Below are 550,000 nucleotides of genomic sequence, written 5' to 3'. Positions count from 1 at the left end.
AGAGTGGCTGATGGCCTCGGACCTCACTTTGGCAATTAATGGTCTAGAAAAAACAGTCCTCTTACCAATCCTTAACAAATGGGAAAAGAGATAAAGAGGTTCTACGTGGCTGCTTAGTGTCGCACACAAGCCATCAGCTGCAGAAGCAGTCACAGTACTGGTCCCCTACATGCAATGGAAAGTTGGCTTGTATTGATGTAGGTGGAGGAACTGCTAACCGGAAGTCAGGGCTGTCATCACCCAAGGACTCACCTCGCCTGTTGAAAGCACCAAATAAAACACCCTTTAAAAATGAATTTGGGCTCTGTGTGTTTATTTACAATTAGACTGAGCAAATGTGAACTTAATGCGTGTGTGTGTGTGTGTGTGTGTGTGTGTGTGCGCGCGCGCATGTGCGTGTGTGTGCACACGCGCATGTGTCCATACAGAAGACCAGCAGAGAACGTTGTCTGTCTTACTTTCTCAGTCTCCGTCTCCTTCTTTTGAGACAGGGTCTCTCACTGAACCGGAAGCTCACAGTTTAGCTAGAATGACTGATTTGTCGTAGAGCTCCTGGCTCCGCCCATCTCTCCTGGCCCCTCCCCATAGAGCTAGGGTTACGAGCTTGCACGGCCTCCATCCTTGCACAGAACGTACCCTTTCCCACTGAACCATGTGCCTATCCCCTAATGAGGAACAAGCGGGCCTCCATCTTAGATGTAAAGGCCATTTTATAGTAAAGACAAACCAGGTTTATTCCTGTTCATGATTAAACCTCTGCTTCTCAAGGATAGGGCTATGCCTCACCTATAACCTTAATGACAAATGGTTCTGTACTGTCTGTTCCAGAAATGGCAATCATGTCTTTGCTTCAAAAAGTTAATAACCATCTTGCGACCCTACCTTTGTTTCAAAAAGATTGTTGTGACGACCTTATTCCAACCACCCTGAAATTGTGTCTTTGTTTCAGGAGGCCCTTCACTAACTCGTTATCCTTAAGTTCTGCTCCTGGAACCCCATCTATTTTGGCAAATCCCTCATTTGGAAACTCTCTGCTCCTGAGTGATAAAAACGTTGTCTTCCTCACATCCAATGCTGACCTCTCAAACCCCACCTTAGGGGGAGGCAGCCATGTGCACGAATATTAAAAGCTTGCTTTAATTAATTGCTTGGTTTAATTAGTTTGGTCATGATAATTTGAATCAGAGACATGTCTTCTCATATCTTTTGGATTAACATTAGCCTTTAGGGTTTTTAAAAAAATATTTATTTTTATTCCAGGAGTATTTTGTCAGCATGTGCGTAAGGGCATCTTGTGTATGCCCAGTGCCCAAAGAGGCCTCCAAAAAGGTGCTACCTGCCCTAGAACTGGAGTTAGGGGCAACTGTAAGTCACCATGTGGGTGCTGGGAACCCAGTGAGTGCTCTTAACTGTAGAGCCATTTCTCTAGCACTTTCCTACTCCCTTAAAAGGCAGAGTCTCGCTGTGTAGCCCTAGCTGGCCTAGAACTTGCTGTGCAGATCAGAGGATAAGTGACTATTTTTATGCCAATACGAGTTTTGAATTTATTATTGCATGGCAGCATAACTTGAAGTTTGGTATGGTGATATTTCCAGCAGGTTTGTTGTTGATGATGATGCTTAATATTTAGTTTTGTTCTGGGTATCCTCTGTCATTTGTATTTCCACTATTCGAGAATAATTCTTAATTTCTGTGTAAAATTGCATTGGACTTTTCAAGGCAAATACACTGAATGCATAGAATGCTTATAGCTATTTTCACAACTTTAATCCTGCAATCCATGGGCATGGGAGGAATCTTTCCATATTCTGCTATAGAGATCCACTTGCTTTTGCCTTCCAAGTACTAGGAGCTACCTCACTGGCTTCCTCAGTCTTTTTAAGACTATAAGAACACCACAGTTTCTGTTGCACTTTGTGACTGCAATTTTAAGTATCGTCTTAATTCATGAGAGCCCCGGATGACTCTGTTTTGTCACAGTCTCTGGATAGCTAGATGAGGTAGCACAGGCAATAACAAAAGTCAGAGAGACTACACAGAAATTAAAGCTTTCGTACATAGTGGGCTCATACAAAGGTTACATAGTTGGTGGGCTTGTACAAAGGTTACATAGTTGGTGGGCTTGTACAAAGGTTACGTTAGCTAAGTCTCTTTGGAAAGTAGCCCGGTCTTCATCAAAAATTAAACATAAATTACCATATGACTTAGCTATCCCTCTCCCCGCCCCCTGCTAAGATTTATGCCCAATAGAATCGAAAGATACGTTCTTTCAAAACGCACATGAATGTCGGTAGAAGCATTGTTCAGAGCACACAAAGGGGGGGGCTGTCAATTGATAAGTAGCTACACAATGTGTCATGTGTCTTTGTAGGGATGAAGGACAGCCTGTACATCTGGGGCTAGTGACGTCCATCCGGCAGGCTTCGCCTTACATAAGGGCACTGCACCGGGCACTTGATGGCTCAGTTTCATTAGCATGGCTCAACCCCTGTAAACAGGCTAATTCAATGGATGTTTCCGGCTTTGTTTTTTTTTTTTTTTTTTTTTTTTTTTTTGAGCAGAAGGCCACCTGCAATAACAGAGCCCTGTTATCTTCAAGCACGAGGTTCTGAGGCATTATTATTTCAGAAAGTACTTTGTGTGTTTCTTGCTAATGAGCAACACAGTGTGACGGCTGAGAAATACGTTCTTAAGACTAAAATTTCTTTTCTCCTCACACTAGCTTATTTCCCCACCAAGGCTCAAATCCTACATTGAAACACCATTAACTTCAGCCTGTATCTACAAAGGGATAAAAATTAATTATAAGAACTGCCCCCAGAGAGGAAAGTCGTTTTAGAATGAGTTAGACACAATGATTTACTTGACAGGCTAAATATTCCAGGAACTTTTATTTGAATAATGACTGAGTGTCTTTCAAGAAGAAAATTAAGTAGACCGATTGTTTTTTAGAAGTCACAGCATCTTTTGATGATAAAAACAATAAGTGTCATTTTGAAAATGTTCAAAAAGCCAATAAGCACTGAGAAGTAACTATTAATATTTCTAATCCCTTTGCAGAGATTTGGTGGCTGTGTGTAGAATTTATATTAGAGTTGCTCATTCTCCTGACAGAACAGAAGGTTTGCCCAGTGAAGAATGTCCCTGAGTCAAGGAGACCAACTTCCTTTCTGTTGTAGGCTCTTCCTCGACAAATCAATTTTCTTCTCATACATTCAAAAATAACTCTAGGGGCTGGAGAGATGGTTCAGTGGTTAACATTTGTTGCTTTTACAAAGGAACCAGGTTTAGTTCTCAGCACCCACAGGGTAGTTCACAACCATCCATAACTCCAGTCTGAGGTAATCCAATGCCCTCTTCTGACCTCTATGAGCACCAGGCACCTGGGCAGTGCACACACATGCAATCAGAATGTCTGCGCATGGGAAATAAATCTAACGCAAATTAAAAATAATTCTGTCAGCACTTTACCTTTGGAGAAGACTTCCATTTGTGTAGGATGGTTTGTACAACATCCCCAGATTAGTTGAGAATAAATGTTTTTTGCCTTTATCTCATCAAAATAAGGAAGTCATTTACAGTGTATTCCAAGGAGAAGTGAGCATGTCTCTATACATTTTTCTTTGCTTCCTACCAACAAGCTTGTCTAAAAATCTCCACTGCTCTTCTGTGGACTCGGGTGTAGAGTGTGGGATCTGTCGGGAGGGAAGGGTAGACTCTTCGCTGGGGTTTTATGGACTCGCATTCAAGTGCTTCTCCAGCTGTGTTTACAGCGCCGGGTTTCTAAGCCTCTTGAGAAGTAATCAGTTTTGATCATCTTAAACCCCAAAGTAAATTTTCTTTTCTGGAAATTACTCCAGTTGCTAGCGCAGGTTAGTCTGGCCTATTGAACTATCTTTTAGTGCCATGACATCCAAAAGTGAAAGCTGGGATTTCACTCTGAGGAAGAGAGAGACCTGAGACATAACCCACAGCCTTCCGACAAGGATGAGGGTTCTGAATTCCTCTACTCTTAAAAAATTATTACATCCTGTCTTGTTCCACAGTTATTTTCATTGTAAAAGTCTGGTATCTTCAGAATAGTATAAGCCCCTTTAGAGCCAAGATTTTCAAATGCTATTTTTTTATTATAACACATATATTGTATCATTTTCTACAATAACTGATACAACCAAGGACATATTACACTCTCAGTCATGCTTGCTTTTTGATTCACAATAAATGAAAACGACATTTAAAGTTTTGGTGACTGTAATTTATGGGAGATTTCCAGTTGGGCAATTTTTATAGGTAGCTTATATTTACTATTCCTTAGTGTAAACGCCAAGTACACCACTAGCTGCACTTAGAGCCAGGTGTCTGCTAGGAGTTGGGCTTTGCCAGTTACCTACCTAAGCTGGGAACAGTCAATAAACCCAGCTGTGCCTCAGTTTCCTTGTGGAAATGATAAAGAAGGAAGTTCATCAAAGTACGTGGCCCCACGGTCAGCATCTTGATATGTTTTCAATAAAGCTTAGCCGCTGTGGCCACCAGTGAATCACTTCTAACCACTGTGCCCTTTACCAAGGAGCCCGGTCCTCAATCAGTTAGTCTCTCTGCAAAACCAACTCTGAGGGGAAATGTAGCATTGTGGGGACATCTGCAAAGGTGGATAGCTAATCTAAAGGACTACGGGTCACATTTGGGACACATCCAAGTTCCCAGAAAATGACACAACAGGGCAAGAGGTGCTGTGTAAAACACTTCATTTTGTCAGGACCTGCTGACTTCCCGGTGGCCAATCCCTGCTACCCTGGGAACAGGGTACTGAAGAGTTGCAAGAAGATGCCTGTGTTTGCAGTCATCGGAGTCCTGTGAGCTTTGCAATGTGGAGGACACAGGGATTATTTGTGATTCGGTCGAGAATGTGTTTTCTCAGGTTCCTAAAAAGGAAGTAGAAAACAAGCCTCATTATACAGAAAAATGTAAAAAAATACAGATTGAATCCAAAAGGCCAAGAATACACTGCTGTTTTTTAAACAACTTTAGCAGCGTATTAACCACCTCTATATAGTATTTGCCACAATCATGGGTTGGCTGAGCCATCCTCTGTGAGTTTTGCCTGTGGTTGCTCAGGAGGCTGCCTGTAAGTGAGAAATCCAAGATGGCTTCCCTCATGCCTGAGAGATGGTGCTGGCTAATAACTGGAGCCTCAGCTTTCTTGGTGAGGTCTCTCATTCACCACTAGATGGGCCTGGCATCTTTGCAGTTTGGTTGTCTCCAAGTTGCACAAGGGCAAGAATAGAAAAGCCTCTAGCACTCCCACAGTGTTCACAAGGCCACTCTGGGAGCTTGCAGGAATCAGGGCAACAGCATCCGTTGTCAGCTAATCATTGCTGTGTTACAAAGTATCCCAAAATTACACTAAATTCCCTTCATCTACCTATGCTCTCAACTGTGGCATCTTCTTTGCAACCTTTGTAACCAGACCTCTGGTTTCTGCAATGACTTAGTTTGAAATGTCAGTGAGTTGAAAAAAATGTGTCTTTCCCACTCTGAGAGTTCAAAAGTTGACAGATGTGATGAGGAACAGCTCTGGAAGTCAACTTGGGATGAGAGGAAGAGAACGCAGTAAGAAAAGGAGTCAGGCTGAGTCTAACCACACCTTTGGAGTCTCTTCCAAGGTTCCTGATGCTGCACGAGGAGATTGTGGGTTGAGGGAAGAGCAAATGCAAACTGGAATGTAAAACTAGGAAGCAGTTTGTGAACATCCAGGGTGAGGCAGAAGCATGAGCCGCCCACCACATGGGCTCACTAGACTCAGCTCAACAGTGCTCTTGGCTTCTGTGTGACTTCAAAGAATGTCACAATTTAGGCGACTCTAAATTTCTAAGGCCTGTGACCAAATGAGCAACTGGTCATGTCTCCAGGTATATCTAGGGCAAAACTCATTCTCTCTGGATTCTTGGATGTGGGTGGAGAAGCAATTTGGACCCAAGAAAGTCTATGTAAGGTGATCTGACTTGCTTTGCCTAGAAAGGAGGGTAAGAGGTTCACTTCAGAAAAGGAGTGTGGACAAGAAGGAGAAGAGGAAACTCCACTGGGAATCCACTTCTGTGAGGGTGTTAAAGCCTCTCTAATGCTGTTTCTGGGATAAAACTCGGGTTCACTCCAAAGAAAGTGTTAAGTAGGAGTCCCACAGTCAGAAGACCAGCCTGACAGTGTAGCCTATAACCCTACCCTCCATAAACAGTGATGTGAGGCTAGGCTGGCCTACAAGAGATCTCAATAAACAAATCAAAAATTATTTTTTAATAACCCCAGGTTAAGAACAGGTTATATTTAGGAATATATGTGTGTGTGTATGAATATATATATATATATATATATATACACACATGCGCATGCGCACACATATACTTCAGCAATAATATTGGTGAAAAAAGAATGACCATGAATTTGAAGGACACTGGGAAGGAGTATATGGGAGGATTTGAAAGGAAGAAAAGGGAAGGCGAAATGTTATAAATTCTATTATAATCGCAAAAATAAACAAAAAAATAATAACAAAAAAAGGAAATTCTTTTCTGGAGAATGTATAGGAATAGCATCACACAGAGAACAGCAAGTTTTTTCTGTAAGTCAAGAAGTTATCCGTGAGACATAGTCACGGGAAGGCCAAGTGATCTCAGGCATTTTCACAAATACCTATGCCTGACCAACTCAAGGAGAAGCCATGGGAGACTGTGCACTGTGCATTCAGATGCTGATGTCTGTGCTCAGAGGTCCGGTTGCAGTCTGGATGTTGGCATTGAAATTATCACTGGAGCATCTCCTGTCTCAATGATGTGCAAAGATTGTTTTCCATCACCTCTGATTGGTTAGTGACGTGCTGATCACCCAATGGCTGGACAGGAGAAGAGAATCAGCCAGGACCTCCAATTAAAGTCAATGGGTACCGTGAGGGAGGGAGGGGGGGGAGGGAGAGGGAGGGAGGGGAGGGGAGGGAGGGGAGGAGGAGAGAATTTACTATGAGGTTGTAGGAGAGTCGATGAGGACACAGAGGGAGCAGGAGCAGGCAGGGCAAGAACAAGATGGCAGGTAATGCCACATGGCTGGAAAGTAGGCCAGGCCAGGCCAGGCCAGCACGGTCAGGTTAGAACAGCTGAGTATCTGCCCAGCTATACTGCCTGAAGCTCTTATATAAATAGCAGGTCTCTGTTATTAGGTGCTAAAGCGGGCTAGAGCAGGGTAGAAATGCAATCCTTATTTGAGAACAAGGCGAGGGGTGCATAGAAAACCCTGTAAAATCAACATTAACAGAGAAGTACATGGGTGCAGTCACGCACGTGGGTGCCTTTTCCCTTGACATTTGCTTTTGAGCTCAGTGCTTCCCTTCTCATACAAGCATGCATCCCAGCTCCCAAACCACCATCATTAGAACCTAGTTAGTCTCTTCCTATTTTCCCACGGCTCTGTAATTATGTGTGGACACGTACACGCACACGCATACACACAAAGTGCTTTTGGATCATTGTGTATTTTATTAATAACAACCCACGTAACACATCATTCCCTGTCCTGTGTTGACTCAGTTAACAATGCCTTCTGAAGTCCTTCTTGCTGGCCAGCATATCTAATCCATTCCTTTTTTTTTTTTCCTTTTCTTTTTTTTCGGAGCTGGGGACCGAACCCAGGGCCTTGCGCTTACTAGGCAAGCGCTCTACCACTGAGCTAAATCCCCAACCCCTCCATTCTTTTTGATAACTGTGTTGCCCCATCTCGGAGATGGGTCGTAATTTATTCAGCCACTCCCCTAGTCCTAGAAACATTTCTTAGCTTTCAAACACAATTTGCGCAGAAACAAACATGGAAACTAACAGTGACTCACACAAATGCTCTCTGGTGATTTTATTCCCCATGGGAGAGTTTCTGGGACGGGGCTGCTGGCTGGCGGGAAGAGCATGAGTTTCTTGTTTGTTTGTCTCTTCAGTTTGGTGTTGTTTTCTGTATTTCGTTTCTGCTGTGTGTGTTGCCTGGCTAGATATTGAATCTAGAGCCTTGCATAAGCCAGGCAAGTATTCCATCACCGACCTGTGTCCCTGTCCCTTTTAATCTGTGAGACAGGGTCTCATGAAGCTGGCCAGGTTGGCCTTGGGTTGTCTTTCCACCCCGTGAATTTTCAGTCGTCATGCTTCAGCCTCCAAAGTACCTGGTGTTATAACGCTCTACCTCCAGGCCTGACTGACACCATGTATGTTTTACACTCTCTAGAGAGGCTGCTATGTCTCTAAGAGAGCGTCCCATCTCTTGCTCCATCTGTGCTCTGTGGTCGCACTCCCTTTGCCAGCACCAAACACTGAGGACTTTATATTGTCCCCCAGGTTGCTGGGCCTAAAGCCCATGTCACTGTTAGTGTGTTTCTGGTCCCTTCACCCTTGGAGGATCCTAAGACTTTCCTTGCTTCTTCATCATTACATAAATGGCCCGTACATGTTTCTTACCCTTTTTCATGTTCCTTTTGTCAAATTACAACGAGTCATCACACATCCAAGAGCATATACCTCATGTGTCATGACCTGTTGCATTTTTCATGCTCCCTCTGTCTTAGGATGTAGTCATTTACAGCCCGCTGTACCTCTCTTCCCTTCTGGAGGTTATGATGGGCCAGCTTCCTGTCTCAGCATGGTACTCTCTTACTGGCTCTCCTTGCAAGAGCTTGGCTCTCTTTCAGTTGTGATTCACTCACACATCTGACTATGCCACCAAGTGTGCAGTAGGTATCAGAAGCCGGGACGCTGAGATGGAGAACTTGACTGCCCAGGTTCAAGACACCATCCTGAAAGTCGTCTGCCCTGTCTCCAGCTGTTTTTCCAAAGTGATATGCCTTTCTCCTGGAGTTTAGATTTTCCTCTGAAAGTTTAAGATCACTTATTCAATGATCAGAAACAAATAAACAAAACCCCACCTATGGTGTCGTCACAGGTAAAAGAGGGGACTCTGTAGCTTGTGGTAGGGCCACCATCATGGTACATCTTCCATGACAGGAAGTCATCTTTCCGTTACACCTCTATGTATTCAGCATGGAATAATGTTGCTTGTTATCAAATAGTTTTAGATCCATCTGCCTTTAAAAAAAAAACCTCTCCAAATGCTGGGAGGTTTGGATCAGATCACTTGTGCTGTTTTGCTTGATAATCGTGTTCTTCATCCACAAAAAGCAGATGTTTTCACTTCTTCTTTTCTAGTGATTACTCCTGTTTTCAAGTTTGTCACTACGCATTTTTAAATGGCACCATCTGTTAATGCTTTTAGTCATTTTACTGTCTACTCTTTCTGCTTCTTTTTAAAATATTATTATTATTAATTACTAAGTTGGGTTTTCAAGACAAGGTTTGTCTGTGTAGCCCTGACTGTCCTGGAACTTGCTGTGTGAACCAGGCTGGCTTCGAACTCAGAAATCAGCCTGCCTCTGCCTTCCGAGTGCTGGGGTCAACGCGTCACCGCTGCCCAGCTCTTTCTGCTTCTTGATCCTCCTGCGTTTTGCTTTTTCTTTTTTTAAATAATCCAGAGCAGGGCTGGAGAGATGGCTCAGTGGTTAAGAGCACTGACTGTTCTTTCTGAGGTCCTGAGTTCAATTCCCAGGAACCACATGGTGGCTCACAACCATCTGTAATGGGATCTGATGCCCTTTTCTGGAGTTTCTGAAGACAGTGACAGTGTCCTCACATACATAAATAACCCAGTCCTGGACACGGTCACACACAAGCTACACAGGTATCTTATATAAGATTTTAAATGTAATTGTCTATTCTATTACTTTTAAAAATGCTTTATTTAGGCTTTATTATTCGTTTTCGAAGATTTGTTTTTAAGTGTGTGTGTGTGTGTGTGTGTGTGTGTGTGTGTGTGTGTGTGTGTGTGTTCAAGTGAGTATAAATGCTGTAAGAGGCCAGAGGTGTCAGATCTCTCCGGAGCTTGAGTGACAGGTGATTGTGAGCCACCGAGTGTGGATGCCGGAACCTGGGCTCGGGCTGCCTGCAAGAACAGTACATGCTCACAACAGCTGAGCCATATCTCCAGCCATGCACACGTGTGTTCATGTGTGTCTATGTGCATGTATGTGCAGGTGCCCGTGGAAACCGGAAGATAGCGCTAATTATAATGCTTTTCTCCTTTGAGTTTGGTGAAGTTTTATTGATAGCCACGACAATCTTTAAAAGTTTTCTGTCAGGATCAGAGGAAGGGGCTATTGTATTGTATTGTCTCATCCATTAAAATAAAGACTTCGGCTGGGTGAGGCCAGCCACACCTGTCGTCCCAGATCGTTAGGAGGCTGAAGTGAGGGGTATGGATACATGCAAACGCAGGAGGCAGGTAGGAAGATGTAGGTCAAAGGTACCACATTGCAGTTATGTGGCATGATAGGTTTAGAGATCCATTGCGTTGCATACAGAGTGTGGTACCATGTGCTTAAAATGTGCTGAGAATATATGTTAGGTCCTCAACATGTAATCGCTTCTCCCAAATAAGATAAGTATGTTAATTCGATTGACTATAGCAATGTACCTGTCTCTATATATCAGAATATCACATTGTATACCTTAAACTTATTTAGTTTAAAATACGTAATAAAAGTGTGTTTGGGCAGATACTTTTCCAAGATGGCTGCTGTAGTGTAACAGCTCCCATCTCATATACGTTACAGTGTGATTGGGCCACATCCTTTCCCATCTTCTTAACTCTGGGCCTTTTAGCCCCTTTAATGACAAAAATATGGGGAAATTGTGCCAGGTCTTTAATCCCCTTCCTGTGCTAATGGGGCCCTCAGATCTTGCTGTGACCTTGTAATGTCTCCTGTATTCTGAAGTTCTCTGCAGAGTGTGCAAGTCAGCCAAAATGGAAGAGGGTCATGCACATCTTTGGACAAGAAACAAGCGACATTGTCAAGCCTTGTCACTGAAAACAGTTTACAATTGGGGCCATTCATGCATTCAGGATACAGAATAGCCCCAAGGAAATGTGCTGAGGCAGATGATAGTGACAGTGTGTGTCCCAGAAGGGGGTTGGTAGACCCATTTCTGTGCAAAAGTATATGCCCTTTGTCAGGACCTCAAATACTCGTTTAGTGTGAGAGGCTTGTTCTTTACATTTTACTTTATGTTTTGTGTCCAGGTCTTCTGCCTTGCATGTATGTCTGCCCTCTGTGTGTATGCAGTTCCTAAGGAGGCCAGAAGAGGGCAGTAGATCCCCCTGGAACTGGAGCTACAACTGTGCCAGTTGTGAGCTGGCACACAGGTGCTGGCACACAGGGCATTGAACTGCCCCTGGAAGGGAAGTTCTGACACTTCTGAGACAGCTCATCATTCATCTCAAGAGTCTATGTGTGCACAGAACTTCCAGTTTCCTGCCTTAGCACCCTATGCAGCCTATGACCTGCCATCCCATCCAGGAGTAATCCTGCTATGAGAACGGTTCATTACGTAAGAGAGAATTAAATCCATGTCTGACTCTTAATGGTATTGCCATGCCTTTTCAGTTGCAAGAACCAAATAGAGCCCAAGCACAGTTCCGGTGTCAGCTCTGCCCTTGCACACCCTTTGGAGGGCTCAAAGTCCTGGGACCCACATCTGCTCACAAGCATTCGTAACTCCAGGCCCGGGGCACTGATGCCCTATTCTGGCCTCCACAGGCACCAGACATACATAGGAGTGAACTAGTCCTGCATATCAAATAACAATAAAGATTTTAAAACAATAACAACAAAGCACTTGACCTGAACTCAGTAGAATTCAGCCGTCACTTTGCTGTTAGGTTCTGGGCTTCTTCTGCCTCTATATGGGATCGATCCATTCTATGTCTTATGCAACCTGCTCTTAAGCCTGGAACTGCCACCGTTTTCTTCCAGCATATCCTATGCCTCGAGCCTCTTGTGAATTCAAGCACTTTATACCTTGTCCGGTTACTTTTCCCTCGGCCTTACTTCAGCATTTCCTTCAAACTTAAGGAATAAACCCTTTCTTGTGGTCAGAGCATAAGGACAGTAAGGAATGTGCCACCTTTAGCTGTGAGCATAGCTGAGCAGGGCAGTGAGCAAACAATAGCACCGATTCTCTCCTGTGATGGACTGGACCAAGATCGGCAGCCATGCTGAATAAATATACTGTCCGTTTGAAAAATCAGCCCCCATCAGGTTCACATAATAATAAACTAAGCTGTTTCTTTTCTTTGGCAGAGGGGAGAAGGAGCGGGAGAAGAAGGTGGGGGAGGAGAAACTAGCTGTATAGCACAGGCTGACCTGGAACTCAGTACAATCCAGGCTGCTTCAAACTCGCAGAAACCCTCCTGTTAGGGTTTTACTGCTGTGAACAGACACCATGACTAAGACAGCATTTAATTAGGTTCAGAAATTAACCGTACGCTGGCTTACAGGTTCAGTCTATTATCATCAAGGTGGAAATACCGAAGCGTCAAGGCAGGCGGCGCTGGAGGAGCTGAGGGTTCTACGCCTTTACCTGGCTTCCAGGCAGCTAGGACGAAGGTCTTAAAGCCCACACCCACAGTGACACACGTACTCCAACAAGGCTACACCTCTGAATAGTGTCACTCCCTGGACCAAGCATATACAAACCACCACACCTCCTGCCTCAGCTATGCAAGTAAAGAATTTACATGCCTGGCTTGACAAATTGCTTTTGACAGCTCCCCTTGTCCACCCCGATCTACAAGAATTGTTCAAATGATTGGAGAATGTGATAACGGGGTTGGCCCTCAGAAGTAAGTTGTTTTCCACTTGAAAAGGACAGCTTCCGATAGTGCAAGCATTACGATTGCCCCACCTCAATGGTTAGAGCATAGTATCAACCAATCAGAACAGAGCTCAGGAGTGAAGGTGCAGTGCAGTCCTATAGGGTTCATATACCCTGCCTAACCCAACTCGCTGACTTGTATCATTTCGTATCCAATCCTTTTTCTCTTTCCCTTCCCAAGCTGAACTTCATCTGTGCATCTGTAACAGGGGGTCATTTCTCCATTTACTAGGCACAGTGAGTATAAAAATGAGTCAGTTTTAAGTGCAGTAAGGATCCTCTGGTCCTCAGGCAGCCCCAGAGCTCTTTGGTTCCTGCACAACCCCGAAGTCCTCAGAACTGATTTGCCTCCTTTGCTGTCTAAACGTGGTGCCCTTCCGTAGAAACTTTGTCCATCATTAGCAACCTCATGGCTCAGACCGTCATTTAATTTTGTAGACAGGAGACATGGTTCCTAAGGAACCGACAGTAGGAGAAGCAAGGATCCTTCGGTATATGCCCAGAGCAGTCGGTCTGAAGTTACCCTCTGCAGAAAGGAGCCTGGCGTCAAGTAGAGAACCGTGACCCTTCGCAGACAGGTATGACAGCCCTCTGTCCCGAGCACACTTAACACCTAGCCGTTCCTATTTCTCCTTCGCTGGCACATTAGAAAAGACGTTCTTTAAGACAATTTGAAGGAAAACCAGGAGAATTGTGGAATCTTCTCTCTACACTCGCAGGTAGATGACAGTACACTTGGTCCTCGTAGGCATCCTTCGCACAACTGCTGTCTGCTCTGGCCCCAATCCAGTGGCTAAATAGCACCAAAGAGGAAAACCCCAGGATAACATCTTGCTGCCACCCGTGTGCTACCACGGCTGCTGTGACTGATGATCAGGTAGGGGGAAAAATAGTGTTAATCCAGGGGCAGGCTAATCACTTGGAAGGACTGGTCTCCCTGGGAGACATTTTAGTGAAAGTCACACAGTATGGAGATCTCAGGGCTACAATTCTGGTCCATCTCCTTGGAAAACAAACTCCTACAAAGTGAGTAGGAAGGGGACTTTGTTATCTCAGGGGACACAGCTACTAGGAAAACCAGTCTGGCCAGCCTGAGTTGATGACTGATACCGATAAAGTCAAAGACTCAAATTAAGGCACCACAAACAGGAAACTTTGAGATCCGGGGCCCCTAAGTACCCAGACTGGTTAATAACATATTCCCAGCTCCTAACCTTCATGCAGCTCACCTGGATGAGGTAAACAGACCAGAACACAGCACACAAGGCTCTTCTCAGACATGTTTACAACCTCGGAGAAGTGAGTTCCTGCTCTCACCTGTCCTTGGGTCCCTGGATTACAGCTGAAGTCAACGCTTCCAACTGATGGTTAATTGGACTACTTAGGAATGGGGGACTTCAGAGAAGTCTCATAGCAGCACCCCATACTCTTACAATGGACGAAGGGGAGCAGGAGAAAAGTGCTCATTACTCAGTGGATAATCTGAACTCTGCATGGATGTTCAGCCTCCATATGAGGGTAAGATGGCTTCACCTCGGGCCAGAGTTATCAGAAGAGGACATGGACAAGTCTTCCCTCCACATCACCCAATTCCAAACCTGACGTTCTAGGTACTATGGCTTGTGGTTCACCAGGAAGCCTAGTCTTGTTGGCTCCAGCTACCTCGCTGTGGATTGGTGACAGTCGCCCATAGGGAACTCAGCTGGAAGAAGGTCCTAGAAGATCAGACACCTCACCCAAATTCCCTAAGCAAAGTAAAAGGGAGTGCCTTCACACTCAGGATTTGAGAGAAGTGAAGTGAGGATCCTTGTTTTTGGAGACCCTGTTGTTCAAAATCTGGCCAAGGCCGTCTCTCCATTGATGGTGAGTAATGTTCATGGACTTTCTTAGTTTTTGACTTAGAAGGTCCAGAGGGATGGCTCCCTGGCTATGATCCCGGTCTTAAAGGACCTGCCCTTTGTTGGAGGGAAGCAAAAGTTCATTAGGAAGGAAAAAGCCTCTCCACCTAGGAATTTGGCTTCTCCAGGACTTTACACACCCCATCTGGCCAGCAACACAGTTCCTTTACTGCCCTTGCCCTTTCTGCTATATTCCCTGGCAGAACATTTGTATGTGTGTCCTTAAGTCACCTAGTGTCACTGATGATTATGAATTTTAAACTTCCTTGGGAAAAGAGTTTGAAGAATTTGGTCTCATAGGTCTAGAGTCACTTCCTAGACTCATAGACCAAGCCAGCAAGTGCATGGCAGGTTGAGGTGAGGCAGACGACAATTTTTGTTTCCCCTGATGACTGAGCACGCACAGGTACAATCTAGAGACATGTGTGCAAGCTATGAAATGCTTTAGAAGATGATGCTTGAAGTAGGATCTTTTTAAAAGGTCTCCTAGGTTGCCAACACCATCTTAAAGGAACTGAAATTCATCTCAGTGTCTACAGATGTTACCATCGCTGGCAGGGCCCAGAGCGTTCCCACGTTCTTGCCTGGATACCAGCCACCGCTGACTGTGGCCATGAGACGGTGGCTAAAATTGAGACACAGCTAGTCTTTCTATCTGCTGAGAATGTCCACCTATCATATTAGTAGAAGAAAACCCTGGAAGGTTTAGGTCATCTGGGGACATGCATAGTTTGGACCAAGGAGGGATTGCTAGGGTCTGAGCTTGTCATGGGAACTACAGCACTCTGAGGCTAGCTCTTCTACTCAGTAGCAGAGTATTTGAAGACTCTGAATTAGCCCTGGCTAACCTCCTTCTCTTGGATAACCGCATCTATAGCATTTTTCTTTAGAACAATTTCTACTTTGCATTTTGTTTAAACCCTGTCTCCCCGTTGATCGTAAATACAGAAAAGCTGGGAACTCTTCTCTTAGGCACGGACTGTGGTATTGAAAGTACTCAATAAACGTGGTCTATAAATGGTGGATGAATGGATAATGAGTGATTACATTGTTATCCATTGATGGGAAAACTAAATATGGTAGCCAACTCCTCAAAGCTAATGGGGAAGGAAGGGCTGGCTCGATCCAACTTAGCGATGTCTTCCCTTCTCTCTTCCCTTCCCTGGTCTCTTTTGATCTTTAAAGTTCAATTTACTGTGTTCCTTTCAGACTCTGGGAGGAGCCCTGGGTTTATAGGAAAATCCTCCATCCATCTTTTGAGAAGACAATCTAAAAACTACACACAGTGAAGGACTGGACTAGAGTCTGCAGAGAGGGCCTACAACTGTCTGCTTGGGGGATGTTAGAAAAGGTTGGGTGGAAAGAGAAGCACCTCGGGGCTTTTCAGAGTGATCCTCCAGGTAACTCGCAGTGAGGCAGAGGATCTGCTGTAACCTGCTAGGCTTGTTGGACAAGTCGCTTTGTGCTCTGGCTTGGATTTTGCTTGTCAAGTACAGTTAGCATATGGGCTTCTGCCAGGGCTCAGCACGGTGACATGGGCGCATCACGTGGATGCAAGCAATGGGAAAATGGACGGATCATTATGGGAGCTAGGAACAATCAGGTTCGGGCATGTATTAGGGACCCCCCATTGAACAAGGACCCTGTTTTTCACTGGTGTGCAGGAAAAATAAGAAAAATTTAAGTCATTATGGAAGCTGATTGTGTCGCTTTTGAAGTAACAGAGATGAGATCGGAGGCTAAATGTAGAACTGGGACGTCAGCTCCAGACGGTACCCAGTTGGGAAGACCTGGGTATGGCGTATTCACAAACAGGGACATCTAGGAGAAGTTGGACTCCCTCTGAGATAGAGGAGGAGCAGATCCGAGCCTACCCACTTTCTGAGACTCCCATGGGCCGAGGAGTAAAAGATGGAATACGGTCGTCCAGAGTGTGTGCTTACCACAGGAAGCTCAAGAAGAAGGACGACCAAAGTGCGGATGCTTCGATCCTTCTTAGAAGGGGGAACAAAAATATTCATAGGAGGGGATTTGGAGGCAAAGTTTGGAGCAGAGACTGAAGGAATGGCCATTCAGAGCCTGCCCCACCTGGGGATCCAACCCATATACATACAGCCCCCAAATCCAGGCAATATTGGTGCCGAGAAGTGCATGCTGACAGGAGCCTGATATAGCTGTCTCCTGAGAGTCTCTGCCAGAGCATGACAAATACAAAGGCGAATGCTAGCAGCAAACCATTGAACTAATGGGGTCCTCGTAGGAGGAGTTAAAGGATTGAAGGAGCTGAAGGGGTTTGCAACCCCATAAAACTACAATACCAACCAACCAGAGTTCCCAGGGACTAAACCACCACCCAAAGAGTACACATGGACAGACCCATGGCTCCGGCTGCACATGTAAGAGGATGGCCTTGTTGGGTGCCAATGGGAGGAGAAGCCCTTGGTCCTGCCAAGGCTGGACCCCCCAGTGTAGGGGATTGTCAGGGTAGGGAGGTAGGAAGAGATGGGTGATTGGGGAGGGGGAACATCCCCATAGAAGAAGGGGGGAGGGAGTTTGGGGTAGGGAGATTATGGATGTGAAACAAGGAAAGGGAATAACATTTAAAATGCAAATTTTAAAAAAAAGGTGTGTGCTTTAGGAAACCTTGTTCCTGGGGTAATAAGGCCATGAGAGAGCCTGCTCTCTGCTAACACAGGGTAGGGAGCAGCCGTTGCTCTGTGCATAGGAAGAACGACAATGTGAAGCAGATTGAGACAGAAAGGCAGATAACGAGGCCCAAGCAGTAAACCTGAAGATGGATGCTTCCAGAAGAGCGGGGCAAACATCATCGTTGTCATAGCAGCCATCACCGCCACTGGCAGTTGCTGGAGAAGAGCTCACGTGGTTTCTGGTTTAGGCAGGGATGGCACCGTGTCACCATGGAGATATCCCACGCTGTACACATGACAACTGCAAAGAAAGCATGGTCATTGTCTCCCTTTTCTTAAATAAGGGTGTGCTGGCCACAGTTTGCCTAGCGAACCTTTATAAAGTGTGTGTTCTCATCCATGACTGGTGTAATCCTAATTTCCCCCAAGATCTTCCGTCTCCCTGCAGAAAGCAAACAAAATGGGGGCCGAGCGTCTCCTATGCTGTGCGTGGGGTGCCTAGTGGAACATCTGTAAAGAAAGCAGAGCATGGCTGAGTGGGGAGAGAGATGGCACTTCTCCCACATGACAGGGCTGGAGAACTTTGATCTCTACCAAGAATTGCCCTCTGGAGACCTACTTACACACATCATGCTAAGCCCTTGTACTTCGCTAATGAAAGACTTAGAGCCGAGCTAGTTTTAAAAACAACCGAGGCCAATGTGATGTAATGTATATAGCAATTTCATCTCATAATGCAGAATCCCTTTAGTAATTATGTAGCTGAGGCCTTTTCTAGAGGTGATTTTATTAAAATCAGATGAAATCTGTTCCCTATTGTGGCATTCGGACATCTTAAAAACCCCTACAAATATGCTGGGGGGAGGGGTCAAAGAGGGATACAAGCAGGGGCAGTGTAATTCTGAGTCAGAAGGAATGCTTTAGTCGTAGGTTCCTTTCCACAAGGAAGCCTTGAGAATGCTAGCCTTCATTGTCAGGATCGAGAAGTAAAGAGCTTGGAGAACAGACCTCCTCTCCTGCTTACATTGCTCTGTCAAGACATATAAGAGTTCAATGGAATCACAATGCTCACATGAGCTGGCTGAATAACCAGAAAAGTCCTAGCCTTGAGTTCTGTGAGCTTCCTAATGTTTCCCACCTGTCTCTGCAGAAAATAAAAGTCCCAGGATCCAATCACAGCAGAAGAGCCCAGCTCCCAAAGAGTAAGAAAGCCGTAGAGTAGTAGCCCGACACTGTGAACGCTGCCACTGTCTGAGAATCACCTGCTATCCGCCAGCCAGCCTCCTGTCCTCAGCCGACCCCAGCTCACCTGTCTGGTGGCTCCTCTATATCACTTTGTACTGCTGCCCTTCCACACGGGTCCTCGCCACATGCGACCTACCATTCCTGCCTCCAGCCCTGTGTGAGTTGTCCTTGCCACCATCTCCCTTTCCGGATTCAATCCATGTTCCTTTTGACACGATGATTTTCCCAGCAGCCCTGGAAACACCACCTACCCCTTCCTCTAGTGTGCTGTCAAAGTAGGGCTAGAAATAATTTGTTCTTGAAGAAGAGGGTTAACATCAACTGCTAGTGTAACTGGAGATGTAGTTGGTATATTCCAAATTGTTAATTTGTTTTTGCTTAGGGAGATGTAAAAAAACCAGTCCCTCCTCCTAAGGTCTCGATGGCAAAGTGAGGTAAGATTCCACAAGTCTTCACTTTGGAGTCAATGAGTTTAGTGGGCTGTGTGGGGTATGGGCAGGAGTGTGGGTGGCCTTAACGCAGCCACACTAGAGGTCTACTGTCATGGATGAGGACTTCCCAATGGACCAATCGATGAGACTCCCCCTTCCTAGACCTTTCCAGCCCGTGCACTTCCAGCCCCTCTCTGATGTCACATGCAATTGGAGCATCATACAGCTGTGTAGAGGAGGTTCACACTCTGGAGAACCCCTCCCCCCTGCCCTCCTCCTATGACAGAACATCACAGTCAACAAGCCAAACTGTGGTGACCCTTCGCATCCCAACACGGCTGAACTCATGGAGATGGCGGCAGTTTGTGATAGTCCTGTATGGCACGGGGCTACCTCTAAGCTACAGAGCATCTTAGCATTTCAGAAAGGACAACGAAATGGCGGTGGGGAAGCAGCTGAGAGAAGCAGTATGGGTCTACTATTTGCTGACGCTGGTCTAAACCACTCGCCTTGAAGTAGCGGATAACGCAAACTCATTATATCATTTTACATTACCTCATTTCATTCAGCTGCGTGCAGATCGTTTTCAAAGAGATTCTGGATAGACCATGGAAGATAGCCCAGGGACTCACTTGTCATCCCAAGGGGACCTCCCAAGCTCTCCTTCATTCTTGGGTTTGGGTTGACATGCCTCCGAAAGATAAGTTCCAGAGCAACCCTGAAGTGATGTGACTTTCTCGTGCCTGTCAAATACTCATACATATGCATACATGAGGGTGAGCGGCTTACACCCCTCTCTTTCATATGTAGGCCAGGTTGCTGGTTGATTCTCCCCCTGAAGTTCTTCCTCAGCCCACCCTCTTGCTTCAACCCGGCTCTCCCTTCAGAATAATGCACAGGGAAGAAGCTGAAGTAAGCCGGTCATGGTGAAGTGTGACTGGAATGCCAGCCCTTGGGAAGGAAGGCAGGAGAATCAACAGTTTGAAATCAGCCTGGGCTAGGAGATACTGTCTCAAAAGGAGGGGGCGCGGCAGGACTGGGAATATGGCTCAGCTGTACACAATGCTTGTTTCACATCCAGGAAGCCCTGGGTTCAAACACCAGCACAGAGTAAAACCAGATGTGGAGGGTCACACCTGTAGCCCCAGCACTCAGGCAAAAGAATTCAGTCAAAGGCCATCCTTGTAGACATAGGGAGTTTGAAACCAGACTGCATTAGTGACCCTGTCTAGAGGGAGAAGGGGGAATGGGGAGGTGGGGGGGAGAAGAAGAAGGAGGAGGAGGAAGAAGAAGAGGAGGAAGAAGAGGAGGAAGAAGAGGAGGAGGGGGAGGAGGAAGGAGGAGGAGGAGGAGGAAGGAGAGGAGGAGGAGGAAAGGAAGAGGAGGAGGGGGAGGGGGAGGAAGAGGAGGAGGAGAGGAGGAGGGGAGGAGGAGGAGGAGGAGGAGGAGGAGGAGGAGGGGGGAAGGGGAGGTGGGGGGAGAAGAAGAAGAAGGAGGAGGAGGAGGAAGGAGGGGGAAGGGGAAGGGGAAGGGGGAAGGGGAGGAGGAAAGGGGAAGGGGTAGGGGAGGAGAAGAAGAAGAAGAAGAAGAAGAAGAAGAAGAAGAAGAAGAAGAAGAAGAAGAAGAAGAAGAAGAAGAAGAAGAAGAAGAAGAAGAAGAAGAAGAAGAAGAAGAAGAAGAAGAAGAAGAGAGATTCACATTTAGGACCTCACCCAGTGAACATAAAATTAGAATCTCCCAGATTTCTTTTCACAGTTTAGGAAAGGCCATGGTTACAAACTGCTCGACTTTGCTGCTTGCCACTTGCTCTGTGCCCTGGTTCCTTGACCTGTTCCTGTTCCATGTAAATAGCGCTAGGAGCTGACATAGGGGTTCTGGTAGAAAGTGCTTGGAGAGAGTAAGCAGGCCTGGCAAGCTCTTACTCCGTTCGCTTTGGTGGTCATTATTTCTGTCTCCTCCCCACTACCGTAGAATCTAAGACTTTGCTCAACTGCATCAGCCGGAATAAGACAGTGGAGTTTAAACACAACTCTCAGTTCACACGACTTTTAATCCCCGAGCTGAGGACCGAACCCAGGGCCTGCGCTTGCAAGCGCCTACCACTACCTAGCAAGCGCAAGGCCCTGGGTTCGGTCCCCAGCTCCGAAAAAAAAGAAAAAAAAAAAAGACAGTGGAGTTTATACTGAACTTGGTTTTAGTCTTTAAAGAATAGACTACATTAAGCGGCATAGAGAAGCCCTTCTCTTGGCTAACCATATGAAATAGCCAGGAGTTTCTCTTCTCTTATAAACAGCACCTGAGCCTTAGCTCCACTTCCAGTTTAATGCTGATCCACTTTCTCTATTTCCCCTCTCTCTTCCAAGCTTGTCTTTCTTTCACCAGGCTATCTGTGCAAGTGACTGTGAGTTTGTGAATATAACCAGAAAAATTCCCACAGTCTAAAGGTCGTCAGCGAAGTTCTGTGCAGGTTCGTTTATTGCACATTATATGCAGATACATTTCACCTCACACATACACCTCAGTCGGGGGTTTCAGGGCCAGGAACTCTTTTTTTTTTTTTTTTTTTTTTTTCTTGTATTTTTTTTTTTATTAACTTGAGTATTTCTTATGTACATTTGGCAAACATCCCTTCCCTCCCCCCTTCCTTATGGGTGTTCCCCTCCCCACCCTCCCCCCAATGCCCCCCTCCCCCCAACAGTCTAGTTCACTGGGGGTTCAGTCTTAGCAGGACCCAGGGCTTCCCCTTCCACTGGTGCTCTTACTAGGATATTCATTGCTACCTATGAGGTCAGAGTCCAGGGTCAGTCCATGTATAGTCTTTAGGTAGTGGCTTAGTCCCTGGAAGCTCTGGTTGCTTGACATTGTTGTACATATGGAGTCTCAAGCCCCTTCAAGCTCTTCCAGTTCATTCTCTGATTCCTTCAACGGGGGTCCCGTTCTCAGTTCAGTGGTTTGCTGCTGGCATTCGCCTCTGTATTTGCTGTATTCTGGCTGTGTCTCTCAGGTTCGATCTACATCCGGCTCCTGTCGGTCTGCACTTCTTTGCTTCATCCATCTTGTCTAATTGGGTGGCTCTATATGTATGGGCCACATGTGGGGCAGGCTCTGAATGGGTGTTCCTTCAGTCTCTGTTTTAATCTTTGCCTCACTCTTCCCTGCCAAGGGTATTCTTGTTCCCCTTTTAAAGAAGGAGTGAAGCCTTCACATTTTGATCATCCGTCTTGAGTTTCATTTGTTCTAGGCATCTAGGGTAATTCAAGCATTTGGGCTATTAGCCACTTATCAGTGAGTGCATACCATGTATGTCTTTCTGTGATTGGGTTAGCTCCTCAGAATGATATTTTCCAGTTCCAACCATTTGCCTCTGAATTTCATAAAGTCGTTGTTTTTCATAGCTGAGTAATATTCCATTGTGTAGATGTACCACATTTTCTGTATCCATTCCTCTGTTGAAGGGCATCTGGGTTCTTTCCAGCTTCTGGCTATTATAAATAAGGCTGCGATGAACATAGTGGAGCACGTGTCTTTTTTTTATATGTTGGGGCATCTTTTGGGTATATGCCCAAGAGAGGTATAGCTGGATCCTCAGGCAGTTCAATGTCCAATTTTCTGAGAAACCTCCAGACTGATTTCCAGAATGGTTGTACCAGTCTGCAACCCCACCAACAATGGAGGAGTGTTCCTCTTTCTCCACATCCTCGCCAGCATTTGCTGTCACCTGAGTTTTTGATCTTAGCCATTCTCACTGGTGTGAGGTGAAATCTCAGGGTTGTTTTGATTTGCATTTCCCTGATGACTAAAGATGTTGAACATTTCTTTAGGTGTTTCTCAGCCATTCGCATTCCTCAGCTGTGAATTCTTTGTTTAGCTCTGAACCCCATTTTTTAATAGGGTTATTTGTCTCCCTCCTGTCTAACTTTTTGAGTTCTTTGTATATTTTGGATATAAGGCCTCTATCTGTTGTAGGATTGGTAAAGATCTTTTCCCAATCTGTTGGTTGCCGTTTTGTCCTGACCACAGTGTCCTTTGCCTTACAGAAGCTTTGTAGTTTTATGAGATCCCATTTGTTTCGATTCTTGATCTTAGAGCATAAGCCATTGGTGTTTTGTTCAGGAAATTTTTCCAGTGCCCATGTGTTCCAGATGCTTCCCTAGTTTTTCTTCTATTAGTTTGAGTGTGTCTGGTTTGATGTGGAGGTCCTTGATCCACTTGGACTTAAGCTTTGTACAGGGTGATAAGCATGGATCGATCTGCATTCTTCTACATGTTGACCTCCAGTTGAACCAGCACCATTTGCTGAAAATGCTATCTTTTTTCCATTGGATGGATTTGGCTCCTTTGTCAAAAATCAAGTGACCATAGGTGTGTGGGTTCATTTCTGGGTCTTCAATTCTATTCCATTGGTCTATCTGTCTGTCTCTGTACCAATACCATGCAGTTTTTATCACAATTGCTCTGTAATACTGCTTGAGTTCAGGGATAGCGATTCCCCCAGAAGTCCTTTTATTGTTGAGCATAGTTTTAGCTATCCTGGGTTTTTTGTTATTCCAGATGAATTTGCAAATTGTTCTGTCTAACTCTTTGAAGAATTGGATTGGTAGGGCCAGGAACTCTTAACTGCCTCTCCAAGTCAGAGGCAATCCCCCTTGGGCATGGCGAAGCCTGACTGACAGCACACAGAGGGCGGTACTCAATGAGGGGCGTCGCTTTCTGCAACCTGGCTAGCCTCAGTTTCCTCCTATTCCCGGAAACATGGTCTCAGGAAAGAGAAGCTTTTGTCTTGGTGGGCTAATAGTACCCCCCGCCCCGCGAAAAACCTGCACGTGAAAGGTTCAGCCGCCTCTATCCCCCTCACGTCCACCGCACTCCCACTCCGTTTCAAACCTTTTGCTTTTATCAATACAGAGTAGCCACACCTCCCTTAGTTTCTATTGGATGTGTGTTTGTTTTAAAGCTTCCCAAGTTGCTCGGTCCTAGATGGAGAGGCTGGGCGAGCCAGTGTTTGGAAGTTGCCTCCTGCACTAGATTCATCTTCCTTCTTCTCCCCTCCCCATTTGCTTTACAAGGTACTGAGTGACCGACAGGGAGCCAGCTACCAATGCGGACACTCAGGGATGAGGTGTTTTTTTCTATTTCTTTCTTCAACTGCCCCACCCCCACCCCCCACCCCGGTCCAGCTCACAAACCACTGCTAAGTGGCGAGGTATTAGAACAGGTAAAGCTTACAGTTTTGAGATCAGAAGGGGGAAGGTTTTTTCAGCAGGTGTTTTCTTCCTTAAGGGACAAAAGTGTGGCTGGACCAACGTAGGAGAGAGAACTCCCCAGTGTCCTCAGGTAGCACATTCCGGAGAGTGAATAAGTCTGCGAGGGAGGCTGGCTGCGGGCCACAGACACACAGCAATTCAACAGGCTGATGGGACAAGATGCCATAGGCCTTAACCAGCAGGCAGGAATCCTCTTAGCTGTCACTCAAGTGCCAGCTGAGTCGTGCCATTAGCCTCTCTTTCCTGCTGGAAAAGCTGAAGCAAGCGTGACTTACCCAGGGTCACACACCAAGCTTGGGACCAAAATAACTCTGACTCCTCTTCCCTAGCTCTCCCAGCAGACAACAGCGCCTTAGTAAGGCGCTATCATTCTAACCTGAATCATTTAAAGTACCCCTAATTGCAGGCCTACTGTGGACTGTAACCACCAGGTGACAGACAGACCGAGAGGTAGGAATGACTGAAGTTTTACCAATGGCCGAATCTATTATTAATATAATACGCTGAGGACTGCGAGGGAGTTTGGGAAATGATGCTGACAGGCATCGAACTTAGATTTTTAAGGCTTGTCATGTCACCTCCAGTTTTGTTATAATATTGGAACAGAAGAAAAAAAAACACTAGGAACTCAAAAGGATGTAATTCAGAAAGGCATTAGGGGGGGTAAATCCCAGATATAACTAAGTCTTCTCAACCTTTTTCTTTTTTGCACCTACAAAAATCCCTGTGTGTCATTTCAGTGTTTAAACTTCCCTTTTAATTCTGATGTTGGCAGCTGTGTGGGCCTCTGAGAGCCCGCGGAAAGAATATCAGGCACACGAGAAGGGCCCGGGAAACAGTCAGGTATCCCCATTCAGATCTGCACACGGGGCTAGACACGTGCTCTGCTCAGGAAGGAAAGTAAATTCCGACCAGCAAATTGCTCTAACTGATTCATTTGTCCTCTGAGAGACGCCACCTACCTGCTCCAAGGTATTCAGGTAATTGACAGGGGGCGGGGCCTCCTGGGCTGTTTTAGTCCCTAAAGTCTCAGCCAGACTTCCGTGATGTCACAGATTTCCTGTTCTGAGCCAACCAATGCCCTCCTTCTTCCTCCAGCCACCTGTACACCGAAGTTGAGACCGGTCACAGCTCAGGCAGCCCTAGAAGCTCTGGCACAGGGATGGAGGCGGGCTGGTGACTGCTGCTTTGAAAGCCCCAGACATCTTTGAACAGGTGAGCAGGAACTATTTTTTCCTCTCTTGGTTTTTAGACCCCTGACCCAGAAGGGATCTGAATGAGGAATCTGAATGAAAATTACAAAAGAAAAAGAAAAAGAAAGAGAGAGAGAGAGAGAGAGAGAGAGAGAGAGAGAGAGAGAGAGCGAGAGAGAGAGCTCGCTGAATGGCTCAGTCCAGAGTAACACTCTGAGAGTAAAGATGTCTGTAACAGTCTTATTTGTGACCAGCAGTGTTGTCTCGGCCAGATATTTAATCATTTTTGTTTCCTGATTACTAATCCAGCCTCTGCTTGTTGTGAAGTTGATTTGATTCTTTTTAAAACCCCAGAGAAAAGTGAGATGAGATGCTCTTTGAAAGTTAGTTCAAATGTGCAGACCAGTCCAGCCTGTTTTGTGTGTGTGTGTGTGTGTGTGTGTGTGTGTGTGTGTGTGTGTGTGTGTGTGTGTGGGGGGGGGTGGGGTACTGGGGACATTCACAAAATTCAGATTGTCTTTTTTTTTTTGCCTTCTGCATTCATTTCATCTGAAAAGCTGTAATACTTCCCTAGGTTTTGTTGTTGTTTACAATAGAACGTCAATACTAAAGCTGATAAATTCTGGCTCCCTGTTTATAAGTTCTCTCTCTCTCTCTCTCTCTCTCTCTCTCTCTCTCTCTCTCTCTCTCTCTCAAAAGCCTTTAGTTTCCTTTACTTGTGGAAAACATTTAGCAGTCTGGATTAGAACTCTGTTTACCTACCTTCAGGCCTGACAGGCTGCCTGCTGACCTTTGGTTAAAGTAAAGATTACCCTTCAAGGCCACAAGAATGTAGCCCCAGTCTGGGTTTGAAACTCTTCTCTTGTTTCTACCTTGCTCTTAATATAATAAATATATGGAGGAGACTGTTCTGCCAGGACTGACTTTAAAAGTAATTGTACCTCAAGGACCCATATTCGTTTTTCTAATCCTGATCGTGTAACCTGTTCTCAACGGGCAGGCGCCCCCACCAGCTAATATGATTAACAAGAGCAGAGGAACAAATCCCCAGTCCATCTCCTTATCAACTTATCTGGGAAACTCGGGGAGAGAAATAAATGAATGAGACTTTTCATTTCATAGGCCTTCGTTAGTTGCATTAGTTAAGTTAGCAGATGGCTTCGTAAGGAAATCATCTACTAGGAATTAAGCCCATATACAGCCCTCTAGAAGTTAAAGGAACCTGCCAACTGTCCAAGAGTGTATGAACGGAAACAACTAAAAAGTATCGCCCTTGAACGGCTACTTCTTTCTTCCTGGTAAGCGTCTGCCTCCTGCTTGTCGCCAGTTTCTTTCTGATTCTTGGGAAGCTCATAGTCTCTTCTCTAGTTGACCTTTGTGCCTTATATTGTCCTCTAAGCTCCTGTGTTTGCAGAGTAACTGTTGTCGATGCCTTAGTAACATTCTCGGTTGATTCAGAGGTTTGTGAGCAAAGTGAGAAAAAGATTCCTCATAGCCTGGAGTTTTGTAGGTGTAAATTTGTCCTTGATGTTCCAAACCTCTGCAAACTTTCACACACCTACCTTTTATACCTGGTTAATTAGTTATTTTTACAACAGTGGACCTATGATTAAATAGCAAACTATTTTGTCATTGTCTCTAACTGCTTAGAAAAATAATATTATATATAATATATATTATATATATGTATATATATAATTGCCCCCCCCAATTCAAGAAAGAGAAAAAAAGGGGCAGAAACCAGAGTCCCAGTGTCTAGCATAGGGGTCGAGGCAGCTCGTTGGATAACGTGAATGTGTCCTTGAGAAGTTGCTGTGACATCTCCACTAATTCGGGTGTATACAAAGTGCTAAAGGAAACCATATGTACCTCCTTAGCAAATTACTGGACTTCTCTGAACTGCCATTCCTTTCTCAGTAGGACGAGAGGTAAGTACCATGTGCTATAATGTGGTTCTCTGAGTATAGGTGAGCTTGGAGTCAGGGACAAATAAAAGACAAGTTCCTCTCTGCTGGAAGAAATTTCCTGGGAGCTTAGAGGACTTGTGTGAGCCCATGTAGCTCTCCTGTGGCTGCAATGGTTCAGGACCCGGCTCTTATTACTGTAATTAATTGTCAGTAATTAACCCCACTGTTAACAGTTTGGAGAAACAGTCCAGAGGGAGGAGAATGAACGGGCTGTCATTCCCTGAGCCAGGCAGTGTGTGCCTGCCAGCCCCCTTGGCCCTTGGTGAAGCAAACTCTGGAGTGGTCTCTCTTCCTTCTTGTTCCCTTCCTTCTTGTGATCTCTTGACACATCCACAAAGTGTGAGTTCTTAAAGGCTGTCAGGAGAGGTCATCGTCATTTGGGGTGCAGGGAGCCCAGACTGTTTTAATCATGCTACTACCCTGAGTGGCCTTGGGTACTTGGTCCCCTCTAATCTTGTAGGTAAACATCTTCCACCTCAGACTCCATGAGCACTTGGCCAAGCCAGTGTGAGAGGTGACAGATAATTTGCAACCTGTACCATTCTGTGGAGGGGGAAGGCTCATGGGTCCTTTGGATAAGATCCACACATTTAAGTAGAAATTTTTTAAAGATTTATTTATTTATTATATATTAGCACACAGCAGAAGAGGGCTTCAGATCTCATTACAGATGGTTGTGAGCTACCATATGGTTGCTGGGATTTGAACTCAGGACCTCTGGAAGAGCAGTCAGTGCTCTAAACCACTGAGCCATCTCTCCAGCCCCCAAGTAGAATGTATTGAACCTGTCAGTGACCTTGAATCATTGCATCAGAGCAGATGTGGGCCCAGACCCACTGCCAGCTTCTTCTGGTCCCACCTTTTTCTCAAAGTGTAACACACGTCTCTGCCCTTCAAGAGCAAGGGCCCAGTGAAGTGAGGACTATGGATTCTAACCTCAAAAAAACTATAGCTTGCTGAAGGGGACTTTAAGGAAGAACCTTGAACTCCTTGCCCATCCCCCACCCCCCAATTTGAAACCGTTGCATCCTACAATAGAACACAGAGAGCCTCTACCTAAATGCATGGGTCAGAGTAACGAAGAGCAGGGGTGGGCAGTGCCTCTCACTGGGGCATGATGGTCTTATTCATTTAATCCCCGGTGAGGTGGTGCTGACATCCTAGAATAGAGCTGGTCTTTGGCATCAGACTGTCTGGGCTCAAAGCCCAGCTTAATCATGTGACTTCTTTATGCACTAGACAAACCTTTTAACCTGTTTGGAATGGCCCTGGCACCGTGTTAGCTAGTCCTCTTGTGATGTCCTTGAAAAGAAGGCACGGTCGCGGGGATCAGACAGACCAAGTTCTGTCACATAATTGCTAGACTGCATGAGGTAGCTTAATATCTTTGCCTCAGTCTGATTGTCCGGGAAGCTGGGTACTTAAGTACCCAGGATTTCTGTGAGAACAGATGCAGGGTTCGTATGTGGGGTGCCTGACACATGCTAGGTGTTCAGTTTAAGCACTATGTAATTCTAGAAAGAATATGTTATATTGACTACTACAGTTAGATGGCTTAGCTCATGCGTCAGCCTGGACATAATGGTAGAAACAGGCCCCGACTGAACACTGCATAATTCTGGAAAGATCCCCATAGGCTTAGAAGGAAAGCCTGTTAACCAAGAGCATGTTGTTAATCTTGGCCTTCTAAGGTAGAATGCTTGCCAGTGTGGTGGCTGGTCGTTTAAAGACCAGCAGGTGTAGCAATCTGGGGTACAAGACGACCAATCCAAGCATCTTCCTGCAGCAGCACCTCTCAGTATCTGCTTTGCTTAGGGCTACAGAGGCTCTCAAGTAGGTCCTCCCTATCTGGGTATCTCTGGACTTCCTGGCAGCATGAAACCATTCTTGATATTTATGTGACGGCATCACAGACTCGCTTTCATGTGGGTGGCAAATTGACTGCTCTCTGACAGTGTTCCCAAACAATTGACTGTGTCATTCTTCCTGGGGGAATTAGGTTTTAAGTAGGTGCTGTCTCCTAAGAACGAGGATGGATATGAAAACCAAAGAAATCACTGGGAACAGAGACTACAGGGGGCTGAGATCACCGTCATAGAATGTTGGCTCTCCCCTCTAACTTCCCACCTGTGATCATTCCCTCCTTACTCTATGTTCTCTGGAAACTGTGGTGACCTACTGCTTAGCAACCCAGATGCAGACTTCAAATCAAGGAGAGAAAGCACCTCCTGAGAATTGGTGTTTCCAAGAATGCAGTAGGTTTCCTGGGGGACTGGAGGGAGGGGGGAGCTGAGTGTATTGTCACTGACAGTGAGAATTATCCCACATATGTAGCCCCTAGGATGTTTGGCGACTGGGTGGCGGGGTTGACAGACAGATGGATGTGTGGATGATGGGTGAATGAATGTATGGAAGGATGATAGATAAATGGATGATAAAGGATAGTTGTATCGATGGATGATGGATAGATGTGTGGATGCATGGTGGATGGATGGTAGACAGATGAATGAATGATGATTGGTGGATGGACGGACGGACAGACGGACGGATGGATGGATGGATGGATGGATGGATGGATGGATGGATGGATGGATGGCCAACGATTATTTGTGTTTCTTCAGCTGAGATGTTTCTTCACATGAAATTACATAATGTAAAATCAATTGTCCTAAGTATTACATGAGAAAAATGCATGTCTAGTACCAGCATATCCCCTAACTTGTGGCAAATGGCTTATTGAAAGTCATAGCAACAAATTTCTAATGTTTATATTTTCAAACGGAAAGGAGCAGAGGCATTCCCACTTCAGACAGAGCAGATGACTCCCCAACTAGACACACACAGGCTTTACAATGAGCGTTTTCTTCTTTCTTATCCCTCTCTGCTTCTTCTACCTCTCTCAAAGAAATCCTGCTCCTGCCTAGGGGGCCACATTCCCTGTGGTTGTTTCAAACACGTGCCACAAGTTTCATCTCAAATATTGTTTTGCTTGACCCAGAGTTTTATCCTGGAGCACCCACATTTAAATACCACCATTGTCACCATTGCCTCCTGGTGACTCAGATTTGCTGCTTGTGCTCGATGCATTCATTTGTCACAGTGACACGGAAGACTTCACCAGCAGCACAGTGGAGGCTCTCTAGGAATTCCTTTAATAGCTTCTTGGCACACAGCATGGCAACAGCACACGCATGCTAGGAAGCTTAGCTATGTCATTGCTATCTGTTGGGATGATTTGTATAGCTTGCTTGTGACTACAGTCTGTCAGTCACGTGACCTCTTTTGACTAGAACACAGCATGCTTAGGCGCATACATCCTCACATTAACACATGAGTCACCTTGTGTTTTCAAACTCCTCGTTAAGAATCATGGTCATACTTGTATGACATCTTCATCAGTATACACATGCTCAGCCATTCCACTGGTAGCCCCTGGGGGCCCTTGTAAATTGGTTTCACAGTCACCTCTCAAGACATCTGCATTGTAACCTATTACTGAACTAAAAGCAAATCATTAGATTTTTACACTGGGGAAGGATTGCTGCTCTAAGCATACAGGAGTCTTAGTGGCTGCCATCTCAAAATGTTTACCCTGTCACTTAGCCATGTGGAGAAGGGCTAGAGTGGGCCATAGGGAAGATTTACCACATTCCTGTGGGATTCACCTCTAGGGTTGGATAATCTCCTGGATTAGTCTCTTGGGATTGCCACAGCTGATGACCTTAAACTCGGAAGTTTTAAACAATTTCATTTATTTTTTTTTTCAGTTCTAGAGTGTGTAGAAGTTTGAAATGGAGACATCAGCAGGGGCACATTCCCATCTTTGAGGGAGCTAGGCCAGAGAGAATCTACCTTTGCCTCGTCCATTGGGTCCTGAGGTCACTTGGTGTGTGACTAAGTCTTCACATTGCCTCCTAAGTCTCCCTTCTCTTCTCTCTCTCCTAAAGATACTAGATTTAGAGATCACTCAGGTAATCCAAGATGCTCTCATCTCAAGATCCAATACTTGATGACATATTTAAAAAACAAGTTTCCCAATTGGGTCAGCTTCCTAGGTCTGGGGATAACCACGGCCATGTTCTCAAGTGGGACATCACTTTATTCTCTTCACTCACTCTATAGCCAACGTTCACATACACAGCCATCTCTGTCTGTTCACAGAGAAATCTTCGAGTAGACCAGTGGTTCTAAACCTTCCTAATGCTCCGACCCTTTAATATATCTCATGTTGTGGTAACCCCTAACCATAAAATTATTTCATTGCTACTTCATAACTGTAATTTTGCTGCTGTTAGGAATCGTAATGCAAATATTTGAAGTGCAGGATATCTGATATTCCATTCCTGTGAAAGGGTCATTCAACCCCAAAGGGGTCTCGACCCACAGATTGAGAACCACTGGTGCAGACCTACTGAGTGAAATATAAGCAACAAAGAGAGTTGGCAGCCTTTGATACTTCCAGCCTTAGTCCCTGTGTTCAAGCACACCAGTAAGGGTTTTGTGCACTAAAGACCTAGTGTGTTCTTCCCATCCACACCGTGACAAATCTACAGGAAGACAGCCGTAGAAGCCAACATAGATTACAATGGAAGGCAGGACAAGCCAAATTCTTGGAGGTTATCTTGCAAATGAATCTTGACCCCTCCCACACTGGGATAAACAGATCAATGTCTACTTGCAAGTACCATTGTGTCAAGGGACCTTCACAGATTAAAAAGTGTCCTAGGAGACTCTTTGCCATCACCTGGACTGCTTACAAAGACAGTAGGAAGGACCAGAGTCAGAGAGAAGACAAGGGAGAACCAGCAATGCTGTCCTTAATTTGGGGGTTGGGCATCATGCTCTGAAGGAGTCCTGTGGCATATGCCGAGCACTGAAAGACAGAACAGGAGCCAACAGCCAAAGTCACAAAGACTGTGGATCTTTGAAAACTACCCAGGCCTCTGTCACTGGACGGATTTGGAGTAGGAGGCATGTCACCCCTAGATATGTCGAAACACCATTTCCCCCTCTGGTGAGAAGCTACAGTCCCTGCTCAACCCCAAATCATATAATTTCTAAGCTACATGTTGTGCTCACACCATTAGTCCCAGCCCTTGGGAGGCTGAGGGAGGCTCATGAGTCTGAGGACAGCCTGGGTTACACTGTAAGTATCTGCACTACATATATAGTAAGGGCCTGACTTTAAAAAAAAAAAAAAAAAAGCAAAAACAAAACCAAAAAACTATGACTTCTATATAAAACATTAAAGAATGTTTTAAAATCATGTAGAGCCACCAACCTGTGTGACTCTTTGTCCTTGATAGCAGTGTCTGGCCAGGCTCTTTCCCCTCAGGACTTAGAAAGTCCTGCTCCATTTTGTTTGTCTTTGGGTTTTGTTAAACTTTTTTAAGGCAGGGTCTCATGTAGCCCAGGATGGCCTTGAGCTCCCTCTATAGGTGAGGATGAATTTCTAATCCTCCTATCGTAGAGTGCTAGGACTAAGGCATGCACCACCAGTGCCCAGTATATGTGGTGCAGAAGGTTGACCCCCAGCACACGTGTGCTCTGCATCTCAACCACAGTCGCCTTTTGTGATCCTTCTGAGGAACCAGGTGGTCCATTAAGTTTCCCGGGCCTGACTAGGTGGTTCCCTTGTTTCTTGTCCTTCAAAGCTTCAGCACCATCGACTGTGTTTGCCCCCTGTGTCATGCCATTCATCTACCTCTATTTTCCTAATTAAACTTGAAGGACATGAAGATGGCATGAAATTTTTCTGGGAGTCCCCAGAGATCAGGACAAATAGGGATCATGGACAGGGCAGTTAGCACACATCTATGGAACCGAAATAGTTGAAAAATGTTAAGAATTCAAATATATTTTTTCTTGTGCTTACCTTTCAATAAATACAAGAAGAATATCTTTTCAAAGGAAGGAAGGAAGGATGGAGGGGAGGAAGGAAGGAAGGAAGGAAGGAAGGAAGGAAGGAAGGAAGGAAGGAAGGAAGAAAAGGTCACTTCCTGCTATGGTGATCTTTAAGAGGGAGGACAACTGCTTCCAGGTTGTTTCACTCCATACTCCCCTAAAGTCAGCTCTTCCCAGGAGTCAGTGTTGATGTTAGGCAGTAATAAAGTCCTTGCTCAGATGAAATACTTTGCCTTAACTGTGTATGGTTTGCAGGACTCCATGTTTATAGGCTAGGATGTGGGAGGACATCTTATTTGAGACAGAGCACTTACAGACCAACCCATGGCAGGTGCACCATGACATCCAGGGGAAGCCTGGTGAGGTCTCCCGTCAAGGGTGATGATACTTTTTTCTGGAAGGCTGTGAAAAGCCATCCCCCGGAGTCTAGAACTCATATGCAATTGGCTAACCCCGGGGGACTCTGCTCCATCAACCACTTCCCTTGGCTTTCCCACTTTCTGAGCGTCTGCGTTCCTGGTTATTCACTCCAGATGTGTTCTGCCGTCTCTCCTTGTTCAGTTCTGTCATTTCCTGGCAGATTCTGACCTCTGTAGAGACCCTTTATATTTTTCTGTTCTTTCTGGTGTTTGAAACACTTTGCAGGCGAATGTCATTTGCAGATTTCATTAATGAGTCTCTTGCTCCCTCTTTGAGACCAGCGATTTAGAAGTTAAGCAGAAGCAGATCTAACCACAACCCTCCAACCCTCATAGCAGGCTGTGAGTACCTGCCTCCTTCTCCCAAGGTGAAGGCGGGTCCCTCCCCTGTGCACACACAGACTCCTCCTCCGACTCTCCTTCCTAGTTTGAAGATAGGTTTTTATCCCATAAGTGACTGACTCTTTGTATTCAGGTCATTGAATTATATACAATTCTGTGAGGCAAGGAATAATGTATCTCCATTCATAATCAGTACTTATTAAAATGATCACAAATTATCAGAGCCGTCACTGAATGAATCTGAGACTTAAGGCATAAATAAGGTCAAGGAAGAGAGATGGATCTTATTTCAACTTTGGGAACTGCCTTTCCTACAAATAACCTATTTTACGAGGTTTAGCCCGGACCAGAGCACTACTGAGACAAACATGCCTGCCAGGCAGATTCCTTAGAGAGGGAGAGCAGGTGGCCAGGGCCACTGTGGGAAGCAGTCATTGGCACCAGTCCACTGGGCTCTCCATGGTTAAGCTTCTGCATAGGAATGAGTGACCGGCTATGGTTGGTGTGCCTCCCCCCGCCCTGCCCCCAGCCATGCAACACCCGCCCCCCACCCCAGGCCAGTTCAAAATGCTAAGTCACCATGTTGTCCAACAGCACTCTCCCCTTAAGTTTTAAAGCATTATCAACAAAAACTCTACACCTCGGGGCTTTGTAGGTGTCTTTTTTGTTCTGGTGTTCTGTGATGCTGGAGACTGAACCCAGGGCCTCACACATCCCAGGGAGGGAAGCATGTCATCACTGAGCCTACACCGCCAGACCAGATTCAGGTTTTACACCCTTCATGGGTGTTTAGGTTCATGCAGGGTATACCTGTAAATGTGGTATATGTGTATGTAGAGGATAGAGGACCAGAGGACAACCTTGGGTGTCATTCCTCAGCCACCACCCACCTGGCTTTTTTGAGGCAGGAGCTCTCTTTGACCTCTAGTTTTCCCATCTGCTAGGTTGGCTCAGGAATCTGTCTCCTCAGTGCTGGATTAAAGCTCATGCCATGGGCATGGCTTTTGTTTGCCTGGCTGTTTGTTTGTTTGTTTGGTGTGTGCGTGTGTGTGCGTGCGTGTGTGTGTGTGTGTGTGTGTGTGTGTGTGTGTGTGTGTGTGTGTGTGTGTGTGTGTGTGTGTGTGTGTGTGTGTGTTTTTGTTTTGCTTTGTGGGATCTGGAAATCTAATTCAGGTTCCTGTGGTTTCAAATAAACACCTCACCAGCTGAGCTACCTCCCCAAACCCTGCTCCCCAGTCTCCATTTCTTGGAGCCAAGTTACCTGTGTGACCACTTGGCGTGGGTGTGGTCTGTATATATTTGTAAAACATTAGGGTTGGGTTGAGGGATGACTTTAAGTCATCGTTACCAAGCGACACCCAGAGCGGTGGTAGACACTTGTAACCTCAGCACTCAGGAGCCTGAGGCAGGGGGATGGGGTGACCTACACCTCAGAGATTGTGTCCCCACCCTCCCCCGAATCATGAGATGACTGCCTCTCAGTAGGACACAGCCTCCCGCTGTTTGCCACACTCTGGGCAATGTCCTGGACACAGAAAACGGTTTGTGATTTGTTTGTGCTCACACAGTGAAGCTCCCACAGGACCCAGGGGCTTTATCTCTGGGAATGGAGCTCCACCCTTCCCTCTTGTGAACCCTGCGGCCAGTTGTGCACCTGGCGTCTCTACCAAGCACGAAGTGAGGTGGAGCTGCAATCACTTCAGAGCTTGCTTAGTTTAGCGGCACACCTCTGAGGCACTGGACCGAGTCCACCATTTCCTTATTGCTGCTGGCTGGCTACCAGGGGTGATACATGGGAATGTGAAGGCTCACCAAGGCAGTTACTATCAGGGCCGGGGCTGAGCCACAGGGTTGATGCCCCACTTTCTCCACTTGAACTTCTAAGAAATAAATACCGATAAGGCCTTGGTTACAGGGAAAACAAACAAGGCTCTCGCCTTGAGGTGCAAAGAAAGCTCAGCAACCACGACTTTAATAGTCTTTACATTAGTCTCTCCCTTGTTGTGATGGAAAACATGACGAAATCCAGGTAAGGGTTCGTTTCTGCTCATGCGTTGAAGGATACGGTCCACGGAGGAGGGAAGATAGGAGCTGCTGGTCGCCTATATTCAGTCAGGAAGCAGAGAGAATTGGGTACTGGAGCCCAGCTCCATTCCCCTCTCCCCCACTGTAGTCAGTCCAGGGCTCCAACCTTAGACCGGCACTGCCCACATTGGCAATGGGGCTTCGTGCCTCAGTTAAACCTCTTTGGAAATACCTGGGTGTGTTACCATGGTGACAGTGAAGCTTTTTAAACACCAAAAGCAAGGCCACAGACTATGATGAAGGACGGGAACTACTCTTAAAGATCAGGTGAGGAATCTGGTTAATTGGGAATTTCCATTTGTTTCTCACCTCAGGCTGTGACGGGACCCAGCACAGCACCCGTGGGATAAGTGTGTCTGTTATTTAGAGATGGATTCGATGGGGGCTTTCTCAAGGTATCGTGATAGTGAGGAGTTTCCAGCAGCCAAGGCTGTCCAGCAACGCCTTTTCCCTGAGTTGGGACGACTGTCACCCTCTAGGGTGACAAGCATTCTCCCCCGACACTTCTGTTTTCAGTACCGGGTGTCTTTTGTGGGTGATGCGGGTGGGTAGAGCTGGAAGGTCAGGTCCCTCTCCCTTGGGCTTCTCTCTGCTTATCACCTCTGCCTTTTCACGTGCTGCCGAATTTTAATATTTATGCTTTGGGTGACAAAATGTCACCGACTGACTGTTTAATTGCTTTCCAGTTCTGTTTTCTTGCATTATGTGTTGTTCATACATCATTTAAAAATGAGATGAATGAAATAGCCGTAAGCGTCCCCAAATGCCATCGGTCCTAGAGAGTAACGGAAAACTGTGGACTCTAATGCCAGATGTTTAGGTGTCGAAGGCCAACTTCTGTTTACACAGAGCCACAAAATGGTTTTCCATCTTCTCAACCGTGTCCACAGACCTTGTTTATGCCTTTACAAGCTCCATGCTTCTCCTAATAACCCTAGATCTCTTATAACCAGAGATACTCCATCTGTCTGTCTATCTACCTTTGGGGAGATTCTTGTCCCTCTGCAGTACAGAAGCTTCTAGAAATCCCTTCCCACCCACAGATACCCAAATCCACAGATGGCTTAAGTTTCTTCCACAAAATGGAGCTGTGTTTACATTTAATAATCACTCACCCTCCAACGTGCCCTAAATCTTCTTCAGATTACTTAAAATATCTAATACAATGTAGGAGTAGTGCCATGCTGGAGCTTTAGGAAAATGATAAAGGCTACATATTTAGCATAGATGGCTTCCTTTTACCCTGACCTGTGGTTGACTGAATCCATTAAATGCTCACATCTGGGCTCGCTCTCTCTCTCTCTCTCTCTCTCTCTCTCTCTCTCCCTCTCTCTCTCTCCTCTCTCTCTCTCTCTCTCTCTCTCTCTCTCTCTCTCTCTCTCTCTCTCTCACACACACACACACACACACACACACACACACACACACAGAGGCATGCACGCACTATTCTGACCAGTCCCTCAGGGCAGCATCTCCTGTGTGGCCGCCCAGCAGCAGCAGCAGCAAGGAAGCATGCTATGCTGGCTGCGGGTGAAGCATCCCATGCTGGCTGCGGGTGAAGCATCCCATGCTGGCTGCGGGTGAAGCATCCCATGCTGGCTGCGGGTCAGCTCACAGACACAGTCACTGGCTCCTCTCTATTCCGGAGTTTTGGAGCCTGCTCTTTCCAGGCATTGTAGGAGATCCACAGACAAGTTAGGGTGCTTGCTGATGAGAGATAAATAGCCTCACCGAGACCAGAAACCGGAAGAAATACTGGGTGAATCCAGTTCAGTCTAGAGAAAGACATGTCTTCAAATACCGACACACTGAAGAACTCCATGGATAATTCTGTGTATCCTCGAGAGGAGAGGAGTCACAGGGAGACAAATCCCTCAGTGTGTGAACATTTCCCTACCCAACGGTGGAATGATTTATTTTATAAAGTCCTTAATGTCTGATCTAGGGTCAACTCTCGAAACTTCCTGTCAATGCAGTGTCTATGTGTCAGCTTTGAAAGGATACCAATGCAAGACACTACCATCCCTACATGTCGAGGGATGGGGCATCTTAATGTTCTCCTTATTTATTCCCTTGTTTGTTTGGTTTTGCTGTTCTGGGCCTTGTGCCTGTTAGGCAAGAACTCAACCCCTGAGCTCTATGTGCCAGCTGGAATAATCCTTCAATTCCTGGAATAACACAGAATCTCCTCGTCACTGTAGGAAACAGGGATTCAGGAAACAGTTTAAGGGATGCTTTAGGCCGAAATTGGTCCTTTCAATAGAAGAATGCGATCTTATCAGTGGAGCCCAGTGATGTATTTATTCATTTGGTTTCTATGAGCTTTAAGGGTGTCCCGGAAGGAAAAAGAGGGTGTCCGCAGCACACCAGGGCCATGTTGTTACAGTGGGCTCCTGTTAGAGTTTCATTGCTGTCACCAAGATAAAAATACCCTGACAAAGCTAATTCGAGGAGAAAGGGGTGTGTTGCAGCCGATGTCTCCAGATTACAGTCCATCACTGAGGATCCATCACTGTGCACTGTGGCTGGGGCTGTAGAGAAATGGGCCTATTACATCCACCTTAGAGAGAAAAGAACAATGCATGCTTCTCCACTTCTGTACAGTGCAGGGGCTCTCCCTCGCCTAAGGAATGGAGTGGCTTGGATCTCTCCATATCAATTGACGTAATTGAGACAGTCCCACCCCAGACATGCTCCAGGGTTGACCCAAAGGAGAAAATCAGTCCTTCATTGAGACTCTTCCTCCAGTTGATTCTAGGTTGTGTCAATGTCTGAAAGGTACATTTTTCTTCTAAGTGAAAGAAAAGATTGATTGAAAAAGATTGAAAAGAGAGATTGTTGTTCAATGTGGGACCAAGACTTCTGCTTTCTGTTTTCCCATTCTAAACTGTATGAAAGCCACATCTTGCAGCTCTTTGCCCTCCTCAGCTAGGGTCAAAAAGACAGGCCTGCCATACTGAGCAGATTTAAACAAACATTCTCTACCTATGTCAGCCTTGGACTCTACTTTTTAGGGGAGAAACCTGTTTCTCTGTTAGATTAAATGGTTCTTGATATAAATGAGTCATCTCATCCCAATAGCTAGGCTCATGTATGTCTAAAAGCAGGATATGTTCTATGTTATAGCAAGGTGATATGTGTTACATGTTCACAAGATAGAAACACAAAAAGAACTGCCACGTAAACGGGGGGAAATGTTATTTTCTAAGGTCTACGTAGTTCATTGCTGTAAAGCCTAAACTGCTTGTTCAGCCAACGCTCCTGTGGCCCGTTTTTTATTTATGTAGACTTTATTTAGTCTAAAGTAAATTCATACAAAAAATATAAGTGGTGTTTACATTACCATTACATTAAGAAGTTGGTTTACCATCTGGCCAAGAGCCAGCAGAGTCATTGCTCTGAGAGGGAAGGAAAGGGGAGTAGGAGTGGGAGAAAGGGAAGGGCGGCTGGAGGCGAGGTTGGGAGAGGGGAGGAAGTAGGGACGGGAAGGGCAGGGGGCACTGGAGCTGAACCCTGCTATGCTTGCTAACCTTGTGGGTAATTGTGACCCTGGGACAGTGCCATTCCCCTTAGAGGTAAGGACTCCAACTCTTCAGAGCCTTTGCAGTGAGACCTGAAGAGATTTAAATCCTTCTGACTTCCTAGGTCTTTTTTTTATAGGGAAGTAGTTACATTATTGGGGTATAAATGGAGTTCTGACCATTAGTGCTGGAGGAAGACTGGGAGACAGAGGGTGGGAAGGTTAGGAGGAGGAGAGTCTGGCAGCTTGGCCTGCCTAGTTTCCTCTTGGGTGTGTCTGGCCAGTCACTTAGGTGCTATGCTCCAGTTTCCTGGTCTGTTTAATTAAAAACAAAACAAAATGTCATGAGGTCTTGAGAGGATAAAATGACACAATCTAATAATGTCCTCAGCACAGGGCCTAGCACATGGGAAATGCTAAACTCGTTTAGAAGCAAAGTTATAAAAACATCCATCTGGATTGGCTAAGAGGAAGAGAGCAGTGGGGGTGTGCACTGGAATATGTTTAACGTACATTGTATATATGCTTGAGACACCCTTATGCGATCCTTTATAATAACAATAAAACGTTAAAGGCATATCCCAACGACCGTATGACCAGCCCTGTACCTCACCCCTCAAAGGCTCCACACCCTCTCCTCCCAGTAGCAGCAGCCTGGGGACCAAGCCTATAACAGGTGGACCTTTGGGAGATATTTCTTCCCAGACCACAGCAAGAGAGACATGGTTTCTCCATGTCTTCTCCCATTATCTTTCCTCCAGAAGATCCTGAATAAGGCTCTTCTGGGAACACACTTTACAAATCACCCTTCATGTTGCTGAGAAAGGAACGGCACTCAAGGCAGTTACCTTTTCATCGGTGCCCGCAGCTGCTGCCTGGCTTTCTGTTAGGCTGTCTCCTTACAGCAGAATGAGAAAGGGGAGGACCAGAGCATGTGGGGGCGTATGCCACAAGGCTAGAAGACTCTCCAAAGACCTAGAGCTCCCTTTACCTCTTCGCACCTTTTTTACAGTAAGATGACAACTTTTTGGGCGGCCCATTTCCATTCTCACATTTATTTTAACTGTTTCCGGTCTCCCTGAAAGCACTTCCTTTGAACTTCCGGTGCCTTCTCAGAGTCCCGAGGACATATAGCAGCTATGGGGTTTCCTTGCTCTTGACTGACAGCAGCTTCTCCCCTCTACCATATGCATTCTGTGGTCTCATGAAGAGAGAAGTAAAATGCTGGGCTCTGACATTTCAGGTTTCCTAGCTGAGTTCAGAAAAGTGAACTCAGTGCAAGCAGGAAGGCATGTATTTTCCTGAGGTAAAGCTGTGTTTAGAGGCAAACGAGCTCAGAATGTTTGGAAAAGAAGATGCGGCTCAGCCTGTGACAGCCATGCCCCTTCTATATACTCATTCATACCTTCTGTCTACTTCATGTGTCTTCATGTCCCTGTAGGAAGTCTTGACTTATTTTTGAAAAGAAAAAAGGGTTGTGCTGGAGGGGAAGGGAGGGGAAGGGGGGACAGGAGGCTAAATGGGCCCTTTCCATAAACAATGGCAGAGTCCCGGCAGACAATGGTTGCATGGTCTCTGCCAAGTTATGTGAATGCCCACCTCCTCTCTGAACTGAGGACTCCTAAAATTGTATCCTTCACATAAGTCTCTGATGTCTCCCTGTCAGCTGACAGCCTGACTTAGAGTTGGTAATTGGGAGTATTTATTGATTGTCTAAGAAACTTCCAAGGTCTAAAATCAAACATTGGGAAAATCCCATTCTTTGGGAACTCTTTCCGTATCAAAGGAAAAGACATATTGCCGTGGTATTCTTCTGGGGAAAGTATCAGTATGTAATTGAATCAAAGACTACTGCCATCAAAGTCTCCTGTTAGGACAAAGCAGAAAGATCCTCTTGTAGGAACGGGAGCTCCATTTTCTTGGCCAACAGAGATAGACCAAAGACAAAATCAATTCCAAAACGCACATAAGAAAATTACAAGTAGTTAATCGAAACTTTGTTGTGTATGCCTTATGAAAAATCAAACATCTTCAACAAACTTACTTCATCCTCACATCACCCTATAAGGTGGGCTATGGTTACTCTACCCTTTGCTGGTCAAAGGCATCCTTAAACAGTAATGAATGGTAAGTTTGAACTCAGAGGCTACTTCACTAGTGATAACCAATGAGAAAGGTAATGAGGGGGCTGGAGACATGGCTCTATCGTGAAAGGCTAGGTTCACAACCAAAAATATAAGAGAAAGGTAATGAGGAGTCATCTGATTCAACTTTCTTAAAAATTATATCTCTTGTGTGTGAGCTACACATTTTACCAGTGGACAGGTCCCAAGTGATTATTAACCCACTAAGATAGGGCTATTGTTGGCACGCATTATTCCTATAATACAAAACAGAGAGGTAGGGTAAGACAAAGCTAGTCACCTGAGCATTTTAGAGTAGGTTCTCGGGCCTGGCCTTCTCAGTCCCACCTCAGCCACACTCACATAAGCTCTGCTCCCCTCCTCAGGCTGTGGTGTGACCATGAGCTACCTTGTTCTTTTGTAGGTTTGCATGTGGGTGACTCTTAGAATATCTTGACCTGCCCCTGAGGAAATTCTGCTCTCCTGGGTTTCCTAATCCCTACTCAGCCATGAACCAACCAGACCTTGCCGACGACCCAGATCCCAGCCCCGAGCCACTGTGCGTAGTGTGTGGCCAAAACCACTCCCCAGAGGAAAACCACTTCTACACATACACAGAAGATGTAGACGACGACCTCGTGTGCCACATCTGCCTACAGGCATTGCTGGACCCTCTGGACACTCCGTGCGGACACACCTACTGTACCCTGTGTCTCACCAACTTCCTGGTGGAGAAGGACTTCTGCCCTGTGGATCGAAAGCCTGTGGTTCTGCAGCACTGCAAGAAATCCAACATCTTGGTCAACAAACTTCTCAACAAGCTGTTGGTCAACTGCCCATTCACAGAGCACTGCTCCGAGGTGCTCCAGCGCTGCAATCTCCAGTATCATTTCCAGACCAGGTAGGAGCCCTTCTCTTTCTCCTTTCCTGGGGCCAGCTAGAAAGACATCCACAAGGGTGCAGCAAGGACTCATTCCCAGTGCCCTGGCACTCTGTAGGGTGCCTGTACTTTGGAACCAGTGAAGAGATCTGTTCCAATACAACACATGCTAGGTGTTTATGGCCGTGAACTAGTGTGAGGAAGTGTCACTAAGTAGGACTGAGTCGTGGGCATGCGCTCATGTGTTTATGGTTCGGAAAACTGGTGGTGTGAATGTTAGGGCTTACATATCAAATACCACCACCAGGTCATGTTTCAAAATGTTCTGTGTTCAGTCAGCAGTGTTTTTTGTGGAGGGAGCAGAAGCTTCAAGAGATGGGGCCTCGCTGGAAGAAATAGCTCACCAGGGCCTACCTCTGAGGTTATGCTAGGTCCACGTTTCCTTCTTTTCTCTCTTTTTCCTGGATGCCCTCTTCACCAGAAATTCTGAAACCATGAACCCAAAGAAATCCTTCCATAAACAAACCAGCTCTCTCTTTAATTAATGTAGGATCTACATTCATCCATTTACTTAATTCTTTTACTAACATACGTTCATCATATAGAGAGTTGGATTCTATAATAACAAGTTCTTTTCAATAAATCAACTGAATTTTTAAGTGAGAAAATCAGAAAAGCATTGCCCTTCATTCTAGCGTGCTTCCTATTGCTGTGATAAGCACCATGACCAAAAGCAGCTTGGGAAGAAAACGGTTTCTTTGGCCTACACATCCCAATCACTGTCCATCACGAGAGGAAGTTGAGGCAGGGATCTGAGGCAGGAGCTGAAGCAGAGGCCATAGAGGAACGCCACTTCCTGGCTTACTCAGTTTCCTTTCTTAGAGCATCCAGGAGAAGGGTGGTACCGCCCCCACTGGGCTGGGCTCTCCCACATCAGTCATTAGTCAAGAAAATGTCCCACAGACTTGCCTCCTGACAATCTGATGGAGGCATCTTCTCCACTGAGGTCCTATCTTCCCAGATGACTGTAGCCATGTCGAGGTGACATAAACTCAGCCAGAACACCCTCTGAGTGACTTTGTGTTTCTCTTTTGGCCAAGGTACACACATTGGTGGCAGAAAGGAGATATGCTACCTGCTGCTGGTGACTGGCATCCCCCGCTCCCCATCTGCTTCTCAGTTTGTCCCTTCTTGCTGTTCTGTGCCTGGGTATTCCTGTGTGGATGGCCTCACTGGTAGCTCTGGGCCTACTCCCCATGAGGAGCTCTTCTCAGTATACTTAAGGTGCTTAATCAACTGTGAACAATAATACCACAGTCATTTTGTAAGAGGAAATCCACAGGCTTGTGTTTATCTTGGTTCCTGTCATGGCCAGGGCAAGAGGCAGGTGCAGGTAGCTTTTTTAAAGGTCACATACCTTAGGCCATGAATCTGTGGCTTTGTCTTCTGAGACATGAGTTCATTCTCAAACATGAAAGCTTTTCTCATACAAGGGCCTGCATGTAATGCTTAGCACATGTTTACCATGCATGCTGGTTAAGCCAGTGAACTCAAGATGTCCATTCAGATGTTTCCAGTGTAGGTTTGCAGTAAATGCTGCCTTCAGACATGGAGACCCACTTCAAGGCTTTCCCCAAAGAGGATGTGGTGGAGAAGGAGCATGTTGGTGACCTTTGCTGATAATATTGTCTTGCTATCAGAGGCATTGTGAAAAGGAAAGTAAGCCCAAGGTCAAAGGTAAAGTAGGTTCTGTACAATTATGCCAAGACCAGTGAGCATGCTGGGTAGGGAATATAGGAGGCCTAAAGAGAAATGGCCCTGGCAGGAATCTGAACATGTGCCATTGCCATATTTCCATCTTTTTTTTTTTTTTTTCTACTTGGGATGTATTAGTTTCCTGTTGTTGCTGTAACAACTAATCACACACTTTCTGACTTTGCATAACTCAAATTTGTTATCTGACTTTGCATAACTCAAATTTGTTATCTCAGAGTTGTCTAAAGGGTTAGAAATCCAGTAAATTCAATCCAGCTGGGACTCACCCAACAGACATCATGGGGTGTCTGGGCTGAATTCCTTTGGGGCTGTAGGGGAGGCTTTTGTTTCTCACCCTTTCAGCTTCTAGATGCTTCCTCCTTGAGCATGACCAAGCATGATGGGGGATAGCAAGCTGGGGTAGACCCTATGGGGCTACAGGGAAAGGAATCCATACTTAGCTGCCCCAACAGAACTTTCATTCATCCACCTGCCCACGCTACCCCGTGACTAGAACATCTCAAGGAAGCTGGGAAAAGTGTTGGCAGTCACACAATTGGTAATGATGCACACTTGGGAAAGAGCTGTGAGGGAGGAACCCCAGACTGACAGAAATTCAGTTACCTCTTCAAGCTGTGGCTCTCTGGGGAGGAAACCCCCACTTCAAGGAAGCATGGGCCTCAACACCTGCCTTTGCACCTCTCCCTCCACACTAGAGCTGCCTAAGTAGATTGACACCAGCATTTCCCAAAATACATATTAGTCATGAAGTGCTTAATATATGCACAGACACCCTCCATCACCAGCCCCAAGTATTTGTTTGCAAAAACTTAAAAATTCAGAGCTAACCCTGGGCCTGCCTTCTTATCCTTCATAAGCCTTGGCCATTACTGGTCAGTAGACCACCTTTTCTTTCTTTTGAATGGAATATTAAGAAGACCCAGTAGCCATTGTTTTAGGTATCTGTTGAACTGGAAGATTCAGATGACCAGAAGACATGTGTCTCTTTACCTCAAGGATGTGATGGGACTGACGGTTGAGACCATGGCCCTGTGGATATTCTGAGGAGAGCTTTTGTGAAGACATTTTGATCTTTTTTTTTTTCTCAATTTTTGACATGACTTTTCATGAAGAGGAAATTGGCCTGGGCCTCTATATTGTAGCTAAGGATGACTTTAAAATCTTGATCTTCCTGTCCACGTCTCCTGACCACCATATCCAACAATTTAGCATTGTCGATCATTCTTTTTGTCCCTTTCTTTGGTAGATATACATAGAAACTCTCTTTAAATTGAGAATTGCTGAGCTGAGAATATAGCTCAGTTGGTAGAGCGCTTGACTACCATGCACAAAGCCTTGGGTGTGATCTCCAGCGTCATATCAACCAGGGGCAGTGGTGCACATCTGTTATCCAGCATTCGAATGATAGGAGTGGGAGGATCATGAGTTCAAGGTCACTCTTAACTCTATAGGGAGTCCAAGGCTAGTATGGGTACCTAATGCCCTGTCTCCAATATTCATGGTGCACGTGTCGTGCTTTAACTATCAGTGCATTGTGGAGTGGATTAATGGGGGTGTATTTAGTGTGCACTATGCATACCAAGTTTGTGGTAATGAAAACTCTTAAGTCTACCATGTACGTGGTCCATTGTAAACTGATGATGTCAGAGAGTAGGGCTCGTGAACCTCTCCTGCCTGTGCCACTGAATTTCACATCTTCAACAAATGGCAGACTTGTGTCTGGGGTACAGATGCATAACATCTGTAAGCAGATGCTGTGTCCTCCAGGATTCCGGCCATCTACACACGGTGACCTTCAGTGCCTATGCCGGGGAAAGCATTGGTAAAACACACAGGATGAGCTGTGGCTTAGAGTTACTGGCCCATTGCTGATACTCAACCTCAGACTAGAGCACTCAGGGAGTTTTGGGAGCTGGGGACCCAGTGTGTGGAATTTGATTGGTTCTCTTGATTTCTGCCTTTTTCTATGCCTTTAGATAATGTCACATGTGTCTGCTGAGGGATCCCAGTTAGGGGGACAGGGCTGGTTGAGTTGGATGGCAGCCTTCTTAACCAAAGTATAATGACAGGAGATGTCAGGAGGCTTCAGTAAAGGGCCTGGCTGGGAAGTATCTCTCCATATCTCCTGTCATTGTGAGTGAATAGAACCAGCCTGATAGCCTTTGCTTCAGAGGAGGACTTAAGTCAATTTGTCATATCTTCACTATATGACAACCTCATTGGCATGTGTAGCATTTACCAAGAACCATAATAGCCTAAGTCCTAATGAAAGAGGCTGGGATTTCTGCTTCTGAGGAAACTAATCTTGGAAGACTTAAGAAGAGGTGCCGAAAGCATCCCACTCGGAGTTGCTTCACGGGATGAGCTCTCTGCTCTCTGTCTCTCTTACTGACGTTTGGTTCTGAGCCTTAGCCTTCAGTGGCTGAGCTGCCTTTCTAGCCCCATGTCTCTTACTCTTTAAAAGTGGTAGGTAATAGAGCGGACCCTATCTAAGCACCTACTGGCAAGGAAAAAGAAATCATCGCTCAGTGATTTGAAAGAGGCTAGAATGAAAACATGGTTCGATTGGCTCAAGCCCCACCTCGCTGCAGGTTCTCAGAAGAGGGTCTTGATTAAGTCTGGCCAATGTCCTGGGACTATCATCTTCAAAGGTCTGCCCCGGGCCCTCTGCAGTTCTTGCCTCTATCAGGGGCCCTTTTCTGTTGTTTTCAGTACAATACAGACTTAGCTGGCTGTTCACAGTCTAGGCAGGATTTCACTTCAGGAAGAAGGAACCCAGGATGTCACTTTGGGACCTGTCTGCTTGGCCATTTCTGATTGGCTGAATATCCACACTGCTATCCCTTCTTAGAGTGACTTTCTGGAGTTTTGTTGTTTTGACGTAGGGTCTAACCCTGGCTGTCCTGGAACTTGCTTATGTAGGCCAGGCTGGCCTTGAACTCAGTAGAGATCCACCTGCCTCTGCTCTCTAAGAGCTGAGATTAAAGTTATACACCACTTTGTGCCTCGCATTATCATGACTCTCTAACCCTGAGCCCAACTGGGGGCTCACCTCATCTCTGTTTTGCAAAGAGAAAGGAAAATGAGACGCAGTGGGGAGTAGCTGGGGGCCTTGCAGGACATAGAGGACAGACAAGGATTGGGGTTAGGGCTGTTTACTCTGAAGGAAGCTGTAGAACAATGTGTGGTTATTCCTAGTGAGAGCCCTGATCCCCAAGGGAATTATTCTGATTAGGATTACATCTGGCGGGCAGGAGGACATCACATGGTGCAGGAATAAGGAGTTGGAAGTTCTTTTTTTTTTTCTCATGGAACACAAAGTCTCAGGTAGCAAGGCTGGGACTCAGATGATGTCACCCTGATGCCATCAGGCGTCAAGGCTTCCTTCTGCTTTTCAGTTTAGTGTCCACCCTCAAGCTTGTCACCGAGTGTTCCCAAAATGGCTGCTTGACATAGGATCTCATCAAAATTTCTGGCAGGGAGGGAGCCAAGACTGTTTCCTTTAAAGCCCTTTCTGGAATGTCTCTACCAGTGAGATTTGCTTAAGCTTTATTGGTGTGAATCTAGGGCCACCCATCTACAAGAGAGTCCAAGTGGGTTACTGTCACAAATAAACATGGGTTCTGTTAGAAGAAAGATTAGATATCTGGTGGGTGGCCACAACGTGACAAGGGAAAAACAGGAAGGATGTGTTCACTTTTATGTTACGTTCTCATTCCTTCATCTGTCCATCCTGAAAGGCAAGGAGACGAATGGATGAGCCCCCCTTTATTTTTCCCAGAACACCTACTGAGCTGTCAGCAGCACCCTGCCATGCCATCATTACCAAGTCATGGTGGATACAGCATGCTACGTGTGAGTTAGGGTTTATCCTCTAGGGCATGCGTGTCTAAGAAGAGATCGCACCAGAACTTGCTAAAACCCACATTTAGAAAAAGATGGCAGCATGCCTTCCTTCTCAGTCTAGGAGGGAGGAAGAGAAAGGAAACCAGGATAAGCAAGCCACAATCTCTAGTAGTCATCAGAAACTACTGACTGATGCAGGCATCGTTTCGTTGTGCCTCCATAACAAGACTCTGAGGTAAAATGCTGTTATGACTGTTGCTCTCTCACAGGGGAGGAAGTTCAGAGAGGGTAAGCAGCGTGACTCTGACGCCCAGCATGACACAGAGCTGGGATTCAAACCTCAAGCTGGTCACCTCAGCAGCTAGTACCAACTCCAGCTTCCTCACTACTGCTGTCCACCAGCTCTGACTCACTCCTGCCTAACAGGATTCCCTGACAGACGATTGAGTTTGGGCCTCAGCAGAATTAGCCTTGAGTATGTCAGGCTCTCTCAGGAGTGCATATGTCTGATCCAGACCATGCAAGTCCAGTGCACGGGCAAAGCTTGGCTCTGTTTAAATGCTCTCAGCCTGCCTTGCCTTGATGCCCAGTCCACATGTCAAACTCTCAGACACTATAGAGCTGATTGTAGTTCCCCTGCCTCACCCCTACATAGACACTCCTGGGCTCTTCTTCCTCCTCTCCCTTGCAAGGGCAGCCTGTTAACCGAGAAGTTAACTGTCCCTTTGAGCCTTCTTTTTGACGACTTAGCCCCTTGAGTTGGTGAGATGCGTGAACACTTCTTGAACATGGAGTCTTGGGAGTGTCTTGGCCATCAGAGCTAGGGCACACAATCCCTATCTAATTTTAAGCTGGAGGAAATAATGGGGTCGGGTCCCCACAAGCAAAGATGCGTATTAGCTTCATTTCAGTAACTGAGGTTCAGGCACTGTAACAAATGCCAGAGCTCAGTCCAGGGAAGAGCGAGTGTGACTCCCTTCTCACAGACAGGACCCCGTTTACACAGCTCCGCTGTCTATTTGGGCTCATTAGTATTCGCAAAGGAAACAGCCTGGTCTCCGGGAGAGCCTGTCTTCAGCACACAAGCATCACCTGTGTCAGGATAGCGGGTAAAGCGTCCACTCGGGAGGGGTGGTTCCTTTTCTGCACCTCCCGTGAATCTGCATCACACAGCTGAGAGACTCCGGGCTTGGCTCCCGAGATGCTATTTTGAGCGTCTGTCCGCAGCAGGCTGCAGAACGGCTTTTGATTATTCGCGCATTCAGCCGTGTGGAGTGGAGCTGAAATGTACCATGCCCGTGCCCTCTTCCAACAAGGCTTCAGTCCTAGCCAGGCTGCTCCTAGCCAGTGATGTAAATGTACCAGCTGCTTCCCAAGAGCCAGTCCGAGTCCTGCAGGAGGGGCCCATCCCTCTCCCAAGCAGCAGCCTGCTGCCTTCAGCCTAAGCCCTCTTGCCAACCATGCTGGGTCTCTCCGGTCTCCCATCACTTTATCGGAGACGCCCAGAACTAATCCTCTTACAGGCTCATGATTTATAGTATGCCTTAATCTGCAGGCTCCAAGTCAGATGCATTGTTATCTCCTGATTGTGGGGAGATGAACAGATTTGCTTAAACGGGCTCCACTGGGCTGGCAGGAGGTGGTCAGGAGGAAGGCGGCAGACCGCTCGGAAAATGAAGGCGCTGCTGCTGCTGGTCCTGCCCTGGCTGAGTCCAGCTAACTACATTGACAATGTGGGCAACCTGCACTTCCTGTACTCGGAACTGTGAGTCCCTCTCCGTGCCCACAACTCGTGTGTGTGTGTGTGTGTTGTGTGTGTGTGTGTGTGCTGAATGGATGGAGGTAGTTTCTCAGTCACTTTCCCAGCTGGTTTGTTTATTTTGTTCCTGGCAGTAATTCTACATACAGTGCATATGCATGGATAAAATGCCTCATGGCAGTTGAAGCAGCAGGCTTCGTGCTTTGTGACTTAATAGAAAACATCATTTTAATGGGTGTGCTTCTCCCACATGCATCCCCCCACTTCTGTGCTAAAGCTGCTTGGCGTGTGTGTGTGTGTGTGTGTGTGTGTGTGTGTGTGTGTGTGTGTGTGTGCGCGCGCACTTAGCCTTTTCTTGATAGATGTGACTTCTTTCCCTTTCCATAAAAAGAACTAAGAGAGCAATTAAGACCAGAGCTTGCCAGCAGACGCGTGTATCTTGTATAAGGGATTTCTAATGACTTTACTGCCATCAGAGCTGACACAGGAAGATGGGTGCAGTGTCAGTAAGAGAGAAAGACAATCATATGCATTTAAAAGTGTTAAGTTTTATTTTTGATCATTTTTAAACGTATAGAAAATAAAGAACTGTGCCACCGATGCCTGTATTCCCATCATAACAAGCTCAAGACTACTATTTTAGCAAGCTGCAGGCCATCCAAGGATATGTAACGTCATAGCAGGACCCTGCCTCAAAAATACATGCAAACATACACACACATCCACATATAAAGACAAACACATATACATATATATGCATATCTTTAAAATAGTCTTGGATAAATTGTAGCTGTCATAAAATTTCACCCTCAACTATTTCCCAGTGTACTTCTAGAATATAAATATACTTTCCAACATGACAAGGATCTATTTTATGAGAGGAAATGACTTAGGCCCATAACTTTAAGTATTTTTCTGGCTCCTTTGCTGACAGAATTGCAGGCTAGTGTGGCTGGTTTCCACCAGACACAGAAGGTATGTTGCTCAGTTTACAGTATTTACAAAATTCCTCCTTGGTAACCAGACAGGAAACTACAGCAAGAGTGATTTTTCTTTTCAGGGATGGGATCCTTCAGTGTAGACCAGGCTGCCCCGGAACTCCCATTCTTCTGCCTCAGTTCCCTAAGTGCTGAAATGGCAGGCGTGTCCTGCCAGGACAGAGAACAAGAGAATCTGATCAGAGCTCTGGTTAGAAACGCTTACCTAAGTTGTGACACCACCCACGGGTGTGTGGAGACGGTTGCTTTTGTACTTATTTGCGCTAATCAGTCTGTCAAGGGCAGTAGCTACTCAGTACATGCTTGACAAACAGAACAAGACGCATGGAGGCGAGTCATTTAGTTTACAGATGCCGCCCTCCGGGAGTGTCTGGTCTACTTAACTGAAAAGTAACGCAAGTTCACCTGAGACCAGAAGGCTCGAAGAGAACGTGTGTGGCCTTATCTTCAGTTGTGAGGGCCTCCGGGGAGGTTATGACATTGCAAAAGCCTCTCTTGGAACTGTAGGGTGGCAGAGATCCCCTGCCCCTCCCGACAGTGGCTGAGGTTGGGGTCCCTGGAATCCAGGGCCACGTTCATCTTTCCTGCACCCTTGGCAGTCACTTCCTTAGTTTCCCATGACTGCTGACAGGAATGTCCACAAGCTGGGCATCTGGAGTCTTATTTCTTCACTGTTTTGAAGTACGCATCCTTGAAATCAGGATGTAAGTCCACACCCACCGTCAAGCTGTGGGGAAATCCTTCCCCATAGTCCTGCATCTGCTGGCCCTAAGCATCTTTTCCTTCAGCTCTGTGGCTCTGGTCTCTTTCTCTGCATAAGACCCTCTCCTCTGCATCCGGTCCAACTCTGCTTGTGTCTCTTTCCCTCTTCCTCCTCCTCCTTTTTTAAAAAACTTTCCTGCAGTACTGGGTACCACACCTGGGACCTGGACCATGCTAGGAAGCCACAGAGCAGCTTCCCAGCCTCCCTCCCCCTCCTCTCACAAGGATACTGCCACCATGCTCAGACCCAGTTGAATAGTCAGCATGGCCATACCTTGAGACCCTTAGCCTAGTTTAAATTTCCGCCCTAAGGCCTTTCATCTAAATAAGGTCACGCTCACAATCCTGAGTGGAGTTTTCTTTGGGTGTCGCCCTTTGGCCTACTTTAGCTGCTACAGAAGAACCCCTCCATTTAGCCACTCTCAGTCTGAACAACCTTGTTCAAGGAAGGCTTTGGATTTTAGTGTAAAATATTCTGCCTGTAAGTGTATGAGCCCTGAGGCAAAGTCTCTCAAGTGCTCTGAGTGGACATAGTGGGTCACTCTGAAGCTCCCCAGAAAGTGTGTCTACACTACAGAACGTCTAGGATGGATAGCGTTTCTAAAAGGCATTTTGGTCAAAAGTTGTTAGAAGTTTCCAGTTACTGAGGAGGCAAGAACTGTCCACTCTGGTTTTCAGAGAACTTTCGGGTGTGAGCTGGACCTTGAAGTATAAGCAGGAATTAGGCTCAATCAAGGTCCAGAGAGCAGTTCCAAATAGCAAGTAGCGGCAGTTATTATCAAACCTTGGTTATTGCAAAACTTTGACAATTTAATTCCAAACCATGAGGGGAGGGACTGTGTGTCCTTGAGATGAAGAAGTTTTACCTCCTCTCTACCATGCGCACCCGGAACTCAGAGACAGAACCATGGGGATTTGCTGGCTTCCCTTCCCTTTCATCTAGGCTTTATTACCTAATGGCATTCAAACTTAATTTAAAACTAATTTAATCCCACCCAGCAGATTACTTATGTATGTTCAGTTTGACCACCAAGGGCCGAGAGTTTCTGACTGGCAGCTAGGTCCTTCTTGAAGCACAACCCCAGTCACTTGTTGCCTTGGCTTACAGGTGAGGGAACCCAGCAGAAGAATCCCAAAACCAAGGTACTGGGTGCCAACCTGTAATTGGAGACAGGGAACCTGGGGCACTCTCAGAGCGTGTACTGTGGAAACGAGGACTGAGGGCTGGAGATGTATGGCTGTGAGGGGGCACTTGCTGTATGTGGACAGGAGGCATGTAGAGACATGTATGCACACAAGGGCCCGAGAACAGGTGGGCTCTCAGGACCCCAGAGTGCATTTTAAAGTTCATGATTCTCTGCTTTAACTCAACCCTAATAAGATTTGCCCTTTTTGGGGTGGAGGTACTGTTTTCCTTCTTGAGTTATCCAGATAACCCTTGTGGGCCACCATCTTCATTTCTGTAGGCAGCAAGCTTTCTCGGGTGATTCTGTGGCACCCTTTGTAGCCCTTTGTCCTGGCTAGGAACCACCATCTCCTGACTTTTCTGATGGAAGCCGTCTCTCTGCTCTGTGTGTCTGTGACCTCCTCTCTGGGCATCACTGAGGACTAGAGTTCTACTCACCAGGCTGTGGTTGAGGGAGACTGATGAACGTCCCCATGCCCACCTTCTGAAAAACTGGACTGAAACTGAATGGGGTGGTTTCCCTGTCTTGGCCCATCCATTATCAAGACATGTGGCAATAAACATTTACGAACAAGTTGTAAATTGGTCACAATAACCCAAGCTAGGCTCCCGTCAGATGTTCCAGAGCACGGCTCTGAACTTGCAGAACTGAAGTAGACGTCGCCTGCTCACCTACTGTGGCATTCATAGCAATTCTTTGGTTTAGCAAGAACCCCAGGGAAGAACATTGATGCTTGGGGCATGCATCTCATCGCCCACAGCAAAGACTTAAGAAAATGCACTGAAAATTGAAAGGCTTCTTCTACCTTCAAAGTTCCTTCTCAACGCACGTTAACTCTCCAACACAGGGAGTTCTCAGCGGGGCAGTTCAGCATGGTTACTAGAACACATGTCCATGAAATAAATGCTACTGCTTACCTCTGCAAGCTTCTCAGGAAGCCAAAGAGCACCATCTCTCCCTACCTTGGAGTCAGATAAATATTGATTTGTAAGGAGAGTCACTATTCAATGTACCCATTTCCAGGATGTAGAGAGAGAAGTTACACTCTAGTCCCCTGTGAGATTCTGGTCGTTCTACAGGAGAGTGGCCCTGATCCATCAGAATTGTACACTAGAGAAGTTGAGTTACTCTAAATTTGCTGCTCCAGTCATTTAGGGTTGTGGAAGGGCAAGGCCTCCTGGAGAAAGTGCTGAGAACAGCAAGAGAGGTGGGAGCGCTGTGTGCGTCCTTGAAAACTGGCTCCAGTCCAGATGTCAAGGGCACAGGGACACAGCTCGCCCACCAAGTGTCTTAGGACCAAGGACACTAAACACCCACCAGCTCCCCAGAAGAACTTTCTCAAGGCGATCTGCCAAGCACACTTCTGACAAGTCACACTGACTTTCTTCTGCACAAGAGACGTTGCTTTGGGGCTCATGAGCCAAAGAGCTGTCAGTCAAATACAGTTGGGCATTCTGGGCTTGGAAATGAGAAAACTGCTTGCCTTAGTTTTGTCTGTCGCTCAGTAGGTGGTCTATCTACTGGCTTTCCCTTTTCTGGGTCAAGGTCTTACAGCAGTAATCACTGTGTTTCTTTTTCCTCCCTTGCTGACATCAGCTGTTGGTCTGTGGACTATAGAGAGCAGGGAAGCATCCTCTTCAGAGCTTTGTGTGAATAGAGATCCATTTGACTGTATGTAGATTACCGCAGTTGGATTCTGCTATGGATGTAGGAGGAAAATAAGGGACAAGAGGAATGACTTCGGCATCCTTCTCTTCCTCATTGCCGCTGTGTTACTGGCTCCCAACACATTTGAAGTCTACACTAACTGGCTTGGCTTTATGAATTTGCTAGCAAATATTGTCCAAACTGAATCTCAAAAATTTGTTTCTTTTTCACAGATCTTGAAAGGGGAGGGGGAAAAAGTTATCTGGATTTTTCTTGCCATATGTTTTGAGGTCGGCTGAGGTCAAGTTTTGATGGAACCCAAATGGAAAGAGATAAAGTTTACAGATAAAATAGGATCTGAGGTGGGGGCAATCATATTCCAACAAGGGGAAAGATCAGTTTTGATGGAACCAAGGCCTCTCACGTTAGGCAAGTGTCCCTCCACTGCGCTCTGTGCCCAGCCTTCCACAAATGCTTTCCCATTTGTTAAACTTTAGACTCACAGATTTGGACGGAAATGGAAGCTGTGTGTTTCTGGTCCATCTACACTAGGCTCACTGAAGGCTTCTTTGTACTGATTCTTTGATGTCCACAGAGCATGGCGACCTCGTTCCATGGTTTGATTGATTTATTTTTTTTCTCCTTGGTAATCCACAAGTTCTCTTTGGTGAGTAGTGAAGCAATTCTGTTTCCTAATTCTTCACCGTCTGGTATAAAATGCTCTTCTTGAAAAACCTCTACTCCATCCAAACCCAGCAGTTTCAAGATTCTACTCAAGACTGGGCCAACGGTGCTCATCTTTCTAGTCACGTGGCTCTGTCAAGCGAAGTTAGGAGAGCTTTAATAGTCCTATCGGTTCGGGTTTGCTTCATATTTTTTTCCATCTTTGTTTTAACTTGCTATGGTGGAAAATTTTGGACAAGAAAAGGAGAGACGAGAATGAAGAACTTCTGGGTCTCTCCTATCCATCTTCCTCATTCCTGGTCAGATCTCTTTCATCTGTAATGCCCTTGAATCGTTGGCAGCAAATCTTAGACATGATTCTCATTTTTAATCTGTAAATATTTCAGCATGTCATCTTTAAAGATGGTTTTTGTTTTGTTTTGTACTTTTGCTGTCGCTGGTTTTATTTTCTAAGAGAAAATATCACTATGTAGCCCAGGCTGGCCTTGGACTCGTGCTCCTCCTACCTCACCTCCCTAGTTCTTGGGTTGTGGCCCTGTGCTACCACTCCCAAGAAAAGGGTCAACTGGGAAGAAATGTGTCCACAACATACTGATATTATACACCAGACAAGTACCTGGGATTCCTTCACAATCAAACAACCAGCAGGTTTTCAATTCTCCTTACCATTGCATTGTATTTCTTATGACTGTCTGTTTGCAACTTGTTACCATATTTGTCTTTTACTCTTTTTCCTCCTTCCCCCTCTCCTTCTTATTCACACTGCGTGGATGGGGAAGTGTTGTTAAAGCGAATTTAGAGAAACATAGCTTTGATAAAGTACAAATGCTAGACTAATCTAGATTGTGAGTTGCCATCCAAGCAGAAGAAATCTTAAGGAAAGACCCAAAGCATTGCATGCTAAAGTCTTTATGAATCTACCTGCCATTTTATCTGAGTTCAACTTGTTGGTGACAAAGTCACCCAAGATATTTAGAGAGACCTTAAAGAGCACAATGACAGAAGTACCTTTCGCCAATTATAACAGTTTCCTAACTTTTAAATCATGGGCTTATATCAGGAAAGAATATATTCATATGCCTGTCGTGTATAGTTATCTCTATACGGAGCTATGTATAGCTTCATGGACATATGCATATATTTCCATATTTACCATCACAGATATATATTTATATAACTAGTAATATAGATAATCTGTACATAGTTAATATGTATCATCATGCTATAGGAATCTATAAGCTTTGCACATCTCCTACATTAATAAATACATTATTGAATGTGGGGGAAAACCATTTTAAAAGGCCAAAGAAGTTGCTAGGGTTTTAGTGCAGCCTCCCCCCACCCTGCTCCCAGTTCCTCACTCACGCTTTGGTGACTGCTCCTTGAGAAAGAAGTTCTCTGGACTCCTTGGCATAAGAACACAACACTCTCAAGTTAACAGAGGACAGTTTCTCCCTAACAATCTGGGGTGGGTCTTGGAAGGAGCAGGCAGGAAACGGCCCGATTTTGCAGGCCAAATAAAACTTCCAGACTAAACCAGCAGACATCCTTTCTTTTTGGTCATTGTCCCTTTTTGTTGAAAGGAAAAGGACTGTCTTCTATGTGCTCAATGGCCTCTCTCCCCTGGAGCCCTCCATGGTCCATACTGTTTCAGAGACATCCAAAGTGGCTGTGGCCGAGCCAGCTGTGCTGAGACTGAAATGTATTTAAGCAAGAAAGGGATAAGACCGCTAAGCTCAGCTGGGCTCTTGTGCCTTGTACCAAGAACCCTGAGGCATGGCCAGTCTCTGGTAATCCTGCTCTGGGCATAGGAAACTCCTCCCAACTCCAGCTTTCTTATTCTCCTGCATCCTTTCAGAGAGGCAGGCTTAGCGGTTCCTTCAGGCCCATTTCTCCTGGTTCACGCTTGCTTATTTTCCTTGGGCACCCTTCCCAAGCCTCTCCCGTCACTAAGTAATTCTACCCAAACAATGAGAAAGGAAGAAGCCATACTTGAAGACAGGGAGAGTCTGTTCATCACCCGGACATTATAACCAAGTGGTCCTAATGAGAGGGATCTGCAAGGGAGACAGACGGTTTGATGAATGGATGCCAGAAATACTCTTTGGGAAATTTGGGGCAAGTTACTCAGCCTCTCTCAGCTTTTCTCACAAAAAGAGGGAGGTAACAACACCTACCTCACAGGTTGTTGCGAGCACTGAATAAAACATGAAGTATTGAATACAGGGCCTGGTACAGAGGAAGGAAGTGCTTATGCTGTGGATTTTGAAAGCCCAAACCATACAACCCTTAGACATCTGAATATCTCTGAAACAGACAAAGAAAAGTGGCCCTGGACGGTTCGTAAAATAACAGCACATTTCACAAATAACAAAGTCTCGGATTTGGTGACATTTGGAACGCAGCCTTGTCCCCATTGAGCACGGGTAAACAGAGATCAGAGGAGAGGGATTGGTGACATGGCCCCTCCTTCCCTGCTTTACTAGAGAGGCATGACTTCTGGAGCTGAGACAGGGTGACATCTTTGGAGACGCCTGGGCTGTTTGTCACCTTGCCTAGCTGCTCCGTTCTGCCGTGGATCCTGGACCACACCTCTCCCTTCCTCCTCAGGAGTCACTCCTCAGCTACTCAGTTTCCTTCTGGTTACCTAGACACTACAGCATCTGCTTCCTCATCCCCATCCGTCTGCCCCTTCCTCAATTAGAAGACAATGACTCAAGTCAGCGCATTCCTTGACTGGTGGAGTCTAGTGACACCTATGGCCCAGCACTGTAGCTATTTAGAGCCTCCGGGGATCTTGGAAGCAATTCAACAACTTGTTTTCTAAATAGAGAAACTGAGGCATCATAGTTTACCCAGATGACTCAGTCCTCTCAGCAGCAGGCTATGTGGCCCCGAAGAAGTCAGGCCATTTCGCTGCATACGATGCGTTTGTTATTGTATGACATACATCCTCAGGAGTAATAAAATGAGTTGTTAGCATTTTTCAGCTAACAGCTTTGGGCAACATCACACCACAGGTGTGACACACATAACCCATGAGAAACTTGAGTCGGACTTCCTGGGCATGCTCCGAAAATGGCATCATGGGAATTCCCTGTCCAATTTTGTACAAATACAACCTGGGGCCATTCGATGGCCTGTTAAAGTGATGTTGAATCTGTGGGGTTGAAGGCTGCATTCCGAGGTCTTTACAGGACCCTAAGGCTCTCATATCCAGCAAACTACAAGCGGCAGTTCGCCGTCCTTTGGTGGCCTCTTTGGTGGTGTACACTGCTAAGGTACCTGTGTCCTGAGAACTAACTGTCATCCCCGCTCTTATAAACAACCTTGATGAAACTCACGGGGACACGCATGCACGCACGCACGCACGCACGCACGCACGCACGCACGCACGCACGCACGCAGGGACAAATCCAGACACGAATGGAGAAATGGCTGCTTTGGAAGAAGGAGGTTAGCAGGACTTAGAGGGGGACAAGAGAGCATAACTAATGGGGCGGAAATTACAATCCAAATATATTATGGCTGTGTATGAAAATGTCCTAGTGAAACGCATTTTTAATATAAGTGCTCTGCACGAATATAAAGCTCTTTGAGAAGGCAAAGAAGAAAGTGTGGCCTCTGACGCCACTTAGACCTGAATTCACACACCGACTGGGCCTTAACAGCCACGTCACCTTCAGCAGATTATTGAGCCCCGAGCCTCTCATCGTTATAGCGCTTGCCCCCTGGGATCAAGACTCAGAGTGCTCACACACACACACACACACACACACACACACACACACACGAAGGACTTGCTCACCCGCAGCCCTGTGACTGTGTGTAAACATTAGCAGGCTCGCCTGACCTGTGAAGCAAGGGCAGAGGGCTCTCCGCAGCAAAGTGGTGAGCTGTCCTGGCTTTAGGATGAATCCTCTGTAGGGACTCCAGCAGATGATCCCCCCAGTACCCTTCATCTCCCTTGGTTGCCATGAAAATAGCATGGCTAGCACATGTCTTCAAGTTCATGTTACTTCAGGCCTGTAATTCACACCAGTCCAAGCCGGGTTGAAGGATGAGGATGAATTCTGATGAGGAGATTTCTGGATTAATGTTCTCCGGGTGGAACATGGAGATAGTTCCTCTGGCCTGTCAAAGTGATGTGGAAGATGAGTTCTTATAGTTGAAATGGTCAAGAGAGCAGCTTCGAGATGCTCTGTCACGGGTGGCAGGGATGGGGACGCAGCTCCGTGCTGTCTGTCACTTGTGACAACCTAAGGAGCGTCCCTCCCGTTTAGGAAAATATCAAGGCAGTTCCTTAACTTCACAGGGAAAAGAAATTTCAGGATCGCGCATTAAAGCAGAGTCAGACGTTTGTTAGAGAGAATTTTAACACAGCTTTAAGCAGCAAGGGATTCACAGTGAGGCTCTTGTGGAAAGAATAAGGCAGCTCTATGTGGGTAGGTGACTCACGAGAGTCACACCTTCAGGTCACATATGGTGGGTTCTGAGGTGGTTTGTCTCCAAAGGGTCGCTGTGGAATTTAAACAAAATTTAAAAACTGGTTTCAAGGTGCATGGAACAGGGTGTGTGTGTGTGTGTGTGTGTGTGTGTGTGTGTATGCGATCTTAACCAGTCGTTTTTGTGAGAGTCCCAGAAAACTCAGGTCATATATGCTTGGGGCATGCATCTGGTTTTGTCTCCGTTTTAATGTTACTACTTGAAAGTGTCTCTATATAAAATTAATATTGTTGGACTTCCTGCTTAGAAGGGAAGGTGCCTGGGACTCAGACGCCCGGGAACTAGTCAGCTCTGAGGTGGGACAGGGTCCCAGTGGAAGAGCATCCTGAGACAAAGGAGCCCAGGAACCTCAGAGCTCTGAGAGGAAATCTCCTCAACAGAGAACATGCAGCTCCCAGGGGAGGGGATCCGCAGCCCAGCTCAGGCGCTCAGGAGCCTCAGCCCTGCTCCACTTCTTCCTTCTTCCTGCCTTCTCTTCATTGCTTCTGCACTTCTTCCCATGAGAAAGTCACACCAGGCAGCAAACTGCCTCTCCTCCCTGAGTGGACTGCGGAGAACTGAGCAGACACAGCTTTTATATAGGCGGGGGCGGAGCAGGGGCGGGGACTTTCTAGGGCCAAGATTTTCAAAGTGAGGATTGGTGGGATTTCAAGTCCTGGGCTTGAGGGGAGCTCAGCGATTGGTAGGTTTTCCTGTTTAGACTTTTCACCCCAAATTAGCATAATCTGGGAAGGGCCCTATTGAGGGGCTGGAGATGACTTCGGTGACAGTTACTGGAAATGGCATTATGACAGTTATGGAAGTCTGGGGGAGGGGCCTGGCCACTTTCCTGCCTTGAGGGTTTACAAAGTTTGCGGAGTTTACACAGGGCATCCAGGGCAGGGAGGGAGTGCCTTCTGTGAGCGGTGTGAATAGCCAACACCTCTATATGCTGGGGTTCTTGATTCTTAGCTAGCAAAAGACTTCTCTAAAATGATTCCTTTCTCTTCCCATGCTCCCTCAAAAATTTCCATGTCTTTTCATCATGCCTTGGTCCCAGTGACATTCATTAAAGTGGTCAGCCACAAACATTTTTGGGTTTATGAGCTCATTGATGATAGATTAACGAGGATCAACCTCTATTGAACATGTGTTGGAATCATCCCTCACTCTTAGAAGATGTCACCACAGTTTTTGTGGCAAGTACATCTGGTAGGGCTAGATGTGAGGACCTTAGTTCAAGCCCCGGCACCCACATGAGAAGCTGGTTTCCTTGCATTTACTTCTATAAACTGGTTCTGGAAAGGCAGAGACAGGAGGACCCCTGGCACTTTTGTGGACAGCCAGTTTAGCCTAATTAGTTAGTGCCAGGTAACAGCGAGAAACCATTTCAAAATTCAAGGTAAATGGCTCCTGAGAAACATGTGAGGTCTCTATACATGTGCCTGCATATGTGCATGCATGTGTGTGCACATGTGTATGCATGCGTGTGTGTGTGTGTGCGCGCGCACGTGTGCATGCATGCCAGGATAGAGGTCTATCTTCCCTGTGACACAAACCTTGATGATAACTGTGTAGCTCTCTAGAATGAACTCTCACATTAAACTGAAGCTTGGCAAAGAGGCTCTGCCATGTTTTAGGGACATGTCCTTGGATGAGCTGTGATGACTATTGTACTGGTGAGAGTTGTGAGGACCCAGAGGTGGCACGAAGCCTCGCTGCCTACATGTGGGCATCATCCCTGGGTACCAGCTGTTTGTGTCTCCATCCTTACTACATTGTAAGCCAACTCCTTCTTTCACTCCCTGAGAATTATTTTTTTTAGAAAAGCACATCAGTGTTGGTATCTGACTCGAGGCTCTTCCTGGCAAGCCTTCCCTGATGTCTTTGGGTTCCATTCATCGGGGAACCAGAATTCCTCTAGACATCACAGAAGGATTCTGAACTCAGTGACAGACGCTGACTCCCCCCAGTGAAGGGTCTCTAGACACTCACCATCTGCTTTGGAATCTTGAGAAATGATGTCTAGGGCTTAAAAATAGGTCCGGAGAGGTGAGGGAAAACAGTGTGTTCTTCCAAATCAGACAGTGCCTCTTAGATCACAAGATAACCGGAGATGTGGTTTGTTTGTTTATGTTTTTGTTTTTTTCCCCCAGTCTTTCATTCAGTTGCTCGGTGGCTCGTCAGAACAGTCTCCCTCACACCTCTTTCTTCCCTGGAGAGAAAGCATTAGACCGAGGAGTCCAATTCATTTCCCTTCGTACTCTCTAGCACTTGAGGTTGATTTCTTTAACATCTGCTAGACATTCAGCAAGGACAAGGAGTGTCTATCAATTAAAAAGCGGGCTTTTCTTAGCTAGTGGATGTAAAGGAATGTTCTAGAAAACAAATCAACAAGTTGCTTCCTATTGCTTTTCTCATAAATTCTGGGTCTGTTTGTTGTTAAATGTTTTCTAAGTGTTCTTTTCCAACCTAAGCACCACCCCCACCCCTTATAGATGAATACAGAGTCTGCACTTGGTAAAGAGGAGTCACTCACTCCGAGGAAGAGGACGATTTAGTAATAAGTATTATTAAATACTTGTGAACCATCAGGCCTGCTCTAGACTCTGGGGATTACTCAGTAATAAAGACCAAGCACACAGAACATTGGGAAAAGAGAAGTCCTTTCCTCAAGAAGACGTTGGGGAAAAAAAGGAATATTCGAGCAGATGCTAGAAGGAAGAAGCGGGATCAGAAGCAACATCTACCATCAAGAGGAATGGACACACAGTTGGGTCTTCTGGACAACCAGATTCCTAAGTCCACATCTATAAAGTATGTATGTACGCACGCAAGATGACTCCAGCAAGCGGTGCCAAGGGTGGTCCTGAGTGTTGGCCCCTTCCACTTCTCCTTGTTTTCACCTTTGCTGGATCATTCTCCAAGGAGATGAGAGGAGCATGGTGTTTTCCCTTGGCTAAGCATCCTTCTGGGGTCACGCGCTCTAAACACAGATTTTGACAGAGTCATGGATGCTGAAGCCTGTCTTCCGTCTCGTCCGTCTCGTACCTGCTTGGTGGGAGTTCATGGCTAGCACTCTCCTTTCCAAATGGCACTGCTTTCAATTTCCCCCAGCCCGGTCATATCTATTTCTAGCGCGTTCTCTTGGCTCACGCCTTGTCCAAATGTAGCCAAGTTTCCCCCCTCCGCCTCCCTCTCAAGTCTTTGGGGGAATTCCCCACCTGAGTATCATCCGTAAATTTTCTAACACTCAAGGATCATCCACCTTTTGGGTTATATCTGCGTGATGGCAGATTGCAGAAACCTCAGGACAGCTAGGCAGCTCAGTACTGTATTTGTGATTCCATAATTTTTATCTGCCCCCTCCCCCAGTGCTGAATCTTCAGACTGATGATGATGGTGAACTCTTTCCTGAGATGCTGCATGGCCGTCCTAAAATCCCTCCCTACCCTTGTATTCTTAATAACACCCAGCACAGCACTGAAATCTTCACAACACTCCCCTAGACATTTCAGTGAGCCAGTGACCTGCAGCTTTTTCTCCGTTTATTCATCCTTGGTGTTTTTTAACTTTTGAAATTTTACTTGCCTAACGTTGTTCCCCCAATTTTTAAACCCACCACGACATACATCAGTCTCCGTTTGTTTTTTTTTTAAACTACTCTTCCCTTTTGTTTCTTTCTGTATCAATAGCATATGTTGTTGGGCCTTTTTCCAGTTGTCTGACATCCCCTAGAGTGCAAGGTAATTTTTCAGAAATAATTATTCATTTTTACTACACCATTGTTCAGTAAGCGTATTAGTTAAATTCCTGCATTCCCTGGGGGCACTGTGTCATCTGGTCCAGCTGATTTATGTGTCCTCATACTTGCCAAATATTTCTTTACCTAGGGTTTAGTCCAAACTTATCTAAATGGTTTCCTAAGTCTCCTGATTTCTCTTATGTGTACCTCTAAGGAGTTTATTTTGGGGGGAAGGAGCAGGGAGAAATAAATTTTCATTTCAGTATTTGTCCCTTTTACTTGTAAATTGTTGTCCTCTCAAGCTGCTTGACCTAATTTGTTTCTGACTTGAGTGAGCTTACCAATTTTTTGAGCTATTCCTAAAGTGATGCTTTTTCTCTACCCTTGGTTTTGTTTTCTTTTGTTTTTTTGGGGGGGGTTGTTTGTTTGTTTGTTTGTTTTTTCTGTTTCTTTTTCTTTTTCTCTGCAGAGCTTCATTGATGCAGGCCACGGTCCTGGCTTCTTGCTCCCCTTACCTCTAGTTTGCCAAACCGTTTGGTGATGCTAACGGCTTCTGACACATGACTGGAGAGGTGCCTGCTTTTTGCACTTGATATAAACACTTCAAAAACTAGAATGAAACTAGAAACATGAGCTATAAATTTCTTTTTGCAAAGAAACGGCAATGGAATTTGCTGATCAGATCTGCTTCACAGAAACTACTAAGTCTCTCAAAGCAAACCATTCCACCAGGGGGATAGCTTGGCACTCATGATTACCCTTCCTCACAGAAGTAACTATTCAACCCAACCTTGGTTTTGAGGGTTTTTTTTGTTTGTTTGTTTTCAACATGGCCTGACCAAGTTAGCATGGATTTAGAGAGCACTTTGCTGAACTTGACCCAGTTGCTAATGGTGCACAAACGGGCTTGATGCCTCCACCCCCCCCCACCAGGGAATCCTGAAATCATAGAACATACTCTTGACGTTTATTTTTAGAATCAAGTCCAATGCTCTTACTTTACTCAAGACAAATGTTTGACCCCATCACACAAGGACACTCCAGTCTGTAGCTGCTCCTCCCAGGGACCCCTCCCCTAGTCAGCTTCGTTTACAGGGCAGTAACTCATAAGCCTAACGGGCTGCTCTGAAAAGGCGGGGTAGGCGGAGTGGCCCTTGACTTAGGGTTTGGTGTGGGCGTGTGTCTAGATGAGAGTTCATCATCACTAATCATTGACAAGAATAGAGCATTCGGTACTTGGTTTTACTTTATTTAAATAGCCTTCGACTTAGTGTTACTGCCCCGAGTAAAAGTTGTTGGAGCAAAGGAAAGTACTACATGTCTGTCTCTAACTATGAGGCCAAGGTAACTTGTACAGCGAGTGTCTCATGCAGGGGCAGGAAAACTTAAATACTCATTACAGTCGGTCATGAAGGAGGAGAAGAGGGGCCTTGCTGTGCTGAGCACCCTAGCCAACAGTTGATGCCAACAGTTCTGGGATGTGTGTGTGTGTGTGTGTGTGTGTGTGTGTGTGTGTGTGTGCGTGCGTGCGTGTGTGCGTGCGCACGCGCTTGGAATATATCAGAAAATTACTTCCTGCAGAAAAAGGATTACTCAGGAATTGTCCTCATGTAAGTAAAGAAGAGATTTCAGAGTTCTAAAACCGTAGTTTTCAAAGTCTTAAAAATAATATGCATAAGCGAATCACTTGAAAGGAAGACCTTAGAGAACATCTGAGCCATTTATCACCCATAGATAATTCAATGAGTAAATACCTATAAACTCCTCTATTCTTTTTTATTGAAAAATGCTTTTAAAAAAAAAAAAACCTTCATACTTGTCAAAGACTAGAAGCCTAGAAAACACTGTGGCAATCGGCTGGGAAGGGGACACAAGGACATTTGCCTAGCTCAGGTCACACAACCTCTGGCATTAGGTGGCTTCATTTGTCAGGAGCCCGTGTCAGTTTGTTGGTACCCAGTGGAACCCTTGATCGGTGTGTTTGCCGTAAATCACCATCTCTCCTTTGATGTAGCATTTGACTGCGTGCTGACCAGATTGTAATCGGGGAATCTAACTTACTAAAGAAAAAACAAAAAACAAACCTTAAAGCTTATTATGCCCTTGGACCTCCCCATGCTTTCAATGGGACCAGGTTGATTTAGTCTCCTTCCTGGACCTGTTTCAACCCGTCAGATCTCCTGGACTTGGCCCGTAAGACTGTCTGTACTTGAATACTAATCGGCTGTTTGGCTCACTCCTCCTGATTACTTCCAGAAGTTACAGCACACGTTGTCCCTGTTCAGGGTCTTCAATGACCTTTTCTTCCCTCCCACTCCACTCCAAAAGGGCTCTTGTCCCAAAGTGTTCTTGTTTCGCCTTTCCCGACCGTCGAAAGAATGCGATTGGACATTAATGGCTGCTGCGTTTGAATCTTTGTGTGGTGTCCCCAGTGAGCTGAACACCTGTGCATCTACAGGCTCATTCAATCATAGCCTTTGGGTCACAGATTCATCAAGGGAGACCAGGACGGCGTGGGGGGAAGAGGTTTTATCCAAACCACCACATACCATGTCGTCGTCTGGAGCCTCTGACAGAACAGGGTAATTGACTCTGATTTTTATTAAATGTAGAGCTAACTCAAGATTAATTGGACCTGAAGTGCAGCTAAGTGTTTGTTTTTACAGAGATGAACCCTGATTCATTCAGAAGAGTGAGGGGGTCACTTGCCTCAGTTGCATTGTGCCTGCCTCCTCCCTGACTTCTCTTGGAGTCTGTGAAGCCTGAACATGGCAGGTTTCCGTGAGGAAAACTGTAGCAAAAGTCTCTGCCAGAGCAGTGTGTGTGTGTGTGTGTGTGTGTGTGTGTGTGTGTGTGTGTGTGTGTGTGCGCAAACCTGGCCCTCAGACTTGCCAAAGAGGTCCCACCGAGCAGAGGGCTCTCCTGGCCAGCCTAGTAGAAGAGACACTACCCATCCCCAGGAACTGTCCCTCTGCCCCGCCTAGTGTGTGACTTGTGTTCCCTTCCTGTCTTCTGGGTGCTTTGCTTGGGAATGATTTTTAGTGTTTTTGTTATTGTCAGTCTTATAAAAATAAGATGTTAGCATTTAGCCAGTGGCAGACTGAATTGTTGTATACATTTCTTTACATACTTTGGTCTTTTTCATATTCAACACGAGAAGGATTAAGAAAAGCAGGTATTGTCAGTAGGCGAACTGCCCGACCTTAGGACAATAGGTCCTTGTCTGGGTTGCATGGAACCAGTTTATCCCGGTCCCAGCCTTTCTATACTACCTGTTAGAAAGACATAGTTGAGGGAGAAGATCGGGTATTTATCAAGGAGCAGTGATAGGCAATGAAATTTATATTCTCTGTTGCCAATCATGCACGTTCCTTTTCCTGGCTGGATTACAGGGTACAGTGGATTGGTTCTGGTGGAACTTAGGGTGTAGACCAGAGACAGGTAGAGAGATAGATGGGGTGGGGGGGTGCCTAGAGCTGACCACTGAGCTGCCCATCAGGAGCCTCATGAGTCTGGCCCAAGAGCTCAATGATTAATACACAATTAGGCTAGCGTAAGTGGATGGATGGAAGGAAAGAATGCAAAAAAACAAACAAACAAACATATATAGCAAGTCAGCCCACTTTGCAATTGCTTAAGATAAAAGGACTAATAATACCAATGTTTCTGAAGCTGTGTTCTGGGTTCATTGAGGGCGAAGCACAGTAGCCCCCCCTCCCTCCCTCCCTCCCTCCCCCCTCCCTCCCTCCCTCCGTCCATCCCTCCCTCCTCCTCCCCTCAGATGGCAGGGAGCCAGTCGGATTAAAAACTGCTAGACCCAAGGCAATCTCATACTTGGGCATCCAGGGTGCTGTTTGGAATCATAGGGATGTTGATAATTACTCCGTAGTTCATCTGAGATTTTACTCCATGCCTCAGTGTTCTAGTGCTGTGAAGAGACACCACGACCATGGCAACCGTTGTAGAGGAAAGGATTTAATTGAAGCTGGCGTACGGTTTTATAGGTTACGTCCGTCATCATCATGGTGGGAAGCACGCGGCATGCAGGCAGACGTGGAGGGGAAGGAGCTGAGGGTTCTGAATCGGGATCCACAGGTAGCAGAAGAGAGAGCCCCTGGGCCTGGTTTGTGCTTCTGAAAACCTCAAAGTGACCCCAGTGACACACTTCCTCCAACAAGGCCACCCTTCCCTATCCTTTCAAATAGAGCCACTTCCTGGTGACCAAATATTCAGATCTCTGAGCCCAGGAGGGCCATGCTCCTTCAGAACACCGCACTCCATAAAAACAGGCAGAGGATTGTACAAACTGACTGCCTTTTTAAATTTAAACTTCTACCTTTAGCGTCCATTTTAAAGACAAATCTACTTTGACCTGAGACTCAGTTTACCGTCTCTATTCACCACCCTAGACCCAAGATGAGAGGAAAGTCTTCACCTAATTGCATGCCTGGCATTGTTTAGTGAAGTCATGAGCAAAAAGGTAGATTTTCCTGAGTAATTAGAAAATGACTGCTAGCTGCATGTAAAAGATATTTGGATTTTGCCACCCCGGGAGAATATATATTATTTATACTCTCCACATCAAGACCGTGTAGCCTGAGCAGAAATTCCACACAGATGCTGGTCTCCATATCAAACTATAATAAATGTAATCTGTTCCAGGTTTTGTGTTGTTGTTTAGCCAAGTCAGTGCCTCATTAGGTGCAGAATTAGGAGGATTAGAGCCAACGGATGGAGTCCCAAAGGAATGATTTATTTCGAGCATGCAGGTCCTCCATGTGGCTCAGGAGAGGCATTGGGAACACTCGCTCAAGGACACCAGTCACAAAGGCTTTTGTAGATGACTTTACAAAAACGTTTGCGTGGGAACGGGAGCCCCAGACTGGAAATGGAGCAGCCTTGAGATTTGATCCAGCACTGGTACATCTGGGCCGCCAAACACATTTTTATAATTTGCTGCTTCTATATAGCACATTGTGTTCCAGGGTAAAGGTCAGGGAGAACGATGAAAGCCTTGCTGTAAGAACTGGGTACTATTCCACTCAGTGCTCCTAGATACCCTGCTGTTCCCTGGGGGATAGGATCGATGGCTGTGGCCTTTGTGTCAGAGTCTTCTTCAGAATGAGACGTGGAATCTGTGTGGGTGGGAGGTGGCTTCAGTCATAGGAAGGTGCTCTGTGGTTGTCATTTCCCTTGGGACTGTCAGTAAACACTTGTTTGACTTGGACCTGACCATGGGCATCCGATTCTTCATGGTTAGGCAAGGAAAACCAACCATTCTGTTATTATGGTACGACCAATAAAACACATGATAAGGCAGCAACAGAGCAATGAAAATGCTTTTTAAAGTTGGGGAGAAAGACTTTAGTCAAGTCTTAACTCATCAAGTGGTTAACTCATAAGGCTTGCAATTGGTGTGGTTCTTAAACCTCAGGAATATTGACCCTCACTGGCTATAACACTATAGCTCTCCCGTATGGAAATTGGAGTGACGGTTCCCTTGGCAATAGTTTTCAGATGCTGTGACACCAAAGACCAGGTAGTCCCAGTCCTATGGGAGTGAGCTGAGACAGCAGCAAGTGAGTGTGCTAGAATAGAAGAAAAAGCCAGGAAGAGCTTGGGAAGTGAGAGAGGGTAGGAAGGACTTGGCTTGTATGTAAAACTGGGTTTAGAACCCTGTCTCGGGATTCAAAACCAACTATCTAAAGATACCTGACTCATGTCCCTAGTTCATCCCCTAACCCCTAAACAGAACTCATGTCCCTGGTTCATTCCCCTTATACACACACACACACACACACACACACACACACACACACACACACACACCTCATGTCCCTGGTTCATCCCCTTACACACACACACACACACACACACACACACACACACACACACCACCTCATGTCCCTGGTTCATCCCCCACACACACACACACACACACACACCCCCCTCATGTCCCTGGTTCATTTCCCTTACACACACACACACACACACACACACACACACACACACACACACACACACTCTTCATTACAACCAGTATAAGCGACTGCAGTAGCTTTCATAAGTGATGGTAGCACTGATGTCTCAGAACACCAACAGAGTGGTAGAGTACTCGTTAGTGGATTATAATGATAAGATATAAGATAATCTTCAAATTCATGTCAGGATAATAAAATTTGTTTGACTAGCTCAGTATCTCATGTGTCCTTGTAAATAAAAAGACCGGAATAGTTTGCTCAACATTTAATCACTGTAGCAACACTAGCGTGTAGGTTAAATGTCTCAGAAATACAACACTTCAGGAGGAAGGCTGTGATTACAGTAGAATTTGTAAAAATATCAAAAGGAGCCAGCAAAAAAAAAAATCAACCCAAAATTCATGTACCTTAAAAAAAATCATTTTACATTCTGATGCATGAAGGAAAGTTTACTTGGAGTCTCTTCCTAGTTCTTCCAGCCATGAGGATTTTTACAACTGGTTCAAGAAAATGACAAGCAGTCCCCACCCCCACTGGCCTGGAGCAACAGGGAAACATTCTTACCTGCTCGGGCTCCTGCTTCTGGTTTTCTCCTTCTATTTGGTCCTTTCCTTGGCAGCTCCTTAAAAGGCCCTTTCTCCAGCATCTCTCAAAGGTGCTGAGGTACACAGGTCCTGTGCAGTGATGAGTGAGGACATCGGGGACCTGCAAATACCCAGCTTGTGAGGAGAGAGAGGAGAGAGACAGAGACAGAGAGACAGAGAGACAGAGACAGAGAGACAGAGACAGAGAGAGACAGAGACACAGAAAGACAGAGACAAACGGACAGACAGACAGGCAGACCAGGATCTGCTAAATCCTGTCACATGTTCTGTTCCATTGCGCACCATGGAGTAGAAATTCACACCTACAAATCTCCCACTTCCTAACCATTATCAGCTTACAACAATCACGTCTGAAGACACTGTGCCCACGAGAGGAGGCCTTAAACTCTTCCTAGCTGTGTCAGCAAGGCTGCCCCAGCTCTGGCAGCATAATTGGCTGTGAGGGCGACATGTCTGAGCTCTCTCTGACCTTTCTGTTCTGGGTGGCTCATTCACCGGCCCAGTCCCAGAGCTCCGTGGTAACTTTATGAAGGGTGCTGGACCTGTCTTCACGTATGATGCTTTTGGTAGCTCTGCAAGCATATCTGCTTACTCCACCCTTCCCACCTTCCTGCCTGATCTCTTGACGTGGTTACCAAGACACGTACAGAGTTCTCGAGTCGGTGTCCATCAAGATTTTTCTGGGGAACTTGTTAAAAATACAAATACTAGGAGGTGACTCTGGGAACATAGATCTGCAGCACAATTATGAGGGCTGAAGCTTGAATCCCAAGGATCTATGCAAAGACCAGGCAGCCATGGCGGCCTCCATAAGCACAGTGTTTGGGAGGCAGAGACAGGATCGCCAGGGCAAGGCGGCTACTTATGACTGGTCTGACCTGTGTGCTCCGGGTTCAGTTGTGAGGGGTCTGCCTCAATAAATAAGTGGAGAGTGATCAAGACCCTGATATCAACTTCAGGTTTCCACATGCAGCACACGAACGTGAATAGACTCATACACACGTACCATACCAAAACAGAAAACCACGGATTGCAGATGATACCTCCCACGGAGAAGCTGTCTGCTGAACTACCGCCATTTTGGTCCTGATGCTCTTCTGCTGTGGGGTGGACCTGTGGATGATGCAGAGCGACCCTGGCCCCTATCTACTATTCTCCGAGTTGTGACAAATCAGACACTGTCAGATGTCCTTTGGAGGAAATAGTGCCTTGGTTGGGAACCACTGTCTTTGAAATTCTAATTCCTAAAAGGAAAGTAGGTGCAAGTAGGGACCTGGCTTCTATTTTCACAAGCTTTCCAGCAAATCCGGCTCCTCTGAGCATCCAACGAAGGTTTTTCCTTCCCTCTCAACAGCATTCACACCCCAACCCGGTTTCCATAGCCTAGAGAGTCAACAGCTGTCCTAAGAGGTACACAGTACAGTTCTTCCCTCCCAAGCCCAGGTCCTCCGTGCTGGCTAAAAGGTCATTAGCCTACCAATAAACAACACCAGGCAGTCTGCTCATGTGGCCAAGTCTCTTGTAGCTAGAAAACACAGGTGCTTAATGACATGGCGGTAATGTCATCCCGGTTGACATTGTGTATCCTAAGGAGAACAGCAGGTATCAGCTCCCCTTCTGGGACTTTTGGCCTTGAAGTGGCAGAGTATCTGTCTGGCCCAGGGATGAAGAGGCTGTCTGAACTGTTCCCCAGCACCCTGCGGTCCTTCGGAACCCAGGCCTTCGGGAAGTGGAATGTGATGCGCGCACACACGTGTGACTCAAACGCTTTCGGGAATTCCGTTGTTTAGTCTGTCTCCTGTGGTTGCAACTTCCTCCCCAAGTGTACGTACTGGGAACATTCTTTTCCAACTGGCATGAGTAGAATTTCCTACTGGGCCTCACAAAGTGCTGGAGTTAGAAAGGCTGTTCCATTCAGCAAGAAGAGCGGTCCCTGCCACCCTTCACGGAATATGAATATTTTGTTTATAAGTACCTTGGCTGCAAGTCTTCCGTTCTGTGGGGGCCCCTTGGCCCTTCCAGCTTGTGGAGGTAGCAATCTTAGTGGCACTGGGTGCTTTCCTGACAGAAACATTGGATGTGTTGATGATGGTATGCTTGTCTTCAGCTCACCCCTTTCTTAAGCACTCAAGCCACTGAGTTACAATTATATTAAGAAATATATTAAGAATCAAATACAATTATTTGATTCTTACTAGAGGAGTAAATAGTCCCCTTGGGGAGACAGCTTCTGTCTTGTCTATTTCTTTATAATAGCAACCCTTCTTTATCCAAAAGAGAAACCAAGGCAAAAAGTGTTTTCTATTCTGCCAAGCAATCACTTTGTGTTTCTCCCCCCTTCAATGTTCCTGGAGAGAAATAAACAGAACCCCAGAGTGTTGTGATGGAACAGAGAGCACCATCACCCTAAGATCTCAGGGTCCTAAGATCCCTCTTAGAACTCTCAGTGCTAATTGTGGCTGAACGTCAAGAAAAATGAAGTGCAGAAATTGTGGCTTACCCACGGCGTGGCTCAGATGTACAGCAAATGTGGGGTTTCTCAGTCACACGCTGGATCCTGTTCCCAGTTTACAGGATGATATGAGTTCATTGCTTACCCCCTCTCTCCCCAAGTTTATATGTTTACAAGGTGGAGATGCATCAGAACAGGCAGAACCTAACAGCTAGTTGTCAGCTAAAATAATGTACACAGAAAACATTTCCTAAGCTAAATATTGTCCTAGCCTCTGTCATAGTGTTCCTCATCAAGAGGATCGTGGTCACAAGTATGGAAGGGGCACACGGGCTGAACCAGGCTGAGTCAGGCAATCTTGTCATTATTAGGGGCAGTAAAGACTGTCTAAAGCAAATTTAAATTAAGTGGTTAAGAGAATACAACCAGAGAGGCAGGAAAGGGACAGGGAGCATATCTTCTCGATATCTTTTATTTTGGGAGTTTTTGAGACGGGGTGTCTTATAGTCCAGGATGGCTTTGAACTTGCTGTGTGGCCAACGGTGATCTTGAGTGCATGTATGAATCTTTGTATCTTACAATTCCTATTTATTGCTAAGCATTGTGACCTCATTTTATGCTATTTCTAAATGTGATCTTAATTTATTAGCATAGAATTTTTCAAATGTTATATAAAGAATCATATAAAGAACTCCCAATGTCCAGTTCTAATAACTATCATCATTTTATAATTTTAATGGACCCCTTGTCCTGCGTTTTTGCTGTAGCATTTTAAAACACATTCCAGATTCTATATAACTTTACTCCAAACACTTTAACCAAAAAAATGCACATTAATGTCAGCACTTGGGAGGCAGGGGTATATAAAGTGAGTTCTAGGACAGCCAGGCCTAAATAGAGAAACCCTGTCTTGAAAAAAAGAAACAGAAGGAAAAAATACCTCTTTTTAGCCTGGTGCAGTAGTGTTCATCCTTCGGGGTTCATAACTAACAGGCCTGTAGCATAACCCTAGGCCTAGCAACAATCCTTTAGACATGCGGCTGTCATTTTTAGTATTTTTAAATAGTAAGCTTTTTTCCAACCGTCCAATTTTTAGGCTTGATTTTTAAAGTAAATTATTGATTCAAATAGAAAAATTTAAAAATATACATATTAGCATAAATATGTTTCTTCCCAAACTGCATGCTGCTCTTTTGAGGTTTATGAGAAGTGTTTCAGTGGAGACGCCTGCTCCGTTCACAGATATGACCACTGCTGACTTCATACGTGGAAGGATGTCCTCGGTGTCATTAATTAACGTCACTCTGCTTTGGTCACAAGTGAGCCAGACAAGGCAGTGCTTTGGTTTTATTTATTATGTCCATTATTGCCATTTTCCTTTTAATTTCGTTAACGATTCTCTGTATATGTGTGTATATGTATATATTCATGTTTCTTTTATGTGTCTGAGTCTCTGGCCTGCATGACACTTTCTACCCTTCGCCCTTCCTACCCTCTAGTGGACTTTACTCCAATCCCTTCTCCAGGGACAGCTTGTTGGTTGCAACCGTGTGGGGTTTTTTACTTTGTTTTCGTTTTGTTTTTTCTGTTTGGCTTGTCCCCCTTAACATAACATTGGTCCCATCCACATCATTACCAATGACCAACTTCATTCTGCTTTTAGCTGAATATCGTTTCATATACATTTTATATATGCAGATATACCACATTCTTCTTCTGGGGGAATTTGTAGTTATCGGTTAATGAGCATCACTGAAAACTAAAACTTAGATAACACAACTTATAACTTCACAACCTCAGAATGACCACGTTCTCTGAACATATAGATACAACGCCCTCCACCTAAAATTCTTGTATTTGGAGTTATAAGCAGTCTTGATTCACAAAGAGAGAAAGTCAGTGTCGACAGCATAGAGCTTAGTGTGTTGAGCCCTGATAATGTGTGTGACATCTGTACACTCAGTGTGGGTAGAGTTGTTTGTTTGTTGGGTGGGTGTTTGTTGGGTTGGTCTTGCTGCTGGTGCTGTTTTGTTTGGTTTGAAGACAGGGTCTTGCCATGTGACTTTGGCTGACTTGGAATGATAAGCTACTGAAGTTCAAAAGAAATGACGAAAGGAAAGCAGTGATCTCTAAGTATCTGCAGGGAATTGGTTCTAGCACACACACATGTACACCCACATGCACACACACACACACATGCACACATATACAGACACACTTAGACAAACATAAACACAGACACATACGTACACTCATGCACCTACATGTATACATACAGATACAAATACACACAGACACCACACATATTCATGCAGCATAAGAAAGCCCGAGAATGCCCAAGATCCTTATATGAAATGTGATAATGTTTCCATATCACCTATAGACATCTTCCCATGTACTACTGTAAACACATCTGTGGATTACTGATTGTGTCTGACACAATGTAAATACTATGGGAATAATTTTGCAGTATATTAATGAGAGAATGATGACACATCAGGGAAAAAACACACACGCACACGAGTATGCAGAAATACACACACACACACACACACACACACACACACACACACTCAGTCCAGGTGCAACCACTTCTCTGTGTATTTTTGATGTCTGCTTAGCTGGACCCCTGATGTGAAGGGTCCACCGTCTTTTGCCTAGAGTGAAACTTTTAGAACATGATCTTTGAAGCTGGAAAGGCAGTAAAAATTTGTTGAGCAATTGAAAGGGACAGTGCATTCCTCACAGTTCTTCTGCATCCAGAGAGTAGCTTTGGGTGCACGAAGTGGGACAGGCGGGCCCACGTGAGCAGAGAAATGTGTCTCATCATGGCAGCTACAAAGTTGGGGGTTAGTCCCCACTACCGTCACCAGTTTCTTGGTCAGCCTCACGGTCTCTTCCCAAGGTAGCCATTCTGATGTTATAATCCACAGCTGTTGATGTCTTTACTCCACACCAGGGATGGATGGCTTGATCGGTTGGTAATTCCGATGCAGGAGCTCAGAATTACTGAACTAATTCATAAGTAAATGCCATGTTCACTGATCTAGGAACCGTGATTCACTTTACATCAACATGTGTAAGTTCCCTAAACTTAATTTCCGATATAAACATGGGAAGTGAACACTCAGGGATGTGTCCAGGGAGCAGTGCATCCTGGGATTTGACTTCCGGTTTGTTCATCATGCCAGTGATAACAAGAGATTTTGATGGGTGTTACTCAGAATTTCTTTCTTAAAAGGACTTTAAAGCACGATATACAGGTGGGCTGGGGGTGTAGACCAGTTTATAGAGAGTTTGTCTAGCCAGTAGGGAGCCCTGCTTTCATCAGTAGCAATATATAACCCAAGCGTGATGACACACGTCTGTAATCCCAGCACTTGAGAGGTAAAGGCAGGGAGAGTTCGAGGTCATCCTTGGTTACAAAGCAAGTTTGAATACAGCCCGGACTACACCAGAGTTTGCCTTGCCTTCCTCATCCCCAAAATAACATGGAACCAATATGCTTGTCAGCTTATGCTGGGTTTCTATCCTAATGACTGCATTGGATGGGCACACATCTTAGGTTGGCAGCATACTCTGTGACCGATTGACTGCTTCGCCTCACGGCATAATTGTTGAGGTTGACTGTTCTCCTTCGAGGTCATATGTCTGCCTGGAATCTGGGGCTCGCTGCTGCTGCCGCCGCCGCCTTGCATTATGAGACAGGATGGCACCACACTGAGTGTCTGGGAAAAGATCAAAATTCAAAGTCTGGCAAATACAGATTGTCTTCCTGCCACCCAGAGCCCAGAAATCTAAGTTGCCCTATCCAAAACGGGAATCAACTGTTATCATATCTCCTTAGGTAGCTTCCAGACAAATAACATCCATTTTGCAAAACATGGAATGCCAATCACCAAGTGATTATGTTGATTAAACAATAATTAGATGGGTACCGGCAATTTGCAGCCTGCAATTTGCAAATTGCTTCTTCTATCAAGTGACAGGGCACAGACTGGCACTGCTCAGGTAGTATTTCCAGAAAGTGGGTGTGAGCTCACAAAGAAGTTCATTCTCAGGACCAGCAGTGCCCCTGCCTTCCCAACCCCACAGCTCCTCTGACCCCTCCCGTCCCTCCCCCAGCACCATCCCAGGCAGGAGCACAGCCTGCCATGATTCCATCCAAGACAAACCTTCAAGTGACCTGGTCCACAGGAGGGGTAAGCAATTTTGAGCTCCCAAAATAGCAGCTTTAGTCTCTGACCATCTGCCAGCCGGGTTGATAAGTCTCACCACAGAGTTGATGATGGCCAGTGGACTTTGTTGACAAGGGACAAACTTTTCTGGGATCTGTCAAAGTCGTAATAAGGCTAGCCTTGTAGCCAAGACATCAGAATCTTTGATCTGCGTGGGCAGTCAGATAAGCCGGGGTAGGATGAAGTATAAAATGGCAAAATAAAGAAAAGGAAGGAAGGGGGTTGGGGATTTAGCTCAGTGGTAGAGCGCTTGCCTAGGAAGCACAAGGCCCTGGGTTCGGTCCCCAGCTCCGAAAAAAAAGAACCAAAAAAAAAAAAAAGGAAGGAAAAAAAGGAAAAGGAAGGAAGGGAAAGGAAGGGAAAAAGGAAGGAAGGGAAGGGAAGGAAGGGAAAGGAGAGAGAGAGAGAGAGAGAGAGAGAGAGAGAGAGAGAGAGAGAGGAGAGAGAGAAGTGGTAAGTCTTAGGCTTGAGTCCTCTGGATTTCCCAACTCTGTTGCGGTATTTTATTAATCTGCTCTAAATTCCCCAGCCAGCGGGTGCATGAACTTCTCACTATTGCCTCAATGTTCTGGATTCCCGAAAGAAAGGCACACATTAACAGCCTTATATTTTAAATGCCTTAAACAGCTCAATGGGTGGGCCACTCCCTAACTCCACATGGCTAACACACACTTCCTTCTGATATTCCCGAGTTAATACTAAATCTATATTTCATCTTTGCAGCCCTGGACTCTGCTGGGCAGCCCTCCTGGGGCCACTTTCCCCTGCACCTACATGTTGGCTGTCTCACCTTCCCTGTGTGGTCTGCCTCCTACAACTCTCCTCATGGCTGAATCGCCTCTTCTTCCTTCCTCAGTTCCTTCTTGGGAATCCCAAAAGTCCTGCCTCTGTCTCTCTGCCCAGCCATTGGCCGCTGGCAACTTTATTGACTAGTCAAAAACCAACTGGAGACAGGCTGCCTTTAGTCCTCTTTGAGGGACACTGCAAACAGGTTTCTGGGTAGCATAATTAGCATGAGAACACAAGCAGATACACAGCTCTTTAAGTTTGGATCATGACAAAGCTTTTGTGGAATTGGGAAAATAAGAAGAGGGGTCATAGGGTACACTGGTTAGCTTAGGGAGCTCTGAGGCCAAGAAAGCAGCATGAGATTGGGTGAGTTATGTGAAGGGCTGGGTCTTCAAGGCTAAGAAGGGTGAACTATTTTCCCAGTGCACAAAAGCTTCAAGTCCTGCAGACTCCACGTGTGAACTCTGGGGCTCCCAGCCTCCTTGTGAGTCGGCCTTCAGATCCAGTGCTCATTAGAAATGAGCATCCTTTGACATGGGAGGAGCTGCTTTGTAAATGAAGGATTCTTCCTCTTGGTACATGGTTTGAGAAGCAGAACACTACCTGGATGACAGCCCAGCACCCACAGCGTGCCTGGTCAGGTGTGCAGGACCCGATGGCTCGGTTGTGTATTTTGTCTCTATCTAGACAGAAGTGCTATTGACTTTCTAGGAGTTGAATTAATTGGTCCTGGAGGTAACATTGACTGATAGAGAAGAGTGTGGGTTCAAAGTCATACAGAGCTGTTTCTCATTTGTCACTAATTTGTATTAGATCTAAATCTCCAAGGAAAATCCTCCCTGCTACATGACGTTGGGTCAGAGACATATCTCTAAAATGGAGAAGAGCCCTGGCTTGGTCTCAGGTTGGGCAATGATTATAGAATTTGGCAAATACCGTACATTGTTTCTCTGAGAGTCGCTGGTACTTCAAGCTCGGCTCTTCACTTATTTCTAGGGCAGGAAACCCCTACCTCTCCATCAGTGGTTCTTCACATCCTCCACAGTGTCAACAAGAGTACCATAGCGGTTACTTTTGTACAGCTCTGGCCAAAATGCCTAAGAGAACACCTAGAAAGAGGAGCAACTCATTCCACTCCACTTCAGAGTTCAGTCTATGGTTGTTTGGCCCCATGCACTTGAACAGGATGTCGTGTCAGTGGACATACATGATGGGGAGGTTCTGCCTAATGGAAAGCAAAGAGCAAGGAAGGGACTAGAAACTGGGTTAAAAAGTCATAGGCACACCAAGGACTCGCTTTCTTCAACAAAGTCCCATCTCCTAAAGCTTTCAACCCCTCCCAAAATAGTGTCAGCAGCAGGGAACCAAGCCTATGGGAGAACACCTCATAGTCAAACCTTAATAGTGACCACAGTGATAGCGTAGTCAAGAGAAAGCCTACTGAATGCTATTAAAGACACACACACACATTCTCTCTCTCTCTCTCTCTCTCTCTCTCTCTCTCTCTCTCTCTCTCTCTCTCTCTCAAGTTTCAGGGACTGTTTATCCAGCTATATCTTTTTCAGAAGACTGTTCACATTAAAAGAGCAGCAGTGAGTCACAACCTCTTGGATTTCTGGTGGAACGAAGACCTTTATCCAAAATGTCAGTTTTATGTAATCCAATTGATGGTCAATTTAAGAGTAAGGCCAAGCAGCCAGATTGTAATTAAGTCCACGGAAAAGAAAGCCATCTTCTGGATGTCAGTTCTCAGCACTGTAATTAGCCAGATCCTCTCCTGTAATTATCTAGATCCTCTATTACCGACAAGCAAGCAGGAGGATAGGGAGGGCTTTGAGCGGAGTTCTCGTTGAGTACTTCAGGGTGATCATCAAAGTCAAGAAGGCAGCGGATTGCCCTACATGTCTGAAAGCACCTGAACACTGTGTTTCTTGTAAAGTACCTGGGTCATCTTCCAGGGTCAACACTGACACAGAAAAGCCATGATCTGCTCATGCACCCACACCATCTGACTTTATATAAGCCACATTCAGAGTTAGCAACATAGCATGCAGTGTCTGTTGTGATCCTTCCTTAATTTTTGTCAAGAGTCCTGTCCTTTAGTAGGAGATCACCACAGCTAATCATCTGCCTTTATAAAAAACAACTCACAATAAAAGGAATGACTAACATTCATAAAAACGATATCTGGTCAAGTTCAGATCCAAAGGATGCTAACACCAAGTTCCTTCTTGGGAAGACCTGCGTCTCTGGCTGTGCTAACGCCATGCAACTTCACTGTGCCCTGTAGCTTCACACATGGTCTCCTGTTTCCACTCAAAAATGAGCTAAAACTTCACTTGAGCAACCCAGAAGCCCATGATGTCCCAATAAATCTAGGGACTCTGTTTCCTCCTGGGCCGGTTAAAATATTTAACCCCATTGATTTCACTGAAGTTTCTGGTGACAGACTTTGGTCATGAAAAAGGTTAATAGTTGGGAGATTGGTAAAAGGCCAGGTTTAACTTTCACTTGTGTGTCTTTCAGTGTCCATTGATGTTTTCCCCCTTGGGTTATGGAATCCCTTAAAAAAATTGAAAAGAAACAAAGAAATAAAATCAAATGGATTAAAGCTTAAAGGGCTTTCAGTAAAAATAGAAGCCAGGGCCATGGTTAGGGATGGATCTGGGTAATGTTTTAAGCCCTGGGTGTTTTCTGGACACAACACGATAATTGAACATATGAATTGCACACGTGCATTTGAGACAGCATGCTGAAACTGTGCAGGCTCAGGCCAGACAAAATTCCAGCATGGAGTGAGGAGGTAACCTCAAGTCCCACCCCTAACAACAGCTGAGGAGCTGTTGGCAGCTGAAGGCTGATGGAAAAGGGGGGATCTGTGTCATAAACAGTGGGCACCGTGGCAGGTAGATCACCCCGAGTGACAGCCACATAACCAAGAGTATGTGGGCAGCATATGCTGAACTCGGTGGGCTTAAAACATAAAGGACACGAAGTTGGATACGTAAGGAAGATAGGAATGGGTGTAAGAGAAGTGGGGGAGGAGGTAACTATGACCAAAATGTGATGTACAAAATTCAAACCCAGCTAAGAAACATGGGGGGGGGGGACTAAGCACTGGAGTATTAATCAAGTGTCAATAGGAAAGGCCAACCTTTTAAAATATACACAAAGCTTCTCTTTAACAAAAGTGATTTTGAGAACATGTGCTGAACATATAGGGCTTTATGACATTTACTCCTTCAAGGATTTTAGTGTGTGTGTGTGTGTGTGTGTGTGTGTGTGTGTGTGTGTGTGTGTGTGTGCACGCACATGTGCACACCCATATGCATTGAGAAATAAATGAAGAAATTAAGTTAATGGAAAAGTAGAGGCTATTTAGAATGTTATTTTAATTTTTCATACAGTTTTTGAACAAGGACTAGGATGACTAGTTTTCACACAGGTAATTACAGTCAAGATTCTAATCACTGCTAATTACTACAATATCCCTACATCACCCTTCGACAAGTGCTTCAGCAACTGAGGTATGAGAGCTAGGACTTGCTAATGCCTGATGGCATTCCTCTCACAGATCTCGGCCTTATCGCTCAGGCTGAAAGAAGATTCCATAGATTCCAAGGGTTCAGTCATTCAAGATAAAATCGAAAACCCTTTAAGGTGATTTATTTTAAGCCCAGAAGTGTCCCTGGATTTACTAAGATGACCTTTCAATGTAGCCCTTAAAATACATAGAAGTTTCAGAAATAGGGGCTTTAAAGATGGCTCAGGAGTTAAGAGCACTTGCCACTCTTACAGTGGACCCCATTTTGGTTCCCAGCACCCACATTAGGTGTCTTATAACCACTTGTAACTCCAGCTCCATGGGGTCAGATGCCTCTGGCCTTTGAGAGCATCTGCACTCACTTGCACAGACAGACAGACAGCAGACAGACACACCAAAACACACACCTAAATATAACAAAAGCATATCTTTTTGGAATAGTTTATGATCGTATGGGCCACCCTGTTTGATGAGTCGTTTGCCTGGTTATATTTTAACAATATCACATAAGCAAATGAAACTTTAGGAAGTGCCTGTTATCATGTTAGGAGAGTACAATCTGATTCAGCAGAAAGATGGGCAAAGTGGATACTTCTTTGTCAAACTGAAATAATTCCATAGCCAAGGAAACCCTTATTCTCTTTCCTGTAGGGATCAGCACATGTAGGTTCCCCCAGACTTCAACCTTACATAGTGTGAGGTAGAAAAAGGAAGGGACAGAGTATCTATCTACCTCAGCCACCACCATGGAAACAAATGGTGGTTCTAATAGTTCCCATGGCAGTCATGGGTCAGTGGGAAGCCAGGGATACTCAATCGTGTAATCCAGTCAGAGAAATAGCTGGTGAGATGCACAGTGTGCAGAAGTGGTTCTCAGCCACCGGTAGGGGTCCTGCCCTGCAGGGCTCACCTTGATAGGTCAAGTATCTGAGGCTGGAGTCCCGTGGTTCTGATGCCTGGTAGCTGCTGAGCAGAAAAGACGTGTTGCGTTGCTGTGTTGACGGTGGAATGATTCGGCGGTATGTCTCAGAATATACCATCTCTAAGAGTGTGCACCTTGTTTGGTCTGATTATGGACAAACAGTACAGACATATATGCACGTATATGCATGAAAGAAAGCAGGTTAACAGCAGAATCGGATAGGTGAAGTCATTGGTTATTTTTGTTCTTTATTTTTCAATTTTCTTCCCTGAATCTGTTACTTTGTTTCACATGTGTGTGCATGTGTGGAGTATGCACGTGTACCTTCACACATGGGGGCCTGAGGTCGACATCAGGAGTCCTCCTCGGTTACACTCTACCTTATTCATCGAGGTGGAGTCTCTCGAGTGAACACAGGGCTCACTGAGAAGATGTGTTCTAGCTATCCAGCCTGCTCTGGAGATCCTGCCTCTGCCTTTCATATTCTCAATGCTGGAATTCCAGGTGGACTGCCACACCCACTCCCCTGGGTTCCTGCAATCGGAGCCAACACTGCATACCAAGTGCTTAATCTACTGAAGCGTGCTCCCAGCCCCAGACAGTTAACTTTTGAGGTTAGGTCAGAAAAGAGAACTATTTCTATTCAATTCTAATAAAACTAAGGAGGCATTCATGAATAGAGGTCATAACTGCAGTTTTATATACAAGCTGGAAGATACAAAAGCCATGTGAGACAAGAGCATGGTGCCAAGGAATGTCTGAAGTGACAAGAGAACAACACTGAGGTCCTCTGTTCTTCTGTTCTTCAGCAGATTCATGTTTTACATTTACATTACATTTAGAACCTTCTGGAATTAAAAAAAAACAAAAGATGTATCCTACCCATGTTTGGTTGGATGCATGGAAGTGAACCCTGAAGGATGTGGAGGGATGGCTGTGTAGCTCAGACTGGTCTTGGTGTGCCTTTCTTATTCCTGTGTGAAATGGCCAGCTACCACCGGGCTGTATTAACAGTGCCTAATCTTGTACCTGACTGTTATAATATCCACCTAAATGTCTATGAAATGAATGAATGAATGAATGAATGAATGAATGAACGAACAAATGAGGTTGTAGATTTGCATAGTTCTTTATTTGTGGTAGAGAATGTGGTACAAAAAGATGCTTTGAGGGCCACAATAACATGGGTTTCGTACACTGTCTTGTCGTAGTCCCTTACTGTACCTGCTTTGTATATTAACTTTATCACACACATGTATGTTTAGGACAATATAAGCTTTGGTCCTCTCTGATTTCAGGCACCCACTGATGGCCTTGGGTATCTCCCCATTCCTATACTATACATGGAAGCTTCCACGTGAGGTTAGAAGCAACTGTTGAATTAAACAAGCAGGATTTGTTTGACTGATGGCCACAGAGGAGAGGCCAACTTAGGGCACAACCCTGCAGCCAAAGTGGGTGACATGAGGAGAGACAGTCATTAATGGATCCGACTGCAAGAGGCCTGGCCTAGTGCAGCCACTGTCCCAGTGAATGAACTCAAGCTAAGGGGTGACTCTGACAAGAGAACCCAGGGACCTAACAGCGTTGGAAATCCTGCAGACAGGAGCAGCATCCACTCTGCACTCCACATTTACATAACCTAATTTTGAGGTCACGAAATGTAATTTGTGGAGAGAGTACTATTGTTTTCATTAAGAATGTTAAAAAAGAAAGAAAGTTCATTTAGCAAACATAGAAACTGTTTGGGAAGATGGATTTTTTTTATTTGGTTTTTGCAAAAAGGATTTTAGCACAAAGGAACCAAATGTCTTCGTGTGACACATTGGCAAACGGGGAGGAAGAACGCAATTTCTCAATATCCAAACGTCAAGTCCTGTGCTTTTGGAGGGTCTGTGACTTCCAGCCTGGAAAGGGTTTAGACAGATGTGAGGCATTTTCATAGTTACCCAAGAGGTGCCACGTAATGGATGTGAGGGGATGGAGGAATGGTTTTGAAATGTCATCTGGAAATAATTTCCACTTGAATGCCATGTCACCTTCTCCCATGCCTATCTCCACACGGAGCTGTGACCCCTCTGCACAGCCCCTGGGGTTGAACGGACTTCACAAAAGCACAAAGACTCGAAAACAGACTCTTGCCGACATCTGGGTGCCCAGGCAATTTGGAAAGCACATCAGAAAACCACAGTGGTCAGGCTGCCTTGATTCCCATTACCCCAAAAGCCATTTCCCATCAACCCTGAAGTAAAAAGCATTTGATCCATAGCCCAGCTCCCAAAAATGTGCTGTGTGTGTGTGTGTGTGTGTTTGTGTGTGTGTGTGTGCTCTTAGATAAAGCAAAACCTATCATCCTCCTGCCTCTCTGTGTAGCAGACATCACAGACCTATGCCTCCAGGGTAGACTCATGGCCAAGTGTTTTAAAAGTAAGTAGAACAATTCTCAATGGAACCAAAAATAGCAGAGACTAAAAGTTGGGCAAAATCTGGCCTCCTTCACCACCCCTGTGATATCACAATCCCTAAACAGTTGACAGAAAACCCTCATTGTCTGTAGCTTGAGAATTGACAGCTCCCCTCCCCCAAAATGTCCAGGAAAGGAAGTTGATGACCTCAAAGAGGCCAGAGAGTCATAGGATGGATAAACTGTCTTGACGTCTCTATGAAGAATTAACCTGGCATGTGGACTGTGCCCAAACCGTCCACCATCCCTCATCAACCTCTGTCAATTGCACATCTGGTTTGAGCTTTGGAATTCTTCTGAGGCACCCCAGGGAGCAGCACACATATTTATCAGACTCCCCTGGCTATCTGCTAGGCTTTGTCTAAACTAAATGGTGAGTTGATTCTTCAAGTTTCTGGGAAGTACTGGAATTGCATACAATTTAGATCTGCTAAGGTTGCTGTAAAGGAACATTTTCAAGCATCCATTGGAAGGGGGTACATTTCGGACATCCGTCTAAGAGAATAGCATCCAAGCGAGCATACACGCAGAAGCATCTGAAATCATGAAATCCCCCACCTCATCCCTCAACTAGCTTCCACTAAATCTTTAGGCCAAAACATGGGGTGGGGGGGGTGATGTACTATTGTCACTGGGAGAAGCATCCTCTTGGGAGTCACAGCCTTGATTTCACACTGTCTGCCACCAGCAGGGTGGCCAGCTCATCTGGTATGCCTAGGACTGACCAGTTTTTATGTGGAAATTCTGTCTCAGAACCAGGTTAGTCCCAAGCAAACAGACCAATAGTCACTAGAGGTTGACCATGACCTTGGGCAAGTTAAGATGTATATTGTTTCCAAATCTGCAAAAGGGAGAGATTGGTACCGCTTGCCCGATAGGTTATAGCAGGGGTAAATAGGTTGGACATAAGTGCTCAGAACTGAGCCGTCTTCAGGACAATGAATATTGCTTGCATCACCATGAGATGGGTTTGCAGAGGATTTAGGTCAACATAAGAATCTCAACACTGTGTCTGGCTTCCAGCTCTTGACTCTGTGTTGAATCCCATTGTCTGTACCTGTAAAGTAGGGTATAACATCCCCTAGTTAGGACAATGTCGAATAGGCTAAGCCCCAGCTCTGTGCCTGCTATTAAAAGCACCAATCTAATGACTGTCATAAGCATTGTCACGAACAATAGCAAGAAGGGCACACTGGCCAGCATGGGCTACTTGCAGTGCCTCCTCTCTTGAGAAAGCCTGCTTTCAACAGCAAATACCCTGCCTTATCCACACAAGAGTATGAAGTCTGGAACTAAAGAGCTCCCCCTAGAGGCAGAATAAATAACGCACTAGCAGTGCCCACAAAGCCCAGAATAGGATCCTTTTAAACTTCTGCTTCTAGGACGAGGAGGCCAAAGCTATTCCCAGAGATAATTAGGTTATTTCTGGAGATGAAGATTGGCAGTGAAACAGGAAGCCCAAGGGCATGCAGGGACCTAGGATGTGCACTCTGCTGGCAAATGGCCCTGGTGATAGGGCAGAGGCAAGGACACAAGCTGTGTGATGCTCGTGGCTCCTGTCTCTCAGCTGCAGGCCTGAAGGCCTGGGCTTGATTAGAACAGGCTACACTGGGCAGATCATACTGCTTGAGTTCTTCACAGCAGCTACCCAGTAGCCGCAGCGGATGACACGGTAGTAAAGAGTAGAATATACCCAAAGGCTGCTTCAAGTTTTCCTTGTGTCTCCTCTGCTTCTCGTGTTGCAAGCACCGTTCATTTATCAGCCACCAACGTGCATGGCATCCTACAGCCCTACCGTGCATACCTCAGCCTGAATCCCACCATCCTCTCCAGGTACCAGCGGTGTGACTGGGAAGGTTCTCTGTGCCTGGAGTATACCAGTATTTTCCTCATAGAGCTGGTGTGAGGATTGAATGGTACGATACATGTCCCATATAATGCCTGGTCCATAGTACACAGTATGTAGCATAGCTGCCAGTGTGAGTTGCCCCAACTATTGATGATGCCTTGTGAGTTGAGGTTTGAAGGATGAAAACACAGAACCAGATTCTTACAGAAGAATTAATAGAAAAAAAAATAGAGAGACTTGTATATGAAGAGAGCAGAGATCCACTTCCTCTCTGTGTTTCCTTTCCATCTCGCCCCTCCCCTCAAATACAAGCCAGCCCTTTGGGTAAACTGAGTCATGCGTGCTGACTGAGGTTGGCATTGGAGTGTTTATTACCTGTGTGAACTCTATCCTGAGGACACATTGTCCCTCCTCACACACCATGATGACCTGAGAGCCCCAGGCGACTAGAATACCAGTTCCCATTTCATGTGGCTTCTCTGCTTGTTTGAAAATTTTCCTTTCTGGTGTTGATTAACAAGGGGACTGGGTGGCTGGAGAACTGGGGACATTTCCCCCAGCGGTTTGGAGGCAGAAGAGAGGAAGTAATAAGGAGAGCGGTGTGTGGCTGGTGGGGTGTTGGGAAGTCTGTCAGCTCTTTAAGATGAGCCCCATCCAGGCTCAGATGCATTCTCTGCCTCTAACCTGACTACCAGAGGGTGTGCTTGCTCACTGGGTGACCTCCCGACTCATTAATTCATGCCAGCCTCACCCAAGACTACACATAAGCACTGGTGTTTATTACTGGCATGGTTTTTGGTAGCTAAGCAAGTGACCCGGGGGTCCCATTCCAGAAAGCATGGGTTTTAACTTAGAAGGGGGATCAAGAGAATGGAAGAGTGATTTCCAGAAAGTTCCTAGAAGGGGACTTGTGTTCAGGACCAGAAAACTTGGGAAGTAAAGCAGTCCTAGGAGTAGAAACTGCACTGTCCCTTGTGTCTCTTCCAAATATGATGAGAACTGACTGGCAGGGACGGGTCCCAGTGGGGGAGGGGCCTCAGGGGCCTCCGTGGGAGTGTTCGGAAGAGGATGACTGACGCATATATTTTTATCTCAAACACAGTAGAGATGTCTAGTGCTTTACATTCCAGGACTTGTGAAATATTGCCATATATTTAAAATATAGCCTGCCTCCTCCCCTGCTCCTAAAAGGATTAAGGCAGCTTGCAGCTATTAAACCATGTCTAGTCAGCACAATTAGAAGCATAAACAGAAAGTATCTAAAAACAGAAGGAAGAAAAAAAAATAGCTGCTCTCGGACCTCTGAGCTGTTTTAACACAGCCTGTGACGCCCTGTCTACCTGCACATTACACACTCGAAAGAGGGCTTAGGAGTGAGCAGGAGTTTGCTCTCTAGAAAGCTATGATCTCTGAGAGAGAAGGAATAGTCGCTCAAAAGGGAAACACTAAATGTGGCAGCACACACACATGTAAGCCTAGCACATAGGATGCTGAGGCAGGAGGATTGCAGGATCTAGACTAGCCTGGGCTACATAGTGAGAATCTATCTCAAAAACATCAAGGAAGGGAAAGAAGGGAAGGAGGGAGGGAGGGAGGGAGGGAGGGAGGGAGGGACACTGTGTGGAATCTGCCATTCCCAGCACTCAGCATGTGCTTACATTCTCGGGGCTTTGAATGGAGCATCTACACCTTGGCTATTAGCCGTTGGGCCTCATTGCTCTGGACTCACCTATCCTGAAAAACCTTCCCCTATGCCCCTCAGCAGAGTGAGTGCTCTCCCGCTGTGAGCTCCCCCAACACTAGTCTCTACTAGCATCTCTCCATTAACAAGACCTGATGTTGATGTTTTTCCTATTCATGTGTCAGTCTCCCGTGTGTATATATTGTACAATATTTTTCCTTGCATCCGCTGTGTCTACTGTTCACCCTGAGGTATACTAACCACACTGCTTATTGTTCCCGGCCTCACTATCGCATTCCAGGCTGTACTGGACACTCCACATGAATATCTACACCACATAGAAAATAGACATAGTAAATGAACAGCCCTAGGCCCATTTGACACATGGGATGAGTCGGGGGAACTGACTGAGGGGGGTGAGCAGATTTGCAGAGTAGTAAGGTGGAAGACCTATACTTGTCAGCTAGGTATTTTCAACCAGAGAGTCTAACTTTCTTTCACCACCCTGTATTTCTCACATGGTATCTTAGTTAGGGTTTTTACAGCTGTGAACAGACACCATGACCAAGACAAGTCTTATAAAGGACAACATATATTGGGGCTGGCTTACAGGTTCAGAAGGTCAGTCCATTATCATCAATGTGAGAGCATGGCAGCATCTAGGCAGGCATGGTGCCGGCAGAGATGAGAATTCTACATCTTCATCTGAAAGCTTCAAGTGGAAGACTGACTTCCAGGCAGCTAGGGTGAAGGTCTTAAGCCCATGCCCACAGTGACACGCCTACTCCAACAAGGCCATGCCTCACAACAGTGCCACTCCCTGGGCTAAACAAACCATAACACATGGCCTTCTACGAATTTAAAAACATGTATTTTAATACCACTTTAAAAAGTCCCCCACTGCATCAGTGTCATGCATCAAAAGAAGGTATGTGATCAAAAGCACTCATTACTTTGAGTACATTGCATGAGGCATAAAGATTTTTAAAACATGCACTGAAGCTAAGTGTGGACACTGGTCTATAATCCCAACATGCAAGGGGCCAAAGCAGGAGAATTATAAAGCCAAGGCCAGCTTACCAGCCTGGGCTACATCGTAGTGAGAATCTTTCCCCCCAAAACAAAACAAAGCAATAAAACTTCCCGGTTGCGTAGAAAAGTCTGTGAGGAAAACAAAGGTTAGTTGAAAGCATCTTCTCCTGTCTCCTTCCCCCATCATTTTGGTTTTGGAATATGTGGTACTAAAAAGGGATATGATGAGCTTTCTGAGGGAAAGGGGTCCCATATCATGGTCAACCACGGTAACTATACACTATCAGGGTTGTATGGGCACATCCTGCAAATTGCCAACACAGTGTTTCTGTCACACTGAAAGGGTGGTTGTTACTCGGTTCACCTCAGCAAATGTTTATTCACAGGCCTGTGGTTGCCCAGAGCTAACCAGTTAGCGGAGGTCAAACTGGTGGCTCTACCACTGGCCATAGAAGATACGGGAATCTGTGAGCCAGCTCCTCCCAAGCCCCAGAAGGAGAAAGGGAAGTGTTCTCTCTGTCTTAGAGGAGGACGACCATTGGTTCATCCTGTTAGATTAATTGTGGCACTCAAAGTCTTCCTCCGTAGCCCAGGCTGACCTTGAACTCAAGTGCTCCTGTACCATCCTAAATGCTACCACACATCCTACCACACCTGTCCATAGCACAGCCTTCTGATGGAGAAACTGTCACTGCGTTTGGAACTTAAATTCATTGGTTGAGTTATTTGGATGGTTATTTAGGTTTTAGAATATGTTTGACCTTGTACTGGTCAAACAACTCAGCAGGTAAAGGCATTTACCCCCAAGCCTGATGACTCCCAGGACTCATATATGGAAGGAGAAAGCCAGTTTCTACAAGTTCCTCTGACCTCCACACACATGTGCTCTGAGTGTCCTCCCCTCATAAGTGAATAATTGCAATAAAATTTTTAAAATCGTACCTTAACTAAGTAACAATTTGGGTAAATGTTTCTCTGTGAAGGTCACCTTCTCAGAGGTCATTGCATACAAGTATTTCTCATGGTTTTTAGGGGTTCAGACCCTTATCTTGAAGAGTCCGAGTGTGAAGGTGGTGATGCCTAGCCTCTGCGCTGAGACAGCACAATGCTGTAGGGAACACGGGGCATCACATGACAAAGAGGGGAAATTGTTGTCTCTCTTAGAAGATCACCAGCCATTCGATCCTAGGGGTTCTATCCCATGGCCTTGTCTAATCCTGATCACCTCCCAGAGACCCCCATCTCCAAACACCATGCTCAGATTAAAATTCCATAATCTTAATACCACGGGAGGATTAAGTTTCAACACACAAACCCTTGAGGGACGCATTCAAACCATGTCAAAACCCTAGCAGATGCTGTGCTGAGGATAAATGAGGAGAAACAAGTGAGGAGCATAGAACCCTGTTGGGAGGTTAGGCAACCACCCAGAGAGGGGGCGGACCAGAGCGGCAGTGGTGGCGAGAAGCTGTTGTTTTCCAGACTGATTTTTTTGTTTTCTTTTTGGATTGGACTGTACATGGGATGTGAAAGGAAAGCAAGGAACCTAAGGATGAGACTGAGGTCTTTGGCCTGAACAAATAACATGCATACAGGAAGCGGTTAACACAATGAGAAGGAGCCGGGAAGACTGACTGCCCAGGTGGAATCAGATGTGTGGATGTCACGTCGAGCATGTATTAGACGTCAAAGTGAGGCTGTGGAATGGGTCATTTGATCAGAGAGTCTGGAGCTCGGGGAAGCTGGAGAGACCTGGGCTGGAGCCTAGGCTGTGTGAGGGGAGAAAACGTGAAAGTCATAACCTAGATTCAGGACCCACCCTCCACCCCCTCTCCGCTTCTCACTGTGACCTTGACCAAGGGGTTTCTCCCTTCGACCATCCTCATCTTTATCGAGGAGGTGATATATGAGACCTAATGTCTCTGAGCAGTTGGGAGAGTTAAAGGAGGTCACATTTATAAAACAGCACCTCGGACATAGCAAGGGGCTGGTGGCCGTTTGCCTACTCTGGCCAGCCCCCTTTTGAGACGTATGAACCCAGGAAGTCCGGGAATCAGTAAGAGCTCTGACTTGGTTAGCTCCATCCTGCTAACAAAGGAGAACATTTTCCCAATGAGTTTCTGAATAAAAAGGAAACGTTTCTGTGTGGTTAAGGCGGATTAGAGGGCAAGAGACTGAAAAGCAGAGGAAGGAGAGCAGGCTAGTACATGCACCAAGTCATGGAGGGTGAGCAGGGCGAGGGTGAGCAGGGCGAGGGTGGCAGCCCAGAGGAGTCAGGGATGGACACAGAGGAGCAATGCCCCACCCTTGAGGGTCATCAGCAGCCTGACAGAGAGCACTGTGGGGCTCCCCGTGACTTGTTTCCTAGTGGCCTCCACAAGGGACAGCCTCTGCTCTGCTCTGGAGCTAGGGCCTCCACCTGGGGCACAGCATCACTAGTCCTGTGCTATGGAGATAGACGATAGCATCAAAAGCCTCAGAGCCAGCTGGTGGCAGGAAACTGGCTTCTCTGCAGAATCCCCCACTGTGGGAGAAATAATAGGTATATATGATAGGTTTGGATGGCTCCTGTCGAGGTAAACTGGTTAGTTTCAGGCAAACTATTGGGTCTTCTGAAAGAGGAACAGCTGAGAATTAACTCTCGACTTGATCAGAAAAGTGGCTGGGACAGGTGGCTGAAAGGGGAGCCCTCTTAGGCGCCTAGCTTGGTTCTGTGTACACACGCGTCTCACATCTCATATCGGTAGCAGAAAGCAGAATGCCAGGATATCGGGGTTGGTCTGTTGCAAATGCTAAATTCTGAGCCCCAATATCTGGTTGGCATCCAGATTCTCACTTGAAAATCGAGTGGGGGTCTTGAGAGAAACCACGGGGGGGGGGCATGAGGCCAGACGGATCATGAACATGTAGCCGGAGGGAGTCCATTTTGAGGATAGACTGATGGAGCAGAAACAGCAAGTAGCAGGGGCGTATGGCTGGGCCGTCAGTTAGAATAGCTCAGCATCTGCCCAGCCTAGGCTTACGGCTTGTACATGAAATACCAAGTTTCCTGTCTCTTGTTAGGGAGCTAGACGGGAAAAGAATAGGGCTGAAAACTCTCAATAAAAAATATTTTTACACCAGGAGAGTCACATTGCTGCTGCTGTATTTCTGTTTCTTTTTCCTCTTTATCCCTTCATTGTTTTGAGACTGGGAAGGGCTCCTGCAGGTCCTAGGACTTGCTTTGTAGACCGGGTTGACCTCAAACTGAGAGGTCTGCCTACCTCTGCCTCCCAACTCCCGGGATGAAGGGTGGGTGCGCCCCAACATCTGGTTTATATTGCTTCTTACAGGACTGAAAAGAGGCAAGCAGGCCCGGGTCTCCTGCATTTGCAGTTCTCCTTACCAGAGCTTGGAATGTGCTTTGCTTTGAGATAGACGTGGGCTGCGTGTGTGTCTGTGTTTTGATTGGACCACACGGTGTTTTAAGCATGATTTGGTGCCAACTCTTAAAAAAAAAATCAAAAGGTTTTACATTCAAATGTGGGGCCTAGTATCCAGATTGCTTGCTTCTGACAACACCGGACTAGCCTTCTTCAGCAAGGCTCTGTGACGGTAACTGAGTCCATACTTCAGTCAACACCGTTCACCATGGTTCTGCCTGGTCCACACCTCAGGCAACACCGCTCACTGTGGTTCCTGCCTGGTTTACTGCCCTCACTCCATCTCTTCCTTGCTTCCCTAAGCTGTTAAGTTCAATCCCTGGGTTAATGTGAGAGCAGGCTGGGCAGTTAATGAATTCTCCATGAGGAGCCGAGTCACGAGTGTATCAGAAGTGAACTGAGAGAGGTAGTGAGGAGATTAGCTCAAAGGAGGGCGGCATTGTTATTCCAGCAATGATGAGAGAATGGAGGTTCGCTTTCTTGAGGGCAGTTCCAGTGCTGTCATAAGTGGGTCAGGTCACAGACAGCTAGGAGCCCTTCCCTGCAGATGAGCTACCCCCACCCAGCAGGCTGAAGTCTGTGGAGGTCCCTCCTTTGGGACCTTTGCAAACCATGGCTGAGGTCCATCCGGAGCCTCCTCTCCAGCTCCCATTAGCAACTCACACCAAGGACTTGGCAATTTCATAGGAAAAAGGTTTCGTTTTCTCTACACCCACTCAATCCCCTCCTCCCAAATTTTCAGGGCACCTGGTGCTGGTGCCTTCCGAAGAAGACTGATCTGTAGCTGACTTCTGTGAAGGAGCCCAGGACCCGACTTCATCAGTACTAAGAAAAAATGATCCTAGGATACTTGTTTCTGCAGACAGCATATCCAAAGTTTGTGGTTTGGGTTGAAAAAAAAATGGTTTTCTGTGTTCCTTATTCTCATCCTTCAAGTTCATAGCCATCACCACCTGAGAGTACGTAGGCTCTGGGTAACTGAAGGGAGCATAAATCCTGCTCGCTTTGAATACAGCCCAGGGTGCAGCCTATCTTCCTGCCCTAGCCAACATTAATCAACTCTTCCTCCTCTGCTTCCCCTGTTTGGGCCTGTAAATCAAGAGCCCCCAGTATTAGTCACTGCAGAAGCGATAATTAGTAAGTACAAGCCATTACTTTCATCCATCACTCTGTGCCTCAGATCCAGGCTAAGCCAAGGAGATGAAGAAAGCCAATGTTACAAAAGAATGGGTCGCCATTATCCTTTATCGCTTCTTCTTTAAAGCTTATGAGTCTGAACATTTCTCCATTGTAGGTTCTGCAACTTCCCGGCTATTATAACTACAGCTGAGAGTAGGGGCCAAGGAGAGAGAAGTCTCTCATTTTATGCTGTTTTCCTTTTCTGGACTCAAAAATATGTCTTTAGAGCCCCAGGAATCGGAGGCAGCAGTGGTGTGTCTTAATGGCGTGATCTTGGAATTTACCCTGTTCAGTGCTCTAAAGGCACCAGAATGAGATTCAGCTGTCTCTCTGGGACAAGCTGTGTCTCCAAAGAAAGTCATGGCTCTCCATAGCAACCATTCCAGACACCTGTGTTCTGGCTGAGCGCATGGTCAAGGGCACCCCTGCCTGCAAAGAGAGGCTGTCTCCAAATCCACTAACAAGTCATGAACTTCCTTTCCATGCACTGCAGACCAAATGCTGCTGGCCCACGGGGGAAGTGTTCCGCTCTCCAATTACAGCTTTGGCGCTCTCCGATGCATCCCAGCTCCGATTTTTTCCATCACACAGTATTTCTTCCAACTTTTAAATTTCCCATAGCAACGACTTTTCTCTTCTGAAGCAGAATCACTCTGAGTCAAAGTAACTGACAAAGAGAGAAAAAAAAAAACAAAAAACAAAAAACAAAAAACTCACCAACTCAGAAGGGATGGTAGGCTTCCCAGGGGAGGTGTTGGGCAGCTCAGAAGTACAAGCTGTGGCTTGTACAGGCCTGTCCCTCTTCTAGAAAATGAGGGTGTAAAGTTGTGTAATCACAGGCCCTTTCTACTGAGAGGAGCGCCACATTTCATCCCATTTAGGATGCTACAGATTCTTAGAAGAGTTGTATTGTGTTTGCTGACAAGGAAAGGGAATCTTTACCTGTGCCTCCAGTTACATTACCCCAAACGCCATTAAACATGGCTAGGTTGCTCACACCAGACGCTCGTGGCTTCAAGATGCACTTAGGTGAACCTGGCACCTCCCTCTGGCCTGGGTTGAATTGCTCAGTGTGAAACAAGCGACCCTTTTCCAGGAAAAGTACAGCATTGCCTTTCGTCCCCTTGGGTGTGTCTTTTTAATGAAAGAAAACATTTGTTTCGTTACTTCATTTCTAGATTGTGTCTCTGAGTGTGGGGTCTGTGTGTGGGGGTGTAGGGGTGTACAAGAGGAATGTTCACAAAAGCCAGAGGAGTCAGATCCCTCAGGAGCTTGCGCTTCAGTGAGGTGGCCTGTGCAAGAACAGTGTGTGCTCTTAACCAGTGAGCCATCTCTCCAACCCTTGGGGCATTTAGGGGCCAGAGAGAGAGAGCTCGGCAGTTAAGAGCACTGGGTGTTCTTCTAGATGACCTGGGTTCTCTTTCGAGCACCCACATGCAAGCTCGGAACTGTCTATAACTCCAGTTTTTGGGAATCTGATGCCCTTTTCTGGCCTCTGCCAACACCAGGCATGTAAATAGTTCACACACACACACACACACACACACACACACACACACACACACACACTAAGTGTAAAAAGGAAAAATAAATAAATAGAAAATAAAGACATCAATCACATATGGCAGTTGGTCCTCAACCTTCCTAACGTTGCGACCCTTTAATAGAGTTCCTCATGATGCAGTGACCCTCCCAACCCTAAATTATTTTTATTGCTAGTTCATAATTGTAATTTTGCTACTGTTATGAATCAAAATGTGTTTTCTGATGGTCTGAGGCAACCCTCATGAAAATGCCATTCAGAATAACATGACCAGCACACCTATGTTGGGCCAATGGGCATTCAAAGGAGTCTGTTAGAATGGTTTCTGTTGGAACAGAGGCTGTACCATTTGATACCCTCTCCAGCAGTACAGTGAGTTAGTTAAAGCATCACCAGTTTCTGATCTAAACCTTTGTCAGCGAACTGAAACGATTGGCCCAGTGGCAAGGAAACACATTCGGGAAAAGAAGGATCCAGAATGGCTCAAACGCCAGTCTTTGAAGCCCTGGACATTCCTCCCTGTCCCTAATGTACAGACGATGTTTGGGATTGAGGGAAATGCAGTGAGTAAAATGGATGGAAACAAGAAAATGAACAGGAAGGTTTCTGTTGTCAGTAAGAAAAAAAAATCAGATGTTTTTCTCCCCCAGTGCTATAAGATGTGACATTTTCCCATGTGTGAGAGCCCCTGGCCCTGATTCCTCTGAAGAGCATGCAAGGCGCTACCAGACCAACCTAGCAACAGGAATGGGAGCCGTCACTCCCACCCCCTAGAGGAAAGCAGTTCCCAGTAAACCTTGTGGCTTTGTGGCGTGTATGACTCTGTTTCCATGGCCAGCTAAATACAGGATCTGGGAGTGGCCGCTTGTATTTATGTCCAATGCTGTGGGATCTAACCCAAAAGAAAGGGGTGAGAGTGAGATTAGGGGTTTTCGTAGTCAAAATAAACAGCAGTAAGAAGCAGTCGCCAAGTCCAAATGTAAGAGATCCCATCCTCAACTCCACTCAGGTAGATTTGACTTCCTACTGCTCAACAGTGGAGATTATGCTAGGAAAATGTAATAGGCAATTTTTAAAATTACTTCACAAGTCATTAATGCATTTGGCTGGCAAGCAAATATTGAATTCTTATGTGTGAAAAGGGAGGGGTGTACAGGGACAAGCATGTGTATTGGGGAAGTCCTCGTTAAACATTCTAAGTGCCCCTCTGTCTTTGTTCCAGCTGCAAAGGGGCCTCCCACTATGGCCTGACCAAAGACAGGAAAAGGCGCTCACAAGATGGCTGCCCTGATGGTTGCGCCAGCCTCACGGCAACGACGCTCTCCCCAGAGGTTTCTGCTGCTGCCACCATCTCTTTAATGACAGACGAGCCTGGCCTAGACAATCCTGCCTACACGTCCTCAGTGGAGGATGGTGAACCGGTAACCAACCCCCCAGACACTGGCCGGAGCAACCGACCCAGGGGTGAGTCAAATGGGAGGGTGTCTGGGAATGGACACTTGGTTTTCCCTGGGATTGCCCTGTGTAAATACTTATGGTGGAAAGTTCTAGAAATGTTTTTTAAAGGGCAAATGGGTTCTGGTAGTTTTGGCAGCCACTCAATGTCCAGTTCTCCAAGGGGAAATGAAACTGTAAGCGACCGTGTAATATGACTGCTGTAGAAGTGACTCTCACGCAAAGGAGGAAAGCAGATTTCTTAAATAAGTGAGATACATTATTTCACTACATAAAACATTGAGAAATACAGATAAATAAACTGTTATCATTAAGCGATCACTGTCTTAATATCCTGTCATCCTGTTCATGTGTTTTATACCTAAAAGGTTTCCTTTTCACTTGTTTGGAAGCAACCCCGCGCTCTGCACCAGGGCTGACTCTGGCCTCCTGAGCTTCCTGGCTACCCTCCTGAGTGCTGAGATCACAGGCACAGAGCAGCACGCGTGGCTAAAGGAAAACTGCTATGAGCCTATGACTCTCACCTCCATTGATCTCTCTTTCCTCAGCACGGCCCTTTGAGCGCTCCACTATGAGAAGCCGATCTTTCAAAAAGATCAACCGAGCTCTGAGTGCTCTCCGAAGGACGAAGAGTGGAAGTGCTGTTGCCAACCACGCTGACCAGGGCAGGGACAACTCTGAGAACGACACTGTCCCCGAAGGTAAACGAAATCTCCACCCCACCCCAAGGCTGGCTGTAAGCTGGTTTTCCAGAGTCATTGAGGGATGATGGCAGTCTGACCGACTCCCATTCTCTGTGACCTCTGTCTTTCCAAGGATATATAGCCTTGAGTAGCCTCCTCACCTGAGTAAGAGCAGGGACTTTTCTTTGTCATCTTTTACACAGGTGAAGAAAAATTCATCTGTTCCTGGGCTCCAGGTGCTGGCTTACGCCCATGAAAATAATGGTTATAGTTAGAGAGTGAAAAGCATTTTATTTCATTCTCACCACATGGCACCATGCACAGGCTCTCTGTTGAAACAGAAAAGTCATAGACACTTCGAGTTCTACATAAACCGATAGCAAGTTAGTTCCTTTGTTTTGTTTCTCTATGCTAATTTGTTTATAGTGTGTGGGTAGAGGTGTCTGTGCACACCCACACACATGTGTGCTCATATGTCATAGTGCATGTGACTCACATGACTGTCGAAGGACAACTTGTAATGGTGGGTTTTCACCCTCTGCCATGAGGGTCCTAGGACTGGTCGAGTCAGCGAGCGTCTTGAGCCACTGACCCATCTCGAGGGCCCATGAAAAGCATCTTAGACTGGGCTGGCACATTGATAGACTAGTATTCTTAGCGTCACACACACACACACACACACACACACACACACACACACACACACACACACACACCCTGGTGCTCTAAGTGTTCCGTGTGCCTTTTCTCATTTGATCCTCACAAGCACCCCATGACCAGGACACATTTCAAAGTCACTGGCATCTCACTGGTGTAGCTCCCAGGATGATCCATTGTCAGCCCTGTTTTCAGGAACATATACTGAGACATATAGAGGTCACTCAACTTGTTCCAAATGGCCGTGTTGACCTTTGGGGCCACACAGAGAAAGCCGTCGTATCTTAGTATGTGGATATGGTATATGTTTCCCCAATATCAGTGGAGCTAAGGAGACACTGTTTCCTACCATTCTGTTCATTTCACATTGAAGCTTTTAGGTTAAATTAACATTTGTTCAAAAACAGATTCCCCCTTTGTAGTCTTGGCTAGCCTTAGAACTTACCGTGTAGACCAGGCTGACCTCAAACTTGCAGTGATCCTCCTACATTTGCCTCTTAGTATTGGGCGTGTAAGTGTGCAGCACATCTGGTTTGCATTAAACTACACAGTAAAACAATAACATAAGAAGCAGCTCTTCATGTACTAGCTAGTGCTCTTGAGAGCCGTGCATATGTCAAAAGATTGATAAGCAATAAGGATTGCCAATCCTAGTTCACAGATCAGGAGAGCGATTTAGAGAGGTTAGGTAAGTAGTCTAAAGTCACACAGCTAAACCACTTCCACAAACCTCGACACACACACACACACACACACACACACACACACACACACACACACACACACACGGGGGGGCAGAGAGAGAGAGAGAGAGACAGACAGACAGACAGACAGACAGACAGACACCAGGATTTTAACTTCATTCCGCTGACTTTTAACACCTTCCAAAACGCTCCAGGGTTGCAGGTTTAAAGCCCCAGATGCTTCATTTACTATGGCTTTGGAAAATTCACGTGCAGCCTGTGAGACTCTGGCCTGGCTATGCTGCCCCTCATCACTTGCCCTCCATGCTCTCTCCTCACGTGCCTGTGTGGCTTCAAGTGCCTCCCAGCTGCTGGCCAACCTGCACCCTCCATTTCCTTCCCACTGCCAATCTAACTCTTCACCTGGAAACAGGGATAAGAATCCATCTTTGTCAGTCAGTGAGGACAGAAAACAAGCATCCCAATTTCTTAGTCCAGTGTTCGGAGGAGAATACTCTTAGATCCTATAACCTTTAGACAAAGAATTTTGATCAAATTCTTTTAGGTCCAGACTAGAACAATTTTGACAGCTTAAAAATGGTTTTAACCCTTCAACATCACAAGGATCTCGTTGGTCTGGCTCTAAGGGACATCATTTAAGAGTTTGAGTCTGGGCGGGTCCTTTCAAATCATGGGACCAGATATCCTCCAGTTGTTTAAGGATGCCAATGTTTGTGTCTGTGGTAAAGGTAGAGGGAAAAAGGAAGGAGGGAAGGAAGAGGGAGGATCTTTGATTGTTATCTCCAAAACATTTTTTGCTTAAAATGACTTTTCAATGAGTTTCCATTATGATACCAGCATGTTCTGACACATGCATGTGGTAAAGCCTACTGAATGCAATCAGAGCAGTTTAAGCATTAATTGAACTCACTCACCTCCATAGCACCAGGAGCTGACAGATTGAGGTAGCTACTCAGAGCCTCACAGAAGCCATTTGCGGACATGAAATTAAGTCTGGATGGAGTGCAAGACCCACATTTACAATGCCACAGGCTTCCTCTAGCCACTGCGTTACCTCCCTAGTTGTGCCATATAGTAATGGCAAATAACTTAATTTTTCTGCATACTTTTCGTAGAGAGTTGAGTTCATTTAAACAAGTGGATTGTGGTTATAGGTTTTTAAAATAGGCGTAAAGAGTGATGCATGCAGAACCAGGCTTACAATATGTCTTCCCAGCTGACAGAACTAAAGGGGACTCCAAGGACTAAGGCTGCTGGACTCAAACATCTCTTCCTTCTGTATCCTAAGTGTTCAAGCTACACAAAAGGAGCCACTTCTGAGCTAGACTAGGCATGACTCGTTCTCAGCAGTTGGTGTCCCCTCTGGATACTTCTATTCCAACCAAAGTGGAAAAAGTGTCAATCAGTGCTTCTGCATTCTTGGTCACTAGGGCCTGTCCTTGTGAACTTTGATGTGGCTGTGAACACTTGACTCCCGGGGAACTCTTGAGGCCATGAGTGTGCCAACCCTCACCTGACCCTGAGGCCATCTTATTCCACAGCTTCCTCTCTGTGCACACACAGACACACACACACACACACACACAGAGAGAGAGAGAGAGAGAGAGAGACACACACACACACACACACACACACACACACACACACACACACACACACACACACACAATAAAGGGCTGTCTGTCACTGTGTAGCTAGAGTGACCCAGACAGTTACTCTGTGTCTGGCACAGCCAGACAGGATCAAGGAGGGAGCTAAGAAATGTTTCTGTGGAAAGCTTTAGTTATACTAAAGTTAGGAAACAGTGGCTCCCCTGATCTTTGATACTTTCTCTAGTACTGAGGTCAGTGATCCAGGTAGATGAGGAACAAGCCTTCAGAAGGCAGCCATAAGACCATGACCTTGGCCTCTCTGTGCCTGTGAAACCAGGCCTTTTATTACTGCTGTTATTGACAGCAGTATATGCTACAGGGCTGAAGACTGCTGGAGCCTGAAAAACAGTCTCCGAGATCTTCCAAAATGACCTAAGAGAACAGAAGAGCAGATTCTATTTTTGTTCCTTGATAAGAAAGTAATGAAATCACAGTTCATTCCCTGAAGACATCCGTTCATTAGTTTGTTCCTATTCAAGCAGTAAGCACCAGCCGAAGGCTCCTGTGGACAGAGAGATCTGTGCCCAAAACCACTGGGACAGCCAGAAACTGCTGCCTCCACGATGTCATCAGAGTAGTTTAAACTTTAATTGAAGCAGTCTGTCAAATTAACATGGGGAACAGCCAGGTTAAGGCAGCTACTTGAGTCCAAGAGTGAAGCCAATTGACAGATTGTAGAGTACAGATCGTGACATGAGAGATGAGAACAGAGAGCAGTAATGGAAGGCTAGATGCCACAAGAACAGGCTTATAGGAATCACATGTTTAGTGACAATGAGGAAAAGAGAGATTGGGATAAAGTTGAATTGGAATTGGATTATTTCATGCATGCCTTGAAGGAAATATTGGGTTTCGGCCCAGGATGAAAAACATTCCAGTAGAGAAATGTATGCTGGCACCAAGGCAGGAAAGTGGTGCCACACACAAGGAACAATCAGCAGTTTAGTTTGGCATCCAGAACGGCTGGAGATGCCCGTTGAGTAGATGTCTGAAACAAATACTATTTCTGTCCATTTCAGTCTTCCCAAGGTTGTTTCACCTGATTCCAGATGGTGAAATTACAAGCATCAAGATCAATAGAGTGGATCCCAATGAAAGCCTCTCCATAAGGCTTGTGGGAGGCAGCGAGACTCCGCTGGTCCACATCATCATCCAGCATATTTATCGTGATGGAGTGATTGCCAGAGATGGACGACTGCTGCCAGGAGACATCATTCTCAAGGTGCCCATGAGGCGTGATTTTGTAACCATAGGCTACAAGATCGTGGGCTGTAGGTTGTGAACGGCCCATAATTTAAGTCCCTAAAGTTTGGATGGGTAGGTGGAAGGAGAGATGGCTGGCTGGTCAGGAAGATGGATGGAAAAGTGGATGGGTGGGTGAATAAGTGAAATCCTTCCAAGCCAATAATGGTAGATAGGTAAATGGATGGTTAGATGGATGGGTCGATCAGTGGGTGGATGAATGAGTGGGTGGATAAATGGATGTGTAGGTGGGTAGATAAGTGGATGGGTAGATGACAAATAGGGTAAATAGAGTGGAATAAAGATGCTCACTTTGCACAGTTATATTGATGTAAATCTCCTATGAAGCTCTAGTATATCCAAGAAGGGTCTTTCTTCCCCCTTCTCTCTATTTATAAACACCTCTCTTTGTTACATTGTATCTCCCTTCTCTTTGTTACTGTATCCTTTTCTGTCTTCTCTTTCCTGGTTCCTTATAAACACTTCTCTTTGTTACATTATATCTCCTTTCTCTTTGTTACTGTGTCCTTTTCTGTCTTCTCTGCCCGTTTCCCCACTGCTTGGTTTCCATGGCCCCTCTTTTCTTTTCCCACTTACTCATTCTTCTCTTCCTCTTCTTGATCTTTCTGTGGCCTTTTCTTTTAAAAGATATATTAGGAGAAAATAAGACTGGCGCATATATTCTTTCTTAAATTGTAAAGCAGATTAATGGGAACTGTTGTATTTGGTCTAATTGTGTTCAGATGCCCTTCTGCAGAAAATCTCCCATGTCTTAATGACCACAGAAGTCTCATGACCCAGAGGCATTCCTGGGAAGGCAAGAGTGGAATGACCTGGCTTGGGCATACTGTCCTCTGAGGCATGGTTGAGAAAAGAGACTTTCCAGAAGAATTTTCTGGAGGGGTGGGGGACGGACTGTTTATCAGACAGATGTTAAATGTGAGCCAGCAGGACTAGAATTCCCTCTCTAAGCATCTACTTCTTATCTAATACTCAGATAACAGTTCCATCCCACCCTTTGCAGGCAGAAGAGGGACAATTCCTGTCTCAGCATGAGCTGTTTGTTTGGCAAACTAATTGGAATAAGAGCAGAAATAATTGAAACCAGTTACTGCCGAAATGTTGACATTCCCACTGGTCTCTGGGGTGTGGGACAAGCAGGGCCATCACTTCAGTGGGCCACAATCATCAGGACCCCAGTCACAGTTGGGGGGCTTTTCTCCCTGCTCCCAGTGGGGACTACTGCCTGGGAGAGCTGTAGAAGAAAATTCTCTGTGTTGGCTCTGAGCTGGAGGCACTTGCAGCTAAAAGGAATGTCAGGGGCTTTCACCAGGTGACCCTGACTTCTCTTGGCCCTGGGGATAATGGGATGGCAGGCTCTGCCACCTTCCTGGTAATGATCCCATGTATTTGGACAAGGGAGTACCTTGTCTTCACCGAAGGAGCCCCATCCACCCCTGAGCTGTAGCAGGAGGTGGTTGACCTCAAAAAAGACCGTTTCAGAGCTCAGTCCAATGTGTCTCCAATGATTGGCTTCAAGTACAAGAAAGAGTAGCAAACTCTAGAAATTGAAGAATCATCTTGCTCGTTGTGGGGCCCCTTCCCTAAGCAGAGTGCAGGGCTGCTGGGAACTGTTTTTTTCCAGAGCAGTGACAAACACTGGGGCTACAGCCTCCAGGCTGGGCCTGTGGAGCCAGGATAATTAAAGCCAGAAAGCCAGATGCAGAAGCAGCCCTGTAGGTTATTGCCCCCGAATGAGAGGCCTAGCTTTGGGGTATTTAAGGGGTACTATCGAGGGATCAGCCTTTCAGTAATGGCCTAGAAAGTTTCTTTTGCATTAATTTGTTTAGAATTATTCAAGCCCCACACATCCCTTTATAGTTAGAACACAGGCAATGAACCTTGCAGACAGTCACCTTGATTGTGTACCTGGCATTCCTATATACACTGTCACACTCACACCTGCAAATACACATGCAAGCACACCCAAGAGTACAACAGTACCCTCACACACACAGGTCAGCTCATAAGTGCTGTATCATATAACAACATACATGGTCTCAGGCCCACTCACACATACTGTGTCATACAACACACGCACACATACAGCCCATTCACACAGATACCCTAACATGCAAACACACATTCAGGCACATTCACATTCATATTCTAACATGCCAGAGCACACACACATACACACCACATAGTTACATTCACATGCATACCATAACAAACAAACACACCTACACATGGTCAGGCTCATTCACACAGATACTCTACACAGTCACACAACTAAGTACATATTCTCTATCTCTGTCTGTCTATCTGTCTATCTCTATATATATATCTCTGACTCTCTGTCTCTGTCTCTGTCTCTGTCTCTCTCTCTCTCTCTCTCTCTCTCACACACACACACACACACACACACACATACACACACACATACACTCCCCACATGGATGATCTGGAAGTGAAAATATGGGTAACCCCATAAGATAAAATTTGTTGAGTTTTGGAAAGATAATGTCAACTTGTTTTGTTCTAGATGGCATTGGATGTTACCAAAGTCATATGTTGGGGTGCAGATCAGTGACCAAGCCAGTGCTTCTTGTGTACTGCACTTTAAGAATGCAAATTGGAGTTAAATGGGGAAGTGAATTTTTTTTTTCAAGACAGGGGTTTCTCTGTATAGCCTTGGCTGTCCTGGAACTCATTCTGTAGACCAGGCTGGCCTCTAGCTCAAAGAGATCCACCTGCCTCTGCCTCTGGAGTGCTGGGATTGAAGGTACCACCAGTGCTTGACATAGGAAATGTCTGGGGGTTTTCTTTCATATAATTTCATCTTTTTCTTCCATCCTTCCTTCCCTGTGAACTAAGAAAAAATTAAATTGATAGGCAACATGAAGACCAGTCAGGATTCTGTGAATAGATAAACGAGCTGAGGTAAGGACTCGGGTGAAGGAAGGCAGTGTGGAGTCAGTCATAGAGGCCAGAAAATGACTGTGGAAGATCAGGCTATTTGTATGCAGGATAAAAGGAGGTAGCACAGCAGGCTAGGAGACGATTCTTGCTTACTCTGTGGGCTTGGGCTTGTAGGCATTTGATTCTTGACCTGTGCTGGCCTGGGCGTTTCCAGAAGGCTTATAATAGGTTTACTCACTCTGACATGGCACCACCCCCAGGTCAATGGCATGGACATCAGCAATGTCCCTCATAACTATGCCGTGCGGCTCCTGCGGCAGCCCTGCCAGGTGCTACGGCTAACGGTGCTGCGGGAACAGAAGTTCCGTAGCAGAAGCAATGCGCCTGCGCCGGACTCCTACGGACCTCGGGATGACAGCTTCCATGTGATCCTCAACAAAAGCAGCCCGGAGGAGCAGCTTGGCATAAAGCTGGTGCGCAGGGTGGATGAGCCCGGAGTGTTCATCTTCAACGTGCTGAATGGCGGTGTCGCCGACCGACATGGCCAGCTGGAGGAGAATGATCGTGTGCTGGCCATCAACGGACATGACCTTCGATTTGGCAGTCCAGAGAGCGCAGCTCATCTGATTCAGGTGGGTCAGAAGTCATCCTAGGATCTCAGGCAGAAATGCCCACATGAGCAGGAACGTCAGCCCCCTTACTGCGTGCGCTGTGAGAACCTTCCTGACGTCAGGTGTGGGGGACTGGTGTTTTCCACAAACAAGGAAGAACCCAATGTACACAAATGGTGCCGTGACCTTTACTGATAGTGTTATGATAGTATTATGGTGTTATGTACCCCCCCTCTAGATTACACATACCTAGATCAATGTCCATAAAGGTTAAGGATTCAGTGAATAAGTGTTTATTATATGTAAATATTTAACTCATAAATTAGTCAAGTTATAAACAGGTAAATATATGTGTAATACATTTTGCTCGTTAATCTGCTCCCTGAGATTTTTTTTAATCAAACCATTCATCACCTACATTTTGTTTTTACATGCTTTGACCCTATGATGTAATCTCTACTTTTTATCCCCTTGACTTTGCTGTTGTCACTAGTTGCGCATGCGCGCTTCTATATACCAAGCAGTGTCAGTGATGAATGAGGCGGCCATGGTTGCTTGCTTCTCAGAGTTCGAAAAACATCCTGTTTCTGATTTTGTACAACCAAGAAGGCAGAAGGCAGAGCTAGACTAGAAAAACAGACCAGGTGAAGTAGTCATACATGAAATAAAATTCTTTTTTTCCCCCCTTAGGAAGAAGCTATCTTAGCTTAATCTTTTTTTCACCCTCAAAAATTAGACTCTAAGGGCTTGTCAGTAGTTTTTTCGTGATACACTTGTTAGCGCCCTCTGCAGGTCACCTCGTGTAAGTCCCGTCCTGGAGCTCCTCTTTGCCAACTGCAACTTTCGCAACAGGCAAAAGAAAAACTCTTAACTCATGTTATTTGGAAAAATCTTGATTACATGTGGCATTTTACTCTTGAAGATTAATAACAGAAGAGTATATTTTTCCCTGAGAATGTATGAAATAAAATCTTGCCTAACAGTGGGAATTCCTTTAAAAAAAAAAAATCCCTTTGCTTACTAAACAAAGCCAATCTGCTTTATAAGCAGAAAGAAATTTTTTTATTTTTCATAAAGGCTAGGGTCAAGCTAGTTGGGAAAGAAATTTTTAAAAGTGGATTCTGTAAAACACACACACACACACACACACACACACACACACACACACACTCACCACTAAGCAATAGCTTGCTGTCTCAGAAAAGTGGATTTTATTTATGTGATACCTGTAACACACACCAGGCTGGGGAGGATTAAGCTAAATACCCTTCAAAGATTGAAACTCTGATTCCCCAGGGGCCTTGGCTGTGCTGCCCATGTGTCTCCCCCATGAATCACATTTACCTCACAAAGGAATTTCCAGACAACAGTCCTGTTGGTCATGTTCTTTCCCAACACACAATGTTTTTTCCTACATAACAAACCACAGCGATTTTAAATTGGACCAACTTTGCCCTAACCTCAGCGTGTTCAGAGGCTGCCAGGGCAGACCTGTCCCCAGTGTTAAGACACCCGGAGAGCTGAGGCCCTTTAAGAAGGAAAACCTTAAAGGAGAAGACACCTCTTATGGGAACAATTGACTCACTTGGCAGCTTAGTAAGGACCACGCAGGGCTTCACCATTGTTGATTTCTCGGGCTTTCTGAGCATCCTTGTTGGAGTAACAATATGGAAGACAAACCTTTCAGAGCTATGTGTATCCCAGTGGGTTAATTTATTCCACTCAGTTACCAGCACGAGAACCTGGGAGTTGTATGAATATGAGGGTTTTCTGTCCATACCCAATTCTAGACTAATGAGTTGTGTTTGTTTAGGAGTTCAAATATATACAGACGACCAAGAAAGCAGGAGTGAATTTCAAATCGAGTAACTTTCCATGCTCTTTCCATGCTTCTTCTTTCCCTCCCTTCCTCCCTCCCTCTCTTTCTTCCTCTCTCTCTATCTCTTTCTTCCTCCCTCCCTCCCTTCCTCCCTTTTTTTCTTTCTTTCTTAAGCAACTCCAGAAACTGAAAAAAATCAAATCAATGTATAGAGGTGGGCGGGAGTAAGTGGGGGCCTTCACCACCATATGTGTGATTTTTGTTCCTTGAATAAAATAATGTTTGAATATGCAGTTATTTCAGCAAAGATCTGAAAGTCAGATGCCTGTTAAGCCTTTAACAAGAATGTGATAGGACTTCTGACAGACCCGAAAGTAAGCAATGCTCTGCTCGTGTTGCCTGCATTTACTCTAAAGACAGCGTTCCAGGTCTTGAGTTGTATTTCGTACCTGGGAAGAAAAAGACAGACCTTTTGTGGGAATTTAAACATTCAAGTCCCTGGGAGCTCATAAGAACCACCAGTGAAATAGGACCTGTTGGGTCTGTGTGTGTTTCTACAGATCAGCCCAGCTCATGTGGAATCCAAGCCCTGCTTACATAAATTGCCTTGCCAGGCTCCCGTAGTAAATTTAGTGTGCATAGACTAAACTTAAATCTGCTTATGCTCAATTCTCAAAGCCCAGATGATTACTAAATAGGACTCGAAATTCCCCCCATTTTCTTGAGAAAGCGGGACTAGGAACCCTGTATAACATTTCATGAGAATGACTTACGCAGAACTGTACTTTACATGCAAGTGTTAAAGGGTCTGCAAATCCTGCTGTCCTTTTTCCAGCAAACAAACACCCCTTCCCACCCCCACATACTTATTCCTTTACCGTGGAAGAGAATCCAGGGAATAGTAACTTCCAGCTCCTGGAAGAGAGGTGGTGCTGAGGCAGGGGAATACCACCTTTGTCCTTTTGTCTATCAGTCAGCAGGTTCAGGGATCGTTGACTGTGTCGTTGACATCTGCATGGCCATGCATAAGTCACCAGCTGTATTTCCTTCATCTCTCGGCCTCTTATTTCTACAAGATATTGTGCTGCTGAGAACATGAAGCTGTATACGGAGCTACGCTCTACTAAGAAAAACAGAGCCAGTGTCTGATCTAAGTCTCCTTTCTGGCTCTGGTGGAATGCTCAGATCTTCCCACCACCTTTCCTCAAAAGCTCCTCAATTTCCTGTCTCTGTGACCCGGTCTCTGATGCTGTTTAACTGATGGAAGAGGTTCTACTCCATAGAAGAAGAGAGTCATGATATTTTTTAAAGTAATACCAGGCATTGTGCTCAGTACTAAAATCTCAAATGGGCAAATTCGAGGTTTGCTTTCACCAAGATCATACATCAACTTTCCAAGCACTATTAGCTTCTTCTAGACATACTCCCGAAGCCTGCAGTTTCTGGTTCTGTGGGAATAATTTTCCCCAAGAAGTTCTTTTCCTCACTAGAAGGAGGGAGAAGGTGAGAACTTTGTTCCCGACCTTGTTACTTCGTTTGTCATATCCATATAGTCAACAAGGACGACTGGTGGCCTTGGCATGTTTCTTGCTTAGCAATTGGTTCTAATATCGGTACCGCTAAGGAGGATCTGGGTTCCGTCATACAGTTTCAGAGACAGGCTGTGCTGTCCTGAAGGCCTGACAACCTTCCTTCCACCTTCCAACGAATTGTTAATAATGAAACTGATGTCTGTACCTCCTGGCCCCTAGAACATAGAGACAATAGTCTTTGCGTGAAATAACAGAATGGGATTGCATCCTGATGGCCTCTGTGTCGTTGGTTCACTTAGCAAGAACAGTTACTAAGATGGCTGGACTAGAATGTATCGTCTTACTCCAATTCCATACCTCAGCCATACTCAGCATCACTAGAGTGGCACCAGGGCCCACACTGATACTGAGTAGGAATAGCTACCCCAGAAAAGAAAAAAGTGTGATGGAAAGACATGGCTAGAATTGACTGGAGTTCCATTTAAAGACAGGCTTTTTAATTAGTGCTATATTTAGCTGCCACATTCTACCTAGGAAGGTTCTGTAACCTGGAAGGATGGGCACATGAGTTGATTGACAGCATGTCATAGTGGAACTGAACCAGGGCCCACAGAGAGAAGTGCAGGATTGAGGCTGTCTGGCAGCTCTTACGTATCTTTGACCTTCTGCATCAAGGCAACCAGAGCTCCGCAGAGCCCAGGGCTTAGTTAGCATAAGCTGGATGAAGCAAGAATGATATTTAACTGTTGAAGAAGTGAGGTCACCAAGCAGTGTAGAGACACCTGTTCCGCAAGCGTCAACTGAAGATCAGTTAATGCTAGAATGCTGCTTCCTTCTGGGGACTTTTAAAGAGTTAGGTGTGTAGGATGAATTTTGTTAAGAAACAGTTTTAATTGCATTCGTTTTGCTTGGTGTGTGCACCCACAAAGGCACGCACAAACGTACACACAAATGTGCAGCCAGGGACAGAAGACAACCTGTAGGAGAGGTCACGTCTCTCTGTCCATCATGTGGGTCCTGGGGGAGAAGTTCAGACTTTTGCGCATTCTTACTAAAGATGGCTGTGAGCCACCATGTGGTTGCTGGGATTTGAACTCAGAACCTCTGGAAGAGCAGTCAGTGCTCTTAACCACTGAGCCATCTCTCCAGCCCTTTAAATAACTTTATTAATGCTTCACTTTTAGTTGCTTTTTTTTTCCCGGAGCTGGGGACCGAACCCAGGGCCCTGCGCTTGCTTGCATGTCTCAAGCCCCATGAATTTGGATTTTTGTTCTGTTTTGTTTGATTTTGCAGAAATCATTGAGTGGGGCATGGTGGTATAGGTTTATAGTCCCAGCATTTAGGACACTGAGACAGAAAGATGTTAGGTTCTACACGTGAGCTACATCCCCTTCTTAAAGGGGAGGAAACGATGATCAGGAAAAAGTCTTATGAGTGGCTGGAAGGCTGAGCAGAGAGCATCTCTCCTGACAGCTGATTCTCCTCTGCCTGTGTCAAGGGACTGCCCTTTCAAATATGCCTCTCTTGCAGACCTAGATCGTGTTTAGGGTCCATTCCACAGAGCACAATTGTGATACCCAGCAGTCAGTTTGGTTCCCTTCCCCCGTTTCATGGGTTTGTAGAGAATAACACTGCATGGCAGAGATGGCGAATTCTTAACCTGGAAGTCTGGAAAGCCAGGATAAGGAAGACAGCAGGTAAACCATGGGGCTGGCTACCGCTCACTTAGTGCATAGCTTTGATCCCAGCACCCAGGAGGCTGAGGACGTGAGTTTCAGGCCAGTCAGAGCTACACAGGGAGACCCCGTCTCAAAAAAAGAAAAAACATATAGTTTGTATACACACGTGTTTGTCCGTGTTCATGTCCCCAAAACAGCACAAATGGCGTATTCAACTTCCCTTACAATTAGGGGAGTTCCTTGGCTGGGTGAGAGGCTTGCACTGTTAGGTACAGGTTCTCTGTCAACTTATGCTCTGCCTGTAGTTACCATTGTCCTCTTAGCCACCATTTGCCATTAAAACGCCAACTTTGCTGTGCACGATGTCCTGCATATCCGTAGGTGTGAAATCAAGGAGCACTGCCTTCACCCTTTCTGTGCCTCTACTGTGTCTCTCCTTCCACATAGCACAGTCACACCCGTGGAGAGAAAGACCCTAGTGCCTGGGCCTGTTTCTCAAGTCTGCCTGCAGCTGCTCCTGCGAGTTAGCGCCAGGACAAACACATTAGCCTACTTCATATCTCGAGGGCTAGGAAAGAAAGTGCACGGAATAGCCTTCCTGTGAACAATTCACGAGGTGGCTGGTAAGAGCCCCAGATCCAGCCCTGCAGAGAATTTATTTGCGAGGAAATTGATACCCGTGTTATTGATCGGGGTGCCGATCCTGCCAACGCTTCATTCTCGAGCCAGCATTTGAAAGCCCGATGAGAAATCTGTGCTCAAAAACGTGAAGCAAACAGCTCGTGAACATTGCTCCTTGGCAATTTGGACTTTGCCTGGTGAGTTGAGCCATGTGGGATTCTCCAGCGTTTATATTTCTTATAAGGTGTTGCTCAGAACATGCTCTGCTCGCTGGCCAAGACAAGCAGGATACAATTCCAGCCCAGAGCAAAAGCACTGCCAACAGCCTTCTCAACAGTGCGGAGTTTCCCTCCAAGATAAGAGAGCAAACTGGGCTCAGTGATTGAGGTTTTGACCTGATTCTTTATTGCTACTTATCTTCCCACGAGTTTTACTTCAGAGAGTTCTTGAAGATAACCTCGTAGGGTAAGTGAGACTTGCAATCCAGAGGAAAAGATACATTATTACAACACTCTCTTCCAGAAACGAACTGTTGGCCAGGCCCATAGCTCTGTGTGTCAGCTTTCTTCTTGATGGGTTACCCGAGCTGTTCTAATGCAAGCCTCAGATGTGGTAAGGGAACCCAAGGAATTCTAGATAGGCTAGCGAAGGAAGAACACGTAAGCACTGACTCAGTGAGTTAGGGCTGTGCATAAAGGAAAGCAGGCGGAGCTCAAGCTTCCTTTGTTGGGCCGTTCAGTAGCATTTTCTAATTGAGTGTGGAATGAACAGCTCCATCCCCAAATGACTGTCTTATATGTGGTATCTTCTTGTATCCTCTCGTGCTGAAAGGAGCAAGCTCTGTTGTAAGGGCACTGATCCCATTCATGGGGACCAAGTCAAAGACCTGCCTGGTAATACCATCGCCTTGGGGGTTAGGATTTCCACACATGAGGAACGCATACATTCAAACCATAGCCAGCAAAAGGCAAACATCTCCGTGCCCACTGTCTGAGCTAATGGAGATACGCAGTATAGGCCCTCTGTTGTGACCCGATTTCTCCAAGGCCCTTTAACCCTACGCATGAAGGCAAGTGTGTGCGTTATCAGTGTCTGTCTCTGCTGCGGTGAGTGGTCAAGAACTAGAAGGAGGGGAGGAACTACCAGACCTTACATTTCTTCATCTTCCCGGTGTCTGAACCTAGCTTTCCCCAGGTGCCTTTCTAACCATGCTTCTTGTTGCATTTCTCACTGAAGTGATGGAGGATCCACGTGCCATTTCAGTTTGGGGAATCAACGTTGTTTCTATGAGATCTGCAGCCCTAGGGTCTTGCCTATCTTCCCCGCAGATCTGACACCTTGGGGGTTGGCACGTCTAGGTTGACACTTGCAGTCAAAGATACGGAAAGTGACCCATGGCAGAAAGCTAATCAGCAATTTACCACGTGTTAGGAACCCTTGCAGTAAGCGATACATTTGTTCCTCCAAATCTTCTGCCCAGTACCTGTATGCAGAAGGATCTGAGTCAGCGGTAGTCACGGCATTTCCGTTTCCGCAGTGTCACAGTTGCTGCCTCTTACCTTGCTTCTCCTTCTTCACCGCTGCCCTTTTATCCGGAACTACCACGTGGTGTGGACTGCTTCACACCATGCACCTTGCTCTATTCAGAAAGCCTTTCAGCCTGCAGCTGAACTTGTCATTAAACATACATTAACAAGATCCAATGGTGTCTCTTCAAAGACTTGCCTGAGTCAAGCCTTTCTGCTGAAGTGCAAGCTGGACACTGACATGAAAAAATCTAGAGTTTTCTGACCTGGAGTGAGGGTTCAGTGATTAAGCGTGCACACTGTTTTTGCAGAGGACCTGAGTTCAGTTCCCAGCCCCACACCCTGTGGCTCACAACTACCTGTGCACCAGCTTCAGGGAAATCCAATCGCCCCTGCTGGCCTCTGAGGACACCTGCACTCCCATGCGCATACCCACATACATGCACACATATGCATAATTAAAAACAAATCTTTTAAAAGTATGTCCTTCCAGCTTTGACCACAGTTTTAAAAAAGAAAAAAAATCTAGAGGGTCAGGGGTAGACGAAGCATACACGAAAGCCCTGGGCTGAGTCTCCAGCATTTCAGAACAAATTTAGAAACGTTAATTCCATTCAATAAAAATCAAAACGAAAGTGCTATCCTGGTAGGGCCATGTGCACGTGGCTAATTGAATGTCCTCTTGTCCAGGCCAGTGAAAGACGTGTTCACCTCGTCGTGTCCCGCCAGGTTCGACAGCCCAGCCCAGACATCTTTCAAGAAGCTGGCTGCATCAGCAATGGCCAGCAGTCCCCTGTCTCAGGGGAGAGGAGCACATCTTCTAAGGTGAGGCCCAGCCAGGCGTGTCGGCAGCTCCTTCCTTCGAGGGGCTATTTCTCGGGAAAGCCGTATACTTGAATGTGTCTAAGGGCTATCTCTGGACTTTGTCGTTTCAAGAAACACTACTCCTTGAAACTAGAAGGCAAAGTCCCGTCTTCACACTTGGAAGGTGACAGGTGTCTCCCATCCAAGCAGGAGTGAGGGGGAAGGTGCTGGGGGAGTGTTAGATCCCAGCTTGCAAGCCTTCTAAGGGACCTGCTTTCCAGTGTAAGCCAAATGCATGTCCTACTTTTTACCAAGAATCCTTCCTCATAAGGACTGTTTTCCATTCGCTTTCAAAGGCGGCAAGCAGTTTGCTTGGTTTCTGGTTTTTGAGTTTCCCAACCTGCCTGGAAACTCTGATTCCCTTGCTATTCCCCACCCCCTGGTATTTTTAATGTTTGTGTTTGTACGAAAGACAAGGAAGACACTGGTCGTACTTGAAGAGCACGGAGCATTAGGGGAGCGGGGCCTCAGACAAGGCAGGGGCACATGTCTTATCTTACATCATTTAAATCCAGAAGTTAAAAAAATCTTAAATCATTCATTTATTTTGTAGGGCTAGGTGTACACACATGCGCATGTAGACACACATGTGCTATGGTGTATGTGTAGAGGTCAGAGGGTAACTTGTGGCAATTGGTTCTCTTCCGCCCTCCCACCGTGTTGGTCCCAGGGCTTAAACTAAGATCAGCAGGCTTGCTGACAAGCTCTTTTGTGGCCCCAGGAGATGCAGCCCAGTACATTCTTGTCTGTGGCTTCTATGAGATGCAAATATGCAGTTCACTATGATGGTGTCTAATCAACACATTGTCCAGTCCAGATCAAGTCCTCTGACCTTGGCTGTATCACGAAGATGGACAGCTTCCTCTTTCCTATAGCTTGTGTCATCATGGTACTTGTTACTAAAGATAAGCAGGGCTGGAACGGGGTTCAATAGTCACAACCACTTGTTCCTCTTGCAAAGGACCCTCCCCTCAGTTGTTCCCAGCACCCACACAGCAGCTCACAACTCTCTATGACGCTACTTCCGGGGGATCTGATGCTCTCTTCTGTCTCTAAAGGCACTGGTGGTGCACATACATGTAGTAGGCAAAACAGTCATGCCCATAAAGATATAAATCAATGTTTGGACACAACCTAATGCCTTTATATGTAGCCTGTTTCCAAAACAGAGATGATGGAATGAATGAATATATTTTTCTTTCCATATCAGGCCAAAGGCTGAGGGTCTTTTTGAGTAATAATTGCAGAAAACATCTCTGCTTTATAATCAGGAGCCTGTGATCACCTTCATTCAAAATCTCCAGCCAATGGCATCTAGATAAATCCTCGAGCTCCATGTTTTTGTATGGGAAGCAATCTAGAAAAGCTAAGTGTACCCTGCTAAAGAGTTTTATGCACAAGGACTCCCTGATACTTTCTACCCAATAATAAATACTGTTAGTGTTCTAAAGTTATCTGATAGTATTCATTGATGTCAAAATATATGTGAGATTTTTAAAAATCTTGCCTGAAGCTTGTATCTAACCAGCTGAATTAAGTAGAATGTGTTATATTTTCATTCATTAAACATAGAAATGAGACCTATACCACAGAAAGGCTATATATTTTATGTATATGAGTACACTGTGTCTGTCTTCACACACACCAGAAGAGGGCATCACATATCATTACAGATGGTTGTGAGCCACCATGTGGTTGCTGGGAATTGAACTCAGGACCTCTGGAAGAGCAGTCAGTGCTGTAAACCGTGAAGCTATCTCAGAAACCCCAGTGAGACTCTGTAACTCCTTCTACCTGCCTACCATGAGCCATGGGGAAGCCCGGACAGTCTAATGAGATCTTTGTTACAGCCTTGTGTCATGTGTCTGAATCCCAGGGAACATGCTGGCCCACCAGGAACGAAGTTTTTTGCATTCATACTTCTACCTGCCCCTTACACACCCCTGCCGCACCCAGAAAGGGATCTACATGGCTTTTGATGATTACGTTTTAAGCTGATTTAGGAAAACAACGTGGCATTTGAAACTAGGAGTTTAAGTGCTCCCAAGAAGTACCAAAGAAAGCAAGCCATGGTTTGTGGGACAGGAAAGCTTCTACCCCAGTGAAGAGTTAGGTACCAAAAGGCGCCATCTTTAGGCCTATGTTCACCATCATCAAGAGGAAGGGGAATCTGACCAGCTCCGTGTCACAGAGACAGTTACCAACCCTGGCACTGATTATCAAGCTACAGGATCCTGATGCTTTTTAGACGTTTAGAATGTCTTATTCTTCCAAATCCCGGGTAAACATTCTAAAACATAAATGCTCCGTAGACTTCTTAAGTGCCCATATGGTTTAATCAATATGAACTATTTCACCATAAGTCAGCTTTTTAAAGTAGAGTGAGCAGGTCAGACAGAAAGAGTTTTGTCCGCCAAAGGTTCCTCCTCCTGACCCAAACCTGGCAAGTCAGCAAGAGGAATTTTACTCAGAGATTCGAGTTTCTCCATCACTACCATCTGTCTCTCTCTCTCACGTTCTCTCTCCCACTGGTAGGGAAGGCAAACGGCCATCAGGGACACAGGCCAAGTGCAGTCCTGGTGCTTGGCCACTTAGTTCAGCGGTTTGGAAAGTACCAAAAATGGGGAAAACGTATAGGCCCAATGTGTGCCTCTGTATGGTTTGCGTGCAAGTGCATATGGGCATTGACAAATACGGGGCGGCATGCGCATGTGTGAGCGTGTGCATGTAGACGCCAGAGCATGACACTGGGTATCTTTCTTGGTGGCTCTCTACAGCTTTACTGAGATTGCTTCCCGCCTAAGCCAATCTTGCGTATTTGACTAGTCTTAACCAGCCATCTCTCTCTGTGGATCCCCGAACTCTGGATTACACATTAGCCACCATTTTAAATGGCTGGCATTTATATGAGGTCCATTATGTCAGAAAAAATGTAAACCTAGAGAAGCTTGCCGGGCTGGTGGAATTGCTCAGTAGGTAAACGTATTTGGCTGTCAAGCCTACCAGAGTGTGTTTGAGCCCCGGGACCCACACGGTGGAGTGATAGAACCAGTTTTTGTAAATTGTCCTCTGACAATTACATGCCACATGCATGCTGTAGCATGTGCTTCTCAGCTTCCACACATTCCGCTAATAAATATGATTTTTAAATATGAAAGATGTACTGATAGTCAGGGACAGTGAGTGTTCTGAGAAGTTGGCCTACTGTAATCAGAAATGGGTGGCTTCCTTGAGAGATTCGGGATGCAGCCAAATGTATGCGATCCAGATTTCTACCACAGTCCCCAGGCTGTGGCCTTTCTGCGTTTAGTATTCCGTTCTGCAATGCAAACTTCTCAGAGTCAACCCTTAGAATCTGCGATGCTGTATCTGCGGTGCTGGAATTCGCGATGTTAATAACTCTTCTGATGCGAGTGCGGGAATATGTGTGAGTAAAGACCTGGTGAATGCATGCACCGTGTTCTTTGTGTCTGTGCCTTCAGCCTGCAGCCACTTGTCATGAGAAGGTTGTAAGTGTCCGAAAAGACCCCAACGAATCTCTCGGCATGACCGTTGGAGGGGGAGCATCACACAGAGAATGGGACTTGCCCATCTATGTCATCAGTGTTGAGCCCGGAGGAGTCATAAGCAGAGACGGAAGAATAAAAACAGGTACAAAATCGAAGAGAATAAAGGCATGGGGTGGCAGAGCCTGGGAGGAGTTAGCAGCCTGCTGGGTTCACTAACTGCTCTCCCAGAGTCAAGGAGAGCATGAGAGAGGGAGCTGGCCATGATTGCTACGCTCCTTTGGGCAGGGTGAGCATGCTGTAGTCTAGGCTTGCCTCTCTCAGTGCACGGGAGAGGGGAGGAGGCAGCTTTGCTAGGAAAGGTAGCGCCTCTAGACTTTCTTTCTTGGCTGAATCGACAGCCGCTACACCTGTGAGCAAGTTGCACACAATTGCACAATTCTAAAGCACAATTTAGATCCATGCAATCTAACGCCCCTATGCATTCTACGGAATGCTCCAATAGTGAAACTGATTTGTGAATTGTACAGTTTTGTGGGCTAAATGGGATGAATGTGTTGCTAGATCTCGATTCAGTGGTATAATTAAATATCACTTTGCCCATTGGTGAGAAATGGATCTTTCCACTTATGTTCTGAGCTCCTCTACATACAGGAAGGTATCCAGTTTACCTCTGCAGGTATGTGTTCTTAATAACTCTGTTCAAGCACATGAAGAGGTCACTTATGGAGAGGAACAATTGTGCTTCTTAAGGGCTCAGATTCAACAGAAAAAAAGTTTCTCAAATACGTTCCCTTGAGTGTGGCATAGTACAGGAATTAGGCAGACAATCAAAAGGTGTTGCTCTCTCTCTCTTTTTTTTTAAGTCTGCAAGCATTTGAGGACATCCCTTGTTATTTTCCTCCTGTCTTCAATTATTCTGTATGAAAAAAAGTTGTATAAGAAGCAAAACAAAAAACAAAAACAAAAAACAGGAGATAATTGAAACATTAGGGAGCAAGGGCAGGGAGAAGCAAGCACTGGGGTGAAGAGTGACCTCAGATAAGAAGTGACTTAGTGAGATTCCTTGTAGCACATCACCCATAGGAGCCGTGCTTAGCTATTGCCATGCACAGAGATGCATTGACTAGAAATGGTGACTGTACCCCACCTCTGTGAAAGCTCAGGTTCAGGACCGTTCTGTGTCTGCCCTGGGCTCTTGTGCCAGACACTAATTCCTGCTCCAGTCCCTGTTTGTTGGTAGTGTCCTATATGCTAGGCTGTACAGGTACTGGAGCCTTTTGTCAAGTGCTCTCATTGTGTGCTAAAGAAAATGGAAAGTAAAAGAGTGAAACTGCAGATTGCCTGTGGTTAAGTAGTAAAGGAAGCTATTTAAGGATGTTAGGCCATCCTTAGAGACTCCCAACAAGCCAGTCGCACATGCTCTGCCATCTGCTAAATGGGACCCAGCTTCGGGTTTCTGTGAGCTGGAGATATGCACCTCTCCTCACCCTGCCCGTGCGCCCGGTCAGCCTCTGTCCCGTCACACCGAGCAGAATCCCATTTGCACTCAGTGAGGTTGCTTTTGCTTCTCTGGCCTCAGGTGACATTTTATTGAATGTGAATGGGATTGAGCTCACAGAGGTCAGCCGGACAGAGGCCGTTGCCATACTGAAGAGCACACCCTCCTCAGTGGTACTCAAAGCCTTGGAAGTCAAGGAACAGGAGACCCAGGAAGACTGCAGCCCAGCAGCCCTGGACTCCAACCACAACGTGACCCCGCCTGGTGACTGGTCCCCATCCTGGGTCATGTGGCTGGAATTACCACAGTGAGTCCCACTTCAACACCCCTACGGATTCTATTTCTTAAGCCACTCTTTCACTGTCTTGGGCCGATTCATGGGCACTAGCATCTTGCTAAGACCCAGTCTTCTCTGTGGGGCTGTCTGAAATAACTGTCTTCTTTGGGCAAATGAAAATCCATATAGAAATCTCAGGGTGGAGGTGAAAGTCTAGACAGAGAAACTTCTAGGTATTCTTGAAGTGTTTGTACTTATCAGATGGTTCATGGAGCAGGGGGGGTCAGCTGGCTGACAGAAGTTCAGCCTGTGTTTCCACACTCATGACCTGAGTTGAATCTGCTCACGCCAAGCTTCTTCTTGCACGGGTATGAGTGGGAGCTGCAGGCCAGCTGTGGCCCTGCTCTGAAGCTTCTAGAAGCTCTGACTAGACACACAGCAACACAGCAGCACACCGTGGCTTCAGAGAGTCAAGAGTCTGCTAGCTGGTGATGTTTCTCAGAACATCTCTTTTCAGTGACTCGTCTGGAAAGTTCTTTAGCAAGCAACTAGGTTGCCATTTTTCTGAGGTATAATGGGAGCCTTGCAATGAACTATAAACTTATCCGACACGATGGATTCAGAGGATTTGGAGAGATCTCCACAAAATGGCTCTGTACATGAATTGACTGTTTAAAGGACGGGTAAATTTAATGTTTGCTTCCTTGGAACAGAGCAAAGATCTAATGGCCTTTAGATTGTTGCCTGCAAGTACGTAGCTTAAACGTTCAAAACGGGCGTTGCCAGTGTTAGGTCCCTCCGAACAGGTGAAATAATGGAAGCAAGGTATTTACTCGGTTTTAAAACATTTTCTTGAAGGTAGAGATGGTTCTTATTTATTTAGTAGCCTCAGCTACAAGCTGGCCTGGATTCCCTTTGGGGTTTCCGCAAGTTCCTAACATTACTTTCTGCATCAGTTGGCCTTTTAAAAGTCCTTACAACACTGAATATTTAGGCAAATTATAGCTGTTATAGCCAAACAGGAGACTATTATATTGAGTAAACTTCCTTTAAATGAAATTTTGGAACTATAATCCCAAGTCTGTTTATAGCTTTTGTTTGAAAGCTCCCTTGTTAGGCTCCTCAGTGTTCCTTTGTGTGAGGCATAGAGCATTGGGCCCATGGCTCCTCTCTTCCCCTGCGTGCCGCCTGGTGTTTGCAGCAATTCTCTGCACTTGTCGGGAAGAGTGAAAGGACATGAGATGACAGGGACTTCAGACCCTTGGAGCCTTTCCTATCCTTCTTCCCTGCAGTGTCTGACGACCTGGTGAACAGGTCAGAGGTACCAGAGCAGAGGGAGCGGGAAGTAGCTCTTCTTCCTGGTCCACTCAGAAGTAACCAGGTTACTTACCCAGGTCCTGAGTTTGTGTCCAGGGAAAGTCTGTCTATGTCAGAAGTTGATTGTTTCTGCAAAATGCTTGGGCCTATAGGGTACAGGGCCTTGGCAACTGCTCACTCTGCTGCTGTAGCATAAAGACAGCCACAGGCCATCCGTGAACAAGAGCTTGCGGGCTTGGCTGTAGTTCAAGGCCCCAGCCTAGGTATCAGTGTACTCACTCAAACACAGCAGTGACCTGTGAGTTCTTATGATCCAAAGCTTGAAAATTAAACCCAAGAATTGACTTGGGGTGTCACGATAGTCAGTGCACCACCTGTGTCCACTGCTGGCACGGATGGGTTAAACGAGCCACATCTATGATGGCAGGTGGCAGGTTAGGTGGACATCACACTGTTGTGTCACATTTGGTTCTTTAGGGGTGGCGCCTGTGATGATCAGGGTCAAGCTGTGTGAAGACAAAGCTGTCTCATGCCCTTCCCTCCACACGTGACCTGTCGTTAGTGTTGAGAAGAGCTGTCCAGTCCTTTCAGCTCTCTGGGGACCCCAGATGTGTGCCCTGGATATCGGCTCTTGGTTGTTTTCTCGACTTTCTTGGTTCTGTTTGCCTGCTTGGCTTGTTCTCCTCAGCTGCCCCACTCCCTGTCGCTCGTTGAATGGCTGCTCCTTTGTGACTACTTTCATTTGAGAGGCTTTCCTCAGTGTTTGATTTTCTTTTTTTCCTTCCTTCGTCCCTCTACCCTCCACTCCTTGTGAGACAAAGCCTTGGTATACAGCCCAGGCTGCCGTCAAACTTACAGCCATGCTCTTGTCTCTGCCTTCCACGTATGAGGACTATAGGCATGCATGACCACACCTAGCATCATCTTTGAAATCTCATTCACACTGGGTTCTTGCTCTTCACTCAGAGCAATTGCTGCATGGTATTTTAAATCACAGTGATTAATTATCGATTTCATAGTCCATAGAGGCATTTCACTGTGTAATAGTTTTCTAGGGAGTGGCTTTCCTTATCTCTTTCCCGTTACCTCTCTCCACCTGCTCTCTTATGTAGCATTATTAGCTCAGTTGGTTCAAATATCTTTTAGTGGGACATTCTTTTTTTCCTCCTGGGCAGTTGTCTCCTGAAGGTTGGTAAGAGAAAGGGTCAGAGCCATATTCCAGGTATAGGGTGTCTGCGTTCTCCATAACCATCTGAGGTCAGCCTAGCAGGCCACTCATGATGCCCTGCCATACTCGGGCTCCTCTCTCTCACGTGGGTATCTGCTTGGGTTCTCACTGCTTTGCACATCTTTCTTCTCTGCTAAGATGAACCTGAGGAAACCTGCCTGCCCACTTCTGGCATGGTTAGTGCAGGCTACAGGGTCCTTTCTGCTGAATTTCCTGTTGTTCTTGGCCCTCTGCCAGCTCTCCCTCACACGTGGTAACTCTCAATTTTGCTTATGATGATGGCCTCTGCTTCCAGGTTTCCTGGTCGATTTGATAGTGAATTTAACACAAAGGAAACCGTATCTACTTCATTCTGCCAGACAAAACTGAATACGACTACACTGACCCTGTTCAGGTCTCAGTCCTGTCCTAGCCTCATCTCAGGGGTACAGCGTCAGCTTCCATGGGGTGGGGGTGGGGACTGGGGTGAGGTGGGGGTGGGCATCCTCTCACAGCTGTCATCTTGAGTTCTCAAAGCCCTTACCTACACATCAGCATTATCCTACATGTCTCCAGCCACAGGAGGGAAGTGATAGAGTAAGGGATTCCAAACCACACCTTGGCAAAATTAATTCTGTTAGATTTAGACTACAATTAAACCTTTACGATACATGCCCAGAAATGTCTAATTTGCAAATACATTTTACCTTTCACTCATCAAAGCATGAGAAAGGATATTTGTCCAAATATACAATCTTGCCAGTTACCTAAAGACCTCTAGGACCCAATGAAGAAGCATGTGTCAGCAGCCAGCTTAGAATCAAGAAAACCGTGGGTAGCCTTACTATGCCTTGCTAGCATTTCCTGTGTGGAACCAAACAGCCAGGAGTAAGAGTAGGTGATAGAGAACCAGATAAGAGTGTTAGTAGTCGTGCGCTCCTTGATAGCACCGTCTGCTGCGGGACCCCTGTAGCAGCTGGACTTTCTGCCAGCTATCCAGTTATCACCAGCCATTCAGAGACCACTGGTGACATTTTACTTTGTTGACTCTCAGGGCCCACATTCCACATCTGGAAGTTCTTCAAAGCATGTTCTCATCTGGACTAGCGTGATAGAAATACGCATTAACTCAGTTCTCTTCTTGCTTAAGAATTTAACCCTTTCCTCTCCTGAAGCCCCGGACGTACTTTATTTGGGAAAGAAACAGGCATCAGTATTTTTTTTTCCCAAGTTAAAAACGTTGACACTTAGAACGTGAGCTAGGCCCCTGGTGTTGATTTATCTAAGACATGCAATGTAAGGGCAGCTACAAAGGCTCTAATGCATATGAGCCCCGAGTAAGACCGGAGCTGCTTCTGGGAGCTTCACATGTGTTTTGCAGTCAAGAATCACATGCTCTGTGACTCAGAAGAAAACTAAGGTTCAGAGCTGCCAGATGACCTGCTCATGCTGCATGGCTGAGCTCTGAGCCGAGCCTCCCACTCCCGACTTAGGCTATGATTTTAATCACGATGCATTAGTAAGTTGGAAGTATCCCCAAGAGAATGCTAAGCCTATATTTAGCTTTAGCTGGTTTACGTCTTTGTTTTTTTGTTTTCTCCCAGAAAGTGTTCTGGAGGAGTTCACGTAACAGAGCCCTGTACCAGGATGGCACAGATAGCTTTCACTACTGCTTGCTACCTTATTTCCCATCATTTTTCCAATCACCTTCCCTGTGAGACTGAAAACTCCCATCCATCAAAAACCAAATGGCCACAGCATTTCAAGAGCAAAGTTATTTTCAAAAACGTATTGAACACTTGCCCCCAAGCCTACCTATATTTAATCATGTAAAATGATGCATTTTAATGTTTACTATAATAATGGTGGGACCCTTCCAAAAATAACTATTTCAGAAGATCTGGAACTGCTGGTCAGTAGACATCTACTGACGAAACAATGAATCCCTTATGTACCGAGAAAAGCCTTTTATTGACTTCAGAATCTAGAGGACAAGATGTCCTGAGAAAAGTGCCTACTATCACGAACTATATAGTAAAAGGTTACCGTAGAAAGCTCTGCAGACCATTGACTTAGAGCACCATTTGAGCAGATGTTTTTATCCCACCTGGATTGGATGAGTTCTTTGCCCAGGCGGTTAAGCATCAACTAAAGACAGACACTTTGTTCATGAGCTGAATGGCTCCCAGTAGCAGAGTGCTAGCAGAGAGCAAGGAATGACACAGGATCCCTAATCCAGGAGTTACTCACAGGGAAGGATCTCTAGATTCTACCCAGAGTTTACAATGGTAATGTTTACAAGTAAGTTAGCTGAACTATGCAGACAGGGCTAACAAAATCAAGATGACATTTTGAAAAAGGACAGAAACTGGCTATGTGATCAACTTTCTGTTCTCAAGATAAGTCCAATCTATTGTTTCCAAACTTGGCCATTGTTTTTCTTCTATAAATACACTAATATACAGACGTGGTGTTTTGGATTTGTGATTCCAATATAAAAACAATGAGAACTTTTTTTTTTTAAAGAGACAATAGGTCAAATTAAGACCAGAGTATCCAAAATTATTAAATTCTCGATGGCTAACATAATGCAATATTCTAAAGTATGGAGAATCAATTCATGATGCCTGCTGCTTCTACACCATGGGAAGGACCTTATGATCCAATCCGGTCAGAGACATGGGCTTGAAACTGTCTTGGCTAATAGACAGTTTACATTCTAACGTTAAACTTCTGTTTTGGATTTTTGTTCTTTAAGAGGCAATGCCTCCCTTGTCTTAGTAAGCCTGACTTAAATCTAGGCAACGTTGCAATACTTAGTTGAGTAAATTGGTATAGGAGGAAAAATAGAGGAAATTAAAAAATAATTTCTAAGTGTCTTGCCTACATGTGGGTATGTATGGCACATTTAAACCTGGTGCCTGTAGGGGTCGAGAAGGGTATCTGGATTCCTTGGAACTGTAGTTATACATAACTATAAGTCATCATGTGGGTGCTGGGAACGGAACCCAGGTCTTCTGGAAGAGCAACAAGTACCCTTCACTGCGGAGCAATCATTCTAGCTCCAAACCTTCATTTCTTGAGCATCTCAAGGCTTCTCATACTTAATTTGCTCACTTGAGTTAAATTTCCATGAGCCTAACCATCTTACTGGAAAAATGACCAAAGTCCTTGCTATTCCTTATACCATGCCAAACCTTTCTCAATTAGACTTAAAAGAATGAGCTCAGAGGAGGAAAAAGCTCACACTCACATCCAGAGGGCAAAGTCACTCAATCTGAACCAGCTGCCAGGTTTCCCAGTGAACGATGAAGTGATGCTAGGGAAAAAACCGGTCATCGGTCCCAACTCACCGGTCTGATGCTGACAGAGTTTAAAATAATGAGGTTTTGCTGCTACAACAGAACAAAAGGGTAGGTGCTACAGGAGGACAAGGACCTTGCATTTCATTCTCCAACATCAAGAGCATGGCACATACTCAAGTATCTAAAAGTCGACCTAAGCCAATGCCCTTCTCACTACGAAGAGTCAAGCAAACAGATAGACTTGTAATTTAATATTAAGTTGACTATAGTTTTGCACGTTTACATAGTTGTGTTTACAGCTGGTCAACATACTTGGTCAAATAGGGCCCACAGAAATACTGAAAAACAAAGCAAAAACAAAAAACCCCATAAAACAACGCCCCCACAAACCATGGTCCAAGACTGAGAAGCATCTCCGCTTCAGAGATTGCTCTATGTACCCAGTTATGTATTTATATGTTCTAAAGCATTGTGACTGGAAGAGGGGATCATACCTCTGGACAGTTACTATCATCTAATTACTACTTTCCCACCAAAAACGGGTGAGGGGCACACGTCAACCAAGGTGGGAATGTGTGATGCTTTTATTATAGTCAGATAAACTGGAACTGAACAGTGTGGCATCTACGCTCAGCTCCTACAGGATGTGTGTGCTACTCACAGAAGGTTTATGGGAATTAAGTACAAGTACTTAAGAGTAGAAATGAGTTTTCACTAAGTAAAATTTATGTTTTTCTTTTTTATCATTTCAATGAAAAAATCTTGTACGTGATGTATGGTATATCAATGCTTCTAAAACAAAAAAAATGAGTTTGTTTTATTTCAAATGAAAGGAACAGTATGAAAAAGGCTATTGCATTAGTCAGGGTTCTCTAGAGGAACTGATAGAATGAATATATATATGTATATATGTATATATGTCTGTATGTTTGATTTATTAGACTGGCTTACAGGCTGTGTGGTTCAGGTGGTCCAGCAATGGCGTCTGCCAATGAAAGGTCTTCAGTATACGCTGGAATCCCAGAGTAGTCTCTAACGCCAGTGAAGGAATGGACTTGCAAGGGAGAGCAAGAGCAAGCAGGCAAACAGAGGAAAGCTTCCTTCTTCATGTCCTTATATAGGCTGCCAGTAGTGTGGCTCAGATTAAAGGTAGATCTTCCTACCTCCACAGAAGATCTGGATTACAAGTGGGTCTTCCCACTTCAAATGATTAAGAAAAAAGAATCCCTCATAGGTGAACCCAGCCACTTGAATTTTAGTTAATTCCAGATGCAGTCAAGCTGCAACCAAGAACAGCCATCACAGTTGTTAAATAATGAGAAAGGCCAGCAATCAGTGTTAATGACCAAACTTCACTGCTTAATATTTCACAAGATCATTTTTATTGATTATCAAAAAGCAACTGATTATTTTAAGGTACAGTCTATAAACAAGACATCTTCAATTCTAACAACAAAAAATACTATCTTCCAGTCAAAAGCAGTTCCTAGACACATGCGGCAGACAAGGGGTCCCAGAGCGACCCCATCTTCCGACGTCTACTGTAGTGCAGCTGCTCACACTTCGCTCTGACAGCGTGGCTATCCCAGCTGAAGGCTGTACTGGCTCTCGGGCCAGCTGTGCTCCTTCCCCTCCCCCTGACTGCTTCAGCTATGCCACTTACTGTCTGACAACTGCTCCACTATTTTATGGCCCAATTTCCATTCACTTTCTCTAGTCTTCTCTAAGTCTGTGTGAGTATAAGTTCATTAGCATAAGTTAAAATTATTGACCTTGCGATTAATCGCTAATTCAGAGAATGTTTGTCTTCTTTACAAATTATGTAAGCCCCCAAGTATATAAAAATGATATTCCCTCAGTATGTTCTACTGTGGGGAATAAGAAGTACTGAGACACATCCAACTTTTGGCTCATGCATTCATTACTGCGCCTTAACCAAAATATGTGGCCATTTTTCTCAGCAGAGACATGAACAGAACATAATACTAACTCCTTTTGTTGAAAGGGTATTTGGCTATGGAAAAGAGAGATCAAATGCAAAAGCTGACTAAGAGCATAAAAAGTTGCCGTCACTTCTGATGGAGACATATGCAGTATTTTTCATTTTAAAAGTGTCCCCCCAAAAAAATGAATGAAAGGAGTCACAACTAGTAAACTCAACTGTACATCCACTAATTACATTCTGTTTCAGGTACTTATATAACTGTAAGGATGTGATACTACGAAGGAACACAGCGGGAAGCCTGGGCTTCTGCATTGTGGGAGGTTATGAAGAATACAGTGGTAACCAACCTTTTTTTATCAAATCCATCGTCGAGGGAACACCCGCGTACAATGATGGAAGAATTAGGTAATGATTACTCAGAAAACTAATATTCAAGTATTTTGCTTTCTACATGTAAAACTCGGCCCCACTTGGAAGAAAGCGTAGCTTATACTTTCCTAAAGAGTGGGAAATTAAGACATGAGAGCACTAGTTAGGTAGAGAGAAATCCAAAACTAGAACCGGCCTTGGTCCCACCTTGCAATTTCCTATACCTTCTGATGCACGCTGAGTGGAGCTTGGAGAATTTATGGAAGAGGGAAAATCAAATCAGAACTAAAAGGACAAATATAGCAAGCTCTAGGGCCACCCAAGTCCACTTTGAGGCGCTTCAGGCTTGAAGTAGTTCTCATCACAATGCTGTATCTTTTCAGATGTGGTGACATTCTTCTCGCTGTCAACGGCAGAAGCACGTCGGGGATGATACACGCCTGCTTAGCGAGGATGCTCAAAGAACTCAAAGGGAAAATTACTCTCACCATTGCTTCCTGGCCTGGTACTTTTTTATAAAACCAATGATGGATCTTAGAAAAACCACAAATAGGCTAGATAAAATTGTATTTATCTTGTCGATTTTTATATTTAAAGAATATATTGTAAAAAAAAAATGCCAGAAAAAGTATGACTTATGAAAACAAGTTACACCTCAGAGAATGTTCTCAAAAATAAAGACTAATGTTAATTTTTATTTGGTGTGGAGGATTTCTCATCACTCCAAATCTTTTAAGTTTCTATTTTTTTAATTCAATAAAAAGCCCATAAAAACTTACATGGTTTGTATGCCACACTTAATTCAAGGCAACGTCAAATATGGTAGAAGTGGAGTTGAAGACACAGCACATTATGGCCATTTCAGTTTAATGGCGGAGGATTTAAACAAGAGATGAATATCTTCTTCTAAGTGACAGCAGTCCTCTTACTGGTGGCTCTAACTGCCTCGTCCTTTCACACACATTCCCAGCCCCACCGCTGCTCTAGAACCTTCTTGGGGTTAGTCCAGATTTCAACCTGGAGTTCTGGTTTTAGTAAGAATGACTGATCTGACACTACTCTCACTGAGTTTATTTTTTATTAATATGGACCTGGTATTTAAAAAAATACCCCACGTTCTATGCTACCAATGAGCCTTGGAAAACATGTTAGCAGCAACCGAAGCCCCTTGACCCTTGTTCAAACAGATGGCCATGAAGTGGTTTGATGCTGTGCCAGTCCATGTGCCTGCTGGGAAGCACACAAGTTCCATCATAGGGGCCACCCAAGTGCCTCAGACCATTTCTAAATTTAGAGATTCAAATAGTCCATTTAGTTACTATGGACCCAAATTCAGAACACTGAAAACCTGCTATCAAAAACTGTGATAATAAGAATGTGTCCAAGTTCTTAAAGATGCAGGAGTGTGACAGCAGTAAGAGGAAGCCTGACTTCACATCAAGAGGGGGCTTCTGCACCACAGCACCTCTCCTGCCAACAGCGTCCCGCTAACTAGAAAGCTAGTGAGTCCTTGATCTTCACCACACTGTGCACACATGGCCAACCTTAGCACTAAGTCCCCTGCTGGCTTATTCACATTACTTTCTTAGATATAAAGTAATTTGTCTTTTTTTCTTTAAATATTACAAGACAAAGATTTTTAACTTAACACAAAAAAATGCACATTTTTATTTTGGAAAAGAAAAAGTTAACGTTTCATTCTAACAGAACAAGATTAAAGGTACATTTCTTAAACATTATCCAGAAAAATAAGGAGATTTATAGCATCTATTTCTGGGGCACACGTACATAAGAGGTGGCGCCTACTCGGCAGGGGCAGCTTCCGTGCTCTCCTGCTCAGGGACCGGCTCACTGCCAGCCTCTTTTCCTTCTTTGCTTCTTTTAGACTTTTTGTGCTTGTGTCTTCTGTGACTGTCCCCTTCTTCACTTTCATGACGACGTCTACTATTACTGCAGGGAAAGGAATTGTGTTTAACAATGGGAACAAAATCAGTCTGGTCTCACCAACCAATGCAAGCCTGGATTTCAGATGGACTTGCTTTCTGATGTTGGAGTTATTCTGCATGAGATTTTACATGGATTACATTGGGGTGCTCTTCATCCACACCACCCATATCACCCCAGACTTCCAATACCCATCCCTTTGTTCTGAAAGACTTTATGCAAGTCTTTTTACAACTGGAACAGGAAATACTGTTTTATAGGGTGAATTTTCAGGCACAATGGGCATTAATTAAAATTGATTCTAATGTATTTTAAGACCAAAGCCCCCCCCAACTTTTTCCTTAAGCCAAAGAGCATTTTAATATTTATTATAAAGATTGGGTCATATGCCCAATATCAAATAGATAATGTAAAACAAACAAAAACCACCAGGCATCTTATTTTTATCCCATGCTAATTTTGTCTGGAAGATATTAAAAGAAATGCAACCTTGTTAGATTTTAAGATTGTTTTTGATGCTCATAAGGAAGGAGCTTCACCAGGTTGCTCTTGGTCTTTTAGTTAAGAATAGTCTACAGTGAGCTATTTGGACCTGGGCCAGTATTAAAGAGCAAACCTGCGAGAGGACTTGTGTCTTGTTTCCTCCTTCTCTCTGTGCCGCCGTTCTCTGTGCCGCTCTTCTTTCTCCCGACTAGCTCTGTGGCGCTCATAGCCTCTCTCTGCATACTCCCTGTATCTGTATCGCTCTTCATCACTGCAACGGAAGTGCAAACGCTGACACCAGGACTATTAAGTTAGCTGACTGAAAAGGAAGAGCTTCTGAAGCCCAACATAAGCCAGCACATGAGCTGGAAATTGCTGGACAAGTCACAGATCAGTGACACATCTCACTTAAGGCAGCGCACTAAATAATGCCATCCTGTTATATCTGTTTGAATGACAGAGGTTTCATATTAGGTCACATTTTATTTCTGGAAAAAGTGACCTGTAGTTGATTTAAATTTTAATCAACAGATATTTCTTTTTTGCTCTCATTTTATAATTATATATTTATATCTCAGATATAGGGGGAGGGGGATCTTAACTGCAAAGCACTGGCCATGTAGTAAAGAATCCAAGAGCATAATGGCTCACAGTGGCTTCTGCAGTAAAAGGCAGATAAAAGAGGTTAATTTATTTTTAAGTGTTTGCTTTTTACTAGCAGAAATAGTACAACTTCTACCAAGTGCAGAAGAATGAACATGAAAGAGAGAGTCACACCTGCATTCCCACACAGCCCACATAACCCGGACATCTCTGCTCCATCACCCACTCCTACCTCTGTCCCTGCCTAGTGTGTACATTAACGATGACATGTGGCTAAAGCCTCCAAAGGCACGGATACAAATGACAGCTCTACTTCCTGGGGTCACACATTACTACCAGGCCTGGCTTTTTCCTCTTTCTATCTGACACGAAAGTCAAGATTTTAAAACGCAGTATCGGACAATTCTGTTATTTAAAATAAACATCTTTCAGAATACTGTCAAAAGCTTTAGTTTTAAAAAATATGTTCAATAAAAATAATTAGGATCTGTATGCAACAACAAGGTGCTCAGGAACGTGCCTGGGATGACAGGCTCAGGGGAACCATAAGCTACACACAGAGAGGAGCAGACCAGCAGCCTGTGACTGCCTAGCGAAAGGGGTGGTCAGTAATGACGCTCAGTGCCACAACACACTGCTGCACACAACGACCTGGGATATAGTAAGACTGTAAAATGCTTTATGAAAACGTGTTTTAACGCACACATGCTCTTTCCTAAGGAGTATGTCATTGACAGGCAGTGCAGAGTGGCCGCGTGCACACAAACACGCAGCACATTCCTTCTAAGCCTGTGCCACTGGGAATGCAGGATCACTCTTTAAATCTCAAGGTGTCCGTGAAACCGACGGTAACGTTTACAGAGTGCCTGGTGAGAGCAGGCAATCAGTGAGTGCAGCCCCTGCCCTGATGGGATGGCTCAGTGGGCAAAGGTGCTTGCTGCCAAGCCTGGCAACCTAAGTTTGATCCCCAGTGCCCATACTGTAGGACAACTGAATTGACTCCTCCTGCAAATTGTCCTCTGAGCTCTAAGGGGCGATAGGGGACAAGCATGTGCACACACACAGAACTTGATAAAAAAAAAATGGAATTTTTCAAGGAATTTAGTGCTTACATTCTCAGAAGCAGACTATTTCCTATAAAGGGCCTCTGATAACTCTCTCCAGCTCAGGGATAAAGGGACATTGCAATTGCCTCCATCAGCAAATGCAGTGTTCCTGGTGATGACTCCAACTAAGCTTGCATAAAGTAACCAAGGCCAATTACCTCACAGTTTCCTCGTGTGTAGCCCCTTTGCCCTAGAGCCAATTCTTGGGGCCCTTAAATGCTGTCTGTCGGCAGTCACATGAACAACAGACTTTTGGGAGTTGGCCTTCATGAAACTACAGCAGCTTCCCATCCCTTCTGACACACGGCACAGTGCAAAGGTTGCTCCAGGCCTGCAACTCATTAAAGCACATTTTCTAACATCCTATAGCAACCAGCCTTCTTTCAGGCCCTCAATTAAACTGCCTTAAAAACAGATGTTAAAACTGCTCTCTAATTTTCAAAACAGTGACCCTGCAATTTGTAATGCAACACGTACTATATATGTTTTGCTTTTAGACTATTTTTGTCAGTCTTTAGAAACAGACAGATTTTACTTCCCGTTTGTATTCACAGTACAGTTTTCCTAGGACAAGTCAGAATTCCTTGACCTTTCGCTTTTCTGACCTTTAGCTTTTCCTCCAATTTATTTAATGCCCTAAAACTCAGCAACCTGAAAATGAAAACATGGTTTAAACACTAACATTTTTCAATTTAGCAGAAACTCAGTAGCCCCTGTACGTGTGTTCACTAAAATCCTTGATTGTGACACATACATTTTATAGACAATATGTTACTTCAAAGGTACATTTCAAGCACATTAGAAACTAGTCAACTTCCTGAAAACAAAACAAAACAAAACAAAACAACCCTGTCCTTGAACTTAAGCAGAACTGTGCACTTGGGTGGCTGTGGCCGGCATTTTATGGCCCACTTACATGTATATGCCACACCGCCGTTTACCTATGTGATCAATAAAATTGTATTAAATACCTACTATGTGTTAAGTCATGCTCAAACTGGGTGGGAGAAGAGGTATTTTCATCATCTTTTCCAGTTCTTGGTCACACACTCTTTGACTGAGTCAGCTTAACAGTACTATGAATTTAATGTGTACACAATATGAATATTTATGCATTTTAGGATACAGCATTATTTCTGGCTTAGAACAGGACTCAAAATGTCATTCACATGAATGAAACATTAGAAAAATAGATGGGACACTCAGTAAATCAGTTTTTAACTCAATACATATTTAAGGTGGCAATCTTATTTTAAAATAATATACATTAGGAATGTATATGAATTACCAACTAATTAAACTTGTATCTAAGAAACAGGATCAAGACTGGCATGTGAGAGCATGACTGTCAGCACTCAATTCTCCATGCCGCCTAACCATAATCAATCATTAAGAAATTCTGTTTAGTTGGGGATTTAGCTCAGTGGTAGAGTCCTTGCCTAACAAGCGCAAGGCCCTGGGTTTGGTCCCCAGCTCCGAAAAAAAAAAAGAAAAGAAAAAAAAAAAAGAGAGAAAGAAATTATGTTTAGATGACAAGACAGAATTTGTGAGGGGATATAAATTTCTTTAAGGGCCAAGTGAACAACATGGTTTGAAAATTGTTGCTTACAGTACTTCGAATCCTCAAGAACAAAGTGAGTATGATTTCAAAATGGCTTTTCTAGCCATACCTTGAGTATTCCTTTCCCAGTGAACTGCAATCCATCTCCTCACATCAAATAAAACTGAGTAAAAATGAAGTGTGCTCAGAGCCCTGCACACCCAACAAACCTGTTGAAAACACTTGGGGTGGGGCTGTGGTCCCGCTCCCGCTCTCGCTCCCGGGTGCGCTCCCTTTCTCTGTCCCGGTCTCGCTCCCTTTCTCTGTCTCGGTCTCTCTCTCGGTCTCGATCTCGGTCTTTTTCTCTCCGTGCATAATAGTCCCACTGCTTAGTGGTATCCACAAGGCTAGGCCATGAGGGAGCGGAACTGGTAAGGTGGGGAAAGGCAACTAGAGGGAAAAGCACATTAAAAGCAAAGGTTATGGTACTCGGTATTGCACTCTATTTGCCAAGAATAAGAAATAACAGACTTTCTAATGTGAAAAACAGAAACAAGAAGACACTGTTCATTCGGCAGCTCACAACTGTCTGTAGTTCCAGTTCCAGGGAGATCAGACGACATCTGGCATCTTTGGACACTGCATCCATGCACACGGTGCATACTCTTAACACATGAGTACATGATAAAAAAAACACATGGGAAGGGATTTGAGAGGAATAGCTTCATGAAGATGAAGGGGTTCCAAGCACTGGCTATTATTCCAGAGGACCCAAGTTTGATTCCCAGCACCCACATGGCAGCTCACAACCATTAACTCCTGTTCCAGGGTCTCTGACTACTCTTCTGTTTTCCCTGGGCACCAAAGATGCTTGTGGTTGATGCACAAACAGACATACAGGCAAAACACTCATACTCAAAATATAAAAGAAATTTTAAATATTTCTGTAAATAAAGAAACTGGACCTATTATGAAGTTTTAGGTCAGGAAGCATGCTCCCCAGGAGCACTGTGGGTCATAAATCTCTTCTTCTTTCACTTGTTCTGTCCTGGCCATCAGGTGAATGGCATGGCTTCATTACACACCACCACCACACAAGGTTTAAGAGTCATGGGTTTGTCTAAGTTATGGATGTGAACCTTTAAATCTGTGAGCCAAAATAATGATTTAAAAAAAAAGCTTGTCTCTTAATATTCCTGAAAAATGTATTTTTAAACTAGGTTTCACTTCATAAGCTGTCTTCAGACATATCCAGAAAAGCCATTACTTTATGTTGCTCAGGGGTGTGAGGATAGATGATAAATTCTAAATAAACAAAATGAAGGTAAACAGAAAGCACAGAAGCTGTCTGCTGTCCTTGTTGTAAAGCTTCGCTTGGCCGGGGTGAGGACGATCCCTTCCTCTCCTCTCCCCCTTTCTACTTTCACGTTTAATTAGAGGCTTGTCTCTGGGAGGGAAGTTGGGAGCTATACAGACGAAGTGCTGGATTCCTGCTTCCTAAAAGTAAACAAACTCCTGTTACTCTGAGAAAAAGTTAAGCTCTTAACCAGCCATTTAAAACTATTGGACAAGGCTGGGTCAGCACTCTCACGAATGACTGTCCGATACGGGCTAGCCACTGGTTCACCTGCACTGAAGCAAACATGGGACAGAGTGACAGAAACTCACAATGGCATAAGAAAGGTAAACCCAAGCAGACAAACTCAATGTGTGATGCGTAGAGAATGCTTACACATTATAGGGACTGTGTAAACCTGAACTCTAGCTCCAGTTTACATGAGGAAAAGATCTAATTCATCCACGGTTACCTAAGATAAGCTGGCCCCAAGATCCAAGCACAGGCAACCACAGAACCCATGATTCAACAATTACTTTGTATTGCTACCTAGGGGACAGAAGAGGGAGGGAGCTTGTACCCCCCTGGAGATGGAGGAGATTGTGAAAATGGTGGCTAACACTGGGACACTTGGCCAAGAGCAGACAGGTGCTCATCCCACAGCAGTAGGGGGAATGTATTACTTTCAGTTTAATGACTAAGCATGGCACCAGGACATAGATTCTACCACAGAAATGCCCTTTAAGTCCATTAATATTTCTTCTACCTTCAGTGGAGGAAACAGGACAGCATTAATGTCCACCTCTGGATTAGTGCTGCAGAGAGACCAGGACAAGCTGCTCTGAAACACAGGCCCCAAAAAAGATGATGAGGCAGAGCCACTGAGCAGCCACAGCTAAGAAAAGCTCTCACCCTCTCCCACATGCCCACAAGCAGGAAGTCAAATCACAGAGGCTCAGGGACATCTCTTGTTCTCTTTACTAAGAAGAATGGAAACTGACCACAGGAGACCTTTAGCCTGGAGACCCAGCACTAGCTCTTTTCTTTATTACTGGCTTTATTTCATTATCCTTTCAGCAGTGGGGACTGAACCCAGGCCCTCGATCATACACTCATACACTCTATCACGGAACCACAGCCTGAGCTATTAATCCAGTCAATTAGAACCAATGAGTTTAACTAGATTTTCTTACAGGAACATGGATGGGGTGTTATTTACAGGCACATAGGCAAGTGGACAATTTACTGATGGCTATGAAATGCCTCTCCCTACCTAAGTAAGCAGCTGCATACATACCCTTAGGGAAAGGTGGGGCTCGTGTGGAATGTTGATAGGCCCAGTTACTGGCTTTTATCAAAGGACATGTGTGAGTGCAAAGGCCATGTCAGACTTAGAAGACAGACAGCATTTTACAACATTCCACCCTACCTACTTCAACGTTGTGTGAACCTTCCAAGGGTGACACAGATGTCCGTTTAGGATTGGGCATCGCACCGGTAGATTTGGATCTCTCATTTACCATCTTCGTTGCAGATGCTAACTAGTCCAGACTCTTCTAAGACTCTCTCTCTTCCATGGCACACGGTGAGACAAGCTCCTGATGCCCAGGCCTTTCTCTTGCTGTCCGTCTCTGGGAGGGGGTTTCCCCTAACAACTGTACAGACTTTTCTTCCACCCACTGACATGCTCACTATCCTGTGCAGGGACCCAGGACCTCAGTGGAGAAAGAACCCTCAGAACGGAGTATGGCAAGAGAACTCAAGTGGAGCTTGAATATCTCACGACTTTAGTTCCTGAAGCAGTGGCACTCTATGAGAGGGCTGACTCTCATAGAGAGAACACTTTTTAGCAACAACAACAAATCAATGTTTTTAAAATTAAGGGTCATATGCTCCTTGAAACACATTTCTGAACATTTATAAAGCATAATATAGACAAACGTTACTTTCCTCTGCTGGGGAAATGTGTCTCACCACGTTTGCTCTATTGTGCCAGTCTGGAAACCTAACCTATTCTGTCTCCAAATCAAGCTTTCACTGCTGGGTGTGAGCCCAAGCTCCCTCGGGTCCAGCCACACCACACCTACAGTTCCCACGCTTCCTGTTCCCCTTATGCACGCTTCTGCACAGCACACATGCTGTCACCCACTGTCCTACTCTGAGTTAGGAGAGCCTCCTCTCACTCAGTTCTCAGGATAACGTTTTTTCTCTCCAGTCACTGGCTATCTCACTACTGACCAATGAATTTAATAACGATGACCAGTATAACTCGCCACATCTGTGAGTTAGTACAATGTACAGCGTTATAAATAAAGGAGCATCAGAAGCTTTTGGTGTGCATAAAGTTGTTAAAAGTGAAAAACAGCGGGTGGTAGGGGTGGATGACAGTGGCATACGCATAGCTTACAAAAAGAAAAAATCTAAGGCTACCTGGATGCCAGGACTCATGGACACTGAGACTGTGATAAATCCCAACCAGCTTCAGGAAAGGCTGGACTCGCTATACCTGTTGTGACATACTTTTTTAAAAGCGTCAACTGATAAATAAAATATCTTTTCTAAAGCAGTCAGACAGCAGACATACAGACTTAATTCTTTCGATTGCTTTTCTTAGTTGCTCTGCTAACTTAGCCCATGAAAACATGTTTCTATTTCTTTACCGAGCTGTACTTTGCTGATTCACAGTGGGTGTGGGGGGGGTGAGTAACTTACCATTGCCATATGGAAACGCCCGTGCAGAACGGCTGTCGTAACCAGAGGAATGGCCACTGTGGAAGAAAGAAGCATCTTTTTATCTGACGCAAATGTGTACTCAGTCTGAACAGTTCAATGGAGACAAAATTTAAGTCTGAAATGTGTTACATGGTCTTGCTATTTTTCAATTTGGTGACATGGACTTTTCACCTCAAGTCTCAGACCCAGGAGCTACTTGCTGCTGCTGCTCAGTGTAACTCAGGCAATCACGTTCACTTGCTCAGTGAGATAGAGAAAATCTGAGACTGAAAAGATGTTTGAGGCTTAAAACTTAATCCTAAAAAACTGGATTTAGTGGCTCTGAGTTAGCTCTAAATCATCAGTAATTAGTACCCCAGACAGGCCGCTCTGACTGAGAAACAAGTATACACTCAACAAGAACGCAGTGAAAACCAAATCCTCCCCTCTCACAATCTGCTTTCTGGAGCAGCACTTTGAAAACTACACGGATGGCTTGATGCCACCATGCTAAGTGAGCCCCATTTCCTTTTGCTTTTACATAATTTGACTATGACTTTTTAGACTATCTCCAGTCAGAGTGAAGTAATGGAACAGCTCCTGTTTACTAGCAAGTTCTGCCTGCTGAGATGTGCACTGTCCTAATCTTCACGATGAAGTCTAGAGAGACAGTAGCCACACGGGTGTGAAATTCTAAGGGGCTTTAGACACAATACGACTGCTGGGGGATATTCTTCAATACAAGAGGCTAAGAAACTTAAGTACAGACGTAAGAAAATAAAGTCACAGCAGCTAGGTCGTTCCAGAAGGAGCAGAGATCCAGCAGGGTAGCAGGAAGAAAACCATTTTTCTTTTTATTAAGGTACAGTAACAGTTGTTCTTTCTTCTTTCCAGTAGAAAAAAAATTCATTATTAATAATTTCTAACAAAGTATTTTTATTTTTCTTTTCCCTGTTTTGATATTAGGCTATAGTTCCATAAAATTAATTAATACAGATTAAACTTATGCATGGACAGGTGCTACATCTATTAAAGAATGCAAGCAAAGACATATGTGTAGGGTTCTGCTGCAGGGCTGTCCATGATAACAGCGCAGAGTAGCGCCCTGCTTTACCTTTCTATTGTTGGTATAAGAGATGGAGGTGGAGCGCCTGGTGGAGGGGGGAAACCTGAAACATCCAACCAAAGAGAAGATATTAACAGGCTGCATACGTAATAGCAAGAGTGAAATACAGTTGCTGATTATCACTAATATTTTCTGAGGACACAAACGTGCTTCTCTACATCATAACGAACAGGAAAAATAAAGCTGAAACTTACAAAGGGTTTTAGAGCAATAACGTTGTTAATTAACAGTCTGGTCTAACACACAGCACAACTGTCAGGACACCTGGTCTTATTTTCAGCACCACACACAGCCCATTTTGTGTGTCTAAGAAAGTTAAGTCTCAATGCCTTACCTTTTCCACATAAAATATATAGCAGCAGTGTTGCCATCAGATTATGTTTTGAAGAAACACAAATAAAATAGCATTTACGTCCTTTAAAAATATTGAGTTTCAGATTTATAGAATCTTTAAAGCATGTAATTTGTAAATAAAATCTAGCCAGTAAATATATGTGTTCACAACAAGAACGTCTGCCATGAAATGATCTTTAAATAACACACCCCAGCAGACTACTTTATAAAGCAAGCACATAGTGGGATTTTTGGATCCGTCTGGAGGCAAACAGTGTATACCCTGTCTTATGCGGTCAGCATTCTCACTCACTACGTGAAACCCCACAGAACAGCACGGCTAAGGGGCCTCACTCAGCACGTTGTCTCCCCTATACTTCCAGACTGTGACAGAGCACCACAGCCCAAGCACGACTTCACAGACCAATTTTTTTTTCCAGGTTTTAACAACCTTCACTACTAGCAAATGTATCAAATTCAAGTTTCAATCCTCTGCCCTCAGGTTCACGTCCTGATGGAGACACGTCCATGATTGTACCCCAACTATCTTCTACTTAATGGCAACTTTCCTGATGACTTAAATGCCGCCTTCTCGGTGTTCTCTGGAGACACGAATCCCAGGTCTCTCATTCTTCTCAGAGTTTCATTAAATCAATCTTTAGTCTTGTTTCAAATTACTTTAAGTTTACTATGCTTGTCACTCTGTCCAGGTTTAGCCTCTGTAACTCTTCTGCTAACATCAAGACAAGCCCCGTTCAGCAGTTACAACAGTAGTACTCTATCTAGTCCACATCCTGCACGACACAGGTTCACAGCCACACTGTCTTTCAGACTAAAGAGACACAGCAGTCCTTTAGACTTGCTCTGCTTAGCCCTTCCTCAGCCACCTCGACAGTCAGTGACTACATTCCTGGCTAAGCATGGACACTAACCTCTGCAACCTAAATTCACATTCTGACTTGAGACCCACTCTCCTCAGCAAAATCCCTAGTGACTTTCTTCACTCCTTGGTTTGTACACTGAACTCAGTAACTAATCTGTCCACTGTGTTCCCCATTACACAGTAAGAAGTGACTGACAGAAACGGAAAGGACAAGGCTGGACTACACAAACGCTCCTACTGACTACACCATCCCAAGGCCCAATTAATCACCACTCTAGGAACAAGTGCTCCGCTAGTTATTAAGCCATGTAATTGCTGTGTGGTCTAGAATACATCTTCTCATGACAACGAATTATGACAGTGGGTAAACAATCAGAAACCATGAGAAAGTCAAGATAAATTATTTTTCTTTTCTCTTTGCATCTCTAAAAAGCTTTTCAAACAGTGATTTTACTTTGCACCTTCTACTGTTTTCCTCACAAATTGTTAAGGTGAGAATTTCTGTTTCTGTAGAAATGGGTAAGACAAGTTTAAGAAGACTAAATTGTCTTAATGCTGGAATGAAGCGAAGGCAGAGCTGAAAATAGGACCTTGAAATCCTGGTGAGCCATTACATTCTAACCACATCAACACCGGCCCTCCTGGAACTACAAGCTTGAGATTTCATGTTCATTAACAACGATGGAAAAACATGAAAAAAGTTTTACCTGGAGGTGGTACAGTTATTGGAATACCTAAAAAACAAGTGATGAAATTTAATATAGTAACTGGATTTCAGAACCTGTTATGTTTTTATGCCATCACCAAAACAAACTTTGACATAAACCCCCTGACTCAGGGTCCTGGCTTAGCACTCAAGAGAAGCGCTCTGTTTTCTTGTGAGCCAACAATTCAATCAGCATCCAACTCCCCTGAGGAAAAGCCAGTCTGACAACTCCCTGACACGACTGTGACTGTCCCGCTAGTAGGAATCACAAAGGCAGTTAGAAGCACATCACTTTAAAAAAGCACACTTTGTGATACACAGTATCAAACTCCGTAACGGTGAAAAGCTCACTAAATTTGGTCACAAGAATCTGGTTTTGTCAGTTCAACACTTTGGTGGGAATCCTGCAGGGAAGGAAAGATTCAGGCTATCATCCATTTCTGAAAAGGCCAGTGTGGGCTACTCAGGTGTGAAAGCTGTCTTACTGTTACCAAGAGCCAACAGTCCATACTTTCTTTGACTTGTGGAAGTAGAAAGGGTATAGGAAACTTATATGGACAGACAAACAGATATATAAACACACACAAACACACACACTAACGTAAGCATAAATGACTGCCTTTTAGAGGTGTTAGCAAAATAAAATTTGAGAATCTCTCCATTATGTGTAAATATGGACAGACAGACACATACACAAACACACACACACTAACGTAAGCATAGATGACTGCCTTTTAGAGGTGTTAGCAAAATAAAATTTGAGTATCTCTCTATTATGTATAAACATTATAACCTTTAAGAAATAAACTATACATGAACATTCTAAATTTGCACTGGCCAAATGTCCCCCTAAGCATATAAAATTAAATCCAAAATTTAAGAAATACATGAAAGTACTGTATAACATGCAAACCAGAACTATTTTTAGTTGAAAAAATGATCTCAAATAATAAAACAAGAAAATTTTGAAACTTTTTCATTAAAAGTTCTATATTATAAATAAATTACATTGTTCAATTTATTAAATCCTATCAGCCTCAAAATTAGCTCAAAGCAAAGGGCAATCAAACTCATTTACTAGCTGCATGTAAGTGAGCAGAAGCACTTTCAAAGGTTTTCTTGACCAGAGAAGGCTGTTGCTGGCGTATTTAAACTGCACTGGCAGACATGTTTTATTGGCGTGAGGCTTTCATGAGTAAGAGCTTAGACAACACAGGGCCTTGCACCCCAGACTCAAGTATCTGATCAATCACCGTGAAATAGAGGGTTATGGGACCTGCAGGGTGAGAAGGTGTGGAAGGCAGCCACAGCAATCACAACCCACCAAGCTAACCCCCAGCAGACACATTTTCATCTACCCCAAGGTCTTATCTTGATGCTTCTCATGTCACTGATATTAAGGATCTAACAGAAAACCAAGTGAAGTTAAATGAGGGAAGGGGAGAAGAGTAAATAATATATATATATTCTTTACAACAGTACAAATGACTCTACTGAACCTTACTATCTGAGTTTGTTTTCACCTTCAATGCATGAAAGTATGTGCTGTTTCTAGTATGTAGACCAGGGCTAGATGAGTTCCGTCTGTGCTACTTTTACTCAAGTAACATCCCCAACCATGTTTAGGAGGAGCAAGCAGCACTACTTTAGCTAAACCTACTAAAATGAGAAGTTGTGCAAAAGAAAGGGTGGGGAGACACAATTACAAATCAAGGATCTTCAAAACTTAGTTCTCAAAGTATTTAAACTGTGAAAACAAACACAGAAGGCACATGATCAAATCAATTTTTCTCCAAATGCAGTTAAAATTACCGTGTTGGTTAGTTTTATGTCAAATCGACGCAAGCTGGTATCATTTGAGAAGACAGCCTCAACTGAGAAAGTGCCTCACTAAGATTGGCAAGTGACCCAGCTCATGGTGGGAGGGGGAGGGGGAGGGGCAACCCTGAAGAGGGTCCTGAGCTGTGTCAAAAAGAAGGCTGAGCAAACCAGGAGGGACAAGCCAGTGAAGTCTTCTGCTTCAGCTCCTGCCTTGAGTTCCTGCCCTGACTTCCTTTGGTGATGGACTGTGACACAGAAGTGTAAGCCAAATAAACACTATCCTCCTCGTGTTGATTTTGGTCATAGCACTCTATCAAAGCATTGGAATTTGTAATCTTACTATAGGAATATCCTAGAACAAATCTTTAAAAATCACCTGGAACTAAGAACAGAGGAAAAAAAAACATGTTATATCCAGTTGTCTTTCCAACTGGTGCTTCTACAATAGAAAGCTTGCATGCTAGAAAGGGCTCTTCCAAGGGAGACCTTTATTCATCTAAGATTTCACTTGAGTGTAAACAGCTCTTTGTGGGAAAGGACTAGAAAGCCGATGAAACGTACAGCCAGTTCCTTGACAACCCAGAAACATTTCCAAACAACAATTAAGGAAGTTTAAAAAACAATACAATGCAAACCTACATTTTAACTTAAAGACCTCTAGTATTTAACTTTTTAAAAAACAAAACCAAAATAAGATAAGTAGCAGAAAATTCATTCCAAAAGTCCCTTTTCTTCCCTGGACAATTCTAATAGACCTAAACATACAAACGTTTCTTCCTTTTAAAACCCACAGAGGTGTTTATAGGCTGCCTCAGCCATGTATGTACACATTTGTATTGTTTAAAATGATTATCCGATTTTTTTCAGCAAAGATAACAATATCTTATCAAAAAGTCTTTGTCTATTATGTGGAAGTTGTAAAGGAGAAATAAAATACCAGAGGAGTTCCACAAAAAAAGAAACAAACAAAAAAATCATAGAAAAAGTACTTTGCTTCTTCTGTTTTATGTATGTATGTATGTATGTATGTATGTATGTATGTATGTATGTATGTATACATATTTTCATGTGTCTGTCTCATTTTGCTTTGAGACAATGTAGCCCTGGCTAGCCTGAAACTCTCTAGGGAAACAGACTGGCCTCCAACTCATAGTTACCTACCTGTATTTGACTTCCAATGGCTGAGATTAAAAGCCCGTGACACTCTAGCCTTTATTAATTATCTGAAAAAAATGATTATTTGCCTGAAAGTCTTCTCTAACAGTAGCATATTAAAACCTTCAGCAAAGTGATTATCTATCCACTTTCATGCACTTCTTGATCAGAATCACCTACAGTTTGTAACCGCTGGGACATTCTAGGCTTTCTCATTCAAGATGTCTAAGACAAAAAACAAAAACAAAAAAAACCCAAACATTCCCAAGAAATCCTTAGACGAGATTGTTATGCTGGGACCAGGCACTGGATTAACACCCCCACTTCTATTAATCTTAACTTCTGAGAGACTCAGTTATACAGTTGAAAACTAAAATCAACTTCAAATTGTTATGAAACAAAGGTATTGACACATGACAGCAAAGTATAATGACAATTTATACTATGGTTAGGCACTCAGCAGAAATGGTGGGGGTGGGGGATGGGGTTTATGCGATAAAGAGAGACACACCGAAAGAATATTTAGTAGCTTTTCCAATATGTCGTGACTATTCCTAAATATAAAAGAAGGTCAGGGAGGGACCTAAAATTCAACCAGGGAATACAGGTAAATAGAGAGGCTAAATACTCCTGCTAAATATTAAAAACGACAAAATGATGTGTGCCAGGAATTCCCACAAAATACTCTGAAGATACACATTAAAACAAAAAAAAAGCTTGAACAACTATTATCTGAAAGGTAAATTCATTTCCACCGGCAATTTGTAGAAACATGCTAGGCAGCTTTTGGCACGGTTCTACAGTTCGTTCTTCCTGGTACAAACGCCTTTGCTCACTTCTGGCATTTGAATCATCTTCTAAGTGAGAGGGTCATCATTACATAGGCACAACATAAAACCAGCAAAAACAAACAAACAAACAAACAAAAAAAAAAACAAAAAAAAACCAAAAAAAAACCGACAAGGCCATAGCCATAGCTGGGCTACAAAGGCAGAGATGTGTGCTGGCACTCTTTCTATTGCCACCTCAGAGGTTGAGCACCACAGCCAGTAACTCAAGCCCCTCTGGCCCACAACTGAACAAAGAAGGGCGAGCTGGAGGGCGAGCTGGAGAGGACGCAGCAGTTTAGACCCCTGGCTCTTGACTCCCAGCGCCCACATGGGGATTCACAACCATCTCTAATACCCTTCCAGGGCATCGACACGCTAGTCTGATCTTGGCAGGTACCAGGTATGCATGTGTGGCATATATGCATGTAAAATCCTCATACACATAAAACAAATACATCTTATTCAAAGTGAGTGAGCTTAGAGACTAAGACCTACTCAGTTAAGCCCTTAGAAATGACTTCAAAGTCTGAGAGAAAGCTTCAAGTAAAGAACTTGACTAAGCCACTGTTAGATTCCTAACCGAGACAAAAACAATATGCCATTTTAAGATAGAAGATTCTAGGATAATTTGTAACATAGAAAAGAACACATAATACATACCTATCTTTTATCTTTTAAAAGTCCAAAACAAAGATTAAAAAACTGGCAGCATTATGTGAGTTCTGCTTCCTGTCTCTCACTAATTCCAAATTCCAGCAATGCTCTAATGTAAGTCAGGCTAGAAAATCCTGACTTAAGTCCCATGCTTCTACTTGAAGCCAAAGTTAGAGGCTTGGATAAAGACAGTAAGTCAAATGTGCATACTGTTTTGAATATAATTTAACAGAAATGCTTACAAATTAGAATATGAGCACACATATACACTAACTACTGCAGAAGCTAGCGAGCTAGGAACTGTTTCTCATGAGTAAACCAGCTAAACTGTGTAAGTAAGTCATGGGAAAATGAATGTGTTAAAATGCTATGACGACAAGATTTAAATGAGGAAGTTTCTAGCATATCTTATCTAAAACACTGTTAAAATACACAAGGCTTTGTATTTTTCAGGATCATTTAAGCATTAAACTTAGAAAATTTAATTCCTGCAGAAAATAAAATTCTATCTCCAACTCAAATTGATAAAAGACCACTGTTTTATTTATTTTTGGGTTTTCGCAACAGGGTTTCTCTATATAGCCCTGGACGTCCTGGAACTCTCTCTGTAAATAAGACTGGTCTTGAACTCAGAGATCTGCCTGCCTCTGCCTCCTAAGTGCAGGGATTAAACCACTACCGCCCCACAAATGTCAGTACTTTAGAGAAAACTTATTATCAGCTCTTCTACACTCATGCTGTTACTTGAAGAACAGAATAAAGAAAGGCAGATATTAAAACCGTGCCTTAAACTCTACAAACTGCCGTGCCAACTACACTGAACGTAACAATCCAGGCTGAGGACAGAGCTCACGTGACACAGTACCTGCATAAAGCTTGGATTTGGTGACCAGAACCCAGGAACTGGGAGTAAGATACAATCTATTTGAAATCTCAGCACTCTGAAGGTGGAAACAAGAGGACCAGAAGTTTAAAGTCACCCTTTGCTACTCATGCCCTATCTTAAAAAACAAACAAACAAAAAAACCCCAACCAACCAACCAACCAGTTGTGGAACTCACACCTAAAATCTAAATACCTGGGGAGGCTGAGGACTGCAAGGAGTCTGAGGCCAACACTCAACTCACTATCCCTCCAAACTTTTTGTTATAGGCAGGGCTGGTAGTTAAAGCGCTTGCTGTGCAAGCATGAGAGCTGAGATTATAGCCATATAAAAGCGGAGAATAAAAGTTGCATCTGAAGTTAGGGTGGAAGGAGACCATCGAGGCAGATCCCAGAGGCTCACCGGCTTAGCCAGCCTAGCAGAGCGCTCAAGCTCCAGGTTCACTTAGTGAGAGGCGAGACACTGTCTCAACGGATAAGGCAGAGGACAACAGAAAGAGACCTGAAGTTAACCTTTCATAGATTACAAGCAGGCAAGTATACACACAGACATTATGATTTGAGCATCCATATAAAAAAGGACATTAAAAACCCATCTTAAGCTTGTAATATCTATGAAATATACATAAAACAAAATACAACATTAAAGCAAATTAACATTTAAAAGTATAAATCATGAGCTTTCCTTAAAATTAGCTCCCACTATCAAATTCTACTGTTTTAGAAGAACTGGGCTAACCACTGCTGGATGCATTGTAAGATTACCTCTATACACTACCTAGAAAAGGCAAACTCAGAGAAGGAAAGCAGAACAGAGCTGGCCAACAGCTGGGGATAGTGCAGTGACTCTTGAAAAGGTAGAGACGGGGAGATGGGAAGGTTTTAGGTATAGCAGTGCTACTAGATAAATGAGTCACAACTGGTTAGAATAATGACAACAATAACTGACAAACAAAAATACTAGCCAACAATACCAATTCTTGTAATTTTACAGTATCTTATTCTAATTTTCAATGATTTCAAACCTGTCAGTTAAGCATAAGATGATGCAACCCAGTAAGTGATACCTTAGTTGAATGGATTACAGAGCGTCTAACTCTGCTCTTATCAGCTCCCTGACCTCTGCGCCTCACAGTGGGGAGGGAAGTCTGCTGAGGCGCTGTTACGCATGCACACAGTCCTGTGGCTCAGCCCTCTCAGCAGGTACAGACCCACTTCAACCTGGCTGACAAAGAAAACAGACCAGAAAGGTGTCTAGCACCATGCAGTTCTGCTATTTTCCAGTTAACTGGTTAAATACTGAAATCTCACAGTATAGTATCCACTTCAAGTGTCGTTCTAACACGACATGAGTTCACAGGCAGACTGAACTCAACAGTGCCTAAGGAGGAAGCAGGCGACACGTTAGATACTGGTTAGTGGGTCTACTCTTACAGGGAAGGGCATGGAACCATACTAACGTGTCCTTGGAGCAACTGAGCAGAACAGCATTTTGACTCATGAGACAGTGAACATTGTTACAGAAGCCATGACTATCACTATTTGTTTTCAAGTTACTACTGATGTGGTTGAATTAAATCCGTTAGTTAGCATTCCCAGGAGTCTCTGCCATCTTTGTCTGATGTCTTTGCCATCTTTAGCCTCCTCTACTCCATTCTAGGATGAAGTATTCGGACCCCTCTGTTCCTGAGGAGGTTCACACATGTCTTCTGATGGATGTTTGAGGAAAAGAGGAACAGTACACCTCCTGCCAACTATTTGGCCATGTCTTGGGAGAGAACTGTTTCTGTCAGCTTATATTTTTTGAAAAAAATTTTCAGATTTATTTATGTGTAAGGGTGTTTCATCTAAATATATGTGTGCATACCACATGCATACCCACTGCCACTGGGGGTCAGATGAGAGCACCAGATACCTTGGAACTGGAGTCACAGATGGTTGTAACCCACCACATGGGAGCTGGGAACCGAAATCAGGTCTTCTGCAAGAGCAGCCAGTATTCTCACTGCTGAACAGTTGAGTCTATCCAGACCTTTCAGGTCGTAATTTTAAGAACTATTTAAGAATACTCACTTACACGGTGAGTCCTATCTATGAAATTCCACACAGAGATGACCACAAATATTTACTTCCAAAGCAAAGAATAGCTAAAAGTATAGTTATGCTGTGATAAAAGGTGTAAGTTAGGTCTGTTCGAAGCAAATCTAGATATGCAGTCTATTTTCTTAAGCAGAAAAACTATTAACATTCAAAATATATGGACATATCATTAGTTTATGTTTCATTATATTTTGAGAAAATTAATTTTAAGAAAAGTTTATACTCTTAATATATTTCAAGAAAGTCTCAAAAAGGTTTTCCCCCTTTATGTTTTAAAATTTCTAAAGACAGTGTTTCTAAAAAACTGTTTAAGAAATACATAGCATCTTCCAACAGGTGATACTTGAAAGAAACGGTACCCCACACAGCTTCCTTTCCAAGGTGCCTGTGATCCTACAGTGCTTTAAACTAGAGCGGGGACAGGACAGGGTGCTTCTGGGTCTACAGCAAATGGCACCTGGCAATACCGCTCAGCTTAGCTGTTCAGGTGGCGCAAGGCTGAGTGAGTGTACTACCTGGCAATCTGAAAGTCACCCCCTGCAGAATGGAAACACAAACACAGCTAGTTTATAGATTAATCAGCTAATGTGCTCAGGGAATGCCAAGTGTACACAAGCCTAGCACTATGGGAGACAGACGGACATACATTGTACTCCTGACAATAAAAATAAAAATAAGGGGTAATTCAGATGTTCTCAACTAACAAATAATGTAGTATGAATTGGTAACTCCAGACAGCAAACATGCTATGGTTAGATATCTCTTAAATATGGATTAAGAAGTAGGGAGCTGAGCATTAATTATATATATATAAAATTAGGCTAATCTACAGAAAAATAAATGGTACTATATATTACAATGTCACAGATAACCTAAATATTATTCAAGGACTTGTTATCTTTATGAAAATTACATAGATACGTGTGTGTTTTACATTTTATGTTGTGTATGGGACAGGGTGGTAGAGTCATGTGGAGGGAGGTCAGTAGTCAGCTCTCCCCTTTCAAACATGAATCCTGAGAATCAAATTCAAGTCATCAGGCTTATTAGTATTAGTAACAAGTGCCTCCATACAGTGACTCATTCTTCCAGCCTAAGATTATTATTTTATAAACGAGGGCAGTATGGCAAAGAAATGAGAGAAATTCTGTTATTTGATAACAAATAAATTTCCATATAATGTCATTGCCTATCGGTAATGTCCTACAGTCTTCTAGTATTCTGTAACAGCGAAGTAGTCTTTATTAATTCATACCTTTCCCCTCATTGTTTTCACTGGCCAACTAGTCTTAGAGACATGAAAAAGTTAGCCTTATGAAGATATTGCTTGATGAGTAAATGAGGACCTTCCCCCCCCCCATTTTCTTGCAAAAATTTGCATGCATCTGGAAAACATCATGCTAGGAGAATCGAAACAGACACAAGGAGTCAACACTGAATGAATGAACTCACAAGAGAAACCTAGGAGACAAACTCAGGGAAATGCAGGGAAGAATGCAAGTTGGCAGCAGCTGGGATGGAGGTGGCAATGGAACATGCTGTGTGTTCTAGGGAGCAGTTTCAGTCTTAGATACCCACTGTAGAGCAGTGACCACAGTCAGTCATAACCACTAATTTCAAAATAGCTACAGGATGGATTTTGAGGCTAGAGTGGTAGCTCAGCTGTTAAGAGGACACACTGCGGGGTCGGGGATTTAGCTCAGTGGTAGCGCGCTTGCCTAGCAAGCACAAGGCCCTGGGTTTGGTCCCCAGCTCCAGGAAAAAAAAAAAAGAGAACACACTGCTCTTCCAGAGATCTCAGCTCAGCTCCCAGCACCCACATCAGGCAGCTCACAATAGTGCAAAACTCCAGCCTTTATCACACACTGTGCACACGAATACACACACACACACACACACACACACACACACACACACACACACACACTCTCTCTCTCTCTCTCTCTCTCTCTCTCAATACACACACACACACACACACACACTCTCTCTCTCTCTCTCTCTCTCACTCTCTCTCTCACACATATAATTAAACTTAAAATCTTTAAAGAATGGATAGATTTTAAGACATCTCACCACAAAATAGGTTGAGTGTGAAATGATTATGTTAATAAGCTCAAAATCATTCCATAATACAAATACATACATACATGAGAACACATCATACCCCATAAACAAATATAATATTTGTTGGTTAAAAGTAAAAATTTAAAAAGATTTTTAAAGTTTCAAAAGAAACTTCAAGAACTTTAGTACCAGAAAAGTTGAACATATTATTTCTACATCTTATCATCTTTTTTTCAGAGACTAAGGAATCACACTGTATCTTCACTATGAATCACCCAAGTCCCTTTCATCTGATTAATTATCAACAAGACTCAAGAGTTCCAGGTCCAGTGTAACTGGACTGGGAAATGTCTGTGCTTCATTTGTCTAGAGACATAATCTAAGAGAGGAACATCTGTCATACTGCATTTCCTTCTAGTCTAACATGACAGATTTTTCTAAAGCCACCGACTATTTCTCATCGTTGAGAGTTGAAGTGACAGTAAAGGACTCTAAAGTACTAAGGACACAGGACAGATGGAGTAGGCAACATTTGTAGGTCAGAACAAGCATTGGAGAAGAAGCAATCTGGCTCTGGACTCTGTGATCACACCTGCAGGACATCTTGCTCCCAAAACCAGAGTAGGAGCCCTGGTCTTCAGTAAGGAGTAATTTCACTAAGAGAAGGAAAATTCTGGAGCAGGTTTCCAGATAATTAGACTAGGACCTGAAGCTAACATTCACCATTTACTGTTGGCCCTCTCCCTAGGAAGAATGGAATTTAAATCTCAATCAACCTGCCGGTGTTGTAAAAAGCTGGTTAGAGGTGAGAAGCATTGAAAACTTGCCAAAGGAAGCTGAGAAAGACCACCGGGAGATCTGCAGAGATCTGTAGAGACGGCTTGCAGACTTTCTAACCCTTGTTAGTAGTAAAAAATGTGTTAAGATTTATTCTTTTTGTTTAAAAGAAAGACACATTAAAAAACCAGCACTCAGTGGTCATCTCCTAAACAGAAACCATCACACAGAAACAATGACCACCAGACTGATTCCAATTTCACAAGGTATCATTGTTTTGAACCTATTTTAATTTGAAAAGTGACTTTAAAATCTTTTGTCAATACAAGTCAGCATATAGTTTCTAATTCAGTAAGGGTTTCTCCACACACTACTAGCAAACTCAGTTTGTAGTTACGATTATATTTTGAGGTCAACATTATCATCTGTTTATTCTTCTCTACTTTAAAATATTATTTCTGCTATGGTGAAATCACATGATATAATAATAAAAACAATAATACAAGAATAAATAAGATTCAATGTGAATCTACTGAAGATAAGATGCTACTTTTAGTGCAGTATAATTAATCATAGTAGTGCTTCTAAATATATATCGTCACCTTTCAGCTCCAAGTTTAAGAAACTCTAGTTAAGCAAAGGCCTCTCCCCATGTCTTACCTGGTGGTGGAATCAAAGGTGGAGCAGTGCTGACAGTTGGAGGAGGTGGAAGAAATGGAGGAGGAGGAAGGTGAGTAGGAGGAGCCCCTGGAGGGAAAAATGGAGGTGGTTTGCTGAAATTGTTGTCTACTTCAGTGGCAGATCTGTCAGAAAGAACCTAAAAGTAAAGCATAATTAATTAGAAAGATAAGTAAGTGTTCTTATCTAATTGAATCTTGTTAGTTCACCTTCTCTAACCTAAAAAGTGAAAGAGAATGGTTTTAATTCTCACACTTTTAGGGGGTAGTATTTCTAGGTGACTGTGATGGTGTCCTAACTAAGTACATTACGTGACTATATACTCACTCGCCTACTGTTAAAAAGGCTCATACTCAAAGCCGAAGACGAAGAACTAGACTACCAAAAGATCTTCAGTAAGAACAAATGACAACATTCCAAGTTAGAAACAAACACAACACAGCAATTCATCTCACACAAGGTTCACGCACTGGAGTCAGTTACAGCAATGACCAGTATAGATCCAGCTCTGAGAAATTCACATGCCTCAGGCCAGGCATTTGAGGACCTAATTTCACCACCCAGAAAAATGGTAAGCATGTGGTAACAGGTAGAAAATAAGCAGTTATAAAATGCAATTAACTTTTCACATGACTTCTGCTGAAAGCAAAGGTTTCCCATGGAAAATAGTAGTACAGTTGTTGTCTGTGTGACCAGCTAAGAACACACACCACAGGACAACCCAAGCTCACTAGAGCAATGCACGAATGTGACTACCATAGATTGGCACTTCTACTGGTCACGTGATGTTATTCAATGGGCAGTGAGATTCTTGAATTCTTACTAAAACATATCATTTAAATATATAATTCTTTTATCTAAGTTTTTCTAGTTTGAGTACAATAATTTTTAGAGTAGTCTACTCATAACCTATTAATACTGGAATTGATTTAGAAGTTATGACATTTGTAATGGTAGGAACAAAAAGAAGTATCTTCTACTTTTATAAAATAATTACCTTTAAAGATAATTTATTCTAATATAAAAATAATTTATGCTAAGAAGCATAAAAATGCTAAAAAGCATATGTTGTATACTTTACTGACAAGCAACATCCAGGTGGTAGAAGTCCAGGTGATTTCCCTCTTACTTTCCATAAGCTTATATAGTATGTTTATAACAAACAAAGGGAAACCACAGAAATTAGAGATTATGGGAATTTTTTCTAATTAATATAAATAAGGCCAATGGTTTTGCGTTTAAAATCCATCTCTAGCACAGAAAGCAACCGACACAGCCTAGCAATAGGGGTAGAGACACACAGACACACACACACACACACACAGACACACACACACACACACACACAATGCAGGACAGTTGGTTTTCAGATACGAAACCTGTATATTGCTGTTCTCATTTGCACGCCGTCTTCCTTCTACTCGGCTGATGGTTATTGTTTGACCAATGACATCGATTGCTCCAGGTAATCTCCTGAAACACAAAAGTTGAATCAATTCTATTTCCTCTAATTAGATGACTGAAAAACAATAAAACATTAAGAAATAAACTTTTTATGATGTATTTTTAAAATAAAAATAGAGTGAAAGAATTTCTCTAAAGTAGAGTCTCCTACTTTGTAATATGATTTTTTTGAAAATTATTTTATTAAAGTAGCTTGTAAACAATTTATCTTCATGGAATAGAATCGGATAGTAAATGCTAGACAAACTGAAATAAAATTTGTTAGCCACTACCATTCCTCACTTAAAGTTCTCAAAAAAGGCTTGGAGAGAAATAACGGTTATTTTCACACACAAATACACCCCATACACCATGCTCTTTAGCAATGTATTCCAGGCTTTGAAACATCAAAAGGAGAAAGCAAGCCACATTTTCCTCTCTAGTGGCTCCTGGTAAACAGGGATAGACCTGCTCACTTGCAGTTGGGTAGTTACAACCCCTCGCAGTTAAAGACGGTGAGGACACACGGTCTACCATAAACCACTCTACAGACTTGGCAGGAACACTCAGGAGGTTACATTCCTTTGTTCTTTCTAAGCACTACTATGAGTTGCAGAAGGACTTTTAAACGAATCTCTATGCCCAAACTGACAAGAAAGAGAAACCACTTACAGAAAGAGGCTATGAAAAGTAGACGGAAGAATTATCCCCACTTCCAGTCCTAACTTTAAAATGTCACTTTAAAATGCCACCCAAGTATAATAATGGAACATAGCAGATGTTCCAGCTAACAAGTCAAGTTCTTAAACAATGAACAGAGGAATAACCATGCCTGCTATTTTTTAAGATGCTTATGGTGCTATACCTAAGCCAAAACAAATAAACAAAAATCCTTCAAAGAAATCTATTAAAGCTTAAATGAAAAACAAAGAAGTGTGTATTTTTATATAGTAAGATCAAAGAGCAGAGTACAGCTAATTGACATAATAATTGGATCACAAAGCCAATTTTTATGCCTGAAACCTAACTTCCAACAAGGAAATTAATTCATGAACTTCCTTCCAACAAGGTAATTAATTCACTTTTGAAAGCATTTAGGACTTTCCTGGAAATAATGCATTAGCAAGTTTGTTTCCGGTAATCATGTTTATAGCTATAAAAATAAAGAGAGCCCATCACTAACAGTACACAGAGATGCCATCCAAAGTACAAGCTGACATCCGTCATTGTCTTCTATGGCAGACTCAACAGTCTAGCAAAAAACTCGGATACAATCTCATGTCAACAATGACCATGTCTTCTTACTAACGCGCTTTTGTACACTTTTAATACAATAAAACAATGTTCCGGCCTTCCTAATTTTATGCAGATCATCCACTTTTTAGTATCCTACAAAAAGTCAAGAGCAAGAGTGACGCACACAACTTAGAGTTATGTTCGGCTTAAATATTTATTTTCATTTTTATTCAAGTGTGAGCAGGAGCCCATGAAGGACAGATCAGACTGAGGGTTCCCAGAGAGCTGGAGTTACAGGCAGCTCAGCCAGAGTGTAGGTGCTGGAACTCAGACACCAGGCCATTTCAAGAGCAGCAAGCTTGCTTTCTTAAGCACTGAGCTAGCTTTCCAGCCAGCCATTCATCAATTCCTCCAGTATAATTGCGGAGATACCCAAATTTTGATACATAGGAGACAATCCAAATATGGGGAAGCAAATAGTCCTCCAGTTTGTACTCTAATCCAAAACTATGCTGCTCACTGACTGCTTCCCAAGGCACACGCTCCAACACCCTGCCAGACATGGTGCGTACTCTCCTCACCATCTATAGGACCAAAAGCTCAACACCACAACCTGCTACTTCCACTCCTACTCTACTCCCACTGCAGCTTGGTTCCCTTCCCCAGTTTTAATGCTCATTATTCCCACCCGAAACTCTCTTGTTTGGATCTGCAGTGTAGACTGCAGAGTGTCTGACTCAGTAAAGGCGCTCACTGAGAAGCAGGCCTCAATAGAAGACTACCTTTTCTGTGGTAAGGAAGATGTCCAATAAACTGTCCCTTAGCACTGATCACAAGAACTTTCAGTTATGGACTTCTGGGACAGGAGGTATGCAGCTCTTTCAACTTTACCTCAAAGGAGGAGCACTGATTAGTTTTCTCAGTGGAGTAAGAACAAGATGGCATACACCATGTTTATAAAGCTATGCAGCTGAGAATCAGTCTTCACAACACATCTCAGAAGTTCAGAACACAGCAGTCACCTCCATTCCTAAGACTCCTTGCTTAGGTTCTTTAAAAAAGCCACACCAACTAACTCATTTTTATCAGAATGAATTTGCTACAGTGTTCACAAGTGGATTATGACATAATCATAGGTGTATCAAAGTACGCAATAGTACTTAACATAAAACACAACGAAATAAGTTAAAACTCCATTAGTCCTGATTCACATTATGGAAATATATTGAATCATATTAGTCCCTAAATGTGTTCCCACCAAGTTCCCTACTCTACCATAGTGAGGATTAAACCTTGGGCCTCATGTATGCTAGGTATGTTGCTTGAAAACATTCAGCATGAGTGCTTCCCTGCAGGAGAGCAGTGCTCCACTGCGGGAGAGCTACTGCTACCTCAGATGTCAACACAGTACAGCTAGGCTACCTGGGCTTCCAAACCTCCTCAGTAAGGCTGAGTCAGCTACTGACATTCTCCTAATTCTTAATATTAGACTCAACTATATTGTAAAAAACAGACAGAAACTAACCACTCTAGATATCTGACTTTTCTAGCTTAAACAGGTTCTTGTTTGTAAGAAGTTTCTATCCTGTAAATTTCTACAGATATGAAAACATCTATGGAGTCAAATTAAAATGTTGTATTTTGATGATTCGATGTCCCAGAAAGAACTGAAAGGCTGCTAACAAAGATACAACTGGAATTTCTCAATGGCAACTAGGGGTCAAAGGTTGCTTGCTAACCATCATCAGAATTTTATGTCTAAGCTACCCACTTTTAGCAAGCAAGGCAAAGGCATCCCAAGTGCACAGCTCTTTAGGGTGTATGACAAAAATAAAGCATTGGTTTGCAGATTGCTTGATGGTAATTCTAAAACTTGTATTAACTGAGTATATTACTTACATTTTTAACTCAAAACTTATGTATGACACGTCAACTATTATTATTCACATTTTTACATACGAGAGAATACGGAGCAAAATTGTACCCTGTGAATTCTTTTTGGAAGAAAGTATGATAGATTGTAATTGTTAAATTTTATTAGCAATGAAACACACAAAAAATATGTTTTGCCTAAGCAACCCAGAACACACATATTAAAAATAGTTTTGTAAAATGATGTCTACTATAAAGGTACAGATATTAAAATCAGACGTGATTCCTTATAAAAAGCGTAAATGACACAAAATCAACAATATCTAGAACCACCATATTGACTGTAACTCAGAAATTACAACCATATGCTTTGAAAGCACCAAAACCAGATGAAATTTGCAGTATCTGCACAACAAAAACAGAAGGGGCCTTCACAGACCCATTCTCAGACTTTCAACGCCGCCGTGTGAAGTACAACAGCGTGAGCCGATCAAATGGGGGAGTCCCACAGAGATGCGCTCCACTCACGAAGAGCACGTGTTCTTAACTAGCACATGCAGGGCTTTCTAGGAAGGACCACGACGATATAAGTGTACATACGTATAATGAGACAAGAGACCACTGTGCAAATCAAGTTTACAAATGAATTATTACTGCAAAGAAAAACCACCACATCTCCTAGCTTTATATTTCTGAGGTGTTTTTTCATAACAGTTTCTAATAAAAACAAAAAAGGAGACATTTCAAGATTTAGTCTCTAAAACAAAGTATTTGAATTTTTCTTATATTAAAAAATTAGGTATATTTACTTTATACGTACAAATTTTTTTCTGCATGCTTGTTTGTACACCATGTGCATGTCTGACGTTTATAATGATCACAAGAGGGGGGTCTGATCCCCTGGAACTAGAATTAAATAGTTGTGAGCCCTCCAGTGTGAGCTGGGAACTGAACCTGAGTCTCTGCAAGAGCAGTAAATGAGCTTGACCACTGAGCCCTCTCTCCAGCCCCACCTATCGAAATGTTCATATTCCCAAGTTAAAGACAGAGCTGGCCAGTGAGGGGTCTCAGTCAGGCCATGCAGACGTTAACAACACACAAGACCATCTTAAGTGCACAAACGGGAAACAAGGGACATTCTAGATGGTGTGACAGGCATAAACCAAGAGAAGAATGTAGAGAAAGTACTGCATAGGATGCCTACTGCAAATGCACCTATCATTCAGCTTGGAAAGGAAGATGCATAAAACCCTCTCAAAGTGGCTGGTTATCAATCAAGAGGCAGAAACTATAAATTAAATGAATAGTAAACATAATATATAGGACTCTGAGGCTATAAATGTTAACCAATGTGAGATTTCAGTATAGCAACATCTAGAGTTCTATAAAACTTCAAGATAAGCTAGCATTTAATTTGAATCTTTTAGCCAACCCAAAATTAAGCCTCTAGGTCAATTTGGATAGCAATGTTGCTGGTCAGGATAAATATTAATTCAATGATTATTCACTTAATCAAATTATGTTATACATAAGAACCATTGGCACAGGTATTAAAATTTTGAATTACATGTAATTGCTAATATGAAAAAATTCATCTTATTTGACTCTACATATCAGATCTAGCTTTCTTTACTTAAAATATTTTCAAATTTCTCTTGATTCTATATATAAAGTTTTGGTATCATTTAAATATAATTAAAACCTGCCAATCAAGACTATTAAGATAATTTTTTTTAATTTTTTAAAAAGCTACTGTGTATTTTGCTGGTAATGGGCTTTATGTATTTATTTAATGTGCATGAGTGTTTTGTGTGCACATGTGTACCACATGGATGCCTGGCACCTGGTCAGAAGGCATCAAGAGCCTGGAACTGAAGTCATAGGTAACAGATGTGCTGGAAGTTAAACCCAGGCCGCAACAAGATCAGTCAGTGCTCTTAACCAGTGAGCCATCTCTCCCCACCCCCACTTTTTTTTTCAAATTCTTAACCTGCAAAAACAAAAACTATTCTGAAAAACTTTACCCTAATAGTTACTAGACTGATAGGATTGTTTTTAAAAAGCTAAAATACTGTCTTTGATATGATGCCTACTAATTTTTTTAAGATTTATTTATTTCACATACATGATGAGTACACTGTTGCTGTCTTCAGCCACACCAGAAGAAGGCACGGATCCCATGGCAGATGGTTATGAGCCACCATGCGGCTACTGGGAACTGAACTCAGGACCTCTGGAAGAGCAGTCAGTGCTCTTAACCACTGAGCCATCTCTTCAGCCCCCGAATGTCTACTTTTTTCTTGACATAATAACTTATTCTTTTCTAACAGCAAATCTCAAATCGGCTAGAAAGTCTTAGAACTAAGAATATACAATTAAGCCTCTACAAGAAAAAAAAAAAAACATTCAAATCAAGCTTTCTTTTGATAGCATTGCCCCCTTTGCTTTTCATAAAATGCTACAATCAAAAGCATCTGCCATAATTTGAAGATCTAATAAATAATTAAAAACAAACCACAAGATCATTAGCACATGATTTAGACACAGGAAGAAAGCATAAAATTCAATAACAACACAAAACAAGAAAAGTGGTCCTGGTTTGGTTGTAATATTTAAAGTCTCAAAGGGCGTGTTAAAGTCATCCTGGTCCGTACTTCCAAGTCATGCGTTAGAATGCCGTCTCTCATACTAACTGCTATTGGCAATGCATTCTATGTGGGTAACACTGCTCACTGTATCCTCTGGGAATGACAGTAGTCCCATTGCATAGGCTCAGAGACATTATAGTATGTGTCTGTCAGTGTACACATTGTGAGTACAAAAATCAAAATGCTGGGACTATTAACCAACCCATTATTAAGAGAAAACAGTAGAAGCTGATAGACCTACTTACTAAAGGAGCAGGCTTACTTAGACCCCGTGGCTGGACAGGATTAGAAAGATTCTGTGGAGTTAAACTTAGAAGTCCCCAAAGTTCAGAAAAGTTACACTCCATGCATAAGCAGTGAAAAATAGCTGGGAACATCATAAAAGGATGTATAGAAACAAAGAATTAACATGCAAAAAGGGGAGAGAAAAATAGGTTTAGGGCACCCTTGAGTGTGGTTCAACGTAACAATCACATAGCAAAGGCCAAAAGGATGACTAAGCCACATGCTAGGTCTCAGCGAGACGCCTCAGTGCACTGGGAAAGAGCATCATTGGGGATATGGGAGTCTCACAACTTGTTATCTTATTATATACTAAGAGACAAACAATACCAAAGATCTAAACATGAGGAAGTAGCCAAGGTTTGAAACAGCCTTACCTTAGATCAGGTGACTCGGCCCTCCCATATCGATCCTGCCACTTCCCAACGCTTGAACTGGCTTTTCTGGAGGCAGTACTTGTCTGAGACTGAGAAGAGGTGCTGTTTCTGGTGAGATAAATTTTCTGTGTTTTTTCTTATTGTCTCTAACCCCCCCTTTCTGTTTATTTTTCCTTGGCATGCTTTCTCTAAAGTGCTTTGACATGTTCCTACTACAAGTACCACTCTTTTCAAGGCTGTACTTGCTGTGAACCTGACTGCTGGAGGCACTCAATTTAGATGTGTTGTCAACACCCTAGGAACTCAAGGGTACTTTTATCAACAGAGTATGGAGTCAAGATGCAGAGATGAAAAAAGAACCAAGGGTATGTCCAAATAATTATCAAGGGACAAATTTCTGTACCTTTACGAATTAATAAGAATCTCTGCCATTTCACAAAATCTCATTCAAAACTGAACTGCTTTCTCCTATGCTTCTCAAAACCATATAAAAGTATTGTCAGTTCAGCTGGTTAACAGGAAGATTCATGATATGTTTCTTTAAAAAAATGATAAAATTTAATGTCAAAGTAACAGTTCTTCCCAAGTAATTCCCCAAAGCTACTTTATCTCCAGCAACGTGCTCTATGTGAAGTTCAGGGGCACAATGCCATAAGCCTGTAAGCTGCACTCAGAGCACTGAGGACAGGAAATCAGAAGTTGGGTACATAGAAAGACCCTGCCACAAATAAGTTCAGCTATTTTTATTCTTGCCAATTCTATAAAAGATCAGTGTTCTTTCAAAGCTACTAAAAGTACGCCTGTTTCTAAGTCTATGTATGAAAACAGACTCACAGGAAACTGGAAGAATGAACACAAAGGACTGAAGTGGCTGTCACTACTGCTAAGGCAGTACCCGTGACAGCTCCACACATACCATTGGAGGCCCTGCCTTTGGCTCTGTGTTCAATATTTTACACATACATAAAGAGAAACTGTATTTAGTTGTCATGGAGGAAAAGAAATGCTCAAAGTGAACAGACCAAAGGAACCAAGTAATACATTAACTGACTGATACAGACACTGCACAGAGAGCACAGGAATCAAAGCTTTTACCCTTCTTCCTTAGTCTAAAACAGAACAGAAAGAACTGCTAACAAATCCTGAACTCTATTTAACTGTGTGGCTACGTGGAAATTCCCAGTCGATTAAGACTGTATTTGATTATCAATCAAATGAGTGTTATTCTGAAGCTACTGGAAGCCAGATTCTCATTATGAGAAAAAAGGAGACATGATATGGACTAGTCCTAAGAAAGAAAGCAAATTGGCTGCAAAAGGAACCAGATTTCATAATCAAAATTTTATTTAAAAATATGAAAAGTGACACTTTCATACTGAGATTGCTATCTTTCCCCCAGCTGTATAATGCTAAGGAGTCCCTAGAAATAAACAGTGACCCCCCAGTACTATGAGCACAGCCACCAGCCTGATTCAGATTTTAAATCAATATTTTCTCCTAAAAGGAATAAATGGCTTGAGAAGAAACCAAAAAAGTATAACATGATCTTGGAACTTCTTGCTCATGCTAAAAAATAAATAACACACACACACACACACACACATCAAAAGAGATTCCAACTGGCCAAACTTGGGAAATTTAACACATCAAAACAAACTGTAGTATAAAAATCACACACAGGATTCACACACCATAAACACAAATGTGTCATACTTAATAAGCCACGCTCTTTCACATATAAGAATGCAGTTAGTGAGACATGTTGGCAATACCAGCACTAGAGGGTGAGTTAGAAGGATTTTGAGTTTAGGGCTAGTCTAAGCAACATAGCAAAATCTTTCCTCAAAAAACTGAAAAGCAGGAGCTGGAGAGACGGCTCAGTGGTTAAAGTACTTCCAGTTAAAGTTCCAGTAGCTTCAGAATAATACTCATTTGACTGATAATCAAATACAATCATAGTCGATTAGGAATCTCTTTCGGATAACCCAGGTTTGGTCCCTAGCATCCATGACTGCTAACTCCCACCTACAACTCCATTCCACGGGGTGGAGCACCCTCATCCTACTTCCTCAGAACCAGATACACACATGGTACACATACAGACATGCTGGCAAAACAATCATAAAATAAAAGCAAGTAAGACTGGGTAGATGGTTCAGTAGTTAAGAGCACTGACGGTTCGGTTCTTGTAGGGGATTTAGGTTCGAGTCTCAGCCCCCACATGGCAGCACACAACTTTGTCTGTTCCAGAGCATCCAACACTTTTTTCTGGCCTCTGTGGGCGTCACGCACACATGTAGTACACAAACTTACGTGCAGGCAAAACAGCCAAAACAAAAATTTCGAAGTTAATCAAGATTTTTCAGACATTGTAGCAGCAACTTGGTCATTATAAAAATCACCAGTCGGTGCTGAATTTCCTAAGGGGTTAGGACATTTGTTTCTTTGCAAAATTATTTTTCTAAAAATGGTACTAGGGATCAACCTCAGGACCTTGTGCATGTTAGGACAAGCAGTTTTTATTAAACTGAGAAACATCCCCAGTGCAAAAATTATTTATTAAATACAAAAGGGGACACAGAACTTGATGCAGAACCAGAAAGGCATCAGCCCAAGTAAGTGACTAGATTTATCATCATCAATATAGTGGGGCAGACTGGGATTACTTATCAAGGCTGGTGCACTGAAGAGAAGACCCAGCTTCATTCACACAGTATTCTCAAAGCACAGCAAGTATTAAGCAGGAACCGGCAAAGTCAGACTAAGGAACTATCTGTAAATCAACTGGATCACACCCTTTCAAATTCCAGCATCAGAAAATACAACAGAAGGCTCAGAGGCTGCTCTAGATGATAAACAGCTAAGGAGAGAGCTCAAATGAATGACCCTGGACTGAGTCCAAGGTCAAGAAGAAAACTTCAATAAAGAACAATATTGTGTTAACTGGCAAAACTGATGACTGGGGTGCATTAAATAAAAGTATTGATTCAGTATTAGATTTTCCTGACATTGGTAACTCTGCCCTATTCACAGTTACATAATAAAAAGTTTGCCCGTGTGAAGTGTTTAGGTTAAGAAAACAATGCATCCAATGGTTACCATCCGAATTAGCATCCAAACAGTTAAGAGAGAACGCTGTATTTAAGAAACAACCGTAACACATTAGGACCCCAGGGAGCTGTGTAGATGAAGTTCTATACACTTTACTTATAACTCTTAAGTTTGAATACTTGTCAAAGTAGTAAAAAATGAAAACACCAAGGAAGTAATAAGTTTGGAAAGCCTTATCAAGATATAATTCATGTTACTCTTCTGGAGATATGTACTTCAAAAGAAAATAAATAATATAAAGAAAGATGAAGCAAAGCAATCTGTTACAGCAAACACAGAATCCTTAAGTATGCAAACCGTGGGCAACACCCTCAGCTTCAGTGTCAATGACCCAGACCTGCTCCAGTACCTGGATGCCCCACTGCTGCCTCAGGCTGACTGAAGCCTCCAATCCTGGGAAGATCCCTGACAGCATGGCCAGTGCTGGCTTCCTAGAGAGGCAAAGGTTCCTGCAGGTGACTCTGGGGCCCTGTGGTCTGTAATGGAGAGCTCCAGGGCATTGTCTCCTGGGGCCATGGCTGTGTCCTGCCAGATAACCCTGGTGTGCACACCTAGTTCTTCAACTATGTGGACTGGATTCAGGACACAATTGCGCCACCTAGAGACCCCCAATCCCTCTGCAGTCACTATGCCGATAAAGAAATTTTCTTAAAAAAAAAAAAAAAAGTAGTAGTATTCAAACCTGCTGGGCAGTATACAAGTTACAAACACCATTTCTAGCAACACCAAATTTAAGTTCTCTGCCAACATTGATCTATATAGCAGTAAGGGCATCTAAAACTTTAGCAATGGACAGCCACTGCTTAGGCCAGTATCACAGATCACTACTCTTAAATCTGTTTTATGTCCTGACAATACTATCTTCCCTATAAACTCAATGAATTATTTTCAAAGATTTGATCCAATCTCCATATACATGTTATATAATAACTACAAAAGCCTCTGTTTGATTAGCTGAAGGTGAATCCAGAAAAGGAATTCCCTAAGGAGCTGTGAGTGCACTGTCCTCTGTACCAGGGCGAGCTGACACTAAGTGTGCTTCCATCGGCTGCAGGGCCACCACTGTACCTGCTAGGGACTGAGGGCCTGCTCATTTTCCTATCCTCCTTTCACATGATCTTTTTTCTGTCAGTTACCATCTTTTTTACACCAACTCTCACGCCTATCTTCCATCTCTTCATGTCTACTTGAATCAGAACACACTCAGTTTTGGGGCCCTCTGTCCCTCGGTTATCCCACAGTCAACCTGGCATAACCTCCATCACTCTGAATACATTGGTAGCCGTGCTTCATGAACTCATCTCAAGCACAGCTGACCTGGCTGATTTAAACCACGTCATCATTCTAACCAACTGGAAACCTAGACCGTCTCTCTTTAGCCACTGGCTTCACTTTCCTAGCCCATCCCCATGGGCATATAAAAGCATATGCTCTCCCTCCCATTATGAAAGAAGCCCCTGTGCCCTGCTGGCCCCAGCTCTGGCCAAGCAATCCCTCTTCTTTCCTGCTAGTTTATGCACTCCCCAGACCACCTCGGCGTCTCCGCTCTTCTCAGACATTAACACTTCGTTGTACCATCTTCAGTAACTCCTAGTAAATCTGTATTTTATTTTGCTAGGAAAAAATGTTAGCAATCTGAAGAGAATGTCTCACTGTTCTCATATCCACCCACCCACCTACCATTATTTTTTGCCTAGGTACTTGCTGTGATCTCCTACAAGGGCCCCCGTTCCTACCTTTACTCATTGTTCTTAGCAAAGAAACTAAATCCAGACTTGAAAACCCCATGTACCCCACATTCTCTCAGTTACTGAGTTCTGTGCTGCCCATGCACCCTGTTCCCTTTGGCTTCACTGATTCACAACTGTTCCCTTCCTCACTTCTTCAATCATTAACATTCTAGTTAACTCACTCTCTCGAAGATATATAAAACATTGCAACTTCTTTTACCTTGAAAAATCTGACCTCACACTCCCCCATTTTCCTGGTTCTGGCCCCACAGACAAAAGAAAGTCTTTAAAAACTGTCCCTACTTTTACTTTTCAACTCCTTTCATGTATTTGTTTGTTTTTGAAACAGTCTCTTTCTATGTAATCCTGGCTGTTTCTGGAGCTCACAACACAGACTAGACTGGTGTCAAACTCACAGAAATCCACCTGCCTCTGCCTCCCGAGTGCTGGAATTATAGGTGGATCTCTCGTTTCTATTGAAGCTATTCAAAAGTCTTTTTAATTTACCTGTACCTTTTCAATTTACATGATTTTGGTCAGGATCGCCAATGCCTTTCACACCTGAAGGTCTCATAGGCATTTGGTTTTCATCTGTTTGACAGCTGATTCCTCCACATGCTAGATTTCATCTCATGCCTCCTTATTGGTACCTTTCAGTAGTTTCCATTCATTTCTTTAGAGGCTCTGTCCTCTTACCACTTGATTACTATTTTTTGATGGTTTAATTAAATTTCACAGCCTCACTTTGGATACCATTTGAACAATGATCATTAGCTCAAGTTTCGGTCTCTGGCTAATTCTCTTCTCCTCATCCCATAGCCACATATCCAACTTTCCAATTTCCATTTCCCTAATGAATAGGCACCTCAACTTCTAATCCCTCAACTGAATGTTTTCTCTTTTCTCTCCAAAAGCCATTCCTCTAGTAATACTTCTCCTCTCTTAAATGACATCCCAGTCATTACATTTTTGTTGACCAAGACAAAAATCCTTGAATTCATTGAGAAAAACTTTTCTCTACAATCTATAACTAATCAACCCAGACAAGCCATTACAAACCTTTGCAATACACCCAGTGGCTAACAATTCTGACCACTCTACCATTACCTTGGTCCAGGACACCATTATCTCTTGCCTGGATATCTGGTGCAATCTTTGACCCCTGACCCTGTTCCCATCACTGTTCACCCTGTAAGCTGCTCTAAGTAAAGGAACTGAACTGAGACATGGAAACCTCAGTCAGATAATTGTATTGGCCTGAAAATCCCACTGTGGCTCCCCATTCATTTCAAAAAAAAGGAAAACACAAAGTTTTATAGATCCGATACAATCCAGCATGTCTCCCACAAAAGAGGAGAAAGCAAAAAGAAAGATCCTATCAACTTTTAAACAGCTTCGCTCTCGCTCTAACAGTAAATCCTAGAGAATGTTTTTATGTTAACAAAACTGTTGTACACTTTACAGACCTTAATTCATAGCACACATGTGGCTCGAGTATAATGGAAGTGCTATTATTACATTTCATCAATTAGGAAATCTACTAACAAAGATCAGAGAATCCATCCAAGGACACTCAACTAGTAAACCGCTGAGTTAGAATTTAAACCCCTGAAATCTACGTCAAGATTTCAACCTCATAGCAAAACTCTAAAGCAGACACAGAAAACTGATGAATCAAAGTTGACCTTTTATAAAAAAGACCCAAATTCAAGAGAATTCTATTTATTAAGAGATCAGTATTCCTTAGTGTCTATAAACTATTTAACCAAATGTTTTATATTTCATTTAGTTCAAATAACATTTGAAATATTTCCATATCAATCCATAAAAATCTTGGCTCTCTTTTTAAATGTTTCCTTTTGGATTAAAGCTTTAAGAATCTTGGTTTTAGCTGGTCCTGGGACCACGAGCCATCAATACCAGCACCTGGGAGACAGAGCCAGGCAGATCTCTGTTTGAGACCAGCCCAGTCTATACAACAAGGTCTAGGCCAGCCAGGGCTACAATAGGACTCTGTGACAAACAAACAAATGACCATTTTAATTAGGAATGAGTCTTATGCTTCTCCATTAGGCTCTTTCTCCATTAGTATCCTATGAAATACAGTTTCTCATAATAGCGACAAACTGTAGAACAAATGAAGAGAAAAGGAGAATGTAAATCTAAGCAGTCAACAAGATAAACAGGCTGGGGGAGACTTTGTAACAGCTGAGCTGACTTACTTCAGACCCAGTCTGTTACCTGGATCTAAAACCAAGACATCCGCCTTCCCTGGGCTTCACTTATTCTTTAGTTTCCTGGCCATATTTCCATTGTCACAAAAGAAACAACTGGCACATTTGAGTGAAAAGAACACTGTTTTTTCCTGCGCAATTACTCCTACCTAGTATTTTACAAACACAAAACTGGGTGTTTTGTGAAAGCAAAGAAAGCCATGAACGTTTTACAGATGACATTTCTACACTTCTCTTATAAAAATACCTTTAAGTGCATAGAGCTTGACCTAGAAGCACAACAGCTCTTGGGTAAGGATGCTATACACAGCGACCACCGTGATTCGTCCAGCGTGTATGGAAGACACTGTACCTATACACCATGCTTCACTTGTTGCAGACTCAGGTGTCTGGGTTTTTCAAGGTGGAGTAAGCATCCTGAAGAGTTTTTAAATAATGATTTCCAACTAAAAGTCGACTGTTCTCGTTTGTACTGGTAGAACACTGGAAGCCTTCATATTCAGCACAGCGTTAGAGCACAGATACAGCACCAAGATCCCAAAGCTGGGACATGACTATCTAACTAACCTGCTTGGTGGCAGACCAGTCTTGAACAATGATGGCGGAGAAGTAAACTCAGCTTTTGTAGATGGAAGTGCTGCTTCTTTCTCTGAATTTCCAGTTCTCCCTTGCTGTACCTTCAAAAAGAAAATGGGGGTTACTACTTTGCTTAATTTAACAGACCACTGAGCACGAGGCACTTCTAAGCCTGTAACATCTGTTCTGCAGTTAAATATGAAGAAGGTGTCAAGCCTGGATAGTTATTAAAAGGGTCTATTGAGTTTAGCTTTAGGTGAAAGGGATCAAAATGTTCCATTTACTAAATAAAAAGTTCAGTTTGCCACTTAGAAGCCTCAATAAACTGGAGACTCCTGGAGACTCATAAACTGCTCATGAGTAAAGTAAATGAGTGTAGGCTATGCATGGTTATGACTCCATGGCTCTGAGTCCATGGAAGGAAGGCCTTGAAGAATTTCCCCTTCTGTACTCTCAATCTACAAGATATACTGGTGTATTAGTGGTATACATGTTATGGCAATAACCAACCCCTTCTTTTTACTATACTTAAGGCCTATTCCAGGAGATGGAACCTCTATCTGATACCATTAAAGGTGGCAAGGACCTAGAAATTGCTAGATCATGGACTCTAGGGGGAAACTTACTACTCCTTATGTTGCTAAAAGAACATAGCAATAAAATTACTCCACCAACATATTGCTGCCATGTTCGTAAGGATCTGACTGTAGAGATGGTAGTTAAGGCAGAGACCCACGAGTGAATAATGTGGCAAGCGTAAGAGACTTTGGAACACTCAGTCTTTATCAAACCCCTCCCCTCAAGGCTCAAACCTATGCAGAAGAAACAGAAACAGAAAGCCGACTCTGTGAGAGCCAGAGGTCATGAATGCTTCCAAGGAAAGAGCATCAGACACAGCAGGACCGATGCACATATGAACCCATGGAGACTGTGAGAACATGCATAAGACCAGCACAAATTCAAACCAGGCAAATCCCAGCACAGAGAAGAGAAAGTAGACAAAAAGTTCCATACATAAACAAGAGCTATTTACAACTGATGACTGCTGAGAACAGGAAAGTCACTTTCCTCCAATGGAGTATCACTGGATATTTCAACTATACTATCGGGCAGGTCCCATGATCAGAAGTTGACCAAATGGACTACATGGTCTGCTACACATTTGTTTTGGTATTTTTGTCTTTAGGAGTTCTGTTCCTTTGTTAAGATAGAGGGGAGAAAGAAACAGAACATGAAGTTGGGTGAATAGAAGGATCTCAGAGTTAGTTGGAGGTGCAGAGAATATGTTTCAATATTGTATGAGAAGAATTTTTTAATGAGAAGAGAATCTGCCCCTGCACATCCTTATCAATAGTACCAGCAGCCATGATGCCAGTTCCACGTGCCTAGGCACCTGAACTCAGTTGTCTTGTCTCCTTACTACCTCTCCCTCCTCTTATTAACTCTGAAGCCACTGGAGGGAAACAAAGACTAGCCCTGGCCAGCTATGATGCCTGCAATGGCATGAGAAGTGTACGGGTGCAGCACAGCATGGAAGCCGTGGCTGTAATCATAGCTGTCTACCTGGAGGTAAAGCCTGTTCAACAAGTGGGAATCAATGCCTGGTACTGGAAATAAATCTGGCTACCCAGGGCTAGTGAGGCTATCAGTCTTGGAGGGGAAACCTTCTACTAAGTCAGCATAATTCCTAACTACGTCCTAACTCTATCTTAACAAAAACAAACAACTCCTAAAGACAGGAATACCAAAACAAAAATGTGGACCAAAAACCATGTAGTCCATTTTGTATTGGTCAACTTCTGGTCATGAGGCCTAGCCTGCACCATAACTGATATACTACTTACTGATATTTATTCTTATGTCCATAGATCAGAATAGTTTTCACTCCCTTCCAAAGAAACTTCTCTCAGCAACAGCAGACAATTATAGAAAATTACAACAGTTCAAATGCAGTAAGCAAAAGATCATGTGGTGCCCGGTCCCACTTGATACATCCTCAACACGATTCTGGCAAGTAAGGCTTGAGGGTCCGTGAGGGTGAGAAAGGCAGAAAAAGACAGAGGAACAAGAAGTCTGCAGTGAAACTCTGTCTCTGCCTGAACAATGACCACACCTATGGGCATGCTAACATGGAAGGAGTGAAGCTCTAGGGGCTTCAACCTTAGCCTAAGAATTACGGGCAACTGGGAAATGCTGAGTGGAGAAATGGTCTTTTCCAAAGCAGAGCCCCATAACTGGTTATCCATTGCCAAATAACCAGTACTGACATCATATACATATAGTAATATAATACAGACTGAGTGGGTTATATTTAGGAATGTGTGTTTGTGTGTTTGTGTGTGTGTGTGTGTGTGTATACATATATATAACAACACTTTTAAAAAAAGAGGCCATGTATTTGAGAACAAGGATTGTGGGAGGGGTTAGAAGAAAGAATGGAAAGGGGGCACTAATGAAATTATAAGTCAAAATATTAAAAAATCACCATTAAACAAATTTTTAATAAAATAAAGCTAAGTATTTATTAACCTAAAAAGAGGCAGATATCTACTAACTAGTTATTTCTTTTACCCAGTGGCACCTACCTATAATTAATTAGGCCTTAAAACTGAGTTTATTTGAAAATGAGTTCTAACTGCTTACTAAAATCAAATTCATTTAAAAAAATGTATAGATCCTATTAGGATATGAGGATCATCACTTAGAAAGACAAAAATAAAAAAAGTGAAATGGGGGTTGGGGATTTAGCTCAGTGGTAGAGCGCTTGCCTAGGGAAGCGCAGGCCTGGGTTCGATCCCCAGCTCAAAAAAAAGAACCAAAAAAAAAAAAAAAAAAAAAAAAAAAAAAGTGAAATGGATTTGATGCACATTGGACACATAAACTGCCAGGATGTGGTGACAGGAAGTGAACCGTTCATTTAGTAAACATTTATTCACTATCCACTCTATACTAAAAGCTCAGAATACTGAAAGAAAAAGTCTCAGCGAGAACAGTAATACGAGTGAGCACAATACAGCGCACAATAATGCACAATAATGCTACGAAAACAGAGGGGACGAGGAGCAGGGAGGCTGTTCACAGTATAAGGGCTCTGATATTCAAACCTCGCAAGTGGGTTCCTGAGGCCCATGGGAAGGGAAAGCTCCAACTCCCGAAAGCTGTCCTCCGCTCTCACGGAGGCACCATGGCATGTGAGTCACCACAGCTGTGTGCATACAGCTGTTTGTGTGTGCGTGCACACACATACACACACACAGAGACACACACACACGTGCATGTGCACACATTAAAAACAGGGTAGGAGTAAAAGGTGAAACAAAAAAGAAACACATTACTCTACCTAAAGGAGTGGGAATATAGTTAACATTATCAGCTGTCCCCATGAATACTAGCAATTTATATTCGATTTCTTAGCACATCAAACTGATACCTCAAACTTATCGTGGCCTAAACTGAACTCTCCATTTCCTCTTCTCCATATTGTCCTCATATTAATAAACTGGAATTTCCCCCTACCCAACTTCTCAGAGAACAAAGCACAAAGGTATTGTTTAACACCTGCTGACAGACAGGATATCAAGGTTACTTTTACAGCATTACCAAAACCCATCAGCTGACAGGATGACACTCCTCAAGTCAAACCCATCAGGGTATAGCAGCTACTGTGACAGGTATTATCCACTTCTGCTCTGAACTCTACATTCTAACCTCTGGACAGAGACAAAATAGTCTTCCACATGTACCAGCTCAGGTCTCTCTCTGGTCAAGGCTCTCCAGCTGCCTCCCTAATCAAGCACAGTAAGACCACCTTCTTGACAAGGCCTGGACGGCCTGTGTACACACTTGCAAACTTGCTTCTTTCTATTCTTCCTCCACCCACACCCACTTATGATAGCCTTTTCTCTTGTCCTTTTTTTTTAAAACGAAAAAGCAAACAAACAAAAACCACATAAGCTCCTCTTGTCAGGATTTCTGCATTAACTATCTTTTTTGTTTAGAATATCCTTTCTCAGGCCATCCAGAGACTGCCCCACCTGGGGATCCAGTCCATATACATACAGCCACCAAACCCAGACAATATTGCTGATGCCAAGCAGTGCATGCTGACAGGAGCCTGATATAGCTGTCTCCTGAGGCTCTGCCAGAGCCTGGCAAATACAGAGGCAGATGCTTGCAGACAACCATTGAACTGAGAATGGGATCCCCATCGGAGGAGTTAAAGGATTTAAGAAAATGAAGAAGTTTGCAACCCCATAAGAACTACAATACCAACCAACCAGAGGTCCCAGAGACTAAACCACCCTCCAAAGAGTACATAAGGACAGACCCATGGCTCCAGCCACATATGTAGCAGAGGATGGCCTTGTTGGGCAACGATGGGAAGAGCCCTTGGTCCTGCCAAGGATCAATGGCCCAGTGTAGGAGGATGTCAGGGCAGGGAGGAGGGAAGGGGTGGGTAGGTGGGGGAGCACCCTCACAGAAGCAGGGGGAGCGGGGATGGGATAGGGTGTTTATGGACAGGAAACCGGTAAAGGGGATTAACATATGAAATGTAAATAAAAAAATCCAATAAAAATAATTGGAAAAAAAAGAATATCCTTTCTCCAGATCTTTTCATAGATTCACTAATTGAATACAGTAGCCTTCCCAACCTCAACCTATGCTATTGCTTTCTGTAGTTTCAATTGTGGATCAAAACCAGACTAAAATAACTTAAATGGGAAATTCCCAGAACTGACAGTCAGTAGTTTAGCCAGGCAGAGTCTGAGTAGTATATAGTAAATTCCTGCCTCTTCCCAACTGCATCTCACCTGGGACGTGAATCCTCCCTTTGTCTCTCCATCCGCACGTGTACTTCAGCATCCTACCAACCACTCAGCTCTGTGGCCCCTAAAAGGGCTGTGAGGGTAGCAGGGCGCTGATGCTGACTAACCCTTACTTTACTTAAAAATGTCCTAAAGCTCAAGACAAGCCATTAAGCTCTTCCTCTCAGTAAAGTTATTGACTTAGCATCAAAAGAAAAGCCACTACATGCTAAGATTGTAGGACCTTTGTACAAATATTATTTTGAGCATATTCACATAATTATTATTAGTATATTGCTCTGTATTGTTTCTGTTAGTCACTTACTGTGACTAATTTAAAAGTTATACTTTATTATGCAAATGTACGTGGGAGAAGAAAACAGATTACACAGGGTTTAGTACTAACCACAGTTTCAAGCATCTACAAGGAGTCTCAGCGTATACTTCAGTGGCCAGAGGACTACTGTGTCATTCAGATTATACCTTGGAGTAGTGCAGACTTCCTTCATCATTACCAGTCTCTCTCCTGTGACTTTCTACTTTCTTCTTAAAATTTCTCATTATTTGAGTAGTTTGTTTATGATACTATCTGCCTATTGTCACTATAGCAAGACCTTTGATGATTCTAGCTACATATAAAAATCTGTACCCTACGTGTCTGGAAAAGAGGCTGTGGACAAACCAACAAACACATTTTTTCTTAAATTTAATTGACTTTGAGACTCTGCTTTCATGTTACTTCTTCTGTCTTTCAAATGCCATGCAGTGTCTAAATAGGCAATTGCTATTTACTGTTACTTACTGAATACCTAGCTTTCCTATCACGGCAGGTTAAAGTCCATGTCTATTACGTTCATCTTCCTTCCCAGCCGACCTAACACATTGTTCTACATAGGCAACTAAAAGCTGTCAAGAGAGAAAGCTGAAAACAGAAGTGGGAAAGAAATGTGTGTGCATCTCTACAACAGGGAAGGAAACGAAAAGAGAAAAGACAGGATAGATATTAAATGTGTACAAACTGTTTGTTTCCTAACTTTCATACTTAATTTCTTTAAAACATACTTAAGCAAAGCAATCCTGAAAACGTTTACTATCCCAGCAACCTTTCTCATCACACTGAATCCGTGTCAGCAGATGCTGCCCTCAAAATCTGCCTAGCCAGAACAAGAAGCTGTCACTTCTACAACCTAGCACTTAAGAAATAGTCGTATATGTTTGATTTACTAAATCTAAGTTAACATCAGATCCTACAGGGCCAAACAAAATTTAACAACAATTTATAAACTTGAGACACTAAAGGCTGGCAAGATGGCACAGAGGGTAAAGGCTCCTGCTGACACTCACTTGGAAGTGTTACTACAGTATACATAACATAAGGGGGATGAACCAATGCCTTCAAAAGGCTGCTGGGCTGTTTCTCACTTGACATTGACTATCTTTGTAGCAGACAGGAAAAGAAGTTCAACTGTGACTTTGCAGCCTTGGCCCAGTCACCATGGGAGCAGCCCTGTCTGTTTCACTGGTACACTACTTATCACATCAACTCCCTATCTGACCTTTTATCTCTCTTACAGTCCACTCAGCTGTCATTTCTTTACCAAAATCCAGATGTGCACAATCTCTACAGCTCAAGAACCTTCTAATGGTAGCCTGCTATTGACATAAATGTTTGCATGCTGGCTTAAGATGAGTATATCTTTTTATATGGCTTTATTTCCACCATTTCCTACAGACTACAATATAACCAAAGTGGGAGAAATGTTTGCCTAATTAAAATCACTAAAATTAATCATCCCCAAATCAGTATTTCTAACAGATTTACTAGCATTTAAACACCTGATCAAGGCATGAAAACCACTGGACAACAACCTTACAACTCACTCAGAATAAATTAATCAACCAGAAATGGAAAACACAAAGACTTCCTCTCAAACAATCAAAAGGAACCTAATAACTCTCTCTGTGTATGGGTGTAAGTATATATGTGTGTGAGTATACATATACTACACACACACATAAATGTAAAATATATATCCACAACTTTCAGGAGAGGCCAGCTACTAGTATTTCCTTATTTCACTGTTTACAAATCTAAGATTAACAAAATTATGTATTAGCTGAGGGTTTATAATGGCCATTCTCATTCTTCTTAGGAAAACAAGATAAAACAAAACCTACCAATGACATGAACCAGCTCATTATTAAACTTGACTATGAATTTGTTCTAATAACAGAATGAAAATAGAAAACCAACATCTAAAAGATTGATGATCATTTAAAATGGAGTATACATCATCAAGTATTCTGAAAATGTTAACAAAACAAGGGCCAAATACTTACCTATATTAGGATGTAAATTAAAATTAAAGTCTACACAGAACTGTATCCAGACAGCAGCTACCTCAGAATTCTGGTGTCCCAAAAGGGGCACAGAGTTCTATAGCCAGGCCCTGAGGTATATAAAAGGTCCCTGACAAAAGAATTAAAACCAAGGGAGGAAAGATTACCCAACCAAACTTGAGGAAAAGCAGCAATGAGAATGTAGTATTTTTCTTTGGACAGACTTGATGTCACGCAATCCTCTCACATCACTCACAGGAACCTATGCTTTTGAAATATTAAAACTCAGCAGCTCTGCTCAAGGCTTAAGAAGTTGTCAGAGAACACCTCAAATTCTTGAAAACACCTTCACTGAGAGCTATTACACCGATGATTTTAGTATCAGAGATAATAACTGTCACCATCCCTCTACTTTTTTAAGAACTGGAAAAACAAAACGCTTCCAATTCTGCTGCTAAGGATAAGAAGAAGGCACGAGTGCAGCGCCTGCAGCCATGACCGTCGCCTTCTATAAGCGTGTACCACCTATAGTCAAAGCACATAGCAGACAACAGTCTTCCTTGGCAGGTGTTAGTGTGACAGGCTACAGAGTCACATGCTTGCAAAAGTACAGGAAACAACAATCAGCCAACGTGTAAGTCACCAGGAAGCTCAAAGTTTGGAAAAAATGTCGCTGCTTCTACTTCAATTTTTTCCCCTGAACAGTGGGATGGGAGCAGACTCAAGAACAAAAAATGAGAGCAACCAAGGATAATTTACTAAAATTCACCTTAAAAAGATTGAATCTGCCATCTTGGATCTCTGCACCTGGTGTAACTTCCATAGTACAGTCTTCGGCCTAAGTTAAATGACATATTCCCCATTAAGAAACCACACAATGTTTAATTGACAGGCCACAAGAGTAACTAGCTGTGGCTAGTCTGAATTGAACTAAGAACATACAGTAATCATCAACATGAAACTCAAGGGGAAGGAAGGGAATATAAGTAAACACAGCCACGAGAACAAAAATATTAAACTGCTGTACAACATTTAATCACCTTATTAGGGGGAAAGTGACTTATTTGGGGAGTCAGAGTGGTACAGTAGAAGAGGCAGGGTTACTCTGGAAGATTTCCTAATTACCGTAATCTTGTTTGTCGTTGAAGTAACAGGTATAACTTCCAGTCCCATTCGGATCCTCTTTTGTTTTTCACAGTAAGCTTTCCAAGTATCTTCATTAAAGCCATAATTAAAATAATCGGAAAGATCAGCACCTAAAGATAAAACATACTTTTAAGATGCAAAGATTTTACCTCTATGGCAGCATCAAAGCTATAGTGTGATTATAAAATGTACATTTAGAGAGCTATGAAAGCAGGAGAGTGAGATCGAAGAGGAAGGGTGTCAATTGGGACTTAGAGGCTGGAGGACATATGGCGTAGGCATGACTGAAAGACATTATACACATGTATGAAAACATGATAATGAAACCCATTGTTATGAATAATTTATATATAAGAGAACATGAGCATATTTTCTGACACTCATCATAATACCCTTGAATTTTTTACTAGTTCTTAAAATTACTACAATGAAGCGAAGACTGAAAAACATTTTGATCAAGATGATTTTCTTTAAAAATGGTATTATAATTGATGATGTGTGAGTCCCTTTTTATGCTAATTCCAGGGACTAATTAAATTTAATAATTCAAGTCCTGAGTACTAATTATTTGCTTAGGACAATAAACAAGACACTGTAAAAGACACTATTTTATACTGCTGCTTACAAATACTTTTTAAAAATCATTTTATGTTAAAAACCTTGATATTAAAATAGAACCACATAATCCTACCAGGTTTCCGCCATGGTTTATCTTCAAAAGAATCCAAATCTACTTCCAAGAGTGGAACTCCATTAATGCTGCCAGGGGCATCGAGGTCTACTCCTTTGACTTTGGTTCCTATTTTACAGAAATGCAAAATGGCAAAGAAGCTATATTAGCAAGAAGCTAGAAGACAAAAAGAGAAAACATAAATCACCCTTTATCATCCATCCTTACCCTTGATAAAACTAGACAAAGTCAAACCTGGTGATGAAACTTTCAAGATGAGCAGCATGAAATAGTTAGGGACTTAGGCATTATGGCCCAGCATGGTAGCACATGCCTATCATGCATGCACTTGGGAAATGAAGAGGGAAGGACCAGGAATTCAAGGCAAGCTTTGGGTATACAGCTAGGTCAAGGATAGCCTAGGCTACATGAGATACTACCTCAAAAAACAAAAGCAAAAGGTTACAACATCAATGGAGCTGCTAATGCCAATGTGTTAAATTGTCATTTTATATAATTTGTGAACAAAGAAAGGTTCCTCTTAAAGTGTTATAAAACAAGCAAAGTAACACAATGAGAACAGGTCAAATGTCTGCTGCTTGAGATGTCTTTAACAGGAGGAGTCTGCTAGTGTATATCACAGATAGCTTGTGAAAAGAGCTAATACATTCTACTCAGGACCTACTTTCATACTGATGAAGCTGCAAATACAAATTTTACCTGTATTTCCATAAACTCTTCCCCCTGCCTTGATATTAAGATTTACTGGTGCCGTTCCATAACTCCTAAAATAGAATAAAAATTAACTTCAAAAACATACAATAACAAAACAGGAAGCTATTCAACACAGAAAGTGAATGAATAGGCACATACAGATTTCACACTGATGTTTAGTTTGTTATTTACTTATTACAGGATAAAAAATAATTCTTAAGTTTTTATATTATTTTATGTATATGACTGTTTTGCCTACATATATGTACATCACAAACATACTTGGTGCCCAAAGACGTCAAAAGAGGGCACTGGGTCCCTTGGAACTAAAGTTACAGGTGGTTGTGAGCCACCGTGTGAGTACTGGGCACACTGAACCCAGGTCCTCTGCAAAAACAAGTGCTAAGCCATCTCTCTAGTCCCAAAAACTAATTTTTTTTAAAGGTCTGACATTTCCCCATGTCAAAAATCTCCCAGGTACTAAACTCAATATGCTACTGTAGCAAACATCTAAGAAGCATCTTTGCTGTCCCCTAGTCCCTTAACATCCTGCTACCCTGCAGCAGTGAAAGCTTCCTGTCACACTGCCACATGCCACAGCCCCACTGAGGTCCTCCCTGCCACACTGCCACATGCCACAGCCCCACTGAGGTCCTCCCTGCCACACACCATCGCCCCACTGAGGTCCTTCCTGCCACATGCCACATATCATCGCCCCACTGAGGTCCTCCCTGCCACACGTCATTACCCAACTGAGGTCCTCCCTGCCACATACCATCACCCCACTGAGGTCCTCCCTACCACACTGCCACATGCCACATGCCATCGCCCCACTGAGGTCCTCCCTGCCACACACCATCGCCCCACTGAGGTCCTCCCTGCCACACTGCCACATGCCATTGCTCCACTGTGGTCCTTCCACCATCGCCAAATAAGGTTATTACTTATAATTTAATCTTTGATACAGACCAACATCCCTTCAATAAAAATTCTGAAGAAATCAGAAATGCAAGGAAACTATCTTAGACTGGCAAAGCAGCATGACACTCAGACACAGCCAACACTGTATGTGACAATGGTCCCACTACAGGCAGTCACGAAACAAGCATGCCCACACTTTCCACTTGTACTCAGTACAGTGCTTTAAGTTTTAGCTTTAGAAATGGAAGGCAGGAGGAAGTTAAATTATCTCTTTTAGCAAATAATGATTGTTTGTAGGAGACCCTAAGGACTCCACCAGGAATCCTAGCCAGAATGTACTATATATGAATGCATAAAATTGTCAAAAAACAAAATTTATTAATATTAATTTTTTAAAATTAGTATCATATCTATATACTAATAAGGAATGTAGTAAGAAAGAAATCAGGAAATCAACCTCAGTCAAGTAACAAAAGAGAAAACCTAAGAAGAAAAGGACCACCTCAGTAAAAATGGCAATAGTATCAAAAACAATCTATAGATTTGATTAGATAAAATACCATCAAAATAACAGTGACATTCTTCATAAAAAGAAGGAAAATCCTATAATTTATATGGACTTTGGTAGCAATGCCAGAAGTGTCCTATACCTAACTGTAAATATACTACACAGCCAAGAACAAAACCACAGCACCAGTACAGACAGACATTGGACCAACGGAATAGGAGTCATACAAAATAACCTCACACAATTATAGTCACCTGAGCGTCAACAAAGACATCAACACTACAACAAATGTCCACCTACATACAGAAAAAGGAAACGAAATCCTTACATCTCACCCTGAACAAAAGTCTATACTCAAACTGGTCAAAGGCAGAACTGCTGTGCTATGGAAAACAATCCAAGAGGCATTCAGCAAGTTCCAGCTAAAAATGAATCCAATAGTTTAGTAAGTAAAAACAAGAATGAAAACATGGAACTACATGAAATTCCAAAGAGCTGAGTGAAGACAGACACACCGGCAATGGCAGAGGATTAGCATGCAGAATAGATAAAGAACTGAAGAAGGGGCATGGTGGCACATACCTTTACTCCCAGCACTCAGGAGGCAAAGGCAGGCAGACCTTTATGAGTTCAAGGCCAGCCTAAATCTCAGGACAGCTAGGGCTATTACACAGAGAAACCCTGTCTGAGAACAAGAAGAAAAAAGGAAAAAGAAAAAGAAGGAAGGAGGAAGGAGAAGGGGAGAAGAGGAGGAGGATTCTGTAGCCAACCAAACATCAAAACCCCACACAACCCACTCCACAATTAGATTAATCAACAATTGAACACAAGGTCCCATATCATCAATAAACATTTTTAAAAGTTCAACATTCTCAGCCATCAGGAACAACACTGAAATTCCTCTTCATCCCAATCAAAATGATTAATGATTTTCAAAACAAGCAAACCTCCCAAAGATAAAAAATAAAGTTTTAGTAGTTACCTTATATACAGCTAATTTGAAAACCCAAAATCCTCTTAATTCTACCGTAACAAAGCCACAATCCCTATTTTAATGTCTTTTCTTCCAATCCTTTAATATCCCTGTGTTCAGTGAGTTGGCAATAGTCTATTTATTTGGTCCAGTTCATCGAACATAAATCTTGTTATCAGCACACTGACCTAGAAGGCCCAATAGATAATTTAACTCAAAAAACAACAAGCAAAATAGAAAGATGGCAGCCAAGAAGACATATGCTAGCTTGAGTTGGAAATAAAAATTAAAGACCTAAATTAAGGATTGTATAATAAGACAAAAGAATCGCAAATGCAAATTACACGTTCAGTGTTCCAATTCTAACCAAAGAATGAACACTAGCCAGTGCTCTAGCAAAGATGCTTTAAAGGCAGCAACCAGACGCTGCTGCTTCATGAACCTTTGGAAGTAACTGCAGGCAGAAAGCTATCACCACCTACAGAGACCGTAGTAATAATTCTTTCAAATCGTGGGAAGAAAAAGAATGCAAAACCAAAGAATCACCCACTGATGATCAAAGCATGGTATGTTTATAAATGTATATTCATACAAGTATAACTCAGGGCAGCAAGGTGCTGCAGACTAAAGGCCAAGCCCCAACAACAGACTGGAAACAGAATGTGACTCGTACAAGGAATCCTCTGCCTACACATGCAAGCCATGGCACACATGCCCCCTGCCAAATCGGATTAAACCACTTACCCATACTGTGGCGCTCCCGTTTTGATGTCTCCAATAGTTACGTGAACGTCATCTTCATCATCGTCACTGTCACTATCACTGTCGTCTTCAGTCTCAGTCACTTTCTACACCGATAGAAACAATTACAAAACGCAGTAAATAATCCAATTCAACATTCAATAGTGATAAATAAAAAATTACTTTGGGGTTTTGAAACTGTTTTAGAATAAAAATTACAAGCTTATAAAGTTGTTATCCCAATTTTGATGGTCTACAATAGTTTCTAAGCTTATGAGTAAGAAATAGAACTTTTAATGCCATGTTTCAGAGAACAATGCATGCTTCATGTTTTCAATGCTCTGTTAACTATTTGGTAATTGTTAATACTGTCGTTAAACCTTACAAATGTTTACTCATAAGAATTTCTCAAGTACTTCCTTTTAAATAATTTTACCTTATAGCTACTACAATGCCTCAGATTCATTTTTTTTTTCGAGGTCATCAATTATAATATGAAGAGACTGTACATGTAAATGACATCATGTATCTTTTCAAACAAAAATGGATCTGCTTACAATGGTTTTAGTATGGATCTAAAAGGCTACTATATTTTAATTACATAGTGGTAGATAATCATATTACCTAGGCAAAATGCTTTTTTGATTTTAAGTTCAAGTATGAAAAAAAAGCAAGTTTCCTTCTCTGTTCAGGGCTAAAATCATCAGGACAAACATCAGAGGGCACAACAAAGCACCATTTTAATTGCCACGGAGTCAGTGAGTATCACATTCAGGCCTCATTCCTAAGAAAACTGTCAGCTTTAGGTTGTAGACTTAGTGTTGGCTTTGGAAACGAAGCTCACTTACCATAGCCAGTTGATCTACAACTATTTAGTTCTTTGAAACACTAAGCAGCAAGCTTGTGTGTATATTGTATGTCACCTCGTTTCTTTCCATTATTTTTCTCCTAAGTTTTACATACTCTTTCATGATATCAGATGTATCAGTTGACATAAGGGGTCAAGTCATACAGGACGCTGAAGGTTATGTTAAATGCTGATTTTACTTGTAAATGAACTGTGAAGTTCTTTACAATTTCAAACACCAGAGACACTGGATTTCAAAGCCTGATATGTATGTTACCGGTTTCGCCACGCCATTTTCAGCAGCTTCCTCTTCAATTCCAGAAGGAGGATTAGCACTGCAAAGAAAGAAAGCAGCAGACAGGTTGGCTGCTGCTGCTACAAGGACATAGATTATACTACGATTTCAAGCTGTCGCTGCTAGACTTTTCTAAAGTTATGATCTCTACTGGGTGATGAGAACAGGGCTAGGAATCTGTCGGTTTTCCTGTTAGTTGCATACAAGTACTCAGACGGAAGCAAGGGTTGGGTTTTCTGGGCTTCTTTAGTCAGTCTGCATAGCCCTGGATGGCTTTCAATTCATCTTGTAGACCAAGCTGACCTCAAACTCTAAGATCCAATTGCCTCTGCCTCCTAAATGCTGGGATTAAAGGCATGTACTACCCCTCACTCTCTGCTAATAGCTTTTTCCTGTTTTTTAAAACAAGGTTTCTCTGTATAGCAGCCCTGGCTGGCCTAGAACTTACTTTATAGACCAGGCTGGCTTTGAACCTACAGAGATCCACTTGCTTCTGTCTCCCAAGTGGTTAAAGGTGTGTGCCACCACTACTTGGCTTGCCCAACAATTTCTTAATGACATACAATTTGACAGAAGGACATAATTCAGGCTTTTCATGTTTCTAAAATGTAACACACATTATACCACATTTACCTCTGAATCTTTACTGGATATCTGCTGTGTGCCAGGACTATTACTATACAGCCAAGGACTACATAACATGGTTTCACTTCATCCTGATCCCCATAATTCTCTATCTAATCATATTAACTCTTTGAGTGCTCAGTTTACTGTTCATCACACAAGTATCTGCCTGCTTTGCTGTTCCAATAAATCAGATAGGTTCTTTATTCTATTGAAAAAGATCACAATTTCAAGACTAAATATATATATCTATCTATATATATATCTATAGATATATATATAGATATATAGATATATATATCTTCATGGAAGTCTGTCCTCTAGCTTACAGTAATGAGGAGCTCAAGACCTAATTTTGATGAATTTTAAAACTAATCACATTCTACTACCTGAGGACCCAGCTATACCTCTCCTGGGCATATTAACAAACACACATTCTCCACTATGTTCATAGCAGCCTTATTTATAATAGCCAGAAGCTGGAAAGAACCCAGATGCCCTTCAACAGAGGAATGGATACAGAAAATTCCATCTACACAATGGAATACTACTCAGCTATCAAAAACAATGACCTCATGAAATTCATAGGCAAATGGAATGAACTAGAAAATATCATCCTCAATGAGGTAACTCAATCACAGAAAAACACGCTTGGTATTGATAAGTGGATATTAGCCAAAAAGTTCGAATTACCAAAGATGCAATCTACAGACCACAGGAAACTCAAGAAGTATGACCAAAATGCAGATGCTCCTACTCCTTCTTAAAAGGGGAAAAAATATCCATAGAAGGGGATATGGAAGCAAAGTTTAGAGCAGTGACTGAAGGAACGGCCATTCAGAGCCTGCCCCACATGTGGCCCATATATACATATATATATACAGCCACCAAAACTAGATAAGATTGATGAAGCTAAAAAACACATGCTGAAAGGGACCGGATATAGATCTCTCCTGAGAGACACATCCAGAGCATGTCCAATACAGAGGTCAATGCTAGCAGCAAACCACCGAACTGAGAACAGGACCCCCTTTGGGGGAATTAGAGGAAGGACTGAAAGAGTTGAAGGAGCTTGCAACCCCATAAGAACAACAATGCCAACCAACCAGAGCTTCCAGGGACTAAACCACTACCGAAAGACTATACACGGACTGACCCAGGGCTCTAACTGCACATGTAGCAAAGAACAGCCTCGTTGGGGCACCAGTGGAAGGGGAAGCCCTTGGACCTAGTGCAGGGGAATATGGGGTGGGGTGGGGCAGTAAGGAGGATGTATGGGGGGAATACCCGTATGGGGGAGGGGAGTAGATGGGGGTCTAAGGACAGGAAACCTGGAAGGGGAATAACATTTGAAATGTAAGTAAAGAAATATATCTAATAAAAATTTAAAAAAACTAATCACTTTTAGAAGGCAATTTTGACTTGCTTGCCATTTGACTCAAGCCATTAGCCAAAAAATAGTACTTCCAGAACTACAGCATAGATAGCTTCTTGACATTAAAAGGTTTAGATACAAACTTCAATTTTTTTCCTGTCCTACTACAGGACTCAAGATAAATGTACTACTATAATTCTTAATTTATATTTTGCTTAAACAAACTTCCAGAGACCAAGAAACACGTTTTGCTTGCTTGTTTGCACACGCCTACAGGCAATGAAATGAACCCTCAGTATGATTTCTATGTCACAGGACAATATACTACATTCAATAAACCCAGACACATAAAGCATGACAGACAGCAGTGAGGTCAGTGCAATTCCATGCTTAAGGACAGAGGCTTCAGCAATGAACCAGTCACAAGGAAGATGGACAATTTCAACAGCAGGTCCTAGGCAGGGCAATGCAATGATATGTACCAAGCTATCTCCTAGTTTTGTCTGAACTCCTTTTTCTATTAGACATAATGCTTTAGAACTTTTAGTTCCTCATCACCATTAAAATACAAGAACAATAAATTGTAAGCTTTTTCTAAAAAAGTAAAAATATAAGCGCAAATGCTTGATGGGATGAGAAAGACACAGAACTTCAAAAGAAATCAACAACAGACATGGGCAGCAGTACTTGGAGAAGGCAGAGATGGGTTAACTCCAGTCAACTACCACTGTGTCCCCGAGAACTCAAGAAAGAGCAATGAGAAAGGGAACTGTGAGAAGGAGAGCTGGCTCAGCGGCTCAGAGCTCCTGCTGCTCTTCCAGGCTGCACCCACATGGGGAGCTCACAACAATCGATCCTGAACCACAGTCCCAGGGGATCCCATGCCTTCTTCTGTGCTCCGCAGGCATGAACATGGTGCATGGACATATACGTAGGTAAAACACCAACACATATACAGTTAAAAACAAAACAAACAACAAAACCAGAGAGTAAACTTAGAATTATAGTTAAATAATAAAATTTAGAACTAGGGATCAGCTCACAAAAATCTCAGCTCTTTGGAGGCTATTTCTCCTTTTACTCCCTTCCATGTATCCTTTGTTCTAGGGTTTAATTCCTTTTTTAAAATTTTTGACACAAAAGAAGTTACTTGTAATGGATTTTCACCACCAGTGTTCATTTTAGAAACTCCATTAAGACATAATTTGCCCATACATTTAAAGACTAAGGGATAGATATACTTTGCTCACAGTGTAATAATTATGCTATGACATCCTAGACTATGTACGTAGCCTCCCAAAAGAAGTATATATCACCAGTCATCCCCGTTTTCTCCTATCCCACATACTGATCTTTCCTTCTCTATGTATTTGCTTATTCTGGAAACTTTATGAATCAAACTGTGTCCTTTGTAGCTGCTTCTTTGCTTTAACACACGCTCAGGTGTTCACTCATACCGTAGCAAGTTGGTACTCAATTTCCTTCCACCAGGAAACACTTCCTTAAAGGTGCATTGCATTGACCCTATTATTTTGTTTTGGTAGACAGGCAGGTCATTTCCATTTTATGGACTAGCTATGACTGATGCTAAGAACAGTAATGTTCAAATACTTGTGTTCATGTGAGCTTCCACTTCTCTGATTTAAAGTGAGTAGGACTGCTTAATTAATTATTAACTGTTTAAACATTTGAGGAAGCTCCCAAGAGGAGACACCGCTTTACAATAGCAGCAGCAGTGTACAACCAGTCCAGGTTCTCCATATCTTCATTATAGCTCTCTTGCCTTTTGGATTATAGCTATCATGCTAGGTATGAAGCATTAACCCCTCCACTTTGAAAATCTTAATATTCTTTAAATGTTTTGTGTATATAATACATGTGGAAGCCAGAGACATCAGGTATCTTCCCAATCCCTCTTCTTTCTTTTCTGAGACAGTCTCTCATTGAACCTGGAGTTTAACAGTATAGAGGAACTAGTGAGTACTAGAGATCATCCTGTCTAAGTCTCTCCTAGGATGTAGTCATTCATGTCCACATGCTTATGCCACATGCATGTCCCCAACTGAGCCATTTCTCCAGCCCTTAATTGCTCTAAGACCACTCCTCCCTCATTATTTCAGACAGTCACCTGATCAAACACAAGCCAATTTAGCCATGTGCTTATATGCATTAGTTGTGGAATTTTGAGTGAATGTTTGGCTCCCTGGACACTGTAAAAATACTGTTTTGCATAATAACAACCAACTTTTAAAAAAATCTATTCTGTTCATGGTATAGTAGTAAGCATAGTTTCCTTCCAAAAAACTAGTTCCATTATGAAAAATACAAAGCACTAAAGCCACGCCAAGCACAGGCACTGTGGCACATGCCTTTAATCTCAGCACTCTAAGAGACAGACAGATGTCTTTGAGTTCAAGGCCAGCTTAGTCTACAAAGGGAATTCCAGGCCTGTCACTAAGAGCCTGCTTCTAAGAAAAGAAAAAAAAAAATTATACCAAAAGTAAAGGATACTATAAAAACACTAATAAATTACGAAAGCAACAACTTTCAGTTATTTTATTTCTTACAGTAAATTTTTTTTTTCTTAGTAATTTAACAACTATATTCAGCCAGGCGTAGTTGCTCTGCCTTTAATCCCAGCACTTGGGAGGCAGAGGCAGGTGGATCTCTGAGTTCAAGGCCAGCCTGGTCTACAAAGTGAGTTCTAGAACAGCCAGGGCTAGACACACTACACTGAGAACTTTGTCTTGAAAAACAAAACAAAAACCCAACTCCACTGTATATACTGCTAAGCCCAGTTAAGGGTAAAAGTTACTCAACAGGGAGAGGTTGGCAAATAAATACCTAACTCCAAGAACCGACTTATAAGCTGCTAGAAAGCAAGACAGAATTGATCCTGAAATAGGAAAGGTCCTTCAACCTTTGGTCAAAATGCAATTCCACCAAGGATTATAATAAAACTACTGACAGCGTCCTAGAATCACCATCTGTGTAGGGCATCAACAGGAGAGTTCACCAACCTGGCATTTTCTTCTTCTGGCCTTTCAACTTCATTTTCATCTACCAAATAAAATAAAATAAAGTAAATGAGGAAACCAAGCTTAAGCAACAAGTAGTAGAAAAATCTGAAGGGAAGAGCATGAGCACTAACCTAGATCCTTTGCCAAATCACTGTGCACATGCACGTCCCACGGGCCTGCGAGCATAGCCAAAGTTAGAACACTTTATAAACAAGACACATCTCTTATGGAAAAAAAATACACGACTTTACTGCTATTAATGTAAACTTAATTTAAGAGGCGATGAGGATTTACACATCATCGTAAAAGAAACCTCATACATTTCACGTTTTAAGGGTAGTACCAATGCTGTCTTTCCATTATTAAATAATCGACTTTACAATTTGATCGGAGTTACATCACTAAAAGGCTGCTTAGATGTATGTTCTAGGAAAGAACAAAATACTTTCAAATCTGGTGTAACAAACAGCCAAGGCGGATTATGACTTAAACTTAAAAGCCAGACATCAAACATGTCCTCTACAAAAACAAAGTACATGATGCATTCAATTTGGGGACACAAATACAAAACACTGAATACAAGCCTACGGGAAGAGTCACGAGGTACAACTATGACGTGGACTATAGAGCAGTCTCTAAAAAAAAAAATAAAAACTTCACCTTAATACAGGAGACAACTCAGGGTTGACCATAGTGTATTCTCCATCTCTGTCTCTCTTAATTAATATTTTTAAAGCACGACTTTCACACAAGGAGGTACCCTTGCAGGTGCATTCCATACAAACTGACCATCAAGAAACAAGACATTAGTTTAATAGCATTGACTTTATTTAGCTGTTATTACAGAATGACTGTTTCTGAAAGAAAGGGACGAGGAGGGGCACCCAATAGCAAGAGACACCGAAGCAGCTCAGGATCGATAGAAAGAGCATGAATAGAGAGCGCAGAAGGAGGAGGCCGGGACGGTGGGGAGGAGGGCGAAGCAGGGCTGCCCGGCCTCCTTGGCCCGCGTCCACCGCGCGGTGAGTGCCTGCGGGTCCGGGCGAGGGCCGGGAGCAGGCCGCACTCGGCCTAACTCAGGCCTGCCAGGGCTAGTACGAGAGGCCTCGGACGCCCGGGCCTGAAACGCCGGGAGGAAGGCCAGAGAGAACCCGGGAGACAGACAGGAAGTTCCGTACCGCCATACAGCCACTCTTCCTCCTCATCCCCTCCGGTCCCGCCGCTCAGCTCCACCAGACGCTCCACCTCGCCGGCCGACATGGCCGCCCCACGAACAAGTTAAAGGCGACGATCAACAGCCCCTTTCAACCCCTTCCCCAGCCTCGCCGTCTCAGGGCGCGAGAAGGGGAGGGAACCCGCCGGTAAGCGAACGAAGAGAGCGCGAGACTCAAATCCAGGGTCGACCTCGGCGGAGGCGGCGACCGTGAATATTCAGCGACTGGTCCGCCTGCGCATGCGCAGCAGTATCCAAGCGGCGCGGCGTCTCTAGGTGGATTCGCTTCCGCGGCGGCAAGCACCTGGGCCTCTCGCTGCGCAGGCGCCGCGCACTGGCTCCTCCCCCTCCCACCCCACCCCTAGGATTCCAGCTTTGCTTCTCACAGTAGCTTTCTCTCTGCCTTCTGGTGTTCTTTGAAGTTCCCTTCCCCCAACCTTCCTTCCAATCCCCAGTTCCCTTTGCTACACCATTGTTCTTTTCTGTCCTCCTTGCTTTTCTCCCTCCACTATTTGTTCGTTTTAAAATCCGGAAGGCCATCATCCCGCACGTGTTTGCTTGACCCGCAATCATACTTGTCAATTCGTCCGAATTTTAACAACCAACAAAAGAAAAAATTAATATATAAAGGATGCATTCTCTTTGTTTAAAAAATTATTAGTGTCCGGCATAGTGGAGTATGCCTTTAATTCCAGCACTTGGTAGGCAGAGACAGATCACCTGGACTAGTGAGTTTCAGGCTACATTGGGAAACTCTGTGACCGGAAAGTTTTATTTATGTTAATGTAACTCAAACTGGTCATCTCAGTTGAAAAAATGCCTCCATAATATCAAGCTGTAGACAAACTTGCAGGGCGTTTTCTTAATTAGTGATTGATGGGGGAGAGCCGACCTTCGGACTTCAAGTCACTTGATTGCACATTACCTGACTAGATCGTGTGGGTTTTAATTCTTAGTTTTGCGCTCACTCTTGTTTGCTGTGCCCTGTTCCCCTGTAGGAAATTCTCGTATTGTTTCAACTTCTAAGTACAATCTCCTCTGTAAAATCCTCCCTGAATTCAACCCAGTGAAAGTCTGCCCAGTGTCAGAAACTCTTCAAGACTATATAGATTGGGCAGTAAAAAAAAAAAATCTTTCTTTCACGAAGATTTTATTCTAATGGAAGAGCAACACATAGAATGCAGACACATCTTATTGATAATGATTTAAAAATAATAGCTGAAAAAGACCTGAAGCCAAGTGATTAAAGGGGAGGAGGTGTTATATCAGGTGGTTAAAAAAAAATAGATCCCTACGTGGAGAAGTTTCTGGATTGGGGCACTTGGCAAGGAGATTAGGAACAGGCAAAGAAGCAGAGACCTAGGAGTTCCAGGCACCAAACTGTATTTGGAATAGAGCAAGAGGCAGAATGTAGGTCAGCAGGATTGGGGGGTGGGGGAGGGGACTAGAGTAGAGCTAAACTCTCTTTTAGACCACATGCTGCTGTGTTATTTGACTACGTAGCTTGTTCGTCTTTCACTTCCATCTGTTGTATGGTGCACCATATCTTTTTGGCCCTTGATACAAGAAACAGAAAGAAGGTTTACTATGTGCTTGAGAGTACCGCAGGCAGGCACTCTCCGTGGTTAGCTCCATTTTACTGTTTCGTGCATCTAAAATAAAATTGGATGGTTTCAGGAGAGGGTTGATTGTCTTTCGCAGAGTGGATTGCTTTTCCTTCCAATGTGGAAAAGAGTTCGTCTTTCAAAGCACTGTTTAGACTAATACAAAGAATCAGTGACTGGCGGTGCGGTAGGATGCCTGCCTGGTGGAGGTAGTACTTGAGCTGAGCTTTGAACATGATTTCCACAAGCAGAGAAGCTCATAAACCACTAATAACCATCCTTAAAGGGCCCCTTCCTGCCTGCCTTCCTTCCTCCTACACCGAATTCCTGGTATAAATATGCTTCCTTGGTTACGATTAATCTCTCCATTTGCTATGGGAAACATTGACATTGAGTTATTTGACGATTTTATACACCGTCTCTTGCTTCTTATCTTATGAACTCATCTCACTACAGTATCACATTTATCCTGCGTATACTCATTTGCCACTTCATTGTTTATTGCCATCTATTCTAAGCAATGATGATGGTGATGGTGATGATGATGGCAGCGGCAACAACGACGACGACAACCTGGGCCTAGCAGTGCACCCTGTCCTTCCAGGTCCTCTGGAGGCTGAGGTTGATTCAGGCTAACAGAGTAAGACTCCGTCTTCAAATGATGTCAGAAATAATGTTATAATTTAACATGAAATATACTCTTGAGAAGTACTGAAAAGGAGTGCTTAGTTGTAAGATTAGACAATGAATAAATTACTGATAAAATGATGCCAAGAGACCCGGCACTCCGGAGACAAAGTAAGTAGAGCTCTGTGAGTTTGAGGCCAGCTACATAAATAAATAAATAAATAAATAAATAAATAAATAAATAAATAACAAAAGCAATGATGAAAAGAGCTAAAATTTAAAGTGTAATGTTCAGTGATTAGTATGTACCATGATTATAAATGTATTTTAAATGAATATATTGTGTCAATGTGTCACTTCTTTGCCAACATGTTACTTAACGTTTCACTGTTTTCTAATCTACACATCAGTAAATCTATATCTTAATTAATGTGTGTTACGTCCACTTATTGGAAGGGAAGTAGATAAAATGGAGGCTTCAAACATAGAAACATATAGGTAGGGACTGGGGAGATGGCTCACTGGTAAAGTAATTGCCAGGGTGACATGAAGACCAGAGTTCAGATGCCCAGAACCCACATACATGCTGGATGAGCGCATCAGCCCACCTGTAATTCCAGCCTCTGGGATCCCCAGAGCAGGCTGGCTCGCAAGCTCTGGGTTTGATTGAGAGACCCTAAATCGATGAGTAAGATGGAACAGCAATCGAAGATGAGAGTCCCAACATTGACCTCAGGCCTCCACATGTGTGTACACACATATGCACACATACACACACATGTGCATATATGTACACCCTCATACATGCACGTACATGCTTGACACACTGGCATGGAAAATGGGAAAAGGAAACGTTTGACTAGACAGACTAGCTGGTGTCCTGTTGCTCACCCTTCCTCCTCCGTGGTGCCAGAATAACGGAGACCTGTAGAACCTTCCTACTTTTAGATACTCTTCTGAGAAATCACCTCCACCCCATCTACTATCCTACTTTCTGTATCTTAACATCCTCAGACATGGGATGTTGTATTGCGAGCTGTTTCTGGAAAATTGCACAATCCCCTATTCACTCCTCTGCTGGCAAGCAAGCTTTCTTATACCTTTTAATGATAAGAACAAATTATTTTTGATCTCTGTGTTTACTGGATCCTGTCTCATAAATAAATCACTGCGTACAGTAGAAGCCATCACTGAATCCTAAAGCTGAAGTCTAACCACTTCTCTAGAGGACCTAGACATGGTTTCATAAGGAGGGCAATAGCAGCCCTTTCTGTAGAGAAATACACACTACAGCTTAAGAAGCTAACTGTGGTGATTTTAAACAGCCTGTCTGATCAGAAGTCCATTACTCCAACTATGACCATGAGAGACAGGGTTTTTAACCTGGCTCCTTTTTTTCCTTCTTTACCTAGCAACCCCCTTGAATAGCTAGTAGGTATTTCAAACTAGTTCCAAAAGTAGAACAAGTAACTCGTGCTTTCAAACGTGCTCTGTCCGCACTTTCCCAGGTTGTAGGCATCTTACTGTTAGTAACCACATCCAAACTGCTCACAGCCCCTCAGCCTCTGATTCTCCATTTCCTCTCAATGATGCTTCGCAGGCCTTTAAAAACCCACTACCAACATCTACTAGCACCGTCTATAAAATGTACCCCAAAGCTGCCCACTTTTCTCCCTCTCCACTGCTATACAACAATAAAAGTCACACGAAACCCTTCAATGGCTGTTTCTTAGGGTAAGTTGAAATCTAAGCTTCCTCACCTGTAGCCTGACAGCTCCATGCACAGCATGGAGCACCTGGGCTGTACACTGCGTATATTTTAGATTTTAAAATACTTTCGTTCCCCATATTGCTGCTACTGACTGAATGTTTGTGCTACAATTCTCCCTCATAGAAATGGTTTTAGTCATTCCTATGTGAAAAACCTAAACTCTCCTCTGCAATGGCCTTTAGGAAAGAATTAGGCTCTTCTTAATGAAACAGAAATAAGAAGAGAAGAGAAAGGAGGGCTATCTGTGGAGTCTGGAGATAACATTGTCATTTCTTGTCAGCTCTTGTACATTGATACCAGGGCACTGTGGTCCCATGTCCAGTGAAAATTCTCCTCCTCATACCACTCATCTTAAACGTCTACCCTGCTTCTTCATTTCTCCTCTTTCACAGATGATGCCAGGATTTGGCATGGGACAAAGTCTTCTCCCCACTACTCGGCATCACAATGAAGGACTAGAGCACTGTCTTAGCAATAGAACACTTGCTGTGAAGAGACACCATGACCATGGCAACTCTTACAAAGGAAAATATTTAACTGGAACTGGGATGAAAATAGGATTAGTTCATTGTCATCACGGTAGGAAGCCTGGCAATATGCAGGCAGACATGGTGCTAGAGAAATAGCCTAGAGTTCCTCATCTGGAACTGGAGGCAGAAGGAAGAGAGAGAGAGAGAGAGAGAGAGAGAGAGAGAGAGAGAGAGAGAGAGAGAGAGAGAGCATGAGACTCATCCTGTCTTGATTGAGCATCTGAGTCCTCAAAGCCCACCCCCCAGTGACACGCTGTCTCCAACAAGGCAATACCTCCTAGTAGTGCCACTCCTTAGGGGCCCATGGGGGCCATTTTCATACAAACCATCACATATGTTCTATTTGTTTTGTGTTCTTCTTCTTTTTTAAACAGTCTGAAATCTATTCAACATCTTCACCATTTACTCCCTTCCAGAAGTCCACATTCATGCCTTTTGCACAGATTTTATTAAACTCTGCAATTGTTTATCAGGAAATGTAGAGGCTTGGTAGTTTTTGACCTTAATCTTGTACTCTTCCAACTTTCTTCCTCATTCCTTTAACACCCTATTTTTCTCCGGCATCGTGAAAATAGTTCCTAGGGCCCTTAGGTCCACTCCCTACCTCCATTCCATCTGTTAATCCACCTGTCCTGCATACCTGTCTTTTTGCATGGGTTCAAATACAATAGAATCTTTGTAGACTCCACTGTTTCCTTCCTTTGCACTGGTTACTGTTGGCCAATCAACTATTGAAACACACTTCCCCTGTGACTTTACGCACTGGCTCCACTGCATATTTCCCCCAAGGTTGCTCAGAAGTTTCTCCATCACTTCCTTAGCTTCTATATTTTCTACACTCTCTTAAAGCAGTCTCAGCACACCTGTACTAATGATTACCAAATCACCAGACTTCTTTCTGCAAACTAGAATCATATGTCATCATACGTCCAACCACCTAGTACTTATTTGTTTCTCTTTCTTTCCCTGAGATTGGGTTTCTCAGTATCATAGCCATGATTATCCTGAAACTTGCCTTGTAGAATGGACTGGCTTTGAATTCTGCAAGATCCATCTTTAACATCTTAAGGGGTTTAAGATGTTCACTACTATCCTGGCTGTAGCAGTCATTTATAACTGGATATTCCCAAGTATCTTTTACAACACTATTTGTCTTCATGTATTAGATAGCTACAGTGAATGAGAATATATAAAATGTTTGGAAGGATGTAGAAAAACTTGGACCCTTATTCATTGGCTTCTGTGAAGAACATTGTTTCCTTAGAAAAGCTAAAAATATTTACGATATGATCTAGCAATTTCAATCGAAAGGATAGAAAGAAAAATTCATGATACCTATGTAGCTATGTCTAGAGTATTATTATCCATAAGGCCCTAAAGTGGAAAAACTCAAATGTCCATTGAGAGGTGGATGACTAGACACAATGTGCTGTATGCATACTACAAACTATTATTCAGCTTTTAGAATGAAAACAAAAAAACCAAACCAAGTAAACAAAAACTGGGACTGGGGAGATGGCAAAATAATTTAGAGCTCTTGGTGTTCTCGAAGCAGGCCTGAGTTCAGTTCTTAGCACCCATATTTGGTGTCTCACAAGCCCATGTAATTCCAGCTGTAGTGGGTTCAAATTCCAGCTGTAGTGGGTTCAAATCCCAACTGTACACACACACACACACATACACACACACACACACACACACACACACACAAATACAACTTTAAAATAAAAGCAATGGGCATGTGTCACCACTCAATGAACATGAGGACATTATATTAAGTGAAGTAAGTCAATCACAATAAAGCAGGTAGTATAGGGATCCAGTTATATGACCTACGGTAGTCAATTCAAAGAGAACAGGATTAAATTAGAGGCTGCCAGATGCTGGGGTTTGTGGGGGCAGGGGTCGGAAGCTGGGGTGAGGATGGGGATTGTTACTTAAAGGGTATAGTTTTGAAACTATTTTGATTTTGCAAAATAAAAAGTTCCAGAGATTGGTTGTACAACAGCATGAATGTTTTTAATGCTGCTGAACTGTACATTTTAAAATGACTAACGATGGACATGGTAGTACACACCTTTCGTCCTAGCACTAGGAAGGCAGAGGCAGGCAGATCTCTGTGAGTTTGAAGCCAACCTGATCCATATAATGAGTTCCAGGACAGCCAGGGCTGCACAGTGAGATCCTGTGTACACACGCACACGCACACGCACACGCACACACGCACAATTAGAACAGTAAATTACTAATTTTTTTATCTCATTCATGTTTCTACAATTTAATAAAAAAAGGTTCCAAGCTGAGATCAGTATATTTATTCCTCAATCCGATTCTCTTGCAGTTTGCTAAGTCTCAGTAGTTGTGAAACAAACCCAAAAAGCCTTTTTTTGATTCTCTCTCTGTGTGTGTGTGTGTGTGTGTGTGAGTGTGTGTTGGGGACGGGGGAATAGTGCGTTTGCCACGGAGAGCAGGTAATCAAACTCAGGTCAAATGACTTGCGTTGCAACCGCTTTTAGCTTCTGAGCCATCGTGCTGGTCCTAATACCTATTTCATGATGACTGTGTGCATTAACGAAGAAGATAACCTACACGCGGCCAATTATTATGTAGCAGCAGTCGTTTCTCTGGCTTCTCAAAGTTGAGATGGGTAAGTGTGCTGAGGATATTAAACTTCAGACTAGGTTTTATTATTCCCGAGAATTCTTAACTGGGAGGAAAAGGTGACGTGAGCTGACAGAGAGGAACGAACATAACCCATTTCAATTCTTTCCTAGAAAGGTGCTAAGTTCAGCTTCTCAGGGTTATTGACCCTCTAAGCACTTCCCCTCTCCACTCCCAGTGTAGATGTTCCTCCCGCCAGCCCACGCGCCTGATCAGCCAATCAGCGCCCTGGACGTCATCAACGCGCGCGTGCATACGCCAAGCGTCGGAGACTGGCCCACGTGTACTGTGTTGACTGTCAAAGTCTCAAAGTACTCAGTATCCGGAAGCCCTGCGTTCTGACCGAAGTTCCTGCGCATCCGTCGGTGAGACTCCTGGCCAGACGGAGCCTACCGAATCATGAGCGCCGCGGGCGTACTGTCTTTTGCCCAGCAAGGCTGGGAGCAGGTGCTGGCCAAAGTGAAGTGGTCCGTGGTCTACCTGGACGCTGCCTGCGCGGAGAGCCTGCACTGGAGCTGCGGTTCAAGCAGGCTTCTGGAGGCGGTGAAGGGTCCTGCGTGCAACCTGAGGGAATTTGAACCCCATGCAATAGGCGGTGGGGCCAAGCAGCCCCGGGCGGTGTTCGTTTTGAGCAGCTTGCTGAAAGGCCGCATAGTAGACACTCTACAAGACATCATTTGCCGCAGTCACTTTCAGCACTGTGTGGTGGTCACAGCCGTGAGCCACCCAGTCCACCTCACTGCTAACCATGTACCAGCAGCTGCAGCGGCCGAGCTAGAGGGGCAGCAGCCGGTGTTCGAACAGCTGGAGGAGAAGCTCTGTGAGTGGATGGGCAACATGAACTACACAGCTGAGGTGCTCCACGTCCCGTTGTTGCTCGCCCCTGCTGCTCCTCACCTTGCCTTTACTCCAGCCTTTGCTACCCTTTTCCCACTGCTACCTCAGGATGTGCATGTTCTTAATAGTGCCAGACCCGACAAGAGGAGGCTGAACAGCTTGGGTGAGGTGGATGCCACTGCCCTAACCCCAGAGCTGCTGCTGTACATTAGATGCCTCGTGTCAGGCCTCAGTTCTCTGTGTGAACATCTAGGGGTACGAGAGGAGTGTTTCGCTGTGGGTTCCTTCAGTCGGGTCATCGCTACAGATCTGGCAAATTATGCCCCTGCCAAGAACAGGAGAAAGACTGCTACAGGCAGGGCTTCTGTGGTCTTTGTGGATAGAACTCTGGATCTCACGGGTAAGTGGGATTTCTGGGAGCTTTTTATCGTCACTCTCCCAGCTAGAGGACCTTTTCATTGATTCAGCGTGTATGTTTTATTGGCTTCATATTGAGGTTGACAATATAAAGATGAACTAAACGAATCAGTCCCTAATTTGACGGCGTCTGGAGTTTAGTTTTGTCTGGTGGAGGGTGGACATAGATAAAGCACAATTTTATTTGTTAAATGCTGTTAACTGGCCAAATATGGCTTTAGTGTGCATTGCTTTTGAAAAAGCAACCATGCTTAGTCCAAGAGACTGGGAAAATGAGATGACCTTGACATGGAGGAAATTGATATCACTCGTATACATTTCCAGATACTGGTTGTCTTAATTAGGGTTTCTATTGCTGTAATGAAACACCATGGCCAAAAAACAACTTGGGGAGGATAGGGTTTATTTGGCTTACACTTCTACACCATAGTCGATCATTGAAGGAAATCAACAGGAACTCAAACATGGCAGGAACCTGGAGGCAGGAGCTAATGTAGAGGTTATGGAGGGGCTGCTGCATATTGGCTTGTTCCACATGGTTTGCTTAGGGGATGACCTTAGTTTGTTCCCTAGTACCTACAAGGAGAGAACTGACTTCCTCCAGTTGCCCTCCAATTGCCACATACACAATGTGGCTTGTACACGCATGCACTGTCCCACACACATATGCAAATAAAAAAAGGTAAATGTAATTTTTAAAAAGTGAAACTGAATGTACATGTGAGAAGATGGAAAAAAGAATCGTAGGAAATATTTTCCAATGTGCATTGTTTTATTCTTAGCTCTCATTCTTTTGAGGTATGTATAGCAGCCTCAAATTGCAGCAATGTAATAATTTTTCATATGTGCCAGGAACGAAAACCTAACCTTAAAATAGGCGAAGAAAAGATGCTTTGTGATACACGGTGTGAGTATGTATTTTCAGAGGTCAGCTTTGTTCTATAGTTAAGTAGATGTAACTCAATGATAGTGCGTGCTAGACACTCAAGGTCCCTGAGAACAATCAGAACACTGGTATCAGTAAGCGTTCCCTTTTCAGGTTAGAAAAACATGTAGAGTGATGTTATAAATCCAATAAGAGGTATATTTGGAATTTTATCTTAATTGGATGAGTTTTAAGCTCACAAAATAGAGAGTAAACTAAATGGTAGTTCTGAGGAGATGCTGGTGGGTTCAGTCTTTTGAGGGTGTCCTGAGGATAATGGTAATTAATTTCAAGAGGGCAGCAGTGGCCACGTCATGCATAGAGGGCAGAATTTCACAAAACAGAAAACATAAGCCGTCAGGTTTCCATACCTCCTCATCACCAAATCTATTACACACTGTGTACATTTTCCTCCTTCCTTCATATTACAGGAACACTCCATCCATCCTAACACTTCTACCTATGCCAACTAGCTTAGTGCTCTCTCTCCTCACTTCTCATGTATAGCTCCCCTATACAGATCATTTTCCTTAGATTCTCATCGTCGGCATGAAGGCAGAATGGAGTCCTTTCTTGACTCATTGTGATCACCTGACTTCAGGTCCCTTTTATTTGGTTTCATTTGGTAGTTGGCTTGGGAGAGAGCTCTTTATACTTGTTGTTTCCACAGTCACCTACGTCAGTTTTCTCTTGACTTCTAGTCCTTTATGCTTTTATATTTCAAAACTTCTGAGATCCTGGCTTCTCCAGTGACTTCTGTGTTACCAAAGCTACAGTTGAGTTACAGCACTCTTTTTTTTGCCTCCTAACCTCAGAATATTCTTTAGTACAATAGAGTAAAGCAAAGAGTAAAAGGAAATTTAGGGATAGGGAGGTGATTTAGCCGGGAAAATGCTTACTACAAGCATGCATACCTGTGTTTGGACACACACGTAAAAGCTGGCTGTGCTGGCCTGGGCGTGAGAGTATCTTTAAACCAGTTCAGGTCAGCAGTCCTGGTGGCATGGAGAGGCAGATCTAGCCAATCAGCTTCAGGGTCAGCAAGACTCTTAAAACAAAATAACCCCCAAACCAACCAACCAAAACAAAACAAAACAAAACAAAAAAAAAAACAAAAAAAGATGGGGAGCCACAAAGAAAGACTTGCTTGTCTACCTCTGCCTCCCACAGCATATGCAAGGGTGAATTATATATGCACACCCCTGATTAAAAACAGAAAGTACAAAAGGTAGAGAGCTAGCACTCAGTGATGTGCGGTGTGGTTTATCAGCCATACATTTAGCATGCTGGCTCCCCCTCTGTCCTCCTGTCATGGTTTTCACGCTCTAGTTTGCTTTCGGCTGCTCTACTAGGCTTCATGACCACTGGCAACTTGGTGAGGGAGGCTTTATTTGGTTTCAGTTTCCAGGTTCATCCCTGAGTGAAGTCAGTGCAGGAACTCAAGCAGGAGCCTGGAACGGAGACTATGGGGTAATGCTCATAATGGGCTTGCTTTCTTGTACAGTCCAGGACAACCTGCCAGGGGGTGGCCTCTTTATCAATCATTAATCGGGAAAATGCCCCATTAGAATGTCATAAGACAATCCAACCTATTCCTTAATTGATGTTTCCTCTTTTCCCACAACTAAAGTTTGTCAAGTTGACAAGGAGTAACCAGCAGTACACATGATCTCTCTGGCTTATCTCCTCTCACTCAGTACCTCAAACACTCCAGCCTTCTCCCAGTGAATGTTCACTCACTCCATATGTCTTTCTCTCTCACTCCCAAGAGAGATCTTCCCTACTACTGTCTTACCCCCGATCCTGCCTTGTGCACATAATGTTGACCACTACCCAGAACTAATAATTGGTTGCTTCTTGTCCTCCTTTCATGAGAATGAATGCGTGTGTGTGTGTGTGTGTGTGTGTGTGTGTGTGTGTGTGTGTGTTCATTCTACTTTACTATGTATTTTCTAGCAGTTGGAACAGTTACTTAAAACAATATGTATCTGCTGACTGATGAAATGTATTGCTGGGTATTGAGTTCAGGGCCTTTTGCATGCTAGCAAATGCTCTTCCATTGAGTGGCTTCCCAGGCCCTGGTGTTTTGAGACAGGATCCCACTAAGTAGCTACCACTACCTTTGAACTTACTATGTGGCCAAGGCTTATTGCGAATTTACTGATTTATCCTTCTGTATGCAACAAGTTTGGGGAACTGGGGACGTCTTGCCTGTTGATGTAATGAAATAATGGTTACCAGAATTTGTTGAGGTTTCCTAAATTAAATTGTGGCTTACACTGGGGTATAGCTTGTGAGAGCTGCAGCCAACAAAAGATTATGCTAAAAGCTTCAAAAGATTAAGAGGTGATTTGGAAATTATTGGAATGACTTAAGTGATTTAGATTTCAATTTAAATTACTCTATCAGTATTTTATACAGAGAGCAAAACAAAATATACTTTTAATATTTGATTTGGGTATTAATTTATATACAATTTATATGATAAACTAGTAATGTTTTGGAGTCTATTAATAATTTACCATTAGATGAGTTATGAACTGATATGTGAAATTATGTTTCAAAAATAAAGGGAACATTGCGTATGACTTTTTTAGCAGTTCATATGGATTTGAACTTGTTATGTAACTGAAATGACCTTGAACTTTGATCTTCCTGTCTCCATCTCCAAGGTCTGGGATTACTTAAATACGTGTGTCACCATGCTTGGTCAAGTATTTGATAGTTAATAGCGTGTTTGTATCACAGATGGTTTTCTTATCATTCTGCCATCACCTTGTTGAAAATGGCTTCTCCTTATACTTTCTCCAGTAAACCTTTATTTGGAGTCCACTGTGTTCTGTACTGTTGCAGGTGCTAGTGAGACAGTGATGACTAAGATAGAAAATGCATTGCCCTCAAGAGGCACTTGATAAGCTCTGAGGGTTAAAAAATATAGACTACGTGTAGTTATTTGAGAATTAGGTACATGTATATGCAAGAGAGAGCAAAAAAAGAGAAAGGGAAGGAAGAGAGGGAGGAAGAAGGAAAATGAGGGAGAGAGCAAATACGGGAAGATGAGGGAGAATGAATTGCATTTTCAGTTATTATTGAAAGGATATGTATTCACTATAGAAGTTTAGAAATTCTAGAAGACAATGATTTAGAGAACTGCTTCAATGCATATATCACAGGTTGAAAAAGCAAAGCAATACTATTCCCATGGCTGAAGGGATGCCACATGCATGCAATCCCAGTACTTGGAGTCGAGACAGAGGATTGCTAGTTCTAGACTAGCGTTGGCTACATAATATGATCCTATACCAGCAAACAAACAAACAAAGAAACAAAAACAAAAAAACCCAAACTAAACAAAGAATCATTTCTTTACTTTGAGCATTTGGGATATTAGTATATAATATTTTAATAAAACAAATGCTACTTTAGTTCTACAAAAATAACAGCCATTTTAAATATGGACTGTTTTGATAATTTTAAGAGGCATGTCATTTGTTTCAGTTTGCAGGGAATTTAATGAAATGTAGCTTTCCAAAGACCCCTGTATATGGGTTGGATGGAGCAGTGAGAAGCAGCCATGTACCACTCACAGCTACAGAGACACTTGTTTGTGGCAAATAATTATGAATGACCGAAAAAATAAGAAAAACTCAGGGAAGAGATCAGAATTTGAGCATCAGGTTCAAAGAAGAGTTATTCTGGTAGTAAGTGGAGATATATAAAAGTTTTAATTTAGTGAGGAGGGTACCGATAGAGAAAGAAAGATATTTGTGATGCAAGGGGGTATCCTAGTATCCTGGCTTAGTGTACAGGTACAGTTCACTTACTCTTCTGACCTGTTCTGGAGCTGCTACTCTTCTGCTTCCTGGCCATCGTTTGGTATTCAACAAGCAGCTCCAAGACATCTGTAAACTACAGACAGCATGGATAAATGTGGTTTATTCTCATAATGAAGGGTAATTTTCTTGCGGCACAAGAACGTTCTTCTTTGACATTAGGAATTACCAGAGACACTCACACCAGCTCTGCCTCGGCTCACTGTGGGGGAGTCTGAGGGTTTCTTTTCCCCTAACCCAGTCACCTGACTTGAATTACTGCTCTGTGTGTTAGTCAGGGTTCTCTAGAGTAACAGAACTTACAGAATAAATGTCTCTATATAGAAAGGGGATTTATTAGAATGATTTACAGGCTTTATGAACAGAAAGTCTGAGAATCCAGAAGTTGCTTAGTCCATGAGGCTGGATATCTCATCTGGCCTTCAGTATATGCTGGAATCTCTGAAGTAGGTCAATGCCAGTGAGAGCAAGCAGGCAAAGAACAAAAGCTTCCTTCTTCCATGTCCTTCTACAGGCTTCCAGAAGGAGGCATGACCTAGATTAGAGGTGTGTCTTTCCACCTCAAGGTCGAAATTAAATGGGAATGTCTACCTATTTCAAAGATTTGAATTAGAAGTGGATCTGTTCCTATTTCAAATTAAGCAAAACCCCCTCCTAGGTGTGCCCTCCATCTGTCGATTTTAGTTAATCTCAGATGTAGTAGACAACGAAGAATAGTCATTACACTTTGTAATTAATAGGTAAATTGTTGGCTTGAACAGGTGATTTAAATGAAACCTTTACTGTGTGAATAAGCATAGTAATTCACAAGAAAGATTTGCTGTTACAATTAATTATAAATCATTATTCATGGCAGAGGATTTGGTACACGGTGCTGCATCATGAGCCCTGGATAGGTAATAGTTGCTCCAGTGAGTGAGGATGAGTGCTTGGACTCCTTACTTGGCTTTTTTTTTTTTTTTTTTTTTTTTTTTTTTTTTTTCGAGCTGGGACTGAACCCAGGGCCTTGCGCTTGCTAGGCAAGCGCTCTACCACTGAGCTAAATCCCCAACCCCTTACTTGGCTTTCTTAATTAGTTCTTCTGTATCATTGATATCATATGGCAGAACACAGATCGGCAGAGAGGCAACGTATGAGCAAGCAGACTGGAAATGGATCACACTTGTAGCTATACCAAGTCCCATTCATGGTTGGAGCGATGCCTTCTAAGCACTGATGGGTTTTAGACATATAACTTCATTTCATTGAAGAAGCATTGAACTGGATCATTGTGTTGAATTTCAGTTAGAGTACATTTATTGTTATAATTTTAATATTAGTATTCAGATAGATGCTCACTTATGTAGTCCAGACTGGTCGCAAACTCATTGTGTAGCTGAATATGATCTTGAATTTCTGAATGTCCTGCCTCCACCTCCAAAATGCTAGGATTTCAGGCATGGGCCACCACCACTCAGCTTTCTGTGGTCTTGGAGACCACCAGGGTTTTATGCCTTCATCTGCCAGTTAAGCTACGCCCTCGGCCCATCGTTCATCTGTCATCCTCGGAGTTGCATGTATAATTACAGGTCTTGGAGCAATGCTTGGTATATAGAAAGCATTCAGTAAACGCTGGCAAATGGCTGATACCATATGTCCTCTTACTCGTGCCCTCCTTCAACAAATATGTAGTGGGAGCCCATGGTTGCCTTTCTATGGTAGAGATGGTGGGTTCCAGGTGAGCTAGAGGGCGTGTACCTTAGTCATCACAGAGATAAGGTTGATTTGCTAGGTAGTTGAGAACATAATTTATATGACAAAGAGCAAAGAGCAAACTTCTAAGTTGGTGTTACTAAACATCTGTCATTTTTGGTAGAAGGGGCGCATGCATTATAAAGCCTGCATCTTCATTAATGTCCACTTTGAGGTCACCTTTGCTTGTGTGGTTAAACAGGAGTGGTTGGACACCATGGAGACAACTTAGTAGAGAAGATCATTTCAGCACTTCCACAGCTTCCGGGCCACACCAACGACGTGATGGTCAACATGGCAGAGCTCACGGCTGTCCAGGCTGTGGAGGAAAACCAGACCGTGATTGCACCAGGCTGCCTTGCACCATCCAAGTAAGACGTGTGCTTTTGCTTTGTCTTTCTCTCCTTCTTCCTCTTCCCTTTTCCTTAACTAAGACTGTCTTTGTAGAAAAGAAATGTGTTTTTAATTCCAGCACTTAGGAGATGAAGGCAGAAGAATCAGGAGTTCATGACTGTCTTTGGCTGGTTAGCCAGTTCAAGGCCATCCTGGGCTACAGGAGACCCTATTTTTAAAAGAAGAAATAAATAAATAAATAAATAAAGAAAGAAAGAAACAAGAAAGAAAGAAAGGAAGGAAGGAAGGAAGGAAGGAAGGAAGGAAGGAAGGAAGAAAGACTACTCCAGTAGAAAAATTCATAACTGTCAATATTTAGGAAAAATTCCACCTTTAAATATATAAATAATCATACCTACCAAGCACAGTAGGCCAAAGAGTATGGCGTTTTATAGGAGTTTGGCATTGTAGTTTAAAATCTAAATGGTAAGAGATGCATTTGGAATTTCCCGTCGTTTTGGAATTAATTTGTGACATCTGACGTTTTCAGCTTTTTTGCTGGTGCCTAGGGTGGGAAGAAAATGGAAAGATTGGGACTTTGTCTTCTCTCTGTGCCTATAAACCAATGAGGAATGGAGAAGAGCTCGAAGCTCCTCCCAAGGTCCTTGTGGTTGGAGGACTTTCAGAGGTTGACAGATAAGGTATTTCTGTGAGCTAAGAAATATGAGGGCACGGAAGAAGATAGACCAGCATTTCTGACGTCATGGAACACGTGGGTTGTGGTGATGGTGATGTTATGAGTTATACACAGTAGAAAAGCAAAGCCATGACCTGAGCTGCCTCCTGTGGCCATTCCTGCAGAGAGGCTTATCTCCTGGAAGCCCATACCTTGAGTCGATTGAGTCTGGAAGTTTGGAAGTGAGGTCTAATGAAAAGGGTGTGGAAACAAGATGTGAGGGAGGGGCCTGAGGAAGAGAGCCATCCTTGCAGGCACCACTGCCATCAGCTTGCTTAACATTTCCCATTTTCCATTGTGTCAAGCTCGTCCCTAAGAGGAGTCATTTTAAGTTTTACAGTCAATCAATGAGGGAGATTTCCTCATTTTTGAGGTACAGTAATTGAAGTAATGAGGCAGTAAATTACATAGATGTGGAACTAGAAAATCGACCAGTGTGTCTGATTTCAGAGCCACTGTCTTTCCTTCTATGCTGTCCATACCAGGCCCAGAGAAGAGTTTGGTTCTTGACCAGATTTGGGGACTCCATAAGACACAAAAATAAAGCGATTTCATTATTTATTCCAAGAAGTCCTGTTTGTCCATGATAATATTTCTGGAAGAACTGAAAAATTATTGTCATGTTTCAGTAAAAGAGGGGGTTGTTAAGGGTGTTTAACAGCTAAGCAAGTCAAAGAAAGAATGTAGTTTAGGTTTTGAAAGTGCAAATAGTTGGAGTCTAGGGAGCAGAAACTCAGGAGAAGCCTCTAAGGCTAAGGCATCAGAAAGACTGGGCTTTAACTTCTGTCTGTCTTTTCATTATTCTGCTTAGGTTTTAGGGTCCAGAAACTGGTGGGCAGGTGGCTCTACCTTGCCTTTGTCCCCAGTTTGCCCAGTGTGGGCTGGGAACTCTTCATGCTAAGAGCTATGCTAGGATCGTGTGGGATGGCAGGGAGGGTGTTCTCTATAGACAGCTGGAGTTTGTACTTGAGAGGAGACAGGAGATGCCCTTTCTTCCTAGAACACATTTAAGAGAGGACTTGTCATGTAGGGTCTGAACACTTAAGATACATTAACTGATTTAATGGCTCTCAAATCTTGGAGATAGATTCCATCATCCCCATTCTAATCCCAAGTGAATCTGTCCTGTGCCTTAAGGTAGCCTGTGTAGTTGGAGTGGTGAAGATCGGGCTCTAAGTCAGTGCTCCCAGTTACCCCAGGCTTCTTTTGTAGAAGCCTAAAGTAACAAGAAAAGGGCAAGTAAGTTCCTGAGAAAAGGATGTGAGATTAGAGGAGTTGATTAGAGTACATGGAAGCCTGCGAGTTCCTTATACATGTGTCAGGACAGCTACAGGGATGAGAGCACCTCAGATCCATAGCGATTGTGGCCAGCATCGTTAGTCTCCACTCTCTAGCATTCATTCTACTGCAGGCTTAGTTCAGGGCTTTAACTGGGCCGTCCTGAAATGCCTTTCCCCTTACCAGAGATCAACTTGAGAAATGGGTAGGAAGGAATATCTTCCTGCTTAGGTAGGTCTTTAACTAAAGTTAAACTGGCTCCTTCTCTAGCACTCTTCTCTCCTGACTCCAGGAGTCCTCAAACTGCTGCAGCAGAGAGGTTAGCGAGGAGGACTGTTGTAAGGAAGAGCAGTCCTCAGATCTCCACACGGGGATTGAGGCTCGACTGTCTTCAGGCACTCAGAACCAAAGCCATGCTGACACGTTTTCTGTACCTTATTATTTCATCTATAAATGAGGACATTGCTGTAAATGAATCCCAAGCCTCCTCTTGCATTTTTTTTTTTTTTTTTTTGGTTTTTTTTTTTTTTTTTTTCTACCACTGAGCTGGGGACCTGAACCCAGGGCCTTTGCGCTTCCTAGGCAAGCGCCTACCACTGAGCCAAATCCCCAACCCCTCCTCTTGCATTTTAACAAAGTTTTTCTACCTAAGCTTCCACTGTGGCTTAGCCCTACCTCTGCACATCTATTCAGGCTGTGTCCATTTACTTGGTCTTTGCCTTCACTGGTGTCCTTTTCTTCTTCTCATTACACTATGAAAATGAGTAAGTGCTATCCAAAGATGACTGTGTCCCTAAATGTCAAAGAGGACTTCTAGAGGGGTCTGAGTAAAGCAGAACCCCAGTTTTAAAATTACTTATTTATTTTATGTATGTGAGTACCCTGTAGCTGTCTTCAGACACACCAGAAGAGTGCATCAGATCTTATTACAGATGGTTGTGAGCCACCATGTGGTTGCTGGGAATTGAACTCAGGACTTCTGGGAAAGCAGTCAGTGCTCTTAACTGCTGAGCCATCTCCAGCCAAAGCAGAACCTTTTAGTGAGGGCAGGGGGAGAAAAGATGCCAGTGGAAGTGTGTGGTAAAGATACGCACAGAGATGCACACTGGGAACGGTGTAAGCAACAACTGGGAGAGAAATGGGAGCTTTGTTTCAACTGCTTGGGCAAGTGAAGAAGTTATATTGAGTGGTTTGTCCACAAAGGAGGAATTGAAGTAAACCACAGGTTTCTTAGCATGCATCACATATCCATCACAGTAGCAACAGCCACTACTACCTCTGACAGCTCTCCAGAAGCTTCTCACCGAAAGGAGAGTGAGGATAAATGCAGAACAGATGGGTACTTGGCAACAAATGTGCCTGCAATGGAATAGTATTTAAAAATCAAGTTTCTAAGTATGACATAAGCCTTTATAATAAAAATTTATTGGTAATACAATTTTCATAATAGGCTGTTTGCAATTACAGCCATTGAAGTTCCTGCCAATGCAAATGAGAAATGGAGAACATAAATACATTACAGCATGGTGTTACTGTCCCTGTCCACCCTTCCCTGGATTATATGAAATATTTTTGGCAAGAAGGAGGCAGAATCCTGTTTTTATCGAGGTGGGTTTCTGTTCTTGGCTCCAAGCCCTGCTCTGTCTAATCTCTTAGTCTTTTAGCATCCAGCAACCTTTCCCTGAGTTCCCACCTGGCTCTGGCCCGGGGCTGCTGAATGTCCTGGTCCAGTGCCCGTCACTCCTCTTCTTCCTTTTGTGCCTGTTTCTCCTCTTCTTCCTAGTGAGAGCCAAGGACTTGCAGTGGATTCCAGACTGCGGGCTACCTGGCTACTTGTAGGTCCTCTGTGTCTGGCCCCTGACTGCCCCTTTCCAACTGCACTGGCTTTCTTACAGTTCTTTGCATAGGCAGTGCAGTGTCCTGCCTCCAGCGCTCGGCTCTGATGGTCTCTGCTCCTGAACGCTTTTTTCCTCATACATGAGCCTCAACATTTTCTTCATTTCAGCAAGTCCTTTGCTGTTTGGCTTATCCCTTTGTATTTGCTATCTCACTTGTGTTTTTCTTCTTCAGCACTTCTCTTTCTATTATCGTCGTCTACGCTCTATTTCAGTCTGTTTCTGTACTAGAGAGAGATAGAGAGAATTCTCTGGTAGAGAGATCCTCTATTAGTAGAGATATGAACTGTTACCTGGACTAAGATATGGAGTGAAAACCAAACGAGTGAATGCATGCATGAACGAACGAATGAACAAATGAATGAATGAATGGTGGTGGCTGCTGCATTTATACACTCAGAGCAGTACCTGGGGATAGGGTGAGCTGTGGCCTTAGAGAAAATCAAGCCAAACAACATGGGCATTCTAGATTATACGTGTTGAGTATTTAAAACATAGTCATTGTGTTAGCAAGATGTTGTAAAAGGGAGGGTCAGGAAGAGAAGAGAGATGGGAAAGATGCTTGCTGCCATGCCTGACAACCCGAATGTTCGAGGTGAAGAACGGATTTCTGCAAGCTGAAATGTCCTCTGACCTCTGACCCCCACCTAAGTGCCATAGCAAATGTGTGCACCCCACCAAGAATAAATTAAAAACAAGGCATATAGTCTGAAAAAATAAAAGTAAATTACTATAAAAGAAAATTAAACCACTAACAGTGCTTACTGTGGTCATCAAGAATCAGGGAGTGTGCATAAGTGAGTGCACTATACTTTCCTGTGACTGACAGCACAGTGTCATCCAGCATCAGCACAACGGTGAGAATGAGGGTTCGTATAAAATGTCGTTTTATAGAGACACTGTCTTGAATGTGGTTCCTGGTTGACTGTGTCGGTCTATGCCTTGTGTCTCTCTGATTTGTTTCAAAGCCTCTGACTGAGACTTGTTATTTTGATGCCGAGAGTTGACCTAGTGCATGGCGCATGCCAGGACTTGACCACTGTGCTATGCCCCAGCTTGGACTGGTGCATTCATGCATGTGTGTGTTTCTTGGTTGGGATTTTTGTTGGCTTTTAACAAGTATTCTTCCTTTTTTGAAAGAAGAAACAAAAACAAACCCAGCACTCCCCGCCGCAGTTTTGTTTAAGATGCATTGTCGCATTTTATTCAAAAGCAACTCTACATGATTGGTATTAGTCCTTGGTTATTTACTTTTCTCTAGGCTCAGCTACAGCTATAGAAAGCAGAATTTATGAATAATTTATGGACTCCTCTGTGAAAATTAAAGAGTGAAAGTGCCCAGAATAAGTACTGAAATGATTAAAAATAACAGAGCCATTGTAAGCTGTTTCGTGATGGAGAATTATGTTTAACACCTATACTTTTCAGAGTTCTGTCTGAACGACACATGAAGCAGAGAGGGCCTGCAGGTAGACGCTCTCGTGTGTAACTGCTGGGACACTGTCTCATTGGCATAAGGCATGCACATCCATACCCTACACTTCTTCCATGTTGAAGAATTGAAACGTCTCTGTGTTGTGAGAAGACTGAACTCCAGGTCTTTGTAGCTTTGGGATTCATAGTTTAAGTGGAAACCATGGCTCCTTTAAACAAAGTCAGGAGTCCTCTGACGTTAGCTACAGTGGGAAAAGGAGGAATGGAAAGACTTAACTGCATGTGAGTGACAAGTGACTGCTGGTTCATAGCCAAGTAAGATTAGGTATCTGTTCTGAGAAGCTGACTCTTGGGGACTTAACCAGCTGCAGACTGTATTGGGGTCTGTCTAAATCTCATGATGTAGAGACCAGGGTTATTCAGCAGACTGTCCAGGTGGTCCTGTATCTGTGTTTACTGCACTTCCTCTTAACGCTTGGTGCCATTCCTGCTAGTGGGCCTTTTCCTGTATTTGATAGCTATAGAGTTAATTAACAAGAATGGTGTGTGTGAGAGATTTATTGGTAGATGCCTTCAGAGACCAAAGGATTGTGCTGGGTCCTTTGTACTGGTGATTTCTGGATAATCAACAAATGCTGTTAACCAGAGTGCCATCTCTCCAGCCGTGCTGTATATGTACATGTGTATGTATGTATGTATGCATGTGTATATGAGATATGTATATCTAGTGTGTATACATATGTATACACACATACACAATGAATACACAAACACACACATATAAAATTGGGGTTTTTTTGAAAGTAAAAATGAGAGTGGACAGAGATTCTTTAAAAAAGTGATCCTTTCAAGTACTAAGCCCTGTGTGAGAGGTTGTGTCTGTTGCTATGGGTGTTGGTTTTTTGTTTGATTTTGATGTCTTTCCTTTCTGTTCAGTGGTTTTTTTTGATCAAATCTTTATGACTTGTAAGGGTCTGCTTTTGTTATTTTGTTTTTGTGTTCTTGAGACAAGGTCTCTCTATGTAATCCTGGCTGTCCTGGAACTTGCTACACAGACCATGCTGGCCTTGAACTCAGACTCACAGAGATCCTTCTGCTTCTGCCTCTGCCTCTGCCTTTGGAAGGCTAGGGTTAAAGGTATGTGCCACCATGCATGGTTTGACCAAGGTCTTTTTGATTTATCATCAGGATACTTTTCTTCTTTGTGAAGAAAGTATGTGGGATGATTTCTAAGGAATGGTCTAAAATTCCAAGTGTCAAGAAAAGTGCTTGGTACATAGTAGGCACTCAGAATGTATAGTAGACACTAAAACATGTGTTGACTAATGTGAATAAATGTGATTAAAGTCCCAAATAAGAACATTCAATAGGAAACAATGAAAACTCCTTCTAGTATAAGCAATGTGATCGCACACACAGACCAGGAAGCACATTTACTCCACCCGCACGCAGTTAGTGCTAAGTTTGAGTCAGTATCCTGTAAGCTCTCTCAGTGGCTCTCTTTTGTCCTTTGGGTAAACACTTACCTGTGGGGTTTGAGAAAATCAATAGATCTGCTCTGTCCTTACTCTTTCAGCCCTCCCTTCATCTTCTCCCTTCCGTCCTCCCCACATGCCCATTCTTTGGATTGCAGCTTAAGTTTAATGTCTTTCAGATTCTCAGTCTTTGGACTTTCCCCTGTTGGCCTTGTACAAGCTGCTTCTTCCTTTGGGCCTCCTTTATAACTGTTTCTAGTAAATACTACCCTCCATTTTCTGCCTTAATTCAGACTGGATGATTTGTTTGTTTATATTGGGACAGGGTCTCACTGTATAGACCAGGTGGGCCTGAAATTCTTAGCCACCTTCCTGCTTCAGCCTCCAGAGTTAAAGGCAGATGGCCTCCTCATACTGGATGATTCATAATCGAGAGTTGGTTGTCTTTTTTTCCTCTGACCAGATGCTTGTGAGAGAAACTTTATACACAACCTCTTTACGCTTGTGTGCTATCAAATGATACTGCAGAGCCCAGAAGGTGTTGGTGACAGAATATAACCACCCCATGGGTCTAGGATGGTGACATTCAGTTAAAGCTAGAGTATTTCTGTTCTTAATGTTCCATTGCTACCTTTACTCCAAACTTACTAATAAAATTTCCTGTTAGTAACAAGTATTATGAATGTGAAATAGGAAGAGGGGTTTGTAACAGGGCCACACTTGCTAGGGGGTCCATGAGGACCACCATTGATTTGAACCTGGAACATTGTATTGTGAAGCAGGTTTAGTGACGGTGTCCTAGCTCTTCCTATGTACTCATGAGGCTGAGTTAAGGGGATGGCAAATTTCAAGACCTGCCTAGGCTACTAAGTGAATTCAGGGCTAGCCTGGGCAGTTTAGTGAGACCCTGTCTCAAAATAAAAAGTCAAAAGAGTGATAGGGATAGTTCAGTGACAGAGGACATCATCCAGTCCAGTCCTCAGCTCCATTCATCACTGCACATTCCAAGTGCTGGTTCAACAGTGAAGATCTGCTCGCACCAGTCTGTTGTTAAAGACCCTCCAGTTGCCCATAGAGGAAGCCAGCACTCATGAGATGAGTCACTAGGCCTGTAATGGCTTGGTATTTGCTGGGTTGGGGATGGGGATGGGGATGGGGTGGGGGTGCTGACAAAGTGGGTTAATTGGCTGCATCCGTCTTCCTTCATTTTCTTGAGAGGCTTTCTCGTGGGCCAGTTGCCCAGATGGCTACTCCAGCTCAGTCTACTGTAATGCCATTGTTTAGCTGCTTCCGCTCTGCTGGTCACTGCCTCAGCTTGACCTCGACTCCACACTTAGACTAGTGTTTGCTCCCCCAGAGCTGCTGTCTGTGTCCCTGAAGGAGCACGCTCCATTCTGGCTTCTCTGCTAGATCTGGCTCCAGAGACTGGGTTGCTTCACGAGTGTGCAGCTGCAGGAAGGAAGTGCTGGTATTTTCAAAGAACAGTGACGGACAGACTGGTTTCCAGGTTTATCTGATTCATGTATTATAATTCTCTCACTTTTTTGGAGATCAAGGTTAATGGATATTCTTCTCATAGCTGAGTTGTTTAAAAATATCAATCAAGAGGAAAGATGACCACAGAAGTCTGACTAATTTATTTAGCTCATCAAGATCACACTGATGGAAGTCATTATTCCTCCAAGTAACAAGCTATGCTCAGCCTGCTCTACTGAAGACAAGTTAACGTGTTTGCTGGGTTTCTCACTGCTGCTCTAGTTACTGTGTTTCTGTTGGAATGCCGAGACTGCTGACACAGATCCTGTGAGTAAGCTCAGCTTTCCTGCATTTGCCCAGGTTTACTCATAGACGCAAGTGTGCATGCATGGTTCAGCATCAGCCTCTTAATTACATGCCTTCCGCTTGACTGAAGGAGCACTGTGAGTCAACACTTGAGCACCTTTAAGAAATTAACACTGCCGTCTTTGCGTTTTACTTGGTGGTGAATGAATATTTCCTGTTTACTTCTAGTAGACTGAATCTGACATTTCGTACTTGCCAAGCCACAGCAACTTCTAAAATTCCACTAAGAGCTGAGTGATTATGATAAATAAAGAGCAAGGAGTGAAAAGAAAGGACCATGTCTTCCTGCAACCCGGCTCTGGAAAGACGTCAAGACAGGGTCCGTAGCAGGTTCTAATTGTTAGCCTGTAGTCTTAAGATGTGGTCACTCGTCAAATCATTGTAGTTTTAGGGATACAAGATAGCTAATTAAGGAAAAGAACAGGGCTGGAGAAATGGCTCAGCTATTAAGAGCACTGATTAATTTTCTAGAGGTCCTGAGTTCAATTCCCAGCAACCCCATGGTGGCTCACAACCATCTGTAATGGGATCTAATGCCCTCTTCTGGTGTGTCTGAAGACAGTGACAGTGTGCTCATATATATAAATTGAATAAGTAAATCTTTAAAACAAAGGAAGAAAAAGAACAGATGTTTGTATGTATGTGGCATATTATATAGTTACTGATGGTTTAGAAGCTCATTACATTTCATAGCAACACAATGGATCTTTTCATAAGACAAGCATACTACTTTTGTTTTTAAAGATTTATTTATTAAGTATGAGTACACCGTAGCTGTCTTTAGACACACAGAAGAGGGCATCAGCTCTCATTACAGATGGTTGTGAGCCACCATGTGGTTGCTGGGAATTGAACTCAGGACCTCTGGAAGAGCAGTCAGTGCTCTTAACCACTGAGCCCTCTCTCCAGCCCATGACAAGTGTACTACTATTTTATCATACACTTCAAAGGATGAGTTGTAACAAAATTGTCTTCCAGTAACTGCAATATAGTAAAACTTATGTCTGGGAAAGAGGAGATGGCAGAAAAATGCTTAATTCATATTCTACAGCTTTCCAGATGTGTTCTTGTTAGTTCTTTGTCAGTAGGTTTCTGAAAGGGAAAATAGTTTTAATAAAAGAAATAACAGTATGGGATAGTCACGCATCTGTTGATGCACTTTGGAAAATAAATCAAATCTGCTCATGTGAAGCTAGAGGACCAAACACGGGGGGGATTCGTCCTCAGGCGCTGGCATTCTAGGTCCCTTTCTTGACATAATTATATACAATTAAGCTTCCTGTGTGCAGCCTACAGGGATATGAACTTAAATGACAGTCAGTGTGTTGACTATATAACTTGGGCACACTATTCCTCCCCCCTTTTAAACTCAAGGACAATTTTGTCATAGTTTAAAAGAAGAGCTCTCCAAATAGACTAGCCGTTATTCTCAGCAGTGCTTGGAGGAGGACGATGGAGAGAAGAGCTATGCCATTGAGTTAGGGGCATGGAGGCCAGCCACACAACAGAAAAGTGGCCGTGTTGTGGGGAGGAGATCTTTAGGGAAAGAGTAAGAAAGCCCAAAGCATCCTCCCAGGATCCACCACCCCCCTCAAGTGTCCTTAGGCTTTGACCAGCATCCTAAAGAAAGAGACGGAAAGGAAGAAGAAAGAAAAGTTAAACCTTTTGAGGCAGGGGTCAAAAGGCAGGCAGAATCTTACGAAGCCTTGGAGGGACTCCACACTAATACCTTAAAGAATATCCTTCTGCATTTATGAAATGTTATTCAGTGAGATAAGACAGTCATACTTCTGTGACATAGTCAATAAATGAAAATAACATTACATGGCATAGAAATATAGCATCCCAGGAAGATCAGTCACAGATAACACATTGGTACTATGGATAACCAGAATATGGTATATACAGGGTTGTGGACGTGGCTCAGTAGAGAGCCCTGCTGTTCCTGTGTAAGTCAGAGGTTCTGGTCCTATGTGAGGCAAGGGGTTTAACTCTGCTAGCTTTGGGGTTAGAAGATAATTAAAGGTACTTTCCCTGCCTTTCCTAAGGATGTAATGAACATAGATATGAGCAACATTAGAAATGATCTGTCTGAGCAACCGAGGTTCTTTGTCTTTCTATCTTAAAAAGATCATATATATTATATAATGAGTATGTGCATACATTTGGAACACTCGAGAATTCAGAAAGAACATAACAAAGCCTCCTTCTCTGCATGTTCACGTGCGAGTGCATGTACCCATGGCGTGTATGCAGGCCAGACGACAACACTGAGTGTTGCCCTTACCTTCCACCTTGTTTGAGACACAGTTTCTTGTCACTGTGTATATCAGCCTAGCTGAGCCAGGATCTCCTGGGGCTTCTCTGTCTCCGCCTCCCACCTTGCCATAAGAACACTGGGATTAGAGATGATGTTCTCCTCTTTTCCTGGGCTTATCCTTTTGTGGCAGGCAGCTTACTCCTGTTGTTTTTTTAGGGGGGATTTGCACAATACGATTGAAGTGGAAAATAATTAGCATTGTGTAACAACATGACTGTCAGTGACTAATGACTTTGAGGGGAACAATATGGTATTAAACAAAACAAAACAAAAGAAATGCAGGACCTTGAGAGTTTATCTTCTTCATATGCTTATGTAGCAGTAGGAAGAAGAAGAGAGGGTGAGAAGAGAGGAGCTGAATTAAATTGTCCTTCAAGCAAGAGATTTATTAGCCAGCATCCGGGCAGCACAGCACAGCAATGGCAGGCTGTGGGTAGGGCAGTGGGGGCTGGTTTACGTGTGACCCATATGTGACAGTGGTCAGGCTGTCTGTTAGATGATGGTGGGGCATTTGGATGTGTTCTTGTTTGCCCTCAGTCCCTTGCTTAGGGCCTGGTTGCCTGGAGTGCCCGTGCCTTGTAAACACACACGTTACTTCAGTCTTCATTTGTGTATTCTGTCCTGTATAAGGCCCATGTGCCAATTTAAAGAGTAGTGGATATTGAGGAAGTTAAGGATTTGAAAAGAATACAGCATAAACTATTGAAAATAATCCACATTCTGCCTAATGGACTCTCTTTGATAGTTTTTCACTGAATTTAGAAGTTCGTTTCCTGAACATGATCCCCAATTTCACCATTTTCAGACTGAGTGTGGTTAGTCAGGCGATTGGTGTCTCTGTGGCTCTTTAGATTGAGTTAGTGGCCATGACCTCCTGAGGAGAAGACTAAAGAAATAGGCTTTAATAATTCTAAAGTGCTTTCAAAATAGAATGTCATGGTAGTACTTGAAAATAAACTTTAAAACTATGTTTTATTTATGTTTCAAAAATCCTTAAAAAAGATTTAAAAAGGGTGTGTGTGTGTGTGTGTGTGTGTGTGTGTGTGTGTGTGTGTGTGTGTGTGTGTGTAGGGTGTGTCCACAGAGGTCATGAGGGAGCTAGAATTACAGACGGTTGTGAGCTGTCACTTAGGTGTTGGGAGCTGAACTTTGGCACTCTGGAGAGCAGCAGGTCCTCTTAACTGCTGAGCCATTTCTTCTGCTCCATAGAAATCTTATGTAGTAATGAAAAAAAAGCTTTTTTAGGTCAGACTTATTAGAAAGATGTTGATTAGCTGTTCTAGAACTTAAGAGAAAAGACTGAGCAAGATGAAGTAAGTTTAAAATAGGACGTGAAGGGCCTAGATTAGGTGTAAATAGGTTCTACTAGTAGGTACTTCATTGAGGTTGTAGTAGCATTGCTTAAAGGGACATGCTGATGGGAATGTGACAGTGGAGGTCTGGATCACGTGGTCCCAGAAGGCAGTAAGGACTCTGCTGGGGAGTCTTTGTGGAGATCAGTAGTGTTACATCTTGGCAAATAAGCTGGCTACATTCCGCTTTGGTCCTGAGAATCTGAGTGAGGCTGAGTTAAAAGTAATGAACACATTTGCCTTTGGCAGGACCTTTGAAGACAACTTAGCATCCAGGTTGTTGTGTGATTACCGTTTCCTGTTCTTAGTTATACAGCAGGAGACTGCGGGTGAGCGCTGTACAGCTTGTTGATGAAAGGAGCCTTGAGTGAGTGTAAAGTTCCTAACACAGCTAGTGCAGACAAAGTAGCTGTAATTGCTGGAGACTTGTGCCAATGACCACCATCCATTGCACAAAGAAACTTACCTGATAAGGTTTGAGAGCTGCACTAATCCAGGCTACTAAAGAGTGAATCTAGAGGGTTGTTTGGTAATTTGCCCATTTACCACAATAATAGTAAAGAGCGTACCTCTGGGGCCGTTGCTCCCCCAGCTCCCATTTTGACCAGATTTATAGTATCAGGAATGTGTTTCCTCCTGTGGAGGAGGCTTTAAATTCACTCAGAAAGCAGTTGGCCACTCTCATAGCATCCTTGTGATCATTGTACATGTTTTTCATGTCTTGTCACACCGATCATTTCTGTAGTTCCTGGGGACACAGCTGGGTAAGACTTTGGTTATTCTCTGCCCTCTGCAACATGTAGAGTACCTTCTAATACTGTGGAAGCTAGCTAGCAGGGAGGAAGGAAGTTTTCTGATTAATAGCAACTTGATTTCTCCATATTTCCAAGTTTAGCTTCTAAGGCGCAGAGAGTGTAGTGCTGTAATAGAAGTGCGTGTGTGGGATGAGTGGCTATCAGATATCTTTACTTGGCAGCAGAATTTGGCAGTGTCATCTAATAGTGCTAGTTTTTGGGCATACAAGCAAGGCATTTAGGGTCATAGAGACTTTCACCAAAATTCTAGGAAGCTGCTGAGGCCTGTCAATGTATAAGAGAATTGGATTCCCTAATAGGATTGGGTTCTCTGTAAGGAGGTCCTAAGGGGTCATTACATCAAACTGACCAGGAAGCCTATGTTACTATGGAGATCCCAGGATGTTGGAGGTGCCAGGACCATGAGCCATACACTGAGGAAGCAGAGGAGAGCCAGCCCAAGAGAGGAGCAAGTGTGTTGCAGACTGTGTTATAGACAGCAAAATTAGAGGGGTGGGGCTGCTCAAGTTCGCTGGCGTCCAGGTGGTGCAACCACAAACCCAGAGAGTAGACATGGAGCTGCAGGCTTTGGTATTTGCTCTGCTGCTTTTGGTCATTCTTAGGTTTAATATTTCCTTGCTATGCCTGCATTCTTCCTCGTTGGAATGTGCCATTATATAATAGAAATATTTAACTGGCCTTTTGATTTTAGAGGATCTTATGATGCCTTGAGTCACAGAAGAGACTTTGGGCATTGGAACAATATTAGAACTGTTAACTTTACAGATGAACTAAATGTATTGTGCATTGTAAGATGTTAATGAACATTTGAGGACAGAGTTAAGCTGCTAAGGTTTAAATATATTTGGGGATTGAGTTGCTAAGGAGTGGATTTTTATGGTTATTCTTGGTTCTCAACTTGGTGAGGTTTGGAGTCATACAGAGAGATATATGTGTTGGTGTTTCAGACAAGGGTAACTTAGGAGGGAAGTCCATCTGAATGTGTGTGGCAGCTTCCTATGGGCCAGATCCCACACTTAAGAAAACAAAAGACATTGAACTGAATCTGTTTCCTGACTGAGACATAATCTAACCAGGTACTTCAAGTTCCCAGTGATATGTCTCCCCTGAAGTGATGTATTCCCCTAATCGCTAATCCAAAATAAAGCCTCTTCCAAGTTACATCCTGTCACACAGCTGGTCACAGCAGTAAAAAACAGTTACTAATGTTGTATAGCTTGATTGTCCTTAGCATTTATTCATACCACCCAAATTAGCTGGTGGATATTTGCTTGGGAAACTTAGGATGTCCATCTTTGATAGCGTGGTAGTGTAGAAGTTTCTCAGAATGTGTGGAGAGACGGAAGAGCGCTGGTTGCTCTGTCTGACTCCATTTTCAGCATCCACATGGTAGGTAGCGATGGTTTGTAATTCCAGTTCCAGCGGCTCCAATGCCCTCTTCTCACCTCTGCAGGCACTGCATGCACATGTCAGATAGACATACATGTAGGTGAAACACCCATACACATAAATAAAATTATTTAAAAAGAGAAACTTTTTAAGAGCTGGCAAGATGGCTCAGCAGTTAAAGGCGTTTGCTGTATGGTCTGATGCCCTAAGTTATACCCACATCAGAGGAAGGAGAACACCAACTCTTTAAAAGTTGTCTTCTAACTTTCAAGCATGTGCCTGCATCTATACACACAGCACATGTGCATAACACACACACAGAATAATCATGGGAGAAAACAAACAAACTCTTAGAACAGGAAGCACACATTCTGAAATCAGACAAAACTGTATCAACGAAACAGATTTTAAGGAAACATGACCTATGTGTCAATGTTAGGAATCTCAGAAAAATCTATGTTTTTCTAAGGTATTTTAGTACACAAGAGTCATAGAGTATAAATCTGGAGTGAGTGAGTGTGCATGGCTAAGAATTTATGAATGAAAACATTTGATAATTAAGTGATTTGCCATGTATATTAAGCCCCACTGTAAGCCATTCAGTCACAGTAGTAATGGCGGCAGCAGCAGCAGCAGCCAAACTTAGTCTGGGAAATGAGAAGAGCTTGTGTACATATTCTCAAATTGAATCTGTGAAGTCATTCATATTGCTTTCCTTTTAGAGGAGAGAGATGAGGGAAGTAGAGAATTAATTAGATACACCGGCTTATCCTACTTACAGTTTAATTTACTTAATATTTATTGAGAGACCTACCACAGACTTGGCCCCATTTTAAGGTGATGAGGCAGTGAGTCAGACAGAGTCCCTGGTTTTATAGAAGTACTTCTTTCATGAGCAAGCTATGGGACAATTAAACATGGGAAGATACAACAAGTCTAATGGCGGTATAGAGATCAGGGGGTCAGTATGGCCGAGGGAGGAGGTGAGAGGGCCCACATAAAGCCTGGATGACTTCCTCGTTGTGCTCTCTCTCTGATAAGATTTCATTTTAGAAGAGACCTGTGAGGTAGGCACTGTTTGAGGAAGAAAGTTCTTGGAAAAGAAGAGAAAGAAGTCCTATGCTTAAGAGGATGGCACCACAGGCCATATGTCTGGGTTGGGTAGTGGGGACAATATTTGGAGTTTCCACACAACCTTTTTGACTCTGGAGCATGCGTCTTAGTGACTTCTGTAAGCTACTGGGAAGTCTCAGCAATGTTGGTCCACTGCGACCTTGGAGATGCACTGTATTGATGAGATGAATACTCTGAGGGAAAGGAAGAGGGTAGTGGTGCTCTACTCTGGAGCTCCTGTGTTGAGACCTGGATCTGGAGAGAGTAATTCTGACGGGAAAGATAGGTGCTATTGTGGACCGCGAGTTTGGGAGGCTGACTGTGTAAAGGGGCTGCTCAGCTCTCCTCAGTGGTTCCCGATTGCATTCCACTCTTTAGAGGAATCGGTGTCCTCTGGAAAACCCCAAAGCAAAGAAACATACTTTTGAATTATGGTGGACTGTCTTTGTCTCACCCCTTGGAAGGAGCAAAACCGTCTTAGGTCTCTTACATATCTGCTTGAATGTTCCAAAATGCTCCTTTCCCCTCTTTGTAGCTCTGCCATGATACGCATTCCCCTCTGAGCAGAGGCGTGATGCCTTCCTTTGGCCGCAGTTAGAGCTGTAGTTCCTTTGTACTAGCGTGTTTGCAGAAGAAGCTACTCTCAGTCACTGTCCTCCCAGATAGCATTAAATTAGATAGAGTCTACTTACTCATCAGTGAAACTCATGTCACGTGTTTTGGAATGTCTTTGCTTATGTGTTATAAATATGTAAGCTTCCATATTTTAAGTCACTGAAAGTTTATTTTTATCTGTATGGTATTACATATAGGGCATGACATGTAATTTACATGCTCATGTAATTAAATCTGAAGATAATAAATGCAGGGTTCTGTTAGGGTCCTTTAGAGGAACACCAAAACCCAGTATGTAATTAGAAAAAGGACTTCTACAGCTGTAGACTGGGAGTTCAGTCGCTCCCTCTGTTGAGGAAGCTGGGTGCCTCAGAACAAAGTGGGGGAGGAGTTAGAGGCAAGGTCTAGTCCAGGCCAAGGATGGAGGCTTCAGAGCTCCCTGTAAGACGCTGATGTGAGCGAGCATTCAAGAGCTGGATGTAGAACGTATTACCTGTAAGCGGTGGCAAGAGCGGCAGAATGCCACACTAGGGCTCAAGCCGAGGCCTGAGCGCCTCCTCTTCCTTTCATTTCTAGTTCTGTCCAGCGCCCAACATATTGGGCAGTGGAGCCCACAAGCAAGTCAGGTTTTCCCTGCTCAGCTCACTGACCCTCTAGAAACATCCTCACAGATACATGGAAAGTTCTTTCCTGGTTTTCTGTATCTCTTAGTCTGTCAGGTTGGTAGCTAAGCTGACCGTCAGAGAAGTTACAGTTTTGAATGTAAGATGTTACTTCACTGTGGAACAGTAGTGATAATAAAAGCGATTACTCTCTACTGAGAGGTTAGTGTGAGTTAGGGGGCTTTTTGGGTAGAAGATGTCTTTAGGAAAGGACAAAAGTCACCCTTGTTTCCTGTATATTGAGCGCTGAAAACGTTATTACAAATGCGTATACTTGGCTTCATGGCAGCGGCCTTCCGGAGTGAACACTGTGCCCATTTATAACGGGGACAGGCATGGCAGATGACACAGAGAGCTACTGGGGAGTGAACGCAGATGAGAGCCTGCATACTGCAGTGCTTGGCGCTGCTATCAACAGATGATTGTAAAGGCATCCACAGGGCATCCTTCCTTCCTTCCTACTGGGTGCCTGGAGTGGGATACTTCAGTGCCTGCTACCGCGTGCTAGCCCTCATTCTTACTCACCCGGAAGTCGGCGGCTAGGAAGTGCATTGAAACTCTGTACAAGAATTCTCAGTGAGGATTTCTCTGTGTTTCTCAGACACTATGCCATGTCAATTGATGTTACTAATAGGTTGTTTTTAGCCTTACATTCAATTTTGTCTTTTGTGACATTCATGTTTCTTTAGCAATAAATTGCACCGTGAGCTACTTTCAAGTGAAAAGTCTCCAAAAGTATATATAATACATAGATTTATTTTCTCATACTTTGATTGAACAATGTAGCCTTTCTTCTCCTTTTTATCCTGATTATGTTGTCTCCTTAATTCCTCAATACTCTGCTCATTAAATAAATTAGATATCCTGTATCTGGTTAATACTTACCAGTGGGAGCGATGGTATTAGCACTCATGAGGAAATGCTGGAGGTTTTCATTTCTTCGTCCTTCCCATGTCCCAGTAGGAATTGACTCTAAGCTGGTTTGTGTTTCTGCAGTGATGCCTCAGCCAAGGCCCTCTGGGAAGCCTTACTGAACACCAAGCACAAAGAGGCGGTGATGGAGGTCCGGAGACATCTAGTGGAAGCAGCCAGCAGGGAGAACCTGCCCATCAAGATGAGTATGGGTAAGCCTTGCCTCCCTGGAGGCAGCAGAAGTCCTGCCCGTTTTCAGCAGAAGCAAGGCTGTAGCTTCCAGCCCATCCTGGTGTTTGTCCGTTCCGGTTCCTGCCTTCCTGGCTTTCTATCTTCTCTTTTCCCTGCTTCCCTTTTTTAAAAATTATCTTTAATTTTTTTTTACAGTCCAGTCGTCATTATCCTTCTCCCTGTCTGCCCTCCCACAGGTCCTCACCCCATTCTTCCTCCCCTGTCTCCAAGAGGATGTCCCCAACCCCCCACCCCACCCCAGGCCACCACCACACATCCTGCCAGGCCTCCACACTCCCTGGGGCTTCAGTCTCCTGAGGGTTAAGGGCATCTTCTCTCACTGAGGCCAGACCTGCCAGTCCTCTGCTCTGTATGTGTCAGGGGCCTCAGACCGGCTGGTGTGTGCTGCCTGGTGGTGGCCCAGTGTCTGAGAGACCTTGAGGGGCCAGGTTAATTGAGGCTGCTTCCTATGGGGTCGCCCTCCTCCTCAGCTTCTTCCAGCCTTTCCCTAATTCAACCACAGGGATCCCTGGCTTCTGCCATTGGTTGGTTGTAAGTATTGGCATCTGTCTCAGTCAGCTGCTTCTTGGGCCTCTCAGAGGACAGCCATGTTAGAGTCCTGTCTATAAGCATATTATCGGTAATAGCGTCAGGTCTTGGAGCCTCCCCTTGAGCTGGATCCCAATTTGGGTCAGTCACTGGACCTCCTTTCCCTCAGGCTCTTCTCTAGGGCCCAAGTGAGAATGTTCCAGTCTCACTTGGGGGGCAGGGAGGGAGGGGCCTGGGTGGGAGAGGGGACAGGGAGAGGAAAAGGGGAAGATGATCAGGTATGGAAGAGGGCCAGCAGAAAGAATGAAAAGAGGCAACCTTGGGAGGTAGAGGTAGGGGGACCATCTAGAATGTACCAGAGACCTGGGAGGTGAGAGACTCTCAGGACTCAGATGGAGGGACCTTAGATGAAATGCCTAACAATGGGGAGAGGGAACTTGTAGAGTCAAACTCCATCAGAAAGACAGGGCATCAAGTGAGGAGTGGGATTGCCAGCCCACAGTCAAAACTCTCACCCAGACTTGTTCTTGTTCCTGCTTCCTTTTATTCTTTCTCTTTGTTGTTTTTAACTGTGGTATGTGTCTATTTATGTGCAATGTTTGACTACATTGGCATATGTATATGTATAGGTACACATGCACATGAAGCTCAAAGATTGACGTCAATGGCTATCTTACTTCAGAACTTCCCATCCTATTTACAGAGGCAGGTTGGATAGGAATCCCTTAGCTCTACTTCTTGAGCATGGAGATCACATGCCAGGCTTTTATGTGGGACTAGGGATGCACAGTTCACTCTGTACAAGTCCAGCTTATCCGGTAGCCCACCATCCTGCCCCCTTCCCCTTGACTGGTCTCAACACAGACTCCTCTTTCCTTAGCTCCCCAGCACTGGGATGAACTGCTGTGCTGGGCTCGTTGCCACCTTCCTCACCACAATCCTGTACGTTTGTTTAGCTTGGAGTTCCATACTCAGAAGTACAGCAAAACAAGGACTAATTCCTATTGTGAATTAAGAAAGGGCAGAGTGCTTAGAAGATCCTGATGATGATTTATACTGTGTTTTAGTGGCAAACCTTATGATGTTTATCATAGAACATAAATCAAATTTTATATCTCAACACTAGACTCTTTAAAGATCAATAAACTTTACTTTTCTCAAGAGCTCTGTCTTTGAAAATAACCAAAGCCAGAAATTTTTAAAAACATCCAGCAAAGCATCCTGAGTAATTCCACAAAGAATTCAAATTTATCAACTCCCACAACCCCCAAAAAAGATAACATACTTTTCTTTATCCCCAAACTCCAGACAGAGGAGGTGGGGGTTGTGGGGAAGAAAGAGACAGTGGATTGTTAGCAGGGTCAGCTCATGCTCCATGCCTGTGCCAAGTCCGTCTAGTCAGATAAGGCAGTGTGGTGATCCACTTCTGCTTACTGTCACCAGACAGGATTTCTTGTGGGCCTCATTCCCACATACAGACCTAGAACCATGAGAAGTTAGGAAAAGAACTGAAGTTTCTGATGCATCGAGACATCAGTATTTGAAAACTGCCTTTCAGCCGGCTTATTCATAGTTACGTACTGGTCATACTGGGTCAGTGTTGGGGATTTGAACTGCAGCAGTCAGAAAGAAAGTAAACGCCCTCAGGACTCCCTGGCCTCTGTTGCAAAGGTTACTAAAGTATGAACTTTTCTGCCTTCAATCAAAGCTTGTGGTGTGTGTTTTTTGAGACATTAAACAGCTTTGGTTCTAGAACAAGGATTCCTCAGTATTTAAATTTATGAGATGGTTTTCCCTGCTGGAATCCTCAGATCAATATAAAATCCCCCACCCCCTGCAGTATGAACACTAATAGATCTAAACTGTGTTCTCTTCAATGATAAAAGTAATTGCTAAAACAAAACAAAAACTTCATTTTATCATTCTATAGCTAAATATCTGTCATCTCACTGAGAGTTTGTTATTAAATTGTCAGTTAAGTAGATACATTCCAGAGAAGTGATTTCTAAAACACTGGAAAGGGAATTGTATTTTTTGCAGTGATTTTCGTACGAGGAAAAATGTCTTCTAAAAGTAAGAAAACAAATAGATAGACCCTAAGAAATACATTCGTTTCAACCCACAAAGGCCATAGAAATTCCTATGGCAGGTTTCCCAGCATGCCTCTCTCCAGAGGTCCACTGTGCCTAAAGGGTCTTCAGGGCCTGATCTTTGCTCTGCAGAAGGGATGTGCTCTCCAGTGTTGGACTTGTGGCAGGAACACCCCATTAGAGCGCAGTGAAACATTAGTGTCCTTTCTTTCACCTCCGTGCATGCAAGCTCGAGACCTCTGCTTATAGTTGGGGGCTGCGTTTTTCTTTTTTCTTTTTTAAATAAAAAAATCATTTATTCGGGGCCTTGCTTACAGATTCAGAGGATGAGTCTATGAGCATCATGGTCAGGAGCATGGAAGCAAGACAGGCAGGCTCGTTTCGGTCTTCTTAGTCAAGTGCAGGCTGGATGCTGAAGCCTTTGCCTGAGGCTTTCCCCAGCCCACTGACTGGGAGGTCGGCTTCCTCAGCCCTTCTTAGCTTGTCCTCCGCTGCTATGCTGGGCATTGTGTTTCTGTAGCTTCACTTCCCAGTCTGTGAAGGATACACAGTCACTTATATTTGCAGGTGACTCACACTTCTATGACTTATTAGCCAGCTTGAATTTACCCCCAAACTGGGGAAAGTATCTGTTTCCTAGAATGTGGGCGTGGCTCCGAGCAGTGCGGAGGACTCCTTCCTCATCTTGGCCCTTACCTTCACCATTTTTTTGGGGGGTGGGAGGTAGGGGTGAGGGTGGGCCTAGATACAAGCTGTGTCTTGGTCACATATATTTTCTTTTACTTTATTACATAGAATTTTGTCATTAAGAGGAGTGTGTGTTTTATGTGTGTATGTGTGTGTGTCAGAGAGGGGGGAGATGATGACGATGACGATGATGACGGTGGTGGTGATGATGATGATGATGAGAGAGGAGTTCAGACAGGGTGTCCACACTGCTATATGTGCAGCTATCATTGTGTTATCCCCTTGCTCAGCTTCCCCCAAGGGACCCACATTACCTCCTGAAGTTGCCGGGACCGCCCCTGCTTTCTCTCTTCGCTCTCTGTTCCTCCTGGGAGACTTCTCAGAGCCAGTTCCCTTTGTCTGAGTATGTTCATTTGCTTGTTCCTGCAGGGCTGCTTTCTCTCCTCTTACCATGCTTCTGGAGGCTGCCATGACTGCCTTCATAGGCCTTCCTGCCCTCATCCTCAGTCAGGTGCTAACTAGAGAGACACAAGTGGGTTAGGCAGTGAGCAGCCTTCTTGTCAGTGTGCGGTTTCTCGTGTTCCCTCCTTTTCTGTTATTTATTAACACTTCAATTTTTCTTAGCTTATGCTCAGTGAAAAGTCCCTTCTTTAAAACTTGCATCATTTTCCTGCCACAGCGTTCACCTATATTACTCACTTTCCAGCATGCAGTCCCGAGCATGTGTGGACACAGTCTTATGTCTTTGTGTCTCAGTATAAAATCTGGGTTATTTTCTGTGACCTGATGTGCTGTTGCTTTCTCTGTGGAGTTGACATGTAATTTCCCCTTTCTTGGTTACTCTGGTCCCAAGGAGCCACCACTCTTTCCTTAATACTTGCCACAGTGTACTGTGCGTTAACCTAAAACCTTTCCAGGCAGTGTCTAAGTCACAGTCTCACTGGCCACCTGAGGAACTCAGTACATGACAGGTAGCGTGGTACTTGTTGATTTGGTGAATGGTTGCCTGATGGGCGTGGGCTGGACAGAAAGAAGCAGTCAGCATTCCTGCTTTAGCGTGCTGTGGGACTGTTATGTTTACAGATTTCCTTTCTGATGTTTTTGTTCCACTGTTTTCTCTGGGCATCTGTCACGTCTCCTTCCTTGGAATTTTCCACTGTTGTCCTCATGTCTCTGCATTTCCGATGCCTTTGTCTTTCTAATAGGTTCTTGCCTTCTTCCCTTACTTCACTCTGCTGCTCTATTGATTTGTCACCATTGATTACACCTTGCAGATCAAGCTCGGTTAATGAGTTCTGTAGTCCTTAGGGTCTTTGCGTTTATCTCACTTCCACATCTCACTCTCCAAATAAGACCAGAGGTTTCCTACAGTCCAGTGCACTGGGGTCGTAGAGGCACAGAGCTGTGCCAGGTTTATCTCAGTCTTGGGACTTGAGCTCAGGGCTTTGCTCCTGTGCTCTGTGCTGCAAGTGCTTTACCCATGGAGCCAGCTCCAGCCCCTCTCTAGCTTTTTAGATCCTGTTTCTCCCTCCTAGATCCCTGGAATTTATTCTTAGGTTCACTTTACAGAATACAGTTTCTCCTCGTTGCCCAGCTTTTGTAGAGGTGCACAAAGGATGCTTCTGTCCCTCCAACTTACTGCCTCCTCCTGGTCAGTTCCTAAGGTTGGTCAAATGAGTAACATTTGCATCATGGCCATTCTGAAGTGAAGCTGTATAATTCCATGCTGTTGTCTGATTGGTGTTAAGGCCCCAACACTAATTGGGTCACCCCAACACTTGTGACCACCATCATTTGTATGTCATCAGTGCAAACACAGTACAGTAGCAGAACTTCAGCATCATCGACGTAGTTTTGACTATGCCTGACAGTGGGTCAGGAACATGGGTTTGTGGGCACATCTTTGATGTGGTTTACAATCATATTCTAAAGATGCCATACTCTATGGGGTTTAAATTGACACAATTCTTTAAAATGAGGCAATCCTGACAGGTCAGCAAATCCCATGTGGTTAGCCTGAGACACTTGAGCATATGAGGAACAGACAGACTTAGGAGGAGAGCTGGATGGAGGGGGAGAGTTTGTGTATGTAACAGCAGCAGTCAAACCCACAGCCACACCCTGAGTGGAGCTTGGGGAGTCCTGTGGGAGAGTTGGGGGAAGGACTGAGGGACCTGAGGAGGATAGAGACTCCCCAGGAAGATCAATAGAGTCAACTCACCTGGACCTTTGGGGCTCCCCGAGACTGAACCAAAGAGCGAGCATGGGCTGTACCCACGCCCCTGCCCATATGCAGCACACGTACAGCTTGGTCTTCGTGTAGGCCCCCAACAGCAGAGAGGGGGCTGTCCTTGAATCTGTTACCGCCCTGCGGATCTCATTCCCCTAACTGGGCTGTATTGCCTGCCTCAGTGGGAGAGGATGCACCTTGTCCTGCAAAGATTTGATGTGCCAGGGTGGGGTGACCTAGGGGGACCTCGCTCTTCCCAGAAGAGAAGGGAGGAGGAAATGGGGGAAGGACTATAGGAGGGGGAACTGGGAAGAGGGGGCAGATATTAGGATGTAAAGTGAAAACAATAGTAATTAAAGTAGACGGGGTCTTGAATTTGGGAGGGAATGAGTATGAACAGGAGGAATGGAGTAGAAGTTATATTAATACAGCACTCACGTATGAAATTCTCTAAGAAGTAAATTAAATTAAAAGTGGAAGTAGAACTCAGTGAATTTTTTCTAGAGACTATACAGAGTTCAAGATAAAAATAGCATTTTTATTTATTGAAAACATAATTGTAAGCCGGGTGTGGTGGTGCATACACACCTGGAATCTCCATGCCTGGTAGGCTGGTGAAGGACAAACAGTAATTAGAGGACAACCTCAGGGAAGTAGAGAATTCCAAGCCATCATGAGCTAGACCTTGTTTCAGGAAACTAAATTTAAAACATGCACCATGATTATTATGTATATTTTTTAAAGTTCTTGCAGGGTGCATAGATCAGGCTGCAGACTATTCAAATTATTCCATATCATATAAAATCCCAGCTATCAGGCTTCATTTTGAATGACTGAACATATTTGTATAAGTAAACAATAATTGTGTGTCCAGCACAAACAACGAGCTGGAGACTAACAAAGGAGTTATTTACACAAGCAATTCATTAGCACCTATGAGCTTATCAAAGTAACTCACCACCACCCAGATACACGAGTATTACAGTCATGTTAGAAAAGCAGGCCTGGGACCTTACTGAGCACAGCATACTTATGAGCAGTGCGGTGAGTCACCTCGGTCACATCAGTGCAGCCACACCACCTTCACCCCCGCCGAGCAGGCATCCCAGGACAAGGACAACGGGCACCTGCTGGTCTTTGGGTCTTGAGTTCAACACCAGGCTCCTGCCCTTTTGCATTGCTCCTCATCCAGGCCAGCTTTGTGTGGAGAACAAGCTCTGTACCTCATTCTTAGCCATGTCCACATGCCTTGAGGAGTGCGCTCTCTCTCTCTCTCTCTCTCTCTCTCTCTCTCTCTCTCTCTCTCTCTCTCTCTCTGTCTCTCTGTCAGATCAGTTTGACTTATGGGAAACTCTTGAATTTACTCCTTTTTTTAGAAAGTGGGTTTTCTGTTCACTGGGCTCGTTTTTATTCTTCTTTCTGCTAACTTAAGGTTTGTTCTTTTTCTAGTTCCTTGAGACTCAATGATAGACTATTTGGGATCTCTAAGTTTTATTGGTGTACTTTACCATTTAGAATGTTGCGTCCCAGAGATTTTGATCAGTTTTGCTTATTTTTCCTAAGGAGTTTTTATTTTTATTGTGTGTGTGTATTAGTGACAGAGAGAGACGGACACATGCCCAGAGACACATAGAGGGACACACATGCACAGAAACACACACACACACACACACACACACACACACACACACACACACACACACACAAAAGAGAGAGACAGAGAGACAGAGAGGGATACGTACTTCGAATGGTTCCAGATTTGAACCTTCAAAGCCTCCTCTCAGGGCTTTTCTCTTCTTCTTCTTCTTCTTTTTTTAACTTGAGTATTTCTTATTTACATTTTGAATGTTATTCCCTTTCCGGTTTCCGGGCAAACATCCCCTCCCCCTCCCTTCCTTATGGGTGTTCCCTCCCCACCTCCCCCCATTACCGCCCCCCCCGCAAAAGCCTAGTTCGCTGGGGGTTCAGTCTTAGCAGGACCCAGGGCTTCCCCTTCCACTGGTGCCCTTACTAGGATATTCATTGCTACCTATGAGGGCAGAGTCCAGGGTCAGTCCATGTATAGTCTTTAGGTAATGGCTTAGTCCCTGGAAGCTCTGGTTGCTTGGCATTGTTGTACATATGGGGTCTCGAGCCCCTTCAAGCTCTTCCAGTTCTTTCTCTGATTCCTTCAACGGGGGTCCTATTCTCAGTTCAGTGGTTTGTTGCTAGCATTCACCTATGTATTTGCTGTATTCTGGCTGTGTCTCTCAGGAGCGATCTACACTTCTGCACTTCTTTGCTTCATCCATTTTGTCTAATTGGGTGGCTGTATATGTATGGGCCACATGTGGGGCAGGCTCTGAATGGGTGTCCTTCTGCCTCTGTTTTAATCTTTAGGGCTTTTCTCCCCTACCAAGCACACACCTCCTAGACCTTCCCAGACATCACTGTCAACTCAGCGCCAAGTGTTGAATGTTAGTGCCTCTGTATGGTATTTCTTATTCAAACTACTATATATATTGTGTGTGTGTGTGTGTGTGTGTGTGTGTGTGTGTGTGTGTATGTGTGTGCATGTGCACACGTGCTCACATGCATGTGTGTGCACTTGTGGTGCCTATGGAGAGCAGACCAGCGGTGTTGCACTTCCTGGAACTAGCGTTACAGGAGGTTGTTAACTAAACTCTCATCTACTGAAGAGCAGTAAATGCTCTTACTTCTGAGCCAAGTTATGTCTAAATTTCCCTTTTGGGTTTATCTATTGGCTTCTTGGGAGGAGTGTGGTGTTTAACTTCTGCATGTTTGTGAATGTTCTAAGATTCCTTTTGTTGTTGATTGTAAGTCACACTGCTGTAGCTGGAAAGCATACACCAAACCATTCCAATCTTGAATTCATTAAGACTTGTTTTGTGCTATAATATTGTGCCTCTCTGAGAGAATGTTTCTTGCCAGAGTGTTCCTTGCATGCTAGAGAAGCACACATATTTCACCACTACTGAACAAATGGTTTTATATATGTCCATTAGGTCTAACTGGACTAAATAGGGCATTGAAGTCTATTAGTTTTTGAAACTAAATACATTTTAATAGAAAACAAAATGCAAAATAACTTTTCAGAAAACAAGACATCAGGCAGACATCAGGACTTGCTTTGTCCTTAGAGCATGGTCGATACTTGTGAGTGTGCACTCGTGATTCATCCCCAGTTCACACTAACACTGCAGTGAGGTGGAAGCAGGTCATTGAGGGAGAAAAAGACCAACAAGCCACAACAAACAGTTATCTTTAAATCCAGCATTTCTTAAGTCTATCTTGTGACTTAATCAAAATTATTATTCTTTATCATAATTTTGTTGATGGTGTAGGGATGGAACCTCGGGTGACTGGCGCAGTGCTGAGGCTCACCCTCTGCCCACCACAGTGCTTCTCCCCAGGGTAAAGATGCTGACAGAAGTGCAGCCAATGGAAGAACACCTCTCCCACCATCACTGCAGGAGTCCATGCTCGGTAGCTACCTGCCTGCCCACAGAAGCACAGCATATGGTTATGGTGCCTCTTTTTTCTGATGCACTGGGCCACCAAAGTCTGAATTCCCTGAACCTCAAAATTCCAAGTATTATAGCTAGTGCCAGGAGTCACTTGCTGCCAGTGCTAGGTTTCCTCTTCTCAATAATAAAATTATTAATTATATAATAAAAAAAACCCTGGTTTTATCATTATAGAAAAGGAAAGACTACCTGACCATCCCTTCCCTTCCTAATTCTTGTCCCTTAAGGGGCAGCCACAGGAGAGACTGTCTACAGCTCTATAGGGAGAGTTCTGCCACTGGGAAGAGACAGATGCAAAAGCAAGGTGCCTGCATGAAGCAGGAGGCCTGAGGCCTGGGCGCATCCCAGCTCTCAAATGGAGTCTTGTGTACTAGTCTTGTGCACTAGGACTGTGTTGAGTGCATGTGGGGTAGCTGAGGCCTCTTTTAGCAAGTCCTGGAATCACACAAGAGGATCAAGGACATTTAGGTTTTATCCAGGTGGCAACTGGGTAGAGCTAGAAGACTGCTGAAGTCTCCTATTATTAAACTAGAGCCTAATAATCTTTTTTTTAGATTTATTAATATTTGCTTTAACTAGTTAATGTTTTGCTATATATTTATACCTACATTTTAAAGATTGGTTTACTTTATGTGTATGAATATCTTGCTTGCATGTAAGTGCACCACTCCATGTACCTGGTCCCCATGGAGTTCGGAAGAGGAACTGCAGTTTGAATTGCTGTGAACTGCCCTGTGAGTTTTGGGAACCAAACCCATGCCCTCTGCAAGAGAAAGTGCCCTCAACCACCAAGCTGTCTCTCATCTTCTTGATGTATTTACACTGCCTATATTCACTTCTTACAACAGTCTTGGTGTGAATACTATTTTGTCATATAAAATATAGACCATTTTTGTTTTCTGTTGTCCAATATGTATATGAGCTCTTTCTTCATCTTTTCATTTTAAGTCCATGTGTGTCATTTAAGTCAGAAGGAATCTCCTATAGGCCACTGTAACCCTTCCTATTTAGGTTCCTACTGGGTGAAAACTTGTTTTCTGGTTCATTACTCCTTGCTTGTTGTATACCTTTGTGCTATGGTTTTCTATGCAGCGTGAAGCTCTAATTCCTGTCTTTTCCTGTTTGTGCATCTGCTGCAGTCTTCTGTTCTGTGGTTACCATGAGGCTCACAGAAGACATATTGTTATAATAGACTATTTTAAGCTCATGACAGCTTTGATCACAGACAAATGCCTAGGCTTTTACCCCTTTTCCTAAATTTATATTTTTGTGTTTACAGTCAACATATTTTTGTATATTTCTCTAACTTACTGTTAACTACAGTTTTTTTGGAAGAATTTAACTTTTGGTGTTCATACTAGAGACTTAAGAGATTTTCATACTGCTATTGCAGTAGTGAAGTATTCTGACTTTGACAAATGTCTTCATCTCTAATCGTGAGTTTTATGGTTTTGGAGACTTTCCTGATAGTAACTGCCATCATTTCCTTTCTAAATGAAGACTTTCCTTGAGGAATTTCTTTTCTTTTTTCTTTTTTTCAGAGCTGGGGACCGAACCCAGTGCCTTGCGCTTGCTAGGCAAGCGCTCTACCACTGAGCTAAATCCCCAACCCCCCTTGAGGAATTTCTAATGAAGGCTGGGGCTGTAGCAGAATTTTGCCTAGCATGGATGCAACCCTAGGTTCAGTCCCCAGCACTGTATAAACTTGGCTTGTTGGTACACGGCTGTAATCTCAGCACTGAGTGGGTAGAGGCACGAGGATCAGAAGTTCATGTAGAAGTCACTCTCTCGACACAGCCAGAATACAGCAAATACAGAGGTGAATGCCAGCAGCAAACCACTGAACTGAGAATAGGACCCCCGTTGAAGGAATCAGAGAAAGAACTGGAAGAGCTCGAAGGGGCACGAGACCCCTTATGAACAACAATGCCAAGCAACAGAGCTTCCAGGACTAAGCCACTACCTAAAGACTATACATGGACTGACCCTGGACTCTGACCTCATAGGTAGCAATGAATATCCTAGTAAGAGCACCAGTGGAAGGGAAGCCCTGGGTCCTGCTAAGACTGAACCCCCAGTGAACGTGATTGTTGGGGGGGGGCGGCGATGGGGGTAGGATGGGGAGGGAACACCCATAAAGAAGGGGAGGGGAGGGATTAGGGGGATGTTTGCCCGAAAACCGGAAAGGGAATAACACTCGAAATGTAAATAAGAAATACTCAAGTTAATTAAAAAAAAAAAAAAAAAAAAAATACATTCTGAAAAAAAAAAAAGAAACAGAAAGTACAGGTTTCAGGACACGCATTGCTCAGTGAATTATAATACTCAGTGCTGGAACTAGGTGTCTTGGAAAAGGGAAACAAAACCATCTCCCTTTCTTCACCATTAGGGCAAAGTTTACAAGTTTAACAAGTTTTCATTTTATTTTGCATCATCGCACGTCTTATTAAAAAAAATCTATAATGTTTTGGCAGTGATGGTTCAGTACTGATCATTGTTTCTGCCTGATGTTGGTGTGCTCAAAGAGTGTTTTGTTGTTTGTTTGTTCGTTTTAGTTCCAGGTCTTGAAGAGCAACTAAAGCAACGGTAATGACAGTTTTTAAATTGTGTTATATAAAATGAGAAAAGGTAAAAAATAAAAGTGAAAAAAAGAAAAAAAAAAAAAAAAGAAGTCACTCTCTCTAGAAAAAAATCCTCTAAGACAGATCAGTTTGAAAACTGGATCAGGATTGCCATGAATTTGGGACCAACCTGAGCTAGACAGTAAGTTCTAAACCTGCCTGGGCCATGTAAGGAGAGAGGCCCCACCTCAAACAGTTGAGCAGGATTCCTGGGCTACACCCTGTGGGGATCAATTTCCTAAATTTGCTTGTCTAGGCAAGAGCATCTTCCTCCATTTCTGAAGTAAAGCTTTGCTGGGCATTATAGTGTCAGGAGGCAGATCCTCCCTTCATTCCTCATGGGCTGTCTCTCTCACAGTCCACCTCTACTCCTCCCTACCCTCTCCTTGAGAGAGCATCTGCTGATGTCAAGGTCTCCTTTTTACTTTTATGCACACACATGCACACACACATTTAAATAGAGATTCCGCATCTGGAATTCAGTTAACATAATGCCCTTTAGCTTCAAGCCATGCCTTTACCTTTCTTTAAAGCCGAGTAAGATTCCATTGTATGTTTGTACATCTTTCTCTATCTCCTGTTGGTCCATAGGTAGGCGTAGTTCCATTCTTAGCTATTGCGAATACTGCAGCGGGAAGTGTGGGCGTGCTGGGGTCTCTGTGGCCTGCTGACTCAGCACTCTATGGATGTATACCCAGGGTGACATGGCTAGATCATATGGCAGCTTCTATTTTAATATTATTTTAGTTATTTACCATGTGTGTGCATATGTATGTATGAGCATGTGAGTGAGGGCATGCATGGAGGTCACAGGACACATTTGTAAGCCAGTTCTTGTCTTCTGCCCTATTGAGGCAGGGTATGTCCTACAGGGGACCTGGGTTTCATTCCCAGCACACACATGATGGTTCACAACCATCTGTTCCTCCAGTCCCAGGGACCTTCTGCCCTCTATTGACCTCATTTGGAATCAGGCATGCACATGGTATTTATACACACACACACACACACACACACACATACCACACACACACACACACACCACACACACACACACACCACACACACACACACAGGCAAAGTGTATACACAAAATAAAATGTAAAAAGCAAAAACCAAACTCAGATTAGATAAACGATGAAGGTGAATAGAAAAATGCAAGTTTTAAATGTAAAGAACACTAACATCAATAAAAACAGCTAGTAAGAAAAAGTGCAAACACTACAGAAAGTACAGTTGGATACAAAAAGCCCGAAGGGATGGAGATGCCAGTGAACATGGGGGATGGGAAAGAGAGAAAACAGCAAGTAAGTGAAATGGATGACCTAGCCAGAGGACAAGCTTGTGGCTGGGACATGGCTGTGCAGGGCTGGGACTGAGGGCTTCCCTGGGTTCTGTGTTTGTAATGGCTTAGGGGAGGGTGCATCTTCATAGTTGAGCTCAGGCTCCAAGCAATGAAAAGGCAGAGGAGGGGTCTGGGCAGTGCCTCCTGTGAGGTTTGTTGCCACAGGGCAGTGAGCTGCAGCAGCTTGGCTCGAGAATGGTGTCCAATCCTATAAGACTGTGGTACAGGATGGCAGTCAAAGAGATGCTCGGTTCCTGGTCACTGTCAGCTCCTTTACTAGGGACGCACCCTAGAAATAGCCCTCGTTTCAAGATGACACAGTACACAGCATCGTGTTCCACTGTGTGTGAAGACACACTGTCAGTTCTTTGTTGGAATCAGACTAGGTGAATTTCTCCATAGTTAGCTCCAGGCCGCGCCCTGAGCTGAGGTCTGGAACTGTGCCATGCATGACTCCAGAGAAGGAGTCCTGCCACAGCAGTGCAGCCACTGGAGTCCTGTATGACTTCATTTCAGGGAGAAGTCCCTCCTGAGGTTTTTGTCTTCAAGATTTATTTTATTTATTTCGTGGGTCCTGGAAACTATTGCCAAAGCAGCAGGCACTCTTAACTGCTGGTCTAGTCCTCCAGCCCTCCTGGTTTTCGTCACTTTCCTTCCTTCCCCTCCCCTCCCCTTCCCTCTCCTTTCCTCCCATCTCTTCTCCTCCCCTTCCTTCCCTTCCCCTCCCTCTCTTTTCTTTTTTAATGGCAGCAGGGACAGCAGAGCCAGATGCTTCCTTTTGGTCTATGTGTTCATCCAGACTTTGTTGTAGTGTCTTCAGAGCTCTCCTTCACTTGCCCTCTTCTAAACATAGCTGTCTGTTTATTAGAGAGGTCCTTTGCATTGGAGTGGACCCACCAATGTTCCTTTGGCACATTCCTGGTTTCTCTGCCTGGATAGTGAAGTCTTTTGCTCTCTACTGAGGCAGGGTTAGCCCTGGGAATGCAGGAGCTACGTAGAAAAGCAAGCTGTGTTTCTTGTGGTTTCCTATTACACCCTTTTGTGTCACTTCAGTGAGAGCTGCTGCTTTTCTCTCTGGGACCTGTGATTCTGTGGTGGTTGTGCTTTACTCCAGATCAGCCCAGAAAAGGCCCTCTGACAGATTTCTTTGGACCCATTGAATTGATTCTCTTCATAGAACTGAACACTCTTTTCAAATTAGTTTGTTTTCTACTGTGACACAGGGCTAAAAAAGTGTGTGTAACCAGAACTCACACTCTTAAAGCCCGCCTCTCAAACCTTCTTGAGTATTTATGGCGTTATAAAGTGGACATCAGTTTGCAGCTGTGCTTTATCCAAGCTTTGCTGTACAGATGGCTGTATATACTGCCCTTTACATCCCTGTGGAGGAAGATTTATATGGTCTTCTCCCCCTCTCTCGGTCTCTCCCTTTTAATAATTTGTTTCTGTGTCTCATAGTCATCACCATCAGGAAATGTTTTTCTCATGTGTAGCTTAAATCTCCCATCTGCACCTCAACCGTATTTCTTTACCCTTGACCTCGGTTGAGGTGGGAAGCGGGCAGTTACTATTGCTCCTCACTTCTGTGGCTGTTGAAAGACAGAGCTTTACCCATTGTACAAATCAGTGGTAGTAATAAAGTCAGATTTCCCAGAGAAAAATAAACATCTGTCCATTGTACACGAAACAGACATTACTTTGTCTCAGAATCAAGTGAGTATTAAGGAAGAGACACTCATCCGAGCTTATGGGGAGTCGAGATGACTGCGTACATAAAATAAAGCATTAGTATTCTCCTCCGTCCCTTAACTTCACCATCTGCTTCTCAGAGGAGCGTGTGAATGAGGCAGTATAACTACAGTATGTGACTGAGCTTTGCTATGAATAGTGATATAGTTCATATTGATGTAAGCAGTATTGATTGATTTTGAACATCCAGATGTAACCTATGGAAAAAGAATGTAATGCTAAAACTGTGCTTATGGAATGAAATATAAATACCAATAAATTTTGACCAGGCAAAAACAAAGGGACAGATGATTTAAAGGGTAAAAGGCAGGAACATAAGGAGTAAAAAGAAGGGAGAAGGACTTAGTGTCTTTTTAGAACTTGAACAATGTGTCACCTGTTGAAGGTGGCGACAAATAAGACAGCTTCGGCATATAATGCAAGTAGCATAGCCACGGATGGGAGTATCGAATGCTTTTGTCTGTCTGTAAACTACATTGTGACTCTTCTGGTTGCTTCCCATCATTCTGTGAGTCCCTTGAGAAGCCCCTGCATATAGGGTAGGCATTCAGCCTTTGTACATTATTTACAAAAATTGCCACTCCTTTCTAAAACAAAATATATTGTTTCACAGCTTGATATTTACAATGTACTCTGATTATATCCTCCTCATTATCCTCTCTTATCTCCCAGTTGAGACCCCTTTTCAGGTCCCCTTTGTACATTGCCTGCTGTCAGTCTGTAACATTTGGCTTTCATGCTGAGCACTGAGTCAGCATTCTGTTTGCCCTAATAATGCCGTCTGCCATGAGTATTTACACTCAGCAGACCTGACTCTTTGGTCTGTATGTTATTTATCTGTACTCCTGAAAAAACCTTGTATTTTGCAAAGATTATTTTAGGCATCAGAGCTCATTGTGAAAGGAAAATTTACCTTCAGGAACATTCCATTCTATCTATTTATCTATTTATTTTTCTATCTATCTATCTATCTATCTATCTATCTATCTATCTATCTATCTATCTATCTATCTATCTCTTTCATATGTAGAATTTATTTTCACATATACACAAATATACATATCTATACACACATACATTCATTATAACTTTGTAATCAAAGCATTAACAAAAAGAATAAAGATCTTGAATAAAATACTGGGACAGTTAAAAAGACAGTTAATTTGTACACATCAATTTGTAGCAAATATGGACTTGATATAAAGTGTTGAAGTTGGCTCCTTGTGCCGTAGTTGAGAGGTGGAGGCCATTTGGCATTGGAAGCAAAGGGAAGCACACTAAAGATGGTGGCCACTGAGCAGGACGGCAAGTGAGGCCAGGCCTGATGGCAGAGCTGAGAGGCGGGGCTGGAGGTGAGCACTGCTTCCTTAGCTCCCAGCTCTTCTGTAGCTGCGCTGCTCAGTGCTGCCCATGTAGTTTGTTTTCTCCAAGAGATAATTGTAGTTTAATGAGCTTGCTTCAATGAACTGCATTAGTAGTTTAAAGACTTAAAAGTCACTTTTCCAGTGTCAAAGTGTCACTTTCCAAACAGTTGCTGCATATCATTGTGACCTTGATATAAAGTAACCTTTCTTCTGTGGTCCTTAAAAGTATCTTGCAGAGCCTTCTGGGTTGACGTTTTTAAATCACCATGTAAATCTGCCTGACAGGTGTGTCTGCTTCTCTTTCATAAAGTGAAGTATGGCTAACTGTTCTATTACTTTTTCAGTGCCTGCTCTTATTGCTTGCTTAGTTGATGGGAACTGGGGAGCATTATTTAAATTTTTATGGTAGCATTTTTTTTTGGACTGATGACTTTACTTGACATAATAATATTGGTGAAAAATCACCCCTGTCTAATTACCTGTAGTTTATTCAAAACACACAAAATATACAATGTTTATAGCATTTTCCTTTTGTAAATGCAATGCTTTCAAATGCATAAAGCACCATAGTAAAAACAGTTTACAGATAGAAGGTAAAGAAGGGAAATCCTACTTGTATCGTAGCTCACTGACAGAGGCATGTGCACTCACTGATCCTCTAAGCTTTTTTTTTTTTTTAGTCAATTGGTTGGATTGCATTTGTTTTTTGTTTTATTTTGTTTGTTTGTTCCTTTTTATATATGGTTGTGGTTAAATTCTAAAAATGTCACAAGCCTATTTTGGAGCATTTTTGTAAGCTACTCTTCTGTCACCAGTTTGAGTGTTGTTCTAGTTAGAGAAGTGGCCTGCTTCGTGACATAGCTAATGGAAGAAGCGGATTTACTGTGGGCTAGAGAAGTGATGCTTGGTGATTGTTAGCTCATGGCCTGGATTCGGTTGGTATTTCTTATTAGGAGATATTTTGTTTCTTTAGGTCACATGTCTTAAGTGAGAAGGAGGCATGTCCTAAATACTAAGTACAAATCTGAGTAATGCTAAGAATAAAAAAGCCTTAATTTTTTTCTAATTGACAATACCCTGATTTTTAAAATAAACACATGCTGAAGCTGGGGTATGTCTCAGTAGAAGACCATCTGCCTAGAGAGGGTGATGCAAAAGCAGATCTTAGAGTTTTTACAATAAAACTCTAAACAGATCACCTGGTGGTGGCTTTGGTGAGTCTCATTTCCTCTGAAACATTTCTCTAAAACAGAGTCCCATGACGCACATGGAGCCTTTGACACTCTGGGGACGTATTTTTCTTTATTGCTACAGTCATGATGAATAAGATTTGTATGACAGTTAAGTGGATCTCCTACCTACCCCACCCCATCCCACTGCACCCCACCCCACCCCTCACTCTCATTTGGTGCTAGTGATTGAGCCCAAGATTTTCTGCAAATAGGAAGGCCCTCAACCATGGAGCCTCAGCTCATTCCACCCTCGCCCCAGCACTGAAGATTGAACCAAGAGCCTTGTATATGCTCAGCAAGCTTGGCTTTCTCTTTAGAGTAACTGGAAACTGTCTTTCAGTCTCTATGCTGCTGTCATCCGTAGTGTGACACATAGGAAGCACATGGAGAAGGCTGAGGATGTAGTCAACATAATGTGCAAATGGTGGGGGACCGACCCCACAGAGCTCACACCAATCTTGGGATCTGAACACTTTGGTCAATGTTTGTTTTCACATATTTAATACAGTAAGTACCAGCATATTGTGGCACAAATGATAATAATTTATACAAGAAGTATGTTACAAGAATATTACATGTAATTTGTGAGATAGGCTGAGTTAATCAAGAGGGCATCAAGGAGACATTTGTCTCTATGTTTATTTCTAGCAACAATGTGTTTTATTTCTGTTGCTGGTGTGAAAATGTATATCAAATTAATGGATAGTTGAAAGTTATGGTACAAATTAATAATAAGGAAACCAACTAAGACAGGGGAAAGGCTTGAATGGACACTTTACTCAAAGAAGTATTGGATATCAGATGTGCACCTGAAAAGATGATCAACTAGACTTGTCCATAGGAAAATGCAAATTGAAACCATAAGGAGCTATCATCACACATGTGTTAGAAAAGCTAAAGTCAGTGTAACTGACAGAATCAAGTGCTGGCGAGGATGTGAAGCAACTAGAACCTCTCCCATGTCACTGTGGAATGGCTCATTTTGCCTTAGGTTGCCAGTCTTATAATAAAATGCACTTAGCATATGACCCTAACTGCTTACTCTTGGAAATTTACCAAAGAACAATGAAAACATAGGTGCATAGAGACACATGAAAACCTGTAAGGCTTTGCTTACAGTTTTTTTTTTGTTTTTTTTTTTAACCCTCATGATCCTGTAATTGGGCTGAGATAACTAGATACCTAAGCTATAGTATGCCCAACACAGTGAAGTAATATTCAGAAAGGAAAAGGAGAAAGCTATTATTTCTATTAAGAACATGGATGAATCTCACATACACTATGCTGATGTGAAAAAAGCCAGACTCAAATATGTTACATCTGTGGTTGGTGTATATGACATTCTAGAATGGAGAAACTATCTAGAGGGAGGTCAGACAATGGCACTTCAGTATTTATCAAGGTGTAGAGTTGGAGCCATGGAATTGATGACAAAAAGGAGGCCGTGTGTTAGACTGAGAGAAATGCTCTGTGTCTAGGTTGTGGTGATGGTCACTCAACACAGTTGTCAGAACTGGAATGGAGAAATGGGGAAAAGTGGAGACAGAGCCCACAGAGATTTCGGACCCCAGAGACCATCATCAGGGTGTAGATCTAATTTTTATTGTTCAGTTCAAGGCCTACATACAACTTTTCAGTCATAAAAGTGTGACTATTCAATCAAGGGCCAAGCTGGGCATTACACGCTCTGCTGTCTTGCTGAATCTAATTTGCTTGCCCATGACTCTGTAGGGAAGAAGGCCCATCACCCAGGGGGATTTCTGTGGAGGCAGAGGAAGCGGCCATCACACTGGGCTTGGGTCTTTTGTTTGTCTGACTGGTTTGCTGGGTGTCACTTTAGATCTCAGGCTGTGTACAGCCTGATGAGGATTTCTGGAGCATGTGCAGGAGTCCATGTGGTCTTGCATTCCCTTACACTTCTTCCTCACTAGGCTCCCTCACATCCCTGCAACTCAACACACACGCTGCAGATATTTGTCAAAACCCATGGACCTCCATACCAGGAAAGGGTGGATTTTAACTGTATAGAAATAACATCTTCATAAACCTGGCTAGGAGAATAAGGGAAGAAGTATGAGTTCTCTCTCTCTCTCTCTCTCTCTCTCTCTCTCTCTCTCTCTCTCTCTCTCTCTCGTTAGTAATGAACAAGTTAATTGTCAAGTTGTACTTTGAAAATTAAGAATGGTAAAAATCTTTACCAATCCTACAACTGATAGAGGGCTTATATCCAAAATATACAAAGAACACAAGAAGTTAGACTACAGGGAGACAAATAACCCTATTAAAAAATGGGGTTCAGAGCTAAACAAAGAATTCGCAGCTGAGGAATGCCGAATGGCTGAGAAACACTTAAAGAAATGTGCAACATCTTTAGTCATAAGGGAAATGCAAATCAAAACAACCCTGAGATTTCACCTCACACTAGTCAGAATAGCTAAGATCAAAAACTCAGGTGACAGCAGATGCTGTCGAGGATGTGGAGAAAGAGGAACACTCCTCCATTGTTGGTGGGATTGCAGACTGGTACAACCATTCTGAAATCAGTCTGGAGGTTCCTCAGAAAATTGGACATTGAACTACCTGAGGACCCAGCTATACCTCTTGGGCATATACCCAAAAGATGCCCCAACATATAACAAAGACACATGCTCCACTATGTTCATAGCAGCCTTATTTATAATAGCCAGAAGCTAGAAAGAACCCAGATGCCCTTCAACAGAGGAATGGATACAGAAAATGTGGTACATCTACACAATAGAATACTACTCAGCTATAAAAAACAATGACTTTATGAAATTCATAGGCAAATGGATGAAAGTAGAAAATATCATCCTGAGTGAGGTAACCCAATCACAGAAAAACACACATGGTATGCACTCATTGGTAAGTGTATATTAGCTCAAACGCTTGAATTACCCTAGATGCACAGAACACATGAAACTTGAGAAGGATGACCAAAATGCGAATGCTTCACTCCTTCTTTAAAAGGGGAACAAGAATACCCTTGGGAGGGAATAGGGAGGCAAAGTTTAGAATAGAGGCAGAAGGAACGGCCATTCAGAGCCTGCCCCACATGTGGCCCATACATATACAGCCACTAAACTAGATAAGATGGATGAAGCAAAGAAGTGCAGGCCGACAGGAGCTGGATGTAGATCTCTCCTGAGAGACACAGCCAGAATACAGCAAATACAGAGGTGAATGCCAGCAGCAAACCACTGAACTGAGAACAGGACCCCTGTTGAAGGAATCAGAGAAAGGACTGAAAGAGCTTGAAGGGGCTTGAGACCCCATATGAACAACAATGCCAACCAACCAGAGCTTCCAGGGACTAAGCCACTACCTAAAGACTATACATGGACTGACCCTGGACTCTGACCTCATAGGTAGCAATGAATATTCTAGTAAGAGCACCAGTGGAAGGGGAAGCCCTTGGTCCTGCCAAGACTGATCCCCCAGTGAACAGGATTGTTGGGGGAGAGCAGTAATGGGGGAGAGGGGGGGGGAACACCCATATAGAAGGGGAGGAGGGGTTGGGGGATGTTGGTCCGGAAACTGGGAAAGGGAATAACAATCGAAATGTAAATAAGAAATACCCAAGTTAATAAAGATGAAAAAAAAAAAAAACTAAGAATGGGAGCAGGTAGCTGAGGAGGTGAATGGTATATGAAATGAAGATGTCATAAACAAAACCTTTGATTTTGTATACTCTAGAGAGAAGAAGATAGATGCATACAGATAGATATATAGATGATAGATACATAGATAGGTCATTTTAAAGCCAGAATTGCTCCCGACTGAAGGAAATACAGAGATTAAAGGAAAGACCATCCAGAGACTGTTCCATCTGGGGATCCATCCCATATGCAGACACCAAAACCAGGCACTATTGCTGATGCCAAGAGCTTGCTGACAGGAGTCTGATATAGCTATCTTCTGAGAGGCTCTGACAGATCCTGACCAATACAGATGCTGATGTTCAAAGCCAACCATTGGACTGATCACAGGGACCCCAATGGAGGAGTTAGGGGAAGGACTGCAGGTTGATAGGGCCTTATCTGGCATTAATAGGAGGGGAGAGCCTTGGTCCTGTGAAAGCTTGATGCCCCCATGTAGAGTAATGCTAAGGCAGTGAGGCCGGAATGTGGGTAGGTGGGGGAGCACCTGCATAGAGTCAGGGTAAGGGGGATGGGATAGGGGACTTGGAAGAGGTAACCGGAAAAGGGATAACATTTGAAATGTAAATAAATAAAATATCCAATTAAAAGAAACTCTAGAGTCTGAAATTTACCAGATTTATATTAGTAAATTCCCAACCCACAAAATGCCCATAGAGTGAACTCAAAACTCCATTGATGTAAACACAGGCTACACATGGGGCAAACACAGCCCACTTGTTATTTCATCATCTATCTAAGAAATCCCCAATACTTATGGCTCCCAGGACTGTGTGGTTCTGGCTCCTCTTCCTCTCTTGTAGATTCTTTTCCTTCTCCCCCTCTGTCCCTCTGTCTCTGTACTCATCTCTAAAACTCTGAGCCCGCCTTCTTTTACCACTGCCCAATCACAGGCTCTCGCCTTCTCTTTCACCTGCCCTTACCTGCTTACAGACAGCAATCTGCATAGTACTTGTAATCCCTTCACAGACATTTGTTTAAAAGGTAGATGTGATTCAGGTTTTAAGTTTCTTGTGGCCAGGTCTGTTTTGTGTGTATCATAATCTACAGCAAAAGCTACGTATTAGGTGGTGTTTGCTGACTAACAGACACTCATTCTGAGTGTCTTGGGTGAGGCTAATAGATGCCACAGGGACCTAGTTTGCTGCTTCCTATAGTTGCTCTGAGAATCAGAAGAGGCCATGTTTTTTTAAGCACCTGCATGTATTGAGTTAACACAGGATGGTTTATTAACAATGAAAATAACTAAGTATAGCAGTGAACAGTTGAAGTTCAGTTCCAGAGAACAGTCCACAAGCAAGGCATCGGTGAGTTCTATAGGAATGATGCATTAACTTACAGTTCTGTTCGACTCAGTGCCTTCTTTTTGTCTGATGAAGAGAATTTGGTGTGTAGGAGCCTTGTGTTAGACACCGATGACTGTCAGCTATGAAGTTTAACAACTCAGGAGTGGAAGATGAGTCCATCAAGGGACCCTGAAGGAGTATATCAGCCCAGAGAGCACTTGTTCACATGCACTTCGTACATTCACTAGCAGTTCACTCTCATTTGCTGAAAACTTGTCCCATGCAGCATACAGCCTTGATCCTCAGGAATATAGTTGTGGACTCCCTGATGCCAGTGCTGAAGGTTTCAGCCACGATTCTTACATGTTCTTTATATGTTTACACATGTTCTAACATGTTCTTTACACATGTACACATGATTCTAACATGTTCTTTATACATGTACACACAGTTAAAGAGCTTTCCATTTACTCTTTGATTCTTGTATCATATGTCATGCATACATACTCTATATTGAGATCAACAAATATTTGTGTGCCTTGATTTGAAAACTTTTTTCAGGATATTAGGAAATTATCTAATGAGTTCTACTAGCAATAGTTCTACTAGCTTTGGCCAGTTGGCTTACTTCTTATTTTCTTTCTTGCAAAAGCAGCAAATATGATCAGCATTGCTGTGGTCTTGGCGTTCCTGGAAGAATCATTAGAAAAGATTGATCAGCTCTGGAGTTCTGTGGGCATAAGACACTGGCTTTGTTCAGGACCTCCTTGTCATTAGTTAGTCAAAGGGAAGAGAGTACACTGATACATTTTTATGTTTCTCCAGGGAGAGTCACTCCAGGGCAGCTCATGTCCTATATTCAGCTCTTCAAGAACAACCTCAGAGCTCTTACAAATCATTGTGGGCTTCTACAGCTAGGGATGGCCACAGTTCAAACTCTGAAGCACCCACAGACTGCCAAGTGGGATAACTTCCTGGCATTTGAAAGGCTTCTTCTACAGGTATGTTGCTATGTAAACTTAACAATATGTTACTAATTGAAGTTTGGACTTCCAGGAATACACTTTGATGTCTGTTATAATCTGAGTAATCACATTGCTGACACGTACGATTGTAGTTTGAATGAGAATGTTCCCTATGGGGTCAGGTATTTGAACACTTGGTTCCTGGTTGGTGGCGCTGTTTGGATAGGCTTAGGAGAGGGGGTCTTGATGGAGGAAGTGAGACACTGTGGACAGGACAGTCCCAGTTTGCTTTCTCTCCTTTGTGCTTGTGGTTTAGGGTGTGAGCAGGCATGACAGCTGCTGCACTTCCCTGTTGTGAAGGTGATGGACTCTTATTCCTCTGGAACCATAAGCACAAAGAAAGCCTTGGTTATGATGTCGTTATCACAGCAGTAGGAAACCAACTAATACGTGTGCTCTGCATCAGGTCCTCTAAATGCCATCTCTATAAAACATAGCGATGTCCTTCTGGGACGGATCACTTAAGAGAGCATACAAAGCAGGCGTGAGTATCCTGGACCATGTCTTCAGAAGCCACAGGAGGAATTTCTCTAGGGCGTGTTGTTTGGGGAGCTCATTCGGTCACGACTCTTTAGTAAATTCACAGTATTGAGTATACTCTGTATACTCAAGTTGCAGTAGGGGATGTTTCTGAGAATGATGTCTGTTCCTAGAACACTCTTCTCAGCGTGGTGTCCAGTATTTCATATTATACAAGTTACCCATATCTTAGAGCAGTCCGTGGCTGCCTTTTGTGTAAATTTACAATTATAGTAGATAAGAATAGCTTAGAGTTACTTGCTATTCATCTTTCCTCTTCTTTTATTTATTTATTTTTTGTTTTGCTCACTTTTTATTAAGTTGTTTTTTCTTTTACAAAATCTAGATATTAGGTGTTTAAAAGTTATATGCTATAAATATTTCACCCAGTTTGTGGCTTGTCTTTTGATATTGATTCCTGTTTATATAATCTAGTTAATAAATATTATCCTATATGGTTTGTGTATGTTATTAATCCTTTTAGAGTCTTTTTTTTTTTTTACTAAAAAATAACTTTTATTTTGAAATTTGATTTAAAAAATCTTGTTGTTGTTGTACTTTTGTTTTTTTAAGCAGGGTCTCCTGAGGGTTAGGTGCATCTTCTCTGTCTGAACTCAGACTGGGAATCCTCTGCTGTATGTGTTGGAGGCCTCATCTCAGCTGGTGATGCTGCCTGGTTGGTGGCTCTGTGTCTGAGAGATCTCGGGGGTCCAGGTTAATTGAGACTGCTGGTCCTCCTACAGGGTCGCCCTCCTCCTCAGCTTCCTCCAGCTTTTCCCTAATTCAACCACAGGGTCAGCAGCTTCTGTTCCTTGATTGGGTACACATATCTGCATCTGACCCTTTTAGCTGCTTGTTGGGTCTTTCGGAGAGCAGTCATGATAGGACCCTTTTTGTGAATGCCCCATAGCTTCAGTAATGGTGTCAGGTTGGGGCCTCCCTTGAGCTGGATCCCAGCCTGTTGCTGGATCTTCTTTTTCTCAGTCTCTTTTCCCTTTCCATCCCTGTATTTCTTTCAGACAGGAAGAATTATGGGTCAGAGCTTTGACTGTAGGATAGCAACCCCATCCCTCAATTGATGCCCTGTCTTTCTGCTGGAGGTGGGGTCAACAAGTTCCCTCTCCACACTGTATGGCTTTTCATCTAGGGTTGCCCCTTTGAGTCCTGAGAGCATCTCACTTGCCAGGTCTCTGGTACATTCTAGAGCATCCTCCCAACCTCCTTCCTCCCAAGGTCATCTGTTTCCATTTTTTCTGCTGGCCCTCAGACTTCAGTTCTTTTCCCCGGCCCAATACCAAATCATGTTCACCTCTCCCCTCACCCCCATTCACTTTCCCTCCCTTATCCCTCCCTCCTTACCCCCTTGTGGTTGCTTTTCTCTCCTTCCCAAATGGAACTGAGGCATCCTCACTTGGGCCCTTCAGCTTGTTGACCTTTTTGAGTTCTGTGGACTGTATCTTAGGTATTCTGTACTTTTTAAAAAATTATTATTATGGCTAATATCTACTTATTAGTGAGAACATACCGTGCATGTCCTTTTGGGTCTGAGTTACCTCACTCAGGATGACATTTTCTAGTTCCATCCATTTGCCTGCAAAATTCAGGACATCCTCATTCTTATAGCAGAGTAGTATTCTGTTGTGTAAATGAGCCACATTTTCTGTGTCCATTCTTCAGTCATGGGGCATCTGGGTTGTTTCCAGCTTCTGGCTATCACAGGTAGGCTGCTATGAACATTGTGGAACCTGTGCCCCTGTGGCATGGTGGGATATTAGGTATATTCCCAAGAGTGGTGTTGCTGGGTCTTTAGGTAGGTCTATTTCCAATTTTCTGAGGAACCTCCAAATTGATTTTCAGAGTGGTTGTACTAGCTTGCAATCCTACCAGCAATGAAGGAGTGTTCCTCTTTCTTCACATCCTCACCAACATGTGTTGTCACCTGACACCCACTCTCTCCCCTGATCAAATTCACAGCCTGCTGTGAAAAATTCAACTTGGGCTCTGGAATACAAGGCTACTGAATTAGGCTTTTAACTAGGAGTTTATTCAAAATAAACTCTTATTTACCAACAGTGATTATAATTTTAAAAAATAGGTGATGGAAGGTTTTTATAACTCTCTCCTCCTCATCCCCAGAGTCCACAGCAGTGTTTTATGTGTATTTATAGTAATTGTCAAATTATTCTGTTTACAATCGGCACAGGCTGAACCCAGACACAGAGACTTGTGATACTAATCATGGGTGTGATCATAAAGCAACTTTCTTTTCTTAAGGAATTGTATTATTTTAAATTAATTTTTTTCAGTTTTCAACTGGGGCATTGATTTTCTAAAAATTACTTTATGATTTTATTTTCTATGTGTGGGTATTTTGTCTACATATATTTGAGCCCAGAATTGGGTGTTGGATCCCTGGAGCTGAAGTTGCACCTTTGTGAGCCATTGTATTGGTGCTGGGAATCAAACCCAGGTCATATGAGAGAGCAGCCAGTGCTCTCAACTGCTGGGCCATCTCTCCAGCACTTGCACTAATTTATTTTAATGTGTTAAATTTAGTTTTAACTGATGTGTCAAACACTAACCATTGTGCATATGATAGAATACCAGGATGTTTTGATTTATGTGTATGTTGTGTAGTGTTCAAGGCAGATAACATAGCCCTGGCTTACTTTTCATGATAAAAACTTCGCATGTCCTTTGACAGGCTGTTTGAAATGTGTGGTCTGCGGCCGTTCCTTAGAGCAGCTGTGCCGTGCAGCAGCAGCACAGTAGGACCTTAGGGTTAGTCTCCTTCTTAAGTAAAACCTGCACTTACTGAGCTTGGCACTCAGGATGTGGAATTTCCCATTTTTATAAAATAGCAAGAAAATGTAGGGAAGCAAGCGAAGCTGAGGTGTGAGTGCGGTGTCTTGTGTTGCTGTAGCACTGAATGGAACTAGAGGCACACGTCACTGAGGTCGGTGCCAGGCACATAGCAAGTGCTCAGTCAGTAGGAACCGTCATGTGCTCTTTCAGTGAGCAAACTGCTTAAAATGTCTGTCACTCATGTCATGCCTTATATATTCTCTCCTGTACTCTGTTTTCCTAAGTTAAAATTTATTGAAGAAAAGCGAGTGCCACTCAGAAAAATGTAGCATGCTGAGTTACTGTTTGATAATGCTCAACGGCAATTTTCTTAAGTATACAGTTGATGTTTTTATGCTAATTGTCACCGGAAAAGGCTTTTATTGGGCATAATATAATATACAGTGGTTATAAAATGCTAGCAAGCTATGGAGTAGAGGAAGCAGCTGTGTTTATACTTCCTATAGCACACACTTTGTAAATATATGTCTCACTCTACTTTTGCTCTTGCTTTATATACAACTATCCAATTTGGAAAATAGGTTTTAAATGAAAAACTAAATGAATTATAAATCAACTCAAGCTTATGCAGGTATAATATTGCCTTAGCTTAAATTGTATCTGTCTTTGCAATCAATGAAAAATAAGCACACACTTTTTAAAGTTGCCAAAGTAGTGTTTTAAGGGTAAGACTTGGTTTCTGAATCTATTAAATTTTAGATTACCCGTTTCTAAAACAAACTACGTTTAGTACTAAATAGTAGTATATCTGCCAGTCTTGCAACATTGGTGACTTTGCCTTCTGAATTCCCTGATGCTTGTATTAGCTTTCAAGCCACATGGCTTGGCAATGTATATAATGCTCATTACTGCACTGCTCTTGACTGGCTGTCACCTTGGGAGGTCCTGTTTTATTATGCCTGTTTTCAGCCATTTATAATAATTAAGAGTGAGCTTTTCTGGGAAGAAGTTCCCAGCAGCCTCCTTTTCTTTGGCTAAAGGCCGTGGTAGCAGAGTCCTTATGTCCCACAACACTGCTCCCATTTGCAAGCCATGGATGATGACACTGAGTAAAGACGGAGCGAGGAAGTAGAAAACAGTGATCCCATAACTCGTCCTTGGTGCTGTTCCAGAGACGAGGAATTCATATAGGATTTTTTTCTGAGGACAGTGGTAGAGTGTGCTTTTCACAAAAATACACTGAAAATAATCCCAGGGCTGGAGCTATGGCTCAGCAGACACGGGCGCCTGGCTGCTCTTCCAGAGGACCCGGGTTTGCATCCCAGTGCCCACATGGCAGTGTACAACTGTCTGCAACTTCAATCCCAGGATATGTGATGCCCTCTTCTGGCCCCCTTCAGCCGTGCATGCATGTGGTATGAAGATGAATATACGGGCAAAACACCTGTGCACATAAAAATAACATAAAACACTGAAAAGGAAAGAAAATCATCCCAGAGAGAGGCAGTGAGGCAGAGCAGACAGACGTCTTCCTCGCAGTCTCCGCTTGGTCTCTCTTTCAGTCTCCCTGTTGTCTGCTACTAACAGTGATGCTCCATTTTCCTCTTGGACGGTCCTTCCCCAGAGGGTGCAGCAGGGCTTCGTGCCCCTCAACAAGAATAGGACGATGGCTGCCACGGTTTCTCTTTCTCTTCTTTAGAGCCAGCTGTCTGTGTGCAGCTGTGCCCGGCCTTAAGTCTTCATTGGTGGCCTGAGCTGGTGAAGGCTTGCTTGTGACCAGGGATAGAAGACTGTCTGAGCCCCAGTTCTACAGTGCCAAGGTCACTGGGTCAACAGCTTCCGCCTTCCACCACCCAGGCTGGTTCTTTACTGTACACGCATGCAGTAGGTACCTGTGTCTTCACTGTGTTCTTTACTGTGCACTCATGCAGTATGTACCTGTGTCCTCACTGTGTTCTTTACTGTACACCCATACAGTAGGTACCTGTGTCTTCACTGTGTTCTTTACTGTGCACTCATGCAGTATGTATCTGTGTCCTCACTGTGTTCTTTACTGTGCACTCATGCAGTATGTACCTGTGTCTTCACTGTGTTCTTTACTGTGCACTCATGCAGTAGGTACCTGTGTCTTCACTGTGTTCTTTACTGTGCACGCATGCGGTATGTACCTGTATCCTCACTGTGTTCTTCACTGTGCACTCATGCAGTATGTACCTGTGTCTTCACTGTGTTCTTTACTGTACACTCATGCAGTATGTACCTGTGTCTTCACTGTGTTCTTTACTGTGCACTCATGCAGTAGGTACCTGTGTCTTCACTGTGTTCTTTACTGTACACTCATGCAGTATGTACCTGTGTCTTCACTGTGTTCTTTACTGTGCACTCATGCAGTATGTACCTGTGTCTTCACTGTGTTCTTTACTGTGCACTCATGCAGTAGGTACCTGTGTCTTCACTGTGTTCTTTACTGTGCACTCATGCAGTATGTACCTGTGTCTTCACTGTGTTCTTTACTGTGCACTCATGCAGTATGTACCTGTGTCTTCACTGTGTTCTTTACTGTGCACTCATGCAGTATGTACCTGTGTCTTCACTGTGTTCTTTACTGTGCACTCATGCAGTATGTACCTGTGTCTTCACTGTGTTCTTTACTGTGCACTCATGCAGTATGTACCTGTGTCTTCACTGTGTTCTTTACTGTGCACTCATGCAGTATGTACCTGTGTCCTCACTGTGTTCTTTACTGTACACTCATGCAGTATGTACCTGTGTCTTCCTGCTACATGAGACTCACTATCCAGATTGATGGTGTCTGAGATATGTTCAAATTCCTGGTGACTTAGGATCTTAGGAGTTACAGGGGTCGAGGTACCTTAACATTTGGGATTCTAAGGTACTCATATGATAGCACATATGTTATTTTTTAATTTTATTTTTCTTGGATATTATGTTCTTACATTTCAAATGTTAGCTATCTCCTTGACCCCCTCTCCCATACCCCTTCCCCATCCTTCTTTGAGGTTTCTCCCACTCCCACTCAACTACTCCAACCTCAACGCCCTGGCATTATCCTACACTGGGGAAATGAGCCTTCATAGGACCAAGTGCTTCTCCTCCTATTGATGCTGGACAATGCCATCCTCTGCTACATATGTGGCTGGAGTCATGTGTCTCTCTATGTGTACTCATTGGTTGGGGGTTTATCCAATGGAAAAAAGACAACATTTTCAACAAATGGTGCTGGTTCAACTGGAGGTCAGCATGTAGAAGAATGCAAATTAGCCCATACTTATCTCCTAGTACAAAGCTCAAGTTCAAGTGGAGCAAAGACCTCCACATAAAACTAGATACACTGAAGCTAGTAGAAGAGAAAGTGGGGAAGAGCCTCAAACACATAGGCACAGGGGAAATTTTCCTGACCATAACACCAATGGCTTATGCTCTAAGATCAAGAATTGACAAATGGGACCTCATAACATTGCAAAGCTTCTGTAAGGCAAAGGACACTGTCAGCAGGACAAAATGGCAACCAACATATTGGGAAAAGGTCTTTACAATCCTACATCCGATGGTAGAGGGCTAATATCTAATATATACAAAGAACTCAAGAAGTTAGACTCCAGAGAATCAAATAACCCTATTAAAAATAAACAAAGAACTAAACAAAGAATTCTCAGCTGAGGAATATAGAATGGCTGAGAAGCACCTAAAGACATGTTCAATATCCTTAGTCATCAGGGAAATGCAAATCAAAACCACCCTGAGATTCCACCTCACACCAGTCAGAATGGCTAAGATCAAAAACTTGGGTGACAGTAGATGCTGGCAAGGATATGGAGAAAGAGGAACACCCATTGTGGGTGGGATTGCAAGTTGGTGCAACCATTCTCGAACTCTGTCTTGTGTTTCCTCAGAAAATTGGACATAGTACTACCTGAGGACCCAGCTATACCACTCCTGGGCATATACCCAAAAGATGTTCCAACATATAACAAGGACACATGCTCCACTATGTTCATAGCAGCCTTATTTATAATAGCCAGAAGCTGGAAAGAACCCAGATATTCTTCAACACAGGAATGATATAGAAAATGTGGTACATCTACACAATGGAATATTACTCAGCTATTACAATGACTTCATGAAATTCTTAGGCAAATGGATGGAACTGGAAAATATCATCCTGAGTGAGGTAACGCAGTTACAAAAGAACACACATGGTATGCACTTACTGATAAGTGGATATTAGCCTAAAAGCTTGGAATCCCTAAGAAAATATTCACAGATCATATGAAGCCCAAGAAGGAAAACCAAAATGTGGATGCTTCATTCCTTCTTAGAAGGGAAAACAAAATACTCATGGGAGGAAATACAGGGACAAAGAATGGAGCAGGGACTGAAGAAAAGGTCATCCAGAGACTGTCCCGCCTGGGGATCCATCTCATATGCAGCTACCAAACCCAGTCACTATTGCTGATGTCAATAAGTGCTTGATGACAGGAGCCAGATATAGGTGTCCCCTGAGAGGCTCTGCCAGAGCCCTACTGATACAGATAAGGATGGGTACACCTACCCATTGGACTGAACAAGGGGAACCCAATGGAGGAGTTAGAGAAAGGACTGAGGGAACTGAAGGGGTTTGCAATATCATAGGAGGAACAACAGTATTAGCCAACTAGACCCCACCAGAGCCCCCAGGGACTAAACCACCAACCAGTGGCACATATCTTAATTGACACAACCTGTGACTTTCTTTTCTCTTCAGTTCAGAACTCTTGATTCGCTGGGGGTCACCTTTAAAGTTGACGGGTGTGAAAAGCATGCCTTTTCTCTGTCACTTTTTCCTCTATCCAGGGAAGCGCTTTACTTCAGGTTCTTTGCTGAGAGAAGAGAACTTCCAAATCATAGAAGGAAAAACCAACCTGAAAAGCTGTTTCCAAAATAATGATTTCATTACATGCATTAGCTATTTCTTGAGTACATGAGGTCTGCAGACAGGGAAGCAGTGAAACCAAGGAACCACAGGGTTCCTTGACTTTGCATACTCTACTCTGTAATGGGCATTAGACATCACTGTTATCAGCACTGTGGTAGCCTCTCTAGGAACACAGCCTTAACAGGGTTTCCTAGGCTAGCTCAAGTGTCTCAGTGCTGTGTTAATATTCCCCTGTAAAATACACCCTAGATTCCAACCAAGCAGATTATAAGTGAATTTCATGAACTATTGATTTAAACTAATTGTGTGTTTGAGAATGGTTAGGCTGAGTTTGACTGTGATCTTACTGCTGGTGATTATGAAAGCTGAGTTGCAAGCCAGTCTGTTTGATACTGAAACTCCCTTTAACTATGTATTTCTGGAGCCTTTGTAAGGTATCAGAATGACTTTGATAATTTTTCTGGCATCCCTCCATACTTGAGAACAGGAGTTTTCAGAATATAATAGTCTATATATCCTGCTAATAAAATGCCTAGTTCATATAAATCAGTAACTTTCTCTATGAATATCAGAGTAACTAAAATCCACCATTTCCAACTAATTTCTCTTTGATACTGGATATATGGTGTGTGTGTGTGTGTGTGTGTGTGTGTGTGTGTGTGATGCTTGTGTGCATGTGCATGTGGAGGCCATATGTCAACACTGAATGTTTTCCTCTATCAGCTCCCCACCTTATTTTTGGGAACACTGTCTCTCACTGAACCTGGACTTCACCACTTTGCCTAGGCTGGCTGCTCAGAGAGCCTGCTGAGATCTACCTGTTTCTATCTCCCAGTTCTGGGTTACTGATCCATGCCACCACACCTGGGCTTTACATGGGCTCTGGGATCTGAATCAGGTCCTTGTGCTTGCACAGTGGAGTTTACCCATGATCCAACATAGCTTTACCCACTACCTCGCTTACATGCGTGGAGATGTCTCTTCCGGCTCTCAACTTACACTTTACCTTAGTGTTCATCCCCTCACAAGCCTTTGATTGGACCTATGTGACTTAACTCATTTGACGACAAGGATATTTATCACCTTGACTTCACCTTTTTAAAAACGGAATATTTTATTTTAATGTTCTTGATATGGACTCATTAAGGCATTATAATTTTGAATATTGAGGGGAGAGGGAGGAGGAGAGAGAAAAATATGAAACAATTTTCATGAACTTCTTGTGTATTTATTGAGCATGAGGGCATTGCCAGGTTAAGAGCGAGTGAATCTGTGCCAAGCACCTGATTAGAACGGGACTCACAATGTAGATCGTGCACACTATTGCTCTGAAACTAGACTTGTCTCAAACGTGATGATATCATACGTTAGCCAGAGTTAGTAATTAGGCAAAGTAAGTTTAAGACTGACAATTTTAGTTCTTAGTGTGTTAAGGGCCTACCAAAAATGTTTGTCTTTATGCTAGTAGTCAAAGGTGCACACATGTGGGAGGGTCTTCATTGAGTGAAAACAGGAGCAACGTAACTGTAGCAGTGAATTCGCTAATGCTTTGGCTCCCAGTGGGCCACGCGCATGCCCAAGAGTTCTCTGTTCTCTCGATTCAGAAATGAAAGAGACTAGCTGGGCATTTATAAACCTCCCCGTGACGAGCACACGCTCCCCTCCAGTATTCCTGGCGTAACACCTTCTAACTCTATTTTATCTTTGCTGCCTTGTTACCTTCTGAGCAGCCCCCAGTGCCCCCAGTAGGGCTGCATTCCCTTCCTACCTACATTGCTGGATGGTTTCTCTCCTACAGCTCTTAAATCTGATCCCTCTGCTTCAGAGTCATGGTGATTCCCCCCTTCCCCTCTCTCTCCGTCCCTTGCCTGCCCAGTCTGAATCCAGCCCCATCTCTTCATTGTCAATCGAAGCCAGCTGGGGGCAGGGACCCTCGGTGTCTGGAAGCGTGGCTTTTGGGAGCCATTAAGACAAAGCACTAGAACCAATTCCCAACACACAACCTTATTCTGGTTTGCTTGACGAAAAGAAAATAATAATGATGTGTGTCTCACTCCACTGACTCTTCTGTCCTTAGCCAGAGCTCTGGTCCTTGCTCCATGCTGGCTATGTCAGAAGTGGATAGGATTATTATTTTCCTTTTTCTTTTTAAACATCTATAATTTTTTGAGGAGTACTACGAATCAAACTCAATACCTTGCACGTGCTAGACAAGGACTTTCCCCCTGGGCCACACTCTTAGGTATAACATATTGATGTCTAAAAATGAAAAGAAATAACATTATGTAATGAAGTTTCTTTTACATTATGACACTTGCTCATGTCCATTTGTAGGACATCTTAGATATAACTTGAAGACATGGTTTTCTTTTTAAAATAATATTTGTGCTTCGAAAGTTCCATATATTTGTATAATATATATTTAACATTTTATAGATTCTTCGTGAATGTCACATCATGCACCCTTATCCTACTCATCTCTCCATCCCCACATATCTGCCTTCTGCCCTTGCAACTTCCCTCTACCCCAAATAAAAACAAAATCAAATAAAGAACAACGCCCCCACCTCACCGTGGAAGCTGTGGTGTGTCACAGTGTGTCACACAGTTATACCCTTTGTCCACACATCTTTATTTCCAGATGTTCATTGGTTCGGGGCCTCTGGATTCTGCTACAATATCAATACTGAATCTGCACTGGATCCTCTAGAATAACCTGTTGTTGTTCTTCAGCTTTGGATATGCAGGGCCTTCCCATTCATGAGCTCCAGCATCCCACTGACGGGGTAGATGGGGTGGGCCACCTCAGAGTCCTGGGCCTGGGCCTGGGCTGAGTTGGTCAGTCTGCCAGCTCAATTGCACCCACACCACTAAGGTAAGTTCTTCAGTACTGCTCCAGCTAGCTCACCCAATGCTGCAGCCAGCAAGGCCAGGGCAAGTACTCCATTTCTCATGCCCTTGGGGCTGGCTCACTTGTGCCCACACTACCTGGGCCAGCTCTGTGAAGCCCTTGGATACCAACATGGTCCCAGGTGACAGCCTAACCCAGGGATGTCTGCCTGGCCTTTGGTGGTAATACCAGCAATGGACCTGGACACAGTCCTACTGCTGCATGTCATGAACCCAGACATGGTCCTTAGTGGCAGTACCTGCTGGGACTTAACCATGACCTCAGGTCATGTTCCTCTCTGCCCTCACTTCCGAATATCCGCTTCTCTTTATAGTGCTCAGACCATTTTGCTTCTTTCTCATCTCTCCACTACATACTTGCACATAGTGGTGGGCCATGCAGTGGGTGGGCTACCTGGGTGTCTTCCTCCCACCCAATCTGCATGGTGGTAAGTGGGTCCTCTGTCTGTCTTCAACTGTTTGTCCAGTCCAAAGATTCCAAAGGAAACAAATCTCTGACCAAAGTTAAGCAAAGCACAGTAAAACTTTAATTCAACATAGGCATCCAGTCTCACGGTTGAACCACCACCACCACCAACTAAAGAGATCAGCAGACAGACCAGTGTTGAGAAGTAAGCACAGCAGGACATGCGCTCAGTGTGGGTCTCCTTTCTGCAGACACCTCCATCTCTCCACCACCTACTTACTCATTTCCTGCTGAGCCTGGCCAAGCTCAGGGCTGAGGTCTTGGTTTGCTACTTCTTGGCAGGCCTGGTTCTCGTGGGGACCCAGGTGTGGGCCCAGTATTGTCTCGTTTATACAATATATTGATCATCTCCATCCCTGTTATCTCCAGTTGCTGCCAGTGCCCCTTTCCTTATCTCCCTGTGAGAGGCATGTACATTTTGTTGTTGTTGATAAACTAATTGAGTTCAGTTACTGCTGCCCATATGTACATGAGTGTGTAGCCATCCAGTGGTGCATGAGCAGTCTACCAGCACTGACATCCTCAAAGGACAACTTTCCTTCCCTCGGCAGCCATCCAGTGTCAGTAGCTCCTTTGATTGGGAACCTCTCCCCATCTGTGCTTGAATTTTGACTGCCTTGATTTAGTGCACATAACCGTGGCTGCTGTGAGTTGATGAGAGTGACAGCCATGCCATGCCTGGAAGTCAGCATTGCCCAGCGCTCTTCCCAACTCCAGGCTCTTCTACCTTCATGGGATCCCAGTGAATTGTTACCTTTACTTCTTGTAATACTATTCAAAAGTCGATACCTGTGTCTTTAAATTGAAGCATACTTCCTGCTTTATCCTCGTAGTTTGATACTACATGACTTGTGTTGAAGCCTTCTGTCCATCTGCAGTTGAGTTTTGTGCACGATGAGTGATAGGGGCCCAATTTCATTTTTCTGTATGTTGAACTATGTACCAGGGCAGTTCCTCACACAGTCATTGTCTTCTTTTTCTTTTACTCCCTCGCCTCCTCCTCCTCCTTCACCACCTTAGCATGTGCCATCATCCACATCATACTTTTAAAGAAACAATATGATTTTATATATATGGATGAATTTTTTATCCACGAGCCTGGTGCCCTGGGAGTCTATCCCCTGGGATTAAAGATATAGATGGTTATGAACCACCATGTGAGTGCTGGGAATCAAACCCAGCTTCTCAAAATCCAGGTCCATTCTTCACAGACATAGAAAAAATAATCTCAAATTTTATATGGTGACAACACAACAACCAAACAAAATGGCAACACCCAAGGACAGCTAACACAGCCTTGACTATTGCTGTGCGTGTAATCCTGTAAACACTTATCTGTGTGTGTGTGTGTGTGTGTGTGTGTGTGTGTGTGTGTGCCACATATGTACACGTATGTGTGGAGGCCAGAAGACAGTGTCTGGAGCTACAGACAGCTGTGAGCCACCTCACTCAGATGCTGGGAACCAAACTCAGGTTCTCAGAAAGAGCAGCAAGCTCAGCCCCTGGCCATCCAGCCCACAAAGACATACTGTTGACTAGGCTATCCAAACGCTTTTCCATGGGCAACTGGCATTTAGACTGTGTGTCAAAATAAGGAAATACCCTAGCAGGGAAGGCAAGAGACTGGTAAGGCTGGGAAGTACTTATTTAATAATATGTGGCACAGCATGGGATCACTTATTTGGAAGGGCTGCATGTTGGGTACACATCTGTGGAGAAGGGGATGACACTCAGGGAGGAAAGGATGAAGTCCAAGAGATGACTGGACACAGTACACTGGCTTTGGCCACTGATTTGCTGTGACAGAGTTAAGAGCTAAGGTGAACAGCTTAATAGTACAGCTAAAGCAGTCTCTCCCTCAGTCAGAGTTCTTTCTTTTAGTGTTCACACGAACTTATGTCTTAATTCAGACCAAGTAATGAGCTACATATGGGTACATTTCCTTACAAGGTGAAAGTTTTAAGAAAATAAAAGATTTGTAGAAAATTGACCAAGTCATATTTCTAGGTTTAAATAGTGATTTATGTTGTCTTTTAAAACCAAGAAAGTCAATAGCACCGAACACTGGCAGTCATTTAGAGTTGCTCCTGCCTGCTGGGCTTATTAAGTCTTGTGTGCTTGTGCCATATGGGCTCCACATCTGGTGACCAGTCCATGTTTCTTTTTTTGTGGGGGACAATACCCAAAACTTGCTTTGAGGAGCAACATAGATACATTGCCACAGAGCCCAGTATTGCCCTTTTCTGCAAGTATCTGGCCCCCGGTCAAACCCATAGCAGTGAAGTTATCTTCTTCAGAGCTCACAGTAACTAAATGAGACACAGTACAAATTGGGCTTTAAACTGTTGGGCGCCAGTTTTCTCTTAGTACATGACTTACGGTGATATGTCTTTGATGTCTTGACATATCTCTGAAATCATGATTAAGTATGGTCACCAGAGCTAGTTCTGACTTTCGCTCGGACAGTCATTTGGAATCAATACTGAGAGAAAAATGCCGCTTGGAAAGGCGCTTCTACTTTCAATGAATTAAGTGGTGCTGAAGTTTCAAATCTTTTTTTTCTTCACTTCTTCCAGATCTGTCATTAGAAAAGTTATCATGATCTGTTATTAAACTAAATATAAACTTCAAATAAAATAGTAAGTCCAAGATACTATTATGAATGTTTGTCACTCAATGTTTTTCCAATTTATCATAGACATCCATGGTCTCATTTGTAGAAGTGACAGCTTTTCTGGCAAACACTCTTAGCAGTCTGTTTACAGTCACTTGAAAGGCATCTTTGCAATCAGAGCCTTGAGGCCTGACAGAGCACATACGTGTGTGGTGTTTCCTGGCAGGCGCTGAGGACTGTCTTGGTGATTTAAATCCAATTATGTGTTCCAACTGGGACATTTGTATTCTTAACCCATCATTGTTGCTTCTCTCCCTGTTTTAGAACACAGTTGCAATTTGTATCATTTCTCTGTGGAAAAGAAACAAAGTGGGACTAAAGGGAAAGACTTATCCGGATGAGCTGGTTGTGCTGGAAAATGTTTTCCAAGTGTTACCCAGCCTGCAAAGCCTGATGGGAAACAACAGGGCCAGGACTCCCCACTGTTGGAATGTGACTCTTTGAAAGTGTGTCAGGTGCACTAGGAACACAGGATACAGTGCACGCAGCGAGTGAGCTCCGCCTCTTACTAAGCAGTTCTTTTTGTCATTCTTCTGATGCTCTTCTGGGAACCATCCTACTGTGTGGTCACATCCAAGGCCAGGTGTCACCAGTCTTCTTGCTCCTCACTTCATTACCATCCCCTTGCAAATGCATCTGGTCTCACTTTCATCCTGGTGGCCTCCTGGAAACAGGTTTTAATCTTTACCTGATTATTCTCTCCTCCTACACTACCTCTTGATTTGAAATGCTTGTGGGTAGTTGAGTGGAGAAATCACGGCGACAATGACAGAACCTTAACCTGAAATCTAGATAAGAGCCATTGGATGAGATTCCTGTTGGCCCACCCTCGGAGGAGTGAGCCGTAAGGAGAGATTGACACGCAGATTGCAGGAGCATTGCTGTGGCCAGATTACTAGCAAATTCTTTTAATTGGTAAGATTTGTGTTGAGGGGCTGGGGCTGGGGCACAATGTAACAGTTTCTGCCTTGCAAGAATGAAGACCGGAGCAGGGCACCAGCAGCCAGTAAAAGCTCTGTAGCTTCAGTACTGTGTGTGTGTGTGTGTGTGTGTGTGTGTGTGTGTGTGTGTGTGTGTGTGTATGTACAGATGTGCATATACTTTTATTCAAGAGGATGGTATCAGGATATCTTCAGTACCTCTCTACCTTATTTTTGAGAGATTCTCTGAGACTGGAGCTTTTGTATTAACCTAGGCTAGCTGGGCAGTGAGCCGGGGGATCCATCTGCCCCCTTGCACTGCTATACCTGGCTTTTTAGTGTTACAAGGGTGCTGGAGATCTGAACTCAGGACCTCAGTCTTGCTCTGTATTCACTCTACCAGCTGAGCCATATCCGCAGTCCCTTGAAGGATATTATCTTCAATTTTAAAATACTTTTATCCATAGTTTTTTCTTTAATGAAATAAGATGCTATTTTCCTTCCATATTTTCTTAATGATAGTCTGAATGGTCAGGATTATTTCACTTACAGGACTCAAAGGAGAGTTGCTTGACTTTTCAAAACGCTTTCCACACTTGTGGAATCAGAGTAGGGTAGTGTGGTTCCATGTAAGGCGCTGTATGCTGCTTTAGCAGATTCTTGCTCATTGCAGTCGCTGCTGTCTGTCTTATTTTCAGCTGCCCACCGCCTTGCTATTAGCCAGTATGTTAATAGTGCTAGGATTTTCTGCCATTCCAGTAAGCACCATGATACCATTGCAGTGAATTTCTGCCACATTCTGTGGGGCAAGTGGAACTGTACTTGGAGCACGTGACCATGACACCCCACTAAGAGGACCATGACAACTGGTTATGTAACATAGAGCCCAGAGTTCTCCATGCTAATAAGGTGTGTAGATGGGCCTGCCTGAAGCTTTGGTCAATAAGCTTCCCTTCTGGGACATTCCTTCCATAATTTGATCTTTGGTCAACCCTGAGTACGTCCTATGCATCTTTTCCATCATGAGTTAATGGTTTGGACCAGCAAGGACTGTCTGCTTTCTCAAGGACCACCCACTGTAAAGTGGGGCTTCTTCATACAGAGCCATGCCTAAGTCTCCCACAGAAGGCCTCTCTGTGCTCCTGACTCTCACCCGGAACTAAGTTGGATCGCCTCCCCCTACCCCGGCTCATCTCAGTGCCACCCCCAACTCCTTTAGGTTCCCAGGGGAGTCTAGGTGCCTAGGAGTTTGAGAGTCACAGCCTCTGCCCACTGCACCCGTTCTCACCAGGAGAAACACTGGCTGGGGCCCCTACTTTGGGCTGCATTTCATCTCCTCTGAGCAGGTGTCAGAATCACAAGAGCCAGCACCCCATCGTGGTGAGGAAGGAGTGTAGCCTACTGCCCACCTTTCACTTCAGCATCCTGCACCCCAGCAGTGAGGAGGAATGCAGAACCACAATATTCTCCACAAAAACTATTTTTACTTTATTGAGAGGATGTGAAAGCATTCTGCGTCCTCAAGCCTGCAAAGCATATTCATTTCTCACAGGAACTCCTTCCCTTCCGATTGTCTGGGAGCAGAGTCAGTCTTAACTGGCATCCTGGGGTCCTCATCATGCATGCGAAGGCTTCCTATGGCCTCCAAGTCATTAATATGTTGAATTATTGTTACTGGGGTATTAATATACAAAGCCTATAAGACCATATTTGCATATGAATTTGTAAGATCCAGATAACATAAAACCTGGCCACATTTCACATAATAATGTTTCTTGAGTTTCTGATGAGTTATTAGAAAATTTTAGCACATAGACACCCAGAAAAGCTAATGTCAGTGATGTTGACCACCTTGTGTGTGCCTTGTAATCACTGTTCTGTGTGGTTGGGATAGAGCAGTGAGAGGAAACACAGTAGATGAACCACACATTTGTGAACTGTGTCACAGGAGGAAGCACACATGGTAATAGAGCCTTCTGCGGCTGGTGCCCTTGCTGTACTGGCCTTTAAAGCGCTTGATGCCATTGGTGAGGATTTCAATGATGGCAAGTAAAGTTGAAAATAAGAAGGAATAAGAGCTGGAAAAGCATTATATATATGAACCATTAGACAGTCTGTCTCAGTGACAAAATACCTAAGAAAGTGACTTTCAGGGAGGGAAGATGTGTTTTGCTCACGGTTTCAGAGGGGTCTGTAGTCATTTGGCCCATGCACTTGGGTAGGAACCTGTGGCAGAGAAGGTTCCTTGTCTGGGGTGGATGGGAGGGACAAGGTGGTTGGGAACAGGAGAGGATGGGGGAGGGGAGGAGAAGACAGGAAAAAGGCAGAAAGGAGAGAGGATGAAGGAGAGGAGGGGAAGGAGAGGAGATATGAGAACAGGAGAGAAAATAAGAGGGAGGGGAGGGCAGGAGAGAAGAGAAGAGAGAGTGATTCATAACCAGGATACAGTCCATAAGGATACTCAATGGTCTATAACTCCTGAAGTTCCCAGAACTTCCAAAAATAATGTCACTAGCTGGGGAATAAGCCTTAAACATGATCTTTTGGGGACACTTCATATCTAGACCATAATGTGTGGTAGAATTTGGATGACGTATTTCTCAAGAAGTGACAGTTGAGCAGAGACCTGAAGAAGGGAGAGAGTGGGACATTAGAGCTCTAGGCAGAGGCAGGGTAAGGGCAGGAGACTGGAGCAGGTTGGAGGTCCTTGCGGGATGCAGAGTGCTGGACTGACCATAAGGGCCCAGCTGTGCGGTGGCAGAGGGCTTTGGCCAATTCGAAGACTTGTGGCTCTGGTAAAGGTAGTGCTGATTGTGGTCACAGAGGTAAAAATCGTTATCATTGCCACCTACCTTTTGTTCTTTGTATGTATAGAATAACAGTAAGCAGTGGGGACCATATGCATTATTAGCTTAATGAGCAAGAAAGTCTGAAGAACTCTTTGATCTAAAATTTCTCTGAGGAGACTCTTATGATGTTATTTGACTATACATCTTAATTCTTTTAGCCTGAATTAGCATGAAGCTTTTGTGTATGGACTCTATTTTTTTTTTTTTTTAATTTTCCTTTTACAGGGCCTGACTGAAAGCAGGTAGGGCTTTGGAGGCTATGCTCAGTCTGGTTTTAATTTCAAGCCTCTCTTCGTCAAATGTCACATTTCTGAAGGGGAATGAATTAACTCGGAGACAGTTTTTCTTCTTTCTTTCTTTCTCTATCCCAGAGCAGGCCTTGGAGTTTTTATTTTGGCACTGCACATCTCCAGGGGAATTTTCTCCTCATACACCTGCAGCAGTAAAATATGATGGCTAGTGATCTCGAGTTCTGCCTTCACTAATCTCTTTCTGCCTATGCCGAGACAGCCACATCTAGAGTTTTATATGCAGTTGGGTCGTCTTTAGATGTCAACTTCGTAAAAGAAAGAGCGCATCTTGCACAAAGCCTACTAAATAATTTTAGTGTAATCGTCATAGCTGGAAAGTTTTTATTAGGACCATGTGTGTTCACACACACCTCATTTATCATTATTACTGAAGTGTTCCTATATTTTAATAACTAGAGAAGCTCTGATAATATACACAGACTGCACACTTGGCCTTCGCCACCTGAGTACCTGCACCAGGTTAACTATTTAATTTTCTCTATGTAGAATTGGTTTTTTTGTTTGTTTGTTTTTTAAACCAACTCTTTTCTTTCTTTTTAAAAAAATAAATGTGCACAGATGTTTTGCCTCTGTGTATATCTGTGCACCATGTGTGTGCTTCTTGCCATCAGAGGCCAGAAAAGGGTGTCAGATCCCCTGGAACTGGAGTCATAGGCAATTTTAAGCTACCATATTAGTGCCGGGAATTGGGTCTAAGTTCTCTGGAAAAGTAACCAGTGCTCTTAATTGTTGAGCCATCTCTCGAGCTCCTACTTTCTTTTGTTTTTGAGACAGTGTCTCACCACGTATCCCTGGGTGGACTGTATAGAACGCACTGTGTAAACCAGGCTGCCTCAGACTCACAGAAGTCCACCTGCCCCGGTCTTGAGAATGACGCCAAGCTTGACTTGATTCTATTTTCTAACAAGACGGGACAAGGAAGTGCACTACTTAAAGGTTACTGGTGTGGTCATTTCACAGAGTTAGGGTCATGGGGAGCAGAATTTGGAGGCTCCATTTGCCTTTCATTGCTATGATCATGTCAAGAAGGAAAGATCATTCCAGGTGATTGTTGAAAATCGCTGCTCTAAAGCTCCATTTGTAATATCAATAGTTCTTCCTATATTCTAATGTTAGTCATTTGTCTGTAATTCTACTCAATCTCTATTCCCTGCCCCCATCTCTTCATAGTTCTGTTTCCTTTTCTTGTACTTCTCTACTTCCTGAACACTCTCCCTGTCCTGCCTGATGTTTGCAGTTTGAGATGTGAGATGGGCAAGTTAATTACTGATTTGGTAATTGCTTTTATAGTGGTTGTGCCAGCCTGCATGTGTTAAGGGTGAACCAACCAGAACAGACTTTTCATCATTGCTGCTTGACTCTTGCAAGGCTGTGATACGTAGTTCACTTTACTGGTTTGGGGGAGGAAAAGGAACATTTGTTTTCAAGGGACAGAGGTTTCCTAACAGTGAATTCTGTGAAGCTTCGAACAAACATGCTTCATCTGCATCCTTTAAACCTAGCTGGAGAGGCTGCTGCTGGAGAGGATACAGCACTATCAGGCAGCTGACGAGGGAAGGAGAACAGACAGGAAGCAGCAAAAGCGCAGGTGGCATCAGCGTGTTAAGCCTGACATTCAGACTCCTGCCACACCTTTGGTCTTAACGTCTGTGTCTAACCCAGTGTCTGTGTCTAACCCAGTGGACCACCATTATTTGGTCAAAGTACTCTCTTGCTCTCTTGGACATTGTCCTAGATGTCAAGGAGTTTTTCTAGATTAAAGATATTTATTGATGCTAGCCACCTTAGAAATTAAAACAACAGTTAAAAGTACTAATTAAGTATTATAAGAATAAATGTTATTTGTTAAAATAATTGTATTTTTGTTATCAGAAATATATCTTTTATCAAAATAATTCTGTTTTTTCAAATCAGAAATATTTAGTAAGATGAATAACATTGTTTTGGACTTTACAAATCTCTCTAATGTTTGGCTTAATAAAAGGCAGCTGTGTTCTCCTGCACACTTCTGCCTTCAGTCTCCTTCAGATCACACATCACAGGGCTTCTGGAAGACTTCACTGGGTGCTGATGAGAGAATGAGGATGGAAAAGGCAAATAATGTAGTCACACCATTATAAAAATAATTTTGACCTCTCAGACCCTCTGGAAAAGTCCTGTAAGAGTTCCCTGACCACAGAACTATTGGTCTAAACACGTCTTCAGAACGATCCATTACACGCCCTTCCACAGAGTCCCTCCTAGTCCACACCAGCTCCTCTCTCCTACTTGCTTTTCCAGCTCTCCTGTAGTGTAGGGAGCAGGGTCTTGAACATAGAGTTAGGTATGGTCTACAGGACAGATGTCCGTTGTTGGAAGTTCTTTCTCTCTTTCCTTTAAACAAGGAAATTCAGAACAAGTGGTCTCGCTTTGTGTAGTTAAAAATTAGAGTTGAAATCTTTTCCACAGTGACCAGGGCAGGGAGGTGAATGCCTAAGTAAACAACGGTTCAAAAGAGAATTGTAAAAAGGTACATAGGTCATCATTTCAGAATTTATAAAGTATAATTTGTTGCCACTGTGGGAATCTTTATCCAGGTCCCAAGTCTTGTCTTCAAGTCAGGATGCTAACTGGAGTTCTCCCACGTCTTTCTATGAGTCTCATTAAAAATGTAATCTAAGCCAGGCAGTGGTGGTGCACGCCTTTTGTCCCAAAATTCAGGAGGCAGAGGCTGGCAGATCTCTGTGAGTTCAAGGACAGCCTGGTCTACAAAGGGAGTTCCAAGACAGCCAGGACTACACAGAGAAACAAAAAACAAACAAACAAACCAGTATCATCTGCTTTTTCCAATTTCCTATGTTTTGAGAAATGAGGGATGCTGTTCGAGACCATGTGAGTGCTGAAGCACTGCTCTTCTACTGGGTTATTGACTTATGCTGCAGTTTCTGTAGAGCCAAGACCCAAGTCTTGCCATCTTCTCTAGTCCTAAACTGGCTGGTCATAGTTAATAATTGATATATGTGAGTTTATTAGTCAACAGAGTGAATGAGGGCATGCATGCTTGAGGACATGATCCAGAGATTATGTAATGAAATTCTTTCTTTATAAACGATACCTTATTACTCTGTCAGCAGTACAAGGAGTGGCCAGGCAGACATTTGCATCAGGAATACAGTGAATGCAAGATTAGGCAGGAGGCTGACTGTTCTCAGCACGCAAGCAGTGCTGGGGTCCATTGCTTCATTTGGAGTGTACCAGTCTTTCTGTCCATGAGGGCTGCTTCTAGCTTTTCAGCCTTCCAACCTGGCCACTCGAGTTCCTTACGTAAAATAGTATGACATTCACATGTAACCTACATGCATCCTCTTGCATGCTTTAAACTGTCTCTGGATTATGTTTATTGAATTATAAAGTAAGTTTTATACAAATAATTTTGCTGTACTTTCAGAGAATAATACAAGACAGGGAAATTCTGTGTGTTCAGTACAGACACGATCATCTTTGCCTAACTACTTAATACATGAACAATGTACAAGGCATCTGTGAAATGGTGGAAAACTACCCACAAAGTGCCAACACATAACTTTATTGGTATGGATTCTTCACAGTGTTGATATGCAGCAATTTCAAAGTTTACTTTTTTGGAACTTTCTAGAATTGTTTTCTGAATATTTTGCTCCTATAGTTGACTGAACTCAGAATGTATGGGTGGAGAGCTGACTGTCGTGGCTGTGCCGGAATATATCGTATTAGCGTAAAGAGTTTGTATTGAGTGTGTGCTGCACAGTGTGCTCAGTACATGTCCCTAGAGCATTATTGATGAGAGATGACAGACCCAGTTATCACTCCCCAATAAGCTCGTTTATTGTTCTCTTGTCAAGTTTTTTTAGTTCTCCACAAATGTAAGTACATAGGCTGCTAATACTAACTTTTAAAAACTACTCACATATTTTTTTTTCCTTTCTTGATCCATGATCTTTATAGACTTTTCTTTTTCTGGGTATTAAGGATTAATAGTTTGGGCTGGAGAGACAGCCCAGCAGTTAACAGCCCTGGCCACTCTTCCAGAGGCCAGATTCAATTCCCAGCACCACATGGCGGCTCTCAACCATCTGTAACTCCAGTTGCAAGGTGTCTGACCTTTTCTTCTGACCTCCTTGGGCAATGTATATAAGTAGTATGTAGGCATACATGTCTGCCAAGCACTCATGTACATAAAAATAGATGAATCATTTCACAAATTATTATGAGTTTTGGTAATGTAAACAATGTGCATATGGAAAGATGGTGGGGGTAAAGGTGGGGGACCGTGTGTGTGGGGGGGAGATGGGAGGGGGACTGTGTGTGTGGGGAGATGGGAGATGTGGGGGGGACTGTGGGGGGGAGCTGTGGAGGGGGGACTGTGTGGGGGGGAGATGTGGAGGTGGGACTGTGTGTGTGTAGGGAGCTGTGGAGGGGGACTGTGTGTGGGGGGGCTGTGGAGGTGGGACTGTGTGTGTGTGGGAGCTGTGGAGGGGGGACTGTGTGTGGGGGGAGCTGTGGAGGGGGACTGTGTGTGGGGCTGTGGGGGGATGGGACTGTGTGTGTGTAGGGAGCTGTAGGGGGGGGGACTGTGTGGGGAGCTGTGGAGGGGGGACTGTGTGTGTGTGGGGAGATGTGGAGGGGGGACTGTGTGTGGGGGGGGATGTGGAGGGGGGGACTGTGTGGGGGAGATGTGGAGGGGGGACTGTGTGTGGGGGGCTGTGGAGGGGGGACTGTGTGTGTGTGGGGGCTGTGGGTGGGGGGGGGTGTGTGTGTGGGGGGAGCTGTGGAGGGGGGGGACTGTGAGTGTGTGTGTGTGTGTGTGTGTGTGAGTGAATAGATGTCATTGTGAGTTGCGGTGGTTGCGAGCGGCCCACTGTGAGTGCTCAGAAGACCGCACAGTCTTCTGGAGGAGTCAGAAGTACTCTTAACCTCTGATCCATCTCTCTACCCCCACTACACTTTTTAAAAGTTATCTTCTGATTTCCTTAATAAACATTTTAAGTTTGGGAGGGTTTTGTTGTATATGTTACTACTTTGTACATCTTTCAGTAGCCATTGTGGTTCAGTGCTCTCGCATGCATCAGTCACAGGAGGGAGGGCTGCTCCTTTAAACTCCTTTGTTATGGATACAGTATTTCCTCTTCATCTTCAAATGTAATTTTTTGACATTTCCTTTTCCCTGTGTGTTTTTTTCACTTTTTAAAAAACTTTTTTAAACAATGTTTTGTTCTCCATCTTGCCTGTTAGAAGCTTTTCTCAGGTGTAGGCTCTTCCTAGTGTGAGCGCTGAGAGCCGAGATTTAGCGTAGCTGGTTGGACATGACAAGGCTTTGGTGTGCGGTGGGTTTGAGAGTGATCAGAGGTGGGCGAGCTGTTGTTAGCCATAAAGCCAGCGTGAAACCAGTCTTAACCTAGGCATATCCTCCAAAGAGCGCCCTTCTGATGTGGGCGTGGACCGAAAGCGGGGTGCTTGCTCTGGACTTTACTCCCACAGTATTTCCTCAGCGCCCTCCCTGTTTCTGAGGTGCTGCCACCCACCAGCCCTAAGCCTCATGAGGCTCCTCTCGTGTCAGCAGGTCGGTTTCTCAACACGTCGTGTCTATTTGCTTTTAGTTTCAGAAATTTTCTGCTATCATTTCTTCTGCACTTATAATCACAGGATGAGTTACTAAACACTAGATGAAACCTTGGTTTTCTTTCTGTTGTTCTTAGTAGAGTCTGAGGTAGTATCCTTACATGCACATTTATTTTGTCCCCACAAACCCGAATTCCTTGATCTTTTTAAAATTGATATAGTACTTACAAACCTTAATTTCTCCTGGTTATCTCACTGGAGTCAACTAATAACCTCAGGGACTCTCTGACCACACTGACTCTAAGATCCAAGCCCACAGTAATGGTAAATGACGGTACATGCTTTGTTTTCTCACAAATCCCCAGAACTTTACTGAATTTTTAAAGTTTTGACATAGACAAATTTGCATTATTCTAGCAAGTTCTCAGTGGAAAACTAAGTGCGGAAGGGAGTGCTGTTAGGCCCTTGAGCATGTGGGGATGTGCATGTGCATTCCTTTGTTGATTTAGAACTGAGAGGTTGAGTCTATTAGAAGCTATGCAGGACGCAATGTAGATTAAATTTATATTGTTAAGACAGACTGTACTTTTAATTCCATTTATCTTTCAGTAATAAATATGTAGTTAGGATTTGGTCTGAGTGCACTTAGCCTAAAGCAGAGGCTGCATGTGATGGAGGAGACTCCTTTGGTCATTAGCACAGTGTTTGTCCTGCCTTCTGATTTTCCAAACAGGAAGCTGCAGGCTTTTTCCAGGAACAGATCACTGCTTTCTCTGTGCGTAGAGAAGCTCTGCTATTATTAGTCATGGACGCAGTGCTTTCATTTCACTTTGATTAAATCAGGGTGCCAGAGGTTTTTGGGTTTTTTTTTCCCATTTGCAACCCACTTTAATAGTTTGTAATTTTCAGAGTTCCCTCTTCTGACATGTCTTGTATTTTGAAGGTGAGTTTAGAGGTTGCAAGATTGGAAGAGAACAGACGTTGCTAAATGGGGAATAAAGCCAGCACGTATCACAAGAATGGGGCGGGTGTGTGTTCATGCACTTTCTAATACTCTGGAGTGAAGCACTGAGATACACAAGAAGAATTACCTATCCCAGGAGGGAGGCTTAACCTTCACTATGAGCAGATTTTGTTGTTGTTGGTGTTTTTGTTTTGTCCGGTGGGCACTATGCTGTGGTCTGGCCTGTGTCCTGCCAAAACTGCTATGGTAAGTTCTTATGATGACACGGGGCTTTCAAGAGGTCGTTAGGTTTAGATGAAGTCATGACACGAATGGGATTTTTACTGTGGCAAGATTAGTACTCCTGTCCAAAGAGGCAGCAGTTCTCCCTCTCTTCCTCCGTGGGGACATGAAAAGCACGAGCCCTCATACCTGACTGTGCTGGAAAGCTAATCTAGATGTTCTGTCTCTAGAACTGTGAGGAAATATAGTGTGTGTTCTTAAAGTCACCAGATCTACAGTATTTTGGTGTGAAAGTCAAAATGATTAATCTATTCAGATATCCTGTCACTGACAATTCCGGCCATTGGTCCTCTGGAACTGTATCTTGGGGCTATTTTCTCACACTAGACTAGTCTTCAGTTCTCTGGACACCAACTGTCTATTCTAGTTGGCATGGGTGTCTGATCTAACAATTTACAAGGACTTAGTCTGCAGAACCTTTCAGATGCCCGTTATAAGCCCAGAGGCTGCACAAAAAGTAACAGTTACCCAGAACACTGTCTTTATGTTCAATAATGTGTTGGTATAAATCTTAGAAGAGAAGAAAAGGTATATGCTTATTAATTGTTATAAAGAATGCAACTCAAGAGAAAAGAAGGCAAAGGGTCTAGTTTCCGTGCCCTCTCCCAATAGTCACCTGCCCCAGAAAGCCCCTGTGTTCCAGCTTCTGGAGAGCCCAGCTGCCAGCTCCACATGTTCCCATAGATTGGTGGATAGAGAGATCTGGGACTTTAATTACTTGGTCTTTTTGGTGACTGACCTCATCATGCTATCATTTGTGGTCACACAGTAGGTCCTTCATTAGTATAAGAATACATGCATTCATATGGGGCTTGTGGGGCTAACAGAACGCACTTTAAAAACATTTAACACTTATTCATTTTGTGTATCAATGTTTTGCTTGTATGTATGTATACATGACATTTGTGTGCCTGGTGCCCGTGAAGGTCAGAAGAGGGCATCAGATCTGTAGCTAGAGTTACAGATGGTTGTTGGCTGCCATGTGGGGGCTTGGAACTGCAGGATCCTCTGCAAGGCAAGGAAGCAAGTGATGTTTATCACGAAGTCATCGCTCTTGCCCCCGAAGACAATCTATTGCATGGAGTCCTAAGGGGTTCTAGGCGCTCTTCGTTAGGAATCAGGGACAAAACCAAAATATATTTGTTATTGTATCCCACGACGTCAAGTTCATTCCTTATTGTTTCTCGTCATCTCTTCATTCGTCATCATAAGTATAAAGGAAGAGAGATGAGAAGTGAGCACTGTAGTATGCAACGATGCTTTTGACAGGGAATGGCTGAAATAATGAAGAGAGCGCGCTCTTCTTAGGAGAAAATGCTCTCTCCTTTTCCATCTCAGAGCCGATACTTCGAGATGAAATCAGCCCATGCTTTTAGAGGGTGGGGTGCTTTCATCAGCCTGACTACAGGAGAACCTGACCCTCACCTACTCAAACAGCCGTGCCAGTGAGATTCGGGCTGGCGAGAAACTAATTAGAAGATGGGGCTTTCTAGGTACTCTCCAAATGACCCAGAGTTTCAAACAGATGTTTTGGGAAAATGCATACCTGCTGCTCTCCCATTAGCCAATTACTCTGTTGCAACTGTCACAGGCCCTCTTTTTGCAATAATTATGAAGAATTATGTCCCATCTGGCAGCTCAAATGTTTAGCTCAATTTGAAGGAAATTTTGTTGTAATTATAGGGGCAGTGTTTCTGTTAAGTCTTGAAAAAGAGCCCCTCCCCACTGCAAAAGCTTTGGTGAAAGGTACAGCACATATGGAGGAGGGTCTCATAGAAGCACTAAGCACACACTGTGCATGCACGCACACGCACACGCCTGGAGAGCATAAAACAAAGAAATGAACTGCGTAATGAACCACAACGTAACAAAGTACCAAAACTTAGAATCTATTGCATTTAAATATGATTCTATGGACTCTTGCTGGCTTACGGAATTTCAAAAGATATTTTGTATTCTTAGAGTCCCTTTGTACATTTTAAACCATTAATTTGTATGTCTCTAAAGGCATGATTTTAATTTTTTCCAGTGGAATTGTGAAATTGTAAAAGTTTTTTTTTAAATTTAACATTTCTTAACACACGTGGAAAAAAACCAAGTTGAAATTGAAGACAAATATAAAGAATTGCAAAGACTGGGAGTCTTGATTCTATTTTATTTGTTTAAACCTTCTCTGTCTGTCTGTGTATAGTCTGCACGAGTTTATGCTCTACATGCTCACAGTTGCCTGCAAAGCGCAGAAGAGGGCGCGGCCCCACCCGGCACTAGAGGTGCAGGTGGTTTTGAGATGGCTGATGCGGATGCAGAGGGAGGAACTTGGGTCCTCTGTGAGAGCAGTGAGTTCTCTCAACGGCTGAGCCGCCTTTCTAGCTCCTGCTCTTTCTCTCTTTTTAAGTCAAATAATGAATTATTATTTTGTTTATTAACCTTGAAATGTACTTGGATCACCACTGTGTATGTAGATAAAATTGCTATGATATATGGACAAGTTTTATTTGGGACCCAGGAAAGGCTTAGCCTCTCCTCGCACCCACTCACAGCTCCAAAGCAGTGTAAGCGCCGGTAAGCGAGCGTGCAGTGTGGGCGTCAGTTCCCAGCAGGCCAGTGAGAGCCATCCAGGCAGATGGAAAGACAGAGGTTATTTCTGGAAGATATGAAGACATTTTTGTACTTGTAAATATTTTCTTATTCCATATTTTAAATATTATCTAATTAGCATGGGTCGCATTGACTTGTGTTTTATAAACCAATTCTGCATTTCATTTTAGACCAAGATGAAATATTCATTCTTTTTTTTTTAGCCATCTCCCAATGTGATATTATATTTACAATAAAGAACATCTGGATATTTGCAATTGTAAAAGTTTTCGTGCTTTTGAAATATGACATTCAACAAATAGTTCTCCATCAACAACGGCTAAACGGCAATCAGCCTTGTCTCGGATATTTGGGTAGATTTGGTTTTGTTATTAAAAACGTTTGTTTTTCTATCATTTAAAACATCTCAATATGGTATGTAGGTGGTGAAAAAGCAGGTTAGGCTACAAGGGAAAACTCTGAAATTTTGTAATAAATTAGGGTAATTAGGCCAGGGTGGTTAAGGCATAATGAAGAATAATGGGCTGTTTTCCTTTGGTCTGGCCTTGATGCTTTCCAAGTGAGAGCAAGGTGGTGCAACACTGCCCCCTACTGTACGACGTTGCCGATCCCTTTGAAAGGAACCTGGGGGTGGCGGGAGTGGGGGATGGAAGAAACCAACAGCTTGGGGACAAGCCTGTCTTCTTACATTTGATATTTTAAAAGTGTCGTGGAGAGCAGTGTAGGCCCCTCAGCACAAACACTCAAACAATAGTATAACCATGCCTTCTGTGCTGCAGTTTGCTTTCTTAAGCTGGGGCTGCTGCTGAGTTAAACAGATGACACGGTTTTTTCCCCTGATGGATGGTCCTGGAGGTTTGTGAATGTGCTTTTGTTTCAATTAGCGCTTGTCTCAAGGAATGTTGCATCTTTGAAAAAAAGCACACAGGATATCTTTGAGGCTGGATAGAACAGGGCATTTGCCCATTTTCATGGTAGCTTTAGTATTTTTAATAACAGGACCAAACTTTGAGGTAAAATGTATCAATTTAACCAATCATCCTATCTTGGAACTCACCCAGGCTTAACTGTCTATAACCAACGTTGTCTTATTTTCTGTAGTAGAACACAAATTCACGTGCAGGAGCCCTTAGCACCGATACATTTAAACCTTTTATTTTGATGAAAAGTTGAATTCCTTCTTTTTCCCTTAATAATTTTGATGACATGTCCTCTGCAAATGCATACTTTCAGACATTAAAAAACAAATCGAAAGCCACTTATCGTATGAATCATTGTTAAAGTCAGCTGTAATCCACTGTGTAAAATCTCCCTGTAAAGGCACACAGGCTAGGGGCTTAAACCTGGAGCACATTAAATTAGTTCCAGTCTCTGGCAAACTGGCTTTGCCTGCCTTGCTTAGGCAGGCAAACCGGAAACAGGCAGTTTATAACAAGAAGTCTGCCTTAGAAACCATGGGGTCTATTGGAGAAAGATTTATAACCCCCACTTATATAAACATTACAAATGTGGGCTCTGAGTAGGAGGGGAGCCGTTATCGAAATCTCCCGAAGAGCTTTTTCATTGTGAGTGAAATGGACAGCGTGTGCTGTTGTTTGAAGAGTGGCCAGCGTGCCCACAGCGGCCCTCTCCGCGGCTCGGCCTGATTAGAATGTAGCATTGTGAAGACTGACCAGACCTCCTACTTCTAATCTGTTTTCACAGTGAGACTCCATTGGCATCAAACCTGGAGCCAAGGAAACTCTGTGCCAAAGGAGAAAATGATCATTTTTGGAGTTAAAGGAAAAGGAATATAATTATATGAAATCTAGGGTAATGGAGTCCACATCAACTTACACCACTGCCTGAGTTTAAATGATTTTTACATACAGACGCTTTCCTAGATATCATGTTGTCTTTGAGATTGTAATAGAACCCAGATGAGGCTTGAAATATTTGGTCCCATAAAATGAGGAAGGCTGAAAGGAGAGATTAGCATTTGAGATTAGAACAGCTATTTATTTGATACTTCACATATGGCGAGCTGAGGTCCAGGAGCTGCACGTCTGTGTTCTTCTCATTTCGCTTTATCTCATTTGGAATGCCTTGAAACTTTCCACATAAATACACTTTCCTTTGCCTAAATATCTCCAACAGGGCCCTAAAAATCAAATTCTCTTTTTTCTTTTGGGCTTGTTAATAGTAGCTACTGTTTTATGGGTCCAATCCAGGTGACGCTGAATCCACTCTCCTTAGGATCTCTCCAGCCTTCCTGGAAGACAGCTAGCACATCTGTTTTTAGCATTTTTAGCTCAGTCCAAACATAAGGTTATTTGGAAAGCACCTTATAGGGGCTGCTATAAGAAGGAACACAGTGAAAGGTTGTGACTGACAAAACATGAAACCAGGACCCACAAGAGTGTGGAGTTGAATGCCTTAGACTGCACACCCCTAGAAGGGTCCTCCCGTTCTCTTTGTCTAGCAGGCCTGTTGACTTTGATGGCAAGAAGCCACTCCTCTGACTTCAGCCGGTGAGCAGAAATGAAAATTCTGGTCAGGTCTAACATCAGAGAGCAGGAGGACTCAAAGGGAGGTTCTGAGCAGTACCGCGCTACTAATACTAATGAGAATTTTACTGGGTGTCAGTTTTGAAATTTTTATTATAACATCCTTATCGTTTTTGAGAATTTCATACACCTGTGCAGTATATGTCGGTCGTATTATGGACCTCATATATCCAGTTTATATATACTGCATCAGACGAGGTGTCTTATGTATGTCTTTACGGTGCAGCAACCCCAGTTTTGGAATGATGAAGCTGAGGTTCCGAGTTCGGGTATATGCTCAGCCACTGCGAGTGGCACTGATTACTGGGGCCAGCTCTTCTGGCTCCTGAGCCCAAGCTCCATACCTGCTCAACCACCGCACAGTCCATGTTGAGCCTTTCACTTCTAACGCCATTTGGAATCTTCTAAAGCACCACCTGTAAACCCATGAGTGTCTAGCCTGCTCTCATGAGAGCCTTGGACTTTTTCCTCAGCAGCTCTCTCTGCACAGATGAGAGGTTCTGAACACAAGATGAACTCTTGGTCTCTGAGGATGGGAAGCAAGGCTACTTGTGCACCAGTCATTCAGGTAGGGAATTGACCTATAATCTTTGGTCTGGGAGGCTGATACCCAGTGTGGAAGACGTAAGAATATGGATGGGTCCTGTCATCCGAAGGTAGTTTATTATCTGTCCCTTCATGTGACTGAAATGCCCTGGGTCTTTTTGATACTTCCTGATATGTTCCCGTACTGCCACTACGGAGTCCTACCATGAAAGGCCTCCAGTTTTGAATATAAACTAAACTTGTACTGAAGGAAACAAATCTTAACTGCTTATTGCTACTAATTTCTTAATTGAGTAAAATTTAGTAATTTGAGAAATTTGACCCATGCCCATTGATATATGTGGGAAAGAAAATCTATGAAGTTACCATGGATTTTATAATGAATAATAGTCTCTAAAGCAAGCAGCAGTGTACCACTGGCAGTAACTTGTATATCTATAAGGTCTGAAGAGGTTGTGATTGACAGGAGTGAGTTCTTCTTTGCTTACATAATCGAGGTAAACACTGAACACAACAACAAAAAATCCCAAAGGTGTAAGCAAACCTGGTGGTAGAAGAACTGAGGAGGAGAGAGGAAGGGAAAGGGAAGCGCTCTCCACTCCCGTGAGACAAGAGTTGTACTCTGTAGCTGATGAAAGAAGAAACAAAGGTCCAGCTGTGGTCGGTGTTTGAAGCGTCCGCATAAGCTGAAGGTGTGCTATGCGTGTGTTGTGTCTGTCGGGCTGTTGTATTCTTACCTAGTACAGAGGAAAGAAAGATAAAGGCAAAAGAAAGTTGTTTGCCACAGAAGCAGTATGGCATGTTATCGAATGACTTGATAAGGAGCTTCCAAAAGCAGCCAAAACCAATGCCCAGCAGACAGCAGTTTCCTCTGTGAAGTGGGAACCCACTCAAGAAGAAAGGGGTTTGGTGGGGGGTGGGGGAGTGGGCAACACTGTTAATTTTCACTATGAGCTACTCAGTGCTATAGAATGAAGTCTGTAAGAATATTTACTTCAAGCCCGCTCAGTGGAGTTAAAGGACGCTCAGGCTCTCATTCTGTCATCAGGAGTGGCCTGCCCTGCGTTTACTTTACTTCTCTTTTTCTCTTGAGCTAAGAGCTGAGAAACTAAGTCCCACACAGCACAAAAGTAACTGTTCTTGGTTGTTTAGTCTCTAAAGTTCCCTTCACAGGCAATGTGAGGGTTTCCAGAAAAGACAATCTATATGGCTAACTAAGCCAGTTTTTCTTGATGATTAAATAACCCTGACCATTGACCTATAGACTATTTTGATTAATCTTCAATCCAAGTTAGTGAACTGCATACGTTTAAATGATGGATGTAGGACCACAACACCTCTCTTCTTAGAGCATTTTTTCATTTTGTTTTGCTCCCACGGTGTGCCCTTATCCTGTAGGTCTGTTTCTGTATAACAAATATGCACATCAGCCTTGAGTGTCTGGAATTTTAAACTGGTTAAGCACTTGGGGAAACCCTGTGAGTTCTCTTTGGAAGCAGTGGTTGTCCCAGTCCACCACATACGTCTTAACACCAGCATTTCTCTTGGTTTCCTTTGCAGACTGATTTTTGCTCATCTCTTACATTGTCATTCCTAGATACAACTTTTTCTGGTCATGTCTATTTTTTCCAAAAAACCTATTTGGTTGAACGTCTTTGACTTTAAGCTTATTCTTCCTTCTCAGGAAACCCAGTCACTTCCCAGTTCAGCACTGGAACAAGTTTAATGTCATTCATACTCATGGTTTCCTTTAATAACAAGATCACTTTCAACATGTATATTTCTTCAATTCCTGGGTGTGTAATCATAGGCTTACTTCGTTTCATGCTAGTATATTGAATAATCAAACTTTCTCAGTGCATCACCCTTAAATATCCTCATAGATCACTTGTTTTACAGTGTTTTTATGATGTTGGGAATCATTTAGCCAGACAGTTTTATCTGGACTATACTCCCAGTTTTTTATAATATTTTAAGGATAGTCACATCCAAACATGAGCATTTACTGTGTGCTAATACATTTTTAATATCCATTATCCATTTTCTCATCCCAGAAAAACTGAAGAGGATAAAAGACCTCATAACCACAGTTCAGATAGGGGAAAGAGATGAGTGACATATGTAGTCGCTCTGTCCAGGGGCCCTGCTTTCATGTTAATCTGCAGTGGCATTGGAATTTACCAACAAGTAGACAAGAACATTATCAAATGTGGTGTTTCATCATAGCAATAGAAAACTAAGACGAGTTGGTACCAGGAATGGGGTATTGCTATGACAGGCCTGACATGTTTTGGGGAGGATTAAGGAAGGACTTTGGAACTTTGGGCTAGAAAAGCTATTGAGTGTTGAGAGCTCAGTGGGATGTTCTACAGGAACTTGGAAAATAAGAATGTTGAGGTGGAGGCCTGGCTTGTGAAGTTCCAGTGAGAAGTTTAAATAGCTGTTCGGTATTTTGAATTAAGATTCTGTTGGTCTGTTCAACTTGAGCTTAAGAGTCAGCCATGATTAACAAGAGAATAGCACCATGAAAGTGAAACCTTGCTCTTCTTTGCTTTCTTGCTCTCGCTCTTCCCCTCTTCCCCTCTGTCCCTTCTCTCCCCATTTCCCTCCCCCTTCCCTCCACGTGCTCATGGCTGGCCTTTATTCCTCTCCTCTTCTCCTCTTCTTCTCTCATTAAACCTTTCCATGCGGAACCATTAAAAAGAAAGAAAGAGAGGAAGAAGAAAGGAAGGAAGAAAGGAAGGAAGGAAGGAAGGAAGGAAGGAAGGAAGGAAGGAAGGAAGGAAGTGAAACCTTTGAGTTATTGGGACAATTGATGCTGGTTAGCTGGAACTAAGAAATTAGTGGTGATTGCCAAGAGACCAGCATCACTCAGGTGAAATCTGGGAAGTATTTCCTTGAGGTCAAGACATAGAAGCTGAGTTCCTGAGGTAGCTGAACTTGATAGCATAAGAGTCACCCAGGTGGTACTGGATTTTAAGGCATGAAGGGGTCGTGGAAGAGCAACTGAGGCTTGGTACTGTGAGAGGCCAGAAGAGGCCATTGATGAAAGTGCAGCCTCAGTGGCAGTTGAAGGCCAAGAGTTGAAGGGGCTGTGCAGAGAAGTTGAAGCTTGGCACCATTAAAGAGATCCTAGGGGAGGCTATGGGTAAAAGTGCAGCCCAGCTGCTGTAGAAGATCCCAAAGCTTTGGAGATGTCCAAACTATGGATGACACCAAGAGCAGCAGCAGCAGTGGAGTGGAGCCAGCTAGAGCTAGAAGACAGTCTGTGCTTCAGAGGGCAGAAAGTGAAGAAGTGACTTTGAGGGAGCACAGATGACCATGAGTGAATCTCGGACATTGGACATTGAGCGACTTACCCTTGGGGGTACAGTTTTGTTCAGACTGTGACCGCGCTCTGGTTCTTCCCCCTTGAAGTAAGGATTAGTTAATTTACTTTTGATTTTATGGTTGAGAGACTGAATTTTAAAAGAGAATTTGGGTTTTAAAATAGACTTTGAATTTTAAAAACACAGAATTTTAAAGTCTTTGAATCTGTAAAGACTGTGGGACTTAAGTTTATAAAGTGTTCTATATTGTGGCATTCATATTAATGTGTCATCATGAAGATGAGTAAGAAAGGAAAGGTTGTGGCTCAGCAGTAATGTGTTTGTGTGCCAAGTTGATAAGGGGTCAGCTGTACTATTTTTTTGTTGTCGTTGTCAACTTGACACAGCTAGAGTCATCAGAGATGGGGGAGCCTTCATTGAGAAAATGCCTTATAAGATCCAGTTGTAAGAGTTTACATAATCATTGTGGATGGTGCCATCCCTGAGCTGGTGTTCCTGGGTTCTATAAGAAAGCAGGATGACCAGACCATGAGGAGCAAGCCAGTAAGCAGCACCCCTCCATGTCCTCTACATCAGCTCCAGCCTTCAGGTTCCTGTCCTGCTTGAGTTCCTGTCTTGATTTCCTTTGATGATGAACTGTGGTATAGAAGCATAAGTTGAATAAACCCTTTTCCTCTCGACTTGCTTTTGTCATGGTATTTCATCACAGCAACAGAAACCCTAACTTAGATACCTTCTATCATTGTAAAAGCTACCTGACATAGAAGAAAATTTCAGGTCAGTTCCAACTTGATTTTCCCACAATTGCAGTGTGCATTGCCTTCAGCAAATAGGTCTTACATGCATGTCTTAGTTAGGGTTTCCATTAGTGTGAACAGACACCATGACCATAGCAACTCTTCTAAAAGAACACACTTAATTGGGGCTGACTTACAATGTCAGAGTTTTGGTCCATTATCACCATTAGTCATATCATCATTATGACCTGCATTGTGGCATGCAGGCAGACATGGTGTTGGAGAAGGAGCTTGAGAATCTGGAATCTACAGGCAACAGGAAGAGACCACAAGCCACTGTCCAGCTTGAGCTCTTAAAGCTCAGACCCATGTCCTGCAATAAGCCACACCTATTCCATTAAGGCCACATCTCCTAATAGTGACACTCCCTATGAGCCCATAGGACCATTTTCTTTCGAACTGCCACAGTTCAGTTATGGTGGGCACCTAAGAGCAATAGCAATTGCCTGTGTTATCTTGAGGGATTTTTGAGGGGGGGAGGCTCGTTGATGAATCACTCATAGTGAGGTATCTCATGCCAGGCACTGAAATTTTCATTTAATAGCTCATGCCTTCTATGCCTTGTCTACCCATACAGCGCACCTCTATTCCAACTCTTCTTCAAAATGTTATTTACTTATCTATTCATTTTGAATTTTGTTTATTTAATGTATATGCATTTTGTCTGTATGTATATCTGTGCATCGTGTGCATACAGTGCTCACAGAGGTACTAAAGTTACAATGGCTATGAACTACCGTGTAGGTTCTGGGAGTTGAACTAGAATCCTCTGGAAGAGCGGAGTCATCTTAACCTAACCTAAACCCCTAAACCTCCCTTTTATGAATTCTGCTTTATATTTAGTTTACAAAGTAGTAAACTATAAGGCTTCATCATAGACCTGAGTTTTGATTAATCCACTGTTTCCTCTCCCTACCCAAGTGTTTGACCAGCCTGGTTCCTCCAATGTTTTCTTTAAGTTGAGCCTCTTCACTATCTATCCTTGTTCAAAACCCTTAGCCCAGCAAAGCCCCTTTCTTCATGTTGCCTGTCTCACTTCCCTTCTCCCAATAAGTTCTCCTCCCATGCACTCTTTATAGCTTCCTGACTCCTATGGGCACTCCAAGTTAAACATAAAATCCAAAAGCAGGCTTTAATGTGAGAGAACATGTAATGTTTATCTTTCTGGTATGTGTTACCTCACTTAGTATAATATTTTCCAGTTCAATCTATTTTCTTTCAAATGTCATGATTTCATTTTTTCTTTACAATTAAGACACTTTATGCATTCATTAGTTGATGCCGATTCCATTTCCCAGCTATGATGAGCAGAGCAGCAAAGAACACGGCTATGTGAGTGCCTTTGTGCTTTCTATTTAGCTTTTGGAGAAACCGCCATCCTGTACTTCTACCAACGGTGCACAGGCATTCTCCTTCCCCACAACCTGTACTTCTACCAACAGTGCACAGGCATTCTCCTTCCCCACATCCTGTACTTCACCAACGGTTCATAGGCATTCTCCTTCCCCACATCCTGTACTTCTACCAATGGTGCACAGGCATTCTCCTTCCCCACATCCTCCCCAGCTTCTGTTGTCATGGTTTCTTAATGACTGGCTGAAGTGGGATCTCAAAGTAACTGTTGTTTGCATTTCCCTGACGGTAATGATGTTGAATGCCTTCTTAAAGGTTTACTAGCCGCCTGCCTGCCTGCCTGTCTGTCTGTCTGTCTGATCTTCCTCTTCTCTTCTCTTGAGGCTCTCTATATTTAGTTTCATAACCCATTTTTAAAAACGATTTATTTATTTTATGTAGGAGTGATCTATCTGCGTGTATGCCTGCACAGCAGAAGAGAGCACCAGGTCTCATTATAGATGGCTGCGAGCCACCATATGGTTTCTGGGAATTGAACTCAGCACCTCTGCAAGAGCAGCCAGTGAGTGCCCTTAACCTCAGCCTCATAGCTTGGTTTTGATTGGGCTATTACTTTTTTGATGTTTAATTTCTTGTGTTTATTAAATGGTCTAGATAGTTATCCTCTATTGAGTATATATCTGGAAAATATTTTTGACCCGTTCTATAACTGACTTTCACTTATTTGATTTCTTTCTTTATTGTACAGAAACTTTTCAACTTCATGAGGTCCTATTTGTTAATTATTTAACTTGTTTCTTAAGCACCTGGGGTCCTGCTCAGAAACTCCTCACCCCTGCCTGTTTCTTGAAGTATCCTATATAGACTTTTTCCTTTAGTAATTATCTAATTTTTTCTAAGTTGAACTGTATTTAGTTTTATTAAAGATACTTTTCATAATTTTTTATGGTATTTCAAGCAGGAAATGGGCCAGAAATTGTTAAAGGCATACAAGAGCTTCCAAACTCTCTTCTGGGTAGAGTACCAATGTCAGAAAGCCACTGTCAAACCCCATGGCGTCTTCATGGCGTGCTGAGAAGAGGGGAGAGTGGGATTGAGAGGTGGGAACAAGGTGTCGAACACCTTTTCACACGCTGACCGTGACTTTCAGGAAATGGCAGAATTATCAATCTGAAGATCTAAAACCTTTATAAAAGAAACTGCTGCTCTTTTGAGGAAAACAATCTCAGTGATGTCGCTGCAAAGTGCAGATCTCCTGACATACTGTCAACACCAGTGTTAGGCCGTCAGGTCCCAACAGGTCTCTGGTTTTAAGGGAATTAAGGATGTGTTGGTGGTCGAGAGGGCAGAGGATGTAAAAGTGAATTTCATGTTTTCCCATACCACAAGTCATTTTGTGTCAACATGAGGTAATCCACATTGGGAGCCAAGAAGAGCCTTTCAAAGCTCAGGGTAAGGTGTTTTCCCCACGTTAATCCATCCTGGGAGACATTTTGTTGGGAATACAAGTTCCTTCCCTGGGAAACAATGAGTAGTGTGTGTGTTAATTACATAGTTCAGGTAGAGTAAAACAAAATCCAGCGTTTTTATGAAACTTGGTAAAAATAGTATTTCAAAGGACACAGCCATCAAAAATGTAACATTTCCCTTGTCATCTCCAGCACTCCTACTTCTCTGCCCACTCTGTTTGGGCATCTCTATTTTCTGCAGTCTTCTCCCATTCTTCCCAGCAGCAACCTTTGGGTACCCCCCCCCCCGCCCTTGAAGATGTGTTGCAGGCTTGGCTTCTGACTGTGCAGACGCAGGTTAGCAAGAGCCTTCCGGTCTTCTCAGTGCTCATCCTTCCCTTGGCTCTTTAGGCTCCCCTTCCTCTTCAGTGTGTGGGTGGGGGGTGCAGCCATGCATGGTTCTGGCTGGTCACCCACTCACCCACTCTTCCTCCCCTCTCCTCCTTACTGCTCTGCCAGTATTCACTGAATGATGTTCTGTTCCAGCAGGATGCTAGTCTGAGGTAAGAATGCTGTGTACCTGGGGTACAGCCAACATTCTAGTGATGTGTACCAGTCCACACCGCTCCAGCCTGTGTTTTGTGTTGAAAAGCAGTTTGGGGATTGTTATGGACTGGATGTGTAAATTCCTGTGTTGCCCACCTATTTCTCCATTTGAAGGTATTTGGAGGAAATTTATAATTCAGAAGTAAACTAGAGGTCTTTGAGAGGTAATTACATTTAGATGAGGCTATGAAGGTGAGAACCTCATTTTGGAATTAATGTCTTTATAAAAAGAAACCAGAGCATCTCTTTTGTCTCCTCCTCCCCTCAATCTTCATGTATGTATGTATGTATGTATGTATGTATGTATGTATGTATGTATGTATGCATGATGTATGCATTTATGTATATATCATCTCACTCCACCTCTGTGTCTTATTTCTTTCTGTTTTATGCACACACACCTGAGAACGCAATAAGAAAGTAGCAGTGTCCACAGGCCCGAAAGAGAGCCTAGTCAGAACCTACTTTGCTGCCACCGTAACCTCAGCTTCCCCTAGACCCTAGAACTACGAGACATCAGAAGCCACCCAGGCTGGAGTATTTTGTTACAGCAGCCTGTGGTGACTAAGATAGGCAGCTCAGTTGGGGAAAAGAGGCAGCCATCTAGCCCCCGCATTTATCGACTCCTTTTGGTTTTCTATGACAAAACATTGTACCAATTGGTAATTGATGGTTTCAGGCCAGTTGAATTTGGTTTATCAGGAGTGTGTTTTGTGGTTTCACTTGCTTCTTTGCTGCTTTTCTTTGCAAGGAGAGGCTCTTACAAGCAGTAGCAGAAGTGTTGCTACAGTGAGAAGTGTGGGGTCAGGCAGAAAGAGCATGCTTCTTTCCCAAGAGCTTAAGGGAAGTAAAAGTCTCCCTGTCCCTGTTTCCAGTGGACCTAACATAGGCCATTCCTGGGCTGCTTGTCAGTTCCTGAAGTTGGGCAATGAGGTGGAAAACTGTAGGAGCAGCAATATGATCGGTAGCCACCCAAGAGAAAACCGAGTGGCGTCGTGTAAGGATGGGCAATGCAAGCAGCGTAGACGATGTTAACTTGACCCCGGTCTAGATTTTCAGTTTGTACCAGATAACCTGCTCTGACTAGTTTGAGAATACTGATTAGTCGGCTGCTCTCTGTGCTGAGGCCCAGGCTCTCACTAGCTTTGCCCTTTGGGCTTTGTTTGGGAAGGATTGTCAGGAACAGTGGATGCACATGTCAGTAGGCAGTGCTCTGCTCAGTTCTTTGCCAACCGAAGAGGGCGGGGCCGCATGTATCTTATTGCACGTTGGCTTTGTTATGAATTAGGCTGTTTTTATTATGAAGTTGGAAAGCCACACAATATGTTCACATACTGGTGTATACACTAGCACACACCTTCAGCAATACACAAACATGTTGTGTGCCTCTTCCAAGTTTTTAAGCATGAACTAATTTTCCCCCCTTTGCTCTAACAAAGGATTTGCACTGAATGCCAAAGGACTTTCTTCAGATGTGCAGAAAGCAATGAGTTACAGCATAGATAAACACACCAGGAGCATTTCTGCAAGTGTGACCATACAGAACACTAAATCGTCCATCATTAATGTTTGTTTTCATTTTGTCCTTCTGCTGCTGAGTAAGCATGAGACCGTGGCGTTAGCTTCCCTTCTGCCCTCTGAGCATTAAGCATGACATACTCCCTCAGCTCTTCTAGCATCAGTTGAACTTTATCGCTGCGTGGTTTCAACTGCTCCTGTAGCCAGTAGGAGCTCAGCATCGAATGCTTTTCCCAAGGAGCACAGTGCAGCCACCATAAGGACAGGTTCCATTGTCAGGGCATTCAGTCCTCTCCTTTCAGGAAAATTACTGGTTTCTCAACATGAAAATATGCTCAGCATATAAAGTGAAGATGTTATAGCTCAGCAAAGCAACCCATGGCTTCATTCTCTAGGGTCCCGTTGGTATGTCGGCATGTTTATATCCGTGTCCTTTCTACACACGCATACAGTTTGCTACTGTTCCTTTCCTGAAGACAGACCCACAGAGCACTGCCCATCTATAGTTTCTCATTTTCTCATGCTGTTGTAGGTCTTCCATCAGATCACAGCTCTTAGGGTCACAGCCTTTACTGATCATTCGATTAGATCAGTAGCTCATGCCCAGACTTCGCCTTATAAATAAGGCTGTGCTTTGTCTTGGTACACATCAATAATTATTCCCTTAGCATAAATGCCTGCTTTTTGTCAGTTTTGACACACTTTAAGGACTTCACTACTGACAAATGGTCAAGAGCAATATGCCAACTTACGTGCTGTTCAAAGTTCCAGAAGTTGCTGACTGCACTGCACCATTCTTGGTGCTGCTGATTTAATAAGCAAAATCAAAAACCAAATCAATCTAATATTGTAATTACTTAAGTCAGGTAGATATTTTTCCTGCCTGGTTGTTCGGTTGCATACACTAATATGCTTTGAGATGTTAGACTTTGGGGGAGTGGTCTTTCCTTTATCTTTTATTTTCCTATTGAAGTTTTCATTTAACTACTTTGTGAATGATATGTGAATCCCCTAGCGGTATTTAAAATCTATTATGTTTGATATTTGATGTTGTTTAACAATTGATATTTTTTAAGTATGGATGGTATTTTTAAGCAGTCAAAACTGTTTCTTCTTTCCTTGGTTTGTTTCTTGAAATTTTATGGACACTGCTGTGGGGGGCCTGTTTACATCATCCATTTATGCCTGCGTCTGTGTGCGGTAGTTATTGTTCCCTCACTCTGTAGGTGAGGCGATGGCCTCCTTCTGGAGCAAGATGGAGCTGAGTTCCTGCAGCCTTTCAGTGAGTAAGCTTTCTCCTGCTTAGCTCTACTCGATTTTGATGGGACACTCACCTGCACGGTCTTTCAGTATAATTATGACTTAGGGCTTACCTCATATCTATCCCATAATTTCTGAGACCACTTCTTTCCTCATCTGCAGGTACAGAATGACGACTTGTTGCTTTTTATTCACAACTCTTCTTTTGTTTTCAGTGTTGCTCTATTCTTCCTCCTCCTCCAAAGCCCATTGTAATACTGCTAATTCAACAAACGTCTGCTCAGCTTGTTCCGTGTATAAGAATCTCTGCTGGGCACTGCATGGGTGAGATGGAGTCAATCTTTAGAGAAAAGGTGAGGTAACCTAAAGAGAAACCTGCAGAGGGAACTTCAGCACGAACTATGATGATGACGAAAGCCACATGGACTAGAATGGGACTGGGGACAGAGGATAGAGCTGATGGGGAAGGGGCGGGCGATTCAGTAATGAAGGGCTGGTAGGGGAGTGAGGTGTAGGGGCTGGAGGAAGGGAACTCAGACTGTAAAGTGGGATAACCATAGAGCCACTCACAGAGCTGAGTAGAGATCAAATGAGATTGTGTGTGTGTGTGTGTGTGCGCGCGCGCGCGCGTGTGCGCACGTACGTGTGTGTTGTGTACAACATGCCTAGCATGCAGTCACCACACAGTTAAACACCCCTCATGATCTCCACAAGAACAAGGAGTGGGAAAATGCTGACCGTAGAGGAGTCCCACCTTGTGAACTTATTGTCTAGCACACTCTCTCTTGATGTTTTTGTGTTAGTAGCTGGTTTGCAGTTTTGTGCTTTCTCAGAGCTGCTCATGCTGTGTTTGAAGGAGGTCAGGATATCACTGAAGGAAATAAACTTAATTAACTTGGAGCCAGTTTTATTGAATTCTTTATATAATGCTTTTATTTTGAAAATTGTTCATTTGTTGTGGATTAACCTTAGAAAGAAGTTTAATTAAGAAAGCCTGATAATCTCAGTTGTAGATTGTAATCACAGTTAAATTGAAATAATTCAAATAGTAGGGTGTGTATGTGCATGTGTACACAAGCGTGTGTCTTTCATTACTCCAAAATAGGGAATTAAAATAATATATTGGGGTAATTCCATTTTATTTCAGACTATGAATGGGCTTTTAAAGAAGTATCCTTGATGTTTTGACATTGCTGGTTTGGGTATGAGGAGGATTCTCTTGAGTGAAGACAGCCTTGCCACCCTATCCTCCTGGAGAGATATATTCAGTGTTTTGGACAACATAGCTTTTGTTCAGGATTGTGCTGGGCGCTGAAGGACATGTGGGCCCACCTTCTAACTGCAGTGCTAATATTACTGTTCTGTTCCTCATTCTCCATCCCAGCCAAAATGATTTCCATGTCCCGATATTCCCAAAGGGTCAGTATCTCCCAGTAGAAGAGCTCTACTCTGATAGCCCAGTATTAATCTTTCCTTGAAGATGCAACGTATAGAGACTCCTCCTTTGAGACCTAAGTTCTGAATGACCTTCTCTGAAGATTCTGACTTACATCTATAATCTATTTCTCCTTCTGTGCTGCCACATGGCACCTGTTAATAGAGGTACATTGTGGTTAGGTTTGAAAGCTGTCTCCTGTGCCCCTTCAACTAGGTTTTGAACTCTTTTAGATAAGAATGACACATATATTCTTCATGGTCTCTACAGGGTCTAGTGCAGATCTTCCCAGGAAAGTTTTCTTTCCTCCTCTACAGAGTAATTTTAAATCTTAAAAACTCACTTTATTTTGTTAAGGCATTTTGCACAATGAAAGGGCACTTGAAATTAGGTGGCTAACTATATAGGTAACTCTCATTCACATTAGTTGGGGGTTGTTTTATTTTTTTTTTTTTTTTTTTTTTTAATTCTTTTTTTTTTTTGAGCTGGGGACCAACCTTGGGCCTTGCCTTCCTAGGCAAGCGCCTACCACTGAGCTAAATCCCCAACCCCGGGGTTGTTTTATAATGTATATAGTCTCTTAGTTTCATCTTGGGACCAGCATTTTCAAGAATGCCAAGCTATTAATTTTCTTGTGCAAAATATTATTCCAGGTCAAAATCTTCATGCTTGTTGCCACCTAAAGCAGTAAGATGGCTTACAAGTGATCCTCCAGCTGTCTGGAAAGCCTCTGTACAGAGCAGGCGATGGGCTCTTAGCCGAGGCTATCTCAGGCTGCTGTCATAAAGCAGACACAAGAACGATGGACGTTTGTTTCCTTTCATATCTCAACACCCTTAGCAGTCTAGAGATAAGAGCAGTTTAGTTTCTTGGTGGTAGCATTCTGGGTACCAGTGTTCTCATACAGATACTATTAGCATTTTGGGGTCTACATAGCTAGTCTAATTTGCAAGAATTTTTCTTATTCTAGAGTTCCTAAATAGTTAGAGAGAAATTGGTAACTATAGCATATTCCCTTAAGTTACGGTTATAGTTGTTGTATTTGTTACTGTCTGCACTAGTCTCTTATCTGTGAGAGGAGATGGACAGTGACCATTTACCAGATAAGCCTCTTTATATAATGCTTGGATATGCACTTGTTAAATCAACAAATATGAGAATTAATGGGTGTAATCAAAGGGAGGGAGAACTGGCAACAAAGTAATAGGAAAGCTGGAGTGACTGCAAGGGCCATACTCATAGCTGCCTGAGAGGGTAAGGTAGGAGGATTGTTGCAGCTAAGATTTCAAGGGACACCTAGATCAGACTAGTTCTAAAACGAAGTAGTGGGGGAGGGGAAGAGGTAGATGTCCATTTAATTTCATTAAGTTGGTCAGTTATAATGCTGTCTGACCTACCCAAATGCCAGAGCCTTCCAAGTAGGGGTCTACTCTGAAGAAGGCTTTGTCTCTCTAGTACCTACTTGCTTACCATATTCCTTCTGCATATTTAAGTCCTGACAAGCTTATTGTAGGAAGCAGAGGAGACCAAGGTATAATGGATGTGATAACAATTCTGTACTGGCTTGCTGGGGTATTGGTAAGGTGACATTTCCTTCCCAAGATGTCTCATCAGTTCAGAGCTGACCTGGAGAGCTCCAGAAGGCGTAGGGAGAGATTGAGCAATGTTTCTTCAGGAAAAAAACAACAAAAACCAATTCAGTATTTTTAGACAAAATATACTCTGCTTATGCTTTAAGTTGTAGATTTTTGAAAGATGTTTATAATTAAGCATGTTTTCATTTGACTTAGTTTAAGATTAAACATTAAATGACACCTTTTATATTTAGATTTATTGTTACTTATGTGTATGCATGTAGTTCTGTGTGTGAATGTGTGCACATGAGTACAGCGCTTACAGAGTTGAGCACCATTGATCTCCCTAGGGCTGGAGCTACAGGTGTCTGTGAGCCACAGTACGGATTCAAGGGTTCATGACCTTGGGTCCTCTGCGTCTCTAACTTCTGAGTCATTTCTCCCGCCCCAAGATAGCACATTTTCATTATGGTGTATTTAGTTTTCTCTTCAGCCCTGTGACTCATTCCCCTCTGAACAATCCTGCTCTGTGAATGAACACAAAGGTGACATTTCAGTGGACAGAAGAACCAGAAGGGGCAGGTAAATGCTGTGCAGAGATGTGAGCAGAGGACGTAGAGAAAACAGCGCTATTATAACCCGCAGTCTCACTGCTAGATACTTAGTCACCAAAGGAAGACGTTTGAGCTTAGAAGGACTCCATATGTGCTGAGGGCTGTAAAGCAGGAACTAGAGAGACCTTTAAATCCTCTATGGCAGTGCTCCCATTGAATAGAGAGAAAGCCTGGGTGACAGATCCCGAGTCACCGTGAGTAACAGTCTCTTACATGCTGCTTAAGAGCTTTGGCAGACTGTGATTTCCCCATCCATGGTAGCAAAGGGAACGACACCGGCCAGTGTTCTGACCTGTCATTGATCTTTTTCATTTCACGTATTCTGAGAGGGAAGGAAGACAAGCATGGACGAACTGACAAGAATCCTGTTCAGGGTATGTGTTCAGTCAGCACAGGACTGACTCACAGAGCCAGCTCTGGAGAAAATGAAGTAGTCATTAGTACATAGTTGTACAAACTCCCCAGATTACTTGCACGTTAAAACACTCATCTGTCTCGTACGTGTACAGGGGAAAGTAAACTTAGTGGTATTTTAATTACATCGAGCAATTTGGAAAACATTGCTGTTTTGTAGGATTTTTCATCTCTAAAGAAAGGAAACTCAAAAATTTGAAACAAGCACAACTCTGTCTTATTATATTATTGTTTTAAGAAATAAAATTTATTTATTTTCTAATATTTGCTCTTTGTTAGAAAAGTTATTAACTCTAAAAGTGATTTATGTGCTTCCGTTTGCTTGGGCACCCTATGCATTTCTGTATTTCATTCAAATTTAGCCATGGAGATGACTAAAGTGTGCAGCCACTGTGGAGGGAGGTTTTACCTGCAGTCAGTAGAGTGTGAAACACCAGAGTCATTCGGAATCGGAGCTAAGCCTGATGTAGTCAACATGGTCTGTAGCAAACGTGCACAGTGGCTGTGTGTGCTGTGCTGCATAAGCAACAACATGTGCATGGCTGATAGGAATCTTCATTACACACGAAGCTCTGCATGCTAACTTTACTGAATGACAGAGGACATAGGGTGAGACATAGTTGTGGGGACTCACTGTTTCATGCCAGCAGATGTTTCTGACTTTGTGGTGAGTTTTCTGCACACCACCGTCTAAATCCCGGCACTCTAACAAACCGAGGAAATAGAACAGTTTCAGACTTCATTAACGTGAGTTTCACTTTATTTTTCCAAGTGTCTGGTTTAATCATTTGACTGAAGTAGAGACGGGGAATACAGTTGGTTTCGTCCACCAGGGTTTTCAGTGTATGTTAGGCTATACTTAGCATTGTAGTAGAAGCTAAGGACTCAAAGGCTACAACTGCTTTGACAGTTTTCTTGCTGTGTGTGTGTGTGTGTGTGTGTGTGTGTGTGTGTGTGTGTGTGTGTGTTTGTTTGTTTGTGGGTGTGTGTGTGTGTGTGTGTGTGTGTGTGTGTGTGAGTGATGTATACTGTGGCACATGTGTGGAAGTCCTAGGATAAGCTTGGGTGTTAGCCGTACCTTCCATCTTGGCTGAGCCAGGATCTCCAGTTGTTCACACAGCAAACTATCTGGCTCCTGTGCTGTTACGGATCCTCCTACATCCACTCCTCACCATGTCATAGGAGTGAGGTTACAGATGCATGCTGGCACATCTAGACTTACATGGGCGAGCTTTGGCCCTCACACTTGCTCAGCGAATCTTTATCTTCTGAGCCATCTTCCCAGTCCACTGACTGTTGATTTCTACTGCGTCCTTCCTTCTATCTTTAGGACATGCTCATCCGTTCCATTGTGATGCTAATTTCCTTGTGTGTGATTACTGTTCCTTTTCAGACTTTCGTGTGTGTGATCCTTTGTTCCTCTTCCCCCCCCCGCACCTGTTTTTACTTTTAATAAATTTTTCCTTTTATAATGTTTAATTCTGGATTTTTTTTTTTTACAGTCACCCTGCTTAGTATATATTGTGTATCATGTATTTCCTGATTAATGCTTTAAATCAGTCCTGGACACTTACATTTATTATCGTATTCAATATGTTTCTTCTCTATTTTTTAAATTCTGGAACTCCAATGAGAATATATTTTAGTATTGGCATGCTGGCTCAGTTGGATAAGTCACTTAAAAGGCCACAGAAAAATCTGAATAAAGTTTAAAAGATTTAAAAGTCGCAATGACATGATAATCAATAACAGAAGACATTTTGGAAAATTAACAAATATGTGGAAATTAGGCAATGTACTCCTGAACAATGAATGGGCAAGAAAAACATTTTGAGACAAACAACATAATAAAATTTCAAGATACAGCAAAAGCAGTTCTAAGAAGAAATTTTATAACAGTAAATAACTATAAATCAAATAATTCTGGGGTCCTGGCATTCTTCTTATCTAAGTCACCTTTGTGGCCTCTCGCTGTATCTTTTCTCATTTTCTCAGGAAATAGAGTCTAGGGCAGAATTTATATGGGACTACTTTAAAGAAAATGGCGGTACCTCTAAAGGGAAGAGAACCCTGCTAGTTAGTTGTTCAACCATGAAGGAAATGTGAAGAGACTCTTCATGTTGCTGTCCCTGCTGTTTGCAGGGGCAGAGGCTGTGCTGGGAATTTATCATCCAGGTCATGCCTGTCTCCCCAAGGTCTACCTCACTGTTTGTCACAAGAATAGTCACCATCCTTACCTGCATCTGGATCTTCTGGTTTCTATGTGCCCATGAGTAAAGCCAGAGGCCTCATGGGATCAGTTGGGTTAGACACAGGCACAGAGCTTCTTGGTTTGCACTGTGAGGGATGTCATACATTCCTGTCAAAGCTGTCCCCCAGGCAGCCTGAAAGGGGACAGTGCTGGAATGTGGCAAGGCAGCACCTCATTGGCTCAGGTATCCCATTAACAAATGACCAGGCTTGACTGGTAGCTGGAGAGCAGCGGGCAGGTAAGTCACTAGGAGTGTGCAATATGTCCAGTCCACCGGCCCTTCTAAAGAGAAGCCTCCCTTTAGAGAGGAAGGTAATAAAAATAGGAATAAAAGCAGTGCTAAGGTAAGCACACACACACTTTAATGTTGAGGGCTCATCTTATTTGTTTTCCCTAAGAGCCTGGTAAGGTGTAGGGTACTGTATGGGAACTCGAGACCCTGACATTTAAATGCTTTGTGATAGATTATAGCATTTTGTGCCATTCCTTTATGAAAACAGGAAATCTATCATCTAAATTTACACCAGTATACCTTACAACTAGGAGAATAATGCTAAGAGCCTTCAGTTAATTTCTGTAAAATCTAATTTGAGGAAACCCAGGAATATTTTCGATGCCAAAGTGCTTTGCAGCTACCATTAAATCAGAAACTCAGCCACCGAGGAGCCCTCTTGCTTCCTCTCAGGTCATTTCTCTTTTTAAATGTAGTTTTCTCTTGGAAGAGTTCAGCCTTCTAGACATTCTTATCTTAAAGGAGGAATTACTTGATTTGCTGAATCCAAGAAGAAGCTAGTGAGAACGGAGAAGCAGAGTCAGACTGGAGAGCAGAGAGCCCAGGCACATGCGCCGGCTTCATGCTTACTTCTGCCTCTGTCCCATCATTCAGTAGGGAACGTTCCAAAACAGTTTCTTACACTGATCTAGTCTGCAGCACTGCTGACCACACTGTTGCTGGAAGACACCAAGACCTCGTCCTCTCACACTGGATGTTGTGACTGTGAGGAGCAATGCTGTATTACTGAGAAGTCACTTCCCTGGCCTGAGGCTTGGCCACTGAAGGGCCAGTCTCCTTGCTTCTAGTGTGGGCTGTGAGATGAGTTGGAACAGTTGTCAAGGTAACAGCTTTCCCATTGCCTCTCTGACAGCCATTTCCCATCTTCTCCAAGCATGTGACCTCTTAGCTCTGCTCTGAGAATCCTGGAAGTCAGATTCTACACAGACTGAGGAAGTTAATATTGTGTTCTTCATAGAGATAGCAGCTAACATTTATGTCTTTCTTAAATATCTCTTTTAAGTTATCAGAACTAAAAGGCCTATCATTTCTGCTACTCGCAAAGAGTTATGGGATTGTTGCATGGCTACATCAAAAAGCAAGCAGGGTCATGGAGAGATGGCTCAGTGGTTAAGAGTACTGGCCGATATTCCAGAGGACCCAGATTTGATTCGCAGCACCTACATGGTGGCTCACAAATGATCTGTAACTCTAATATCAGGAAGTCCAATGGCCCTCTCTGGCCTCTGTCGGTATGGTATACAGATATGCATGCAAGGAAAACACCCATACACATAAAAGAGAAAAAAATGGAAGGCAAGCAAGAAAAGAAGGAAATTACAGGCTTTAAGCTAAAGTCGTCATACTGAGGGGTATTTTATAATGGGCAGAAGCACCAGTAGTTCAAGCCAAGCATTGACACATTGAGTTGGACCCATTGCAGGAGTGTCATTCATTTTTTCTTATCGAGGCTTTGGAGACCTCAGCACTGATCTGTTTCTATTATTTATACTGGTTCCCTTGTTGATAGACAAACAGGCCTGACCCGGGGCCAGCAGGACCAGCAGGAAATTTAGGTCACGGAGAGTTGCACTTTAAAAACTCCAGTTCTTATGCTGCTCCGTCTCCGTAACCGATTGGTGCTATCAGGACGCAGAGCTCGTAAATCATTAAAGGGGGCCAGAATGGCTGGTGGTGTTGTTGGCCGCACACTTCCCAACTCCCTGTGGTGCTCTGTGGTGCTCTCAGAAGTCACTTGCCCCTCATTTCATGCAACTTAAGATCCTACTGGCCTGTTTATAGGAAGCAGGACAGCTCTGTCTGAAGCGCAGCATCACATCAGTTCCCAAGGTGGAATAAACATTACAAAATGTGTCTTCCCACCCCACCCCCAACATCTGTGTTTTAAGCTGAACAGCCATTGAAGTAGCTTTTCCCCAAATCAGCGCCTTTCCCTGTCCCCTTAGCTAAAGGGACAAGTGTTCCAGTGAGGTTACTTGATGAAACCTGCAAACCTTTTATGTTTTCCTGCTCTTGCTTTGGATAAATGCTAATTTGTAACAAGAACTCTAAGTGGATGTCTCTGTTCTTCCCAGGATGCAGGAAGTGTGGCTGGGTGTAATGGCATTTTAAAAACGTATTGAGGTAAAATATAATATTGAAATGTACAGCTTGAAGAATTCTTACTAAGCAAAGACAGCTGTGTAATCACTACCCAGATCGGCCTGAAAGATGATCAGCAGTCCTAGAAGGCCTGCTTATTCTGCCTGTCCCCACTTCTTAGCATGGGGAAGGGACTGCTAAAAACAGATTCCTTTTCCATGGTTTCTGTAATTCACATAAAGGGGAAAATACAGTGTTACTTTTCTGACTTTTTATGCAACATTATGTTTTGAGATTTATCTTGGCTTTATAATATGAATCATTCTTTCTCACTGCTCTATTAAATCAGACTATCTTAGATTTTTTTCCTTAGGGACATATTTTGGGATGAGTTGTTTTATTTTTTGAGACAGGTTCTCACTATGTCTCCCTGACTGCCCTAAAACTCTATGTAGACCTGGGTAGCCTCAAACTCACAGAGACGCTCCTGCATCCGCTTCGCCTGAAGCATGGGGAATTGAGGTGTATGTCATCATGCTCAGCTCTGGGCATTTTTAATAGAAGAGAAAGCTCATAGACCATATCTTTAAAGCCACGGAGACAACACTATTCCCCAGTCCCTCAGAGTCATCCATTCTGCAGGCCCAGAAGCCAATGAGTTCCAAATCCCCCAAATAGAGAGTAATTTAGGCAAACACTCATGCTATGAGATCACCTGTCTTCACTCTGTTGCATCTTCTGTGCACTGCTGGTGACTTATTGTTGCTCATTCTGTTTTGTAGTCCCGAACTTAAACAACTTCCTCTCTAAACATTCTTTCCTGTCTGCCATTTCCTCTGACCCACCTCTTTCTATGATCTATTGTGTGAAAATCTTAAAATAATTCTGAAGCCGTCTACAGTTTTCAGCCCATCAGTACATTGGGCTGGCGTCAATGTCACTGTGTTCCCAGTCCAATATTGGGCGATAATACTTTTGGCTTGGCTCAAGCCTCAAGCCTCAGTGTTTTCTCATTTGCATTCTTGAATTTCTTCCCATCGTCCTGCTTCTACCAACTCTCCATGCTCTGTTCTCATCACTACAGCCTGAGTGATATTCTTGAAAACAGATCAGGTCACAGCAATTCTCTAGGCAAAATACCTGGGAATTCTATCTCAGAAGAAAAGCAAAAGTTCCAGCAACCAGCTGGCTAAGCAGTCCTGAGGGGTCTGCTCTTCCCGCCTCATCCCTCACCATCTTTCCATTTCCCTGCCTGAGAGCATTGAGCCTTTCCAGACAGCTTTTGCCTTGTTAGTATGACTCTCCCATGCTGCTACTTCCCATCCAAGTCCATGCCATAGTCCCAGTCTACCACATCTAAGTTGGCTGCTTTTAGAGACCGCTGCTATCCTGCTTTCTGACTTCAGAATTCGGTTCCTTTCTGTGCATATCTCTTCAGTGCATTACATTCTTTTCCCCTTGGAGGTAAGCATCCAGTGGACACCATGCATTTATTCATCCATTTATTTATTTCATTGTGATGCAGATGAGATGTATTTTCTCTGTAGAGAAAAAGTGAGATGGTAAGAGAGAGAGAGGGACAAGGAGAGAGGGAGGGAGGGAAGGAGGGCATGTACCATGGCATACTTGTAGAGAACAGGGCACTCTTCGTAGGGATCAGCCTTGGGCCATCAGGCTTGGTAGCAAGTGTCTTCAGATACTGAGTCATCTAGCTAACATAACACATAGAACACTATGCTGTTTGTACGGCACATGCTGTATGCTGCAGTGGGGTAGAACTCAAGACCAGTTGTGTCTTATGTCTAAAGTACTTTTGTAACTAGGGCTAGGTGAGCAAGGCATACACACAGTCTGGCTTAATGTTTGTGCTGGAACTACCCAGATTGAGGTTCTATAGCTAGTCATGCACCTTGCCAAAGGGCTGTAAGGAGCTGTAGGTCAGCCTATACCCCTGGTGGGTTACAGTCATCCACTGCCACATTTATGTTTATGGTTTATCTATTATCTCATGAGTTGGACTCCATGACTATTTGTTTTAGCTACTAACATCATTGGTAGACCCTTCCCTATCACAAAGGACTAGATTCTCCTTTTCCACACACACAAAAAAAGCTTTTTGCTCTCTCCTGACCAGGAAGCACTGGAGAAGAAATATGTGCTAGACAACTGTTTGTCAGATCCTAGTTCAGGGCTGGGAGGAGGGCCCAGTCAGTACAGTGCTTGCTACACAAACATGAGGATTTGAGTTAGGATCCCCATGACTCATGTAAAAAGCTGGCCATTCTTCTAATTCCACTGCTGGGGAGGCAGAAACAATAACATCCCTAGAGGTTTGCTAGTTAGTCAGTCTGGTCAGTCAACAACCTCCAAGTTAAGTGAGCCACCCTGTTCAAAAAAAGAAAGGAAGGAAGGAAGGTAGGAAGGAAGGAAGAAAGAAAGGAAGGAAATGAAAGGACAGGAATAATTAAGGAAGATAATGTCCACTTCTTGACTCCAAGTACACATGCACCAGCACCATACATGTGCACACACGGATACACACACACATGTGCCCATCACACACCAGCACATCAGCTCATTCATTCACCACCTGACCTCCTGGACAAGTAACTTTCTCAGCTTGAATTGCTTCTGAAATGATAGCATATATGATGTTGAGTATTGGGAGGCATAAGATGGTCTATAACTGTTGCTGACTTTATGATTTTCCCCTCTTAGAAGGGAATTGAAGATGGGTAATGAAATTCTGGGTGAAAGGAGAAGAAGACAAAATAGCTCCCCTGGATCAAAATCTGACCACATTTAACTCAAAACCAGAGGTTAGAGAAGACAATATTCGAGTGAAGGAAAGTACATTTTATACAGAGAGAAACACATGTAAATGGGGACAAATGGAAATGGTACAGAAGGTTTAACCACAATGTGTGGGAAAAGAATTATGATGGATAGGACTGAACAATTGATAGGCCAAGAAGGTAAAAGGCACGCCTGTCATTAAGTTTTGGGTTTTTGTTTTGTTTTTGTTTTTTAAATTCTAGCATGAGTCAGATCATGGTCGGAAGTAATAATAGGCAGTGGCCGAAGTATAGAGAAGATAGGATGTGTATGCAGGACCCTCAGGGCTTCATGACTGATTCGGAGGACTCTGGTACAGTCGAAATCTCTACTCAGCCCAGTGGATGGAGGATGACAGCACACAACAGTGTGGATCCAGAGCAGGGAGAGCAGGGTTAGAGGCACATTTGACTCGGATGGTAACCAGATGTCAGAGAAGCCAACACTTGAGTTGGATCTTGAGACTGAATGGAGAAAAGGGAAAAGTGCGTTCTATGCAAAGAGATAGTTATGTGCAAGCACACAGAGACAAATAAAATGGCTCAGAAGGTTCAACCACAGTCTATGAGGAAAAGATTTTAGCTGTAGTTCTATTACATTAGAGTTAATTTGCATGTCTGATTGGAGAAGTTCAATAGGCTCTTGGTGGGTTTGGAACAAGGGAGAGAAGTTTGAGTAGAGCTGATGCATTTGTCAATTTTAACAGTTATCAGTCAAGTAGAGCGTTTCATACAGTGACTTTAGCAGAGTTCTTTATTTCACTTTCTACTATAACATAGAAATCTTTGAGTTGCCCTTTCTAGACACCACTTATCTGGTAGGACGCATGGATTAACAGACAGTATTGAAATCAACTTGGAAACTTGTAAGAGAGATAGCCTCAGCAGGCTCCATAGAGACAGCCTCAGCAGGCTCCATCTCAGACCCGCTGGACTCAGTGGGAGACTCAAGTCAGTCATATCCATGCTGTATTTGAGAAACTCTAGCTGAGGAAATTCATCTTCTTTTTATCTTATTGCTTGGCCCTCCTCTCTTAAGATCATACCATTTAAGCTATGGGGAAGGGAAAAGAATAGAAAAGAATGAATTTTCTTTATGATGTTTCCCAGATTATTAAGTATAATGCTAGCTATGTTAGTTGCTGAAACTGAAAGTTTAAAATTTTCATTCGTTAATTTAAGATTAGAAATCCAGTCATGTGTGGTAGTGCAAACCTTTTATCCCAGCATTTGGGAGGCAGAGACAGGTGGATCTCTTTGAGTCCAAACCCAGCCTAATGTACACAGTGAATTCTAGGACAGTAAGTGTTACATAATAGAGAAACCCCGTCACAAGGAAAAAGCTCCGTCACATACTAGTATAGATAGTGACTTCATCGAGTGTAACATACTAGTATACACGGGAACTTCATCGAGTGTAACATACTAGTATACACGGGAACTTCATCGAGTGTAACATACTAGTATACACGGGAACTTCATCGAGTGTAACATACTAGTATACACGGGAAACATACTAGTATACATTCATCGAGTGTAACATACTAGTATACACGGGAACTTCATCGAGTGTAAGTACTTTTTTTAAACAAGAAGAGAGTGAGTGAGTGAGTGAGAGTGGCATCAGTTGTGTTCTGAGTCTTTACATCTTTGCTGACAAAAACCAGCAGACTCACGTTTGTCCCTGCTCGCTGGCTGCCAGATGCTGGTTTAGAGCGGACATCAGAAGAGAATCCTTGGAGGAGGAATGTCTTGACAGTTCCTCCAGATGTTTGTGGAGATTATTTTTGATACCATATTTATACTCTGCAAGTACTGGCTTCTTAAAGTCATAATGTAGAGTTAGAAATCATATCAATGAGCTCTATGAAGTTTGGGAGGGTTTGTTGTTTTTTGTTTTGTTTTTCTAATATTGAAACCATTGGCCTTTATTTTAGATAGACTTGTTTCCCCCCATGCCTGATTTTAGGAGCTTCGAATCACTAAAAGTCACAGACCTTACAAATGTTCATACATTTTATTATGCAATTTTGAAAAAACAAATTCACATTTGAATGTCACTATTAGTCCTACTAGAAAAATCTGTAAGAATAGAGAATCTGGCAATAGCAGAAAAACGGTTTCCAAAACTTGAAGTTTTGCTTAGAAGTCAGTGTTTTATCAGTAGTTTTCCTGGAATAACCATGCTCATTTTGTTGTTACTGTTGTTTTTCCCCTTGATACAAGGTCTCGCCATGTAGCCCAGGCTGGGCCAGTGCTTGCTGTGTATCCTAGGCTGGTGTTAGATTAGATTCCTCCTGCCTCAGTGTCATGGGTGCTGAAATGATAGGCATCTGCCACCATACCCAGGACCTCACCACCATACTGAGGACCTCACCACCACACCCAGGACCTCACCACCACACCCAGGACCTCACCACCATACCCAGGCCCTCACCACCATACCCAGCACCTTACCACCATACCCAGGACCTCTCCACCATACCCAGAACCTCATCACCACACCCAGCACCTCACCACCATATCCAGGACCTTACCACCATACCCAGCACCTCACCACCACACCCAGCACCTCACCACCACACCCAGCACCTCACCACCACACCCAGCACCTCACCACCATACCCAGCACCTCACCACCATACCCAGCACCTCACTACCACACCCAGCACCTCACCACCACACCCAGGACCTTACCACCATATCCAGGACCTCACCACCACACCCAGGACCTCACCACCACACCCAGCACCTCACCACCATACCCAGCACCTCACCACCATACCCAGGACCTCACTGCCACACTCAGGACCTCACCACCATACCCAGGACCTTACCACCATACCCAGGACCTGGGTATTTGTTGCTAAATGCCCCATCCTTAGTAACTGCCATTTCTCTATCATTATTTCAAGGATCAATGACGTTACACAAGACCAGCAAGTAGTTCAGATTCCTCTTGATCATTTGCGAGTGCTACTCCTAGAGAAATATCACTGTACAGAAGATGGACTGACTGGCTTACGCACATTTTCATTTTGTCATATACACTATTAAAAATAGAGCTGAAGTCTCTCCTCTTCTTTCTCCTCTATCCCCCACTTCCTGCTTAAGTCCCTTTAGGGCTGAAATTGCAGGTGTTTGTACTCAGCCCAATGACATCAAGGGAATCCTTAATTGAAACTGTGTTTTTGTTCTTGTTTTCAGGGCTAGAGATAAAACCTGAGTCTTAAGAGCTCCACCACAAGCTGCACACCTTGCCCTTTTCTTTTGTTTCTAACCCCAACTATCAGTACACAGCCTGGTACTGTCTTGGTCACTGTTCTGTTGCTGTGAAGAGACTGCATGACTAAGGCAACTCTTAGGAAAGAAAGCATTTCATTGGCTTAGAGTTCCAGAGGCTTCGACTGTTTTCATCACTACAGGAGCAGCACACAGGGCATGAGGGCAGCAGAGAGAGGGGGCTCATGTGAGGTTCTGAAATTTCAAAGCCCATCTCCTAGCAACGCCCCTCCTCCAACAGGGCCACACCTTCTAATCCTTTTCAAACAGTTCACCAACTGGGGAGGAAGGATGCAAATACATGAACTTATGGGGTCAGTCTCAGTCCTGAGGGATCTGTCTGTCTTTACAACAAAACCTGTTACGACACCTCTCTGCCTAGTGCTCATATACTGACAGTTAAATTCCAGCATGAGTTTTAGAGAGGACAAACATTTAAAATGTCACACCCTGTCACAAGCACCTGTTCTCTCTCAGTGAGGCCTACATGCTCTAATGTGGAGCTTCTAGTTCTCTGCCTCACAGACTGCTTCATTAATTCCCTCTTGCTTCTGTAGCAGAGGACCACAAACTTCAGCACACACACTTATTACTTTTACACTCTATAGAACCTACCGAGTCAGCATTCCACGTTATGAGGAACATCGTCTTCTCCAGAGATGGTATAGGTGGATTTGTTTCCTTGGGTGTTCCGCTTCCATGGCCTCTGTCTTCCCTGGCCTGTGCTTTCTCTCTTCAGTCTTCAGGGACAGGACTGCCACATCTCTGCAGCATCTCACGCATGGGCACAGCTGGGAAAGTCCCCACCTTTAAGAACTCCCATGATTAGGTCAGTCCTACTCAATGTAGACTCATTGCCTCGTCTCTAGATCTGCAGTGTTAGAGCTTGGCCTTACAGTGCCATCCATTGTACAACGCTTTTGTCTTTCATGAGACCTCAGCTTAGGACAGCAGTTTTCAACCTGTGGGGTCATGACCCCTCTGGGGGTGGACTATCAGATATCCTGCATATCAGATATTTACCTTATAGTTTATAACGGTAGCAAAATTACAGTTATGAAGTAGCAGTGGAAATAATTTTATGGTTGCAGGGAGGTGTGTGTCTGTACAACATGACACACTGTATTCACAGGTCACAGAAGGTTGAGAACCACTGCTTTAGGAGAGAGAGCCTGGTCTGCAGAAGTCACTAGGTGTGGACCCCTGAGGTAATAACTACCATGGGTTCCTGTAATACACGTTTCCACTGTCACAGGGCGGTCTGTTTCTGCTGCCACGCCTTCTCCAATATGATAAACAGAGATGCTTTAAAACCACCAGCTGGAAGGAATGTTTACAGCCTTGAGTTGCTTTTGTCACAGCAACATGCAAGGTGGTTACTATAGAAAATTGGTACAGGAAAGTAGGGCTGCTGCTAGGATAAACTTGATCATGTGGTTCTAGTTAGGCCTTTGACCTGGCTCTCAGGGCAAGTATGGAATAGTTTGGAAGTATGGGAGTTACAGAAGCTTTCCAGAGTGCTATAACTTTTTTGTTTGTTAAGGTATGTGTGTGTGTGTGTGTGTGTGTGTGTGTGTGTGTGTGTGTGTGTGTGAACAAGCCATAAGATGATACCACATTCACTAAAGCTGGAGTTATGGGTGGTTGTGAGCCATCTGATATGGGTGCTGGAAACCAAACTCTGGTTTTCTGGAAGAGCAGTAAGTGTTGTTAAACCACAGCCTCTCCGGCCCTAGGGGCTTTTCTTAAGGGCTACTCTGGAGGGTGCCCAGAAGAGCTGATCACCAATACAAATGCAGGGAGTAAGGACTGCTCATGACCTTTCAGTGGGAACTGGGCTTGAAGCCCTGATACCTTCTGGCAAATAATCTGCCTATATTTTGCCGATGTCCTGAAAGTTTGAATAAAACCACATTGAAAAATAATGGACTAATTTATTTGGCAGATAAAATTCTCAAAATACAATATTTATGTTGTGGCATGGTTATTATTTCCTACTTATGCCTGACTTACAGCAAGAGTCCAGAGCAAAAGCAGAGCGGAAAGGTTTGGAAACATGGCACCCGGCCAGCCGAGGAAGGTAGACATAGTTACAGTTGTGGGCAGGGTGGGCACAGGTGACACCTGTGAGGTGACTGCGAGGCTTTAGTCCATTGCAGAGAACTGCACACTTTGCACTGGGGGATAGGAAATGTTTCTTAAAGGCAAGACCTCACAGATCGAAAGCCCCAGGCTGCTGAGTGCTTGAGCATCTGGACCTTGGAAACTGTTCCTCTGGGAAGCCTTTTCCTTTGGGAGTCAGGCAGAAATGTTTACGGTTTGACTCAGAAAGTCCCCAACAGACTTCTGCTTCACATCTAGATCTTCAGCCTATGAGGCTGTTCTGAAGACAGTGGAGGGTTGGCGGGGGCGAGGCCTCCTTAGCAGAGACTGCTCACTAGGAATAGGTTTTTCTGTCTGTGTTCTGGCCTGAGTTCCTCCTTCTTGTCTGCTACAATGTGAACAGCCTTTGCCTCGGGCTGCTGCCAGGGGTGGAGCTGTCCCTGCTGTCTTGCTCTCTCAGACCCTGAGATCTTTCTACAACTATTAACTGAAATAGCTGTCCTTTTATGCTGTTTCTGCAAGGCGTTGTGATTGCAGTGATGAAAGGATGCACAGAGTCTTCATCACATCCAGAAAGCCTCTGTACCACATGTGACAACAGCCACAGACTGCAGGAAGTGGGACATTTTCCTGCCTCTCCTACCTCTTGGTGGATGTATACAAAACACCTACTGGAGGGCGGATCCTACCTATAATTCATTAAGTATTTACTTAGAGCTTTGCTCCTCCCTCGCAGTGCACGTTGGCTCTTTACAACCCATGGGCCTGTATCAGGATTTGGGTGTTTCCAATGCAAATACCAATATCTTATAAGCACTTTCCTAAGACATGGCAGTTCATTCCTCCTCCCACTCACCTCTGAGCCCCTTGTATCCTGGGTCTTGCTTTGTTCTTTGTTATGTAAAAATATTTTTTACAGTTTATTAAATGATGTACGTCTTTGGTATGTGTAGTATCTATTGTACATGTGTTGATACTTGGGTGTATCAATGAATTAGTTTACAGTTTTGCATTCTGCCTTGGGTGTACAAAGGGAAATTCAGATCCCTTCAAAAAGGATTGGGAATAGCAGGTTTTAATCATGGCAGGTACCGTGTAGAGCCAGAGTCTTGGGCACTCTTCAGAGACTCCCACTGCCGTCTCTTCAACCTGCACACGATGGCTGACAGGACTGCTGGGAAGAGTTCTCTGCTAGGGGCTTGGGGTTTATTGAGAGCCTGCAGGTTCTGCTCCCAGATGAGCAGGTGGGGCCAGCCTGGAGCAGCCGGCTGCCGTATGGAATACGGTCCTCATGCCAGAACAGAGACCAGCTCTTGACTTCACAGTCAGCTTTCCTAAGGACAACATACCTTTTAAAGAGGGCCTTTGTACGGAGCTACTGGAGACTGATTCAAGAATAACAAGGTCCAGACTGCAGCAATAACAAAATGCTTTGTCATCCTAGACACAGCTCAGGCCCTCTACCTCCTGCTCATAGATCTGCTTGTGTAAAAAGGAATGGAAAACTCAATCCCCGTCACTTTACAAAGAAGCCATTTTTTAAAAACCCTCTTCAGCCCTGGTTGGCTGTGCTCCTCTCTTCAATAACAGCATTTAGTAACATTTGATTTTCTTTGGCCTTTCACTGACTGTTGCAGTAAAGCCCTGTGATTGGGTTTTATATTTGGTGTCTGTAGGCTGCCCCTCCCTCCTCTGAGACTGCCAAAGAGGTCTTCCCAAAATTTGTGCCATTCCCACACCAGCTTTCTTAACTAGTCCTCCAGGAGAGAAGAACAGAGGGCCCCGAATGGTGGCAACAGAACTGAAGGTCTCATGTCAGATGCCGCTGTGTGGCTAGAACAACCTGGGGAAGTACGACCTCTGTTGTCTATCCTAAATGCTTTCAAGCGTGTTCTGAAAAATTAGCCCTCGGAAAACAGAATCACCTTGGGTTTGAGTCTATATGAAGGCTATCCTATTGTGGGGGTGACTTCATTTATTTAAAGCAGAGTGGTTGAAGCATTCTGAGAAGTGGTTGTGCCATTCAGTGTAATACACAGTATAATACAGCGTGATACACAGTGTAATAGTGTAATACGCAGTGTAGTACAGTGTGATGCACAGTGTAATATACAGAGTAATACAATGTAATACACAGTACAATACATAAATGTATGCCTGTGTAATGGGGCTGCCTAATATTCAGGCATTTTTGTTTCATAAATGGGAAGTTGAGATTTGGGATGTTAGGCAGTTTCTCCAAGATCATACAGCTTGTGGCACAGATCTTTTCAAATACCACCTTGTCCACACACACACCCTGTTACTCCTGCTGAAATACTTTCTTTTGCTTTAAAAAGACTTCAGTCTAGGAACTCTGATCTTTTCTTTCTTCTCATGAGGAGAAACAGGCATCAGAAAATAACCAACAGGCCAGGAGCGATGGCTCCGTGGTTAAAAGTGCTGGCTGCTCTTCTGGAAGACTTAAGCTCTGTTCCTAGCAGCCACATCAGGTGGTTCCCAGTCACCTCTCACTCCAACTTCAGAGAATCCAACACCCACTTTAAACAGGTTCTAGGGATTGAACTCAGCTCCTTGTGTTTGCAAAGCAAGCACTTTATTGACTGAGCCATCCCTTTTGCCCTAGTTCAATCACATTTCCATCAATTTGAACTGATGGATATTTCTTGGGTACTTTAGGTTATATGAAAATATGATTTTATGTTGTTTTTAAAATTATTCCATCTGTGGTCAACTAGAAAGTCTTGCAGTTGGCTCTTGAGTCTTTTTGACATATTCCTCCTTCTCCTCCCTCCCTCCCCTCTCCCTCCCCCTCCTTCCTCCTTCTTCCCTCCCCTCCCTCCTCCCTCTCTCATTTCCTCACCCCCCTTCCTTGCATGTCTTTATTTTAGGCACTATAAGACTTTCCAGTCCTCTTGTAGTTTCCTTCCATATCTTAGGTATCAGCCATCTCTTTGGAGATTCCTGGATTTTTTTTTTTTAAACTAAAGAAAGATGTCAGAGACTAGGATCTTGGTGTGCTCTTTGCCATTGAGATGTTTGTTTCTGGACTTTTCTGCCTAACTATGATAAAGCAGTCTGTATTTTTCCGAGTAGGTAACAATAAGAGTAGGCCTTGCTGCCTTTTGCTCTCAGTAGTGAAGTAAAAGGAGAGCCTGGCACAGTGTGGCTTCCTGCTCTGCATACTCTAGTCAGATTGTGTCATTTGGACATGAAGGTTTCCTAAGGTGCTAACTATAGACAGGGACAATCAGAATTGCAATTAGGCTTTCACAATGGGGTATCTTTTAAAAAGATTTATTTATTTTTATTTATATGAGTATACTGTAGCCGTCTTAACACACAGCTGAAGATGCAGAAGAGGGCATCGGATCCCATTACAGATGGTTGTGAGCCACCATATGGTTACTGGGAATTGAACTCAGGACCTCTGGAAGAATGCTCAGTGTTCTTAACCGCTGAGCAATCTCTTCATCCCACAGTGGTGTATTTTTATTTTCCCATAATTCTCACATCATTGTACCTATCTACTGTTCTTGACTTTGTGTCAAAGTCAACTATTGACTTCTTATGATGCTTGAAGCATATTTTGAATATAATTTTATTGGTATATACAATGGAAGTTGTGTTGTGTCTCTAATGAGATGTTTTTCCCTCTAGCATGCATTACAGACCAGAGACTTAGGGATGCAGGCATGAGGAGCAGGTGTCAGCAAGTACATTTGACAAATGAGTCTCCTGCCGGATCCATTTTTTTAGACTTGTCTTTTAAAAAGCTGCTCTAAGGGAAGAATCATAGGCTCCTCCAGGGTAGACATGTTGTATACTTATCTGGTTGTTAGGGACTGGAATTGGGGCGATGCCCCACCATCTGCTTCTTATCATCCAAGAAGCTGGTGCTTTAGGGGTGACCCTCCTTGAGTGGATGTGGTGCCAAGAGCTCTTTTGCAGTGGCTACTTTCTTGCAACAACCTTCAGCTGTTTGCTTCATTACATTTAAAGGAAGCATTTCTAAAGCATTCTCGGTCCCTGGTCCTCTTGCTAACAAGGCTTCTCCCATGTAAAAGAGTGAGAAGCCACGTATACAAACATGTACACTTCTTGAAGTCCCATTCCCCCATCTCCCTTTCCTGTTCCCCTTTCTTCTGTAGCACTTACCTCCTTGTCTACAGCATTTGCATCCTCAGTTTTTCAGCCCAGTTTTCCCATGTGGCATAAACTTTGAGAGTAGAGGATTTGTCTGCTCTGTTCCCAGGCCTAGAATCATGGGGCACAGTAGGTGTTCAGGGAACACTTAAATGGATGATGTCAGTTTCAAGTTCAGATAACTTGCCTTTAGTTAGAATATGAATACTAGTGTCTTTTTACCTAAAACTGCAAGGTTTGTGCTGTTGATGTATGTAGTTTTTGGTATACTCCAGTCCCTGGTCATTCCAGTGAGGCAGTGCTCTTCCCACATGGAAAGAATCCTGAAATCTCTTCTGAGTGTCACTTAAGAAGTTGGTGGAAGAACTAAAACCATTCTTCTTCTTCTTCTTCTTCTTCTTCTTCTTCTTCTTCTTCTTCTTCTTCTTCTTCTTCTTCTTCTTCTTCCTCCTCCTCCTCCTCCTCCTCCTCCTCCTCCTCCTCCTCCTCCTCCTCCTCCTCCCTCCTCCTCCTCCCTCCTCCCTCTTCCTCCTCCTCCTCCTCTTCCTCCTCCTCCTCCTCTTCCTCCTCCTCTTCTCTCCTCCTCCTCTTCCTCCTCCTCTTCCTCTTCTCCTCCTCCTCCTCTTCTTCCTCCTCCTCCTCCTCCTCCTCCTCCTCCTCCTCCTCCCTCCTCCTCTCCTCCTCCTCCTCCTCCTCCTGCTGCTGCTGCTGCTGCTGCTGCTGCTGCTGCTAACTTGATGTGGTAGACTGGAGAGATGGCTCAGTGTTTAGAGCATTGGCTGCTCTTCCAAAGGATCTGGTTTGATTCCCGGCACCCACATGGAGGCTTACAACAATCTATCACTCCAGTCCCTGCAGATGAAAAGCCCTCTTCTGGCCTCTGCATGCACACGGTACATAGACATTCATCAAAATATTTATACACAGAAGAAGAAATGAAAAATTTTAAATTATAAATTTAAAAATTGAGGTGAATTACCTTCAAATTCACCAAAAGAAATCTCAAACCTATCCTTGGTGAAGTTACCCAAGTTAAGCCATTATTCTACTTGCCAGGTTTAGCAGGAAATGGCCTTTATGCTATAAAATATTCTGACCTTTGTTTGCCAACATAGCACACATCAGAAAAGGATGTCCTGAAAGATGGGATTCCTTTAAAAGAGCACCATCACTCATTTGAATATGTAGATTGTGTTAAAGAAGATTACCATTCATTGAGTTTGTAGATTCTGTTAAAAGAACACGAGCATTTGTTTCAATAGATAATCCGCCAGGTTTTTTTAATTATATTACTTTACTTTTTTTGTTTAACATTTCAAGTTTTCAAAGTGTTTACATTCTTTTCAGAGCTGGAGATCAAACAAGGGTTTTGTTTGTGCTAGGTCAGCATTCTGCCTCTGAGTTACAGCCCAGCCTGTTGAACCACTTGCATTTTATTAAAATAAAACAAAATTATAATCTTGTTTGCTCAAGTCACAATAAGATCTTTATCAAAGGGCCTAGAACTTCACCTGCCATTTTGTCAAATGTGTTTTTCAGAATAAAAGGTCTAATGCCAGACTTTTTACAGCATTCTGTCCAGGATTGATAAACACGGACCTGAGAGAATGTGGTCAGCCACATTCAGAGTCCATACAGACTTTGCAAGCCACCTTCGCCCCAGTGTCCATCCCAAGTTATGACTGTGTGGGCTGACGGATCTTCCTGTCCTTGCTTCCATTTCAGAGTCTTGGGGATTCAACCATGGCTGGTGTGCTAAATCAGCTGCTACCCATGATTAAGTCCTCAAGCCAGAGAACCAATGACGACTACAGCCCCGAGGAGCTGCTAATCCTCCTCATATACGTCTACTCTGTCACTGGAGAGTGCACGCTGGACAGAGACCTGGGAGACGTGGAAGAGAAGGTGAAGAGAGCACTGGCCAGTGTCTTCTCTGAGGAGTCTGAGCTGTCCCCTTTGCTGCAGAAGATCACAGGTGAGGCGGAGCATCGCTGTAGAACACACCCTGCGAATACGCGGGTTCTATGTAGACTGGTGTGTGCCATGTGTGCATGTGGGTTTAGATGTATGTAGATAGCCCTGGTCAGGGACGCTCGAGTGAGGCAGGACATACATCCTCTCGACCCCTGTGGCTCTCGTTGTGGGGAGTATGGAGACTTCTCTGATCCAGGCCATGGTGCTGGAGATCTTAGTGTCTGGTGCATGTGTGTTTTATTTTGTGCCTACTTCTGACCTCTGCTGTCGCTGTTATGGAGACTAACCCCCATGAGAGATGGACGCCTCCTGCACTTTCCACAGACAGGAAACATTTCCTTGCCTAGCGTGGAACCTGTTTGCCAGCCTATGATCCACTGAAGTGGAACGTGTGGGATCTGTTGCCATTTTAAGCACAGCACTCTCTGCCATTACACGTGTTTATTTCACTGGAAATAAATATTGACTTAGAATGGTTTAATATGGTTTATACAATGCTTAGAACAGAGCTTTGATTTAAAGTAAAGTTGGATGCTAGGAGAATTTCATTGGAAATTATGTTGAAATTTCTCCAGTTCCCCAGACAGACAGCAAGGCTAGTGTGTGTGTTCCAGCCATGGTTGTCTGGGTGAGCTTTATAACATCTGGATGTTCGAAATGCTCTAGGAATGCTCTCACTCAAGGTGCTCATGAACCCGCAGGTCAGTTTTTATTAGTTTCTTACGCTTGCTCAGGATATTACATTTTTGTGCTTTGAAAACACTTCTGTGAATTCATATTTGTATAGGAAAAAAGTGTTAGCTCAAAATTTAAAAGTCAAAAATAATAAATTGTGGAAATTCTAAGTTATGCCCAAACTTTTATTTTATAGCATCAAGCATACCTTTTTTACCAATATTAACTTGGGATATTTAGTAGAATTGGTATTTAGGATGTTACTTTGGCATATGTTAACTAATCACTGAAAAACATGCACACACAATTACACACAAACACCATACACAGATTCTCTCTCTCTCCCTCCCTCTCTCTCCTTTTCCCTCTCTCCCTCTCTCCCTCTCTCCCTCCTTTTCCCTCTCTCCCTCTCTCCCTCCCTCCCTCTCTCCCTCTTTCCCTCCCTCCCTCTCTCCCTCTGTCCCCTCTCTCCCCTCTCCCTCTCTCTCCCCTCTCCCTCCCTCTCTCTCTCTCCCTTTCTCCCTCTCTCAGCTTCTATAGCTATTCAAAGAACTATATAGTTCTCAAGATAGACTTGTAGTTGATCAGTGTGGACATATATTTATTAATTATGTTGAGAACTCAAATGCATTGAAAGAAGGGTTTATATTTAGAGATGCTGCTAAGGGAAATGAGTCATTTATCTCTCAAAGTGAACACTCAGTCATAGTGTTGGGGTAGTGGTGACTCACTTCTGTAAGGAGGGGCTATTTCAACCTGTATCCAAAGAATGAATTATCTTTCAAATACACTTAGTATCTTGTAGCAAAGCCACTGGCTTTCACAGGAAAGTCTGTTCTTTGTTCTGTGTTTATGTCATTCCAAGGTCCAGTCTTCACTTTTATACCACTGAGTAGCAGAATTTATTTGATTCTTGGTACGTATTCTATGATTAGTCAAATAGTTTTAAAAATAATTTGGATAATAAGTAATTGACAAAAGAATTCTGTAGCAACTAGTTTACTGTCATATCTGTTGACAGAATAACAAAATGACCAACCCCCTTCTCTGTTAAGGGCTTCACCAAGCTGTCTTTTCTCAATTGCTAATTGGCAGAACTAGCATATGACTCTAGATTCTGTGGATGAAGCCCATGTCTTCAGCCATGAGATACAAAACCTGCTTCAAGCCCATGTAGCTGCTGCTTCCGTTACATGCGGTAGCTTAGACTTGCTCACTGCCGTGCTTCGTGCCCTGCATGCCCATCGTGTACTCAGTCTGGAGAGAAAACCAAGCTGTGGTTAGCTATTGCCCTTCCTTTTATCTACCTGTCTGACCGAGTGGTAACACGTTTGCCATAGCCCCCTATTTTATGTATGCATCCTCTTTTCTCTGCATTGTAATAAATTAAAATATATTATAGCCATAGAAGTCTACTGGTTGCCTGTCTTTTGGAAGCAAGAGTAACAAACTTTAATTCTGCTTATTTCATTAATACCTCTTGACAGTAATTGGCCATGTTTCAAATCCATATTTTCTTTTATCTATTCATTATGAAATTTATTTTTGACAGTTTCCTTTATGCATTTCTATTCTTCCTTTGTGTGGGAAGGATAATAAGAACCTGTGGTTGGTAAAACAAAACAAAAGCTGAGTGTGTCGGTCAGTGGCAGCATACTATTTTCTTTTTTATCTCTCTCCTTTTAATAGATACATCCCCGGACGGCTCTAGAGTGGCGGGCAGAGCCTTTCTGTTTGTGCACAATAACTGGGAGTGGCTTCTGAGTGTGGGGGGTGGGGAGCTGTGAGTTGAGAACTGGCTGGCCGGCTTATGCTGGTTGGTGTTATGCTTCCTCCGTCCTGCTAAGTTCAAAGAGAGCGTGAGTTTCTGTATACTCAGTGTTTGCCTGCCAGCCGCAAGAAAAATAAAGGAGAGCCATTTGAACTGTCTTCAGAGAATGAAATCTAATGCAGATTTCAATCTGGATGCTTGGAATGCCATCCTACAGAGAGGTGGAAGGATGCAGAACTGCATGGTTTAAAGTTCTGGCCCTGCCACATCCCAGCAGTGTGGTGTGTGGGCTGGAAGCTCCCGGTCCTTGGGCCTTACCACTGAACAGCACTGCCCTTAGTGCTCACCTGCTGAGCATAAATGACATTCTTTATGAGAAATAGTGTTTGGGTTGTAAACAAATAATTTCCATAGCATCTGTCACATAGGGTTGAGCGCCTCAAACCTTTATAGTAGTGGATGGACCAGTGTGAGGTGCAGCCCGATATAGCCTCTGCCTGTTAGGAGCACAGCAGTATTAGAACAGGGGCATCGGTTAGAAAGCACTGAGGAAAAAAGAAAGACAAGACCTGTATATTCTTTTAGAGTAAACAGCATTTAAAAAGATGAAGACACATTAACTGTGCTTATTAAATGAGATTTGATGTGGTTTCTGCCTCCTCCTCTGCATTCCTCTCTCCTCCCCTGGACATTCACCCTCCTCCTCAGCCTGCCCACTGCACTTCCTCACACTAATTCCTCCCCTGTTTTCAGCTTCTTTCTTTATGTGCTTGGCTTATTTAACACAATGCTGTTGACTTTCACTTATTTTCCTGCAAATTAACATATTGGATTTTTATACACAGAACTAATTTGGATAAATTCTTTGATTAAGCAGTTATCATTAGTGCTTATTCATTTATTTTCCCCTGAGTTCTTATGGCGCCTTTAAATGCAAGTTTGTTCAGTTCAGTTACTGCGACGTGAGAGAGTGACTAATTCAGAATATGTCAAAAGTCTGCGGTTCAGGCTTGAGGGACGGCGAAACTGTAGAAACAGTAATTTACAGTTAAGCTTACTTTACTCCCCTGTGATACTGTGAGATTATGGGCTTGGCGTCACTGCCTCCATGTATGCTGCACCAAGAGAACCTAACGAAGGGGGATTTGCTTTTCTCTGAAAGCTTAGGGATGTCCTCCTTGAGTGTCCTGAAGCTGCAGTTCTGTCACTGTAGTGTTGAGATAGGAGCGTCTGCAGAGACAGTCTGTCTAAGGGTTTAGAGAAGGAGGAAAGGAAGATAACGGGAAAGGCGTGTAGTAGGTGAGTCTTCCCCCCATCATTCCATCAGGGAAGCAATAGTTTTCTTGAAAGCTTCACCCAAAAACATCCAAGTTTTCTCTTAGAAGAAATGTGGGAAGGACAGTGGGTAGAAACCTGCATTTGCCACACTTTCACTTGTAGACATGCCTGGCAGGAAATTGTAAAGCAGGATGATGTGCTTTAATGTAAAGTAGTAACCTAAATGACCCCGTGTTAGTCTTAGGATATTGAAATTGGTTTTTATTGCAGATGCTGAAATAATGTATTTTCATGTGCTGAGAGGATTGGGCTTATATACTATTTTAATTTATAGGTATTGATTAAACACATCTTTTTCTTTAGCATTATTCTAAGTTCTCCAAGCATAGAAACCCTGGGGCAGCAGAAGCATTAAGGCTCTGTTGAGGCTCTGAACACAGAACTTGGTACAAAGATGTCGGTTTTCTGATTCTTAATACTTGTGGACGTAAAGCGGATAATTTAACCTTCAGGTTCTCAGTCTCTTCGTAAGTAAGGCGTGGAGAGTGGTGGCGGTCAGAGCCTGTGCGCTGAAATGGCTAAAGTGCCTGACACGGAGCCTAGTAGAGAACGTGCCATCACCATTGTGTATGAATAATGGATTCCATTGCTGATTTGAGTGACCAAATAGGAGTTCTTAGAGAGAGAATTCGGGTGTCACAGTGGCAGCAGTGTGAGGCCTGATAATCTAGGTAATGAAGTGTAGTGTTGTATGGCTCTCAAATATCTCTCTGGGATAGCACAGGATGCGCAAGGAAGAGTCTATAAACTTGCCCGTCTAATAACCACACCCTCAGCTTCAGGGAAGTACACCCACGATGCTAACTTCCCCTTGCCAGTTGGTACACAAACACTACCAGTTTTTCAAATATGCTTTGGGACAGAAGACAAAATTATATCCAAAAGCAAAAACAACAGAGCTTCAGTTCTCACAGTTAGTTCAACTGCTGTGCAGGTGTCAATGTGACTGTCCTCCCGAGGTTTATGTGTTGGAACCCTTAGTCACCAGTTGGTGGCCCTGTCTGGGAAGTTTGTAAAGGTGTGCCCTTGCTGGAGGAAGTTTATTGCTGGGGATGGCCTTTGAGATTTCAAAGCCTCAGGGAATGCTTAGCATTCTGTCCCGTCTGCCATGCCTACCTGCTGCCCTGGCTCCTGGCTGTAATGGTAATAGACTTTTATAACTCTGGTACCTTAAACCCAAATGAACCCTCTCTTCTATAAGTGCTTTGGTCATGGAGTTTTACCACAGCAATGGAAAAGTAACCGAGAGAGTTGCTTTCACCAGTAAGTCCCACACTCTTGGGCGGTTTGTAGTGCCTGGCTTTTTATGCCTTGGGTTCAGAAGGCACAGTGTCTATCACTGTGCTTTGGGAAGGGGTCTGTTCTCAGCAGGTCCCTGCAGAAACACAGGACTTGCAGATAGAGTTCTTCAAGAATCATCTAGAAATGGTGCTACTTCTTGCCTATGAACACATGAATATTTGCAGGTCTACTGTGATTTATTAAAGCTTTTCCTCAGGTTTATGGAAGGATATTCTTACAAAACATGACGCATTTTCAAGCAGAGAATTGTAAAAGAAAAATAAGAGGTAGTATGAATTTCGCCTTTGAGATTTCTTTTACTATCACATCTGTATCCTTTCTTCATCTCATAGTTTTCTCTTAGTAATACATTACATTTTAGATGATGCATTTCTGTGTATTTCTGTCCCTATGGATACTTTTCCAGTTTTAAAAAACACTGCAAGACTTAAACAATCTTTCCCTTGAGCATGCCTTTCTGGCTTGGTAATAATAAAGTATTGCTATGGTAACCCTAAGAGTAATTCTGTGGATCCAGCATCAGCCCTGGCATCACCCACACTCGAGTAAGAATGTTGGCTCATTAGAGTAGATGACAGTGCACCAACCCAGGCCCACAGAGTCAACACACGAAGCTAAAGCAACTCCTCGGGATTAGTAGAACAATCTGTGCAAAGGTTCATCTCATCTGTCGGTCCTGACCTATGGAACCCTGTGTATTCTGACATGCAGGTATCAGACGTTTCCACAAAGATTGTGCTTTTCTTTTTTGTGTGTCAGACTGACTGTGGCAGGCCAGCAGAGTGAAACAGGGAGCTTTATCGAGCTGTTTTCTTCAGCGCCTTGCAAACCCCTTGCTCTACCTTGGTCCTTCTCTTGATTTCTAAGATTTCTGCTGCAGATTCTGATGAAGAACATATGTCTGCTCCCAGATCACTCCCCCGAGAAATGTTGGAACTGTTACATTTGGTTTTACTATCCGACATATTAAAACAGTTAACCACAAGCACATATTACTAAATAGCCCTATCAAGTGAAGTTTAAAATGTTTACTGCATATTTAAAATACATCACAAGCTGTGCAGAAAGACCTGCGGAGCAGCCTGCTAAGGCAGCTAACCAGCAAAGCAGCCTCACCAATGCACGGGATCTCTACACGTTACTTCTGCAAATGCTTCTCTTTTCCCTGACACATCATATACAGCATCCATTATTAATTATAACACCAGGACAGATCTTCTCATGCTGATACTTACATGTGTATAAATGCATGGATCATCTCGTCTATATCACCAGTGTTTATATCTGCATACATTACGAACTGGAGTGCTGTCATACACCAAAATATGACATTTCAGTTCACCACGGACGGCTGATACAGTGGGCCCACAAAGGTCCACATGTTCACCATGTTTCTTGAGTGCAGCAAAAGGCCATATAGATGGATACTTAAGCCATCTAGATTAATGTAATCAACTCTGATGCTCACATTACACTGTAATCACTTGATGATGTGTTTCTCAGAACGCATCCCCATTGTCAGCCAGCAAATGACTATAATTATATATATGATTTGACAATTAAGAGGCTTTTAAACTAGGCTTTATTATTAATAGATACAGTATAAATTTCCCAATAACACAGAAAACAATGTGTGACTTAAACGGTAGTTGTTTTAAAAACAGTGCTATGCTTGGGGCTAGGCATGACCACATGTAGCACGATGGGGAGGAACCTCCCTCCTCACCATGCCCATTACATGCAACCTGAACGTCTCTAATGCAGAGCTTCTCACCCTTCCTAATGCTCAGACCCGTTAAAGCCGTTCCTCAGGTTGTGGTGGCCCCCAACCATACAATTATCTTGTTGCTATTTCCTAACTGTTATTTTGCTACTATTATGAATCGTAATGTAAGTATCTGATATGCAACTTATCTGATGTGTGACCTCCAAAGGGGTCATGACCCACAGATTGAGAAGAACTTCTATAATGTCTTATAAAATAGCATCAAAGCAGGCATTGATTGAAACAATTCCTAAAACTAATGCCAGGCACAGGCTAATGTGTAGTGGCATAGGCTCCTGATCCAGCACTCGGTGGGCTGAGACAGGAAAACCAGGAGTTTAAGGCCAGCCTGGGCCACACAGTGAGTTCCAGGCCTCGGCTGTGAAATGAGTCCCTGTTTCAAAAGGAAAAGAAAGAGGAGGAAGAGGAGGAAGAGGAAGAGGAGGAAAAGAAGGAGGAACAAGAGGAGGGACAAAGGCTAAGCTCTTTCTCCTTGTAATTGCCCTCCACATTCAATTAACTATAATAATTGTGTTTGTTTTGTATTATTTATAATTCTTTAAATATAAACTTTTGGAGGGCAAAGATTGTCATTTGGATAAAATAAAATTACTTACATTTTCTTAACATGATTTATAATTGGACTTTTCTTGAATACAAAAATGATATTAATTTTGCTCCCTAATAATCACAATAGAACTTAAAAATTACTTGCAAACTCACTGTCCAGAGAAAAGTATTGGTACACAAATCAATCAGTGAATAGACATGGGATAAATCCCTAGTGACAATGACAGGCAAGGTTTTGTTTTATATGTTTTGGAACTGGTCTATTGTAGTCATAGTGCCTAGAATATAACCACAGGCATATAGCATCATAAGTGTATTAAAAATAATGTTGAGTGATGTTGTGAAGGAAGATCTTGAGAATATTAGTGTCTTAATATTTATGTCCTCAATTCTAGGATGCAATACTCCTTCAGAGAAAAGCCACCCTTAATTAGAAAATAAGAAGGACCTTCTATCCCTCAAATGAGATTATTAGGATCCTGATAGTGAAGCAAAACATTCCAACCTAAAATTGTAGCAAAGTTTAAGGCCCAGGCTGGCCTTAAACTCCTGATTTTCCTGTCTTAGCCCACTGAGGGCCTGTGCCACCACGCCTGGCATTAGTTTTAGGAAGTGTTTCAATCAATGCCTGCTTTGATGCTGTTTTATAAGATAGATGGACAGATGGATGATAGATGGATAAGTGCATGGATGGATGGATGGATGGATGGATGGATGGATGGATAGATACATAGATACATAGATAGATACATAGATAGATACATAGACAGATGATAGAGTAGCCAAGATGGATGGCTGACAGATGGATGGATGGATGGATGGATGGATGGATGGATGGATGGATGGATGGGTGGATGGATGAATAGGTGGATGATAAGAAAGAGATACAACAGACTTTAGGCTGAGACTCATTTGACAATGGGAAAGTGAAAGACTAACATGTTGGAGGCCAAAAAGGGCATGTACGTGTGTAAGCATAGTGATACTGTGTTTTGAGACATAACTATAAAAGTAACCAGAAATATAATTCTTATAGAAGCTGGTTTGTCTGTATGTGTTGCCTGTTTATTCTGTCCTTGGCACCTGGCCTGACTTGGTCCCAAGCGGGGTGGTGATTTTCACTGAGGCATGTATGAAACGAAGCCCCTCCTCCTTTTTAGTCTTTACTTTTTAAAGCAAACCACATGGCCGCACCTCTTCTTCAGACTCTTGACTTGTTGCCAAGCCGACAGAGAGCCAGCTGGAACAGGAAATTGATACGGTGCAGTGCTCATTAGCAATTCACATTTTCTAATGCAGCAAGAGTTCGTGTGTTAGGTTTTAGACACCGTGCTTTTATCCAAACCATTCACTAAAATGAGTGGACATTTTATTTCTTTATCTGTGTCATGCTGGTGAAGACAAATAATTTAATCTGAATAATTCTTTTCACATAGTGGTGTAGGGTTTGAGATTTCTTCCCCATTAAAAGTGTTCGGATACTTTTTTTGTTGGGAGTGCATATCCTTTTTATGAGTTCGGAAACCAAAGATGGGCTAACTATAGTTACGGCTACTCGTTCTGTCCCCTCCTTGTTTTGTAAGAAGTGAAGTAGCGTGTTTGTTCATAATTAATAAATGCAGAGTGCTTTATATCATGTTCCAAGAATCTGGTCTCCATAGTGTGTAATTATATTTTCAATAATTTTTAAAATTCCTCTCTGTCCTGCTAACCCCTTCCTGTTCCTCATCTCACACCTCTCAAAGAGAACTCAGAAAGCAGGCACAGAGCATCTTGGTGACCGGGGGCATAGGGAGTTAGCACACTTCTCTTGATTATTTCACGTTGTTCTCCTAGGGAACAGGAATCCAGACAAGAATGACATCATCTGTGCCGAGTACAATCTTCTTTAGAAACAGGCATTTGTAATGGCTTTTGACTAGGGTGATTATAGCATTTCAGAGAGGCAGGATTGCCAGGTACCAGGCTGGAGGTGTGGGAGCTGGTAGGAGTCTGGACAGCCATCCTCAGCCTCCGGCAGAACAAAAGCCATCTGGGGCTGTGTGTGTGTGTGTTGGAGGTTTTTGAGTGGTGCACGTGCAAAGGAAACCAGCGCTAACCCACTCTTAGCTCTCCTTCTTGTTATTAACTTGTCAGCTCTTACGTGAGCCAAATCATGCTCAAATTATTTTAAACACAGATTTAACATGTGAAAACAAAATCAGGAAAATGTTTCTGAGGATAAAAATATCCGTATAGGCTTCCCTACCCTATGTGTGTGCCTCTCTGAGTGTGGGCACCAAGCTTAGGATCTTGATTGTGCTCCTCAACATTCCAGTGCTGAGCTGTACACCCAGCACCATATTTTGGGGTTTTGATTGGCTCTTGTTTTTCTTTCTATTTGATAGTGGAAAAAAATCAACATTTTCCCAAAAATAATAGAATAGCAAAAGTACACATGATCAGGCTGAAAAAAAATGTGGATCATTATTCTCTAGGGTAGGGAGGAGCCTCAAACAGTTCCCAAACAGTGTGCTGCACCCCTGGCGTGCTCTGTGTCTGGACAGCGGCACACCCCTCAGGGCCGGGCCTTGCAGAGCTCTGGATCATTTTCCATGGTCACCTCCCTATGGGGCCGTTTTCTTCTCTCATCCTCTGTGTTCCTACCACAGGCCGTGTGCTTACTTCAATGTGTTATACTCCCTCTGTACCAGAACCCTCTAACTGCTTCCCCAGGGCAGTACAGTTAACTCCTTTAGAGCTCATTCCAATCCACAGAGCCTGAGGTCCGCCTTCCTCAACCCTCCCGATTACCTCAGTGCACCCCATCTGACTGTGCTTTATGTGAGCATGGTTTGTTATTTAGCTGTGTAATAATTTCAGTAGTATCTGGCATTCCCTTCTAGACCATAAATTCTGCACACCCCTGTACCTCAAGTGCTAATCTTATCTGCAGGCACATAGTAGGCTCTTGTTAATGTTAACTGAATGATAAAAGACTAACAAAGAAAGAAGCCGTTATTCTATCTCAGAGTTTCCTGTAACTTTGCAAAAGTACAAATGAGGGGCAAGTTCAGGAGAATCTCTTTTGGATGGCAGGATGGTGTCAGAACGGACAGACATCAAAGGGAGCAGGAGTCTTGACATATCACGATGGGAAATATTGTCAGGAAAACATTCTGTGCAGTGAGAACAGATAACAGCAGCTGTCAGTGCGAATCCTGCTTTGCATTCTGTTGTTCTCATACAACCAAACTATTTAGATTCTGGGGACTTTTGGTTCAGTTAGCTGTGTCTTCCCCCAGTTCTGATTTCCTCATCTTTCTTGCCTTGCTGTCTGTGGTGATTTGAATAGATTTGCCTCCTTGTTGGAGTAGGTGTTTGAGGAAGTGGATAGCTAGGGCAGGGGTTGGGGGGTGGGGCTGGGGTGGGGAGGGTTGGGGCTTTGAGCTCAAGCTCTGCCAGTGTAGAATCAGACCCTGCTCATAGCTGCCTGCAGAGGACAGTCCCTATTTAGCTTGGTCTACTCAGTGCTTGTGAGAACTTTGGATCCAAAGCCAACTTGAGAAGCAGACTTCATCTGAATAACTAGCTAACTAGATTGCTTGGTTTTAGTTTTCTTTCTGAAAAAATATAAAGAATTAAAGGAACAGTTGGAACTGAGTGTTGGCTGCTCCTCAGGGACCTATGCTCCTCCAGATCTGTCCCTTGCTTCACTGTGTATTACCTATGGCCACAAATGCCATGGTGTGTGCCGTACTGCTGCCCTGCCACTGCAGTGCTCATGGTCACCTCCCAGCAGTGGCAGCATGTGGGATCTATTCAGAAATGGCACCCTCAGTCTGTCACATCATGGTAAACTTGAGAAGGGACTCGAGACCCCACAGGCACAAATGTCCTCAGAGATCCAGAAATGCATCAGGCACAGAACGCAGCACATGAGCCACTTGGCAACTCTTGTAACTGTGTAAATTGCCACTGGGGTCCCGAGTGCTAGGGGACCTGTGGTCATTGGCTTGGTTGGAAGAGGACATGAAGAGGTGGCTTGGGAATGTTAGTTGCATCCTTAAATATCTGCAGACTTTGGATGGTGACCAGCAATTTTCCATTTGCAGAAAATCTAGGCTTTTATTTTTATCTGTGAAAGGTTACCTTGGCTACTGTCTGTCAAAGGCTATTTTGAGAGTACTGAACTTTGATGACCTTATGAATTGCAACACACTTTCTTTTCATTCAAAAAAAAATGTCCTCTTGAGTTCAATGAAGCCAGACTGTCTGTAACCTAGCGCTCTTTCTCCCATGTAGGTTGTCTGAGTTAACAAGACCAATTTTGTTAACACCAGGCCCTGCCCTTCTAGACAAAGTACAGGTTAGCCATCCTTTTCCCACAGAATCTCAGGAGTGGATACCCAAATCATCTGGTGTGTTAGTGTTCTGAACTAGTGTGCCTGAATCATGACATCAACAAGATGTGGTATGTGGGTGTCTCCCATCAAATGGCAGCTGATGCTCTAGTGGGGTAGCCCTGCTGTCTGCCTTCAATTATAGAAACGCAGCCACTATGCTCATTTTTGGAATTGTTTTTGTCTCCCTTTTCCTAGCTTTATTGGGGTGTAGTTGGCAAACAAAAGAAATGTAAATAAAAGTATATGTATTTAAGTTATCCTTTCCTTTAAATGCATGTATTACTTTAAACATTGCTAATTTCTTCTTGTCATCAGATTATAAGAGACTTCTTGAGCGGCAGTGATTTCTCCCTACTGTCATTTATCTTTAATAATCCAGTGCTCTCTTATCCATGACGGCTGAAGGAAAACGAGCCACTTGCTTCTCCAGCTCTTTCTAGGAAGAGGCTGGCTTTGGAATGCAGTTTGAGGTCATTGTTCTTCAGTGCAAGGTTCTGGATTTCCTCTGTGTGACTGGAGTATCATAGTGTATCTGTTTCCCAGAGGATTGTTGTGTCTCCACAGGTTCCAATAAGAAGGCATGCTTCGTAAGCCTAGCCTTTTCCAAACATGGGCAGTCCTGCAAGCTGAACCATGCATGCTAATCTTGAGGGAGCTAGGACATAATCATAACCATTCAACCTTGTTTTCCGTGCTGTATTTCTTATACCTACCCCTTCTCAGTCTTGATTGGAGAAGTGAGTGATGATGTAAGGCAAACATTTATGTCAGACCCTTCTCAGTTTCTTCAAGACTCACTCTGGATGTCTCCCATGAAACAATAACTTCACTCAGAGGTACGCTCCATATCCATCAGGCCTTTTGTACTCTTCCCCCAATGATGGATACCACTGAAACATTAGCTTTCCAGGAAGAAATGCAATGTGGGGTTTAAAGGTAGAAGAGAGCATCAGGATGGGACCTCCTGGCAGCCCAGTTGAGTATATCTGGCTCCAGTCAGCCTGTGGCTGTGGCTAGTTCTGACCTCTCAGTTCTATCGTGTTGGTCATATGTGTGAGAAAACGAGGGTGGAAGAGCATGTTCCACCTGATCATGGCCAATAGCACACTGCTGTTATTGCCGGAGCTCTTAGTGTGCCTTGTTCTACATGCAACCTGGAAGAATAGTCTACTCCAGCTGTAAGTAAGATATGTGTTCTTAAAGCTCTTTGGAAACACCTTTACCCTGATAGAAAAGTTTGGATGAAATTTTTGTGCTAATATTTCCCTTCAAACTGTATTGATCGCTGCAGCCTCTTGACCTAGTCTGTAGTTACTTCTAGGTGGATCTTAGTTAGGATTTCCACTGTTGTGATAAAACACCACAACCAAAAGTAACTTGGGTAGGAAAGTGTTTATTTCATCTTATACGTTCACGTGAGAATCCAGCACTGAGGGATTGGCGGCAGGAATTAAAGCAGGGCAGGAACCACAGAGAAGGACTGCTGTTTTTGTACAACTCTGGACTACCTACTCAGAGGCATACCATAGTGGGCTGGGCCCTCCCACATTAATCATTAGGCAAGAAAGATGCCTCCTAGGCTTGCCCGTATGGAGGCATTTTCTTAACTGATGGTCCCTCTTCTCTGATGACCCTAGACTCTGTTAAATTGGGGGGGGGAGAGAAGCAAAACAAAACAATTAGCCAACAACGGTGGTGACATGTGCTCTTCATAAGGACCGAGATGATTAATTCCCAGGAGACTGTGAACTTCTGGAAATGGTCATTTCGTCAGCTGCCTCTTGGTACTGGGCACTTGCTATGTGCCAGACAAGACTTAGTTTAGTTCTGGAGATGCTGTAGGCAAGCGAGGGAAGACCTGTGCCTTCAGAGCTCATGCCTGCACGGTAGCATCCTTTTTGCTCATCTTTACGGTCCTCTCCCGTGGCACAGTACCTGATATGCAGTGAGTGCTTCAAGTGTGTGTGTTACACCCCGAATGGAACTCTTCTGAAGGGAATCCGGTGTGCACTAAAGGAAAGGGATAAATGCAAGCCTTTCCCAATAAAGTGCTCTTTTGTCATGATGTTTTCTTTGTTTATATGGTCTCTCTTTCTTCTATTGTTTTATTAAATTCCACCTTGGTTAACCCTGAATAAAACTGAGAATATGGCCACTCCTGGTTGAAGAGAAGATTTATATTGTAGATGTGGAGGGAAGATCAGCCTGAGATGGCCCACAGAGGGAGAAGAAAGATCAAATAGACACAGGAGAGAGAGAGGGAAGGAAGGAGAGGCTGAGGAACAGGAGGAGAAGGGATGGAAGGAGGAGGGCAAGACACAGAAGAGAGGGAAGGAAGGGCAAACAGACTGGGAAGCAAGGAATAGAGGAGACAGGCAAACAGACACAGGAAGAGAGAGAAAGGAAGGAGAGGGCAAATGGAGAGGGAAGAGAAGGAAGGACACAGACACAGGAGAGAGGGAAGGAAGGAGAGGGCAAATAGACACAGGAGGAGAGAGGGAAGGAAGGAGAGGGCAAATAGACACAGGAGGAGAGAAAGAGGGAAGGAAGGAGAGGGCAAATAGACACAGGAGGAGAGAGGGAAGGAAGGAGAGGGGTAAATAGACACAGGAGAGAGAGAAGGAAGGAAGGAGAGGCAACAGACACAGGAGGAGAGAGAGGGAAGGAAGGAAGGGCAAATGGACAGGAAGAGAGAGGGAGGGAAGGAAGGAGAGGCAAATAGACACAGGAAGAGAGAGGGAGGGAGACTGGAAGGACACAGGGGAAGGAAGAGGGCAAATAGACACAGGAAGAGAAAGGGAGAGGGCAAATAGACACAGGAGAGAGAGGGAAGGAAGGAGAGGGGGAAAAGAGAGACACAGGAAGAGAGAGGGAAGGAAGGAGAGGGCAAGGAAGAGAGAGGGACAAGGAAGAGAGGGCAAATAGGAAGAGAGAGGGAAGGAAGGAGAGGGCAGACACAGGAGAGAGAGGGAAGGAAGGAGAGACAGACACAGGAAGAGAGAAGGAAAGGAGAGGCAAATAGACACAGGAAGAGAGGAGGGAAGGAAGGAGAGAGGGGAAGGAAGGAGAGGGCAAATAGACACAGGAAGAGAGAGGGAAGGAAGGAGAGGGCAAATAAAGGAAGGAAGAGGGGAGGAAGGAAGGAGAGGGCAAATAGACACAGGAGGAGAGAGGGAAGGAAGGAGAGGGCAAATAGACACAGGAAGAGAGAGGGAAGGAAGGAGAGGGCAAATAGACACAGGAAGAGAGAGGGAAGGAAGGAGAGGGCAAATAGACACAGGAAGAGAGAGGGAAGGAAGGAGAGGGCAAATAGACACAGGAAGAGAGAGGGAAGGAAGGAGAGGGCAAATAGACACAGGAAGAGAGAGGGAAGGAAGGAGAGGGCAAATAGACACAGGAAGAGAGAGGGAAGGAAGGAGAGGGCAAATAGACACAGGAAGAGCCAAGGGTAAGAGAGAGGAGCACTTAGCCAAAATGGCTGAGTTGTGTGGAAAAGAGAAGCTGGGGAAGGAAAGCAAAGCTCCGAGGCCGGAAGGGTGTAAGGTAGGGCCTGGGTGAGGAGCTCTGAGAGGAGCCAGGACTTTGTAATCAAATACTTGTGATGCCTAGAGGAAGCCCGGCAGCTAGCGGCCAGGGCCTGCTTTGATATGTTAAAAGCACCTCAGGTAGCCATTTGTCCCTGGGTTACTAGGGGCTTTTGTTTATTTTTAGGTTCTTACTTTTAGTTTTAGTTTAAACAGCTTAATTTTTAAAAGGCATCATTAATATAACTCAAAATCACTGCTCAAAGTAAATTGTGGAAGGTTTCATTCACATATTAGCAAGTGCATGGCTCAATATGACCTCAATAAATAGAAATCCAATCAATATTCTTTTTTGAGATAATAACAGAATTACATCATTTCCCTTTCCTTTTCCTCTCTTCACACCTCCCAAAGGCTTCTCCTTACACTCTTGGAAATTCCTGCATTGCCTCTCTTTTCACTGAGAGAGAATTCCTAAACACACAAATACAATCTTCTCAGTCTGTATTATGTTACTCGTATGTATGTACTTTCAGGGCTGACCATTTGGTATTGGATAAACAGTGTGCTCTTCAGTAGTACAGACTGTGTCTCCCAGTCTCAGGACTCAGTGACTGTGGTTCTCTGTGTAGGTTTTAGGTCTCCTGGACTTTGCCCATGCATGTCTGTTGGTGCTTGTGTTTCCCACGTGTAGGCAGTAAGTTGGGAAGAGTGTACCTCTGACATTCCTAGGAGACACAGTCTCACAGGAAGTTCCCTGTCCCTCCAGCATACAGATTCATGAATATTCAAAGTTACCAACACTCCTGCCAAGTCCTAGCCCGCTGCCTTCCTACCAGTCGTCTGTGTGAGAGCACACTTTCCTTAAGCCTCACCAACACACCATGCTGTTAAGCTTCCAAGATTTTGCCAATCTTTGAGGTGATAAATGCAATTTTGGTATCAGGTATCATTTCACTTTGATATTTTTTCTTTTAAGTGAGCGAAGTTGAAGATATTTTCACATTTCAATTTAACTTTTTATCTTTGTGTGGATTGTTTATGGTAGCTTGCTTTTTGCTCCCCTTTTAAAAAATATAGCATTTTTATTGTCCTTTTATCAAAAATTTACTTATTTATAAATTAAGTTATCTGTTTGTGTATAATTTGTTTATGGTGTTTTGCTGCTTAATTTTCTTTAATAATCAAACATTGGTTTCCCTTTTAAATTGCGTATGGATTTTGAGATAATTAAAGTCTTTTTCTACTCTCATGCATAGAGGAACTTACCCTGTCAAAAGGTAATTTTGTAGTTCTTTTTAATATTGGATCAATTTGGAAATTTTGTTTATAGTTGACATGAGGAGTATATCAAACTTTCTCTGACAAGTTGTTATCCAGTCTTCCTATCATCATCTGCTAAAATGCCTAATTGGGAGCTAATGAGATGGCCTAGAAGATAAAGACACCCGGTGCCAAGCCTGATGACCTGAGTTCAGTCCCCAAGACTCACAAAGCGGGAGGGGAGGTCTGACTCCATAAATGGTTCTCTCACCCCAAGAGAGAGATAGATCATTTTTAGCTATATTTTTGGTCAGCAAAGAGTTGACATACCTGTATTGTATATTAGAATATTCCCATTGGTTGGGTCTCCTTGTGGGTTTGCTATTCTGTTGCCCTGGTCTGTGTGTCTCATTTTGCTTCGGGATGTCGTGGTCCTGTGGAGGTTTCAAAGAGGGTCTCAATATCCCTGGCTTGGCCATACTTCTTCATGATTCTTCCCGGTCACCTGATATTCTTTGGTTTTTCTTTTCATGGAAATTCTATGTAGTAAAGTCAATTTGTCCAGGAGAAAAGTGATTTCAACAATGATTTTAATGATTATTTATGGGCGTAATAAGATAATCTGTCTCTTGATGGCACAGAAACATCGTAAGCAGGAATTGGAGCTGGCTGGACTGTTCATGTCTGCAGCTGTTTCTTTGTTCCTGTACCGACTCCCAGTTCCTTCCTAAGAAGGACATTTCCTCTATAGTTACTCCAATGGAGGCTCCTCACTCCTTGTCAGTTCTTAAAATTTTAGTTTAAAAATTTGCTTAATACACTAGTGTGTTATTTTTATTACTGGTTTTGTTTTATTTCAAGCAACCATCTCAGCATAGCCTGCCTATCTTCAAGGACTACAGAAACTTCTTGCATGAGTAACTTCCTCAGTATCAACAGATAAGTGTAAAAGCCCACATGTGTTTGGTGAATTGTGATCTAATGGAGCCCTGCATCTGTAGATTTCAAAGCCCAATTACTACCAAATGAAGATTGCATGCTGAAAACCAGGTTTACCTTAGATCAGTGCAAGGGGAATGTTGTAAGTCAGAGTGAGGGAAAGGGTCAGAGAGAGGCTCCAGTGTCCTCAGGACAGACATATCAGCACTTGGAGGTAGAGCACAGGAGTGACTGGTGTGACCCGCAAGTCCTGAGTTTCCATTAGCCAGGCTTTCTCATGGCACATCAGAGGCGAGTGTCTTCAGTTTGGTAGCATACGGAAAGCATTGCTAGGTCCCTACTGCCCGTGGGAGCTGCAGTGCTTCAGTGTAATCTTTGTGTTTGACATTTTCTGTCTTCCTTGAGGCATTTGAAGTTGTGCCAGAAATGGGGATTTTTCTCTTCTCCAGTTAATCTTACAGCTGTGGGCTTGCGTGATTTATTCTGAAACACAGTTTAGAAGTAGTGATTACATATGTAAAAATTATGATAGTCGCAGAGCCATGAAAATGTTACTGATACTTGCAGTTGTTTTCTTTATGATTCTTTCAACTTTGGTATATCTTGCATATACTTATAAAGATAAACACTAAAAAGTACCTTTTTAAAAAGTAAAATTTCAAGACCCAGAGAAATCTTGGAGTAAACCCAGAAACTCACTCTTGATAACTGCTGGGTTTGGCCTGGTCTTCTGAATCTGTTCACTCATCCCTCATCCAGATAAGATTCTCATTGGATGCCTTGCCAGAATGCCTATAAAACTGTCCTCTAAATGATGGGATATGTAATGTAAACCCAATAACTTTTCAGCACCTAATTTAACAAAGGTTATTAAACATTGCTATCAAACAGGGATGGATAAACGGTGTCATGGATAACTAAGTAACAATTTTAAGAAACCATCTCTTAGGCTGTCCAGTGGCTCAGTGTGTATGTCTCAAAACCATGAGGACCTGAATTCAGATTGCTAGTGCACATATAAAACCTAGTCACAGTGGCATACTTCAGCGTGGAGCAACATGGAGAGTTGGGGGTAGGCAGAGGATCCCAGTGTCCCTGCAAAGGTGAGCTAGCAATACAAAGAGAGACTCTGCCTCAAAGAGTAAGATAGAGAGCAATAAAAGATGAAACTTGATGTTGACCTCTGACCTCCATGTGTGTGCACAAGCCAGCGTTCCTACACACACACACACACACACACACACACACACACACACACACACACACACACCATTTCTCTTCCAGCACTCATATTTGTATGCATTTATTCATGCCATAATTTGCTTAGTCTTTTACAACTGTGATGGTGATACTTCTGATTGTCTATAAAGCCCTCACTATAGATGTCACTGTTTAGATGAAAAAAGATAATAGTTGTATGGTTCTGTACTGAGCCATCTCTCCAGCCAAAAATAATATTCTTTTTTTTTCCAAAGTTAATATTCTTAATAAAAGCCCTAGTAAATATTTGCTGTTACATTGAACAGATGAGAAAACGTGGCAGTTTGTACATATTGGTAACATAGTTCCTGAATTCTTAATGATTGTAGAAATGAAATCTAAGGGTTCTTGTTACTGAAATGTCCAGCAGCAGAGTGATACTGTCCTGGTGTAATCACCAGCTTTCTGATGTCAACTCTGGGCGCATCATCTACTGGTGTTTCTTGGATTTCTACACTAGCTTTGCCCTTATGTTTCCTATGTCCACTGAACTCGAAGGAGGATCATATCAATGTTTTATTAACATTCTACAGCTTTTATTCATGAAAACATTGTTAAAATATTACTTACTTTCCTGCAATCTCTTTATAGTTACTGTTACCAAGCTGCCTGAAAGAAACAACTTAAGGGAAGAAAGACTTCCTTTCTTCCTTAATGTAGTCACAGTTTCAAGTTTGCTGTATACGCCATTGGCCCTGCCTGCTCAGTCAGGATATCATGGCAGTGGGAACATTGGGTTCCCTTCACTTCATGGCTCAACAGAAAGGAAAGGAAGGGAGAGAAGGAGGGAGGGAATACCCGGGGACAGTTAAACCTTGATAACCTGCCTCCAGTGTCCTACTTACTTCTACCCCCTCCCCCACCATGGCCCCACCTACCAAAGTTCTAAGATACCCCTCTTTCCAAAGCAACACACCAATAGCTGGACCAAGCATTTTAATAGTGAACCTTCAGGAGACATACTAGATGCAATTGTAACATCCCTCAAAAGACCAAACCCTTTGGGATATTTAATGAGGGTAGAACCAACAATTGTTTGTTGGTATAAGTATAAAGTAAGATATATGATGATAGGCTGGAGAGATGGCTCAGTGGTTAAGAGCACTGAGTGCTCTTCCAGAGGTCCTGAGTTCAATTCCCAGCAACCACATGGTGCCTCACAACCACCTATAATGAGATCTGATGCCCTCTTGTGTTTGAAAGCAGTGACAACTACTCGTATAACTCATATAACTAAAATAAATAAATAATAATAACTAAAATAAATCTTAAAAAAGATATATGATGATAACTTGTCTTTATATTTTATTTTATTTTTTTTCATTTTATTTTGAGACAGGGTTGCAATCTTTATTAATCCTTATATAGATATGAATATGTGTTATTATAATTTCTATTTTGGCAAGATACCATAAGATCATTATTCCCATGATACCAGGAACAACTGAGGCAAGATTAAACAAAGAAATACAACTAAACAAAGGTTTCTTCTCCCCTCTTCTTATTATCATAGTATACTTGCCATAACCAAGTGAACATGAGAGCTACTTCCATAGAAACAGGACACAGCAGAACATAGTTTAAAGCCAAGTGAGAAAAACATTTTCTTCTCAAGGGTGGCATTCCAGCCCCTACTTGTACCTGTCACCAGTCCTTATTTGACCCTGCCTGGGAGCTGCATCTCTATGTCTTAACAGTAGCCCTGGCTGTCCTGAAACTTGCCCTGTAGACCAACCTGGTCTCAAGCTCATAGAATGGCACTACTGGCCAGCAACTTATTCTTTTCTATTTGAAGTTTCTGGTTTGTGAAATTCTGTGAACCTCTGTGGAAAAAAAGAGATTGCTGAAACAATATTATGTGGTTTGACCTGAGTGATTTGGAAGGCTGGTGAAGACTTTTAATTCTCCCCCTCCCTCCCGATCTTCAACCTCTGTATGTACTTGAGAAAGGGTCTTGCTACAATATTCCAGACTACTCTAAAACTGGTTGTGTAGCATAGTATAATGCTTAATGTTGGTTGTCAGCGTGACTGGATTGAGAGATGTCTCGGGGATTAGTAAAGCTCTCTTTAGTTGTCTGTAAGTATCTTTCCAGAGATGATTGACATATGGGAAAGCAAATGAGGAAGAAAGTCCTGTCTCGAATGTGGTTAGCACCGTCCAATGAGCTGGGAGAGCAGATGGAATTAAAGTAGGAGAGGGCATGGCAGGTCCATTCCTATTCATATTTTCTCACACATCCTCCTTCCTTTCCTCTCTCCATCTTACTCTTCTTCCTTGCCCTCTCTTTCTCTTCTCCCACCCTCCTTGTTGTTCATGTGTCTGCAGTTTCTTGGGCACCCTGTGTGTGTCCTGTGTACCACTGTGTAGAGGCCCATGGTAAATACGCACCACAGTTAATTGAGCTTTCATCTATCCGTGCCATGTTTTATGACTGGATCTTGCCCATTACAAATAAAGCCTTCGTGAACATGTACAGGGTTTGTGTGGATGCAAAGTTTCAGTCTTTTAGGTTACATACATGAAAGTGGAAATTCTGAGTGGTAGATATAATCAACTTTTAAAGAAATTGTCAGATTGTTTCCTAGAGTAGCTGTATCATTTTACATTTCAGCTCATGAGATTAAAAGCATTTCCCCTTTAAGGTACTGGAAAAAAATAGGAGCTCTTTGATATCATGCATTTCGTCAAGGATTTTGTGATGTCAATTCAGCAAAGATTGACACTGTGATTTTTGTCTGTCTTTATTTTTCTAACATAAACCCTATTACAATCTGCAAATATTGGTTATATGAAGCATACATGTGTTATAACTGTCATCTAACTCCTAGTTTAGCTTTTACTCAATGAAATTATTCTTGTAAAAAGCATTGTGATAATTTTAATGTCTGCTTTCTGCCACACTAATCTAAGACTCTCCAGGGATGCTTGATTTGACTCTAGAAGATCATCCCGTGCTCCTTCCTTTCTTCCTTCTCCCCAAGTCTCCATTTCTTTCCTCTCTTCCCCTACTGGGGTTGACTCCAGAGAGTCATAACTGCTGGGCATGTACTCTACACTGAGCTGTATCCTTAGCCCCTCCTCACATTTCATTATTTGTTAAATCATTATATCCTTAAGATTTTTCATATCACAGCAGAATGTAAGTTAAAAGAAGTGCTTTAAGAGGCAAACTCTGCTTTGTAAGAGGTAAATGGACATGACCTCTAGTGTTCCGACAGATGATGAGGCATTGCAAAGAGATGAGGCATTGCAAAGTTGGATTTGGTACCAGACTCCATAGTCCTGTACCATATGGCATCCCTTCCTTCGGAAATCGTCCTGCAAACTGTGAGTATAGGGGTCACTTAAGAGTTTTTATGAATCTCTTACAGCACGTCTTAGGAATGGATTTATGTACTGAAAATTTGGACTTTCAAGGGTTAAACCTAAATGGTCATTTTATGGAACAGTGAGTGATAGTTAAATTTACTTAGCAATAACATTTATGTCAATCCTGGAGGCTTGTACAAATGGCTTCTAAGGCATTGGCTAGACTCTGAATTGGAGAAGCATCATTGGAGACAGCAAATATTCTAATGTCTTTTTTATTTTGAATATCTTTTAAAATAACACGTTTGGCATTGTCCTTGCCACCCAATTCCCCTCTTGTGTTTGCAGAAGTGGAACAAGGGGAGAGTTCCCTTCTGTCTTAGAGCGGCTTACAGTGTGCATCTGAAACTGGGGATATCCCAATTCCATTCCCTGCCCATTCAGCTACTGTCAGAAGAACAAAGTTGATCTTCTTGGGCCGGTGGACTTAAATTTTACAAATCTAAGGACTTTCCCCGTCATCTACAAACAACTGAAATGGTATAATGCAGACCTAGATGGCATAACACGAATTTGCATAATTACTGCCCCAAACTAAGCAGTCCAGGCAGTGATTATGAAAGTATGCGCACATGATGAGTTGGTGATGGGGTTGTGTAGGAGGCTTAGTGGCTGGGCAGACCTGTGCTTGGGTCACCAATTTTTAGGCCATCACAAGTCTCTACCTGGACTTTCTATAATGAGACTAGGTTTAAAGCTTATTTGGAGACTGATGTGAGGGTAAGAGGTATTTGATTGCAAGTTTGATGAGGCCAGGGACTTAATCTGTTGTGTATCAGTGTATTAGTGCCTAAGACATTGTTCATTGCAGATTCCCAATTACCTTTTGAGTAAGCTAATGAGTGGGTACTGATTCCTCTCTTAAGATGCCATGGCATTGTTACTAATCTTTTCTCACTTGAGGCATAAGCACTAGAAATCGTCCTTCAAACCCATTTCTCTCCAGTCAGTCTTCAGGCTCCTTGCTGTTCATGTCTTCTTGGATTTACCTGCCCAGCACTGAGGTACTGAGGATGCAGAATAAGCACACACTTTGCCCTGAAAGAGCTTCTGTCTTCTGAGGAAAACCAAACCAGTTGCTCCTGATGAGGCACCGTCCCTAGCTACTCTTTCCTCTCCATCATAGAGAAGCATACATCACTCAGCATGCTCACTGAGTAGAGCCTGTGCACTTGTTAACGCATAGCCATGCTTGATTGGTCCAATAGAAAGCCCAACTCTTTGTGGGGAGATGTTTGTTTTGAATGTCTTATTTTTTGTTTGCTTGCCAAATATTTTTACTGTCATCCTTTTCTTTTGGACTGGCTTCCAGAAGAGTTGCAGATACAAAGCAACAGATGGTGAGGAAGATGGTTTTGCAAAGTCCCCTGGGCCTAGTAAAATCCCATTTGCCACCCAGCTTTCAAAGCTTCCCTAGTTTGTTTTCCATTGCAAAACTATATGGAGCTCAGAAATCACCATAGCTATTTCATTATTACCAAAGGGAAGTGCTTGCTGTTGGAGCTCTGTCTAAAAGAAGCAAATATATCATATATTTTGACATGCATGCTGAAAATTACTTTTATCTTAATGGCTGAGCATGTTGTGAAATGTTAGAGAGCAAATATGTTTTTATAGCTTTACAACTATAGATGGCAAAGATTTTCTGGGGATCTTATTGTGTCTTATGCCTGTGCAAGCCAGAAGAGGGCATCAGAGCCCCTGAAACTGAAGTTACAAATGGTTGTGAACCACTATGTGGGGGCTAGGAATTAAACCCAAGTTCTCTGGAAGAGAATATTTTGCTTTGTAGGACACTAACAAAAAAGGACAATTCAACGAATCAGAAAAACACTGCAAATCATGTTTGATAATAGTCTAGTATTAGGTGTTAATTAAAAATACTCATAACTCAAACAAAAATAAGCGAGTCAGTTATTTAAGTATGAGCAAATATTTTCATCCTGGTGCTCTTAACTACCTTTCTAGCCTGTTTTAGGAGTTCATTGCTGTGAAGAGACACCATGACAATGGCCATCCTTATAAAGAAAAGCATTTAATTGGGGCTGGCTTACAATTTCAGAGGAACAAAATGATTATTATTAGTAGTAGTATTCTATATATATTAATTAATGCTGGAAAGTAATACAGTGCAATTATTCCTGAACCAGCTAGTTCCCCAAATAACAACACAGAGACCTTTTCATTATTTCAAAGCTTAGGCCTTAGCTGGGCAGACTCTAAATTAGTTTACCTAAGTTAACCCAACCAACCACCAAGCCCCATGTGGCTAGTTATACCTTCCAGGCCATAGTCACATCCTTCTCCCGTCATGTCTCCTGGGAAAGGCCTTCCTCTTTGTTCTTCCCAGGGTTCCCTTCTTCCTACCAGGAAGTCCTGCCTTCTTCTATTGCCCATTCACAGGCTTTAGATTTTTATTGATCAATTAACGTGGGAAGCAAGATTTATACAACAGAAAGCTAGTGCATATGAGAATTTACTCATCTTGCAGTAACCAGATCTTGTTGTACAGAATTCAGATTTGAATACATACAGTATCAGACCAACCCCAACATGGACGGTTAGTCCATTATCATCATGGTGAGAATCATGGCAGTGTCCAGGCAGACATGGTGCTGGGGAAGGAGCTGAGAGTTCTGCATCCTGATCTACAGGCAGCAGAAGGGGACTGTGTGCCACAGTGGGCATAGCTTCAGCATAGGAGACTCAAAGCCCGCCCCCCAGTGACACACTTCTTCAAACAAGGCCACCCCTACTACAAGTCCACACCTTCTAATAGTGCCATTCTGTATGTGCTAAGCCTTCAAACACATGAGGTTATGGGAGTCATGCCTATTCAAACCAACATCTTGAGAGACTCAAGAGAACATTTAAGTATGGGAACTCTAAGCAGACAGGCTATCTAGAGACAGCTGTGACTTAAACTTGTCAGATCACTTCAGATCCTTTCTAAACAATTTCCCTGGAGTTATATTAGAAAACATCAAAACTATGGTAATACATGTGTCATGACAACATGAACTTGTAGCTCCTGTGACATCTTTAATCCTCCCACTTCATAAATATCTCTCTTGTGACTTTAGAATAGAAAGAAAATTTGATTTCTATGTTAACAGAGGGCTTATAAGCTGCTTTTTTGTTCTGTTGTAAATGACTAACAATAAAATGCATTTTCAGTTTAGTCACTGTTATCAAAAAGTAAATTTTAAGAATTTTTATAATTAAAAAAATACATAGTTTGACATTCTAGTAACATATTTTGCTTTGTAGGACACTAACAAAAAAAGGACAATTGAACGAATCAGAAAAACACTGTAAATCATGTTTGATAATAGTCTAGTATTAGGTGTTAATTAAAATTGCTCATAACTCAAACAAAAATAAGTGATACAGTTATTTAAGTATAAGCAAATATTTGTATACATTTTCATCCCGGTCTTTTGAATTGCTGACACAAACTGCCATGGCTGGGTGTCTGATAAATGGGAACTCTTTGTCTCAGGTGTGGAGGCTGGGATTTCTCAACTCAAAGCACTCGCAGATTCAGCCATGCTCAGGGCCTGCTTCAGTTACCACATGTACCACATGGCCCCTTCTCTTCTTGCCATGCCCTGCGTGGCATAAGGCATGCAGAGCCCTGCGGAGCATTAGTCCTCCCCATTTCCTACCAAACCCACCTCCTACCGCATCACACTGCGATCGAAATCTCAGTTTATGGATCTGGGGAATGCAGAGACTCATAATGATGTCTTCACTAACTTGTCCTTCATCTATGCCCTAATTTTCTGTTTTTTGAACAACAAGGGCAGACTGAGGATTTTGTAAATTTTACCTGTTGTTCTGTTTCCTTTTGGCTTAAAAATGGTCTAAAATTCTCTCATTTTATGTCTTTCTTACATGCAAAAGTATTCATTGCATTCTGTGTCCCCAAATTCACCGCTAATTCCTGCATCAACTTTGAAGCCTAAAATTTGAAGTGTCATCTGAGTATGGCCATCTCAGTTATGCATAGCAATCGGGACATAGTGATACTCTCTACACCAGACCACCAAGCCCCATGTGGCTAGTTATGCCTTCCAGGCCATAGTCTCTAGCTGTAAACTTGTGAAACCAAACAAATCATATGCTTCCAAAGCAGAATGGTAGGGTGGATAAATAAAAGATGTCTCCATTCCAAAAGGCAGAAGTTGGAATAAGGAGAGAAACAAAGGAGCCTAAATAAATTCCACAAGCTCTTGGGGCTTCTAAGAAGCCTTTTCTTTGATTTTGCTCTGTTTTTCTATGCTCACTGGAAAGGGGTCCTGTGCTCTAGACCTGGTGAGTGAGTAGAGATTCTGCCTGGGCAACTTTGCCAAACAGAGCTTGAGCCAAGGGATCTAGGAGGGCTTGCTTCCATGGTTTGGGGTAGCCTTTTCCTTATAAATCTGGGCAGACACCATTATGCTGTTGAAAATAAGGTGCTACTCATCCTCCATTCAGGACTCAGCACCATCCATCCTCAGTGTCAGTCCTTAGTTGTCCATTGTGGTAAGAGCTCTGTGATGTCCTTATCAGTTTGTACCTTGGACAAACCCTTCATCTCCCCCTGTAATATGAATATCAAGTATTTTGTCAATCTTAAATTAATATTCAATTAATACTTTTGTTTTTAAAAGTTCAGCCTTTAGCATTCTTCTCATCTCTGGTTTTACTCTAAATGATGAGAAATAATCAAAACTCACTTTCAGGGTTTTCTTTCGAAATATCTTTAAGTAAACATAGCACTTAGGAGACAGTACAGGTTCAGTTCCAGAATGAATGAGAATATTGCCGAGAAGTTAGAGAGGTGTGTGTGTGTGTGTGTGTGTGTGTGTGTGTGTGTGTTTCCCAAGACTTACAAAAGCTGTTTATTTTATATTTTATTCTACTAAATATCCAGTAACCCCAGCTCTTTACCAATGTCTATGTCTTAAAGAATTAAGACAAATGCATTAAATGAATTAATTAAATAATTAAAGGAATTAATGCAAAATGCTAATGGTCATGTGATACATCTTCAGACCACTGTTAATTCTAATGTTCTTTTGCCGTTTCCAACACATCTGCATTTTAGTTCCCTCACTGAGGTCTTGCACAGGTAAAAATTATCCATAGCACTTGGAGCCTACTTCTCCAAATCATTAATGTTGATATGTTTTGACATCCTCCTATAAATTCCCAGCATTTTTAATAGAGTGTAGAGTGACGAATCTTTTCTAGAAGATTTTTCAATGTACTCTGTCCCAGTCCAACAAAAGAAGTATTACCTATAGCAGCCATAGCCCTATAGTGAGTATCTTATAACTAAGAAGACTCGAAAGACAAAAGCTCTCCTTGACCCATGGGCTGCACTGTAGAAACAATGTGATTCTCACTGTATGTCTCCTTTAAAGGTCCTGGGGGGCCAGATACATTGGCAAGGTCAGTAGTACTTTGAAAAGACACCTCCTCAACAGTAGGAGCTTAAAATATCAAGTAAGCCATATTGTGAGCAGATGTGCTACTGCCACGCAGGCTTTCCCATTCTCAAAGCACAAGCACGGAGCAAGCTTAACATCCTTTTTAAGGACCCCAGGACTTTTGCAAATGGAAAGAAGCACTGAATTCAGTTTCTTGGGTTCTAATAACAGAATCTTCAAAGTTTTGAATCCAGGCATTGACTTCTCTCTAGCTATGAAAACCTTAGATAAAGTACAATGATGCTTGGTTGAGAAATCTGTTTGTTGATGGAGAATGGGTTAGCTGTGTTAGAACTAAGTTCAGGATGGCAAAGAACGAGACTAGCACTTCAGAGTGTCCAGGCATGGCAAGACTTGACATTCAGTCAGGAGGCTGAAGATCTGGGAAGAGTGAACGCTGGTCCAGGAAGTGCACTTGACGTTATCCCAGTGGGAGTGGTAATCGGGTTTTTCCCACACTGTCTGCGCCTCACCTCACAGTCTTTAGAGACTGGCTAATTTTCAAAGAAATGGTGCAAAGGGAGTGAAGGAAAACGGGTGAGGGGTTGGCCACCTTAGAAGTTTTTCTAAATTCTAAGAGTGTAATAGGGGTGGTTAAAACATTCACATACAAGGTGGGAAAGAGTAGATTTGACTTCCTTTTCATAAACACAATGCTTATAGCACTTGACAGAGAGAGCCATGTGACGCATCTTACAGTTGCTGTAGCCACCTCCTTCAGGTCTGCGCAGATCTGGAAATTTCACTGGAACACTGACTTCATTAGCTCTTTTGTTCTTGGAGACAGCTTTCTTTAAACCCTGTGAAGCCCCCTTTGTAGGCTTTAAACATCCTGCCTCTCTCGAAGGGTCCAGGCCTGGTCTATTAGGCTTCGGCCTAAGAGAAAGCTGTGGCTAGTTTGATCATCTACTCAGATCATTACAATTTTCCCCATGTCAGCACTAAGGCTGTCTCACTTTCTTGCTGTCACTCATGTGTTCACAATGTTACCAGGGAAACCAAAATTAACTTTTCTCCCTAAGTTCTTAGTCTCATTAATAAAAGAAGCTCAAGGACAATATTACTAAAATTTAAGAGAAAAGCAACAGAACAGATTCACAAAGGAGGGAGATGGAGAAGGAGGGAGAAAAGTCCAGAGTGCCAAGGAAAGCATGCTTAGACATTTGTCTAATAACCAAAAGAAAACAAATTAATGGAAAGCAATGCTTTTCTGATAGATAGGCTTTACCATGTTGGAAGTGTTGAGTCAGCTGTACCCAGGGAGGGGCTTCTGGGAAATATAAGGATATTGCACCATTAAGAGGATACTCACCCCGCCCTCTTTTTAGCAGGTCTTCAGACAAACTTTTTAGGAAATTAGGCAGCATGTACATATGTACTTGTGCGTGAATGTGTGTGTGTGAGTGTGTGCGTGTGCGTGTGTGTGTGTGTGTGTGTGTGTGTGTGTGTGTGTGTGTGTGTGTCTGGGGAAGCTTAGAATGACAGGTCTTCACACAGGGATAAAAGTAAAACCTTGACTGTAGTTTTTGACCAAGAGAAAGTAGATTCCTTAGTGGTGTCAACAAAGCCCAGATATCCCTACTTTTCTTCTGGTAATTTAAATCTCAAGGACAAGCTTTTTAAGTGTTACCAAAGAAACAGGAAGTGAGACCCAAAGTTGAAGAAAAGGGTCCAGCCTCACTGGCTTCCAAACCCTGGAATGCCAGTCTAGGTCCCCAATTTAGGAGTAGAGTTTTTCTGTAAGAACTTTTCTTTTCCCTTACTACTTGGCCAGGTCTTTTACACTAGGCCCAGCTTTTAGCCTGTTGGCTTTTGACATAACTTCTTCCATATAGTAATCATGTCTAGCTTTTATTAAAGGGAACAGTGTACAGCTCTCCTTTCTTCCGCAACAGGTAGAGGCCATTTTAGTCTAATTTGAAGACTTGTATGTCTGGGAGAGTAGAGCCATCTAAGAAGAGAGTGGAAGGGCTGGTTGATAGGATAGACAGAATACACGCTTTATCAGTAAAAATGTTTCATTTTCTGTTGGCATGTCTATTATACAATTATGTACAATTATAGTAATAGATGACTGTCATGTAAATAATGTGATATTGTGAGAATCACCAAACTATAACACAAGGACAGAAAATGGGCACATACTGTTGAAAAAACAGCACTGACAGATAGACATGTCCAGCAAAAGCTTGCTACAAACCTGGTTATGAAGGAAAGAGAGCAGTGTCTGTGACGTGCCATCAGGTAGAGGGCAGTCAGTGTGGGCATGCCTGAACATTCTTCAGAGTTTCACTGTACCAGGAGTACTGGTTATGAAATCCATTGTCATTTTAGAACAAAACCGACTTCCCTACAATGATCACTAACATACTCATTTTACTCTAAGCTCTACCAATCCATATTTTTACCAACATTTTGCAAAGTAACCCTAAGGTTTTCCTTAAGAGGTTGGGGTTTTCTCCATTCTTCTTCTCTTCTGAGTCCTTACTAGAATCACTTTTCAAATTTTATTTACACCAATTCAGATTTTTCTGGCATGCACCCCAATATTCTTTCCAGTCTTCATCTTTATCCAATTGCAAAGCTATTTCAATATTTTAGTCATAATATATAGTAACATCCCACTCCTAGTTCAAAATCTATATTTGTCAGGGTCCCTAGAAAAATAGAATAATAAGAGTTGTGAGTTGAGAGATATAGTTACTTGTTATAAGTTTGGCTTATGTGTCTCTAGTTGTTGAGGAATCCTACATCTACTGTCTGAAAGCTGAAGGCTCAGAACAGCCAGTGGTGAAGAAAGTCTAGTTTACTTCTGAAGACCCAAGAACCAGCAGCCCCATTGTCCAGGGACAGAAGATAGAGGTCCCAAAACAAAGGGAAAAGACAAGTATTGATAAAATAATAACGTTTTGAAAAATGCTTTAGCAGCCTGTAAAAGTTGAACCTGAAGTTCCCAATTCTACTTCAATTGTTAACCTAGCAGTTCTACACTTACCCACTAGAGCATGGAGGATGAACACACAAATCCGGTACATCAATGTTCAGTTATTATTAATCACAATAGCCTCAAATTACACGCAACCCAGTATGGCCACAACAGATGGTTTAGTAAGATGTGTATTCAGACTTCAGTCCTGAAACAGATGAAGTACCAATGTATACCACCACGTGGATGGGCCTTGAAGTGAAAAGCAAGAGACCAGGAGCCCCATTTTACATGAGCTGATTTTATATTACAGAGACTAAAGATGAGAGGTAGTTGCCAGCCAGTAGCCAGGGAATACAGGGGGAGTAAGAAAGGGGGATGAAGAGGAATGAGGTCTAATGGGTCTGTGTTTCTTCAAAGGGTTATCTAAATGTCCTGGAATTAGACAGTAGTTACCATTGTACATGTTGATGGTATGACAAGCCCACTGAATTGCAAAGTTTGTAAATTAAGGCACTTTAGCATGATAAAATTTTATCATGCTAAAGTGCCTTAATTTTTAAAAATCATCTCAGGACAAACAAAACCAAATCAAAAGAGAAAAAATACTTAGAAAAGGGGAAACAAAGAAAATAGAATGTTCAACCCAGAAAACGTATTAACTTTTAGCCACCCAGAAGTGACTGTTCTCTCTAGCTTTCTGATTCTCATCTGAGATCTTATTAAGGTGAAATGCTTAGGAATATGAATTACCTATGACAATTATGTATTACATAGCACATTCCTACAGTACCGAGATCCTGCAGGCAGGCAGTGTTGCATGAAATGCCTGCTGAACTGCTGCTTCAGATGCGTTCCACCACAGGCACGACTGGTGCTGCGTCATGGGGCATTGCAAGCAGATCGTATCTTGGGACAATGCACCAGATAATACCTGAGGCTGCCGTGTCACACATGCATTTCAGCTCCTCCAGGACACGCACAGGTCTGCTTCGTTTTAAATCTCAGTGTCTCTGGGTTTGAATGGTTCTTGATGTGATGAAACACATTAGTTATATATTGTGTGTTGTTTTAAATACCTTTGTGGGGTAGTTAGCCATAACAGATTAATTATGTCGTCCCTGATGGGCTGTTCGTATCAAATGACCCTGCCAGCATGTACTCCTGCTTTCAGGCTTTACAACTGGCTGTTGACACATCTCCTAATTGCACAAAAATAGTTCTCAGGGGTTACATAAAGGCTTCCCACACCCCCTCCCTGTCATTCCATGTTATCAATGAAGAATGATGGCCTTCAGGCCATGGAAATGACTCAGCAATAAAGGGACCTGAGCTTGAGCCTGAGGGCCTGAGTCAGAGGAAGGAACTGACTGGTCCTCTGACCTCCATGCATATACGGTGTGTACACAAAAATTTAAATTAATGATGCCTTCCTTCATTTTTGTTAAGCAGAAAGAAAAAGAGCTATTGATGTGTCTCAGCTGCAATTCAAGGACAAAGGAACCTTAATCGGCCATTCAGGATCCTGTTTCTGCTGGTCATGGTCACGTAGACTTGTAGTGCCAGCACGGGAATGACTAGAGGATTTGGCATTGAAGGCTGGCCTGGATGGCATAAGAAACTATCCTGGGGGGAGGGGGGATTCTTCATTTAATTTTTATTGACATAACATTGTAATAATATTAAAATGACCTACGATGTTTGCCCATGACTTCTCTAAGGCATTTAAGCCAGAAAGTCTTAGGTTCTTGGCTAAAAACAAGAATTGTATTATAAATTACCATTTTCAGAATATTTGTGTTACCCTCAACTACAGACTGAACATGGTTACTATAAGTGCCAGACTTCTTAAAATTCTAAAGATGTCATGAGCACTGAGCAGACGTATGGAGAAGCGATTTTTGAGAGGAAAGCTAGATTTTCCTTCTTAGAGCACCTGGTCTGTGTGATGGCGGCCTTCCCAGGCCACGGCTTCCCATGTGGAGAAAGAAATTTCCTCATGTTCATGCTGAGGTGTATATTTGAGCACACAAATCTTCTATATTTGTGTTTTTTATAGCATAGAAAGACCACGTGGCCATCACACATTCCCTAGGGGTTTTTGCTCAGCAGTGATTTATGATAGGGAGAGCCATTTTCATTCTCTTCCCAATCCTCTGATTTGAATTTAGATTAATCCAAGTGGCAAAGCACAGTGTAAACAAAGCATAGACAGCCAGGAGGAAGCCAGTAATCACATGCCAGGGACCATAGAGTAATAATTACTGATTTGAATTATTATCATTAAGAAGATTACAGAACAGTATGTTGACGGTGTATGAAAGAGTCATCACATACTAACGTCTCTCATGAAGCAGAAGACGATGGCACACTGAGGCATCCGCAAGCTGTTTTCACACAGTGAGTACAGCGCACGAAAGCACAAAGGGATGTATGCGTGCACTGCTAAATATGTTCATGTAGGACGGGTGCTGTAGCACCGACTTCCTGGGTGGAATGTGAGAAGGCACCACATTCTCTGGTTCCTGAACGTTTCCATTTTATGAAGGCACTAGGATGACCACATGAATTGGATGATCTCTCACTCATTGCTGTCTTTTCTGGACACGCCACAAAGAGAGCAACAAACTCTAGTGATACATTTACCTGTGTCCCTCCCCGTTCTAGGATAGGACTGTAGAGTAATTGTGGGACATCCCGTGAAACCCCATAATCTTTCAGGTCAGAAAGAATGTTTGGTTTTCCTTAGTTTAAATGGTGTCTGTTCCACTTTAACCCAGTCTGACGATTAATTTCATGTGTCAAATTGACTGAATGATGCCCAGAGAAGTGACCAATTGTTATTTGAGTGCATCTATATAAGGTTGTTTTCAGATTCAGTGTTAGATATATGACAAAGACCATACTTACCCTCACTAGAGAGTAAGGTAAGGATAATAGAGGCAGCCTTCACTCAGACACCAAGGCCTGACTAGAACAGCATTGCTCTCCAAGGTGGATGCTCCGGCTCCGGATTCTGTCTTTAAAGCTTTATTTACACACATATACATTTATATATACATATATATTTATATATACATATATATTTAAAGCTTTATTCACACACATATATATTTATATATACATATACATGTGAGTATGACAAAAAGACAGCTAATAGCCATTTGACAGATAAACATGTGCTTTAATTTGAATATGAGTGCAACATTGTACATAACCCTGTGGATACTGAAATCGGATTCCATGGGCTCATACCCTAATCTCACTGCTTATTAGTTGTTCCCTTGGGCAAGTCTGTAATTTGAAGCTAGCCTTTGAACCTGATTTTAGCATTATTCTCGTAAGTGACTTTCTATACATGAACCACTTAAAACATGATTCATGATTTGTTATAGAACATAGCCCCACTAATTTAGACTCTGTTGTTTAGAAGAGCATATGACACACAAAAATGGGAATACTGAGAATATATTTCACCCAAATAAAAAAGACTTTAGTAACTTTAAAAATTATGAATTGTCGATCAAAAATGAACTTAGAATTGGATTTTGCTTCAAATTATTAATTAACTAATTAATTATGGTGGTTCCTTTCCCACTTTTAAAACTAAAATAGATTTCTGACCAATGAATGCATTTCTTCTGAATTATTTGCTACAAAAAAAGAACAAACCGAGGGCCATCAAGATGGGATCACGGATAAGACTGCTTATTGTACAAGTCCAACCTCAGAACCCATGGTAGAAGGAAAGATTGATCTCCAGAGCTACCCTCTGACCCCGACACACATCTATTCATGCACATCTGCACTCACACACATCATACACACAGATACATATAAACATACACACAACATGCCATACAGATAGATAAAAAACTAAGTAAGCAAGAGGACAAGTTTAGATCACAAGCAGCTCAATGGAGTAGGGTTTTCAGTTTGGAGAGTTACGTCCTGGTCTGTTATTTTCTGATTTCTGATCTCAGGCAGGTAGCTGTGAACCTCACACATTGTGATGTGTAACGTGACACTGAAACAGCAACTGACCTGTCACAGTAGAAGGCAAACGATGGCATTCCCAACTGACCCCTGTAATTTAACAATGCTACTTCCTATTGACCTGGAAGAGATTTAGAAAATCAGAACAAGCTGTGAGGAAGTGCCTGATAGACAACTGTGGGGGTAAGTTTATTTTGGCTTACATCTTCATAGATTGCAGGCCGACCATAGTGAATCCTTGCCTTGGGCCTTGGTTGGGGAAAAATAGCTCAGCAGCAGGGGCTGTGACAGAGGCTAGGCCTCTTCTAACAGTTGCGAAACAGGGAAGGGTCAGTGACAGGGTGTGTCATGCAGCCAACAACATATTCCTCCACCGGACTCCGCCCCCTGCCTTCCACCACCTCACACTAACGCCATATTATGAATGTAGCATAGGATTAATGCATCCATCAGATCAGAGCCTTTGAAAGCTACTCAGTTCCCAGAAGACCATCAGCTGGCAACCAAGTCCCTACCAAATGAGACCCTTTGAAGGATACTTTGTGTCCAAACCATCATACAAACAGTTCTGCTGGTGTTGGTCTTGTGATGCTCTTAAATATGCTAAAACTTAAGAGCAATCATGGCATACCAAGTTCCCTTGTAAATTTTTAGACTAAAAGCAAGACAGTTTATTGCAAAGCAAAGTCATACACATTTTATATGTACAACCCGGCAAACTAGGGACAACAGCTTCTTTGTGTAAGCTATGATTTCATTGTTTTTAATTTGGGGGATTGGCCAAGATGACTATATAATGGCTCATTCATATTTAGAAAGAATTGTCCATGAGTTCAGAAATGGCTTGTAATGCTATGGAAACAGTTGAGTACCTGTCAGAGTAGGGTGTTACCGAACTTTCCCATGATTTGTTATGAAAGCTCATGGATAGGAGAAGTGAAACCTAGATTCTACAAGAAAGAGATGAGTGTCTTTCTTGTCTAACCCATTCAAACATTTAATAGAATCATCAATAAAGTTTGGAGAACGCTGACCCCTGCTGAAACAACTGCATGCAGAAAACTACTGTTCGTTGTGGTTTCCTGACATACTGAGATTTTAATATTAAACATGGTCACACTTAGGTAGAATATGTATGTGTGTGTGTGTGTGTATGTATATATATACATATATATATATATATATATATGCATGTGTGCATACATGTATGTATTCATAGGCTTGATTCTCTCAGAAGGGCAAAGTCCTCCTTAAAGGCAGACACAGAGTAGATTCTACAAGGATGCCACTGGGTGTGAAAGTGAGGATGCACCATGTAGCTAGACTGAGTAGCTAGGATTTTCTCAGCATAGTGTGTCAGGATACAGGGTGACTTCTGGTGCCTATGGCACTGCTGCTGGATGGTGAAGTAATTTGTTTTCCAAAATTGAGAGGGGGGAGGAAAGGAAAGGAAAGGAAAGGAAGAGAAGGAAGGAAAAAAGAAAAGAAAAGAGAAGAGAAAAGGCATATGGGAAAAGTGTTGGATAGATCCAAATGTGGCCAGACACCTCCTCTGGGCCAATATAGAAAATGCTGCCAAGAAGTCCCCTCCCCTTGCTCATCACCATTTAAAGGTTCATTAAGTTTGATGGAGAGTCATATTTAAATGTTCAGTGTTGGCAGGTCCTTTTTTCCCCTCACAGCCTTTTAAATTCCTTCTTTTGCCACCGATTGGTTAACCCACCACATTTTCCTCTTCACATGTCACCAGCACCTCTGTGCCTGACAGCTCTGAGGACACAAGGCCAGGCAGATATCAGCACACCCGCTTAGCCCAGCAGTGGCTTGGGAACGAGTCTGACAAGAGCCAGGGAGCAGAGACTTTTCATAAATAATGGTGTGTTCTTGTCAGCAGTTCTGGCCCACGAAGGATGGTAACTTATTTCCATACAGATGGGTCAACTCTTGCCTGCCATTCTGTCTTTTGAACTTCCTGTTCAAGGGTATGGTTTTCATCAACCTTCATGATTTAGAGAACACCTCCTTTATAAGATAGGATTTTTTTTTCAGCCAAAAGAAAATAACTAAAGGTTTTGTATATAAAAGGTTTCTTAGAAAAGACTAACGGGGTTGAGCAACCAGCCAGGCATCCAAGTACAGAGCTGTGACTGGGATAGGTGCCTCCTCTGGTAATGACTTTAGGCTGAGGAGAGCAACGCTTCCCTCATCTAATATCATTAGGAAGCTGCACCCTTAGCTGCACCTACAGCAGCTTCTCTTGTAGTTTTGTACACAATCCCTGCACATAGATGTCATTTTGCCCACTTAATATCTACAAATCTTTTGGCAGAAAAAGTAATGTCAGCTACCTTTTTAGCATCTTGATCTTATTTACAAAAGGATGCAAATGTAGCTCTTGGGGTGAGCGGTGCTTGGGATGCTGGTCTGCTAACCTCGTTCAAGACTCTTCACTGCAGGATACTAAAGTGGAGCAGTAAATTACAGAGGCTCAATCAACCTCCTTAGACCCCTGAAGTTGTCTTTATCCAAGAAAAAGGAGTAATTTCAACTGTTCATAGCCTTCTAGTGAGCAAAGGAATACTTTTATTTCAAGGTTTATATAGATTTGAAATTCTTAATGTAAAAAAACTAAAGAAATCAATAGATGGGAATATGACCACAGAAGCCTGACACCAACGGCTGCTTGGTTGGTTCTTTGGTTTTGGTTTTACAACCTCTGTGTAACCCTGCCTGTCTTGGAACGCACTCTATTGACCAGGCTGGATTTGAACTCACTGAGATCAGCCTGCCTCTGCCTCCTGAGTGCTGGGATTAAAGACATGCACCACCTCTACCACCCCACTCTTTGATTTCTCTTTATGTCGTTTAAAGCACTATCATGATTCGTACCCAGTATTAACTTTTAACATTTAAATTATGTAACTGGGCTTGAGTTTTATATAGCTGACATTTTCAGTTGTAAAGTTGCTATGCAATCATTAAATATAATATTTAATTATCCCTGATTGAGCTCGTTTCCCAAATGTCCAGTGTTTCTGTGGTAATCAGTATACCCTTGTGTACTTTTCCCTGCTATCATCTGAATATTGACATGTACAGAATTTTGATATTTGATTTTCTTTTCTTTTCAAAATTTGTGTTATTCATTTATCACATACCTGTGTACCTAATCAAGGTCACTTTCTATCAAATTGGCATAACTCTAGCTCATTTTAAAAAGAAGATACATTATTTGATTTTGGTAAAATTATTTTCATTGTGGGATATAATATTTTAATATATGTGTGCAATACAACGTCTGTATCCAACCACACCCCCAACCCCAATAAAACAAATTCAGGGCAAAAGCAACTGCACCTGGTTCTACTGCCATCCATCGCTGCAGGTTTCCGTTCTCCAACAGGGGCTTATACCAGCAGAGACTTTTCTCTCAAGTTCAGGCAACTCGAAGTCTGTAAGGTTTTTGTATGTTTATTGCTCTTTTTCCTGGTGTGTCACATCCATCCTCTTGCAATGGGAAGGAAGGAGCTGCTACAGCAGGCTCAGGGGCAGGAAGCATGGCTGCACAGTCAGAAGTTACAGACACGGCTTTCACTCTCCTGTACCCCTGTGTCAGAAATGGCAGTCAAGTCATTTCTCGTTGTTCATCCCCACTACAAATTATGCTGTATTAACATTTGTGCACTATTGCTTCTTTAGGCTCTAGTCCCAAGTGGATGGCTACATACCACATACATGCATATCAAGTGGATGGCTACATACCACATGCATACATATCAAGTGGATGGCTACATACCACATACATACATATCAAGTGGATGGCTACATACCACATACATACATATCAAGCCTTGCGAGGTTTGAGCTCGTAGTTGGATTGATTTTTGAGTTGTAGAGACCTTTAACGACTGTCTTAGTTCCTTCCCGCTTCTGTGATAATACACCCTGACGTGAGCAACGGAAGGGAGGAAGGGTTAATTCAGCCCACAGGCCAGGTTCTTACATGAGATGTAGATGTTGTCTGTCTTGCATGTCTGGGGGATTCCTCTCTGTTTAAGTAGAGCATGCTGTGCATGTACTGCAGTTACAGGAAGTGAGAAGAACATGAGATTTGAATTATGTTTCACTCATTTTTTTCTTTTGGACATCAGGTATACCTTAAGCTTCAAGATTTTATTTGTTTATATTTAAATCAACAAGCAGATAGAATTAAGAGCAATACTTTTACAAAATCGAGTAGACCTAAAACTTAATTGTAGAGTATAAGCGTTAAGTGCTTATTCTACCTTCTGTATTTCTAGTGGAATCGTATAAATTTGCGATCTGGAGACACCTCTGTCAGTCAGTACTAGGTTCAGTATGAGGACAGAACAGCTGAATAACTTCGTCTTAACAAGTTTGAGTTCATTGCCCTCTTAAGCATTTAGGTGCCAGAGAGAAGCCATCCAGGACAAGCATGGCGGTTCTTTAGTTTGTGAGGGCCCAGGCTCCTTCTTTCTCCTTTTGTTTTATAGGGCTTCTTTCTCACATTGCAGTTTCCTGTCTGTATGCACCTCACCAATAAAGGTGAGCGAGAGGAAGGAATAGGAGGCCATGCCACCTATTCCTGAGAATGTGGCCCCATTAAAGGTCATCTTGAGAAGTCAGATAAGCCAGACCCAGAAACATGAATACTGTCGATCTCACATGTGAAAGGAATCTAGAGTCACAAGCAAGCATGGAAGTGACAGGGGATTGTTGTGATGAGGAAGGGACCAGATGCAGTTTGGGAAGGGTGTCCAGAGAGGAGATAATGTGGTGGGTAGAGTAGATATGAGGCAGTTGACGGGTCTGTGCCCAGTGAGATGAGATGACAGCAGATAGGCACACACACTGACTCTCCTAGTCAGCGGCTTCCTCATCAGCTTCCACTCCAAGAAGCAACACAATCCAGCGTCACCATCACAGTCTTCAAGTGCAGACCAGAACTGGTGGTGAGCAACCCTGCTCCCTGCATGGAACTAGAGCTGTGTGGAGCTGATGATAAGTTCTGCCGCCACTGTTTGGTGTGCACCGTGGACGATGGCTGCCTTGTCCTTGTCACGGGCCAGCAGGCAGGCCTGGAGAGTATGACACCATGTCTAAGGTGGAGAAATAAGAGAGCTCACAAGAAGTCAGGGACCAGAGGCAAAACACAGTTCACTCCTTCATGAAAGCAGGAGTCTAGGCCCCTACAATACAGAGAAATAGGCACAGCATGAGGCCAAGGCTACCCAGAGCCTCAGCGGGAAGGCTCCAGTCAGTGCCATTTCTGGGTACAGCTGCTGGGAGGTATGGGCACCTGGTCAGTCCCCTCACCAGGGGACTGTTAGGAATAAGGGACATGGATCTTAGGCCAACCTACTGGATTGTTCTTACCTCTGATGAGCAGTTAGGGAAACTGATGGCCTCACAAAGGCTAATTATTACTTTGAATACCAGGCCAAGTACCTTTGAATTATTACTTTGAATACCAGTACCAAGTGTCTTTGTTGGTTGTGACTCTGAAGATTTTCCTGTGGAGGACTGTGGTGGGTAGGATGTGAGAAGAAGGGCGCTTCTCTTCTCCAGCCCTGGTGTAACCCTCACTGACCCTGAACACCTGTGGCCTTCTTCCTCTGACCCCATTATAATTTTATTCACCCTGAGATTTATGAATTCTATTGATAAGATGATGATGAAGATAAACATGATGAAAATGCATCCTATACATGTATGAAAATAGCACAGTGAGACGTTACATTTGCAGGCCTTGTACTCTAATTTTAAAACAATCCTGTAAGTTGAACATGGTACTTGTATTTTTTGTCCTATTGACCAAAATTTGCTCGCATGACTTATACAGCTAAAAGAACTAAAGTATGTAGTCTTTATTCTGAGCATTTAGTAATTAAACAAGAAGGGAGAATGCTTAATGGGAAGACCATAAGTTGTCTGCAGTGATATGGGCAAGTGTCTGTGTAAGGAAAGAATCGGCAGCTGTCATCTCAGAGACATGTAAGATATAAACACTTAAAAAGCATCTCGCCACTCCAAAGCTTTTGGTTGTTGTTGTTATGGAAACCTATAGATTGCATGTATCTTCCTAGTCGTTCTTATCTGTGTTGTGAACAAATGACTAGCCAGTCACAGAGCCAAGTAGGTGCTGTCATCTCATAGTGACACTTGACACATCAGAAACCAGTGGGCTCTTTTTCATGCGTCTCCTTATGACGGGAAAGGGTCTCAAACAAACTGGTTTACACCCCATCCTTTCATCCTTTCGGATACGAATCAAGATTCCTTTTGAGCATTAATTGCCTTTTGCCTTTCGTAATTTAATTTCTAATTAACAAAGTCTAGTAAACAGCTTTCTTAGTTTAATTCAATTTTTGCTGTTAATGTTTTTGCTTTGTACAAATCATCTGAGCTTTTTACTTTCACATTTTAAGTAACACATGTTGAGCAACACATAAAATGTCAAAAATTATAATTTAATTGGGTTTGAAAGTAAACAGCTGATAAGCCAGCTCTAAGAAAGCAAACAATTCTTTAGACGGTTTAATGGCTTTGTTTCTGTTTTTATTGTGCATACTCTCTGTGCTTATTTTGAACTTTATAGCTATAAATGGCTAGGTTATTTAATTAATGTCTACTAAACAGTCTCCCTCTTTCAAAAGCAGCCACGTGTCAGCATTGAAACACATCATTCCAATGGTCTTACTAATTTAATGTCAAAGTTAAAATTATGTCAGAACATTAAAAGCATTAAAAATAATTATCTAGTTGTAAAACAAATATGAATCAACACAAAGATATATATGTATATTTGTCAAACTGTAAGCTTGCCCAATGTTTCTACAAATGGTTATGTACCAGGGAGAAGATAATCTCTAACACTGTACATCACCTAACAGACGATTTAATAACACTTGCCTTTGGACTATGGGATTCATGGAATTTTTTTTCTTTTTTTACTTTTGAGAGTCTCTTTTCTGTAGTCATGGATTTTTATAGTATTCTGTTTTATTATTTCTATTGCTAGGAGGCAGAGAGAGGGGGTAAGAGGTAGAACATGACTTCTAGTGAACTATTTTCAATTTGGAGAAGAATTAAGTTACCAGAAAATTAATTAGCAAAGCAGCAGCCCCTAGCCCCACCCCAGCTCTAGTCTGTAAATATTGGCACGTAGTGGTTAGGGTTGGGCCTTGTGACTGATTACTGTGACTCTAGAGCAGAGCATCTGAGAAATTCACTGATAGATATGTGTGTCCTTGCTTTGCCTGTAGTGGACTGAATTGCAGTAAAATGTGAAAAATAAAATGATGTGTATTTACAAGTCTGATCTCTTGGCTGTCTTTCCTATCAAATGGAGGACTCTGTTAATAAGGATATGTGTGTGTGTGTGTGTGTGTGTGACTTATCCTTAGGTGGGAGATCAGCAGATGACGACTGGGCAGATCAGTAGAGCTTCTGTGCTCTGTGAAAGCAGAATAAACTGGCTGTTTTAGCCCAAGCCCGGGCATTCCCTTTTGCTGGATTCCCTTGAACCTTTCATCTGAATTTGAGTCTTAAAAATAAAGCCACTTTCTATGCCTCTCTGTGCCTGCTGAGAACCCTGCCAAAGCTTTCTATGCGGTATCTGTGGATTTACCCTGGGAGAACACCACATAGTGTCCCTGGCTTCCTGTTCTAAATGACCCACTCCAATGACACACTGTAATACTACTCAAGGTAGGAGAATGAGCTGCCAAGACCTATTTATCACTTTGCTGCCCTTGGACCATGCACATCCGTCCACAGTTAAATAAGGGTCACAGGGAGAGCTGTTCTCTCCCTCCTCTGCAACACTAGGATCCTGTGTGAAGATGAAAATCAATTATCTAGTGTTTCCCTGCCTTCATTTTCCCACCCTACAAAGTACCGTTCTTTAACGATGTGCTAAAGAATAAATTGGGGAAAAGATAACTTGCAGTTTCACAAGTAAATATCGGTTGTCTGAAAATAAGAGATTCCGATGAAATAGATTGCAGTTTTCCATGAATGGGATATTATTCTACCCCAATAAGCAGCTGTGGAGAATACTTAATAAAGTGTAGAGGTGGCTAAGATAGTTCATTATTTGGATCCTTTCCAACTGTTTAAACAAAATAGTGTATGTACTATATATTTCAGATTTATTTTTTAATACATTTACAAAGGAAAAATACTGAAAGTATCCTCCAACACACTTCTTGTAGTCAACTTTCAATAAAGGATTACATGTGACTTTAGCATTCTTTCCTCTCTCTTTCATCAGTATTTATTACATGTTCTACTCTTGAGAAAATGAACATTGAAATCGTTTAAAATAATTAGTGTTAGAGCTTCACTAAACTAACAACTTTCCAATTGAAAACGGAAGTGGAGGGGATGGACGTCAGAGCACTTTCTTCTACAGTTATATTTATACCTTTTAGAGGACACTGTGGTACTCATGGAGGAGCTGACTTTATGCCTAAATCACATCTAAAAGTGGTGTATATGAGTTTCTAGAGGGCCTTTATGTGCACGCACACGGCTTAGGCAGGATTTTATTTTCTCTGCATTGGGAGAAACATGGCGCTCTTGAGCTTCAACAAGCCACAGAAGCAGTGCTTGTGAGCAGACACCCTGGCTGTCATCTAGAAAGAGGTACTCACTGAACACTATGGAAACTGTTGTCAGCCGGTGTTCCTCTTCTGGCCGGCCCCTCTAGGCCTCTTGACCAGCCTCACCCTCTCCTGAGCATAATCCAGACAGACTGCCTCAGTGCCTGTGCTGGTGCAGACGCTGGTTCTCAGAGACGCCCCTGTGTTCCATGCACATGCTTGTGTGAAAGGCTGCACAGTAGCATGATTTGTGCTTTTCTGATTATGCCTATGCCCACAGAAAGCCCTTATTGGAAGGCGGTGTAAATCCTAACCACGTTGTCCCTAAGCAAGGTGTGGGGTCCAGGATAAGGACGCACATGTGCGGTAAGTGCAGGAGCTCTATGCCTGAGCACTGCCAGACTGCCATGGGCTCCATGCCTCCCTCCATGTCTCACTCCCCTCAGGCCACTCCGGAGATTGGAGCTTAAGATCTCAGTAAAATGCATGGATGGTATCCCCCCTCTTTGTGTTTGGCCTTATGTAGAATTCTAACCATTGTTATTGTCTAGTAGTGGCCAGTAACCAGTTAACTAGTTTACTGTCATTACTCAGTCTTACTGGTTTTCTCTTCTCTCTTTCCCTAAACACAGGTTAGATGTTTGCCTAGCTTTGCTCTCAGATCAGGAACTATAATGATAGGAACAGACACCCATGAGTCCTCAGAGACTTACTATAGTCTAATGTGAGAGAACGGATCAAATAGCACATAATAATATAAAATTGCAGCTGTGACATATTGTGATATAAAAGTGCTATGTGTGAAACACACACACACACACACACACACACACACACACACACACACACACACATACACACACACACTAGCAAGAGATTTCCCAGGAAAATGGCACTTGGATTAAGCTCCGAAGGATGGTTTGGCCTGGACCAGGAAGAGCGAAAGCTTTCCTAGGCAGAAGGAACAGTGTGTGCTGTAGCTTTGCCTAATACTGATGCTTGGATGAGCACTTCAAGTGATCACGGTTAACCTTCAGATTTTAAGATTGCGACCTCTGAAACCCTCCCGGACACACCCAGGTAGAAGGGAATATTCTGTGAACCTATTATATTTACTTTCTGTGTTTTTCCCTACTGGCTGTAGGATTTGTTTTTACAGCTGGACCTTTTGGTACAGAATTTGAATGTGTATCATAAAGCAATCACAAGGAAAGAGCACACAGTAGATGTTCTGATGGTGTTTACTAAATGCACACTGTCACTCAACAGTTATTTCATCACCATGGTAACTGTAAAATAAGGACAGAAGGTCAAACACTTGAATTTAGACGGTCTTAATGACATGTTCTTATATGCCTTTTAATTTTGCTCAAGGTTACAGCTTTGATCTCTAGATATACAGCCCACAGGACTGGGTCTTGCTCACAGTTGTTTTCTTTGTAAGTAACTTTTTGATAAGGTAAAGAGTTTGTCAAGCCCTGTTTTGAATACTTAAAGTTGGAGTACTTCAAAGACAATTAGTCCTGGTCAGAGCTCTCATCTGTGATTATTTTCATGGTGAAATGGTAGTATTAAATCTCCTGATGTTAAGGGAATAATTTTACATCAAAGCACAGTTCCAGAATTTTCTGTCTGGTCTTGCCATGAGCTCATGTTCCTTTAAATTTCATTCTTGTGCATTTAGTGAGTTCGGTGGCAAGAGAATGGATGGAAAACAGATGGTGTTGCTAGAAGGGACGAAGTTCCTTATTTTCTTTTTTAAATTTCACTTATCGATCATATTTATTTCTCCATGATATAGAATCATGCTGTGCATGTGTAGAAATGGCTGGAAATGATAAATGATGGTTGTCAGTCTAAGGGCAATAGGGAGCATTGTGTGTATTTAACTTTTAAGTTAAAAAAGAAACTGAGCTTTTACTTTGATATAGTGTGAAAATAGATACCAAAATATAAAGACAGTTATTATAATTTTTTAATATAAAACTTTTGTGGGATAGAATAATAATGCATGTTCAATAATGTTGACGTAAAAGATACTATGACATACTTTGAAGTATGATATTGTTAATGTAAAAACAGAGTGGTATTTGTCCTTAAAAATGACTGTAGCTCACGAAGCAGTAAATGCTCTCCATGAAGCAGCCCATTGTTGACAGGTGGCTATGGCAGCCTTAGCACAATTGCAGAGATCCAGGCTTTCTCCCAGTTGGACATTTTGGTATTTGTGTTCGGAGTGTTCCTACAATAGAAGTATTCATTTTCTTCCTAGATTTCTCACCAAATTTACACCTCTTTGTATCTGCATCCTCTTGCCAGGCCATTTCCCTGGTCTATGACTTTGCCACAGTCTAAGGTATGTGGTAGAAATACCTTCACTTACTGTTTACTGTGCTGACCAGTATAATGACCTGTGACCGCTGCTAGGTCAATGCCCTTCATTCTTGTAGCAATTTTCTACTGAGATGAACTCCTTTTTAAGGTACCCCTGGCATTCTTGAGGTCATTTCTGCACTTTTAACAACTAAAGTTCTCCTTATGCCCCTTTGTAGATATTGGATAAAGGTTACTGGTTTCTTTTTTTTCTAAAACCAAGCATGTTTTTCCATAAATAAGCCTCTAGAATTATACTATTGGGAAATTAGCAACATCCCAAAAGAAAATGCTAAGAGCAATGCTAGTGACAATTGTGAGTGACTGAGTCCCTCTGAGCCATTGCTCGTCTAGAGAGTCCTTTCTGTGACTTAGCTCCACCAGCCCTGGGAGCCAACGGCTTTGTTTATTCCTGTGTCTTCAGATAAGGAAATGCAGGTCAGTGAAGAATATGTTGGTAAGGCATGATATGTTTTGGGAAAGGCATAGTCATCTTACATTTATTATGTTGGTATCTATAATTCTGTCACTTCCATGTAATAACACCAGCTTTATTACAACAGAGACTAAATTGCAGGAAGCTACATACAATTGAATTGCAAGTATGATCTGGCTCTCTTTCACTTGAAGTGAAAATATATTAGTTTTCTGTCTGCTGCCAATAATTTATAGTTGTATCCCAGTATTATGTATAATTGTGATGGGATAAGTTGTAGATCTGAGTAAATCATTGAAAGGCTATACCAATGAGAAGGACTTACTTAATCATTGAAAGGCTATACCAATGAGAAGGATTGACTTTGTAGATCTGAGTAAATCATTAAAAGGCTATACCAGTGAGAAGGACTTACTTTGGTCTCTTGACACGTGAGTACTTCAGCTACTGAGAAACGATGTTCTTACATGTGCACCACGGTGTGCTAAGCTTAGTTACTTTTCTTGCCACTGTGGCAAAAATGACAGAAGAGCAGGGCAAGGGCTCAGGGTGATGAAGATGCTCTTGGGGAGGACTGAGTTCAGTTTCCAGCACCCACACTGGGCTTCAAAAGATCTGTGGCCACTGGCTTCAGCCGCCTGCACTCACTACACATAGCCTGCTTTCACCTAGTCACATAATTAAAAATCAAATATTTTTTAAAAGAAATGAAGGAAGGAAGGATTGATTTTGTCTTAGTTTGAGGGCATACTATTATTATGTCAGGAGCGCAAGGTGGCGAGTCACATGATGTCTCAGGTCAGGAGGCCAAGAGAGGTGAATATCGGTATGTTCTCTGGTGTCCCTTTTTATTCCACCCAGGACCCCAACAAATGGGAAGAGGCTACTACATTTAAGGCAGATCCTTTCTCCCCAGTTAAACTACCTTCCAGCTATTTTCATGGTGTGTCTTCTAAGTGATTTTAAATCTGATCCAGGAGACAATGACGATTAACTGTCACAACACTTTCACAAAAACACCTGTGATCCTTTGTTTCCTTCTTTGGTGATGAGGATCCAAGTTTTAGAAAAAATGCAGAGGAAAGTGTCCCGGTCAGCTGCTGTGTAGAGGTCACGTGGAGGACCAGGCTGGTCACTATTAACACCGCATTACAGTGCTGCCTAACTTACAAGTGTATTGATAGTCAGATGTGAATTTCAAATCACCAAAAAGCAGCTTGTTCCCCCTCTGGACTGAAGGCTGGCACATCAGAACAGCATCAGGCCAACCCCTCTCATGCTTTTGTACCAACTTATGTGCTAGTGTCCTGTTTCTTTATAGGCTGGAAGAGGTCTGTGTCTGCAGTGGTATTTACATAATGAAAGTAGGGGACATGTTGCCTTTATGAGAATTTGATGCAACATACTTCCCATGGGAAGGATCCTTTAAAGCTACCATCTGATTGCCTATCCCTGAAGCATTTCACACATAGGGTTGTTTTCCAATGAATAGATAAGGCAAGGACAGAAGCAGAGCTCTGCCCTGAAGGAACTACTGTGTAAAAGAACAGAAGGCAGACTCAGACCATCAGCATCCCCGCCTCTTGAAAGCCCTCTGATTTGTTTGTTTCCTCTTCTCATCTGTACTTCAGTGTCTTCTGCTCTGGCAAGTAGGGTGGGGGATTCTGAAGGCAGAGCATTGGCTGAGTCTTGGTTGTCTCCTACATGGTTTGCAGTGGACCACGTGGTTCCTGGAGTAAGACTGCCAAGGATCAAATGCTGGCTTTCCTACTCACCAGCATTCGGGGAAAACATAATTGAGGCTGTGCGGGCCTCACTGGAGCTCTGGGAATTGTAGGCTTAATGGGGAGCAAGTGGGAAGCACTGAGAGCAGGCCTGGCATGGAGGAAGAGCTCAGCGAATACTCACTACTTATACTGACAATGGCAGGATGGAGCACTTGACCTTGGTTTGTCATTAGTAACAGAAGTACAAAATTAAAGACGATTTTGATTTTAAAGAAATTCTTAGCACATTTTAAAAAGTACTTAATACTTTTAACCAGAACTGTAGTACAACACATTTTCTAACAATAATTACAAGATCGGTCCTGAACTCACAGTCTCTTGTGGGTGTTGTGATCCAGTACAGCAGCAGTTCTTAGGTCTCATGAGGATCTTGTCTTTCTAAAACTCGCATAGAGAGTGAGACCTCCAGAGGCTTTGTCCACACAGGGCTTAGCTGATGCTCTTCATCGGTTTGAATTTACACCTGAAAATAAACTCATCTCATGGTACTATCGCAACCTGTCATTAGTTTTAAAAAATTGTATTTTCAATAATGACAAACATATATATTTACTTTGATTGATATTTTAAGTTTTTATAAATCCTTGTATCTCTTACTCAACAGAACACAGGTAGAGACTCTCCTCCTTTTGACTCAGTGGATAGCAGTGGGTCACACCTCAGGTAGCCAGCAGCCACTGTGTTCACATAAGAGAGTGAGAAGAAACGAGGCAGGCAGCCCACAGCCATGCCACCCTGACTGTGGGGACACACCCTGAAAATGCATCCTTAGGAAACCATGTCATCGCGTGAACACCCAAGTGTACTCCACAGCCCTGGGCCATGTGGTCGGCCTCTTCATTGGACATCCATGTTATCAAGAGTCTCTGTAAACATGGATCATATGAAGCTGCTTCCAGTATAACATGGAAGCATAGCCATGTCCGTTTAAATACATGAGAAAACATTGAAACTGTGGTGTACTTGTTAGTCCTTCTCATCAGTAGTGGTGCCCTGTGCTTCTTAAGACTGGCAACCCAGTGAGTGTGTTTATAGCCGCAGGACTTTTATATACACGAGAGCCATGTGTGCATATCATAGGCAAAAGAGCCCCAGCCTCATGAGGACAGCTGTGTGTTTGTTCACATGTAAACCTCATGGACATCATGCCACATACTTACATTTCGATCCTGTGTCAAAGGCCTGTATAGTCCTGCCCTTTCCCCAATGGTGACTTTCTGAGTAATATGGAGTGTAGTTTTTTTCCTTAGAGGAAGTGAAATTAGCATGGTTTCTTGTTTCTTGAACCGAATCCTACAACTTATCTTCTCCCCTTCCCCTATTTCCTCTCTATTCTTCATTCATCCCACAGACAATGAGCAGGGCCTATCATCTGGGTACTATGGAAAATATTTTTCCTCTTGTGAGTGTTTGGTGGGCTTAATGAGAATGTTTCCCATAGGGGCGTGTATTTGAGCACGTGGTCTCCAGTTGGTGGCGCTGTTTGAAAAGGTGTAGGAGTGGTCTTGTTGGAGGAAGCGGTGTACCCCGGAGGATGGACTTTGAGGTCTCATCCATTTCAGTGTTCTCTCCCCTGCTTTGGGCTTAAGGTTCAAGATGTGAGCCCTCAACATTCTGCTCCAGTCGCCATGCTTGTCTGCTGTGATGGTTGTGGGCTCTAGGCCTCTGGAACTGTAAGCCCATGCACACCACTTCTCTAAGCTGTCTTGGTCTGGCATTTTGTCACAGCAACAGAAAAGAAAGTACTGCAGAAGAGATCATTTTCCAAACCTTAGTTAGAAACTAGAACCAGTGGGCCTAAGAGTTTTCCATACCAAGATACTATTCTTCCCAATAAACATGGAAAAATTATTAATTAAAATGAAAGAAAAAAGCTGTCTGGTGGTTCATATATAACCCAACATCAAAGAGGCTAAGTCATCAGGAGGATTTCTGTGGGTCTGAGGCCAACCTGTCTACAAAGTGAGGCCCTGTCTCCAAAAAGAAAAGGAAGGAAGGAGGGACAAAGAAGGAAAGAAGGAAGAGAAGAATGGAGGGAAAATTTAGATCTAATTATTACAGCTTGTAAATATTTCCTATTGCTTGAAATTGCTACAAGCAAAATGTTAGTTCTGCAAGTGACTGAACTCTACCTCAGACACCCTTCTGCCTTGAATGAGCTGCATTGTGCGGGATTTAATTTCGAATTTTGTCTGAAAGAGGCAGCCTCCAGGCTATACATTTTCATCTGTGATCAGGAAAAGGGAAAGATTTTAGCTAAAGGCATTGGCAATACAATGTTACTAAACCAGGCTGCTTTAGAGGAAGAGGTTGTACTGTGGTAGACACACACACACACACACACACACACACACACACACACACACACACACACAGGATTTTAATAGAATTACTCACAGACTATAGTCCATCTAGTCCAACAATGACTGTTTACCGACAGAGGGTCCAAGAGTCAGTTGTTCAGTCCACAAGGCTGTGTCTCAGCTGGTCTGCACTATGTGACAGAGCCACAAAGAATCAGACTCTAATGCCAATGAAGGAGTGGGCTTGCCAGGGAGAGTAAGAAGAAGCAGGCGAAGAGAGCAAGCTTCCTTCTCTCATCCCCACATATAGGCTGCCAGCAGTGTGGCCCAGATAAAAGCGGGGTCTTCCTACCTCAAAAGGTCTGCATTAAAGGTTTATCTTCCCCCTCAAGTGACTTAATTAAGAAATAAATTCCTCTCGTGTACCCAGACTTTTGGATGTTATTTAATTTCAGATGTAGTCAAGTTGACAGTGGTAGAAGATTTAAATAGAGAGCTACATGGTTTTGATGTCTGGCTTGCCTCTAGGGATATGATGTCATTGGCCTTAAGTGTGCCTGGGATTTTTGCTTTTTCTTGTTAACTTCAAGAACAATACCATGTATCTGGACTACACTAGTATACTGCTTTGAACCTAAAATTTTCCATCTTTTTTGAAATAGCCAATTTTGCTATATATATTGGAACTAAGATAGTCTACTCTCTATGAAGGTATATGATTGGTTTATTAAAATATTTTTATCTTGATAAATTTAACATTAATTTATATTTTTAACATGAATGAATCTTTTATTGTGCCCCCACAACTATACGTAAATATACTAGTGAAGAGCTAGTTATAAATGAAATAGGATTCCTGTTCAAATGGTATTTGAAATAGCATGAAGTACCAAAATTAATTACCTTTGTCTCAACTTCATTGATTTAAGAAATAGTGTTAAAAAAAAAAAACTACCTTGTTTGTAATTAGCTTCATTGGTAATGATTTCAACCGCCAATTTCATGACCAGATTTAGTGTGATCATATTGCTTATCTGGGGAATTATATGCTGAAGGCAGGATGCCCTTCCACTGAATTTCTGAGATGATTCATGTTGTGAGTGGTGAGTGCTTTTCTACCTGTGAGCAGTCTCCCTTTCAAAAGCTGACATCAGCTTCTTCCTAGGCTTTGCCTGCCCTGTGGCTGCTCAGCACTGATGTGGGTAACTTAGCTTTCTGGTTACTAACATGGCACACAGCTTTCACTTGTGAAGAACTAGCTAAAGTCTCTAGGGTCCCTGCCTTCCAACCTCAGACACATCATGCCTGTGGCTGTAATGAGCCAGCACCCAGACCATGGTATGGTAGGTAGGCTGACTCGAGGTTTCTCTCTCCTCTGTATTTCCTTCCATATCCTCCTTGTCTTTCTCTGTCTCTTATGGTCTCCTCTAAGTGCCTTTTCCTCCCTTGTCATCACAGTTCCAGTTTATAAAAACCATAAAACCATGGGAGATAGAGGAAAAGGTGGGGGAACCCGAGTTTTGGTAGCTAATTAGGGTTCTTTTCTTTATGAAGGAGGCTGAATGGTATACAATGTATAATAGAAAATCCAGTTTAAAAGTTCTGACATGATAGTTCATGCTACCTAAGAAAAAAATTGTCCAGCATGCTACATTGGGCTATCTAATTACATCACACTTAGAAACATGCAGATGCCGGCCCATTTGTAGTAGGTAAAACAGAATTAACATTTCTGTGTAAAATGTACCCTCAGTGCAGGAGCTGTCCTCTCTTTAAGAAGAAAGGGCTTATATATTTCATTAACATTATAGTGATGTTGCTAAATTGTGGCTGAGATGCAAGGGTAGGGATTTGCTATAAGAACGGACTTCCCAGGGGTCTTCACCTGAGGTCATTAAATTGATTTAGTTTAAGTCCACTGGCTGTATTTTAATGCACTTTAGCTGTAAAAATACAAGGGCCTATTGTATATATACTACAGGCAATTCATTGTAAGGTTTTAGGCTGTCCTTGTTTTTTTTTTTTTTAAAGTATCCGTTTGCCTTCCCTTATGACTTGGAAAAAAAGTAGCTACATTACAGAGCAGCAGGACACCCTGAAAATGTTAGTGTTGGAAGGAACCTTGAGGAGTGGCATAAAAATGTCTGGCCACATGCTTTGGCCCTAGTGCCAGGGATGCACATGCTCTTTGGAGCACTGCAGTTCTCCTCCTTCCCAGGAAAGGGCGGGGGATGGGGAGCCACATGAAGCATCTCTCTAGAGCTGGTGGTTCTGCCGAGGGTGGTCTGCTATGGGCAGAGTGGTGACTTGCTGAAGCCAGTAGAAGACAGGCCAAGCAAATGGGCATGCGCTCAAATGCCAAAACCTTAGGAAGCCACTAAATATACTGTGTCCAAGATTTGCCCAAAATAAACCAAAAGACATATGAAGTCCAGGGCGTTTACAGCATAAACTGTTTATTGTGGGTTGCTGCAGGTCTGTGAAAAGGCTGTTTGGATCTGGAGGTCGTCCCTTCCATTCCCCCCACCCCACCTCCCCGGGCCACCAGGCCACCCAGCCACCCAGCCACCCAGCCACCCACCCGCCTTAAGACATTGGTAGCTGTTTCAGGTATATATATGTGTGTGTGTATGTGTGTGAGTGTGTGTGAGTGTGTGTGTGTGTGTGTGTGTAACTATATATGTATATATACATATACATATACATATACATATACATATACATATACATATACATATATATATATATATTTAAGATCTGTTAGTCTGTGGGTTCAGGGTAGTTCTGTTCATTTTAGTGGATACTGGGATGAATACCTTACAGGAAGTTAACACAGCCCCCACAGCACCACATGTGCCATGAACCAGGCCTGGTTGGGACTGCTTTCCAAAGCTATGGGGGCTCACAACTCCTCTTCCCCAGGAACAGCTCCCAAGCAGCCTTGGAGCTGAAATGCAGAAGGTAGGCCCAGAGAGGATGCCCAGAGTGGTTTTCTGCCAGTCACCACTGGGTTGTGAGTTTCCAAGGAGCTCTTCTGGGACTGTGGCCTCAGGATCTGGAGTCTCATAGGCTTGGGTTAGAATCTGAAGAGACAGCTGGTGATGATCCCCCTGCCTCAGGCTCAAGAGTCTCACAGGCCCAGCTTGGAATCTGAATCCTGCCACATCTTGTGGGCGTTTCAAACCTCTGTCATGGTACCTTTTGGAATATGAGTGTTCCCGTATATTAAAGAAAGAATAACGTCAGCCCTCAGCGAGTACCTGTGAAGATGAAGTGGATGATGGCTCCAAACTCCCTCATAAGTAGGGAGTATTGAATAAATGCCAGGTGCTGAGCTTGACTTATTTTTGCTTCTGCTGTGGCTCCCAGCTTGTGCCCTACATCTGTCTGCAAGTGAGAACCCTCCAATGATTGGCACTGCTAGTTTTTATATCTTAACCCATTAAACATTGGTTTCTTTACAGTATAACTTTAAAACAAAACTTTTTAGTAACTTTTCTTTGTTTAGATTTATTTATGTATATGAGTGTTTTGTCTGCATAACTGTATGTGACTTGTGACTCGCACGTGTGCAGTGCCACAGAGGTCAGAAAAGGGCATCATATACCCTGGAACAAGAGTAAGAAACTCTTGTGAGCCACCATGTGGGTGCTGGAAAGTGCTCTTAGCCACTGAGCTCTGTCTAGCACCCTAAGAAATCTGTTGTGTTGTTTTACTTCCCTATGTTTGATTTCTTAACCCCCAAAGGAGTTAGTTTCTTTATGATAGACACTCATTCAAATGTCCTCTTGTTACCTCTTATATGCTTTACTGTGGATTTTTCAAATACAGCAAGTAAATAAATTACCCACTACCCTATGGGCACCATGCAAGGTGCTAAGATAGTCTTGTATTAAATTTTCTGCTGGTTAGTACATGATTTTGTTCTTAAGAAACTTTTAGTGCACTGGGGAAGCAAGTACATAAAGCCATATAAACAGCCCAATGTTTTTATCACAAATTATGTGAATGGTGAAAATACACAGGGAAAAAGAGATGCTCCTAGCTCAGCCAGAGGGAAGCAGGGGGATTCACTAGGGGAGTGTGAGAGTTTCAATATGCTTGGCCCAGGCAGTGGCACTATTAGGATGTATGGCCTTGTTGGAGCAAGTGTGTCACTGTGGAGGTGGGCTTTTATACCCTCCTCCTAGCCACATGGAAGGTGGTCTTCTGGTTTCCTTAAGATAAGATGTAGAACTCTCAGTTCCCCCTGCACCGTGCCTACCTGTAAGATGCCATGCTCCCACCTTGATAATGGACTGACCCTCTGAACCTGTAAGCCAGCCTCAATTAAATGTTGTCCTTTATAAAAGTTGCCTTGGTCATGGTGTCTCTTCACAGCAATGGAAACCCTAACTAAGACAGGGGGCAAGGGTCACAGTTTCCTGGTGTCCCCAAAGGCCTAGTCCACAGCCTGTGATACTATTAAGACAGAAGAGAGGGCTTTTCAATTCAGATTTAACCATGGTTAAAGCCCAGAAAGAAGGAAGGACAAATCAGATGACCCAGTGTCTGCTAGGCCACAGAAATAATAGTTAGGGTACAACAATATTAAGGTTTGTCATCTCAACCATGTCCCTATGTTTTATTCTTTCCCTGTGGCCTACTGCCACTGTGTGCAAAGCTCTCAGGCTCCAATGGGCTGGTGTCTTTTCAGTTCCAGACAGAAATGCTATCTCTGTTGTTGAAACCAAATAAAAAAGTAAATCCAGCTCTGGGTTCTTCATCATCTTGAAGTGTTCCTCATGGCCTCTCTGCTATTGGCCTTGATTCATTAATCACATCAGTTTTTCACCCAGACTGTTTCTCGTGAAGTTGGGCTGCCACTTCATTTACAGCTCATAGGACTCTGAGTCTCTGCCTTCCTCTTACATCACTCTGAAAACATTTAATCAGCACCTCATTTCTCCCACATTATCAGTGCAGATAAATCGCCTCCATGATTTGCTTCTCAGGGCTGGCCATGTCTCTCGATTTTAGAGCATTTGCATAAGGTAAAGACCCTGGTCTGATTCCCACCTCTGGACAGTCCCCATTCTTCTTAGTGCTCAGAAGGACTTGGATGAACTGTGCTTTTATTTCAGAAGTTTCATGGCAGCAATAGTACACACAGACTCTGGAAGAGAAACCATGGCTTCCCTCCATTACACAACTGCTTTCACAAAGAGCATTTGTGTGCTTAGCTACACATGTCTAAGTAGCTGTACTTTCTGTCCACTGTAAACTCTGGAATACATAAATAAATAAGTAAATACATAAATAAGTAAATAAATAAATATTTTCTGAGTAAATGATTGTTAGAAGAACTCACATCAACTGAGTAACAATTTTAAAAAATGAAAAGCCTAAAGAAAAAAACTGAGTTGAAAGAAAGCATGAGAATGAAGAACCCCATAGCCTAAGCACCAGAGGGGTGACTGGGACCAAATTGCTCTGAACAGACCTTTTTTCATGTTATTCTCTCACATCCTCTGAACCCCTTCTTCTGTCCTCGATTCTAAGTAACTCTAGTCAAACTCAATATATGTATAGAGTTTAGTATGTTATATATGTATATATATATTTGATATCTATATATTTATATATTTAGAAATAAGTATATTTATATAGATGTATAGAGCTATATTGAGTTTAATATGTATAGAGAGAGTTTAATTAGTTCTTGCATGAGCACAGGCAGGGAGTTATTTACTGGGGCATGGGCAGCCTACCACTGGCTACACCACTGAAGAAAAAACAGTCCCTTCCCTGAAAACCGTTAAGTAAAAATAGCAGTAGAGGGGAGGGCCTCTCAAGTCCCTCCTCCGTCTCTAATGGAAGGACTCAGTCCTGTGAAGGGCTTGTGTTGGAGCATTTCACAGCCTGAGGCATGTTGTATGTGCATGTATGTGCGTGTTTGACATTGCTTTTGCTGCTGGTACTGCTGATAATCTATTCCCAGGATCACTGAGAGTTCCTTCTCAGCCACCCACGTGAAGATCTGAGTGTACTGCCAGGGTTCTGCTGTGCACACTTAGAGTGGCCATACTGGACATAACTTAGCATCATATATATGCCATTGTCCCTTACTGACAAATCAGACTCACAGGTTAAGTTGTTTCCCAGAAGAAAACACCTTTCCACATGCAAATAAACAATTAGGCAGGCTAGGCCTAAGAGTAGGCACACATCCATTATACTTAGTCTGTTGCATATCCTTTCTAATTTCAGTCTTCATCTGATTTACTATTTAAATTAAAAACAAAAATCTCCAAGATCAATGTCCTTTTAATTGAATTTTTTCATTCAGTCTATTCTGATATGCCTTCCCTTCCCCCGTCACACCCAATCCACCTTACTTTTCTACTCATCCAACTTTATGTGTGCATTCTCTCTCTCTCTCTCTCTCTCTCTCTCTCTCTCTCTCTCTCTCTCTCTCTCTCTCCCCGTCTCCTCTCCCTCTCCATCTCCCTCTCCCTCTGTCTCTCTATCTCAAAAATAGACAAAGAACAAGAAACACAAAAATGGAGTAAAAGTCGACTAAAGTACCATTAGCTCACCCTGTGTTGTCCATCTGCTCCTCGGTGTGTGGTCTGCCCTGAAGTACGGGTGATGCGCCCCTGAAACTCCATTAGCGATAGCTTCTTGGTTAGGGGTAGGAGCTATGTCCGCTTTCTCCTCTCAGTGCTGGAGCCTTGTTAGGTTGTGCATGCTCTGCACATGGTGCCACAGTGTCTGTGAGCTCAAGTGCGCATCGTTCCTGTTGTGTAAGGAAGACACTGTCTCCTTGGAGTTCCCCATCTTCTCTGGCTCTCACAGCCTGATACTGTCTCCTCTTCTGTGTGGATTCCTCAACCTTGAGAGATCCTCTTGCTCTCTGTCCACTGTTACAGTTGTGGGTCTCTGTGTTACTTCCCACCCACTGCAGGAAGCATCTGCTGTGGGTCGAGTAAGGCGCTGATCTGTGGGCACAGCAGTGCATCACTAGCAGTCATTTTGTGGCTTTAGCAGAACAATAGTAGGTCCATGGCCTGTCTAGACTCAGGATCTTGGCCACTTTAGCAGTGTCAGGTATGAGTTCCATGGATAAAGGAGGCCCTAAATTCACTCAAAAACTAGTTGGTCACTCCTGTAACATTTGTGCCACCGTCGCACCAGTATGTCTTGTAGGTGACTGTTGTGGGTGGCAGGGTTTGCAGCGGGGTGATCTTTATGAAGCTTTCTCTTCCACTAGCATGCAGAATACCTTCTGGTACCATGGACACGAGTCAGTACAAGTGAAGCTAAGCACTAGTTCAACTTCCCTGTTCCATGACATAAGTAAGTGCTATCCTTAGTAATAGGGCCCACCATTAGATTATGTGGAGCAGCCAGTAGCTTTGGCACTAGCCTGAGATGTCTGAGGGTTTCCGTGGGGACCTTTTGACCACTAATTCAACAAGATGTCACTTATTCCTGGCATTAGAGGATTTACTTGGGGGCATAAAATGTTTAGTTGAGGCATTTTCCACTATTTGGTGAGTCCATTTAGATTCCTTTCATATATATATCCCTTAGCGTTAATTGTCCCTCCCCATATTCCCTCATTTACTCTTCTTTCCCATCCTCCTCTGTCTTAGTTAGGGTTTCTATTGCTGTGAAGAGACACCATGACTGTGGCAACTCTTATAAAGGAAAGCATTTAATTGGGCTGGCTTACAGTTCAGAGGCTTAGTCCATTATCATCATGGTGGAAAACTTGGCAGCATATCGGCATGGTGCTGGAGAGGTAGCTAAGAGTTCTCTGGATCAACAGGCAGCAGGAAGAAAGTGACACTAGACCTGACTTCAGCATCTGAAACCTCTAAGTGCACCCCAAGTGGCACACTTCCTCCAACAAGGCCACAACTCCTAGTAGTGTCACTTTCTATGAACCTATGGAGGACATGTTCATTCAAGCCACCACACCCTCTTTATTTGATCCCTACTCCAATCTACTGTCTCTTCATAACAAGGTATTCTATTTCCCTTCTTTCGGAGATCCTCTTAGTAGGGATTTCATCCCTTAGTAGTTACCTAATCTCTGTGCTTATTTGGATTGTGACAAACACATTGAAAGCTAAAAGTTAACATCCACTTAGATGAGAGAAGGAGAAAGAAGAAGAGGAGGAACTGAAGACAACCATGAACACAGTTGGGTTTTGGCAATGTCACCGGTTGAGGTGACATTGGACATAAGGACTCTGTTAGGAGAATGCCAGCATTGCCTAGGAAAGTGATGATGACAGTCACTGGAGTGGACAGAAGGGACGGAACAGCTTCTATGAGGTGCTGCAGGACAGTTGGTGGCTCAGTTGTGAAAGGTTTCTGGTTTGGATACCAGTGGTCATGTGGTAGCAGTTTGAAGACAGAACAAGTAACTAAAGAAGTACATCTGGAAAGGACACAGAGGGCTCAGTACTGGGCAGATGTCTGCACACTTACCACTCCAAGAGGCAAAGGGCTCTCCATGTTCCTGCCCTTACTGTAACCTTTGTTATCATAACAACCAAATTGTCTCTTCCAAACATCATTAGCCATCTCTCAAACACCACTTCAGAGGCTCCCTCCATAGTTAGGTAAGAAGCTAAAGTGTCTGCAGGGGTCTCTGGGGCCTACTAGATATTCCAAATCTTGCTGACTTCACTTTCCATCTCTCCTGCCCATGATAGCCTCTACCTCTGTAAGCTCCTCAGATCAACCAGACATACTGTGTCCCAGTCTCTCAGCTTGCTGATCTCTCTGCAATAGGTGGTGGAGGTGGTGGTGGTGGTGGTGGTGGTGGTGGTGGTGGTGGTGGTGGTGGGGGTGGGGGTGGTGGTGGGGGTGGTGGTGGTGGTGGTGGTGGTGGTGGTGGAGGTGGTGGTGGTGGAGGTGGAGGTGGTGGAGGTGGTGGAGGTGGAGGTGATGGAGGTGGTGGAGGTGGTGGTGGTGGTGGTGGTGGTGGTGGTGGTGGTGGTGGTGGTGGTGGTGGTGGTGGTGGAGGAGGTGGTGGTGGTGGTGGAGGTGGTGGTGGTGGTGGTGGTGGTGGTGGGGGTGGTGGTGGTGGTGGTAGTGGTGGTGGTGGTGGTGGAGGTGGTGGAGGTAGTGGAGGTGGTGGTGGAGGTGGTGGTGGTGGTGGTGGTGGTGGTGGTGGTGGTGGTGGTGGTGGTGGTGGTGGTGGTGGTGGTGGTGGTGGTGGTGGTGGTGGTGGTGGTGGTGGTGGTGCTGATGGTGGTGGTGGTGGAGGTGGTGGTGGAGGTGGTGGTGGTCGTGGTGGTGGAGGTGGTGGTGGAGGGGTGGTGGTGGTGGAGGTGGTGGTGGAGGTGGTGGTGCTGGTGGTGGTGCTGGTAGTGAGTTGGTTTTGGCTCAAGCCAAGAGCAGGGGACAAAGACCACATTAAGTGAAAAACATGGCTCCCTCCTTTACCTGTCCAAGTTTTTTCCAGATTGCCTCCTACCCACTTAAGGTCACCAGTACCACATCATAGAAACAAAAAACCAAACCAAACCAAACCAAACAAAGATCACCAGTACCCTTCCTTCTCTTGGCATCCCCTATGCCCATTTCAAAGCCCACCTTTACCTCTCTATACCAGCCAGTCCCATACTTAGAATAAACCATGATAAATAAGCTAACTTAAAATGTTCACATTCTAAACCACAAAAATCAAGACCCAGAGAAGGAAAGTGGCTTGCCCAGAATTATGTAATCCGTCAGTAGCAAAGCTGGGAATCAAAATTAGGTCTTCCAACGCAGCTCGGTGCTCCACAACAAATTTCACACTGTTCATATTTATGGGATCAAATGTATAAACTTATCACTTCATAATAAAAACCAGTGAAATATGGTGATTCCTCTAAAGGAATCTCCATAAAGTCAGCACAGTAAGAGTGTGCTATAAGTGAGACACCTGCTCTCTAAGTACTTAGATTTCTAATACTCAGAAAAGGCAGTTACGGACTATAAAATGATTCAGCATGTAAAGATAGCTGTGATGGAGCCTGACAAACTCAGTTCATAGGGCTCATGTAGAAAGAGCAAACCAGCTCCACAAGCCTCCTCTGATCTCCATGCACACGCGCGCGCGCGCGCACGCACACACACACACACACACACACACACACACACACATACAGCATGCACACACATAAATAATACGTTTTTAAAAACAGAAAATGTACTCCTATGTCATGGTGGTCCGTGATCCAGTAAGCAGAACATGAAGAGGGGATGGGCGATTATATGTTGCTTCCTATATAACCAATAATGTCAAGGTGGAGTCATATAGTGAAAAACAAAAGAATCATCTGGTTTGACAAAGGATTCCAGGGTGATTGCAGAAGGAGAGTGCCTGTGACGAGTGTAGGACCGCCTCTGTTTGTTTTGCTTGGGTCCCCAGGGAGCAGAAGTGGGACAGAACTGAAAGGTCAAGAGCTTCATTAGGGCCGTGATGGTAGGGGGAGAGTGCAGAGACCCCTCTGCAGTGTCAGTTTGACGCTTGGGGCAGGACAAAGCAAAGCCAGAACTAGAAACCACATGGATAAAGTCTGAGCGAGGCACGAGCAGCACAAGGACAATGGGTGTAGAGAAGTAGACAAGACCAGCACACAGCCATCTTCAGTCACTGCGCTGAACTGCTGAGGGACTGGCCAGGACTCAGAAGCCGAGCCTGGTGCGGGGGCTTGGCCATGGGGACCATCCGCTGACTCTGCTTCTTGCCAGCACTCAAAGACGAGGCCATTCTCAAAGGAGCTTGGACAATGAATGGCAGAGCTGCCAAACTTCTGTAATTAATTGTGACATACTTTGCTTATCAAACGCAGTACGTGTAATCAGCATGTCGGTGTCCATGAATAAGAGACATTCTGTTCTTTGCAAATGTTTAATCATTTTGAAATATTTCTAAGTTTTTAAAAAAGAACTTTTCAGGTTTTAAAAAGCACAAACAATATAGAAAGACTCAAATGTCTCCGTTTTACTCCCAGTTACCACTGAAAAATCTGGTATGTGTTCTAAGGAAGCTTTCTCTTTTTTGTACTGTTTTATATGTATATAATGTATGTAATATTCAGACATGGAAGAATGCGGAAGACAATTGTATTTTGCTCGTTCTGGTGTCTGCAGCACCATAAGGCCCTCAGCCCAGTGACGTTTCTCCTGCCCCCAGCCCCAAGTCCTGTTGTAATTAGCTAGACATTTTGTTCCAGATGCTTATTCTATTTTCCTTTTCTGTTTGACTTAATTTTTATTTACACAGGCATAGAATTCCACAGCAATCATTTAGTGTTGTGCATGGCTGCATTCTTCTCTCAACGCTGAGTCCCCTGACGCATTTATATTTGCTAGCTGACAGCCACCTGAGATCTCTAGCCTAATCATGACACTTTAATTTGGCTGCCATCTGCTTCCTGAGTTCTTTTGGCGGGAAGCCATTTCTCTGACTTCACTCTTCCCTGATGGAGGCTTCCTCTGATGACTCCTCATGGTGCCTTCCTCTGCTCCATCTGAAAGACGGCCTCCTCAGGCGTTTTGAAGTAAAGTCTTACTGAGGTGGTTCCCTAGCCACCTTCCCTTAGTTAACGAGAAGTCACTTGGCTAATGTGTGATATCACAGTGTTTGTTGATGGCCACATATGCTGCCTTGGTTACAAATGCTGAAGCGACAGTTTCTCTTGGAAAGAGTCCCTCTGGCCCCACAACCATTCTAACTCACGATGTCCAGATGACCAAAGCCAGAAAAAGCCCATCCCTCTACTGTGATAACCAGGGATCTCACTTTGATAACAGTCAGTGCATTTCCAACAGAACGTGTGGGGGCTGCTCTGAGAAGGAGGTTTGCAGAGTGATCGAGGGCCTCTGTTAGCCCCTTTAGAGCAACATCACATCTGTATACGCTGAGGAAAAGTAAGATAGGATCGTAACATTCTGCTGGGGAGAAATGGGCTGGGACAAAATAAAGTTGAAACTGTCTTAATAAATGAAGGACTTTTTAAAGAGCATTTGTCTAAAGCCAGAGCTTTTCCAAGTATGTTTTCCTAGATATGTTATTTTGTTTATTTAGATATTGGATCCTACCTTAAAATTCTAGATTTGGGGAAGTTGAGTGTCCATTTCTTTATTTTTTTTGTTCCAAGAAAGCTAAAGAGCATGGCTTATTGGACCAGGCTGAGTCAGATACAAGATCCTGCCCCATTGGTTAGCTCTAGCTGAGTGGAGCCGAGGAAAGGAAGGCCCTGGGTAGTCAAAATATGTGATTTGGTCTTTTTAAGGAGAAGCTGTATGTTTCCTACATAAAAACAGCTGTCTGTGGCACTGGATTCTCGAAGCCAAAACAGTGAGTGACGTTATGTACTTCCAGATTTGGGTTGGGGAAATAGGGCTTCCATAACAAACAGAGGATGAAAAGAAAACCATCTAGACTTTCCTGTCAAGAGTGGCTTTGCTAGTCCAGCAGAACATGAGTATGTTTTCTTCTGACCCATGGGACTAGCTCTTTACTCCTGCGTATAGGTGAGACATGTTTTATCCCTGTGACAGAGCCTGTTCCTCCTGCCACTTGTCTTAACAAAGGGAATATTTATGTGCCACACTGTTATACTAACAAAGAGGATGAATATGAAAATAAGTCATAGAGACAGCAGATGATAAAACGAAAGCTTCATAAGCCCTGAAAAGTTGGGCTGGATAGAGAGTAAACTCTTAGCACGCTCAGGATTGAGTAAGTGTTTGAAACAGCCATTTATGTATCTCCTGAGAGAACATCAGACTGGCCCTCACCCGCATTTATGAGGACAAACAATGTGGTTCTTTTGTTGTCTTTGTCCCCACCCAGTGCTACTCTTACAATGCCCTCAACCTAGGCCCTTGGGTTTACAGTTCCTCTCTTGATGATTCACACTGTAAATTTCATCTCTTAACTTAAATATCGTTTTCCTGTGCTCAGGGGAGGTATGTCCACAAATGTAGTGAGATGGTGATGTAATTTGCAGAGAGTTGTTACTGAAATTTGACCATTAAAACTGTGTCTACCAAGTCATGTAGTAATTGCAAATCCCTGTCAAACCCGAAACACATTATGAACGCAGTTGGTTCACCAAGGCCTCATCCCCCCACTCCGCCCCAGAACCAACAGTGGTAATTCCTCAGGCACCCCTAACTCTATAGGAGGCAATATAGAGAGCAGCCACAGTAAGGTTCTAGAAATAAGCTTTTGCCATTGCGGCTCTCCCAGATGGTTGCATACGCCCTTTTAATTAGCATATTACCAACCCAATAATAGCTTCTTCTGAGAAGTGTTTTCTACTCCAGTCTACCCATCTGGCACGTATATGCTACTCAAGGACCACATAATAAAAGCCTTTATGAAGATATGCATAGCACATGTCTGGTGGCAGATTTATAGATTGAATAGTCCCCATGGTTTTCTGCACCCCACTTCCCCAAGCAGGTCAGCTAATAGCTAAAAGCAAATAATTCAGCAAGGATTTTATCTAGGTTTTATATCAGCAAGTTTAGAATCATTCAGCTGTTTTCAAGGTCAGTTCCCACTTCATTGCTGGTAGAGCTCTTCTCAAAATTATTAAGATTTCAGACTAAACAAAGACATCCACTGGCAATGTGGGAAGGGGTATGAACCTGCCACTGACAGGAGGTGAGAAGACACATGTGACTGAGGGGAACAGGAGATGGGAGACCCAAAGAACAGATGCATCCTCCTGTAGCTCTAAGCGCTCACAGACACTTTCATCCAGTTCCTTGGTCAAAGCAGCCAGTACATTTCTGTTATACAGCAACTTACTTCTCAGGCGCTAACAAGCTGTCATGACGAAACCATAGAGTGACAGATCGTTTCGTTTCACTTTTCACTTTTATTGCAGTATAGGAAGTTAAATTGGTTTGAATGAACCTTCTTGTGAGGTTGAGATATAGAGGGGAAATAGTTGAATTTTAGTCAAAGTACATTGAGAAGCTATACAAGAATTTTTCTTAGCATTATAATGGTATGTGTGTATGGGGGATGTGGGGAGGATGTAGGGGGAATGGATGAGGTATTTTTGTTATCTCACCTAATACTCTTGCACTTACACCTGCCACATACACTGTGTGTGTGTGTGTGTGTGTGTGTGTTTCTGTGCCCCCCACCTGTTGTGCATATAGTGAATTCCTAATGGGAAGGCTCACAGACTTCAGACAGAGGCTTGACTGCTATGCAAAATTCTCCTTGCAAATCTATTTTTCATTGAAACCAGACTGCTACAGTGAGAGGGATTGAAATGCACCCTGTGTGAACATTTGAACATCTGTAAAGTAAAATACAGGAGCCCAATTATCAATCAGAAAAGGATCTGAGAAAGCGCAGTCGCCTTTACAGTTGAGGCTGAGCCAGGCAGAGCCATCCGCAGGGACTGCTGCTCTGTGCAGTCCTCTTCAGACTCCGGAGGGTTTGCCTGTGGCACAGAGCTAGATTCCAGTGGGTGCCAGTAAACAACTTAGTAAACACCGCTCAGAAAGCCCCGCTTCTCTAGACTTGTGTTCATTTTTCTTTTCAGATCTATCTCCTCACATATTGTTCTGATTAAGAGAAATTCTGGGAATCATGCTGCTCTTCTAAGTCAATTTATGTTTCCAATTAATTCTCAAAAAGCATTACATTTACAGCCTGGTATTGGCCAGCACTCTTTCAAAAATCCATGGCAAAAATCATTTTATTTTCACTGAATGCAATCTTCATAAAATTTCAATATTCTGGCTTACGATTAGGTGTAATGTTCCAAGAAAATATCCAAGATCTATATTTCCCAGGGTTTGCTTGGACTGTGGCATTCTCTTGCTGGATTGCTGTCATGTTTATCGCGGACCTTCCCCCATGGCCTGGCTTGGATGGGATGTGTTCTTCAGCCTATAGTACGTAAGCATGGCTTTACACCGATTAGACATTTTTCTGTGATAAGGCAGCCTTAAGTCTGAGATGTAAGGCTAGGAGGCTCCTGGAGGCTGAACCTTTGTGTGAACCATGCCCACAGGTGTGTCTCACGTGGGTTTGCATTTTTCACTGAATACATAGAGCATTCGTTTATATTTTCTCTTTCCAGTCTTCAACCATACTGTTAAGACTTAATGATGTCAATTTAAATTACGTTCTCCATAGTAAACTTTTAATGATTAATGTGATATTTTAATGCATTAACTGTTCTTTACTGTTAAAATCCCACATTTGATTTGCTATGAAGTAAAATTAACTTTTTTTCATTCATTAACTTCTAAGACGTGGTCCCTCTTTAACTCTTTAGATCTACACGTAAGGATTCTTGTGCAAACCGTGCTGTTATTACACTGGCAATAGAAGGGCATCCCTTTAAGCTTGGCAGACACTTGCTGATTGGCAACCTCAAATGCCTCTGTGGCGTGCTTTGGGGCCGGGCTGTATTCAGTGACATGCAAATGTTAGTTTATAAGGGAAGCTCCCAGATTCACTTCCAAATCTCAATCTAAACTCAGTCAGGCTCCATGTCAAATTATTGCTAAAACCCAATTTTAAGTGTTTGGCATGGAATAATTTAAATTTTGTGCTTTTATTGGAAAATATGTGCATGCCTTTTAGTTTGACATATGTTATATCATACTTTTTGTTATGAAAGTAATTTGGATTTTATTTAATATTTTTATAGATAAATCATATGAAATTAAAGTCCTATCATCCAACTTTTGGAAAAATGCACTCTGGTGGCAATCAGAAGACAACCTCAGATGTCCTTTAGTCCTCATCCAGCTTTGCTGATTGACTGATAAATTGATTGATTTTTTTTTTTTTTAGACAGGGCCTCTTAATCACGTAGAGCTCACAAGTAGGCTAGTCTTGTCCAGAGTGAGGTCAAAGGATCTGCTTGTTTCTGCCTCCTCAGCACTGGAATTCCAAGCATGCGAGTCCATCCATGAGCTATGGATTAACCTCAGGTGCTAGGCAAGCACTTTGCCAACAACAGAGCCAATCCCCAACCCCTACAGGTTTCTTAACCGTCTGATATCACCATATGCCAAATTCAGTAACTCACCTTTTCACCTACATATTACATCCTGCAACTATCAACAAATTGATACTCTTTTAAAAAGAAATATGTTACTTCATTTCCTGTATTTTGTGTGGAGGGTCCTCTGTGGGAGACATCATTTGAGATGTTGATTTTATTCCTCCTTTAACTTGCATGTAGCAAGCATCACTTTCTGCTGGTAAGTTCTATGGGTTTTGCTAGTGAGCACAGTCATGTAACCAGCACAGTTGGGGTACAGAACTGTCCTTCACCCCATTATTATTTCATTCTGAGCCTTTGTTGCCAACCCCTTGTCTCCCACAAATCATGGCCATCACTGTACTGCTTCTGTTCATGCATCTTTTCGTTTTATAGACTGTCTGAAAATGGGGTGGTGTGGGATATAGTGTTTGGAATATGGCTTCCTTCACTTAGCGTAGTGCAGCGGAGTCCACAGATAAGGACTGTGTCACCTGTTCATCTATTTGTATTGCTGACCAGTCTTTTATTGTATGTGAACACTGAGTTATTTATCTATCACTAGTGAAAGGACATTCCGGTTGTTTCCAGTTTGGGGAATTATTAGTACAGCCATATAAACAAATTAGGCTTTGTGGACATAAGCTTCCATGTCACTGGTGCATCACATGGCAAGTGTATGTTTGACTTAATAAACCTTCCGTGTGACGGTCCCACTTCTGAATATCTCACCAGCATGTAGCGTTGCCAGCGGTTTGTCTTTTTGTTTAGCATTCGCAGAGGTGTGCAGCAGTGTCTCATTATGGCCCTAGTCTAGTTCCATCGTGACTGGTGATGTTGAGTCCCCTTTCGTGCGTTCACTCTCTGTGGCACACGTGCTAAGCTAGCCCGTGTTCAAGTCTTATCTCTTTTTCTCTATCGGTTGTTCTCTTCTGAGTCTTGAGTTATTTGTAATTTGTTTTGAGAATTATTTCTAGTTTGTAAACAATAACTTTATCTGGCATTGTTTTCCAAATATTTTCTTGCAGAGCATGCTTGTCATTTTGTTCTTTCAACTCTTTTTACCAACTAAAAGTTTTAAACCCCAGTGAAAACACAATTTCTTCTTAGGTAGAATATGAATTTGGTGTCATATGTATAATATGTTTGCCTAACCTAAAGCCTCAAAAATTTTCTCTTGTAGTTTCTCCTTTAAATTTTGTTTTTAACCCTCGCACTCAAATCTATGGCCTATTCAGTTAATTTTCATGCATGGTAGCAATTAAGGTATATTTCCCTTTGCTTATACACTCACAACCATATCAGCACCATTCCTTGCAACATTTATTATTTCTCCATTGAACTGCCTTTACATGCCTGTCGCTATCACATACATGCACATATATTTCACCTCAGTGTGTTCTAAAGTTATAGATTGTAAATCTATTGTTGAAGTTTTCCATGCACACCTATGTATTCCATGTAGACTATGCTGCTGTTTGTGGATTAGTGAAGTCAGAGTGAGTACATTTCTCTACTGAGGAGTAGATCTCTACAGTGGAGAGCAGGCAAAGGAGCATGAAAGTAAACCTTGGGGCATCTTTCCGTTCTCTGGGCCTCTGAGTACAAACTTACAAAAGGCTGTGCCTTGTTCCTTTTTTTGCCTCTTAGGGCAAATGAATAGGATGTGGTCCTCTTTCGCTCTGGACAGAGGGAAATAATACAGAATAAAGAGTGAAACACAGTACGAGCACTCTGGGGGCTAAATCTTTTGGTAGGAGTTTTCCAAATATGAAAATTGGTGTTAAACTTTTCCAGATTCTTTCTAATAGGGAAAGTGTGAAATTACAGAATGATTTTTTTCTTAACACACACACACACACACACACACACACACACACACACACACACACACCACATCAGAAGGAAAAATTTACAGTTTGGAAACTTTTGATATTTGTTTGAGCTGAAAATAATTGGGTTCTTTTGGTTACTAAGAACTTTCCTGTTTTCTTATAGTAGAACAAAGTACTAAAAATCACAGCCCAAAGGATCTGAAAGTCAGCATACAATATGTGTAGCACACAGTGACCAAGGCAGCAGTTCAGGAAGTAGCCTGCCTTCTCACCTCTACCTCCCTTACTGTTTGTCAACTGACTATACACTGGCCCTACCCAAGTCTCTAAACCCTGGAGATGTTTAATCAAGTAACCCAGTCATAGGACAATGCAGAGGAAAGTCTTTATCCCAAACTTGAAAAGAGCTATGCAGTCATTGCCCATTTAGAGTAACAACTCATGAAATGTCTGACCAAGACAAGAGGAACATGGAGGAGAGCTTTCTCTCTCCCCCCTTCATCCCTCCCTCTCTCCTCTACTTCCTTCCTTTTTTCACCATGGTCAATAAGTGGTCCTGAGGTCCACGAGTGAACACTCACAGAAGGGAAACTCGCAGCAGTCCCTCTTTGTTGGGCAGAGAACACCTCCCATCTGGACGTAAATAGTATTTATAGTGCGATTCACAAAGAAGTACCCTATAAAACCTACCTTTACCAGGCTGTACTTCTTAAAATTAATAACACAAAATAATTTTGTCCAATTTACCAAAATGTTTACCAAATGTGTATAAAATTTTTAAGCATTTCTTTCATACATTTTTCTGAAAACTTTAATACTTGCCAGATTAAAGGTGGCACATACCTTTAGTGAATTCAAGGACAACCCTTGGCTTCATAATGAGGCCCAGTTTTTAAAAAAAAAACTTTAATTCTTGCTATTAGCAGCAATGTAGCCCAGAAAAGAGAAAATAATGAAGTTTGTATTAACTCAAAAATGTACTTATATTTCTCTCTGTGTGTCTCTCTGTCTCTCTCTCTCTCTCTCTCTCTCTCTCTCTCTCTCTCTCTCTCTCTCTCTCTCTCTCTCTGTGTGTGTGTGTTTGTGTGGGTGTGGGTGTGTTTGTGTGTGTGTTAATTGTCGTACCTATCTGCAAATCACCACCAGACTTTCAGGAAAGGAATTTGCCTTGTCACAGTGATAAATGTAAGATATATAAATTATAGACAGTGGGGCTAGGGGACCTCTTTAATCACCCTGTCCATGCCTGTCAGGAAAGCAAGGACACTGCCCAGGGCACTTCAGAGCTGAACCATTTTCCCAGCCCTTCCTCTCAGTTTTCTGAGACAGGGTCTTAGCATGTGGTCTAGGCTATCCTTACCTTTTCAATTTATCCTTACCTTGCTGAGTTCACAAGCATGTGCTACCACACCAAGTTCAGGACCAGCTCTTTCATGTAAAGTCTCCTGAGACTGCTTCCTGAATAGCAAGGACAATGCATGTGTGAACCGGGTAAGCACGAAGGCCATAGTGACAAAGCAGAAGGGATCAGAAACGGCAAGCTGGGAATGCTTGAGAGCATGTGTGCACAGAGCTCTTGACTTTCCAGCCGGCCAGGGAAACAAGTCTGTCTCTGGTGAGGCTCTTCTCAGTTAGACACAGTGCAATCTGCTGGGAACTGAAGGAATCTGTTCTAGCAGAGCAAGAATCCATCCTATTTTTAGGTTGATGTTGATTCACTGCCATTGCTAACAGTGGAGCATGCATGGCTTTCTTGACCAGACAGGATAGTTGCACACGTTTACTAGTAGGGAAAATCTGGACGATTTGGGAACTGTCATTCTCCGTAGCTTGTATGCAGGCATCCAGAAGGTTCTGGCTCCAACTGTGATTAGTAGAGTCGAGGAAATGGCAACATGACACAAATCAGATGTGGATTTGTGGCATTCTCACAAGTCTTTTATTTGCAACAAAAATAAGGAAAATGGGACCTGGTGGCTTGATTTCCCTTCCAGTTCATCACTGCATCCAGTTCCATCATGCTGTCGAAGGTCTGCTGGGGAAACCCAGCAGCATTTGAAGTCCATGCTAAGCCATCTGTTTATCCAGCAAACATTTACTGATGTCTTTATGCACTAGACATTGTGCTAGCTCCGACCCTGGTAAGAGCATCAGTGTCTCTAGCTCTGAGCGACTTTTCCTTTTACATCGTGAAGAAAACTTGTACTGGCATCCTTGGGAAGCCAGAACCACAGGCCTGGGCTGACCCTGAAAGCCAGAAGGTGCCTGGTATGGCAAGGAAAGCCTGGGGGCAAACAAGCCTCATGCAGGGCAGGAGGGAATCAGCAATAGCTTTTACGGAAGGATTTCTTTCCTCCTAATAAAAATCCTTATTTCCTTGGGGGGGAATTTTTATGGAAGTTTCCCATGTGGAGTCATTATCAGAGGTGAATGTGGCATGGTCATTGTGTTTAAGGAGTCCACAGTGTGACAGTTTCTCCTGAATTGAGTGGCTTTTTATTTCATTTTTAATCTGACTTACTAGCATGTCTCATGGAAATACTTTGTTCTTGAGTAATGAATGACATCCTGATGGAATATACTAGAAGTCATTGAAGTTAAATCCCTGTGTGTCAGCAGTGAGGAGCTGTGTTTGGGATGATTGGGAAAGAGCTGTCTGCCTTTTGTGAGCTCATTCGTCCAACTTGTGCTTACTAGACACTCCAGTGGCGTAGGGTATGTTTGCTTCTTTGATGTTGCTTGGTTTGGAAGTATCTATGCTATTTGGTATCAATTAAAGTAAATATGTTTTTATGGATGAACAGAAATGTTTGCTTTAGTGTTGATTTTCTCATTTTGTTATAAAATGAATGTCCCCATCTGTGCTTCATCTACACTTGGATATAAAGATATTTTTAAGTGCACAAATATGATTTGAGAATTTGGCCAACTTAGTGTGCTATTTATATGTGCAAGTGTAGAATTCCACTTTAGAGGTGGCCACCCAGAAGGCCTCCACCACCTTCCTCTTCTGTCCTGCCCCCTTCTTCTCTTCTTCCTTTCCATTTATTCCTTTAATAATAGAAGCTTCTAGACGAGCCACACAGCAGGGCGGGGGAGGACTCCCAGGTTGGATTAATCACATGCGTCGTTCCAAATAGAATACAGTGGAGCCTGACGTTCTGCGGGTGGGGGATGTACCTTCCGAGCCACCAGTGGTCCCAGGTTACCAAGGACTTCCCTTTAACTGCCTCTGCCTTGCAGACCAAAGTATGATAATTTAGATGAGGACAGTCGGAGTTAAAGGGACCGTGTAACTCTCATGGTGATATCATATGGGTCCGGTGAAAATCTCTTTCGTGGGGGCGAAGCCAAACGAAATGGCTAACAGCCTTACAAGCAGCCTTTTAAGAAGCCCATCCCCATGACTGCTCTAGAACTGCACGGTCTATTTCACTTTAAAGAATTCAGCAGACAGTAGTGATCCCAACTCAGTATATACAACAGTCTTCAAAACAGGTCAACCCAAAACACCTGTAAAGAGCTGGCCCCGCCTTAGCCGCCTGCGCATGCGTGCAGCTGTTAATTCAGCATGTAATCGCTACCTTCTTCCTGTTGCTGCCCCTCAGCCTTTGACCCTCCTCAAGTTATCTTCAGCATCTTACCCCAAGTCAATCACGCTGTGTCTTGTTCACTCATAACAAATTAGAAGAGCACTCTTGACTTCTTTTGTATTCGTTGGCGGTTTATGCTGAATAAAGGAGTCAATCATTGACTCGACGTGGAGTAGAGAATGCTAAGGATTGAAGCCACATCTGTGTTACCTCCCCCACCCCCCATTTTCTGAGAGAGGAAAGGCTTATTTGGCCTTCTTGTTCTAGGGCATAGGTTCATTGTGCTGGGGAAAGTATGTAAGGCATTGTGTCAGAAAGTGGAAGCAGCTGACCACGTTAAATAACCCACACTCTGGAAGCAAAGGAAGACGAACGCTGGTACCCAACTCGGCTTCTCTCTGTTCTTTTCCCCAGTCGAGAATCCCAGCCCATGCAATGGCGCTGCCTACATTTTCCTGTGGCAAATAATTGTCCGTCTAGTTACCCATCACAAATGAGTGTAGGTAATGAAAATTTGATATGTGCGTATGTGTGTATGAATACTATTCAGCTCTAAAGAAAACTGATCACAAAATTTGCAGAAAAATCAACAAACTTAGAATGTATAATGTTAAAGTCATACAGCGTCAAAAAAGAGGAAAACCCACGATCTCCCTCATATGCAGAGCAAAGCCAACAATATGTCTATATTTGTTAACGAATGTCCATGGGAACACAATATGGCATTTAGAAAAGAGAACATAAATTCTAAGCATTAGCAGGTGAGGAAGAACTTGGGGCTGGCAATTGATGCGTCATGAGGGAGGCTACGAGCCAGTTGTTTCCCAGCTCTGACTCTGACATGGGTCGTTCACTCTGAAGGTGGTGTTCATGGGTAAGGTGATGATTTTGCATAGAAATAGTCAGACAGTGCAAGTGGAGATCCACAGCGAAGCTCTCAGCTGCACGAAGAGAAGCTCCACACAGCTCCACGGTGGCTCTTTAACTGTGCAAGTCCATTGAGATGATGGATGTTGGATCTGCATAACTTTTGATTTGTGATGTTTTCCATTTGCATACTTTTTAGAATAAAGTTTAAAATAACAATTTTTAGAGGACATGGAGATGAGAGCGGTTGGAGGGGGAAGTAGATCTGAGGAATGTTAAGAAACGAAGTAGGGGTTAAAATGATCAAAATCCACTGTATGAAATTCAACTAATAAAAATATTTTTAATAAGAAATCCATCATACAATGACAATGAAAAATATTAAATCCATTTCTAAACTACATGAATAAGGACTAAATCACTGTGCAAGTTATTCAGCATTTGATTGACAGTGACCGTACTCCATACTTCTTCCAAAACTTGTGAATCTATGTTAGGCCATCCACAGTGGCACACCTCTTTCATCCCGGCACTCAGAAGCCAGAGGCAGCTAGCTCTCTGTGAGTTCCAGGCCATCTGGAATTCACAGTGAGACTTTATGTCAAACAAAACAACCAACCAAACAAACAAAAGCCTGTGAAATGCTGTCAAAATGTGACTCACAGGAAGTACTATCATCGTGCATGGGGAGTTTCAGGACTCAGCTGTTTTGGGCTCTGCATACCCCCTTCTGATGACGCGCTGGGCAGCCTGGGACACTTGCCTGCACCTCCTGCCTTCCTACACCTTTTCTGTACAGTGCAGCCAGCAACCTGCTGTCAACCCCATTAAACAACGGAGTCGTCCTCCTAAGGACCATTCCTCCCGTGCTTATGTCCAGGTAGAGCAGGAAGGCAGATCTGACCTGAGCTGGTTTGGGGTACACATACAATAGGGCAAACTGTCCTCAAAGTACTCAGCTTCTTATGTCTGTGTGAATCCTTGCTCAAAATCAGATGCACTGTGCTAAGAAACATGTGAGCAGTAGCCTGCTTTAGCCAAAGCCTGCCATTTCAAACTGTCCAAAATACAACCTAGTAACCAAACGCCTCCCTCCTTTTGACCCCATAAAAAGCCCTAAGCAGTGACACGGGCTCTCCGTTCCCTTCACTCGTGTGACCTACGGTCAACCGTGGCTGTGTTTCTTCCCAATCTGCACAGTCACTGTGCTTTGACAAAGCTTCCTTGATTCTTTGGAGAAAAAGGAAAAAGAAAAAATGCTGGGCGCATCAGTGTCGAGCACTGTAAACCCCAGTGCTGGGGACTCGGGCATAGGATGATCACTGGAGTTTGCTGACCTAGGCAGTCTGGGAGCTCTGCATCCAATGAGAAACTCTGTCTCAAAATAAGGTAGAGTGATCACAGGAAGACACACAGCGTTGACCCCTTAAATTAATGCACACCCCATGCATATGAATTTAGACATTCACATACACAGATCCATTTTTTATTTTAAATTCCATATCGGAGCAAAAAGTAGATTAGAAAAGAGAGTGAAGCGAGCTGAAGGCATAATAAAGAAACACTCTGAATGGGATGATGAACTATACAGTAAGAGAGAAAAGCCATCAGATCCTCAATGGTGATTGGTCTAGAGTCAATGGTGATTGGTCTAAGTCAAAATAAAACAAAAACCTGCTTAGAAACTCCACTCCCCCCAGGAAAACACAGAAAGAAGGGGGAGATTAATCAATTGATTAGATTGAGGATGATGGAAAGGGAGAAGAGACTCCTGTCACAGCATCATGCCCACTCAGGCCACACCCCCACAGAGGGCCTGAGCTTCCTGGGTTCTCGGTGCCTCCCGCAGGTGTCACAGTTCACATCCAGTTCACGTCTGCTCATTGCTCTTTTCCTACGCCATGCTGTTCCTTTGCCTTTGTACAGCGCTGGAGTCAAGGACTCACTGAGCTGGGCTGAGGATGTAGCTTGGCGTTAGGGTACTTGTCTAGCATGCACAAGATCACAGGTTCAACCCCCAGTGTCCATAGTTTATTGAGGAGTCACAAGTCAGTGACAGATTTCAGTCTGTCATCCTAACATACCTGTCTTCCATGAGAAAAGTGAGATGGAGGAGCACTGGAAGCCCCTGCCCTCCGGAGTCTACTCCAGCATTCAGACCATGCACCTGTGTGTCCGAATGGTTACTGAGCTCTCTGTGCACCAGAGTTTTCAAGAGAATGGAGCTGGGAATATAAATTCAGTCCGTTACCTATGGTTTACCAAGGAGGTACAGGGTGGCTTGCTTTAGCTTTTTGGATTGCTTTCAAAATTCTGTAAAAAACACTTAATCTCTAGTTTTATCTAGATTCATTCCTTCAATTATATAATAAATTAATTTTATAGTCCAGCTCTGCCAGGCACTAAGGAATAAAACAGTGAATAAAATTATCAAGTTTCTACACAGTTTATAATTATTACTTCGTTGTTTTCTAGAGGTTAGAAGATAAACAATTCTTTTTTTTTTTTTTTAGCTAAACATAGTGTCCCCCTTTCCTCTCCTCTCTGACTTCTCCTCTGAGAAGTTTGGCAGGAATAAAAGTCTTCCAGAGGGATGAAGAGAGGCTTTAAGTGCATCACGGCCCTGCAGAGCTGAGTTGCAGACCAGGTCTCCTAACACCAGTACTCGGCGCTCTCTCAGTAGCTTGCTCCCCCAACTCTGTGTTTGTGCTTCCTTTGCCTGCCTTCGATTTTCTGTGTGGAAAGATTTGGTGGCTTTATGCTGTAACAGGTGCAAAGGCATAGACTGTTGCTCACTTCTAGTCACAGGTTAGCTTGTTTATGTCTGTGTTTGGGCGAGTAGCTGGTTGGTTAGTGATTGGTTTGTTTGTTTGTTTTTAAGGTAAAGTTTCTCTGTAGCCCCAGCTATTCTGGAACTCACACTGTAGACCAGGCTGACTTTGAACTCACAGAGATGCACCTCTGCTTCCCAAGTGCTCAGAATAAAGGCACGCGCCATCTTTACCTCATGTGTGTGTTAGTGGGGGAGGGTACAGCCTGTCCTGGCAGGGAAGACAAGGCATCTGGGGCTGTGTCAGTCACAGTGGTGGACGTGGGAGAGGAAACAGACACACTAGCGCAGAGCCCAAGGGAGCAAGTTCTTCAAGGCCTACCTCTGGCAGACTAGGGTCCACATCTCAGACCTCCTTCAGCTTCCCAAAGCAATGCAACCAGCTAGGAGCCATGCACTCAACCCATAAGCCTGAGCAGCACATTTTACACATTTTAAAGGGTGGGCAGGGAGGAGTAGTCTAAACAGTTTACTTTTAGCCCCACCCCCACCCCACCTGATTTAATGTTGGCTTCAAGAAGCCTCCGAGGACCTGAACTTATGGATTTAGGCATATTTTCAGGGTTGGCTTACAGACACGGAACAGAGCACTGTTTTTAATGCTTGTCACTAACAACCTTTAACCTTCTGATCCCACAGTAAGAAAAGCACGCTGTGTGTTCCCTTGTTCCTCCATGTCCCACGCAGCAATCCATTGGCAGCTTACACTCGCTGGCCTAATGGAGCCCACCTTCCTTTCCAAACCTAACAGAACACTGCCCGCTCTCAGTAACAGGAAACCAGAGAAGGAGAAGGTTCCGAAAACCACACGAATGGCTTGAGAGCATCCCCGGGGCATTAGCCATTGTTCTGTGGTGCATGGACCTGTGACCCACTCCTCATTTTTCACAGGCACGCTGGCATCCAGTCACTGGGGTAGAATTGGCTCAATAATGCTTTCCATCTGCGGTCGTCTTGTCCGAGTCATCACAGAACATCACCTGGGTTTTGTCTGGTGGTCTCCAGGGCACGGCACAGGCTCCGCAGGACGACTACCAAATCCATCTGTCTGCAGTTTACTGTGGTTGGTGTGTGTGTGTGCGTGTGTGTGTGTGTGTGTGTGCGTGTGTGTGTGTGTGTGTGTGTGTGTGTGTGTGTGTACAAAACAAGATTGTTCTGTAGCATAAGAGAAATTTACTGAGAAAATGTCCCAGTCAAAAGGCTTTTCCTTATCACCTCTCTCTCCTCTCTTTATCCTCCGTCTTCGAATCCCGACAGATCTCAAATGTCAATGTCCCGCTCTGTAAGGAGCATTTCCCAACGCTGTCAGTCCTGTGGGAGCCCCTCGAGAACCCACTTCATACTCGGGCGTTGCTATTATTTATTTGAATCTCTCTCCCACTGGACTACAAACTCTTCAAAGGACAGGAGACATTGCATCCTCTAAAGTTCCTAACATACAGTGGGTTTCCGTTCAGGAAACGATTTGCAAGTTTAGAGAAAATTAATAATCTGTGTTAGTTGTAAACTAAACCTACAGGGCTCAAGTTGCTGTTATTAAAACAATGGTTAAAAGTGGCTTCTCTTTCAAATAAAATATTAGGAATAGGAAGTTAAAGTTTGAGAGACTTAGATATTTTGTAAGGAAAAATGAAAACAATTTAATTTTTTTGTTGAAAACTGACAGGATATTTGAAACTATTCAATATCGTTTAAATTTGACCTCAGACATTAGTTGCTGAAATTCACCAATTAAATGACTTTTAAGTTAGTGCTCATCCTAAAATGGATTTCTGCTTTATTGAAATTTTCATATTATTTGTACATCATCATCATCATTTAAGGCTGTGGTTCTCGACCTTTCTACTGCTGTGACCTTTTAATACAGTTCCTCATGTTATGGTGACCCCAACTATAAAATTATCTTCATTGCTACTTTATAACTTATTTTCCTACTGTTATGAATTGTAATGTATCTGTGGTTACTTCCCTCCCTTGACAACCCCTGTAAAAAGGTTGTTCAACCCCTAGATGGGTCATGACCCACAGATTGAGAGCCACTGATCTAAGCACTATACATAGGACTTTTAAAAAACCTCTATCATAGGACTGGAGATATGGCTTGGTTCTTAAGATCATACTTCTGATTTTGGTGTCCAGTACCTGTGGCAGAAACTGCAGCTCCTGGGTGACGCCTCTGGCTTCCAGGAACACCTGTATACATTTGTACATGGCTGTACATAAGCACACACATATATATATATATATATATATACATAGTTTTAATTGTTTATTTTTATGTGTATAAGTCTTTTACCTGTATGTTTCTCTGTTCAACACTTGTATGGTTATTGCCTGTAGCAGCCAGAAACGGGTGTCAGCTACTCTAGGACTAGAATTACAGACAATTGTGAGCTACCATGTGGGTTCTAGGACTTGAACCCATGATCTCTGGGAAAGCAGCCAGTGTTCTTAAGTGCTAAGCCATTTCTCGTGTGTGTGTGTGTGTGTGTGTGTGTGTGTGTGTGTGTGTAAAATTTTTACTTTATTTTTATTAAAATATAATTTATATAATTTATATTATATAAAAATTACATTATTTCCCCTCTTCCCTCTTCTCCTGTGTTTCCCACCTACTTACTCAACCTCAAATTCATAGCTTCATTTTCTTTAACTGTTATTGTTACATACATAAATGTACTATATATGTACATAATATATAAGTAAAACTGGCTGGGATGCATGGTCTCCCGGGGGGCTCAGGAGAACTATAGCACCCTGTGGAACAGCTACCTGGTTTCTAGAGATCTGGAGGCATCTCCCAGAGAGCCTTGTTTCAGGCCAGGAGCTATAGGAATTTATCAAAAGACATGCACATTGCTCTTGGGGCTTTGCTTTGTTTCTGTTTTCTCTTTTTCCCATGCTAGGATTTGAGTTCGGGTCTTTAAACACACCAACAAGCACATTACTACCTCAGCCTGTGAAGCATATTGGAGTCAGCAGATTTAGTAGCTTGTAGATGGGGAATTACAAAGACAGTCTAAGAATCACACTACACACAGCCAGTCCCACAAATGGTCCAGAAATGACATCAAGAAACCCTGATCACAAAGATACAAATCTCTTAAGGGCTTGACCCCAAGTTCCTGACTGAGGAACATGCGCTTTGCCAGGAAGTACAAGGAAAGGCCTGAAGAAGACGCAGGCCAACAATGCCAAGGCCGTGAGTGCACGCGCAGAGGCCATCAAGGCCCTTGTGAAGCCTCAGGCCGTCAAGCCCAAGATGCCAAAGGGCTCCAGCCGCAAACTCAGCCGTCTGGCTTTCATCGCCCACCCCAAGCTTGGGAAGAAGATTCGAAGCTACATGGCCAAGGGTCATAGGCTCTGCCAACCAAAGCCCAAGGTTCAAACCAAGGCAGAGGCCACAGCTCCAGCTAAGGCCCAGGCTTCAGCTCCAGCCCAGGCTCCCAAGGGTGCCCAGGCCCCTGTGACGGCCCCATAAAAAGGCTCCTGCCAGTGTGAAGACAGACGGACCGCTGTGATACACCCACCTACACACTATGTGCAGATGGCTAGTGTCCTATGCTGTTTTACAAATAAACTTGAGACAAGGGAAAAGAAAAAGACAGAGTAGTACTGACAGTTCCCTAAGCTTGCCCTGTGTCTGAAAACATTTATAAAACGTGGTTGAGCGAGGCTTAGAGTAGCTTGCCTGTTGCCTAAAACAGGGACCTATTAAGTCACCAGATGTGTATAAACTGGCTTCCACAACCACACTAGACCTTAGGACTTTCAGGGATCACAGTCTGATTTCAAAGAGGGTATCATCCAATTAATGTGAATTAGCACTAACAAGCAGGGCACTGTTGCAGATACATGAAAGGCCTTTACAGTAAAGAAACGTCATGGAGTGACATGCTAATTTAGTGTGTGGGCACCGGAAGAGACATTACCTATTCAAAACAGAGCTGTAAAAGAATCAGGCAGGAGGAGCTGCTGGCTAATGGGTTTAGTGTGGGAGGAGAAGGCTGCACTACAGTTCTTGGCTCTGAGGTGGGGTCAGCAAGATCAGTAGCCCAGCACTGACCTCTGCGTTTGGAGCCTCTCTGTTGACTCACCAGACTTTTATAGTTTCATGAGCCAAATAATAAAAATGCAGCAGAGCTCTCTGTGCCTGAACCTTTAGCTCTCTGAGCAGCTTGTTCCTTAGAGCAGTAATGGGAATTGCTTGGGATGCCAAGTGGAGTCCTACCATATTCATCTAAATTAAATTAGAACGATGACCAGAAAACCACCAGGAAGATGGGGCTGTGCCTCGGGGCACCTCTACATGCTGCTGTACATCTCTCAGACTGGCCTCTTGGTAAGAACTCTGTGCCTGATAGGAAGAGGGTCTTAGTGACACTGATACAGTCACATTTATCAGCAGCAAGGTTATCCAGCCTCTTTGAATCCAAATGGGATTTTGAGTCCTGGCCTTCTCTTGATCCTGTGACTCGTCCATTTATACTTAAACCAACATAACTGTTCCATGTTAAGAAATACCTATTTATGGTAGAAAATCATGGAGATAAAACTTTTAATCAGCTTTAGCTATTTAATCCCATCACCCAAAGATAATCACCATAAATATATATATGTATATATAATACATATATACAAATAAACACATGGTTTCAGACACAAATTAACCTTTATGTCAGGATTTGTTTATAATAATTTATTTTAGCATATAAATTATATTCTAAGACTTACTATTATTTATTTAGGCACTTTTCTATTTTTGTACATTTGATTGTTTCCAAATTTTGAACATCCTTGTTATAAATCTTTGTTCTTATCTTTGATTACTTCCTTAGGATAAAGTCCTAGAACTGGAATCACTAGGTCACAGGTTATCATCACTCCTCAGTCTCCTGATGACTTTGGGTCACCTGCACCCCCAGGAGATTTGCCGAGGTTCATTCCCATCAACCGTGTGGAAGGAGGACCTGCCTCACTGCAGTCATCCTAGCCTTGGGCAGTGTTCATCGCTTACCAAACAGAAATAGGATGTGCCGTGGCCTCTAATGCTCTACGCTCTGCCCTGCTTAATACTGTTCACTTCAAATACATTTATAACAAAGATTAGTGTGGCTCTCCTCACATAGAGACTAATAAGAGAAGACATGGCCACTTAAGACGTGACCCACAGGAGCACATTCTGACATTGTTCCTCATAAACAAGGTTCTCTGCTGTGAGTTTTGCTGAACGTGTGTGTCCTTAGCATCCTTTAGGAGGTTGTGTTTAGTCTCCAGGGTCGGAATGCTGGTTCTCTTTCCCATAATTGTCCAACAGTAAATGGAACCCCAAGCGTGAAAACGGCACTTCATGGGCCCACTGGAGTTGTCCTGCTGACAGAAAACTGATTGACTGAATCTAAATCACCATGACTTATGTGAGTCTGCCCACTCAGGATGAATAGGGAGAAATCACCAGAAGGAAATTGGCCTCTGAAGTGTGAGAGCATTGGATTATTGCCGTCAGGGGCAATGCCTGTCAGAAATACAGCATCTCTGCCTGGGTTTGGGCTGCTATTCGGTTTCTACCTACCTTTCTCTGGCCATATGTGCCTCTGCCTTCACTTCCCAATTGAGCCATCCGCAGCTGGCAAGGGTATATAGACCACTTATATTTATAATGCTTAATTTGTTCCTTAATGATACCAAATTTTCACCAACTTTTCCTTAAGTGGTTAACAACAGAAATGACTCAGAACATTGAATAGATGTGTACCTACACCTGTCAAAGACCCCAGGGTTGACTGAAGCGGTGCACAGAACCTATGAAGCCCCACCATTGTGAACTTGCAGTATAATGCAGGGTGACAGTGAGTGCATAGGTGGTCTCTCACGGGTTAATAATAGCTTTGGAGAATGGGGGGCATGATGTGAGGAGAGTATAGCGTGGTTTGCAGATGTGTTATTTTATATGGCGTAGCTAAAGAGGGGCTCTTTGAAGAAGATTCTGAACAGACTTGAATGGAGCAGAATAGGGTGCCTTTGGACGTGGGAAATGACCTACCAGCTGCACATAATACCAACACCAAGGTCCTGATATTATGGCTTGCTGGGCCTCTTCTCAGATCTCAGCCAAGAACATCAGAAGAAGCAAGGAGGAATGGGTGGTGAGGAGACAGAAATCAGGACAGGGAGGACCTCCATGACTCCCATGTGGACTTTGTCCCTGTGTGGAAAGAGGATCACAGGGATTTGAGCAGAGACGTGGCATTATTTGATGTTGATTTGGGTTGGCAGAAGAGTCAGGTTGTTACAGACATGGAGGAAAGGAGTATGTTGGCACAGACTTTGGGAGAAGAGCGGTGAGAAGGCTCCACCCGATGCCATCTGCATGTTGCATAGCAGTGAGCCAGCCAGCCAGCCAGCTGAGAGGAATGAGGTCAGAAGAAGACTGAGGAGAGGGAGAGTGGGAGCTGACGGGACCAGAGAAGGCAGGAAGAGTGAGAATCTGTGGTTATGAATGCTAGGGTTACATGAATCAGGGACCAGTGGATGAAGCTTACCAGTGAAATTGTCGAAGGGATTAGGCAGCTGCCGCTCCAGCCTTTTCTACCTGTAGCCAGCAGGTACCGGTGAGGTTCTCTCAGTGTTGGTACAGTACAGTATGGCTCGAAGCGATTAGTTGTAACAAGAATCCTGAGCTGATAGAGCTACAGAAGGCCTTAGAAACCATCTGATGGCACCCTTCAGTTTATGGGAAGAGTCTGATTCCCACCAGAGAGGCACAGTAGCCTCTCCACTCACACAGTCCCTGGCTGCTTTAAGTCCTGTCTCCTCATTCCTCTCCGCATCCCATGTTTTACCACAAGTAAAACTTATTTTTAACTCCAGAATTGATTTTAAAATAGCTTTTTGTCCCTACCATTGGATATTTTTGAGCCTCATACTTTGATGAAATCCAAATGGCTTCAATTTAAAAGATACAACCATGTTTTATCAAACACTTTTTAAAAGGATGTTATTTAGGGCCCAGGCATAGCAGTGCATGCTCCCAGAGCTTGGGAGGCAGATGCAGAAGGATGCAGAGTTCAAGGCCAGCTTGGACTACATATTGAGTACTTGTTTAAAACTTTTGTTTGTCTGTCTGTCTGTTTATTGTCTTTGTCCATGTACAAGCCTGCCTGGCATTGTCTCCTTCAAGATGAACTGACACAGAAGAGGTCACGCCAGCATCATTGGAAGTTAGGGCGAGTTAGGTCACTCCCGCGCACACTTCTATTTAACTTGTTTGTCCTTGTCCTCTCCGCTTTTTGTGTGATTGAAATGTTTTCCACGTGTATTTCTTGTGGGTGTCATATGGTGCATGTGGTACCCTTGCACAACCATTCCCAGCACTTGATGAGTCTTCCCTTATTTTTAGGAAGCTGGAAATAGCCCATTGTGTTATAATTAGCCAGTGGTGCCCACCCAGATATGATTGTTATGCCAAGGACGTTGGCTTCTTCTCTCTTCTTGGGGAGAGCATGTGGGTGGGAGGAAAAGGCTGAGTAATATTTTGAGTGTTTTTTAATGCCGTTAAATACTTAAGAAGCTTTGGGAAATATTTGTGTTTTCAGGTCCTCTAGAAGGCCTTTGAAAAATACTTACACAGCTAATTTGAAACTAAATTTTCAAAACCCTGGAGAGCTAAGTCTCTTTCACTTTTATCCTAATAGAGCAAGCCACATGCAGTGCCAGCCTTAAACTGTCTAGTACAAGAAAACGGGAGACCTGCCCATGACTAGTGAGTTCAACGTAGTCTGGATCAATGGAAATTTCATTTCCAGAATTCTGCACAAGTATTTAGATGATTTTTTAAAATTTCATACTATAACAGTTTTGCCCATTTTTTCTGAATCTTACTAAGCCCTGAAAAGAACACAGTGGCACAGAAAAGATGCACCATTTGCTTGGCTTTTGCCTCTGTCTGACCCAGGAGTGCTAACCCAAAAGATGTCCGTGGCAGTACATTACTTCCCGTGGCAGCTGACTGCAGTGTTGCAAACATGAATGTTGGCCAGTTCTGCCTGGAGGTTCAGGACAGTTCCTGTTGGAATGGGGTCATTCAAAACTGAAGCAGAAGGTGACATTATCAGAGCCGCTCCCAGCATGTATCCTTTCAAAAAGATGTTCTCATCGTCCCCAGAGCTTCATTTGAACTTGTAAGAGCTTATCTTGTCCGTTGTTGTTGTTATTTAATGTTTTGTTTGCCTTTTTATCTCCCTACCCACGGTGACCCACTGAGAAGGTAGCTTATTTTTAGTTTTAGAAACCTCTGTAAGAAACAGTCTCTGCCTTCAAACTATACTTTACAAGAAAGATTTATTTTGGAACTTGGGTCAAAAACATCTGTACTCTGTTGGACAAACATCTGTCTTCTGCAAGAGTAGCTGGCCTTCGATGCTGGATAAGCTGTGTGTGCACTTCAGAGGCCCTCACAGAGCAGTGCACACTCATTTGTTAATCCATAGTGCCTCTTGGTGGCCAACATAGGTTACTGCAGAAAGAAAATGCAGCGTCCTCCCTCTCCCAAGCTTATTAAGTTCTTAGAGACAGAGCCGTGTTTTAATACAGGCACAGTGCGAAGATACATTCTCAAGAAGCTATGGGGAGCACAAGAGCTGGGCCCTTATACTAAAGCATGGCCATGGGTGGAAACCCACTGGGCCGATGCTGTAATGAAGATGGGAAAGGCTCATACTGACCACTGTCAGTCTTCTCTGGTCTGCCTGATTGACAGCATGCACTCGAGAGACTGAAATGTTCCTGCCAAGTCTACTCCCAGCTCTCCTGTTGCTTCTTCCATGCATGGGGATTAAATTATAGCTGGGACTTTCATCATTAACATTCTTGCATTCTTTACTGTCACTTCCTTACGAGGAGAGCTGTTGTCTTCCCCACCTCTGTATCCCAGACACGCAGCCCAAAGCCTGGCTCTCTACTGGATGAATAGGAAGTGTCTAAGAACCAATCATGATGCATCCAAGACATAAAACTCGTAATTGTGGACTACCCCTAACGATCAGGCATATTCTTAGTTTTCATTACTGTGCTTCTCTGTATTTACTCTTGTTAAATTGCCTTAAATATAGTGATTTATGCTTAATGAGAAACCTAGGTAGAAAATAGCAGCTCCCACCTCTTGTAAGGAAGCTAGGCATTTGAATGGCATCCCTCCACTTCTCCCTTCTGACTTTCTAACTTTTAGTTCTCTGCTAAATCATTACCTTGCAATGTCAGTTTTTATTCAAAACATCTGCTAGAATACTTCATCAGAAACATTTCTAGTGGGAACTAGCTTACAGTAAATGCAGTTAGTCCTCTATCTCCTAACAGCAGGGAATGTTGAATTACACTGGCTTTCACAGACTCAAGATCCCTAACTATGTCTGATTGTTTCCTAACCAATTGTATCAGGACATGCTATGTAGAATTTCTAAAAAGATATATCTGACCATGTTTGAAAATTGAGCTGTATCCCAATGAACTCATATGTGTGTTCAACAAATTTTATTGATTTCCCATCATGTATTTGGCATTGTGTAGGGCACGGAAGTGGATAAGAGTGTCTTTCTTTCCCAAGTCTTATGAGGAGCCCCAGGCTCTCTAAGTGCACTCTGGGCTATCATATCACTGTGAGGGCTAGGACAGCACAGTGGTGTGTATGCATGGATTGAATCCAGAGCTTTATCAAGGCAAGTGGACCACCTCTGTCTGGGAGTAGTGTCTTGGAGGAGAGAATAGCTACACAAATAACACTGCATTCCACACATAGAATGCTCACATGGGCAAGGCAAGGAAGGAACGTGTGGATTGTAGGTGTGGTGGATAAAAACAGATTCTGCCTGTAATCCCTCTGATTCCTTCCTTCAGCATGTTTGCTGAACTCTGAATCAGGTCTTCACGTCAGGCATTTCTCATGCCTGGAACATCACAGCCCTGGTATCAGGTCTAACCTCCTTTCATCCTACAGGAAGTCTTTGTTAGTCTCTCCCAGCAGCCTGTGCATCCTCATATCAGTGCCTACCACACTACTGTATCACACAGTGTGTCCACAGTGCCTTCCACACTAGTCTATGCGACAGTGTCCCCACCATGCCTACCATACTATTCTAAGACATAGCATGTCCCCATCTCCTCTATACAGAGGAGAAGTGTTTTCCTTTACATATATGAAGAGCATACTGTTTGTCAGTACCTAGTCCTTTTTTTGGTATTTAGGGCTTAATAGACGCATTGATCAGATCAAATGATTAATTCCTAATGGCTCTCTGGCAACACATCTCTGTATATAACTTCAGGATCCTGGATATTTGTGAGTTTACCCTTTTTATTTATTGCTGAAATGAGAGGAATACGGAAGGCCTCCCTATGTAGAATTCAAGCCAACATGTCCTTTCTACAGTAGTAAGCAAGTGCTTGTGCCTGCTAAGCCATCTTGCTGGCCCAAAGAATTATATTCTTGGAAATAACAAGAAGATGTGCAATTTAGGGCCTGCTCTCAAACCTACGCCCTTATCAGCTCATGGAGGAGGGTCTAAGTCATGGATGTTTGCTGAGGCAGATGTTGTTCTTGGGAACTGCAACTTAAATACTAAAAAACTCTTGTATTACAGCCAAAATCCCACATAATATTAATGGGAATTCTATGCAGTCTTTGTGAGTGGTCTAGAAGGAAAAGTGCTGTCTCCCAGCTTTTGCACACAAGAGCTAAGGGACTTCTGATGTCTACATAAAAGAATGAAAATTGTAAAGTAGCAACTGAATAGATCCAAATAGTAGGAAGAGAAATGTCCTCCTTGTTGTTGGATTTCATGAATGAAATTCATTTCATGAATTACAGGTAAAGGTCTATAAGGAGACAAGTGGCATTCTCTGTTGAAGAGTTATTTAAGCATTTCTAGTATTTTTGGCACACAAAAGGCCCCATGACTCTATAGTAAATGTATGTCTAAGGGGAGATTAAGGCCATGAGTATTGCACAGCTTTATTTACAGGCCAATACTGGATAAATGTCAGGACCAATGATAGCTTAACTATACCATTTGGAGGGTTCAATATTAAAAGTCCCAGGAAGATGCACTCTCCCCTCCCTTTTGCTCCTACCAGATTTTTTGAACATGGAGCCGTCTGGGTTTGTTGGTGTGTGGGGGTCACTATCTGGATTGGAGAGGGACTCTGCACCTCTACAGCACTGTTCCTGTGTGAACATGGTGCAGTTCAGTCCAGTGTCGCCTTTCCTGTCATAAAAAGATGATGTTCATTTCACTTGTAGAGCGTGCTGTCCTTCGGAGTAATGACTTCCCAGTGTGCCTTTGAGCACACAAACATGGTTTTCATTAGCTTTCTCTCTCTTTAAAAAAAGAAAGAAAGAAAGAAAGTGGCTGCAGAGGCGAATCTGAGGAGAATTAGTGAGACGCCAGTTAGCTCCGTAAATGCAGAGGCAGCGTCGCTCAGTTGGCTGGAGTAGCCTTGTGAGCAGTACCTGCCAGGCCACATACTAAAAAGCATCACCAGTCTTTCCCAGCCACACATGTGGCCATGCTCCTGCGGAGGGCTGAGTGCGGGGCTGTTCCTGTGCGGTTTGGAGCTCTGGCTATGGAGTGGCTCATGATAGCAGGGGTGGGCTTTCTGTCAGTGTCAGAACCATCCCCAGTCCTGAGTGCTGTTGATGCTCTGTTGACTTCAGCCCGGCTCCTTTGGCTGTGCTTGCCTTTTGGTGGAGATTTGGGGGTTTGGTTTTTTTTGGTTTTGTTTTGTGTTGTTGTTGTTGTTGTTTTGTTTTGTTTTTGTTTTTGGGTTTTGGGTTTTGGGGGGGGTTGGTTGTTTTGGGTTTTTTTTATTTGTTTGTTTGGGTTTTTGTTTGTTTGTTTGTTTTCTTTTTACTACTACATTCTGGGTATGAAAAGATGGACTCTTCTCAACTCACAGCAAAGAAAGTCACTTTTTCTCTACAGATAATATGTAAATTCTTTCCAAAATCCTTCTCTGTCCCTCAAGTGAGTATGCACTTCAGGCTCTGATTTATAGCATACCATTTCTATTTCTAGAAAGAGAGAGAGAGAAAAAAGCAAAAACAACAGTGTTTTGAAATCATCAAAGAATTGAATTCCCAGCCACAGGTTGTTCCTAACAACTTAGAGCCCCAAGAAAGAAGCTTGGAGAGTCACAGGGAGGCACAGCCCTGACCTTAGGTGTCCTTGGCGTCATTTGGAAGGACAGCTGGTCCCCCTTCAAGTACGCTAGAGCCGTGCGCGGCAGCACCTCCTCTCCTAGGTGCGCCTGCTCCCCTGAGCTGGGTGCAGCACATAGCAGCTGCCTAAAAACAAGCTCCCATTTCACGGAGCCTGCAGCAGGAAATTGTTTCTGGCTTGTTTTTGTTGCGAACAGAGCAACTATTGCATATTAAAAATCCCCTGTTGTTTAATATTTGCTTGGTAATGTGCTGGACCCTAATCAAGTCCTTCTTCTCACTAAATCATGTCAACTGTGGCACTGTTTTGATTGGAAGCATGAATTGTAACATAGAAAATCTCTCAGGACATAAGCCTCTGCAGCTGTGGAAGGCTGGGGCGATTTGCTTCTCGGGACTGGAACCTGAGCGACTGCTTCAGGGGGAGCTAAGATGGAGAGAAAGGCATAGGTGTGCAGGGAGTTCAGACCCAGCTGGGAGCAGTGAAAGGCATAGGTGTGCAGGGAGTTCAGACCCAGCTGGGAGCAGTGTCCTGGGAGCATCATCAGTCCATACAATCACAGTACAATACAATAGTAACAACTGCTCTATGAATCACAGGCAGCAGCATGCTGCTGGCTTTACCTGCTTTTCTAGGGAAAAACTCAAGTCCAAGTGTAAGGTATGAAGTCGGGCATCGATAGTGCTTTGCAAGTGTTTGAACGGACTGTTTTCTCAGGATGCACTGGGGAAAACAGTCTTCATGCCTTGAAGGCGCTTTGCAGGGTTTCTCATTAATGTCTTATGACATTAATTATTCTTGGAACAAAAGAGGTGAAAAAGTTGTAAATTTTCATTTTTCTAAGGCTGTGGCTGACTAGACTGCCCCCGCTGTTTGTGATGGAGGAGTGTCTGCAGAATATAAAAACACGTGTGAGAAGGGCTGGGTCCCAAAGTGTGGAACATGAGCACAGAGAACTAAAGCTTTGCTTAAGCGCCAAGGCCAAGCCTGTGCCTGCAATATTTTGTTTCCATGTTGTCTCTTTGTTCTCCCGTTCCTTCCTTCCTTCAATCAATAGTCCGTTAAGGCATGTTTATTGAGCATCGACTGAACCTCGTGCTCGTGCCAGGTACTGGGAGGTCTAGTTACAGGCAACTTGCCCACAAGGACAGGGATTCCCGCCAAGAATGTCCTGTCCTCATGGCTGTAGTATAAGGAGCAGCTGGACTCCCCAGGCAGCCTTGACACTCAGCAGAAGTCGGGATGTCTGCATCTCAAAGCACAAACCTATGTGCACTGAGCTGCTCTTTTCACTGTCAGCATCTTTGGTGTTGTGCAAAAGCTATCCATCCTAGAGCAGTCTTCCAATTGGATGCACCTCTCTGTGACATCATAGAAAGTGCTACTAGGCCCCTAATCGGTATAAAAAGAATGATCATTAAGTAACCTAAAGAAAGAATCTATAAATTTTAAGGAAATCTAAAATTAACTGTCAGGTATAAACACCAAGATATTTCAAAAGCTACAGAAATGTGGCAAATATATTATTCTAGAGGCCAGAGCAAGGTAGGAATTGGGGAAGAAACTTCTAAAATATCAACCTGGTCAAGCACAAATAAGACATTTGGAAACTTCTAGTGAGGGTGGAGGCAGTGGACACCGTGGGAAATACGAGGCCGGAAAACATCATCTCCAACCTAAGCCAGAGGAGGAAATGAACATAAGCCCTGGACTTAGAAGGTGAGATGCTCTAAGCTATCAACACAGCCCTCAAAGCACAGGGAGAAATGAGATCCTGCAGTCCAGAGGCCCAGGGGATGATAGCATCACTGGGAAGGATACAGGACGAGTGTAGCCGTCCCGTGTTCCGCCAGGAGAGCATGTGCTGTTCCTGCCCTCATTCCTCAAGAAAGGTGGCTTCAAATTGTTATGTGTTAGTTCCAAAATGTCCCCCGCAGGCACATGGTTTGAGCGTTTGATCCCAGCTGGGGGTGCTGTTTGGGGTGGTATTTGGTTTGTTGTTTGTTTTGCAGAGTAGGTATAAGAGGGCCACTGGGGCCTTTGGCTGTTCATAGCTTACCTCTGTTTCCAATCTGATCTCTCTGCTTCTTGGTAGGAGAAGCCGTAACATGTACTCCCACAACCAGGAAGCTGAGCTGCCATGCCCTTTCCAGGACGGACTTACTCCTCTATAAACCCGGAGACAAAAGAAACCCTCTCTTGGACATTGTTTCTGTCAGTATTTTCTCACAATGACCAGAAAAGTCACTAGCAAAGTTCAGGAGTGAGGTCAGATACATTGTTGGAAACAACATAATGGTTGGAACCCTTCGGTTTGTAGAAATGGAGGGTGAGGTAATTTATATCTATTAAAAAGATTATATGTAAGGTCAGAATTAAATTTCAATTTTATAGACCCAGAAAAAGCCTTGTCAGGTATGAGGCCTGGAGGATGGCATTGTACTTCTCGGACCCTAGTATCCAGCAATGCCTCTGTCCTACAAAGTGCCTGTTGCAAAAATGTATTTTCTCACCCCGTGAATTTGAAAATCAATGTATACCATGTTCTCTTCAGGACACTCACTCTTCACATTTAATAGCAAAAACTCTCTTAAAAACAATTAATTTGTGCAACCAGGGTTTCCCAAGGTCACTAGCCATGGACTCCTTTATTCACTTAGTTCCTTTAAGGACTTTAGACATGACATTAGCAAAGACTGGGTTCAGATTGTTTTAAGGTCCCTGAGACAGGGAACGTGCTACAGACAACTATGAAATCTGTCACTTCCAGAGCCAGTGCTGGAAGAAAATGATAGTTTCTCAAGAGGAGAAGCCCCCGGATATTTGTAGGTGATGATGGTAAGTGGGGGACAGGATGACTATGCAAGGGGAGCATATGATGGTCCTCATGATGGTTTAGTGCATATCCAAAACACAATGGAGCTCAGTGGAAATGGTGCCTTATTCCCTACTACATGCTACAGTGAGAATTAGAATTCAAGCAGAAGCCACAGGGCCAGGAAGAGCGCTGTGCAGTCCACACAGGATGCCAGCTTTTCTCCTGTCCCCATCTCGTCTCTATATCAGCACAATGGAGTTTATGAAAGAAGAAGGAGCTAAGAAAGCAGCAGCAAAGAACAGATGTAAATGTGGTGGCTCATGAGAATGTTGTTAAGTCAAGCCGTTTGCTCTCCCTAACGTATAGCAGATGAATGACTGAGCACTGTACATAGCTGAAGATCTAGATAGCGTTGAAAGGACACTGTAGCTATGCAGGCACCCTTGGTGAGATAGGCACGGGAGAGAAGGACGGAGAAGTCAGCTAATGGAGAGAAGCTCATGGGAAACATTTTTTTCCAAAATAGTGAAAGGTGTCCAGAGGAGAGAGGGGACTAAGACAGGTCTACAAAAATGCTGAACTTGCTTGCCTAGACAAGTTTTGAAGGTACGCAATAGACAGCAGCTAGCAGCTAATAGTATTGTAATGGGCACAAACTCTGCAATATGACTGGCTTCAAAGTCCAAGAGAAATATTTTCAGCTCCATGTCATAATCTTATGCAGAACTGTCTACTGATGTCATTAATAGTTAAATGAGTGGCCTCAGTGTACTTTCCCCTTAGTGGTACAAAAAAGATACATGCTCTGGCATCTGACCCCTCCTAGTAGTTGTATGCACTTCACATCTCAGGGCTTCTACCAGCCTTTCCCTGTCCCTGTGTCTGCACCTTCCTAACACTCATCAGCATGTTTGGGGCTCATGCAGGAGAGTGGGTTTTGTGTGATAGCTTTTGGAAGTGCTTACATGTCCTTAATCATTTCTGTGTGAACTCGAGTCCAGGTTGTAAACATGCCTCAATCCCCTCCACAAACTAGATCATTCTAGACCAGACAGTGCCTGAGAAGGCACCTTTTGTAACGTAACTCCGCCCAGATGAGGTGCATCCTTGTTCTTGAGTTGTGCTTTGTTCTTTGAAACAGTTGACTTCTAATGCCCCTGTCTAAAATCAGGGAGTTTCCTCGAAACTTCTGGTAACATCACTATTAATGAAGGCTGTCTCCTTCCTCCAGTCTCAAGGGTGTGAGGTTTAGGGGAGAGAAAGCTACCATTGTGGGAATAAGAAAGAAGAAAGCTTGCATCTAAGTGGATTATGAAAATGCAAAGGAAATCAGAGAAATTGAGAACAAAGAGTCTGTGGGTGACATGAATCCCAGAAAGGACAGAGATCCGGGAGCTGTGCAGGGGGCAAACAGCCAGAGCCAACATGTTTGGAAACAAATTGAGAGCCAGAGTGGTGAGGAATGACCAATAGCCTTGGGTGGCAGGTTTGCAGAAGGCAGCCATAGGATGTGTCAGGCAAGGCCTGCTGGTGCGCAGGCCAATGTGGCAGTGAGCACTGGAGGGGAGGCAGGGATGGGGAATTCTGCCGGCAGCAGGCAGGTCTCTGGCCCCTTCTCCTCCTCACTTGGAGTTTAGGGTAGAGTGCTGAGCACGCTGTAGTGCGTGTTTAAAGACAAATGCTGCTGTTGTTCCTGGGAGGTATGTAGCAGAATGTTCTCATGGTGAATGATGCCCTTGGCACTTGTGAATACACACCATGGAGATGATTTCAGGAGAGTCTGGAAGTTTCTATAATCTAAGAACTAAGGCTTGCTTCATCCCCTAAGTACACACACACACACACACACACACACACACACACACACACACACACACACACACACACAGCATCTTTGTAAGCAAGATAGTCTGGGTGAAAGTTTTATTATTTATCTTATCTACCTTAATGGAAACAAGGGGCTTTGGGGTATAGATTCAAACGAGAAAAGCATCATCTTTCCTAACAGAGGGGCTGGTGAATTTATATTTCATAATCCTGCCGGCAAAGAGCTGCTGCTGTTTCATGAATGAGGGAGGCGACCTCACAAACACATCTTTAGGAAACACTGTGACTGTGGGTACAGAGCTGACCAAGGTTTGGGCTGTTGAGCAGGGTCAGATGTTTGACCCCCAGAAAGCCAGCCAGGGGCTTTCCCAACATCAGAAATCAGCAGTTGTGGCCAACCAGTGTTCATTGCCCATAGAATTTTGGAAAAGTACAGGATTTGTAGATGTCATCAATTTGCTTTGCCTTAGATCGAGTGGAAATCCCTGTCTTGCCCAAGACCATCTTTGCTGGTCAGGGAAGCAGGTGTTTAACCCCAAAATACCCACCAGCTATGAGAAGGCTTCTTGATTATCTACTCCCTTCCCTTCAGTGGTTCATTGCCGGTCCTCAGAGGCTTACCCCGAGGGGATTGCTCTGCATAGTCTCCAGGATGTTTTCTCCAAGAGTATTTGCAAACACTAATCCTTGTTACCTACCCTCCAGCCCTTCTTTGGTCTCTCTGTCCCATTCTGTCAGGCTCCTTCTTGCTTAACTGTGTGGCCTTCAACAAGTCACCCTCTGTAACAGTTTTCTTGTCTGTCAAAAGGAATCAGAATACAACCTAACTTGTAGGGTGGCAGGGATTAAACTTAGAAAATGGCATTGGGCATGTAGCATTTAAATGATAGTTATGGGATGTACTCTGGTGACAGTGACGGTGGGTGGATAGATAATTGCCCTCCTGTTTCCCTGGTCAGCAGACACTGGTCCGCAGGGCTCCCACCCTGGTTTCCCTGTAACACTTGTTTACGTCTCCACTGCACACTCTCCAGTCTTGTAGTCTCAGGTTGCTAGGTGCCCAGCAGATTGGACTGCTCAGGACAAGAGCTATTCTGAAGCAGAGCCCAAAGGTCTCCCTCACTGGCCACATAGCGTGTGTATGTTGTTATTCAGTTTCCTTCTGTGGTGGAGGAATGGACACCTAAGTACTGCTTCTTTTTATAGCCAGCTCTGCAAGCACGTTTGCTGATTAGAAGGCAGGCCTCCTGGAGCATTCATTTCGAAGGGCATAATGATACTTAGGAACCAGGACTATTTCAGACATTTATTGGAGACTCTCTATTTTCTAAAATCAGAGCATACTTCTTGTTTACTTCCTGCTAATGAGAATCCCCCTGGGGTTGAAAGTGCTCTTGTGCCCATTTCTGGAGGCGTGTTCCCCTCCAGATTATCCATGCAGAAGACCTGAAGAGGCCTGCCACTATGTTGTCATTTGACCTTTTTACCCAAGAGGGGCCTTTTCTTGCCCTGAGGCTGCAACATGCTGTCTCTCCCGACCAGATGCACCTCACAACTTTTAATCTCACTTCAAACCTTTCATAGAACTTCAGGGTTTTTTTTTAAATGGATTCTTATAATACTAATACAGTACAAATACGTGTAGAATAGAAAGATTCCCAACTGTGGGATGACAGTACAAGCACTGGGGAAGCACATGCCTGTCTTCAACAGACTCACACACCAGGACAAGGGGGTAGCAAATGTTCTAGCCTTGCACCAAGCCTCCCCTAGAAGCAGCAGTGCTGGCTTGGGTGAGTGGGTTTGAGCAGTGAATAGTTTTCTAGGTGAGAAAGACACAGATAGCAGAGACCATCGCACATGCAGGGCTATCAGTGGCTGAATGGGATGGAGGGATGATAGAGGTGGAGATGGGGAGGGAGGGAGGGAGGGAGGGAGGGAAAGATGTTAGTGTAGGAATAGGACATATGTGCTCAAAACATTGGTTGGGGCTGGTCTCAAAAGACCTTATGTCTCAGATTGAGAACCTTATCTGGAAGCAGTGAGGAACTGCCTATGGCTTTCCACTAGAGGAAAAATCTAACCAGATACTGGGGACTAGTAGACAGCACAGCTTTTCTGTCTAGCATTCATGTACTTTACTTTTTGAAGAGTCTTCAGCGTTTTGACTCAAAGAGAAACATGTTCTCTTCAGATCTGATTAAATCTCAGACTTACTGCCCTGATATAGCTTCTCTCTTGTAAATCGAGTCAGCGATATATGCAGTTTTGATTGTTTTAGCACACAAGGAGATAGTTATCAATCAATCATAAAGGTGTAAGGTAGGGTCTCACAGGTAGCCCAGGCTGGCCCTCTGCCTCTGCGTCTGGAGTATTAGGGTTCCAAGTGTATACTACCATGCCAAGCTGTAGAAACAGGAATGGTTCAAAGGCTACAGGTGGCCAGAAGTGCAGTGGAAGACAGGCCAGGACTGGATGCTGAGGTCCTTTCTGCTTTGTCCTGTGACCTTGGAGACTCACAGGGCTGGTAGTCACACAGGTAATATAAGTGCACAATGTGGATAGCAAGGGACCAAATCACCCCTAAAAGAACAATTGCCATCCCAGTCAGTGCCAAGTTGGACTGCAAGACAGGATTTTTCAAGAGGTTAGAAAAATGAGAGCGGAGGCTCTGACAGAGCTCAGCTGTATGCTGTCACTGGACTGCCTGTAAGCCTCCCCACTGGGAGGGTGTTTGCCATTCACCTGGACTCTCTAGTGCCTGATGATCAGAGGGAGCCACCTGTGACAGTAGGTGGCCTCCAGGACCCAGTATCTCCACCTGCCATGTACACATACTCTGTGTGTGTGTGTGTGTGTGTGTGTGTATCTGTATGTGTGTGCACGCACGCGCATGCTCCATGCTCTGTGCATAGTGCTGGAGGATGTGGAGCAGCAGAGCTTAGGACCATACAGCCCCAGGCAGCCCCGAGGAACACACAAGTAGGAGACAGGCCACCCGGGATCCCAGAGTCCTCTCTCAGCTCACAGCAGTCCCAGAGGGCTCAGAGCACAAGGCAGCCGTCCTCCACAGGAACTTGACGGGCATGATCAGGTGACTTCAGAATGTCATAGCTTGCTCTGGAATGACCTGAGTAAACCTAGAAATCAAATGGGCATGAATATGGCATGGAGACTTCCAGATTTAGATAACAATGAAAAGAACTGGGGAGATGTCTTTGTATAGCTGGTGCCTCAGGGAAAAGATCTTTCCCTCCTCCTATGTGATAGGACATGGATGAGAAAACACTCCTGTGGTACTGCCTCAGGGCCACCTGACCATCTAAGTGTCAGGCTCCTCAGAACCTAACATTGGAGCCTTTGGAGCCTTTGATTTGCACAGGTGGACGCCAGATTGAGCAGCAGCGGGCCTGGTGGCCAGATGAGGCAGGCAGCTAACATTCTCAGCCAGAGCCAGCTACAGTGAGGCGCACTGTGCAGAGAGGAGAGGGCGGCTTTCCTCACTGACGTCCAAGTGTGCCAGTCTGAGAAACAGGCCTTTTGCAGTTCGTTGTCTGCATTTCCTGAAGACCATCACTGTGTGCATTCTGGGAACAACCCCCGCCTACTCCAGCAGGATCGAGATTCAGGACATTTGTCAGAGAAGCCTCAACATTACCACTGCAGCTACTTTCTCGGGGGCAGGTCAGAAAGCTGAGGTCAAGACTTTTTCCATAGGCTCAGCCGAGTTCAAAATTCAGCACAGCTAAACCCCACGGAGGCGTCCTGGAGGAAGGGATGCCCAAGGTTGATCCTAGTAGGTAAGGAGAAGTTCGCAAGATAGAGATAGGGAAAAGACTGTTCTGGATAGGGGAAATAGCTCAGAAAGGCCTAGAGGGAAGAAAGCGCAGAAGTATCCCAGCTGTACACAGGAGTGACGCTGGGAGGGTGATGGGGAAGAGACTAAAGGATCACAGTGACACTCGGGCCATGCCTGCAGCTGCCTGTCTCTCACAGCACTGCACTTAGTCAGTTCTGGCTGGGAAGCACGGCCCTCCATCACACTTCAGAGCCTAGACTGTAAACACACACACACACACCCGCACACACACACCCACACACACACACACACACACACACACACACACACACACACACACTCTCACACACACTCTCACACACACTCACACACACTCACACACACACACACACACACACACACACACACACACACACACACACACACACACACACACACACACACACCCACACACACGCACACTCACACACACGCACACACACACTCACTCTCTCACACACGCGCACACACACACACAGCACTTGCTGTCAGACATGTCCGCTTCAGTGCGAGCATCCTCATCTTATGACTCCAGTGTGTTTTCAAAATTTTTCAAGTGAGAAACCAAATTAAAATGATGTCTCCATTCATGTAGCCATCACCCACAATTCCTTCAGATTGCTGCTACCTCTCACTGCCATTTTATTTATGCAAGAGGAACAAAATCACATCCTGTGGTGTGATGAGAAAGGAACCTCTAAGCACTGCCCATCCTTAGGATAGACGATTCTTGTTCTAGGTGAGGATCTGTCCTCATGACACCATTCTCTGTCACCTTGTGACTGTAAGACTGAGCCACTCACAGCACTGAGAATATATGTGGAAGATCCAATCATTTACCTGTCACACTGAAGGGTTATGCTACATACATGTCTTTAAAGCTCTCACTGCTTAAGATCTATTCCCAGGAAGGCAAAGGACTTCTTTCTCCAGGTCCAAACCCCTCCTCACTGGCTTTCTGAAAGAGGATCTCACTGGTAACCCAGGATGGTCTCAAACCGCCAATCTTCCTGCCTTAGCTTGCTGAGTGCTGGAGTTAAACCACACCCAGCTAAGTTGTCCTTTTGGATGCTCTTATATTCCTAAGGCCCACAAGCACATGAAAAGCTGTTTCCAAGTGTCTAAAAGCTAGACCAGTGCTTGCCTGGCACAGCCTCAGCAGACCTCCCATACCCTGGTTCTACTCTGAAGTGGGCTGCCCTTAAGCGGGGCTCTCTTTCTGCACCTGCCCCTGGGGAAGATGAGAGAACCCACACTAAAGGCTTTGTGTGCCTCTCATTCCTACCACAGAAAGCCTCAGTGGCCAGGCCACCTGTGTTTTCCCAAGAGTTCTTTAAAGCCCTTGATCCACTCTAGAGGGCCTCTCTTTGGATGGCTGAGGGAGAGGGAAGCAGCCTGGAGCTCCCTTCAAAAGCTACATATGGAGCCAACAATAACAGCTCACTGCACAAAGGCAGAGCCTGATGGGAGGGGATCCATCCGCTCATATAGTCCCGAGTATTCCAGCCAGCATCCCAGGGAGGGACCCAGGGTTTGGGGCTAACAGGTCATGTTTCCTGCAATCAAACCACGTCTGTAGCCTGTATGAAGTTGTGCATGCCGCCAAAGTAAAACAAAAGCTCAACACTTGAAAGCTGCCTGATGGCGCCGCCATTCTGAGCACCGTAACCCTGTGGGTGCATTTGAGAGCTCCTCTTAGGTTTGAGACAAGATTAGCTTGGGTTTCAGTGGAAGCCTGGAGTACAGTCCTCCCTGTTTCCTCTCTCTGGCTGACCTTGCTTCTTCCCCATGAGGATGTTTTCTGGATTGGGAGGAGCACTAGCCACAGACCACACATGTATGGTTCTGAGGCCATGAGAGTATAAACCGTACAGCTCGGCGTTTCTGAGACGTGACGGGCTAAACTGGATAGTCTATGCTCTTTGTCTTCTCGCCTTAAACCCACATACCTCTACAACTGCTCGTCCAGACATCAAGATGTTTCTTTCCATTTCTCAAAAGGGATGGGAAGGAAAGCTATGGCCATGGGAACATGGTATAGGAGGAGACTGGGGTGTAGATCAGGGATATTTCGAAAGCTGAATGAACCTTATAAAGAACAGTTGAAGGGGGATGACTCCTGTGTGTTTCCATCTGCACTGCATAGGAAGCAAGGGTGAGGGTCCACTGAGACTCAGGTGTCTGCTCCAGATACACATTGCATCTCTGACTCCTTGTTGCAGCCAGGAGACAGGGGATCCTAAGAGAGAGAGGCTTGGAATGTCACCATGACCCTGTGCATCTCTCTGTCTCCTACAGCATTTCAGATTTCAAGTAAGTTCTGTGCTTTTCCGACTTGGGACAGGAGTGTGTCAGCTAGCACTCTCACTGTCAAGCTGAACTCCGTCTGTGCTTTATGCTCTTTTAAACTAGGTATAGGGTTGTGGGGAGAGTGACTCAAAAGACAGTCCAGGATTTCAGTCACTGCTTCAATGCTATTAAGATGCGGTGTCCAGCTGGCTAGACCTGGCATTGAGAGTCAGCCTAGCTCAGGATGTTCAGTGCCTCGAGTGCAGGAGGGCATGGGGAACCACTGACTGAGCTCATGGAGAAAATGCAGTAGAAGGCATGTGGAACTCCACAGTGGTCCACTTATAACACCTGCCACCTGGCTGAGACTTTTTCCAGCTCTTTCCCTCTCCCCTTGTCCCTTACTTCTTTCTTTGGAAATATTTTTGAGAGGAATTATGTCATCTAAAACAATGTTCCAACAAATAGCAACTCTCAACAGAACAGTGGGAAGAGATTGACGGCTGTAGGTTCTGTATTAGTTACTTCTCTCTATCAAGGGAGAAGGATTTATTTGGGCTCACCGTTTGAGAGGAGAGGGTCCATCCTGGCAGGAAGCTGTGGCAGTGGGGTCTGTCTGCTATGGCAGGGATTATAGCTACTTCTTTCATAGGACCGATCAGGTCTAGAATATTCGGGCATCCCCTTCTGTGCTCCTTAGCTATTGCAATATTTCTTCATCTCTCCCTTGGGAGCTGCTGGCCAGTGGTGTCCTGGGTTGGCCTTACTCCTGGCTGCTGGGAACTGCACCTCGGAGTCACCCCTTGTGCTGTCTGGTCCTGGCTGTAGTTGTCTGTTATGGAGCAGCCTTGGGAGGATGCCTAAAGGCCAGGCAAGGTGCCTCTGCACTCTATGGTACGGCCACGAAGGCCCACACCTCAGGACAATTCCCCCACCCTTAACTCTATCATTTGTTTGATACCCACAATCTTCCATACTGCCTCTGTCTCCAGCTCTTTTCTCAGGTCAAAGTCTCAGAGTCAGGAAGAAAGTGCCTGTCTGAGACAGTCACACTGATTTCAATTAGGCTTGTGGCTGAATTTCTCAGAACAGTTTGGAGACCTGAGGTAGAACTCCAGCAACGCTGTAACTTTCCCTGGCACCCGTGAATGGCATTTGTTTTCACTGCAGGCTCTTTGCGTGCCAGCCATCTCTTTCATCTTCATTAAGACGAGGCATTGGAGGAGAGAGACAGCACATGTAAAAAATTACATGGAGACTCCAAACTCGGAGACCAAGACATGGAGCCACTCAGATTCACACTTTGCGGAGAACCACAGAAGGCATGGGGACAACTCAGTTGTAGCATCCAGTTAACAAATACAGACTTTTCAAGGCTGCTTAGGGGAAATCTCTATTATACAGATGTGTACATGTTTCACGTTTATACCCCAGCTCATCCCAAAAGAATTTGGGATTACTTTCAGAGAAAATATTAGCAGATACGAAGATTAGATTTCAAATTTTTACTGGTCGAATGGCTTCCTGCCTGCACAGTGTCCTGCCTTGAGCAGCTCTGGCCCTGCCTGGGGTCCCAGAATCAATACTTCCTCTTAGAGGAGAGCGCTTACCCCTTGCTCAGCAGTGGATAAATAGCTAAAGGCCCTTTGGCTCAGAGGAGACTCTAGGTAGGGCTCTAGGCTGCAGTCTATCTCTAGGGTCACATCACCCCAGCCTCATTCCTCAGAACCAGTTCAGTCTTGCTCCCAAACCTTTAGCTCTTCATCAAAACATTTATTTCCCCGTTCTTCCAGGCTCAGTGACCTGTCTTCACTGTGGTCCTCTCTAGGTCCTTCTCTTACAGTAGAAGGACAAGAACGGGAATTTTGAATTCAGTAGATTTGGGAAGTCTGCCTTTTTACCATAACCCTTGAACCAGAAAGCTTCACAACTTACTTGCTACCATTTGTTTGCCTATCTTTAAACGGGAGGAGTAGCTGTACCAGCCTCAGAGATCATGTGCCTCAGGGTGGAGTGGCACAGTGCCCACAGAGTGCTTCAGATGTGACTTCATCAACCCTGCAAGGCTACCATCTCCGAGAACACATCTCTCCTGGAGCCCAACAATAGCAGCCATTCTGCTCCCAGGACTGGCTTTCCTGCAGGACAGCTCTGCTTCTGACCAGGAGCTCTCCAGGGTGGCTCACCACAGCCCCTGCTCAACCCCTGCCCCAGTTCCTGTTGTCTATTCCTTCTCAGCCCACTCTCCTGATGTGTCTGCCTAGACTTACCTGTCCTCTCCCTCAGCCCTGGTTCTGACAGAAGTGAATGGGGCTGGGGAGATGGCTCAGCAGTTAAGAGTACTGGCTGCTCTTCTAGAGAACCTGGGTTCAATTCCCAGCACCCACAAGGCAGCTCACAACTGTCTGTAATTCTAGTTCCAAAGGATCTAGCACTCTCACACAGACCTACATGTAGGCAAAACACCAATGCACATAAACTAAGAATAAATAAATCCTAAAAATAAATGAACTTGAAATGAATTCTGAAGAGCTACAGCAATGGCTGCTTTCTTCAAGAAGGGGATGGGAAGAGGGATCTGTAAGAGAGAGACTGGGAGGAGAGGAGGGGCTGAGATTGGGATGTAATATGAGCAAAAAAAGTAAATTATGGGTAAAAAGATTGCCATGTTTTTCTTTGTTGGGGGTGGAGATCGATCCTTTAGATGTGTGATGACTGTTCATAGTTGTCAACTTGACTATATGTGGAATTAACTAAACACTAACCGACTGGATACATCTGCAAGGGGTTCTCCTTGATAGAATCATTTGAAGTAGGAAGACCCACTTTTAATGGGGGCCACACCTTCTGGTGGCAGCCTATGGATGAGGAAGAAGGACTTGCCATCAGTCCTGTTTCTCTAGAGAGCCCTGACTAAAACAAGATGTTTCGTGACTCTCTTCTCATGCACTCTAAAACTGTCTCGTCATCTGTTCTAACACACTCTTGACAAGAAGGACAAACAAGATAGACGTGTTAGGGTGAACTAACATACCCCTGCTATTTGCTTGCTTTAAAGGGGGATTTGGGAGGCTAGAGAGATTGCTTAGCCATACCCCCCCTTCATACAGCTGCTATGATCCTCCCAAGATTCTGTGACTACTAGAAAAGAAATGTATGCAGCACACGGGCTCTTCAGCTTACAGCAGGTTACAGCCTGAGAGGCACATCATAAAGTGAACATACCTTACCTTGAAACCGCGTCTGGGATGAAAGAGCTGTGTTCTATGAAGAGAAACCAGAGTGATGGAGCTGCATTTATTACACAGCCCACCATCATCTTCCACAGCTGGGACACAGAATCGTGGAGCTCCACTGTTTCCCGTCAGGGTCACATGGCTACCCAGGAGCTGCGCTTGTCGCCAGCATCACACAAGAGTGCACTGCTGTGGATGCCTGGCACCAGAAAGGGGCAACAAAAACAAGAACATTCCTACTGACTCAGTCTCATTCTTGCACCTTTGTAAAATTAGGAACTAAGCCATCAAGCCAACAAGTCAGGAGCCACCGTATTTAGAAGAAGAAGACAGCCAAGAGCCTTTGTTTTCATGTGGCATAAAATGATGCTAAATATCTCTCTGGTCTAGAAAAGCAGACTGGGCCTGGCGCTGCACACCTTTAATCGCAGGGGGAGGCAGAAGCATGCCGTCTCAGGAGTGTAGCCTGTCTGCAGAGTGAGTGAGCTGCAGGGTAGGCGAGCTCCATAGAGAGGCCGTCTTTTAAAAATAAAAAGGAACAGGGAGGGAGAGGCACCATTGCATTATCCAACGTGGGGGAAAGAGATGGCGGGGTAAATTAGGAAAAATAACCAAATGAGAAACCACTCTGGGGTGCACTCATCATGTGAGAAAATGGAAGTGGGGCCTCACTGTCTCTGAGTTGGTTTATGGAAAGTGAAACTGGTACAGAAATAGAATAAATTCTGCCACACACTCCAAGGAAATGCTACCAAAATGGTATGGCATCCCTCAGGGATGAAATTTCTACTTCAAGGTGCTAGTGCAGTCTAGGAGGACGCTGGTCTATTAAACAAAAACGAAGGCAATGTGTGCCATCAATTGAAGCCTGTCTTGTTTTTTTCTGATTTTTTTTTTAATATTTAGAAACCTGAGTATCAGGTGCAGCCATTCTCCTGCAGTGCGTCCTCCAATCTCAAGTCTTTTCTGTCCACAAAGGCAAGCATTGCACTTCAGGCAAGCATGGCTGAGGAGGCAGAACTACAGAGCACGTTGCTCTGTCCCTCACTGACTTAGGCTGCTCCATGGTTCTGGTTCTTTCCTTTCTCCAGCAAGGAGATTTGACCTGGCCAGGCCTCAGTCGTCTAGCCACACTTAGAATTCACTAACACTTCAATCCAGTCCTTTTCACGGCCAACCCTGACAGCACCGAGGCTTTGAGCGTCACTTAAGGTTAAGGCTGTCTGTTTCCCAGTGCTGCCTGCTGCAGTGCAGGTGAAAGCTATGGCTGACACCTTCTATCCCACCCACCCCCCTTCATACAGCTGACCTTCTGTGAAGGAGGAGAGTACTGCAAGGCTCATCTCCAGAACTTGTCATATGTTGACATCTCACTCCTTGGTCTCAACAGGTCCTCTGACCTGGATCTTCCTTTCCTGAACCTGGGAGGGGGTCTTAGGAGCCAGCCCTCGCCCAGGTCCTGATTTCTATCTTGCTGTTCCCTCAACTGAAGGCATGTTATTTTGTCTCTCCAGGCATCGTAAAGTTCTACAGCCTGGAGTCAGGGCGGTGACAGACTTTTCAGTTATTCTGGCTTTTGAGAGAACACGTGGATGGTGGCAGCTCTCTGTAAACCCACCTTTCTGTAAACCCTGTTTAAAGAGAAACTATGTAAGAACCCATCCTCTAGAGACCTCCAGAAAAAGATAACAAAACAAAGTGGGACCTAGAAAAACACGTCCTGTTCCATAGCTCGGTTAGAGCATTGTGTGCATGGAGAAACATCCTGAGGAGAAATACTTGTGGCAAGGAAAGGCCAACAGAAAATTAATTTGTTCAACTCTTAAAAAATGCCAACCTCAATAAGCGGGGAGGGGTAGAACAGTGATTGCCCAACACAAAATCCTCCCCAAATGTACCTGTTTTTAGACAGAAATCCACAAAGTATCATGTCCAGAACTCTGTCTTCTCACAAAATGTTAGGTGAATTTCTTACATGAAATTTCTACTAGAAACCTTAAAAACCGCCAGTGTAACATTTCACGTGGTTTAGAACTTTGTTTTCTATTTCCATCACAAGTTCTTTCTTGTAGTCTAGAAATTTTAGATTTCAAGTTAGGTGTTTTTCTCAGTACATCTTGACAAATCCTAATTTCGTGGGATGAGGGGTGTGGGTATCCCCACAGCACACAGAGCATTAGCATACCATACCTGAGGACGCAGATCCCTCGCCTCTTAGGTAGCACAGGGCTTGAACATACGCTTCATTGTCAGCTTCAAGTTTGCGGAGTAAGATTCTCTCTGGGACAAAGCGGGATGTTGGGGAGAGGAGCTCCAAAGTCTTACACGTGATCAGCAGCTTTAAGAAAACCTGATAGGAATTTTCTTCTCTAGTCACCAGGGAAAGGGAGGTTGGAGGGTGTGGCCTTCTATGCAGTTAAAAGTAGATGCGCCTGCAGCCCTGACAGCTTCCAAATTTGAGAGACTGAGAGAACAAGCAAAACAGAGTGTGGGGGATGGCCTGACACTCCTACCCCCTCAGTGTCATAGAAGTTATATCTTGGCAATTTCTGCCCCATTTTAAGTAGCCTCAGCTTCCCTGATTCTTTTCCTTATCTGAGGACATTTCCTGGTGTGTTGAGGTATTCTTTGTGGAGTGGGGGAACATAAGTGTGGTATTGTGGTAACATCTGTTACATATGTTGAAAAACATTTTTAAGCCTAACTTGACCCTAATGTGTCTTTGACCCAGAATTCCAGAGAGACTCTCCAGTCTTCTAAAACCATAAACACCAGTATCTGTGTTTCTAAGCTAATAGTTAAACCATTAACAACAAAAAATTAAATCTGCTATTTTGCAATCTAAAGGAAGTTTCGCAAAACCTTTGGGGTGTGATTTATTAATAAAACGTTGTTTTGTATGGTGGTTTTGTATGCCACTAGATACGCATCCAGTGTCACCATTCAAGTCCCCAAAGTCCCCAAGGTGATATTACCATGCCACTGAGAATGCATCTCAGATCCAGAGGAACTTGAAAAGCTTCTATTTTAGCATTGAGGATGAAACATAAGGCTAATTAATAAAACATGGTGCAAAGCTGTGTGCCAAATGAAAGAGATTTTTATTGGAAATACCCAAGATGATTTTGCTGCAGTAGGAAGGGCCAGACCTCTGAAGAATGCCAAGCATGTTCGTCGTCTGTTTTCACTAATACACGCTGAGTGCTTTACCCAGCTTTCCAGAGCCAGAGCAGCGCAGCCAGGATCTCCCCTTACCAGGAACAGTCACGCAGTCAGACAGTATTAAATAAGGGTGTTACAATCAATACTCTCTAAGACCCTGGAGAAATTGGAAAGCATAAACTGTCTGAGACTTAATTACATCCCAATTAAATAAGTTCTGTGTTTAAATACCCATGTCTTCTCAAAACTCTCCATAGCTTTTTTTATTTAGTTATAAAAAAAAAGTGCTCTAGGCTACAGAATTCAGCTTACTGGGTTTCAGAAGGGTTTGGTGCTTGTTCACAGGTTGGTTTATAAAGGATAAATAGGCAGGGAAGCAGAATCATTTCCACTCTCGCCATTGTTGGGGAAGGTACAAACCCTCTTTGTTTTACAGTGGGCTGGGGAAAGCGAAGGCAGACCACAAAACAAAAAAGATTCAAAATCAACCGCTCAGATCGTGGGGTTAAACGTGCATATGGCTGTGTGTGGCCCTCTGACTCAGCGAGAATTACCATATCCTGCTCAGGGATCCTGCTGTGTAGACTACTTGCCGTTCACCTTGTCTCAGCTCAGCCTCTTGTAGGTTTTGTACACTCACCCACCCACCCAAAGGACCCTTGTCCCAGAGAAACTTAACTTTGTGAGCTTTTTCCAAGTGCATTCCCCCTGGGGTTGTGTTTTGACGCCAGTTCAGTCACCTTGGGACACAGTTCAGTCACCTTGGGACACGTTTTGCTTCCCTGAGAAAGACTTAAAGAACAGCTTGAGTTCTCAGAGCAGTGTTCATAGATCCCCTTTGTCTGCGATGGTTTCTTGGCCTGGTATTGAAGGGATTTTATGGGGAGTAGAAAAGGTTACTTTTAAAGTTAAACCTGCACTCAAATTCCCCAACTTGTTAGAAGTGGTTTTAGTATCATCATATCTTCCCTCCTTTGTTTCAATATAAAGATTCTGACACAAAGCACCTTTGGCTTAATTCCGGACTAGGCAGAGTGGCATCACTGACTTCCTGTTTGGGAACCAGGCTCTGACATGAGCAAGACCAGCTTCCGTGAGTGCCCACTGTTGCTCTGTTTTCCTTCCTGGCATCGTGCAGTGTGAAGGCACACATAGTAACCATGTGTGCTGTCCATTCAGAACCAAGGCTGCAGGGAAGTTGCTTAAAAATACAACTCCAAGACGCACTGTCAGAGACACCCTGGATTCAGACATTTTCGTTTACATTCATTTTTGGTTCTTGTACATTCTGAAACCTTTTTGGTGTTGCCAGCTTTCCTGTAACCCACAGTTCAGGTACAGGCCCTTAAGAGGCTGGGCTCAGAGGATGAGACACTCGCCGCTTGTGACTAGCATCCCTTGGTCAACAGAGGTTACATGTTCATCCTCTGAATGGGTCTCCAGTCTTGCATATAGAAACTAATGGATTCTATAAGTTAAAACTGACAAGGTATTGGTGGGAAGAGACCCTCTATAGCCTCCAGAATTCTACACAAGAAGAAGCTAGCAGTTGTCTAGACAATACATGTTAGGGAAACATTTTAGTTTAAATATTGGGATTTCAGATGAGTGCTCACTGAGGTAAAGTAAATGCATCTTTTTTTGAACACATACTCAACTACAATCATACAGTTATTTTGTTAGCTTTACAATGTGGCTTTTCTTCACCGTAGCAGAAAAAAAGAGTCATAGATGCTACTCACTACAAATCACTGTCCGATGTAGACTGGGTGTGTCCATCATGAAAACCAGATCCACGGTGTTAGCAGTGGGATGTGGGAAGTGAGTGACACAGTGATTTTGGTTTGTGGGTCTGTTGTCCTTATCATACGTGCCTGTCCCTTTACTCATTCGCCTTTGAAGACTTGTTTGGCAGAATCCAGGTTGCAAGGGGAAGACACATACCTTGTGTGAGCTGAATTATGTCATTGTCAAAAGCCATCGCAGTAAAGTAAAGGATCCAGTAGCTCACGTTGGAACGCAATTAAAATGGCTTCAATGGGAGAGCAAGGAATGGTAATGATAAATCATGTCCACAATGTGTTTTTTTAAAGATATTTGTTTCCCCATGTGGATCGTTATTTTAAACTGTGTCTGTCTTGTGTATCTCCCTGAAATAAATTTGGATGAAGCAGTGACAGAGACCCTAAAGCTCGCTGCTCCCCACCCTCCACCCCACACTGGCTGTGATGCCTCGTAGCTGGCTACTGACTCATCTTGAACAGTGGAGGGCAGTAGAGGAGTATGAGAGCTCACTGCACAGCAGAAGAAAGAAAATCAAGATAAGCTTTGCTCACTTAAGATGACCCTGCGTCCACTAGTGGCTAACAGGCTTTGCTCCTGGTAAATGCATCCATCTAAGGCATACAAACTGTCCATATAGGAAATGCTCTAGCAGGAATGCTGCTGCTTACACTGATAAGCTCTGTGTTTATTTATTATGCAGTAAAGCTCTTTAGAAGGACGGAAACATTCAACAATTCTGTGGCAGCATTATTCCAAAGCAGGCCTCCATGGAGTTATGGAGCGAGCCATCAAACCAGTATCACACCAGTCTATCATCAACGTTCATGGCATTTGAACCAACTTACCAGTAAATGTGTTTGGCACTCACAGCGTAGGCAAACCGGTATCCCCATTCTGCTCTGCTTCCCCTGAGTCCTGACAGCTCTCTGTGGTTGTAGTGATAGGGGCTGTGATCCTAACAATGGCAGCCGTGCCTTCTCAGTGCCTCTCAGTGCCACACCTTGTCGACAGCCACTGCTCTGTTTCTAGTCTCATGTGGCAATGTGTCTGAAGCCAGTCTGCTGGCTCCTTGTACTCGCATTGTCCCATGGGTAAACGATACCACCATCTACCCAGAAGTCATCTCTGATCCCTCCCTCCTCCTTACCTCAAGTCCTTACCGCCAAGTCTTCATGGTTGCAGTGCTGACATATGTGTCATAGTAAGTACAATGGCATGTGCTTGCAATCCCAGTTCTACATAGCAAGTCAAGGTCAGCCTGAGCTAAACAGGACCTGCCCTCTAAAAGGGTTTTGGGGATTTGGAGAGATGGCTCAGCAGTTAAGAGCAGTCATTGCTCTCCCTGCGATCAGGGTTTGGTCCCCAGCACCACGTTCTCCCCACACACATCACTCTAGCTGTGCTCTGTAGCCTGCATCGTTTAAGCTCCTTCACTTGCTGTCTTTCTCCTTCCAGCTCCTGTGGGACTCAAAAACAGATCAGAGTGGAGAACTTCCCTGTGTGGAACCCTCCACTACTTTGTTTTAACCTTGGGCTGCTACTGAGGCTGTGATGGTGGTCCCCCACGCCTGTCACTGCCTCACACTGTCCCTGCTCCCTACTCAGAGCTCTCCTTCATGCCACTGTCTATTCAGAGGGCCATGTGATTTGATGTTGCTGACCCTCTGGATCTTAGATTTTGCCCATGCATTCAAAGGAATGTGTTTCTTTCTAGCTGTGCTCTTCTTGTTTCCTTTGGAAAGACAGTGACTCTTGAATTTGTCTTTCAATAAATCTCTACCAGAGCTGATCCTGAAATAATAGAAGAGGTTAGCCACAGGCTCACTGGAAAATATTTCCTAGAACAGTAATATGCAAGCTTTGAAATGAGATTTATATGCTAACAGCGATGGTTTCAACTAATATAGGGACTTTTCTACTTTGTAAGATGCCTTAAAGCAACTGTTCTCAACCTATGGATTGTAAGAGCATCTGCATAGCATATATCTGTGAATCACAACAGTAGTCAAATTAGTGATGAAGTAGTAATGAACATAATTTTATGGTTAGAGGTCACCACACCATGAGGAACTGGATTAAGGGGTCGCAGCATGAGGAAGGTTGAGAACCGCTGCAAAGTGAAGGCGACTCTGACCCTCCCCAGTTTCTGTCTGAACGCGCCATTTTCTTGTGGGTTTTTCTAGGTTGGAATTCGGAAGTCTTTTACAGTGAAGTGCGATGCTGTTCTCACAGGCACAGCAGTGGTTCCCAGTTCCAGTTAGACTGTCAGGACCCACACCAGACTTCTTTCATTGACTAGTGAGATACTCTTAAACGAGCATGCCGTAGAAAGTGGAGGTGAAGTTTTAAGCCATGTCTAGTTATAAACTGAGCCAACTCCATGTCAATTCGGTCCATTTTCTGCAGACTTCAGCTAAATGCCTTCCGGGTGCTGGGCACTGTTCCAGGCACAGGCTAGGAACTGAGTGGACCCTGAGCCGAGCTTGCAAAGGGCCCGCGGTGCAGCACGTGTAGAGAGATGTCGGAATCTGGGTGAAGGGCAACAGAAGGTGCGTGACCTCCAGAGTAACAGAGCTATGCGCCTGCCACGGAGGGCGGAGGGAGTCAGGTGTGCACAGACGTGGAAGTAGATCGTGTGGGCCTCGGCATGTGGCTGGGTTTGGGGGAAACTGAGCACAGCATGAAGAGTCTGCTGTATTCCTCCTGGGTGCTCAATCCTGAAGAACATAGTTACACACTGCTTTGTTGCACCCCACCAAACCACTTCACATAACAGTAGTCATTCAATTCTCGAGCCCAGTAGCCCCTCTTTGAGCACTGCTCCAAGAGCCAATTCTGTCTCCAAGAGAAGGAGACCATGTGAATTGTGACCTTGGCAGATGGCTTTGAACCTTCAGCTATGAAATGGAAAGGATCATATCCAACACTGACTTGGGGCTGGGACCTGCCATGTTCAGTGTCATCATTGTATCAGAGCTCATGGTCCTAAGAAGTAATCATGTTTGTATTCTGAGAGGGGGTGGAGGGGGTGGAGATGGGCTGTGCTTTTATCCCCAGAAGACAGCCTACCTCAGGTAGGCACTGTAAATGGGACCCTGAGCCCTAGGCTGTGTACTGCCCTAGATAGAATATAAGGAGAATTCATGCAGGATAATGAAAACCTAGAGGGGAACCAAGATGCTGGGGAACCAAGAACGATTGGGGGAGGATGATAGGAGGGGAAGCTTTTGATTGGGTGGGTGTGCTGAAGAGTGATGTGAGGTCTGACAATAAACAGATATGGTTGAATATCTTGAAATGTGTGTCTCCAACTTCCTTCCAAAGGAAAGTAAACACATTTTAGATTCACAAAGTATGTGTGTCTTCACTTGCATGTGAAATAATTGATATTGGCCATTTCCCGGTGATGAGGTTCAGCAGCAGGACAAATGCCAGAACCCTGTTTGGGTTCTCTGTAGCAGTGTGCTGTCTGAAAAGGCTGACCTTGTTTGAATTGCTTAAGCCACCTTTCCAGTGAAGGAAAATGGCGTGCATGTAAATAAAGTCTTCGGCTGACTGGGATATCCCTCACTGTATCTGTGTGCATTTGAAATGATGACATGTAGAAAACTTCATGTATGTATGAAATGCTAATGACACACAGAAAAAAATGATCCAATTGTGTATCCTTTTCTATAAAAATAAGCCCCGAATATCCTGGAGATAGAGGAGCCAGAGGAAATAAGGACTGTGTCACTGCCCAAGCCCCTGGCAAGCATCTACAGCTGGGCATTCGTCACACCCATCTGCTCCAGAGACGTCCCCTTCACCCAGGAGCGGATAAGCGGAACATTAGATTACCTTGCACTTTTAAATTTAATAATGCCGTTTCTATATCATCTTACTTTTAACTATTCCGTCAAGAATTGAGTCCATTCCCCCACAGGATACTCACCAAACCTTCCACCTCTCATTGCTTGTTCTCTCGAGGGCCAGCGGCAGAGCGCTCTGGGGGCCTTGCTCGGATTCTGGGGCTCACTCTTCAAGCACAGTGCTGAGGTTCAGATTCTAGCCGTGTCTACCTGGCGCTGCTGCCTCTGCTAGTTTGTTTGCTCCTTTTAGAGCAGAGTATGTGTTGTTAAATATCCAAAAGTAACGGTAATAAACACCCAATAACTAGAAAGACAACCTAAAAACAAACTTGAAAATGCACCACCTGCCGATTTGATACCTTAGAAACGTACCTACTGTGTGCTGAGTGTTGGTCGTATGCCCATGGTGTGCTGCCTACTGTTTCCTGAGTTTTGTTTTGTTCTGTTCGTTGAGACAAGTTCTCTCTGTGCAGTCCAGTCTGCCTCAGAACTCTGTTCTGAGCCTCCCTCAAACTCACAATCTCCTTGCCTTGGTATTTACCTTCCCCAGTGCTAGGATCATAGGCACGTGCCATCACATCCGGTTCACCCTTGCACTTAACCCTCACAGCACTCTGAGACAGCCATTTTCCATGTGGGAAGGAGAAAACTGGGGCCTCTTCCTGGTCCCCGTCCTGATGAGAGTGCTGCCAGTTCCTTAACTCTTATCTGAACATTGGGTCCAGTGCCAGAGAGAGCAGTGACAAAACTCTGCAGAACCATGTCTGGTCAGTGAGGACACTCCTGCTCCAGGGTATTCATTGTTGTCTCAGCCATGACCCTTGCAGCTTCTGGACCACCCCCCTTGCCTTGGCATGGTAGCCTCAAGCCTTTCTCCCTCACTTTTGGTGACTGTTTACTCTCCCCCACTGCCCTCCTAACACCTTGCTAGTCCTTCACCCAGCATCTCCATGAAGAATTATTAGGCATCTTCTGCACCTAACTACTGCTGTAAGAACTACATAGTAGTGAACCAAAGAGTTTGTTCTGTATAGGTCATTTTCATCACCAGTGGGTGCAGACAGAATATAGGTAAACACCACACTGCAACTTATTTTGAAATTCAGTGCCCTCTAAGATTCAAACCTTCCCCATCCACCGTAGGGTACAATATGATGGACACATAACACTGATAGACCCCAAGCCCTGAGCAAGTATTCCATCCCATGAATGGCACTTACAGCCTGTCCTCCAGAGGCTAATCGGGTGTACACAGCCCTTTCAGACCCTTAGCAATGCTGTGAGTCGCTCAATATAGAAGCAGAGTGCCCCCCCCTTCATGCCTTGGGGGAGCTAAGGGATCTGGGAAGAATGAAAACAACCACGGAAGTGGCGTGTACAAGGCTCATGGTAAGAGCTTTTACCTTGGACTCTACTGATTGGAGGTCATTCTCGATACTGCCACTCCCTCTCAGGACCCTCCATGAGAAAAGAAAAGTACATGATCGTTTGCCGAGGTTACCAAGCTCAAGCAGGACCTCAACCACCTACAACCAGAGTCCATGCTGAAACGTGTCTGCACCCTCTCTGGAGAGGCAGGAATGGTGAAGCTGTTGGGAGCTGGAGAGGCCCACTCCCCTATGAATGCTGTTCTCGCCCCTGATAGCCACAGGGAAGCCAGCTGCCACATGGAGGGTGTTTTCTTTCCAGGGGCCTCCTGGCTCTGACTTCACTCAGCCCAGCTCTGTTGTAAGTCCCTGGCTCTGTGTGTCCAGTAGGTGCTGCAGTCACCCTTCCCTGGATGGTCCTGGGTAGCAGCTTGCTGAGTTCAGAGATGCTACTTTTCATTTAAAAGGAGACACGGGGATACAGAGGGTACGGACAGGCAAGGACAGCCTCAGTGCTATATGATTGTCCTGTGGCTATTTTCTCCCCCTCCTCCCCCTCCTCCCCTTCCTCCCCTTCCAATTCTGTAACCAATTCTGTCCCCCAGCATGACCCAGCAGGTCAGAGTGTAAGGAGCCCAGCAAACCCTGCCACATCTCAGCAATGCCTTTGTGAGTCCAAGCTTGGACCTAAGTATGACCCGAGAAACTCCGTTGTTATTCCCACTCATTTTCACTTTAGCGTGTCATCTTCAGCCCCAGGCTCCCAGCTACTCATATATATATATATATATATATATATATATATATATATATATATATATATATATTTTTTTTGAGTTGTGCTGTCACCCATGTCGTCACTAGAAACTAGCTTTTGCTTCAGTGACACAGCCCTTCCTTCCATACAGGGGCCTTAAGAAACCTGTCTGGCCTCACTCACTGCATTCCTGACTCTAGCCAGCAGAGGGCTCTGCTCACCATAGTCTCTTCTGGACTTGAGATCAGGCAGGGAGGGCATCTGAAATTGCTGCAGCTCCCGAGAAGAGCCACAAATTACAGACTGGCTGTTAATACTCTTCCTGGAAGGAGTGCCGTGACCTCAGCTTGCTTTCCACCAGCCAGAGGCAGTCAGACCACAGCCGAGTTCACGGGTAGTTATACATATGCACAGTATCCTGTGTGCCTGAAAGACAAAATGGAATATTTGAGAATGGCCTTTATAACTCCAAAATGTCATGTTCTATCATGAACTATAATTTGCAAGCCATTTTCCTGCTCTTGGGTAGAAGCAGCAAGCTATGAGATTTAGAACTTACATTTGGATGTGTTTTATGATCTCACTCCAAGTAACAGTTGATTGTTTGAACATGAGCTACCCAGTGTGTGCAGGTCCCCACCTCTCTCTTGTATAGATACGCACGTACATCCCCCCACACAGTCTGCTGTCAGCCCCTATGGCAGCTGCTCCCTCCTCACACTGCCTGGTTCTCACAGTGAAGTGACTGTAAATCAGACATCTTGTCACGTTACTTCAGGGTCCTGACCACCTCTGTGGGAGCTTCCTGTTTCCCAGTAAAGAAAGTGTAGAGCATCTGTCTTCTAAGGCAGCCAGTCACAGCTGCACACATGCTAAACACATCCCATGCACTCGCAGCCGTCACCTGTTCGCCCCTCAGCAGCGATGGAATCAGACTAAAACCCAGCTGTATGAGACAACCAAAGGCACCTGTGTGTTCAGATGGTCATGCTTTTCAGGTGAACGTGCCATCCTAGGCTCCTGCCTTCTCCCTCCTCAGCCGTCAACTCTTTCACTGAGAATGCCTTTTGCACCCAACACCTAAAATGCCAGCAGTTCCCTCTATACAGCCAAATGCCAGCCCCCCACCCCTATGCCTGGCACACAGAAGCCCATGTCCCACTGAGACCCAGGTGACTTCAAAAGTGAAGAGAGGTCGCCCTGGCATTTGTGCTGCTCTTGGAGCAGTGGTGGTGTTTCCCAGCATAAAATGCCTTCCGTTAATCCAAGGCAAAGGGATATGGTAGTTTAGACATTGAATTATTGTGTACTTCCAACAAAGTAAAGTGTTAGTTGTCTTGGATCATTGTGATTAGCTAAAACAGTAATGACTGAGCCGACTAGCTGAAGTTAAGTTGAAGCTGAAAAATAGATCCTTCCTGACACATGGTGAAAGGAAGAGGAGAAGGGCTAGACTCAATGCTGGCCCGCCAAGAAGCCCATGTGGTCAGTACGTGAGGAACGGGAGCCTCCAAGCTCAGACACAGCTCAGAAGTGCTAGTACCATGAGTCTCAAACTGGCAAACAGTGCAGTGGAGAGAGAATCCAAGAGGAAATAACCACAGCTGCAGTTCAGCGAATAAATGTGTTTATTTGTGGGAGCATTAGGACTAACAGCTACCTCACTGAAGGAGAGCCAGGCCAGGCAGGAACTCGGGGACACCACAGGATGTTTGGGACTTCAGAGGGTCTAATTCCAGGACTGCCTTGTGGTAACTGGAGTCCCTCTGAAAGTCACTGCACCTTCTGGGACAGTGCTGCTCTGTAAAGTGGAATCACATAAGCAAAGAAGTCGTGAAAGTGAAATAAGGTGTGTAAAATGCTCAGGACAGGGCCTGCCGGCAGTTAGGCTTTGTAAAATGTCTCCTGAGGAGTCTTGGATTCAGGTGCTAAGGATTTGAAGATGAGGTCCCAGGAGTGGAAACTGGTTGTGTGGGACCCACTGCAATGGAGCGTCAGGAAAGCAAGAATGAAGGCCAGCGGGCCTGGGATGTGACATCTGGCCCTTTGTACGGTGGTTGAGGATGCCGACCACAGCCAACACAGGGAGCCTTGAGCACTTTATGCTGGTCACAAAGGACAAAGCACTGTATGGTTCTCCACTTACCAGGCCAGCCCGGTACTCAGGCTCATAGAGATATGGGATTGACAGGAGCTGGGGTGGGAGGGTCAGGAGTTGTTTAGTGGATACAAAGTTTCATGTTTGCAAGCTTTGTCTCTGCACACAGTGCTAATAACTACACAGCAGTGGGATGTACTTACTGCAGTGAACCACACACTGGCTGCCCCTCACCCCAAACTGGGGTTTAATACAGGACCTCCACATGCTAGATAAGCCCTCAACCATGAGTTACAACCTTAAGGGTGCTTAAACGAAGACATGCCAAGACAGCTAATTTCAATGTTCGAAAGGCACTCTGTGAGGCGTACAGTTACAATGTGCTGTACCGTGTTGACATTAGATGTAAACAGTAAGAAAAAGGGCATGCAGAAATATATGTGAGACCCTGGGACATCTTCATACTTTAAATCTTTACTAATTCCTGGAAAGCAAAATTATATTTATAGTGGACAGCATGTGCTGTTCTGTTTGTAATGAGAGTACTTATAAAGTAATTATATTAGACTGGCATATCCATTTGCTTCTCATAGGTAGATTTAATTTGGAATCTACGCTAGCAGCAATGTCCAAGTGTGCAGTACATTGTTATTAACTGTAGTCCCTATCTTGTACAGTAATCTCTTAAACTATTCCTTCCCACCCATGTGTCTGTCTATGCTATGTTTTGACCAACGTTTAGAATCTTCCTATTTACAGTATTCTTAGTAAATCTAAAACTGTTTCCTAAAGGTTATTTTTAAAGATTTATTTTTTTATGCCCATTTGGTATTTTGCCTGCATGTATGTCTGTGTGAGGGTGTCAGATCCTCTGGATCAGGAGTTACAGAGAAACGTGAGCTGCCATGTGGGTGCTGGGAATTGAACCTGGGTCTCCCAAGAGAGCAGCCAGTGGTCTTACACATCGAGTCATCTCTCCAGCCCCTGAAGGTTATTTTTTACAGATACAGACAATGGGGAGCTGGGTAGAGTAAGAAATGTGGACAGTAGTGGACAGTGGTGAACAACAGTAGTGGACAGCAGTGGTCAGTGGTGGAAACAGCAGTGGACAACAGTAGTGGACAGTGATAGTAGTGGACAACAGCAGTAGACAGTGGTGGACAACAGTAGTGGACAGCGGTGGACAGTAGTGGACAGTGGTGGACTGTGGTGGAAGGTCGTGGACAACAGTAGTGGACAGTAGTGGACAACAGTACTGGACAGCGGTGGGCAGTGGAGGACAGTGGTGGACAGTGGTGGACAACAGTAGTGGACAGTGGTAGACAGTAGTGGACAGTGGTAGACAGTAGTGGACAGTGGTGCACAGCAGTAATGGACAGTAGTGGACAGTTCTCTAGAAAGACCTTAGCCGGAAAACAGGTTGCACATGTTGTCTGGACAGTAATGTGGAGGGAAGAGAGGAACTTCAAAACTTGGATGACTGGTCACAGTGATGGGCTCATGGTGCCCATTGGCCTGGCTGACAAGGGTCAGGTCACCCAGCGAGCGAGTGTCCCATTCTTCTCACTCTGCCCCTGTGTAGCAGGAAGCCATGAGAGCAGACACACTGAGCAGTCCTGCGCCTACATGTCATAGGAGAGTTACTCCACCTACATCCTTGCACACTGTGCTAGAACAGAGCAGGACACTGACAGGGAGAGATAGAGAGAATGCACAGCCCAGAGCATGAGGTGCAGGCTGCAGGCCAGGTGGTCTGCTGCAGACCCAGTGTGCGGGCTGCAGGCCAGGTGGTCTGCTGCAGACCCAGTGTGCGGGCTGCAGGCCAGGTGGTCTGCTGCAGATGCAAACTTTCTGTACTTTACTTGCAAGTGTTGATAGAGCAAGCCAACCAGCTTTATAGGATTTTGCATCTTAAATCTTGTCTTGTTCTTGTCCTTTGTTCTAAAGACTTTTGTCTTTAGAAGTCTTTGTTAATCAGATTCAAATACAACACATTTTTACCACCCACAAAATTCTAGTTTGGGTATATTTGAATGTTGCTTTAATTATCATAATAACTAATATTATTGCCACAGTAGCATAAAGAGCAAATAAAGCCACATGCATAATAATGACAATCAAACTATGGAAGAATGACCTGTAAAACTTTAAGCTTCTCTTATAACAACTGTCAAACCAGATGGAATCAAAGCACAGAGATTTGGGTCAAGTGTGTGGTGGTAAAGTCTGGTGATCTCCAGGCAGACATGGTACTGACAGCAGAAGGTGGGAGAGGAAGAATGCAGCGCTGAGGTGGGCACAGGCCAGCCTTAGCGTGTGCTCTGCTATGCTGCTGGGGGTCCTGAACTGGCAGCAGTATAGACACTATTGAGAATATCTTCATAGAAGGAAGCTGTGGTGATGCAGGGGCACTCCATAGTGGGGACAGAGTAAATATTAGTGTGCCAGGGACATGGCTCAGAGAATACACAGTTGGAAGCTAAGCCAATGAAAGTGAGTGTCAGGGTGGGATACCTCAAGGGCAGTGTGACCTGGGTTGTCAGGAAGTCAATGAACAGTACCTGCACTCTAAAGAGAAGCCCCATGCCGAGAAAGATGGCGGTACCAGACCTGGGAGGTGTGGACTTCCAGAATCTACTTAATTTCCTAGAGCGTTCTAGAAAACAGAAAAAGGACAAAATATACACTAGGACATAGAAATGAGAAGATTAACATGAACCTCTGATATTCTTCAGCTCAGCCACTACCAAATGAGAGTTGTCGCACGTGTTTTAGAATGAAAGGTTGCATCATGGAATAAATACTTGTGTGCGTGCTCAAGTGTTTGTTTTGCTTTGGTTATTATGTAAGTCTTTTGGTCCTTGTATCTGTCACCGTGTATTCTGCTTTGAATCCATAATTAACATCATTTTGTAACTCTTCACAACTTGTGTGAGACCTTTTGCCTTGTGGGATGGCCTAAAGTATGGTAGTTTTCTAAACCGCATACTAATTACCATAGTGCTGTTATTTTATTTAAGAAACCTATCTTAGATTATCTTGTTATATGCTGGACCACCCTTAGAAGTATGCAAGCAAAAGATGAACAACCAGCCACATTGGCTGGGAGTTTGTGATTAGGATCAAGGGTCCCTTCTGACTCTGAGTCAGTCCATTTATTTGTAACCTCTAATTCTCTTGGCAATAGATGAGGATTACAGTAGCCGAATGCATTGTCTTCACATTGCAAGCCAATTTTGTTGAGTCTGAGCTTTTCATTGAGTAGAGTGAAAACTCAAGCCAGTTAGCTTACAGCTCTAATAAAACATGCCTAGGCATACGGATGGAGGCAGAGTTCTTGCAGGGGCCACCAAAGAAGACACTGCCTTCCTGAAAATGGAAGCCATTCAGACTATAAGCAATGTCGCCCTTTCCTAATTTGGAAAGTTTGGACATGCTAGTTAAAGCAATTAGGACTTACCATTAACTAGTGACTTAGCAGTGGCCTAGATCCCATCTGCTTCCACCTCCTGCTCGGTTCCTGTATCCTTCCCCAGGGCAGAGGTTAACTAGCAGGCTGAAGAGTACCTGACCTGGTTTTGAATCCTTACATGATGCATAGATAAAAATAATTTCTCTGTACTAATTAATTTAAAGTCTTGGAACAGAATAGCTTGGAGGCTCACCATCTCTAAAATCTGCATGCAGATCATTAGAAAGTGGCTCGCTCTAGGGAAAGAGATGCTGGTTTCATTAATCTATTGTTGAGAGTTTCAATGGAAATAATTGAATAAAATCTGTGTGTTATTCTTTCTCTCAATTACAACAGAATAGTGCAGTGCAGGAAGGACAGCTCTATGACTGACTAATCCTTCATGCCTGGGTCCAGTTTTTTTGCAGCATCTCTTGGCTTTCCTGTATTTGATTAGCCATTTACAAAACAACTCAGTGTGGAACTCTAAAATCCCATAGTTACTGCACTTGCACTTCTCGCCCAACTGATGGTGAAATTCGAAGATTTCCTCCTGTCCCACCTCTTGCTTATTAACCATGTGCTTTGTGCTTGGAAAACTGAGGCTGAGAGACAGCCATAAACTGCCAGGAAAACCTTTCTTTTCCTTATGCTGTTGAAGATTAAACCTAGAAGTTTGTGCGTACAAAATGAGGACTCTGACACCAAGCTGTTTTCCCCTGGGCCCCTCAGAGAGTCTTTAGAAGATGATTGAGTTTGTAACTGTGCCTTAGACATTTATATTTGAGTTAATTCTATTTTAGATGCAAAAGAAGGAAGAACACATAACATAAACATTTTCAAAGAAGTAGGCTCAGTGAGACCAATAGTCTCATTGTTCCACAGTCTCAAACTGCCTCAGGAATAAAACGAAAGACAGAAACCAAACAGCCAATGGTAGGAACAGTAACAGAGGAAACTAATTGTTTCAGTAAAAACACTTGAAGAACCCAGATAGTTCCAATAATAATTTCACTTGTGTCATTGTTACTAAGTTTGCTTAATTATTGACCTGAACATTTCTGATGACAATTTGCAAAATTAGGAAGTTACCTTTCTTTTTTCCCTTTCAGTGGAGGGTAATTAAAATGCCTTACTGGTGATGGAGTAATTTTGGAGACATCAGGTTCGTAAAACTTGTGTTTGTTTAGGAACTTGTTGATTTAAACAAAGCCAGTGTTCATGGGTTGAGCTGTGGGAGGAGAAAGAGCTGTCCATGAACTGTGTATCGACAGGTCTCTGGTGTGGTTTTGCACAGTGGCCATTCTTTCTAGTCTATCCTGTTGTGGACTATCCCAGCCAAAGGCAGAGCTTTAGCCGTGTTGTCCATGGAGATAGGGAAAGTGGAAAAGAAAGGTTCAGAATGAACTTGATAGTAAAACACTGGATACGCTGTCGTAGGGAAAGGGATTAGATTTCGCAGAGCCAATCCTACCAGGAGAGCCAGGGTTGAGGCTGTTTTTCCTATGCCTATGGGGTGTGGGGTGCAGCTGAGACACTGTATTAGCCTGTCTCATGGGCTTGCTTCTTCCCCTAAACTGTTCTCCTCACAGCATCAGAACAACTATCGATTGACATGTTACCTACCTCAGCTTCCCAAGAGTGTGCTTAAAGAAAATTACTTCCACTGTACTCCGCAGCCCAGCTCTGTCATCTTCAGAAGGAAATGCTACGACCTGTAGATTAAGTTCATCAGAGAAAACTACTTCACCTCTATAAAAGGGAATCTTTTATGTTAGCACTGCCAGGGGACACTGCTGATGGCCTCGGGAGATGTAAGGTGTTAGGGACAAATAGTGTTCAGGCTGAAAGGGAACATCAGGAAAGGTCATTTCTGCCATGGGGTGATCTTGTGTTAGGTCCCTTCTTAGCTCGTTTAGTAATGTGAGTTTTCTTGTCCAGCCCCCTACCCACTCCTTCAGAAGTCTAAGGAAAAACCCATCCTCTCCTAAACTTGTTCCACTCCTCATTTCCACCAGTGGAGCAACCCTCCTCTTCATTCTGAGTGACACAGACTCGACACCATCTTTCTTTTTCCTGTACCCCTTACATCTGTTCACTAGCACGCTGCCCATTCTTCAAATATATCATTGCCAGTTCCCTTCCCTGTTCTCACCATCGCCCCCAGCCTGTCTAACTGCTTTGACTATGGCTGTTTCTCAGTCTCCTCTCTCCTAAACACATGCTGCACACATGCCCAGCTCCTGCCCTCTGTGCAGAAGCTGCAGGTGGAGAGAAACTCAGGAGTTATCTTGCTCTGCTCCATCACACATGAGCCCTGCTAGAGAACCTCCTCTTCCATCTCTATTTTTTTTCTTAAAAGCTGCCAGTAGTTTCTCCCTCCTGATAGCTATAAACAACTGCTTGGCTTTACATCTGTCCCTGTCCTCGGCCAGAGTCTGGCCCATCCCCCTCTGGTCTTTCATCACCAGCAGATATGGCTGGTCTTTCCACTGTCTCATGAACACCCTCCCAGGGCCTCTGCCTCCAACTTACAAATAGCTCTTAACTAGCCCAAACTAGCTCACTAAAGTAAACTAAAATCACTGGTTCATATCAAATAAAGGACTTGGATCAGATCCCATTCCGATTGTCTCTGTTCTCAGGAGTCTGACTTTATCTTGGTTCACTTCCCTATATTGCCGTAATGCTCAGCCTCCCCATCCATGTGGTAGCCCAAACAGCCACCTTAACATCGTTTCTATCCTCTGAGCATGCATCTCCAGGGCAGCTTTTCTTTGACGACAGCTCCAGCCATCTGACTGGCTTGGTCTAGGTCAGTGGCCTGTTAAGTGACCAGGCAGATAGTGTGCTTAGGTTTGCATGGTCACGTTTGGTTCCACCTGAAGACACTTTAAGGAAAATCAGAGCAATGGAAACAAAGGGAATGGCCTGGAGATGCAGTTGTTCCCTCTCCCCCATCCTCAGCCTCTCCTCAAGGCCTGTATCACATCCACTTCCCCTAGGATGCCTGCCTGCCTGCCTGCCTGCTTTCTCTCTCTCTCTCTCTCTCTCTCTCTCTCTCTCTCTCTCTCTCTCTCTCTCTGCCTGCCTGTCTTCCTTCCTTCCTTCCTTCCTTCCTTCCTTCCGTCCTTCCTTCCTTCCTTCCTTCCTTCCTTTCCTTCTTTCTTTCTTTCTTCAGACCTCTTGCTATGGCTTTTTGTTTTTTTACCCATCCTACATAACTCCTGGCCTCTAAACAAATGCTAAAGTAGACACCTTCCCACCTTACATCTTTGTTTTTCTATGAACATCTGGGATGGTGCTTTGCATAATTAACACAATGAAGTCTTGTTGGTAAAAGGTGTGTGTGTGTGTGTGTGTGTGTGTGTGTGTGTGTGTGTGTGTGTGAGAGTGTGTGTGTGTGTGTGTGTGTGTGTAGAGAGAGAGAGGACTGTGCATTGGGGGAAGTACACACCTTCATAGAAACATGTCTGCAAACAGTCCTAGCCTGCATGCTGTGTGACGACGGCAGCCTCTGGCCTTGCTGTTAACCTGATGCAGGCTCGGGTAAGGAAACCTTGTGTCTTTCTATGCTGGGAGTAAGATGATGACATTCCTTGGTTGGTACCCAGAAGGCCGATTGGCTTGTCACCCTAACTTCAGTTTCAACAAGAAAGGACAAACGTTGGTGAGTCAAAGCGAAAGAATAGAGACGAAAGGACTTTTTGTTTGTTTTGTTTTTAGTGGAAAGGAATGGCCTAAATTGAGAGGAAGTCAAGTCAAGACTGTGGCCAAAGGTAATGAGGCCCACTTGTTCAGAGTGAAAATAGGCCTGTTGCTCTCCGGTGGCTGGATAGCTAGACTCTTGCTGTTTTCTCCTTGAGTGTCTCAGCTCTGAATCCCCTCCCTCGCTGCGTGCTCTGAGTGTCTCTGACCCAGTGACCTCTCCTTATAACCAGTTCACATGCCTGTTCACGTCCACTTGTAAAACAGCTCTAAGGAAACTCTTTTAGCCGAGGTCACATCACCTTGCTCAGCAAATGCAGGAATTTGTTTGGGATCCCTTTTAGAGGACGAAGAGCTTGCCCGTCACATTAGGATGCAAGATTATTATATAGGATTAGGCTGATCTAAAAAGAACGTATTTTGGATTTTAGGGTTAACCCTGGATCCAGTGAAAGGGAAAACCTTGCGTTCCTGAAGGGTTTTTTACTGAAGAAAGCCATGGGCCAGTCTAAGAGCTGTAGGAGACTTTAGATTCATGAATATTGGTATCTCAGACTTAAACATACTTATAAATTAGCTTGGGTTCTTGGGAACAGATAAATTGCTGGGCCTTGTCCCAAGGGTTTGTATTCTTTAGCTCTGGAATGGTGCCCAGATTACACAGGGTGATTCTGGTGCGGGAGCCCCTCACGTTATCACTGGGACACTCACCCAGCTGCTCGGTGCAAAGAGACTGCACCTAGTGACTGTGAAGGAACCTGTTGAAATCCACGCAGCCACTAGCCTGAAGCAGGCGTCCTGACTCTGTCCCACAGGTGTCCCCTTGCCTCTCCTAGAAGAGGCTGAGAATCAGGCCGTCTACTTTCTGGTGCCAGCTGTCCGCCAAAAATAAGGCCTCACACAGGATCCTTAGCCTCTTTATGCCTTGGGATCCTAGTAAAGTTGAACTAATACCACTACCTGTTACTGAGGAGTATAGACAGGATACCATATGCTAATACATGCAAATCACTTCAGCCTAATGAAAATTAGTTTAGGCTTATAACTTAAGTATGATAACAGCTTATGGTTATCATTAATGGTGAACTAGCTCCCAGGTTGAACTGTTCCTACCCATAGAATTTTCTAGAAGGTCCTCATGTCCTTGGAAGCAATGAGTCCTCCAGAGCTGTGTAAGGACCTTTTCCTTAGCCCTGACCTGAAGTTCTGATGGCCTGTGACTGATGGGGAGACTTAAATTCCTGCTGCTTGGGAACGTTTCCTCTGGTGCCTGTGGTGGGGATGAGTAAATCCATCTGTCTATGGACACACTCTGTTTGAGGGGTTGGAGGAGGGAACCCTAAGGGAAGGTCAACAGTCAGACTCCTGGATCCTGTAGAAAGCACCACCATGGGGAGAATATTAGTGGTGGAAGGAACCTCAGAAGTCATCCGGTCCAGCCCCCTTCCTCCCACCATTAAGAGGTGAGAGAAAGACTGGCTGGAGACAGGGCTGGGATAAGAGCCCAGTTAATTCCCTTCCTGGCCAGAAATAAACAAACATGCAGAGCCTGCCTCATAATATTAACAAAGGGCCTCACAGTCCAGGTGGACTTTAATATGTAAGCCCAAGTTCATGACCTTGTAATAAAAGGGGGAATCAAATGTGAGCACATAGGTGTGCTTCACAGTTAGACTTACAGTGTCATTGTTCCCCTCCCAGCTTGGGGAGTAAAAATAGCCCTGCCTAGTCTGAAGGAACAATTTGGATGCAATAAGAAAAAAATGAGCCTTGTTTCTTTGTTGACTTGATTCCTCATGTACAATGAGCCTGTGTTCTGAGGGGGCCTGGAGATGGCCACTGGCTCATAATCACCTCTGCTGTTGAGCTCAAGGAGACTCAATGTCAACTTTAATGGAACTCCTTTTAAAACAGTACCCACTGGGTCTTTAATTTAAAACGGCAATTGCTGAGTGCTGCTAGCTTAGGTTTATACTAACAACTGAAAATGTGAGCATAGCCCTGTCAGGTGAGGACACAGGCCTAGCAGAGAGCTGGAAATCTTAGTGCTGTGGAGAATCGGAGACTGAGTAGGAGAAAATGGATGCAGGACAGCCTTTTTGGGGTGGGGCAGCCTCCCCATTCTTTTTCTGGTTTTGGAGTCCAGGCTGCAGACGCCATTGTAAGGCCATGGGTGGAATAGAAACAAAGCCTTGTTGAGAGCTGGCCAATGGAGCCCCGTGGTATTCAGGGGCTTTGTGAGGGGTCACCCGGGATTTGGAAGAGCCCACAAAGTGCCATGTCAGGAAGATCCACTGCTAGTCTCAGCAGCTGATGGCTGCCAGCTGCCAATGGTTTTTGTTGTTTGTTTGTTTTTAAACTCAGTGCTCCTCTCTGCCGTTTCTTGACATCACCTCTTGGAGCAGCATAGTGAGAGTTCCCCAGATGTTGCCACTTCCACGTTTCTCTGCTGCTTATCTGCTGGGCCAGAGTTACTGATGGAAATAGATTGTGCACACACTATTTGCCACCCCTGCAGTGCCCACCCTGGCCCTGCTGGCACAGTAGCTCCATCCTGTTCAGGTGAGGCGTCCTGCATTCCCCAACTCTTATATGGACAAGCCCTTTCTTCTGGAATGCCACATTTGATTTTAAAGCTCAGAGAAGTTTCTGGAACTATATACATGCCTTGATCCTCTTGCCCTCCTCCCTTGTGGGACATTAGTCCGAAAGGTCATAGGAATTCCCCCGAATACAAAAGACCTGGGTTATGAAAAGCATTTCATCCTGACCTGATTTTCAACAACTCCAGCTCCTTGGTCTCAATCACCATGGTGGCACCATGGCCACTCCTCCAGGGGCAGGGCTCCACTGTACTGCAGAGACTGCAAGTTTGGTGACAGTCACCTCTTATTCAGTCCTTCTCCTGAGAATCCTCTGGGAAGCCATTCTCCACACACCTCGCTAGATTGTAGTGGGGGGTTGTCGATCATAGGACTTCACCTTTTTGGCCACAATAATGGACCTCATAGATTTCAAGGCTTTTACTAACAGAAGGAAAAGGTGTGTGTTGCTTCTTAACCACAAGGCTGGGACAATTGCTCATGATTGACATATTTTATATTGTACAGGAGACACCAGTCTGCAAGAAAAGTAAGCTATTCCTCTGTATCCCAGGTTGGCTGGGTTACATGAACCAACACAATCCCCTCTTGGCCTTAAGGTTACCTGAGCTGATTTCTGTAACTCATACGAGTCTTCTTTAATACTGTCCTGTGCCCTTGGCCTTGGTCTCTTTTATGAAGCCACTCCATTTAGTCCCACACTCCCTCCTGGTCCCCCAAGGTTTCCTTTCAGTGGTCAGGAGTGAGTTCCGTGCTGTGGAGAGGCAGTTCCAAGGGCACTTGTGAAGAACCTGATTTCAGAACCCTCATGGGACATCTCAGAAGCTCTGAAACTCGGAAGAGGTTGGGACTCCTCATAGCCTTCACCTACCGACAAGTCTCAAGTGCCCATGGTAAAGTAGCATCACACCTCACAGCTCTCAGCCTCACAGAACTGATTGTGGGACCCCAGGTGGAAATAATAAGTCTTTTCTGTTCTTGAGAGAGAAGTATTTCCATAACCACATAGCAGCTCTTCTTTGAATGCCAGCATCCTATCTCTGCCAGCACTCAGAATCTTTCTCTCATCCTCTGTTGACCACAGCTTTTACCCTTCAGTAACCCTTGTGGAGAGGCATGTTTTTCTATTTCTTTGTATAAATATATCAGACTTCTTTGTTTGTTTGTATAGAATGTGCCACCAGAGTCTTTTTGTGGATGTCCTGTAATGTTAGGGGAAGCTGAGAAGTATTGCCCTAGACTGTTTAAAGGCAGGTAAGCACTGGACTCTGGGATCTACCCCTGCCCCCCAGCTGGATTGTAGTTCTGTCACCAGCCAATGCCATCACCTGAAATACATGCTGAAGCCCCTTCGGATAGGATGAAAATAGTACCTGCTTTGTAGAGCCACTGCAAAGAGTGAAAATTAGAAAAGACATAAAGAGCTATGACCCTTTAATAAATATTAACAATAAATAATTGATCCACATGGAGCCTTTGGGGTCTGGTTTCTTGTATTATTGGTACTAGTTTTTCTTCTGGAAATAGGACTTAGGCAAAGGAATGCAGGAAGGAAAGGATGCCAGTGTGGTTCCTTCTCATGGTCCCATGCAGAGCACAGTCTGAGCACCCATGCAGTACACCCTACCTCCAGCCTAAGGCTGGGGGAACAGGAAACAGCTGGGGACACCAGCCACCCTGCCCTCCACTGCCTTTGTAAGAGAGGGGCCTGAAGCTGACATTCAAAGGGAAAAGGAACATCACCCCCAAATGGAGCAAGAAGAGACTGACCCAGGCCCAGTGCGAGAGAAGGCCTGGCCGGAAGGGAAGGGGAGGCGAGGTCTTCTGTTATCAGATGGACCAGGATAGGAAAGCCACAGATAAGAGAGGGCTGTGCAGCCCTGCAGATAGGAGGCCCCACCCCCGAGAAGGGCCCCTGGGGAGGAGGGGCCCTGGGGAGGATGGCTCCACAAAACACCCCAACCCATTCCTTAGCCTGTTGTTTACATCCAAGGTCCTACCAGTCTTTGAGATGTTATTTGTGTTTGGAGGCCACATCTGGGCTTAATTTGTATATTTCTTTGATATGGACGCAGCTGTGTAAGCCATGGTTGTTTTGTTTGCTCTTCAAACTCTTGATGGGTCTTGCTAGACCTCTTGTTCCTCTTTTTTGCTGCATTTCTGAGCTTTGCCTATGCATTGGGCTGAAGTATATGAATTTTCTGACTTTCCAGTCATTTATTTTATGTACCCAAACAATTTTACGTTGTTCAAACAAATATTTCCAAGTTTAGATATTAACGATAAAGTCTCCAGAGATGGAACCATAGCCACCTGTCGAGTCTTGGCCACCAAATGGTAAACTGGTGACCACAGAAATCTGTCAGGAAGGAGAAGGGCTAGGAGGACAGCTCACTGTGCTGCTCTATGCCCACCCCTGCTCTGATTCCTCCTCATGGCTACCAGTGGCAAAGGGACTCAGTCCCTGCCTATCTGAGGGAGCAGAGGAGTAAATAAATTAATCATGGCTTACATGGCTCTCCATACCACAAAAACACATGCACGAGTCCTGAGGTGGTGATGGGAGTGGAGGGTGGTTGGGTAAGAGCTACAAATAGACACAGGACCAGAGCGGGCTTCAGATGCCTGGCTGGAAAGCACCAGGGACGGGGGCGAGAACACCACTGCAGTTCCTGCCGTCCCTGTCTCCCTTCCTTGCCATGACCTTCTGCAGGTGAGGTCCATGGTAAGCAGAGAGTGGCATGTACCACCTGGGGATCTTTTTAGGAACAATCTCAGGCATCTGTTCTCCTCTCTGTTACCCCACAGTTGGCTTAAAGGGAACGCACAAGCTCAGGCCTTGCACTAGAAAAATCTGACAAATCCTGAGAGAAACAAAGTGAAGAAGTTAAGCTTGGCTGGTTTAATTTTATTCTAGAACAAAGTTTTATCTTCTCCCTTTCACAGATACTAAATATAGACTTTGAAGGCATTTCCATTATTACTGCCACGGATTGCTTTAAAATGCCTTTTGAAATGGGTGGCAGCCACTTACAGGTAACACCTATATTACCAGGCTCCCTGGGGTCTCAGACCAGTCTCAGCTTAGCAAGTACTCCTCTGCCCCTGCCTCAATGCTGATCCTGCTGAACTTTACTCCTCCCTGGCCAGTATTTTTCCTTTTCTCCGTCCTTGCTTGTATTCCTCTCAGACCTAGCAAACAGTGGGTCTTCTGCTGAGTGCTAGCAGTATTGCAACAAACCAAGTCCTGAAGCCCAAGTTTACCTAGGAAGGTGAAGGCAGAGAGGCAGGAGCTAACTAACAAATCTGCCTAATGTGGTCTGGGGAGGCAAAGTTCAGCAGGGACAGCGTTGGCTAGACTAGTGAGTCAAAGCTAGACTTCCGTTTGCTGTTGCTAGAGTGGAGTACTGAGGTATAGGCCATGAACAGGGCATGGGTTTGGGCAAGCACATTCACTTGGCCCCATCAGCTTGGGCCTGTGGTTTAGCAGAACATCACTGGAGATAGGCAGAGGAAAACTGCTAGTCTTATGGTAGCCAGGAGGCAGAAGAGAGGAAGAGACTAAGTTACAGCCTCCAAGGGCACACCCTAGTGAGCTGCTCCCTCAGTTAAGCGCCACCTCCCAATGTGCATTTCCTCTATGAATTCTGAGCCCTGTGCTCCAATCACCCCCGAGGCCACACCTCCAACCCCTTGAAGACCAAGCTTTCAGTTCACAAGTCAGGAGACATTTCATATTCAAGCCCCAGTACAAATGCCACTTAAATAACTACCTTGTGTGTGTGTGTGTGTGTGTGTGTGTGTGTGTGTGTGTGTGTGTGTGTGTGTGTAGTGTCTTTGAACCCCATTAGGCTCTGTGGCCCTTGAGCAAGAGGAGTTCAGAGCCCTCAGGATCTGTGTCAGGTCCTACTATAACCATTCCATTCTGACCGCTCGGTACTGTGGTCTGTCATGTGACACATTTCTTCTCACTTGTTGGTTTTCATGGACTCCTTCAAGGTGAAGCAATCCAAGAACATAGAGCCCCTTTGTTCTATACATGTGTGTGTCTGAGGGGCTCACACAGAAACACATACATATAGGCACGCATGCATACACATGCATCTAACTTTGGTGTGTGGATGGTTATGGAGTACACGTGCCCTTTTTTAGGGCCACAGATTTGCCAGCAGTTTTCCTTTTCCCTGAACAGCACTCAGGTCCACACCACCAACAGTCCAGGGACCTTTCTCTGCTCTGATGCCTTACCTCCATCATCCTCCCTGTTTTCTCAGGGCCCAGCTTGAATAGGTCATCTTCACAGAAGAGATAGGTCATAAAGTCAAAAGAAATGTGACTCAGTGCTTGTTTGTGCTCTCTATATATCCTGCCTGGGCTGGATAGTTAAGAGCACTGGCTGTTTCCCCAGAAGACCTGGGTTCGATTCCCAGCACCCACATAGTGGATCATAGCTCTCTGTAACTTCAGGCCCAGGAGATCTGATGCCCTCTCTGGTCTCTGCAGGTCCTGCACACACATGGTACACAGACATATACTTACAAACAAAACACTCATACACATAAAAAATTTTTTTCCTCCATCTTTATTAACTTGGGTATTTCTTATTTACATTTCAATTGTTATTCCCTTTCCTGGTTTCCGGGCCAACATCCCCCTAACACTTCCCCCTCCTCTTTCTAACAAAGTTATTTTTAAAAACATGTTATCCTGCTGTGCTGCTGCCATTCTCAAGGTGACCTTTTTTTTTTGTCCCTAGATTTAAACTGTGGGCAGCAGCATCTGCCATGACCTCTGTCACTAATGTGTATAGTTTTATGGGGACCCACGTCTGTTTGCTAGTCCATGCCCCCATCCTCTCTGCCCAGAGCAGACCAGTAGCGGCTTTACATACGCATTCAACATACACATTGCAACTTTCTGTACCCTGCCTGGGAATGCGTGCCCAGAAGCAATGGCTCTCTAAGCTCTTTGTTTCTGCACTGAGGTTTAAACTGTGTGGCCCAGTCCGATGTCTTCTTGGTACAATCATGACCCTCTCCTTTGTCAGTGAATAAATGATGCTAATTGCCATTGTTTCTGTGGGGAACTCCTGTCTGGCTATGTTTTGTGGTTCTCCCAGTAACTGCATATTCCATGATGTGGGGAAGGAGGTGACTTTAGGGGCAGATAGCAGGCTATAGTTGGGAATGGGACCTCTGGCGGCAAGCGGGTTGTAGGTGGCATGATGGAGGGAAGGGGTGGGAAGTGGGAGGGGGCCTGTGTGTCTCTGTGCCTCTCTGCTGGGGACCTCGAGGGAAGACAGCTGGTGTAGAGCAGAGCTGGTGAGGGAACACCTGTTAGATGAGCCAACACTGAAAGTGATGACGCTGACATCAAAGGGAAGATGGCGCTCTCAGAGACAGCTGCAGCTGAGCACTCCTCAGAAATGAATGTGTACAATGTGCTATAAAGAGGCCCTGAGCTCACGCTGAGCACTGAACCCAGGGTGCTTACTGGAAAAGATTCTGCCACTTCAGGATGAGCGTGGAAGTGTACGTGCAGGAAACACGTGTTCTGGGACCATTTTACTATCTTTTAAAAACTTATGTTGAAGATATCCATGTGGCCGAGCCCCACAGAGAGAAGGTGGCCCATCTTCTAACTCTCCATCCCAGTTTTCTTCTCCAAAAGTCTTCATGTTCAGAGCACTAACTCAGTCTAATGAGGCAAGAGTCTTTTTAAACTGTCTCTTAAGATGTCTGGTTTTATTCTGTATTTAAAGCGCCTGTGGAGGGAGAACAAAATAGCAGGCAGGATGTGGGAGATAGAGAATATATATTACAGCCCTAGAAACAGATACAGAAAAGGAATCAACCCGCCTATTGATTTCAGGGCAGCCTGTCCACCCCCTGACACCACACCCCGGCAGGAGAAAGAGGGGCTCTGTCTGTTCCTCTGGGAACTCACTCTGGTGATGCATCCTCTGGGGTTCACACTTCTCACTAGGAGGAAGGGGTTTGAACTCACTCAGATACTTCCTCATGAGAACCATCAGTTATAGTGAAGAGACTTTGCAAACTGTCACTAGAAGCCAAGCAAATGCACCAGCTTGATCTGAGTGAGCCTGCACATTGCTGCCACACCCTGTCCAGCTCATCTGCCCTGTGGTCTCTGCCTCTGTGGAAAGTGAGATTCAGAGTTCAAAGCTCTATGCAAAGCCCTCAGCTGGTACACCCAGGCCCTCAGATTCAGTGACTGTGTCTTCCCTGGCACCACAGTCTTGTGAGGATGACAGGCCTTTGTGTACGTATGAGGATCCCAGTGACTCCTCTGATACAGAGCCATGTGCCGGGGAGACACAGAGAGGAGGCCAGGGCATGTTTGGGAAGCACTTGCTAGCTTCCTGGCAACCCCCCGCCCCGCTCCTCTTATCTCCCGGTTTTGTTCAGGAAGCTGCATCGGCTCACCTGCTGTGTCCCTGGGGAGCTAGGGTGGATCCTGCCTCCTAAATATGCACCCTTCTCACTTCCATGATTATTCTGGGCAAGGCCCCTTTGTGTAAGTCTTGTTCACAGGGCTCCTTCTCTGACCCACATGTTCTTACTCTGTGCCCAGTTTCCACCCTGAATATTTGGCTTTTGCATGTTGATTTTTCTTACTGATTTTGCTTGTTCTATTGTTACAAATGTCATATACAAGTTTAAGTCTTGTCTGTTCACATTATTTATGAAATTTTTATTTTTTTAACTTTTAAAGAATTGGGTTTGATTTTTTTTTATCTTTATACACCTGCATCCACAACCCCCACACTTTGTAATGAGAGTGTGAGTGAAATTTTATATTGATTTTGTAAAGGCCACTTACTAAATATTTCATACTTTCCTGTGGAATTTCAGTGCCATCACAGCCACATTCCATTTCCATCCATGCCTGGAATGGGTAGGACTGTGTCTGCCTTTCCACATCTATTTGTCAGTCTGCAGGTCAGCTCCAAGCTGTCCTAATTACTACACAGGCCTGGTACCTGCTCATCTTCAAAGTTCCCTTCGCCGTTCCAGCTCTGCGCTCTCCTGTAGACATTTTAGAATCATTTATATGGCGCTCACACGCAGAGCCTGGTCATTTCCATTGAGATTGTACTGAACTTACAGCTTCAGTTGGAGGGAACTGATGCCACCCTGATGGAACTCTCATGTGCCACAGATGTCTGAAGGCCAAGGCTCAGGCTCAGCCATGAGTGTGAAAAGTCAGCATCCTCTGTCTTGCAGCTTCTCTGCAATGGAAGGTTCTCTGAATGACCATCCCTGGCTGAACCTTGGCTTCATTACAACAGATGGTTTTCTCAATGGTGAGCAGAAGAGGGAAATGATTACTGTAGTGTGATTTGCCAAGATGTTTTTCTAGCTGAGTGATCAAATACATGAGAAGAAAGCCTGCGAGAACAGGGTAAGGGCCAGCGCGGCTCTGCCAGCTGGAACCCTAGGGTGGTGGGGATGAGAGCACTCTGGGAGCTGCAGCAAGCAGGGCTCAAAAGACAACAGTGTGTTCTAGCCTGCTGAGTTTCAGGGAACAGCCAACTCCATTCTCGAGATCATTACCCTTTTCTTCCAATATGCACTGGTCTGTTCCAGTTTTCCTACCATAAATACCTAAAAGTCAAAGAAAAACAGGCCCTAGATTCTGAGTGGTAATTAGTAATACCCAGTTTCTGTTCAATAGACCTCGATGCTGAAAAACAAGAGTGTCTAAAAGGTAGGGCATATATTTTTTTTTTGCTTCGTATAATTTTCTAGAATTTAAAATGCATGGCTGTATTTTGGGAAACTACAGAAATGTAAATGATAATTTTGGTTGGAGAAATTCAACACTCCAGTGGTTGTTCATAGACTTACTCACAAGCATTGTCACAGTAAAATCATTTCTACCTCCAATTGTAGAAGACCTATGAGAATTATAATACTTGTCTGTGTTCAAGAAAGAATAGTGAATCCTAACAGGACACATCAAGAGAGGAGTTTTAGATTCACATATATTCAAGTCAATCCCCAACAAGCATAACCAGAAGGCCATGTGTTTTTAAGGAGAAACTTTTAAAATCCTTTATTGTCAGATTAAGGATTTGACCTTCTGAGATAGGCCCATGTAGTCTCCGGCTCATAATCAAAGACGGCTTTAGACAAAGGAGGTACACTGCAGCTGACGAGCATCGTGCCCACCAGGGCGTGGAGATGTCTAAGGCATCTCTTCCAGAGACTCTGGATCGCCTTAGGACACTTTACTGTGCTTTCAAGTCAAGCATCTTATTTTTATTTTTTTTCCGGTAGTTTATTTCATTTTAGTACCATTATGAATCATTCCAAGTCTGCAAGCTTTTATTTTCTCCTCTCTGAGAGCAAGACAACAATTTTAAAAGGTTATGGTTTGCCTTTAAAACCCAGCTAATGTAAAAATAGAAGAATAAGCACACCCCCAAGGTTTGCTATACAAATCCCACATTCAGTATTCTTAAGAAAGAAAAGGGGAATTGCAATTCTCATGGGTCTTTTCAAAACTAAAAGTATGGAGAACAGACTAAAACAAACAAACAACAAAAACCCTTAGTTTGAGGTTAATAAAAGAATCACCCCAAGCTAGGCAGGTGGGACTGGCCCATAGTCTCATTTCTTGGGAGGCAAAGACAGTAGGATCATGGGTTTGGGCCAGCCTTGGCCAGATAATAAGCCCTGGAGAGGTGGGGAGGAGGGAATCGCAAACTAAACAGTGTTTAAAAGAGCTACAGCAGTATAGCTCCTGTTTTTCATCCTGGGGTCTCCTTCTAGTGTAGCACTGCTGGCCAGAATTCTCCTCCCAAGTCCCAGGTTTCTGGGCATAGGAAGGACCTGAACATCTCTAACCTATATACTTGTTAGGAAAGCTATAACATTCCCAGTGCCCCTCCCCAGTCACAGACATTCCTGATGCTCCCTCCCCAGTCACAGACCTGGGTAACATTCCCTGTGCCCCTCCCCAGTCACAGACCTGTGTAATGTTGCCACAGCATGAAGATATTTTTAAAGTAATATGTTATTTTTAGAAACAGAGAAATCAAAGAATTCTTACTCTTGCTCTACACTGACCTAAGTATCGAGGGGTAGTACTTATAGCTATTGATCTATAATTATATTAATCACAATTTAATGAGACAGATGGGCTTAAAATTGCGTGCATTGTCTACCATTAAGTAAGGCCTACTGGGAATATTTTTAGTGCTTATTATCTTTGTTAACGGCTAATGGTTTATCTGCTGTGCCATTGACATTTGGACATTTAGGTATTTTGGGTGCTAGGCTTTCATTTCATTAGTTTGTTTGATAAATAAAATGTTCTCACTGAGCTAAAAATAAAAGCCTCCCACGAGTCTTAGCGCAGCCCTCCTACATGATTCTATTTTAGATGCATTGAGGGGCTGGAAGTACAAGGAAGCAGAGATAGGTCACACAGATCCTCTCCACTGCATTGTAAGCTTGAAGGTCTGTTTTTCACATGAGTGTAGGCTGATTGGAGTTGCCAGTAGATCATATTAAGAGCTGGGATCAGTGAATCATATTAAGAGCAGGAACCTCAAAGAAAGAACATAGAAGGCCTTTTCTTTGATGAATCAGGATTAAAGCCCTTATCAAGGGTGTGAGCAGGGCAGTTGGTTCTCTCTGTAAGAACATAGAAAAAAGGCCTGTACCACATGCTGGCCCCTTGATCTTGGGCTTCCCAGCCTTTGGAACTGTGAGGGAGGGAGTTTTTGATCTTCATAAATAACACTCTCAGACAGTAGAACTGTACAAAATGGGTAGAGCCACATCATTGCGTGATCTTTTCCTGGGGAGATGTGAATTGATGTCCACTCCCTCCAAACAGGGCATAATGACAAACCAAATCGAGTCTACTCAAGTCCAACTTGGCAAACCAATGAGTTTATCTCTTGGTGAATGGATAATTTTATTGGTTTATTCATAGATCAATGATGAAGAATTACCTACAAGAACCTGAGTGTGCTGGCTAATTGTTTGTCAACTTGACACAGGCTTCAACACCCAAGAGGAGGGAACCCCAACTGAGAAAACACTTCCATAAGATTGGGCTGTAGGCAGACCTGTAGAGCATTTTCTTAATTAGTGATTGATGGGGGAGGGCCCAGCCCATCGTGGGAGGAGCCATCCCTGGGCTGGGCAAGCTGAACAAGCCATGAGGAGCAAGCCAGTAAGCAGCACCCTTCCAGTTTCCCTTCCTGTGTGAGTTCCTGATCTGACTTCCTTCAGTGGTGGACTATGATGTCAAAGTGTAAGCCAAATTATACCTTTCTTCCCCAAGTTGTCTTTGGCGTCTCATCACAGCAGTAGTAACCCTAATAACTAGGACACTGAGTAACTTCCAAACTGTGCATCTCAAAGTCTCAACCGTCATGAATGGTGACTTCTCCAAGCTGCACCACAGACTCCTTTCAATTAACCTCTGTTGTATCCAATCCAATAGTTCTCAGGATCCTTTGCAGCGAGGGATACTAGGGGGACTAATAGCCAGATACTAAGACCCTCCCCTTCCCCATCTACTAGAGCATGTCAACGGTTTATTGCCGCTAGACCTGGTTACCCGAGTGTTATTCTGCTTATTAGCTGTAGTGGCTACTATGTCACCTTAATCTCTCCTCCAAGGTGGCATCATATCATGCCCAGAGGCAGAAAGGATACCACAACCCTAAGGGCTGAGGCTTTTGTTTCAAAGCAAGCAGGTTTTAAATGCCAGCTGTTTAGATACAGTGTTGCCAAAGGCTCTGTCCTGTCACCAGCACTAGCAGTGGGAGCAGCCGGCCTCCTGCATCAGCCACACTGACTGACTCACTGAAATACTCTCACATCTTTTAATTCTTTTTGTACCATTTTAGAAAATGTCTTTAGTCTATTTAGATAATGCCAAATTCCCTTCTGCTCCCCCCATCACATTTCTCTTGCATTATGACTTTATAAAATGAATTGTTTCCTTAGCTGTTTAGAAAGCTTGGTGAGATAGACACATCCCACTTAGTGAAGAGTATTCTCAGGTCAAAATGCTCAGAGTGGTGAATACAGTTCCAAGAATGACCCCATCCACTTGTCTTGAGTCATGTTCATTAGAGTGAAATGCTCTCTCCTAGGCCCTCAGTCTCCTGCTCCTCTGTTCTAGCCTGAGGTGTGGCTCTAACAGTCACCTAAAGGCAACTTTCTGCTCACTAAGGAAGAATGCTACCTTCCCCATCTTTTTGTTCATAGTTCCAGCTTAAGAAACTATATCCACTACTAGGGGAGACACAATATGTTTGAATTCAGCTAACAGAAAGCTTTTTTTTTCTGTATTGAAACTGTATTGAGAAGGGTGCATAGCCAGTTTTCCTTGCTATAACAAAGTACGCCATGCTGGACACTAATAAAGCTGAGTTTTATTTCACTCACATTTCTGGAAATGCATCTTCTTAGATCGATTGAGAGCTTAGTATCAGTCACAGGCATACAGCAGCAGTTACAAAGCAAGGCCAGAAACCATGTCCATCCTGCTCTGTTAAAACAACTTGCTTGTGCATAACTAGCTCACTCCACACGCCTTCTTTTATCCCTTCAGAAGGGTCCTAAGGCCTCAGGTCCTAATTAAGGCCCTGCCTCTTAAAGGCTCCACCACCTACCAACATCGGCACATGGGGAACGAAGCCTCTCACGCAGGACTCTCGGGCACACGGATGTCACATCCAGCTCATTGTGAGCAGAGTGAAGCTGCTGCCACCTCTACTGAAGCTCCAGGATCTGGCAGTGTTCCTCGTGTGCTTGAAGAGAGGAGCTGAGCGCCAGCACTACAGACCTATCATCCAGCACCAGAGGGGCTAAAGGGAAGAGATTTCATGGGGCCAGTGACATATGAGCTGGTCTAACAAGAAAAAGCATTTCCAAGAATAGGAACTGAGAGCCTGGTCTTGACCACTCCTCCATGGGAAAGCATGCTCATGCCTGTGCCTGTATTGTGCTGTGCACTCTTCCCATAACCCAGTGCTCTCTATCCCTGTCTTTCTCAGCCCCAGTCTGCTTCTTATTCCTATAGGAAGCCCCTCCTCCCAGTGCCACACTGACCACTTCCTGGCCAAGGCCTCCACTGAGGGACTCCGAGCATCCCTTCTGAAATCTGAACTCGCATAGCAGCACTTCCTGTCTCATGTCATTTCAACCACATGCCTCTTTTTAGCTGCAATTAGGAGCCCAGGTCATGAGAGCCCTTCCTGGTCTTCTTCAGATCAACTTGAAGTTTACCCTTTCTACAGTGAGAACATTAGACAGTCGGCAAACAGGGCCTGGGCCTTTATTTAGGACTAAGTGTCTCTGCCAGGATCCCATGAGCCCAGATATAGGGGTCTTGTAGCCCCCGACCTGAGACACTGCCACTCTGGAGAGCTACCTATTTCTGGGAGTCTGGGGTCACACGTTCATTATATAGAGGGCAGAGGTTGATGTTGGGCATCTTCCTTTAGGCCTTTTCTTCCTAAACCTCCTGTCCCCCCTTCCCAGCACGGATTACGATGTAAACCACTGCAGCCAGCTTTCCCTGGGTGCCGAGCACACAGAGCTCAGGTCCTCGTGCTGTGGCCAGCTAGCTACCTCTCCAGCCCCAGAGCAGCCCACTTCTTAATCTGTGAATCAGAGGGATCTGTCCCTGAGGGTTAGGACTTGGATGTGGCTGAGTGTAAGGAGAGGGAGCAGGAGCCATCGTGGAGTCCTCTGCCAGGCTGATCAACTATCAGTTACTGAACTCCTTTCAGCCTCCTTCCCCACTGTGCTAATGCCCTGCCACTCACGCTGCCCAGGGAGTCCTGTGGAGAAAACCAGTGGACGGCGGCCTCTCTTGGGTTGGAATGTGTCCTGCCTGGTTGAGTTTGAATTCCCGGGCCAGCTGGGCTGGGGGCTGCTGTTACAGGAGAGCAGAGTGGCCTCTTTTTTGGCTCCTGGGGATATCTTTAATGCCACCCACCAATGGCAGCATGCCTCGCTATCTGTGTGCGCCAGGGTGAGACATATGGTGTATTTTACCAAATGTGTGTAGATCTGGATAGGAAGAGAAGCTCTTCGCTGGTACTTCCTTATTTGGCCATTGCTCCTTGCTGTCTTCCCAGCTTACACTTCGGTGCTCATTTTTCTTTCTTCCCTCCATGCCTTTGAGTGGACCTCTGGGTCCTCCATCAGCTGTCATCCCATCACCAGCACTGACATACTCTGGGCCCGCCCAGTCCTGACACTCGCGCACATGCTGTAACACCTAGTACATGCCCTTCCTTCCTGGTCTTCCTCTCCTGGGACCCCACTTGGCCTACACAGTTATCTAGCTATACATTCTTTTTACAGACAGTGTCATATAGCCACATGATGCAGAAACTGCTCCCACTTGTTGCTTTCTAACTTAAAATGCCTTCCCTCTCTGACCTCAGTCTCCATGGGTATAAAGTGGAGATAGTACCTATTTCTCAGGATTACCACGATTACGATGAATAACTCTTACCTAAGGTTCACTGATGGCCAGTTAGCGTCTGCTGTCGCTTTCTCTCTAGTTGACTATATAGATTCTTTATTTATTTTTTAACCTTAAGTTGGAGAGCCAGTATTTAGAGCAGCTAGATAAAGTGAACAGGAAACAGCCCTAGAAGTTCAGGACAGTCCTCTGTTCATATACACAGAAATGTCTAGCCTCTCAAATGCCCAATTAATTATGCTATATAAAGTGATACACTGTTTGCATACAGCCTACATATGGCTAGCTGCCTGCATAGTTTAAGTAATCTCTAGATTACTCCTTAAACCCAGGCTAATGTAAATGCTATGCAGACAGTTGTTACACTCAACTTTTAGGGAGTAAGAAAAGCCCGCACATTATACATGTTCAGTATGGATGAGTTATTTTCCAGAATATCTTCTATCCACAGTCGGTTCAGTCCGCGGATGCAGAACCATCAAGTGATTGCAGTTCACAATGATGATTAGCGTCTTCTCTGTTCTGGGTCCCCCTCAGGGAAGCATGAAATCTGGCCTATGCCAGAAAGAAGAGACTAGGGGCAGTGCCAGCCACCAGGGACTGCCCAGCGGTGCTGAAGATGCAGAGGCCTAGAGGGCATTCTGTTTCTCACAGTGAAGCTCGCTAATTAACGTCACTGTCACCTGAACATGAGACGGCTGAGGGGAAGAGTCAGGCCACATCTCCATAGGCCTTCCTGGGCTGTAAGCATGCTGAGTCCTGAGGCTGGGTGAGCTGCCTGCTCCTAGACAATCCAGTCTAGGCTGTGGTTGGTGTCTCACAGCTCAGTCCCCTATCAGTGTGTGCTTGTGGGCAATAAAAAAATGTGTAAGTCTCCAAATAGCCCATCATGTAGGCTCAGCACAGCTTAGACGTATCTTCCTCCTGCTACTGTGTAAATTGGGACCATTTCACTCTGTCTATGCTGTGCTTGCTATCATGACCCTAAATATGCCAATAAAAACCTGCCACTGGAGAGTTTGGGTTCTGGCTCTAGCTGGCTACCTTAAAATAATGGGAGAGTTACTCGGCTTCTCTGAGTCTCATTGTGTGGAGAGGATTGGCAGCTCTCCTGCCCGCCACAGTTCTGAAGGGTAAATGAATGGAATTAGAGCAGTGCCTCCGTACAGTGAGGCTCTGTGTAACCTGCTTAGGCTCCTGAGGCTACAGAGGGAGTTCTAAGCAGGCACAGTGTTTGGCTGGTTTGGTTTTGTTTTGTTTTGTTTTTCTCAGAGCCATGACCCAGGGCAAGGACTGGGTAAATATTTGAACAGGATGGGAAGTTTAAAAGGCAGCTTAATCCTCAATTCTTTTCCAAAGTAATAAAAACCTTCCTTCCCAGAAAGTTGACCAATCTTGAATCCTCAGAGTCAATGGTTATGTCAGTGGTGGAGGGTTTTCATGGCCTCTTCTCTTGCTGGTACTTTCTGGAGCTTGGCTTCTGCGCTCCCTCTGGTTGGTGACTCTGGCATGACAAAATCAGAGCTCAGTAGGGACCGATGACAATACAGCCAAGGTAATGTGCCAACTTCCTTTGATGGTTTGGCATGATCAGGATTTTATTTTTTTTTCCTTATTTTTTTTTTTTCATTTTTATTAACTTGGGTATTTTTATTTACATTTAGATTGTTATTCCCTTTCCCAGTTTCCAGGCCAACATCCCCCTAACCCCTCCCCCTCCCCTTCTTTATGGGTGTTCCCCTCCCCATCCTCCCCCCATTACCCCCTCCCCCCAACAATCACGTTCACTGGGGGTTCAGTCTTGGCAGGACCCAGGGCTTCCCCTTCCACTGGTGCTCTTACTAGGCTATTCATTGCTACCTATGAGGTCAGAGCCCAGGGTCAGTCCATGTATAGTCTTTAGGTAGTGGCTTAGTCCCTGGAAGCTCTGGTTGCTTGGCATTGTTGTACATATGGGGTCTCAAGCCCCTTCAAGCTCTTCCAGTTCATTCTCTGATTCCTTCAACGGGGGTCCTGTTCTCAGTTCAGTGGTTTGCTGATGGCATTCGCCTCTGTATTTGCTGTATTCTGGCTGTATCTCTCAGAAGAGATCTACATCCGGTTCCTGTCAGCCTGCCCTTCTTTGCTTCATCCATCTTGTCTAATTGGATGGCTGTATATGTATGGGCCACATGTGGGGCAGGCACTGAATGGGTGTTCCTTCAGCCTCTGTTCTAAACTTTGCCTCCCTATTCCCTCCCAAGGGTATTCTTGTTCCCCTTTTAAAGAAGGAGTGAAGCATTTGCGTTTAAAAATATGGAACGCTTCGTGAGTTTGCGTGTTATCCTTGCGCAGGGACCGTGTTAATATTTTCTGTGTCGTTCCAATTTTAGTATATGTGCTGCTGTAGTGAGCACAGGATTTTATTTAACATGGCTTTGGCCTCCCTGTAGCTCACTCTGTTCCTACTGTCAGGAAGGGACCAGAGGGCTCAGAGATGCTAACAATCTGTGAAATGCAGACCTGATCAGCAACCTGTTGGGTGAACGACTGCTTTCCAGCGCACACATTCCAGGGCCATCCACTCACCAGCACAGGCAGCCTTGGGCTATGCAGTCATCTTCCCTCTGAGTTCTGCCCTTTCTTTCCTCTCTCCCTCTAGGGACTTTGTATACCAGGTCCCCTGGTGGCAAAGCCCTGGCTGCTCTGTCCCTCTCAGCCAGCCACTTAAGCTCTCACTCCCCTGGAAGCCCAAGGGATCATCTTACTGCCTTACTGCACTTGCTGCCTGTCTGTCAAGAAACTTTCCTTATGGCTGTCTGCAGCATGTGTCTACTCACTGAACAAAGGTCTTTCCGAAACTCTTCCTCCAAGAGACCCTTTGAAGCCTCATCTTCTCTCTTCTACCTCTACTACTTTAGGTGCAAACTTCCCGTGACATAGTTTGATTCACTTGTTTGCTTATGTTGCTGTCTTTCCTCCCGGGTGGTAGAGTCCACCAAGTGCAAGAACTATTCCTCCAGTGCCTGAGACATTTTGTACTCCATAAATATGTGCTGGAAAGAAGGGATCAACCTATAAACATGTCAGGCTTTCAGGGAATGGATCCACCAGCACTTCAGGAAAGAATGTGAACAGGGGTGCATGGTGGTGTGGAAGCAGATGTAGCAGGCAGTGCCTGTCCACTGCACAAGGGGAGCAGGTACTGCTTGGAAGGTGGCTGTAGGCTGAGGTTAAGGGCTAGCCTGACACTGACATCCCACAGTGGCATTCTCCAAAGCTGGACAGGGAGCCTTGGGCAGGTGGGCAGGGCTCAGACTAGTAGAATACTAGACAGGAGTACAGGCAGAGAAGCAGGTCTTGCCACTGAGGTCCAGTTAACTTCCCAGGATGATCAGTCAGACCGGTGGCTCACCCAGATATTCAGAGGTGGAACAGCATCTCCTGCTGGGTAGTTCTTCCCTCAGAAACAATCTCTGCTACTGTCCTCACTAGAGCTACAGGACCCCTGGGCCCACACTGAATGAATTGTTTACTGTGACTTCTGCCAGGAGTGTTCATCTGGTGAACTGAGTACCTAGGAAGAAGGGTCAACTGAGTACCTAGGAAGAAGCCATGCCTCCCCAAAATCATCCTCCAGACAAACAGAAAACAACTTTGAGCAGACATGGGAGGAGTTAGAAAGGCAAGAAAGCCATGCAATAATGAGAGAAATTCTCAAATGTTTTTTAAAGGAATAAGATTGACATGATGCTGTTCAAAACTGGAATGTCAGGGTTTAAGGGATGTTGTTTTTTAATAAATGCCTAAGTTACATCCTTATAAAAATTCAGCTCTGATGGTTGACTGTCAGTGGCTATGGACAGAGTCTTAAAGCAGAAGTCTCCCATAATTCCAGATAAAACAACCCTAGATGGGTAATTGTATGTTTCATACAACTACACACTGAGCACCTACATGTGCACAGCACAGACACTATGGTAGGACATTGAAAAGTATCAGTTATTAAAACAGGCCTTAGTCCTTCCTGGCCATACCCTGTACTGCTATATTACACAGTCACCACCAGCCACAGATGGCCATTCATACCACTTAAGAGTAAATACGACTTAAATTGAGATGCCTCAGCCACAGTGGTAGAATTCCAGGGGCTCAGTTGACATTTTAGCTGGTGGCTATTGTCAGGCAACAGATTTTCCATCCCTGAAGGAAGTCCTATTGGACAATGATGTTCTAGAGCAGTGATTCCTAACCATCCTAATGCTGTGAGCTTTTAATTCAGTTCCTCATGTTAGTGGTGACCACGACCATAAAATGATTTCATTGCTACCTCATAACTGTAAATTTGCTACTGTATGAATCGTAATATAAATATCCAATATGCAGGGTATCTGATATGTGACCCTTAAAGGGCTTGCGACCCACAGGTTGAGAACCACATTTCTGTAATGACTGCTTACAGTTGGTACCATGTTATTCTGTGTTTATTTATGTACATGCATGCCTCTACCTGGTAGACCGGGACAGTTTACCATATCTGCTGCATATCTGTTCAGGAACCTACTCTTGTCACTTACTCCGGCATGGACATCTTATTTTTTTTAGTCAGTAACAGACAAGCATATTCATTCTCTCTCCTAGCGATGGGTATTTGGCTGGTGTTGAAGTTTGACTATTATGTGACTGTTGTTGTCACTTAAATCTGGCTCTCTAGCCCTCTCTTACCAGGGATGTCCAGTGAGGTGACAGCTAGCAGGCCAAGCACACTCAGCACTGTCATGAGGCCTTCACAGATGTCCAAAAGCACACATCTCTGTCCTAGTCTCCTGAGCATCCTGCCTTCATCTGCCCCCTTTACACCTGGAAATGTAGAGCCCCAAAGTCACAGCCATTCACTCTAAGGAGGGTTGTTTCAGTTTGTTTGTTTGTGCCACCCCCCCAATAAACACACCCACGAAGGCATGTACACATACACACACAGTGCACACACACAGTGCACACACTTAGCTCATGGTAGTTTTATTGACTACCTCCTGGGTACCTGGCTTTCAGAAGGTGCCATGTCCATTATATGAGTTTACAAGGGAACTCTCGTAGCCTAGGAGGGGGAGCAGGAGACACATGGCTGTCATTAGGCCTGGTCCCCAGCTCTGGGCATGGTGCTTCCCTGGGAAGGAGGCAGAAAGGCTGCAGAAATGAAGGCAGTTGTGCGCTGGAGTATGAAGAGAGTTCAAGTTTATCAACCTGGCCCATCAGGGCTGATTGCTTTTGCTCCTTAATGGAGGCCCAAAAGGAATTCTAATCATGTTAGTGTCTTTATTTCTAGACTACGTAAGTCTCTCCTGCTCGTCCCTACAGCTCTTCTCAGCCTGCGGGACACAGGGTTCAATCTGATTCCCTGGTTTGGATCCCCATCCTTACAGAGAAGAACTCTGAGGCCCTGCCCTTCACACAGTCACCCTCTGTCACAGCAGAGACAGAGTAATTCTGAAGACAGCTGCTGGCTTAAAACTGACCCTGCTCAGACACAACCGAAAGCCTGGATACCCTTGGCCTTTGTAACTATTTACTTTTGCTGACGGAGTTTAAGACACATTCTAGGCATTGCCAGTCATCTTGTGTTCTCTACTAGACAGGAAGGTAGTGATAAGCAGCTGTGTAGGAGCCTAAGTCAGTGTGGGCTTGGACCAGGAAGGTGCATCTAGAAAGCTGCATCCATCCTCCCAGTACAGTAGGTCCTCCATCCGTCCTCTGGCAGCCCAGCTCCATCCTGCCCCTTCTACATCCCAGCTCTCCCTGGAGCAAGACCTGGATGTGCTTGGAACCTGGACTTTCAGACTTTGGAGGCAGACACTTGCTTGAAGGCTTGCTGAATTCCTCTGCCCTCCACCCTCATGGCGCCCTGCATCACAGAGGGGTGAGGCGCAAGGCACTGCTTTCGCCTTTCTCTCTCTTTCTTGCCCCAGGCCCATTAGCAGTCTTTCTGGCCCACATCCCATCTCTGAATCAGGCATGACCAACCCACACATGACTCCACACTACCTCCAGAATGAAGTACAGAAAAGCAATAGATAAAGGGCCTCATTTAGTAGAAGCTTAAATTTCAAGTATAGCAATGCTGGCTCAGGTCAATGGAGATTTACAACAGCAGGTGCAGGGGACCTTCACGGAGGGGCAGAGAGTGATCTGTGTGCATGTTGGGGGAGGGCAGAGGCCCAGGCACATTTGATCTGTCTGCTACTGGAAGAAAAATAAACTCCATTTGCACTTCTGTTCTTAAAAGAGACAAAAGGGTTGAAAGAAACTTTAAGCCAACCACCTTCCCTTCTATTCTTCTGATCTCTCAAATAGATTAGAAAATGATCCCAGGTCTTCTTGCCCCAAATTCTGGTATGGGAGACACTCCCACCCCCACCAGCCCCACAGGGCACCCCCTGCTCACAGAATCTTCTACAGTCAACTCAGTTTCTCTGAGCTCACAAAACATAATGGAAACGTTTCAAAGCAGGCTTCTAAGTGACTGAGAGCAAGAGGCTAAAGAGCCAGGCAGCCCTTGGAAGGCTTTTAAATATGGCTAGTTTGGAACATGGGATTTATCCTCTTCTATAAATGAACAATTAGTTGTAGCACAGGGTTATGTAAGTATTGGGCATGCATTACCCTAAGACCAGTAAATACTCACTGAAACCTGGATAAGAACATGGCTAGAAAGGACACAGTGTACCAGCCCCATTCTCTTCCCTCCCCACACTATTTCATTGCCATTTCTAAAATAAGTACAACCTTATCTCCTGGGGAAAATATTCAGAGCACTGTTGAAATCAGCAAACAGCTTGGGCGGAGCTGAGGTTCAGAATGGAGGAGAAATGACTGCCTAGGTGGTCTTCCAAAGGTCTTTATGGCCACAAGCCCAGGAGACCGTTCAGGTCGTCTTGGGGAGGGAGTCCTTGCATTCTTCTGTTACGTGAGACTCCAAAGTCTCCACCACACACTCCCCCCATGCATAGCCTGTGATGGAGAATGGGAAAGGACAGGATCTGGAGGGAAACGTGGTTCAGGACCCATCAAAGAAAATGGTCCATAGGGTACCCCATCCCCTGGAGACCATGCAGGATTCCTTTGTTCCAAACCAGGGAGGGAAATATCTGTGGAAGGAGTCTCTGGGCCCCTCTCCCTCTAACTCGCTGGCCTGGAACACTGGTTCTGCACAGAGAACGTTTTCTTTATAAAATCCAACAATGGCAAATTCTTTTCAACTCATGCAAAAGTATGTAAGCAAGTCCCATCCGCAGGTCTACATTCATCCTGCATTAGCTTGACTACCTCAGCCCAGCCCAGCCCCAGCAACCCTAAAGTAAGAAGTTGTAAGAGACGCTACCAGCTGAGCTTTGTTCAGGTCACACGGTGAATGAGATGCTACCAGCTGTGCATGGAGAAGGTTCTCACCCAGTTCCATCTGAGAATGCAGAGCCTCCCAAAGTCAGCTCTGAGACACAGCACACCCGGTGAGTCCTTTGGAATCCAATAGAGTTCCACAGTGGATCTGCAGAAAGTAAAACCAACAAAATTGAGCTCTGAGGTAAGACTTGTGCAAAGGTTTTCCCAAGGTTTGGACCTCAACCCAGTTCCTGGCTTTGCAGCTTGACCAGTGTGACAGGTGGCACGTGTGACCTGAAGCTTGACGCTCACCTCCTTAAAGACACACACTCAAACACTGCTTCTCCACTCGCTTCTAATGAGAAGTCCAGATCCCTTCGGGGTGCCTTAAGACGATTTAACAGACAGTGACAACTATGTGAGATCGTGCCGATGATGCTGTATCACGTGGTCTGAGGTTCTCAGCCCTTCCCTTATTCAGCCACAGAACATCTTGGCAGTCATGGCTTCACTGGAGTCGCTTTGGAGAGGTTTCTCAGAGGCATCTTGGAGGCCAGCTTTAGAAGTAGCTGGGGGTATTGACTGTATTTATGATAGTCTAGAATTCTGCTGTGGCTAAGCATTCCTGAAGCATTGTGGGTGTCAGGGTTGAGGGATGCTAATCCCCCTTCCTACATCAGACACAATGGGCCACTCTGGCAATTTGACTTTGTGTCCTACCAAGCAAAGTTGTCTTTAAGTGGCTAAAGCACTTGCTAAAGCACTTGCTGTGTGAGCATGGTGACCTGATATTCGAATCCCTGGCACCCATGTGAAAGTGTCATGTGCCTGTAACCCCAGGGTTAGATGGGTGAGAGCAGGCTGACCCTGGTGTCTCACCATCCACATCTACCAAGTGTAGCTAATACAAGGTCAGTAGGAGACTCCATCTTAAAAACTAAAGTGGGGCATGATAGCAGATACCCCCCCCACACACACACACACACACACACACACCCACACCACACACACACACACACACACACACACACACACACACACACACACACACACACACACATACACACACACACACACACACACACACACACACACACGCCCACACACACAACAACACACATACTTACACACAAGACACACACACACAGACACACACAGACATCAGACACACACACACATACACACACACACACACACACACACACACCACACACTCAAATAAGTTTTTTGAATCTGCAAATTATGCAGAATATTGCTGCTAGCTGTCCTTCTCCTCCATACAGTAAAAGCCTCAGAACTGGGGATAGGATTCTGGGCAGCCATGTGCAATTATTCCATCTTCCCATCCGAATATACAAGTCTTCCCTTGTCTACCAGCATCCCAGACCTGCCTAATAATAACAGAGTTCAGCTGTCATTTTTTTCTTCAATCAGCTATTTTTAAAAGCCGAATTTGCTGGAGGCTTAAAAAGTAGTCAAACTGGTTTTTGTTATCCTTTCAAAGATGATAATTGTTGGTACATGTAAACGTTTATATGAGGTAGATAGATATAATGATGTATATGTGTGTATGTGTGTGTGTATTCATTCTACAGAGCAGAATTAAATAATACTCACAGCTCCATCCTCCTGTCCTGTTCCTTGCTCACTACCCACCTTGCTACCTTCCCTTCCCCTCCCCCTTCCCCAGAGGTAGCCAGTTCCCTGAGATCCATAGTTATCATTCTCTTTCCTTTTCAAAACACTTTTGCCCGATATGTGTGTATGCTTCAGAGACGTGCAGTTTAGTTCCTGTGATGCACAGACAAACAGAAGTTCTCAGCCAGTTGAACTTGCTCTTCTGCAGTAGCTTTTAGGGGGTTGCTCCTCCACCCCCACCCCCACCCCGCCCTGTAGCCTGCTCAGAAGCAGCTGGGAGCTCTTGGTTTGAAATGTCCTGCAGAGAGAGTTTATCATCAGCAACAAAAGCAGTGCTGTTCCTTTAAGGCGTGCTTGGTCCGATTCAAAACGTTCCCCACTAATCTCTCTGTTTTCCACGTTCATTTACCCAAGAAGTGTCATCCATGAGCCGGCACCATGCTAGACCAGCAGAGAAGCAAAGAGAACACAGCACCCTACTCCCATGGGAGCTTGTCTCCAACCTCCTTCCCCTGCCCTCCACTGTTATGATTGAGGGCAATGGCAGGGTTAGGTTGTGGAAGACCTTCTAGAAAGCCAGCCTTTTGGGGTGACTAACTATACTATGAGCCCCTTGTGACCTCAACATTGGTATTTCTGGCTTGAACTTTATTAGGCAACCTCATTTGCACATACAAACGTATTGTGTATTGCCATTCACTTAGGCAGGAGCCCCTGACACACATATAGTTCCAGGATTAAGCAATGAAGGAGGAAAGTGGCCCTGTAAGGCCTGCAGCCTGATAGATTACAATTTTATGTGTGAGAAGAGCTTAAAAGCCACCCTAGATCATTAAACATGAGATTGATTACACAGATAGAATGCCTGGGTGGTATAACTGCTGGACCTCGGACATGTATATGGATTTTTTCATTGATAGTAAATGTGGACGTGGCTGTATATATACATGTATTTCATACATTCCTTTTTTTTTTTTTTTAACTTGAGTATTTCTTATTTACATTTCGAAAAGTTATTCCTTTCCCGGTTTCCGGCAAACATCCCCTAATCCCCCCCTCCCCTTCTTTATGGGTGTTCCCCTCCCCAGCCTCCCCCCATTGCCGCCCTCCCCCCAACAATCACGTTCACTGGGATTCAGTCTTAGCAGGACCCAGGGCTTCCCCTTCCACTGGTGATCTTACTAGGATATTCATTGCTACCTATGAGGTCAGAGTCCAGGGTCAGTCCATGTATAGTCTTTAGGTAATGGCTTAGTCCCTGGAAGCTCTGGTTGCTTGGCATTGTTGTACATATGGGGTCACGAGCCCCTTCAAGCTCTTCTTCCAATTCTTTCTCTGATTCCTTCAACAGGGGTCCCATTCTCAGTTCAGTGGTTTGCTGCTGGCATTCGCCTCTGTATTTGCTGTATTCTGGCTGTGTCTCTCAGGAGCGATCTACATCCGGCTCCTGTCGGTCTGCACTTCTTTGCTTCATCCATCTTGTCTAATTGGGTGGCTGTATATGTATGGGCCACATGTGGGGCAGGCTCTGAATGGGTGTTCCTTCTGTGTCTGTTTTAATCTTTGCCTCTCTATTCCCTGCCAAGGGTATTCTTTGTCCCCTTTTGAAGAAGCAGTGAAACATTCACATTTTTTTTTTTTTTTTGGTTCTTTTTTTTTTCGAGCTGGGGACCAAACCTGGGCCTTATGCTTCCTAGGCAAGCGCCTACCACTGAGCTAAATCCCCAACCCAAGCATTCACATTTTGATCATCCGTCTTGAGTTTCATTTGTTCTAGGCATCTAGGGTAATTCAAGCATTTGGGCTAATAGCCACTTATCAATGAGTGCATACCATGTGTGTTTTTCTGTGATTGGGTTACCTCACTCAGGATGATATTTTCCAGTTCCAATCATTTGCCTATGAATTTCATAAAGTCATTGTTTTTGATAGCTGAGTAATATTCCATTGTGTAAATGTACCACATTTTCTGTATCCATTCCTCTGTTGAAGGGCATCTGGGTTCTTTCCAGCTTCTGGCTATTATAAATAAGGCTGCGATGAACATAGTGGAGCACGTGTCTTTTTTATATGTTGGGGCATCTTTTGGGTATATGCCCAGGAGAGGTATAGCTGGATCCTCAGGTAGTTCAATGTCCAATTTTCTGAGGAACCTCCAGACTGATTTCCAGAATGGTTGTATCAGTCTGCAACCCCACCAACAATGGAGGAGTGTTCCCCTTTCTCCGCATCCTCGCCAGCATTTGTTGTCACCTGAGTTTTTGATCTTAGCCATTCTCACTGGTGTGAGGTGTATTTCATACATCCTTAACCAGCGTCCACAGGACTCCATCTCCAGAATGACCTGTATAAACTGTAATGGAAGCCAAGACTCCAGCCACCCATTTCTAAAGCTGCTTCTGTTGTCTGCACAGGACCGCTGTTGGTGGCAGAGCTGCATGCTTCTGGAAAATCATACTGTGCGTGTCCTCAAGCCTGCTTCTGCCAATTGGACTTGTTACTGAACTGCAAGGTTTAATTAAATGTTTTCACATGCTGACGAAACATAGATTTTAAAAAGCCATCTTCGGTGACAAATCTAAGTGAATGCTTTCAAAGGACTCTAAAGATGAGTCGCTTTTAAACAGTGCTTTTGCAATTTGAACAAGGCAACTGCAAAAGGTTTGTGGAGCAGGGGATAAGACATTGAAATCCAGAAGAATCCTGCCTTCCAACTGTGCCATGGGTTTCTTTAGCTTATAGTCTACTTTAGTGGACTCCATAGTAGTCAGACAGTGGTTTGTGAGAAAAGACCTCTGTGCCGCAGACATTGTCTAAGGAAGGACATTGAAAGATTAGTAAGAGGGCCAGTTGGATTTTAGTTTAAAACAAAATTATAGCTGTATATATGTGAGCAGGTAGACATATGGGTAGAAATATCTGAGTATATATATTTGGGTGCATGGACATGGACATGTGTGTATACATTTGTGTTTGGGTGGATGTATGTGGATGTGTGTGTATACATTTGTGTTTGGGTGGATGTATGTGGATGTGTGTGTGTATACATTTGTGTTTGGGTGGATGTATGTGGATGTGTGTGTATACATTTGTGTTTGGGTGGATGTATGTAGACATGTGTGTGTATACATTTGTGTTTGGGTGGATGTATGTGGGTGTGTGTGTATACATTTGTGTTTGGGTGGATGTATGTGGGTGTGTGTGTATACATTTGTGTTTGGGTGGATGTATGTGGGTGTGTGTGTATACATTTGTGTTTGGGTGGATGTATGTAGACATGTATGTGTATACATTTGTGTTTGGGTGGATGTATGTGGACGTGTGTGTATACATTTGTGTTTGGGTGGATGTATGTGGATGTGTGTGTATACATTTGTGTTTGGGTGGATGTATGTGGGTGTGTGTGAGTACTGATGTCTGTGTGAGAAACTGTGCACACGATTCCCATTTTAAGCAATCTCCCACTGTTTTGGCCGTTCTAAGATGCCTGGAGATGGGGTTCATGCTGTCTCTTGTCTTGCCTGTTTCCTAGGATCTCCCTCCTGGGGCTTGTTTTATACAGTTCAGACTTCTAGAAGATTTCAGATGTCACGTCACTTTCAAAGCTTATTTGATTTTCATTTGTTAACTCTGTTCTTATTTACCAAGAATTATAGTGACTGCCCCAAGAAAAGAGCCCACTTTAAAAAGCAATCATTTCAAAGGAGAGAAAAGCTCCCTTTTCTCTCCAGTGTCAGCCTGCTGGATGGATGAGGGAGTGGTGACCTCTCGGTGCTCTGACCTCTTTGGCCCTGTCAGACCTGAGATGACTTTTCCTCTGACTGCCTCCCAGAGGCAGCCCCTGCTGTTTAGAACCTGCTGAGTGTCCAGTAGCTGGGATGCAAACAGGAAAGTGAGCTGGGTGTTCAAAACTCCAGGGCTGGACAGGATGAGGAGAACCGCTTAGACCTGAAAGTGAACTAACTGTTGGTCGGGCTGAATGTATATTTTTGACTCTCATATTTCCCAGATAGATTTCAAGGGTCTGAGGGAATTTTAGACCTCTAAGGAGAATGGTATCAGTAAAGAGGGAGCAGTTTCAGATCCAGTTGTACCCATGCCCCTTCTCCTCAGCGTGTCCAACTGCACAAGTCCCTATGCCTTACGTTTGATCAGCATAAGTGTGTGTGCGCACAGGTGTGCGAGGGTACGTTCAAGGCCTTACATAAGGACCACTTCAGGGCCAGCCAAGATTGGCCCACCCTCCAATCTGAGGTGCTTCAACTTCTCGACTACCTGAAGAATAAGGGCAAACATGTGAACGCCAGTATCTTGTGAAAAGGTGTTCCAAGAACCAGGGAGCTCGAAGCACGATCCCTGGGAAAACTAGAGAGAATTCAGCCACACCAAACAAGGAGTGGTGCAGGATTTCAGCCCTCCCGGGAGAATACTAAGCCATCTGAGCCGCCCTCCATTTGAACAGTGTTATGGCTGGAAAAGTCCGTCATTGCAGGGTTTGTGGCTATGGAAACCACTGTTCTCCTTTTGCTGCAGAGAAGGGGCTTGAGTAAATGAGATGGGTGGGAGGAGGGCTGCAGGAGGGGTACCAACACAGGAGCTTTGTGTAGCTACTCCAAGGAGTAACAGACACTGCCCAAGGGACCGCAGACCTCCCTCTGCAGAACGACATTGCAGAGGCGTGAGTCATCCCCCATCTTAGAAGAACACAGTGGTGCCCTAGGGGTTTGGGAGCCTCCCTTATCAAGAGGTGGACCTCTGAAGTGTGCAGACTATGCTCAGCTAAAGGTTGGCATCAGACTATGTTATTATCTAGCTAACTAAGGAGTTTAAATGAGAATTGCCTGGAATTGTACACTTGAGTTGCCTCTTAAAAAACCTGTTATCAAGTGAGCTGACTTAATGGATCAGACTGTCCAGGGAGTGTTAGAAGTAACTGAATATGTCACCTGACAGAGCACAGATTCAAAGAAGGCTGTACTGCAGGCCTGGGAAAGACTCACACCCTGTGTGGCTGAAATGGAAGGACCTGGGTCTAGCTGCAAACCAGCCAATATCTACTCCTGAACAGGCCCGGGTCTCCCCAATAAGAAAGGCACACTCTATTATGGAAGAATTTCTGTAGACTTAAGGATGAGATAATTGCATTTTTAATTTTTTAGTCAGTTGCACAGTCTTAACATGAATGGAAACATGCAGTGTCTGGTAAGCTTGGTCCCTGTCCTTGTCACTGGTTGCTGGGGTGACCAGCATTACTTTTCAGCAGCTCACATCCTCAAAGGGAGAATGGAAATAAAGTCCACCTGGCTACCACACTGGCTTTCTGTAGAGATTAAATGTGCCTTTGTACGTGAACTGCTTAGTGTGGCTACCAACTTGAGTGAGCATCAGAGAGCATAGAGACTGCTCTTAACCTAGGGAATGAGGAGGAGGAGGAGGAGGAGGAGGAGGAGGGGGGGGGAGGAGATAAAAGGCTTTTTTCCGCTTATTTGTTTCACCTGATTTGGAAAGATAAGATGTGTGCAACTTTTACTACATGTCTTAGATAAATAAGTATAAAAACTTAGTGAAAATTAAGGAAATTATGAAAAGTGTCTGAAGACTGATTAGAAGTGACTCCCTTTGACTGTCTGCAGAGCACATGTATCCTGGGAGACAAGAAAGCTGTGGAGGGTTAGCAGTTTAACAGGCGTCACCTGGGTGAGTGCTTTGACAGTAGACAGTTTGTCAGTTGTTGGACCTTGTCTCTCGTCCAGCAGCTTCTGCTGCTCAGTTGGGTTCATTCAGGTCAGCAGTAACCCATGCACACGTCGTTAAACAGCCTGCTCCATAGTTGACCTCCACTCATGTGATTTCACAGCTTTTTTTCTCAACTTTGATGTATGATGCACAAGTTCCTCAAATAGTCTAGACTTTATAGTAAATAATCTTCAATCTAGTAGATGATGTCATACCTAATGGAGAAATGGCTTTCTCTGTATTCTTCCTTGAAACTAAAATGGGCCGTGTGGAAAACTAAATGACTGTTTTGCTTCTATAGAGCACGGGTTTTTTTTAACATAAAGTATTAGTCTACTAGCAAGGTTTTTAGAAGAATTAAAATACCTTCCATCCCTGGACAGTGGTGGCACATGCCTTTAATTCCAGCATTCAGGAAGCAGAGGCAAGTATCTCTCTGACTTTAAGGGTAGCCTGGTCTACAGAGTGAGTTCCAGGACAGCCAGGGCTACGCTAAGGATGTTTCTCCTTGTCTTTGTGCCATCATTTCTTGATGAGGTAATGAATAATTTAAAATGATATATTTGATAGATGATAGATAGATAGATAGATAGATAGATAGATAGATAGATAGATAGATAGACATAATTCCTGACGTAATTTTACATAAAGAACCCTCATTAATGAGTGAAAACCCACATTCTTAACCTTCCTTCCTTTGTTGAGACACACAACTGTCTTGGTTAGAGCTGCCATGCCAAGGCAGACAGGGCGTGAGTCTATTCCACACTCTGGCTGTCTGTATCCCAGTGTTTCCTAGCTTTGAACCTTTTCAGGATTCAGGGAGGTTATATGTATGTGCCTCAGAAAACTACACATTTTCCCCTTTCCACAACGTTTGGGATGGAAGGCTTCCAAGGAGTTTGTGTGGACTCCTGGTTTCTCTCCATCAGCTTCCTACTACCCTCACCCCCAACCCCAACCACATTGAAGTTCTCCTTGCACACAAAATCTACTGAACACAAAGACAATGCCATGGCCCAAAAGCAACTTAGGGAGGAAGGGGTTTCTTTGGCTTATGATTACAAAGGGATGGAATCCATAATGGCAGGGAGAAGAGGTACGGTTCTGGAATGAGAAGCTCACTGCTCACATTTTCATCAAGCTAGCTCCCTCCCCTCCCCTCCCCCCAGTGACATACTTTCTCCAGCAAGGTTCTGTGTCCTGAAAGTTCCATTTCTCCCCCAAGCAGTGCCACTGGTAGAGGGCCAGTTGTTCAAATACCAGAGTCTATGAGGGACATTTTTCATTCAAACCACAGTGACACACACAGTTCAGCATTTTGTTTTGTTTTGCTTTAATGGCAACAAGTCAGATAGTTTTGGAAACCAGGAAAGATTTATTAGGTAATTCTCTCCACCCCTGAGAGTTATTACATACAGTATGATACATTAATTAAGAGTATGGGCTCAGCCATTCACATGCCACCTCTCTCTGTGAATGCAGCTGGGGTCCTTTGAATGCTTTTGTGTATGCTGGATACATCCCTGTTTAGTCTAAATTTGTTTGACTCTACCTCTTCCTCCCAAAAACGGTTTCCTTGATTATCAACCTTGAAAAGTTTCTCCTCATTTCATAGGCATTAGAATAGCTATGGTTAGAAAAATAGACATTAGTAAACGTTGACAAGGATGTGGAGGAACTGAAACCCTCAGGGTGTTGGTGAGGATGTAGAGTCCTTAGGGAGGCAGAATGGAGCTGGCATTCTTCAGAGAAATGAAAGTGCATGTTCACCCGAAAACATGTGCATGCAAAACTACCAGCATCATCAAAAGACAGGAGCAACCCAGATGCCCGCCAGCTGAGCGACAGCCTTTGGAAGTCTGGGTACCTGAGCAGACACATGATTGTAGTGTATCCATACAATCATGCACTACAGCCATGTGCTAAACAGAAATGAAATCGTGCTGTGCTGCAGCCTGGATGAACCCTGAGAATGAGGCAAATACAGGAAGCCAGCTGTTCTATGGCATATTCAGATGGAATGCCCAGTCAGTGGATCCACAGAGACAGGGAGGAGACTGCTGGTTGCCATGGAAAGAGTTGAAGGCTCCTGTTGGCTGATTTGGGGTTCCTGTTGGGGTGATGAGGATGTTCAATACTTGACTGTAGAGTTTTGGTTGGGGTCTGTGAATATACAGAAAGCTATTCCATGGTGGACACTTTAAATGGAGAATCACGTGGTATGTGGACTACATGTCGGTAAAGTTGCTGTCAGAGTTACGGACTAGGTGGGGGTCACTGACCACTCTGATACAGGAAGGAAGATGTTAATGAACAGGTTCGGGTGTGGCAGCTGGTGCTCAGGCTCCTGAGCCCCCTAGCATGGCAGTAGAGGACATCACTCAGAATTGTCCCAGGAGGCAAGAGAAAGCAGGCTTTGTTTCTGTAAATATGTGGCGCCCAACACATCTAGCCTGCCCACAGGAAGGTCCAACAAGCTGCTACAGCCCAAGAGTTCAGACAGGAAGAGATGGTGACAGTGATGGACAGAAGGGCAGGTGCTCCAGGTGGACAGCAGAGCTCACAGCACTGTTACCCTGGGTGACTGCCTACTCCCAGGAGTACCTAACCTGCGTGTCCATGTCCTCATGCTCTGCAGGAGAGGTTGTACCTGTAACAGAGGGGCCACATGAGAGGTGGAGAGTTGACACTCAAGGTGTATCTAAGAATTGTGCATGAATGTTCTCAATATGTCTGTAGTTTATGAACCTCTGTCTAATCTTTAATCATTTGTTTTCTGAATGGATGCCTAACAGAAGAGTAGTGAGAGTGATTGCCACTTTATTATTATTGTCATTAGTATTACTACTATTACCATCATCATCATCATCATCGTCGTCGTCGTCATCATCATCTTAAGCTGCTTCCCTTTTAATGGTCAGCCACTTGTTTAGCACGGTCAACCACTTTGAACCTTCCCATCCCAGCTGGTGTGGCTCTGTCACACCCTCCCTCTGACATCTCTCTCCATCTTGCCTTCTGACCTTCTAGAAGCTGTCAGTGGAGTCCAGACAAAAGCTTCATCCCAGCACTCAACCATGTTCCTTGGTGCTCCTCTTGGTTTGTCAAGGCTGTGTCTGAGGGTCGAAGCCCCCAGGGAGCCAGTTTCCCTGTGAAGCCTCAGGCCAGAGACTGGGGCTGGTGACAATTCTGAGTCCCACTTCTGTCAAAAGCATCCACATTCATGATGTCCCGTTACTCATGGGTGATGGAAGCAGCCCAGTGAGTGAACAGCCAGGGAAAATAGGGTTAAAGGAATTCCAGACCATTGCATTGAGCTCACACTGTCAAGGGAAAACTTAGTTTAAGGACTTGCTCACTTATGAAAATATCTCTGGACTGTTTCAGGCTGTGACTCTGCAATCGACCTGACATTGCCCAAATCCCAAACTGCTGTGAATGATATCTTCACGGCTCTCCGGGAGACCGCTGGAGCTAGGAATCTCCTGAGACAGTTCAAATCGGTGTATGTTCCTGGAAATAGTACCCATCAGGTGAGTGTGCGTGACTTTGGTACCTGTCTGTCTGCTGTGCTTTAGGATTCTGAGAGTTTCCTCTCAGCCTCGTAGAATAAGGAGTTCATTCTGGATGGACTCCCAAGTCCCTCTTAATGGAGCACCTGGGTTCCACTAGGTCAGAAAGTGTCTCAGTTCATTTAGGCCTCAGACAATGTAGCTGGTGAGAAGTGGATTGGAAATCACCCTGCTTATAACCATGGGTCCTTCTCGGCTGTAGACTATAGCCCAAGGCAAGGTGCTTCCTTAGGGTCCAGATGCCATTCATTCCAAGCGAGAACCTGCTGTACACAGTCCCAGTTTTATTCCTCTAGCAGTTCATCAACATGGTAAGTGATGACAAAGCAAGTATTTGTCAGACTGCAGAAAGGGAGTTTGTGACCAGGGAAACATCTGTTAGTAAAATTCCCCTGCAGCTTTCTAAGGACAGTGGGAGAACCTACGGGAAATGCTTTGACTGACCTTGAGTAGAAAGATGTGACAATCCAAGATTAAAGGAGGAGGCTCTGTGAAACCCTGAATGGGAGACCATGCAGGAATTCCCAGGGGAAGTACAAGGGACGAGACAGGTGCTGTGGAACCTGGGAGTTTCTCATGGGCAGTGTAGAGTCAGAACTAGGAATCCTGATGGCAAACACGAGCGTCCACAGAACAAGTATTTCTGATAGGAAAGATTACTGAGCATGGCAACGGGACTCCTCTCTCTCCATGAGGTCTCTGGTCGAATCATCTGAGGCTTCTCAGTGACTTTAATGCGCCACAGTAGGAAGCAGGGACAGAGTGAGGAACTCATCATAGGGTGAGGACTTTAAGTGTATGTATAGATAAGCCAGTGTCCCCATGAGAGCCCAGCAGAACCCTGGTTCCTCCTGTGTGCTCCTACGGTACACTTGAGCACTCCTGGCCTTAGTCTCCCCTTCCCTTCCCACAGCAAGGAGGCCAGAGAACCAGGTTCCAAAAGGAAGTTACCTGTCACATATACATAGTAGCCATGGGCAGGTGGCATCTTTGCAACCTACACAAACGCCTCTATGTACCTTGGTTCTCAGAGAGGTTCTAGAAGCATTGACCAATGGTGCTGACAATCATCCAGAATCATCCACAAGGCTATCGAGACCACAGAGCTTGCCCTGGATGTTAAAGCAGCATTTCTCTTCCTGTAGTTTTTAAATCAGGCCAGTACCACCACAGAACATAAAGTCAGTCAGATCACCAAACGTGTACGTTTATCATTCCAAAAAATCAGCAATTCTAAGTGTGTGTTGTAGACTAGTTACAAAGGCTTGTTGAGGCTGGTGATATGTGACGACATGTAAACCAGAGACTGTCAAAGGCAAATGGATGCACTAGTTGGCAGAGAAAGTAAACCACACAATTAATGAGGTCTTTATCATTTCATGACCATCACAGGGCACTGATTTGTCTGACTTCACATAAACACACGTTAGCTAGAAACCATGGGCATGATAAGGACGCTGATGAGCTACCTGGACCCTAACTCCTCACCACAATGCCTCTGGCCTCAGGAATGTCCTACAGTCATGACTTCCAGGAAAAGTTTTCCATGTTGCATATGCTTCCCCTCGTGTAAGCCAGTGACATCAACACGCTAAGCAGAACTCCCCAATGTCAGCAACTGACAAATGGGGAGGAGGGGCGTGGAGTGCACACTGTGAAGTCGAAGTTAGGAATAATATAAACGTAGAGAAACGTTCCACAGTACAAAGAAAAGGGAATGAAACAGAGTCAGGCTTGCCGTGCACGGCTGCCTCTGAATCCGTGTCTTGGCTCCACTTCATGGGGAGTTTCTGCTTTGGGGGAGACAAAACATGTAGATCTCTAGGAAGCTAGTCTAATTTCCTAAAAGATATAGCAAATTTTATAATAAAATGCACATAGAAGTTAATGTTTAAAAGTTTTAGGGGAGAATGTAATAAACAGATTTGTGGGAGGTGGGAAGAGTAAAGGACAAGAAAGGTGCTGTGCTTCCTATGGTGGGGCCTTGCCAAGTCACTCCACATCCCCCAGACCAGATCCCCCTTTGTTTGCCAGGAGGGAGCACACCCTGCCGGCAGGATTGTGGATCATTTTCTCTGGTTTTTTGGTTTTCCAAACTATTCTTAATTTAAAGAATGTTAAAGGTACAGCTGTGCGTCCAGTGGGGGAAAGGACTCTGGTGTATTTTGTCTGCTGTCCCGTCCCTGGGGTAGACAGGTATGGGTTATGCACAGGAGATGCTCATTAGACATTCGTGGAGTGCATCTCCTGAGGAACTCTGTTACAGGTCAGAGGCTATGTCTGAATACAGAGAGGGCGAAGTGGGAGAGCACTGGGATAGACTAGAGTCCGAGGCAAGCCGTGTGGGCCCTGAAGGTAGGACTTGGCAGGGTTTATGGTTTGGACTTTCATGTCCCCAGATGTGCTGTAGACTCGGTCTTCTGCTGATGGTGCCTGAGAGAACTTTAGGAAGTGAGGCCTCACTGAGGGAAGTAGTCCACTGGGAATGTGCCCCACCCCACTTTCTGGGCACCAAAAACTCAGTGTCTCTTCCACCACACACACCTGCCATAATGATCCACTTGACCACAAGCCAGAGAATAAATAGCCATGGCCCTCAGAAGCCATGTGCCAAACGGAAGCTTCCCCCCTGCAGGCTGGCTTCCCTCAGGTGCTCACACAGGAAACCATGTGGCACACTAGGCCTGTCACTTCTTCCACTTTGGTCTTTGTTCCCATAGCTTCAAGAGAAATGTATGCTTTCCACCAGGAATGTGTTGTCACAACACAGAACCTAGCTGAGATATCCCAGCACACAGTGGACAGGGTGAACCTGGTCTTGCCCTGGGTTCCTGCTCCCCTCTGCCCTGCACTGTTCTCTTGCCTCTCTGCCTTGGGCCTAGAGGTCCTGCAGTACCAGGTTCCTTCCTCATGCCTTCTCCCTTGCTCAGGCACATGCACGATAACTCTGAGCCACTCACTCGTCTCCCGGCTGGCACTGGAAGCATCTCTTACTTCTTACTTATCTGCTCCCTTAGCTCAGTGGTGCCACCTCTGTGAAATGCAGGTCACGCTCCCCTCATTTGAAGGTGACTTGTTAAAGAAATGATCAAAGGTCTGGAAGAAGCAGAGGAGTGAGATCTGCACTGGACGTCTGGAGGTCCCAAGGAGCCAGGACTTATCTAGTCAGGACAGTATGGGAAATGGGGACAAGGAGGCGACTGCTAAGGGACAGGGAGGCTCCTGACTTGAAGAACATAGCATGCTGTCAGAAGCAGCCTCTCCTGCTCATGGTAGTCCTTGCACTTGCCCATTCTGGGGGGACAGAAAGGCAGCATGGTAAATGTTAGAACCTCTTACGGTGTGAGGATGAGCAGGTTACTCCACCTCTCTGTGGCCAGCTCCTCCTCTGTAAGAAGGACACTCCCTCACAGATGCCCTAAGAATTTGGAGAATCAATCCCGTCCGATTCTTGTGATGGCCTCAGACTTACTGTAGGGACTTGAGGTAATAACATCAGGAAAATAAAGAGCCACCCATAAAAGTGACATTTTGATGTCAAAACATTACTCTGAGCTTTAGCTCACTTTTTCTTCCTGTTACCAAATAACATGAAGACCTTTTTCATGGGCTCCTAAAAGTGACATGGGCCTATGACACTCTCTGTCTGGTGCCTAAAGAATATACTGGCTCTGTAGTCATAGACCTCTAACACCAGCCTGCTGAGGACAGGACTGTGACCCTTAGGAATTCAGTGCTAACATTTGCTTGTGTGGTAAGTTAGGGTTTAGGGGTTGTCCCTGTAGACCAGAAACCTTTCAGGTGCCTGGGCCTGGGTCTTCATACCCTCCCATTTTTCACTGTATCTTTCGTAGCCCCCAGCCCCCCCCCCCACGTCACCATGTTTGATGTGCCTCATGCCTCAGCTGCAGCACCAGGAGAACATAGCAGTGTCTCAGGGGCAAGGAGCTCACAGGCCTTTCCAGTCAAGTGTCATCTGTCCCCAGAATGATGACAGTTGGCACATAAGTCTCTAGGACAGAGGCTCTGGAGCCAATGAAGGCCAGATGTGAGCCTTCTTTGATGCACCTGATGGCTGAACAAGAATGTCTAGAACCTCTGTACCCAAGGAGGCTCAATTCATCTCATGCCTGAGGAAACGAGGCTCTCTGAAGAGTCTCTGGGTGTCAGCACTCCCTAGCTCTGGTCAACAGAGTTTAGTCAACCTCTGTTCTCCCTCCTAATTGTATTAATAACTACCTAACCCTGGACCTGCTCAACTACCTTTTGGGGAGAAAAAAAATAGCAGAGGACAGAACTAGAACTGAGGACCAGAAAACTTGATATTGTCCCAAAGACACTTCTAACTGTGGTATGATTTCCAGGAAATTCTTTAGTAAGCCTGGCTTCCATTTCTTCATATTGACATTGAAAAGATTTCATTTAATGTTTTAAGGAATAGTTTGCTTCAGGATAGAAGGAAAGATGGATGGATGGATGGATAGATTAAGAGATAAATTGAAACACTTTTTAATCTTCAAACAAATGATTTGAGGAGATAAAAGGAGGAAAAAAATCATAGTATGACAAAAAGCAAAAGAACGAAACATAGAATTGCCACATAAAACCACCGGCATTTCAAACAGATGCTTTCCTATGCAGTGTTGGATTGAGGCAAGCTGTACACCCTCTGTGAGCCGTTCTCCTAAGATACTGGTGCATGGAACCGTGTGTAGAAATAAACAGAGCCTAGGGCTCTGGCTCCCCAGAACCAGCCAGCAGAGCAAAATCCTTGATGGGCAGGGCCTGGGCACCAGGTCAGGTCTCCTGGGCAACAGATATCTCCAAACACCCTGTCGTTACCATGATATTTAATGTCAGAAATCGCTGTGCACCTGGTTCCTTCTTCAGGAGTTCAGCTCGAGCTTGCAGACACAGCCACACCTTATCTCAACACAGAACTTCTGAGGGACACACACGGGTATTTTGTTTTTCATAGCTTCCTTGAGTATGATATTTTTAGGCCCAGTTTGTTCTTGAAAACACTCTGCAGTGGACACAAAGTTCTATCCCTAACCAAGAAGCTGTTTTCAATTGATGCCTGCTGGGAGAGGGGAAACCCATTGGGGAAAACTGATTCCAACTTTTTATACTCATTTGTATTATATTTATGGTTTTATTTTATATATTTATATTTCATTATAGATACCTATTTTTTAATTTTTTTACTATTTTTATTCTTTTATTCCTCAATTGGTATAAAGGCAGATATACTCATATACCAAACATTATTCTGACCCAAGTGTACTTTTTTCCATCTGATATTTTTTAAAATGATGACATCTTCATAAGTCCTTACTCATAACGTGGGTGCAGTGTATTCTGGGCCTAGCATCAAGGCTAGCTCTGTGGTGCCAGCCTGGCCAGAACCAGAAGACAGTCAGTGGAGCAGAGGCCACTTCACTTCCCCGGGACAGTCCTTGTGAGCACCATAAGGCATAACTCCACAGACCCAGCATTCCTCAAAGGGACACTCCCAATTATTATTCAAGAACTGTGAGGCTTGGAGAAGCCCAAAGCTCTAGCTGTCTGTCAAATATTTGTAGTTCTCCCTGTCTAGAGCAGTGCACCATGCAGGGGTCATTCCTGCCATTAGTAGTCTTGCCTGTCTCCTGGCTTGACATTCTTTCTTTATCAGGTTGCCAGGGAAACAGAGCTGGGAAGTTAAGCAAAAGTCGAATCCCTATGCAGAGGGCACAAAGGGTTTAATAGCCCTCTGCGCACACTGGCAAGTGAGGAAAGAGTGAAATGACTGCTTCATCGCAGTCCTAAGTGCGTTCATGACTGAGACAATGCTGTGTGTTCTTGAACCCTATTTCCTTTACCTCCTGAGAACAAGCAAGAGTACATGGTCTAGATTCCCTTGCAGGTAACTGTGGACCTGTGACCAACCTGGTTGGTAAATTATGGGTGGAAGCGATACATTCTCATGCAGGGCGGTGACATCTTTCTGCACATCCTGCCCCCTTTCTCTTTGACTTGACCTCAGATGAGGTTGTCTTCTCCAGTACAAGGCTACAATGCCCTGGGGATTCTGAACTCACTCACTGTGAGGTCTCTGAGTGAGGAGATTGCCAAACCCAGACCCCACCCTACCCCCAGAGCTCCTAGGAGTTGTGACAGAAGCAAAGCTTAAATGCCAAAAGTAGGGACCTGCTTAATACTGAAGCAGCCTGCGTAGCTGTTCTACTCTGGGTGACCCTAAGAAAGATGTGGTGGCACTCCAGAGAAGCCCTGTCTGCCCTTCTGCTCCTTCCCTGAGAAGTGCATGCTGCCTCACAAAGTACAAAGTCCCACGCCAGCCAAAACATGAAGTCACCGGCGTGGCAAGTTCTCATCTGCAAAGCCAATGTTGGGAGACTTGACACGTGCTCTCCAGGGAGGTGAAGAACAGGCACTGCGCTCTACCCAAAAGACTCCTCCTAAAGTATCCTCTTTACACCAGCAAGCATTAGGGCTTTGGTACTTTATTGTGTTCAATAAGCAATTTCAGAGTTTTCCTATCTGTTATTTATATAGCAATGCTTAAGAACTTATTTTTTAAATAATCAATGTTTCTATGATTTACTATGTTTGGCTATAAGTAAAAATGGAAAAAAAGAAGAATGTCATAAATGGCTTATACTGGAGAGATAATATGTTGGATCTCACAACAAAAGCCTGGAAGTCAGCCTAAAGAGAGAAAGTCTGTTAGCAGTGGCAGAGCCCCAAGGTAGAGCAAGTCCCTGCTGGTTTCTCCTGCCTTGCCAACCCCTCCCATCACCCCTGTGGCAGAGTCACACAGACTCAGCTGCCAAAGCCCGAATGGTGCTGGCAGAGTCATGGGTCAGCCTCACACTACTACATCCAGGAGGATAGCTGTCACATCTCTAAAATGACACACTGAGTCCAAAGCATTGTCATATGAAAATAGAATGATTGGAGCCAAAAGGCATATGAAACTCATGTCCTAAGAGTGTGTCAGACGGTAGAGAAGATGTGTAACCGTTCTGGATTTGTGTACTTTCAATTATGGTTTATTTCTACATTCTAAATATTGCTGACTCCTTGCCTTACCTAAGAGATTTTAGCCTTCCCCTGTAACACAAGGCCATCACAAAGTCCCAGTATTGAATATGGTGCCTTCAAACCTCTGCTTCAAGGAGCCCAGCCCAGCTGGCAAGTGCTCAGCTTCAGCACAGCAGGAAGGAGACCAAGGAGAGAATAGAGAGGGAGGGAATGGAGAGACATCCAACCATGAGCATCCGTCCTTCCCTAACCCTCTATGCCTCCTACCAATCCCCCAACTCATGCTAGGATCCCTAGGGTACTGAGAACAATCCCGTCACCCCTAGCACACCAAGCCTTGGAGAGAGGAACGCAGTGTAGTGCTTCCACTTGAGGTCAGAGCCACCCCGACCCAGGTCTGAGACCAGCCCTGAACCACTGCTGTTCCCTTCTGTGGTTGGCAGACCCTGTGATGGCAACAACCTTGCTGCATTTTGTATGGATCATAGAGTATGCCCTCCCCTCTTCTCCCCTCCCTTCCTCCTCCCTCCCCGCTTCTGGCAGCCTATATATATTTCTCAGTTGTTCTGGGTGATGTTGCTTTATATAGCCAGTTTTATATAAACCAACCAAACAATAGCTACTAGTTTCTCAAAGGAAGGAATGCCTTTCTGTCTTGAATTCCCTCATCCTATCTATCATCATTTCATTCCGTTGCAAGTAGCAGTGAGCTGGAGACTAGTGGCTTAAATATGCAAGGTTATTTTTCCTGTGAATGATCCCTGCTAAACTGTGCCATGGTTATCACAGCTCTGCAGGCCTCACCACAGCTTCTCCTGTCTGCCCTGTGGCCTTAAGAATATCCTCGCCCTCCAAGATAGCTGCTGCAGCTTGACATTGCTTCCATGATCTATGCAGCACAACTGAGAAATCAAAAAGAAGGATGCTTCCATTTTGAAAAACACGTTTCTGAAAGCCCTACCTCATCCTTCTGTATATGTCTCATTGCCCACAGACTAGAAGTATAGATGCCCAGAGCTGTATAGCAGCCAAGAGGAGGCTCAGTTGATAACATGCTTAACTGAAGACTGGGTCTACTACAGTAATGATAAACAAAATGTGGCAGTCACCTTGGTTGGATTAATAAGCATTCTGCATTAATGAGGCACACCTATGGCTGTGTCTGTGATGGCTTTTCTAGAGAGGAGCTAAGTAGTAGGGAAGACCCACCTGAATGCTGTTGGCACAATCCTGTGGACTGGGGTCCCAGGTGGAGTAAGTGGGGGAGTGGGTAGCCTGTCCAGGGCCTCCAGTTGCTGCCACTGTTTCTCAGTGACCCATGTGCCTCTCTGCCTGCAAGGTGGACTAGATCACCAGAGTCAACTTTTCCTCCCAGAAGCTGCTTCTTGCTGGGTCTTTGGTCATAGCAAAAGAAAACACAACTAATTCTCTCACTGAGGAAGAGGTCATGTCCTTTCAGATGACAGCACTGGTGAGGTAGAGTATTGGTCAACAGACTCTCCTGAGGGAAGGGCTTTAAGGATTTAGCATCTAAGAGAGGAAGTATCCAGAAGGGCCCTGATGGTAGACAAGTGAGCCCTGCAGCCCCTTTACTTGTCTATAAAACCCAAGGCCTTTTTTAATTTACTTAAAATGTTTATTGGATCATCATACCAAATTTATTAATTTGGAAAATGTAGAAAGAAAACAAATACCTGCTCCCTGCTAAGCCCAGGGTTAGCGTTTTAGTGTGCTTCTCCACAGTCTTATTTCCATGCATGAATAATTTATGAACTTTCATGAGCAAAAAGGGATCTGTTTGTATTGATGATCTGCTTCAGAAAAAACAGAAACAAGCACAGAAACAACAAGCACAATAGTCCACCTGCCTCTCCTAGCCCTGGCGCCTGCCCTTCAGTAACGCTGGAGATGGGTGTGTATATCACAGCTCGCTTTCCCATACTCAGCAGCTACAGGCTGTCATGTTCTCCCTGCCACTTTCTATAATGGCCAGCCTATCACCCCCATTTCTCACCTCACACTGTTCACTCACATGCCGGGCTGTACCCTGTTTTAACCCTGTCACCACAGACCCTCCCTTGTCACGTTCCCAACATTCCTCCCTATAGATGCTCCTCACTTACTGAACAGCTCCCAGCCATGGGCACGTGAATGCCTGTGGTAGTTTGGATAGGAATGGCCCCCAAAGACTCTGAATGCTTGATCATTAAGGAGCAGTGTTACATTCCCTACTTACAGGGATTAGGAGGTGTGCCCTTGTTGGAGGAAGTGTGTCTCTAGAGATGGGTTTTGGAGTTTGGAGTGCCCAATCTAAGAACAGTGTCTTGTTCTGTCTGTCTGTCTGTCTGTCTGTCTGTCTGTCTGTATCTCTCTCTCTCTCTCTCTCTCTCTCTCTCTCTCTCTCTCTCTCTCTCTCTCTCTCTCTCTCTTTCTTCCTGCTGCCTGTAGATACAGATGTAGAACTCTCAACTACCAAGTCAGCTTCCATGCTGCCATGCCCTCTAACATGATAATAATGGACTAAACCTCTGAAACTATAAGCAAGCCCCAATTAAATGCCTTTTTCTAAGAGTTGTCATGGTCACAGTGTCTCTTCACAGTAATGGAACAGTGACTAGGGCAGTAGTTTCTAATCTTTCCTTACTTCAAGTAATAAATGGCTCTTTCTGAATGGATCTCTATGCATGAACATAACCAAAAATAAACTGATAAGAGTGGAATTGTTGTGTCGGATGCAGTTTGAGCTTTGGTAAGGACTACCAAATCACACTCTGCATTGACTGAAGGTTTCCTCTCCAGCCAGCCTCAGAGTGCCTGATACCAGGGCAAATGCACATGTTTTCAGAAATTTTCAGTTTGTTTTTTCAGTCTGAGTCTTTAAAAACTTGTCTTGGTTAGGTGACTCACAAGGTGCCTGTAACTCCAAGGAAACACACACACACACACACACACACACACACACACACACACCCTAGCCTCTGAAGCACATACACAAAAAGCTATCTCGATGTAACTTTAATCTGATTTCCTCTGGTCATAAGCAAGGTTGGCCGGTAGCTTTGTCTCTCCCTCGTCAATGTTCCTAGCCAGTGCTCACTCAGGAGGATCATTAGTCATGAAATGTCTCCATGTACAGTGGTCTCACCAGTAAGTATCAAGAAACTGAGATCCTGCACTGAGCAAACACTGGCCCTCCCAGATGTGTGGTGAGACATGACGTTGATAGTCTATACACTACTGCATTTCTGAAATATTTTAAGGGACTTAGAATATGGAAAAGTAACCTCTAAGAAAAGCAAAAACAAGCTAGATATAAGGTCAGTACTCTAACATATCTGTAACCATGGCTACAGCACCTTGTGTTTACCCATGTAAAGAGCTACACAGAGCTCAAGATGAGCTGCCCCTCGGCAGAACCCTGCTAGAACCTGGCTTTCTGGAGTGATATGAACCAGACAGTGTGGGGAGGGGAGATGCCACGTGTGCCTTTGCACTGAGCACCCCACATGCACCGCCAGATAAGTTTGGGGCAGCAGAGACAGCAGTGGGTTGGGGGCGGGTGGCCAGTCTGTGGGAAAAGAAGATTCAGGAAGGACTTTTAGCAAGAACTCAGGAAAGAGGTCAGTAAGACAGCCGCCTCCAGACAGACCTAAATATAGGCCTGCAGGGTATTTAGGTCACAGAAAAGTGCTCAGCACCATCCATCTAAGCAGAGGTGTCATAATCTAACGTTACCCTTATTTGACAGAGAGAAACCTACAGTGCTCTGTGACCTGGTTCCCACATCGACCTGGGTCAGATTCCTCTGTCACCCTAGCTTCTTTTTCTGACATAGTCATACATAGAGCTGAGCTCTGTGGGGGAAGGAGGCATGGACTTGGATGTTGACAGTCATTGCAAATAAACACTCACATTCCTAGTGGAGGGGATGAGTCTAAGAGTGTTTAGAGACCATCTTCTTGTTTATATAAAACGACAAGACTTTGTTTCCTACCAGTCTTCCTACATAAAATTATCACGTTAAATCTAGATTGAGCATTTGGTCCTACTGTGACTATAGCTCTGGTAAGGGACATTTGGTCATAGAAGAAAATAGAGCATTGAGTGAGTAAATGCTGGAATCATGTGGTGTTAAAAAATGTTTAAAGGATACAAAGTATCCTTTTAAAAAGGATAGAGAAGTAGGGAGATGGGAGCGGATATGAAAGAAGTTAAGGGGAGGAGTTGGGGTAAATATGGTCAAAATACATTGTATAAAATTCACAAAGAATCAATACAAATATTTTAAAGTCTCAAGATTGTTTATTTTTAAGTTATTTTTCCATATTCTAATCTTGCATGTACATATAAAATCATAGCCATTGCTCAGAGTCAAGTTAAACTGGCTTTACTTCCTCAGATGTCAATAGAACTGTCTCCAGACACAGCAAACAAGGGCATTTACTCATAGCAGTGTTCTGTCTTTCCAGGCATCCTATAAGCCACTGTTGAAGCAGGTTGTGGAAGAAATATTTAATCCTGAGAAGCCAGATCCCATTGACATTGAACATATGTCCTCAGGCCTCACTGATCTCCTTAAAACTGGATTCAGCATGTTCATGAAGGTAAGGACCCGTGAGAGGGTCATCCTGAGTGTCACGTGTTCCCTTTGCTGGGCATGGGAATGCTGGCTCATCCTTAGCCCTGCTGGGAGACAATGGTATACGATTAAGACTTTTTTTCTGACCATTTGGTGGTATGTAGCCTGGGCTCATAGCCTCCTATGACTCTTTGGACCTGAGTCTTATGATCTTTCCCCAACAACACATACACCCTAAGTGTGGTCACAAGGCATCCTCAAGAGTACCACTGGAAACCGCTTACACTCAAGATCGTGTGTTGCCCACAGGGGCACATATTCTACTTACTGTTCTCCAGAACTTACTCTGTGGGTTAATGAGCAACTGCGTCCTCCGAGTGTCATCCCAAGACTCATCTAGAGATGCTTCTTGTTATGGTCCAGCAGACTCCTTGGATTTCTCTGGCTCATGTCTGGGGTGGGTCAGAATGACTGAGCAACCCTTGAAGTAGGGATGAAAGCAGGAGAAAGTACACAAATGCGATCTATTTTTAAGCCACTGTAAAGTTTCTAAATTTAAAAGGCTCTAAACAAGATTGCAGACTGACCTCCCAGGCTATGCCCGTATTTCAGCGGTAATAACTCTTGGAAATAACAGAATGTTTTGCCAACTTCAAAAAGTCTTTGAAATAGTGAGTTAATCTGCATAAAAGATCCAGCCTTTCAGAGTTCAATAAAAGCATATTCCAGGAAAACCAGCCCTTTCCAAAAGCCAGAGAGGACAGAAGCCAGACATCAGACTGGAAACTGAGCAGTAAGTTGGCTGGAGTGGCCCTCGACCCTTTGTTCTCCTGTTCCCCAGTTCCAGCAGCTTCTTATGCAATGCCTGGGTCTTCAATCTCTCTCTCTTAGTCTCCTCTCTCCTCTCTCCCTCTCCCCCTCCTCCCTCCCCCCTCTCCTCCCCTCCCCTCTCCCCTCTCCTCCTCCTCCTCCCCTCCTCCTCCCCTCCCTCCCTCCCTCCCTCCCTCCCTCCTCCTCCCCTCCTCCCCTCCCTCCTCCCCTCCTTCCTCCCCTTCCCTCCTCTCCCCCTCCCTCCCCTCTCCCTTCCTCCCCTCTCCTCTCCTCCCTCCTCCCCTCCCCTCCTCCCCTCCCCTCCTCCCCTCCCTCCCCTCCCCTCCCTCCCCTCCCCCTCCTCTCCCTCTTCTCTCAATAAAGCAATGCAGCTCAACTTCCCCTAATGTGTCCAGGGCTCCTGTGCTGAGTCTAAGCCCAGAGTTGTTGGGTCATTCTCTGCCCCTCTGTCCTGAGGTAGCTCTTCCTTGTGGCCATTTGCAAAGGGGAAGGAAGGAAGGAAGGAAGGAAGGAAGGAAGGAGGAGGGAGGGGAGGGAGGAGGAGGAGGGGAGGGAGGAGGAGAGGAGAGAGGAGAGGGACAGCAGAGCAGAGCATAACTTCTGGAATAGACATGGTTTCCAACCCTCTGCACTTCAGTGTTTCCTCTACAAACTTGGACACCCAGTGGTAACCATGGACTGTATTAGGATGTTGTCACTTGACTTCCTAGGTACATTTTCTGTCACTGTCCCATGAATCAAGAGCTGTCTGTCACACTTGAAAGTTACCCCATAAGTGTTAGAGTATTTCCTCTTCTCTTCCGGTGTTCAGCCATCCACCTCCTGTGTGGCCTTGCCTGGGGAACTTGGAACCCTGATGGGTCAGCATGGGTAATAGGGAACCCCTTTTCCTCGGCCAGCTGACCTCAGAGCGAAGGCTCCTGGGAGTAGATTTACAGGAAGAATTGTGTTCCCCCAGCTGCCATAATATCTCGAAAGACCACATTGTAAATGGTGAAACTAGACAGAAGGCCATCCTTTCTGCCCCAGTGCTTGCTGAGAGGGAAGGAGGTGGGATGCAGATGGACTCGCAGCTCATGTGAACTGTGTGCAGGCTTCCCAGCCACAGCTGCAGTGGCAGTCCATGGGAGCAGTCAGCCAGCATGCTTCCATCCATGTCCTGGCCACCCTCACGGCACCCTCAGCAGATAGGTCCTATTCTTACCCCCCATTTCACCCAGTGAGGAGACTGAGGCCCCACATGGCTAAGCAGGGAATGCAAATTTCCAAAGGCCTAGGATTCCATCTCATTCTTTCCTATTCTCATGTGATTTCCAAAGAGCACACCATAAATGGCAACTCTGACCTGTGTCCCATAGTCATCCCCACCCTGGATCACTGGCCTGTCCACAGCATTCCCTGGCCCATCCCTGCTAGGTGTGCTCTTGGAAGTGAAGTGGTCTGCCTTGTTGCTGCTGCTGCTCTCTGGGATCACTCAGCCAACCGCCTTCCCTTTCCTGAGTCTGTGCAGCTCCAGAAGGTCTCTGACTGCATTGGTCATGGAGCCGCTGATGTGAGTGGGATCATGCAGGGCTCACGGGGACCTGCCATTCCTCAGACTGCTTCTCTGGGGACTTGGGCCCAGGACTCATGGGAACAGTAAATTCATGTATTGGCAGATGTGTCACCCCTACACATTAAGTCTTGCTCTGACTCCTCGGGGACACTACTGCTCCTGTCTCTGGCTACTCGCTGCCCTGTTCTGTGCCCTGGGATCTGTTCCCTACTTTCTCACTTGACTCGGTAGCTGAGCCAGAAAGGAACAGAGGCAGAACTTGATGAAATAAAGAATTTCCATGGGGAACCCTTCCTTTGCTGACTACTGTTCTGTAAATGGAACCACTCTCAAATTTGAACTTCAGTAGGAATGGTCTGCCCCTGGTGAGTCCTTTCTCATACTCAGATGGTTTCCTGTTGACTTGGGGTGACCCAGAGGCCATCTGCCTATGACGGAGAAGATGAGAGTAGATTGGAGACATGACAAGAAATACACAGAGTCAGGGCCACAGTCACACCACAAGAAACATGTGCGAGCCACATAGCAAATAGCAGTGAGAATGCAGAAGAGGATGGCTCCAGCCCTCTGTGGCCCCCTCAGGGCGCTGTATCTTTTGTACATACTTTGTGGCTGTCTTTATAAATTGTTTTTATAACTGTGTGTCTTAGTTGTCTTCTTCCAGGCTGATGTCTTTCAGAGCAGTGTTTTTCTAAGTATATCACATAACCCATTGGGTGTTGGTAGGTCAAGACAGTTTAAATCACTATAATAAACTCTGCATAGGGGAACCAATGAGACTAGAACTCATTACATCAGGTTAGGTCAAACAGCACAGCCCGCCTCTCACATCTACACATGCATGACTTGAACATTTTCCTCACTACAGATCTGACAGAAAAGACTGGGAAAGCTATAGCTAGAGCCTGGAGAGTGGATGCTTTTATCGTCTGGATCCTCAGCATGTGGCTTTCTGCATACAGCAGGTGCTGGGGGGAGGCGATCAGAAAATTCAGGTTACAAAGCTCATTCAGCATAGCTTGAAGCCATTGATTTCTCCTTCCAACTATACTAGTCCCACTGAGTGTAGGGTACACCTTCCAGGACTCCCATTGAAGACCCGAAACCATAGGCACACACCCTGTCAATGCCGATGTTTTTTACCATACACACACACATGCGATGCCTTTTTTGCTAAGCAAATGGCACGTGTTCAGGTCATGGCGTGTGCACTTTGCAAGCATGACACTGAACCCAGTGCTGTTCCCTTTCCCTTCTTCACACGTCAGTGGCTGAAGACTTGTTCATACATACATCTGAGCAGCCTCCACAGACAATTATGTATTTCCTCATCAAGTCACGAACTTTCATCTTCCCACTTAAGGGAAGCACTTTATAGCTTTTCTATGGCTTATCAGATTTGCCAGCACCCTGCTGTCGGGACATAATTTGCACTTTGGGGGCATAATCAAGTAAATTAAGGGGTGCTTGAACACAACGCTTTGATGCTGCCAAGATCGGTTTATAGCCCAGGTGGCCTGAGTGACGAAAGAGGAGGTCCATGTGCAGTATGGGTTCTCTTCATTTCTGGGCAGGAGAGAGCAGGGCAAATTTCATGAGGCTTCTCAGAACCGTTTGGTTTCTAGAAGTTTGTTCTCATACTGTGAATAACTGAAACTATGGAATACAAAACCTTAAGCCCGAGGCTTCATTCAAAATTTTCCCAAGTAAGCGGTGCTATTAGCCAACTCCAGTGAGCCTCATCAGTTGCCCTCATCCTCTGGTACAGCAGCTGCTGAGCAAGGCAGCTTCAGCCATGCACCCTCCCAGTCCACCTCCACTGTCTCCTTTCCACAGCACAGCGCTGTTTGTTTCCCTCATGCTTCACCTCCCTAGAGGTGAAGAAGATAAGCAAAGAGGCTGCTGATGTTATAGAACAGAAGAGTCAGTGTGTCTGTCAGGAGTGTGGATATGGGAAACAGATGCTGGGGATGCTTGGGGTGTCCTCTCCACTGCACATTTGTCTGTAGTTAGATTGGCTGAACAATGGGTAACGCTCCTATCTGTACCCACCCACCCGCACTGTGCCCCACAGTCCATGCTCTATGAGCATCCTCCCAGGGTCTATCAGCAACAGAGGTGGCACACACCAGAGTCCCAAACTTGCAGTCACACTGTACAAGAACCACTCAGCCCCTCTATGCCACCATTTTCTCATCTGATTGTGGAACTGTTGTGAGATGTATAAGGGCGTGCTCAGTACCGAGCACCAGGAAAGAGCCACATTCAGTATGGTTAGACCCTATATAGAGCTAATGTTTGGGTGTACACACAGGTAAGGCTGGAACATTATGAGTTTGAAGCTAGCTGGCCTACTAGCAAGAACCTATCTTTGAGAAAGAAGAGGAAAGAGTTGGGTATGGTGGTATATGCTTGTAATCCTAGCACTGGGGGATAAAGGTGAAGAGCTCGTGAATTCAAGGCCAACCTGGACTACATAATAAGCTTCAGGTCAGCCTAGGCTGCACTGTAAGACCCTGTCTCAAAAAATTAAAATAGCAAAATCAAGTAGAAGGAAAAGTAAGAAAGGATAAAAGTCTGATTTTAAAATGAAGACAAAGAAAAGACTAGACACACTGCCCACAAAAGTCACAGCATTGCAAATTTCTCGAAGTTCACTCTTGCCAGAGGACAAGCAGTTGGGTGACCTGCGTGTCTCCAGAGCCATGTTCATGGGCTGTGATGTCCTTTTCCAGCCCCCATGTCTCTCCACTGTCAGCCTGATTCATTGATCTCCATAGTCTTAGTGACAGAACTTGTCTCTCTTTGAGCAAACTGTGAAGGGCCAACAAGATATGGATGCCATGGCCATGCTGGACATAGGCTGAACCCAGGACGCCTAAGGTCCTGTCTGTCGCGGAGCTCCTCCACACCATCTCCTCACTCTGGGAGACAGTAAGAGCACTCTGTAAGGATTTTCTATGGCTCAGTGTTGTGGCAAGTGTTAGCCCCCCTGCAGATACTTGGACGTGGCCCCCTCAGCCCAGTTTTGCTTGTGTCCATACATTTCTGTTAGCCAAGAGAGTTAAAGTGGCGTGTATCTGTCTGATACTCTGAGTCTGACAGAATCTCTGTGGGAAGGGAGGTTCTGATAGCACAGTCTTGGCTCCCGGGACTCAGCATCATTGTCATAGTGTGGACACAATTCTATAGCTGCCTGTTCTTCACAGGACTCTGCTCTACAAATCAGAAACCGCAGAAGTCTTTCATTTCCATTGGTTATGCTTGTCCAGTATCAAGTTAGCAGTCATCCTGAACTAGTGACTCATAAGAGTACTAACCATTCATTCTTCTCAGAAGGTTGCACTCAGACCAGAACTCCACATGGCAGAATTTGCTTCCCTGGCCCTTCCACACAGTCACTGAGCTGACGCTGAGCTTAGAACTCAAGGGCTTGTGGTCCAGGTCCTCAGCTCTTCTGCATGATGCGCATGCTGTAAGTGGGGCAGCAAGGGGACTGCATTGGTGCCATGGCCTGAAAGGTAACATCGCTTGCCCAGCACTCCACATGTCAAGGCAGTCCCCTCCACAGAATGAAAGCACGAGTCCTTCCTCTTGAAAAGGGAACAAGAGCATGAGGAGAGGAAGTATTGCCATGGATACTTTCAATAAATGCACTCTGTACTCAGGGAAATCCTGGCTCTCTAGGGCATTAAGGGCAACACTAACTGACCCTAGGTTTCCTTCCCTCTTAGAAGACATTGAAACCGTTCATACTTCTGACCTGTGTTCAAGTCAGTGATACCAGGAAGGCTGTAATGGAATAAATGAATGTCACTTGCTAGTTGCGCTGGCTGATTTTGTGTGTCAACTTGACACAAGCTGGGGTTATCACAGAGAAAGGAGCCTCAGTTGTGGAGATGCCGCCATGAGACCCAGCTGTAAGGCATTTTCTCAATTAGTGATCAAGGGGGGAGGACCCAGCCCATTGTGGGTGGTGCAAACCCTGGGCTGGTGGTCCTGGGTTCTATAAGAAAACAGGCTGAGCAAGCCAGGGGAAGCAATCCAATAAGCAGCACTCCTCCATGACTTCTGCATCTGCTCCTGCCTCCAAGTTCCTGCCCTGTGTGAGTTCCAGTCCTGACTTCCTTTGGTAATGAGCAACAATGTGGAAGTGTAAGCTAAATAAATCCTTTCCTCCCCAACTTGTTTCTTGGTCATGATATTTTGTGCAGGAATACAAACCCTGACTAAGACACTAGTTGTCCAATTGTTAACACAATCTATTAAAAATGACTTCCTGGATGAGAAGCTGAGGAGAGCAAGCATGCCCTGCTACCTAAGGCAGACTCTCGAGGCAGCCAGTGGACTTGTGACTAGCCACCAAGGCTGTCCTCCTCCTAGGACAGACAACCCAGTGAGGGAGGTCCGCTGAGCTGAGAGGAACGACGTGGGTGTAAGCTGGATAGGAAAAGCCCAGCGCCCTCACTGGACTCCATACACAGCACCTTGAGGTCCTCTGACAAAAGCTTGATAATGACCTAATGACTCAATCAAAACAGACTTCCCCTCTCACTGCAATGGAAATTTAATTTAAAACTGGCACATCTAATAGGCAGCACTTTAGAAGTGCGTTTCTGAAATCTGTGGTTTGGATTTGAGTCTCCTGAGACTAATACACTTTATATCTACTCCATGTGTTTGACCCTCAGCTTGTTTTGACTAAAGAACATGATCTGTCAAGATGTTTTCTCTGCTGGAATTGGTGTGGAGAGGGTGGGTTTTGTCTAATGAGATGGCACGAGGCCCTTCTCCCTCCTCTGTGTGCTTTAAGTTTGTGTTGCTGTAGTTCTTCCATTTCTTATGTGGCCCTGCTTGATTGGAAAAAGATTCACGGCAAAGATTCAAGCCCCAGTGCCTGCCTCTGGGCGCTGTGTCTGAGTTGATGTGACAGACAGCCTTGTGGCCTGGAAACTGGAAAAAGCCCACATGAAGAAATGGCACTCACACAGGCCTTAGAAACAGTCAAAGCTGTGCGGTAGGATTCCAGCAAGTCTCAGCAACTTAATTAAAGAAAGGCTTATTTATTTAAGAACAAAGGATGTCCAGGGACCCAAAAACAGCAATGCAGAAGAATTAGAACCAAAACCTGGAAAGCCAGCTGAGAAGCAATCAGTTGATGAGAGTCGCCGTGCTCTGCAGAGGAGCGTATTGTAGGTGTTCAAGGGATGCTAGGTGAATGCCTGGTCGAATGTCCAACCATAGCTTTTGGTTCTCCTTAGTAGCCAGTGAATGTTCACAGAGCCTCATCTGTCTTGAAATGACAAGTCAGGCTCAGGATCTCATTCCATGACCAGATTGAACAGCAAAGTCATACTATAATGATATGGCTGCCACAGCCCATTCTGAGCTGAAGGCAAATGATTGGATTATAGATATGACCATCATGCAAAGGAGGCTTCACTGAGGTAGGCTAGGAGTGCTGGGCTTCATGTGAGGATGATGTCAGAGCCCTCGGCTGTGAGAGCTGAGCATACCTCAGAGGTCATCTAGACCCACTCCTTATTACTCATATAAGAAAAACAATTTGGAGAGAGACACTGTTGGATGGAGTCCACCAAGCTTAATGGCATTTACGATTAGAAGAAAATGTCAGCCTTGAGCTTGGTCAAATGAGTACAAGTCCTGTGGTTGCTCTGTGCAGCCATTTATAACCATTGTGTAAAGTCTTCTAAATTATGATGCATACTGTGAGGCAGGCTTTGATTTATATCTAATCTTAGCTAAACCTATTGCAAGAGTTCTAATGAAGTGGACTTTGGTAGGACATCTTAGCAAAAGCAAAACCTGAACTGTGGCAGTCTTCATACTTTGTCTGACAGGGAGCAATGGCTGCTGTTGGTAAGGGAGACATAGATATAATAGACACCTGCTCGCTATAGCACAGATTCCCCTATGAGGGGTGCTACAAGGAAGAGAAAGCCTTGATGTGAGGAGTGGGTGGAGGAGCACAAAGGAGGTCCCCGTGTTTCGGGAATTATTAAATAAATGGCATCTTTTATCCCACACTAGTGTCGGCACCATAGGGCCACATGGTATCTGCAGTGTACCGTACCTTCATCTCAGTGGCGGCCGGCTCTAGTGTGGCTCACGCCGTTATTTCTTACTGTCCTCTAGCCCCAGCAGTCTCTTGGCCCCCATTGCTAGCTGTCCTCTCCTGGCTGGCTGGCCCAGCTACCCAGTAAAATCAGGTCTCTAGAGGAGGTCTGGTAGGACTATACAAAGAATTAACAGGACCAAAAGCTGATTGTTTGAGAAAATCAACAAAATAGATAAACCCTTAGCCAGACTAACCAGAGGACAAAGAGAGTGTGTCCAAATTAACAAAATCAGAAATGAAAAGGGAGACATAACAACAGATTCAGAGGAAATTCAAAAATTATCAGATCCTACTACAAAAGCCTATATTCAACAAAACTTGAAAATCTGGAGGAAATAGACAATTTCCTAAACAGATACCAGGTACCAAAGTTAAATCAGGAACAGATAAACCATGTAAACAACCTCATAATTCCTAAAGAAATAGAAGCAGTCATTAAAAGTCTCCCAACCAAAAAGAGCCCAGGTCCAGATGGGTTCAGTGCAGAATTCTATCAGACCTTCAAAGAAGACCTCATACCAATACTATCCAAACTATTCCACAAAATTAAAACAGACGGAGCACTACCAAATTCCTTCTATGAAGCCACAATTACTCTTATACCTAAACCACACAAAGACCCAACAAAGAAAGAGAACTTCAGACCAATTTCCCTTATGAATATCGATGCAAAAATACTCAATAGAATTCTTGCAAACCGAATCCAAGAGCACATCAAAACAATCATCCACCATGATCAAGTAGGCTTCATCCCAGGCATGCAGGGATGGTTTAATATATGGAAAACCGTCAATGTAATCCACAATATAAACAAACTGAAAGATAAAAACCACATGATCATTTCATTAGATGCTGAAAAAGCATTTGACAAAATTCAACACCCCTTCATGATAAAAATCCTGGAAAGAATAGGAATTCAAGTCCACTTAAACATAGTAAAGGCCATATACAGCAAACCAGTAGCTAACATTAAACAAAATGGAGAGAAACTTGAAGCCATCCCACCAAAATCAGGGACTAGACAAGGCTGCCCACTATCTCCCTACTTATTCAATATAGTTCTCGAAGTTCCTAGCCAGAGCAATCAGACAACAAAAGGAGATCAAAGGGATACAGATTGGAAAGGAAGAAGTCAAAATATCACTATTTGTAGATGATATGATAGTATATTTAAGTGATCCCAAAAGTTCTACCAGAGAACTACTAAACCTGATAAACACCTTCAGCAAAGTGGCTGGGTATAATATTAACTTAAATAAATCAGTAACCTTCCTCTACACAAAAGAGAAGCAAGCTGAGAAAGAAATTAGGGGAACGACACCCTTCATAATAGTCCCAAATAATATAAAATACCTCGGTGTGACTTTAACCAAGCAAGTGAAAGATCTGTATGATAAGAACTTCAAGCCTTTGAAGAAAGAAATTGAAGATCTCAGAAGATGGAAAGATCTCCCATGCTCATGGATTGGCAGGATTAATATAGTAAAAATGGCCATTTTGCCAAAAGTGATCTACAGATTCAATGCAATCCCCATCAAAATTCCAATCTAATTCTTCATAGAGTTAGAACAATTTTCAAATTCATCTGGAATAACAAAAAACCCAGGATAGCTAAAACTATCCTCAACAATAAAAGGACTTCTGGGGGAATCACTATCCCTGAACTCAAACAGTATTATAGAGCAATGGTGATAAAAACTGTATGGTATTGGTACAGAGACAGGCAGATAGACCAGTGGAATAGAATTAAAGACCCAGAAATGAACCCACACACCTATGGTCATTTGATTTTTGACAAAGGAGCCAAAACCATCCAATGGAAAAAAAGATAGCATTTTCAGCAAATGGTGCTGGTTCAACTGGAGGTCAACATGTAAAGAATGCAGATCGATCCATGCTTATCACCCTGTACAAAGCTTAAGTCCAAGTGGATCAAGGACCTCCACATCAAACCAGATACACTCAAACTAATAGAAGAAAAAAAGTGTGGAAGAATCTCAACACACGGTCACTGGAAAAAATTTCCTGAACAAAACACCAATGGCTTATGCTCTAAGATCAAGAATCGACAAATGGGATCTCATAACACTGCAAAGCTTCTGTAAGGCAAAGGACACTGTGGTTAGGATAAAACAGCAACCAACAGATCAGGAAAAGATCTTTACCAATCCTACAACTGATAGAGGGCTTATATCCAAAATATACAAAGAACTCAAGAAGTTAGACTGCAGGGAGACAAATAACCCTATTAAAATATGGGGTTCAGAGCTAAACAAAGAATTCACAGCTGAGGAATACCGAATGGCTGAGAAACACCTAAAGAAATGTTCAACATCTTTAGTCATAAGGAAAATGCAAATCAAAACAACCCTGGGATTCCACCTCACACTAGTCAGAATGGCAAAGATCAAAAACTCTGGGGACAGCAGATGCTGGTGAGGATGGGGAGAAAGAGGAACACTCCTCCATTGTTGGTGGGATTGCAGACTGGTACAACCATTCTGGAAATCAGTCTGGAGGTTCCTCACAAAATTGGACATTGAACTACCTGAGGACCCAGCTATACCTTTCTTGGGCATATATCCAAAAGATGCCCCAACATATACCAAAGACACATGATTCACTATGTTAATAGCAGCCTTATTTATAATAGCCAGAAGCTGGAATGAACCCAGATGCCCTTCAACAGAGGAATGGATACAGAAAATGTGGTACATCTACACAATGGAATATTACTCAGCTATCAAAAACAATGACTTTGTGAAATTCATAGGCAAATGGTCGGAACTGGAAAATATCATCCTGAGTGAGGTAACCCAATCACAGAAAAACACACATGGTATGCACTCATTGATAAGTGGATATTAACCCAAATGCTCGAATTACCCTAGATGCACAGAACATGTGAAACTCAAGAAGGATAACCAAAATGCGGGTGCTTCACTCCTTCTTTAAAGGGGAACAAGAATACCCTTGGGAGGGAATAGGGAGGCAAAGTTTAGAACAGAGGCTGAAGGAACACCCATTCAGAGCCTGCCCCACATGTTACCCATACATATACAGCCACCAAACTAGATAAGGTGGATGAAGCAAAGAAGTGCAGGCTGACAGGAACTGGATGTAGATCTCTCCTTGGGACACAGACAGAATACAGCAAATACAGAGGCGAATGCCATCATTAAACCCCTGAACTGAGAATGGGACCCCCGTTGAAGGAATCAGAGAAAGGACTGAAAGAGCTGAAGGGTCTTGAGACCCCACATGAACAACAATGCCAACCAACCAGAGCTTCCAGGGACTAAGCCACTACCTAAAGACTATACATGGACTGACCCTGGGCTCCAACCTCATAGGTAGCAATGAATATCCTAGTAAGAGCACCAGTGGAAGGGGAAGCCCTTGGTCCTGTCAAGACTGAACCCCCAGTGAATGGGATTCTTGGGGGGAGGGCGGTAAAGGGGGAGGATTGGGAGGGTAACACCCATATAGAATGGGAGGGGAATAACATTTGAAATGTAAATAAATACCCAATTTAACATAGATGAAAAGAAAAAAAAGAAATATTCATAACTACCTGTGGCCATTCAAGGCCACCCAGATCTGGACTGTCCTTCTCTGCCTCCATCTTGGTATCTCTCCTCTCTCCCTTTTCTCTCTCCCTCCTTACCAAAACTTTGTCCCTATATTACCTTTTACTGTCTAATGATGGGCCTTGACCTAACTTGTGCCAGCCCTTGCCTGCATACAGCATCTACCTGCACACCGGGATGATAGGTATTGTCAGGGCAGTAGAGCCTGCACAGAGGGCTGAGTTGTATGCTATGGAGGGCTTCTTGTCACCCAGGGGCTGGGGCAAACGTTGCCAGTGGAGAGAGAATACAAGGATGGATAAATGGAAGCTGGAGCTAGATCAACAAGGGCTGGAAATGTACGTTTTTACCAAATTGTATCAAAAAACAAGCATTCCCTGTGCTAGTTAATGTATTAAAAAATTCCCTGTACTTGTTAATTTCTGTGATATTGTCACAAACTGGAGACTCCTGGAAAGAAGGAACCTCAATTAAAATATTGTCCCCATCAGATTGGTAATGTTTTCTGTGAGGGGCCCCAGCCCAGTGCAGGAGGCACTTGCCACCCTAGGGAGCTGGTCCTGGTTGTATGAGAAGCCATGGGAACAGACCAATAGACAGCATTCTGCTATGGTTTCTGACTGTGCTCCCATGAGTTCCCACCCTGCCTCCCCTTAATGATGGGCTTATTGCCCTGGCAGCATTGAGTGATGGGAAACCAGGGTGGGCCTGGAACTAGATAAGGCAAGAAAGAGAAAAGATGAGACTCTTCAGTAAGGCTGAGGACATGGGGACCAGGAAGAGTCACTAGCTTCCACACATGGGGATTGGTTGAGTATGGCACCTCAAGCAGTGCCTCTCATAGAGTTGTTCAATAAATATTCACTGAACGATGACTAGGTAAAGAAGTGTTTGGAGGCAATGGTAATGGTATTTGTGACTCCTGACGGCCATTTTCAGAGTTAGCATGGGTCTTTCCATGGCCTGGTCTCTTCTTAAGGCCTGAGCCTCTCTCACTGCCTCTGTAAAGCACTAATGGAGAATGGGGATCCTGATTGTACCTATTCTGAGGATAAGTGAGCCACAGATGAAGGGAAACTGAGTGAAGGCCCGTATCTCAGGGAGCACTGGGAGCAGCAGTCTGCAGCAGCAGTCTGCAGCAGCAGTCCCAGAATTCCTCAAAAGTTCAAGCACTGGGAGCAGCAGGATCCTCACCATGACATCATAGGAGTCAATCCAGACATTGGATATTCCCAGATCCCGTACCTGCAGAGCCCCAGAGCCTGCACTGAGATCCTGGTATAGTGTGGGGAGGAAGCCATATTCCCTGACCAGAGCCGACATCCTCAGTCCCAGCCCTCCAGGGCTCATCAAGTGACAGAGACCAGAGACTTTGCCTGCTTTATTACGCCCTGTGTGCAGTGACATGCTGTGTCAAGCTTTCATCTTTAGATTGTCACCCCGCAGACTTACGCATATGGCAAAGTCATGTATGGCTGCTTGTGAGGAATTTGGGATTGGGATGAGAAAGGCTCCACTTCCCAGCAGCCTGCTGGCCTGGCACGCTCTGCAGAGAAACCTTGGTATCAACATACAAATCTAAACCAAAACCAAAATAGCAAACACCAGCATGCATCATTGGACCATGTGTTTGTGCCTAGACCAGCATTCCCCCAGCCCTGGCCCCCACTCCTTAGCCCACAGCCCCACCCTCGCTCCTTAGCCCCCCCCCAGTGCTCCCCCTCGCTCCCTTAGGCCCCCTGGCCCCATCCCTGCTTTTCACACACACACACACACACACACACACACACACACACACACACACACACACACCACCTCTCTCCTTAGCCCCCCAGGAATTGCTCTTTGGTGTTGCTGCCTTTCATTTTCTTCCCCCTTTTCATCTTCTACTGTGCCCTTCCAAGATTCTCAGCATGTGCTTCAGACTCCAAACTCTTATGCAAAGCATGTCTTGAGGGACATACTGTGCCATGCTAAAGTTTCAGAGCCAGTTGTATTTCTGTCCCAGGATTAAGTGGGAAACAGCAGTTATTTGTGAGACTGGGAGGTTTCCTGGGGTCTGGTTACTCAGACAAAACCATGCATAAACCAGACGAAGTGGTTCTGAGACATCTCTAAGAAAGGGGCCATCACAGAAAACTACAACCCATCAAAATGCAGAGAGCAGGGGACCAAGCAGCACGCCGCCCCAAATGGTACATCTACAACACAACTCCTCCTCCTCCTGCTCATCTTCCTCCTGAGGTTCAGGGATCACCAGGAAAGAGGGGCTTGGAAGATGGTAAGAGCCGAAGAAACAGGAAGTCAGGAGTGTCAGAGAGATACTCCCATGAAGTCTCGTCAGCATCCCTGCCTAGGGGGCATGGCACCAACAGACATGGTAACGTGAAGGGGGAGACCTTGTGGGGTACCACATGCAGCTCAGGAACCCCAAGAGTGAAAGTTTTCCCTGTGGAAGAGTTCTCAGTTATTATCTAGCACCAAGTGGCCAGCCCTGAAATCATACACATGCAAGTAATGTTCTACAGACCAGGAAGGTTACATTTATATTTAGGAATAGATATAAATATGGATATATAGAGAGAGCAGGAGGGAATACATGTGTGGGATGGATTAGAAAATGGAGAGGGAAGGAGGAAAATAGTATTTTAAAAATAAAACCACCTGAGAGTGATGTATGTCTTTAATCCCAGCATTTAGGGGGCAAAGGCAGGTTGTTCTCTGAGTTTGCGTCCAGCCTGGTCTACATAGTGACTTCCAGGGCTGCACAGGAAACTCTGCCTCAAAAAGAAAAACAAATTAAATTTGTTAAAGTCTAAGATAACAGGAATCAGGAATCGTCTGTGAGCTTGCACAGCCTATACGATTGCTCTCTGTTATTTATTTAATTCGTTGTTGTTGTTGTTGTTGTTGTATGTGCTTGTAATGTGTGGAACATTTGCCACAGCCTGTGTGTGGAGTCTGCTCCCCCTTTGTGTGGATTCCAGAGGTCAGACACAGGCTGTCAGGATTGTGTGGCGAGCCTTTACCTGTTGAGCCCCCTCGCCTGCCTGGCTTAGCTCTCTCATCCATGAGGGCTCACTGTGTGTGACCCTGTGCTCAGCACCAAATCGCCAAGGTAGATGCTCAAGAGTCAGAGAGAAGGCAGAGCTGTGATCGGGTTTGCCAAGGTCAGGATGGAAGAACATGATGGACAGCCACCATGGGACAGGAGGACGAGGAGGCCTGGGGACAGAAAGCATAAGAGGGGGACGATGGGGGGGAGGTGAGGACACTGCCCACAGGGAAGACAGCTTACAGACAGCACTTGGGAACTGAGTATCATGGCACTGACCTAGGACAAAGCCCATTCTGTGGCCCACCAGGGCCCACAGGCCACACAGCTTTCCTCCTGACCTGGAAAACTCCCAGGTGTTTAGGTAGCTTCACCTCACCCATGACTTTGGTGGCCATTCAGGCAGGTGACAGCACCTTCCCGGGCAATGCCGTGGGTGCTGGGTCCTGCCTGCTCCACACAGCTGCCGGCTGCTTAGGTATAGAACTTGACTCAGGCCATTTGTCCTGCTCTCCTGAGGAGGACAGCGGTCTGACACAGGTCAGCCCTCTCCTGTTCTCCTGAGGCCTTCATCGCTGGATGAGTTTCTCATTTTAGTATATAATACTACTCATGGGTAAAATCATAAAAACCAAGAGAAGGGATCTACTGAGCAGTTAATGTGACGTTCACACAGAGTAGGTCTTGGCCGTGGCCAGTTTGGTGAAGTGTCTGGTTCTAAATCATACAGGCTCTAGGAGGGTGACCTGCTTCTGTATACCTGTGTATTTCTGTAAACCTCCATCCCACCACCAGAACCAACTGGGTTAGTTCCGCAGATAGTGACAGACACCAAGTCTGCCTACAGAGGGTAAGCACGGCAGGAATCTAAGGCATCCCTGCTCCTGTGGAGTAGAGGGACAAACACAACATGGCCAGAGAGGCTGAGGCAGAGCTGTGAGACAAAGGACAACGGTGTTCTGAGTCCTGAACAAAGACGAGCAGGAAGGTGTCACTCAGCCCTTCTCCTACTTCATGACTCCTGCGCCCCAGCTCTCCTTTTGATAAAGCCTTTATGTAAGGATGTACTAAGGTGCCATGTTGTGCAGTCCTGGCCAACAGAGTCACAAGGCATCAGCTCATCTGGTTGTAAGTAAGTCATCACTGTCCCCCAAGCAGGAGGAAAGCGGTGGCCATTGCTGCCATCTGACCTGATGTTCTGTTTTGCAGGTGAGCCGGCCCCATCCCAGTGACCATCCCCTCTTGATCCTCTTTGTGGTGGGCGGCGTCACAGTTGCTGAAGCCAAAATGGTCAAAGATCTTGTAGCGTCTCTGAAGCCAGGATCCCAGGTACTGAGTCATGGGTGAGACCAACAGCAGTGGGAGGTGGTGTGGGCTTCCTTACCCCTCTTCTGGCTTGCATTCCTCTCTCCGCTCCTTCTCCCCATATCCTATCACCCTACCATGTTCTCCTCCTGGCCACTCCCCCACAGTCATCGTCCTTTCCAGACCAATCCACTCACACTTCCCTGGAGAGCATTTTCTTCCTTATGGTTAAGGACCTGCCACTTGGGCAGACTTCATCGTAACTGGTTAAATTCCCTCACCAAGCGGAGGGATCCCTGTTATTGCACAGTAAGTGGTGCCAACCAGGAAATAAAGCAAGTATGGGTCCAGCAGCAGCCAAGGCTGTAACCCTCAAAACCCTCAGACCTCCAATCCCCAGCATCCGTGTCCTCCAGCTTGTCCGCCTGCTAAAAGTTCTACCACCTCCCAAAACCTCCAGCGGAGGTCATGTGTTGAGTTCACGAGCCTGTGGAGACATTATACTTCTAAACTGCACTGAGGGATTCAGGGGCCTCTTCCCACCTGTGGTAGTCAGGGGGAAAGAGTGGAGTCAGAGGTTCAAAACCTCATTCAAGACACTAGCTAATACTGCCCACACAGCGGCACAGAAAACCACTCGGCAGGAGTGGCAGGTAGCATTCTAGCCCGGTCCTGCCTACCTGGGTGGTGTTGTGGCCTCCTTCTGATCCCACCTCGCGCTGTGTATCTATACAGCCAGCCTTCTCTCTTTCCCTGACATCCTGCCGGTTGCTCTGACTGCTTCCTGAGTCTCTCCTAGCCTCCAAACCAATGTTATTCAGCAAAGCCCTTGCCTACTCACTGTCTGCTCCATATTTGCTAGCGTAGTCCCTTCCACCACACACAAGCTCTTTGAGGACAAAGGCCTAGACCTGAGCGTGTGGCAGGAGCTTGGTAGGCCTGGTGTTTTGGTGGATATATTGATAACTTTCTGTGATGCTGAGTGCCTGAACCTGCTGATGAAATCAAGGATCCCCAATCTCTCTTCCTATCAAGACAGCCAACTGGGTTGGGATGGGATGGGATGGGATGGGATGGGATGAGGATGGGGTGGGGTGGGGTGGGGTGGGGTGGGATGGGATGGAAGCTGTCTATGTAGGAGCAGGCCCAGATCTAGGAAACTGCAGTCATTTTCTATGACCCTCTCTGCTATAATTGTCACCAATTATTGTCAGAGTTGATAAATTTCTGCAAAACTAATACTTGTATCCTCATTTTGTACACCCTGTACCAGCAGAATTAAGAATCTGTTAATGAAACTTTTTTCAAGCAAGCACCTTTTATATCGGAGTCACATTCCTAATTCCCTAGAATGCCTGTGCATTGAAACAGCCTGCGAGACACTGCAATCCCTTCTCTAAAAGGATAGAGTGCAGAAGCTTTCAAAGTCCATTGACAGTATGGCGGCGGAGGCCAGAATCAGCAGGCTAGTCTAACCCTGTACCCACTCATCTGCAGACAGAGCATTCCAGAGTACTGAGGGCTTAGGGACAGGCTTGACTACTCCTTGTCCTCTATGCAGAAACTCCCTGGGCATCTGGGAAAAGCAGGAATGGCCCTTTGGTCTCCAAGCTCATGAGAGTGGGGAAATTGCCTGGATGCTGCTGGAGTGACATTCCTGAGGACCACAGCCCTTCCTTCTGCCTGGCAGGTAGCTGCCCTAGCCAGCGGCTAATGAAAGCTCAGTTCTGGGTGTTAGAAGCGCCCTGGGAACCAGACCTTGCTGCTGAGTGTTCCCAGGACAGTGTGTGGGTCAGTTCCCTTCTCTGCTTATGCTCACACAGCAGTTGGGAGAGTGTGAACCCCACTGAAAGAGAAGGTTCCATAGACATGGTGTATCAAAGGCACAGCTAGCCTGACCATGTGTGAGCAGTGCCCACCTATATAACGGAAGCCTCTCTTCTGCCCTTACCAACCCACCACAGACAGGCACAAGACAGGAGTATTCTTACATTCCTTTCCTCAGAGTGCTTGTGCTGGGTACTGTCTTGTCACTCTGCTCTATGGCATGGGACCCTGAGGCCAGATGCTTCAGCCAGCTCAACTCTGTTGCTGCTGCATGGTGGCCATGATGTGCGAGGTATCCTCACAGAAAACAGCCAGGTCAGGAAAAGAAAGAGAGGTCAAGCATGGGAGCTCCCAGCTCTCTGCTGCTTTCATGGATGGTGTAGATGCCACACTTCCATACACTTCCAACTTCTGAAGCAGAATGTCTGGTGAGAAAGGTGAGAAACACAAGCGATAGATAGATAGATAGATAGATAGATAGATAGATAGATAGATAGATAGATAGACAGACAGACAGATAATAGATGATAACTAATAGACAGATGATAGATAGATGATAGAGAGATAGATAATAAATAGATGATAGATAGATAGACAGACAGACAGACAGATAATAGATGATAACTAATAGACAGATGATAGATAGATGATAGAGAGATAGATAATAAATAGATGATAGATAGATAGATAGATGATAGATAAACAGACACATAATAGATGATAGCTAATAGATGATAGCTAGATAGAATAGATGATAGATAGATGATAGATAGATAGATAGATAGATAGATAGATAGATAGATAGAGATAGATAATAAATAGATGATAGATAGATGGATGATAGATAATAGGTAGATGATAGATAATAGATAGATAGAGATAGATAGATAGATAGATAGATAGATAGATAGATAATAGATAGATGGTACATAAATAGATGATAGATAATAGATAGATGATAGGTAGGTAGATAGATAGATGGATAGATAGATAGGCCCAGAAATCTGGCCATATACAATTCTACATACATTTTTGGGGGTTCAGAGTAATATAGCCTGCTCCACATCATTGTAAGATTGGTGGGGAACCCCAAGAAGGTTAAAATCTGCAACATTAACAGAAACCCCCAAAGCAGAAGGGGTGAAGCACAAAGATGATGGACTATCATGGTGCGAGCTCTGCAGGAGAGCTGACAACCAGCACTGAGATCTGGGACCAAATGGGTCACTGTTGTTCCAGAAAGAATAGCAGTCTCCCTGGATTAACCAGCTGAGCATTTTATGTTTTGGGCTCAGTGGGTGAATGTGTCCCATGTAGCTGGTAGACAAGCAGGGTTAGATTGTAGCTCTAATACATGTGTGCAAAACCATTGCTGCTGATGGATGACCTGTGCTGTGTGGTCATTTGGGTGGAGGAAGCAGAAGCATTGGATTTAGGAGAAAGAGAGAGGAGAATACTGTCTGGTCTTTTTGATTCTCGGTATTGGAAATCAGAAGGCCCCACTCTCCAAATCCGAGATACTAACTCCCACCTCCAAACTCAGCAGAAATAGAATGGAGACGTGCTGGCACCTGCAAAGAACAGTGTGGCTGGGGAGACTAATGCCAGCCAGCAGCCGCCAAGGACCAGGCCTCCCCAGCCAAGTGCAGAGCATGCCAAGCAGAGGGCTCTGGGGACCCTAAGCTGCTCCATGCCATGCACTGTCAGCCAGCATGCGAGTAAACTCCATCTGCTGACAGCCATGGTAAGACCTGCACCGTTAGCCACGCTCGCTCACACCTAAACCACAGTTGCCGCAGCTCGCTGTGCCTCGGGCGGGGTCTTCATAGACTTCTTCTCTGCTAAATGTCATTTCTCAGTTCAATGGTCAGATCTATCTGCAGTCGGCAACAGGTGGGCCTTGTGGGAAGTGTTCTGGTCAGTGCTGGTGCACAGTGCAGATGGCGGTGTCCTGAGGAAGAATCTCTCTTCTCTGAGTGTCACATGTAGCAGCTGACAGGTAGAGACGAGACAGTCAGGAACTGGGGAGTCAGGGTTAAACTCTGCTTAAACTTGAATGATGCCAGGCCTGCGCTGAGGGGCAGGAAAAGCAACAGCAGCCGATGAGAGAGTTGTATGGCAAGGAGAGGAGAGAGGGGGAAACTGTAACTAGGGAGAGGAGGGCCAGAAGGCAGAGAGCAAGGACCCTTTGTGGGCAAGGACCAGGTAGCCCTGGAAGTTTGTGTCTGTTCCCCAGATCTCCAAGACAGGCTAGCCAGCTCTCTGGAAGATAGTCTCCAATGTTAATCAGCCTCCACACCGGCTGCATTTCCCTTTCCCCTCATAGGCTCGTGTCAAGCTAGTCTCGGCTTTTTCCTCCTACGTGGAGTCAAGTTTTTAGAATGATTATTTTAGCCAAATAATGCAGACATGGTCTTGTTTGAATTAACTTTAAAAAAATTAAAAATAATCTAAAGCAGTCTACTTGTCCAAAGTGCCAGGGCTATAAATAAATAAAGGAGGAATAAGGCGGAGTAGGGACCATGGGCTCAGCAGGTAAGAGCACTTGTTGCTCTTGCACAGAACTCAGATACACTTCCCAGCACCCCCAAGAGCCACCTGTGACTCCAGTCCCAGGGGACCCGACACTCTCTTCTGCCCATTCAGTTCTTTTGCTCCGTTAGTCCCTGCTCTGTACCAGACACGGTGCTAAAGGAACAATGAGAAGTAACAAACAGCCCCAAGACACACTCAGGCTGGCGGTGGGAAGGGTGACCCAGGAAGGCTTGCTGGAGGTGGAGACATCTTAGTATCTGAAAGGCCACGGAAAGAGTAGTGGGACTCTGCCTAAAAAGGAACATTCCAAAGATCCAGTTGTGTAGCTGCAGATACCTGAGGTTAGCTGACACATGGGACTGACCATAAAGGGTGGTGGAAGAAAGAACTGTTAGAGCCCAGCAGGAAGCAGACTCTATCGGCCTGGAATGTTGTCCTGGGGCCTGGGCTTATCAAATAGCGGTGAGAGGGAAGCAAGGCTTGGAATCCTATGAGTAAGAGACATTGCATGGAAAGCACCGTCTGTCAACGTCACCTGCCCTTCCTCACTTAAGGACAGCAGTAAGCTGCAAAGAGGGACAGCAGCAGAGGGAGCAATGGCAGCCATCCCCGCTGAAGCATGCCTTGTGCTCCACATTCCTCACAGTGGTCGTGGGCAGACGGTGTTAGTCATACCTTAAAGATGGGCAACCTGCGACTTGGAGTGATTAAGCAGCGCTCCAGGGTAAGCAGCCTTAGCTGGTCCAGCTCAAGCTGGACACGTCTAAGCCTGCACTCTTCCTCACGGTTCTCTAGACGAGCTCTTGGACTCTTCCTCCCTCCCTCACAGGCCCCTAACCTACTTCACACACCGCCTCTGCTTCCTAGTGTTTGTTTCTACCTGATCCGGAGCAGGCCCCAGACATCCTCAGCTAAGGACGCAGGAGGCTGTCACCTCATGGGCCTTCTTCTTGTTTAGATCAGACAAGCCTGGTCTTTGTGTTCCCACTCAGAGAAAACTGATCCGTTCTCTGTTAGCCATGGCTGTGAGCCCAGCGTAGGACCTGAACCAGAGAGACTCCTTGGGCTGCATTAGCTGCTCTCAGTGTTGACATCGGCTGGCTCTGTAGCCGGCATACCCCCACCAAGTTGATCAAACCTGACACCAAGATGTAAGCTTCTTCAGAGACACACTTCGTCCTCACTCCTGCCCCTCACTCACCTCAGCTGAAGAGGCATCTACTGACTTAACATAGCGTCTGAAGACCGTGCGGTCTGGCAGTATGGCAGGGACTGACAAGTCATGGTGACAGAGGAGAGTCTTCAGTATATTTGCCATTACTGGACTCTTCTACTCCACAGGGGTCTGCATTCAGAGACTGGGCAAAGTGTGTGTGTGTGTGTCTGGAAGTCCATAAATCTCCCCTAAAACTATATCAACCTATGTGTATTTCTCTAGACAATCCTGTACTTTCAAATGATTCCAAGGGGAGTCTGCAAACCTATCACAAACATCACCTAATCCCAGTGAAGCGGTGGCCTACGGTAGTTGAGCGAGCTTTTCCCAGGCCCTCAGCAGAGGAACTTACACAATCCTGGTGACACTGCTGCAAGCTCACTGTTCTCTTTTTCCTGGGACTGATGAGGTGGGAGAGTGAGGCTCCAAGGAAAGTGACTTTCCAGAGGGAATCCAGCAGCCAGCAGTGGAACTGAGGTCTCCCCAGCAATGGCTGGCAGCTCTGGCCTGGAAGCCACCGTTGCCATCACCTCCTTGGCTTGGTGCAGCATGTGTTGCTTGAACCCTCAAGCTTGGGTGGCAGGGACATGCCATATTCATCACTGCCCCCAAACCTCCTTTGCATAGGTTTCACGGGAAATGAGAAACCCAGATTGCAGTCGTTCTTTTTAACCTTCCAAAAATACGGCTTGGCTGGCGTTAGCCATGTGTTTCTTGATAGCACTTTTCCAGAACAAGTGTTTTAAAGGCAATGCTCTTGAAGAAGAGGGAACTTCAACAAGGTTGTTAAAAAGTTATTTTCAGGGGCTGGGGATTTAGCTCAGTGGTAGAGCGCTTACCTAGGAAGTGCAAGGCCCTGGGTTCGGTCCCCAGCTCCGAAAAAAAGAACCAAAAAAAAAAAGTTATTTCCAAAAAAAATAGAAATTCTAAAGTGTTTCTTTTCTACTCCCTCCCTTGACCATGTCCCTGCCCTGTTAACCTTGAGTGGGAATGTGGCCTCTGATTTGCACCAATGAGCTAGTTGAATTTGATGTTGATTACTTCACTGATTTCATTACACCTGGGATAACTGTGGGGCAGGCAAGAGGACAGGGAGGCGTCCTCCCTGCACCTGTCCAATGTAGCATGGCCCGGTGAAGCCCAGTCATGCCACACTCTGATGCTGGCCTATGGAATTCCTTCCGGGAACACCTCCCTGATTTCCCACAGGCAGTTTGTTAGCAAGAGATGCCTAGTGCCTGCTTGGGAAGGCCTTTCCCTGGCCCTTATAAAGCATATAATGTACCTAGGCAAGTCCTGGAACAAGCTCTCTAGGTGTTCTAGAGGGAAACCAGCCTCACACTGAAGTCCAAGCTGTAGGAAGAGTTGCCCAGAATCAGCCAGATGGACCCAAAGGCCCATGGACTAGGTGAGTCGGCAGAGCCTCACTTAGGACCCAGGTCAGATGAGGGGCCCTGTGTCCTGTCTGCTTTGCTCCACACTGCCTCCCTCTAAGACACCCTGGTAGCTGACTTCCCTAACTGTCCTGTGCTTGCCCCTCCTGTCACAGGTGATGGTGCTGTCCACAAGACTCCTGAAGCCACTTAACATTCCTGAGCTGCTCTTTGCAACTGACCGGCTACACCCAGACCTTGGCTTCTGACATCTAAGAGAAGATTAGACCTGTTTGAGCTGGAAATACCAATACCCATTGGTCACCGCTCCAGATATGCCTCCAAAGGCAGTGTCCCGGTTACTAATTATAGGTATGACTTAATTCTACCAGAGATCTGCATAACTGCATGGAAGGCAGTTTGTTTGGACTGCTCCCGTTCTTCAAAAGCAAAATAAAGACTTGTGTTCTCATTCTTCTTCTAAAGGTGTCAGGCTGTCATTAGCTGGCCTCACCAGCTGTCGCTTTCCTATACCCTTAGCCACTGTTGTGACCTTCCCGAAGCTACCTGAAAGTCCTAGCTGTAGGTAACAGTTCGTTGGCAGTGGTGGCAGACATGAGCACTAGGGTGAAGCTAGCCAAGGAAAAGTCCAGTGTACTGAGGATTCCCCGCTGGAGGAAGGCTACAGTGTCCTTGTGATTATGCAAGTGGGACAGGGATGTCACAGACAGAGCCTGAAACTTTGTTTCTCTTTGACTCCAAAACATTTCTGAAAGTCAAGGAGAGGGTGGGGTGGGGTAGCACTGGACTGGTGGCCTCCATGAGTGGTAAATCACCCTATGACTGACAAAGGACTGCTTTGTTCCAGCTGGTGCAAGGATGGGGCAGCCTGCTACTGGGAACAGCAGTAGGAGGGACAAGTGGGTGCCTGGAGAGCTGTCCTGGCCACCGATGGTTTCACGCTGTCCAGAGGAAGCCCGTGTAGAAGGGGTCTCCTCCCCGGGACTCTAAGTGTAACCACACCCCCTACATGGCCTTTGTGATTTCAAATTCCTACTGAAATAGAAAGCTTTCTTCTGGGAGTTTAAATTCTCTTTTAGTCAGAGCAGAAAAACCCAGATGCACCTACCGAAATTATATGAGAACTCTAGGGAGAAAGAAAGAAAGAGCTGCTTAGACGTCCAGCGTGTGGCCGGGCCTCCCAGCATGAGTAATGGGTGTCTGAAACGGGACAAAGCAGAAAACCAGTTTCTAGCTTGGACTAACAGGAAGATGAAATAAAATGTAACCACGGCATGGCTATACATTTTACTTCTCTATTAAATGCTGTCATTTTAGGGGAGAAGGAAAAAAAACGAACTGGACTTGGAATCATTTTCAGATGCTGCAGCTCAGTTTTAGACCAGATGTTCGTGCTCATGCCCAGTCATTCTCTACCTGCACCAATCCTCTGCCGCTGCTGACTGCGAGGCGGCTCTGTTTTCAACCCCACGAATCTAAAAGTCTTATGTTTGAATAAGGGGAAAATGTAAACAAATTATCTATAAGGAGAGATAAGCACTTCCTAAAATAAAGAAATTGGAAGTGTCGGTGTGACTCAAAACCATATTCATCCAACCATCCATTCTCAAATTAGAGTGGGAACCCAGGAGAACATTCCAGATTCCCCGAGACATTCTGAGCCAGGCTCATGGCGAGCCAGCCACTACTGTGGCTCCGTGGCACTCTCAGGATGAGCAGCCTCTGCTTTGCCTCAGGCCTGGGTCTCGTGGATTTCTTCTCCTGGTTAAGTTTCTCATCATGTGTCACATGCAAAAGAAGTCTGAGAACATAGAACCAAACTGCTAACTAGTGGTTGCCTCTGCAAGACACATCAAGTGGGAAGTTAGGAAGGGGCGGGGTCACCCCATTGCTTCTGTACTTTCAGCTTTTTACCCCAAGGGTCTGTTAGTGGATAGGTTTTGTGAGTTTAGTAGTTATCTTGACAAGTTGTTTCTTACCTAGTAAAAGTGTATTCAGAGGTGTCCACTATTACCATAATAGGATAAAGTTACTGGTTATGTTAGCGTTCTAGAATATTCTGACACGGTAGTAAGTAGGACCATAGCTGATGTCTGGGTAGCTGGGAGAAGCATGAAAAGTTTAGTTCCCCATGTCTGCAGCTGCTGGTTGGAAGAGCTGGGCCAGTGGGACAGTCAGGGGATACAAAGCTTTGGACATCAGTGAGCTGGAGGAAGTCGGCGATAACCAGTCTGGTTTGAAGAAGACTTGAGGAAAACTTGGTTTTGGTCCCACCAGTGGCCATCAACAAGAAAGAGAACACGGAGGACAGGGACAGTGAAGCACTGGCCTGTGCCAGTCTGGGGCACCCTCAGGTTTGTGCTCAATTTCTGGATGAGGGAAGGATTAGGAGGGTGCTAAGAAGGCCCCTGCCCATGCACAGGAACCATGGGCCAGGGCTGTGGGACTCTCTCTGACTTTATGTCCCAGTTGCACCTCTCAGAGCACTGTGGTTATCCAACCATGCACCAACATTTGTGAACTAGATGGTGCCGGTGCCTCCTTCCCAGAGGGCTGCCAGGGAGTCTACTAGGATGGCTGGTCCATAGCCCTAGGAAGCATGGATGCTCCTGCTGAGGGCACCAGTCAGTTACCTCACAGAGTGATAACGCATCAGCACGACAAGGAGAGTAAGCGAAGAGTGACGTCAGAGCGAAGAGTGAAGAGTGATGTCAGAGTAAAAAGTGACGTCAGAGCGAAGAGTGAAGAGTGATGTCAGAGTAAAAAGTGACGTCAGAGCGAAGAGTGACGGCAGAGGCATTTCTGCAAAGAAGAAAAATGGAGAGGAAATAAAGTCTCCTTCAGCCCAGGCCATCCAAGCAGAAGGCCAGTCAGGAGCACATTTCTCAAATCTGGTAGTTCATTTGTCTGGTCTTGGCTGACCACGATTAGATGCCAGGAGGCCATGCTACTCTGGATGACAGTGCAAATTAAGAGCGACTACGTATCTAATACTTCGAATATGGACCAGGGTATGCTGCTCAGTGAATGGCCCCTTGTTAGCCAGCATTCTGTCACCGAGACAAAAATACCTGAGAATGTCAGCTCACAGGAGGAAAACTGATCTTAGCTCACAGTCTTGGGGGTGTCAGTTCACAGGCACTTGGCTCTGACGTTTCTGTGCCCATGAGAGACAGAACAGCATCCATGGCAGAGAATATGTGGAAGGGAAGACCTGTTTGACTCATGAGAGCCGGGAGCTTGAGGAGGATGTAGGAGGAGGGAGAAAGTTCATACTCAGGACGCAGCCCAGTGACCTACTTCCTCTGAAAAGTCCAGTTCTTACTGCATCCCAGTGTTGTAGTACGGAGGGAGTCGCTCAATAGCTTAATCCATTAGTGAAATCAAGCCACTCGTGGTCCAGTTACCTCCGAGACCCCTCCTCAGTGTGCTGCTGCATTGAAGACCAAATTCTCAACCCATGAGCCTTCGGAAGAGGTTTTGTATCTAAATATAACAATGTCTAAGAAGCATCACTACTAGTGTTGAATGTCCGAGAATGTCGATGATGCAGATCATCATTAATGCCAACCAGAAAACAGTTATGTTTTCCTCATCAGTTCTGTTATCCTCAGTTACTGTTCACCATTTTCACTGTCTAGGTGTGTGCCTTTTAAAGGGACCTCCGCTATACGCCTATGGTAGCCACCTGAAAGGCCCACCTGAGGAGCTGAACGCCAGCGCCTCACAGACCTGAGTCTATTTACCACCTAAACCTGCTGGCCAAACCAAAGCAAGCATACACAGACCACTCTCCGGCCTCGGGCCCTGCAGCTACTTTTTATATAAACAGTTGAGAGCGGGGTAAATGCTTTGTGGCAACTGAGGTCTGCTCCTTTTGGAATCCCGTCCCTGTAAACAGAGTGCAGTCGGTGTTTGGAAGTACTCCACGCAGAGGGTCCGGCCCTATGCAGATAGCTGTTTGTGCCAAGGCCCCTACAGTTACAGTGGCATTTCCCTAGCAAAGAATTCCATACCCTGTCCCCCAGACCACTATTGTTTCTTCTTACCCTGGTTACCAGACATGGAATCTCAACAACAAATAGTCCAATATTACAAACGTCGTCTGTTAGCTTGCCCAAGAAACATCAAAACGCTCTGTCACTGCTCTTAAAGGAACTTCTGAAAACCAGATGGTGGAGGGCACAGGCCCTGTCAGAAAGAGCGGGGGCTTTTAACAAATAACGTTAGTCCCATTCTCTTCTCCAGTTCAGGAACTCATGAGGGCAATAAGAACTTGCTGAAACCGGCTTTCTTTAGACTTCCAGAGAAGTACCAGACAGCTTTCTGGGTTCTTTAGCATAAACAGGCAAGTGCTTCCCTGCTGGGCTGTTACCCTACGGGAGGTTCTGGGAGTTCTCCACAGCTGGGTGCTTGCCATCTACTCCACTAAGCAAGACCATGCGCCAACCGCCCCACTGTGGGGATCCGCCCACAGCCGCTCCCTTGCCCAGATTGATCTTTTCCCTCTTGGGATAAAAGATCGACGCTGAAATCTCTGCCCCCCTCCATGTTTTTTATAAATAAGGGGCTCTCTATAAACACAGCGATAGCCCCTAAAGCTCGGGGTTCTGGGCAAACCTTCTGGAGCTGGTTGAAGGTAGTTTTACAGCTCCCCTCCCTCCCTCCTTCCCTCCCACCCCCTCTGCCACTATGCAACCAGGCCAGGCCCAGCCTAGGGCTGCAAATGGTTTTGATTTGAGGCTGGGAGGAAACTAGAGAGCCAGACATCAAGACAGACGTGGGTTGGGCTCTGAGACAGACCGGCTGGGAGGCAGCCCCTCCAACCTGGGCATCTTTATTACCGAAGGGGGCTGGAGGCCAAAGCAGCCAGCAGCCTCAGGCTAATGGTAACAGCAGATGTGGACCGGTTGCCAGGAGTCCTGGGGCCACGCAGTAACTCAACCGGTAGCAGAAGGGAGGTGGGGGAAGCTGGGTGAATGGGGCCAGGGAGGTAGGTTGGTCTGAGAAGGCCCAGAGCTGCTGGGTCTGCGATGGGGGGGCGGGCATAAACTGGCATCAGTAGGGTCCAGGATCGGCTTCTTAAGAGCCCAGCCAATTCCTTCCTTCTGTGTATGGGATACTAAAGAGAGGGTGGAGTTGGTGTACAGAATGTCCTTGTTTCAAACATCTATTTCTGGCGCCCAATCAGTCAGTCAGAAGTGAAGTAGGGTGCTGTTACTGGCTGGCCCTAAGCTAGCATAATCTCAAGGCCTTGGTTTCCTCATCTTAAAATAGCAGTGATATAGCCTCCTTCAGGAGTCTCCGAAAGATGAAGGAGGGCACGTGCAACCTGAATGTTGTAAATACTCAATAAACCCTCTCCTCCGCCGCCATAGCCCGGCCTAGAGGGAGAGGAGATTGTTTCTCAGGCCAGAGACATCCACTGGGGAGGGTAAGTAGAGAGATGCTAGTATTGAGACAGATGAGATTAATGAAGCCTTGCACCAAGCCTATGCTGAGAACACAGCTGCTCCTGAGTCCCACCTGAGAAGGTCAAGCTCGCCCAAGACGGCAGCCTAGATTAGACTGGGGTGGTTCCCGCCTGAGATTCCCAGAGATCACTCCCTCTGCCTTCTCCACTTCATCCCTCTGTAGCAGAAAGACCTGCCTAGGTGAAGTGAAAGGCTGTGTCTACTCAGAGGTCAGGAGATGAGAGGCAGTCATTAGTGCCAAGGGCAAGAGATGAGAGGGCCCAGGCACACCCACCAGGCTGCAGAGGCTGGACAGTGTCCTACAGAGATCCTTGTGGCTGAATGGTGGGGAAGAGGAAGCAGGGGGCAGTAAGAAATGGAAGTCTAGTTCCTCTCAGTCTTGTGCTACAAAAATCAACCCTGTCCAGAGCTTCTTGTCTTCCATTGAGGAGCATGGGTGAGCCGAGGGTAAGTGAACAAAGAACTGCTCACTCGTGCAGTGCTAACAACCACACAGGAGGAAGACAAGCGGAGTGGGTAGAGACCTGTCTCTGCCCTTGCACTGTCTCCATTGTCTGTAGGCACCATTTCCCACCCTGCTGCCAACACACACCCTTCTCAGGGGTGAGCTTAGGTTAGCTTTGAAGGGGTTTAAAAAAGAAAGCCTCAAGCTCTACATATAACAGAGCAAAGCTCTCAGAATGTCACTGTCAAGAGCAGTCAGATGGTCCCCTGGGAAAAAAGTGAGCTTAAATAGCCCAGCCCCTATCACCAGACTCCCAGCACACCCCACTGCCTTGCCTATGCAGCAGGATACATCTTATATATGAGGCATGGTGAAGAAGTAACACTGAATATTCAAGACACTGACCGAGTTCCTTTATGTGGAAACCTAAACCCTGCTTTTCTTTATTTATGAAATCCTGTCAGCCCTCCCACATACCACCTTGCAGGGTTATCTGGAGAACTAGCCAAGAGCGGTATGAAGGGTACTGCTCAAATGGAAGAACGATACCCTGCCCACAGAGATGGAGACTCCTGAGTTTGCATGCTCCAGTGGCAGCAGAAGAGAGGTCTGCCAGCTGTGGCACATGTGTGTGACAATAGCTCCATGGGAACAGCCCCTGAACAGCTCCAGACCCACAGCTCTAAGCTCTTACTATGAGAATAAAGTGTAGCTTGCAGACACAGCATGCCCCCAAAAGCTTCAGTAAGTGCGTCACGCATGAAGTGGCACTGCTTCTGTGGAGAGGCTTCATGCCCTCACAACTCTGCTGTGCTGTGCAGACAGACAGACAGACAGCTCTCTTAGGTTCACCCAGAAGACCATGAAGAAATGGAGACATACAACTCTGGAAGAGAAAGGCCAAATTACAAGTGACCATGTTTGTGGGTTTCCGTAGTGTAGTGGTTATCACGTTCGCCTAACAAGTGACCATGTTTGCAGGGTGTAGAGCTCACGCTATTGAATTTGCTCTGCCAGGATGTTTTGTACTGTGTAAAATGTGGACAATAAAATGTACCTCGCTGATCACATGCTGTGGGACATAAGAGATTAGCTCCTGGAAGGCATATTCCCTGACTCAACTTGCTCAATAAACACAGGGTTCTAAAAGTCACTTCCTGGAAGACAGAAGGTAAACATTTCAATAAAGACCCAGTCAGATGTCTGCTCTTATCAAATGAGAGATTTATTGTACATAAAATAAATTAATGACAGTTTGAGCCAAAGCATAAACGGCTTCTTAAAGTGCATCTGTGTAGGGGATTTGGCAGGTAGCCCTGCAGTCTGCTCACTCTTGAAGACAGCATTTTACTATCTCAGCCACCCAGCCACAACTCAGCCGGGCCCAGGAAGCAACCCAACGTCATTGCCATGGGTCGTTTACACAAACCACACCAGCATCAATTAACACTTTTTTCTGTACCTGATGCCACAGTTTAAAGAAAAAAAAAAAACAAAAAACAAAACACCAACACACACGACTATACATCATCACAGTTGGGCAGCCCATGGGTGAGGTTTCCACAGCTACTCCACAAAGGTACCCATCCTGCGTCAGGAGATCCAGCACCTTGCCACAGACCGCAGCTCACAGGTGCCTGTACACTGAATATTTTGGTCTAAAATTTGACCTTTATGGGTTGGGGAGAGTCCCTCTTTGTTCTTAAACCTGGATATCCTTCAAGTCGGAAAGGCATCCTATAGAGAAAGCATGTTGGAGGCACTGAGAAAAGCAAACCCTCCTCTTGGGAAAAAACAATGAAGGAGGGAGAGAAAGCCTCGTAAATGCTCACTGGTTCTCCCCACCCCAATCCACATACATGCTCTGGTGCACCTGACCATCACTTAGAAGGCAGTGAGGAACAAAAGCACGCCCCGTCCCCACCTAAAGGATTGGCAGGTCAGTCCCACGTCTGTCCATCTGCCCTCACTCCCAGTGTTGCAGAATTCCAAAGGCCCCTTAGGCCCCTCTGCCTCTGCTCCTTCTGGAACCATGAACTGACGTCCGCCTGCAATGGTCCCATCTAAGAAGAACCTCGGGCCCTCTGCCCAGAAGACCAAACCCCCTCCAGGAGTCGTGCCTCAGACAGATGTGACAGTCCTCACTTTGGCAGACAGAGCTTGCTTAAACCTCCTCTTCAGGTCTTGCATGTTGGGCGACTTGGGTCTGGGGATGAGCGAGGTTCTGCGCTTCTCGGGAGTGCCGCTGGCCTGCTGTTTGGGGCTCACTTCTTTGCACAGGACATGGAAAGCACTGTAGACGTCGTTGTAGTTTTCACTGACAGACACTTCATAGAAGGAGCAGCCGAGCATGCTGGCCAGCTGCAGACCAAGCTGAGGGTCAACCTGCTTGACGTGCAAGAGGTCGGCTTTGTTGGCCACCACCACCACAGGCAGCCGAGTGCCCGGGTGGAGCTGCTGCACGTGCTGGTGGAGCTGGCTAATGAGTTCATAGCTCTTGTGGTCGGTGATGGAGAAAACGATGACGACGGCATCCGCCCAGCGAATGCAGCGGTTCAACTGCTCATTGCAGCTCAAGCCATTCTCGTGCACCTGAGGAAGGGGGAGAGCATGGTGAACAGTGGGCCCTGCACAGAGCTCCAGCTACCGCACATCCTCAATTCAAAAGGAGCCTTCGTCGTGATGGTGGGTTACGGGTCATATTCTAGCCCCACGAGCTTCGGCTTTCTTAACAACATGTTGATCCAGCTGCTCCGAGGGAATAAATAACAGGGCAGCTCACCGCACTCAAGTGCGGAATGGACCTGCAGGAACTCCATGCAGAGTGACTTTGTAGTTGCACAAAATGGGAAATTAACTGGCTAGACAGTAAGTCTGGGGAAGATAGGAGCTGGAAGCATTTAAACCTGGATAACTGCCCAGTTCAGGACGGGGAAGGGAAAAAAAAATACTAGCGGAGCTCTTTTGTCTACAGAGAAACTTTCCACAACATAAAAGTGATTCCGGGTGTTGGAGACTGAACCCGAATATTTGGGTTTCAATGCCAAAGGCACATAAATAAAACCAAAGGAAGGAGACACCGCCAATTCCCAGAGTTGGTTTGGTTCCCCCTGCTCTGCTGAGCCCTCCCACAGGAGGGGCTCTTTTCCTTCTCCCAGTTCCCCAAGCTAAACCAGGCCAAGGCTGACCTGCAGCCAGGTACAATTAAACCGTCAAACCACAAGTAAAGTCTAGACCTGACTCCCCACATCTCGTGTCCCTTCGACTTAAGAACAAGTGGACAATCCCACAGCCACCCGTGTCCCCACCAGCTTCTCACCTGGATGCCTGGAGTGTCCTGGACCTGAATGGCCAGGGTTTCTCCTTCTATGTGAACTTGTCTTGTGTAGAGGTTACCTATGAAGACAAAGAAAGGAGATGCAGCCTCATGAAACATTTGGTTTGGTTTTCTGTTTGTTTTTAATGTGCCACAGCTTGAACCAATGCACACAAGGAAAAGAAAAAGGTATACTTCGCTTCTATTTAATGCACTTAATTCAGATCGTGTTTAAAGGCCAAGCACAGTCTTAAGCCCCTGCTAGTAGATTTATCAGAAGTAGGTCAAAGTTTGTTGGTTTTTAGAAACTTGCGGGTCTAATTTTAAACTAAGTTTCCATGTTTAGAGTAGTTCCTTGGAGGGCAGTCTCTGACTCAGTAGATGCAGGGTTTCTGCTTTTATTTTTTCATATTATCATCACTCTCTGAAGTTATATTTTGCCCGCTGGATGTAACAGTTTCATAAGCAAATATGGTTAGTAAATGCACAGTTCGCATCTGCAGCATGAAAGTGTGCCGTGGTGTTGATCAGCTGTGTACCAAAGCAGAAGGCCGCCATGTTGTATCTCAGGACAGCTTATATGGTTCACTTCAATTAATGCCCAAGAGGTACTTCATACAGTCTCTGCATGTAAGCAATTCGCTAACGGGCACACTCGGAAAGGACTGAAGCCTCCCGGGGCAGTGGCTATTTTCAATCATTGAGAATGAAATATGTGTCTTCTCATTGTTCAGGAGCTCTCCCCACTAGAATCATAGTTATTTTTCTTTGTTAAGGAAAGAAGTTTAGGCTTACAACTGTTCTGCTTTGGCCTTTGCTTTGAAAGGTCGCCCCTGAAAGGCAGTCAGCAGAGGGAGAGGGTGGGGGAGGAGCTCGCGGCTGGGTTTTTTGTTTGGTTGGTTTTTTTTTTTTTTTTTATGACTTTTGCAGGCACTTTTTTTTTTTTTTTTTTTTTTAAAGGAAAAGGCCTTGAGTACAAAGGGTGTTTCCAACTGGGGTCCCTATAGTTAAAACATAGCACAGGGATACTTTCGGGCACTTGATAAAATGATGAATGGGCCAGGAATGGAATGAGGCCAGATGGCAGCTGGGGGTTGGGGCGGGGGGGGGGGCGGGCAGAATTGGAAGTGGCAGAATCCTGATGCTAAACACTGTCACTCTGAAGGAAGTGTCCTTGAAGGCACTGAGAAATGAAGGCAGCTATCCCAACAGGCTTTGTCTCGGTGCGTTTCCTCACCTGCATTTCGTTCATAGTCCCCGATGAATCGTTTAGTGAGGAACCGGACCACCAAAGCTGCAATTCAGGAAAAAAAAAAAAAAAAAACAGACTGATCATTAACCCCCTAAGTTAGATGGGTCTCCGCCCCACCCCCACCTGGAAAACAACTCTTCCAAAGAAAGTCACAGCCCGCCACCGAGGGAAATTCCTATCCTGTAGCTCCTTGACCCTCTGCCAGACACGAGGAGGAAGAAGTCGAGTGAATTACGGCTCTGCCAGCGGGAAGGGTCTTGTGGCCCAGCCCCCTCCTTGGAGCCCAGTTGGGCCACACCTAAACCTTCCAGCAGGCGAACTTCTTCCTAACCTTACAGAACTCCAGGACCGGTTACAGTCACTATCTCCCCATCCCGCCCCAGATCCTGCCAGAAGCCCTAAAGTTCTACTCCAGCCCGAAAGTCTGCGGCCCGCTCAGGGCCCCAGTGACCCTCTTCCGCTGAAGCAGGGACATGAAGGGGCGGAGGATCCCGCTGCAACGCCCACCTCTCTCATCTCCAGTCCGGGCCGGGGTCGCCACGTCCCGTCCCGTCCCGCCCCTCGGCCAAGCGGGTTCCTCGCTTGGACTCACCGGTCTTGCCCACGCCACTGGCCCCCACCACGGCGATCTTGACGAGCCGGCGGCCCGCAGCCCCCAGGCAGCAGTCGGCAGCGGTGCTGCCCGGGGCGGGGTACTCTGCGATGGTACACATGTTCTGGATGAGACGCATCGCCGCTCCGGCCGGGCTGCACCCCGAGGGGAGGGAAGTTGAGGACAGGAGACGGATCGCGCTGCAAAGAGAGGAGGGCACTCGGTCGGACGCCGCGCGGGCAGAGACTGGAAAGAACCCCTGGGGAGAGAGCGACGAGACGAGGGGCTCAGCAGTTCCAGTTCGCGGCTGGGCTGGCAGCCGCCCGGGCGCGGATTTTCTCTGGCCCAGGCCCCGCCTCCATTCCATCAGCCAATCCCTGGCCGCCCCGCTCGACGCCCCGCCCACGGCCTGCACAACGAGGCGGCGCCCCCACGAGAGCCCAAAGCGAGTGCGGAGCCCCGTGAGATCCACGGAAAGCAGGGCGGCTGGCGCGAGGGTGGCAACGTGCGGGACCCAGCCGGCTCCCGCTGCGCTAGCACGCGGCTGCACCGGTGGCTGTGGGGCCACGGGGTCTCAGGTCCGCGTGGGGGATCTGTCCGTGTCTGCTGGATCTCAGGTCCGCGTGGGGGGAATCTGTCCTTGCCTTCGTGGGAGACTTGTCCTGTCTGCCGGGTCTCAGATCCGCGGTGGTCTCAGATTCACCCATCCTTGTCTGCCCACCTCGCTGCTGGGCCTCCATAGGTCAGTCCGGAGGCATTCTCCTTATTTGGTCCCAGGTCCCCTAACTTCTCTGACCCCTGCCAACATCCGACTGGCTTCTCCATCTCTGACCCAAGGAACCTGCTGGAGAACCCCACAGGTCCCTGACTTATTTGGCCCTGTCCTGTGCTCCTGCGCTGGAGACACCATTGCACTGGCTTGGCCACATACAAAGTATTTTCCTGCATTATACAATTTTCCCATCACTATATTCATAAACAAAGAGACAACCCTCCCTGGCCTAAAATGTGGCATTTGTCTTGGGGGCAAAATACCCATTTTGCTCTAGTTCTTGCCAATAGTGCCAGCCCACAAGAAAGCACACAGACGTGGAAAGCAAGTGCTGCATCCTTAGAGGCGAAGCCAAGCCAAACCAAACCGTCCCTAGAACAAGCTTGCATCTCTAATTCAGTCACGCCTCCTCCCAGAGCTGTGAAAGCTAAGAAAAGCAGTCTGTGCAGCGTGGATTGAACTCACAGCGAGGCAGAGGGGCCCCACGTTTAGTCTAGTCATAAGGCAAGAGTTAGTTAAATATGGCTCGTCGCCAAGGAAGATGAGGGGTCTAGCCCTCATAAAATACCTAGTATCCCGGTGTTCTCATCAGAGAACCCCACAGTCAACTGCTGGCCAGATCCCAACTCCAGCAACCTACTTTATCGCCACTGCCACGCCCTTACAACCCTCAAGGCCTTTTATCTTGGTGCCTAAGACAGCAAAGCCAGTGACATTTTGTACACCCTCATTAAAGGTAGAAAGGTTAAAAGAAGCTAATTCCAGTTTCTACACACAGCTTCTTGTTTGATCACCTCCCGCTCAGGACTTTATTCACCAGGTATTAGAAGAGAATTTACCATCCTACCCGGGGCAAACGTGACAAACTCTGTATCTATTAACAGTTTGAAGGGGTGAAGAAATGGGAGAGGAACTAGGAAGATCGTGGCGACTTGCCTTGTTAAGTCTTCTAGGATGAAGAACGGAATCAGTGAGGCAAACGGGCTGACCAATAGCCGTAGTAAAAGGCTGCCTTCTAGGGAGAACTCTGGAATGAAGCAAGGTCAGCCGTCTGAGTCAGGGACAAAGGGCATGTCCAATTTGCATCATGTCTTTCTGTGTGGTTTAAATCAAACTTGAGTTTTGCCGGTCTATAAAATCAAACTTAGCAAAGCTATAATTAAGGTACCATGCACCTTCAGCCCCCGGCCCTCTAGCCTGCAATTCTATAGTGTTTACATGGGAAATAATTACGTAGTCTACAGTATTTGTTCGGCTGCGTTTTGTACACACAGACGTGATAAAAGTTCTCAAAGGGAATTTTGTTTTGAATCGTTTCAGCTTCGCATGTTTGAGTTTCATTACCACAGGATGAACCAGACCGGTGATTTTTTCTGTCTGCATCATGAAGGCTGAATTTAGTATACTTACTTTAAGTCAAAGTGAACTGTCTGTACTTAAAACACAGACAGAGGTGGAGGAGGGGGAGGGGGAGAGACAGAGAGGTGGGGGGAGGGAAATGAGAAAAGGAATGGGTGTTGGTTACTTAAAACCATCGACCCAGCAGCCCCCACATGCATCTGGTTAGCCTGCAGATCACCTCTTGGAAACCCAAATTTGTAGGGAAAAAAGAGACCAAATTAGTAGAGGGGGGAAGAGGTTGGATCAGAGGAGACATGATAATCTGCTTTATTCCAGACTATAGGAAAGGAATTTCAGTTTTACATCTAAGTTTATCAAGAAAGTGACCATGTAATCCCTTCTCTCGGAAGCCTGAAGCAGGATGGCTCTGCAATATTACTCCATGACTGACTACCAGACAGATGCTGTCGTTACCTCTAGGAGCCATCCCCCTGCGGCTCCATAAATTACCCCAAACTATTCACAGTCCTTGTCCAGACAATGGCACAGTTCTTCCCCGGACTCTCTCCTGGTGAAAGACGGCAGTCAGATGACAGCCAAGTCAGGTACCATGAACGTTCTGGCTGGCCGTCCAGTGTGGCTTCTTCATTCGCACGTCTGCATTTCAATCAGAAAGGTGGGAGGAGCGGGGCGGAGCTCGATGGCTTCCCCTAAGAGAACACTCCGAAGACAGGAAATAGGGCCCCATCTCTTAAAGCTTGTGTATGGAGTCTGACCAGGCGTTGCTCTCTCATGTGCTAATGGCCCAGAGCACAGAACTCACACAGACCCAAGAGGGAAGACAAGGCACACTGGTCCTACCTTTAGAATCCGAGATCATCTTTTCTTTAAAACTGAGAGAACAGAGTTCCGCACACCAAAGCCCACATGGCCCATAGTGGGCAGAACCACAAATCGGCAGGTGATCGTCGATACTTAAAACCAACCGAATGAGGGCCGTGGAGATGGCTCAGTTGGTAAAGTGCTTTGTGAATGAGCAAGGAGACCCGAGTTCAATCCCCAACAAACAAAAGATAAACCCAGGCACCATGGTGCACAGCTTCAATCCAGGCCTCGAGAGATGAAGACGGGGAGTGGGTGTGGGTGTCAGGGTTGGGGGGGCTCCATCTTGGGACTTGTTGGCCAAATAGTCTAAGAGAATTAGCTGCTGTTCAGTGAGATATTATGTCTAAAAATAAATGAGATAGAGAATGATTGAGGGAGACGCCCAACATAGATTTCTGACTACCATGAGGTTGCTCAAACGTGTGCATTCGCTCACTCACGAGCACCTGAGAGTAAACACATACACCTGCACATACATATATGCATCTGCACATAAATACACACATGCATATATGCATCTGTACATAAATACTCACATACATATATGTATCTGCACATAAATACACATGCATATGTGCATCTGCATATAAATACTCACATACATATATCATCTTCACATAAATACCCACATGCATATATGCATCTGCACATAAATACTCACATACATATATCTTCTGCACATAAATACACACATACATATATGCATCTGCACATAAATACTCACATACATATATGCATCTTCACATAAATACACGCATACATATATGCATCTGCACATAAATACACACATACATATATGCATCTGCACATAAATACACACATACATATATGCATCTGCACATAAACACGTGGCATACACAAATAGCCTGATGAAAGTCTGTTGCCAAGTGATGTGCACACACTCCCCCCTTCCTCCTCCCATTTCTATTTCTTAAATAAAGATAAGAGGATGGGAGATTAAAATATGAGGGGCAGGGGATGGGGTAAGGACCGAAATATTTTGCTAAGTTGTGAATTTGCCTCAGCATCTGGAGTTTCTACCCCTCTTTTGGATCTTTAAAGTCAATCTTTGACCTGAGAGATTTCAGAGATAATTCGGAGTCTGGCAATCCTCAGGATCCCCGAATGTGAGTTTAGTGAATATGCATTTAGCGTCTGGGCTGTGAGTCTAGCAGGTTGTGTTGGAGCCTGGGCTTACGTGGGCGAGCACAGTCACATTTAGTATGAGAAGCTGAGTTGTGGCCAAGCAATTTCAATACAAGGTGAGAAAACGACTTGACAAAAGAAACCCGGGCGTTATAGGGGCACACAATAAAACCAAAGACCTAGACTAGGAATAGCAAGGCTGGAGGGTTGCCCAGCTGTGTATTGGATACCAGCTCACATGTGTGTACATGTGTGTACATGTGTGTGTACGGATGTGGCCAGGGGAGGGGAGGGGGGGTTAGGGAACAAGCATTTGCCCCTAGACAGAGCAAGCCAGGAAATATCTGTGGGTGGTGAAATAAAAGAACTTGAAGATAAGACAAAGGCTTGCTCCCAGTGAGGACGAATCAGATCAGAGATGACAGAGAACAGCACAGGAAAACTCCAAGGACTCCTCCCCACACCGATCGAGCAAGAGACACTGAGGTGCTCCCGGGCTTCCATGCGAAGTCCATAGCGTCCAGAGGATGCTGCATTCCCCACATCGCCAAGGGCTGCTCCCAGACTGGTGTGTGTCGGAATACACGGGCCGTGGCCAGGAGGTGTGTTTTTGTTAATACTTATTTTGAGGCTTATTTCAACTCCCACCATCTATGCGGACCCAAAAAATAGAGACGTATCTGGCTATCATAAGTGAAATATGACTTAACGAATTTTGAGAGAGGGGGGAGGGGGAGGGAGAGAGAGCGCACCCTGTTTTCAATGTTATGGGAAGGGCTGCAGTCAAATATTCAGGGCCTGAACCTACAATATCCTCTCTCTCGTTCTCTCTCTCTCTCTCCCCTCCCCCATCCCTCTTTATTGTAAACCTAAATCTAGGGAAGAGATGGAGGTGAACACAGTCAAAGTACAAGTCATATGTGAATGAAAATGCTTTCATGAGCCCCATCACTGCATACAATAGAGTATAGCCAATAGATAGATAGATAGATAGATAGATAGATAGATAGATAGATAGATAATAAACTGAAAAGGAAAGCCATCACAAAGGAACCCAATCCATTCTCTCTTATTAGGGGATAAAAGGATGTTATAGGGTGTAAGTCCCACTCCTGCCTGTGGTTTGGGGTCCCCAATCCTTTGTAAAATGCCTCCTCTAAGACATTCCAACTGAACCTTAAGTCCTAACTCCCCCACACACACACCTGCCCCCAGCATCCACGTCCGTTACACTGACTTGGTGCCTTCCTGCCTGTAGCCTCCTCCTAGAAAGACAGGCTTTGGCGTGCTCACCAACTTTCCGAATGTCTGGACAGTCTTGCCTTTCATTTCCACCTTGTTTGCGAAATCCTGCGACCCAGCGGGATGGCTCCCGGCGACATGCCATCCTGAACAGTCAGCAAGTATGGTCGGTCATGTCCCCAGCTCCAGGACTGGGGCAGCACGATTCTCAGTCAGAGTTCATATGTTCAAATGTTCTACTAAGGTGAACAGCCCTTGGATTAAGGCGGTCAGAAAGTTTCTCCTGCCACTTTGGAGCTTCTGAGAGATGTTTAAACAAGCAAATAGGGACAGGACAGACACAATGAAGCAGGGCACGGGGATTTTACCCAGTGATTCCACCAGGTTTGTGCAGGTGCACACAGGCCCGTGCACCACACTGGAGAGCTTTGCTGGCACATGGGGAGGTATCAATGGGGACTTTCCCCTTTAAGACCCCAGCCTTCCTTTTGATTTAATCACAACTGAAAGACAGCCAGATTCCCTAGAGTGAAAAAAAAAATACCAATTAGGGACAAAGGCAAACGGGGATCTCAATTAAAGACAACAGGGCTCGCCCTACATGCATGCACAAGCATACGCATGTGCACTCCTTCCAGAAATCTGTAACTTAAAAAAAAAAAAAAAAAGAGTCTGAAATTCTAAACAGAAGGACTGGCCTGGAAGAGGCTCTTCCCTCTGCTCATACCTTGGCTGGTTTCTATGGCAGCAGAATGAGCTGCGTTTTCCTCTTTAAATAGTATTCTACGACTTCAGTCTCTGAATGCACTGTCAGATTTTTTTGTCTCTCTTCTGGGAGATTTCCTCTTCCTCTTCAATATGATGCTCGAATGAAAGGTAGAAGTAGCCCTTTTCACTTAGGCATCTGAAATTTGTCTTCCGCTCTACCGGTAATTTCTGCCACCATAGCCCAAGACTTTTACCCCCACCTCTACTCCCACCCCTACCCTGCCCCCCCACCCCTGCTCCCACCGCTACCCACGCCCTACCCCTAACCCCAGGAATAGAGAACACCCATTTGACAAGCAGTCTGATGATAACAGTTGAGAATCAACTCAAGTTTTAAAGGTTACTTGGGACAGTGAGTTCCTGCTGTGCTTTCCCGGGGAGTAGGAGGAGTTCCAAGACTGTGGGAGTATTCAGTACTGGGAACTGACATTAACAGGGCCATTTTTAGGAGTTCCTGTAGTGAATTGAAAAGGGCGATAACGAGGCACACAGAAAGTGACAATGCCCTTTAGACCCTTTCTGTCCCTTCTCCGGCAGGAAGGGTCCTCTGAGCATGTCCACCCACCCTTGTCTTGATAACACATCATTTATTTAGAAGATTACAAAACAAAAAGGAATGAGTGTCGGCCTTGGGTCCCCAGGAACAAGAGCTTCACTGACACCTGACAGGATTTTATGATCAGAATACACTCACCCCGGAAGAAAGATACAGACAATTGAAGTGATTGTTTAGCATACTCTGTTGGCTTCAAATTCCTAAGTGGATTGGACATACCTAATATTTGCCCTCCTCCTGCTCCTGGGAGTGCAAACCACCTAAGGACATGTTAGGCTTCCTCGTTGTCTCTGCATAGAAACCAATGACCTTTCTTTCATCAGACCCTCAGCTCCTAAGCGAGAGCATGCTAAAAAACGGAATGGAAGCCTTTGTATCTGCCCGTGAACCCGGGAAATAGCAAGCCTGCACCCCAGTTCTCACTTCTTCTGCAGGATGAACTAGTAAGCCGTGTGGGGGCCCCAAGGCATTGACTCTTGCTGCATTATCAAGATTATAAGATTATAGGACCCATCCAACTCTTCCGATCCCTCACTCGACCCTCTACTCTCGCAGGTACAGTGAAGTCAGAGTACGAGCTCACATCCAAACTCACAGGAACACAGGAGTTACCTAGTTGGTGAGGATGCAAATGGAGACAAGCTTAAGATTCAGTCAGCCCAAGGAAACATGTCCCTTGACCTCGTCCGAGAACATTTCAGCTTTTCACCAGGACGTCCTCGTTACCGATGCCTGTTTCTCCTGATTGCAAAAGAAAATGGCTAGCAGACAGGAGGGGTGAGATGGGGTGGGTTTTTAGGAAATGTACGAATGACTCATGGGCTCAATTTAACAAGGGCCCTGGCTTCTATATAAAGAAATAACAGCTCCACGGTAGAAGCTGTGAGCAGCAGAACGGAGCTCAGAGAAGAACCGTACATTCCAAGGAGTAGAGGGGTTGGAATGCTGGGCTGTCTCTGCCGGGAATTTTGTGTGAAGCTTTATTCTTGCTAATTCACCGGGAATGCAAAGCCATCTACCCTAGATTTGAAGTGTTACACGGTAGGAAAACTCCAGGGTTGTCCAAGCTGATTCTCCGCTGACCCCCAAGGCAAGCAAAAGCCAAACTTTTAATTTTTAATGTCGGTGTAACCCCATGTGCTAAACTGGAGGATGTATTTGTAGCTCGACAGTAAATAAGTTACGGCTGACTTGGCATCCCAGCGATGTGTCTAATATCTAGTGAGAACGTTGTATAAAAGAGACTGACAACATATATGTTTAATCTTGTATTTTCATGACGAGGGTGAAACAGAGCAACTCCTCAGGCCTGCGTTGTCCTTTTTGTCCGTGGTCGAGAGGGAATTATTTATAACTTGTCAAATTATCTCCCGGATTCCTCATTACCTGGGCTCAGATAAGGAGACAGAAGGACAGCTCGTGCGAAAGCCGTTCTTGTATTCATTGGCCGGTGCTGCCGTGCAGCCAAGAGTCAAGACATTCCTCTGTTCTCTGTCCCCAAGTGAAAGATGGGAAGATTGCTATGCATCGGACTGCCAAGCGGGCCTTTTGTGAGTTTAGGACTGGCTTCTTGCAGATGCAGCACATGCCAGCCCGAGAACACTAGGGAGAACAATGTGCACATTGTTGCTCAGATGGGCAGGGGCCCTGGAAGCTTCTCAACAGCTTATCCCGCACAGGGACCCTCAGCAGCTTCTCTCTCACGTAACGAGACAGCGTGAACCCAAAGTAGCCTCTTTCCACGGCACGCCTTACCTCCCTGGATCCTTTGTTCAGTTCCATGCTCCGAACCGCTTAGATTCATGGTCCAAGCTTGTTGTCTCTCTGGCCTTCAGCACCTGCAGTTCCAGGACACCCCACACATTCCCCAATGCCTTAGCCACTGAGGTCTCTTACGTGAAATGGCCTGTCATTTGCATGTAGCCGGAATGTACCTTCTCACAGACTTTCAGCCATCTCTAGATTGCTTGCGATCCCTAAAAGAATATCAATACAGTGTAAGTAGTTACTTACCTGTATTATTTAGGTAATAGTGACCCAAAAAAGGTCTGGATATTTTTAGTTAGAGGCATTTTTTTTTTCTGAGTATTTTCAAGCCTTGGTTACTTGAACCCTTGGCTGTGGAGGATTTCGCCGTGTATGTACCACTTTCTATTTGGCTCTCAGCTCTAGAATGTAAGCTCTGTGAATTCACTGCTCTATCCCCCAAACCCAGGGACATGCTAGCCACAGAGCCCATGCTATCGAATAATGGCTATGTTTATGGGCAGGTGGGCAGATAGACCCGTACCGTCTTAGCATACTGAGGAAAAGAGACGTCAGACAGAGTCTGAGGAAGTTAGACTCATAGGAATGGCTGACAGGCACGGGAGTGGAGGATGAGAGAGACCTGTAGAGACTGGCTCTGAGGTGAGTCAGGTCCCCAGCCGCTCTAGTCCCTTACTCAGCCTTGGCTCACTCTACCTTCCTTCCAGAAGGAGGAAGAGGGTGGTTTGAAGTCTGTAGAGATTGTAAAAGATTTGGAGAATCCTGACAGTGGCCAGCGTAGGTCTCAGGGAAGGAGTCAAGGTTATTGGTGCAGAATGGGAGACTAAAGAAGGGATTGGCTGGGCAGTTGGAGAGGCAGGCAGCACCTGCTAGTAATACAACAACAACAACAACAAAACCAAGATAGTGGAAAGCAGCAGACAGTGAGAGCCCAGTGTGTGTGGTTTTCCACAAAGAAGCCAGGAACAAGGGCGTCCCAGACAGCCAGGGGGTGAGTTGGCCTAGGATGTAAGTGAGTGGCTGATACAGAATTAAAATAGGTAGTGAATCAAGATACCCATGTGGACCACACACACCCAAAGATCCACAGCAGTAACTGGTGCTCTCCCAGAGGCCAGGCACGGTAGACCTGCAGACGAGCATCTCGTACAGAGGGAGGCGGGGAATGGACTTCCCTGCTAGACTGCAAACTCTGGGGACAGAGAGGACACGGGGCTTTTCACATCTGTATTCCCCACTGCAGCAGCTGCCTGACACACACGAGACCCTCACTAAACAGTGGCAGATGAAAAGTACTGTTCACATCCTTGCTTTCTCTTCCGTACTTTCTCCTGGGTTCCTTGTCCTGAGTCCTTACGGGACCTACCTGTCTCTACCCACAGTAGTAACTCACCGGCTGACCACAGGCCATGTGCCAGCCCCCATCCATGGCCTCCGGGCATATTGACTCATGACACTGTCACAAAACCCACACGACAGGTCAGTGTTGATTAGATGTTCTTCCTGCTAACAGATCTAGGCCACAAGAGTTAGGCGGTCCACTCAAGGTGACACAGCTGGGACACAGGAAAGGCAGCAGCTTCTGAATGCAGACAGTTTGGCTCCAGAGACTCAGAACTCAGAACTTGTGGCCCACCGCTCAATAGACGCTACTGTGTAGCCTCCCAGGGTAAAGGGCCCTTTATCCTCAGTCTTTATCTCCCCTTTTATCTTTTCTTCAGCTCGGGATAGGGGAGGCATGTGTCTGAATGGAATGTGTGAAATGCAAGGGGAAAGATAGGTTAGCGAAAGGGCAGGGGACTCATGTGTGTGTGTGTGTGTGTGTGTGTGTGTGTGTGTGTGTGTGTGTCTGTGTGTGTGTCTGTGTGTGTGTGTCTGTTTCTATGTATGTGCGTATGTCTATGTGTGTCTATGTATATATGTGTGTGTGTCTGTTTCTATGTATGTGCGTATGTCTATGTGTGTCTATGTATATATATGTGTGTGTGTGTCTGTGTGTCTCTGTGTCTGTGTGTTTCTGTGTCTATGTGTTTCTGTATCTATGTGTGCCTGAGTATGTCTCTGTGTGTCTATATGTGTGTCTGTGTGTGTTTCTGTATTTGTGACTGTGACTGTGTATATGTGTGTTCTGTGTGTCTGAGTATGTCTGTGTATCTATGTCTGTGTGTCTGTGTATGTGCATATGTCTGTGTGTATATGTGTGTGTGTCTGTGTGTTTCTGTGTATGTGTGTCTATATGCATCTGAGTATGTCTGTGTGTCTGAGTATGCCTGAGTATGTCTGTGTGTCTGTGTGTGTGTATGTGCATGTGTGTGTGTATCTACGTATGTCTGTGTGTCTATGTCTGTGTGTGTCTGTATATATGCAGATGTCTGTGTGTATCTGTGTTCGTGCATGTATGTGTGTGTGCATGTGTATGTGTGTAGCACAGGACGCAGCTATTTTTTAAAAAGGACTTCTCATGTGTATCCTCCTTGAGCCACATGGATCCGAAACAGAGTGTTGAGCCATATTGTTATTTCTGCTTGTCAAGGCCCATGGTATACATGCTTTAGCACAGGCTAGAGCTGGGGAGATGGAGCATTCAATAGAGGACTTGCCTGCAAACAGGAAGCTCTATCTAGAAAATCTGCAAGTTCCAAGCCAGTGGAGGACCCTGCCTCGAACAAGATGGACAGTGGTTCTGAGGAACAGCATCGATGTTGACCTTTCACCTCCACACACATATGTAAACATACATCCAAACACACACACACACACACACACTTTAAGACAGGTTTCATAAAGAATATAAGGTCTTGTATGTAACTTAAACATTTGTTTGGTTCCCCGTTTGGCGCTGAAATCCCAAGGTCTAAAAAGGCACCCACTCAGAGCTGAGTCTGAGGGATGGAATTCAATTTAATCCAACTCCTAGCCAGGCACTCAACAAGGTCCTTAAAAAGGGGAAGGTGGCATTAATCTAGTTCTTGTGTTGCTTTTTTGTGCCTTCCGTCCTTCCGTTACATAATGCCAGCCCCATTCAAATCAGAGACAATGCCTCACAATGGGCCGGTGCCCAGTGACGGTGCCCAGTGACGTGGCGCACATTTGCTGCACACAGGCGACTATTGACAAATGCCACCGCTGCGCTTCAGGCTTTAATCATCAATGGAACCTGTGATTGCTTCATATGTCCTGCCCATGTGATAAGGACGTACAGATGGCAGGCTGCATCAGCAACGGAGAGCACAGAAATCTGCCTCTGTTCCTAGTCCTACTTCTTGGAAGGCAAGTTCTTACAGTGTTTGGGGCAGAAAGTTCATATTCTGGCAAACTCGTTTTTCTATAAGTGTACTCGTCAATAATGATCCTCCAAAGTTGAAAGGTCGCTGACTCTTTTCAAATATTAAAAAAATAATTTCCCCCAAGTACTATGCATTTAGCTCTGTAGAGGGAGTAAAGCTTTTGTGTTTCAGTCGCCATGCAGCTGGTATGCCAACTATGCAGGTCACTGAAAAACAAACAAACAAAAACCTGACAGGTCCCCCATCCCTAGGGAAGTTACAGTTTAAGGCGGGCGAGAATGACATAAGGAAGAATCAGCAGTAGACACTATGCTTCCTAAAGCAACAGACTTAAGGAGAGATAAGAGTCCGAACTGCGCAGTGACCTCGGGATGCTTTTTCAAGGATCCAGAAAGACAGCTCAGCCTGTGCTCCTTTTCCAGGGATCTGAGGGGGGTTCCCAGTGTCCATGTTAGACAGCTCACAGCCACCTGTGACTCCAGCTCCAGGAGTCTCTCCACCCGAACCTGAGCGCATGGCAAACATTCATACAGACACATAGGCACATAGGCACACATAAAAATAAATCTTTTTAAAAATCAAACTTGGTCCTGAAGGGCTGCTAAGGTTTGGGTGGAAGGAAGTATTTGAAGGAAGTGTGGATGGGGGAGGCATTCTGGAAATGGGTGGCAGGGGAATGGTGCTGGATGGAGTGTGACCTTTGGACCCAATACCTATGATATTACTCCGTTATGGAAAGATCTAGAGGAAATCGACTCAGACTTGAGCCTTGATGATTACTACTACTCAGACACGGTTGGAAACCCCAAGATTCCAACCCATGTGAAAGGCCTCACTCTTCTGGAGCCAGTTGGCAAGACAGATCCACTTCAGTATGTATTAGAAGTATCGAGTATTACAGAGCACACCTTTAATCCCAGTGCTCAGGAGACAGAGGTAGGCTAATCTCTATGGGTTCAAAGCCAGCTTGGTCTGTGGAGTCAGAGCCTGTCTTAAAACCCAAACCAAAGGTCTGCTTGAAGTAGAAAGTGAGAAGGGGCAAACAGAGTCAGAAAGGAAACGCTGTGGTCTTGACTTGCAGCATGATCCTGGAGAGACATAAATGTTCATTCACCACGAATAGAGCATCAACGACAGACCAAAGAAATGATGCCACCCAAGTCTACCTGAGACATTGAAGGGTGTGGTGCAGCAATTCTCAAGGGTCTCGTGATGCTCATAACATGATGGAAAAACAGACAGTCAAGCAGATGGATGCAAGGGAGCCCAAAGAAGAATGCGAGTTCACTGTGTGACACCCTGCTGTCGCTAACGCTAATGGATCCAGAGAATGAGAAGTCCTATAAGATAAATACCCATCCCTCATTACTACCCAAGTCTTCCTTCAAGCCCCCACCTCTTCCTAGCTCTCAATGCCACCACACTTGGACCACAATCAACAGGAGCTTCAAAAGACACAAGGCACAGGATTGTTCCAGAAACACAAGTCCCGTGTGGAATCTAGCAGGAGCAAGGAGAGAGATGGGATGAGAAGGTGAAGGACCAAACGTAGGTAACCAAAGATATGAAGGATGAAGGAAGGGAAGGAACACTAATGAACTGTCTCTCTGAGCACACTGTATCTACCAGCCAAAGTAAGTGTAAAATTTGCCCAGGTAGGAAGTAGATAGTCATGGTAATAGAACTAATCCAGAGGCCAGTACAAGTCCAGGCAATATCTGTGGACTACCAGCCATGTGCTACGGTTATATTAGAAAAGACGGGCCGTAACAGACAGCCCACAGAAAGGGAGAAATCTGAATTACTTGGAGAGAATGCACATTCATTCAGGATTGCCTAGACTGACTCATTCAACATTCATTCATTCATTCTTCCTTTCTTTCTTATTTTCTTTTTTCTTTCTCTTCTTTCTTTCTTTCTTTCTCTCTTTCTTTCTTTCATGTGCTCATCTATTCACAAAATCACCACTTCTAGTTGCCCTCAATTATACTGTTTCCCTCCATAAAGGATCACTCTGGTGCATCACGTAGACACGAGCAGGGCTCTTGGAGCTGTATTTCAACATGGCCCAGAGTAGATGCCATATGAACCAGATACTCTTATGATTCAGTTGAGTATAAGTTCAGCCGAGGCCAGGGCTAAGAGATAGCCAAATAGACAAGGTTGGGAGGGAGAAGAGTGTAGAAAAACCAAAGAATGAGATGTGCATGCACAAGGTCCCCAAATTTGGCGGCCACCGGGGACCTGGCCGGAACTTATGTGAGGACTTTTGTACTGGCAGGGAGCTAGAAACCGCAGTGCAGGCAGAGACTGAGTTGGTTTTCAGAGCATCCTCTATCCAGTCCTGGGGGGTGGCATGCCATCCAGGAGAAGAGATTGTCCCTTTTGGAGACAAGCTGGACATCTGAAGTGGCTGAGTTCAGAACCTCGTGGGAGGAGATATGTAAATAACTGCTGTGCTCTCTCCGGAAGTTGGCAGAGGAGAATTATTTCACAACTGCAACGACACCTTCCGCCTGATCTCATCCAACACTTACTTGGGTGAGAGAGGTGAAATCAGCAAGGATTTTTAGACTGCCTTGCCCCAAATTCTGTACTAGTTTCTCTTATTGTGTGCATGACATATGGAAGGTGATCCAACAGTTAAAACGACCATGAAGTCCATTGAGCCCAGGGTGCTTGGGGGAAGTCCTTATAAATGTCACGTCAGTGGCTTTATGGTGTTAAGCCATCCATGACGTCACAGTAGATGCCTAACTGTTCCAGAGCATGAATAGCTGTCTCCATGGAAAGGCTGAATCAGACAGCAGCTCTACTCACTGCCCTCTCCCACTCAAACTTAAATCCCTAAATCCTAGGTTATTGTTGGAGACGGTGTCCGCCACAGTGCCAGCCTTTCATGCTTAATACTAATGCACAGTTCCATTAGCTAAGGGAGAAGGATGGCTGGAGCAATTTCCATTTTACCAAGTAGACAGATGGCTTTCTAGGCAAGATAGGAGCACAGTCTCTTTTCAAATGAGATGAGATGCTTCTGGGGGTGGGGTGGGAGTGACAGCCGCCTAATTAGACGTGACTTGAGGATCAAGATGATGAATCTCTGGACTTGTTTAATGGGAAAAGTGGAGTTGCTGGCTTCAGACATGGTTGGGTTTACAAACCACAGTGACATCCACAGGTCTACAGGCCATCATCCTGTTCACTTTTTATCTGTCTTTTTCTCCAGTCAAGTTATTTCCCCAGGATTGTATCAGCCTCAGAGGCAACTATCCCCAGCTCAAAGAGAAGACAAGCCCCCTCTCTCAGTTGCTCTACCTAAAGTTTCAGAACCACTCTGGTTAGCCCTGCTTGAGTGGTATGTATATCCCCAAATATAGACAATCTTTTGGCCAAAAGGATAGAAAAATTCTGTTGGCCAGGCCTTTATCGCATGCCTGGTCTCTGGGAAGCAGGTGAGGGCTACTTTACTGATGAACTTGGACTAGAAATGAGAACAAGATGCTTATAAATGAGAAATGGAAGGCAGCCTGGTGAACAAGCAGATCTCCAGCTTAAATCCCCTCCACATGGAAATGAATGCTGTGGTTTAAAGTGAAATGTCCTCTGCAGGCTCCCGTACATATGGTTCCCAATGGGTGGAGTGTTACTAGAAGAAGTGGGCCACTGGAGGATGGCCTTGAGCTTTATAGCTCAGACCAATATCCTTCTGGTCTTTGCTTCTTGTTCCCAGAGATATGAGAAGATGTCAAGTGCAAAGTCCAACATAGTTTCTCCACCATGATAGACTCTGTCCCCTCAAAATGTGAGCACAGATAAATCCTTTCTCAATTTACTTTGTCTCAGCAACTAGAAAAGTAACCAAAGCAATGACCAAGCTCCTTGATGGTCTGGGCTCAGAATGCTGATATACAGCAGGGTTCCTACCCTGGGAGGATTTAGGAGAGCTCCTTGGTTCTCACTGCATTTCTTTTTGTTTTTCTGGAAGACCAAGAAAAAAAATGGAATTTGCATCTGCAATGGCTGCACACTACACTTTCTGGAGCAGTGGAGTAGAACCGAGATGTTTGTGCCCTTTTCTCTGAGTTCCACACTCTACCACTTGCTTCACATATGGTCTTTGCACCAAGCTAGTTTTCCTGAAATTCTGTATGTGAGACATAAATACAGTGTGCTTCCCAACTCTATGACTGGTAAGGCTCCGAATGCTTGGAATGGAAGGACTGGATGGTTTGTTAGTGGGAATAATTATATAATTTGTATTTATATAAATTATATAATTTACTAATCCCCTCCTGTGGGCTGGCTAATACATACATGGTTCACATGACTCCTGCTTTAGTGTTGAGGGAACCAAGTCCAGAAGAAACTAAGGAACCAGCCCCAGTCATCTTGCCAGCAAGAAGCAGAGCTAGATTTGAACTCAGATCTTTACGGGTGTGGCTGTAGCCTCCCTGTCACAACTCCACTCACCCTGTCCAGTGTTGGTTAAAGCTCTTGAAGCTGGAGCCACCAGCACCACGTTGGTCTGTGGTTTGCCCAAGAATGGCCTCTGCCTCCGTGAAATCCAAATGTCTGACTCCAACACTTTGGTCCTTTCTTCAAGAAAAAAACATTACTTATTTTTATTTACATGTTGGTCTACATGAATGTATGTGCATGGATGGCTGGTGCCCCAAAAAGGCAGAGAGAGCGTCAGATCCCCTGAAACTGGGGTTAAAGACCATTGTGAGTCCTATGTGCTGGAAAACTGAACATGGGTCCTATGCAAGAACGTCAAGTACTTTTAACCTCTGATTCATCTCTGCAGGCCCGACTCAAACAAACTTTCAGATTAATATTTTTGTAATTGTTACATCCATCATTCTCCTGCCCAGTCACCTCCTCTACCACCATGTCTTATCTTTGCCATTGGTGCCACCATAACTTCTAAAACATTTGCCAACCAGCAAGGTGGATACCATTGACCAAATATCACCCACCACCAAAGAGCCCGCCTTGGGCTGGATGAGAAGTTCCACAAAGTTTCTGTCACTCAGAGGCTCTGGTTGCCTTCATGAGTAGCAATTGTATTCACAGAGGCTTCATTGCTGAAGGTCACCAAACTATGTCTCTGTCAGGACCTCATCTCTGTGAGCCTTTCCTGGTGCTCAGCGTAACCTCTTGAAAGATATTCTTTGGTGTGTTTCTTAGCCAAGACCTTTACCCGGGTATTTGCCTTGGAGACTACCATCTTGAGATGGCCTTCATTATTCTACTCTAAGACAGTGGTTCTCAACCCATACATAGGTCATGACCCTTTGAGGGGTTGCATATCAGATATCCTGCATATCACATATTTACATTACGATTCACCACAGTACCAATATTGCAGTTATGAAGTAGCAATGAAATAATGTTTCAGTTGGGCCTCACCACAACATGAGGAACTGTGTATTGAAGGGTCATGGCATTGGGAAAGTTGAGTGCCACTTATATAAGGTTTTCTGTTCATCTGCCGTGTGTGGCTTTGCATCTGTGACTACTTCTGTTTTGTCCACAGGGACACAGTTGAGCCACTCCCATCATTACAATCTCCACTCACTTTCTCAGCCACCATCATGTGCATCAGTGGTAAATGCAGCATCTCCGGGAGGTCTTGGTGTTTGTCACTTCCCATGCCTGATACTGATAAGCATTCCTGGCTGTTCACGATGGCGCCACAGCCTACAACTGGTCACTTTCAAGCTCAAGGATCCATCCAGTGAGCAGCCTTCCCAAACATTGGATTTCCACACCCAGAACAGACATGGTAGAGAGACCCTTGCAGGTGTTATAAACAAAGGGTAATCTTTGTGTTGTACAAAGGAACACACAAAGAAAAAGTAACTCAGAAAAGCAATTTCTTTTTGCTAAAAGGATGTGCCAGAACTCAAAACAGGCTAGAGAGCACACCAAGGCAGGAAGTCCATCTGGCTTTTATTCTAACCCCAGTGATAATGACTGTTTCTTTCCCCCATTGACTGGTGCAACATCACAGTCTTTCAAGATTGGCTAGTTAAAAAGAAAATGAAGCAAAGGGGGAAAGAGATTGGTTGTGTCAGGTCATCAGGTAGAAACAAGAGTTTTACAAGGTGGGGGAGGTTCACGGAGTATGGTCTTTAGAGTACATGTGCCTTCAATAGGAAAACAAACAAGCAAAGCACAATTCTCCATGGGCTGGGACAGGACCCAGAGCCTCAGCTGCTTATTTTAGGATGCAGGTTGAGAGACCGGTGAGACATCTTGCATTCTTTCCCATTGGTCTCATACCATAGTAGTTACTTTTCTATTCCTGTGACAAAGCAAATGACCAAGGCAACTTATAGGAGAAAGGGTTTCTTTAGGCTTGTGTTTCCAGAAGTATCCATGGTCGTTGAATAAAGGCATGGTGGCCAGAGCAGCAGCCAAGAATTCACATCCTAAAACACAAACAGGAAGCAGAGAATTTGAACAACTCTCTCAACTCATCTGTAAAACCTGCTTCCGTGACATACTTCCTCCAAAAAGGCCACACCTCCTGAGCCTTCCCAGACAGTGCCACCAACTAGGGACCAAGCATTCACATGCCTGAGACTGTGGAGAACACTTCTCATTCAAACCACCACAAGCATATACAGGCCATTTCCCATGAAACTCAACATCTAGGATTCATGCCTTGCTGAATGCACATTCCTTAGCTTGCATAGTCTGGAGTGATCATTGCACTAAAGCTTTGGGGTTTTGTTTGTTTTTGTTTTTATTGTTTTTTCAAATCATTTTTAGTGCACAGTTTCAATACAACTGATTCTTTCTAAACCAGTCCCAATTCTCAACATAAATGAAGAATTGGAGCAATGAAAAGGAAATATCTACAAATTCTTAGGAAAGAAATATTAACCCTCAACCACACTGTCACGCTTAGGTTATGGAATTGTGTCTGACTCCTTCACTACAGTGAACGTATTAGAGTTGAGGGGTCAGGGGCGGGACTCTGGGGGTATGGCTCAGCTGATAGAGTATCTGTCTGGCATGCAGGAGGCCCTGGGTATGATCTCCAACATTACATAAAACCAGGTATGGTGGCTCGAACTCATAACCTCAGTCATCAGAAGGTGGAGGCAGGAGGATAAGAAGTTCAAGATCATCTTCAGAAGGAACCCAGTGCCATCCTTTGTATATATAGACTTATCTCAAAATAAAATGGGAGTTGGAGGTAGAAGGAGTCAAAAGGTTTAGAACAATGAACAACGGTATCCTTCCTCTTAGTTTGACTGAAGCGTGTCTCAGGACATTTAGGTGTTCAGGGGTCCCACACTTTGACATGGTAGGGAACCCCAGGAGTACAGCATAAAAATATGGAAACCAGATTATTGACATGAATGAATGAGGCTGTTTGTGGCAGACACTATTGCCTGTGTGATCCAACAGCCAATCGGTTCCCTGGTCTTGATGCATCTCAAGTGAGTTCTCGTTTTCTAGTCTTGCTTCCCAAGGTGTGGCTGGAAACACCTTTCTAGGCAACGAAACATGACAGTAGACATTCACTGAGAAGGGGCTTTAGCAAAAGCCAGTGCTACCCTGCTAAGAGACAAGGTCCGTGTGGGTACACTGAGGTGAGAAGTGCATTCTGGGAAGCTGTAGCATTTCTCATCCAATTGCCTCACTCACTCAGGCCAGCAGCTGAGTTGGGGACAGGAAAGGTATCAGGGACATACACGGAGATCATGAAGCCTATTCACAACTGAGCTGACAGCGGTAGTCAAGAGAAAAAGAGGCTGGCTCCAGAACTGGGTCTCTTGTTCTCTGTGTCAGCCTGCCGGTATGCATAGAATGGATGAGTGGTTTTGTGTACTTCCCGGAAAGCATTGTCAGCGGAGGATAAGGGACAAAGAGGTGGAAATTCTTTGTAAAGAAAAGAGTCTAGACACAGGCTTGTGGTCCTAGAGGTGAGAGGGTTGGGTCAGGAGAACTGGAACTAGTCTTGATGGGTTTTACTGGCCAACGCTGAATGGAGGATGCCTTGGGTTGAGCTCCCCAAGCTTTCCCTTGGAGTTGGGAAAGCCCAAAGGCACTAGTGTGAGGGGAGGAGGTGTGAAGCTGAGTCTAAGTTGGAACGCAAATGTTGCAGATGTGATTGTGACGTGAATTGTCATAATGATTATCAGATAATAAGAATGCAAAGGCCCAGTAGACAATGGGGGCCAAAGTGCCTCTGCTACTTAAACTAAGATAACAGATCTGAGGCCAGAACCTCCACTGTCCTCTCCTTCGGTTGCCTGCATGCTTACCCATTATCATTGGAGCAATGGGATCCCTAACCTCATAGTTTATCTTCTTCCTTCCCTATCCCTAGGGGTAGTCTCCACGCAGGAAGTGGTGACTTAAGTCTCAGAAGAGATAGGGGCTTGGCAATGAGACCAGTGGCTCTCTGGCTCTGGGGTACTGTGATCTGGAGACCCGGAGATCCCTTTCCTTTTCTTGGCCAGGGGAAAGCTCTGGTGGAGGTAAAACTAAAAGCACAAAGGTTACAGGGCCACAGTTTGAGAGCCTTGCAAGATGTTATGTTCATAGTCAGGATTTCCCAGCAAGCTCGAGCTGGACAAACCATTCATTAACGTTAGACACAGCTTTGCACAACAAAGGTCTTGTGGTGGGAGACTCAGGCTGCAGTCAGGGTATACACAATGTTGTCCTGACCTGGCGCCATTTACATACAGCAGCTCTAAGTGTGGCTCCTAGACTAGTAGTGTTATCTAGAGCTGAACGTTAGCTGGATTGATCCACACCTATAATCACAGTGCTCAAGAGCTACAGCAGGAGGATGGTGAGTCTAGATCAGACTGAGCTGAATAGCAAGATCCTATCTCAAAACAAAACACAATTAGAAGTGTGCTTAACCTTTCTGGGGTTCAGCTTCCTGGTTTGAAGAATGGGGGTAATTACAACATTTACTTCATGGGGCAAATGAGGGAATGAATTAAGATAAACATCGTATATGCTATAGGGATGTGATAGTCTGCAGCCGCTCTTGCTGGTTTTGCTCAGGAATAATACAGTGCTAGGTGTATGGTAGGCTCTCAAGAAATAGTTGTCAAATGAAAATTATCATCAGGCTAAGAAAATGACAACATTAAATGGGCACCATAGGCACTACATTGAGAGAGAGAGAGAAAAAGAGAGAGAGAGAGAGAGAGAGGAGTTGAGAGGGAAAGTGTGGGGAGATGAGGAATTGGAGAGGGATGAATACATTGTATTCGTGTATGAATTTTTTTAAAAATACCTCTAAAGGTAGAAAAGGAAATAGCATCTGATGTTGTTTTCTGACCTCTATATGTGTGCTGTGCATATATGTACACACACACACACACACACACACACACACAGATGAACACAATTCAATACATTATCACTGCAGCTCCATTGTGCACCCACACTCCATCGAAAGCCCACTCTGAGCAATGCCTCGAAAGAGCTGGTTTGTTCAGCTCATCTTTATTTCCGACCAGCTAAGCTAGCGTGTACTTGTGGAAGGGCAGCTAACGGAAGGATCAGTCCACACTGGTTCACCAGAGCCTGTGGACTCCAAATACTGCCACCTACACCAGACCAGACGCTGCTAATGGCTTTTGTTCGTCTGCCAAATTCTTCTGCCTGCCTGCCGTCCTCTGGGAAGAAAGCTCAGACATGACTGAGTCCTCTGGAAGCCAGAACATACCAGATGCTGGAAGCCTTGGAAAGCAAGCAAGGAGGTAGCCGCCACGGGGACAGATCTCAGGGGCTGCACACGGCCCCAGAGGTGTTTTATTTGCTTTGTACCTCAGTTACCTCCGCAATTGCAGCCCCAGCCTTCAGATCGCCTGCACTTCCTTTCCTCCAGAGGAGCTGTTGAAGAGAAAGCTCACAGGAGTCAAAACAAGAAGCCTGGTGATATGAAAACCATATGTAAACTTGGCGGGGCTGCCTTTTAGCCTAATGGGCCTCCCAGACATTGCAGGCCCACAGACACTGGCCTTTTGTGAGGCTGGAGACCTGGCTCCCCCTCCCTCTCTCCCATTCTGTGGAGACAAAATGAAAAAGGAGAGACAAGGAAGGCAGCCAGCCCTTTTCCCGACAGCCATGTGTTTCCACGGGCTCGGGGCTGAGTGGCATTAGGCTCCGTGAGGGGTAAGCATGCATTGGGCAACTGCTGCGAGCCTTGTTCCTGGGACCTTCATTTCTATCCCTCAGTCCTCATGGCGTAGCTTACCCCCATTTCAGAGGCACTGAGGCCGATGGAGCTCACCAGACACTACTGATAACTGGTTTTTCCACCAGTGAAACATCGAACATAAGAGAATATAAATGAGCACCTTGACCCTGATTGTGGATTGAAGTCTATATGCAGGGATGGCAGGCACGAGATAAGGCAAGGCCTGTGATTGGGCAGTGAAAAAGAAAGGCAGGGACAGAGGTTTTGTAAGGTGGGAGAGAGAAGGAAAGAAGAAGAACCAAGACGGAGGCAGAGAAGGATGACCCAGATCCATGTGGCCTTAAATGGCCACACGTAGCTATGAAAATCCTGTAAGGGATGGATTGTTACAGGACAATTGGTCTAGGTGTGCAGTTTGTATCATTATCAATTGGTTGTGAGTTTATCATGTGGATGTTTTGTGGAGTGAGAATTTACTGATATGAACCAGATTGATAAATTATAAGCTTATTGAGTTTTGATTTGAATGGGTTATTGGGAGTTGTGACTATAAACACAGGGGGAAAGATGCTGGGAATGTGAGCAGAGTCCACAGCAAGAAAGCCGAGAGCTAGGCGGTCTCCGTATGGGACTGAGGTGGCAGAGACCCACCTAGACGGATGGCCCCTGACGTGGCCAGTCATGGGGGTGGAGAGATCGCCCTAGGCCCAGAGAGTAGCCGGCAGCAGCAGTGTGGGATGGGAACTGGGAACTTAGTGGGCCAGGTCGAGACACTTTGCTGATTAAGATGAAAATACCTCGCAGATGCCACGTGCCCCTCCCCCCTGTACCAGCAAAAGCATGGGTTGGAGTTCAGTTTGTTTTTTTGTTTTTTTGTTTTTTTCTTTTTTTTTTGGAGCGCTCTACCACTGAACTAAATCCCTAACCCCGGAGTTCAGTTTTTTTATTATTTACCCAAACACTTGATCATTGCAAAGCTGCCTCCCAGGTAACCCTTGGATCATTTCAAACAAATTTAGTAATATTCCAAACTTTGCCTGCAGCTTACTTTCCCATTACAGAGAGAGAGACTGAGACATAACTCTTCCTTGGTGACACTGCTGAAATGACGGACAATATTCTAGGGTGTCGTCATTGCTCCTACCTGAAATTACTGTGTAGTTCAAGGCCGGCTGGGTGTGGAGGATGACTGTGTCCCGGAATGATCATCACTGTGGTGCTAAAAGATAACAATTTTTAGAATAGCTTTTAAAAAAGAAAGAAGGGAAAAGAGAAATCAGATAAATGATAGCTAGGGCTTTGTAGTTCTAGCGGCTTATCCTGTTTCCAAAGACTGGAAAGAGCATGCTCTGCAAATGCTTCCGCAAGCCAGCCTGTGTCTGTAACCTATGCATGGAGACTCATCGTCTCGGAATGGCTTCTAAACCCCCCTAGGATACCTGAACAGCATAGGCAAACTCAATAAAACGTTGGTGCAGTCAGCCCCGTGGGCTCGAGTGTGCTGACTTGCGTTCTTTTATGGACTTCAGGGCTCCTATCCGGCTCTGTCTGCTACAAGGCACTTCCTGAGTTGCTTCAGGGCTCTGAAGGTGCTGTCTAGTGATGAGTAAAGGGGGCGTGCACTCTCACTGGCAGGGGGCTAGACGAAACCTTACCATCCCGCAGATAAGAGACAAGCAGCAGCAAATGGAAGAAGGCAGCCCGGGGGCAGGAAGCAAAGTCCCCTCACAAACAATGGCAGAAGTCACTTGGTACCCACACCTAATGGCACTAAGAAAGAACTGTGCCCCTAGGGATTGGTGAAGCACATTTTTATTATGTTCTGATCTATAATATATCTTGTCAGTGTGGAGCAGGGTGTGACAGCCCCTTCCCAATGTGGGGAATACATTTCCAGACCCTCAGTACTCCACTATGTGGTAGGACTATGATACATAGTATATAATATATACTATCATAATATAGTCTTAGTAATATAGACCCTATATTTACTATGTGTTTCCTGTACATTTGTGTCCAGATAAAGTCATTTATAAATTATGCATAGTAAGAGATTAATGACAACAGCTAACAATAAAATAGACCTGTTATAACATGTTGTGATCAATGTGGTAAAATGTATACATTATTTTATTTGGGGGACTATTTTTCCGTTTAATATTTTCAGACAAAAGTTGACCATGGGAAAGCGGAAGTGTGGGAATGAGAACCACAGATGGGGGAAGCAACTGCGTCAGACACACGCCCTACTTTTTCAGAACAGGTCGTCTTTCAAATAGGCAAGCCTGGTCCGAATGATGCGCCGTGGGGGTGGGCTGCGGAACGGAAAGATCTCTGTAACCGGTGTCCAGGCTCCCTAACTCCTCCCACAGCCTTTGGTTCCCATTATTTCGGTGCTCATTTTAAAATATACAAATTAACATTTACTTTAAGCCTCTTTGGTATGGTTTTGCAACCCTTGCGAGATATAGCTGGGCATAGGGAGGAACCAAGCAGTAATCAGTCCCATCTCCAGTAGACGGGTGGAACAGAAACATCTCCATCCCATTTTCCACGCCAGATTAAAGCAGCACATTGGTGTCTAAATGGGCCCATGCTAAATGGTTCTCTCCAGTCACTGGACCCATGAATGAAGGATGGCTCTCTGACTAAGCACCCACAAGCCCCATAGTGCTCCACTTCAACGCAGTGCTAACTGCCCTGTGAACAGAGAGCTCCTCTCCAGAGAGCGAAATTTAAGTGGAGGAATATCCAACCGTGATTTTTAAGAGAATCGGGCTGATCCAGGAACTGATAGCATTTCCAGAGCCAAGTCTCAGAAGGCCCGCAGAGCAAACGGAGAACATTTCAATGGCATCGGCGGGCGGAGGATGTGACTTGTCAGGGCAGATTTGCTAACAGGAAAGGGAGCAGAGACCTTCTTGTCTAGACGTCTGATTAGCCGGGAACTGTAGGATTAGGAGAGTGTGGAGTTTTCTGGCTGCCATTCTAAGGAGGCTGGGCTTTCTGTGAAGAGGGCTAGAGGAGAGTAACATTTGTTTCCATTGAAAATGCTGACTGGTCCTAATCCTGCTTGGATGGAACACACCGCACCGCGCCAGACCCAGGCACTAAAACCCAGAGTCGCCGATCTGGATAAATGGATGACGCATAAACTTTGACTCGGGTTCATTCAGAGTGTGGGGTTTTTACTCATTTGCAATATTTTTAATATAAAATTTATTTTAAAAATTAGAATTTTTTTTTTTTTTTGGAGATAGGGTTTCTGCTTTTCTTGGAACTCACTCTGTAGACTAGGCTGGCCTTGAATTCTTAGAGATCTACCTTTCTCAGCTTCCCGAATGCTAGAATTAAAGACAAACACTATTTGACGAGAGATGAACCATCAGGGCCTCAGAGATGGAGGAAGTCTCTAGAATGGGGTAGCTCTGGGACCATCCTCTCCTCCTCTGGTCCTCCCATTTCAGCCTCGGCTTGCTCTGTGAGCACTCTGATGCCCATTCCCCAGTTTGGAAAAATCTGCTTTAGTGTTAGAACAGTTCACCTATGTCTCCTCGGCCCATCTAGGGCTCTTGGGAGCTACAGCACTTCAGGGATGGAAACTATGGCAGGGGTCAGGGTGAGAATAGACCTTCTTCCTAGGGTGGCCCTGAAGCAAGGTGACCATGGAGTAGGGGACTCCAAGAGCTCTGGTAATAGGCGGGACTCTGGGGATGACAGGCTAGCGTGGAAAGGAAGTGAGCTCAGAATCAGAACCATGAGGTTCTTAGAGAAAGGCCTCTGTCAAAAGCTCTCCGTGTCATTACCTCTCTTGAGTCCCCTGTGTTTCATGCTGTCAGCCACCAATGCCTTCAGCCTTAGGCTGCATAGTTTTGCAATGATCTAAGACAGGGAACAGCTAGACGCTGTCTGATAGCAGGTCACAGCCCAGCTCAGTAACAGGAACAAGCCATGGGCAAAGGCAGTGGTTGGGGCTTAAAAAGGCAAAGGATGATTACAACCATCCCAGGCCAACTAGGGAAACAGAGTCAGCTGGATTTACAACGGGGAATCTAATCCAGGGACTGTGACCAGGTGATAGAAGAGCTGGGACATAACAACGCGGTGGGGCAACCCGAACGACACTGGGAGGACAAAAACAAAGAACACCCGGATCTGATCCAAGCAGGCCTCAGGCTATCCAGCGCTGGGTGGGCAGGGAATTAATTGACCTTTGCTTTTCTCTCTTTGTCCCGCCTTCCAGTGGCGGGTCAGTGACTCCCATTGGCTGAGCCCCATAGGCTGAATCACGTGGTTGCTACAAGAACCGGGGAAACTGGCTAATCTGTCCGTCTGTCTGGACAAGCTGGGGCAAGTAATTCAGAGAGATCAGGCCACACACACTCTACACAACACTCTCCTGGCACTCCTCTGCAGCGACAGGAGTCCCATCACAGGACGACATCTTCTTAAAATGACTGTTTAACGGTTCTTTTACGGTCCCAACTATCCCCTCAACCCTGAAAACTCTAGGTTCCATTAGGGCAGGGGTGGGGTTTGCTTGATTTATTGACGATTCTTTAGAAATATGTGTTTAAAGGACTGGGGATGAAACTCAGTACTAAAGCACTTTGTCCAGCATTTGCAAAGTCCTGGGTTCCATTCCTGGCACGATGCGAAAACGAAGAAAGCATAGAGTGTGTACATTAGATAGAAATATTTATTGAAAATAATTGAATGGGGAGGGGCAAGAATGGCTTGTTAGGCAATTCTCTCGCTGTGCAAACAGGAAGACGTAAGTTTGAATTCCTAATTCCTAAATAAAAAGCCAGGAGTGGACACACACACACACACACACACACACACACACACACACACACACACACACACACACACACACACACACACACACACACACACACACACACACTCACCTGCAATTCTAACGTTATAGGTGTTTGGAGCCTGAATCAGGTGTTTCCAGGTTCTTAACCTTTCTTCAAGGAACTGAATGCAAAGGTTCACAGAGATTTGCAAAAGTGGTGAAGGGAATATTTAAAGCAAAGCTATAGAACAGAGTATCCTGCAAGGAGAGCAGTGGACCACATGGTGGAAGATACCCAAGCACCCCGATTATTTTGGGGTTTCAAGAGAAGAAGTTTGGTTTCTAAAGGGTATATCGAGAATGGCTGCTTTGATTGGTAGGTGAGATCATGTGATCCTTTTTCTGCTGTGCACATTGTTCCCATAATGCATCAGATTTTAATCATATACCTACCTAACTTTGCATCCAACTAAGATAGGAATTAAGGGAGTCCTCCTAAAAGTGCACTTGAGGATATGTTTTACTTTTATTGACTGACCATACACCCAAAACCAGTTCAGACAAGATCAGCCCTCCTACCCTCCGACCAGGACATTTTGAGAACTTGTTTGAAATTCATCCAGGTTTGATTGTCCCTAAGGGGAAGAGAAACGTATTCCACTGTTCAGAGGAGAATGTGGGTGCACCCTGGTGCAGTGGGAGTTCTAGGGCAACAACAAGATCGCTAGGTGCATTGTTCTAAAAGAAGTGTGTGTACAGCCCAAGCCAAATGGAGTCGTAAGTTGCTAAACTATTCTCTATGCTTACCTGCCTCATACATTCTATAGGGTCAGAAGCAGAAGGGTTGCTGGGATATGTTGACTGCTAATCAAGAAGGAGATTCATTGAGATATCCTGTCTTAGGAGAACAAGGCAGAGAGTGATTGACCCCTGACCTTCTCCTCTGCCCTCAACATGCGCATACATGAAGTCTTAACACCCACACATGCATGCATGCATGTACACAACATACAGACGAGAAAAAATAAAAAACTGCACTGCCCTTCTTGTAAGCAAGGGGTTCTTAGAGTGGGACATGTTGGAGTTGAGATCTAGGGAGTACAGGAGGTAAGCCAGGATCTTCTACAAGTGACGCTTCGTGCAGCCACGGTAGCATCTAGAACTTACACAGATTTTACCTGATGACCAGGGCAGGGTTCTGCCACTTGATAATATATGGAAGTATTTTGTCAACAGCAGAATGACATATTCATGTCAGAGATTGTGGTAGCGCCGATTATACTCAAGTCAGATGAGCTCATATCATCTGCAGGAGAGGATCTTGGGGTCCATTCTTTGCTTGGCCCGTTTACATCTGGGCACAGGTCACATTTCCAGGTGACAATGTAAGCTGTCAAATCACCAGAAGGGAAACTGAAGATGACACAAAGTCACACAGAGGGAAGCAAACACATCGTGCAGCAGCTCTTGAGTCCCCAGGAAGGAGAGAGCAGAAGGGGACAGGCCAGAGGAAGGCAGTGGGCAGAACTGGAGGCCGCTCACCACGAGCCAGCAAACGGCCATTGGAACTCGCCCGGGTGCATCTTATGAGCCCAGGAGGCAACCAGCAAGTTAACGACAGTAGACAACCTCAACTGTTACCGTCTGCCTCTTGCTTATGATGGGGAAAGTGTCCAACCAGGACAACCCTGTGAAATAGTATTGTTTTCTATTTTAGCTGCAGAAAACTAGTAGGTGCCCATCTCCTCTGTGTGTGTGCGTGTGTGTATACTTTTCACCAACCCAGCTACTTTCTAGGTTCCTTTAGGGGAATATGGTATTGGGGTTCTAAGGCAGACCCCATTTTATAACCCCATCCACAAACAGGGATGACCTAGACAACAAAAGGAAACTGAGGAATTGAGGGCATATAATAGCTAAGGCAGCGTCCGCTTGCCCTCCTTTGGACTGCTCGTCCTGAGGAGGCTGTCCTGTCAGAAGGATCTCAAGAAACCTATGCAGAAGTGGAGCCGAGGCCTCTGGCTGACAGCCAGCAGTGTATGGCAAAAAGTAGGCCCCACTGGAAGCAGAGGACAAAGGAAGTAGCAAGAAACGCAGTCAAGCCACCAGGTAACTGGCTACCGTGAGCAGCTTGTGACCTCACAGAAGCCTCAAGCCCAGAATTGTTCAGTCAAACTGTCCTAAGTCCCTAAGCCATGGAAACCACCACATAACTATTTGCTCTCTTCGTGAGAAACTACATTTTGGGATATTTTGTTATACACAAATAGAGAAATACAAGGAGTTACCTTTCTTCTTTTGAGTTGCCAAGAGGCATGTGACCAGAGCCGAGCCAATCAAAGTGAGAAGGCCTAGGCTCATCTGTCACAGATGTGGCTCCATGGTCTACTGGAGACTCATGCAGCTCAGTTCTCAGCCTGCCTGTCTTGGAGTCTCGTGTTTCTGGGTTCCAAGAAATGGGAAAGCACCAAACACCCTTCAGTGAGGTTCCCTTTGCTTCTATGAGGCACATGTTGGGGCAAAAAGACTGGATCCAAAGCCTAGTTCCACCCCTAAATAGTTTTGGGGTGCTGGGCAAGTTTCTGAAGGCCCCACCCCATCTTCCCGCTCTGTGGGAGTGTGCATAACCAAGCAGGTGGCCTGAAGTCATGTCCATCAAGTCTTCATGGAGAAGCTGAGCTTTTGGTGTTTAAAGTACAGTGTTAGAAGTTGACTATCATTGACAGCCAGCCTATGTGCAGAGGTCAGAGAGCTCTGGGAGTCTGTTCTCTCTCCACTGTGGGTCCCAGTGGTGGAACTCAAGTGGTCAGGCTTGTGTAGCAAGTGTGTCTACATGCTTTGCCATCTAACCAGCCCCCAGTAACCTGCAAGGTTTTGGCTCCGTGTGTGGTCTGAGCCCACATCTCTAACCCCAAGTGATTTGGTCCAGCCCTGCCGGAGGCAGCCTTAAGACACATGATGAACCTTGTGGAGCAAAGTCAGACTTAAGAATGAGTCATGTAATAGCCCTTTTTTCTTGTATTTGCTTTGTTAGGGTGCAACTGAAAGAAAAAAAGGATTTTCCTTGTCTGTGGTCATCCCTGTCTTTACCGTATATACTGATCTCACCAGCACCAGCACCAGCACCAGCACCAGCACCAGCACCAGCACCAGCACCAGCACCAGCACCAGCACCAGCATCCTGGCACATTCCACCCACTGCCCTTCTCATTTGCACATCATGCCTGAATAAAGACAGAGCCCAGTGCTCACTTCACCAGTTTACTGAGCCTGGGGTACGCAGGATAAGTATCCAGAAGGGAGGCTGGTCAGTGCTTTTGCACAAACGGGCAGAATTTCCTGGGAAATTACCCGGGACACAGAAGAGCAGACAAGGAGGGGAAAGAAATGGAAGAGGACGCTGGTGGGTTTGTGAGCAACAGGGCTAGGAATCCCGGACCCCAAACTCACCAACAAAATCAGAGTCTATATAACCCCAGGACTCCAACGGATACACTCCCATTACTTATTTTAATATTTTTTCGAAATTATATTACTGTCCTCTTGCCTTTCCTTCCTCCAACCCATCCCATCACATCTTGGTTTTAAATTCATGGCCTCCTTTTCCTCAGTCATTCACACACACACACACACACACACACACACACACACACACACACACACACACTTCTAAATATATATTTTGAAAAACAGATTCACTGAGCAACTACTATATAATCAAATATGGAGAATGCTACAATAAACAGACCGGTGGCTGGGATTTTAGTGGGAGAGATTGACAAAGCTCAATACTATGTATTATATTTGGCAAGGTACTAAAAAGAAAAAGAATAACCAAGGAGTTTCCAGTTATGTGTTGTAGAAGCAGAGCTTCAGGTGGGGATTCCATACCAGTGGTTTTTTATTTGATTTTTGTTTCATTTTTGTCTGCAAGAGTTCTCAAAAGAAAGGGAATAAAAGAAAACTTCAGTGAAAAAAAAAGTCAGGCAAAAAGTAGCCTTAGGTCTGAGCTTCAGGAGACTCTGGAATGTTCCATGGAATTGCTAAATTTAACCCCACTTTGAGGCAACAAAGCCAACCGTTTGTGTCCTCATATCTTTCAGACTCGTGAGGAAGGGAATATGATTTCCCAACTGACCAGACAGTGTTTCTGAGTCAGGGTCAATTCTCCAGGGTAGTGGGGGTGTCCGGGGTATGGATAGCAGACAGACATAGAAATCAGAGTGGATGTATTGACTGGAAAATGATCTAGAAAGATCACCAGCCATGTCTACTTTGGGAGGAAGGGCTATAGACAGTTGGTAGGAAGTGATGTTTTGGTTAGGGTGCCCAGGGAAGCCTGAGACTGCGGCTCTTCAGAAATCATGTAAAGGAAGTAGGCGCTGCTTGGGTGATCGACCGAGGGAGGGAGAGGATGTGGGGATGGAATCAGGAAGTGGAAATAGCAGGTGTGGAATCTTAGACATGGCACAGGTTTGATACGTATAAGACAGGCAAGGAGGAGGGCTGGGAGATGGATCAGTGGTTAAGAGCCCGGTTGCTATTGCAAGGGACCAGGTCCAGCTTTCAGTATCTGCATGACAGCACACAACTATCGGTAACTCCTGTTCTAGGGTGCCCAGTGCCCTCTTCTGACCCCTGTGGACATGAAGCACACACACAATACATATACATACAAAACATATATGCACATAAAATACACATTTTTTTAATCAAGACTAATCAAGACAGAGAAGGAGGAAGGGAGGGGGAGAGAGAGGCCTGAGCTGTGCAAGAGACAGAAGATACGATGTACTGGGACAGAATGGTGTCATTCGCATCCGCTCTTATAACCAGGACTGTGGAGACCACTGGAATGTTCTGGACAGAGAACTGACATAACTTTTGATTTCACTCACTTGTGCTGGCTGCCATGTTGTCATACACAAACATGGTCTTGTAGTCCGAGTGGATGTGTGAGATCAGCACCGTGACAAGTAGTGACCCAGATCAAGGAATGGTCACGTGCTGGATACGTGGTGCAAGTTAAACCCACAGGATCTCCTGAGTGTCCAATGTCGAGGATGAGAACAAGAAATCATGGATGGCTCCAAGGACTGGGGCTTGAGGCTGAGAAGGATACTGACAAGGAGGCTAGGGTCTTGGGGGAGCTTGGCAGGTGCTTAGAAGTTCCAGTTGGATCTGGTAAACTCTGCACACTCGTTGAGCATTGATTTAGAAACGCCAAGAGGCATCTGAATGTAAGTGTGAGGTTAGTAAACAGGTGCCAGCTGAGGCTACGGCCCCTGACAATAGACAAAGTCACCCAAGGAGAGGCAGGATAGCATGGTCAGAAACAGACTTCGGTAGAGGAATTGGCCTTCGCTTCTCCAGCCCCGTGTTCTTCTTTCCAAGGAAGAACTATACCACCCTAGATCCTAGGAGAACTGTACAGAGTGCTCTGAACACCCTATGCTGCTGACATCTGTGGGTAGAATTTCAAGAAAACCATCACGTTTCATTAACTTTTTCTAGGAACAAGCTCCAGGCCAGGCACAAATGCTCACACTTCTGAGAAGGAATGTCTGTGCGTCCGGCACCAGCAGGGTCTTGCTTAGCTTTGAATTCCCTGTACCAGTCACTGTGCAGGACTGGGTACATCTTGTCAACACGGGAGGCAGGTTCTCATGAGCAGCTTGCAGAGGACATTGGGTGCTCCGGCTGTGCCAGGAAAAGAGGAGCTGAGAAAAAGGAAGGAAAACGAGAGACCTGGGTTAAGGGCCACGACAGATTCCCCATCCCGTGGCATGTAAGACCCCAGGCAAGCTACTCACTTGGCCCTCGAGCTAGGGGATTGTATTCGTTTGCTAGCATAAGAATTATACCTGTGGTAGATTTCTTCTCCCAATCCTCCTAAACCAATCTAGAGTGTCTCTGTAAATTCATCAGGGAACCAAGCTCCTTTTAGTTCTCTGATCTGCAATCTTTTTATTTCTTTTAGCTCCCAAGGTTGCCTCCTGAACCAACATGGTGGTCAGAAGCTCCACCCATTACATTCATATTCCAGGAAACAGGAAAGTGGTGCAAAGAAAATGCAGACGCAGACAAAAGGTTCCTGCCTTTTGTCCTCTGTAGAGGCCCATGGTGCAGAAAAAACTAGACAAGTGTGGGTGTGCCAAGAGGGATCTGAGAAAGGGGAGGGGACTCGGCATATAAGGAGCAGTATGAGCTCCATGTTGCTCAGTTCTGCTCTGCTACTGAGCCTTCTGTGCCCTCTAAGAAAAAAAGAAGAAAAAGAAGAGGAGGAGGAGGAAGGGGAAAGGGAAGGAGGAAGGAGAAGGGAAAAAAGAAGAAGAAGAAGAAGAAGAAGGGGGAGGAGAAGGGGGGGGGGGGGGAGGAGGGGGAGGGGGGGAGGGAGGAGAGGAGGGAGGGGAAACTGCAGTCTGACATAAAAATGGGAAGAGGAGGAGGAGGAGAGGAGGAGGAGAAGGAGGAGGAGGAAGGGAGGAGGAGGAGGAGATGAAGAGAAGAGGAAGAGGAGGAGGGGAGGAGGAGGAAGGAAGGAGGAGGAGGAGGAGGAGGAGGAGGAGGAGGGGGAGGAGGAGGAGGAGGAGGAGCCTTGTATAGCCATGTGCTTCTATTACTAAAAGGTTCCAGCAGAATGCTGAAAAGCCCACCCTTATTTTCTTCAACTGGAGGTTGCCTGTGTTGCTGAGGATACAACCCTCCCCCATGTGCACACAAATAATCCTAATTAAACTCAACATTCAACAGGAAAAAAAAGAAGAAAGAAAGGAAAAAGACAGGAAAGCAGGAGGGGGCTTGTTGGAAGTAAGAGGGTAACAAAGAGTAACAGGGTGTGAATATGATCAACTACAGCTCCCACAGTGGTGCCCTATAGTCCCCTTAGGGGACATTCTGGCAGAGTGTCATGCTGGCACATTTTCCAGGGTGCTTTACCTTCACCACAGAGTCCAAAGTCTCCAAAAGGCTGGTGGTCTGAGCAGTTCCTGTCTGAACCACTCGCGTTTGCCTCTGATGTAGTTTTAAGACGTAGCTTCTATTCTCACAGGACACTGTCTGTTGGATCCTTTATGCAGCAAGAACTTGCCCTGCTTCTGGTCTGTCCAATATTCTGCTCGCTCATCATCCCAGGGACAGAACCATTGGTGCTGGTAGAGAGCATAGGAATAGCATGTTCGCAGTGGAAGGGTAAGAGTGGACCAAGCATGAGGCTCCTCAGCCGTTTGCTGGCAGATTCTTGACCTATAAGTTGAGAGCTGAAAGTCAAGTGGAACTTATTCAGATGTTAAGAAGTCTAAGATAATTCTAGCTCCAGTACACAGCATGCCCTGTAGACTCGGGGGAGAGGAGTGCAGGTGGGCCCCAAGGAAACTGTTGCTTTCCCCAGGAAAGCAAAAGGCAGTTCGTGTAGGGAGAGGGAAATGCACACAGGGTTAGCATAAAGATCACAAGGGAACTTGGTGCTTAAGTAGCCAAGATGGAGACGTTTCTGGTTTTCTTACTGTGTGGCAAGGTATCACGGAGAAGCATCAGGCAGGAAAATAGACCAAAACCCAAGAGTTTGGCCCTGGGAAAGACCAGTTAGTTCAAAGCAAAGCCCTTTACCCGAGCCTCATGCAGAGCTCTCCAACCTGCACAGGGCCTCCAAGGACCTCGGCAGTGTGGTGATTTATGGACAGATACCCAGTAGAGGCATGGAATTCTGGGTTTTCGGACAGAAGCCTGATTGCTGGGACAATATGGGCACTGGTAGGAGCTGCCACTATGGAGAAGACCAGAAATCAAAGATACAGGAATGGGAAGAACAGTGCTGTTGGACAAGGCTGACTCAGGAATGGCATGGCGTATGGTCTGAGATGCTTGTCAAGGACTAGGGAAGAAGAGAGAAGCCACAGAGCATAGCAAGGGTGAGGTAGGCTAATGCTATTGTGAGATCCAAGCCCCAGATTTCTTGCTGCTTCACGAACTCCCCCACATCGTCATAAGGCCCTTAGCTGGTGTATCACCACGTGGCAGCGAAGCCTGTGAGAGGCTATCCCAAAGACACAGCCTAGCCCAAGTGCCAGCCAAAGTCTTGTAATCAGTTTAGTTACACAACAAAATCCAGATCAGAGAGAGGATTAGGGTACGTGGCTTGTGAGCGGGTGCTTTGAACTTCACTATGGAAGCACCTCCCCAAGGGAACAAAGAATGCCCGAGGTATTCACCGGGACACAAATACATCACTACCCTGGCTTCCCTGAAGCGAGGAGACCCACAGCCGGCTGGGTGATCAGTTGGCATCCCAAATTGCCTCCCCGCAGCGTTCCACTCAGGTCTCCCAGAGGAGAAATGGACCATGTCGCAGCCTGCTGCTCCTGGAATGACAAGTATCCCACAACCTGCCCTGCTCAGCGGTCCCCAGGACTCAAGAGACTGCAAGAGAGGCGAAACTCCCTTCTTGTGCGCACCACGTTAGAGTCAGGGCTCCGGAGGTGGAAAGGGGCGGGGTCAGGGAGCAGCCCCTGCCCAGGCCCGGCGGACTGGCTTGCAGCTTGGGTTATTGTTCCCAGATGGGGACTGTCAACCCCTGTCAGCTTCAGATATGCGCTGAGAGCGCTACATCCGCATTCCTGGGATGCGTGGCGGCCCAGAGTTCACCTCTTGCACCAGGATTCAATAACATGTCAAATCCCTTCAGTCTCACTCAGAGCTAAAACCCTCTCAACTCTCTTGCTGCCTCTGCACACATGCCTTGCTCCTGTCCAAATATTGAAGCTGGGTTGAGTGCAGCCATGATCAGCCTGGGCCAATTGGTTTCCACCTGCCAAAAACCAGTTCCACGGAGAGAGCCAAGAGTCCTTGAATATATACAGTGAGCCCTGGAACTTGTCCAGGGTACTGTCCCTGGGTGTTGTAACCTGGGGAGCTGGGAAAAAGAATTGAGCAACTGGTCTGGCTGCTCTTAAGTCTAGGCTATAAACATATAGCCTAGTTATTGCTAAAAGTCAAGCTCTGCCTATAACTCCAGTACTGGGGGCCTTGGGTAATAAGGCATTTCTCCTTACTTCAGTCTCAGTATTTCAGAGACTAAATAGGTGGGAACAGGGTTGAGCCTGAAGTTCCTGTGGAGACAGGGGCATGGACTTAGAACCCATGGTTGATAGTGGTTGGAGATCACACAGAATCAGTGAAGCACTTGGATATATGATTCCAGATTTTTTCCCCCTGTTTTAAAAACAAACAAACAAACAAACAAAAAAAGATCTCACTATGTGGCCCTAACCTGCCTAGATCTATGTAAAAATGGCTTGCCCTGAACTCAGAGATCTGCCTGCCTCTACCTCCCCAGTACCAGAATTAAAGACATATCCCATCATGTGGATCCAACTCAAATTTCTTTACTAATTATGGTGTTTTATTATGTCTCCCCCAAAGATATGAGAAAGTCCTACCCCTTCAAACATGACCTGTACCGGTGGTTATTGTAGATACAGTGATGTCAAGATGAGGCTATTAGGATGGCTCTGATCCAGAAAAGCTAGTGTCCTTGCAAAAAGGAGAAAGTCATGAGAATGAAGGGTCAGAGATCAATCACACAGCCAAGGGCCACCGAGACAAAGCCACTTTCTTCTGAAGGTGGTAAGAAAAGTTCCTCACCCAGAGTACGTGGAGGGACCAGCCAGCATCCCGACTTCACGTTCCTAGCCTCTAGATCCAAGAAAGTCTCTGCGGTTGGTGCCACCCATGCTGTGTGACCACAATCCTAGGAATCTCATCTGCCACCCAGTAATGCTGCTGATACGATCTTGGGTGGAACTGATACAAAAATGCTGGTTGGGGCAATGAGGAGAGGTGGCTTGTGGCAGCCTGGGGATTCAAGCCGCTTCCCTGGTCCTGGTTGAATGCCTAAGTCACTGTGTTCTTCAGAGGAAAAAAAAACAAACAAACCAAAAACAAAAACAAAAACACCAGAGAAAACCCAGGCTTCTCTCACCCAGAGAAAAACCCTCTACCAACGACACGGGCTTATCATCAACTTTTGAACTTTCATTTATGGATCAATAAAATCTCAGTGCAATTTCCACTTTTTAGGTGGTCCCAAACCTTCTCACTCAGTGAGGCTTGGCAGCATGGAAATTCTACCCTTCAGCGTAGCCTCTGAAGTTAGGGATTCCTGGTCAACATCTGCCCTGTGACCTCACCCTGTTGCAATGACTCCATTAAATTGAGTCATTTAGTCCTGAGGACTCCGTGCAAATGATAAGGGCTGGCACAGAAAACACCCACTCAAGCTCTGGGCCGACTGTGGGCTGCGGGTTTTAGCAAATGGGTACTTTGCCGTTGACCTCAATGTTTATCCCAGTGCTCAAGAGATGGAGATTGTGTGCGGGCGATTTTCTGAGACTCCATTAACCAACTCCTGAGTCTGTGATAGTGTTTCTTACCAGGCTGTTAGGTGTTTTTTACATCTAGAAATGGCTATGCTTGTGCCCTAACACCAAATAAGGCCAGCCCATGGAACAAACACACACACACACACACACACACACACACACACACACACACACACACACACACACACACACACACACACACAACCCAGTTGTGTTCTGTTGGCCTCACACATCAGTAGAAGTTGGTTTCCAAAACCCATGTCTCTTGCTTGCATAACTCTGGGAATAACTGTAACCATGCTCCACACTTCCTTGCCTCACAGCTCTTTGCTAAAGTTTCTTATTTGCTATGAAAAGAGCTAAGAGCTTACACATGTCGAGGGACAGCTCTTCCTGCCCTCCAAGGCATGAGTTGAACTAAATAGAACCATACCTTAGCTGTCTTTCCAAACCAACCACGGGGAACCAATTCACAACCTAGTGATCACGCAAATGCGTGTGCAGAAAGTCCCCTCCATGTCATGTTCCTACCATGAAGGACATACTGTTATTGCCTGTGTTCTATCTTCCAAAGACAGGCTGTGTACTCTAAGGTCTGTAGATCTAAACAACGGACCATTGCTGAACCCATACAGGACAGTCGTACAATGCACTCTGTGTAGCCATAGAAAGTCAGCTTTGAGAAACAAATTTCACAACATGAGAAAGTGTTTATGGTTTGCTATGAAGTGGGAGGAAAAAGGCTGCTTGCAAAGCTGCGTGTACCATATGAAAACAATTATGCAAAGATTATGTATATATCCATAGAAAATCTGGAAGGCTTTTCTCCAAAATGTAAACATGGAGGGAACCCTCAGGGGCTTGAGCGTACAATGCTCAATTTGTGCACAGCACATGGGCATCCTGGAGAGAGGAGGGGTGGCAGGCATTTTGGCACAGCCTGCCTTCCTGAATTAAGTCTTTTTTTTTTTCTATTTATGAAATGGCACCATATAGGCTGGCAACCACCCCAGCAATGTGGCTGACTCTGATTTCTGTTCTATGTGTTTTCCTGCATTTTCCATAGTATGTGCAATGTTTGTGTTAATCTTTAAAGGACTCATAAAAATAATCCAATTTCAAAAGATAAGTACTGGAAAATTGGGTAGTACTGAATCTTTGAGGATATTAGGGAACTGGTTTTATCTTTAAGTTCGTTAATGGTCTTGCGGTTATGTTTTTAAGTCATTATCGTGGACAGATGCGCACTGAAATGTGTCTGGATGAAATGGTGGCGTGTCTAGGGTTGTCTTAAAAAAATACAGGAGGTAATTAAATGGGTAGACACATCATAAAACTTCGAGGTCACAGGTTAATTATTGTTGAAGCTAAGTACCAAAAATGTGAGGGTTTATATCATCTGTTTTAGTATCGCTTACAAATTGCTATAATACAGAGCCTCAAAAAACATAAAATTAGTTTATGTCATTGTGATTATCAAGATTTTCCAGAGAAATAAAATATTCATATATAGTAGACCTCTTTATCCATGATTTGAGCCCTCTTTCCAAAAATTGAGTTACCCACAAGTTAACTGTGGTACAAAACTAGGAAATGGACAATTCAAGACATAGTAACTCTTCAGTTTACAATCATACACCGCCTGAAATCTCACTGTTCTCTGTCCAGCCCAGGACACGGGTCGTCTCACAGTCCAGTGTATCCATATTGTATGTGCTGACCACCTGGTAGCCATCTTGGTTTTCAGAACAATTGTCACAACACGACATTTAAACAACCTTTACATACTACACACCGCTGCTCACAATGTCTCCATTACTTACCTCACTCTGTCTAATGTAGGTATTACATCATCTCAAAGCATCACACTGCAAAGGTGACCACACTGCAAAAGGTTACCGTTAGGGAAAGACTATATTCATATAACTTCTACTATAGTTCTCTATAGTTGTGCTGTTTGTTATATTAATATCTTACTATGCATTATATATATATATGTTATATACATACACATACAAACACACGCGTATGTAAACCATCCGGCATGTTTTCCAGTTAGCTCTTTATTTTAATAAGTCCCACATCCATAGATGAAGCCAACTGGAGATTTAAAATATTTGGGGTGTGTGTGGGAGAATTTTGTCTGCGCTTACTGTGTAGACCTTTTTTGTTATCTCCTAAATAATACAGTGCAACTATCTACATAGGATTTCCTTTGAGCATTATAAGGAGTTTAAAGGTGATTTAAAAACACAGGAAGATGTGCCCAGGTTGTGTATAGAAGGCATCGTTTTATATAAAGGGCACAGACTACATAGCATTAGTGTCCACGAGGGTCCTGGAAGGAATCCGCTTTGGACACTGAGGGATACGTTCACACACAGTGTTCAATGCTCTCCTATGTTCCACTGGGACCTCAGAATACAACCTTAACGTGTAGAGTTATAAGGTGGGAAGGGAAGACTCGGAGATCACACAACCACGGAGCCTGGATATTTCCAATCTGCAGGATGTGTAGCAAGCTGGAGGACCAGAAAGAAACCTAAGCTTCAGTTCAGGTTTGATGGCCATTAGAGAGAGAAGTCCCTCCTGTTTGACAGGGATCAGTCTTTTCTTCTATGCAGGCCTTCAAGTGGTTGGGTGAGGCCCACATTAAGGAATTCTTTATCAGAAGTCTAGGGGCTAATCTCAGCCCAGAGCACCCTCACAGAAACTTCCAGAATAATATTTACCTGCATGACCAAGGCACAGTCATTGTGACGAAGGTTGATTTTTCCTGCTTTTGCTTCTGGAGGGACTGAGTAATGCCACAAGCTGCCCGAGAGTCCCCTGTGTGGTAACCAGCAGAACATGGTTAACGTTCTGTTCGGTGAGGTAGATGGGAACCACAGAGGTGGGCAGATCGCTGTGGGTTCCGGGCCACCAAAGGATACACAGAGAGACTCTAACAAAACTATGCAAATAGATAAGTTAATAAAAATGCAAACAGCAAGGCACATGCCATCTCCCACCTCCTCTGACAGGGCTACTCTGGGCCCTGGGGACAAACACAAAGTCTTGGTAGGGGACAGTACCATCACACAGCTAAACCAGCAAATGTGTCCCCTAAGTTGGAGGCTGACAAAGCTCAACAAGACCCACCAGTCACACTTTTGTATCAGGAAGAAGAGTAGGACGTAGCTCCTGGGAACATTTAGAATAGTGAGGGACTCTAATACAGAGTCACTGTGCTGCCTAGGACTGCTACAAGGTTCCTACCTTTAAAATCTGGTCCCCCAGCTCACCTCCGGCCTTGGGTGGCCTCTGGGGAGTATGTTCATGCCGCTGCTGCTTCAGTGATGTCCTTCACTTACATCAGAGTCTACCCTGCTCAGTCTTCCGGTCCAAACTGAAGATCTGGCATCCTCCAGGGCTGGGACTGGCTGAGGCAACCCAGCTTTGTGAAGTGAGCAGCTGCCAGGTATTCAGCCTCTCTGGTGTGCAGGCTGCACTAAGGCCTAGCGTTCAAGCCTAGCCAAGGTGCGTATCTTAGGACCTCTTTCACGGACCACCTCCTAGGACCTGCTCTAACCACCTGTCCCCTTTAACCACTCCCATGTGTCCTTTCCCAGCCTCTGC

At 44.3% G+C, this 550,000-nt stretch overlaps 4 protein-coding genes and 1 non-coding gene across 19 annotated transcripts; 2 read left to right on the top strand and 3 right to left on the bottom strand.

Annotated features, from left to right (window-relative positions):
- Positions 1-25,342: 25,342 nt before the first annotated feature.
- On the top strand, positions 25,343-127,469 carry Lnx1 (ligand of numb-protein X 1). Of its 4 annotated transcripts, none has more exons than XM_032915937.1 (11): positions 25,343-25,489; positions 42,252-42,728; positions 96,520-96,761; positions 97,301-97,453; positions 101,468-101,670; positions 104,873-105,244; positions 113,091-113,225; positions 116,747-116,915; positions 118,353-118,578; positions 126,569-126,727; positions 127,075-127,469. In XM_032915937.1, the coding sequence occupies exons 2-11, from the start codon at positions 42,337-42,339 to the stop codon at positions 127,208-127,210; spliced, it is 2,187 nt and encodes a 728-aa protein (XP_032771828.1). In that variant the 5' UTR covers positions 25,343-25,489; positions 42,252-42,336; the 3' UTR covers positions 127,211-127,469. The 4 variants fall into 4 exon arrangements, with proteins under 4 accessions (XP_032771828.1, XP_032771830.1, XP_032771832.1 ...); XM_032915939.1 differs by having other exon boundaries at positions 101,498-101,670; positions 127,075-127,388; XM_032915941.1 differs by lacking the exons at positions 25,343-25,489; positions 42,252-42,728 and adding an exon at positions 49,760-50,094 and having other exon boundaries at positions 101,498-101,670; positions 127,075-127,388.
- On the bottom strand, positions 125,737-186,400 carry Fip1l1 (factor interacting with PAPOLA and CPSF1). Of its 12 annotated transcripts, XM_032915942.1 has the most exons (19): positions 186,091-186,396; positions 185,044-185,088; positions 184,913-184,952; positions 179,876-179,933; positions 178,755-178,858; positions 175,615-175,679; positions 174,916-175,023; positions 174,204-174,334; positions 173,848-173,916; positions 165,925-166,034; positions 158,283-158,390; positions 151,804-151,897; positions 150,407-150,563; positions 139,465-139,491; positions 137,530-137,584; positions 136,416-136,471; positions 132,598-132,817; positions 129,252-129,389; positions 125,737-128,641 (listed from the first exon to the last, which is right to left on the bottom strand). In XM_032915942.1, the coding sequence occupies exons 1-19, from the start codon at positions 186,170-186,172 to the stop codon at positions 128,494-128,496; spliced, it is 1,815 nt and encodes a 604-aa protein (XP_032771833.1). In that variant the 5' UTR covers positions 186,173-186,396; the 3' UTR covers positions 125,737-128,493. The 12 variants fall into 12 exon arrangements, with proteins under 12 accessions (XP_032771833.1, XP_032771834.1, XP_032771837.1 ...); XM_032915943.1 differs by lacking the exon at positions 139,465-139,491 and having other exon boundaries at positions 186,091-186,397; XM_032915946.1 differs by lacking the exon at positions 158,283-158,390 and having other exon boundaries at positions 186,091-186,394.
- Positions 186,401-193,567: 7,167 nt separating this feature from the next.
- Positions 193,568-498,634, top strand: Scfd2 (sec1 family domain containing 2). The gene is made up of 9 exons (XM_032917168.1): positions 193,568-194,555; positions 201,264-201,432; positions 219,317-219,444; positions 242,646-242,821; positions 306,812-307,061; positions 462,913-463,058; positions 474,614-474,748; positions 491,103-491,222; positions 498,326-498,634. The coding sequence occupies exons 1-9, from the start codon at positions 193,718-193,720 to the stop codon at positions 498,416-498,418; spliced, it is 2,055 nt and encodes a 684-aa protein (XP_032773059.1). The 5' UTR covers positions 193,568-193,717; the 3' UTR covers positions 498,419-498,634.
- LOC116913050 lies at positions 447,082-447,188 on the bottom strand. The gene has a single exon (XR_004389585.1). It is a non-coding gene; the product is annotated as a U6 spliceosomal RNA (small nuclear RNA).
- A 6,657-nt stretch (positions 498,635-505,291) lies between the features above and the next one.
- Positions 505,292-509,552, bottom strand: Rasl11b (RAS like family 11 member B). The gene is made up of 4 exons (XM_032916721.1): positions 509,250-509,552; positions 508,643-508,699; positions 507,409-507,485; positions 505,292-506,681 (listed from the first exon to the last, which is right to left on the bottom strand). The coding sequence occupies exons 1-4, from the start codon at positions 509,386-509,388 to the stop codon at positions 506,211-506,213; spliced, it is 744 nt and encodes a 247-aa protein (XP_032772612.1). The 5' UTR covers positions 509,389-509,552; the 3' UTR covers positions 505,292-506,210.
- Between the last annotated feature and the right edge of the window lie 40,448 nt (positions 509,553-550,000).

The sequence above is a fragment of the Rattus rattus genome, chromosome 11 (genome assembly GCF_011064425.1).
Source record: "Rattus rattus isolate New Zealand chromosome 11, Rrattus_CSIRO_v1, whole genome shotgun sequence".
NCBI classification, from domain to species: domain Eukaryota; kingdom Metazoa; phylum Chordata; class Mammalia; order Rodentia; family Muridae; genus Rattus; species Rattus rattus.
The sequence above is the reverse complement of the archived record's forward strand: the minus strand, read 5'-3'. Positions and strand labels throughout refer to the sequence as shown.

Bases quoted from the DNA above. Each gene is read 5' to 3' on its own strand.
- Lnx1 (XM_032915937.1), top strand. From the start codon at position 42,337: ATGAACCAACCAGACCTTGCCGACGACCCAGATCCCAGCCCCGAGCCA. The intron at 97,454-101,467 runs GTAAACGAAATC...TGTCCATTTCAG, and splicing joins GAACGACACTGTCCCCGAAG to TCTTCCCAAGGTTGTTTCAC. The intron at 113,226-116,746 runs GTGAGGCCCAGC...CTGTGCCTTCAG, and splicing joins AGAGGAGCACATCTTCTAAG to CCTGCAGCCACTTGTCATGA.
- Fip1l1 (XM_032915942.1), bottom strand. From the start codon at position 186,172: ATGTCGGCCGGCGAGGTGGAGCGTCTGGTGGAGCTGAGCGGCGGGACC. The intron at 136,472-137,529 runs GTAAAGCAGGGC...TTTCTTCCACAG, and splicing joins CTTATACCAACAATAGAAAG to TGGCCATTCCTCTGGTTACG. The intron at 128,642-129,251 runs GTTTGCTCTTTA...CTTTCCCTGCAG, and splicing joins AGACACAAGTCCTCTCGCAG to TAATAGTAGACGTCGTCATG.
- Scfd2 (XM_032917168.1), top strand. From the start codon at position 193,718: ATGAGCGCCGCGGGCGTACTGTCTTTTGCCCAGCAAGGCTGGGAGCAG. The intron at 194,556-201,263 runs GTAAGTGGGATT...GTGGTTAAACAG, and splicing joins TAGAACTCTGGATCTCACGG to GAGTGGTTGGACACCATGGA. The intron at 201,433-219,316 runs GTAAGACGTGTG...GTGTTTCTGCAG, and splicing joins GGCTGCCTTGCACCATCCAA to TGATGCCTCAGCCAAGGCCC.
- Rasl11b (XM_032916721.1), bottom strand. From the start codon at position 509,388: ATGCGTCTCATCCAGAACATGTGTACCATCGCAGAGTACCCCGCCCCG. The intron at 508,700-509,249 runs GTGAGTCCAAGC...CCTGAATTGCAG, and splicing joins CAGTGGCGTGGGCAAGACCG to CTTTGGTGGTCCGGTTCCTC. The intron at 506,682-507,408 runs GTGAGAAGCTGG...CCCCTTCCTCAG, and splicing joins AGGACACTCCAGGCATCCAG to GTGCACGAGAATGGCTTGAG.